Here is a 519,314-nt window from a genome sequence, read left to right on the forward strand (position 1 = left end):
CTGGGTGGCTCAGTCAGTTGGGCGGCTGACTTTGGTTCAGGTCATGATCTCATACCCTCTGCCCACCTTTAACTCCTGGTAACCACTGATCTGTTCTACATCTCTATAGTCTTGCCTTTTTCAGAATGTCATTATGAATGGGGGTACCTGGGTGGTTCAGTCGATTAAGCATCTGATTCTTGATTTTGATTCAGGTCATGATCTTATGGTTCATGAGATTGAGCCCCACATCAGGCTCTGTGCTGACAGCCTGCTTGGGATTCTCTCTCTCTCTCTCTCTCTCTCTCTCTCTCTCTCTCTCTCACACACACACACACCCTGCCCCTTCCCCACTCCTGCTTTCTCTCTCTCAAAATAAATAAATAGACTTTAAAAAAGGAATGTCATATAAATGGATTAATGCAGTGTATAATCTTTTGAATCTGACATCTTTCACTTAGCACAATTCCTTGATTCATCTACCTTGCCGCATCTTCCTTCAATGATTCATAAATAGTACTTTATAGCCCTCATGCCATTAATATGAACATTTATATATAAAGTTACAAACCTGTAGAAAGTATAAGAGATACAGTTAGTTCTACAACACAACTTAGCCTTTCTTTATGTAAGATCTCCATATCAGCTAGCTTGTTTGACATTTGTTTACTTCTAATAAAAGCATTACGCAGAAAAGCAGTGGTAGTTAATTTACTGCATATCACTCCTTTACTCAGGGATTTTCAAGGCTTTGCTGTTGCCTATCAGCTTAAGTCCAAACGCCTCCTCAACCAAAATACTCTCAGAGCATTTTTTCAGTCTTATCTCCACCAACCCCCTCAAATAACCCACTTTCCAGCCAGACTGGGCTATTCATTCACTCCTAATCCACTCATCACTTTGCAACATTGTGCTTACTCATTCTTCAAATGCCACCTTTGACACACAGTCTTTCCCAATTCCTCCCTTTCTATCTTGAGGTTGCCCCAAAGTGGATTTAATCTCTGGTTCACATGGCGTATTTGGATACCTTTCTTATGGCATTATTGACGCCCTGCCTTGAGGTAAAGGAATCTATGTACCTGTCTTATCCCCTCCTTCTTCCTTCCTCTCTGCTGCCCTCTCCTCCCCCATGGCATCTTGTGCCGTCAGGGAAAAGCATGTCTTTCTCATCTTTGTAAAACCTTCAGCATCCAGAACAGGATCTTCAACTAGCATTTAAGTGATACTAAAGGATCCTATTACAAACAAATGTCTGGCCCTAGAAGACACAAGAGAGGAAAGAGTAGACATCTAAAAATTGATTGAAAAAGAAAAAAAATGAAAAAGAAAAAAATGGTAAGCATGATGATAATTCCACTGGGAAAATATTTTACAGCATATTCCTCATATAACTGTAGGAAAGCAATTTACAAACAAAACTTTTAAGCTTATAAAAATTTGTGGACTACAGTTAAATAGGAGTCCTGTGTATTTAAGATTCCTAGTCTCCTTACAAGCCACATCATGCCATTTTACTGAGACAAAACAGCTCTCCTCACTGGAGTGACTCACAGAAGCCGTTTCACCTGAGGATCAGAAAATGGGCTACATTTTAGCTTCTAAACATCACTTAAGAGTTGGTTGCCTGTAACACAGTGAGTCATCACCCTCTCATGGTTCCATGTGTGATTGTTCTGCCTCCCTCAAGCAGTTATAAAGACTGCATGGGCAAGAATACCATCTTAGGCTTCTTCTTTTTTTTGTTTGTATTTAAATTCCGGTTAGTTAACATTCAGTGTAATATTAGTTTCAGGTGTACAATATAGGGATTCAACACTTCCATACAACACCCCGTGTTCATCACAAGTGCCCTCCTTAATCCCCATCACCTATTTTAACCCATCCCCTACCCACCTGCTCTCTGATAACCACCAGTTTGTTCTCTTGTATGGTGTCCACTGAAACTCCCCCTGTCCCAACTTCCTCCTACTATGCCCATCACCCACTCATGCACACTTCATAGAAGAGATAAATTGGATGTAAAAACCACCCGGACTCTAAGACAATCCCACCCATTTCCCCATTTTCTGAAGGTACACGCAGCCCTGTGAGGGTGCTGCATCCTTCCTCCAGCTTCTCTCCTCTAGCAGGTTCAAAGTGCTCAGCGAATATCGCTTGGCATTTGTGGAGAGTAGCCACAGTCACAAATCAACAACAACAGAGAAAGAAGAGAATAAGTTTCCACTAGTCAGATATATGACCTTGTGGAAGTCTCCAGACTGTCCTGGGCTTGGGTTTCCTTGCCTGTGAGCTGACAGGTGGTGGTAGAATATTACAGCTCTGCCTCACTCCACTTCTAATATCTTCTGGTTCTAGCCTTGGTTCTAGACTCTTCCATGTCTAAGGGGCAGACAGACTTTCACATCTGGCCTTGGTCTTCATCCTCCTCTTCCTCTCTGGACAAAGCTAAGCCCAAAGAATAGGCTGAGCTTTCTTTTCTCTTTTCTAGGCTTTGCTTGAAATAGAATTGTAGCATGCTATTCTGATGGCCCCACAGAGCAATCTTTAGTGTAAATAATAGGATGGAAAGAAAAGTTCTATTTCTTGTTGTCCTGTTTTCAATGATTTCCAAGTTGAAAACTGATGACAGCATGAAAGCCTCATCAATATTGGAGACACATAGCTCTCAATATTCAGTGTTCACAAACCTTCAATATATCAGCTATTAATAGACAATAAAAATTATTAGACCTTGAATTTATATTCAACAGTCCCTCTGACATATTTGGGGCTCTACATGAATAACTATTCTCCCTGGCACTCAAATCTCTCCCCTGGGGGTGAACAAGAACTCTTGGGAAGATTCATTAACTCCTGCAGGTGCCTCTGGGGGGCTGTTGGGCCTGCTGCCATATTCACACCCCAGTGAGGGAGTTCTTTATGCCTTCCCTGCCATTACCTGTGGGTAAGTGAGAGCGTCTGGCCTCCTAGAGAGTGGTGCAACCACATGCACACAGATGACAAAAGGCTTCTTACCTCCATACATCACATACATCCTTACCTCCAGCTTTCAAGCCCCACCTACCCAAGGAATAGGTCCTTCATTTTGATATACCGCTGAGGCTTGACCTTGACCAAGTCACTCACTTTCTCTAGGCTCAGGATCTTTGAATAAATTTATAAGCTCAACCAAAAGTGCATGTGATCAGAGGATTAAGAAGAAAGATAAACATTCCCACCCCCTCTTTCTGAGGACCTTTCAAAGACCTCTCCTCGGCAGTTATAGGACAAAATGCTGTATCTTCAATCATCTACAATCCTTTAAAATAGGTGAATGAAAGAGTTCTGATGACATAGAAACCTTCATAAAAGAAGTGTAACTATTTTGGTAAAGGAAGTTGTGCTCTGTGCCAAATGCTGCTGACAGAACTCTGAGGTGGGGGAGGGGAGGCATTCTATTCTTATCCCCATTTCACAGATAAGAAAAACTCAGCACAGAGAAGCTAAGTAATCTGCTGAAGGTCACACAGCTAGCAAGTCATCCCAGCACTCTGGTTCCAAGGCCTATGCTCTGAACCACTAAGCTCCACTAATTATTGCGGCAGGGAGAGGAAAAGCAGAACTGCCAGATTTGGCAAATAAAAATATAAGACGCACAGTTAAATATGAATTTAAGATAATGAATAATTTTTTAAGTTTATTTCTTTATTTTGAGAGAGAGAGATTGCAGTGAGGGAGGAAGACAGAGAATCCCAACCAGGCTCCACACTGTCAGCACAGAGCCCAACACAAGGCTCAAACCCACAGATTGTGAGATCCACAGACTGACCTGAGCCAAAATCAAGTCAGACACTTAACTGACTGAGCCGCCCAGGCGCCCCTAAATAATGAATAATTTTGAACAAAAATATCTTCCATGTAGTACTTGGGACATACTTATACTAAAAAAAAAACTATTCATTGCATATCCGAAATTCAAATTTAATTGACCAGCCTGTTTTTAAAACTGGCAATCCTGTGGGGAATAGATGCCTAAAATGTGACCCTCAGCCTGTTTCCAGAGAGCTTTCTCATATCTGCTACCATATTTGAGCACATGTTTCTGAGGTCTAAATTATGTCCCAGTCTCAGTCCTGGTGCCGACTTTTGGTCAACCACTGAAATTAAAAAGCAAGCAAGCTTGACCCTATATTAACAATAGAAAATACAGAGATCTTTAGGCACTATGATTTTCAGACCTTCTTAAAAACTCATTCAAATTCTGTGCCTAGTTCTTAAGGAAAACTTAAATAGAGACCTAAGGAGACATTACCAAAAAAATTAAGGAATGAGAATGGGTCATTTATTTTTATATTCAGGAATGCCATTTTCTCATACTCTCATAAGAAAAATCAGCAGTACTTTTCAAGTGTTTAAAGAGCCCAGCTAGGAATAGGGTTGAGAGTAGGAGTAAAGAGAAAATGCAGGCAGATGACAGACAATCATTAACGAAAGGATTCAGACCTTCCTACTCCCCCTGTACTTTATGAGCCACAGCCCCACCTTGAGCTAGAAAGATGATATTTAGATTTCTGCTAATAGACATGCTTGAATATTTACTCAAAACACACACTCAGGCTCTAGACAACTACAGGAAAATATAGGAATTTTTTTAAAAAGTCATGTGCTTAGAGTATTTTTGATGACTTCTCTTTTAGCATTAAATGGTGTGTGTTCTTCATGATTCAGGTAAGTTTGTGTTTCCACGTAGCTTGGCATCACATGGGTGAATCAGCAGAAAACCAGCATCTTCAACACATTTTCTATTTGCTGACAATCATTGCAGATAGAGCTGTCCTTTATACAACTATAAAAGCTTTCCTCTCCCGTCCTAGGACAAAACATTTTAGGGGAAGAAGAGAATCTTGGCAGAATCTTGGTGTTCAAAATAAGGGTAATGACTTTCAGGTTTAACCCATTATGGGGTGAGAAGCATTGTATCCAAAGGACAAATGATTTGACCCACAGTCAGATTTGCCAACTGAGTAGAATTCATTTAGGGAAACTAACCCTGGAAGGGGATTCAGGTCATGGCTCCTCCATTCAATAGCTTTGTGATGTCACTGTTTCTCTAAGCCTCAAGTTTTCTCATTTCTAAAATAAAAATAGTATTAGTGGCTACTTCACAAGGTTGTGAGGAATTAATGAACTAGGCTACAGCAGAGTGCCCAGCAGCCTATATAAACACCCAGTGAATGTTACTGGTGGTGTTACTATTACGATTCATCATTTGATGCCGAACAATGCATGTATGGCCCCCTGACTAGCTTCTCACTAGAAAAAGATACTTCTGCCCATGGGTCCTGTCCCTTTTGGCAGTTCAATTGCATTCTCTGGGTGAACAGGATGTTGGCATGTCTATAGCTACCGTATAATTGAATCCATGGTATGTAAATATGTCTATAATTAGACTCTAGTGTTCCTAAGAAATAAGTTCTCAAGCCACAATTTGTACATTTCTTTTAAAAATGTGATGACTGGGGCACCTGAGTGGCTCAGTCAATTAAGCATCTGACTTGGGCTCAGGTCATTATCTCACCATGAGTTTAAGCCCCTGACAGCTCAAAACCTGGAGATTGCTTCTCTCTCAGCCCCTCCCCTGCTCATTCTCTGTTTCGCTCTCTCAAAAATAAACAAACATAAAAAAATTTTCTTTAAAAATCTGATAATTTGCACAGATATTTACATATTTAAATAGACTCTAGACTAATTCCTGAAAGAAACCACAACTTTTTAAAGAAAAGCTTATTTCCTTCCTAAGGCTGTTTATTAAGTATTTAGAAAATAAGATTAATTTGAAAGGTATTTTCATCTCTTGGTCACTTAGTTGAATACTTATACTTTCCACACTAGTTAAATTAAACTTAGATTTTAAAGTAAAAACAATTCTCTGCCTTTAACAACACCATTTAAAATGCAAATTACATTGCAGATAAAAAGAATTGAAATTTTTATAGTTTAAAAATAAGTGGAATTCCAGAGTCAATATCATATAAATAGGTGTCCATCTGGCCAACCTCGTGATTGCCAAATCCCTTCTTTCAATTGTTCGTGTTTAACAAGAATTTAAACAGCTCCCTCTTGTGGCCTAAGAAGCCATCGGCAATCCAGAGTTTGGTCAGCTTCTTAACCTGTCATTTTATTCGCTGCACATTTACTTACTAAATTATATATTGTCTATCTGCTATAGTGGTGGAGAAGGAGAGCATAAACAGGGGGCTGGGATGAGTGTTGTTGCCTACAGATGTGATTCATATGGATGTAGTCAGCTTGAAAGTTTCAGACTGGAACTCTGGCTTAGTGTTCATGCTGCTTCTAATTTAAGGGCTATATTTCTCTAAAATGAAAGGTTGAGCTTTGGCCAAGCAGCTCATTAAGCAAATGGTTGCCTACATTGACTTGTTGTGGTACAATGTGCTCAGAAATCCTGATACCAAATTTATCTATTTTCAGATAAAGAAGTCTCAGATCAAAGGGTGTGAATGAAAAGTCCCTCTTCATACATTTTCTGGTAAACTTTGTCATACTCCCTGAAACTCCATTTTAACTAGTTGTTCATTCCAAAAATATTTGGGGGCTGCCATTACGTACTGGGCACTGTGCTAGACACTGCAGATACAAAACCAAAACAGACTTGCCCCCATAAATGCCCACAGCCTCGTTGGGAAGAGAAGCGTTAAGCAATCATACGGTAATATGTCGGATGTGGCAACTACTGTCAGTGAAAATGACAAGGAGACTTAATGGAACCAGGTACATCAGGGAAGGCAGCCTCTCTGAGAAATGACTGAGTAGAAATTGGCCAGATTAAGGAAGGGTGGGAAACTATTTCAAGTAGGAAAAGATAACATCCCCCCCTCCGCCCCAAATAGCATACATCAAAGTTGAGAACAGGGAAGTGTTTTACTTTTGAGGAACTGGACACACATAATGGGGCTGGAGAAAGTGGCAGGAGAGGGTAGAGGGGCAGTATTAGGCAGAAGCCAGTCCTGCAGGGCCTCGCAGACTACATACTTACGGGCTTTGAGCGTTATCCCCACTGGGATACACACTGGGAATCCATGAAATGTTTCAAGTTTCAAGTCCATGACTAACATGACACACTACAATCTGCTTTTTTTTTGGTGGGGGGGGGGGGGTCCTACTGGTTGCATGTGTAGACAGGATTGGAGGGAAGCAAGAGAGGAAGTGAGGATACTCATCAAAATACAGCTGTCGTAGTCCAGCAAGTACTGTTGGCTAGAGCCTGGGTGGGGTCTGAGGAGATGGCTGGAGGGAGAAAGATTTTAGAAATATACTGGAAGATTACATTGACCAGCATTTGCTAATGAAACAGAAGCTAGAGGTAGGGGAAAAGAAGGCTTAAAAAAGACCCCCAACATGGCAAAGACAGTGAAAAATCTACACCTATATGCAAAACTCTGGGTAAATCTCACAAATGCTGCTGAATTAAAGAGTCAGAGAAACAGCCAAACAGAAAAATACCTATCTGCAGCTTCCGCCACCTCCTCTCTCTGAAGCTGCTAGGTGCCCTGCCAGGTCCTATTTTGTGTCATTTTACTACCCTAAGGTTGTCTACCTTCCAAAGTCACACCAAGAGAACTGACATGGAAAAACCAAAGCCTAAGGTTTGAATAGAAAGAGACAACTAACCAATAAAGACATTTATGTTTAGCACATTGGATGTTCAAGAAACAGCTTAAGCCCTGAGCAGGACACAAATGGGACATGTCTTTTTGAACATTATCTTCAATATAACATAATCTGTAGACCATAATTGTGGTCTACAAATGAAGGGAAGTGAAAAGAGAATTCATATGTTTTTCTGTATAGATAGAAATGCTTAGTGTGAAGAGAGAATGAAAGCCCCCTATGCCAAACGAAACCATGAGAAATATTACTTTGAATTTCCTGCTTATTTTATGCCCATTGTATCACAAATTGTTCAGCTGCTGGGATTGAAATCAAAATAGATTTTCTGGCCCCAAAGCAGAAAGCTTCTAGTCAGGAAAACAAACACCAGCCTTCTAAATTGTCTGAGAGCTGGAATTAGTTTGAATGAGGAGCCTAAGTCTTTCAGCTGAGGAAAACATATTTGAATGTGGGAGATCATCTAAGGACATTACATGAGGATTTCCCTAACAGTATCTGACAAGAAGAGGGGAGAAAATAAAACTTCCGGTTGAAACAGAAAACAAAATATGAAGAGAACAAGGAGTTGAGTATGCAGTTTGGTGGCTTAACTTGGTAATTCATTTCAAACTCAGATTGGAGGAAAGTGTTTAAGCAAAATTGTTTCATTGTCCTGACAATTCCCACACTGAATCATACATCGTTATCACCTCAATTCTATAAAGAAGAAAAATTACCTTTGTTAGGAGAGGAAAGAAATGTTCTTCCATCTGCTTTAGATGGGGCATTAAACTGACCATTTTTAGATGTTAGTATATGTCTCATTCTTCATATTGGTCTTGAAGAGAGAAAGAAAGAAAGAAAGAAAGAAAGAAAGAAAGAAAGAAAGAAAGAGATGGACAAAGGAAGGAAGGAAAGAAAGAAAGAATGAATGAAAGAAAGAAAGAAAGAAAGAAAGAAAGAAAGAAAGAAAGACCAAGACCGTAAATCCTCAGAGAAGATAGGAAGATTTCACAAGTCAGAGAGAGACTAACTATATCACGACCCCATTTTACTTATAACATTGAACATTGCAAGCTTGAATCTCTTGTGCACTTGCCAGTTTTAAGCAGAATTCTGGGAAAGCAGATCTGAGGTGAAGTGGACACTGTGATAAGCCTGCCTGATGCCCCTTCAGGACTGCAGTCCCCAGGCCCCCGACTGCTGGGAGGGCTGGCGGCTCACCGATCTCATTTGAGTCCCTCTCTGCAGACCACTCTCAACTGAGAAAAGTCAGCTCACTCAAGGTCATACTCTCTTCCTGGGGCAGCCTGCTCCCAGTGACCAGTCAGTATGGCATCTAAAAGTGCAACCTCGGGGCACCTGGGTGGCTCAGTCAGTTAAGCATCTGACTTCAGCTTAGGTCACGATCTCACAGCTTGTGGGTTCAAGCCCCACATCAGGCTCTGTCCTGACACCTCAGAGCCTGGAGCCTGCTTTGGATTCTATGTCTCCCTCTCTCTCTACCCCTCCCTGCTCGCACTCTGTCTCTGTCTCTCTCTCAAAAATAAATAAATGTTAAAAAACTAAAAATAGGGGCGCCTGGGTGGCGCAGTCGGTTAGGCGTCCGACTTCAGCCAGGTCACGATCTCGCGGTCCGTGAGTTCGAGCCCCGCATCAGGCTCTGGGCTGATGGCTCAGAGCCTGGAGCCTATTTCGGATTCTGTGTCTCCCTCTCTCTCTGCCCCTCCCCCGTTCATGCTCTGTCTCTCTCTGTCCCAAAAAAAAAAAAAAATAAAAACGTTGAAAAAAAAATTATTTAAAAAACTAAAAATAAAAAAAAATAATAAAAGTCCAACCTCTACCCCTGAAATCTAGAAAAATTCAAAACAGCTTTGGTTCAATAAATTTCAAATAAATAAATAAATATAAAAAACAAAATAAACAGAAAAAAAAAAAAAAGAGGTTAGAGTGGGAGAGAGCCAAAGCATAAGAGACTCTTAAAAACTGAGAAAAAACTGAGGGCTGATGGGGGGTGGGAGGGAGGGTGGGTGATGGGTATTGAGGAGGGCATCTTTTGGGATGAGCACTGGGTGTTGTATGGAAACCAATTTGACAATAAATTTCAAAACAAAAATAAATAAAAAGTAAAAAATTTAAAAATTAAAAAATTAAAAAAATAAATAAAAAACAAAACAGCTTTGGTTTCAGTGCTCCCTCCGGGGTCAACTGAGACTTTTGTCAAGATTCCATTACAGTTCAGCTTCTTCCTTTGCACAATCCTGCTACCCTTCCTTCTCATCTACAGGTGTAAATCTTGAGAGTACTCCCTGATCAACTTTCTACCTGCTAACTCAAAGTCGACTAACCAGGGAACACAACTGTGACACTGGAATTACGAAACTGGTGGGTTTTTTTATTTGTTTGCTTGTTTTCTTACTAAGGAGTAAGGAATAGGAGGTTCTTAAGCCTGACTCCTAATCATCTTTCCTCTTTCCTTTCTTTGGAGAATTCAAAGGATGGGGATTACAAGAAGTTCCACTTAGGGAAACATTCAAAATCAACTTCATTTGATTGCAAACCAAGGCAATTCTCAGTCTATAAATTAATCTCCACAAAAACAACGAATTGAGTTATATAATACTGCCCTCCTTCTGGAAATCTTCTTGTCCTCTGGCCACTAAGACATGTAAGTTTCTGCCTCCCCTTCTACCACTATGACCAATCCCATGTGCCTTTTATTCTCATTTATTAATGAATAGTAAATTACCCAGAGGTATTCAAAAATCAGTGAAAACATTAATTGTGATAGATATTAAAATGTCTCCTTTTTCAACATTTCCACAATGGTAACAATAAAAGAATATCTGAATAAAGCATTCACTTAGTTAGCAACTATATATTGAACACTTTCTGTGTACCATAGATGGTTTAGAATTTTGGAAACAAAAATGAGTAAGAGATATCCCTGCCCTTAAGAAAGTTAACATCTAGTTAGAGAGTCTCAACCCTATCAAACCCAACACCTCTTTTTTAAAATTTTTTTAATGTTTATTTTTGAGAGACAGGGAGACAGCAGGAGAGTGACAGAGAGAGAGAGAGAGAGAGAGAGAGCAAGCAAGAGAGAGAGAGAGAAAGAGAATCCCAAGCAGGCTCCACTCTATAAGTGCAAAGCCCAACATGGGGCTCGATCTCACAAACTGTGAGATCATGACCTGAGCCGAAGTCTGATGGTCAACCCACTAAGCCACCCAGGCACCCCATCCAACACCTCTTTTTTAAAACAAATATTTTATAATACCACCATTATGATATTGATATAAAATTCATAGGTAACTTACCTACAAATTAATATAATGCCCTAATTATAATATAAATTATAAAATATAATGGTAATTTATTTTACAATGACAAAATATAAACAAAAAGAAAGCAAACTGTAATTTTTTAAAGTCTTTTTTTTAATGTTTATTTCTTTTTGAGAGAGAAAGACAGAGTGAGAGCAAGGGAGGGGCAGAGAGAGAGGGAGAGACAGAATCTGAAGCAGGCTCCAAGCTCCAGGCCGACAGCACAAAGCTCAACATGTGGCGTGAACTCATCAACTGCAAGATCATGACCTGAGACAAGTCAGACACTTAACCGACTGAGCCACCCAGGTGTGCCGCAAGTTGTAATTTTTAAAATGTAGTTTGATACACAGCTGCTACAAAAATAATCAGATGCTATGCCTTACATAGTAGCACCCTCAATCATTGTGACAACCAAAAACTTCCAAAAATTTCTAAAATGCTACCAGGAGCTGTCCTGCCTTCATTGAAAATTACTAGTTTAGGGGCGCCTGGGTGGTGCAGTCAGTTAAGCGTCCAACTTCAGCCAGGTCACGATCTCGCGGTCCGTGGGTTCGAGCCCCGCATCGGGCTCTGGGCTGATGGCTCAGAGCCTGGAGCCTGTTTCAGATTCTGTGTCTCCCTCTCTCTCTGCCCCTCCCCCGTTTATGCTCTGTCTCTCTCTGTCCCAAAAATAAATAAAAAACGTTGAAAAAAAAAATTTAAAAAAAAAAAGAAAATTACTAGTTTAATCATTTAAGAGAACAAAATAATTTCTATGTATTTGAAAGATGGCATCTAATTCTAATATTTCAAAAATAATGCACGGACCTTATGTATCTTTATTCTAAATAGAACAAGACTAGACAGGCACAACATTTTCAAGTAATACCATGTTATGAGCTGAATGTGTCCCCGAAAAATTCAAATGTTGAAGCCCTAACTCCTGTACCTTAGATTGTGACTGTATTTGGAGATAGTGCCTCTAAAAAGATAATTAAGTTACAGTGAGGTCATAATGGTGGGCCATAATCCAATATAACTAGCGTCCTTATAAGAAAAGAAGATCATGGGAGGCCTGGGTGGCTCAGTTGGTTGTGTCTGACTTTGGCTCAGGTCATGATCTCATGGTTCATGAGTTTGAGCCCCTTAATCAGGCTCTCTGCTGTCAGTGTAGAGCCCCCTTTGGATCCTCCCCTCCCCCCTGCCCCTCTTTCTCTCTCTCAAAAATAAGTAAACATTAATAATTTTTTTAATGTTTATTTATTTCTGAGACAGAGAGAGACAGAGCATGAATGGGAGAGGGGTAGAGAGAGAGAGGGAGACACAGAATCTGAAGCAGTCTCCAGGCTCTGAGCTGTTAGCACAGAGCCCAACGTGGGGCTCAAACTCACAAACTGTGAGATCATGACCTGAGCCGAAGTCAGACGCTTAACCGACTGAACCACCCAGGCACCCAAAAAATAAGTAACCATTAAAAAAAAGAAGAAGAGAAGATCATGACACAGAAAACACAGGCAGGACAACCATATGAGGAAATAGTGAGAAGGCAGCCAAATGCAAGCCAACAAGAGAGGCCTCAGGAGAAACTAACACTGTGGGCACCTGATCTTGGACTTGCAGCCTCCAAAACAGTGAGAAAATAAATTTCTGTTGTTTAAGTCACTCAGTCTGTGGTATTTTATTATGGCAGACAGAAACTAAAACACACCCCCAGATGGGAGTTGAGAGGTATCAACAGGCCTAGATCTCCTGCCCAGAACTGGTAAAAGTCAGAAGGAAAAAGAAAAGGATTGAGAGGGAGCACTTGCACAGAAGTAGAAGAGTAGGAGGGCTGAATAGCTTTTGTGTTTAAGGAATTGCGTGGCCTGCTCATTTCATTTAACATTGTGTTCAACATTTGGAAAGAAAGGCATAATCCTCGTGGAGAAGCCTATTAACAATAATTTCTGTGTCAAAACAGTAAAAGAGAGCAATTGTGAGAAAAATCCAATTCTCAATTGCATTTTCAACACGTAGTGTATGTAAAAATACACAAGGGAAATTATGCAAGTTAAATGTCTAATATTTGCATGGTTAGCAAAACTTTGCTCCAACGAAATGGGGACACAAAGAGGTACACTTATTGTATAAATTAATAAGGATCCATCTGTAGAAACTTGTTTCTCATTTCTGCATTCTGTTCCACCACATGTTCATTTTATGCATCAGTCTGATGTTATTCAGCCCCATTAGACTGCCATTGCATTCTGTGTATTTTCACCATCACTGCTGACTCACAATAGATCTGAGTTTCACAATGCAAAAGGTGTTTCTTACAACCAACTTTCCTATAAATCCTCACTCCTTCTTTCAATATTATCAACATGGCAGCAGTATCTTCTCTAGTGTGGAAAAAGTCCACATCAGCCACATTCTGATGGCAGGTGTGGAGAAGTAAGGGAAATTGAGGAGGCTAATCCCTTCTTACAGCAGAAATAGCATATGAGCAAGAGGAATATAAATGCTACCTGAACTGAAAGGAGAAAATGTTTGCTTGGTTGCACTCTTTTTTTTTTCCTTTGCTGCACCTTTTTTTTTTTTTTCCAGAAGCAATTAAATGTTTATCAAGCCTTTATATGTTCTGGACTCTGCTAAATACTGTGGAAATAACTATGAAGTGTAAAAAGACTCTTGCTTCCAAGAAATGATCATCTATCTGGAAAGAGAATACTAGAATGTATGAAGCAATTGTTTAGAGAGCAATTACATGCTAAACTCTAAGACACTGATCACAGATCTTGCCTGACTAGGACAGCAAAGACAAGATCAATCCTCAGGCACCAACAGCCAGTTCATTCATTCAACAAGGAACACATGACAGATGCATACCCAGGCTCATGTTCATACCAGCTTTATGTTTACCTAGCACTGAGATGAAACCTGCTAAGTAAATTATATCATCAGCAAGCACAGAGGTATCAATCATTGCTCCAATGATTGTCGTGGCTTTGCTAACAATATTTGTGTCAGCATTTCCAATGACACTATTAATTGAGTAATATTAAAGATGGAGGGCAAGGGGCGCCTGGGTGGCTCTGTCAGTTAAGCAACTAACTTCGGCTCAGGCACAGTTCATGAGTTTGAGCCCCACGTCTGGCTCTGTGCTGACAGCTCAGAACCCGGAACCTGCTTGGGATTCTGGGTCTCCCTCTCTCTCTGCCCCTCCTCTGCTCATGCTCTGTCTCTCTCTCCTTCAAAAATAAATAAACATTAAAAAAAAATTTTAAAGATGGAGGGCAAGGATGGTAAATTTGAGGCAGCATCCACAAGAATGAGCTCGAAACCCTGAGTAGAGGCAGTAAGTAAATACCTTCTCAGCCTGTTTTCCAGTTCCCATAGGCAGAACTAATAATATGTTTAAATCCCAGATACTGTGGAAACAACCATGTGGTTTAGGTAGCAGGTAAAGATAAAATATCAAGAGATCACATTTGATAGAAAAAAAATGCTATTTTCACATGACACTTCACCTGAACCATTAAAAAGAAGACAATTTTCTAATCAATTTTTCCTTGTAATTAAAAAAAAAGGTAAGATAGCAAGCAAAGATGTAAAAGTCTTCAAGACACTCTTCCTGAGAATCAGTGTATTTGGTGAGATCTCTTTTATTTGTGTAACTGGAGTTTCCCAAGACTTTGCCAGCTTTTGCATACAGGACTTTTGCCACCTGAAAGTGCCCCTTATTGGATCTCTGAGAGCATTAGGGCTTGACTTCTGTGTGCACAAACAGGCCTCTCCAGTTCTTCCCTTTCAACTGCCCTCACCAGCACTGGTTGCCTTACCAAAAAGGACATTGGTGTTGGTCCCTCCATGAAAGCTGTACTGTCTCCTGATGTTCCCAAAGGAAACCCTGAAGGTTCTAAAGCCCAGGGTTGTCACTGAATCAAAAATCATGTTTGGGTGCTCGCTTCAGCAGCACATATACTAAAACTGGAATGATACAGAGAAGATTAGCAGGGCCCCTGTGCAAGGATCACATGCAAATTCGTGAGGCATACCATTAAAAAAAAAAAAAAGAATCATGTTTGGTATGTTCCTCAAAGTGTCAGGCAAAGAGTTCTTTTTCCCTCTCTGGGGTACATTTTTTTGATTGGAAAAAAACACAGTGCTGCCAGAGTCCCTGGGTCTCCCAGAATCCCTCCTGCAGTCCCTCTCCCTACCTGGCTCAGAAAGGAGTCCACTGCAGAGGACTAAAGAAACATAATAATATTATTAGCTGGCACTTACAAAGGACATAATGTGTCACGCACCACTTGAAGTCTTTTATGCAGCTTAACTCGAAACACCCCTGAAAGAGACTTACTACTAACACCCACATTTTGCAAATGGAGTATAGAAGATTAAGCACTAAATGCTAAAACTGGGACCTGACCCCATGCCTTCTGTCTATAGAATCTGTGCTCTGAAATGTTACTGCTTAACAAATATCAGGCTGTCTTTGGCATTCCTATCTTTCTCTCACCACAGATACCACTCTCCCCCAAGCCAAATCCCTAGTGAGAATTAATGCCATAGGCGCTGGCTCAAGCTGAGACAGACCTATGCCACACTACTATCTTCCAAAGTTTATTTTTCCCATCACAATTAAAAAACAGTTCTCTCAAGCCCCAAATGTCATACATTTGGCCATTAACACTCTTCAGTAGCCTGAGCTGGATTTATATCTTCCCTAGCTGTTCTTTTGGCAATGGTAAATTACCATAGAAGGACAGAAAATCTGGAATAGGGGCCACTACCCAGAAATTACAAACTCTGCCAAGGCTCTAAAATAGGAAATAATAGGAGCCAGTGGGGACTGGAGAGGCAATAATAAGGAACCAAAAAAAAAAAAAAAGGAAGTCAAAGAGATGAAAAAAAACATATCAACTTAGTTACTACCTTTGGCCACTTATTCAGATGCTATAATCAAACCTTGTTCCTGTAATTGTAACTCAAATCCCTTGGCATGGAAAGAAAACAAGTTTACCTAGTTCCTATCTTTGCCGGTTCCCCAAAATGCATCTTTTCCTCCCCAAGCCCATCCCAATAAACACTTAACTGAGAGTTGACAATTTCACGTGTGATAATTTGTGAGTGCTGGTCTCAAATGGATCTCAGGTGCGGCTAATATAAATGATAAAATCTCAAGGGCTTGCCAGCTAGAGGTGTAACCTATAAACAAACTGGTTTTAATAGCAATTCATTCTGTGACAGACACTGTGTGATGACTTCTCTGAAAGCATTCCACAGAATAAAAGAACTTGTGTTTGCACAGAATACCATGGCAACTGACAATTACATCTCAATAGAAACTTTTTTTGTTCTTTAAGCAATCTAATCAAGATTTGGGAGAATCAGAACTTTCCTGATAAATTGGTCTGGTAAATTAGAGTGCTTGTTCCTGCTTTGTGCCATAGGGCCCAAGAAGCAAAAGCTGGCCAGTGACTCAAGGTGGCGACTGTAGGAGGAGATGAGGGAGATCTATCCCTCAGTGTGGGGTGAAGAGAGAGAAGTAAAAGATACGCATATATGTAACCATCCACATCCTCTACATCAATCAAAGCCATTGGATGGAATTGAGTTGATGGCCATGCAACAGCATTTCTTTCCCTTTCTTCAAGGAGTAGGTCACCCTTTCATGACCTCTACTTCCCTCTGACAGCTTTTGTACCTTTCTCTGCAAGTTCTTCTACCTCTAGGTGCTGTTCTACAAACCAAGGTTGACACTAAGTCCACTTCTCAAAACCATTACGTTAGCAGTGGGACCCCTGGAGTAAAATCAGAAAACAACTTTGTTTTCCTACATGGCCATTCAAATTCACTCTTGGGGCAAGCTCTTCCCCTTGCATTTGGATAAAAACTCTTTTAATCACTCTCAAATTAAAAAAGTCTTCTAGCAATGTCAAGTCATTAAAAATTATTCTTTATTCAGTAGTGAATATGTACAGGATGATGCAATAAGTTAAAATTTCAATCTTAATTAAAAGGTTACAGTCTTGCATCTTGGATAAGGCATGCTGGGCTTGTTGCTGCTCTCTCCTTTCTGGACACCCACTACCACACCTAAGCATTCACTCATTAGATATCTTTGGGTCCCCAGGAGCTGAATTCTCCAAAAATCCTTTTTACTGCTCCAACACTTTTATTCTTCCACGTGAGTGATGGATTAAGAGCAGCCAAACTGGTTTTTCACTACCTAAATCATGATCCATTCAGCCAATTCATTAAAACATCCATTTGGCAGGGGCCAAGATGGTGGAACAACATGGAAGATTTTTTTGCATCTCTCATCCCTGAAATGTAGCCAGATCAACACTAAACCATTTTGGGGGGTGGGGGAGAGGGGAAAGTGGGTGGTGGGCATTGAGGAGGGCACTTGTTGGGATGAACACTGGCTGTTGTATGGAAAGGTAACAAATACTTGGAGACTGAAGACCATCCTACTAAAGAATGAATGGGCTAACCAAGAAATTAAAGGGGAAATTAAAAAGTACATGGAAGCCAATGAAAATGATAACACCACAGCCCAAAGCCTCTGGGATGCAGCAAAGGCAGTCATGAGAGGAAAGTATATAGCAATCCCGGCCTTCCTAAAGAAGGAAGATAGGTCTCAGATACCTCAACCTTACTTTACACTTAAAGATCTAGAAAAAGAACAGCAAACAAAACCCAAAACCAGCAGAAGACAGGAAATAATTAAAGATTAGAGCAGAAATCAATGCTATCAAAACCAAAACAACAATAGAACAGATAAATGAAACCAGAAGCTGGTTCTTTGAAAGAATTAACAAAATTGATAAACCCCAGCCAGTTTGTTCAAAAAGGAAAAGGAAAGGACCCAAATAAATAAAATTCAGAGTGAAAGAGGGGAGATCACAACCAACATTACAGAAATACAAACAATAATAAGAGAATATTATGAGCAATTATACACCAATAAAATGGGCAATCTGGAAGAAATGGACAAATTCCTAGAAACATATAAACTACCAAAACTGAACAGGAAGAAATAGAAAATTTGAACAGAGTAGAAAAATTGAACAGGCCCATAACTGGTAAAGAAATTGAGTTAGTAATCAAAAATCTCCCAAAAAACAAGAGTCCAGGGCCAGATGGCTTTCCAGGGGAATTCTACCAAACATTTAAGGAAGAGTTAACACCTATTCTCTTGAAGCTGTTCCAAAAAATAGAAATGGAAGGAAAACTTCCAAACTCTTTCTATGAAGCCAGCATTACCTTGATTCCAAAATCAGACAAAGACCCCATTAAAAAGGAGAACTACAGACCAATTTCCCTAATGAACATAGATGCAAAAATCCTCAACAAGATACTAGCCAGATCCAACCAGATCCAACAACACATTAAAAGAATTATTCACCACGACCAAGTGGAATTTATACCTGAGATGCAGAGCTCATTCAATATCTGCAAAATAATCAATATAGTACATCACATCAGTAAAAGAAAGGACAAGAACCACATGATCCTCTCAATAGACGCAGAGAAAGCATTTGACAAACTACAGCATCCTTTCTTGATAAAAACCCTCAAGAAAGTAGGGGTAGAATGATCATACCTCAAGATCATAAAAGCCATATATGAAAGACCCACTGCTAATATCATCCTCAGTGGGGAAAAACTGAGAGCTTACCCCCTAAGATCAGGAACATGACAGGGATGTCCATTCTCACCACTGTTATTCAACATAGTATTAGAAATCTTAGACTCAGCAATCAGACAACACAAAGGAATAAAAGGCATCCAAATCAGCCAGGAGAAAGTCAATCTTTCACTCTTTGCAGTGACATGACACTCTATGTAGAAAACCCAAAAGATTCCACCAAAAAAACTACTATATCTGATCCAGGAATCCAGCAAAGTCACAGGATATAAAATCAATGCACAGAAATCAGTTGCATTCCTATACACCAATAATGAAGCAACAGAAAGAGAAATCAAGAAATTGTTTCCATTTACAATTGCACCAAAAACCATGACATACCTAGGAATAAACATAACCAAAGAGGTGAAAAATCTTTACACTGAAAACTATAGAAAGGTTATGAAAGAAGTTGAAGAATACACAAAAGAAATAGAAAAATATTCCATGCTCCTGGATTGGAAGGACAAACATTGTTAAAATGTTGATACCACCCAAAGCAATTAACATATTCAATGCAATATGAATATGCAATATCAAAATAACACCAGCATTCTTCACAGAGCTAGAACAAACAATCCTAAAATTTGTATGGAACCAGAAAAGACCCCAAATAGCCAAAGCAATCTTGAGAGAAAAAAAACAAAAACAAAGCCAGAGGCATCACACTCCTGGACTTCCAGATGTATTACAAAGCTGTAATCATCAAGACAGTATGGTACTGGCATAAATACAGACACTCAGATCAATGGAACAGAATAGAGAACCAAGAAATGGATGCACAAACATATGGCTAACTAATCTTTGACAAAGCAGGAAAGAATATCCAATGGAATAAAGACAGTCTCTTCAGAAAATGGTGCTGAGAAAACTGGACAGCGACATTCAGAAAAATGAACCTTGGCCACTTTCTTACACCATACACAAAAATAAACTCAAAAATGGATGAAAGACCTAAATGTAAGACAGGAAGTCATCAAAATCCTAGAGGAGAGAGCAGGAAAAAACCTCTTTGACCTCGGCTGCAGCAACTTCTTATTGAACACGTCTCCAGAGGCAAGGGAAACAAAAACAAAAATAAACTATTGGGACTTCATCAAAATAAAAAGCTTCTGAACAGTGGAGGAAACCATGAACAAAACTAAAAGGCAACCAATGGAATGGGAGAAGATATTTGCAAATGACATATCAGATAAAGGGTTAGTATCCAAAATCTATAAAGAACTTATCAAACTCAACATCCAAAAGACAAATAATCCAGTGAAGAATGGGCAAAATATATCAATAGACACTTCTCCAAAGAAGACATCCAGATGGCCAACTGACACATGAAGAAAATGCTCTGTATCACTCATCCTCAGGGAAATACAAATCAAAACCACAATATCACCTCACACCTGTCAGAATGGCTAACATTAACAACTCAGGCAACAACAGATGTTGGTGAGGATGAGGATAAAGAGGATCTCTTTTGCACTGCTGGTGGAAATGCAAACTGGTGCAGCCACTCTGGAAAACAGTATGGAGGTTCCTCAAAAAATTAAAAATAGAAGTACCCTATAACCCAGCAATTGCACTACTAGGTATTTATCCAAGGGATTCAGGTGTGCTGTTTTGAAGGGGCATAGGTACCCCAACGTTTATAGCAGCACTGTTGACAATAGCCAAAATATGGAAAGAGCCCAAATGTCCATCGATGGATGAATGGATAAAGAAGATGTGGTATATATATATACATACATACAACAGAGTATTATTCTGAAATCAAAAAGAACGAAATCTTGCCATTTGCAACTACGTGGCTAGAACTTGAGGGTATTATCCTAAGTGCAATTAGTCAGTCAGAGAAAGACAAATATCATAGGACTTCACTCATATGAGGAATTTAAGATACTAAACAGATGAACATAAAGGAAGGAAAGCAAAAATAATATAAAAACAGGGAGGGGGACAAAACATAAATGACTCTTAAATATAGAGAACAAACAGAGTTACTAGAGAGGTTGTGGGAGGGGGGATGGTCTAAATGGGCAAGGGGCATTAAGGAATCTACTCCTGAAATCAGTGTTGCACCATATGCTAACTAACTTGGATGTAAATTAAACAATAAATAAATTTTTAAAATAAATAAAAATAAAATAAAATATCCATTTGGTCTTTTGATTTAATTACAACTTATGGTATGTCTTCTATTTACAGAGCACTGTGCTAAGGATACTGCAAAAGACAGCTCTCTGCCATTCAGAAATTTTCCATCTAGTTCAGATGAGAAAACATGAACACAAATAAGTAGACCACAACACCGTGTATACTATGACCCTATGGTCATGAGAATAGTAAATGCTGCAGGAAATTAGTAAAGGAAACTATCTTTTCCAACATGGATTATTGGAGAAGACTTCATGAGGACATAGAATGTGAATTTGAAACTTGAAGGCCATATAATTATAATAGCTCAATATGGTGTTTTATGCACGTATTTCTATTAAACCCTACAACAACCTTACAAAATAGTACTATTATTATCTGTAGTTACATATGAGAAATCTAAAAGCTAGTGGTATCAAGTAATTTCATTCAAGTTCCCATAGCTGAGAAGAGAAGATCAGGGACTCAAACATTGTCTACTTCAGAACCTTGGAGAGTACTTTCCAAAATGGGAGGTGGAGGTGGAGAATAATACAAATAAGAAAACAAAGTGAGGAAAGGTAAAGGGTGGTCAAAGAATGGGCTAACAGGACATCCCATTTTGACAGGAAGGAAAAAGCTCAGCATGAGGTATTGGAAGATGACAGAAATGTTTGGTGGAACAGTTGACTCAATTATCTCCAAATGTGAGTAGCTTTTAGGAAGAACCTCTAACAGAAGAGCATGTCTGGCAGCTATTTGTCCCATTTGTGTCTACCATCTCCCCTAGTGCTGACCACAACAAGTTTGTCATGAATTCAAGCCTGTGTTTATTTCACCTCTTTATTTCTTATGCCCCTAGGAATTGATCTGACAACTCCTATATGAGGAGAGTTTCTATTTACACAGTCCTGCATTCAGGTGTCTGGACAGCTCATCCTCATGACATGACTCTCCTTTTCCACAACCCAAATAAATAAAAATGCCAATCAAAAGTCTTCAGTAGGGCAGGCTGCTTTTTTAATCTTGTAGTGTGTTTAGAGGGTAAGAGTGTGAGCAGGGAGACATGTGAGACAGGGGAAATACTAGAGAATAACAGTGAGGTGACCTAGAGGAAAGATCTATCACAACTAAGAAAAACTCATTTATCTGCTCAGAGAAAAACAGTCAATTATGGTTTTCAGTGAGGTCTTAGGAAGTGTGACATAAGCTGCCATTTAACCAATAAAAAAGTCTTTTTATTTTTTTTAGGTGTATATTATCTATCGTTATGTTTGACTTATAGAGAGTGATATCCTTGTGAAATGAGGGGGTCTAGTGAGTTTTCTTCAAAACACAACAATTAATTGTGCTGCTCCTTCAACTCTTTCCTACATGACCATTTTCGCCCTAGACCTAATGTACTTTTAATCCTCATAGTCATATCACTGAGATTTTGCATTTACTAGACTACCTAGCTACTATCTTTTTTTCTTTTTCCAAATTAAAAAGAAACAAATGAGATGCGCCTAGGTGGCTCAGTTGGTTAAGCGTCCGACTTTGGCTCAGGTTATGATCTTGGGGTTCATGAGTTCAAGCTCTGCATTGGGCTCTGTACTGATAGCTCAGAGCCTGGAACGTGTTTCGGATTCTGCGTCTCCCTCTCTCTGCCCATCCCCCACTTGCTCTCTCTCTCTCTCTCTCTCTCAAAAATAAATAAACATTAAAAAATGGGGGGGGGGGTGCAGCGCCTGGGTGGCTCAGTTGGTTAAATGTGAAACTTCGGCTCAGGTCATGATCTTGCGGTTCATGAGTTCAAGCTCGCCATTGGGCTCTGTACAGACAGCTCAGAGCCTGGAGCCTATTTTGGATTCTGTGTCTCCCTCTCTCTCTGCTCCTCTCCCACTCCTGTTCTGTCTGTCTGTCTCTCTCTCTCTCTCAAAAATAAATAAACATTATTTTTTTTTTTAATTTTAAGGGAAGAAATGAAATGGTAAGTGCAGCCATTAATAGCTGCAGAATGAGTTAGAACTTCAAAACTTGGAGTGTCTAGATTGTTACTGGGTCTGGCCTTATACTGTAACTCCTATAGGGGTTGGTAGGTCTTTTCCTGTGACTGAGGTACAGGAGGAAATTCCAAAAGCATCAGGCATAGAATAATTTATATTTCCCATGGGGCTCTCCCCATTTCTCTAGGTATGGTCTCAGATTTGGGGTTCTCTTTTCAGGCATTTTTTTTCTGATATAGTAATGTTTGAAACCTTGCTTTCAGTCACTAAAGAAGAGCAGCAAATATACATGAAATGCCTCCTTAGGAGATTCAGAGGTACTGGTAAGTTCTGCAGTAAGGAATTGCCTTCAGTTTTATTTCACCTGGAAGTCCCCATACTTTTCTTCTTGTAATAGCTATTATCGTCCTGTAGACACATGTTAGGAAGCACTGTTATAGATGAAAATAAAGACATGCAACATCTGGCCTGTCAGACTGGATTATAATAAAAGTCTTTTGGGTTGACAGGAAAAAAAAATGCATAACTGCAAGTGTATTTTTCATGCATCAAACACCTATAAATTACATATCCTAAATATGAACTATTATGATGGAATTTTAAATGCCCAAGATAAAAATAAAATAAATAAATCAGAGTTTATCATTTCAAGTTTCATTTTTATGCTATTTCCAACAGAAGTATACTCTCGTTTTCTAGAAATTTCCTTGAAATTTTTAATGAACATTCTAAACGCACCTGGGCTACATAGCCTGGCTTCTTATTCCACCTTTATAAATAGGTCTGATCCACTGAAAACTACAGAGATACAATTATGTGCCAGAAAAATACAACTGTAGATTTTTTTTTCCCAGAAACTGCAATAGAGCCCTCCTGTGGCTAATTTAATCCAACAAAATTTCCCTGATCTAAGCAGAAAAGCATATAAAGAAGCAGTTTTACTGCAGCTATAGCCATGGCAATGTGCTTTGAGTCTAAGAGCCCTGGGAATAAACAGCTCTATGACAAATATATATTCCCTTAGAAAGAGAAAATAAAGCCTAAGGATAGAAGGAAAAGAATTTACCTCTTTATTTTGCAGACAGTGTCTGAAGTCATTTTTATCAATTTCATGGCCATAGTTTACCAGAAGGAAAGGCCTGGAATTTAGGAGCTATTGCAGCAGTGAGAAAATATGTGTACCTTAAAAAAGGAAAACCACCTATTTCCATGACTTAAATTTCCCAAATGTTAAATGAGAAAAGAAGTTTCCATTTATCCAGAAACAATTTATCTAGCAGATACTGTAGACTGAGTATCAGTGTCCTCCTAAAATTCATATGTTGCAAATCTAAATGCCCAGTGTGATGGTATTAGAGGTGGGAGGGGGGTATTTGGATGGTGATTAGGAATTAGTACCCTTATAAAAGAGGCATAAGAAAGCTCCCTTGCCTCTTCTCTCATGTGAGATTATAATGAGAGATGGCTATCAATGAGGAAGTGTATTCTCACCAGGCATCAAATCTATCAGCACCCTGATCTTGGACTTCCCAGCCTCCAGAACTAAAAGAAATTAATTTACACTGTTAATAAGTCATCAACTTGTGATATTTTATTATAGCAGCCCAAACAGAGTAAGACAGAAATTGACAACAAGAGTGTAATGTCCTTAACAAACACATAAAAAATGTGGAAGCAGCTTTGGGACCAAGTATTGGGTAGAAGCTGGAAGAATTTTGAGGTGCATGCTAGAAAAAGTCTACATTGCCAAGAACAGACCATTAAGGTTGATTCTGGTATGAATCCAGAAAGAAAAGAAGAGACAGCCACAGTCTTTTAAGAGAATAGCTACATAATCCTGAACAAACATTGGTAGAAATATGGACAAGAAAAGCCATTCTGATGAGATTACAGATGGAAATGAGGAACATATTAGTGGAACAAAGACCATCCTTGTTATAAAGTGGCAAAGGACTTGGCTGAATTGTGTTCATATGTTTTATGGAAGGTAGACTGGAAAGTGATGATAAAATTGGGTATTTGGCTAAGGAAATATCTAAGCAAAGTATAGAAGGAATGGCCTGATCCCTCTTGGACTGCTTTATAGTAAAATGCAAGAAGAGAGAAATGACTTAAAAATGGAATTATTAATTAAAAGAGGAGCAGAACTTAAAGATTTGGAAAATTATCACCCCATCTATATTGGAAAAAATGGGAAAAAGCCTATTCAGGAGAAAACACATAATGCATGGCCAAATTTGATAAAGAGATTAATATGAATCAGCTATCTCCACAGAGGCTTGGAGCTATTCTTCCAGATAATGGGGAGATTAGTCAGCCATCTAAACACAAGTTGTTTGGGAAACACCCAGTCTTCCTTCCTGTGTGTCTACCTTACTCTAACACTACTGCCACATTCACAACACTTGTGACACCAAATGTGGGGGGGGATTTCTCCTACCAAGCAGTTCTCTAGACACCAGCTGGGTGTCCTATAACTTAATTCTGACACTACCCAGAGATAGCATATGATCCCACAGATTAAAGGCTCATTCCCACAAGACTGTTCCCACCCCACTTCAGATGTCAATCACAAGTCCCCACTGTCACCCTTGCTTCTGACTAACAGGCTATAAACCTGAGGTTCCCACAATCCTCTCCTCAGATTCAATTAATTTGACAACATCTCACAGAACTCAGGGAAACACTTATTTACCATTTACCTATTTATTAAAAGATATGATAAAAGATACAGAAGAACTGCCAGACGAAGAGATGAATTGGGTGGGGTCTGGGAGGGTCCTGAGTACAGAAGCTTCTGTCCCTGTGGAGTTGGGGTGTGCCACCCTCCCAGTATGTACGCATTCACCAACCTGGAAGCTCTCGGAAGCCCCAACTACTAGAATTTTATGGAGGTCTCCTTACATAATGTTAAAAATAAAACCACAGGCCCAAAATGGCATCACTCAGGCCATGTCACTAAACCAGAGCTTAATACCTAACCTAACTGCAGTATCAACCTCGCCCAGAAATGTAAATCTTAAGTGGTCAGTAGGGAATTTTCTGATAAGCACCAATGAAGCAATCTGTCGCCAGGGCCCTCTCAATTCCCTAAGGAATATAAAGTAATCTACATAAGACTGTCCCCTAAGGAAAGATGATCTTGCTTGGAACAATCCTTCCTTTTCTTTTATTAATGACTTTAGTGCCCTATCCTACTTCCCATAAAAACCTTCCATTTTGTTCAACTCCTCAGAGCTCCCCTCTACTTGCTAGAAGGGATGCTACCATGATTCATAAATCACTTAATAAAGCCAATTAGATATTCAAATTTACTCACTTGAATTTCTGTTCTTTATATTTAACATTAGGCATGATCAGTTATTAACTCTTTTTCCAGCTCAGCTGAAAGTTCCAAGCTTCTAACCATGGCTTGGTCTTTCTGGTGATCAGCTCACATCTAGGAGCCCACCCAGAGTCACCTCATTAGAACAAAAAATGCTCATGGTGCTCTTATTACTTAGCAATTTACAAGGGTTTCAGGAGCCCTGTTCAGGAACCAGGGTCAAAGACCTAATATTTATATTTTCTGTTACTTCTGTTATCTGTTATCTTCTGTTATTCTTTTAGGCCAAGACCAATATCCAAGACAATGGAAAGGCATTAGAGGTCATCAGAACTGCCCCTCCTGTACAGACTCAGAGTACAATAGGGCAGAACATTTTCAAAAGAGGGGCCACCACCGCCAGGTGCTGTCTTATAGCATAGGCTCTGCTTCCCCCCACTCCAACACCCTATTCCTCTGCACCCCAGGCTGGGGCCCAGCAGGCCCTGGTGAAGCATAAGCTGGGCTCAGCAAAGCCTAGGGGACATGGTTGCCTCCTCCTAGATTTCTAAGGACGCCTCCAAGAACCTCAGGGTCCAGGCAAAGAACCACAATGGAAGTGGAAACACCACAGAGAGCCCAAACTAGGGCAATGCCCAGCAGAACCATGAGGGTGAATACTACCTCATTACCCCAGACTGGTAGTCACCACTGTGCGGTCCCAAACAAGAGAGCCACAGGCACACAGCGCCAATCCACAAGAACCACAACGTAAGCTGTGCCAAGCAAACCATAGAGGCAGGGTCACCCAGAGCTTTGGGGACTCAAATTCCACCTGGCAAATTCCACACTCCTGTGTGTCTGGAAGGCAGAACCTCCAACCCAAAGGTCCTATAGGGCTGAACATCGAGTCAAAGATTATTTTCAAACCTCAAGGTATAACAATTTCACATTTGAAGTTTGGACTTGCTCAAGCCTTTTCTTTCCTATTTCTCCCTTTTGGAATGTGAGTGCTTATACTATTCCTGTCCTGTAATTAATTGTATTTTGGAAGCGCATAACACATTTGACTTCACAGGTCACAGCTGGAGAGGAATTTGCCTCAAGATGAATCAATCATATCTTGAGTGTCACCCATATCTGATTTAGATATTCAGATGAGACTTTGGACTTAGACTTTTGAGTTGATGACACATGATAAAGACATAAGTTGGGGTGGGGGAGGGGGGGTGCAGGGTAAGGGCAAAATTCTGTTATAGCAACCCGAACAGACTAAGACAGCAGACCTCAATTTATCAAGATACAAACTCAAAACCAGAAAGTAATAGAAAAGAAAATAAACATATTGTTCTAAACTTGACTTATTTACTGGTGTTCCTTGTTACGGACCAGAGAAGGTTTCTTTTATGTTGCCTGTTGAATATCTGAGGACCTGAAACACAACTGCAAGACCTACTTCTCATCTAATTTTCCACACATCTCACAGTCTTGGCTACCTCTCTAATGATGCTTTCTTATTTCTCTTGCCTCAAAGCTTCCATGGACCACTCTGATAACCAGTACATTACTGGTTCATTCCGGCCTGTGGAACCCTCTTCCCATAAACTGCCCTCATGTGCAATGGCCGCCCTCTTCCCAACCCTGATGTAACCTATACCGAAGTGCATGAACTGAATAATTATGAAAATTCACTTCCTTCCTGAGGAAAGAGCTCCTGGTAAGTCTGCTTGCGTGAACTTCCACTGATTCTAGGTAGGGTGGTATACAGTGGCTAAATCATTTTGGGGTTTTGTGGATATGTCTAGGAACTTACAGAGACCAATTCACAGTATCTTACACAGTATCTCACATCCAGTGAATATCTGTTAAATGATATTTTAACAGACTGATGGGTGGATAGATGGGTATACAAAAATGCAATGGGTGTTAGACATCAATTTTATTCTTTTTCAAATATTTTTTTACTTTTTTATTAAAAAAATTGTTTTAATGTTTATTTACTTTTGAGAGAGAGAGAGAGACAGACAGACAGACAGAGTGCGAGCGGGGGAGGGGCAGAGAGAGGGAGACACAACTCAAAGCAGGCTCCAGGCTCTGAGCTGTCAGCACAGAGCCTGATGCGGGGCCTGAACCCACAAATTGCAACATCATGACCTGGACTGAAGTCAGAAGTTTGACTGAGCCACCCAGGCGCCCCTCTTATTCAATTTTTTTTTAAGTTTATTTACTTATTTTGAGAGAGAGAGAGAGAGCACTAGCAGGGGAGAGGCAGAGAGAGAGGGAGAGAAAGAAGCCTAAGCAGGCTCCACACTCAGCCCTGAACCTGACGCAGAGCTCAAATCCATGAACCGTAAGATCATGACCTGAGTGGAAACCAAGAGTCCAACACTTAACCAAATGAGCCACTGAGGTGCCTCAACATCAATTTTATTCTTCTTTTTTTCTTTAAGTAGGTTTCATGCCCAGTGTGGAGCTCAACACAGGGCCTGAATTTGTGACCCCGAAATTAAGACCTGAGCTGAGATCAAGAATCGGATGCTTAACTGACTGAGCCACCCAGGCACCCCTTTATTCTTAATCTTTAAGTAAAACATTATGTTCATTATTATATATATATGGCTTCTACAGTTAAAAAAAATAAAAAAAGAAGAGGGATGCCTGTGTGGCTCAGTTGGTTAAGTGTCCAACTCTTGGTTTCGGCTCAGGTCATGATCTCACATGTTGTGAGTTCAAGCCCTGTGTCAGGCTCTGTGCCGACAGTGCGGAGCCTGCTTCAGATTCTCTCTGTCCCTCTCTCTCTGCTCCTCCACCACTAGCCTCCCCAACTCAAAATAAATAAACATTTAAAAATAAATAAATAAATAAATAAATAAATAATAAAAAGGAGAACTTGCTGCCTTCTATATCTGATAATCTTTTATGTGGATACCCATATAAGAGAGGACAATGCTAGCTATCATAACAAATTAATGCAGACATTTTAATTTTTTTTAATATTTATTTATTATTGAGAGACACAAAGCATGAGCAGGGGAGGGGTAGAGAGAGGGGGAGACACAGAATTTAAAGCAGGCTCCAGGCTCTGAGCTGTCAGCACAGAGCCTGACGCGGGGCTCGACCTCACAAACTGCGAGATCATGACCTGAGCCAAAGTCGGTCACCTAACCAACTGAGCCACCCGGGCGCCCCAATGCTGACATTTTAATGGGTCAATATTATAAAAGTTCATTTCTTGCTCATAAAGCAGTTCAATCAAGTTAGCTGTCCCTGTCAGGTGGTTTTCCTCCCCACAATGATTGACAGATCCAGGTTTCTTCTACATCGTGGCTCTGTTATATCCCCGAGGGCCTCATTATCCAGTTATCGGAGGGGGAAGAAAAAGTGGAGAAGGCACACACACGTCTTGAGAAAATCTGGCCTGGATGACATACATCTCTTTTATTCACATTCCATCAGCAACGGTTAAACACCTGGCCATACCCAGATGCAGCGTTAGTAAAGTGCCTGCCTGGATATCTGCCGCCTACCTAGGACACATTAATGGTAAGGAAACGTGGGCACAAACTTTTGGTGAATACCTACCTATCTCTGTTCAACTTCCAAAGAAATACAAAACTATTAACAAAGTTTTTTTTAATGTTTATTTATTTATTTTGAGAGAGAGATAGTGCGTGAAAGCAGGGGAAGGGCAGGGGGTGGGGGTGGGGAGAGAATCCCCAGCAGACTCAAAACTCAGTGCTGAGCCCGACACAGGGCTCAATCCCACAATGGTGAGATCCTGAGCTGAGCTGAAATCAAGAGTTGGATGCTCAACCAAACGAGCTACCCAGGCACCCCTAGCAAAAATTATTTTTAATGAAAATATTCAATGCTATTTTCAAAAGAGCACTCTCATATACTGCTTCTGTCAGCACAAAGCCTGCTTCGGATCCTCTGTCCCCATCTCTTTTTGCCCCTCCCCCACTCGTGTTTTCTCTCTCTCTCTCAAAATAAATAAATTTTTTAAAAATTTTTAAAAAGAAAAAAAATTTTTTAAAGATAATATTCCAAAATATTTTAAAGCTTTATGTATTGAGATGTTGACCATAGTTATTTAGAATAATGAAAAATTAGAATAGTGGAAACATACTACTAAGAGAATAGTTATGTTGTCAAATGGCATATTTATGTAGCCATTGAAATATTTATGAATCACTTTAATAGTATTTGTTATAAAGCTTAATTTTTTAAGCAGTTACAAAATTGTATGTGTAGTATATCTTAATTATGTAAAAAACTATAAGAAACATGTAGGAAAACACTGAATATACTAAATATTTGCTGAGTTTGCTCCTAAGAGGTGGGATGTAGGAATTATCTTTTGATTTTTTCACACTATTCAAATTTTCTAAAATTAATGTATATTATAAATTTATATTCAGAAAAAACTAACTTAGAGGATGAGGAGAACAGCCTTATACAAGATAGATATTATTGGCAGAATTTGATTGGATCCTTCTAGTAACTGCTCCACCTCCTATTTCCAGGCTATTTTCCCTATTCTTGATCTTGGCGGCTGCTTGTGAAGTTCCCTGTAACATCAACTCGTAAACTTGTATCAGCTGAGTTTGTTTTTTCCAGCACTGCCTTTTGTTGTTGTGTCATTTACTATTTCCTGACAGTAACAATAGTTGCTCAGAATTTTAGGTCTGATAAACTCTGTGATACTCAAAGAATAAAATGGTTGGAGTCATTATTTTAAGGAGACTGATCTGGAGCAGGGTGTCTGGAAGACTGGGGTATGATAATGACTTACATATTTTTTATACCTCTTTGATGTGAATATCAGGAATGCTGACTACATGGAGTCTACAGGACTCTTCAGTAGACTGTGAGCTCCTGGAACAGAGCAATTGCATTATCTTGGTTTCCCCGGTGCCTAACATAGCCTTGACACATAACTGCTGCTTAATACATGTTTCAAACGAATAAATGAGGAAAGGAGGAAAGGAAGGATGAGTAACTATTTAATAATGGTGATTGCTATTCTGAATACTAATGCAGATCAGCCACTCAACTAATATTTAGTGAGCAAATATTGAGTGCTTGTTTGTTCTAGGAACTAGATTCCAAGATATAAAAATTGGATTGGTGAATCAGTTTCATCCAGTGTATATGTGAAGATCTGGGACCCTTTGAAGGCTTTTTAAGATGTGTTTGGATCATCCACCTAGTGCTAACTAAAGGCTACACAGTCTCAGGGCTATTGATGTCCATTAAGCATAGTCAGGCAGACCAGAGTTTGGTTATTGATTAGTCAGGTAGTTTGCTAGGGTCAAGTGGTTAGAGAGCATTGCGTGTGGTGTCAAAGGTTAATGTAACAGCTCATCTGCAGCCCATCAGTGTAGCAGCCGCCTGGGATCAACTCTGCCTGAAGCTTCTGCTGTGTTGTAATCTGGCAATTTAGACAAAAATTATCCCTTCCCATCTCTCCATTTCCTCCAGACTTAACACAGTCACCTGGATGTCCCTAACTGGGTCTTCAACGATCAATAGTTCCTGAAAGGAGTCCTTTTTATAAGATAGGCTGGGTATCTAAATGCCCTATGGGCTCCGGGCCGTCTCAAAGCTGGTGTCATTCTCCAGAGGTGGGCAATGGCCTTAGTCACCAGGATTCATCTCATCCTTGATTGCTAGGATGAATGATTTCCCCTATCGGAGCCCTATGAATTGATTTGTCTAAGGATGTAATTCTTACACCTGTGCCACTTTATGTGGTTGTCATGCCATGAATACTGCTTCAATGCCGACTATGGCTGTGTCCCAAGACCTGTGATCCTAAGTGGCATCCTGTCTTGTCTTTAATTTGCAGCAGCTCTCATAACAAATGCAGCAAGAAGTGTTTAAGAAGCTAGATAACATCTGTGGTCTTGAAAGCATGCAAAAATTTATTATTTAATACTTGTTAAAAATTTCTTTCATCAGGAGCTTAAAGTTAGCTGAATAATAGCATCAGTCACTCTTTTAAAGAATACATGGGAATGCTTGATTACATATTCTTTTATTAATCCACGTTTCACTAATGACGAGGGACCATAAGGCAGGCTGAGCGCAAAATACAAGCTAGCATTACCACCCCTCCCCCCCACGCCCCCGCACCTCACACCACCCCACTCCCTTGTGGGATGTGTGTGATATCCCTCAGGCACTCCTGGCTGCCCAAGAACAAAGGAAAGGAAAGAAAACAAATGGTTAAGTGATACAGATCACAGTCCTACAGTACGCGAATATCCATCAGTTTACAAATATCTTAGTAAGTTACAAGAAAAGGCAATCTTATCAATAGCCTAATCTTCAGAAACCTGTAGATTCAGTTTCCTAGAGCCCCAACATCATCACCCCTCCATAGTGATATGGGGACCAAAGGCAAGAAGGAAATGGCAGGTAGAAATACATTTCCTTATAACCTGCATCCCATAGACAAATACTTGAGGCAAATATAGAGTATAACATTTCTTCAGGAAACCCCTACTGTCCTAATGTTAATTCCTTACTAGAGGGAAAACAACCTTAGCTTGACAACAGCAAGGCCTCAGGTATCCTAGGAGTCGTCTCTAGCATATCAAAGTCCTTTTGGAGGCCTTCCTTTTGCCTTTACCTCCCCAACTCATGTTATATAACCAGTCATTCTTCACAACCCCAGCCCAGCTCTTTCTGCCCACTGGTCCTGTCCCTGTGCTTTAATAAAATCACCTTTTTTGCACCAAAGACATCTTCAAGAATTCTTTCTTGGCCATCAGCCCCAAACCTCATGAACCCCCACCATCACCCCAAAACCTCATCACTAATAGCCTACAACCTAAACCCAGCAACTTCTGGCTGTAAAAGAGTTCTACATTTCATTGTGACTACTGCAGCAGTGTGTGTGTGTTTTCTCAAACTGTATTGTAGTTAGGATCCTTGTCTTTTGTTATCATTTTATTTGGTTTTAGAACCTGGAACTATGCCATCTTGACATTTATTTTACTTGTCACTCTATAATTCTGGTAGCCCATATCTGAATTTTCATTCTTTAGAATTCTACAGAGCCATGTCCATGTACCTTCTTTTACAAACATTTCTCATTAAATGTGTGTGTGTGTGTGTGTGTGTGTGTGTGTGTGTGTGTGATAGTTATTTAAGGGAAAATCAAAGGTCCTGCCTGATGTGGGAAACAAAGGCAGAAGGAAATGTACATAAAATTAAATTTACTTATAACCTGCAGCCCAATGACAAATACTTGAGGCTGCCAGAGTATATATAAATATAGATATTCATTCCTCCAGAAACTCCCTACTGTCTTAATGTTAATGCTTTTTGCTAGAAGGAAAAACAACCTTAGCTTGACAATAGCTAAGCCTCCAGGTTCCTGTGAATCTTCTTCAGCATATGAAAGTCCTTTTTGAAACTTCCCCCCCTGGCCTTTACCTCCCCAACTCCCAAGTATGTAATCAGTCACTCCTTGCAATCTCACAATCTCAGGGCAGCTTTTTCTGCCCACAGGTCCTGTCCCCATGCTTTAATAAAACCACCTTTTTGCACCAAATATGTCTCAAGAATTCTTTCCTGGGCATAGGCTCCAAACCCCAACGTTTTCCACATCACTAGCAATCACCAATCACTTCTTTCTTCATATAGAGGATTTTTCTACAGAAGCCCACCAGCACCAACACCAACAATAAAACATCTGTTTTAAAGTATGGTGATGATAATTACATCACCCCGATTTGGCAAAAAAAGAAAAATAATCCAAATAGATATAATTTTCTCCCCCAGCAAGGTCAGCAATCTTATACAAATCTATGGACATATTGTAGCTTAATTTGAGGGAAACTTGGCTTTGTTTCACTAACACACTTTTATTTCTTAAAAATAAGAAGCAGGGGCACCTGGAAGTCTTAGTCAGTTGAGCATGCGATTCTTGATTTCGGCTCAGGTCATGATCTCACAGTTGTGAGATACAGCCCTATGTCAGGCTCTGTGCTGACAGCATGGTGCCTTCTTGGGATTCTCTCTCTCCCTCTCTCTCCCTGCCCCTCCCCCCAAATAAATTTTAAAACATTTTTAAAAATAATAAGAGACAGATTACTGTAGAGGCTGCTTTTAGGCAACAGGCTTGAGCAATGGAAACTTGAGCCAGGCAAAAGGACCCACAGTGACCACCGAGCTGAATGCAAACAGGCTTAGTAAGTGACCCACCTGGAAATGTCCATAGGCTCTAACCAATGGGCTACTTACACCCAGGCACAGTTCCCAAGATTACCAAAAGAAGGGAAAATTCCATAGCTTCCCATACTTCCTCACTCCACCCTATAACTATAGACCCTCACCATCGCCTCATGGCAGTCTCTCCTTTGCTGTCCTGCCCACTGCTCCCTTGCCGTGTATTCAATAAACTTCTGTCTCTTTTGTTCTGCCTCAGGCGGATCTTTTCACCACCCATGCCCCGAGCCCCCATCCAGTCAGAGTGCACCACAACCACTCAATTGGTAGGTGGCAGGTTTAATAAGCAAGGGAACTCACACATGAGGCTTGTCTTGGATGGCTGCAAGACAAGCAGATCTCTGCAACTGCTTGCCAGAATCTTGAAGTTTATAGAGAGACCTTATATGGGCTTAGTCACATACACATCCAGATGGTCTCAACACCACATTACTATCTTAAGGCTATGTCCTTGGTGCAGCTGCTAGTGTGGAAAGGCAAGCATAATGCACACTCCAAGGACAGAGGAAAGGATGAGGAGCCTCTGATTGCCCAGCTCTAGCCTGAGAGTCAAACAGAGGTCACGTCCTTTCAGGACCTCCTCCCACATCCTGGGAAGCAAGAAAGTTAAGTTATTTTTCCCCCAAGTAGTGACAAAGAAATCTGTCAACCAACTTAAAGAAGGCAGCTGGAAATAATTAATTGTTGTATAGCCTCATTTCCTCTTTTTTGGAAAAAAAAGGGACCCAAAGCTCTGTTCACCTTCCTGATAAGGGGATGTTCAAAGGCTATATCCAAAAAGATGCATCCTTTACATATGAATTTCCTATGTTAATTCATATAGAATTTTTAAAAACACAAGTGTTTCTCTGAACTATAGATCTCATTCAGTGCAATTACGTAGCTGTCTAAATCCCACTGATTGCTACAGAGCCAATATTACATAGTGTTGAGAGTACTCTGGACTGTCAAACTACTTGGCTTTGAATTCCACCTCCATGCTTGCTGTGTGAACTTGAACAACCCATTTGACCTCTCTGAGTCTTAGCTGTCCTAGCTATAAAAATAGTAATTTCCCCAAGGATTGACATGAAGATTAAATCAGTCAATACATGTAAAGCATAAAGAAAAGTACCAGTGTATGGTAAATACTACATTATTATATAAAAATTTGATATGCTAAATCTCACTGAATCCTGTCAAAAAGTCAAAAATTGCTATATCTGTGCCTGTATAAATAAAATACTTAATGATAATTGAAAACTTTTATCAATAATTGCTTTGTTTCAGGATGGTGGGCACTGATACTCTAAAGAAGTACACCAAATTTGGTAAAATCAGTTCCATAAAATTATTGTGGAATAAATGTGCAAACTGAATGAAAGACACTAAATTTCAAACGTTAAATTAAAATAGAAACTTCATTTACATTCTATCAAAAATGGTTGCAAAATTATCTTAACGATTAAAAAAAAAACCCAAAATTACCTGAACTATTATTCAGGGCAAAGTTTTGGTTGTAAACTTGAAAGTATGCATAGTAAGTAGATTTTTATGGGTTTCAGTTGCCAATCTGGTAGGATTCAACTAAAAATAGCAGTAATAGGGGCGCCTGGGTGGCGCAGTCGGTTAAGCATCCGACTTCAGCCAGGTCATGATCTCGCGGTCCGTGAGTTCGAGCCCCGCGTCAGGCTCTGGGCTGATGGCTCAGAGCCTGGAGCCTGTTTCCGATTCTGTGTCTCCCTCTCTCTCTGCCCCTCCCCCGTTCATGCTCTGTCTCTCTCTGTCCCAAAAATTAAAATTGAAAAAATTTTCAATTGAAAAAAAAAATTAAAAAAATAAAAATAATATGTATGATACCTCACTAAAACAAAAACTGAGGAGGGGCGCCAGGGTGGCTCAGTGAGTTCGGCCTCCAACTCTTGATTTCAGCTCAGGTCATTATCTAGAGGTTCTTGGGTTCAAACCCCATGTCAGGCTCTGCACTATGAGCTTGTGAGTCTATCCCTCTTCTCTCTCTGCCTCTCTCCTGCTCATATGTGCTCTCTCTCTCAAAATAAATAAATAAACTGGGGTACCTGAGTGGCTCACTCAGTTAAGTGTCTAACTCTTGATTTCAGCTCAGGTCATGATTTCACAGTTTGTGAGTTTGAGCCCCATGTCGGTCCCTGTGCTGACAGTGTGGAGCCGGCTTGGGATTCTGTCTCTTTCCCACTCTCTCTCTACTCCTCCACCACTCATGCTGTCTCTGTCTCTCCCAAAATAAATAAATAAATTTAAAATAAATAAATAAACTTAAAAAACTGAGGAGGTAAAGAAAAAAAAAGTTAGGAGGTATAGACCCACAAGAACAAAGATAAGAGGAAAAGAGACAACAGAAAAATGCCCACAAACATCTAGAAACTGGGGATGCCTGTGTGGCTCAGTCGGTCAAGCGTCTGACTTTGGCTCAGGTCATGACCTTGCAGTTTGTGGGTTCAAGCCCTATGTCAGGCTGTGTGCTGACAGCTCAGAGCCTGGAGCCTGCTTCGGATTCTGTGTCTCCCTCCCTCTCTGCCCCTCCCCAACTTGTGCTGTGTCTCTCTCAAAAATAAACAAACATTGGGGCGCCTGGGTGGCGCAGTCGGTTAAGCGTCCGACTTCAGCCAGGTCACGATCTCGCGGTCCGTGAGTTCGAGCCCCACGTCGGGCTCTGGGCTGATGGCTCAGAGCCTGGAGCCTGTTTCCGATTCTGTGTCTCCCTCTCTCTCTGCCCCTCCCCCGTTCATGCTCTGTCTCTCTCTGTCCCAAAAATAAATAAACGTTGAAAAAAAAAAAAAATCTATAAAAAAAAAATAAAAAAAAAAATAAATAAACAAACATTAAAAAAAATTTTTTTAATCTGGAAACTGAATGACATGTGCCAGTTGTGTCCCCACAAAACATACATTGAAGGTGACCTTATTTGGAAATAGGGTCTGTGCGGATATGATCAAGATAGAATAAGGTTATAATTGTGGGAGACACTTTTAGGCAAACAGACTTGAGCAATGGAATACAGAAAGGGCTATGGTGACCACCTGGCTAAATACAGACAGGCCCATCAGGGGACCCAACCTGAAATATCCATAGGCCCCAACTGACCAATGGGCTATTGACAACTAGGCACAGTTACCAAAAAAGGGAATATTCCATACATGGCCATACCTCCTCACCCTCTCTCCTTAAAGGGCTCTTGGGTGTCTCAGTCGGTTGAGCATCCAACTCTTGATTTCAGCTCAGGTCATGATCCCAGGGTCATGGGATTGACCCATGTTACTCTCGTGCTCTCTCTCTCTCTGAAAAAAAAAAAAGGGTGTGTGTGTGTGTGTGTGTGTGTGTGTGTGTGTGTGTGTGTTTTAAAGTAGCCCCCTCCCACTGTTGTTTCTCCCCTGCTGTTGTGGCAACAGTCTCTCCCCTGCTGTCCTGCCTGTCACTCCCTTGTAGTATATTCAAATAAACTTCTACCTCCTCCTTGTTCTGCCTTGGGTGAATTCTTTCACCTCCCCCACCACTGGCTTCCACCCGATGGATCGGATCGTTGCCCCACATTTGGGGCACCCATCTGATAGGGAGACATCCCATTTAGGCACCCATTAGAGTGGACCCTAATGTAATAACGTGTCCTTATTAAAAAGAGGGATATTTGGGCCCTGGGAGAACACCATGTGCTGATGGAGACAGAGACTGGGGTGATGCATGTGCAAGCCAAGGAATGCCCAGTACTGGCAGCAACCACCAGAAGCTAAGAGGGAGTCATGGAGCCCACAGAGTCCCCAGGAGAAACCAACCTTCTGATACCCCCCTTTTTTTTAATGTTTTTTTTTTTTGAGAGAGAAAGAGAGACAGAGAGAGAGAGAGATAGAATATGAGCAGGGGAGGGGCAAAGAGAGAGGGAGACACATAATCTGAAGCAGGCTCCAGGCTCTGAGCTGTCAGCACAGAGCCCAAGGTGGGCTTGAACTCACAAACCATGAGATCATGACCTGAGCCAAAGTTGGAGGCTTAACCGACTAAGCCGTCCAGGTGCCCTTCTGGTACCTTGATTTCAGATCTCTAGCATCCAAAACTGTGAGAGAATAAATTTCCATTGGTTTAAGCCACCCAGTTTGTGGTAATTTATTATGACAGCCCTAGGAAATTAATAGAGCACTAAACAGATGGACTGATGAAGACTCATACAGCCCAGAGGAAAATGAAACCCAAGTGTTTTCAGAGGCAAGGCCTGGAAGCAACCTAATTGACACTGCAAAACCTCACAAAGGCTCAGGAATTGAAAGCAGCAGATATCCCAGATGGTGTGAACTGAAAAGAGAAGGTTAAAAGTCCTGGAGGCAATTAGATTCCTAGATTCCCCACCACACCAGACAAGGTCAGGGAAACATTCTCCACTTGCGCATTCCCAACCTGGAACCTGCAGAATTATTTCTTTTCTGAGATATCAAACCTGAAGGACCATGATTCAGCGATACCAGCCACAGCTGAAAACAAAGATACCATATGGAATAGAGGTTTAGGTGAAGGTATATATACAGAAATTATCAAGATTTCCAGCCTCCTTTCCCCTTTGGGCTCCAAGAAAACTGGTAAATCCCCCAAGCAAGTAATGAGAAGGTTACTCTCAGGAAGAAGACAAATAAGTGGGCCCTTGCCCCATCATCTTACAATTTGCTCAGCAGATGACAAGCCCTTGCCCATGTCCCCAAAGCACCTTTGTAGAGCAGGGCTTTTATATATGAATTGACACCAAGGACCACCACACAGCTGAGAAACGTCTCTTGCATAAAGGACAGAGAAGCCACATATAAACAACCAACCAAAAAAAGACTGAAAAGAATCAACATCAATGCAGGGTTATGTAGAAAACATTTTAAAAACTCTATAATTTATGTCTTCAGACTTAAGAGGCACTACATCCATTAAAAAAAAAAAAAGAACATGATGCTATAAAAAGAACAGAAAATAAAAAGAGCACTTAGAAATTAAAGTACAAGCATACCTCATTTTATTGCCCTTTGCTTTACTGCACTTGCAGATACTGCATTTTTTTTTTAACAAATTGAAAGTTTGTGACAGCCCAGCATTTAGCAAGGCCATCTGCGCCATTTTCCCTACAGCATTTGCTCACTTTGTGTTTCTGTGTCACATTTTAGTAATTCTCAGAACATCTAAAACTTTGTTGCTATTATTATACGTGCTATGGTGATCTGTGATCAGTGATCTTTGATGTTACTATTGTAATTGTTTTGAGGTGCCAGGAACCAAACCCATATGACAGCAAACTTAACCAATGTTGTGTGTGTTGTGATTGTCCCACTGACTGGTTGTTCCCATCTCTCTCCCTCTCCTCAAGCCTCCCTATTTCCTGAGACACAATATTGAAATCAAGTCAGTTAATACCCTACAATGGTCTCTAAGAGTTCAAATGAAAGGGAGAGTCTATCTGTTAGAGTAGGCAGGTAGTCAGGCTTTCCCATGATGCCTGGAGGTCAGCAAAGGGGAAGTCAAGGCCCTTTATCAGAAAAGTTAGCAACCTGTCTTGGTAGCATTCCATAAACAAGGCCACAGGAGCCAGATCAAACCAGACAGACCCAAGATAAAGAAGGCCAGAGACCCTGACCAAGTAGGGGAGAAAAGACATGAAACTTTGTTCTCCCAAAAATTCCCTACCTGAGTAATAAATATTCCACACCTTAGTTAACAACAGTCAATACAGGATAGAGACCAATCCTGGAGGCAGCTCTCCCTAGAGGTTGCCCACCCTCACATCTCCAGATTGTACTCTCTCTTTCATAGACTCTTCGCTTGTGCCACTCAACCAATGTGTCTGGTCCATCCTTGATTTCTTTTCTTGTGATGACACCAAGAGCCTCCAGCAACATCCCGGGCATGGGCTGGGCAAAGGCCTCAGGGCCCAGAGATCTCCCCAGCTCACCAGCAACATCTTTTTGTGACCACAAAAAGACATGTTGAGTGACACTCTTCATCAGTGAGTTTCCAACTCTTACCTCCCTTGTGCTGGAAAGTTGCTCAAGAACCATACCTCCTTGGGGCACCTGGGTGGCTCAGTTGGTTAAGCCTCTGACTTTAGCTCATATCATGATCTCATGGTTCATGGGTTTGAGCCCGCATTAGGCTCTCTGTTGTCAGCACAAACCCCAATTTGAATCCTCTGTCCCCCTCTCCTTCTGCCCCTCCCTTCACCCTCCCACCCTCCCCCCACAGCCCCACCCCCAGCACGCACTTGTGTGCCCTCTCTCTCCAAAATAAATAAAAATTTTTTAAAAAGAAGAAGGAACCATACCTCCTTTGTTCTACTCTTTCTTTCCAATCTACCTGGGAAGCAGTCTGGGAGCATTTATGAGAGACTGATTTTCAGTTCCAAAGAAGAAAGGCACACTTGCTCCATCCCATAGAAAGGTGTTCTTAGGCAACTAAGAACCTCGGGGAAGTGTCTGAGGTCATTCCTGGAGATGTGTAGCAGTCCTATGGGGAACCCCCTCTCATGGTAATTAATTTCTGGCTCACCCAGGGATGCACACATAAGGATTGATCGACCATCCAGGGATCTGAGCCCCCGTGGCAGTTTCACACAGCTGCTGGGAGAAATTGAGATACATAGAAGAGTGATTCATGGCCACCAACTCACAAACAGTACACCAAGATCCATTACATCAATCCCTAGGTGACTAATATTCCCAAGCTGTCTCTAGCTCTGCAAAATCTGTTTCTTAGGCATGGGACACTCTGACCTCACCTTCATCTCTGTCTAGCTTCAGCTGCTTCCTCTCATTCTTATTTCCGAAATATTCTTTATTGAGATGTTGCCCCTAGAGGGGGCGCTAGGTCCCGTGAGAAGTTTTGCCGGCTATTGCAAAGGTCCTGGATGATTGCCCGCCCGCTCAGACTGTTGTATCTGTGCAAGATACCATAAAATAGGCTATAAACCAGTTTACTCCCTGGCAAAGGACCCCAGCTATTGAGATTTCCTCCTGTGAGTCTGCCTTATTCACCACTTAATTAAATGTGACTCAACCCAAATAATTCAGGGATACAGAGATTTGGGGGGAAAAAAGGTTAGTTTCACAGGAACTGACAGCAAAGTGGGAGAGATCAACAGATATCTATGGGTCAGACAAGAAATATTCAATGAAAGGGACTTCCAACCCTGGTAGCCATTTTTGGTCACCAACTGTTTGAGAGGCCTATCAGAACAAAGACAGTGGGATATTCAGAGAACTTGGAGTCATGATGATGATGCCTATTCCCAAAGTATCCACCCTGGGACATCAGAGCTAAATTATTGGGTCTTTGGGAAGGCTTCCGCTTCAAGGACTGCAGATGCCAGCACCAAGCATGGGCTCTGGGATGCCAGAGCCAGCACAGTTGCCACACAACATGCTGGCCACAGCTGTGATGACAGAATGACAAGCAGACAGCCGGTTGGGGATGTCATCAAAAGTAGCAGGCTGAGGGGTGCCTGGGTGGCTTGGTCGGTTGAGTGTCCAACTTAGGCTCAGGTCATGATCTCGTGGTTTGTAAGTTTGAGCCCCACATCTGGCTCTGTGCTGACAGCTTGGAGCCTGGGGCCTGCTTCAGATTCTGTGTACCCCCCCCCTCTGCCCCACCCCTGCTTGTGCTCTCAGTCTTTCAAAAATGAATAAATATTAAAAAAATTAAAAAAAAAAAGAAGCTGGGGCGCCTGGGTGGCGCAGTCGGTTAAGCGTCCGACTTCAGCCAGGTCACGATCTCGCAGTCCGTGAGTTCGAGCCCCGCGTCAGGCTCTGGGCTGATGGCTCGGAGCCTGGAGCCTGTTTCCGATTCTGTGTCTCCCTCTCTCTTGGCCCCTCCCCCGTTCATGCTCTGTCTCTCTCTGTCCCAAAAATAGATAAACATTGAAAAAAAAAATTAAAAAAAAAAAAAAAAAAAAAAAAAAGAAGTAGCAGGTTGGTCCATTTGCCATCAGAACTCTCCAGGAGAGTTCACATCTGAGATCCTATCAGGTTCCCAAGAAGGAGGGAGCTAACCTTCCCCAGGAAAATAGGACTCTAGGTTTCTAATAATGGGAGCCCTTATTTTGTTGCTCCTTATTTCATCACAGGAGTCAGCCTTCTCCCTGAAGGCAATAAGAAGTTCCACCTCCATCCCCAAAGACTCCTCTCTGAGATGCATTCTGAGACACTGGGATCAACCTCCGTTAAAAAACCAGAAAGAGGAAAAGGCTTATCCTCTTTTGTAACAGTATTTGGCCTCGGATAGGCTAAAGGACGGGGAAGACTGACCAGAAAATGGAAGTCTTAACTATAACACTGTATTTCTACTTAATTTCTTCTGTAAGAGGCCAGAAAAAATGGGCAGAGATCCTTTATGTCCAGGCCTTTACAGCCCTCAGGGATGACCTGAACAAATATAGAACATGCACAGTGAGGGAGGGCCTTTTAGACTTGACTATAAGGAAAAAACTCTCATGGTAGCTCCCTTTGGGCAACAACCCAAGACAGGAGAGTAACACCCTAATGCTGTCAGCTCTACCTGAGCAACTATCCACCACCCCCCCAACCCCACTTCCACCACCCACCCCCTACCAACCAATCTATCCTCCTTTACCAGAGTCAGGTCAAGAGAATGAGCAGCTGTGCCCCCTTCAGGAAGTGAAGGTGGGCCTCAGGGGACCACAAGAGTACATGTTTCCTTTTCAATGTCAGATCTCAGGTAGTGCTCTGAGCACTTAGGTCAGTTTTCTGAGGATACCAGCAAATTTACTGAGGACTTCTGGAGCCTCACTCAGTCTTTTGACCTAACCTGTTAGGACCTTACAGTCATTCTTTCTCTGCTGCACCATGAAGGAGACATTCTGCATCTGGGTGGAAGTGCAAACCCATGCAGATGCCCTTCATGCTGTCCAGCCTAAAAGATATCTGGTAGGAATGACAGCAGTACCTCAGATAGACCCCTGTTGGAATTTTCAGCTAAAGCAGCACGGACTAGCCTTTAGGGACCACATGGTACCATGTCTTTTGGAGGACATGAAGAGATGTATCATCAAGCCAGTGAATTATGACAATATCAGGGAAATGACCCAAAAGCCAGGCAGAAATCCTGCCCTCTTCCAATCTCGCTTGGTGGAAGGGCTGAGAAAATTCACTAATATAGACCCAGACACTCTAGAAGGGCAATTAATCCACCCACTTCTTAAGCCAATCAGCCGCAGATAATCACAGAAAGCTCCAAAAGATCACTTTAGGCCCCAAATTCCCTTTAACCAGCTTATAGATGTGGCCTTCCCTGTCTTCAACAATTGAAATCAGGCTGAGAAGGAAAGGAAGAAACAACAAGGACAAAGGCAGGCTAGACTTTTAGCTGTCGCCATTAGGGGACCTGATACACCTCAGGGCCACCCAAACCAACCCCAAAAAGGACCACAAGATAAAGAAGCTTGTTTCTCCTGTGGGTGCCTGGACTAGTGGAAACAAGAATGCCCCCAAAGGTGCTCTACCCCCTATATGGATGCAAAGGGCACTGAAAGAGGGACTGCCCTGGGGTCTGAAGGGAGCCAAGATCTGATCCCTCACCAGTTACGGCTCTAAGTGACTGATGAGGCCCAAGTTTCCTAGAGGTCCCAACAAAGACCATCAATATTCCAAGGGAAGAACCATGGGTAACTCTTGAAGTGGCAGGTAAGCCTGTCAGATTTCTGATGTACTCAGGAACCGCATATTCAGTCATTTCCCATTCAGGACCGCTGACCTCCAAAGCACAGTCTATTATTGGGTTAGAGGGAAAGCAAAAATCAAAATACCTCACCCAACCCCTACTTTGTTCATGGGGAAATTATCTTGTAACTCATAATAAGTTCCTGGTCATGCCAGAATGCTCAAGCCCTATTGGGAAGGGATTTCTTTCTTTCTTTTTCAAGTTTTATTTAAATTCCAAATAGTTAACATACAATGTACTATTAGTTTCAGGTGTAGAAATTAATGACTCAACGCTTATATACAACACCGGGTGCTCATCACAATAATTGCTCTCCTTAATTCCCATCACCTAGTCAACCCATCCCCACCGCCCACTGTAGCAATCAGTTTGTTCTCTACAGTTAAGTATCTATTTCTTGGTTTGCCTCTTGTTTTCCCCCACTATATTTATTTTGTTTCTTAAATTCCACATATGAATGAAATCGTATGTTGTCTTTCTCTGACTGACTTATTGTCAGTCCACGTTGTTGTAAATGGCAAGATTTCATTCTTTTTAATGACTAACCTTCCATCGTGTGTGTGTGTGTGTGTGTGTGTGTGTGTGTGTGTGTGTGTGTGTGTATCATATCTTCTTTACCCATTCATCAGTCAATGGACATTTGGGCTCTTTCATAATTTGGCTATTGTTGATAGTGCTGCTATAAACATCGGGGTGCATGTATCTGGGAAGGGATTTCTTATTCACCCTTGGAGCTACTCTCAACCTCCCAGAAACAAGGGCCCTCTTCCCAGTTAGCTTGCATCCCCCTCTGCTCCCACTCAAGGAAGACCCTCCTGATAATATTACCCACAAATCTGGGACCAAGTTAATCCCCAAATGTGGAACAAAGAAATTCCAAGAAACAATATTTACAATACCTGCAAAAATCACCTTAGAGGACAAAAATACTTACCCCTGCAAATGCCAGTACCCCATTAAACCTAAAGCCCAGTGAGACCTCTAGCCCTTAATAAACAAGTTCTTAAAACATGGCCTTCTAGTCCCTTGCCAGTCTCCCTGCAATTCTCCCAATTTTAAAACCAAACAGGGAATACTGGATGGTCCAGGACCTCTAGGCAATAAATAAGCCTGTCTTTCCTCTCCACCCTATTGGGCCTAATCCCTACACTCTTAACCCAGATATCTAAAGGCACCACTTGGTTCACAATCCTGGATCTTAAAGATGCTTTCTTTTGCATACATTTACATTGAAATTTCAGTATTTGTTTGCTTTTAAATAGACTACTCTATCTACCCATGTAACTCAGAAATATACCCGGACAGTCCGGCAACAGGGCTTTAGGGACAGTCCCCACCCATTTGACAATGCTCTTGTCAGAGCAGTCAGCTCACTCTAGCCACTGAGCTCTCTTGCAATACACAGATAGATGATTAACTCATCTGTAGACCCTCTAAGGAAGAATCAGATAAAATACCATCTAAGTTCTAAACTTCCTAGGAGAACGAGGGTATGAAGTTGCCCCGACAAAGGCCCATTATTTCCAAAGAGGAGTATCCTATTTGGGGGAATGTTCTGATGCTGGGAAGGTGGGTACTTTCTGTGAAGTACAAAGAAATTATATTGCATGTAGGCCCACCACAAACAAAAAAGCAGCTTAGAATGTTTCTGGGGATGGCAGGCTTGTGCCAAATCTGGATTCCAAGGTTTGGACGGATAGCCAAGCCCTTGTATGAGGGTTTAAAGGGGCCAGACGCTGACCTGCTTAAATGTACAAGAAAACACAAGAGGCTTTTCAAAAAATAAGAGCCTGCTCACAACAGCCCTTGCACAGAAAATTCCTAACCTCAAAAAGCCCTTCACATTATTTGTGGCTGAAAGGCAAGGGGTGGCCCTGGGGGTACTTATTCAAAACTTAGGACCAACCCCACAACCAGCGGCCTATTTTTCTAACAACTGGACACAGTGGCAGCCAGATGGCCGGGGTACCTGAGGGCAGTCACTGCTCACTGCACTTCTGGTAAAGGAAGCCACCCAGTTAACCTTAGGTCAGTCTCTGGAAGTATAAACTCCACACCAGTTACAGGGAACCCTAGATATTAAAAGAAATATTGGCTAACAGGAGGGCACCTTACTTTAGTATCTGGCTTTACTCGAGAGATGACCTTTAAACTATGTCAAATTCTTAACCTGGCTACTCTCCTGCCATGCAAAGGAGATGAAAACTTACTCCTGTGTGGAAACCACAGAAGAGGTCTACTCCAGTAAGCCAGATTTAAAAGACCAACCTTTGATAACCTAGACAATATAAGATTTATTGATGGCAGCAGTTTTTTAAAAAGGGATTAAAGGAGCCAGACCTTTACCAGGTAGACCTTCACCAGGTCATAGAAGCAGGAGGTCTGTCCCCAATACATTGGCACAAAAGGCCGAACTTATTGCCTTCACTAGAGCCTTACAACTAGGAAAGGACAAAAGAGCTAACATCTACACTGACTGTAAGTATGCCTTTCTTGTTCTCCATGTTTGTGTTACCATTTGGAAAGAAAAGGGGCTTTTAACTGCCAAATACTCCCCCTGTACAACATCACCAAGTGATCCTTGATCTCTTAAGCAGTACAGGAGCCTCCAGAAGTGGCCATAATCCAATGCAGGGGTCATCAAAAGGGAAACACTGATATTATTGCAGGAAACAATTGAGCAGACAATGAGGCTAAAAATGGAGTCCTGGCAGCACTCCCAATACAGGCAGCCTTACTCCCTCACGGGCCAATCCTCCAACAAAGGCCCCAATGTACAGAAAGGAAAATAACTGGGTTCAGCAGAAAGGCTACCAACTAGATCCTAAGGGATGGTGGACACAAGGCCAAAAGGTAATGCTTCCCTAGGCATCACAATGGAAAATTATCAAGGGAACACACAACTTCTTTCATTTGGGAAGAGATGCATTAACCTCCTTAGTTGATAGAATCTTTTTAGGAATTGGCATGTCACAGGTTATCAAGGAAGAGTTATCACCAGGGCCTGTGATCTATGTTGTAAGAACACCTCTGGAGGAGGGCTTAGACAACCTCCCACTCCTCCAGCCCATCCAAAGGCGAGGCACACACCCCAAAGAGGGCTGGAAGATAGACTTCACACAAATGCTCCCATCTCAGGGATATAAATACCTCCCGGTCTTTGTGGACACCCTCACTGGTTGGATAAAGGCTTATCCTACTAGAACAGAAAAAGTCCAAGAGGTATTAAAAGTCCTATTAAAGGAAATTATCCTGGGGCGCCTGGGTGGCGCAGTCGGTTAAGCATCCGACTTCAGCCAGGTCACGATCTCGCGGTCCGTGAGTTCGAGCCCCGCATCGGGCCCTGGGCTGATGGCTCAGAGCCTGGAGCCTGTTTCCGATTCTGTGTCTCCCTCTCTCTGCCCCTCCCCCGTTCATGCTCTGTCTCTCTCTGTCTCAAAAATAAATAAACATTAAAAAAAATTTTTAAAGGAAATTATCCTGTGCTTTGGGCTTCCAAAGTCTCCATAGAGTGATAATAGCCCATCCTTTATTGCAAAGCTTACTCAACAGTTTTTTTTGCTTTGAGAATTCATTACCACCTCCATGCTGCCTGGAGATTCCAATCCTCAGGAAAGGTTGGCTGATTTAATCAAAGCCCTTAAAACAATCTTGGCCAAACTGCCAGGAAACCTCAGAATCCTGGACAAAACTCATGCCCATAGCCTTCTTGAGAATGAGAATGGCCTCAAAAAGAGTCCTCCAACTGAACGCCTTTGAAATGCTGTATGGGAGAGCTTTCTTTACAGCAGATCTGCTGCTTGATTCAGAAACGCATGGACTTATAAAACATTTAATCGATCTAGGACAGATACAGCAGGGTATCATAAACTATAGCAACAAAGTTTTGCTCATGCCTAAGAAAGAGCCTGTCCTTGCCCAGACCAGGCCAGGGGACAGGGGACATGATTTTATTAAAAACTTGGTGGAAGTGCTCACTTTCAGATCAATTAGACCCCAAATGAAAGGGGCTCTGCCAGGTCCCAATGCTAAGGACTTTTTCACACGCTAACAGCAGTGAAGCTTCAAGGTGTAACTAGCTGGGTTAGTTTGTATAGAATAAAACCAGTGGCTCCAGGCTCCCCACAACCAAAGACTAAAGAAATTCCATCCTATTCCTAATCCTGTGGAAGATCTACATGACATCTTCAAAAAGGTAAGTGGTTGACATCTTACTATGAATATTTGTTTTGTATTGTTAGCTATTGCCTTGATTTTTTTTTACTGATTCTCCTCATTGCAAACCTTTGCCTACGTGGACCTTTAAATTGATTTCCTTGTTAATCCTCAGACATAGTCCTAAAAATCACATTTTATCTTATTCTCACCACTGCTCTAACTTGCACAGGTTCACAGGGGTAGAGGGAAAACTCTCTCATAAATCTTTCCAACATAATCATCTCCCAGGGGAATAACCTTTCCAGCTGTTAGATCTGCCATTTACATTCTCAAGAAGACACTTCTTACACCTTGTTTTATCTCATTCATTCTCCCAGAATAACTCTCCTCCAAAAAAAACTATACTGGGCCTAGTTCTCTTCCCCTAGAAGAGATGCTTGTTGACCCAAATTGGAACATGTGTGGACTTATCCACTCTCATTACTCGAGACATCTCAGGAATTAGTCCCTGATTTTACTTAAGTTCTGAGTCCATGCTGCCAAATAACATCACAGACAAATCCAAAAGATAGGTCAGCTGCAAATAACACCACCTCCTCACAGGATAACTCAAGATTCTTGGACCATCAAATCATTTCCAATATCTCAGTTTAATCTGCTGAGTACAAAACGTAGTATGCTTGCTAAGAAAATTAAAATAATGCAGATTGTGATACCACCCAGTGGACTTGTGCCAGATCCGGCTATCCACATGAAACCCCAATATTATACCCATGTTTTAGATCATGGCCCACGTGGACACCACTCCACATTGACGACGATTCCAATTTTACCCTTCTCAATTACATTTATATGTTCCCTAGAATAAAAGGAGAACTTCTCCACCCCCCACTGCATACACAATAACTATTCCAGGTGGGTCCTGCAGCTCCAGAATCTGGAAATAGTGAGTTTTCCAATAACCTTACATGCCCCTCCCAATTATCTCCTTATCTGTGGACATCCTCCTCACAACCCACAGGAGCCAATCTTTACCCAACCCGTATTGGCCTGAGGATTTCTTTGCATTGATAACCTCAAACATTGGGGCAGTTACACACCGGGGTATATGGTTCCCCCAGGAGTCTGCATGTGTAATTCTACCTGATCCCACATTAAAGCCTGAAGGGCAATAGGCCTTGTATTGGCTGGAATAGCAGGTACCCTTGGTGCTAACCCCTTGCGGGAGATTTGTATACCATGAAACCACTCTTCGAAATCTGACAGCAACGTTAGATAAACTCACTTTCACCACTGCATCCACTTGTTCAGATCTCTCCAAGCCACACCAATCTTTGGCCAGTGTGGTTCTGGACAACAGGCTGGTTTTGGATTACTTACCTGCTGAGCAAGGCGTGGTATGTGTTGTCATTAACAGAATATGTCGCACTTACGTCAACAGCACTGGACAGATGGAAGACAACATCTGAAAATTATATGACCAAGCCAAAAGGCTCCATCAAATGACCAAAGCAGCTGATACTTCTAGTGCTATTTGGAGTGCTGTATGTGAGGTGCTTCCATCTATACCCTGGTTCTTGCCCTTTTTAGGTCCACTAGTGGCTATATTGTCACTTTTATTGTGACAATTTTATTGTCACTTTTATTGGACCTTGTTTGTTTAACTTTCTTGTCATATTTGTCTTTTCCAGACTCCAACAATCTCATCTCCAGATGATGATGTACCAGGCATTCCAACCTATATCCCCCATGAAGATGAAGCCTACCAACACCCCCTTGAACAATCTATAGCTTCCTTCTACTCCACTGTCCTTCCAGGTTTCCTAAAACCTAGATAGCAAGGACTTCTGGAGCCCTCTGGCAGGGTCAATGCCCCATACAAGCATGAAGTAGTTACATAAGATGGATTGTCACCCATTTTCCCTTGAAAGATTCTGAGGGCCCAGAGGGCCCTTGAGGGGGGAATTCCAGAGTAGGCAGGTAGTTAGACTTTCCCAGGATGCCTGGAGGCCAGCAAAGGAGAAGTCAAGGCCCTTTATCAGAAAAGTTAGCAACCTGTCCTGGTAGCATTCCACAAACAAAGCCACAAGGAGCTAGATCAAACCAGACAGACCCAAGATAAAGAAGGCCAGAGACCCTGACCAAGTAAGGGAGAAAAGACATGAAACCCTGCTCCCCAAAAATCCCCTACCCAGGTAATAAATATTCCACGCCTTAGTTAACAACTGTCAATAAAGGATAGAGACCAGTCCTGGGGAGGCAGCTCTCCTTGAGCCTGCTCACCCTCACAGCTCCAGAGTGTACTGTCTCTTTTATAGACTCTTCACTTGTGCCACTCAACCAATGTGTCTGGTCCATCCTTGAATTCTTTTCCTGCAATGAGACCAAGAGCTTCCAGCAACATCCTGGGCATGGGCTGGGCAGAGACCTCAGGGCCCAGAGATCTCCCCAGTTCACCCAGCAACATATTGATGCAGCAAACTTCACTGTTGTCGTATTTTAAGGAATTGCCACAGCCACCCCAACCTTCAACAGCCACTACCCTGATCCATCAGCAGCCATCAACATTGAGGCAAGACCCTCCACCAGCAAAAAGATTCCACTCAAAGCTCAGATGATAATTAGCATTTTTTAGTAATAAAATATTTTAAATGAAGGGGTGTACATTTTTTTTGACATCATACTATTCAATATTTAGTAGACTATAGTATGGTATAAACCTAACTTTATATGCACTAGAAAACCAGAAAATTCATTTGACTCACTTTATTGTGATATTTGCTTTATTGCCGTGGTCTGGAACCAAACCCAAAGTATCTCCAAGGCATGCCTATATAATAAAAGAATAATAATAATTTGATATCAGGGTTTCTGGGTGGCTCAGTTAAGAGTCTGACTTCAACTCAAGTCATGATCTCCTGGGTTCGTGAGTTTGAGGCCTGCATTGGGCTCTCTGTTCTCAGCATAGAGCTTGCTTTGGATGCTCTGTCTCCCTCCCACAATTGCACACACACACTTTCTCTCTCTCTCAAAAATAAACATTAAAAAAACCAAAATAATAATTTGATATATTTTTCTAATTAAATCCAGAAAATTATCCAGAAAGTAGAACAAGAAGAAAAAGGAGATAGAAAATAGAACAGACAAATAAGAAAAAACATCATTCAAGAAGGTCAAACATCTGAATAACGAATTTCCGAAAAAGAAGACATACAATGAGAGAGGGGGACGATAGAGAAAATTAGCCATAGATAACACCAGAAAAATCTCCAGAACCGAGACATATGTTTCAAGATCAAAAACAACCTACCAAATACCAGCTCCATAAAAATGAGGAAACACCCATAACCAAGATACATGACGGTGTCTGAGAACATTGGGAATAAAGAGAAAATCCTAAAACTTCTTGAGACGAAACAAAACAGAAACAGGTTACACCTAAAGAAATTACTTGAGGATGAAGTAGGTAAATGTCTCCCTATTCTTTGGTTTTAGCACAGTGAGTCTGATTTTACACTGTGACTTCCAGAATTATAAGATAATAAATTTGTGTTTTTAAAAAATGAAAGAAAGAAAGTTACCTATAAAGAATAGGAATCATCAGGTAATGACAATACTGGAAGCTAAAACATCGTGAAGCAAGGCCTCTAATATTCTGACTAAAAATTATTTTCAACAGAGAATTCTATACTCAGCCAGAATAAAGACAGTACCGACATGCAAGGTCTAATGAAAAGGGGGAGGGGATCACTCACGGAGGATAGGTTCCACAAAGCTATGGTATAAAATCAAGAAAGGGGAAGATAGAGATTCAGGAAATAAAGAATCCTTTCAGGAATGAGGCAGAAGACCTTCCAGAATGTCAGCACTGGAGGAGGCACCAGGAGATCATTTGAATGCAGTGCCTCTCAAACTTTAAGTGCACACGAATCAATGGGGGATCTTGATGAAATGTGGACTCTGAGTCAGTAAGTGTGGGATTCTGAATTTTTTAAGTTCATTTGTCTTTTAGAGAAAGTAAGTGTGCGATTCTGAATTTTCTTAAAGTTCAATTATTTTTGAGAGAGAGAGAGAGAGAGAGAGGAAATGCACACCTGCGAGCAGGGGAGGAGCAGAGAGAGTGGGAGAGAGAGAATCTCAAGCAGGCTGTGGCCTGTCAGCATGGACCTGGATCCCACAAACCGTGAGATTATGACCTGAGCCAAAACCAAGAGTCAAAGGCTTAATTGACTCAGCCACTCAGGCACCCTAGGTCCCGAATTTTTAACAAGCTCTCCTCAAAATGCTAATGTTGATGCTCCTGGGGGTACACTTTGCATAGCAGGGTGTAGAGAACACAATCCAAATTGTAAGAAAGAATGAGAGAAACTGATTTCCTTCTGAGAGATAATTGAGAATAAGAGTTACTGTTAGGTAGCAACAGTATAGTGGAGAAGGTAGAGAGATGGAAAAGAGGAAGACAACATTTAATGCTTTAAATAAATATAAATCAAGGAAAAACGAGGGTTTGGGTGATGGCAGTGCCATACATCCAGCCTTGACACTAGTAAACACCTAAGGAGGAAGTCCGGATCACCTTAACGGATCCAAATTCGGTACACTGGAGTCTCAGGAGCATCCCTGCAGCTAGTCTGCGCGACAGCGGCTTGCGCGGTGAAGCAATAAGGGTGGATCTAAGCGGCACCGCCCCCGCGCCCGGTGGGAAAGTGGGCGGGGCCTCTGCCACCCTCCTCAGGGGCCTCGCGGGGCGGGGCGGGGCGGGGCAACGGCTGAGGCTTTTCCCTCTGGCGTGGCCCTGGCAGCGCAGGGTTTCTGATTGGTGTCTCTTGAACCGGAAGCAGTTGGCGGCGCTCGGAAGCAACAGCGGGACGCGGGACCCCACAGGCACTGCGACTACAGAATGGCCGGCGGCGGCGGGAAACGCAGACCCGGCGGGGAGGGGCAGCAGGTACTGCCACAGTGGGTGTGTGAGCTCTGCCGAGCTCTCTGGGTAATAGCTAGGGCACCAAGGGGCAGCACATTGCATTTCTCCAGTGGTCATTGAGTGGTTGCTGTGTGCCTGGGAACGACTGTCTGCCCCTGGCTGCTATTTCCCGCTCTGCTCGGGTTTGGACCAGAGAAGTAGTCCTTTCTCCTCTTGTGCGCTCCTCCTGGTGCTGCGGTTCCTGGGGGAAGCCGCGTAAGACAACCAGTGGTTCAGTCGTTCAGTCAGCAACATGTTGATTGGAAACTGATTATATGCCAGGCTCTGCCTGGGCGCCGCGGTTTCAGGATGAATCATGCTGCCACTGCCCCCATGTATGGCCCTCAACTTGGCACAAATGAACATTTTGCTTTAACTTTTTTTGTTGTTTGGTATTGTAACGCTGCTGCGTAGAAAGTGCTGGGAAACATTGAAGGAGGATCTAAGTCCCAGGAGGTTGTTAAGGAAATCTTTTAGGGCAACTTAAGCTGGAAATGGCTTTTTAAGGCAGAGAGAAAAATAAGTGTAGAGGATGTTTGGGCACAGCGGAGTTCTGCCTGACTGGAGTCTGGTAGATGGGAAAGAGGGACCTGATTATAAAGGCACTAATGGGGGACGGGGCATAAATTAAATGCAAATTCTCATCCTGTTCTACGATTTCAGAAGTTCCTTACTGCTGTAGCAATTAGGAGACTCAGGCAGGAAAGAAATGTCATTGTGATAAGGAAAGTTTTCAGAAGAATGACTCCCTCTGGATTATAAACTGGATAAACCAGGACAGTGTTCGCTTAATTGTTAGAGGGCCTGAGCATTATTTATATTGGGTCATGCTTTCTAGGAACATAGGGGTAAAGGATGAGTGTAGCCAATGAAGAGGACAGCTGCACTAAATTACTAAATTAGTGTGTGAGGTAAGACAAAGCTGAGAAAATCTTTATCTCCCATTGAAGGTGCTATAAACTGCTTTGAGTGATAGTATTAGAAATAAAACAAAGATGAAAATGAATTTATAGAGACCATAATTAACAGTAATAGCTAGTATTTATTATCTGCTACAACTACTGTGTATTTTCACAAACAGCTATTCCTCCTAACAAACCTGTGATATAGGGATTACATGCCCTTTTTGTAGATAAGAAAATAAGGCACAGGTTAAATGACTTCCCTAAGGTGACAGAGCTGGAAAGCAGAAGAGTCCAGAGTCAACCCAGGCAACCTAACCATTAAGCAAAACTGTCTTTCAGCAAGGTAGATTAAGGCTTTTCTTTCTAACATCTTAAGTTTGAGCCAGTCTTTGAAAGCATAACCAAAGACTGCTGTGAAAACATAAGGGAGGATAGGTCAGGACTTGATATGTTCCTAATTTATTTATTTATTAAGTGAGAGAGAGACAGAGCTTGAGCAAGGGAGGAGCAGAGGGAGAGGCAGACACAGAATCTGAAGCAGGCTCCAGGTTCTGAGCTGTCAGCACAGAGACGAGGCAGGGCTTGAACTCACGAACTGCCAGATCATGACCTTGAGTCAAAGTCCAACGCTTAACTGACTGAGCTACCCAGGCGCCCATATGTTCTTACTCTTTTGTATGTAACTGGAGAAGCAGCATAAAGTGGATGAATCTGTGCTCTGGAGCCAGCTCATCTGGGTTTAACCGTTCTACTTTCAGTTAGGGACGTAAGGGAAGTTGCTTCATTTTTCTCATTTGTAAAATGTGGATAATAGTATCTAGCTCATAAGGCAATTGTGAGGATTGAATGAGTTAATTTATAGAAAGTGCTTAGAACAGTGACTTGGCAAATGGTAAGTGCATGATAAGTTTCGTTTATTATTGTTTTTATTGTTATCTTTACTATTATTATCAACATTCATTTCTGCATCCATATTTCTTTTTTAATGTATTTAAATGTTTATTTATTTAGAGATATAGCAAGCAGGGGAGGGGCAGAGAGAAGGAGAGATTCCCAAGCAGGCTCCACACTGTCAGCATGGAGCCCGATGTGGGGCCCGAACTCAGGAACTGCAAGACCATGACCCAAGCCAAAATCAAGAGTCGAACATTCAACCAACTGGGCCACCCAGGCACCCCTTCTTTTCTTTTTTAATGTTTACTCGTTAAAAAAAATTTTTTCTTTTGAGAGAGCATGCACATGCGGGGGAGTGGCAGAGAAAAGGAGACAGAGTTCCAAGCAGGCTACATGCTGACCAGTGCAGAGCCCAGTGTGGAGCTCCAGCTCATGAACCATGAGATCATGACCTGAGCCGAGATCAAGAGTCAGACAGACTCTTAATCGACTGAGTCACCCAGGCACCCCTAAACGTTTATTCATTTTTGAGAGAGTGCAGGAGCAAGGGAGGAGCCGACAGGGGGGACAAAGGATCCAAATCGAGCTCTGCACTAACAGCAGAGAGGCCAAGTGTGGGGTTAGAACTCATGAACCATGAGATAATGACCTGAACTGAAATCAGATGCTTAACCAGCTGAGCCACCCAGGTGCTCCTAGATGCATATTTCAATAGCCTTTTTCTTCAATTTAAATTGTTTTATGAGCGGGGGCCCCTGCGTGGCTCAGTCGGTTAAGCATCCGACTTTGGCTTAGGTCATGATCTCGCAGTCCGTGAATTCGAGCCCCACATCAGGCTCTGTGCTGACAGCTCAGAGCCTGGAGCCTGTTTCAGATTCTGTGTCTCCCTCTCTCTCTGACCCTCCCCCGTTCATGCTGTCTCTCCCTGTCTCAAAAATAAACGTTAAAAAAAAAAAAAAATTGGTCAATGCATGGTCCTCTTTACCTTATTTAATAATATAAAAAATATCTGTGAACCCTTTGCCCTACCCAAGAAGTAAAACACAATAGCTATACTTGTGTTCATCATCTATCTTTTCTGCCTGGCTTCCTGTCACCCCCATTTATGTAGCTACCATCCTCAGTTTTATGTTTTGTTTTCTTTTTATAGCTTTATCTCAAACTTATTTATTGTTTTTGAGTGTCATAAAAAGGCTATCATGCTGCATATAAACTTCAAGGACTTTTTTCTTTCATTCAACATTGTATTAAGACTGACCTATATTCTGTGTGGCTATATTTTTCTTTTCACTAAGCAGAATATTCCACTGTTTGAAATCCTATAACCTTACATCCTCATGTCAATAGGCATTTTCATTTGTTGCGTTTCCTACTCTTAGAAACAGCGCTATCAAGAACTTTTTTTTAAATGTTTATTTTGAGAGAGCAAGTACGTGTCTGTGCATGAGCAGGGGAGGGGCAGAGAGAGAGAATTCCACACAGGCTGCACGCAGCTCCATCAGGACTGGAACTCACAAACTGTAAGATCATGACCTGAGTTGAAATCAAGAGTTGGACACGTAACCGACTGAGCCGACCCAAGAACATTCTTGTGTGTGTCAACTGATTCATAAATAAATGTTATAGACTTTGATACATAAAGTAACATCAATAAACTTAAGCCTACTGGGAAAATAAAATCTGAGAAATGTCTAGGTTAGAATTTCGCAGCCTTGCACTATGAACATTTTGAACCTGGTAAGTGTTTGTTGAGGGAGCTGACCCTGTGTATTGTAGAATGCTTAACAGCATCCCTGGCCTCTATTCCACTGAATGTCAGTGGCACCCTATCCTAAATTTATGACTATTAAGTGTGTCCCCTGGGAGGCAAAATCGTTCCTAATTGAAAAGCACTGATACAGGTGGAAAGGAAGAATAAAAAGAAACTTAATCCAAAAAGAAAGGATCGAGGTTCCTAGAAAGAAAAAAACTGCTACTGAGAAAACTAAAGATACGTAACCTTCAACTAAGCATAACCTTCAACTAACCATAACCTTTATGGAAATTTATCAAGTAGGCATTATAAAACCTACCATACTTACATAATGACTATATTGCAGGGATATTAAAAGATGAGTGTCATAACTTAGTCCTGGTATTAAAGACCTTTTTCTGAAATGTTTTAACTAGTAAATCCCCTTTTATCTAGTTATTTCTGCAGTTGGCTTCCGGTGTGATCACTGAATCTACTTAAAGGGCATGATGACCTATTTACCCAAAGAAGGCAAAACCTTCCTATTCCTTATTCCCCTTCCTGTTCTTTACCTTTTATACTTGTTTTTTTTTATTTTCTGTATTTCCATTATCTTAGAGAAATATACTTAAAGACTTACTGTGTGTATCCTTCTTGAAACTGTTTTCCTTTTTTCTTTGCCCAAAAGAATCTCTAGATTTTATTCAGAAATACCATTTGTAGAGTTTTAAGGAAAATGTATATCTCAGAGTTGGGTGAACAGAAATGAGCAATATTGTTATGCAAGGAAAGCTGCCAAAATTACTTTTGGAGAAACAAAGTTTTGTATACTGACTTTCAGTGTGAAAACACAGTTGATGTGAAGAAGAGTAAATCCTGTGAAGCTGATGTCTCCAGTGACCTTCGACAAGAAGTAGAAAATCATTATAAGCTTTCTCTGCCTGAAGATTTCTATCACTTCTGGAAGTTCTGTGAAGAGCTTGATCCTGAAAAGCCAGCTGGTGAGTTGCTCCAAAATCATTCTGCTTCTCCAAATGGAAAAGACAGTAGGAAACTGGAGCAAGGATCTAAACAGTTCATAGAAAAGGAACTTTTTCAAAGATATTTCTAAGAAATAGAAAAATAATGCTATAATATGTGACTATCCCCTGTTATACTGGCAAAGGTAAATAATTTCACAACATGCTTTGATGAGGGTTTAAAGGAAAACAAGTACTTTGATTTGTTGCAGGAGTTTTAGTATGACTTAGCAGTTCTAGGAACTTGGCGGTTAGATGAACTAAAAATGTTCATTTCAATCAAATTTATTGAAACAAAAGTGGGAAATGGCTTAAACAGTAACACATCTATCGATGGATATTCATAGTTTTAAAAGAACAAGGTAGATTTTATATAATAAAGTATTGTGCCTAAAATATGTCAAGTGAAAAAAAATTGTGTAGAGTATGCTACCGTTTGTATTTTTTTTTTTTTTTTAAGTTTATGTTGAGAGAGCACGAGCAGGGAAAGGGCAGAAAGAGAGGGGGAATTCCAAGCAGGCTCCACACAGCCAGCACAGAGCCAGACACGGGACTCAAACTCACAGATTGTGAGATCATGATGTGATATCATGATCAACAGTCGGACGCTTAACCTATTGAGCCACCCAGGTGACCCCCCCCCCCCATCCCGTTCATATATATTTTTTAGAAGTCAAGGACACACGTATTCCTATGTACTTTCTCTGTGCTTATGTACCGTCTGTGAAAGAATGCACAAAAAACTGATAATTGTGACAGAGTTACTTTTCACCATTTTGTGCTGTTTACATGTTTTAACAGGTGGGAGAGAAGCACTCCTGTATACTACTGATGGAAATGTGTATTGGTAGATAACAATTTTGGCAATATAGCAAAACACTTAAAGTGTGCAGCAACTTTTCTAAAAATATGATTGTACAACGTGTATTACCAAAGATGTTCACTGAAATATTGTTTAGAGGAGTAAAAAAAATTAGAAATGGTTAATGTCTCAATAATGGAATATCATAAAGCTATTAAAGATTAGGAAAAAATTTTTGATAGCATGGAAAAATATTCAGAAAGTTTGAGGACAAATGGAAAACAACCATTATAAAATAGCATGATTGTCTTTAAAATATCTGTATGTTCATAGAAGGAGGAAAACATTGTTATTGTATATCAGACTATTAACCTTGTTATGACTGGCTAATAAGATGGATAACTTTAGTTTTTTGTTACTTTGAAAATTAGCGTAGGGACACCTGGGTGGCTCAGTTGGTTAAGTGTCCCATTCTTGATTTCAGCTTAGGTCATGATCTTGCAGTTTGAGTTCGAGCCCCACATTGGACTCCGAGCTGTCAGCATGGAACCTGCTTGGGATTCTGTCTCTCTCTCCATCTCTTTCTCTCTGCCCCTCCTCTTCCCCTCTCAAAATAAATAAACTTAAAAAAAATCAGTGTATGCTACCCTAAGTTCCAAATAAGCTGAATTATTTTTCCCCTCTGAATAAACTGTTTCTATGCCTTTATTTGTATTGTCACCTCTTCCAAGAATTTTCTTCCTCTCTCAATCCCCATCTCCTTGCATATCCAGGTCCTGCCTGGAGTGCTTATTCTCTCTTAAAGAAGCAACAAGGACCCATCTGATATAAAAAGATATGTTTGACATGCACACTGACTGGTTTTATTTAGCATTCTCTCTTTGTGATCTGTGGTTGGAGAAGAGATGCAATCATCCAGAATTAGGGTTGGCCAAAGGCAAGGGAATTGAGAGTGATAGTTGGCTGAGGTGTAGGAGGAAGGGAAAGGAAATGTTTTCATTAAATATATTTTTTATTAAATAAATTATTTACCCTCCATGCACATTCACTTACTGTCCATCTTATTTCTTCCTTAATATGGGTATGCTACAAACATTTGAGGCTAATAACAACATAGTAATGAGACAGTGTAAGTACTTGAAGCTCTAATATGCCCATTAGAATACAAAACTGTCTGGCTTTGTCTAAAATAAGAGACAGCAGAAATGTTTGAAATGTAATCAGTTGTAAATTTAAGAGAGAATCTTAAATGTGAGTGCCACATTTTCATTGCTCTGATTTTTCATTATGTATGTCTTCAAATGTAACTGAAGCTCTTTGATTTTAGAATCTTTTTTTTTTTTAAGAAAATTTCTTAGAAATAGTTTATGAATGAAAGGCCTTTCCTGTCTGCCTTCAGAAAGTTATTGTCTCAATAAACTTACTTACTTTATAGATTCACTTTCCACAAGCCTCGGACTTCGATTAGTGGGTCCTTATGATATCCTTGCCGGAAAACATAAAATGAAGAAAAAGTCAGCAAACCTGAATTTTAACCTTCACTGGAGATTTTACTATGATCCTCCTGAGTTCCAGACCATTATTATTGGAGATAATAAAACTCAGTTCCACATGGGGTATTTCAGGTAAAGGATCTTTTCTTCTGTAAAATACAGCTACTGGGCTGTATACATAAGTATAAGAATATAAGTAGACATTCACTGGACTCAAGGTGAAGTGCATGTTTTCCTCTTTTTGGTGGATACATAGGCATTTAATGTTCTTGATAGTATCATTGTAGCCTACCCTAAGATGAGTGAATTCTTCAGGGTTGAACCTCACTGGTTTTTTCCTTTGTGGTTATAAACTTTTTTGCCTTTTGGGTTCAGAAACACTCTTGTGGCCCAAGAAAGTTAATTTAGAGCAGCTGTCATGGCTTAAATTAGCCCTGTGCTTCCAGGGGCCATAGAAATAAGAATGTGCTATGGAGTCAACTGGTTCTATTATCTGAGTGACCATGTGCCAGCCACCTTTAATGGTTGTGATTTTCTATGACTCAGTTTCTGTTTACCCAGTTTCCTCTAGTAAGATGAGGATAATAATTGTACATACTTAATGGGAATGTTAAAAGGATTAAATGGATATGCAAAATGCTTAGACTATTAAGAAATAGAAGTACCTTGAGAGAGAAAAAATACCTTGGCCACTTCTATCAGTAGAGATGCTGTTTGAAGATCGACTGTGGGATAATACAGGAAGTAGAGGAAACCTGTCTAGTGAGAAGTGTGGTACTGTAGAATGCACAAAGGGCTGGGAATTGGGTTACATAGATTCTGCTTCTGGCTTTGCCATTAATTTACTAGGACCTTGGCTGAGTCACTTCATTGCTGTGTATTGGTATCCTTTATTGTAAAGTAAAATGATTTGATTATATGTATGAGTTGTATCCCTTTCCTTCTCATGTTTTATAATTCTGCTTGTCCTGTTTCTTTTTGTTTCTCTACCTTTTTTCACAGACTATAAAACTAAGGTAGAGAGGATTGTGTGTAATTTCCCCTACTTTTGACAGGCCTTATTCCCCCTTTCTTTGTATTTAGATATAAAAGTAACTAGGTCCTAAGAATTTTAATTTTAGATCTGTTATATAAGCAAGATTTATTGGAGATATTCCTAAGAAACTTAGAGCTTAAACCTGGCAACTTTGTCCCAATTTCTTAAAAACCTGCAGACATAAATTGTCTATAGGTCTAAAATTCTATTTGCCTGATAAATGATGGGCAACTAAATTTTTAATATCTTTTGCTTACACAGGGATTCTCCTGATGAACTTCCTGTATATGTTGGTACAAATGAAGCAAAGAAAAACTGCATAATTGTTCAAAGTGGAGATAATGTGTTTGCTGCGGTCAAGTAAGAAAATTTTTTAATCCTTCTCCTATTTATAATATTTGTTTATACTTTTTGTACTGTCTCAGTCCATCACTGAGGCACATTGAGGTAACTACAAAATTTTAGATTTCAAGAGGTCACTTCCATGATGTTTGCAGATATTCTTATCCACACTTTTTTTTTTTTTTATGTTTATTTTTGAGAGACAGAGTGTGAGCAGTGGAGGGGCAGAGAGTGGGAGACGCAGAATCCCAAGCAGGCTTCAGGCTCTGAGCTGTCAGCACAGACCCCAATGCGGGGCTCAAACCCATGAACCATGAGATCACGACCTGAGCCGAAGTCAGACACGTATCCACACTTCTACTTGGCTACTTTTCACCAAACAAGTACCCATCTTATAAAACAAATTACTTTAAGAAAAATATTATCTAATCTTGACTTCATTAGTCCCATGGCAAAATCAAAAGATTTTTAGGCATTTTATTTTAAACACCATCACTAAGAGTTCGTTAAAAGAACCCATTGTGTACAAAGATTTAATACAGTAAAAGCAGGTGCTCATAAATTGCTGACTCACTATATTGTACACCTGAAACTAATATAACACCATACGTTAACTATACTGGAATTAAAGAAAAGAAAGTCGGGCGCTCCTAAAATTTTTGGAAGGGCCAGTGGGGCCTCCAGACGTGCCAGTTGTGTGGCAGAGCTGGTTCGGCAGTGGAGTTTATAGCTGTGCCGCTGTTGGGGAGCGGTCAAGAACTGCTGCCACAGGTCGTTCTCGTCAGTTACTGTCTGTGATTGAACCTGTGGGAGTAAAAGGGCTGCCCTGCCTCCGCCTCTCAGCCCAGATAGAAGCTGAAGACCAGGCACCGACATCTCAGCTGTAGCTGCTCCTGAATAGTCTGATGCCTCTAATGAGTCACTGCTGGAAACAGACGCACGGCCTCCACCTGGTATCTGTTCTGCCTTTCAGATTTCAAGGAGTTGTATCTGTTTGAGAGGAGCTAGGCCTCCTGTGGAGCCGGAGCTGAAGAGTAGTGTGGGAAATGTAGCAAGCTCTTGTGGGAAAGGGGCTTTGAATGGAGCTGCGTGAGCCAGTCCATATACTGTGCCAGCCACAGACTTGATTTGAAGCTGTCTGGCAGCAGCTGTGCAGTTTACATTGTAATAAAATGAAGAAAGCAAGCTTTGTCACCTTCCATATAAATAGGTCATGTTTTGTGTGACCTCTTTTCATACCCTACTTGAAAAGACTTCTATTCCCTGTGACTCAGTAGTGCAAATTTCCAGTAAACAATTCAAACTAAGTCAACAGGTGCCCTCTCTAGACTGCTGCGTGCATACTGGTATATCTGAAAGAGCAACTATATGGTGGATGTCAGAAAAAAGCTGTTTGTCTTTCTGATACCTCCAAGTTTTTTCCACAGTGTTTCTTGTTATTTACAATTTATATATTCTTTTAAACTCTTCAGATTATTCAGTTTAAATTGGTGGTATCTTTATTAGAAACTGTTGCCATTTACTTATTACCTGTCTCTTGCATTAACATACAAGTTCCATGAGGGTGGAGGCTTTTCCTTATGCACAGTACCTGCCCCACAGTAGATGCTGCATAAATAATTTATTCATTCTACAAATAATTTGGCATGCAAAAATGCAGGACTTTTCATTAGTCTTAGTAAAAATCTTTTTTTAAAGTCTGTTTATTTTGAGAGATGGTGTGAATGGGGTAGGGGCAGAGAGAGAGGGAGAGAAAGAGTCCCAAGCAGGCTCTGTGCTGTCAGCACACATCCTAATGCGGGGCTCAGACTCACAAATTATGAGAGCAAGACCTGAGCCAAAGTCAAGAGTTGGACATTTAACCAACTGAGCCCTCCAGGTGCCCCATCACCTAAAATTCTTTTTTAAAAAAGGAAGATACAGTGGTAAAATAACCCAAGACTGTTCTGGTTTTTGTGGGGTTTTTTGTTTTGTTTTGTGTTTTGTTTTGTTTTAGCTTATTGGAGAACACCAAAAAGGAAACACAAATTGGTGACAATAGTATAATTTAGGTGAAGACCAGGGACTCTTTGAGTACCTAATGTTATTTCACACAAAGAACGTTTTCTACCTTCAATAATTTATCTCAGTTTAGAAGTAAAAGGTTAGAGTACTTTTCAGGTATTATAACTGTTTTAGTTTTTTGGCACCTTCCTTTACTTAAATCAACTAATTAGTGCACTTAGTTTATTTCTTTATCAGCCTGAGTAAGATCTTTTTAAGGAAGACTATTTGTAATAAACATTTTTATGCTCAGGGAAACTAGTTCTCTTTGTGCAGAATTTTTTTTTTTTTTTTAATTTTTTTTTTCAACGTTTATTTATTTTTGGGACAGAGAGAGACAGAGCATGAATGGGGGAGGGGCAGAGAGAGAGGGAGACACAGAATCGGAAACAGGCTCCAGGCTCTGAGCCATCAGCCCAGAGCCTGACGTGGGGCTCGAACTCACGGACCGCGAGATCGTGACCTGGCTGAAGTCGGACGCTCAACCGACTGCGCCACCCAGGCGCCCCTCTTTGTGCAGAATTTAATACCAAAGAGATGCAAATTCAGCCACCAAACATTAGTAAAGATTAAAGAATTTTAATACTGGGATGCCTGCGTGGCTCAGTTGGTTCAGCGGCTGACTCTTGATCTTGGCTCAGATCATGATCTCACTGTTCATGAGTTGGAGCCCCACACTGGGCTTTGTGCAGATAGCAAGGAGCCTGCTTGAGATTCTCTCTCTCCCTCTCTCTGCCCCTGCCCTCCATGAATGTGCTCTCTCCTCTCTCTCTGTCTCTCTCTCTCTCTCTGTCTCAAACTTAAAAAAAAGAATGATTTTTTTTCTCTCTCTTTCTTTTTTTTCTCTAAAATAATTATAGCAATAGTTTTGACCTCAAAGTCCTCCTGCAAGGTTTCAGGGACCCCATAGTGTCATCAGACCATTCTTTGATAACTGCTAGTTAATGGTTTTAAACCTGACTGCATATCAGGACCTCATGAGTTATGGTTAAGAGTACTTCACCTTAAGCTCTGTACATCTTACTTCTAGAGATGCCACTTCAGTACATCTCAAATAACACTCAGGAAATTTTTTTAAACTTTTTTTTTTTTTTTAAGTTTATGTATTTGAGAGAGACAGAGACAGTGTTGGGGGGTGGGGAGCAGAAAGAGGGAGAGAAAAAGAATCCCAAGCAGATTCCACACGGTCAGCATGGAACCCGATGTGGGGCTCAAACCCAGGAAACTGTGGGGTCATATCTTGAGCCAGAACCAAGAGTTGGATGCACAACGAACTAAGCTACCCAGGCACTCCAGGAATATTTTTTTTAAAATACATGTTATAAGTATATCTAAATGTAATCTGTAATTATACTTCTGTAATTTTAATTAAGTGTAAATGGGCATTAGAAATGAATGAACATTCATTTGATGAATGCTTACTTTGTGCAGGCACAAATACTATGTAAAACATTTGGTACTTAGTAAAAGAATAAATGTGGCCAATAGATCATGGGTCAACTTGTTAAATAATCTTTTTTCTTCTTGCCTGCTGCCCCCATGGTCTCTGCCACCCTGCCTTTCTATACAGAGTCATATGGATTTGTTACTGTAGGCAATGATTTTTCAAACACTAGCTCCAAGTACTTTTAACCATTAACCCAGGAGGTTCTGATGTATATTCAGGTTTGAACCTGAAAAGCAGTTATCAAACAGTACTATGTAGACTCCCAGGGGTGCCTGACGCTTTTTTAGGAGGACTCTGAGGTCAAAACTATTTGTGATAATACGTCATTTTTGCATCAGTGGCACAAAGGTAATGGTGGGTAATACTGATGATACCTTGACAGGAATCAAGGTAATGGCACCAGATTTACAGTTGTCATTCACAGCAGTAATATAATGCGAATGTCATCTAAGAATGTCAGTGATGAAGCAGTAAAGATATTAGATCTCTACCATCGAGTACACAATCTGTTTAACATTTTGTGTAATGTGATGGGAAGCACGTGGAAAGCACTTCTGCATCCTCAAATGTTAACGTTTATCTCAAGGAAAATGGTCTTAAGAGATACAGTTGGGAGCTGAACTTTTCTCGTTTATTTGAGAGAGTGACTGACAAAGTCTGGATAGTCTGACGTGGGTATTTGGCAGACATTTTCTCAAATGAGCCAAAGAAAACAACTGTGACTGTATTTGTTGTCAGTGATAAAATTTGAGATTTCAAAAGCAAAAATTAGAATTAAGGAAGCTTGTAACCACCGTTGTGAGCTTAATTGCTTCTCACTACCTGAAGACTTTTTAGTGAGATGGTGGTAATATTAATGAATGTGATTTTTTTCACATTGTGATGTAATGGAGAGAATTTTTTTTTTTTTAATTTTAATTCCAGTGTAGTTAACATACAGCATTATATTAGTTTCAGGTGTACAATAGTGATTCGGCAATCCCATATATTACTCAGTTTTCATCAAGATAAGTATACTCTTAATCCCCTTCGCATATTCCCCTCCTCCACCTCCCCTGCAGTGACCATCTGTTTATTCTCTATAGTTGAGTCTGGGGGTTTTTTTTGGCTTCCCCCCCCCCCTTTGTTCATTTGTTTCTTAAATTCCACATATGAGTGGAATCATATGGTATTTATCTTTCTTTGCCAGGCTTATTTCGCTTAGCATTATACCCACTAGATCCATCCATGTTGGTGTTATAAATGGTAGGATTTCATTCTTTTTTATGGCCAAATATTTTATTATATGTATACATACACACACACACACACACACACACCCCACATCTTTATTCATCTATCAATGGAGACTTGGGCTGGTTCCATAATTTGGCTGTTGTAAATAATGCTGCAACAAACATAGAGGTGCATATATCCCTTCAAATTAGTATTCTTTGGGTAAATACCAAGCAGTGCAATTACTGGATCATGTGGTAATTCTATTTTTAATTTTTTTGAGGAACCTCCATGCTGTTTTCCACAGTGGCCACACCAGTTTGCATTCCCACCAACAGTGCATGAGAGTTCTTGTTTATCCACATCCTCACCAACACTGTTTCTTGTATTATTTTAGTCATTCTGACAGGTGTGCAGCGATATCTCATTGTAGGTTTTTAAAAATTATTTAAGTATTCTCTACACCCAACATGGGGCTCAAACTCAAGACCCTGGCATCAGGAGTTACATGCCCTTTCGAATGAGCCAGCCAGGCACCCTTCCTTGTAGTTTTGATTTGTATTTCCCTGACGGCGAGTGATGTTGAGCATCTCTTCATGTGTCTTGGTCATCTCTGTGTCTTCCTTGGGGAAAGGTCTGTTCATGTCTTCTGCCTGTTTTTTAATTGGATTATTTGTGTTTTCGGTGTTGAGTTCTATAAGTTCTTTATGTATTTTGGATACCAACCCTGTATCAGATATGTCATTTGCAAATACCTTCTCTCATTCTGTAGGTTGTCTTTTAGTTTTGTTGGTTGTTTCTTTTGCTGTGCTGAAGCTTTTTATTTTGATGGAGTTCCAATAGTTCATTTTTGCTTTTGTTCCCCCTTGTCCTCAGAAGACCTCTAGAAAGCTGCTGTTACAGCCGATGTCTGAAAAATTACTGCCTGTCCTGTTTTCTAGGAATTTTATGGTTCAGGGTCTCATGTTTGGGTCCTTAAGCCATTTTGAGTTTATTTTTGTATATGGCCTAAGAAAATGGTCCAGTATCATTCTTTTGCATGTAAAAGAATTTGTTGGGAGACTGTCTTTTTCCCACTGCATATTTTTGCTTCCTTTGTTGAAGATAATTGACCACATAATTGGTTTATTTCTGGGATTTCGGTTCTGTTCCATTGATTTGTGTCTGTTTTTGTGCCAGTACTGTGCTGTTTTGATCACTACAGCTTTGTAATACAACTTGAAATTTGGAATTGGGATGCCTCCAGCCTCGTTTTTCTTTTTCAAGATCGCTTTGGCTATTTGTGGTCTTTTGTGGTTATATACAAATTTTAGGATTGTTCTAATTCTGTGAAAAGTACTGTTCATATTTTGATAGCGATTGCATTAAATCTGTGGATTGCTTTGGGTAGTATGGACATTTTAACAATATTTGTTCTTACAATCCATGAGCATAGAATATCTTTCCATTTGTTTGTGTCATCTTCAATTTCTGTAATGGAGAGAATTTGATAAAATGAAAAATTTCAATATTTGTAAGATCTGCATAACTTAGTGAACCAGTATTTTGCAAAGACCACTGAAGGATTCATTCAAGGTTCAAGGTATCCCGTTGGATTTAACATAACAGAGTACAAATGTTTACAGTGATTGTTTCTGTTTGCATATTGCAACTTTAGGCATCACAAAGTAAAGTATTGGAGAGTAGGTTTGAAGCTGAGAGACCAAAGCCTAATAAACTGATATAGAAATAGTCATAATAATGTGATTAAGTATGAAAAGACAGATACTAAGTACCTTAAGTAGTGGTGGAAGTCTTCATCATGAGGATATTTTACCTAGACCTTGATGAATGCATAAGAACTTACTACAAAGAACGGGAAGAAGAGTGTTCTAGGCAAGGGGACAGTATGTGCATGAAGTATGAAAGCAAGTGGCACAGAGTACTTGAAGGCCTGTATGCCCATATGCCAGACAGGGTAGGGAAGACTATAAAGATTGATTTACCTAGAACTGACATGATCAGTTTGCTTATAATGGTTAATGTAAATACATTCTCTTGATACACAGCTGGTTAAGATTGAAGGTAACATTAGGTGTAATATGTGTGCTGTAATCAGAAGACAATGATTTTGGTGGTCTTGGCTTCTCTGCACTTCAGTCCACTCATACTAATTCTATGAATTTAGGTAAGTTGATTATCCTATGTGCTTGTTTCCTTATTTGTAAAATGGGGATAAGAATACCCACTCTAAATGTTCCAAACTCTTTACAGCCATAGCAAACTGTCAGATGTTAGTAGTAAATAGAAGGAAGTTTCCTTCTGAGAGTCTGGAGGTACCTATAGAGGAAGGGGGTTGAGTTGTGTGTCCAGCTGAGTGCTGCTTCCTGCTGCATTTTACCCTGAACCTTCTGCTCTGCTGGCAAAATCTTAACCTGCTTATGATAAAACGTAACTATTTCCCTAACTGGCATTGATGTATGATATTTTTCACATACTTTAAAATTATTTTGAATTGTGCTTTTGTATAAGCTTATAAAATAGCTTTTATTGCCTTTTACATTTTCTAAATTTATCATAACACAAATTTGTAGATAACAGTTTGAAAAAGTCTGCTGATCCTAAGTATTGCAAGTATCTTCTGGCTCCTTTTAAAAAATCCTTTCCAAGGCAGTATGCTGTATGTTATTATCAATAATATGGCTTAAATTTGGTTTAATCTCACCTTTTAATTTATTTATTTTTAATGTTTTTATTTATTTTTGAAGGAGAGAGAGAGAGCGTGCAAGCGAGCATGAGCAGGGGAGGAGCAGAGAGAGAGGGAGACACAGAATCTGAAGCAGGCTCCAGGCTCTGAGCTGTCAGCACAGAGCCTGATGCAGGGCTCGAACTCACGAACCATGAGATCATGACCTGAGCTGTAGTCTGACGCTTAACCGACTGAGCCACCCAGGCCCCCCTAATGTCAACTTTTTAAATACCTCGTATCTTTTTTTAAATGTATATTTATTTATTGTTGAGAGAGAGCACAAGCAGGGGAAGGGGGGAGAGAGAGAGAGTGCAAGAGAGAGAGACAGACAGACTGACTCAAGCAGTGATGTGGGACTCAGACTCCCAAACTGTGAGATCATGACCTGAGCTGAAATTGAGAATCAGACACTTAACCGACTGAGCCACCCAGGCACCCTAGTCGTTTATCTTTATTATAGAGACAATACATTATAGAGACAATGCAGACTTGAATCATGCTTGCTGTTTCTGTGACTGGTAGCTTTTTATTAATAATTGTTTTTCTCTTGAAGAAATCTATTAGACATTTGAGAGAACTGTTGGTAATCTGCAGTCTTTTTCTTGCATGGAATTGGATGTCTCTAACATACTCCCTTAACTTCCCAAGATCTATATACTTAGTACAGTGGCCTGAATAATAATGAGGGCTTTTACTTCTTTTTCAGATTATTTCTGATGAAAAAACTTAAGGAAGTAACAGATAAAAAGAAAACTAGTCTCTTGAAAAACATAGATGAAAAACTCACAGAAGCAGCCAGAGAACTGGGGTACTCACTGGAACAGAGAACCATGAAGATGAAACAGAGAGATAAGAAAGTATGGTTTAAATCTGTCAGTCTCAGACTGTTTTGCTTTTTAATAGAGATTTTCCTGTCCTGATTCCTTCCCACCTGCACGATAGCCTTCTCTTCTCCTGCCCCACCCTAAGAAGAGCTGGATACCCCCTCAGGGGCTCCTGTGGGGCTGCCCTGTCTGTGTCATTAGAGAGAGGACAGCCCGTGAGCAGGGCTGCTTGGGTTGTTCTCAGAAGTTGTTTCCCAGGATGGGCTAGTGCTGCTCTGGTTACCAGCTCATGCCAGTACCTCTCACTCTTTTAATCTTGTTTTACCAGTTACTCATTTCATACAGTTGAGTGAAAGCAGCTTTGTGTACTGCATTTCCTTAAATTTCTTTAATAGCTAACAGCGGTTGCTTTAGTGCAAGGTGTTTCTGGGGAGTAGTTTTGTAAAGGTCTGCCTTAGAGTCGTTTAGTTAAGGGTTCAAAGTTACTTCCTTTTGAGAGACAATGTGTATTAAGATTTGTTCATTTTCTGCAGCAAATGTGTGTATAAGCAGTCCTATCTCCTTTTTCCTTGCTGACCCCATCAACATTTCCTTTTGCTTCACTTCTAACACCTGCAGTGTGAGTGGAGTGTTTTGTAAATGGCAAAGACTTCTGGGTTTTGAATCCTTTTGGTTTTTCACTTAACAAATTTCAGAGTAAGTTAATGGACAAGACAGAAGAATTCTGCTTTGGGGTAAATGAGAATTCTATAGGATTTTATTCTTATACCCTCGGGTGAAGAAGGACATTTACCACTGTGAAATGAGGGCACCCCCGTCTCCCAGCATTATCTACTGTGGCCGGTTCATCTGAAAGTTCTAGGCCAAATTTAGTTCTAGTTATTTCTGGATAAACTAGTACTGGTAACTAAGTAGTTAAATGTATTTATTTGGTCATTGAAAATCTTCTGCAGCAGGGGTGATACTCAGATAAGTTACACTCACTAAACTGCAGTCTCAGCAATTCTTCCTTTAATCCTAGAGACCAGAAATAATTTCTAAAAATGTACATTTGAATGAAAGTCATTGCAGTGGAGGTATTTTTAAATTACTTCAAGATGTTATGTTGCCATTTTCCCTTCCTAGTTTACATAGGGAGCCTCTCCTACCTGATGAGTGAAAGGAACAGTAGTATTTTTTTTTTTAAGTTTATTTATTTATTTTGAGAGAGCAAGCAGGGCAGGGGCAGAGAGACGAGGAGGGTGGGTGAGAGAGAATCCCAAGCAGGCTCCGCACTGTCAGTGCAGAGCCCAGTGTCGGGCTCAGACTCACAAACTGTTAAGATCGTGACCTGAGCTGAAATCAAGAGTCGGATGCTTAACCCACTGAGCCACCCAGGCACCCCTTAAAATTTTTTAAGTTTATTCATTTTGAGAGAGAGTGAACAAGGGAGGGGCAGAGAGAGAGAAGGGGAGAGATAGAATCCCAAGCCGGCTCTGCCCTATCAGAGAGGAGACTGATGGGGGCTTAAACTCACAAACTGTGAGATCATGCCCTGAGCCCAAGCCAAGAGTCCCACGCTTAACTGAGTAAGCCATCCAGGCACCCCAGGAACGGTAGCATTTCTTGCCTTGTAATTTTGTATTCCTAATTTGCTTGATATGCAAATACTGCATATTTGTGGACAGAAGAGCTTATAATAAATTCTTTCATCAGAGCCTTATTTTATTTTTCTACCATCAACTGTAATTTATTTCAAATGAGATTTAATTCTTCTCCATAACTATAAGATATAATTGGAGTTTAAATTTCATAGGTATGTTTATCCTGGCTCCCTTCCCCATGAGGTTTCTTTTTAGTACATGTTTTTCTTTCCATAACATTAGCTGGTAAAAACATAAAGGGAAAAACAGAACTTAAAAAACAACCATTATTTTATCCTCCCAAATACAATAGGTTGATGATTCTGCTTTTTGGTTCCTTGTCTATTAAAAAGAACTTCTGCTGTCAGATATTCATTTAATTAATATATTTCTAGTTTCAAAAAATTCAGTTCCACTCGTATATGTGAGTTAGTGATTTTGTCCTTCTGTATGAGAGTAATATATCCATTCTGGCATAATAGTGCACTATATGCTACACTAGAAATCATTGTTTTTATTCTTAATGGTACTTTATGGTGCTTTGGAATACAAAGCCCTTAGGAGTTACCTCATTCGACCTCTGCAACAAATCAGCAAAGGAATTCTCATCCTGTGTTATAGATCAGTAAATCGAGGTTTACGGAGGCTTTATTCCCTGTCGAAAATCTTAAGTGACCCGAGACCCAAATTCACGTCTTTCATATTTAGCTTTCTTTCCACACCATCTTACTGATTGGCCATATGCCATTTTACCTTTATACCTAGATTTCATTTTTTAAAAATGAACACTGATTTAATGTTGCTGTAAAATGCGAGTACATCATTCTGTCATTCCATCCTCTGATTCTGATGCATCAGAATATCCCCCACCCTTGCCCAAGATTTTCCTAAATTTGTAACCCTAGTCTTCATAATAAAATTGGGATTCTGGTGCTTTGCTAATAATTGATACCTCTTTATGGAGAATTAGTGCAGTTAATCATCTATGAAAAATGTGAAAATATATCCATCCCATGGTTTTGTTTTGCATTAGCCTGAGTAGAAGATGAAGCTAGTAGCTATATCACTTTCTTTTTCTTTCATTATCAATACTGTTTTATGACCTTTTTTATACTTAAAATTGATTATCATTTCATATTGCTAAATTGAAGATCCATTTCATAAATATTTGAGTGTAGATCACTGTGCTATGTTCATGGTTTAGGTTGCTTAAAACTTTTCACAAATAGGACACACCTGGCCATATATAACTATTACACCTTTCTTTGCACACTCATTTGGTTATTTCCTCAGAAATTACTAGATGTAGTATTGCCGGGTCCATAGTCGTTTAAAGTGGCTGCGTGTGTATTGTTTTTCTTTGCTGGAGTTTTTATTTTCATTTTGTGGAGTTTTTATTTTCTTTGTTTGCGAAACTACCCACTACAAGTTAAGCGAGGGTACATACATTCCCACCAGCAATGTAGGAGTGCCTGTTCTCCCTATACTTTTGCCACTGCTGTGTGTTAACAGTCCCTATTAGCCTTTTCCTTTTGCATGAGCGTAAAATGATATGTCGTTTGTAAGCATTTCTTTGATTATAAAGGTCATTAAATATTTTTCACTTATCTACTGGCCATTTGTATTTCTTTGGTGAACTGCTTGAACTTTGGCCATTTTTCTGTCAGGGTTAGAATTTACATTTTCTTACTTGTGTTTTAATTTGGATGTTAGTCTTTTCCTTTTAAGACTCCTTTATAGTTTGAAGACATTACTCTTATCTTGTTTTAATGTTTGTTTATTTTTGAGAGAGAAAGAGCGAGCAAGCACATGAGTGGGGGAGGGGCAGAGAGAGAGGAAGACACAGAATCCAAAGCAGGCTCCAGGCTCTGAGCTCTAAGCACAGAACCCGACGTGGGGCTTGAACTCATAAACTGTGAGATCATAACATGAGCTGAAGTTGGATGCTTAACTGAGTCACCCAGGCACGCCACATTAATCTTATTTTTATTATATATATTGCAGGTATTTTTTATGAGTATCTTTTATTCTTGATTTTTACATGACTTTTTAAATTTTATGTAGTTAAATCCATAAATAAATCTTCTCTAAAATTATTAAAAATATTTGCCTTTTCTTCTAGTAGATTTATGGTTTTATTTTTACATTTAATCCTGAAATCCAACTGCAGATTATTTTGGTATAAAGAGTAAGATATAAATATGACTTTGTTTCTTCCAAATGGTGAGCTGTTTCCTGAGAACTTCTTTTGAATAATCTGTCCCTTCTGTTACTTAAGAAAGATAATGAGGGGTGCCTGGGTGACTCAGTCGGTTAAGTGTCCGACTTCAGCTCAGGTCGTGATTTCATGGTTCGTGAATCTGAGCCCAGAGTTAGGCTCTGTGCTGATAGCTCAGAGCCTGAGCCTAATTCAGGTTCTGTGTCTCCCTTTCTCTCTGCCCCTCCCCCACTTGCATGCGCACGCGCGAGCTCTCTCTCTCTCAAAAATGAATAAACATTTAAAAAAATGTTAAGAAAGATAATGAAAGGTGCAAGAGAGTGGGGTCATCTGAGTGAAATATGAAATAGGTTTTAAGATATAGAGACTTAGGTGAGAAGACTTTAAAATGAACAAGTTTTGGGCTTGTGTCCTTCTGCCTTGGGAATTTTCACTGGCCTGCACAAATAAGTGTAACATTTGAAGTGGTTGTTTTGTTGAGGAAAGACCTAATAAGGCCACTGTTGTGAATAAAAAGAAGAATGTCGATGGGAAGGGTTATGGTGGTAGTTGTGGTTGGGCCTGTTTTGTCTTTGAAGATTACTGCTTAATAAAAGATCACTAGTTATGTTATTGTGCTTCTGGAAAGGGCACCACAAAACTGGAAACTGCTCTATTTGGGGGAAGTTTGCAAAACAAGCTTGAATTTTCCAGGTGAAAATGGGGGACCTGAACTTGGCAAGATGGACAAGAGGAATTCTGTTCCACCACATTTTCCTGCTAAGAGAAACTATTCCGTGTCCTCTTAGGCTCAGTTCCTTATGCTTCCTACCTAGAAAATGCATGGACCTAAGAGGAAACTTAATATTCTGGCTTGCCTCTTCTGGATAGGATGCATTGGCATTCCTCCTTATCAAATCAGGCTACAGACTTCTGTGTGGATGCCACGATTAGTAAAAGCCATTTTCATTGCTCTGTCATTTCTTCGTGGATTTGACTTTTAGCTAATTTTGAAGAAATTTTTGCTGTGGACTCCAAATTTACTGAAATAAAATGTCATTCAATGTTACATTTGGACAGAAGTGTTGAGGGTTTGGGGTGCCTGGGTGGCTCAGTCGGGTCAAGTATCCTACTTCAGCTCAGGGCTCTGTGCTGACAGCTGAGAAGCTGGAGCCTGCTTCAGATCCTGTGTCTCCCCCTCTCTCTGCCCCTCCCCCACTTGTGCTCTGTCTCTCTCTCAAAATATAAATAAACATTAAAAATTTTTGTAAAGTGTTGAGGGTTTGTGTGTATGCATTTATTTTGGCGAGTTTGTCGTTGTTACCTACCATGTCTATTTTGTCTGTTTACCAATTGATTTTATGTTTTTTTTAAATTTAGGTTGTGACAAAGACCTTCCATGGTGCAGGCTTGGTTGTCCCAGTAGATAAAAATGATGTTGGGTACAGAGAACTCCCTGAAACAGATGGTAATGTATTTCTTATGTAAACATATGAGGAAGGTTTTCCTTCTATTGAGAAGTAGGTAAGTAAGTATGCCTTTTGTGGGACAGTCACTAAATCTTAGGGATAAAGAACAAGCTCAAGTTTTAGTGTCACGTCTGAATTAAAAATGGGTTTATAGCTGTGTAACCTTAAGCAAATTATTTAACCTCACTAAACCTTGTCTTTTTCATCTGTAAAATGGTTGATAATGGTGAATACCATTCATGTATAGAGATGTTTGAAGTGTAAAGCGTGTGTAAGGTGCTTTTATTAGCATAGTGCTTGCCCAAAATTTAGTCCTGTCTGAAAAAATTTTCATCTGTATATAAGACTGTTTAGCTTTCAGAAGCCCGAGATCCTGAACTACTTTGTTTATAAGTACAAAAACTCTTTGAAAATGGACTGTTTATACACAAAATCTAATTATTGCTATTTTGAATAAAGGGGGAAAAAATCACTTCTCAACTTTCTCCTCTCCTCCATTCCCTTACTTTGAAGAGCTTTGTTGGCATTCCTTTACTTACCATCCTTTTCTTAGAGGGATAATATTTAGAGAGAAAGCAGAATTCGCACTTCCTCAAGGAAGAACCAAGTATTCCTGCCCAACACATACAATATTGGTCATCCATTTCTCAGAACAGAACTAAGCACCTTGGTTTATAGTCTCTGGGGTTGGCACTTGGAAATTTGCATTTTTAATCAGTTCTCTAAAGCAGCTGTTCTCAAACCTTGTTGTGCAGTCTCCAGCCAAGATTAGAATGTCATCTATCACGACTATTCATGTGTAACTGTTTTTGCCATGCCCCTACCACTTTCGGGGACTTCTGTGGGGAAAATGAATATGGCTGAGCTGTATAATAAATATGATAAGCACCAGCCACACATGGCTACTGAGCACTTTGTATGTGGCTAGCGCAGTTGAGGAGCTAGGTTTGTAATTTTGCTTGATTTTAATTCATTTAACTTTAAAAACTGAAATTTTTTTATATTGATTATATGTTGAAATGCTACTATTTGGATATACTGGGTTAAGTTAAATATCTTAATGTTAGTTTCACATATTTCTTTAATATGGATACTAGAAAAAATTTAATTACATAGGTAGCCCACGCTTTATTTGTTGGACAGGCTACTCTGTCCCTATCCTCTTTGAAGTCAGAGGTGATCCATCTGTAATGGGGAAGGCATATAGGCTCTAGCTACTTACTGTTCAGTCTTCTGCTTATGCTCTAATCTTCTGCCTACCTGTGTGCTAGTGCATTTGCAGCTTTATAAAGTAGAATCATGGTCTTGTTTGGGAAAGGCTGAGAATGTTGTAGATACAGGAGTCACTAAAACTTAAGGCGTGGTAAATATTGTAGTACCCTGGAGTAAACCTTATTACCCTCCTCTGGTTGTGGTTCTCTATTATGTCCACGATCATTTTTATTTATCTCTACTTTTTTCTACCATTCTAGACATTAGATCCTTCTGTGGTTTAATGATTTTTGATTGAGAAGTGCAGCAAGGCATAAAGTTAGGAACCTAATACATATTTTTTTCCTTCTTTTTTTTTTTTTTTTTTTTTTAGGGACCTAATATCATCTTGCTATTGCCTAGGTAACTGTGGCAGGAAGTATAGTTGACTGGCAGTATGTTAATGTGTAACAGTGTTCAGGAGATCACAGTGTAGTCTGTTCCAAACAGTTTCCCTTTTGAAGCTGCTTAAACATAACATTCTAACCTGGCAATTAACATAACCATTTATTGGGGTGCCTGGGTGGCTCAGTTGGTTAAGCATCCAACTTCGGCTCAGGTCATGATCTCACAGTGTTTGAGTTCAAGCCCCGCGTCAGGTTCTGTGCTGACAGCTCAGAGACTGGAGCCTGTTTCGGATTCTGTGTCTCCCTCTCTCTCTGACCCTCCCCTGCTTGTGCTTTCTCTCAAAAATAAACAAACATTAAAAAAATTAAAAAAAATAAAGATAACCATTTATTGAGCAATTCATAAATATCATAGACTGTATCAATTGATGTATATATAGTAACCCTCACTCCACTCTTTAAAGTAGGTCTTATTTCCATTTTCACGTGGAAACTGGATTTCAGACTTGGGTCTTTCTGACTGTAAAGTGCTTGCTGCTAACTAAAGAATAATTACTTAGCTAGGGGCACCTGGGTGGCTCAGCCGGTTTAGCGTCCAACTCTTGGTTTCCGCTCAGGTCATGATCTCATAGTGGTAGGATCAAGTCCTGCATTGGGCTCTGCACTGGGTGTGCAGCCTGCTTACGATTCGCTCGCTCTCAATATCTCTTTCACAGTCTCTCCCTCTCTCCCTCCCTGTCTCTCTCTCTCTCTGCTCTTCCCCTGTTCACACACACATGTGCTCTCTCTCTCAAAAATTTTTATTTTAAAAATTATTAAAGAATAACTGCTTAGCTAGTTGTCTTTTACTTTGGCGCAGCCACTGTGGCTTGGCTCAAGTGGTGGTGTTCCAGTTGGTGGTAATAGAAGGGTAAAATAAGGGGCGCCTGGGTGGCTCAGTCGGATGAACATCTGACTTGGGCTCAGGTCATGATCTCACGGTTTGTGGGTTCAAGCCCCACATCCGGCTCTGTGCTGACAGCTCAGAGCCTGGAGCCTGCTTGGGATTCTGTGCCTCCCTCTCTTTCTGTCCCTCCCCCGCTCGCACTTGATCTCTTGTCTCTCAAAAATAAACATTAAAAAAAAAGTTTTTTAAAAAGGATAAAATAAGTATTGAAGCTCCTAAATCATTGTTTTGAATAGTAACATTTAAGACATTTTTGAGTAGTTAATTTAAGACTTCATTTAGGTATTAAGTTTGGGCTTCTGTTCAGTGAAATTTTGTGGAAGTTTTTACTGGTGGAAGAACATATTTTTCTTCACACTGGTGGAGAGCTGAGTATTTTCATCTCTGTTCTTTAGTATTTTAGTAGCTCAGTAATTGTTATAAATTGCTTATTCTTTTGTAGTCCATTTATGACTTGCCTGAAGTGAAAGTAGAAGACATCAGAAAAGGGATAAACTTTAAATATGAAGGTCTTCGCTTCCACGCCAACTCTAATTGAGTTGTAGTGGCTGCCTGGAACACTGTGGTGAGATTCTAAGGTCTCAGTTAGCTACATCTTCCCTGGGTGCAGGAAGGAACCCCTTGTTTTCCATCCTTAAGGTTTTTGATGGAGACCTAATCTGTTTCCTGGAAATGATTGGCACTGACTTTTTTCTCAAGAAAAGGAAGCTTATGAAGTTTATATATAAAATCTTTTTAAAAGTTTCAAACCAATAAATATGTCACCTATTTATAGCCGGGAACATAGGTGATGAGTGTAATTTGGTCAGTGTGATACGGATCTACCAAATGTGGGAAAAGGAACAAAAGTACATTTTGTGATCTCACATACAGCATACGTTCTGTACAGTTGGTGCAACTGAGCCAAACATATTCATATTCAGAGGTTAAAAACCCTAGTATTTCTTTACCACTCTTAATAATAGGTAGTATGAATAGAATATTGTGCCTTATACATATAACTTAAAATCATGTACCATGCTTAGGTGTGACTGTTCGTGTTCTAACGAATTTTCCTCTCCCCCAATATAGGAGCCACTTGGTTTAGAAATGTGTCTTTGTTGGTTTAAGTAACATCCATTATTTCCATTATTGGATTATCCTCATGGAAGTAGTTTGTCAAAAAGGTATAGTCTGTCAAGAAGGAAGTTAATTAGATACTGTTCAGTACCTTCATTCTCTCATGTATCCTGAGATCTGATGCACACTGGCATCCAGAAAGTGGTAAAAAAAAAAAAAAAAAAAAAGTTGAAAGCTCTCCCAAAAATGTTAAACCACTGACTTTTTAGAGAAAATTTCTAACGTTTATCTATGTTCTTATATCAAATTACAGTTTGGTAAAGGTTTAATTCAGCAATGATTTTTTTTTAAGTTTATTTATTTTGAGAGTGAGTGTGTGCACACTCGTCTGTGAGAGGGGTAGAGAGGAGAGAGAGAGAGAATCCCAAGAAGGCTCTGAACTGTCAGCGCTGAGTTTGGCATCGGGCTTAAACCCATGAACCGTGAGATCATGACCTGAGCCAAAATCAAGAGTCAGATGCTTAACAGACTGAGCCAACCAGGTGCCCCTTGGCAAGGATTTCTTATATTGTTGTCTTTTTCTATGCATGTATCTTTTTAGTAGAATACGTAGGACAGGGCAAAAAGGAGTAAACTTTATGGTCTGTTTTGATGTTTTGTTGTTTTAATCCAATTCCTGATATGAACTAGCCTGGAGGTGGGCTACATAAGGTCTCTGTATGTGCCATATATTTTGGTTTTTTCCAACAAGTTAAGATGGAAAAAGATTCTTAGTGTGAGGGCAGTTAAAACAGGGTGGGTCAGGTTTGTCCAGTTTGCTGATCCATGGACTAAGCTACTGAAAATCTTTGAAAGCTTATATATCATGGTCACAACTAGATCCACGGTAAAATAGTCTGTTTGCTAAAAATCTTTTTCGTTAGGCCATTTTTATCTTAAGAGACATTATAAGATTGCCATTCTAAATTATAGTGCCACCCAAAGTGGTATCTGTTGTACAAAAACTGATCAGGAAAAACCCAACTTAATATCTTTTTACCTTTGATGATGGGTGATCATCTTTTTATATCCTTGGTTTCTTACAGCCAACCTCAAGAAAATTTGCAAGACAATTGTTGAGGCACCAAGTGATGAGGACAGACTAAAAGCTTTTGCTCCCATTCAGGAGATGATGACTTTTGTGCAGTTCGCTAACGATGAATGTGATTATGGGATGGGGCTTGAGCTGGGAATGGATCTGTTTTGTTATGGCTCACACGTGAGTAAAAACTCTACCTCCCAACCATCACCAGACCTTCCTTCTTTTCCCCACCCTGCCCCACATACGGGCATACTCAAGCAAGAGCATGGGTAGGATGTAAATACAGCTTATGTTTCAGAATGAACTTTGGGATAAGCAGATGTCTGAAAACATTTATTTCAAATTCATCTTGTATTCTGCCAAAGGTGGATACCAAGATTATTTGCCTTCAGGTTTACATTTAAGTGAATTTACTTATTAGATGCTTATATATGTATTTACTTATATATGCCCTTTAGTTGGGTATGTGTGTGGGTGTGTACACACAGCTTTCCTGGGGCTCCGTTTGTTTTTCCGTCATGGTGGGGGGGTACTTGTTGTTACACTTGAATTCCTAGATGAAGAATAGATACTGCAGTAGTCCCCCCCCCACCCCCACCCCGCCTTATCCCCGGTTTCACTTTTGGCAGTTTCAGTTGCCCACAGTCAACTGTGGACCAGAAGCAGATGATCCTCCTGAGATATTATCAGAAGGGCAGTAGTAGCCTAACACTGTATCACTATATAGTGATGTATAACACTATACATCGCAATGCCTACATCATTCACCTCACTGCATCTTATGTAGGCATTTTATCATGTCACATCATCATAAGAAGGATTAGTACAGTATTTTGAAAGTTTCCAGATTCATACAGAATTATAACCATATATCCTAATAGAAGCTATTTTATTATTCTTGTTACTCTCTTACCATGCCTAATTTATGGAAAAACATAGAATATATAGGGTTTATAGTTTTAGGCATCCACTGGGGGTCTTGAAACCTAACCCTTGTGAATAACGGGGGCGGGGTGGGGGGCTACTGTGTCTTAAAATAGGCTTTAAATGAAATTATTTAAAATAGGGGTTTTTTGTTTTTTGCTTTTTTTTTTTTTTTTAATCATGAACTTTGCTTATTCAATAGGAAAAACCTACTTAACAGTTAACACAGTGTTTATTCACCATAGCTGCCTAAAGGTGTAGAGGCTGTAACCTATTTCTGGGGCTAAACTGTTTGGTTTTAAATCACATCTTCCCCACCTAGTAGCTGTGTAAGACTGGGCAGTTTTTCCAACACTGTCGTATCTGTGTCCCTTAGCTATAAAATGTCTGCACATGTGCACAGACCTTCCTCATTTAACCTGCCATGTCACCTACCAAGCTGTTCTGTAGACAGCTGTAAAGACCAAGACTAAACGAGCAGCTCTGTAACTTCACATATCACAACCACCTGGAGGGCCTGTTCAAACACAGATGGGTGAACTGCCCTCCTCCTCCCCCACCAGTTTTGATTGAGTTATTGGGTGAGTCTTCTGAATTTGGACTTCTGACCAGTTACCAGGTTAAGCTGATCCACTGGGCAAGGGAGTCTATTTTGAGAACTCTGCTCTAAACCGTATTACTGTATTTCTCTGCCTACCTTACATATGGTTATTAGTAAAAATAAAATGTTTAACAGCCAGAATCACAGTCATTGGCCAATCACAATAATGCCAGGCCTCCCAACAAGCATGAATCACTGTAATTGAAAATGGTTGTGAGAACTGAAGAACGTGTGAACAGGTTTGGCACAGTACTTAGCATAGAGTAAGTGTTAAATGTTATAACAAAAGCAGTGCCAGTTTCTCTTCAAGTGTGTGTATATGTAATAGCAGTAGTCAAGTCACTTGATAAACCTAAGGCAGTGACTTAAGGGGTGGAGCAGGGTTCCGTGGTGTGTGGAGGAGAGAGAATTTGAAGATAAAAGGGAGGGAATAAGTGTGATTTGAAAACTCAAATCCAGCATACCTATTCTTACAGTATCAACTAAGGGAAAATAATGATTTAAAATCTTAACTGGTCGGGATACACTAGAGCAGGGAAAAGCATTTGAGCATATAGTTTGGGGCAAGTAAAAAGGATGATAAACCTTATCTAAGGGAATAAGGAAACTTACAATTTTTAGATTTCTTCTGAATTTTCTTCAAGATGTGCCATCAGTCTTTTAGAACTAAAGACTGCCTCCTGGACAGAATGCTAAGTGCCTGTGTCATTTTACTGTTCCTAGTCAACTGACAAAGTAGCTAAAACGATGGGAGAGTGTGCTTTGTTAAACGAGCTTTTGCAGGGCTTGTTTTGCTACTCAGTAGGGCATCTGCTATATTCTTGCTTAATGTTATGTTCTTTTGTTTTTCAGTATTTTCATAAAGTTGCCGGCCAGCTTTTACCTCTTGCATATAATCTGTTGAAGAGGAATCTCTTTGCAGAAATTATTGAAGATCATCTGGCAAACAGAAGTAAAGAGAACATAGACCAACTTGCAGCATGAATGAGAATTGGCTTTCTTTTGGTGTACAATATTTTAAAGCATAAGTGTTAAACTTGTGAATTTTTTGTTTTTAAGGAATACAGAAAATAAATTGATGGAAATATTTACTAAAAACTTGTATACAGCTCTTCTAGCTGGTTTCTTTCATGTGCTGTAAGACGGTCAGTCATCTAAATGGTGATGTCCTAATTACATGTGAAAGGCAACCAAGGTTGTCCTCTGACATGTCACAGGAAGTCACTGTCTACTGCCTTTAACATGTGGGCACTAAAAATTTATTTCTCAGACTAGAATTAATAGCCATAGCTTTAAGTACTGCATTTATGGGGGTGCCTGGGTGGCTCAGTCGAGCATCCAACTCTTGATTTCAGCTCAGGTCATGATCCCAGGATTGTGGGATCAAGCCGTGCATCAGGCTCAGCACTGCTTAAGATTCTGTCTTCCTCCCTTCCTCCCTCTTTCTTAAAAAAAAAGGAGGGTGGGGTGGTGGGGAGAACACAGGAAAAGCAAACTTGGAAGGTACCTGACCCCAGACGTACCACAGCTGCATTTTAACAGTGATTCATCCAAGTGATTCATATGTAGTCTGGGTACCTATTAGGTATATTCTGTAAAGCGGTTCTTGGACTCACTGTATTTACTAATCAATATAGCAGAGAATATTGATATACAGTATAGTGTACTAATCACTAGACCATTAATTTAGATTTTAAGGTTTTCTACAAATTCTGTCAGTGGATTTCTAGTACAAATCTGGATACAACTGTGTTTTATCAGATTCACATCCTCTTTAAACCTGAAAAAATGTCCTTCACCTTAAAAATAGCAAACCATGAAATGTAAAATAGCAAACTGGGGATTGAGCTGAAGAGCATATAAACTTTTCCCCCTTCTTATGAAGTTAAAGGTAAGAAAGCCCTTAGGTCCTCAAATAACCCCCACATTTTGCAGAAGATTGACTTGACTTACCCAAAGAACTTTTGTTGAACAGCCAGTCTCCAAATTCACTTACTCTGTCAGCTGCCTCCTTAAAATAACTTGAGATCCTTAACTCTTTTTCATCTAAAGTATGAGATAATTATAAGCAAACACTTTCAGCCAGGATTTTTAATACGAGTAGCTTGTCTCATCTTCCCATTTAGGCTATAAGCTTTTTAAGAACATACATTTTATCAGTATATATTTCCCTCAGTAACGCAAACCTTTGACTATATATGTATTTGTTGAATAAAACCTTATTCCATACTGCTGGATGCCAGATAATCACACCAGCAAGACTTGGGAAACTACTTTGAGATTCCCTTAAGAATTCTCAGACAACAGAATGTCTTCGGTCAAAAGTCTCTACTACAGCCTATACCTAGTATCTGCTCTTCCCATGGCCCACATGCTGCCTTTGTAGGCCATTAAGATGCTTTCTTAGAGATGTTTTATGTAACAGCTTCGCCAAACTGGAAAGATCTTTTTATCTTTCCTTACATTACTGTACCAGAACTTTTATAGTTCTGATGGGGAAGTAGCAAGAGGTTTTAAAGAACTGCCACATTTCAGCTTCATAAGAATCTGTAGGTCCTGGACCCATCTGAACTGTTAGCTGGTTTATATTAAAAAGATTACATTAGCTCACACATACTTTGATTAGAAAAGGTGACCGAATCACATTTGGTCTTAAACAATCGAACATTTTAGAAGCTCTTGAGCTTTTTCCTTCAGATTTCTTTAGTTTCTAAGATACTTAATATTGGGGACAGTATTTAAAAATAAATCTTTTAAATACTGATTATTCAAATAAATTCAAATACCTTATATCAAACCAATCTGCTTGGCTTGAAATACTAGATTCCTTAAATTTTGCCATTTCTTGATCCTATATAGTTTCATACAGTTTAGCTTTTTAAAAATATGTGTTCTTGTGATCAATAATACGGATTCAAACAGGATTTCTTATCAAGGAACAAATTAGAATGAAGGGGGACAAAAAAAAGATCAGCTTTTCATCCATTCCTTACACAAACCTAACATGAATGTGTATTTTCAGAAAGCTGGGTGCAACAGCCAAGATTGAATTGGAAACCAATGCCAAGAATATGGCCGTTATAATTTGGATACTATAGTTGTGGATTTATAGTCTCAAATTCCCAACTTGTATCAGAGGGCTGGAAACATTTCAGGAGGTACTGACCTTCCAACTATTGAACAATTTTTCATTGAAGAGTAAGCTCCTTACAATACCGAACCTTTCTTTTTCTCTCACTGGAGCACAGTCCACTGAAACCTAGTTTGCTAAATATTTTTATCCTCCTGGGATGTGGCCATCCAACAGCTATGGTAGCTTCTAAATGCTGCCTACTTTTCTCTGAGAACCCATACATTCTAAGTGCCTTTACTCATGAATGAAGCCCTTGACCCAGTAAGAATTTAACAGAAAATCACTATCCAACTCAAATTTAGCTAAGTTCACTCCTGGAGCTTATTAATAACTTTCTAGATGACCTCTCATATGTAGAAAGATACACCCAAGGAAATCAATAAAAGCTCTAAAACTTTATCCAAGGTAGTGCTACAAACTGTGTCCTCACAATGACAAATACCCAATATCTATGTAGATGATCCTTCCCATAACCTAAATCTCATAGTTTATTCGGTGACCTAGACCAGGGGTCAACAAACTGGGGGTGAGGGCCAAATCTGGCCCACTCGTTTTTGTAAATAAAATTTTATGGAGAAACAGCCACACCCACTCATTTGCATATTATGTGGGCCTACAATGGCAGAGTGGTTGCAGCAGAGACTGTAAGACCCAGAGCCTAAAATATTTACCATCTGGCACTTCACGTAAGAAAATTTGCTGACCCCTGATCTAGACAGTGCCCCACTTTAGCCATCAACTCTAAAGTCACACCCTAGCCCTTGTCAGCACCAACAAACCCCCCATAATCAACTTTAAGCATCCTACTGTCCAAGACATCAGCACCCATCTTTTCATCTCTTCCTCCTGTCCCCAGCTCCAACCATTTTCCAACCCCACCACAACCTACAATTCACCGATCTAACAGCCTTTTTCACTGTTCACTTCATATTCTTGCTTCCCTCTTCACCCAGCCCTTATATTCCAGTCTCCATTATCATACTCCCACATCTACTCCACTGCCCCCTCTCTCTTTAGTTGTACTTATGTTCCGAACTTAAGCTTGATAAAAAGCTGCCTACTCCTACTTCTGCTCAGTATCCGGGGGTTAGGGGAAAAAATACAACCATGATAATGGGCCTCCTTTTAACCTCAAGTTGGTCATGCTGCTGCCCATTGATACCCCTACTTTTGCATCTTCTCTCAAACACACACCACCTCCCAGCCCTCGGTTTACTTGAGAAAAAACAAACTTCCACAAAATCTCACCACACTACCAACTACCCAATATACTCTGCCTTTTCCACATTGCTACGAATGGTGCTCAATGTCCCCACTATGTGCACAAGATGCCATCCCCTCCTGCCTACTCAAGGACCTCTCCTTAATCAATTTTCCCTCCCAAACATTCCCATAAACAACACGTTATAATATCCTGCATCTTAAAAACTCTATCACACATCCTGTTTTTCAAAAACTCCAGAAGAGTTGGGAGAAGTTGCCTTCAATTGCTTTCAATTCTGTTAAACCCATTCCCATCAGACTATTGCCTGATCTCACTGAACCTGCTTTGGTAAAAGGTGTCCATTATCTCCACACTGGGCAACCATCAGTCCCCATTTACTTCACTGATCACCAACAACCAAAAACTTGATCCTCCTTGAAACTATTACTCACTTGCCTTAAGGGGAATACCTTTCTCTTAAAGGCACCCCTCTTCACCCTACCTCATTGGCTGCTCCCTCTTTTGCTGGCCCCTCATGTCCTCAAATCTAAATATACACGTATGTCAATGCTCAGTCCCTCCCTGGCCACTTAATCCCATGTGATTTCATCCTGACTCAGGATGATGATACCTCCCACATTTTCTTAGGTCTCTCAGGCTGGACCTTTCTTCCAGAACTTGAATCTCATATATACAACTGCCTATTTGACATCCCCACTTGGAAGTCGAAATGACTTAAAATTTCATGTCTAAAACCAAAATTCCTTACAACCTCAAATCTATTCTTCCTAACGTCCTTACCAATTCAGTCAGTGGTCATTCTTCTGTAGTTACTCAGGCCAAAAGCCTTGGAGACACCCTTTACTCCTCATGTATCACTCCACACTCAATCCATTAGCAAATCCTGTCTAGCCCACCTCCAAAATGTCTAGAAACCAGCCACTTCAATGACCTCCACCAGTTCCAGTCAGGTTCAGGCCTCTATATCTTACCTTGATTATTCCGAGAGCCTTCTAATCGGTCTTCCTGCTCCCACCCCTACCCAATATAGTCTATCCCCAACAAAGCAGCCAGAGATCACGTTAAGTCAGATCATGTCACTTTTCTGCCTCGCTGACTTACCATTTTAGTCATAATTAAGTCAAATTCCTACACCCCCAACCTCTTTCCTCATTTCCCACCCCACTCCCCACTCCAGCCAGCGACCTACTTGGTATCCCCTATAATTGTCAGGCATACTGTACCTCAGGATGTTTGCGTATACTATTTCTTCTTTTTGGAACATTTTTCTTACAGATAACTGTATCATTCCCTCACTTTCTTTAGGATTCTGCTCAAATGTCACCTTATCCCTGAGGCCCTCCATAAAAATAGCATCTTCCCCATTACTTTTCTCCATTAGAATGGGAATTTTTGCCTGATTTATGTATGCCTATAATGGTGAGGGGCACACCAAAAAAAAAAAAAAAAAAAAAAGAAAAATTGCTGAACTAATTAACTTGTGATATTTATCACCATCTGACATACCATAGATGTTTCTTCCCCTAATGGAATGTAAGCTTCAATGAATGATAGCACAGCATCTATCATACAGTAAGTACTTTTTTAAAAAGCAGTGGGCGGAGGAGGGGAGTGTCTGTGTGGCTCAGTTGGTTAAGTGTCTGATTTCGGCTCAGGTCATGATCTCATGGCTCTTGAGTTTGAGCTCTGCATCACGCTCTGTGCGGACAGCTCAGAGCCTGGAGCCTGCTTCAGATTCCGTGTCTCCCTCTTTCTCTGCCCCCACCCCCAACTCGCATTCTCTCTCTCTCAAAAATAAATAAACATTAAAAAAAAAAGTAGTGAATGATCAAATAAAATGAATGATAAAAAAATCTATCCTGGACTTTTTAGCGAGTGTTTGACTTTTTACTAAGAGTTTCATATTAGACTACTGAAATCTTTTAGGAATTCAAATGTTACCACCTCCTTTCAGGCAGTTCTCTTAGCAAATTTACAGAGTAATATTTTCAAAACATTTAAATCATTTACATGTTTTATCTATATGCTAACAGCATAATTTTTCTTTTTGAAAATAAACTGAAGTGAAATCTTGTGGTAAACCTGCGACTTGTCGCTGACAAGTGGAGGCTCTATTCTATTGCTTGAAGTATGTACATCCTGTTACTCAAGGCAACATCTATTCTCTCGTTGCTCCTTGCCTGCAAAGTATAGAAGTGGCTTTGTAACCTGAGAGACACATTTTATTTACCACCCCTCCGGAGGCTGCATGCCCCAGGCATATTGGCCTGCACTGCATAGAGCAGCAGTCAAGTGCGAGGACTGTTAGAGATATAATTAAAGGCCAAACCACACATTGTCATATAGATTTTAATAGATTTTTCTGATTAACTCATCACAGTAATCATTTTTACTGTAATGATATGCAGCTTTACTACACTAGTATAAATAAAAACAGATAAATACAGCTCTAGGCAACATCACAGATTAACAAACTAAGCATTCGTCATGAACCAAAACTGAAAACAATTATTAATAAGAGATGCTGACACCCTTGCCCATTCTCATCATACCTTCTGAAAAAGGGTACTCCAATAAGGCGCTCCACTGATTATATTGGTCAATTAATTTGCCAATTAGCCAGGCACATATATTTCATGGTCTCTAGTATTTCATCATTTGGTTGAAAAGCAGACACACCTCAACATATCAAAAAGAAAAGTGGAATAGATAGTATTACCCAAGAAAACCACTGAATGCATTAAAGATATAACACTTTTCCTGTATTTTAGCAGTAAGACACATCAAGGGATAGAAATATACCGAGAAGAAAATTAATATCCACCTTGAATATCCACCCTGAAATGTCAGTCTGTGAAGCAGGATGGGCAATGAAAGAAGGACCTGAAATCAAAAAGGACTCATGGAAAATAAAATCCATGTGAGGTCTGATGTTATGAAGCTATCTGCAAAGAAACTAGTTTCTCCTTTGAAGGCTTATAACTCAAGAGAACCTATTTAATAGCCAATGCTGAGGAGTTCACACTGCAGATACACTTAGGACAAGATACACGGGTAAGATACACAGGAGTATTGTTTAGAAAAGATTTCACTCTGGATGGCCAAATGAAGGGATCATTAAGAAAGCTTGAAGTTTGCCAAAGGGAGGAAATAAACTAAGATTCAAAATACTGATTTTAGGCAGATAGCAAAACTAAGAATATTCCATGGAATTCAACTTTCAACTGTCATTCTAACAATGGCTTCATGATCTAATATGATTCTAATATGGCTTCATGATCTAATAAAGCTTCAAGATCTTATAGATACATTATTTTTAAGAACTAGGAAGTGAAGAATCACTTCCAAAATGTAAAAACGGCTTATTGCCAGTTATGTTTCAGAAAATGTCTGTCTGCAAAAATTCATTTCCTACCAAAAATGCGTAAGCCCAGAATATTTAGGCCAGTCGTACAAGTAAACCTCCTTTGCTGATAGTGAATTAAGACCATGATCAAGACAGACATTTCCAAAAACAAAAATCCCAGACACACCCTAGGACATTTTCAACGCATCCTGCAAAACTCTGCACTGTGGATATTCAAAACAGTACTCACTGATGGATGTGACAAACCCAAAGAATCAAAGGTTATGTTCATATTAAAATTTTAACTGCTACCTTTGCGGTGGTTTTCAATTTTTTTTTTTTTTTTAAAAAGGTTAATACCATTTAACTTTTGGTTTTAATCTGCAAAGTGATTTGTCATATTTTAACTTTCTAGTTAATGAGTCAAAATGTATACAGGTCAGAAGACATAATCCAGAGGATGGCAGTGAAAGATCAGAAAAAGCTTTATGTACACATTGAATCATAGACAAATAACCACAACCTCTTTTTAAACCCTTGTTCCCATTGTAAACTTTGTTCATAACTCCTTATTTGTAAGTCTGAATTAGTCTATAAAAATCACATTAAAAAGGTAAAATTATTTAAGCGCGATATTAACTGATCTGTATTTTATAAATTTTAATCCATAAAAATATAAATAAGAATGGTAAATTTTTAAGAAAAGAAATATACATTTAGTGCAAGTTATGAATTACATTTCTTCTTCAGTGTCAGCAATAAAATATCTTGAGGAAAGAAAAATGATCTAATTTCAAGAAAAAAAAATTCCAGTGTTTAAACATGCAATTAATTCCAGATACAGCGAAACAGAATACTTCCTTCTCTTTACTGTCAAAGCAGCAGCATTTTGTTTCTTTATGCTGAACAGTACTTGTATATTATAGTAGTTTTAGAATAGAAAATTTGCATAAGACCAGGTCACATTATCCATAAAGTCTGAGCAGGAAAAAAACAAAAAGAAAACTGTTTATCCTTAACAAGTCAAGTTTCATTGTTGTTGATTCTGAACCACAATGCACACAAGCTGAGAGCTTTTGTTCACACTTCATTCGAGATTTTACCTGTTTGATTAGCCTTTGTTGTGGTACATGAGACAGCTCCAAGCATTCAGCGATGGTACACACTACATGGTTAATGGCACAAGAAACACTCCCTTCTTGCGATGAAACTTCAGTAAAATCACAGTACATCTCAATATGAGAAAGGACTGTTTCAAAAGGGTACACCAATTTAAAGAGGTTTTGTTGCAGCTCAAGAGAGAAAGAGAGAGGGAGAGAGAGAGAGAGACAGAGAGAGAAATAAAAGCTCTTCTGGAATGTAGAAAGATAATGCTTAACTATATAAGTCATGAATTAAACAGAACAGTTTTGATACAAAAGGGCAAGACCCTGCAGTCTTATAGATGGCTCAATTCAAATAATCCCTCCAGAATAGGGACTGATAATGCGTCTTTGCAAAATGTTGGAGTAACCGGCCAGGTGCTCCAGGACTGCGGCGTCCTCTCCGTTGAGGCTCAAGCCTGCACTATCACGGCACGTCCTCAGCTGAATGCATCCAGTGCAGAACCACAGGAGATGATTTGCTGCTCTTGGTTAGATGGGGAAATACCTCACTCGTCTCCTTCTCTCTCTCTTTTCCCTCCCCAAACAACTCCTCCATGCCACCAGCATTATTTGCAAACCATGTTGCAAAAGCCTGGGTTTTAGATTTTCCTTTTTTTTTTTTTTTTTTTTTTTCTAAAGGAGGAAAAAAAAGTAGACGACTCCTTCAGGTTAAAGAGTTGTGCTATTCAACAAATGAACTTCCTCTTCTGTTTCCTCTCTCTCCTCATCTATAGGATTCAGTTGAACATTATTGAAGCGGGGTCTTGGTTTGCCGTCTGGGCCATATGACGGAGGATATCTTTTTTTGTTATAATGCCAAGGAGGCGCCTGGAAGGAATAAGCAGAAGAGTGCTATTTAAATAAAAGGGAAAAGAAAAGAAGAGCTAAATCTATAGCTAACACTTTTTGTTGACAGGAACAGAGCAAAGCAAGCATCGTGATTTTGTATTTTCAGAAAGTGTTTTACTGGTAAAGATAATTTAATTAGCCAGCAACCATCCTTTGATATAAAAGTATTATGGTCACTAATAAGACAATGTCCTTTCCACTGAGACTCTGAGGACTGCATGCCTCACTGAAGTAGAGGTATTCTGATTAATGTATGCCAACAAAAAAGTAACAAAAAAATGGGAGGACGTATAAAATAAGAGATGACACTGATCCCATTTGAGAAGGAAAATTAATTCCCATGACATCAAGAAAGCAGTAAAATGTCTGATGACCAAATCTCAATAGTCCATGGTTTTAAAACCAAACTTAATCAACTTTAAAAAATAATGTAAAGATTGCCCAGTTGTATGCAGAATCTTCATGAAAGCACATAGAATTGAGATAAAATGCATATAAAATGGTCAACAAAGAACTCTAATCCCAAACTTCAGAGCCCCAAGAATAAATCTATAAGACAACCCAAGTTTCTAGTACACACGTCAATGTTTTCCTCTTTTGATTTTGGCCAAAAAAGTTAAGATACAGTGCTTTTATGAAAGTCTTGGTTGTTAATGCTCACATTAAAAGATAGGTGAAAAATCAAGAAGCAGTCCTAAAAGATTATTATAGGTGAAGCAGAAAGCAGAATGAATGAGTAGCTATTTATTATTCTGGTTAGTAGTTTTTTAAAAAAGGATGCATGAAACACTTGTGAAATATTAGCAAACAACAGGAATACATAATCAGTTGTGTACTTAAGCAAACTGGGACAGGTTTTATATAGGTATGACAATTGCAGGGCAAAATAATTTCAGGCATTAATAGCTAAAGCCGGACGATTTTTTAGGTTATATGATTAAGATAATTCAAACTTTATCTTTAGTCATGAAACCACTAGGACATAAACCCGGTTAAAACAAATGCATTTGACCCCAAGAGCTGCTCACAGCATTCTGGAAACATCATACAAAAGGGGCACACACATAAACTAGGTACAGGTTACTAATGAAATGGCAGGACACACATTCTTGATTGTGAGGGTATGCAAGGTGTAGCAGAAGAAGAATTAATGCCAAGACCACAAATATATACAACATTACACTCTAGTTAGTGTGCCCATAAAAAAATCTGTTTAACATTCAGCAATTGTAACATTGCTAAGCTCCATTAACAATCATTTATGAGCTTAGATTTACCACAAGACTACCACAAGATTAGGAAACACAAAAAAAGAAAAAGGGTTCGGTGGGTTTGGTGGGGCAGACATTTTTAACCAGTCAGGCATCTTCTGAGACCGGTGTATCCACTAAGGTAGACAGACTTGTGTTTACTTTAAGAATGTCCAATGACATTTACTCATTTAACTACCAAACTGTCTACAGTTCTTAAACTGCAACCAATGATTTTGATGAGAGATGGTAACTTTTGCTTACTTCCTGTGAATGGAATTTTACAAATATCTAAATTTATCTTACAGACATAGTTTACGAGATAGAAATGTTAACTGGCAGCATGTAGGATTTTTTTAGTTCAGCAGGTATCTGGGAAAGAGAGAACTGAACAGTTCACAAGTTTCATGCTTCCTGACTTCTAAGGTATCTAATGAGGAGATCTGATATATCTAATCACCAAGGGTTCGACGTGCTGCTTTAGTTGCTCGAGATGCTCTAATATGTTCTTCTTTGTGATGATCCCCAAGACAATCCTGAAACAGATCATGTTATGCTAATAACTGTGAGAAATCAAAGTAAAAAAGGTTCCAATCATAATGATAAAGAATGAGAGAAAAAACAAAAACATGAACCATAAGAATGCTTTTAATGAACTTTAGAAAAATAAAAACAAAAATGATTTGAAATCCCAGGTCCCATTTGCATAAATTCTACTGACTTTCATAAGAGACATGATACTATTTTTAAATATTGGTGGGTTGTTTTCCTTTTTAAATTAAAAAGCAACCCTATAAAAGTTCACAATGAAGACTATAAAGAAAAGCAAAAAAATAACAGTAATAATACACAGCTATAAACCTCTAAAATTTAGTTTCATTTTCAGTGTTCCTTCTTTAGAGGAAAGTATTTTTCTAATTGCTAAAAAGTTAACAATGCGGCAGCTATGATTTGGATCTACCTCAGCAGTGAAAAGGTAGAGGCTTAGCCTTAATTGTCTATGAAGAACTAAGAAATCCCTTGGATCTTACTATTATTTCAGATTAAAATTGATGGCAATGTGCACTTAAATAATGCCAACCAATATAAAAAAAAAAAAACCAATTTTCAGGACCTGCTGAAAGCCACTTCCTAAAATTAACTAGTAAGATGTGTTTATGATTAGGGGTCAAGATGACTTTTACATTATGCATTTCATTTTCTAAATGATTATTTCTCAGTTAACCTACAAGCAAAATGATGGACATAAATTCTCACAAGGATACTTGTAAATAATTCAATTTATTAGAACAAAATCCTGGTTACTGGTTTTAGAGTGGAAGTCAATGAATTCTACTACAATATATGACAACACAGATAATGAATGTCGAAAACCTTAGAAAGCTTTAGTCATGAAATTCTGGAAGCCCATCCAGAATGCCCTTCAGGGTAACTAGACATTTCCCTGAGGATCTAGTTAGGTCAACTTTACTATTCAACTGCCCTTGAACATTCTGACTTCTTCAATGCATTCTTCAAGAATGTTACCAGGGTATTTCACTTAGTCAAAGTAGTCTGGGACTAGAGATGTGTCAGTTATGAAACAGTTATTAAGGATGATGCCTGGGTGTGGGGGTGGGTAAGCAGGAAGAGCAGAGATTGGGAAAGGCAGAAATAGATTTTCTGCTAATGTTTTCTCATTATTTAAAATAATGTACTAACTTAAGAACAAAGATAAATTGCAAAGTTCTCCGAGCATGGGAACAAATTCTCCCTCCAAAAAGGCTTAGAAAATGCACTCATGAAATAAAAAATGGATACATAAAAGAAGCACTTAATCACTCAATAGATGTTCTTCTCTAAGTGTGTGAGGGAAAATAAAAAACAAAAAAACACATCAATTCATTTTAATTTATAGCTGGAGTCAGGAAATAAATAGTTGACAATTAAATAGTTTCAGTTTAATTCTTACTCATTCTTTTCTATCCAATTATATACAGTGATTAATTTCAGTTAGTATATTAGTAAGCTCCACCAAATCACAAGATACAAAATGAGGAAAGTTACAAATTTATGAAGGACCAAATGGCAAATTTAGAGATTTACAAAGTAATCTCTATATTACAAAGTAACGGCCCTAAAAAAGGACAAACGTGTATTTCCTTTCCAATGAAGAAGAGTGATTTGAGAATAAGGCCAGGTTCACTGCTACTTTATTAATTTCTGGAAGTATAAAGAAACTCAATGCAAAATATAACTTACATAATTTGCTATTTCCCTGTGGGGCTAATAAGCAATGACGTAAGTATAACAGAGCATGACCCAACATTTTCCCAAAATATGTTCCAAAAAGCACCAGTCCAAGGAGTTTGGCCCTCTTTCCTCCATTAAAAAAGAAAAAAAACAAAAACAAAAACAAAAACAAAACTGCATGTTCAAACAAGTTTGGAAAACTGTATTTCCTATTATCCCTGAGATTCAAATAATATCAACATTATAAGTTTTGAGATATTCCACAATAAAGAAACCTCAACTGTATTTAATCCAGTAACTACCAAACCTATATGGTCACAAAACTCTTTCTAAGCAATGCTTATTTAACATCCTGCTAGTTCCACCAACACTAAAAAGATTTTGAGAAATTCTGCTAATTAAAATATAAAATACGGGAAATATATAACTGACATCTTTAAAATTCACAGACACACTTCCCCTTCATCTCTCTATTCTCATTTTCTACTTGCATCTACGAGTCTGGACTTGTTGCACCTCTTTCCCCAAACAGTTACTTTCTACCTCTGTGGACCCAATATGAACTGTAAGATGCTGACAGTTATCCGGATCTTCACACTATCCACTAAAATACAGAAGGTATGGTTTCTTTCCTAGGTTTAAATCATTTAACTTCAAGTGAGAATAAAATGCTCTACCTTCCTTACATACTGCAAAGAAAATAAAGACCCAAGAGCTACCACTCCTAATGATCTCTTTCTTTCTCTCTCTATATATCGACTTATTTTTCTTGAAGTACAGAAATAAGGAATTATAATCAAGGCAATTAAACATATTCTTTTAGAAAAAGCTACCCCCTCACCAAAGCTTTCTTATAAACAGGCAATATCAGGTAAGATTTTAATTAGCTGTCCTCCCCCACCCCCATTTTTTAAGTTTTACACTTTAAGTATTTTCCTTTGTAATATTTGTTTTGCCAAAAATCTGGAAATTAAGCAGCAAAGTGAAATATGGTAACTGACCCATCCAGCTTGGTGATCACAGGTAATCATGACTAGAGAATGACATTTATATGTGTTAGCACATAAAAGGACACACCATGCCAGGCAAAGAGAATAACTGGAAGCAAGTAAAAATTGTAACAACTCAGCTTAGTTTCTAATTGAGCCGTTTATAATTAAAAGGGTCCCCAAAGCAGTACAAATTCATAAACAGCTACCCCATTTAACATGTATTTATTAAGTTTTTAAACAATGAGGTTTGGTACTACTATTATTATTATTATTATTTTATATTTTTTTATTTATTTTTGAGAGACACAGAGAGACAGCACAAGTGGGGTAGGGGCAGAAAGAGAATGAGACACAGAATTCAAAGCAGGCTCCAGGCTCTGAGCTGTTAGCACAGAGCCCGATGCGGGGCTCGAACTCACAAACTGTGAGATCATGACCTGAGCCAAAGTCGGAGAGCCAACCGACTGAGCCACCCAGGTGCCCTGGTACTATTATTTTTTTATTAAACATTAAAAGTTATCATACATCTCTTCTCCAATCAGTATCTGTGATATTTAATAATTTGAAACTTCCTGCCTTTAATCAAGAGTTTTGTACCTTCAATATAATTTATTTCACACTATTTAGAGTGATTTTATTTTATTTTATTTTATTTTATTTTATTTTATTTTATTTTATTTTAATTTTATTTTTTTGAGGGAGGGAGAGAGAGCACAAGCAGGGAAGAGGCAGAGGGAGAAGGAGAGAGAGAGAATCCCAAGCAGGCGCCACACCCAGCGCAGAGCCCAATGTGGGGCTCAATCTCACAGCTGTGAGATCGTGACCGGAGCTGAAATCAAGAGTCAAATGCTTAGCCGCCTGAGCCACTATTTAGAGTGGTTTTAATTGGTTAGCATAGTGAAAACACTGAACTTGGATCTAATTCTCTACCTTTATATTTCTGTTCCTAACCTAGTATGGCCTAATGTATTGTTCAAGAAAATTGTAGTAGTTTAAGAAATCACAAAGAAAGAAGATACACTCTACTGGTCATTAACAGTGTAAAAGCAGCAGCAAGAGATCGGGTTCTAAAATTGGAAAGATACTCGATTCCCTGAACCATGACTTACCACCCACATGACTGGGCATATTATGAAACCGCTGAGCTTCAGTGACTACACTGTAAAGCAGGGAGGCTGCCGCCCACTTTGCAGAGATATACAAAGTTAAATGAGAAACACAAAGAAGGTGCTCGATACACAAATTTCCTTCCCTTTTTTTCTTTTCTCCTCCTTTCTTTAGAAAGGGGTCATGTGTTTTGCCACTCACATGTTTTGTACAAAATATATTTTTTTAAACCTGCTGTGATTCTCTAAAGTGTTTACTATTTCAACCAGTTTCAGGCTGTGCAGGCTTATGCATAATCAAGAGTACCTTTGTTTCTCACTTCTAGCCTTCCTCTTATCAGCCTTCAGATAAAACAATGTTCTTAAGTATTTCAACTAGGAACAGTAATGTGATGGAAGCAAAGGGGACTAGAGAGAGAGAGCAGGTGGGGAAAGAGACCCCAGGTGCAGGGGGAGAGGGGAGCAGAGGCAGAGAAGCAGGAGTGCATCCGCTGAGCAGCCCGTAGATACCATCCCCACTGTGTCCCTTTGATATCTGCCAAGCAAAACTTGTCAATATCCTACCCTGGAGAAACACTGGTAGTTCATGTGGAAAGGACAAATAAATTAATCAACTTACACATTTTAAATACATGAGTGTTTGTCATTAGCAGTTTATATAAAAGATTTCTGGACGGAAAAGGTAGAGAAGAGGAAACAAATATTTGCCAAAGGAGGATTTTAGCTAATTTACAAATTTAATTATATATTATTTCCCTCATTATATGATAAGTAAAATAATGGCTAAAATAGCGAGCAGCAAAATATCTAGAAAGTTTCTACTGAACTAGAAAGTTACATTAAAAAATGAAATACTTACAAAAAGAAAACAGGTTTTTCTCTACTCCATACAGGTTAGGTTCACTCCTCCTCTAATAGAGGAAATACTCTAAGCTCAATGTGCATGTTGGAGGTGTTTCAGAACCTCTTTGCCAACTCTGAAGTGTTCCTGACAAATACTACTTTATGTTTTGGCATAGATCTGGCAGTTGACAATGTTTTTATTCTTGGTAAGTGTCAATTTGATCAATACTGATCCTGTACTTATAATAACCACATTAAAAAAACAGACCTTCCCACTTGGAAGCTGACTTACAGTCCTTCCTAATAACTGAATTTGAATTCCACTAAACAGTATCATAAATTCCAGTAAGCGAACTGATTTCTTTCACCAAACTTACCCATTGTGAGTTACAAGGCATTGCCTCAGACCCAGCTTTCGGAAAATATCCACCACTATCTCCATTGGGGTGTGATCTGTCACTGTGAAAGGGCTCATGTCAAGAATGCTCCGAAGCTTCAATGGCCGAGGACTTTCCGCCGGAAGAGATGGGGTGTGCTGCGCAAAACACACACGAGAACTGCCCACAATGCCTTCTTGTTTTTTTCTAGCACTTTCTGAAAAGAGATAGAGATGACCAAAACTTAATTTGTTTAGGGGTAATCTTTCTGGGAGACTTTAAAGAATAAACAAATGTATCCCATGACTTTTGGTCCCTTCATTTTTTCCTATCTTCTACCCCAAGAAAGGAATCAGCTGAAAACTGATTTAGTAATTTCTTATATTTGACAGAATTAGAATACACCAATAACAAATCGTCTTCATGTAAATAAAATATTTTTAGTACATCAATTTTCTTCACTGGGGCTAAAGCCGTTTTCTAACTTTGGGGGACAAGGAAGCATGTTTGAAATATGGTTTTTAAAACCTGCACAAATTATGAGAGCATAGTTTATCATAGGAAGCCATCATCAAGCAGTGGGTGTTGTATGGAAACCAATTTGACAATACATTTCATACATTAAAAAAAAAGAAGAAAAAAAAAAAAAAGGAAGCCATCATCAAGTAACACCTGCCTGTGTTAAAATGTCACTCATCCTGCAGAGGGGGGGCTAAAGTGAGTTTCACTCTTAATTCTGACTATGTTGCATATACTCCAACCTCTGTGAATCAGCTAGTTCTTTCTCTTTTCTAATGTTAAAGTTTCATTTTCTGGGTGACTCATGAACATCAATAGGTGCATTTAAACTACAATTATGCACATAATGGACGCAGACTTATTTTTTCTTTAGGTTTTATTTATAAAGGCTCTGCTCATTTCTCTCTCTAGTGTGGCTCTGCTTCAAGTGCTTCTGTTTGCTGCCACTCCCACCCCTACTTTTGAAAGTGCCAGACAAGAAGGGGTAAAGATACAGAAAACTGCACAACAGAGATCACAGGAGGAAAAAGGAAACTCATGAAATGGAGAGAATACAAAAATAAAGAGCTTTATGTTTCTATTTGGAGTTAGTATGTATTCAAAACGTTCACAAATATGCTATTTGCTATACTAAGCGTATTTCAAACATGAATTTTGCTACAAAAATACTTAAGCCAAAATAAGAAGCATCAGTCCCAAGTTAAGAAGCAGATACAGAAGTCATAAACAAATACTACAATTCTTTTTACTCCTTCTGACCTCTAAAGCCTTATTTACCTGTGTTGTGACACATTCAGGTAGGAAGGCACTAACTGAAGTTCTAATGGCTAATACTTACTAACCCACCTTAAAAGCATGATAAAGGCATGGAAAAGAAGAAATCCCATTTGCAAATGATGTAAATGATGTTTGAAAAATGCTCTTTAGGTTGCTCTTAACCCATAGAAGCCTCTAATGACCTGTGAATGGTGGAGTATAGGTACTATTATCATATATGACAGATATTCTGAGTTAAAACCAAGCCCACTCATCAAACTTAAATATCTTAAAATAACAAATATTCTATCATCAATGAAAATATGCTATAGACTGTTTAAATAAACCATTTAATGACAAAAGTTTCAGAACATTTTAGAAAAAGTTCTTAACCTAATTTATTTTTTAATTTATTGGAATGTTCCTTTGAAATAACAAGGCACAGGCTAGTGAACATTCAGCCTGACTTAAATTTGTCATTTAAGCGAATACAGTAACTATTTTAACAAGCATCATTTACTGAATACTTACAAAGCATCAGGACATCTGCTAGGTTTGTTTTCCTTTGTTTGAAAAAAACAATTTTTTGAATGCCATCCAAAGGCTTTTGAAGCATAAAATATCATCATAGTTTTCATTTTCTGATATGATTCAGACAGTTTCTTAAAGTGTGCATGCAGGAAAGAGTTACACTTCCAGGAGAATGGAAATGGTTCTTTTCTAACAAAATGTCCAAATGTAAGTAATCACCTTTCTCCCCACAAATTTTACGTCTTATTCTTCCCATTCATGTTAATATACTCTCAAGGGCTTGACTTCTCAAAACTTCTCAAAAAAGAAAGGTACATGAGCTGTACCCTTCATTTTTGACAATGTGAAACCTGGTAGTGATAGAGTCCAAAAACACTCCCCAGGGATCTAGAATTCTTACATCACTTGCATTAACTGTAGAAAGCAAAGAAGTCTCTAAATCCACAAAATGGTATTTCAACTAACCAAGCAGGTATAAAGTTTATTTTAACTACTATAAAGAGATAAACAAAAAGCTTGCTTGCAATGCACATTATTGAGTAAACTGTATTTTAAGGTTTCTAAGGTTGATAATATTGCTATGGAAGGGGAAACCTTTAATGAATTAGTTCTCCTAGGTATGCAAGCCAAAGCTTTATTCCGCACAAAAAATCTTGAGGGGACAGGAGAGTATAATTAAGGGAAGAGTCTGTCACTGTGTCACGTACCATACTACTGTGTTCAATATGTCAATGATATTTAGGCTTTCATACACTGAGAATCTCCCTGTAAAACTTACAGCTCCTATTACATAAATAGAAACGAAAAAGTGTATTTTTATGACTCAAGTTGGAAAATAGGAAAGACTATTCACACCATAAATGTTAAATATGCCTCATTTTAAACAAATCTATAAAACATCCAGCCTCACTTAATCTTGACACAAAAATGCAGGAAGAAATCTCTCCATTTGAACTAAACTTTAACACAGCAAACTGTCATTCACTGCTGGTGGGAGTACATGGCATAATCACTACCTGGTGCAATAGGAAAATATCTTACAACATTACAAATGCACCTACTCTCTGATCCAACTTTCTACTTCTAGTAATTTTTGTCCATTTGCACATAGGCACAGAGTCAAAAATAGGAGATTATCAAATATATGAGGGAGCAATTTCTATCATTGCAGAAAATTGTAAACGTCTTAAATGTCCATCAATAAGGAAATGATTTTAGAAATCATGATGTATCCCATGGTACATCTACTTCAAGAAATACTATGTAGCTTAAAAGAATAGAATGAAGAAACTTTACATACTCATTTGGGTAGATGTCCAAGAAAACATTGCTTAGTGAAAACAAAAAACAAAAAAACAAAGTACACATGTATTGGATAGCATGACACAGTTCGTTTAAAAGATATATATATAAGTATAGAATAATATCTACAGAGTACATAAGAAACCAAAGAGATGGCTGCCTACAGAGAGTTAAATGGGTAACTATGAGGTCAAGGGTGAGTGAGATTTTTCACTGTATACTTTTTAATCTTCTTGAATTTGAACTATGTGAATATACTATCTATAAATAAACATTTTAAAATGATGAAATGACACAAAAGTATAGTTTATAAATAAATTATGGGAAAATTGTTCTTTCAAAATCTTGAGTTTTCCTGGGGTGCTGGGTGGCTCAACTGGTTAACTATTCAACTTTGGCTCAGGTCATGATCTCACGGGTCATGAGTTCCAAGCTCCACATTGGGCTGAGCCTGCTTCAGACTCTCTGTCCCCTTCTGTCACCCTTCCCCCACTTGCCCTCTCTCTCAAAAATAAATAAACATAAAAAAAAAAAAAAAAAAACCTTGGTCTTTCCCAATCCTGGATATAGTATATAGCTTATCACTTACTCAAGCATTTTTTGTCTTTCATAAAGTATGTCATATAAATACATATAAATTACATATTATATATATTTAATTAATTTATATATATTTATATATATTTGATTAATTTAATTTAATATATGTATCTATTTAAATGTTCATTTATTTTGAGAGAGAGAGAGACAGGGAGAGAGAGACAGGGAAGGCAGAGAGAATCCCAAAGCAGGCTCTGTGCTGTCAGCGCAGAGCCTAATGCGGGGCTTGATCCCACGAACAGTGAGATCATGACCTGATCTGAAATCAAGAGTCAGAAACTTAACCAAGTCTCCTCATTATGTTATGTTATGTTATGTTATGTTATGTTATGTTATGTTATGTTATGTTATGTTATATTATAATTTTTTAGTTTTTTTATGTTTATTTGAGAGAGACACAGAACATGAGCGTAGCAGGGGCAGAGAGATTGGGAGACACAGAATCTGAAGCAGGCTCCAGGCTCTGAGCTATCAGCATAGAGCCCGATGTGGAGCCTGAACTCATGAACTGTGAGATCATGACCTGAGCCAAAGTCGGACACTCAACTGACTGAGCCACCCAGGCACCCCATATTTTATGTGTTATACATATATACAAAGCCTCATGGACAGGTCTATTTTTCTCATTCAAAACTGTAAACTCTATGAAAATGTACATGGGTAAACATGTAAGGTATGTTCTAAAAGTCATCATGTGAAACATTTCTGATGGCATGTCTAAAGTACATCTATTCCCTTAAACTGACATTATCTACTATCACAATATTCTGTTTCAAGACAGTAACAATACTTTGAAAAACATATCCACAGAATCAGTGGGAATGTGAGTAATTGTTAATTTTGACCACTTTCTTTATCTTTTAGAAACCTTGCTTTTTTCCTTTAAATTTCTATATAAATTCCAGAATTCTGCCCTTTTTCTTTTCTTTGGCTGGCTACCATTAAAATCTAAAGAATAGGAATCTGAACAATGAAATTCTTCTCTGATTGTAGGTTTGGCCATGGTACTATATCAGAAGCTGAAACACTTAAATACAAGAGCCAAGTGTGACCACATACTTCGCCCATTCTGGCAAATATTCTATTGCCTACAGCAAAACTTGGAATGATGAGATTGCTAGTCTTTAAAAAACTCTTACAAAGCTGTAGGCTTTTCCTTAACTGTAAGGATATTTTCTGTAAGCTCCTTGTTTTGATAACTCTTATAAACTGAGCATTTGCATTTCCATTCTGATTTAAGAAATAATCCTAGACTAGATATCTTCCCTCTTCAAATGGCACAAGAATTAAAATCTTTCACAATCCTTTTGCAGTGGCCAAGAGATACGCTGTAGAGGACTCAAAGGAACAAAGGCATGACATTTGCAGCTTAGGGTCCTTTACTAAAAACTGGGGAGTATGAAAGCAACAGCTTCATGAAAATATCATTTATCACTTTTGGGGGTTGGGAGAAGAGAGGGAAAGGAATCGGATTGAATAGAAATGATCTTACTAGCCTCCTCATCAATACTGCAGGACTATTGATAAGGAGAAAAATAAATTTTGGAGGAACACAAACAATTGTTTACTCCTCACAAAAAGTTTACTTTATCTCCATATGTGGAATTTAAGAAACAAAACAGATGAACATAGGGAAAGAGAAGAAAAAATAAGACAAAAAGAGAGAGGGAGGCAAACCATAAGAGACTCTTGAATACAGAAAACAAACAGGGTTGTTGGAGGGGAGGTAGGTGGGGGGATGGGCTAAGTGGGTGATGGGCATTAAGGAAGACATTTGTTGGGATGAGCACTGGGTGTTATACATACGTGATGAATCACTACATTCTACTGAAACCATTACTACACTATATGTTAACTAATTTGGATTTAAATAAAATTTCAAAAATAAGTAAAAACAAAATAAACCAAAACAACAGTTTACTTTATCCCCAAGAAATAGCATACTATGGCTAATGCCTTTAAATATTATTTGTAGGAATATCAGCACATAATACAATAGGACTTATATACTTTTCAACACAGTATTTCACCAAAAATAAAATCTCAATGATTTTTCACTTTAAAGTAGGTATTACAGAGGCGCCTGGGTGGCTCAGTAGGTTGAGGGTCTGACTTTGGCTCAGGTCATGATCTCGCAGTCCCTAAGTTCAAGCCCCATACTGGGCTTGCTGCTGTCAGTGCAGAGCCTGCTTTGGATCCTCTGTCCCCCAATCTCTCTGCCCCTACCCGCCTCACTCTTGCTCTCTCTCTCTCAAAAATAAATATTTAAAATAAAAACACAGGGGCACCTGGGTGGCTCAGTCGGTTAAGCGCCCAACTTCAGCTCAGGTCATGATCTCGCGGTCCCTGAGTTCAAGTCTCGCATCGGGCTCTGCTGACAGCTCAGAGCCTGGAGCCTGCTTCGGATTCTGTGTCTCCCTCTCTCTGACCCTCCCCCATTCATGATCTGTCTCTCTCTGTCTCAAAAATAAATAAACGTTAAAAAAATTTTTTTTTAATAAAATAAAATAAACAAATAGGGGAGCCTGCGTGGCTCAGTTGGTTAAGCATCAGACACTTAGTTCCGGCTCAAGTCATGATCTCATGGTTCATCAGTTCAAGCCCTGCATTGGGTTCTGTGCTGGCAGCGAGGAGCCTGCTTGGGATTCTCTCTCCCTTTCTCTGCCCTTTCTCCTGTCGCTCTCTCTTTCTCTCTCTCAAAGTAAATACGTTAAAAAAAAAATTTTTTTTTAAAGACTAAAAAAATAACAAAGTTGCTACTACATGTTACTACTGTAAACTTAAATCCAAAAACTGAAAAAGGAAAATATTGTGAATCTGATATGAAACAGACCAAAGATGAAATTTTTCAAAGTTTGCATTCAAATAAGCCAATATTAAGTTAATATAAGAATGTATTTACTGGGATGCCCTGGCACTTGCTAGGCCATATATTACATGCTACTACAAACAATATTAACAAGGCTTATCTGAGTGGGAAAAGAATCTGACTCCAATCTCTGATAACAATGCCAAATCAAAAGATAAAACTGTATTTAGTGAGAAAACAATTCACAAATTCCTTTCCTAAAGAGCATAAGACTTGCAGGGACATAAATAAAATATACTCTTTACCCCAACACACCCAACCAATTAAATATTATTGTTTTCCTTTCCTCCAGAAATCCATTATATGTCTTTATCTATCTAGATATATAGATTCCACAGATACACGATATAGATACAGACAGATGTGTATGTGTGTCTGTATTCTTAAAAAAGGGTACCTATTGCAATTGTCAGGTCTCTTCTGAGGGCAAATCCCACTAATCGTTGAGATTCTTTTGACATTATGACAGGAAAGCCATTGTAGCTGGTTTCATTAATCATGTTTTCTATATCATCCACTGTCATATTGTCCTGTGTCAGGACAGCTAAGGGAGGATCGTTCCTTCGAGGTCTCATGACGTCAGCAGCCAGGGTGGTATGAGTGAATTCTTCTTTTGCGTCCAAGAAAGGGTATCCATTTAACCGGATGTGTGCTTCATAAATGCCTTCCCTACCAAAAGCATCACCAACCCATTTACTGGTCATTACTGCAGCCATAAGGGGAACAATATATTCCAAGCCTCCAGTGAGCTCAAAAACAATAACCACCAGGGAGACAGTCATCCTTGTCACGCCACCTGAAAAAAAAATAAATACCACTGGTCAAGGAGGACAGGACAGGTCAGTGGAACTGTTCTACCAGGCAGTTGAACACAAATCGTAAAAAGAACTTAGTGAAAAGGATAATCATCGAAAACTACTACTCCTCTTTTAGGACAATTATCACTGTTTTAATAAGATCTAGAGAAACACCAATTTTCTTTGTTAAACACAAGACTATTAAAATAACATTTCAAAACCTGTTTACTTCACAGTAAACAGCCAATTGAAACGAATTTGCCATTTTGGTTTATTGCTATAGCAAAGATATAATTACACTCTTATAAAAGCTGATTATTAATTAAAGAATTTGGTGAAGCACATCATAGCTATCTTGCTTACTACCACATTACAAATAAAGCTCCTATGTGGCTAGAATATTAATACATTTCTCTCCTCTAAATCTTTTCAAAATGAGTAAAATATTTTGGTGCCTTGTGATTTATGTTAACAGTGTAATATCCTCTCCCTTAGAAACTCATCTATTCATTTACCCAAATCATCATTCTTTTTTTTTTTTTTAATTTTTTTGATGTTTATTTTTGAGAGACAGAGAGTAAGCAAGGGAGGAGCAGAGAGAGAGGGAGACACAGAATCTGAAGCAGGCTCCAGGTGCTGAGTTGTTAGCACAGAGCCCAACAAGGGGCTCAAACTCACAAACTGCAAAATCATGACCTGAGCCGAAGTTGGATGCTTAACCGACTGAGCCACCCAGGTGCCCCCCAAATCATCATTTTGAATTATCACCTCTATGCTCATGCCTCCTAATCCACATCTTTCTACTTCCTGTTGCCATTGTCCCATTTCTCCAACTATGCATACCTTATTGCTGTGCTTGTCTTGTTTTCCAACTGTAAAAAGACTTTGGACGACCCACTGTCACAAAAAATACCACACATTTAAAACCAAAGTCCTCTTCTTCCCCAAAGAGCTACCCATTCCAGCCAGCACAGCACCATGTTCTTCTTGACAACCTAGATAGTTATTCCGGGTTCATCCTTTACTTGAATCCAATACCTAGACTCTCACCTAGTCTTATCTGATTTGCTTTGCAAAATATCCATCTATTGGTCCCTTCTCACTATTGTCACTATTACCAAACTAGTCCAGACTCTCAAGACTTTGTTCCTTAATTTTAATACTATTTTATCTTACCTCCTTGACTCCAAGCCCCATTACCTTTAATCCACTTTATAAGCCATGTTCCCAGGTTAATCTTTCCTAAGTACTACTTTCATCATGTTGCTCCTCTGCTCAAAAACCTACCAGGATTCGCCAGTTCATACTGTATAATTAAGCTTAAACTCTTCCTTTTTGCTTTTTAACCTAAAAATAGAAGGGAGAAAGAACCTACTACGTATTACACATCTACACTATGCCAGGCATGTCCTAATCAGTTCACAGAGAATTTTGTTTTGAACTTAAGTAACTTATTTTATCTGGCACTGTGCTAACAGCTTTACATGCATTTTATCTCATATAATGCTCAAAACAACTGTAGGAGATTAGTGGTTATTATTTCTATTTTAAAGATAAGAAAATAAAAAATCAAAGTAAAGGAACATTCCCAAAGTTGTCAAGTTACAACTGCCAAAGCCACGATTCTGCCACAGATACTACCTATTCCAAACACAAATTCATCCTGACACAGATGATTGTCTTTTCATAGCCTGGCTCTTTCTCACTAATCCAACTTCATTTCCCAAAAGTATCCAAAATGCACTCTCTGCTTCAATAGTATCAGTATCCTCAAATTTATTCCAATTCCTTCAATTTCACACGATTATATTCCTCGACAAAATCCTCTTCTTTAAATCCTACTAGTTTTCTGAAATAAAGCTCCTGTTCTACCCTTACCTGAACTACTTCAGCTCTCTTTTCCTCTAGTTTCCTACACTCATAGACTCAGTACTATATATAATTATTATATATTTCTTACTACTGTTTCTCAGTTTTGGTCTTATCTTCCCTTCCCAATCTGACTGTCGTTGAAGTGTGGGCCCATGTTTTACACTTCTTTTTGTATTACTCACTGCACCTAGCACAGCACTTTACAGAAAGTGGACAACTACTAAATCACCGCTACTGTGGTGAAAATGTCCTGTCCTTCACTTTAACTTGATAGCATTCTTTTGGAGATCAATAATTATAGATTTGTGATTCATTGAACAAAAGTAAGTCAAAATACCAACTATTTAATATCATAACCAAAATTCGACATTTAAATTTTAAAATAACAATTTTTCATATCCAAGAGGACAACAGACTCTTAACTATTTAATGCAGTTACTTTGTTTTGCTTTTCGTTAAAACAGTAGTTATCTTTTTTAATTTTCCTATAAATGCACCTTAAATCAAAGAGGGCTGGTAAAGAACTCTTTCTTTACAGCTAACTATAAATCACTGCAGAACCAAATCTTCAGCTTTGCTAAAATGTTAATCTCAGGAACCATGCTATAGTTGTTATAGGTAAGCCAAGATCCCTGACAACGAAAAAACCAAAAATCTCCCTGACAGGATTCAAACTAAGCCTATGTTGTACTGAGATGTTTTCTGTCACAAAGCACTACATGATGTTTAAAAGATGCTAACTACCATTAAGTTTTTGTATTAACAAATATTTAGAGCAGGCAAAATGAAAACTATTACTACATAAATACTATATAATAGTGGTTTCATTTCTGTTAAAACATTCTCTTCCTCCATCCTGTACCGCCCTCACCCCCCTCACCAATTAAGCATAAATGTGCTCCCACACTCGCTCTCTTCTCTCTCAGATTCACAAACATCCATACACAGACACAGTTACGTTACCTAAGCACGCAGCAGCACCAACCATGGCATAAAGGCCAGGTGTAATGCAATCAGCTCCAACCTCACACCATTCCTTAAAGATAAACCAGTCATGGTGAAAATACGCAAGCTGTTCCACCGCAATCCCCACAATCCTTCCGGCAATCGCACCAATGGCCATGCTGGGAATGAACAAGCCGGACGGAACCTGTAACAAAACCACAATGCTTAAGGGGACAGAGATCCTCTACTTATATGCTCGGAACCTAAATTATGGATTTCTAACTAACACTTTAGATTCTTTTCACGTTTTATTTATATAGCAAAATCCTAGTACAAATAAAACTACAGCAAAATACTGTTCTAATGGTACTTTAGTAATTCTGTGATTTCAGTTACAAAGTAACAAATAACATTCTCTAAACCAACCTAAGGGTTATTCATCCTTTAGCTCAAGGGTTCCTTAATGCCAGTCCCTAACACGATTTTCATTAACTCATGGTGAAATGGGGAAAGGAAAAAAAAGGACAATATGAAGCATTTTTCATTAAACTGAATCAATTTAGTGTGAAGTACTGTCCTTTACTCCATGATTATATCCTCCCTACATATTTGTTGTTTACCAAATGAAAAAAATATTAGATGCTATTCCTCAAGTAGTACAATGTAAAGAGGACAAGCTTATCAGGTCCTTCAATATTTGTTTAACGATATATATACATATATATATATATACATATATACACACACACACACACACACACACACACATATATATATATGGAGAAGAGTATGTATCAATTAAATGTAATGAAAAAAATAGGAATAGTAGATACCGTAAGTGAGATAATTTAAGGATTAAAATACTAATAGCTCTAAAATGTTACAGAAATGAAATAAGCTGAGCACAAAATAATGGCATGTTGAACACTGCATTAGGATCATTAAATGCTTATCCAAATAGAAGAGATCAAAATATGTTTTACACTCTCCTGTTGATTAGGATCCTTCAGCCAGAGCACAGAGCGAGGTGAGACTTAACAAAGACCTGACAACTGTCTCCAGCTTCCTGTAGCTCAACTAAAGATGAGAAAGTTGGGATTTACAGAAAATCAACTTACTGTAGAAACAGGAGCTTTAACAGCTGCTTTAACTTGATTCACTATGATTAAACATTTTAAACTTCAAGGTTTTTCTATTATTTAACTCTTATAACCAGTGGACTAAATAGAGAACAACAGAAGAGACAGAGACCATATTTCAAAAACCATCATTACAATTTTGTTGAAATTAAGCTGTTATTCCACATAATCTACATCTGTGAAAGCATATAATCACTAGTGAATGTTAACTTAAGGAACAAGGATTAGCTGACATCGGATTCCCTATATACAGCACTGACAGCCATATAAGAGAATTATATTTACTGGCAAATCACTAATTAATGAATATTATTCTTTTATAAATTCACATGAAGCAACATCCCAGGGCATTAGGCCTAGCTCCCTTAAATCCTTGATGGAAAAAGACATGGTATTCATAGGCTAGTAATTCAACTCTGAGTCTGCAGTGTCCTTTCAAGCTAACACCCTATAGTAATATGATAGGTGGAATAATAGCTCCCCAAAGATATCCCTATCCTAATTCCTGTGAATGTGTTATGTTATACAGTAAGGAAGAATTAAGGGTGCCGGTAAAATTAAGGTTGTTAATCAGCTGACCTTAAAACAGGAAATTATCATGGGTGCCTGAGTAGCTCAGTTGGTTAAGTGTATGACTCTCAGTTTTGGCTCAGGTCATGACCTCACAGTTTTGTGAGTTCAAGCTCCACATGGGGCTTTGCAATGACGGTGCAGAGCTTGCTTGGGATTCTCCCTGCCCCTCCCCTACTCATACTATCTGCCTCTCTCTCAAAATAAATAAATAAACTTAAAAAAAATTTTTTTAAACAGGAGATTATCCTGGATTACTTAACTGGGCTCAAAGTAATTACAAATGTTTTTTAAATATGGAAGAAAGATTTAGAATAGGGTCAGAAAAATGAAGATAAAAAAGACTTGACCACCCATTGCTGGCTTTGAAGATGGGAGAAGGGGGCCATGAGCCAGGGAATGTGGGAAGCCTCTAGAAGGCTGGAAAAGGCAAAAAAAAAAAAAAAAAAAAAAAAAAAAAAGCTAGACTCCATAAATCCATGTGAACACCTTGATTTTAGCCCAGTGAGACCCATTTTGGACTTCTGATCTCCAAAACTAAAATAAATTCGTGTAATTTTAAGCCATTAAGTTTGTGGTAGTTTAAAACAATCATGGGAGCACCTAAATGGCTCAATCGGTTAGACATCTGACTTCGGCTTGGTCATGATTTCACAGTTCATGGGTTCAAGCCCCATGTCGGGCTCCGTGCTGACAGCTCAGAGCCTAGAGCCTGTGTCGGATTCTGTGTCTCCCTCTCTCTCTCTGTCCCTCCCCCGTGCTCACACTCTGTCTCTCTCTCAAAAAAAACAAAAACAAAACAAAACAAAAAAAGCACACATTAAACAATAAAAAAATAAAACATGATCATAAATTCCCTAACACTGCTCCAATTAAGAGGTAGGTAGGCCTCTGTGACAGTCTGGACAAACAGAATGCAACAGAGGCATGGTGCATGACTTCTTTGGCTAGGTAAGAAATGGTCCTCTTGGGACACTTGCTTTTAGAATCTTGAGCTACCATGTAAGAAATCCAAATGCTCTGAAGGCACCATGCTGGAAAAACCAGAGAGACAGAGAGAGAGAGAGAGAGAGAGAGAGAGAGAGAGAGAGACACACACAAATGTTTCAAGAGCCAGACGTCCTGAATCTTCCTAGCTTGGGTGGTAGATGACCAGCCTTAGCCATGTCTGATGACATGTATGATAGGCCACAAACAAAACATGCCCAGTTGAGTCCTTCCCAAATTACTGACCTAATATCAAGAGCAAAATAGTTCTCTTAAATTGCCAGGTTTTGGGGTGATGTGTCACACAGCAACAAATGACCATGCTCAGCAATATATCCAAAGGAATTCTTTTTTTTTTCCATTATTTAAAATGAAACCCAAAAGATAAGAACTTTTTTCAGCCTACATTTATGAAATAACCACTTTTAGATAAACATTCACTGCTCATTTCACATAAAAGTTTTGAACATGCCAAGATTACTTAAATAGCACCTCACATCAGTACTTACCTTGATACCAAAAGTGAATACTGTCATTATAATTTTAAATATGAGTGCTAAGCATAACTGCCATATAGCTGAATATACTCCCAGGCCTGCTGGACGATCAGGAATATCATCAACAATTTTACTGGCATTCATGTCATTTCTGTAGTCACAAAGAGAAGAGGATTCCAGAGGACCACAGTCTGTAAAAAGCTCTTTAATCAGCTCACTGGTGTTGAGCCTGGTATATGGATTAGGGAAGGCTATCACCGCAGTAATGGCAGCAACAACAATGACTTCAAGAACAGGATACTTTCCAAATTTGGTGGATTTGCGTCGACGACACCAGGCAATATTTGCCCTAATGAAGAAGGCTCCCCAAAGCCCGCCAAATACCCCGAGGAGAATAAAAGGAAACAGTTCAAAAAGGTACCACGGTGTATGATACTCCACATAAAAAAGGACCAGACGGCTATTACCAAATGGATTGATGGATCTTAAAACAAATGCAGCCACTAAAGCAGCAAAAAAGGATCTCCATAAAGTTTTAAGAGGAAAATAATAGCTAACCTAAAAAAAAAAAAAGGAAAAGAAAAATTAATGCTAGAATTTTAAGATGTTTCCAATATGGTATAACTTGAATGGCGAATATCATAGTCTAATTTTTGTTGCAGCTAGAATTTACATGTAATAGATTTTACTGTGGTAAGAAAAAGATTGATGTTTCATAACTTTGGCTATCACATCATTATAAATTCACAAAATCAACTGGTCAAAAAATGTCTAATAATTACTTCAGACACAGCATTTTTTTATTTTCAAAATGAGTTTCACCTCCAATTCAATCATGTAGAGTGAATAAATACATCACCACCAATTCCTACGAGCTCAAAAAGAAGTATTTGCTTCTTCTATATTAAAAAAAAAAAAGAAAAGAATGCAAACAATGGGAAAAGTAAATTTTAAAACATTCCCAGTCACATTTTTGTGTAAACATGTAAAAAGTCTTGAGAGAACAAAAACAAACTACACCAGTGACACAACTAAAATCATCTTCTTAAATATCAATCACTGCCACAGAAATAATCATACAACAAAAACTCACAAAAACACATTAGGAATTAAGTATTTTTAAAATAAAAACATGGGCTATAATTTAACAAATAGTGGTTAAATATTTTCTAGTAAGTCAAATTCACTTCTGCTTACTTTTAAATATGTCAACAAAGTTAAATTTTAAATGACCACTAATATTTATACAAGAATAATATTTTTAAGACTTTTCTCAAGGTAAAGAACATGTGTAATGTATTACTCTTTATGTAAGAATACGTGAAAAATAACTTTATGAAATTAGATCTTTGTTTTTAAAACAAAGTCTGCATCTCTTACACTAGTTACAAAACTGAAATGTGTGCCAAAATACATTTGTAATGGTAATTATACATAATTTTAATTGCTGTATTTTTTTACCTACCTCTTCCAGGCTAAAAAGAACTCCTCCAATTGGTGCACCAAAAGCTACAGAAACACCTGCAGCTGAGGCAGCTGATAGCACCTAAAAAGAGGATTTGGCTTATTTCATATATTCTTATAAATTCAAATATATCAAATAAAAATTCTTTATGTTGCTTGAATTTTTGAAATGCCTCTTCTGAATTTAACTTGCATGTCCACCCACCGCCCCAAACAGAGGCAAATATTTATTTCCTCTAAAAAGGTATTTTTTTCTCTTCTGCTTTAGTTGAAAGGTCATTCATATATTCAATATTCAGTCAAAAAACATTGATGTGAGATAACTACTGTTTTCTAAATCCTACTAAAATATCCAGAGAACTTAAAACCTATTGAGTTTCCTTATCTTCACTACTCTAAATCCTGTGACAATACTACAACTGCCAATATGGAAAACCTCATCTAAAGTACAATGGCTACCCTTTATGACACAGTCTTTCCAACTAGAAGCCTAACAATAAAGTTACAGAAGACAAAAATATCCTCAAAAGCTCTTACCGATCCTCTCTCCAGCTCCCCCAGACTATCACTTGGACATTGCCCACTTTCCACCAGTACGAAGTCAACTACACAAATAAGTTCACTAAACATTTCATGTTGTAATTATTTTCCTAAGAGTCTAATTATTCCTTTCACTATTTCATTCCAGTAAATATGAGGCTATCAAAACATTTTCACAAATGGTCAAGTTTTACATTTCTGAAAAAGAAACTGGAAATAATCAAAATTAAATTATATACAGTTAAGAACATGATCTCCATTGTCAAGCTGCTGTCTGGCAAAACACCCAAGTAGTCATAACTCACATTTTATTGTAAGTATAAAGGAATTATTTAATTTAACAATGTCAGGGAAGTGAACTAGGAAGAAAGCCAATATATGAGACCTTAATGCTTTCACAACTAACAAACTCTAGGCATTTATATGCTAAGGGTGAACAAAGTTAATGTCATGTACATTACTAACCATCTACAGTGTGTATCTTAAAATTTTAAGTGATTTTAATTTCTGTAACATTTTCCTAACAAATTACATTTTGCACTTAAAATGAATAAATAAAAATAAAATTTACCCCCCAAAATATCAAGGTACAATAGCAAGTAAAGGAACTGCACTGGAGGGACAAATGCTATAGCTTCATTTTAGCCACTGATTTGTTATAATACAGTTTTAGGTTATGTTTTGTTTTGAACATACGTACAGATCCACACAGTCATAGTAGTAGTAGTGGTAAGGAGTACAGACTTGAGTCAGAAAAATAAATTTTAATCCATACTCTGACATTCTGCTATACAATCTTGGGCAAGTTTAGCAGCTTTACGCCTAATTTCCTATCTATAAATGGGGATACCACTGCCAAGTTAATAGGATTATTGTGGATTTAAATTTTAAAATACAAGTAAAGGACTTAGAGGCAGATACATAGTAAGCAATCAGTAATGTCAGCTATTTTTGTTAGAGGGTAATATTGGAATCACAATTATTATTCAGAGATGGAACTATAATGATCTGAAGTGTTCCACTTTTAGACTACCTGCTGCCAATGCATGAACAATGTGTTAGTACTAAACTGAACTAGAATTGTATCAACTCAAGAATTAAATCGTTTGATAAAAATATTCTACTCTTTTCTTATATTATTAAAAATAACAGGATGAAAGGCTTGTGCTAGGGCCACAGACCTCTGAGTTCTCTATTTAACGATATAAAAATATCATACCTTAAAAACCCCCAAGATGCACCATACCATCTTGGCCTACAGATTAGATTGGGAAAACAGGAAGGATTGGGCCCCCAAAGTATAGAGCCAATACAAAAGGTCTCGGGGGCCCATTTTCCTTCTAGAAAATATCCACAGCAATCTAGAATCATTAGGAAACTCTATAAAGTTTAAATACTTCCTAGGAGATCTCAGGCTGGCCTAAAATAAATGATAAAGGAAAATGCTCCTGAGCAGCTCAATAAAGAGGAATTCCTATACTCCCTCTAGTGTGAATCCCTGATTTAAATCTTGAGGGGTCCTAAAAGCCTTCAGAACATCTTCACGATGCCACATAGCTCTCTGCAGATGACACACATCTCTTGAGGGCATTAGACACTTCCTCCAGAGGAGAAAATAATGTTCCATTTGGGGAAAACTTCAGAGGAAGAAAGGTGTAAGGCAAAGCAAAAACAAATGGAAAGACCTTTGTGAAATTCAACTGAAACCAATGGTAGTCCATCAAAACCTCTTTAAAATATAGGGGTAACTGAGCAGCACTGGGGATGGGGTCTAAAACACATTAGAGGTACTCACAAAGGGAGAAAGAAGCAAACGATTCTCACACTTGAATTTGAACACAGAATTTATCCAAAGAGTAGAGTAAAAATGTGATCTTTATCCTATGAAATTCTCACTGATGTAAGTCTACGTCATAGATTTTTATCTGTCAAATAAACTACAAAAGACACTTACCTCCCTTTTCTTAGCTTCATTTGTGCTATACTTTGGAAAGAGGTAGGAAAAAATATTTCCACAGCAACAGGCAACATGTACCAGAGGACCTTCTTTTCCTAAACTCAAACCTGATGCCACAGCCAATACTAATGTGATGGTTTTGATCATTAAAGTCCATTTTCCCAAGTAACCTCTGATGATGAATCCACTTAAAATAGTTTTAATCTACAAAGGAAAGAATAAGACAGTTTAATTTTCTTTAAGAAACAGGAGAACTTAAGTTACTCTCTTGTTTTACTCACAAAACCACCTTGCAAAGATTTTTAGGTGGACCAAGGAACAATTCACAATTTTTCAAAAGCCTTAACTGTTATGCTACATATAATAAATCTGTATCATATTCTAATTATCTTCTCAAGCAAGGATTGAAGGCAACCGTATCTCATGAACAAAACTAAAATACAAGGCCATGTTAAAGGAAATACATACCTTAATACAAGGGTTGTAATTACATAACCAGGAAAAGGCAAATATGAGTATTTCTGTTGTAGAAACATAGATACATTTCAGACATTCTGCCAGAAATAGGGAATTATGTCTTCTCATAGTACTGTCATCACATATAGTATTTTCCTGTATATTAAGAACGGTTAAGTGGCAACAGCTAAATGCTGCATGATACTGCCCCTTATTAAAGACTTTTTTTCTCCTTCCTTCCTTCCTTCCTTCCTTCCTTCCTTCCTTCCTTCCTTCCTTTTATAGAGAGAGAAAGAGAGATCGTGCCCACACCAGCAGGGGAGAGGGCAGAGGGAGAGAGAGAGAACCCCAAGCAGGCTCCATGCTGAGCGTGGAGCCTGATGCAGAGTTTGATCCCACAACCCTGGGACCACGACCACAGCTGAAACCAAAAGGTAGCCGCTCAACCAACTGAGCCACCCAGGCACCCCAAGACATTCTTAACTAACAAAATTTTAAAAATCACTACATTTCAAAAGGAAATGTGCTAGAAAAAGCTGATAACTTACTTAAGACAGAAAAATTAAAAAGGGAAAGAAATGAGTTCCCATCACATTATTCAATATATTCTTTAAATACTGTTGATAGGGGCACCTGGGTGGGTCACAGTCAGGTGAGCATCCAAATCTTGATTTTGGCTCAGGTCATGATCTCACGGTTCATTAGTTTGAACCCCATGTCAGGCTCTGTGCTGACCGCATGGGGCCTGCTTGGGATCCTCTCTCTGCCCCTCCCCCAATCATGCTCTCTGTCTCTCTCAAAATAAACCTTAAATTAGTTAATTAATTAATTAATGTTGACTTAAAAAATCCAAAAGTTTGTACTACTGACCCACTATGATCAAATGTTTATTTTCAAGTATAAAATGGTTATAAATATTATCTACCAAATTCAAGAATTATTAACTTATCTAGTTAAAAGACAGTCATAGGGGTGCCTGGGTGGCTTAGTCGGTTAAGCTCAGGTCATGATGCTGTGGTTTGTTGAGTTCGAGCCCCACACTGGGCCCTGTGCTGACAGCTCAGAGCCTGGAGCCTGCTTCAGATTCTGTGTGTCCTTCTCTCTTTGCCCCTCCCCTGCTCTCTCTCTCTCTCTCAAAAATAAACATTAAAAACAAATTTAAGGGGCGCCTGGGTGGCGCAGTCGGTTAAGCGTCCGACTTCAGCCAGGTCACGATCTCGCGGTCCGTGAGTTCAAGCCCCGCGTCAGGCTCTGGGCTGATGACTCAGAGCCTGGAGCCTGTTTCCGATTCTGTGTCTCCCTCTCTCTCTGCCCCTCCCCCGTTCATGCTCTGTCTCTCTCTGTCCCAAAAATAAATAAACGTTGAAAAAAAAAAAAATTTAAAAAAAAAAACAAATTTAAAAAAAAAGTCATAAAAAGAGAATTAATATATTCAAGTCAGGTTCATAGCAGCAAAACATCAACTAATCTATCACAGAACTTTAGGCCACATAATAATTTTCCAGGTTTATAACTGAGTCTTCTGATATTTGTTTAGTCATGTGCTAAATTAGTGGTGGAAAAAGAAAAATCAACCCTCACAATTAATGATAAAATGACTATGGGGAAGAATTTCTTTCAGTGATATCTATAATCAGCTTACATTTTTAAGATTTTCTTTTTCTAATTTTCTTCCTCATGTTACAAACCATTTCCCCAGAAACACTAATTTTCCCCCTAAAGGCAAAAGATAAACACTGTAACAATCACTTAATGATTAATGATATTAAATATTGCATGGCTTACCTCTGGAATTCCAGAGCCACAGGCATATGGAGCAAATACCTTTACCAGGGAAACGGCAAGAAAGGCAAAACTCAAGGCCCAGAAGATGTACATTATGTAATTCATGATGTAAGAACCAGGGCCCTAAAAGGCAAAGCATTTAATAGTATAAATTTAATTTACAGTGTACCCCTAATGCACGTGCTTGTCACATAAGAAATTTGGGTAAAACTCATAAGTTTCCTGGTTCACTTCCACATTAGTAAAAGCTTTATATGAACAAAATATTTAAGTACAATCAAAAAGACATACTCATATATATATAAGGGGCCTTAATCTATTGAATGTTTTTCCTAGCTTTTTCTTGATCCCCTAAGTCTAAATGTCAAAAATCTGCTACACTTTAAGCTCTGCCTACCCACAAACCACATTTTGGAAACAGTTGTGAAGACAAAATTCCATTCCCACTTAGATCTCATTCTGCTGCAATTTTCCTGAGGATCAAATGAGAAACAGCATACTGCCCATGTTACCAGCAAATATATTCTCTTTTTATAGCTTGAAAATTCAGCTATAACAAAACTTTAAAAATATATCCGCATATGACCACACAACTACATATATTATATAACATTCTAACTTCTACAATGTTCTTCAATATAGAACATCAAGAACAGTAAAATAATCATTTAAACACTATAATATCACAAAGAAAAATCTATAGATTTCTTCGAGATATCTCCAGTTACAAGGCTTATTTTACTAAATTTTTTGATAATTCATACTTCCTGACAATTGTGATATGTTAAGCAGTTTTAATAACTTGACTTCATATTAACTTTCTGTGATTAAACAGATCCTATCACACTTCTTTTCTACAATAAGACATTTAATGTCATAATTGAATAGACTTGAATGTGACTATGTAGTTAACTAATACAAAAGCTTCTTGAAGCTTTACATTTTACTTGCTGCAATGTATTCTCATATTTTCCAATCTATCCTATTACATTTTTTTCTTTTAATGCAGCTGCAAGAATCTGTGAATAATTCTGTTAATTAAGTGAATTAGAGACTCATTTCACTGTATCAATTATTAATTCATCTTTAGACACAGCAAGACTTACTTCTGCTTGACCTATGATTAATTCTGCCCATGTTTTCCACTGTGGACATTTATCCCTCTCTTCAAATGTTGTTTCATTAGATCCCCAACAACACTGCTCATGGTTGTACCACAATGCACTAAGGCAAATGCCCTCTTTTAGGTCAGTCATCCAGTCAGCAGCAATGTCTATTAATCCAGCCAATGCCCCTGTAAAAACATGTTGGAGGTGGTAAAAAAAAAAAAAAAAAAAAAAAAAGAACAAAAAAAGTGAATCCATTTTTGGGAGGTATTTAGAACTATCAAGTTAAAAGAGTCCAAGAAAACTGGGGACTCCCTATAAATAAAGGGTCACATAGGAAATATTATATAAACTTAATATTTTTAACTGTAAATAGCCACTCTTTAAAATAAAATGGCTATTCTTTGTTTGAAATTGAAAGTAGTTACATCATTAAAATTCACTGTGATTTGTAATAAAGGTGTTTAAAACACACTAAAAAGATCTTTAAAAGACAGCTATCTGGCAGGAGGTTCACAAATCAAGTTATTAAAGTCAGAGTTTTTAATGTTTCAATCTGAAACTTAATAAAATTACAAATGATCTCAATATCATTAAAATTTAATGTCCATTAGTAGTGAAACTCATGGCATTAATGAATTACCCTGACAGATTTTCAGTTTTTTCTTAAATAATAGAAAATCAAATGTACCAAGATCATGTTACTGATAAAATACAAAAATATGCAAATTTATGGTCAAAGTCTAGATCCTTCTCATTGTATGAAAAGATCAACAGGTCACAAACACAGTGGCCACAAAATTCCTGTGCATGCCAGTTGGAGATAGCAGTACCTCCTTCTATTCTCCACATAAATTTTAATTTGCCTCATGTTCTTCTGGACACAATCTTGCATGGTGGAAACTGAAAGTCATTAAAACAGTCCTTAATGTTTGTTTCCAGATCTTCAACTGCTATTTCTTAAAATCTCACACAGAGGGACTCTGTGGGCACTCTATAGCATGGTAGTTAAAATGTGGGCTCTTCAGCTAAACTGCCTAAATTTAAATCTTTGCTTGGCCACTTACTGGCTACATCACCCTAGTCAAGTTACTTAACCTCTGGTGCTTTATGTAAAATGGTGACAATAACAGTACCTATTCCATAGGACTGCCATGTTGTTTACATACGTGTAAAGATTTTAAGTCAGTGCATGACACTTACAGGAAGCACTTAATAAATATTAGCTATTTATAATGATTTAACATTAAAAGATACTTTATTGTATATCTGGACCAAACCACATATTTTACAGATACAGAAACTGAACAAAGATCAACCAAACTGGATAAACACTTAAAGTGACAGAGCCAAGACTAGACTCTGAAGCTTCCTGCATCCTAGTCTTATACTTAAGAAAGTTTCTTGAAAGAAACAAAACAAATGCTTTTAAAAATCCAACAGGACCTGAAAAAAAAAAATTGCAGGAAGGAGAGGAGAACTATTTATTTTTTCTGTTAACGAAAAAAGATTGCATTAAAATTTTTCTTTACCTGATGCCAATCCTGTAAGTGTTACTACTAACCATCCTGACCATGCATCATATAAGCTTTTTGTCATTTCCCATGCTGATTCTTTCTTTTTGCTGTTGATCTGAAATTAGAAATGTTTATGCTTCATTTTTCAAACTATGAACAGAAGACACAATTCTAGAATCTAAAAGTTTTTCTCACTTATTTTACATGAGACAGTAGTTGATAAACTAAATAATGGGAAAGGTGAGTTTGGGGCAGAATCGCTATGTCAGACAGCTGTTATACCCATAAACCAGATGCTAAACGTTTACCCAGAGATCTGCATTTTTAACAAAAACCTCAGGATATGAGAGCAAGGGATCCACAAACCAGAAAGAGTCTTGCCTAGGCTGTTTAAAATTGAATCAAATTTAGCAGATATACATCTTTTATATTAACAGAAATAAGACATTATAGATTGAAATGTCTGTCATTCCCTGGCCATTTTTTGGTCCTAACAATTAAATAATAATCCTAGCAGGATTATAATATTCTTTAAAAGGTAAGGTCAGTGAATAATAGTACCATACCCATAAATATAGTATACAATAGTCATGTGAGTAAAGAGGTTTACCAAAACTTGCAGGCCTGTAAATATGCAGGTATGTAGAGTTTTAATCCCAGCTGTGGGGTCCAGAGGCTCTCTTCTATCACTGTGTAAGGTAAAAGAGTCCTCTACTGAATATAGCAGAGGAAGGGAGATTAGCAGGATAGGAATAGATTTGATTTTCAGATCTCACTCTACTAAGACACAAGAAGGCAAGTCTTCCTTCTCTTAAGAATGCACTTGCTAAGCTATCCCTAACTGGCTCAAACCTCTTCTATTCTACTAGGATTGTTGCTTTAAAAAGCCATATTCTCAGCCTAGGACTTCAGTGCTCAAACTGTCCCACAGAATGGCAACAGCTGGAATTCAATGATCTGGTCTATTTTAAACCTCTGGTCTACTTTAAGCCATAAGGCCTCACTAAAAAGATTCCAGTTAAGCTCTGGGTTGAATAAGGTGCAATTTTCCACCTTCTATACCATAAGTAACTAATCACAGATACTAAGCATTCTTTAGAGGTCGAAGTTAGGTTCCCTTCTTTCAAAAATAACCATTAAACCCCATGTTGCTTTTTCTCAATGAGAGTAACTATAATGTTTTATACAATATGAGGTAAAACCTTGGAAATCATCTAAATGCTCATCAATACAGTATTGGTTAAGGGTATTGCAGTTTATCTGCGTAATGGAAAATTCTGCACTCACTGAAAAAGAATGAGATAGATGCAGTGTCGTGAAGGGGAGAAAAGCAAAGTGGATACACGTGGGTACAGGAGGCTTCCATTTACCTAAGAAAAATAAGTACATAAATACATATGCTTGTCTTAAAAAAATTTTTTTAATGTTTATTTTTGAGAGAGAGAGAGAGAGAGCATGAGTGGGGTAAGGGCAGGGAGAGAGAGACACAGAATCAGAAGCAGGCTCAGGCTCTGAGCTGTCAACACAGAGAGTGACACAGGGCTTGAAATCACGAACCGCGAGATCATGACTTGAGCCGGTTGGATGCTTTAACCGACCGAGCCACCCAGGTGCCCCAGGTGCCCATATTTTAAAAATATGCTGTATTTTTAAAAATAAAGGGACAAACCATAAAATGTTAGAAGTAAAATCATTATTTTAACAGAAGGGAGGCAACAGGTTAAATGGGACAGGGACTTTAAAACAAATAATTTGTATGTGTAACCCTAGTGGGATAAACACTAAGAACAAAAAATATTATAAAAAAAAGAAAGAAAACACTAACTTTTCGCTAAGCACATCGCTGGTGACAGTGCTGGTAATATTCTTAACCTAGCATGTGTGTACTGTGAAGTAAATCATATGGTTATATATGTGGTATTGAGATTTTTGAAATGGCTGAAAGATGATACAGATTTAAGAACTGGAGGTTAAACAAAAGCTCAAGAGTACTGAATTTAAATCAGAAGGTTCCTATAAACTTATGAAGCTAGTAGAAAACAATGGCCAGCCCAGACACTAGAAAGACCTCTAGTGCCTGCACTGCCTATAAACCATTTTCCTTCAAAGGAAGCAGGGTCCCTGGGGAAAATGGCTGACTCCAGGCAGGAAATATGTAAGATGAAGTGGGGGATCATCTTCTTTTCCCAGAATATGCCAAAATCTACTAAGCATGTGTCAGAGGAGACAGGCATCAACCTAAAGAAGTTCCCACTGGCCAAAAATGGAATAACATATGCATCAATAAGGATAATAACAGTGATGATTAAAACACATCTAATATGTTTAAATCTGTGAGTGCATGAAGACACAGAAACAAAAACCAAACAAGCAAACAAAAATCTCATTGGTCAACTTTGAGGATTCTAGGAAACCATTTAATTTCAAACCTTCTCCCTTTTCTGTACAACCTGAACTTCAGGGAACCCAAATAATTGGTCTGAAGAAGGTTCTCCTTATAGAAATTTTCAAGCTAATAAATAAAAAAAGAATGACAATTAAATTAGTGACATTTTACAAAATACTGAAATAGTAATATTTGAAATGATATAATGTTGATTTGCTTCAAAATCTGAGGTAGGGGGCTATACAAGTATAATAAAAAGTTTAGGGGGAGGCACACATAGGTGGCTCAGTTGGTTAAGCATCTGACTCTTGATTTCGGCACAGGTCATGGTCTCACAGTTTCATGAGTTCGAGCCCCACATTGGGCTCCATGCTGACAGTGCAGAGCTACGGCTATTCTCTCTCTCTCTCTCAATCTCTCTCTCTCTCTCTCCCCCTCTACCCCTCCCCTCCTCACCCTCTCTCTGTCTCTCTCAAATAAATAAACTTTAAAACAAATTTTTTTTTAAAAGTTCAAGGGGAAAAGAGAATTGGGTAGGTATATATGCACTGACACAGAAAGTTGGTGTTTTTTTTAATGTAATGTTTTAAAAAGAACAGTGAGAACATTTATGTGTAGAATTTCCCAGGTTAAAAAAATGTTGTTTATACAACCATAGATCAAAAGCACAGAAAATGATACTTGACCTATCTAGAAAGAGATGATTGGTAAGATTAGCTAGGACACTGACCACTTCATATTATTATTATTATTATTATTATTATTATTATTACTATTTTTTAATGTTTATTCATCCTTGAGAGAGAGAGAGGGGGGCAAGCACTAGTGGGGAAGGGGCAGAGAGAGAGGGAGACACAGAATCTGAAGCACGCTCCAGACTCTGAGCTGTCAGCACAGAGCCCAACACGGGGCTTGAACTAACGAACTGTGAGATCATGACCTGAGCCAAAGTAGGACGCTTAACCAACTGGGCCACCCAGACACCCCTTCATATTATTTTTTAAATGTCATATTATTTTAAATGTTTTCAAGAACTATGGACTACCTTCAAAATCAGACGGAAAAAACTGTATTGTGGTTTCTTTTAGTTTTAATTTGCTTTAAAATCTTATGAACATGATGTCTTCAGGATACTTTCATACTACCTCACTTTAAAACACATTTTAACTGCAACTGCAGTATGTTAATGACTTTGTAAATATATGTAAATCTAAGTACAACTGATTTACCTAACAATCAGATGAGATGCAGGAGTTATAGTGTGTCTGCATTAGGCATACTGGATTAAAACACTGGATCTTATAATGTTGCCACAGACACTCTGAGGGTCCCTGAGACCTTCTCAAGAGGGCTTCAAGGTCAAAACTGTTTTCATCATAATATTAACACTGATGTGCCCTTTTCACTGTTTTGACATTTTCACTGATAATGCAAAAGCAAATGCAAAACAGCTGCTCCTCAGCACAAATCAAGACAGTGGCATCCAAATGTACTGGTAGTCATTACATTCTTCACTGCCACGTATCCCAGCAAAAAAGAAAAAAAAAAAAAAAGTAAGTAAACACCAGTCTCACTTAAGAATGCCTTTGATGAAGTAGTAAAAGTTATTATGCCTCAATCATTGACTCCTTTTTATAGTATGTGTGATGACTTAAGTATATATAAAGCCTTCTGATACATACTGAAGTATGAAATTATGTCTTGAGGAAAAGCATTTAAGTGACTTATTTGAGTTGCAAAATGAACTTGACACCTACACATGGAACACCATTTTTACGTGAAACAAGGACACTGAAGAATGGTTTTTCAGACTTGAGAATCTGACAGGCATTTTCTCAAAAACAAACCAAGTAAGCCTGTCATTTCAAGTGAAATAAGAGTGTATTTGTTTCTAATGACAGAATTTGAGCTTTCAAGTAAAAATGAGAATTTTGGGAAATTTGTTATCTATCACTATAAGCATGACAGATTCCCAATACTTAAAGACTTTACTAAAGAGATCAGGGTTGATATTAACAAATGTATTTTTTTTGATATTGTATAGTGAAACTGAAAAGTGTCAACACTAGAAATAACAGCATAGATCAGTGAATATTTTCCAAATGATCACTACATGATGTTACAAAATTATTCATTAGAATTGAAGGTGAACTAACAGATTTCAATGTAACAAAGACAAAGGGTCCACTGATATAGTTTCAGATTACACTGGCAACTAATCTTTAAGAAACTACCACCTGTCACTTTGGTACAGTGTCAAAGAATATCCACAATGATACAAAAAGGTTATTAAAATACTCCTAGCTTTTCTAACTACCTACCTATATGAGTTTGGACTTTCTTCATATATTTCAACCCAAATAACATCACAACAGACTGAATTCAGAAGCAGATATTAGAATCCAGCAGCCTTTAATAAATAAGACAATAATGAGACTTATGAAAATATAATGTCACTCCCTCACTAAATATTTTTATTTTGTAAAATACAGTTATTTTTCATAAAAATGTTGTGTTTTCAGAAATATAAGCTTTGATGTTAATGTATAATAGGGGTTTGGCTACTTTTAAATAAATTAGCATTTTAAAAAATTCTTAGTTTTTGTATCTAACATGGTAAATATCAATTAATATAACAACATAAACTAAGTTCCTTCACTATCCCCGGTAAGTGTTTAGAGTTTAGAGTTTAACAGTGTTCCAAGATGAGGTATGCCTGGGTAGCTCAGTTGTTAAGCATCTGACTTCAGCTCAGGTCATGATCTCACAGTTCATGAGTTCAAGCCCCACTTGTGGTAAGCTTGAGCCTGAGCCCACTTCAAATGAGCCCCGCTTCCCTCCCTCCCTCCCTCCCTCTCGCGCTCTCTCTCTCTCTCTCTCCCTCCCTCCCTCTGCTCCTCCTGTGGGGATTCTTTTTCTCTCTGCCCCTCGCTCATTTGTGCCCTCTCCTCTCTTTCGCTCTCAAAAACATTAGAATAATAAAATAAAATCTAGTGTTCTGAGATGATAAAATAATAAAATAAAATAAAATAAAATAAAATAAAATAAAATAAAATAAAATAAAATAAAATAAAATGTGTTCTGAGATGAAAAACTTTCAAAATCACCACTGGATTGTATTGGGTCTTCCAGAAAAGATTAATAATGAGTGATGAATCTCAGAGGTTATACTTGTCATGAACAACATAATCTAATTTTAATTTCAACTTTAATATACAAATATACATTAGTATGAAAGATTATAACTAATTTGTACAAGCAGTTATTTTCATTTACAAGTAAATTTCAGACCTCAAAGTTATAATGGGCCTATTAGAATTTGGAATTTCACTTTTCAAAGAGATTTTTCTTTTTAAATTAATTTTTGGCCTACATTGTATCAATAAGTTACCATCCACAAGTTGTACTTTTTAGTAAATGCCACTCTTTTTTCATGAATGTTTTTTATTTAATGAATAAAAACAGTGAGGGGCACCTGGGTGGCTCAGTTGGTTGAGAGACCGACTTCGGCTTAGGTCATGATCTCACGGTTTGTGAGTTCGAGCCCCACATCGGGCTCTGTGCTGACAGCTCAGAGCAGGAGCCTGCTTCTGATTCTGTGTCTCCCTCTCTCTCTGCCCCTCCCCCACTCATGCTCTGTCTCTGTCTCAGAAATAAACATTAAAAAAAATTTTTTTTAAGTGATACAACTTTATAAATTTTTTCTAATTTAGAAGAAATTTAGGTATTTAAAAAAATTTACTTTTTTAATGTTTATTCATTTTTGAGAGAGAGACAGAGTGCAAGCAGGGGAGGGGCAGAGAGAGAGGGAGACACAGAATGAGAAGCAGGCTCCAGGCTATGACCTGTCAGCACAGAGCCTGATACAGGGCTCGAACCCATGAATCGTGACATCACGACCTGAGCCAAAGTCTGAGGCTCAACTGATTGAGCCACCCCGGCACCCCGCTCCTAAAAAAAATCTTTTTAAGTGTATTTATTTATTTAATTAATCTCTATACCTAACATGGGGCTCAAACTCATGACTCCGAGATCAAGAGTCACATGTTCTTCTGATAGAGCCAGTCAGGTGCCCCTATTTATTTGATTTTTGATGTTACAAATGGAATAGTTTACTTCTTTTTTTTTTAATGTTTATTTATTTTTTAGAAAGGGAGAAAGAAGGAGACAGAGTGTGAGTAGGGAAGGAGCAGAGAGCGAGGGAGACAGAATCCAAAGCAGGCTCCAGGCTCTGAGCTGTCAGCACAGAGCCCGATGTGGGACTTGAACCCATGAACTGTGAGATCATGACCTGAGCGGAAGTCAGATGCTTAACCACTGAGCCACCCAGGCACCCTTGGAATAGTTTTTTCTAAAGAAATTTTAGCCAAACTCTTCACCCAAGATGTAACTGAAATATACACTTGCTATAAAAACCACTGGAAATATTATTGCAATATAATATTTTTTTGATTAGCATTCATCACAATACTTAATATGTCCTTTACAGGACTCAATTTGAGAATCTCAGAATTTGAAACCGAGAAAGGGGATAAAAGAAAATAGCAAAATCCCATGAAATTATCTCCCAATATGTTTCTTCTTTTGCAATAATAAGAATTATATAACAATTTTCCTCTTTTTTTTTTTATGTTTATTTACTTTTGAGAGAGACAGAGACAGACTGTGAGTGTGTTGGGGCAGAGAGAGAGGGAGGCACAGAATCTGAAGCAGGCTACAGGCTCCGAGCTGTCAGCACAGAGCCTGACGCAGGGCTTGAACTCACGAGCCGTGAGATCATGACCTGAGCGGAAGTCGGATGCTCAACCAACTGAGCCACCCAGGCGCCCCAACAAGTTTCCTCTTTTGCTGTAGCTGCTGTGCTACCCAAAATGAAAAATTATGCTTACTTCTATACCTTGATCTTCCTTCCCAACTCACATGCTGTATTTTCCCAGTCCTTGCTTTTTTTGTCTTTTTTTTTTTTTGTCTTTTTTTTTTTGTCTTATAAATACTTAACACTTCCTTGATTTTAAGCTACCTCAAATCCTTTCTGGATTGATCCCAGAAGCAAATTAAAAAAAAAAAAAAAACATATACAGAGGGGCACCTGTGTGGCTCAGTCAGTTAAGCATCCAACTTCAGCTCAGGTCATGATCTCACAGTTGGTGGGTTTGAGCCCCATGTCGGGCTCTGTGCTGACAGCTTCTCAGAGCCTGGAGCCTGATTCAGATTCTGTGTCTCCCTCTCTCTCTGCCCCTCCCTCACTCATGCTCTGTCTCTCTCTCCCTCTGTCAAAAATAACCATTAAAAAAATGTTTTTAATTATTACATATATAGAGAAAAAATATATAATACTTATAAAATGTAGAAATTTAACGAAATGTACTTTAATGCATAATATATATTTTGGCAGCTTGAGATCACTGGCAAAAATGTATTATTAAATGATGTAGTTATGCACTATATTAACAATTACTGAAAACACTTACCCGTCTATGCCTTTCTCTGTCTTTACATTTCTCTCGCACCCAATCAATAGTATGGAAATCATCATATGTACCAACACCTGGAATTGGTTCATCCAAAAGATCCAACAAGTGTGTAGAACTGTTAATGCTGCCTCCATTTGTCATTGTATAATGAGTTCCTACAAACCAAAAAAGAAAAATGAATATGCTTTATGAGAGACAATGATGAACTACATAAGCTTCTTAGAAATTCATTAGTGGGGCGCCTGGGTGGCACAGTCGGTTAAGCGTCCGACTTCAGCCAGGTCACAATCTCACGGTCTGTGAGTTCGAGCCCCGCGTCGGGCTCTGGGCTGATGGCTCAGAGCCTGGAGCCTGTTTCCGATTCTGTGTCTCCCTCTCTCTCTGCCCCTCCCCCATTCATGCTCTGTCTCTCTCTGTCCCAAAAATAAATAAAAAACGTTGAAAAAAAAATTAAAAAAAAAAAACAACAGAAATTCATTAGTAATTCATAAAGAAATAGGATCACTTGAAAGGCAATAAAATGGAAAAAGGAAAACATCCAAAAAAGTTATCCAAAACTTAGAAATAAGGCAAAAAGACCGTAGCAGGTCTCTTTAAACCCATACTAGAGTATCAAAATAAGCCTAAGGAAAAGGACTTTATTTTCTATTGATTAGGGCATAGACTCTGTAAAGTTGAATAATGACTTAAAGAAGATTGATAAATTGAAAACGTCTGCTTTCATCTGGCAAAAAACATAATTGAATTTCATCTAGTAGAAAAGATAATACTTAGAGTTGTAGTGTTGGGGTATTTTGTTTTTTCCTTGTAAGAAAATTTCATTCACTGATATTTTGTCTCACATATCCTCCTCTAAGTCATCTGTCACCAAGCTAGTTTCCTCATTAGTATTAAATAAATCTTTGACATGTGCTCAGTATACATTTATAAATGTAAGAGACTTAAAGGTACCAGGAAGGACAGTGAACGACAATTCACACACACAAAAAAAAAAAAAAAAAAAGAAAAAAAGAAATACAGATGGCTTTTAAATTTAAAAAGTTCAATCCAACCCAAAAAAGAGAAATGCAAATCAAACCTACAATATCATTTTCCTCTATCAGATTGGTAAAGATAAAGAAGCTGGCTAATGCACTGAGTTGCAAAGTTATGGGGAAAGAGGGCTTGCCAGAAAATTATTAAAGTATAAACTAGTATAACCCCTCTGGAAAGGCAAAGCTACCGAGATTTAAAATACACAGACACTCTCAAACCCAGCTTATCCACTTCCAAGAATTTTTCTTGCAGTTACACTTGCATAAATCCATAAGTTATGCACAGTGTGGTAAAACATCTTACTGTGTGCTCTAGAAGGAAAACAAACAAACAAAAATTAATGCACAAGTGCTCATAATCTAAAAGGAGGGTCAGCAAAAGAGCCAGAGAGTGAATACTTTAGGCTTTGGAGGCCATATAGTCACAGCAATGCAACTCTGCCATCGTAGCACAAAAGAAATCACAGACAATATAGAATAAATGGGTATGGTTGTGTTTCAATAATACTTTATTTATGAAACAGGTGAAGAGCAGCATTTGGCTCAACCCTTAATCTAAAGTCTCTACACTACAAACAAAAGTCAACTGAAGACATTTATTAAGAATTTTCAGGGGCGCCTGGGTGGCTCAGTCGGTTAACCATCCAACTTTGGCTCAGGTCATGATCTTGTGGTTTGTGAGTTTGGGCCCCACATCGGGCTCTGTGCTGACAGCTCAGAGCCTGGAGCCTCCTTGGGATTCTGTGTCTCCTCCTCTCTCTGCCCCTCCCATGCTCATGCTCTCTCTCTCTCTGTCTCTCAATAATAAATAAACACTAAAAAAAAGTTAAAAAAAAAAAAAAAAGAATTTTCTACTTGGGGCACCTATCTGGCTCAGTCGGTAGATCTTGATCTTGGGATTGTAAATGCGAGCCCCACGTTAGGTGTAGAGATTACTTAAAAATGAAATCTAGGGGCGCCTGGGTGGCTCAGTCGGTTGAGCATACGACTTCGGCTCAGGTCATGATCTCGCGGTTCCTGAGTTCAAGCCCCGTGTCAGGCTCTGTGCTGGCAGCTCGGAGCCTCGAGCCTGTTTCGGATTCTGTGTTTCCCTCTCCCTCTCTCTGACCCTCCCCCGTTCATGCTCTCTCTGTCTCAAAAATAAATAAACGTCAAAAAAAATTTTTTTAATTTGAAAAAAAAAAATGAAATCTAAAAAAAAATTAAAAAGAATCTTCTCCTTAATGGCACTCTTCTAGATAGAAGATACAAAGATAATAAAAATATTGTCCCTGACTTCAATACTGAATATTGAACTAATAAACTTAATGTCTATTTACTTCTACCAAGTAGAAGAGGGTTCTCTCTTACCTCCCTATTTAATATATTTGAATATTTGCCTTGGAATGTGTAAAACTTCTAAAAAAATAATACTATATTGATTTCAGTGTTTTGGCATTAGTACTCCAGGAATAAATAATTTATCATTCTTGGCTAAGGGTTTAAAAACCCAATCTCTGCAAGAGCCCATGTTGATTTACATAAAACAACCTTATACTTTTGTACACTAGCTCTTTCTTCTCTCTACCCTGATTTTACTCGCAGTTTCCACTTGGTAAAAGCTGGCTGAAAGGCCACAAATTTTCTTAAGGAAATAACTACTGGAGAATATAATGAATATTTATAATGCCTTGACTAATTTGAGAATCTCTGACTCTGCTTTCCATATAATATTATAACTGGTTATTTAAAAAGATGGTTTTGGAGGGACATGTCAAAAGACTCTGTGGCCTTCTGATATGACAACATCATTTCCGGCCAAAGGAAAAATAAAATAAGCCCAATTTGAGGGAAATCCTACAAAATAATGGGTTACATTCTTTAAAAATGTCAGTCATGAAAGATAAAGAATGACTAAGGAACTGTTCTAGATTAAAGGAGACTCAAAAGACATGACACCTGAACAGAACACGTGCTGCTGGATTAGTAGAATGTAGACCAAGAAAAATGCTGTGTTTTGTTTTGTTTTTTAATTTTTTTTTTCAACGTTTATTTATTTTTGGGACAGAGAGAGACACAGCATGAACGGGGGAGGGGCAGAGAGAGAGGGAGACACAGAATCAGAAACAGGCTCCAGGCTCTGAGCCATCAGCCCAGAGCCTGACGCGGGGCTCGAACTCACGGACCGCGAGATTGTGACCTGGCTGAAGTCGGACGCTTAACCAACTGCGCCACCCAGGCGCCCCAGTTTTTTGTTTTTTTTTTAGAGAGCGAGCGAGTACAAGCTGAGGAAAGGGGCAGAAAGAGAGAAAGAGAGAGAGAGAAAATCTTGGCTCAGTGCACAGCCCAACACAGGGCTCAATCCCACAATACTGGGATTATGACCTATGCCACAATCAAGAGCTGGATGCTCTTGATGGCAACTGACTGAGCTACGCAGGTGCCCCTCTTTTTACTATTTTTCAACATCTCTGAAATGAAAAGAAAATGTTTTTTCTTAATTCTACTATGTAACATTTTGCAAACTTCCAACTCCCCCACCCCATGTTGCCCTTATATGCATAGAGTTCCAGAACATGGACTGCTGATCTTAATTATTATTCTTCTATTCAAAAACTAAAAGGCAAAATTTCTGTATCACTTAACATACATCCACACAATACATCACCAGCCGCAAGATAAGAATTGTCAAGCTGTTTGTACCACAAAGATGATAAGCAAATGAAGCATGTAGTACTCTAATAGACATAAGCCAGAAAGTGGAAAAGCAGACACCCATTTTTATGAGGTAGCAAAAGGTACAGCTACACAATAAAAAAGATTTACATTAACTCTCTGGGTCTTGTCTTTAATGATTTTCAAACAGTCAATCTGCAGAAACTACTCTGACATCTAATTTACAAAACTATGCAGCAATTCAAAATATCTGAAAACCAGAAATAAAACTTTAAACCACGGGACCTTGTGAACCACAGTTTTGTGCTTTGGGGTTTTTAGGTAGTGTCCCTTAGAATTGAGGCTGCTACAGAACATGTTAGCATGAGAATTAGCCAGAGCAGTTTGTGTGCCCAACAGGCTGTTTGTAGGTCAGTCTGTCCCTTCACCTCTATTTGCTTCTACATAACAGAGCAATGGTGTTTGGAAAAAAGCAGATTATAGGCAGAAGTACCAATTGGTATTTTGGTTTTGGGGGAGCCCACAGAAACAGAGTCACTGTTTACCCTCTGAATTATTTCTAAAAAAAAGTCTGGGTCATTCTTGTGACTCCTGCTATCAAATTGGCTTAGACAGTAACAAAGATAGATTTTGGTATGAAAGTAAAATAAAAACTTTTGGCTCAGACAGCAATGGCTAGAATATTTCTTTGGCTCTGGTAAGGTTAATTAAATGGGATCCCCAGGAAAAGAAAGGCAGACGTTTCAATCTGGCTTTAATTTCTCTCCTTTTGTCCTCTTACTCATTACACAGGGCTATTACCGAAAATTGAAAGACATCACACTGAATGTGAAATCAGCATTTTTTTTTTAATTTAGAGTTTGTAATTGTGGAGTGTTGCACTTGGTGGTCTGTCCTCTGCTCTGCTTCCCTTCGTTTTTTAACTACAGAGGTGGGGTCGTCTCCATTTCCAAGACACATTTGCCCCACAGATCTGTCCCCTATTTCTCGTATCTCTGAGGAGAGCAGTCATCACACTCATGGCAGGGATTTTGAGCTCAATAGTTCAGAGGCCCTCAGACAAACTACAAACTGTGACGAAGGGTGTGGAGTCTCTCATTTGTACAGACTGGATTTGTCATACATGTACCAAGTTAAGAATTCCAGATAAAGTGTTTCACCTTCAGATAATGAAAAACATGGCGGGAATCTATAGCACCCTCATAAGCTGCATATTGTTACCAGACTAAAAAGTAGAAAAAGATGTCCATATTGGGAAAAAGATATACTAAAGATGCTTGGGTTAGAAAAAGCACATATTCCTCAAGTTCATAACACTAGCCCTTCAGGTAATGCAAAACTGAAAGTGGTTAAACATTTGATAACAATCAAGTCCCTGAGGTTGCCACAAGGACTTCCAGCAGAGGAGGACACGTATGACACATGCCTCAAGAACACTGGGGAATTAGTAATATGGTGGCATCTAAACCCTATAGATCAGGAAGCAGTCAAGTCCTAATGCCAGAGCAATTTCATTTTTAAAAACATAAATCATTTTTACTTAAAGAAAGTGTAAGGAGCGCCTGGGTGGCTCCATTGGTTAAGGGTCTGACTTATGGTTTGTCATGATCTCATGGTTTGTGAGTTTGAGCCCTACATCGGGTTCTGTGCTGACAGCTCAGAGCCTGGAACCTGCTTCAGATTCTGTTTCTCCCTCTCTCTCTTTGTCCCTTCCCTGCTCACATACTCTCTCTCTCAAAAAAAAAAAAAAAAGAAAATTAAAAAAAATTATCTTTAAAGATAGTGTGAAAGTGTTTTCATTAAAATATATTTTAAATACTAAAAAAAGGTTTATAATTGCAAAAGGATTACTAAATAAAATCCAAGAAAAGTTAAATAAGAGTTTAAAGAAGAGTTAATGCCTATCCTTCTCAAACTATTCTGAAACACAGAAAAGGAAGGAAAGCTTTCAGCGTTTCCATTCTGTTAGGCCTGCATTATCCTGGTATCAAAGCCAGGCAAAAACACTACAAAGCAAGAAAATTACAGGCCAACATCCCTGGTGAACATAGATGCATAAAATCAACAAAATATTACCAAACCGAACATATATTAAAAGCATGACACACCATGATTAAGTAGACCTTACTCCAGGGATGCAAAGATGGTTCAATATCCACAAATCAAAGTAATATACCACATTAACAAAACTGATAAAAATCATATGATCATCTCAACAAATGCAGAAAAAGCATTTCACAAAATTCAACATTCGTTTATGATAAAAACTCTCAACAAAGTGGGTACAGAGGGAACACACTACAATCTAATAAAGACTAGACAGGACAAAACCAAAGCTAACATCATACTCAATGATGAAAAGCTGAAAGCTTTTCCACTAAGATCAAGAACAAGCTTTGTACGATAATTTGAAATCTGGGATTTCAAACCTCTAGCTTTGTTGTTCTTTCTCAAGATTGCTTTGGCTATTAGTGGTCTTTTGTGGTTCCATACTAATTTCAGGGTTATTTGTCCTACTTCTGTGAAAAATACTATTGTTATTTTGATAGGGATTGCATTGGATCTGTAGATTGCTTTGGGTAGTATAGACATTTTGACAATATTAAGTCTTCCATGAACACATGAATCCATGAGCACTGCATATCTTTCCATGTATTTGAGTTTCTTCAATTTCTTTCTTTAGTGTCTTATAGTTTTCAGAATACAGGTCTTTTACCTCCTTGGTTAAATTTATTCCTGGGGTTTTTTGTTTTTAAGATGTATTTGTGAATGGGATTGCTTTCTCTTTTTTTTTAAGTTTGTTTGTTTGTTTATTTATTTATTTATTTATTTATTTATTTATAATTTATTTCGGGAGAGAAAGCATGAGTGAGGGAGGGGCAGAGGGAGGGAGAGAGAGAAAGACAGACAGAGAGAGGGAGAGAAAATGAATGAATGAATGAATCTCAAGCAGGCTCTGCATTGTCAGCATGGAGCCCAATGTGGGGCTCAAACTCATAAATGTGAGATCATGACCTGAGCCGAAATTGTATGCTTAACCAACTGCACCACTAGGGGGGCCCCAAGTTTGTTTATTTTGAGAGAGAGAGCACACATGCCTGTTTTAACCAGGTGGGGGGGGGGAGGGAGAGGTGGGGGGGAGGGAGGGAGGGAGGGAGAGAGGGAGAGAAAGAATGAATCCCAGCAGGTTCCATGCTGTCATCACAGAGCCCAATATGATGGGGCTTGAACTTACAAACCGTGAGAGCACGATCTGAGCCAAAATCAAGAGTCGGACACTTAACTTACTGAGCCACCCAGACGCTCCTAAATATTCCTAACACAGCATTTCTTTTTATACAGTTCACTGCAACCTAGATTTGTTTATAAAGTTTAACTTACATATATTAAAATGAGACAAATACAAATAAATTATGTATGCTAATAAAATTTTTATAAGCAACAGCTTATGTGACCCAGCTTTACCTCTCAATTTCATCTTACACATGAATGAAGCATATATCTTGTGCAAATTAAAGTACATACTTACATGAACATAATTGTGTGTGTGTGTGTGTGTGTGTGTGTGTGTGTGTGTGTATAAATTACATCTCTCCCTTTCCTAAAATAATACTTACAGGGTTGGCTAATTAGGAAATTACTATATGGCTTTCCTAAAGCTGATATCTCAAAAGGAATCTATAAGACAAAGAGATTTATGGGATGAAATAAAGGTGGTCAGGCCACATTACCCTGATAATGCCTTTCTTTGAACTCAGTAAAAGCTCTTCTTAGAGTTGCATTTGATTAACACAAAATGACATCATTTACCCTGGACTTCCCATTTCTCAAAGCATATACTGCTTGCATTTACTTGCCTGTGAAGACTGTAGTAGGGGTGCACCAGAATACCTTTTGAAAACACTAATCAAGGTTCCTTACCCAACACTATTTCCTTGTCGTCTCCACATATTTTTCTTCTACCAACTCAGCGAGACATTTGGAAAAGAATGAAAAAGAAAAGAAATACACAACAGGGAAAGAAATACACAGGAAAAGAAATACACAACAGGGCTTAGAAAACAAGAGTCACTACTGTGGCTTCTCAGTTTCAAATTTAGGCTTTTAAAATCCAGAGAAAAGGAAAAAATTTTAAAGTATCTTTGAGTTATGATAGGTTTCTGGGTTTCTAAAGGTTTAGAGTTTCTGCAGTAAGACATGGACTGAGAAAAGAATAGATGAAGAACCAATCCTACATGACGACAGAGGTTTGCTGGGGAAGCAAGGAGAGGAAGTCGAGTAAACAAGAGTTGTAATAGTTAAACTGGCCACTTTCTTAACCGTTTAACATTTTCCTATAAAGAAAAAATATAGATGACATCATACTAGCCACACTTAGTTATAAGCTCTTTATTACTTACCATACTTACCAAAAACTATCTCATATAATTAAATGCATATGCACATCATTTTTAATATACTTCAAATTACTATACTTGTGACATAGTGTAATTTAAACCTCCAGGTTAGTTTGCATTACAAACAGAACATACAGTAAACACGTGAGCCTAATCAGTCATCCTCTTTCCCAATTAATTTTTAAATTTTTAACTTTTTTCTTGTTCTTAACATTTTTCCCTAGCTGCATGCCCAGATATTCAAATCAATGACCAGCTGTGTCTCCAAACTTAAAATAACCACATTAACCAGTAGCTGACCTCAGATTAGGATTATTATTTGTATAATGGTCCCTTATTGACCTGGAAACCCCTTTCCTTTCTTTCTGTAACAGAACCCAATTATTTTTAGGAAACTTCTATTCCTCATTGCATGCAGTCTTGGTGACAGCATCAGTCAAGGTGTCTTCCCCTCCCTAGATCTAAGTTAGACTAATCAACTCTATCTCCTGGAAATGTAAATCTTGAGCAGAGTGCTACAAAAACATTGGGAGTCTATTAATTTCAATGACTTAACTTCAGAAGGATATAGGATAGTTCCTGCTACTTGTATTGTAACAAAGTATAATCTGAAAGTGGTAGCTCCCAAATTTAAGAAAAAAATTGAAAAACTTTTCTGGAGGTCTGGCTACCAGATACCAATGATTACCCTTCTACTACATAAGGCTGAAAAACAACAGCAAAAAGACTGGAGAAAAGACTGCCTGCTTTTCAGAGTGACCCAGTAGAGAAATTCCATGACCTTTATGCACTGTGACTTTAATGCACTTGTAGATCAGAAAGACCTACAGTCATAGTCCAGCTCCGTCACCTATTAGCTATATAACCCTGCACAACTTGCTTACTAACCTCTTAGAGGTAGGTTTTTTTCACCCACTTTTAGGGTATTATGTGTAAACTGGAGATAAATCATGTAAAATATCGAATAATATATCTGACAAACAAAAAATCAATAAACATGAGCTATTGTTTCTGCTCAAATATTCTGGCATTTAAAACTTCATCATGCTGCATTATATTACTCATCTGTATTACTCATGTGGCAATATTCTTAACCCAAAGATTGACAAAATGACAAAGAAGGGGGGAAAATGTCTTACAAACTTCAACAATAAGCTCTTCTACAATTATATACTGGGCAAAAATCCTGTAGATTTAATAGGTAACTTAATTCACCATGCCCAGCTGGTATGGACACAGAAACAAATTTCTAAAATCAATCTATGGTCAATAACCAATCTTTCCATGAAATGGGCATTTTGTTATTCAAATATCACCAACAATATTTCATGGGTCAACACTAAACTCCTCAGTAAACAGGAAAGATTCTCCAATCAATAAACTGTTAACTGGGTTGCAGTTTCCTTGCAAAAATAACTTTATTGATAAGAGAAGTTCCTTGTCTTGTTTATTTTTTCCCCAGATGCAGAACTTTTTAAAATCCATACATCCCTCTGTATATACCCCATTAGCAGTCCCTCTCCAATCTTTTCTACCCCTAAGCCCCTAGCAACCACTAATATACTTTCTGTCTACATGGATTTGCCTGTTTGGCATTTCATATAAATGGAATCGTACAATACGTAGTCTTTTGTACTTGGGTTCTTTCATTTAGCATAATGTTTTCAAGGTTCATCCATGTTGCAGCATGTATCTGTACTTCATTACTTATTATTAGTATTGCATCGTATGGATATACCTCATTTTATTCATCCATTAATCCACTGATGGACCTTTAGATTGTTTCTTCCTTTTGGTTATTATGAAACATGCTTCTATAAACAGTTATATAAAAAAAATTCATACATACCTATGTAAACAAAAATTCATTTACTAATATCTGAAATCTAAGTAAAAAAGTTACTAGTCTTTTTTCAACAAATGATGCTAGGACAACTGGCTATCCACATACAAAAGAATAATAAAGCTGGACCTGTTCCCTCACACCATACATAAAAATTAACTCAAAACAGATCATAGGCCTAAATGTAAGAGCTAAAACTATAAAACTCTTAAAACATAGAAGTAAATGCTTGCAACCTTGGGTTAGGCAATCAGTGGCTTTGCAAATAAAACACCCAAGTCCAAGTGACAGAAGAAGTAACAAATAAACTAGACTACATCAGAATTAAAAAAAATCCTTCCCACCTAGAAGTGAGACGCTGTTATATATCTGGTATCTAACAACAACAAAACAATATTTACATTGTTCTTGGCACATTGGACATTGTTCTTGGCACTTTACACATATTAGCTCATTTAATCCTCACAACAACCCCATGAAATAGGTAATACTCCATTTCATAAATTAAAAAAACAAAACAGAAAGTTAAAGGATATACCTAAGGTCAAACACATACTAAGTAGTTAACAGGAATTCAAATTTAAGCAGTTTGATTCCAAAGGCATTTCTTACCACTATGTAACACTGCCTAAAAATAGTTGTATGGTTAGTTTGACTGCATATGTATAAGATAATGTGGACACACTTCTGAGGAGGTTAAGGACTCTTAGGTAGTGCCTTCTCCCAAAACACTTATGCACGTTGCACTTTGCTTTCAGACAATACAATCCTACCCTTCACCATTTTTATCCCTCTTTGTCTCTGATTACAGACAACTTGTCCTGTATTACTTAAAATGCTGAAATGAAAAACTGTTGCAATAGCAATCATGGGCACTTCTCTGCTACCACCACTCATGTCCCTATGCTTTAGCAGGGGTCTACGACAATAACACATCCCATTCTCATTGTCAGGTTGCTCCAGATTCATTTTAAGGCCTTAGGAAGCCTACCTTTACCCCAGGGAGAGCTAACTGCCTCTCCCGGTATATACTTAGAAACTGGTCTTCAAACTTTTTTGACTGTGGCCCACAGCAAGAAACATCTCTCACTGACATAGTGAGAAGTGTTCCCAAGTAAAACCAAAGTTTAGTATACTTACTTTGTGGAAAACAATCATACTTTACTTTCTATTTTCCTTTTCTTTTACTGGTCACAACGCAGTTGATTTCATGACCACATATTAAAATGTGCAATTTGACAAACACTGAACTAAAATACAGACGTTAATAAAATGACACCTGAAACTGAGCTTAATAGTAAATTTCAGTCACACATGGTCAGCAGCCTAAGTCTCTTCTCAAAGGGGAATAGCCAAATAATAGTTTTGGATGAAAAAGTAGGCATATTTATTTACTAAGACTATCATTATCTCTAGAGTCAATCTCAAAGATGTGGGAGCTGTCATCCCTGGCATTTATAGTCATAATGCAGACTACTGTCCTATCATACAAACAAAACATACACACTTTTTATTAATTATGAAAGAAGGCAGCAGAAATCCAAAATTCTACATATTCTGACTATCCAGTTTCTTCTGTATATTAAGTACAGGAAGTCTAGTCCTCACTGTGCTTTTTTTTTCCTTCCCTCTGTGACCCTACTGATAAGAAATGGTCATCCTGGTGAGGGAGGGGAAAGTAAATGTAAGTTGATAGTGGAAGTTCCAGAATGTTAGCAGACTCCCACATGAAAGATTAAAAAGGTAATGGCAAGTACAGTACTAAGTTCTTAGTAGTTGGTCAATTAAATGCCTGCTAGATAAATGAATAAAGTATATACTCTTGATATTTGTTCTGCCATCCACGGTCATATTTATTTGTGATCTATTTAAACTACAAAGATTTGGTAATTAAAACCAAATTCTAGGGGTGCCTGGGTGACTCAGTCGGTTAGGCATCCAACTTCGGCTCAGGTCATGATCTCGCGGTCAGTGAGTTCGAGCCCGTGTCGGGCTCTGTGCTGACAGCTCAGAGCCTGGAGCCTGTTTCGGATTCTGTGTCTCCCTCTCTCTCTCTGATCCTCCCCCGTTCATGCTCTGTCTCTCTCTGTCTCAAAAATAAATAAACATTAAAAAAAAAATTTAAAAAAAAATTCTAAAGCTGAACAGAGTAAGCAGCAATGCTGAATCCATTACCCAATTCACTGTTTTCTCCTCTGTTCCATTGCCATCCCAAAGTAAAAAGTCACATCCTTACGTAGAGATGATAAAGTGGATATTAAGACAAATGTATAATTGGAAACAAATTCCATGTTCATTTATTAGCTATGAATGTAAGATAATTTGTACATTACACAAATAAAAAGATTTATGAAATCTGCTTTCTTAAATGGCAAGACGAGTAAACAGAAAATTAATCTTTTTGATTTAATTAAGGTTGTAATGGACTACAAAAACTTACAAATTAAACATGTTTATTTAAAAAAATTTTTTTAATATAACTTAAACCACCAGTCTCCTGTGGCTTTGTGTAGGCACAAAGCAGAGACCTCAATGCCAGGAAAATAGCCAAAATTATAAACCTAATCTATGTGGCAGGAGATCTGCTCACATTGTGAAATCTTGACACACAAAGCATTTCTGACTTAATGACAAGCCATGAGATATTAAAGTGTCAGTTATTTTTAGAAAATAGAGCTAAAGATAGTAATATGAACCAGATTTTATTGAAGGTTTTAAATTCAGATACTGTAAGCAAAATAAATTTAAAGATTAGGCTTTGTTTTGGGGCACCTGGGTGGCTCAGTTGGTTAGGCGTCTGACTCTTGATTTTGGCTTAGGTCATGATCTCCTGGTTCGGGGAGTTCAAGAGTTTGAGCCTCGGAAAGTGCTTGGCATTCTCTCTCCCCTTCTCTCTCTGCCCCTCTCCGGCTCCCCTGCTCGGGTGCTCACTCTCAAAATAAATAAATAGACTTTAAAAGAAAAAAAAAGATAGGCTTTGTTTTTATACTGTTGTTTTAGAATACAAAGAGTTTCTGACATCAAATAAAGAATATTTGTTCTTTTAATTTACACTTATTAGATGAATTAATTTGTAGGAAGAGATTTAATTTTCTAGTTGGCTAAAAGAAGTAATGGAAGTATAGTAAGGATCTGGATCCTAAAATCATTTTACAAAGAGCCCCAGGGCAGTAAAAATACCATCTAACACCTGGAATTCCAAATAATGTGTAAAAACAGCTAACTAATGATACTTTTTGGAGGAAATAAAAATGATCAAACTCATATATCATAATAGTATATATAAAAGTAACAAAAAGCCTTACTCAAATACATTTCTGAGCTAATGAATATCAAGAAATAATTTCAGGTAGAAACTAAGACCCCCCAATTTTTATTTTAGGCCCCACTCTTGGAGCTTTAAGATTATTATTAGTCTGGCATTCAAGCTCTCCGAGGCTCTGGCACTCTTCTGCCTAGCTATACTACCCCCTTTACTGACCCACTGATAAAACAAAGCTTATCAGGGAACAACATACTAGGCAATTTATACCCATTAGAGCATTTATTCATTCTATCCTCTCTACTAGGAATGTTGTATCAAATTCTCATGGGTACCTGAAAACTTGGCCTACTTTGATAGCACTTGTCAAAACAGACTGATCTCTTCCTCCCCTAAAATCCCACAAACCATGTACTTTATACCATTCACTAGAAATGCATTAATTTCCTTGGGGTTTGTTTCTTTGTTTTTAAACTTGGGAAGTTTTCTTATGACCATGCCAGGCTCCAAATGGCAAGTATTACAGGGATATACATAGTGAGAAGCAATATTTCCTCAAATTTGAGAGTACGAACCAAATTATCTGGATTGAATCCTGACTTCTCTTTCTTATTTCTTTACCTCAGTCTTGTCAACAGGAAAATGGGGATTATAACAGTATCCAAGTGACAAGTCTGTGATGAGGATTAAAGAATTTGTTACATGTGAATGAACTGATATACCTAAAGCACCTACAAAAGTATCTGGCAAACAGCAAATTCTATACTAAGTATTAGCTATTACTAATATTACTATTACTACCACCATCATTCTCCACAGCACCTGGTAGTGCTATATATATACACAAGAACTCAATAAATAATTGAATGAAACAATTAATATTCAAATAAGTTTTAAAGGTCCCTCATAGAGTAAATGGAGCCTCAAGGCCCAAAAGATAAAATCCAGAAGAAAGGCCTGGTAGATTTCAGAGAAGAATTCAACTCACCAAACTACTTAGACTTCATGAACAAATTAAGAAAAAGTCAAAGTATTGGGGCGCCTGGGGGGCTCAGACAGTGAAGCATCTGACAGGCTCAGGTCATGATCTCACAGTTCATGAGTTTGAGCCCCTCCCCCCCCCCCCCCCCCCACGGGCTCTGTGCTGACAGCTGGGAGCCTGCTTTTGATTTTCTCTCTCTCTCTGCCCCTCCCCTCTTGTACCCTCTCACCCCCCCTCTCAAAAATAAATATTTTTAAAAAAGAAAAAGAAAAGGTCAAAGTATTGAAAAACTAACAATTCAAATGAACCAAGTTTTTTATTTTTTTATTTTTCCTGATAAAAATAGAAGAGACATTTTATGAAAAAACTTGATAGTTTCTGTATGGGAAATTTTCTGTATAGGAAATTTATCTTAAAAATGGCTATTTCTAAAATGCCATCTTAATTTCTAATCTATCAACAATATGTTAATTCTATGTTTAATCTACTTACATTTCCAGTCTCTATATTACCAACTTAAGTAGGAAGCTTCATCAGTTACCATCTCACCTTGAAAAGTAGAACTGAATTTTATTTACTCCACAAAGGTAATCCCTAGCCCTCAGAGATTCAGTTACAGATTCATGTTTACTTTATTAATATCCTTCACAATGTTATACTTTGATTATCTGCCTCTTCATTCTTTATCAGCCTAAAGAGATATTTCTTTTTATTTAAAAAAAAATTTTTTTTAACGTTTTATTTATTTTTGAGACAGAGAGAGACAGAGCATGAACAGGGGAGGGGCAGAGAGAGAGAGAGACACAGAATCAGAAGCAGGCTCCAGGCTCTGAGCCATCAGCCCAGAGCCCCAAGTGGGGCTCGAACTCACAGACCGCGAGATCGTGACCTGAGCTGAAGTCGGACGCTTAACCGACTGAGCCACCCAGGCGCCCCAAGAGATATTTCTAGTCATTGTAATTTTGTCTTCACAGGAAAGCTAATTCAGTTTTCTTCATTTATGCTAGCTGCCTGTTTCTACATCTCCAGTTCCTTTGTGTTGACCCATGGCTACAGTAGGTCATAAATTATAGGAAAACAAATAACCTCTTATCCATAAATATCAGGATGCCACAGTATGGTCAAGTGAGCCTAATAACTGACTGAACAATGTTACTTTCAAACAACACTGGCTTATTAGAGCAAGTCTCATCAAGGGATAAGGAACCTATCTGGGCTGACAAGAGGGTGCCTGATTTAGACCTTAAGCAAGATTCCTAAAAGACTATATATGAAAATAGAAGAGAAACAAAAAGCTTATGTTTTTAGCAATAACCACATCAATAACCATGCTTTACTCTCACATAAGCTTTGGCTAGTTTCTTATTATTTGCATATCTCATACAGAGATGAAGTCCATCATAAGTTCAGTCAAAGACTGTCAAGCTTAACACTGGGAATTTAGATTTCCCAAGCCCAGGTTTTCTGGTTTATCATCATCAGCAAACAGATGTTGTAATAGCTCAGAGAAAACACAGTTTGTCTTGTTTTACAGTTTAATTACTGATTAGCAAATACCGTGACATTTGAACAGTCACCATTCATTCACATTGCTTCCTGTTTAAAGAAATCCTTACCAGAAGAGGGATGACAAAAACATAGGAAAAAGGAGAGTTTATGAACACATTAAAAATTGGGGGGGGGGGGGGACTTCTGGGTGGTAGGATTGAGAAATTTTTATTTTCTTTTTTATGCTTTCAGATATTCCCCCCAAATTAAAATATGTATACATATATATGTATACAATTTTATGGAAAACAACTTTGTAAGAGAAAGTATACCATATGTTAACATGATCTTCATATAGTTTTTCTCAAAATCTAAAAAGTTAGCTTTTACTAACAGAATACTACAATATATTCAATGTTACAACTGTTCAGAGCCTAAAATAGTGTCTAGTTGACACAATACAACCAATAAATATTTGTTGAATCTCTTAACATTTTCTAATCCTAATGGAACTTCTTACTAAAAAAAAGAAAGTATTACCAGAATACAAACTGTATTTTAACTAAAACAGGTGAAATAAGCTCAGGAAAATCATAACTTCCTTATTTGCTTCATAAATAAAAGTTTGGGTTAACCCATAATGAGCTTATATCTCATACAGTAATTCCAATTAATGTGGCTCATAAATGAAATCATCTAGCTAAGAGGTTTTTCTTAAGGTTCAATTCTTTTCTAGAACAACTACTACCAGCCAGTCTAATTTTAGAATAGTTTAAAAAAAAATTTAAACGACAGTTTTATTAACATGTAATCAGTTTTACGAAGACCCAGGCAGTGCCTACCAAAAGATTTACATGAATGCTGGGTGCTTTTCTGGTTTTTATAAACTAGTGACTATTATATTTTCTAATGTGTAACAATACCCTAAATGTTTTTATAATATCAATTTTTATAAAATACCCGTAGGAGACAATGCAGTTAATGTTAATCAGCTGGAATATATATTAAATGAAAAATATTAATATATAAAAATTTGTTCATCTTTATTGCCATCTTAAGGTGTTCTAAAATGCAGAGAGAGCTTTTACTATAAATTTACTTTGTTGTGGCAAAATCTACATGGTAACTGGCAGCAGCTGAAACATACAGGTGCACAGGCACACACTCGATTTCTCTGTGTAAATTAAAGGAAACACATAAGTTTTCCAAAGGGAAGAAAAACATTACTTTTTAGGTGCTAACATGACTCCAGTTAGCTATAAAAGCGGATTAATGCATTTTCGCAGTTAAATAGAGAGAGGATTTTCACACAGAAGATGGAGTCGGAGTCCCAGTCCGATGTGCTCTGAAGCAGTACTAATCTGCACAGAGAAAACAATCAGGGACGACTACAGAGCCATTCAGAAGGCTGCATTTGCTCCTTACTAACATTCCAGGGCAACTAAACAACACACTACAATATATAAAGGACATTCCAAAACCTGTTTAAACTACAGAACCACCCAGCCACATGCAAAACATACCAACAGAGGATTCACAGCAAGGGGATGGTATTACCTCTTTTATGTAATTCCCTCAAGGGAATACAGTCTCCTCCCCCGTCATAAGGCAAATAGGGATCGGAAGAAGCATCCATGATTAGAATTTTTATAAAGAAGAAGAAAAAGAAAAAGAAAAGCTCGCTAGCTTAAGAAAACACTGGCATTTTTTCCACCCCTGCACCAGCGGGTGAGGGAGATGCCATATTTGATGAGGGTTAGAACTGTATGTAGTTCGACTCGCTGAAGCAACTGGGTTCTTCCACAGTGGATGATGTCATCAAAGGGAAATTATTGCAGCCTGGTTGCTAGTGGCTACAATCTAGCAAGGCTTAGAGGCGGAACAGCCTTCTTAATCAGGTCCTGCTACGTATGATGATGACTAAGCTCCAAGTGTAACAGACAAAACTGGTTTGAGAATTTTAAAGCTCTCACCATGCAGCTTCTAGAACATCAGTGGCAACTATAGTAAAACAATAGAAACATTATTTCGTTTTCATTTTAAAATAAATATAAGGGAAACCAAATATTTAATACAAGAGATGTGAAAGGGAAATACTGGATGTAGACAATGCCTCTTTTCAATTCTAATGCAGAAAAATGAGAGAAACACACTAGTAAGATTGCAATACTTTATAATATAAATGCACTGATTTTTATGTACATACCAAAGCCTTCAAGAGACTTTGTTTTAAAAGTCTATTCTTAATTATCTAAACTGTACTACAGACCTCTATTGTGGATTAAAAATTTAGTAACTGAACAGCTGAAGTGTTTTATCTCACTAATCCCCTTCAGCAGCCTCTTGTTTCCTTCCTTCAAGGAACTAGCTAATAAGACATTCTAGCTTTTGAGTAGGAAACATACTAAATAACTTAGCTATTATTTGTGGAAACTATGCAAAAAGATTTACTAGATAGGAATTTTTCTCTTTCTTCCTACTTTTCGTACCTCACAAAGATTTGTGCTTCAAAAAAAGGCTTTTAGTAAAATGTGTCTCCAAAATGTATTCCAATTGTCTCTTTGCTAAAAATTTTCATGGAATTCAGAAATAAAGTAACTCTTCGTTTCAAACTGTCATTCCAAAATAAAAAAGCTGATGCTCGTTTAATATGAATTTACATTTTTACAGCTCTCTCTGAGGTGATTCCTCTAGACTAAGAGATTCTCCTGAAGTAGCTATGTTGCTGCAGTGCCACTAAATAAACATGTGCTGTCGATGAGAACAATTCCACACGAGGAAGAGGTTCTGTAAAATTTATTTTCCTAAGTATTGAATGAGCCAACCTTTAAGGTCCATTCCTAGTCAAGACATTTATATGAGAAATGGGTTTAGAGAAGGAAAGAAACGACTCAGCTGGCAGTAAAGAGAAGGGACTAATTCTATTTGTCCAGTACATTAAGTTATTCAAGATCCTTTTTAAAATTAGGTTAAAGTTTTATATTTCAAAAAGTGTGAACCTCAGAAAGCTAGCTCTTCTTATAAAAGCTTACCTGAGATTTAGGAAAAAGGAATATGGGAAAGGCATATAGTCTAGAGTAAAGACTACACTAGGAATATCTATCTAATTCTGATTACAACTATTAACATTTATCATAAGACTGTGGGTCTTTTTTTGTTTTGTGTATTTTTCAAATTCTCCTAGATTTTTTTTTAAGCAAGGAAAGCTTTGACAAAGAGCTGACTTTACTAAATTAACCAATGTAAGTTTCTTCCTCCGTGGTCTTTTGGTATGTATATTCTACTGTTATAAGACTTTAAAAATATATATATGCTATACAGCATTTATGAATAACTTAGTTTTTATGATATTCTTCGACGCCTTTCAGAGAAAATGAAAATTTATCTGTAAGTTTTCCTGGTATTTGTAGGCACTCTCTTAACTTGTTTTTCCTGATTTACAACTTGGTCTAAAAGGAAAAGTGAAAATTATAACTAGCTAGCAATAACTAGAGGAGGAAGAATACCTTCCCTATAAAATATATTGACCATGTTGCATAAGTAAAAGTTTTGTAGCATAAATATAATCTCAACTGTTTTTAAAGAACAAAACTTATGTATATCTAACACATAACTGTATTTGTACAGAGTGAAGTCTAGAATGAGAAATTGTATTTGTATAGCGTTAAGTCTAGAATGAGACACGCCAAACTCTTAGTAATTGTTATTACTGAGGAAGGAAAGAGATAGAAGTGGGGGAGGTTAATGGTACATTTGGTTTTTACTATATATAGTTCCACACGGTTTTACTTTTTAGACAAATATATTACTTATTACTGAAGTTTTTAATTATACTACTTTTTTAATAATAAATCTGAAAGCTGAAAAATTTTTCAAAAGTAATCAAATCTCATGCTTAAGAGATCCATGGCTGCCACTTTTGCTTAAAAGAATGACTACTCAAGCTAAAGTGCTTTTCAACTGTACTTTAGAAAAGGACAAAGTAGATGGGAAGGTGTGGCAAAAGAGGACTTTGACACAGAGTCGGTTATTGTCAGTTTAAGAAACAATTACAGTTAGCATGGAGCTCAAGTGGAAAGAGAAGAAAAGACAAATTTAAGAATCTGAAGGCACAACTCGGGGGGGGGGGGGGGGGGAGCTCCATAAGGGGACAATGCTCCAGATGGAACCTCTGAAGAATAAACACACTAAAATGGTAGCACAAAAATGAACTTAAAAATTCAGAAGGGGAAGATATTTCTACTCCCAAATGCACCCTCAATTCTAACCTCAGCCTTGATGTGGGATTCTAGATAAACCACAACCTCTCTGAGATGTGTAAATCAGGGAGGCAGAATAGATGACTATAGTATTCTAACCACACATATATAACTACATATATATTTGACTATAGTACTATAATGTTCAATCTTTAAGTCCCTTCTAACATATATGATCCAAGAAATCTACAACATTAGATTTATAGTCAGGAAAAAAAAAAAAGGGAAGTGGGGAGACCTATACAGAATTAAAACAATAGGTGCCTGGGTGGCTAGGTTGGTTGAAAAGCCAACACTTGATTTTGGCTCAGGTCACGATCCCAGGGTCTGAGATCAAGCCCTGCAGCGGACTCCACGTTGAGTGCGGAACCTGCTTAAAATTCTCTTCCTCTCTCTCCCTCTGCCCCTCTCCTCCCTTGCATGCTTCTCTTTCTCTTTCTCTAAAATTAAAAAAAAAAAAAAAAAATACAGGTGCGTGGGTGGCTCAGTCAGTTGAGCATCCAACTCTTGATTTTGGCTCAGGTCATGGTCTACGGCTTATGAGACTGACCCCATGTAGGGCTCTGCACTGATGGCATGGAGTCTGCTTGGGATTCTCTCTCCTCTCTCTCTGTGGCCCTCCCCTGAACGCTCCCTCCACCTCGAAATAAATAAATAAACATTTTTTTAAAAATAAAATTAAATAATAAAAAAACAAGTATTAAAAGAAAAATCAATCTCAAAGTACAAATTTTTATGAAACAACTGAAGAAATGAGAAATAAGCAAGACATGTGATTTTAAGCAACTATATTTTAGATGTAATAATGATGAGGGAGCCAAAGAAGCTGAGGGCAAAGCACAAGTTAACCACCTTCCCCCCACCCTTCCACCCCGGCCCCAACCCCCAGGTAGGATATATGTGATATTCCTCAGGTACTCCAGGCTGCCCAAGAACAAAGGAAAAGGAAAAATAAATGGTTAACTGATAGAGATTACAGTCAAGCAGGACAGAAGTTTCCATCAATTTGCAATGATTTTAATGATTTACAAGAAAAAAAGGCAGTCTCCAGAAGCCTACAGACTCAGTTTCCCGCAGCCCTAACATCACCCTCCCCTCCACAGTGATGTGGGGAACAAAGGCAAGAAGAAAATGTAGATAAAATAAATTCTTTATAACCTGTAGCCCACTGACAAATACTTGAGATAGGCAGATTAAACATTCCTCCAGGAACTTCCTATTGTCCTTATGTTAATGCTTTGCTAGAAGGAAAAATAACTTGAGCTCAGCAAGAGCAAAGCTTCCAGTGTCTTTAGCATATGAAAGTCCTTTTGGGATTTGGGGCCTTTACCAATGCCCCAACTCCCAGATATATATAATCAGTCATTCCTCACAACCCCAGTGCAGCTCTTCCTGCCCAAGGGTCCTATCCTCATGCTTTAATAACCTCTTTGCACCTAAGACATCTCAAGAATTCTTTCTTGTCCATCAGCTACAGATCCCCTCAAAACCTCATCAATAATAGCCTATAAAAGAATTCTTATCTCTTAGAGATACATAATGAAATACATTAACTGCGTAATAGTTAAAACAGGTAAAAACAGATTTTATTCAAGACTACTGCAAAAGGGGAAAAGAGATCTCAATACAGAATTTGGCTCAATTCCCAATATAACAAGAAAAAGCGGGAATTCACAACCAAGGAGAAGGGGTGGGGGTTTTCAGTGGATAGAAAAATAATTATTAAGAGGAAACACCTAGGGTAAGAGAGATTCTCACTAAGCAGACCTAACAGGATTCTGGCTGAAGGCAGCCCTGGGTGATAGGACATCACCTGGAAGGTAGTGAGGGATGTGGAACTCCAGGGTGTTGAGGGTACAGGATTCTGACTAAGCCAACTTGACAGGATTACTGCCCAAACTGAGCAATACAAAAACAAGACAACATTAAGACCAACAGTTGAGACTTGGTTGGGAAGAGAATTCAAATGAGCCTGACTAAAGTTTGATCAGGGTGAGACTCTATCACAGTGTATCTATCTAAAATCATATAAGGTTTCCAATTTATTTCAAAATTATAGAAAGTAGTAAAAAAACAAAATTAGCCATGAATTGATAATTATTTAAGTCTTGAGAACAAAAAGCACATAATCTCTTCCCTGTACCTTTGCATATGTTCTAAATTTTCTATAAGATGCTTTTTAATGATTATAAATCACTTATGAGATAAACGTTAACAAAAAAATTACATCCTTGAATCCTCAAACTAAATTATTATTATCGGAAGTGTCAGATTAACTTTAGTTTATATTCTATTACGTATAGCTGCTATACATTTACATTTGACACACTATTGGCATTCAACTTTAACTTGTATTGTCAATTGTCCTCCCTGAGCAAAAATATCAAAGGGGGAAAAAAAGAGAGAGAGAGAGAGAGAGAGATAGCAAAGCTTTCAAGAAAGACATGAATTCAAGCTATACAGATAGCTGCAAAGTTACTGCAACACAAAAGAAAGAGGACCTGGAAATTCTTCAGAAATGACACACCAGAAAATGAACAAAAAACACAAAATGGTTTTGCAATATTCAACCTCACAAACATAAACGCTTCAGTTCTCAACATGGCTGTCTGATTACTCAAATAATGTATCATAAGATTAAAAACATGAAAACATCATACAATGATCACTTTCTCAAAATCGAAACCAAAAACAGCCAATAATTTTAATGCCTAAGCAATTCCTTTTCAAGAAATGTGTCAAATATTTTCATGCATGTGCATAAACTGGTACAAAGACTGAATAAAAGACTATTTTAAGAGTTCTAAGTTTTAGAAATACTGAAATGTAAATATAACAATATTATATTAAGTGTAAATATACTAAAATGCTCCAATTAAAACATAAGCATGGGCCACTTGGGTGGCTCAGTCAGTTAAGCATCTAACTCGATTTTAAACCAGGTCAAGATACCACAGTTCCTGGTTCGAGTCCCCTAGTTGGGCTCCACACCTTACATTGGGAGTGCCTGCTTGGGATCCTCTCTCTCTGCCCCTCCCCAACTCGTGCATGCTCTCTCTCTCTCTCTCAAAATAAATAAACTTAAAAAAAAAAAAAAAAGATAAACACTATCTAATTGGATTTTTTAAAGCCAAGTATATAATTATGAGAGTATCAGCTAAAACATACCAATGCAGAAAGGCTGAAAGTAAAAGGATTAAAAGAATAGAGCATGTGATCCCTAATCCAAAGAAATCCGGGGAGCTATATTATATCAAAGGACATTTTAAAGAAAATTGGAAATAGATAGAGGTACTTCAAAGTAAGGTGGTTCAATTCACCAGGAAGATGTAACTTACTAACATGAAATCAAAGTATATAGAGCAAAAATTTACAGAATGACAAGTGGTAGATTAGTCTACAAACACGGTGAAATTTTTTAATACATCACTGTCAAATACCTATAGAAATAAACAAGGAGAAAAATCAATAGGGAAACTAGAGACTTCAAAGGTAGAGTACCAAATTTTACCTGATGGACGCATAGAGAAAAACATTAACCAAACACTTCACATTATACACTCTTCTATAACATGGGTGGAACACGGACAAAAATAGACTTTTTACTGGTCCACAATGCAAGCCTCAAAAAATTTCAATACACTGATAAGACACAATGTATATTCTTTGACAACAATGTTCTAAGTCAATTTGAAACAACCAGAAATTCCTCATTTGTTTGGAAATCATGAACTATATTTCTAAATAACCTGTAAGTCAAAATAGGTATCACTGTGGAAGTTAGAAATGATTTTTAATTTGTGATAATGATAATGAAGGCATATGACATGGTGATAAAAACTGTATTGGGAGAGACATTTAGAGCTTTAAATGTATTCACCTGAACAGAGAAGAAGCTTAAAATTAAGAAGCTAACCTTATTTCAAGAAGCTAGGAGGAAAAATACAGCAAAATAAACCCAAAGAAAGTAGAACAAAATATAATCAGAAATTAATAAAGCAGAAAAATACAAATAGAAAAACGCAACAAAGGCAAAGCTAGTCCATTGGAAAGACTAATGACTGATGAATCTGCAGTGACAATGATTAATAAGGTGAAATGGGAAAGAGGATAAGGAAGGGGAAAGGAGGGAAGAACTCTCTCAATGAGAGCACAAACCATGATCAGGAAGAAAAAGAAGGCAAGACTATGGAAACTGCAGGCAATCAAATGACTTTATGCCTTTTTAAATTTTTTAAAAAGAAGGTAAATTTTGAAAAAAAATACAACTTACCAAAATGATCTAGAAAGAAACAAAATCAGAATAGTGCTATTAACTATTAAAGAATTTGAAATATTAATTTAAAACCTTCTTATAAAGAAAATTCTAAGCCTAGAGTTTCTTTGGAAAATTCTACCAATATTTAGGAAGAAATAATGCCCGCCTTTTATAAACACTTCAGAGACTGGAAGAAGGGGCCATCATCTACAACTCACTTTGTAAGGGAAATAGAATCTTAATACCAAAATGAGAACAGTATGAGAAAGGAAAGCTACCAGCAATCTGTTATGAACAGATGCAAAAATCCTAAACAAAAGTAAACCAAATCCAGCAATTTGTACATTAAAAAAAAAAAACCCGGGGCGCCTGGGTGGCGCAGTCAGTTAAGCGTCCGACTTCAGCCAGGTCACGATCTCGCGGTCCATGAGTTCGAGCCCCGCGTTGGGCTGATGGCTCAGAGCCTGGAGCCTGTTTCCGATTCTGTGTCTCCCTCTCTCTCTGCCCCTCGCCCGTTCATGCTCTGTCTCTCTCTGTCCCAAAAATAAATAAACGTTGAAAAAAAAAAAAAAAAAACAAAAGAATACACTAAAATATCAATGATCTAATTGAGTCCATACAAGGAATGCAAGGTGATTTAAGCATCTGAAAATCAACTGTTTATTAATAGACAAAAAGGAGATATAAATCAAATGATCATCTCAAAAAACGGAAGGAAAATGACAAATTCAACAACCAATCATGATTTTACATTGTGTACTCTTTAAAAAAATTTGTTTTTGGGGTGCCTGGGTGGCGCAGTCGGTTAAGCGTCCGACTTCAGCCAGGTCACGATCTCGCGGTCCGTGAGTTCGAGCCCCGCGTCAGGCTCTGGGCTGATGGCTCAGAGCCTGGAGCCTGTTTCTGATTCTGTGTCTCCCTCTCTCTCTGTCCCTCCCCCGTTCATGCTCTGTCTCTCTCTGTCCCCAAAATAAATAAACGTTGAAAAAAAATAATTTTTAAAAATTTGTTTTTGACGTTTATTCATTTTTGAGAGACACAGCATGAGTGGGGAAGGGGCTGAAAGAGAGGGAGACACAGAATCCGAAGCAGGCTCCAGGTGCTCAGCTGTCAGCACAGAGCCTGACGTGGGGCTTGAACTCACGAACTGCAAGATCATGACCTGAGCCAAAGTCGGACATTCAACTGACTGAGCCACCCAGGTACCCATACATTGTGTACTCTTAAATCAACTAGGAATAGATGTTAACCTGTTTAATCTAATGAGAGATAACACAAAAATCCAAATTAGCATCATACTTAAATTAAACTTAAGTAAATCATACTTAAGCACCATACTTAATGGTGAAACTTCAGGATCAAAACAAGACAAAAGACACTGGCAATCACTATTTCCATACAACAGTTTACTAGAGACTAGAGTTCCTAGCCAGTGCAGTCAAGCAAGGGGAAAGGAAAGGAGAACACTATAAAGATTAGCAAGAAACAACATGGTCATTATTTGCCAATGGTATGACTATAATCTTAAAAGACATCACAGGGGTGCCTGGATGGTTTGGCTGGTTAAGTGTCCGACTCTTAATTTTGGCTCAGGTCATGATCTCACAGTTTGTGAGAGCAGGTCCCATGTTGGGTTCTGCACTGACAGCAAGGAGCCTGCATGGGATTCTCTCTCTCCCTCTCTTTGCCCCTCAATTCATTCTCTCTCTCTCTCTCTCTCTCTCTCTCTCAAAAAGAAGGCTGGACAAATAAATCATTACAATTAGAGTTAAAAATCAATATTCAAAAAACTAAATTTCAAAATATACCAGCAGACAGAATATATTTTTTAAAATGTTTATTTTTGAGAGAGCATGAGCAAGGGAGGGGCAGAGAGAAAAGGAGACAGAGGATCCAAAGCAGGCTCTGTGCTGACAGCATTGAGCCCAACTGAGGTGGGGAGGGGTTCAAACTCAAACTGTGAGATCATGACTTAAGCCGAAGTTGGACGCTCAACCGACTGAGCCAGCCAGGTGCCCCCAGCAAATAGAATATTAAAATAAAAACAGCATTAAATAGCAGTAATATTAAAAAAGAAAATCCAGGAATGAGTGTAACAAAGACAAAAGTCACTAGGAATGACTAAAAACCTCATTGGAAAACATTTAAAAAGACTCAAGTATACAGAGAAGTATACCATGTTCATGAGTTAGATTCAAACTGATCTATAGACTCAATTAAATGCCAATCAAAAACCTGAGGATTTACCTCCATTTTACCTTAGTCTATACTTTCTAGCAAGTTCTTTCTAGCTTACCTTTCAACTCAGACAAAAGACCCAAAGGGCAAACCATCCTGTGATGGGAACTGAAACTACCCCTCAAGGAATAACAACTGCCCTGACACCAGCAAGACCCCTCATAATTGACATGAAGGCAATGACTGATCTGACCTTTACTGCCCACCTGCTTATACCCACCAACCTTTGTCCCCACATTTTCCTTATATAAACCTAGAAGTATTTTCAGCACTTTGGAGACAGTCTTTGAAATGCTAGTCCATTGTCTTCCCAGTGTTGCCTCCCTGAAATAAACTCCTTTCTTGTTTCACCATCACTGGTCTGTCTCTGAATTATGTCAGCAGTGAGTGGCCAAACCTGGTCTGTTTGGAAACTCTGGAGCCAGGTGCTCTTGCACCCTGTTACAAACCCAACAGGCTTTTTTTTTTTTTTTTTTTTTTTTTTTTTTTTAATGACAAATCATGCTAAAATTTACCTGGAAATAAAAAGGCCCAAGAATAATCAAGACAATCTTAACAATAAAGTGAGAGTATATGCTTTACCAGATACTGAGACCATTTTAATCACAGTAACATTATAAACAGAATGCTTTTGGCATAAAGCTAAAACAAAACAAAGCCACTCACACAGAACAAAGAGTCAAGAAATAGATCCTCCTATATATGAACCTTAATATATTCTTAGGGGTGGCCCTACAGAAGAATAGATAAAAAATGATTTTCTTAGTAACTGGCATTAGGACAGCTGGTTGTGTATATGGACAAAAAAAATTAAATACACCCTAATCCATTCACACACACACACACACACACCCCACTCAGGTGATTATAGACTCAAGTGAGAAAGGCAAATAAAACTCTTACAAAATGATGTAAGAAAATATATTCATAACCTCAGTGGAGGGAAATTTTTCTTAAGACACAAAAAGCATCAGCCATAAAGCAAAAGATCAACACAGAGGACATTATAAGAACATTTGCTCTTAATTTGTCCATCATAATGCTACAGACTGAATGTCTGTAACCCACCAAAATTTATATGTTGATGGTTAATCCCCAGTTGATGTTATTTGGAGGTAGGTCCTTTGGGAGGTGATTAGGTCATGAAGGTATTCAGGAATGGAATTAGTGTCCTCACAAAGAGACTCCAGAGAGTTCCCTCAAGGACACAACAAAAAGATGGCAGACTGTGAACCAGAAGCAGCCCCTCCTCAACAGACATCCAGTCTGTCTGTCCTTGCTCTTGGACTTTCCAGCCTCCAAAACTGTGAGCAATACACAGAACTGAAAACCACATTTGTTGCTCAAGCCACCCAATCTATAGTACTTTTGTTACAGCAGCCCAAATAGACTATAACAGAAAATGAAACAGGACCCACAGAATATGAGATATTTTTAACAATATGACCAACAAAAAGCTTATATATAGAAAATAAAGAACTTTTACAAATCTCTCAGGCACATCAATAGAAAAACAGGCAAATGACTTAAATAGGTCTTCAAACAAAATTTTAAATAGCCAATTAGCATGAAAAATTGCTCAATCTCCTCGGCAACCAAGGAAGTGCAAATTAAAACCACAAGCAGAGGGACACCTGGGTGGCTCACTTGGTTGAGTGCCCAACTCTTGATTTCAGCTCAGATCATGATCTCACGGTTTGTGAGTTTGAGCCCTGTATCAGGCTCTGCACTGATGGCATGGAGCCTGCTTGGGATTCTCTCTCTCCCCTTCTCTCTGCCCCTCCCCTACTCATATGCACTCTGTCTCTCAAAATAAATAAACATAAAAAAAAACACACACACAACCAGAATCTATTACACAGCCAACAGATGGACAGAATTAAAAGTGTGACAATATCAAGAGGTTGAGGAATGTGGAGCAAAGGAAGCTTTCATACACATTTAACTTGAGTGTAAGCTGGAACACCACTATGGAAAGCATAACCTATGCCCCAAAAGGTTCACTCCAAATGAAATTTATGCACATATTCACCAGGATGAATGCAAAATATTCAATGTAGCACTGCTTACACCTGCCAAAAACTGCTGATAATTCAAAGACCCATCAATATTAAAATAAACAGGTAAGCTGGTATATTCATAAAAAAGAATAAGATAGTCTAGAGCAACACTGCAACAAACACCTACTGCATATAATACAAAAGAATCTTGAAAAGCACACTGAATAAACACAAGCAAGAAATACATACTGTATGATTTATTTTATTAACTTAAATCATCTATAATTTTCTAAAACAGACAACGCTAGGGGCACCTGGGTGGCTCAGTCGGTTGAGCGTCCAACTTTGGCTCAGGTCATGATCTCACAGTTTGTGGGTTCAAGCCCTGCATCAGGCTCTGTGCTGACCACTTGCTCAGAGCCTGGAGGCTGCTTCAGATTCTGTGTCTCCTTCTCTCTCTGCCCCTCCCCCGCTCATGCTTTGTCTCACTCTGTTTCTCAAAAATAAATAAATGTAAAAAAAAAATTTTTTTAATAAAAAATTAAAAAAAATAAATAAGACAGACAATGCTAAATTGTCATTTTAAGGATGCATACTTAAATTATCAAGCCATAAAGTAAAGCAAAAAAAAAAAAAAAGTGACTAGACAAAGAGAAAATGGCATTTATCTGTAAGGAAAGGAAAAGAATTGTGATTGGGAAGGTACCCACAGGAGGCTTCTGAAGTATAGTAATGCTTTATTTTCTTAACCTGGTTGTGCTGTAAAAGTGCCTGCTTTGTGATAACTCATTAAGCTGTGTAATTATGCCTTTATGCATTGTTCTGATATGTGTTACATTTCACAATTCAAAAGTCTTTGAGTTAGAAATTTATCCTACCTTTAATTCTATTATGATCTAACATGGATTTATTATTCTTTTTTCCTTCCCTACCCTAAGCCACTCTACTCTAATCTTATTTACAGTCTCGATTAGTTACAGAAAACAAGTTTGGAAGTGTCTACACTGACTTTTCTTTGTTCTAAGCACAGGTTCTCCCAAGGAATTTCCTCTAAATGACAGTAGTTTGGAACTGTTTAAACAGATCCGTAGACTCCCCATGATTTTATGTATTTACTTCTGTGTATGATCTTACAGGCTTAGCTCATAACTTCTGAAAGCTTTTTCAAGTAGAATTCTTAATTGGAACCACGACACAAAATATGATTTAACCAACTCTTTTCTCAATTCTCCCCAAATCACTTCGTAGGTAACATTCTACATGCACAGGAGAAATGTTAATTTATTACATCATGTCATTGTGAGAGAGGTAGAATACACACACAAAAACTATTTACTGACTTGGGGAGCCTGGGTGGCTCAGTCAGTTAAGCGTCTGACTCTTGATTTTGGCTCAGGCCATGATCTCACCATTTGAGAGATTATGAGCAGAGCCCCATGTCTGGCTCTCCGCTGACAGCACAGAGCCTGCTTGGGATCCTTTCTCCCTCTCTCTCTGCCCCTCCCCCATGTGTGTGCGTGCTCTCTCTTTCAAAATAAATGAACATTTTAAAAAAAATTATTCACTGACTTAATTTCAGTTAACTTTCTGTGAACTTCTTAAATAGTTTTGTGGTTTTTGGGGGGGGTTGTTGTTTTTTGATGTTGTTTGTTTTTGCAGAGCAATGACAGTAATTGTAGGGGATTTCTGGGGTATAAATCATCAGGTTCTATATTATCATCAAAACTAAGCTCACTTCTTTCCAATGTTCTTTGGGATAAGTCAGTGCTTGACTAGCTTTCCATTGGTATTTTAGACTATTTTTATCAAAATATACTTTATAGTACCAAGTTATTTTTCTCTGTTCGTTAGTAACATCTTGAATTATAGCACTTCATAAACTTAGTATGGGTTAGTTTTCCCCAAATGCACTACCTTGCTTTTACACAAATACACAAACTAGGGAGGTCCCTTAGTCCACACACATTAGTTAGGTGAAGTAGACTGCTCTAACTGAAGTGACCTGGAGATAGAGGTGAAGAAAATGTTTACAAGGTAGTTGGCAACAGAACATAGTGTCAAATTTATTAAGAATATGACACTACTTGAATAGGCATCATATGAACCTCAGAATTATTTATTTCTGAAATTCTCAGTAGACCATTTGAAAGAGTTTTTTACCTTTTTCCAATAGACAGCTATTAAATGGTAGTGGTAGCATTTTATTAACTTAATTTTAAGAATTTCTAAAACATCTTTACCAAGAAGATTCACGATGTAACCATTTCATGCTTTTTAAAGGCTTAATAGTTAAATGTTGCCAAATCAAATTTAGAGCCAAGTGCCTCACTATGAGAATAATGCCATCAACGTTATCAGTAGGTACATGCCAGAGAAAACAGTAAGACTAAAATCAACTTATCTACTAAAGACAACATGCACAAACATAATCTTTGAAACATTGTAGCAAAGTCACATCATCCTAATTCAGCACACATTTCTTGGATTTCTGAGTTCTACCACAACTTTACACTCAGTAATTTCTTTTTGCCTATAAATCCACATACAAGGATACAATATTTACTAAAAAACTACTCTTGGATTATTTTATTAATAATGTTTTCTACCTGCAGTTGATATCAAAGAATTTCATTATTCTTATTCACAGAAAGCAACCAACTCTAGCTTAGCAGCATTCAGACTTTTTATCTTAGGAACAATGTACCCACGAATTTTCAAAACTTTGTATTCACTACACATTGACAGATAAAATAAATACCTTCCTCCCAGTAACTTTTTTCTAGGAATTTAGAATACATTTGTGTATTCAAATATCTTTCAATGGTTAAAAACCACTAAGATAAACTTTTGCACCATAAGGCAATGCACTTAATATTAACTGAAAAACTTCCCACCTAGTAGATGACATTACTAGCTTCATATGCTAGAAATTTCTAACCCTCCCTTTTACCCACCTCCAACCACCACCCAATAATCAGTATGTCTGTTGATTTTACTTCTAAATCTACTTTGAATCAGTCTCTCCATCTGTCACTATGCCAGTCAGACACCGTCATCCCTCTTCTGAGGGATTCCCTCTTCTACCTCCCTACTCTCAATACCTACCAATCCATTTGCTCACACAGCTGTTGAATGATATTTTAAAAATACAAAGACCGGGGTGCCTTGGTGGCTCCGTCGACTCTTGATTTCGGCTCAGGTCATGATCTCCCGTTTCATGAGACTGAGCTCCATGCCCCACGTTGGGCTCTGCACTGACAGCACGGAGCCTGCTTAAAGTTCTCCCCTCTCTCTCTGCCCCTCCCCTGCTTGTGCACCCTCTCTCTCCTCAAAATAAATAAATAAACTTAAAAAATAAAATAAAATAAATTACAAAGATCATATTACTCCTCTGCTTCAAAACCCTTCAATGGTTTCATATCACTCTCAGGAAAAAGTCCCAAAACTTTAAATGCATATTTCAACCTTGCTTAACTACCCCATCAGGCACATCCCGCTATTTTCCAGATCTTATTCTCCATACTCCAACCATCATGCATTCTCAAGCTCAGGCTCCTTCTTCCCTGAAGGTTTTCTCACAAGCAGTTCCCTCTACCTGTAACAGTCCCCTGTAGCCAACCTGCCAGCACCCACAAATCACCTCTTCCCCTTCACCTGTCAGACTTCTCATTTTTCAGTTCTTACCTTAAGTGACACATCTTAGCTTTCCTCACTTACGTGTTCTCACACCTACACCTCCTCTTTACAGCACTTACCATAACACAACTGTAATTGTTTCTTCTGCAATTATTGTTTATTTCAATGGTACTCTCATTGGAGTACAAACTCCTTAAATGAAAGTCTCATATCATTCTTGTTCACTGCTCTATCCCAAGCATCTAGAATCGTATCTGGCCCAAAAGGAGCCTAATAATTATTGTTGAATGCAATATGCACAGAATTGAGTCCAGAAAAAAAATACCAAAATTATCAGTTATCTATGGGTAGTAGGATTATGAATGAATTTCATTTACAACCTTATATCTTCATCATTCACATTTTCTATAATAATCACATTTTGCTTTTATTATTTAAAAGTTAACTCTTCCCAATTCACTTTTTAAAATAAACCTTCTTTTGGACTAATTTCAGATTTACAAAAAATCAGTACCAAGAGGTCACAAATACCTCCCATTCAGCTTCCTCAACTGTTAACATCTTATACTTATTTTCATGATACATTTATCTAAACTAAGAAACTGACAATGATACATCACTATTAAGTGAACTCCAGACCTTATTTAAATTTTACCAGTTTTTCTATTAATGTCCTCTTTCTATTCCAGGTTTCAAACCAGGATACCACAATGTATGTTAACACATCTTCCTAACGTTAACTTATCTTCCTAAATTGGTATATGACTATTTCTCAGGCTTTCCTCATTTTTCATGACCTTGACTGGTTAAGTATCCTGCAAAATATCCCCTCAGTCCAGGTTTGTCTATTGTTTCTCTTGTAGGTAGAGTTATAGGTCTTTGAAAAGAAGTATCACAAAGGTGAAGTGCTCTTCCTATCACATATTAGGGGTATGTAATATCCATATGACATCATCAGTGATATTAACCTTCATCACTTGGTTACAATAGTGTTTGCCACGTTTCTCCACTGCAAAGTTACTATTTTTCCCTTCTTTCCTATTCTATTCTTCAGAAGTAAGTCACTAAGTCTAGCCCACCCTTAAGGGAGAAGGAGTTAGGAAATAAACTCCTCCTCCATGAGGGTAGAATATTTACATAAATTATTTAAAATTCTTTTTTTTTTTTTAAGTTTATTTTCATTTGTTTGGAGAGAGACAGAGACCGTGCAAGTTGAGGGAGGGCAGAGAGAGAGGGAGATGGAGAATCCCAAGCAGGCTCTGCAACGTCAGCACAGAGCCCGATGCAGGACTTATACTCACAAAACTGTGAGATCATGACCTGAGCCAAAACCAAGAGTCCGATGCTCAACTGACTGAGCCACCCAGGAGCCCCTATTTGGAATTCTTCTACAAGGGAGACTTGTCTCTTTTCCTCCATTTATTTATCATTTATATCAGTTTATATCATTTGTGTCATACGTATGTGCTCATTTATATTTATTTTACACTTTGGTTATATTCCAATTGTACATTATTTTGTTGCTCAAATTGTTCCAGTTTCAACCATTTAGAGTTCTTTCAAATTAGTTCCTGTGTTCTCTGGACAATCCCTCATCCCTTTGTTTTTTGAGCACTTCCTTACTTCTGGTACTACGCATAATCTGGGCTCATCGTGTATATTCCCTGCTCAGTTCTAGGTCAGCATCTCTCCAAGGCAATCCATTACTAAGTCCTGAAGTTAATCATTTACGATTTTTATGAACCCAGACTAATCTATCTGCATGTCATGATGCAATCTGATAGCTGATAAAGTATAAGCAAGTGTAAACTTTGAGTACCCAAGCCAAAATCGCCACAAAGGACTCTCATACATAATAGCAACACTTCTGCCATTTCTTTTACTATATTCTTTGGTTTCCAAAACTGAGCTGAGTTGGGTAGGTAGAATGTCTTACATTCATTTTTCAAGTAAGAAAACTGAGAAACAGAAGTGATGACAGAGGTGCCTGGGTGGCTTTGTCAGTTAACCATCTGACTCTTGATTTCGGCTGAGGTCATTATCTCACAGTTCACGGGTTCTAGCCGCACATCAGGCTCCACACTGACAGTGCAGAGCCCGCTTCCAATCCTCTGTCCCCCCTCTCTCTCTCTTCCCCTTTCTCCCCATTCTCACTTGTTCTCTCTCTCAAAAATAAACATTAAAAAACAAAATAAAACCAAAACAGCAACCTTTTAATGAGCTTCTGCTGTGTGCATGCCAATATATTAGGTGTTGTAAGAAGGGAGGATAAAATAGGGCACCTGGTTGAGCGTCCAACTTCTGCTCAGGTCATGATCTCACAGTTTAGGAGTTTAAGCCTTGCATCAGGTTCTCTGGCAGCACAGAGTCTGCTTGAGATCCTCTCTCTCCCCCTTCTCTCTCTGCACCTCCCCGCTTCATGCTCTCTCTCTCTCAAAAATAAGCATTAAAAATATTTTTTTAAAAAAGAAGAGAGGATAAGATAAACAGCACCTGTGGCTGCCCATGATATACTAATATCCCCTCCTCACAAAAATTTAGAAATAAGGAAAATAAGATTGCTCATCAAGAGTTAAAATATGTAGGGGCACCTGGGTGGCTCAGGTGGTTGAGCAGCCAACTCTTAATTTTGGCTCAGGTCATGATCCCAGGGTCATGAGATAGAGCCCCATGGCATGTTCTGCACACACACGCTCTTTCTCTCTCTCTCCAAAAAAAAATTTTTTTAAGTTAAAATATGTTAATCAATACATAATGAATCATCTCTAAACAAAACCATGCAGACAGAAAAATAAACGATAAAATCAACAAGATTTACTAGGACAATTATACTGGAAAAAAGTACAGCTTAACCTAGGAGGAAAGCAGACTGTAAAGAAAAAGACAAGGAAAGTCAAGAAAGCAAACACAGTATAAGCAATACAATTTACTACATAGGTGGGGCCCCTAGCCCAAACCTGAGAAGTCTGGTAAGGCTTTCCAGAGGGAGTGAGTTCTAATGTTAGAACCAAAGTACAAGTAATAATTGGTAAATGGGCAAAGGAAACATCTACAAAGACCTAGAGATATGACAGCCAGACACAAGACCAACCGTAACATTTACAAGGCCCAGAGCAAGAGTACAAAGGAAGACTCATTTGCTGTATGACTAAATATTTAAAAGTCATAAACCAAGCTAACAAACTATTAAAGAAGTATGTTCTATCCTCCTACATAGACAAGTACACTTTATAATGACCTAGAAACTTCAGCTCAGTTTTATAAATCTGCAGCCAAACTAGTGACAATTGGAAAACACTGCAAAGCGTGAAGAAAAATTAAAAGCACCCAAATTCCATCACCAAGAGAAAATTCATTATTTTGATGTATTTCCCTCCAAAGTTTGTGTCTACATGTGTATATAATATTTTAAGAGACAAGACATCACATTATATACATGGATTCTGCCCTTTTAATATAAGCCCTTCCACTCTTATAGCTTATATAATACAACAAATTACCTTATTCAGTTACTCAATGTGTGTTTTAGAGCTGGCTTATCTTAAAAGTTCTCAGTGTGTAGTCAAGTGTGTTCTATAGACCCAGGAAGATCCCCAAGATCTTTTTCAGGAGGTTTATAAGGCTGAAACATTTTCATAATAATATATGTATTAATATTTAAATGAAACATTTGTATCAGTTTCCTACTGCTAATGTAACAAATTACCACAAACTTTGTGGTTTAAAACAATACTTTATTCTGTTATAGGTCTGAAAGTCAGAAGTCTAAAATCAAGGATCTGCTGAGCTATGTAGCTTCTGGAGGCACCATTAGTATAGACAATTATTTATGATATTCTGGAATTTTAGAGTATCCTGGGTAGATGGGTTGTATAGAAGGTTCCAGAAGTCATCAACATGTGTGCGTGTGTGTGCACCTGTGTGTGTATTTACTTTTAATTAATTTATTTATTTCGTTGAGGGTTTCGTATACATTAGATAACAACGACTTTAGAATTATCTTTTGGAATTGTAACAGAGCTATTTATTTATTTACATTCAGCTAGTCTTCCTTCAGAAACTGAAGGACCTAAACAAAGCCTAAGACTGAATAGAAAGCACTAGAATGCCTCTTAATGAAAAGTGAAGGTTGGGCATCTTTTCTGAAAATATTTTATACCTCCCCCAGAAGATTAAGCCCAATATACAATATATCCAAAGGGAAAAGAACACGGAAGAAAACAGAAATAGCTACCATACGCTGAGTTCTTACCATGAGCTACTTACTATGCTAACGATGCTATACACATTATTTATGTGCTAAGGTTTCCACATACACTTAGTTCTCAGAGCAATCATTTAGTGAGTACTACTGTTCTTCAAAGAGGGAAAAACAAAGGCATAGAGAGGCTAAGTGACTTGCAGAGACAGTAACTGGCAGAGCCAGGATGTAAACTCAGGTCTACAACCTAAAAGTCACTGAACATAACAGATTTTTATTCAACACGTATGCCAGAACATCAGTACTCTCCAGTGATTAACTATTTTTTTGGTATACTAAAAAGTCATAAAAGAATATTTAATAACCAACTGCTTGTCAACTTCCATGATGCCCAGATACTGAGCAGACACAGAAATAAATAAGCTCTTCCCTCTGACATCTACCCTAGCCCCTGAGAATAGATCATGGCTTCCACCTCTTGTAGGATGTTCCCCCTCCAACCACTGTTAACAGGACCACGCTAGCTATGCTGAAAGAAAGGATATCACTACCTTACCAAAGGACATTCACTGTCTCAGAACATAATACCTTTTCTTAATGCTGAGACTTCATGTATTATCTCTCCTTCTAGAACACTCTATGCAATTCTAAAAGGGTGTCAAAATAATATCCTTTTTCTTTTAAGTGTAACATCTAAAATCTGTACCACCCAATTTAACACTTAGTTGCTGTCAACTGTTGTTCCATATCTGGTACCTTCAACTAGACTAACCTCGAGGACAGAATCTACATGGAAAACAACAATGACTGCTTACCTTAGAATACTCCAATTTCAATGTTTTTATTTATTTATTATTTTTTTGAGACAGAGAGACAGAGTATGAGCAGGGGAGGGGCGGAGAGAGAGGGAGACACAGAATCCGAAGCAGGCTCCAGGCTCTGAGCTGTCAGCACAGAGCCTGACGCGGGGCTCGAACCCACGGACCGTGAGATCATGATCTGAGCTGAAGTTGGAGGCTTAACCGACTGAGCCACCCAGGCGCCCCAGTTTCTTCCTTGCTAACAGAATTTTTATTTTGTTTGGTTGGCAATGTGTCTACTTCCAAGGAACAAATTATGATTGCTCAAACCAGTCAGTAATCCCATTCCTCTTCATCAGTGATCGGTCTATATGTATTGGCATATGACCCAATTGCAGCCAGTGATATAAGAAGTCTACTGATAGAGTTCTAGGAACATTATCTTCTCTAATAAAAAAGAGAACATGGGGCGTCTGGGTGGCTCAGTCAGTTAAGCGTCCGACTTTGGCTCAGGTCATGATCTCACAGTTCGTGGGTTCGAGCCCCACATAGGGCTCTGTGGTGACAGTTCAGAGCCTGGTGCGTACTTCAGATTCTGTGTCTCCCTCTCTCTCTGCACCTACCCCGCTCTACCCTCCTTCCCTCCCTCTCTCTCTTTCTCTCAAATAATAAACATTAAAAAAAATTTTTTTTAATCTTTTTTTATACCTTCACCCCTTCCTTCTTACTTGGTACTCTCTTCTATTGAAAACTACAAATTTGGTACTCTCTCCTATTGAAAACTACAAATAAAGACATCATCAATACTTGATGATAATGTGGAAAGATGGAAAGAGTTAGGTCCTCCTAGGCCATTTTACTTCCCTGAGTTAATCCTCTATCCCACATAAAGGGGCCAAAAAGCTACTTAAATGTAGAAAAATGGGTATGCTATTAAATTTTACCTGATTTTCCAAATTACAAATATAGGTGTTTATCTGGCCTATAACTTCATAATTAAAATTAGGAAAAAACGCATTAGTGATGAAGACAGCAAATGATAAATAATAACAAAATACTGTATTTACTAAAAAAAAAAAAAAAAAAAAAAATCAAAGAACACCCAAAACAGCCAGAAAGCATACAGGTGCCAAAATTCTGGGAAAAAAAGTGAAAAAGGTAAACCCAACAGTCTCAACCACTTTTTGCCCTTGAGCCATTTCCTGATTTATAAGTATAGAGACTGAGAACTCCAACAGAAAATGAAAGTGAGGAGCTCTTGCCAGTCTTATGGGGTCAAGTAGACAAAATAGACAAAATTTGAAGTTCAGATTCACCAACGTGCCCTTGAACGTTCCAATATCCTGGAGAAAAGAGTCAGAACAGATCATTCTATAATACTTTTCCCCAAAAATATTTTTGTTCCTAGATTTTGTAAGCAAGAGGCTGAGAATCTAAGCAAAAAGTGGTTAAGAAACTAAAACGATTAGCCAAGCTGTCAGTAGTCTTAAAATGCCAGGGAGATAAAAACTAAATTTCGGCACCCACCAAAGAGAAGGAGTCTTGTAAACACACCAAGCTTTCCACTAAAATCCTCAAGGGCTATGCCCTAAAAATAAAGTAAGTCAAAATACAGACTAACTCACAAAAAGTCTGAAACCACACTGCTAATTCTCTTGATCTTTGATGAGATCAATGTAATTTGCTCCTAGTCTACCTGTGTGCCCAAAAAAAAATTAATTACACTATGGTGAAGATATCACCAGCAGCTATAATTTTATATATACAATATCTAGCATTCAATCAAAAATTACAAAGCACACCTGAAGCTAGAGCCAAAAGACTAGAAAAACAAGGGAAAAAACTGGCAATAGAAACAGACCCAAAGGTCTGTGTAGAATATTCAGATATGGACTTTAAACAAATGATTAATATGTTCCAAAAGAGAATAGAATTTTTCCCAGAGTACAGAAATCTATAAAAACTATCTAATGGAAATGCAGTGATTAAGAAATAACTGATATTCAAAACTTGATAGAAAACAATGAGATACCAACACATACCTGTTACAACAGCTAAAATCTAAACTATTGACAACACCAAATGGTGACATGTATGTGGAGCAACAGGAACTCTCTCATTCACTCCTGGTGGGAATACAAATGGTATAGCCACTTTATTTGTTTTTAATTTATATTTGTTAATGTTTTTATTTTTGAGAGAGAGACAGAGACAGAGCATGAGCAGTGGAGGGGCAGAGAGAGAAGGAGACACAGAATCCAAAGCAGCTCCAGGCTCTGAGCTGTCAGCACAGAGCCTGACACGGGGCTTAAACCCACGAACCGCAAGGTCATGATCTGAGTCAAAGTCAGATGCTTAATTGACTGAGCCACTCAGGCGCCCCTACAGCCACTTTAAAAGACAGTTTGGCAGCTTCTTACAAAACTAAATATACTCTTACCATATGATCTAGTTATTGTTTTGCTTGTATTCAAAAGAGCTGAAATATCTAAATGAAAAAGAAGATGTAAAGCAAAGAGTATAAAGAGATGCAAGGATCTCAGAGAAAAGATCTAACACATTAAATTGGAGTCCTGAAAGGAGAGGAGAGAGAGAATGGCAGTTACATTTGAGGACACACTGGTCAAAATTATCCAAAGATTAAAAAAAAAAAGGGGGGGGTGGGAAGAAAAATCAAGTCACAATTCAGGAGGCTCTAATAACCCCAGCCAGGATAAATACAAAGAAAACCACACTTAAGCAACTTTGGTTAAGCTTCTGAAAGACAAGAAGAAAAGCAACCAAAAGGGGAAAAGAATAAAAATGATAGCTGACCTTTCAAGAGAAATAAAAGAAGGCAAATGATACCAGAATTATATCTCTAAAGTGTTCAAAGAGGCTCAGTCAGTTAAGCTTCCAACTTCGGCTCAGGTCATGATCTCATGGTTCGTGAGTTGGAGCCCTGCATTGGGCTCTGTACTGACAGCTCAGAACCTGGAGCCTCCTTCAGATTCTGTGTCTCCCTCTCTCTCTGCCCTTCCGTCACTCACGCTCTGTCTCCCTCTGTCTCTCAAAAATAAATAAACATTAAAAATTTTAAGTGTTCAAAGAAAATGACTATACATCTGGAAATATATAACTACAAATATATCTTTTTTAAAAAAATTTTAACGTTTTATTTTATTATTGAGAGACAGAGGGAGACAGAGCATGAGCACGGGAGGGGCAGACAGATGGGGAGACACAGAATCTGAAGCAGGCTCCAGGCTCTGAGCCATCAGCAGAGTCCAATGCAGGGCTCGAACTCAAAAACCGCAAGATCATGACCTGAGCTGAAGTCGGACGCTTAACCGACTGAGCCTCCCAGGAGCCCCGAACCACAAATAAATCTTACAAAAATAAAGAGGAAACAAAAACTTTTGAAACACTGAGTAAATTTATCGCTAGGTTAGTAATGAAAGGAAATATCAATGAGAGTTCTTCAGGAAGAAAGATAACTAACCCAGACAGATATATGAAAATACAGTATAAAATGAAGAGCAATAGAAAAAGTGAAGACGTAGCTAAACTAAGTAGATACTGACATAAAACAATAAATAACATCTTGTGAAGTTTAAAATATACGAAGTGGGGGCGCCTGGGTGGATCAGTCGGTTAAGCATCCAACTGAGGCCCAGGTCATGATCTCGTGGTCTGTGAGTTCCAGCCCCGCGTTGGGCTCTGTGCTGACAGCTCAGAGCCTGGAGCCTGCTTGGGCTTCTGTGTCTCCCTCTCTTTCTGTCCCTCCCCCTCTCATACTCTGTCTGTCTCTCTCTCAAAAATAAATAAACATTAAAAAAATTGTTTTAAATAAAACAAAATATATGAAGAGGGGTGCCTGGGTGGTTCAGTCGGTTGAATGTCTGACTCGTGATTTCGGCTCTGTCATGATCTCACAGTTCAGTTACTGGGTTTGAACCCCATGCCGGCTCTGCACTGACAGCACACAGCCTGCTTGGGATTCTCTGTCTCCCTCTCTCTCCGCCCCTTCCCTGCTTGTTCTCTCAAAAATAAGTAAACAGAAAACAAATAAATAAAATATATGAAGAATTAAAATAGACAACAACAGAACAAAAAGTGGGAGGGGGATAAAATGAGGTAAAATACCCTAAGGTCCTTGCATTTTCCACAAAGTGGTAAAAGTACTAATTTATAGAACTAAAAAGTCAAGAGTGCATGTTATAATCTCTAGAGTAATGCACCAAACAATAATAAGACAGCATGTAACTAACAAAGTACTGGGAGGAACAGAAAGAAATAGAGAAAAAAGAACAACTATGACAAACAGAAAACAATAAAGACAACAGATTTGAACTCAAATATATCAGTGATTACATTAAGTTTGAGTAAACTATATGGACCACAAGTCAATAAAAGACCAATATGAAAAACAAAACTCATATATAAGCTGAGTTTTGGTATAAGAAGAGACAAGAATTTCAATGTAACGGAGTATAAAGTTCAAAAACAGACCTACAGAAACATACCCACTTGATAAAGATGTCACTGCAGTATACAGGAGAATGGAAGGTTTTTTCAATAAATGGTGCTGGATCAACTACTCATCCATATGGAAAAAATGAATCTAAACCTTTAACTTACATCATACATAAAAGTTGCAAGGTACATTATAAATCTAAATGTGAAAGACACAGAAAAAAAATAAAACTTCTAGAAGAATATCAGAGAATATATTCATGATCTTGAGGTATGGGAAGAGATTACAAAATAGATTACAAAAAGGACAAAGAATAAAGGAAAAGATTAACTGGATTTCTTTAGAATTTATGGCATCTTCATAAAAAGATTCCATTAAGAATGTGAAAAGGCAGGAGCACCTGGGTGGCTTGGTCGGTTAAGCGTCCGACTTCGGCTCAGGTCATGATCTCGCGGTCCGTGAGTTCAAGACCCGCGTCAGACTCTGTGCTGACAGCTCAGAGCCTGGAGCCTGTTTCGGATTCTGTGTCTCCCTCTCTCTCTGACCCTCCCCTGTTCATGCTCTGTCTCTCTCTGTCTCAAAAATAAATAAACGTTAAAAAAAAAAAATGTGAAAAGGCATACCAGAATGAGAGAGGACATTTGCAATATATATATCTGACAAAGGACTTTTTTTTTTAATTTTTTTTTTTAACGTTTATTTATTTTTGAGACAGGGAGAGACAGCATGAATGGGGGAGGGTCAGAGAGAGAGGGAGACACAGAATCCGAAACAGGCTCCAGGCTCTGAGCTGTCAGCAGAGCCCGACGCGGGGCTCGAACTCACAGACGGCAAGATCATGACCTGAGCTGAAGTCGGATGCCCAACCAACTGAGCCACCCAGGCGCCCCGCTGATAAAGGACTTTTAATCAGAATGCATAAAGCATTCATAAAATGGGCAAAAATATCAAACTGGCACTTTAAAAGAGGCAGTCTAAAAAACCCATAAACATGCAAAAATGTATTTAACTCATAAGCCTTCAGGGGCGCCTGGGTGGCTCAGTCGGTTGAGCATCCGACTTCGGCTCAGGTCATGGTCTCACAGTTGGTGAGTTCGAGCCCCGTGTCGGGCTCTCTGCTGACAGCTTGGAGCCTGGAGCCTGCTTTGGATTCTGCATCTCTCTCTCTCTCTCTCTGCCCCTCCCCTGCTCATGCTCTCTTTCTCTCTCAAAAATAAATAAACAGGGGTGCCTGGGTGGCTCAGTCGGTTAAGCATCCGACTTCGGCTCAGGTCATGATCTCGCGGTCCGTGAATTCGAGCCCCGCGTCGGGCTCTGTGCTGACAGCTCAGAGCCTGGAGCCTGTTTCGGATTCTGTGTCTCCCTCTCTCTGACCCTCCGCCGTTCATGCTCTGTCTCTGTCTCAAAAATAAATAAATGTTATGGGGCGCCTGGGTGGCGCAGTCGGTTAAGCGTCTGACTTCAGCCAGGTCACGATCTCGCGGTCCCGGAGTTCGAGCCCCGCATCAGGCTCTGGGCTGATGGCTCAGAGCCTGGAGCCTGTTTCCGATTCTGGGTCTCCCTCTCTCTCTGCCCCTCCCCCATTCATGCTCTGTCTCTCTCTGTCCCAAAAATAAATAAACGTTGAAAAAAAAAAATAAATAAATAAATAAATAAATAAATGTTAAATAAATAAATAAATAAATAACATTAAAAATTTTTAATTTTTTTAAATAAAAAAATAAACAAATAAACTCAAAAGCCTTCAGATAAATGTAAAATTAAGACCAAAATGTGAGAATACTGCACACACACTAAAATAGCCAATTTTCTTTTTTAACTGAGAATATCAAGTATTGGTGAAAATGTGGAACAACTAGAACTTTCACACACTGCTGGTAGAATGAATATGCTACAACTACTTCAGAACCACCTTTCACAGTATCTAGTAATACTGAAATCCACATACTCTGTCAACTAAGAGTTCCATTCCAAGGTATAAGTCCCAGAGAACTGTGTATATAATGTGCACTAAAATACAGGTAAATGAAAATTCATAAAAGCATTATTACTGAGAGCCAAAATCTGTAAGAAAAAAAACCCTTAAATGTCCACCAACAATATATGATGAACAGAACAAACTGCAGCATGTGTACACAATGATACTATGTGGCACTGAAAATAATCAATTACTGCTATATTCAGCAACATAGATGAATCTCAAAACATAAATTAATGATACCAGACACAAAAGAGTATAAACAGTATAATTCCATTTATATAAAATTAAATACCTGTAAAACTAATAGATAGAAGTCAAAATAATAGTCACCTATGAAACTGGAAGGAGGAACAAGGGAGAATTCTGAAGTGGTAATGTTTTATTTATTTTATTTATTTTGTTTGCGAGAGAGACAGAGAGAGAATGCAAGCAGAGGAGAGGAACAGAGGGAGAGAGAATATCTCAAACAGACTCTGTGCTCAGCACAGAGCCCGACCCAGGGATCAATCCCACAACGCTGGGATCATGACCTGAGCCGAAATTAAGAGTCAGCCACTTAACAGACTGAGCCACCCAGGCCTCAGTTATGTTTTATTTTTTAATGAGGGATAGTTATATGTGTATTCACTTTGTAAGATCTCCACGCTTATAATCTGATGATTGTTGTGATGGTTAATTTTACATGTCAACTTCACAGAGCTAAGGGATGCCTAGATAGCTGGTAAAACATTATTTTTATGTGCTCCTGTGAGAGTCTTTCCAGAAGAGATTGGTGTTTGATTCAGTAGACTTAAAAAAGGCACCCTACAATCCAAGTGGGCATCATGCAATCAGTTGAGAATGTGAATAGAACAAAAAGGCAGAGGAAAGGTGATAGTGGTCATTGCTTGACATGGGACATCTATCTTCTGCCTTTGGACATTAACATTTCTGGATGTGGGGCCTTGGTACACACCATTGGCTACCCTGGTTCTCAGGCCTCTGGGTTTAGACTAGAAATACACCAGCTTTCCTGGGCTTCCAATTTGCAGATGACAGATTGTAGAACTCAGCCTCCACAAACACGAGAGGCAATCCTTCATAATAAATCGCTTTCTGGGTGTCTATCCTATTAGGTTCTATTTCCCTGAGGATTCCAATTACAGTTGCATACATCTCCATATTATGTTACATTTAAATTTTTAAGTTTACCCATATACAAGGTTTTCTTTTGGGGATAATGAAAATGTTTTGGAACTAGATAAAAGTGGTAATTGCACAACACTGTGAATGTGTTAAATGCCAATGAACTGAATACTTTTTTTAAGTTTATTTATTTGAAAGAGAGAGAGAGAGTGTGCAAGCAGGGGAAGGACAGAGAGAGAGGAGAGAAAGAATCCCACGCAGGCTCCACACTCTCAGCTCGGAGCCAGACATAGGGCTTGAACTCACAAACTGAGATCATGACGTGAGCTGAAACCAAGCATCGGACACTTAAATGAGCCATCCATCCGCCTCTGAAAGCTTTAAAATGGTTACGTTATATGAACGAACTCAATTAAAAAATAAAAAAAGCTACCCAAAAACTCAACCTCAATAAAATAATGTATATATTTATTAGTGGACATTACTGCAAACATTAAAAGTTATAATGACAAACTTACCAACTGCTGTGTCACCATCTAACAAATTGTCATCTTCAGAAGTTTGAAAGTCCATAATAACACCTACTCCATCTAAAAGCTCCTCATCACTACTTGCACTTGTTATACTGTTGTAGCTGTTTCTATAGTATCCTCTATGGAACAGCTGCTCAGACTCCATTTAGCTCTCTGATTATCTGAAAAAAGATGAAAAAGTAGTTTTAACATTTTCCCAGCGTATTATAAAAATCACCTAGTTTAACATAACAAAAAGAAACTTCTGATCTCTGTATTAAAAAAATACTAAGTTCATTCACTGTAACAATAGCTCACTCTACTAAGTCTTTTGGGATGATTTATTAATTCTATTCTCACTATGCAGCTACAAAAAAGAACAAAGAATTTCTTCATGTAGTGATACAAAACAAACTGCAAGATCAGTTGTTAAGTTAAAAAATTACAAAGAAGTGTTTTAGGTATACCACAATATATATGGGGGGGCAGTTATCCAAAAAAAGCAGGGGAGAGGGTATGGGGAAGAGGAAGAAAAACAGTACATAATGGCTTGTGGAAATATAGATGATCACTGGAGCGATTTCCAAGAAAAGTTGCCTACAGGAGAAAGGAACAAAATGGCTAAAGTACCAGGTCTAAAAGGCAAATTCTTTGTCTCTTTTGAGTATTTTACTAAATCCAAGTACTAATTTTAAAATGGTGTAATTTGGGGCACCTGGGTGGCTCAGTCAGTTAAGCGTCTGACCTTGGCTCAGGTCACGATCTGATGGTTCATGAGTTTGAGCCCTGCATCAGGCTCTCTGCTGTCAGCACAAAGCCCTGTTTAGATCCTCTGTCCCCCCTGCTCTCTGCCCCTTTCCTGCTCATGCTGATGAATACCTGTGCACTCTCTTGCTCTCAAAAAAAATAAATAAATAAAAAAAAAATAAAAAAAAAATGCTGTAATTGTTTTTAATGTTTATTTTGAGAGAGACAGATAGACAGAGTGTGAGTGGGGAAGGGACAGAGAGAGAGGGAAATACAGAATCTGAAACAGGCTCCAGGCTCTGAGCTGTCAGCACAGAGACCAATGCAGGGCTCGAACTCATGAACCATGAGATCACAACCTGAGCCAAAGTCGGATGCTTAACTGACTGAGCCACCCAGGTGCCCCTAAAATGCTGTAATTTAAATTTTTTTAATATTAATTTCATTCTCCTTTCATTATTTTATTTTTTAATGTTTTTATTTTTAATTTTCGGGAGAGAGAGACACACAGCGTAAGTGGGTTAGGGGCAGACAGAGGAAATATGGAATCTGAAGCCCGTTCCAGGCTCTGAGCCGTCAGCTAGAGCCCAATGTGGGGCTTGAACTCGTGAACTGCAAGATCATGACCTTAGCTGAAGTCGTTCACTCAACCAACTGAGCCATCCAGGCACCCCCTCCTTTCATCATTTTCAAATTTAAATCACAATTTTCATTTTTTCAAAGCAGATAATACTAAACATACTTATGTTTTCATTGTTCTTACTCTAAAAACAGTACTGCTCTTAAGTTGTTTGATTTTTAAAATACATCTACTTACTTGCTCAATATCTAAATGGAGAGTGCAAAACATTACCAATAAACTTGAAAGGTTCATGTGTGGGACTTGAATGATACAGTCATAAAAGCAGTCAAACCAGTAAGCCTTGTAAAACAAGAACTTAATAGGTATGTCGTAATAAGTACATATGAAAATAAAAGATAATGGCACTAAGCATACTCCAATCCTAGTGCTGAATTCTTTCTTTTTTTTAGGTAGGCTCCAAGAGTCACATGCTCTACTAAATGAGCCACCCAGGTGCCCCTTTAGTGTTGAATTTTAATACTGAAGACTTGAAGTGTTTTAAGACAATCTCTTGTCCTCAGTAAACCGTCCTTCTGCACAGGGAAAAATAAACTCAAAGAGCTATAACAATTAAAATCATTTGTAGAGATTGTACACTTCTTTTGAGAAAAATAAAACATTGCTAAAAAACTATTTTTAACAGATTTGTAAGTTTCCTAACTTCAAGACTACTTTAGAGAGGGTGAAGTTTTGAGAACTCCTTGAGAGCATGTCTCTATTCTCAGCATCTGGCATAGTCATTGGTACATAATATATAAATAATAAATATAAAATGTCAAATTGTTTATTCAGTCAATGAGGTAAAAAAGGTAAAAAACTGAAATGTATTCAGTTTTCAATAAACAAATGCTCTCTACAACAGTACTAATCTGGCCCTGGGAGAATAACCAAAGATTTAGCACATGGATTACAAAGAAAACTTGCATAGTTATTGCTTTGCAACTTCATTAATGTTTTATAGTTATCTCTACCAAAGACAGCCTGTTATAACTTACTGAGATTTGTGTGTACTAATTAAAGCAAGAGTTTTATACCTAAGGTAAATGTTGGAATAGTTTGAAAATAACTATTCATGAGAAGAACTTTGCAGGGTCCATAAGGCAATCAAATTAAATATTGTGGCTCTTGAGTAAATAGCCAAAAGCCTTTTAAAAAAATAAGCATGAATCATTTTAATCTTGATGTATCAAAGCCTGTATGCTAAGATTTTGGAATGAATACAAACATTCTGTTCATTACTTCTTTACCTCATGATCAGACTAGAAGGGCTTAAGACATGTGATAACACACATCAATGAACGTTAGTTAGAGGCTACATATCACTAAGAAATCCCTAAAATAATTAAACATTTCTGTGTACTGGGACCTCAATCAGCAATTCCAAGGTATCTCCTTCATTTCCGTAAAAGTCCTCAAAAACCAGTAAGTGATAACTGGAAACTTAACACTTACAAAATGCTTAAAAAACTTATTTTCGCTAATACCTCTGAGACATCTAGCCTCTACACCTTTCTTTATAACAAGAGTGTCTAAAATTCTGTAGTAGTTGGGGTTCCTGGGTGGCTCAGTCGGTTGGATGTCTGACTTCGGCTCAGGTCATGATCTCATGGTTTGCGAGTTCGAGCCCCACGTCGGGCTCTGTGCTGACAGCTCAGAGCATGGAACCTGCTTTGGATTCTATGTCTCCCTCTCTCTCTGCTCCTATCCCACTCACGCTTTGTCTCTCTCTGTCTCAAAAGTAAATAAAACATTAAAAAAAATTTTTTTTAAATAAAATTCTGTAGTAGCATAAAGGAAACACACAGAAGAAATCTGGATACCAAGGATATCCAGATGATTTTTAAGTTCTAAACCCAACTCCCAGGCTTGCCTACCAAAGGCTGTTAAACCACAATATGGCAGCTGAAATTCTGCATATTTAAACAAATGAAAACAATACTACAAAGTGATCTTGTCCTTTTTAATTGTCAAAAAATACATTTAAAGTCATTTCAAAACATAATAGACAAACAGTGGTCTGTGAATATATTCTTGCAGTTATGAGGACTGGAGATAACCTATGAAAATCTCCAGGGATAAAGCCTGGTGTATTGCAGTAAATTCCTAAATGATCTATGTACAATCACCTTGACCACTCTAATCTGATCTCCATACTATAGCCATCATGGTCTTTTCTGAAAGCAAGTCTGATCAGTAATCTCTCCATACTCCATGGATTAAAGCCTCAGTCACTTCTCACCAACTTTAGCAGACAAACTCTTAAACCTAGCAGACAAAAGCCCTGCAGCCTGGCCTCTGCCTAGTTCTCTAGCTTCACTTTGAAGCATGTACTTCTTGCAGTCCTCTAGATTGACTGATCTTCCTCAGTCCTAACTAGGCTGTTTCCTGTCTTACAGCTTCCTCAGCTTGAACATACCCTTTTCTCCCCACCTAATTAACTTTCCTGCTCATTCTTCACATCTATTTAACAAACTCTTAAATAGGGGCACCTGAGTGGCTCAGTCTGTTAGGTGTCGGACTTTCAATTTCAGCTCAGGTCATGATCTCACCATTTATGGGTTCAAGCCCCATATCAGGCTCTGCACTGGCAGTATGGAGTCTGCTTGGGATTCTCTGTCTCCCTCTCTCTCTGCCCCTCCCTCACCTGTGCATGTGAGCACACTTTCTCACAAATAAACATTAAAAAAAAAAACTTTTTTTAAAGTTTATTTATCTTGAGAGAGAAAGAGACAGTGCTAGTGGGGGAGGGGCAGAGGGAAAGGGAGAAAAAGAATCCCAAGCAGGCTCCGTGCTGCCAGCACAGAGCCTGACATACGGCTCAAACCCACAAAACCATGAGATCATGACCTAAGCTGAAACCAAGAGCCACATGCTTAACCAGCTGAGTCACCCAGGCACCCTCCCCCCACCCCCCCCAAAAAACCTCTTAAACAGTTTATTACATGTTCAGCATTAACCTTAACATGACAAAAATTAACTTGTTTATACTTGTATTAAATATAATCACCCTAAAGGTTAGGTACTATTATTTTCCTCATTTAACAGATGAGGAAACTGAGGCACAGAGTTTAAATAACTTACCCAAAGTCATGCAACTAATAAGGAAAGCCTCTCTGACCTACTTACTACCTGGGCAAATCTCCCTAAACTAGGTCAAATTTTCACTGTTAGCTCTTAATTCTCTCCTTTATAGCATTTACTACAGTTGTAATATTATACTTATTTACATGATTATTTAGTTAATGTCTGTCTTCCCAACTAGAATATATCGTGAGATCTGGCACAGTGTCCATTTCTGTTCAATATTCCATAATCGGTGGTCATTAGCATCGTACCTAACACATATTAAGTGTTCAGTATTTTTTTATTCAACTTTTTGAAATAATTCTGATTTCACATGCAGTTGTAAAATATCATACAGAGATATCTTGTGTACCCTTTACTCAGTTTCTGCTAATGGTAACATCTTGCAAAACTACAGAAAATCACAACCCAAATACTGACATTGATGGTACAATCAAGATACAGAACATGTTGGGGCACCTAGATGGCTTAATCAGATGGGCGTCCAACTCTTGATTTTGGATCAGGTCATGATCTCAGTATAATTCTCTAGAGATTCATCTAGGTTGCTCTATGTATCAATAGTTCTTTCCTTTTGATTGCTGAGTAGTAGTCCATGGTATGGATGTACCATAACTTAACCATTCACCCATTGAAGAATATCTGGCTTTTTTCTAGGTTTTGGGTATTATGAATAAAGCTGCTATAAATATCCATGTACAGGTTTTTGTATGCAGTCAAGTCTTCATTTCTCTGGGATAAAACTCAAGGAGTGCATTAATTGGGTCATATGGTAACTGCATGTTTAGTTTTTTAAGGAACTGCCAGTTTTACATTCCCACCAACAATAAATACATGGGTGATCCAGTTTCTTCACATCCTTACCCGAACTTCCCGTTGTCACCAATTTTAATTTTAGCCATTCCGATAGGTGTGTAGTGATATCTCACTGCGGTTTGTTTGCATTTCCCTGGTAGCTAATCATATTGAACATCTTTTTTGTACTTCTTTGCTATCTGCCTATCCTCTTTAGTGGAATGACAGTTCATGTATTTTGCCCATATTCTAATTGGATTGCTTTTCTACTGCTGAGTTTTATACTTTAGTATATTCTAGATACCAGTCCTTTGTCAGATATGTTGTTTGCAAACATTTTCTCACACTCTATAGCTTGACTTTTTTCTTAAGTACTTTTTAAGTACTCTCTACGCCCGATGTGGGGCTCAAACTCACAACCCTGAAACCAAGAGTCACATACTCCACTGACTAAGCTAGCTGGGTGCCTGTGATTTTCTTCCTTTTAACAGGGTCTATCACTGAGCAAAATATTTAATTTTGATGAAGTTGAATTCATAAATTTTTCCTTTATTGATTATGCTTTTGGTGTCATCTAAGAAATCTACCCCCCAAATATTTTCTTCTAAATTTTTTTTTCTTTTCTTTTCTTATTTTTTTTTTTTTCTGAGAAACAGAGAGCATGAAACCAGGGGAGGGACAGGGGAAGAGGGAGAGAGAATTTTAAGCAGGCTCCACACCCGACACAGAGCCTGACTTGGGGCTCAATCTCATGACAGTAAGATCATGACCTGAGCCAAAATCAAGAATCAGATGCTTAACTGACTGTGCCACCCAGGCATCCCTATATTTTTAAAGTTTAACATTTTACATGTAAGTCCATGATCCATTTTGTGTGACTTTTTGTATAAGGTGTTAAGACATAGGTTGAAGTTCTTCGTTTTTTGGGTTTTCTTTTTTTTTTTTTTTTTTTTTGTGGATGTTTGCATGTCCAATTGTTCCAGCAGTATTTGCTGAAAAAAGCTATCTTTCACTGATTTGTTTTTATTTTCTTTTGCCTTTGTCAAAAATTAGTCGGGTATATTCGTGTGCATCTATTTCAGAGTTCTGTGTTCTGTTCCACTGATCTATATGTCTATACCTTCAGCAATACCACACAGTCTTGCTTACTCTAGCTCTGAAATAAGCTGGAAATTGGATAGATTAATTTCTCACACTTTATTCTTATTTTTCAAAATTACTTTAGCTATTCTAGTTACTTTACCTTTCCATATAAACTAAAAAAAATTTTTTTTACATTTATTTCTTTTTGAGAAACAGAGTGAGACAAAGCATGAGCGGGGGAGGGGCAGAGAGAGGAGACACAGAATCTGAAGCAGGCTCCAGGCTCTGAGCAAGCGGTCAGCACAGAGCCTGATGCGGGGCTCGAACCCATGAACTGTGAGATCATGACCTGAGCCGAAGTCAAACGCTCACCCCACTGAGCCACCCAGGTGCCCCTACCTTTCCATATAAATTTTATAATCTTATCTATATCTACAAAATCTTGATGGGTCAATTAACACTTATGAGTAAATAACAAATACTTCTCTATTTGGATGGTACATCTCTATTTGGATATTATGCAAACTCTAATTCAACGAAACTGAATATTTGTCCCAAACTTGCTTGTTCTCCTACATTCCCTATCTCAGTTGTCATCTCCCTTGTAGCCAAAATTAGTTTTCAGAGTCACTTGTTAATGTATTTGACAACCATTTACTCAGTACCCATCATGTACCAGGCACAAGACAGGTGCTGGGGTAATGAGTAAAATATGGTCCCTATTCCCAAAGCAGTGAAGGCAAAAGACATACAAATAACTACAGTATGGTATGATAAATATCACAGGAAAGGTATATAGAAGGCATTCGATAACACTGAAAAGGAATAAGCATGCTACCTGGAAAAGTCTTAAAAGTGAACATTTTTTAAATTATTTAAAAGAATTTTTTAACGTTTACTTATTTTTTAAGAGACAGAGAGAGACAGACAATATGTGGGGGAGGGGCAGAGAGAGAGGGAGATACAGAATCCAAACCAGGCTCCAGGCTCTGAGCTGTCAGCACAGAGCCCGACATGGTGCTCAAACCCACAAACTGTGAGATCATGACCCGAGCTGAAGTCGGATGCTTCACCGACTGAGCCACCCCAGGCATCCTTAAAAGTGAACATTTAATAAAGGGAATGTTTAAGCTGAGTACTTGAAGGATTAGGATGAGTGAACTGGGCTAACGATGAGGTGAAAGTCAATACAAGCAAAACAAACAACAACAAAAAACAAAAAAACAAAAAAAATACATGCAAAAACACAGCAGCATAATAATAAAAACTGCTTAGGTAGCTTAAATAAGAGGTAAGGGACTGGAGAGTAGCTGGAGAGGTGGACATAGGCCAGATCAGAAAGGGAGGAGCTCATATGCTGTGCTAAGGAACTTAATTACTCATTTATACACAAGAGAAACCATTAAGAGTTTTAAAAGATAAACCACATGACCAAATACGAATTTTAGCAAGGCAACAGTAGCAGCAGTATGCAAGACAGATTAGAAGAGCAAAACGCTGAAAGAGGAGTTAGGTAACCCTAATTCCAGTAGAACCCTGGATAATCCTAAATATGAGATACTGAAGGCATAATTAACCTAAGACATCACAATATGGAGTGAAAAGAATTCTGAAAAATATTTAAGAGGATGCGGTAAATAATAAACTGTGGGGAACGGTGAAGAAATCTAAGAGATGTGCTAGGTTTCTGACTTGACTAACTGATTCAAAACAGCTGGAAGAACAAATTTCATTCTTCTACATCTTATGGGACTCAAGATCAGAGTGTTCTTTCCAACTATAGAATTAGATATGTAAGCTTTAAGTCCTATTCAAGGCCACACTACAATGAGGGGAGTGGTTCCCTTCATTCAGTGCACCAATCTAGCACCCAAACTGCAAACACTAAGTAGTATGCCACCTGAATTGGGGGGTGGGAAGAACTAGGAAGACTGCAAATTCGTGGTAAGGGACCCACAGCCTGAAGTAGTTACACCAATTTTCCATAGCTCCCAGTCAAGTTTTACCTCTCTCAGAAAGGAGACTGGGTAGGGCTAAGGATCATGGCTAAGTTTCAAAGGTGTATCAGTCAGCTACCTGGCTGGCTAGTAAGCTAAATAGACAAGTAGGTACAATATCACTGAAAAAAGAATGGAAATCCCAAATATTAGCAACTAGAGAGATGGACAAAAGTTTCACAAGCATAATAGCAGAGGTAAAACGCTGATTGATGTAAGCCATTTGTGTGTAAGGAGCATTTTCATATAAATACTTTAGGCATCTTATATAAATATCATAACTGTATAAATATTTTAACTGTATTTTTAAGTACTGGTCAAAAATCAAAATGTGACAATGAATTTCAACATAATCACTCATTCATTTACTAATGTTTACAGAATACCTACTAATGTATCAGACATTGTAAAAAAAAAAATAGACAATTTTTATTGATTAATGGCATATTTGTATAGGCCTTACAGCTTTCAGTAAAGTTCAGCATAAATTGCATTATACACTGTCCTTGAGAGCAATGCTGAAATACTTTCCTATAAAGTAATGTATACAATAAAAGGCAATTTATGACAGATATCACAGAAAACAGCAGTAGTGTTATAAGAGCTTGGAAAAAAGAGCTCATCTCAGTGTAACTGAGGTGAGAAGCCTCCTTTGGAAGAGACACAACTGACTTCAACCTTAAAAGACAAGTGGGATTTTATGGGGCAGAGATGGGAGAAGAAGTTAACTGAAGCAAAACTACTGACACGAATCATGCTATGGAGCCAAAAAGGGAACTAAAATATTTGAAGATGAGTATGCATACAGAATACAAGTCCAGTAAAAGATTTCATGGTCAAATAAGTTTGGATAATAAAGCATACCCCATTCTAGAATTGTAATGGCTAACAGCATATGGCTCTTGAGAAAACCTGGAGTAAACACTAAATCTGTGAAAAGCTTCTCAAATTTATTTTACCAAAGAATGACCCCTCCACCCCATATAACATCATAAAACTTAGGTCAGAACATCACAGAATTTATTCTGATACGTATTGTTACCACATACAAGATATGACAACAATGAAACTGATTTCTCCCCAAAGCAATATTACTTGCTATTTTCTCTACTATTAAGTTAGCTGCATGTCCAAACTGCTGTGCTTGCATTTTTCTTCAAAAGAAGTATTAAATGAATAACCTGCTAAAGGAAGTAGACACTCTGAAGTTTCCTAGATTCATAAAAATTTTTAGTCATTCAAAAGTTAAATACTAGATGATTTTAAAAGTAAAAACACAAATATAAGGCTTAGACTATAAGAAAAAAAGAAAGGTAAACAATAATCCAACAAAAAGATGCTGTGGAAGACTAAATAATTTTCATGATTTTACAGGACAGAAACTGTTCAACTACTCAAAAGGGCAAAAAATATTAACTGGCTGCAGTCAAAGTTGCAGATCAAATCTCTCTGTATTTCAGCAATACAAATGGGCAGTTTCTCAACGTGTTGGTCCTACATTTTGTACTTTAACTGAAGAACATTCATTTTTAAAAATAAAAATAAATCACAGCTACAATATATATACACGTGTGAATGTGCATATGAAAAACACACAAAAAGAGTTCATTATAATAGAATTAAAGTTGCAAAAATTTATTTCCCAGAGTTTCTGTAATTTCACATTACTTTTATAATTGAAAAATAAATGAACCTATGGTGCCGTATCTCTCATCCTAACTTTTCTTCTGGCATTTTGACTAGTCTTACCTGAAACACAGTGCAGCCATTGAGAGCAAGAGCTCTGAGATCATGCCAGTTGTGACACTTAACTGAGACCTTGGGCAAGTTAAATAACTGTTCTATTCCTCACTTTCCATTATCTGTATAATGGAAAAACAAAGTACCTACTTCATGGGGTTGGTGTCATAATTGAGATAATCCACAAAAAAACACTTAGGAATGAATCTGAACCACAGAATTCACTCAATAAATATTAACACTTGTTATATCATATTATATGTTTTAGATCACTGCTGTCGAGTCTGACTAGAAACTTAGATGAAGGTTCTACAAAGCAGTGAGAGTGGCCAAATGCCACAGGATACTGCTTTGATATCTGACCCACCACAGAGATCAAATCTGGCTTCCTGAGTGGTCTGAAAATTATTACCAACATGTCACACAACAGGAAATTGAAAGCCTATCACCAACATGACCTGGAAAATAGCCAATTTATTAATATAAAACCATAACCTCAGCAATTCTGTTCCCCTGAACTGTATATACCCGTTACCAAGTTGGATTTTTTCATTTGTAATGAACTTTGTATGACTGAAATCACATGCTTAAAACACAATTTCCAAGATGTAAGTACTATACATTTCTATTGACCTCTTAAAATAATTTGACCCATTTTCCAAGCAAACAATCAGTCTTCGAAGAGTATGGGAAGTAGGGTGTGGGAGGGGGGATGCCATGGATTCTGCCAACAGTGACTGCTCCTATCAACCAGAGGTCATTAAAACATACTCGGTCTGCTAAATATCTGTAGGTCACACACCTGGTTTTTAAGTCATACTATGTAACAACAGTCAGCAGCAGCACCTTTTAAGATGAAAATCAACAATACATACACTAGCATTTTAACTCCTATGTGTAACTCTCAAGCTACACAGTATTTTCTAGTGACTCACAAAGGCATGTAAAATTGACTGACATCAGTTAGATTATTTTCATACCGACCTCAAGAAAAGAATCTTGTAAATTAAACTGTTTAGAGATGAAAAGCAAAGCATTTCTGAAAAGATTCAACAATCGATGACAAAAGCCACAATGATGCTGCAATAACTAAATCGCATGGCTCAAAAAAGTTTATAGTATAGTCTGCAGAACTGAAGTTTTGAATTACCAAAAAAAGAAAAGGGTGATTCAATTCTCATAAACAAGGGCTTTTTTTTTAATCCAAAAGAAACAGAAATCTCAGAAATCTTAAACGTAAGCATAATGTATAGGTAATTTTCTATGTGCTCTAGTTTAACGTGCTATACAAATAAAGTGTATATTATATGCAAAATTGAGATTCTAAGGTAGTTTCTGATCCAAGTTTAATATCAAAATACAAATGTTATATATACACACAAACTATGTCTTGATATACACATAAATTTAGACCAAAGATAAAAAAACTGAGTATTAACTTTAAATGTGGGCAATTTTAGAGCAAGCAAAACCCAATCTCTGAGTTCAATATTAATCTTTTCCTGGAACCTACTTCCACTCTATTCAAAGGTCCTTCGACGGTTCCCAAAGGAAACCGGCGAAATCTTATAGAATGTCCGAGGGAATATACCTAATCAGGGAAGGGTTAACATCATGTAGGGTTCTGTTATAAGATAAACCAAGATGACAGCCCTGGCATCACAGTTGACCCAAAATCCGTGAACATAACAGCTAACAAATCTTCACTCATACAATGCAACTCACCTTGCAGCTCAGAGGCATAGCAAAATCGGTGGCTGTTTTTTGCGCTGCCTTTGGATTCTGCATCTGTTTCAAACCTAAAAACCTAGCTACCCTGGGAGCTCCACCTGAAGAAAGCTTCACACACAACGAAAACTATTGCGATTTAAACGATACCTTGGGTTTTCTACCGAAGAGGTTACGGAAATTTTGCCAGGTAGGACCTTTTTTTTTGTCCTCTCCAAACACGGGAGCAGCATTAAGTTAAATCCGCTTCCTTTGGAGGGCCCTAAAGTCAATTGCTTCCACCTAAAATTAAAAATAAAAATCTCCAACCTCACTTTCCTCTTAAAAGACTAAAACTGAATCCATGTTCCAACTCGCAAATGAAGTAGAATGCCTTTCAGCCCACCACACCCTCCTGCCTCATTACGCAGCCCAACTCCCCGGCCGCAGGCGAACTGGCACTGTAAAAAGGGGCTGGGGTTCCGGACCACACCGGCCCCAAGCCACGGAAGGGGAAGGGAAACAGCAGGAGTCAGGAGCCCGACAGGTGCGTCTACGCGTGACGTCACCGCGTTGACGTGAACGGCCGCTCAGCGTCCGGCCGCCGAATACCTCCTCCACCGGCCGCGGTTGGAGGCGCGTCGGCACCCATTGGGCAATGTGGAAACGGTGGGCGGGCCGGAGCTGGGGCGGCAGGAGGAGGAGCAAAGCGAGCTAGCCAGCCCTGAGGGGCCGCGCTGGGTGTGAAACCCTTCCCTGGCGATTAGCTCACGTCACTCACGCTTTGCTATTTGCCCCTCTGGTGACCTCGCGAAAGGACAGGAGGTGGCCGCCTTGGGGGAAGCATTCTCAGAAGGCCGCAGGCGCGCGCTGTACCCAGCATCCTCGGAAGCTCCCAATTCCACGCCGGCAGAAGACCCGGAGCAGCGCGTGAAATCCCGGCAAGCTTCGGCGCCAAAAGCGAAAGGCAAAAGCAGCCATCCGCGAGCTCTACTTCCTAAAACAGAACGAGAGAAATGGCCTTAAGCACCAAATGTTGCCGGTGTTTCTAGGTCGGAAGCAGGGAAAGCAGCGGCCTTACCTCGCCTTATATGTCGTGGTGGAGGGACGGGGCAGGGGGGAGGGTTATATGCCTGATAAACATGCAGAGAAAACTGATAACCCGAATTTAGCCGTTACGCAGTTTCAAAAATAATGCTTGGAAATAAAGTATTTTGGAGAAAATGGGTAATCCGATTTCAATTTCTACACGGTCGAATTGAATGTATTTTAGTTTGGCAAGTGTTTATTAAAGTAACGTGTACCAGCCAAAATTCAGTAAACCTGACACCTGGGCTCAAGGGGTTTATATTACGGTGCAGTAAAGAATGACTGCTCAGGAAAAGGAGCACCCTTCTGAGAGAGTAATGTGGAAAGAAATCTTTACAGAAGAGTTGATACCTGGATTTTGAAAAAAAAAAAAAAAAAGTTGAGGGACAGGAGTTGGGGTGGGGAAAACAAACAGTATCTGGTAGAAATTTCACGTAAGGGAGGAAGAAATTGGAAGTTCTATGTTATGCTGGCGTTGAATATAGTGTGCGAGATGTAAAATGGAGAGATGACTTGAGACGATGATGCAGAAGTCAGCAGTTACGCCAAAGAGTTTATGCCTTACCTTAGATAATCAGGGACGGTTGGAAAGTTTTGTTTGTAAGTAGTTTTTTTCTCCAAGTTGTTCGGAAAATGTTCAGGGGCGCCTGGGTGGCTCAGTTGGTTAAGTGTCTGACTTAAGCTCAGGTCAAGATCTCAGGATTGGTGAGTTTGAGTCCCCCCATCTGGCTCTCTGCTGTCAGCGCCAATCCCACTTCAAATCCTCTGTCTCCCTCTCTCACTGCCCCTCCCCTGCTCACGTTCTCTCTCTCTCAAAAATAAATAAGAAAGTGTCCAAACATCCAGAAAACTTAATAGAATAGTACATTGCACATTCATACGCAATGGTTGTTCATTTAACATTTTTGATAAATACTAAAAACGTTTGTGAAGAAAAAATTCAACTTAACAATAGTTGAAGGCTTTTAATCATGGGCATGACAGGATCAGTCACATTCAAAAATTCTGCTATAGTTGCTTCATTTATATTTGGATTTTTTTTTTCCCTGAAGCATGTGAAAATTAGGATGCAGACATTATACTTTACCCTTAGATACTTCAACGTGCAACTGCGGGGCGCCTGGGTGGTTCAGTCAGTTAAGGCATTATGTTAAACTCAGGTCATGATCTGCAGCTCCTGAGTTCGAGCCCCTTGTTGGGCTCTGTGCTGACACCTCAGAGCCTGGAGACTGTTTAGGATTCTGTGTCTCCCTCTCTGCCCCTCCCCCCTTCCTCTCCCTCTCTTTCTCTCTCTCTGTCTCAAAAATAAATAAACATTAAACAAGTTTTAAAAAAATGCATCTCCTAAGAATAACAACTTCCCCAACACAAGAACAATACCATTATCACAACTAGGAAAATTAGCAATAGGTGCCTGATATCTAATAACCAGTCCATATTTAAATTTTGCCAATTGTTAAGCAAAAAATTCTTCTGCAGTTTTTTTTTCAAACCAGTATCCTATCAAGTTTCAAGCATTGCATTTCAGTTGTTTCTTAAATCTCTTTTAATCTCTAAGAGCTCCTCCCTCAATTTTTCATTATATTGATGTTTTAAAGAGATGAAGGACGTTGTCTTGTAGCATGTCGCACGTTAGTTGTTTTCAATTAAGAGCGAGCCATGGCTATTATAGGCTGACCATGTCCTCTCAAAAGATTCCTCCCCTCCCCCTTAAATATATCTTCATTTGGAAATACGTTCTTTACAAATGTGATCATGGTAAGGTCATCAGGATGGGCTAATTCAGTATTATTTGTGACCTTATAAGAAGAGAAGAGACACAAAGACAGGAAGATGACTCTGTGAAGAGGGGGGCAGAGACTGGAGTTACACTGTTAAAAGCTAAAGAACAATTGGGGCTACCAGAAACTGGAAGAAACAAGGAAGGGATTCTTCCCTGGAGCCCTTAAAGAGAGTATAACCTTATTGACACCCTAATTTTCAGACTTCTAGACTCCAGAACTGAGAAAATAAATTTCTGGGTTTTTTTTTTAAGCTCCTCAGTTTGTGTTGCTTTGTTACAGCAGCCTTAGGAAGCTAATACAATGAGTTAAAATATTTTGAAAGAATACAGAAAATACAAATTGAAAGTTGGTGTTCTGCACAACCTGACCAATCTTAGTGTCACTGTCCACAAAAAACATACAATTAAGTGTCTTGGGGGAACTTTCCAGGACCTTTCTAGGCATATACAAAGATATTATACATATATAAAAAAGTGGGATATGCTAGAGAACCTTCTTTGCTTCCCTACCAAATTTTTATTAAACTGTAAATTGTATACCAGAGCTTTTGACTGTATGCTTCTTGGGCCCTCCAGTACAAGAGAGTAATGAATATCTGACTTACATATATATTTTGTATCTTCAAGGTACATAGCACTCTAATAGCATTAATATCACCAATATTCTAGTTTCAACACCTTTTTGATAGTTGTATATAACAGAAAAGGGTTTTAATCAGGGTCCTGTGACAGTACATTTCTGGTTATAGGACCGAGGTCCCTGTTTTATTGCAACAGGTCTCTGTTTTCTTACTCACTATTGACCAGAATTGCTCTCTGCTCCTAGAGACCATCCTCAAGTCCTAACTCCATGGCCTTCTCATCACATAGTAGTTTACCTCTTCAAAACCAGCAGGAGAATTTCTCTAACTTCTTTTTTAGGGGTCACTTAATTAAGTCAAGCCCATCCATCATAATCTCATTTTTTTATTAATTCACAGTCAATTGATTAATAACCTTATAATGGAAGTGAAATCCCTATATTCACAGTCTGGCCCACAGTGAAGGAGAGACAATGATATTTTTGCGTGTACTTCAGGGCATGGGAATCTTGGGGCCATCTCAGAATTTACCTCCCACAGTCTGCCCTCTAGCCCCTGATGATTTATAGATAAAATAGAATACATTCACCCTTTTCCAAGGTTCTGAAAGGGCTCATCCCAACATAGCATCAACCTGAAGTTCAAAACTTCCTCTTAATCTAAATATCATCAGCTAAAAGTCTAAAATTTCTTCCAAATCAAATGAAGATGATGTTCCTGCCTGTAATCTATTAATTCTTCATCTGTGGACCTGTGAAACTAAAGAGGCAAGTTATCCACTCCCAACACTCCCAAAATACCGTGGTGGGATGGGCATAAGATAACAGTTGTAGGCATTCCAGTTCAAAAACAAAAAGAGAGATAGGAGTCACTATTCTCAAATGCACAGCCACCTACCCAAAAGTGGTAAAAGAGTGCTCCTTCCTTCCCTGATACACTAGTTGGCTTGGGGTTTTTGTTTGTTTTGCTTGTGTTTGATTTTTTTGGTGTTGTTTTGAGAAAAGGAAATCCTCTTTGTATAACCCTCACCCAAAAGGGTTTTATGCCTTAATAGGCTTAAGCACCAGATTTTTTGGCTCATATATCTGTTTGCACCAGCTGACAACCTCACAGACTCAAATCACTATTTACATTGACTTCCTGATTCAGTGCAGGCATCAACCCACAAATCACATTTCTCTCAGTGTAACTTTTTTTCACACCCCCCTTTGCCCTTCCCTTGTCTCTAGGTCTTACATGAAGTTATAGCTAAAAGATTACACATATTTCCACAAGTCTGAATTTCAGACTATACCACTTAAACAAACAGGCAAAAAATCCCAAAAGTTCTTGCTATCTAATCCTGGAACAGTGAGGTCTGGTCACCCAGCATATGCAGTAATCAGTGGGCCACTCGAGTGACCTTTGTAGGATCAAGAAATTTAGCTTCCTCCAATTAAAACAAACTCTACCAAAATAAATATTCCAAAAATTGTTAATCTGGTTTATTGGAAAATTTAAAAGATTAAAAATTCTTCTAAGGACATATCTTAGGACCTACCAAAATTAAGGATTCTTCCCTTGTTGCCAGCAAAGTCTGGAATTTTTTTGAGTGCAGAGTTAAAAATTATAGGATATTAGGCAAAAGAGTTGCACTCTTTTGAAATTCCTTATAACATACAATTCCAAGTAATATCCAGATAGTACCTGCTTGGTGTTGTGTGGGAAATTACATTCATACAATGATACCCCCCAAATATACTACCAGATAAGCTATCTCAGGGGTCACAAAGGCTAACATACCATGAGAAGCAAGAGGGAAAAATTAACACACTTCAGATAAGGTACAAGTCGAGAGGAAAGACACATGATTTGAAACATGTGGTTATGCAATGCTAATATGTCTTGTCTCTCTTTTTGGCATATTAACCTTTCTGTTCATGGTTAGGTAATTAGGACCAGAGTTGATATTTGAGCAAGGGTTCAGAGATGGAAGGTGCCTAAGCCAATGACACTCTGGATATTTTAAAGAGATGCAGGGGCAAGAGTACCTGGGCACCTCTGTAGCTTGCCAGTTAACCCGGTGAGCAGGTACAGGTTTTGCACTTTTGGAGCAGGTCATGTGGGACACAGTGTGAATGTCACACAGGGCGACAGAATTGAGACCTGTGAATGTTGAGTGTTTCGTGTATATTGAGTACGTCATGAGTATATTAGTGCTTAATGATTAGATGCCTCTCATATGTTTAGTGCCTCACTAATATTAGGCATCTCTTGGTCTTTCCAGACTTTTCTACCTATGTTCAAAAGTATATGTCCTGTTAACTTACCTGTCCACCATATAACACAGGTTAGTAACTTATCTGCTTAACACGTGAGTGTTATTTCTTATACCATTTCTTTTTTTTTTACCGGGGCAGAATTGAATATTCTCAAATAATACAATTCTGGGCTACACAGTTGGTATTGTGCCCATGGTGATAGTGGGAGTGCTCACAATACAGTCAAACTTCTCAGGACTCTTTCATTTCTTTTATCAAGGTCAAATTCATGGCACTGTGATAATATCCAAGAACACTTTTATGTAACTTGGAACACTGTTGGACAAGTCTTACGAGAGATTTACAGACATTAGATGTTTTCTTCTGTCAATGCAGATATGTAGCCTAATTTTGGGAAGAAGCACATAGACTCTGAGAATAGTAGAGAATAGACAGAGGCTATTAATCAATCATATCTGCTTTCTATGATCCTTTTATAAATAAATCCTAAATCCTTTTATGGTAGTGTATTAGTTTCTACATGGGGGATTATCCCAAGGATCTCTTGTAAGTGGGCAACAATGAGTCTATTTGCACATTTGGTTTTCTGTAATATTGTTTATACTACACACTACCTTATTTTTTTGCAAGAACATGTTTATTTTAAAATCCATTTCTGACATACAACCATCTTGTCAGTAGTTTTCAACCTTCACTCTGCATCAGAGCCACCTAGGGAGCTTCAAAAAAATACTCTTGCTTGGAATCCACTCTCAGAAATTGTTTTAATTATTCCAAGTTTGGGCCTCAGTATCCATATTCATAATTATTGCCAGTTAATAAGCAACGTTAAGTTAGAAGCACTACATTAGACATGGGCGATCTATCTAAACAATATGCTATGTGATATTTTAGTGATAGAACAATAGATTCTATCCAGGGAAGAACCTCTTCTGTAATTCCTCTAGTATTTGTGTTAGAAGAATCTAGTGGTGTTAAACCTCCTCTTCAACAGACTTGGGTGTTTTACATGGTAAGGACTATAACCAGATCCCTTGAACATTTTCTTTATGTGTTCTTTTTTTTTTTTAATTTTTTATTTAACGTTTATTTATTTTGGAGGCAGAGAGAGACAGAGAATGAACGGGGGAGGGTCAGAGAGAGAGGGAGACACAGAATCTGAAACAGGCTCCAGGCTCCGAGCTGTCAGCACAGAGCCCGACGCGGGGCTCGAACTCACGGACCGCGAGATCATGACCTGAGCCGAAGTCAGCCGCTTAACCGACTGAGCCACCCAGGTTCCCTTCTTTATGTGTTCTAATGTGAATACTTCCAGCTTGATGTTATTCCTTCTCAGCAAGTGTTCCAGAAGGGAGTCTGTCTGGTTGGAGTTCTTACCAGATACTTTATGAAGCTGTGGGCTTTTCGTACGCAATAAAAAGAATTTACCAGTCAGCCTGATCTACTCTGCTCCTGGAACCTTAAAAGAATATGAGTTTGTATTAGTATGCTATTACAACAGATTCCCACAAATTTAGTGTCTTGAAACAACACAGGTTTATTATCTTAGAGTTCTGTAGCTTAGAAGTCCAATACAAATCTCACTGGCTAAAATTAAGATGGTAGCAGTGTTGTGTTTACTTCTAGAAACTCTAGGGGAGAATCCATTTCTGTGCCTTTTGCAGCTTCTAGAGACCACTTGAATTGCCCCCTCTTCCATGGTCAAATCCAGCAGCAGTGGTTTGAATCTTTCTCATTCTGTTCTTCCTCTAAAGAGAAGTTCTCATTCTGAACTTCCTCTAAAGTAACATTTCCTTCTGATTCTGACTCTCTTGCTGTCCTCTTTCACTTTTAAGGACTCTTGTGATTACATTGGGTCCACCTGGATAATCCAGGCTCATCTCCCTATTTTAAGGTCAGCTGATTAGTAATTTTAATTCCATCTGCACCTTTAATTCCCCCTTGCCATGTAACCTAAGATAGTCACAGATTCCAGGGATTGGGGGGCAGGGAAATCACTGGGTGGCCTTTATTCTGCCTACTATAGGTTGTTTAATTTATCTTTTGACTACAGGTCTTAGTATCCATTTTTAAAAGCCCTTAGTAGGGTGGAGTGTGTGTGTGTGTGTGTGGGGGGGGATTTGATAAGGTGTCAAAAGCTACAAACTTTCAGTTATAATTAAGTACTGAGGATGTAATGTACAACATGATGTCTATAATAACAGTGCTATATAGTATATTTGAAAGTTGGTAAAAGAATAAATCTTAGAAGTTCTTGTTATTTTTTTATTTTTTCCATAAAAGTTCTCACAAGAGAAAAACAACTTTTTCTCTTTCTTCTTTATATGAGATAATGAGTATCAGCTAAACTAATAATTATTAAGGATAATCAGTTTATAATATATAAGTTAAATGTTTAGACTGTACACCTTAAATTTATATAGTACTGTATGTCACTTATATCTTAATAAAACTGGAAAAAAACCCAAACAAAAATTAATAAGAAGCCCTCAGTATATAGGAAATATTACGAGGTATAGAAGAATAAGTTATGTCAGTAAAATCAGTTTCTTGTACTGGAAATCATATTTTCTTTTGATTAAAACTGAGTTGATGCATTAGTAACAAAAACTCTACCAATACTCAAATTAGCTTTATTCCCTCCTCAGTAAGCAGCCAATAAAATCTTTAAGCCCTCAGGAAAGGGGAAAACATAATTACCCACAGTGGTAAGAGTTTATCTATTCAAAGCAGATCTAGAACTGCTACCCTGGCAGATACAGAGAAACAAATTGTAGAGCTTATCAGCGAGTGGAGGTTGTGTAAACCATTTCCTTCTGCCAGCAATTCTACCATTCTGGGGGGGGGGCATGTTGTATGGTGTTATTTTACACACTTAACAAAATAAGTCAAAAGGATATGCATATTGCTAGCATGGCTTCTACAAATACAGTAGCAGTTTATATTCCAACAGTTTATGATAAGAGCCTGAAGAGTTATCTAAGGAGGTATCCGACTAGCCATTCTTCATGAATGCAGCAAAAGAGAATTTACTTAGATTAGCAATTGGCAACATTCTTATGCTGCTTTGCTGTATAAAGGTACGTGGGTAGAACTGTCGTTATTGTGCATTCAGACACCAAAATTCCTGCTAACTGAGGGTGGGAGGGGCCAAAGGAGGTTAGCCTAGAAATGAGAAAATGAGGAAAACAAGTCTTTTGAATGGATGGAGATTGAAGAGGAGATAAACCAAAGCAGAGTCTCTCCAATTTGCCAGCTTGGATGACTTGCAGTGCCATCTTCTGGCAAAGAAGCCAAAAACTTTCAATTTCCTTGCCAGTGATAGTCTTGTCTTGTCTTGTCTTTTCTTTTCTTCCTTTTAGTATTTCTTATAAGCCTGGCTAAACCACAGATTGGGAAAACTCACAGGGGTCTTGGGTGTTGATGTATTAGAGTATGAGAGAGAAGGAAGGCTATTTCTTTGAAGCACTGATCCGAATCTTTGACCTCTCTGGTCTCTGGCAAAATCTGTAAACTTTCCACCAGGCTACATACATCACATGTCCAACAGATACAACCTGGAATGTAGCTTACGTAGTAGACAAGCCACCGTCCTCCTTTGGCTTCAAGTTTGGATTCTCCAGCATCTCAGGAATACTCTAGATAAGGCAACTTAGCCATAGAGCTACTCATGACGACGATAGACTTGATCCCTTATTACAAGAAAATCTCTTCCTGTCTTTGAAAGTCCTGCCATAAAGAAGGGTACTTCAACCACCTTTGAATATACCGGCAAGTAATTTATACACACATTAGATGTAAATGTGTAGAAAACTACATTATAGCCTTAAAAAAAAAAAGTCAAGGCTTAAAAATACTTTCTTGCTGTAATCATCCAAGATATACTAGAAACAAGCTTGCTTTCTAAAGCAAAATTACTTTAAAACGTGCGGTAACCCTAAGGAACAACCTTCACGTTAACAGCAAAAAAAAGTGCCATTCTCTGTGTAGTATATGTGGGAAAAATTTATAATATGCTTTAATCAAAATCAGCTTCTATTTGTGAGTTCTAGCCCTCATCTCTGGCTCACTCTTCTTTCCCTTTCATCTCCTTTGCCTCCTTTTCTCATCCTCTCTCACCTGCTGTGCCTTTGCCCCGCCCCGCCCCACCGCGCCACTCCTTCCCCCCCACCCCCAATGCGCGCCAGCTTCCGCGTGCTGACGTCACACGCCAGCGCCAGTGACGCGCTGGCCGCTCCCCCTTCCTCTGCATTCGCGCTAGGGGTTGGGGGCGCTAGGGTGCATAGTCGTCCGCTCGGAGTCCTAAGCAGTTGTCCGCGTATCCCCGAGTCCAGAACAAGCGTCGCGAAACAGAAGGACGTGGCAGGCAGGTAGCCTCCCTGTCCCAGATGCCATCCCCCCACCCCCATCCCGCCGAGGCCACTAGCAACCACCTCTGTGAAGTTGCAGGGGCGGTAACCCGGGCACTCCCCCTGCCGCCGCCCGCCGTTTCCAAGGGGGCTCAGAAACCAATCCGTTTGCTCTGAGTAGTGTGGACCTGTCTCATGGGGCGTTGCCGTGGCGGCAAGGAGGCAAGCCTGAGGGGTCAGCCAAAGTCTGGTGTCGGGTGTAGGAGTCTCAGTGCACCCCTTTCAAGTGGTCTGTGAGCTGCTGCGGGTTAGACAGACTTGGTTTCTCTTTCAGGATGTCATTTTCAAAATGCGGGATGATGCCTCTGCCTCATTAATTGCCAAAGGAAGGTTGCTACACCTAGACCGATGCTTGTCGATCATCACCGTTATTTCGGCTAACGCCCTGTGTCATTGAGGTGAGTTGCACTTGGGGGAAGCAATGATATGCAAAATAGTAAAATCGTATTGGGAATGAGGAGATCTTGCTTCGACTTGCTTATGTAGAGCTTGCAGGGATACTAACTTTAAGTGCATGGAAAATAAGTGCTCGCTTCGGCAGCACATATACTAAGTACATGGAAAATAATACCTTCATTTCATGAAAATTGTAATTTTCTCAAGAACAGTGTGTAATACAAAGCAGTCCTCAGACATTAAAGTTATAGTGATAATAGAGTTAAAATAATAATAGAAATCTTGGTATGGATAAACAGTCATTTACATTGCGTATATGTTGCCTCCAATTTTAAAGCACCTGTATATTTTAATAAAAAATGAGTGAGAATTAACTGGTAGCTTATAGTTTTCTATTTCAATTTATGTAATTTGAAACAATCTCCTATGTAAGGCATTAAAAGTTATACTACTTTCGGAGTTCATCATAACTTTTTTTATACAGGCCTAATTTTTATTCTCTAAGCTCCACCCACAAGAAGCAGAAATTTTTTTTTGCCATGATGAGTAATAGAAATATTTATGAAGGATTAAAAGTAATATCCAATATAATAATAGTCTTTTCATGTGATGCAGCAGTATTGTAGAGATGATGGAGGGGAGCCAAATATGGAGAGAAGTAGTGTTTTGTTTCTAGTTTAGATTTGTTTGGTATTAGAGAGTCCACAGATCTATTTCATTTCAAATTGCTCTTTGTTCTAGGTGAAAGGTAAGGAGCATCTTTTGTGGGAAAACAGGTTTTTGCACAATAAGAGTCAGCATTAGGAGTTTAGTAAGGGTTATGGAACTTGGCCACAGAAGTTCTGTTGAGGTAATTTTAATACGGTGACATTGTATTCCTAGTACATTTTACTCCAATCTCTACCCTCTAAGTTGTGGACATGACACCATTTCATGAATATAAATTCTTTACTTACGTGTTGGTGGTTTCCATTAGGGAAGCCAGTAATTGTTGTCTGTATAGACTTACAGAGAAGAAAAATGTTTTGAAAGAAGTCTAATGGAATCCCATTTTTGCTGTCTGCTTTTTTGACTAATTGGAAATAGATCAGGGACTTGACTCACTGAGAAGGTAAATTGTCCTTCTCCCACCGTTCAAAATGTTATTTAATATCTGGAAAACCATATGTATGGGTTGTAGCTGCAGACAGAACCATAAGGACTTCGTGAACTCTGTTGACATTCCTCTACCAGTGTTTCTCTTAGTGAAAATTTGTCCATCAGATAGCTAAAAAAGAGCTGAAGAGATTTAAAAGTTCCAGATTGGTGAAGATCTAGTTTTCGTTCATGTACTCTGGCATTTTTCATATTTGGTGCACAAATTTTATTTTGTTAAACACTCCCTATTGTGGCTTAAAAAAGTCTTAGTTAAATGTGAGAAAAGGTGTCTAATTTGACTAGAGGCTAAGATGTTTTTTTGGAACATAGTTGACATACTTGAAAAGTATGCCATGTAGGAGAACTTTGAATGTCAACGTTAAATGTTTGGAAATGGGTACTGTCTAAGGATTTTAACTGGAGAAATTGATTTAGCTAGCATTCTTCTTTCTGTCGGCATTTATTATTGTTTTTAAATTTTATTTATTGTTTTGAATAAATAATATATTCATATGGTTAAAATTTATAAGGTACAAAAGACTGAAAAAAATCTTCCTCTTAATTACTCAGTTCCTGTCCTAAAGGCAGCCAACAGTATACCAGTTCATTGTGTATCCCTTCGGAGGTATTACACATGCAAGGAATTATGTATGTGTATACATGTAAGGATTTTATATATATATGTATACTCACATATATAAGTAAGTAAGTATAAACATACATACATATATTTCCTTTTAATACACAAATGGTAGTATGCCATATTTATAATTTATAATTCTGGTACCTAGAAATTAATTCTTATTGGGGCATGTGGGTGGCTCAGTCAGTTAAATGTATGACTCTTTTTTTTTTTTAACGTTTATTTATTTTTGGGACAGAGAGAGACAGAGCATGAACGGGGGAGGGGCAGAGAGAGAGGGAGACACAGAATCGGAAACAGGCTCCAGGCTCTGAGCCATCAGCCCAGAGCCTGACGCGGGGCTCGAACTCCCGGACCGCGAGATCGTGACCTGGCTGAAGTCGGACGCTTAACCGACTGCGCCACCCAGGCGCCCCTAAATGTATGACTCTTGATTTCGGCTCAGGTCATGATCTCATGGTCCTGAGATTGAGCCCCCTTGCTTCTTTTTTATTTGCTTGTGGATATTTACATTTTATCATTTCAAACAGTGTTGCAGAAGATAAGTTTGTGTATGTGTCATTTTCATACATTTGGAAATAATGTATGAAGGGTAGATTCCTAAAAATGGAATTTCTGGATCAAAGTGGTAGATATTGTGGGATTTTATTTTTCTTTATTAATTTTTTTAATGTTTTATTTATTTTTGAGAGAGAGAGAGCATGAGCAGGGGAGAGGCAGAGAGAGAGGGAGACATCCCAAGCAGGCTCCAGGCTGTGAGCTGTCAGCCCAGAGCCCGATGCCGGGCTCAAACTCACAAACCGTGAGATCGTGACCTGAGCCAAAGTCGGACACTTAACTGACTGAGCCACCCAGGCACTGCGATATTGTGGAATTTTATATTCCTTAGTACTTGTATCGATTTGTATTCACACCATATTCTGTTTTTTTATATTCCCCTCCAACATAGTACGGTAATAAACTTCCTGAATTTTGCCATTCTGATGGGTGAAAAATGCTAAGTCTTATACTTTTTTAAATTAAAATATACATAACAAAATTTATCTCTTGTATTATTATTATTATTATTATTATTATTATTATTATTATTATTATCATCATTATTTTAGGTAGGCTCCACACTGGGCATGGAGCCCAAGGTGGGGCTTGTACTCATGACCCTGAGATCTAGACCTAAGCTGAGATCAAGAGTCAGATACATGGGGAACCTGGGTGGCTCAGTCAGCCCAGGTCATGATCTCACCCTACCTGGGATAGAGCCTCCCCTCAGGCTCCCATGCTGGGTTTGGAGCTGCTTAAGATTCTCTTTCTCCTTCTTCCTCTGCTCCTCACCGTGTGTACTTGCATGTTCTCTCTTAAAAAATTTTTTTTTTCAATGTTTGTTTATTTTTTTTGGGACAGAGAGAGACAGGGCATGAACGGGGGAGGGGCAGAGAGAGAGGGAGACACAGAATCGGAAACAGGCTCCAGGCTCTGAGCCATCAGCCCAGAGCCTGACGTGGGGCTCGAACTCACAGACCGTGAGATCGTGACCTGGCTGAAGTTGGACGCCCAACCAACTGCGCCACCCAGGCGCCCCACATGTTCTGTCTTTAAAAACAGACAAAGGGGTGCCTGGGTGACTCAGTCGGTTAAGCGTCCGACTTTGGCTCAGGTCACGATCTCGCAGTTCGTGAGTTCGAGCCCCGCATCAGGCTCTCTGCTGACAGCTCAGAGCCTGGAGCCTGCTTCAGATTCTGTGTCTCCTTCTCTCTCTGTTCCTCCCCTACTCATGCTCTGTCTCTCTCTCTCAAAAATAAATAAAGATTAAAGAAATTAAAAAAACAATCAAAAGTCATCCTATTTTTTTTTTTAACATTTAAGTAGTTTATCATCTGGAATTTGCATTGATGTAAAGTGAAGAAAATGAATGTAAGCTTTGTGTTTTCCACACATTACTACCTAATTGTCTAAATATTATTTATTTATTTCAAAATTTAATTTTTCACCACTGAGTTGAAATGTCACCATGCTCATCCATCAAGTTAAAAAAAAATGTTTTTGATAGGTTTCTGGACTTTCTATGATTTGCCTGTCAATTTCATAGTTACTGTAATATATGTGTGTGTTATTGTAATATAATGTGTCCTTTTTTTAAAAAAAGTTTTTTTTTTTTTTTGAGAGAGAGAGAGAGATTGAGAGAGAGAGAGAGAGAGAGAGAGAGAGAGAGTGGGGTGAAGAGCAGAGAGAGAGGTGGGGGAGAGAGAATCCCAAGCAGGATATGCACTGTCAGTGCATAACCTCACCCAGGGCTTGATCTCATTAACTGTGAGATCATGACCTGAGCCAAAATCAAGAGTTGGACGCTTAACCTACTGAGCGACTCAGATGCCCCTAAGATATCAAGTAGAAAAGTCTTCCTTCATTGGTGTTTTTTGTTTTGTTTTGTTTTCAGTATTTCTCTGGCCATTCTTGCTTTTTTCTCATATTGACTTCAAATCAGCTTGTCTAATCACTGTGACCCATAAAGCTTGTGTTTTTATTAGGGCAGAATTAAATGTAGGGACTAAGAATTAAAAGTTTTCTGATTTGGAGTGCCTGAGTAGCTCAGTTGGTTAAACATCCAACTTCAGCTCAGGTCATGATCTCACATTTCATGAGTTCAAGCCCTGCATGAGGCTTTCTGCTGTTAATGCAGAGCTTGCTTTGGATCCTCTGTCCCCCCTCTCTCTCTGCCCCTTCCCCATTCATATTCTCTCTCTCTCTCTCTCTCTCTCTCAAACTTTAAAAATTAAAAAACAAATATTTTAATATTAAGTCTTCCCCCCATTTTTCTTTTGTGTGCTTGTGTTTTCTTTCTATTTTCCTTTTTTTTTTTTTTTAGTTTTATTCACTTATTTTGAGGGAGAGAGATCCAGTAAGTGGGGAGGGGGGTGCAGCGCTGAGAGAGAGGGAGAAAAAGGGAGAGAGGATTCCAAGCATGCTCCTTGCAGTTAGCACGGAGCCTGACGTGGGGCTCAGAAATCACAAACTGTGAGTTCATGACCTGAGCCGAAATAAAGAGTCAGACACTTAATCAACTGAGCTACCCAGGTACCCCTTGAATATTTTCTGTTGATTCATTTTCCAGGTTAAAAACCTGTCTTCTACTATATTCTATCCTGTGTAAAAGCCATGTGATGCCTTCTTAATTTCAGATATCTTCTATTTTGGTTCTGGAATGTTCATTTACTTTTAAAAAATAAATTTTAGTTCTTTGTTGAAATTCTCCATCTTTAAAAAAAATCACTTTTGTTCATCTTTTCCTCTTATTTTCTTGAACATACTATTCATGGTTATTTAAAATCCTCTATGATATGTCCATATTTGAGTCATTTGTAATTCTATTTCTATTGTTTATTTCTTTTGGTTTTGGTTATTTGGTTCTTTTTTTTTATGTAGGCCTCATAAGTTTTTAAAAATATTTGTTTGAGAGGGAGAGAACAGGAGTGAGAGTGGGGAGGGGGTACGGAGAGAGAGAGGGAGAGAGAGAATCCCAAGCAGGCTCCACACTGTCAGTGCAGAGCCCAACTCAGGACTGTATACCAAGAGTGTGAAATCATGGCCTGAGCCGAAATCAAGAGTTGGATACTTAACCCCACTGAGCCACCCAGGCTCCCCAGGCTCGCTCGCTCTTTCTTCTCTTTTCTTTTTTCTTTCTTTCTTTCTTTCTTTCTTTCTTTCTTTCTTTCTTTCTTTCTTTCTTTCTCTTTCTTTCTCTTTCTTTCTTTCTTTCTTTCTTTCTTTCTTTCTTTCTTTCTAGAACACAAGTGGAGGAGAGGGACGGGGGCGGAGAGAGAGAGAGAGAGAGAGAGAGAGAGAGAGAGAGAGAGAGAGAGTCATAAGCAGGCTCCATGCTCTGCATAAGCATGGAGCCTGATGCGGAGCTCCATCCCACAACCCTGGGATCATGAGCTGAACTGAAATCAAGAGTCAGCTGTTCAACCCACTAAGCCACATAGGTGCCCCACGCCTCATAATTTTTGACTGGGTACTGGATGTTGTGAATGAAAAGTCATAGAAACTCTGGAACATGTATCTTCCAAAAAATTTGTTATGTTTTCTGACAGGCTGATGGGAGTATTAGCAGATTACTGTCTTTTATCCTATCAAAATTGGTGTTAGGCTTTGTTAGGACTAGTCTGTTTTAATCTTGCTCTGAGTATGCACAACTTGGGAATGGGCTAACTGACAGGAGAGGAATTTATGTGCAGAATTTGGGGCTTTTTCTATTCTTTTTCCTTCTCTCCAGGATTTTGGCAGCCTTAAACTCTGACCTCTCTTCTCCTTAGCTCAATAGGATTGGTGCTTTCTACTTAAGCTCCATGGTGCTACGTCACAGTTTGGAAAATGTCTCTAGGGAGAAGGCTGGGGTGAATGTGGAACTTATTAGCATTTTCCCACCTCTCAATGATTATAGCCCCTCAATTCCTGTCTGTTGTTTTATATATTTTACTCAGTATTTTGGTTGTTTTTGGAGGTAGGATGGTCTGATACAAGCTACAGAATCATGGCTGGTACCATTTATTATGTAGACCTTCACTTAATCTCCCACATCATGGATGGTACTATTCTCAGCTGTGTTGGTATCCCTAATCTAGAGACATCTATAGTCTTTTGCCGGCATGAGAGAGGGGTGGTCACCTGATTAGGTGAGGTGGAGGAGGCAAACTGTGTGTCTCATGCTATTACACAGCCTTTCAACCAATCCTGTTTTAGTTCTGGTATTATCCTCCCTCACAGAGGCACCTTTTTCTTCCTGTTATTGAGCTAATTTGTAGTGGAAATTGACTTCTTTCCCCCTACTGGGTTACAGTACAACTTTCTCTAGTTTCCTAAGTTGGTTGCTGGGGTTACAGTACAACTTTCTCTAGTTTCCTAAGTTGGTTGCTGCTTGTTCATGTGTTTGTCAGCTGCCAGAAATTTATCACTGTTATTTTCTCTCCTGTTCTGCCATTTTGATCCATTTAAAGTTGTGTTAGGTCTGGGAAAGAAGTAGAGGTAAATATGTATGTTCAGTTTGATATGTTTAACTCCAAATTGTAATTTATTTTTTGACTTTTTAAAGATACAGGCTGAAGAAATTACTCTTGTGTTTTTTGATTTCTCTGAAGGAAAGACTTTGGCTGCATTTCTCTGTCATTCCTACTGTTTGTGGCTAATGGTACAATTCTAAACAATGTTGAAGTGTACTATTTTGTGACCTACTTTTTAATTTTCTTTGAATTATAGACTAGTAAAGTTGGTAGGGCCCTTAAGGTAGTATTATCTTTAAATTGTTAGTGTTTTTATTTATCTTTTTTTAGTTTTTAAAAATGTTTATTTATTTTTGAGAGAGAGAGACAGACAGAGATGGGGAGGAGCAGAGAGAGAGGGAGGCACAGAATCTGAAACAGGCTCCAGGCTCTGAGGTGTCAGCACAGAGCCTGACGCAGGGCTTGAACTCATGAGCTGTGAGATCATGACCTGAACCAAAGTTGGACATACAACTAACTGAGCCACACCAGGTGCCCTAAATTGTTAGTGTTTTTAGATGAAGGAAACAAGTTGCAGAGAAATCAGGTGGTTTGCTTTTGGTCACATAGTTTTTCCAGATCCATCATTTTATTTGTTATATCACATAACTCTTTGGAAAGCTCAAATATCAAAAACATCTTTGATTTTATGCTTTGAATATCTTTAATATCAGGTATATATTATAGAGATTACATTGATATAATTGTTAGAGACTTTAAGAATAGTGTCAAGTTGGTATTGTGATTTTCATTTGATGTTGGAAGCTGGAGCACAGAAAGGACAAACATTTGTAATTTCGGTGTATTACAAATATGAAATTAGAACACGATTATGATGGTCCTTCAGTTATACATTATGATGATTTTGGATGTGTAAGCCTATTGTACATTTTTTAATTCTTTTTCGTTTAGTTTGAAAAATCTTTTAGGATTTTAATGCAGCCGAGAAGTCTCATGACTAGGAAATAAGTAGCTTGGTTAAATATGTTGTAAGGCACCGAAAGTACTCTATCTTTTCATGTTTTCCCCTTCCTCCAGTGTACAACAGTAGTTTAGTGTAGACTCTGCAGAAAAGAAGGAGTTGTGAGTTGCTCTGAAATCCATTGACCACAAGCCTTTTATTGTTCAGAAAGCTTTCTGCACTTGACAGTATTTGCTGGCAATTAGAATCATCGTTCTTCACTAGCAGGAGCAGCAGATTCTCCTACACTGAGTTGTCAGAACCACAGTGCTCAGGAATGTGGTAGGCAGTAGGGTGTGGTACTAGGGACTCTTGGAACTTCTGTCTCATCAGTGTGGTCCCTGGAAAGGAACTGGCAACTGAATTTTGAGGCAGAGCCAAATTGACTAATTTTGTTTTTCTTTCTTGGCAGCACAGAATAATGATGGTTGTGAAATAATCTCATTATATGGTTATTATTTAATGTAATTTGATTTGTGAAACTTAGTTTTCTAAGATGAGTTTATCTTGCTATTTTTTCCTAAATAGCATGGTAATATAATATATTCATGTCTGGGAGAAATCATTAAATTCTGGCTGGTGCCCAGATAGCCATTATATTATGCCAGTTGACCATCTTGGACTTGAGAGTATGTTTGGAGTGACTTCTTTAACTCACTGATGATACTATATAGTTATTGTAATAGTTAATTTCCTATTTTTCTTACAGTTGCCAAAAGCCTTGTCATATCTTACAGAAATTTTGAAATGTAATGTAGTGTTTTCTACGATAGAAGAAGGCTCTTTCCCACAGAAGTTCCTCAGGCATAATTATCCCATTGATTTTACCAGAGGCTGGGTTCTGGACTTTAGTCTTACAGGTCCTGAATATAAATTTTGTTATTTAAGGAGATTGGATCATATTTTAGAGGCAAAGTAAAATTAAACAAATTTAATATTGATGGATGAAATGAGAACATGGATTTGTTAATTTATCATGAGAAATATGGTAAACTGTCACAGAGATATTTATGTGGTCTTCATGACAAGGCCATTTTCTCCTAGAAGGGAATCCTACATTGAAGGCCTGCTTGATGTGAATAGATATAGAAAAGAACAAGTTAGATAAATTAAGTATTTATTAGTTTTAAATTAATACAGTGAATTAATTTACTATAATTTGGGGTAATCTTGCCAATAGACTGTGCTAATGATTGTGACCATTTCACTCTCTTTCCCTCCTCCTTCCCTTTGACTTTTTTTAAGCTTTCGCCAACTAGGATTGGACTCTGGCTTCCGTCCCACCCATCACTTTCCTGAAATTACTATTACTAAAGTTACTAATGACCCTAGTCAGGTATCTTGGTATGGTAAGGGTCTAATTATGATACCAAAGGCAGAAATACGAAGATTAATAACATGTTTAATTAATATCAAAATAATATCAAAATAAATTTTTATATGTAAATAAAATAGATAGGCAGATAGCATATAAGGAAAAAATATTTATGATGGAGAGGGCTAACATCTTCATTAAAAAGGGACTTTTACAAATTAATAAAAAGACTATTCCAGTAGAAAACGAACAAAAAACATGAATGAGTAGTTCAAAAAAGAAGAAATACAAATGTTCAATAAATGTGGAAGAATTTTTCAAATTAACTGATAAGCAGCAGAAATTCAAATAAAAATGAGACACCATTTCCCTGTTGAATGTAATGAGTAACAGTAACAACAGTGACAGTGCTCACTATGTGTCAGGCATTATTCTACAATAGAATACTGAAATTAACTAATCCTCCCAGTGTTCTGTAAGTATGTACAATTGTTATCCACATTTTACAGATGAGCAAACTGAGACACATAAAGCTGAGTAACTTGTCCAATGTCACATAATAAAAAAGTGATAAAGTCAGGATGTAAATTCAGGCTCCCCAACTTAAAGTTTTAGTGCTCATTAACTACTATCCTTTATGGCTTCTCAGAGATTTTAATAAATAATAACCGGTGTTAAAAGGGTATCTAGGAAGAGGTACTTTTGTACACTGCTGGTTAAAATATTAGTAGGGGTGCCTGAGTGGCTCAGTCTTGAACATCCGGCTGTTGGTTTTGGCTCCAGTCATCCCTTCAGGATTGTGGTATCAAGTCCCCTGTCATACTCTGTGCTGGGCATGGAGCTTGCTTGAGATTCTCTCTCCCTTTCCACCCATCTCCTGCACTTGTGTGCTCTCTATTTCTTAGGAAAAAAAAATAACATTTCTGTAAAACATTTAAGCTCTATGTTTCAAAATTTTAACATGTGCATATTCTTTGAACTAATAATTTATCCCAAGGAAATCCTTATAATAAGTACATAAAAATGTATGTACAGAAATTTTAAAGTTTTTCTATAATAACAAACAATGTAAATAATTTAATGTCTAATAAGAGAGAATGAAATAATTTTGGGAAATGCATTCTTATTGGAGATAATAAAATAATGCTGCTAATTAACTCACATAGGAAAAATTTTGTCTCTGTACGTTAAGTATATACAGTATTTGACTTTGCAAAGCATTCTTATAACATTGAAATGTCACTGTTTTTCTCTTTTGAGCTATAACTAGGTTGTATGAGTAAAATTGAGATAAAGTTAATTTAATTTTAAGATTTTAAGTATGTTTTTTTAAAGTAAGCAAGTCACTAAGGAATTAGAATTGAATTTGACATAATTGTTATGGAAGACATGCTTTATCTCTGTTAACTGTTACTTTTCTTTAATGTCTAGTATATCTGTTAAGATGCCTTAGAAAAAGAACCATGGAGAAGTATATTAGACTACAGAAGATTGGAGAAGGTTCATTTGGAAAAGCTATTCTTGTTAAATCTACAGAAGATGACAGACAATATGTTATCAAGGAAATTAACATCTCAAGAGTAAGTATTTTTTTTTTCTTTGGTTATTCAACTAATAGTCTGGTTTCAGTAGGGCTCACCATTAGAGAACAAAAACAAACATGGCAGTGCATAACCCAAAGTGAAAGGGTGCCATAATCCCAAAGAGAACCACTAATTTCAGAATAGTCTGTATATCCTTTCATATTTTTTTCTGTGATGTGTGCTTGTGTTTATGTGTGTAAGTGTTTAAAAAAATACAACACCTGCTGTTGTGTAACTTAACCTAGTTTGAACATCTTAAAATGTTTTTACTTGTGGATTCAACTCATTCTCTTTAACTTCTGTCTTTATTTTGTTATTTGGACTGTGCTTTATTGGTACTGTTATATTTTAACCACTCTCTTACTGATGGACTTTTAGATTGTTTATTGATGGTTTAATTTAATGTTTTCTTTTTCTCTCCCATTTAAGATGTCCAATAAAGAAAGGGAAGAGTCAAGGAGAGAAGTTGCAGTGTTGGCAAACATGAAGCATCCAAATATTGTCCAGTATAGAGAATCATTTGAAGGTCAGATAAATTTTGCAAGAGTTCAAAAGAACTAAGCCACGTGACAACTTTTGGATATTTTCCTTCTAACGTATTTTCAGGAAGAAAAGCATATAATTTTTGCTTCCATACATATGTATATGAGTATCAGCTTGATTCTAGGATAATACTAATGTTACCAGTGGGAGAGTCTGCATTGTGTGAATGGAGGTCTTGGTCCTTGGATTCCCCACAAGGAGATTTACGTGCGATACTTGCTAGAATAAAGACAGCCAGGAGGGAAGTAATAAGCATAAAGCAGTTTATTAAAGCAAAAGTACACTCTACCAGGTGGGAGAGCTGGTAGAATCTACCATAGGTTGTTTTGGGATTGGATGTTATTTGGTCTCTCTGGTTTGGGATGTGCAGTGACTTACACTGGGGTGGTCTCTAATAGGAAACTCCTCCCATGGATTGAGAGGAGTAGTTTTTGAGCCTACTGGGATTTGTACCTGAAACTCAAGGCAGCCCTTCTCCAGGGCAGGGCAGTACATCAATGCAAATGCATTGTAATAACTCTAGGGGTTACCTGGGCAGAGGTGGTAGAGGAAAGGAGGAGAACACCCCAAGGTCTTGGAAGCCTAAAGGTGAGGTTGTTGTGCCCCAGGGCTTTTAATGTGTGGCTTATCTGTCATTGTCCTTGCCTCTAGCTCTTGTCCTTATCTTTCTCCTTTAAGGACTTGGGACTCTGTCTCAGGGCATTACTTCCACTGCTCCTGTCTCTTCTACCTAACACTAACACCACATTGTCTGTGTGTAATTTTATATTGCCTCACTGGTACTGTGATTGCTTAAAAAGAAGCAATGTGGTTAAATTTAAGAATTTGGACAAAGCAAAAACAGTAACATGTCATTTTATTTTTTATTAAAAAAAATTTTTTTTAACGTTTATTTATTTTTGAGACAGAGAGAGACACAGCATGAACGGGGCGGGGTGGGGGGTGGTCAGAGAGAGGGAGACACAGAATCTGAAACAGGCTCCAGGCTCTGAGCTGTCAGCACAGAGCCCGACACGGGGCTTGAACTCATGGGCTGCAAAATCATGACCTGAGCCGAAGTTGGCCGCTTAACCAACTGAGCCACCCAGGTGCCCCAGTAACATGTCATTTTAAACAAAGCTTCCTTTAACTACTACCACTACTGCCACTAAGAAAATGTTGTGGTCTTTAGAAAGTATCCTAATCACTTGTGTTCTAGTATACCTCATTATTGTGATACTGAGGTATGTTGACCGTGTTCTCAGGTTCTTGAAATGTCATAGCTATAATGCTGTTTTATATATTTGGTAGTGCAGGAGCTAAGATAAAGCAAAGCTTCTCTAAAGGCAGGTGAAGATGGTTTGTTGAAGTCCTTTGGAAGTCTTTCCCATTGTTATCATAAATCCCTATAAATTATAAAACAAAGATTATTTGTGTATATATGTATGCATTTTTTTTTTAGTTAACAACACTACTGTTTATTTAAGGAAATGGGTTGAAAAGACGAAAAAAAAAAGAAACCAAAAAAAGCTACTTCAGCTCCTGATTTTCTGTTGCTTGAGTCCTAAATTTATAATCATAGTTTTTTTTCTCCTTCCTCAACCAATTCCTTGTCCTCCTTTGCCCTCTGCAGCATCTTGGCTGGGTGTGGTCTGTTTTGCCAAGTGGAATAACTCAAACCATGATCACTGCAGGATCTAAGTGTTTGAAAGTCCTATATTTTTTGCAGTTTTTCATTAAATATGGCTATTTGGCAAGAGAGGAAAAGAGGAACCTTAAATCCATTGGGTTCCAGTAATAGCCTTCCTTGCCTTTATTGTGTTTCAGAAACACAGTTTCCCCTAATCACAATTCAGCACTTCAGCCAGCACAGTGATTCTTAACAGACAGATAATTTAGATCGAAAGTAGTAGGTAGTTTAAATGTTTGTTTCAGGGTCAAATCGCATACCAGTTTCAGAGTCTGAATTAGAGTAAAAGTATCCTTGTTCCCAAATTAACATGGTACTTACTAAAGGAGAACATACTTAAAAAGATAGGGATCAATTAACACATATCATAAGGTACTCAGTTCATTTATTTATGATGGCAGTGAAGTGAGGATTTATACAAGTGAAAGGGTACAGTGTTAACCATCTTCTCCTTCCCATGAACCTGAATTTCCTTTATCTTTATCCTTGCTTCTCCTTTAGTTTAATTTCTCTTTCATTACCAGAATTTTAATATTTCAAATAAAAGGTTTGAATATATGTCAACAAATATTCTAGTGGGTGTTTTGTAGTTATATAGAATGCTTCACATAGAAACATCTAAATGAGTCAAGAGGTAGCACATTCTTTAAATAAGGTTGTTTTCTTCTAATACTATTTAATTTTATTTATTATTATTTGTTAATCTTTATTTATTTTTGAGAGAGAGAGAGCAAGCAGAGGAGCAACAGAGAGAGAAGGAAACACAGGATCCGAGGCAGGCTCCAGTCTCTGAGCTGTTAGCACAGAGCCTGACGTGGGGCTCGAACTCACCATCCGCGAATTCATGACCTGAGCCGAAGTCAGATGCTTTACTGACTGAGCCATTCACACATCCCTAATACTGCTATTTAATTTTAAAGGAATACATGCTCATGGTAAACATTCAAAAAGTACAGCTGGCACGAGCCTAAATTCTCTGTTCCTCTCACTCCGTCTTCTTTCCCATTCCCCTAGGGGTAAATAGTCAGTGTTATGAATTCGGTGTTTCTTTATTGTAGTTTCTGGAACAAACATATACATTATACATACAGTTTTTAACATTTAGAAACAAGTGGGATGATATTATCTATTTCTGCATCTTGCTCTTTTCACTTTATATCTCATGGATTTCTTTCCATGTCATTATGTATTGATGCACCACATTCTTTTTTTTTTATTTTAAAAAAAAAAAATTTTTTTTCAACGTTTATTTATTTTTGGGACAGAGAGAGACACAGCATGAACGGGGGAGGGGCAGAGAGAGAGGGAGACACAGAATCGGAAACAGGCTCCAGGCTCTGAGCCATCAGCCCAGAGCCCGATGCAGGGCTCGAACTCACGGACCGCGAGATCGTGACCTGGCTGAAGTCGGACTCTTAACCGACTGCGCCACCCAGGCGCCCCGATGCACCACATTCTTTATAACTTTCTTATAACAACGGCAGCATATCCCATTGTGTGCATTGTATGGTTCTATCACAGTTTATTTAGCCAGTTTTCTGTTAGGGACACTTAGGTTGTTTTTTAGTTTTTCACTATTGCAGATAATGTTGCACTGAATATCCTTGTACAGGTGTCTGTGTACTATCATAGTATTTCTGTAGGAGTGGAATTGTTAGACTAAAGGAAGTAAGAGTTCCTGTGTCTCTCTCACTTTCCAACCTTGGCTTATAATTCTATAATTTATATGATACAGTTTTATCTGGTGATTCATATATATTTCTACCTTACCTGAATGATCTCATTGTAATCCATGTAGTTCTTTGAACCTCTGTAGTTTCAGTAAGAGCTTTTAGAAGCTCTAAAATACAAATGTTGTTCTCTAAAATGATTAAAAATAACTTATATATGCAAACATTTAAAATCCGTCAATTTTAGGGGCGCCTGGGTGGCTCAGTCAGTTAAGCGTCCGACTTTGGCTCAGGTCATCTTACAGTTGGTAGGTTTGGGCCCTGCATCGGGCTCTGTGCTGACAAGCTCAGAGCCTGGAGTCTGCTTTGGATTCTGGGTCTCCCTCTCTCTCTGCCCCTCCCTCACTTGTGCACTCTCTCTCTCTCTCTCTCTCTCTCTCTCTCTGTCTCAAAAATAAATAAAAAATGTTAAAAACAAAAGAGGCATCAAAGAAATGAAATATTGATGTCATTGTTAGATACCATTGTAAGTAAATCTTATAAAGTCACTTAAAAGGCAGTATGGTTCTGTTGTGACAATCATACAAATAAGACCACCAGTGTGATTTTTTTTTTTTAAGTCCCAACATTATACATATGGGAATTTAGGGCACAGAAAAAATTGCATTGACAACATAAACAGATTTTAAAAATTGCTGTCTTTGGGGTGCCTGCGTGGCTCAGTCAGTTAAGCGTCTGACCTTTCATTTTGGCTCAGGTTATGATCTCATGGTTCTTGAGATCTAGCCCAGAGTCAGACTCTGTGCTGAGAATGTGGAGCCTGCTTGAGATTCTTTCTCTCCCTCCCTCTCACCCCTCCCCTGCTCTCTCTTTCTCTCAAAATAAATAAACTTAAAAAAAAAGTGCTGTCTTCAATTTAACTTAAAAGGAAAAATGAAGGCCATGTGTATTGGAAAAACTTATAGAAGAATCAATAAAAGACGCCTATATTGAAGACAGATGTGAAATGTTTGGATAAAATTATTCTGTAAGACATGTGAGTGGGGAGAAAATAGTATTTCCAGGCATATAAATATATAACTGGATTATAATACTACATATCCTAAGTATACACTTTACATCCCTAAATTTATAAAGTAAAATTTTAATCATTGAGAAAGTGAGGGATTATTTTATATTACTGTATATTTGGGTATCTGGATTATACATTTTACTCAGGTATTTATGTACTGCTCTGTGTTTTTGCTTGTCTGTAGCTATCACCTTTTAATTTTGTTATTTTTATTTTCCTACATTCTGTGATTTTTATCCTCAAGTTTTATGTCTTACTGTTTCTGAAGTAATTTTTATATCTTTAATGGCAGCTTTTCAATATCATACTTGGTTATAGGTGTTAGCCTTCAGTTTGTTCCTCATTGGTGCTGCCAAAATCTAACTTCTGTGTCTACTTGAAAAAAGCTTTTCTTTGAGGCTAAATTTGGATTACTTTTTGCTGCAGGTAATAGAGAATCTAACCAGTATTGGTTTAAGTGGAAAAGATATTTAATTAACTCACCTAACACGAAGTCTCAAACATAAGCAGTCCTATAACAGGGCATGTCTGGTAGCTTAGGAGTGTTACCAAGATTCAGGCTCTTCTCTTCTGCATTCTTAGTCTCAGTTTTTCAGCCTAATGCTTTTCACCTTGTCCCAAGATGGCTCTTGGAATTTAGGCAGATGTTTTCATCTAAGGCTGAAAGAAGGAGGCAGTACCAGCAGGTGTTCTTAAATCTGTTCATTTAATAAGGTAAACAAATGCTTTTTTAGAAGCCATTGTTCAGATTTCCTCTTACGTCTTATTGGCCAAAACTGGGTCAGTGACCACTCTAGCTGTAGGGGATACTCGAAATGAGAAAATCTGGGATTTTTTTTCAGCTTCTCAGTTGAGGAGTAATGAAGGAGAAGAGGGTTATAATTAGCTATTGAGTTAGTCAGCTAAGTGCATGCTTTGCTCGTTGGTTGTGGTTCGTATCCTCATTACTATGTTTTTGTTAAACTCTTAGTCATTTTCTTTTTTTTTTTTTTTTAATTTTTTTTTTTCAACGTTTATTTATTTTTGGGACAGAGAGAGACAGAGCATGAACGGGGGAGGGGCAGAGAGAGAGGGAGACACAGAATCAGAAACAGGCTCCAGGCTCTGAGCCATCAGCCCAGAGCCTGACGCGGGGCTCGAACTCCCAGACCGTGAGATCGTGACCTGGCTGAAGTCAGACGCTTAACCGACTGCGCCACCCAGGCGCCCCAACTCTTAGTCATTTTCTAACATGCATTGAGGCTTAGTCACTTGTCTTATAGTCTTTTTTGCCCCAACTTCAAGCATTTTATGTGTTGGTGGGTTTTATGAGTTTCAGAGTGTGTTTCTCCATTATTGTGTGAGCCCATTGGCGATAATGGTGGGAATTATATTTCTGTATCCCTAGCATCTTGTGCGAAGTGCCTGGCACATAGTGGACACTTGGATGTTTGAATGTTTGAAGAAATACAAAACATATCAGTACGTCCCTTGTGGAAAAAAGGCTTTTCTGTTGACCTTACATTTTAAGTAGTATTTATCCCAAAATTAATAATAGATGTATTATAAGCAGCAGAAAATATTACAGTTTATGTCCTAGAGCTTAAACATTTTACTTCACAAGTATCTTTTAGGTTTATTTATTTATTTATTTGAAGTGGGGGGGGGGGAAGAGAGAGAGAGAGACAGAGAAGGAAAGTGGAGGAGGGGCAGAGAAGGGGCGAGAGAGAATCCTAGGCAGGCTCTGGACGGTGCAGAGCCCGATGCAGGGCTCAAGCTCACAAACTGAGATCACCACCTGAGCCGAAGTCAGAAGCTTAACTGACTGAGCCACGCAGGTCACCCTAAACATTTTATTTTAGAATCGCTTCTCCTCCATCCCTTTCTCAGGGCCTGTTTAACCTTCTCTGTCTCTCACACACATATATACACATTTTCACCTTTTTTTTTTCTTTTGATAGTTTGGTTTTTGATACATGCATCTGGCACAAAATTCCCATGTTCTGTAACAACAAAAAGTTTGCCCTTTATTCCTAGCTTTGAGCCACCTGTTTTACTTCTTTGGGTTTAACCATTGTTACCACTATCTTGTATTTCAGAAATATTTGAGATATTAATATAAAGCATATACAAGTGATAGCATACTGTACATGATTTTTTGCTTTTTTTATGCTATATAAATGTTAACATCCTATACATATCTCTTTACAAATAATGGATTGCACATTTTTGGGGGCTTTTGTTTTTTTATTCACATTGTGGTATCTTATATGTTTATTTGATATCATTCATAAAGAGTTATACGATTCTTTTATTTATTTAGTTTTAATTTTAATTGCTGTATATATAGTGTTTAATATAGTGTTGTATTAGTTTCAGGAGTGCAGTATAGTGATTCAACAATTCTCTACATTACTCAGTGCTCATCAAGATAAATGTACTCTTGCTCCCCTTCACCTGTTTCACCCATCACCCCACCCACCTCCCTTCTGGTAACCATCAATTTGTTCTCTAGTTAAGAGTCTGTATTTTGGTTTGTCTCCTTCTTTTCTTTGTTTTGTTTCTTAAATTTCACATATGAGTGAAAATATGGTATTTGTTTTTCTGTGACTTATTTCACTAGCATTATACTCTCTAGATCCATCCACATTGTTGCGAATTGCAAGGTCTTATTCTTTTTTTTTTTTTTAAGTTTATTTATTTTGAGAGAAAGAGTTCATGTGTGCAAGTGGGGAAGGGGCAGAGAGCGAATGAGAGAGAGAATCCCAAACAGATTCCATGCTGCTAGTGCAGAGCCCAATGCAGGGCTCGATCTCATGAACCCTGAGATCACACCTGAGCTGAAATCAAGAGTTGGATGCTTAACTGACTGAACCACCCAGGCGTCCCAAAAATCTTATTCTTTTTTATGCCTAAGTAATATTCCATCACATGGAATGTGTGTGTGTGTGTATATATATATATACACACACACATTTGTGTATGTATATAGAGGTTTATATGTTTGTGTATGTGTGTATATATATGTTTGTGTATGTATATGTATGTGTGTATATGTATGTATACAGATATACATACATATGTGTATAGATGTATGTGTATGTGTATATGTGTGTATATATGTGTGTGTGTATATATATATATATATATATATATTTATACCACATCTTTTTTATCCATTCATCTATTGATGGACACTTGGACTGCTTCCATAATTTGGCCTATTGTACTTAATGCTGCAATAAACATAGGGGTGTATGCATCTTTTTAAATTAGTGTTTTTGTATTTTTTGGGTAAATACTCAGTAGGGGACTTACTGAATCATATGGTAGTTCTATTTTAATTTTTTGAGGCACTTCTATACTGTTTTCCAGAGTGGCTGTACCAGTTTTCATTCTCACCAACAGTGCATGAGGGTTCCCTTTTCTCTGTATCCTCACCAACACTTGTTTATTGTGTTTAAAAAAAAATTTTTTTTATATTTTTCAAGGAGAGAGAGAGCATGAGCAGAGGAGGGGCAGAGAGAGAAGGATACACTGAATCTGAAGCAGGCTCCTGGTTCTGAGCAGTCAGCACAGAGCCCAATGTGGGACTCAAACTCATGAGCCATGAGATTGTGACCTGAGCCGAAGTCGGATGCTCAACCGACTGAGACACCCAGATGTTCCTGTGTTTTTGATTCTAGCCATTCTGACAGGTGTGAGGCAGTATCTCATTGTGGTTTTGATTTTCATTTCTCTGATGATGAGTGATGTTGAGCATCTTTTCATGTGTCTGTTGGCAATCTGTATGTCTTCTTTGAAGAAAGGCCTGTTCATGTCTTCTGCTATTTTGAATTGGATTATTTGTTTTTTTTGGTGGTGAGTTATGTAAGTTCTTTATATATTTTGGATAATGTTTATCAGATATGTCATTTGCAAATATCTTCTCCCATTCTGAAGGTTGCCTTTTAGTTTTGTTGATTGTTTCCTTTGCTGTGCACCCCTATGTTTATTGCAGCATTAAATACAATTTTGATGTAGTCCCAGTCATTAATTTTTGCTTTTGTTTCCCTTGGATCAGGACACAGATCTGGAAATATGTTGCTACAGCTGGTATCAGAGAAATTACTGTCTGTGCTCTCTTCTAAGGTTTTTATGGTTTCAGGTCTCACATTTAGTTCCTTAAGCCATTTTGAGTGTATTTTTGTGTATGATGTAAGAAAGTGGTTCAGTTTTATTCATTTTCATGTAGCTGTCCAGTTTTCCCATCATCTTTTATTGAAGAGACTTTTGCCAATTGCATATTCTTGCCTCTTTTGTCAAAGATAAATTGACCATATAATGATGGATTTATTTCTGGGCTCTCTCTTCTTTTCTTTTTTTTTAAATTTTTTTTAATGTTTATTTATTTTTGAGACAGAGAGAGACAGAGCATGAATGGGGGAGGGGCAGAGATAGAGGGAGACACAGAACTGGAAGCAGGCTCCAGGCTCTGAGCCATCAGCCCAGAGCCTGACGCGGGGCTCGAACTCACGGACCGTGAGATCGTGACCTGAGCTGAAGTCGGACGCTTAACCGACTGAGCCACCCAGGCGCCCTCTCTTCTTTTCTACTAATGTATGTGTCTGTTTTTGTGCCAGTACCATACTGTTTTGATTGCTACATCTTTGTAGTATATCTCGAAATCTGAGATTGTGATACTTACAGTTTTGTTCTTTTTCAAGATTGCTTTTGCCCTTTGGCATGTTTTGAGGCTTCATACAAAATTTTAGGATTGTTCTAATTCTGTGAAAAATGCTGTTGGTATTTTGATAGGGATTGCATTAAATCTGTAGATTATTTTGGGTAGTATGTACATTTTAACAATTTTTGTTCTTCCAGTCCTTGAACATGGAATATCTTTCCATTTTTTTGTGTCTTCAAGTTTTTTTCATCAGTGCTTTATAATTATCAGAGTATAGGTCTTTCACCCTCTTGGTTAAGTTTATTCCTAGGTACTTTATTGTTTTGGGTGCATTTGTAAATGGAATGGTTTTCTTAAGTTCTCTTTCTGCTATTTCATTATCAGCGTATAGAAATGCAATGGATTTCTCTACATTGATTTTGTATCCCATGACCTTCTTGAATTCATTTATTAGTTCTAGTAGTTTTTTGGTGGTCTTTTAGGTTTTCTATGTATAGGATCCTGCTATCTACAAATAGTGAGTTTTACTTTTTCCTTACCAATTTGGATGCCTTTTATTCCTTTATCTTGTGTGATTGCTGTAGCTAGGACTTCCAGTACTATGTTGAATAAAAGTGGTGAGAGTAGACATCCTTGTCTTCTTCTTGACCTTGGGGGAAAAGCTCTATTTTTCACCACTGAGTATTATATTAGCTGTGGGTCTTTCATATATGGCCTTTATTACGTTGCAGTATGTTCCCTCTAGACCTGCTTTGTTGAGGGTTTTATCATAAATTGATGATGTACTTTGTGAAATGCCTTTTCTGCACCTATTGAAATAATCGTATGGTTTTTATACTTTCCTTTGTTGATATATCACATTACTTGATTTGCAAATGTCGAACCACTCTTGCATCCTAGGGATAAATTCCACTTGATCATGGTGAATAATTTTTCAGTGTATTGTTGGATTCGGTTTGCTAATATTTGTTGAGGACTTTTGTATCTTTGTTCATCAGAGATAGTGGCCTGTAGTTTTCTCTTTTTGTAGTGTCTTTTTTTTTTTAAAGAGGTTTATTTTTGAGAGAGTGAGCAGGGGAGGTGCGGAGAGAGGGGGGGGGGCAGAGGATCTGAAGCAGGCTTCACCCTGATGTCAGAAAGCCCAATGCAGGGCTCGAACCCCCAAAGCATGGGGTCATGGCCTAAGCTCAACCAGTTGAGCCACGCAGGTGCCTCTGTAGTGTCTTTATCTGGTTTTGGTGTCAGGGTAATGCTAGCCTCATAGAATGAATCTGGGTTTTCCTTCCTCTTCTATTTTTGGAATAGTTTGGAAGCATAGGTATTCCCTCTTCCTTAAATGTTTGGTAGAATTTACCTGTGAAGCTGTCTGGTCCTGGACTTTTGTTTGCTGGGAGTTTTTTTGTTTTGTTTTTTTTTGTTTTAATTGCTGATTCAATTTCATTACTGGTAATTGGTCTGTTCAAACTTTGTTTCTTCCTGATTCAGTTTGGGAGGTTATATAAAATTCCTAAAGGAATTTTTCTGTTTCTTCTGGATTGTCCATATGTTGGCATGTAATTTTTCATAATATTCTTTCACAATCCTTTGTATTTCTGTGGTGTTGGTTGTTAATTTCTCTTCTTTCATTTCTGATTTTGCCTACTTGAGCCCTCTCTTTTTTCGATGAGTCTGGCTAAAGGTTTATCAATTTTGTTGGTACTTTCAAAATACCAACATCTGGTTTCACTTGTCTGTTTTGTTTTTTTAGTTTCTATTTCATTTATTTCTGTTCTAATCTTTATTATTTCTTTCATTCTACTGTATTTAGGTTTTGTTCCTTTTTTTTCTAGCTCCTTTGGGTGTAGGGTGAGGTTGCTTATTTGAGATTATTTTTGCTTTTTGATGTAGGTCTGTATTGTTTTGAACTTCCCTCTTAGAGCAGTTTTTTGCTGCATCCCAAAGATATTGGACCATTGTGTACTAAATTTCATTTGTCTTTATGTATTTTTTGATTTCCTCTTTGATTTCTTGGTTAACCCATTCGTTGTTTAGTAGCTTGTTATTTAATCTCCATGTAGTTGTGTTCTTGCCAGATATTTTCTTTGTGGTTGATTTCTCGTTTCTTAGGTTTGTAGTCAGATATATGAATCGTTTGATTTTGATTTTTCTGAATTTGTTGAGACATGTTTTGTGGCCTAATACGTGATCTTTTCTGGAGTGTGTTCTATGTGCACTTGAACATGTATTCTGCAGTTTGGATGGGATATTTTGAATATATCTATTAGATCCATCTGGTCCAGTGTGTCATTCAAAGCCACTGTTTCCATTTTTATTTTCTCTTTGGATGATCTGTCCATTGATTTAAGTGCAGTGTTAAAGTCCCCTACTATTCTTATATTACTATTGATTACTTCCTTTATGTTTTGTATTTTATAGCTGCTTTCTGTATTTGGTTGCTTTCATGTTGAGTGCATAAATATTTATAATTGTTATATTTTCTTGTTGGATTATTTCCTTTATGATTATGTAGTGTCCTTTTTTTTTTTTTAATTTTTTTTTTTCAACTTTTTAAAAATTTATTTTTGGGACAGAGAGAGACAGAGCATGAACGGGGGAGGGGCAGAGAGAGAGGGAGACACAGAATCGGAAACAGGCTCCAGGCTCTGAGCCATCAGCCCAGAGCCTGACGCGGGGCTCGAACTCACGGACCGTGAGATCGTGACCTGGCTGAAGTCGGACGCTTAACCGACTGCGCCACCCAGGCGCCCCTGTAGTGTCCTTCTTTGTCTCTTGTTATACTCTTTGTTTTAAAAATCTAGTTTGTCTGATTAGAAGTATTGCTACCCCAGCTTTCTGTTCGGTTCCATTTGCATGATGAATGCTTTCCATCCTTTCACTTTCAATCTGCTTGTGCATTTAGGTCTTAAATGAGACTCTGGTAGGCACCATATAGATGGTTCTTACTTTTTTATCCATTCCATGACTCTGTGTCTTTTGATTGGAGTGTTTAGCCCATTTACATTCAGAATAATTATTGATAGGTATATAATTATTGCCATCTTGTTACTTGTCTTATGATAGTTTTTGTAGTTCTTCTGTGTTTCTTCCTTCTTTTGCTCTCTTCTCTCATGGTTTGTTGGCTTTCTTAGTAATATACTTGGATTCCTTTCTCTTTATATTTTGCTTATCTGCTACTGGTTTTTGATTTGTGGTTACTATTATGTTTGTATATAAAATCCTGTTCATATAGCAATCTATATTAACTTGATGGTTGCTTCAGTTTAAACACATTCTTTACTCTCCCTCTCCCCCACGTTTTAGGTATATGGTGTCATATTTTACATCCTTTTATTTTGTGGAACCTTTCACTGATTTTTACACATATACTTATTTTGCTGCTTTTTTGTGTCCATTTTTCTTACTCATAGTTAAGGTCTTTTCTTTCTACTCAAAGAGTCCCCTCTAACATTTTTTGTAGAGCTGGTTTAGTGGTTAAGACTTTCTTTAATTTTTGTTTGTCTCAGAAACTCTTCACCTGTCCTTCTGTTCTGATGATAGCCTTACTGCATGGAGTATTCTTGGCTGCGGGTATTTTTCTTTCAGCACTTTGAATATATTATTCCACTCCCTTTGGCCAGTAAAGTTTCTGTTGAAAAAATGCACTGATAGCCTTATGAGGTTTCTTATGTACTTAAGTATCTTCTCTTGCTGTTTTTAAAATTCTCTTCTTGGGGCGCCTGGGTGGCGCAGTCAGTTAAGTGTCCGACTTCAGCCAAGTCACGATCTCGCGGTCCGTGAGTTCGAGCCCCGCGTCAGGCTCTGGGCTGATGGCTCGGAGCCTGGAGCCTGTTTCCAATTCTGTGTCTCCCTCTCTCTCTGCCCTTCCCCCGTTCATGCTCTGTCTCTCTCTGTCCCAAAAATAAATAAAAAACGTTGAAAAAAAAATTAAAAAAAAAAATTCTCTTCTTATCACTACTTTTTGCCATTTTAATTACTATCTGTCTTGGTGTGGACCTTTTTTTTTTTTAATGTTTATTTACTTTTGAGAGAGAGGGAGAGAGCACAAGCATCAGCAAGAGAAGGGCAGCGAGAGAGGGAAACAGAATCCGAAGCAGGCTCCAGGCTCCGAGCTGTCAGCACAGAGCCTGATGTGGAGCTTGAACTCACAAACTGCGAGATCATGACCTGAGCTGAAGTCAGATGCTTAACTGACTGAGCCACCCAGGCACCCCTTGGTGTGGACCTTCTTACATTGATTTTGTTGGGGGCTGTGTCTCCTGGATGTGGATTTCTGTTTCCTTTCCCAGATTAGGGAAGTTTGCAGCTATTTTATCTTCAAATACATTTTCTGACTCCTTTTCTCTCTCTTCTGGGATCACTATGATGTGAATTATTGATTATCCTTGATGGTGTCACTGAGTTCCCAAGTCTATTTAAAAAAAAATTTTTATGTTTATTTATTTTTGAGAGAGAGTGTGAGCAGGGGGAGGGGCAGAGAGAGACAGAGTTAAGAATCTGAACTGGGCTTCAGGCTCTGAGCTGTTGGCACAGATCCTGACCGTGGGGTTGAACCCACAAGCCATGAGATCATTACCTGAGCTGAAGTTGGATGCTTAACCAGCTGAGCCACCTAGGTGCCCTGAAGTCAATTTTTTATTATTTTTCCTCTCTCTCCTTTGGCTTGATTGCTTCCCATTCCTCCGTCCTCCTGGTTGCTGATCCATTCCTCTGCTTCCTTTAGTCTACTATTTATTATATCGAGTACATTTTTTATTTCAGTTATAGAGTCCTTAATCTCTGATTCATTCTTTTTTTATGTTTTTTATCTCGATGTTAGGAGTCTCACTGAGGTCCACTGTTTTCTCAAGTCCAGTGAATAATATCCTTATGGTCATTATTTACTTGTTAACTTATATTTTAGAGAGCATGCACATGCAAGTTGGGGAGAGGGGCATTGAGAGAGAGAATCTTAAGCAAGCTGTACGCTCTGTGTGGAGCCCAATGCAGGGCTTGATCCCACAACCCTAGGTTCATGACCTGATCTGAAATCAAGAGTCAGATGCTCAACCAGTTGAGCCACCCAGGCGCCCCCATCCTTATGATCATTACTTTAAATTCTCTGTTAGGTATATTACTTATTTCCATGCCTCTTAGGTCTCTTGTATGATTTTCATCCTGTTCTTTCATTTGAGACATATTCCTCTGTCTCCTTATATGTTCTAATTCTGTGTCTATTTCTTTTTTAGGAAAGTCAGCTGCATTTTTGGCTCTTGAAAGTAGTGGCTTTATGAAAAAGAGGTCTTATAGTGCCCTGTAATTCAATGTCCCCTGTTCTCCAGAACATGGCACTTCAGGGGTGTCTCCTATGTGTGATATATATGCTCTGCTATTGTGGCTGAGTGGCATTTACCTTTAATTCAGTTGTCTGCAGTGGCTCTCTTTGCCTCTCTTAGGCAGGGTTTGGATTCTGTGTTGTTGGTGGGCTGGTCTGGGGCTGTCTTGGGCTTGGGTTGAGTCAGACCAGGCAGTTACTAGCAATGCAGTAACACCAAAATGCAAGGCGCTGTCCCTTTGTTTTCTCCTGAGAAGCTTTCATTGGTGGGCAGGGCCTATAGTCAGACCAGGTGTCTGCTCCCAGCCCACTTCTGGGGTGCATTCGGACTGGCTGTCTGCCCCTCAAGCATGAGTCACTTTGGAGGGGTGCTAGTCCCTTTTGGGGCTCCTTTCAGCCTGCCAGTCTTATGGTATCTCTTTGGATGGGCTCTCCCAGAGGCATATTGAAAGGTAGAGGTCCACAGGAGAATGTGGGTACAGGGTGTAAGGTGTTAGCAAGGTGTGCATGGGTCTGCTGTTGGAGGATAACTGGAATAATGCCTGGCTGGAGAGGATATGCCTGTGGAATGTGGGTCAGGTTGCACCATTAGCAGGCTAGGTGGAGAGTCTTGGCACTATACTGGTTTCTTATAAGTATCCATGTACCTACACTGCTGGACAGGGCAATATTGTGGTGCCTGCCAATTCATCTGCTCCTGGAGAAGTCTCCCAACATCCTTGCCATGCCTGCACAACTCTGAGATTAATAAACCACTCTCCTTTATGCCCCAGACATTTTTCAAAGTGCTGCATCTGTTTTGCATCTCTGCTGGGCTATTTTTTTTTAATTTTTTTTTTTAACGTTTATTTATTTTTGAGACAGAGAGAGACACAGCATGAACGGGGGAGGGGCAGAGAGAGAGGGAGACACAGAATTGGAAGCAGGCTCCAGGCTCTGAGCCATCAGCCCAGAGCCCGACGCGGGGCTCGAACTCACGGACCGCGAGATTGTGACCTGAGCTGAAGTCGGACGCTCAACCGACTGAGCCACCCAGGCGCCCCTCTGCTGGGCTATTTGTTGTGGTCTCTGTTAAAGGGTGGTGACAGTATCCTATTGCTGTCTTGCTTTCCCAGAGCCCAGCATGCTGATTTTTAATGTTCTGGTGTTAAGCCCCACTGATTGTAAGATTGTGTGAAATTATGCCCCTATTGTTTTCAATGCCAAATGTTATGGGGATTCATCTTCCCCGTGAGGGTTCCCTGTGCCTGGTGTAAGGGTCTGTTTCTTCCCCCTCTCCAAACCATGGGTGTCCCCCCCCCCCCACCACTCCCCACATTAGTCAGTCCCACAGGTACTTTTAGCTCCTGACCATGTCTTCACCTTCCTATGTGGCCTCTTCCCTTCATTTAGCTGTGGAGAGTCTGTCCTGCCAGTCTTCCAGTCATTTTCTGTATTATTTACATTGATGTGGCTGTTACGTACTTCTATCCATGGGAAGAGGTGAGGCCAGGACTTCTTAGAAGTCCCAATGAATTATGCAGATTCTTTTAAAAAAAAAATTTTTTTTAACGTTTATTTTTGAGACAGAGAGAGACAGAGCATGAACGGGGGAGGGTCAGAGAGAGAGGGAAACAAAGAATCTGAAACAGGCTCCAGGCTCTGAGCAGTCAGCACAGAGCCCGGCGCGGGGCTCAAACTCATGGACCGCGAGATCGTGACCTGAGCTGAAGTCGGACGCTTAACCGACTGAGCCACCCAGGCGCCCCTACAGATTCTTAATTAGCTCAGTCGTATAGGTTCCCAATCCATGGCATGTTAAAAACAGTTTATCAAAAGGAGGTATGGTAACAAGAACACTACCGCAAGATGCAAGTACTGATGGAAATAAGGCTATAAGCACAGAAGAGTAAAAGAAATGAAAACTGTTCTTTGAGTTGCAGTAGTCTCACTAGTAAGTAGTAGCTTAGTAAATGTTACAAGTGATATCAGCTACTCTCTAATTTGGGCAGAATAAGCATAGTGATACTCTTACATAAGACTAAAGATGGAGGGAAGGATGAGAAGTGTTCTTCTAGTCCTGTCTAGACTAGACGTAGGTAGAGTCACAGAAATGTCTTTTCCTGTGGACTGAGTCATAAAGGGGAATAAGATAATGCCCTATTTTCATGTTCACACATTATATACAATTTTTAAAAAGAGCAATAAAATCAAAGAAAGCTCCAAGAGTGTACAATCTTACTCACTGTTGAGTCCTCAGAATTCATTGCAACATCTGATATTTAGTAAGTAATAGATTAAGTGGATGAAACAAAGCTGAAAAGTAATGGTCAATTAGAAACTAAGTTATAATCCATCTTTGACAAATTGGTAGAAAAACTTTTTTTTTTTATTTTTTTTTTATTTTTTTTTAATTTTTATTTTTGGGACAGAGAGAGACAGAGCATGAACGGGGGAGGGGCAGAGAGAGAGGGAGACACAGAATCGGAAACAGGCTCCAGGCTCTGAGCCGTCAGCCCAGAGCCCGACGCGGGGCTTGAACTCACGGACCGCGAGATCGTGACCTGGCTGAAGTCGGACACTTAACCGACTGCGCCACCCAGGCGCCCCGAAAAACATTTTTTATAGATGATGTTTAAGAAAATATATCTATTAAATGAAAGCAAGTATGTTTGCCTGCATTTTGTCTGTGTTCCAGAGATGTTTAGACCAACGTGGATACTGCTGTTCAGTAAGATGCTGTATTCTTAGTAGAAAATCTTTAATGATGGAGCTGCCTGTTAACCCAGGTTATTATACAATCTGTATAACCGGATTTTGCACTCCAGTTCTTTTGAAGATGGTTCTGGTTTTCAGTAGAACATAATTAATTGCTGCATTTTAGTAAACCCTTGAGTACCTTTAGCTATACTTTTGACATACATTTTAAAAAATTAAATGTAATGTTTATATTTTGTAGAAAATGGTTCTCTCTACATAGTGATGGATTACTGTGAAGGAGGCGATCTGTTTAAACGAATTAATGCTCAGAAAGGCATTTTGTTTCAAGAGGATCAGGTGAGTTAGCATGTAGGAGATTGACTCTTACTCCTGATTATTGAGAAGCAATTCGAAGTTTATTTATATGTGTATTTATTTGTAAGTACAAATGCTTAATTGTAATTATTAGGACAGTTTTGTATCGAAATTCTAATATCTCAGTCACATTTCTGTCCTAGTTTCTATTAGTTCCCTATCTGTTCTAATTAGTTTCTATTAGTTCCCCATCTCATTTCTTGTCTATAATATTATTATTATATTTGTAATATATTTATATCCTTTGCGTGTGTGTGTATAAATGCATATATTTATGTATATAACTTAATTATTCATTATGACTAATTATTTTATATTCTGTCAATTTGGCTTACTGCTGCCAGACCATATTTTCCTACAATGTGGCTTTCCTAGGTAATTCTAGCTCTGGAGGCCTTGCATTGGCAACTACATTAAATCTAATATCTGTTTTGACCTTAGAGATCTCTAAAATATGACCCTATCCTACCTGAGCAGTCTTTTTTTTTTTTTCCTAATGTTTATTCATTTTTGAGAGACAAAGCGTAAGTGGGTAAGGAGCAGAGAGAGAGGGAGACACAGAATCGGAAGCAGTCTCCAGGTTCTGAGCTGTCAGCACAGATCCCGACGTGGGGCTCAAATTCACAAACTGTGAGATCATGACCTGAGGGGAAATCAGACGCTTAACTGACTGAGCCATCCAGGCACCCCATCTAATTTTTTTTTTTTAGTATTCTCTAATATGCACCCCTTCTCATTTAACAAATATTTATTGATCATTTATTCCCTGTTTGGCACTATTTGTGTTAAGGACACATGTTTATACATCTCATTTTTCCTGTGTATTTATTATTTCTTTTATTTTGGTAATACTTTCTTGCCAACTCTCTATTATTAATATTCTACCTTTTTTTTAATTACAGTTCAGCTTAAGTCCCAGCCTTTCCTTTGATTTTCCACAAGCACTCTAATCTGTGATCTTTTCCTTCTCTAAATTTCTATTGCAGTTCTCATTATCACCCATTCTTAATTTTTATTATGTGCTTTTACAAAAGGGAATGGGGAGAGCCATGTGCTAGGAATGTTATATTTTTTGTCTCTTTTAAACTTTATAATCCCCCATGAATTAGTGTAGTTTATTTAATAGATAAGAAATCTAACACGTTAAGTAGCTTGTCCCAAATTGTATAGTTAGTGTTTGAACTTACTAGTATCTAACTCCAGAGTTTATTAAATATTTGTTTACAGGCTTAAATTGTAAAATTATTAAAAGGTTCAGAAATGGAAATAATTCTTTGCCCACTGTTCCATCCCTGAAGATTACTACGTTTTTAGGTGTCTTTTTCCAAATTTTCTTTTTCATACTTGCACATGTACATATATACATCAAGACACAGATATTCAGACATGGAATATTATACATTGCATACTCTATCTTGCTTTTGTCACTTAACAATTACCTTGAGTACCCAAACTTATAAATAGAACAAATTGCTGGTTGCCAGCAGTGGCAGCAGTGGCAAGGGGAGGGATGTTTGGCAAGATGGGTAAAGAGCAGTGGGTGATAGGGGCTTCCAGTTGTAGAATGAATAAGTTACTGCAATAAAAGGCACAGCATGAGGAGTAGAGTCAGTGATATTGTAATAGCAATGTATGGAGATAGATGATAGCTACATTTGTAAACATACAAACATCAAATCACTACGTTGTACACCTGAAGCTAATGCAACAGTGTGTATCAACTATACTCAAATTAAAAAAATATTTAGAAAGCAAGGGAAATGTTACTTATAATACAAGGGAAAAAATACAGGCTGTGTTAAAAAATTATCTTGATTATTGTCACATGTTTGTCCATGTTGATCAATTATATTTGTTTTAATAGCTACATTATATCCCATTCCAGCAAAGCCTATGCTTTTTTGTTTCTTTAGGCAGCTATTTCAGTATCTGTAATGAATGTCTCTCTGTATTTTTTCAAAGTGGATATCATGGTCTTATATTTTTAATTTTTTAATTTTAATTTTTTAAAATTTATTTATTGTTTAATTTACATCCACGTTAGTTAGCATATAGTGCAACAATGATTTCAGGAGTAGATTCCTTAAGCCCCTTATCCATTTAGCCCATCTCTCCCTCCCACAAGCCCTCCAGCAACCCTCTGTTCTGTATATTTAAGAGTCTCTTATGTTTTGTCCCCCTCCATGTTTCTGTATTATTTTTACTTCCCTTCCCTTATGTTTATCTGTTTAGTATCTTAAATTCCTCATATGACTGAAGTCATTTATTTGTCTTTGCCTTCGCTTAGCCCCTAGTTCCATCCTAGTACCCTCTAGTTCCATCCACGTAGTTGCAAGTGGCAAGATTTCATTCTTTTTGATTGCTGTGTAATACTCCAGTGTGTGTGTGTGTGTGTGTGTGTGTGTGTGTACACACCACATAATCTTTATCCATTCATCTGCCGATGGACATTTGGGCTCTTTCCATACTTTGGCTATTGTTGATAGCACTGCTATAAACATGGGGGTGCATGTGTCCCTTTGAAACAGCACACCTGTATCCCTTGGGTTAATACCTAGTAGTGCAGTTTCTGGGTCGTAGGGTGGTTCTATTTTTAGTTTTTTGAGGAGCCTCCATACTGTTTTCCAGAGTGACTGCACCAGTTTGCATTCTCACCAGCATTGCAAAAGAGATCCTCTTTCTCCGCATCCTCACTGACATCTGTTGTTGCCTGAGTTGTTAATGTTAGTCATTCTGACAGGTGTAAGGTGGGATCTCATTGTGGTTTTGATTAGTATTTCCCTGATGATGAGTGATGTGGAGCATTTTTTCATGCATCTGTTGACCATCTAGATGTCTTCTTTAGAGAAGTGTCTATTCATATACTTTGCGCATATCTACACTGAATTATTTTTTTGGGGTGTTGAGTTTGATAAGTTCTTTTACATTTTGGGTACTAACCCATTATCTCATATGCCATTTGCAGATATCTTCTCCCATTCTGTTGGTTGCCTTTTAGTTTTGCTGACTGTTTCCTTCACTATGCAGAAGCTTTTTATCTTGATGAGGTCCCAATGGTTCATTTTTGCTTCTGTTTCCCTTGCCTCCGGATATGTGTTGAGTAAGATGTTGCTGTGGCCAAGATCAAAGAAGATTTTGCCTGCTTTCTCCTCGAGAATTTTGATGGCTTCCTATCTTACATTTAGGTCTTTCATCCATTTTGAGTGTCTTTTTCTGTATGGTGTGAGGAAGTGGTCCAGGTTCATTCTTCTGCATGTTGCTGTCCAGTTTTCCCAGCACCGTTTGCTGAAGAGACTATCCTTATTCCATTGGATATTCTTTCCTGCTTTGTCAAAGATTAGTTGGCCATATGTTTGTGGGTCCATTTCTGGGTTCTGTATTCTGTTCCATTGATCCGAGTGTCTGTTCTTGTGCCAGTACCATACTGTCTTGATGATTACAGTTTTGTAATATGTCTTGAAGTCTGGGATTATGATGCCTCCAGCTTTGGTTTTCTTTTTCAAGATTGCTTTGGCTATTAAGGGTCTTTTCTGGTTCCATACAAATTTAGGATTGTTTGTTCTAGCTCTGTGAAAAATGCTAGTGTTATTTTGATAGGGATTGCATTGAATTAACAGATTGCTTTGGTTAGTGTCGACATTTTAACAATATTTGTTCTTCCAATCTAGGAGCATGTAATGTTTTTCCATTTTTTGTGTGTGTGTGTCTTTTTCAGTTTCTTTCATTAGTTTTCTGTAGTTTTCAGTGTATAGATTTTTCACCTCTTTGGTTATGTTTATTCCTAGGTACTTTATGGTTTTTGGTGCAATTGTAAATGGGATTGATTTCTTGATTTCTCTTTCTGTTGCTTCATTATTGGTGTATAAGAATGCAACTAATTTCTTTGAATTGATTTTATATCCTGCGACTTTGCTGAATTCATGGATCAGTTCTAACAGATTTTTGGTGGAATATTTGGGGTTTTCCATATAGAGTATCATTTCATCTGCAAAGAGTGAAAGTTTGACTTCCTCCTGGCCGATTTGGATGCCTTTTATTCCTTTGTGTTGTCTGATTGCTGAGGGTAAGGCTTCCAATACCATGTTGAATAACAGTGGTGAAAGTGGACATCCTTGTCATGTTCCTGACCTTGGGGGGTAAGCTCTCAGTTTTTCCCCCTTGAGGATGATATTAGCAGTGGGTCTTTCATATATGGCTTTTATGATCTTGAGGTATGGTCCTTCTACCCCTACTTTCTTGAGGGTTTTTATCAAGAAAGGATGCTGTATTTTGTCGAATGCTTTCTCAGCACGTTGTCTTGTATTTTTACATGCATACCTGTTGTGTGATACCTCATTTAGTTCTGTTTTTCCCCTAGTACTGTTTCTGATCCATTTGTTTTGCTATCTGTGCATTTGTTGCTTCTACCTGCTATGTAATACTCCATGGTATTCGCTCAACTCTACACTTATTTTTACTGCATCATGCACCCTTAATTAATGTAGTCGGAATAATTTCACGTTATAATTATTTCTTCAACAAGGTTGTAATTTACTGTAAAACAGAGATCACAATTTTCACTAATGTCCTCTCATGGTACTTAGGAAAGCTGTGTCTATAAATTGGCACAACTAATCATGTGTTTGATAATACCATGTAGATGGGGACTTATGGTTTGTTGGCAGTAACTTGAAAATATGATCAGGTGAGATCTTGGGTTATATTTTAGTTAAGTACTATTAAATAAGGTAATGTCCTGTTTCTTACTTTACTTATCTCCTGTTTCCACAGTTAAGTGTACTAAATAGGGCACAGAACGTGGAGTAAGAAAACTTGGGTTTCAGTCATTGTTCTACTTATCAGCTTGGTAATTGTTATGTTAACAAATGACTTAACTATTTTGAGATTATTTCCTCATTCATTAATAGGGATGTTTATTCCACATAGCCAACTTCACTGTTGTGGTGAAGTCAAATAGTAATGTATGTTAATGTATAGAGTGCTATTTTTTTTATTAGAATTGTACCTAATACATTCCATTGTTTGTGCTCATTTTTATTCATTTGTCTTTATTGAACTTTAAAATGCTTGCTATTAAATTTTGTAACATTCTGTAAAATACATTGATAGTCTGTGGATTTGGTTCTGCACTTGGATAAATGTTCTTAGTACATAATGATGTATGTGTATGTACTATATGTTATGCATCTTGTCATCCTAGAAATTATTATGGAGGTCTACTCTATGTATTTTTGTCCATCTCTGAAATTATTCCATAATAAACAATAAGAATTTTGCAAGTCTTTTTTTTTTTAATTAATAGCATTTTTCTACCCTTCAGAATGATATTTTGTTAGCACAAATAAGAACATTATATATTTTAGCCTGTTTGAAATGGGAATTAGTTAAACAGAAACATCTTACTCCTACTACATCCTGCCATGCTCTGGGCCTTGAAGCATAAAAACATGGGGGCCAGAGTCCATGTTTTGTTTTAGACTGCAGGGTGGCTTGAGTCTGAGATGGTTTTGTTCATTTCTAGACTGGAAGTAGGAAGAGAAAGGCCTGTGTAACAAAATGATTTAGACTGGAAGTCTGGTTAATTAATTATAGTAACCAATACTAGAATAAAAATTTCTATAGGGATATTTAATAAGGGCTTGATGAATATTTTCCTTAAGTGTAAATCTGGATAGCAAAGTCATTGGCAAATGTCTAGAACTTTCCCATTTTCTGAAATATTTGTTTAATAATAATTTCCTATACAAATTTAACCCAGGAAAGGCTGAGCTTCTTTTTGATTTGGCAAGTCTTACCATGCTGCTTTTACAGCAATGTTGAGCTAATTAATATATTGATAGTGTATTTACTAATATTAGTGTATGCACCTGAAAAATAATATATGGTTACCTATTTAATCAAACGACAAAATATTTTAAAGTAAATATAGATGAGGAGGATTCTGGGAAGATGGTGGAGTAGGAAGCAGGAGGAATCTCTCTCCCCACTTACACAACAATTACAGTGGCAGAATCTATCCTGTGAAACTATTTTGGATCTCTGGAGTCTGTTGTAGGCATGCAACTTGTAGGTGAAAGCTTAAATAATAAATTTTGTTTATTTTCAATCAATTTTAGGTCTTAGCTAGGTAACAGTGGCTGCCACCCATTTCACACCTCCCAGCACTCAGGCATTCAGCCCTGCATACTTTCCAGAAGCAGTTTGAATGCACTTGTGGGAACCAAAATGTCAGGGATCTGTGCTCTGATTATTTATTATTATCATTATTATTTTAATGAGAGAGAGAGAGAGTGCACAAGCGGGGAAAGAGGCGGAGGGAGAGAGAGGAATGAATCTTAAGCAGGTTCCATACTCAGTGCATAGCCTGACATGGAGTTCAGTCCCATGACCCTGGATCATGACCAGAGCCTAAATCAAAAGTTGGACACTCAGCTGATTGAGCTACCCAGGCACCCCTGTTCTCTGATTGTTAATTGCAATTTCTGATCTTGGAGGTGCAGACAAGGAGGTGGACAGCCATTGTTGTACCTCCCCGCTGATTGAAAGCCCCACTCTTGGGGCGCCTGGGTGGCTCAGTCGGTTAAGCGTCCGACTTCAGCCCGGGTCACGATCTCGCGGTCTGTGAGTTCGAGCCCCGCGTCGGGCTCTGGGCTGATGGCTCAGAGCCTGGAGCCTGCTTCCGATTCTGTCTCCCTCTCTCTCTGCCCCTCCCCCGTTCACGCTCTGTCTCTCTCTGTGTCAAAAATAAATAAACGTTAAAAAAATTTAAAAAAAAAAAAAAAAAAAGAAAGCCCTACTCTTTCATGCTGAGGTGACTTCCATAGTATTTCAAGGGCCAGTGTCCCCACCCCCTTTTTCCCATCTTCATTTCTCTTTTTTCCCCTTTAAGGAAACATGGAAGTACTTAATTCTTTTCAATGGCTGTGTATCTAGTACAGTGATATCACAATATATTTAAATGTATTTAGGTGTATTTAGGTGTTTATATTTTTTTGCTTTGATGAACGTTGCTGGATACATCCTTTTGTATTTGTGATACTGTATCTGTAGGACAAATTTGAAATTCCAATTGCTCTTTCAAATGGTATGTGAATTTAAAATTTTTGCATACTTTTCCAAATGACTATAATTAACTTTCTCACAAACAAGGTATGCAAAGACTTATTTCCTCACATTCTGGCCAACCTTGTGTGTTATTTTATTTTTCTCAAGTTACAAAAGTGTCTTGTTTTATTTAGTGTTATTATTAAAATTTTTTTATTAGTATTTTGTGTGTACATTTATTGGCTTATTTTTTCTCCATCATTTGCTTTTCTAGTCTTTTCTCCACTTCTTATTTTGACTGCCAGTATTTTTCTTAGTGATTTGGATGAACTTTTGCATATTACAGAGCAATCTATCAATTATGTTGCAAGTATTTTCTTAATTATTATACTCGATTATATATTTTGCCCTGCAGATGTTTTAAATTTTATATAGTGAACATGGTCAGTCTTTATTTTTGTAACTTATGGGTTTTAAGTCAGTTTTGAAAGTCCTTCAATCAAAGATTATAGAAAATCAACCTCTATTTTCTTTTACCATTGTATAGTTTAATTTTTGCCTGTTTAAAAAAGCCATCTACTTGGAATTCTTTTGGTGTTAGGAACGAGGTAGAAATTAAGCCCTTGTACTTTTAAGTAGCCAACTTCAGAGAGTATGTTTATATATGGTGAATGTGGAAAGAGATAAAACTCAGCTATGTTTTCCAAATTTCTAGCCTGATATTTTTCCCCTCGTGATTTTTATTTATGGAGAAAAAAGATGTATTTAAATATAAAGTCACTTACCCTCCTAGTATATTCATTTTTCACTCTTTTCTGGAAGTTTCTTTCTATATTCTGATTTATAAGAGATGCTTCAGTAGCAGTCTCTTACATTTTAAAGTCAGTGTGGACCCTTGCACATGATATATCAGCTTGAATATCTACTTAATGTTAGTGACATTAATTACAGTAAAGTTAAAAATTGTAGACTAAATTTCTTTTTTTAAGGACTTAGTTCCCTTCAACCCCAGATATTCCTGAATGCTTTTTTTTTTTGGTTAAGAAAAGAATACTGTGAGATGTAAATTTTAATAAAAGAAATGACAAATCTGATTTTCCCTCTTAGATTTTGGATTGGTTTGTGCAGATATGTTTGGCCTTGAAACATGTACATGATCGAAAAATTCTTCATCGAGACATAAAGTCACAGGTATGATTATTTTGTCACTAATAACTTCTAAATGGATATGGACTTGGAGCCAGTGTTGTCTTAGGCTAAAATTTTTGAACCTGATCCAGTCTGCATCGGATTATCGGTTCTCTCTTCACTGTTCTCCCTTCACCATAATACTAGATATCCTCCTTATATGCCTTGTGTGTTATAGCTCCTGCCTCTTTCCTATATCCTCCTTCTGGGTTTACTCTCATAATGATGGGAAAAAAACCCAAAAAATAAATATGTGGAAGGTATATTTTGGGGGATATTTTATGTCTGAAGATGACTTTTTTCCATTCTCTTACTTTAATGATAATTTGGATATAAACTTCTAGGCTAGAAATTTGTTTTCCTAAAGAATTTTGAAGATGAAGAATATTTTGAAGAATATTTTGAAGATATTACTCATTTGTCTCTTGGCCTCTAGTGTTGCTATTTAGGAATTTAGTCAGTGGTTTCTTACCCTGTTTTTTCTCTTTGGATGACTATATGATATTCTGTATGTCTCCATTGTTCTGAAATTTCATAGGGTTGTGCATTGGTGAAGTTCAGTTTTTATTATGTTGTGTACTTTTGATCTGAGAATGTATATTCACCTAGAAATGTTCTGGAAAATGTTTAGCAGAATTTTTTCAGATATTATTTCTCTATCATTACCGTCATGGTCTTCTGAATTATGTTTCTAGACTTGTGTTGTAGCTTCTTAATCTAGCCCTTCCAAGTACCTTATTTGTTCTTTCACATTTTATTTCTTTGTCTCTCAGTTGCCTTCTAGGTGAATTTCTCAGCCTACTTTCAAGTTACCCAAATCCTTTTTTAATTTTGTCTAAACTGATACATATCAATTTACTTGTTTTTTATAATGACTATTTTTTTTCTCCAAAATTTCTAAATGGTTTTTCATATACCTCTGTTCTTAATCGGATTGATTTTTATTTCATGATGTCTTGTTCTTTTTAAACTGATTTCTTTCATTTATCTCTTTGCAATTTCCTTTCTTTTTGTTTTTTAAAGATTTTATTTTTAAGTAATCTCTACACCCAACATGGGGCTCAAACTTACAACCCTGAGATCAAGAGTCACATGCCCTAATGACTGAACCATCCAGGCACCCCTCCCTTAGCTAAACATACTTATTTTAAAGTTTCTGTCACTGTTTTGTAGAATTAATTCTGTCTGGAGTGAATTCTTGTTCTGATTATTTTATTGGCTTTTTTTTTTTTGGAAACTCTTTGTGGGAGATGTTTTGTCCCCATAGCTCATCTGTGTGTAGAGTTTCTTTCATGGATGCCCCACTGGGCTTTCTCAGTCCTCAGACTAGGTAGATCAGAGGGTATTTGTCTCCTGGTGTCAAGGCCATGTGTTTGTCTTACCTTCTTACACCTGTAGCCTCTCGTATAGCCTGATTGCCTCCAGATGTGTAGTAGGAAGAGAAGGATCTGTGATGGGAGCTTCATACCTCATCCTTCCTGTCCCCCAACTCTCTGCCACCTAATCCCAATTTCACCCCATTTTACTCCATCCCCCTCATCCCTGCTTTGTGTCATCTTTGCCTGTGAACATGTGTCTGAGTCAAGTCTCCTAAATGATGTGGAGTTTAATTTATGTGCCACAAACTCCTGCCTTTACTGTTTGATAGAGCATTGGGGTTATATATTTATGAATGCAAATTAATTGGGTAAATTATTGGAAAATTTTAAGATTCTTTTGTTATATTTAGGCTAATTGGAATTTTTAGGCATTTTTTTTTTAATGGGGGAGTCTGGGTTCATTTATTTGAAGTTGTATTGAGATATATTTCAAATACCTTAATATTCACCCACTGGAAATGTATTGTTCAGTGATTTTTAGTATATTCACAGAGTTTTGAAACCATTACCATTCTCTAATTCTAGAACATTTTTTTATAACTCCAAAAAGAAACCCTGTACCATTAGCAATCACTTTCCATTCCCTCTCTACCTAGACTCTGGAAACCACTAATTTACTTTCTTTCTCAATGGATTTGCCTGTTTCTGGACATTTTATATAAATGGAATCATAATATGTGACTTTGTGTATTTTAAGTGGGTTGTCTTTTGTTGCTAATGAATTGTAAGAGTTCTTTATTCTGGATACATGATTTGCAAATATTTTCTCCAGTTCTGTGGGTTGTCTGTTCACTTTTGATATAGTGTTCTTTGAACAAAAGTTTTTAATTTTGGTGAAGTCCACTTTATATTCTCTTCTTTGCTTGTGCTTTTGGTGTTATATTTAAGAAACCATTGCCCAACCCAATAACACAAAGATATACTCCCATATATTCCTCTAGCAGTCATATAGTTTCAGTTCTTATATTTAGGAATCCATTTTGAGTTAATTTTTGTATATGGTATAAGGACCTACATTCATTCTTTTGTATGTGGATATACAGTTATTCCAGCTTTTTAAAAAATGTTTGTTTATGGGGCGCCTGGTTGGTGGCTCAGTTGGTTGTGTCTGACTTCGGCTCAGATCATGATCTCACGGTTCATGAGTTCAAGCCCTGCGTTGGGCTTTGTGCTGACAGCTCAGAGCCTGGAGCCTGTTTTGGATTCTGTGTGTCTCTCTCTCTGCCCGCCCCCCCACCCCCCCACCTCACACTCTGTCTCTCTCTCCTTCAAAAATAAACACTAAAAAAATTTAAAAAGTTTATTTTTGAGAGAGAGAGAGAGCAAGCATGTGCACGCAGGGGAGGGGCAGAGAGAGGGAGATAGAGGATCTGCATGTGCTTCCATGCTGACAGCAGAGAGCCCATTGTGGGGCTCAAACTCACAAACCATGAGATCATGACGTGAGCTGAATTTGGATGCTTAACCGACTGAGCCACCCAGGCACCTCCCAGCTTTTTTTAAACTAGATTTGTTTTTGTGAAAAGAGTTGTCAGGACTGGACTGTAACAATATTTCTGGCTTTTTATATCTCTTAAACAGAACATATTTTTAACCAAAGATGGGACAATACAACTTGGAGATTTTGGAATCGCTAGAGTACTTAATAGGTAACATACTAATTTTAAACTTTGTTTTGATAAAATGTCCATGGTGGTATATATGTTTTAATTTATAATATATTTTAGTATCTTAAGCTTCTCCAATAATTCTTTTTTTGTCCTAGTACTGTGGAACTGGCTCGAACTTGCATAGGGACCCCATACTACTTGTCACCTGAAATCTGTGAAAACAAACCTTACAATAATAAAAGGTATTTAAAATGATATTCATTACATGATATATTCCCTTTAAATCTTTCTCTTCTGCTGTATTTACTGACTTCAGGATATTATTGCAAAATCATTAATGCTCATAAAAATATATATGTGTGTGTATGTATATATATATATGTATATATATATATATATATATATATATATATATACATACACGCGTACATCCATTTTTTTACTATACAATGAGGGGGGATTACAAATAAGTTATTTCACTGTCTTTCTAAAGGAACTATAGAAAGTATCACCTTATTGTTTAAGTTATAATTGGAAATAGAGTATTTACTTTGGTCTTTGTCATAGCACTTTCTATTGAAATATCTAATAGTTAATATTTATTGAACAAATTATGTGCCTGGCACTGGTTTGAATGCTTTCTATGTATTGACTCCTTTACTCTTCACAATAATCTAGTGAGTTGTAAGCATTAATTATTCCTCCTTTTCCTTGTAAGGAAGCCAAATGCAGAGAGAGAGGGAAAGCAACTTGCAAGTTCCAGGCATCTGGCTCCCAAGCCCAAATCCCTAATCATTGAGTTGTACTGTGGCTAACAGATTGTAGAACATGTGACTGGGATGAAGAATTCTGCTGCTGAATTCTATTTACCATTTATTTTCTTTCTAACTGAAATATACTAGCCAAGAAATATTGGTCTTAAATTTGAAAGCAGGGGTACTTCGGTGGCTCAGTCACTCAAGTGACTGACTTTGGCTCAGGACATGATTTCGTGGTTCATGAGTTTGAGCCTGGCTTCGGGCTCTGCACTGACAGAAATAGCATTAAAATCTAAAATTACTGAAGCTCAGGGCACGGCTCAGTTGGTTAAGCATCCAACTTCTGATTTTGGCTCAGGTCATGATGTCACAGTTCGTGAGTTCAGGTCCTGCTTTGAGCTCCATACTTGTTTGTGTGCATGCGTGGTCTTTTTCTCTCAATAAGTAAATAAACTAAAAAAAACTTTGAAAGCACTCACAGAAGTTAAAAGGAAGAAAACGATAGCTCCTTTTTTTGAGTGGGAAGGAAGCTATGTTTGAAACCTGAGCGCTTGAGACTGAGAACATTAATGTATTTTTTAAATGAATTTAAATTACAATAATCAGTCTAGTTCATGGAAAGTATTATTTAGTGTATATTCTTAACGATACTAGCATTTTCTTTGAGCTAAAGTAATTTTTTTAAGTTTATGTATTTATTTTGAGAGAGAGAGAGTGAGGGAGGGGCAGAGAGTAGGGGAGAGAGAGAATCCCAAGCAGGCTCCTCTGCTCTCAGCATGGAGCCCAAAGCAGGGCTTGAATTCATGAACTGTGACATCATGACCTGAGCCAAAATCAGAAGCTGGATACTTAACCAGCTGACCCACGCATGTGCCCTGAACTGAAGTGATTTTAGACTTTAATGCTATTTCTGTATCTTATGAATAAGTCAACTGTGAAAAATATCAGTCTTTATCTTTAAATTAGGAATGTATTTAATCCTTTGGTGAATTAAAAAAAAATTTTTTTTTAAACACTTTATTTTTGAGAGACCGAGTGTGAGCATGGGAATGGGAGAGAGAGAGAGACAGAGACACAGAATCTGAAGCAGGCTCCAGGCTCTGAGCACAGAGCACTGTCAGCACAGAGCCCAACACTGGGCTTGAACCCACCAACCATGAGATCATGGCCCGAGCTGAAGTCAGAGGCTTAACCGACTGAGCCACCCGGGCGCCCTGAGAATTTTTTATTTTATTTATTTTTGAGACAGAAAGAGGCAGAGCATGAGCAGGGGAGGGGCAGAGGGAGAGGGAGACACAGAATCCAAAGCAGACTTCAGGCTCTGAGCTGTCAGCACAGAGTGTGCCGCGGGGCTTGAACTCACAGTGTGAGATCATGACCTGAGCTGAAGTCGGATGCTTAACCGACTGAGCCACCCAGGTGCCTGAGAACTTTTTATTGTAATGTTTATTTTTATTTTTGAGAGAGAGAGAGTGACAGAGTGTGAGCAGGGGAGGGGCAAGAGGGAGAATCTGAAGCAGGCTTCAGACTCCCAGCTGCAGCACAGAGCCCGACACAGGCTCCAACTCAGGGAACCGTGAGATCATGACTTGAGCTGAAGTTGGACACTTAACCGACTAAGCCACCCAGGCACCCCTGAGTATTTTCTATAAAACTAATTTTGTGGGGAAAATAGTTTAAAAATGTCATGGATGAGCATTGTCAGTATACTTTAAAATTCATATTTTTCTAAATATGTTTTAAAGTATTTTTAAAATAGCATCATTAGTGTAATGGTTTTGATTATACATGTTACATGTACTAACATGTATAAGTTACTAAATGGCTTAATTACTATTCACATTTTTTGCTAGTTGATCTTGAAACTAAATAAATTTTGGGGGTTACAGATTTATATTTGTAGCTTTTTGTGAGTTTAGTTAAAGTAACTTTGGGATTTCAGTATTGGATTTTCTTTTTTTCCAATAAGTTCAGCTTTCAGGAGTAGTGGTTTTTGTTTTTATTGACTACTAAGGGCAACTGTTGCTCTGAACTATGAGATTTTTATTTTTTCTTTTTAAAAATGGAAGATAGCATTTAATTATAAAAATATGTGTAAAAGAGAGGAAGAAACTATAAAGGAGACATTATAACTAAGTCCTTAAGTTAAGATTAAATAAATATATTTACCTTATATAATATTTCAGTTGGCTGTCCTATGTTTCAGATAAATTTGAGTAAATATTTTGTTTATCATGAAAACAGTATTTTGCTTTTATAGTATATAGATTTTTAATTTTATTATTTTTAAAAGATGTTTATTTTGAGAAAGAGCACACACGTGCATCTGGAGGTAGGGCAGGAGAGAGGGAGAAAGAGAATCCCGAGTAGGTCCTGTATTGTCAGCGTTATCCTGATGTGGGGTGGGGCCCGATCCCATGAATCTCGAAATCATGACTTGGGATGAAATCAAGAGTCAGATGCCCAACTGAGCCTCCCAGGTGCCCCTTATATTTTTTTAAATCATGGCATTTCATAAATAATTGAATAAAATAACTAGAATATTCATGAAATGTACTGATTTTGTTCTTTTAAATAGTACATTTCTTTAATAAAACTTTAAAATAATTGCTTGGGCAACTGCTTCTTCTAATCTGGGATAGCTACTTTTATCATTTGGATATGGTTGAAATTTTGCATTTTAAAGGATATATTTTATGGAACATATATTTTTGGAAAGCATTTTCATTTTGCTTTTGTTTCCTTTAAATAAAAAAAAAATTTAAACTCTGATACTTAGAGAAAATTTCTCATTTTTCCCTTTTCTAGTGACATTTGGGCTCTGGGGTGTGTCCTGTATGAAATGTGCACACTTAAACATGCAGTAAGTAGAAGTTTCTGAAATATTTTAAAAATTATGTCCTGATGTACCTATAATATTTCTATATTTTAAAAATCATATGCCATCTTTCAGGGGGCCCACTTGTACTGGAAATTCTTCTCTGTCAGTTTTTAAATTTCTCATCTTTCAAGTGTAAATTTAAATAGATTTTCCTTTAATATATACATATATTACATATGTATGTTATATATTTATTATTATAATAGGTATATCATACTTTTTTACAGGAAATTATTCCTAATGAGAAAAACAAATTTGCTGTCTTTTTAATGTTACATTCATGTATGAATTTGGTATTTTATTTTATTTTATTTTATTTATTTATTTTTTTTACATTCAGATTTTATTTATTTATTTTTTTCTTTTTCTTTTTTTTTTTTATGAAATTTATTGACAAATTGGTTTCCATACAACACCCAGTGCTCATCTCAAAAGGTGCCTTCCTCAATACCCATCACCCACCGTCTCCTCCCTCCCACCCCCCATCAACCTTCAGTTTGTTCTCAGTTTTTAACAGTCTCTTATGCTTTGGCTCTCTCCCATTCTAACCTCTTTTTTTTTTTTTTTTCCTTCCCCTCCCCCATGGGTTCCTGTTAAGTTCCTCAGGATCCACATAAGAGTGAAACCATATGGTATCTGTCTTTCTCTGTATGGCTTATTTCACTTAGCATCACACTCTCCAGTTCCATCCACGTTGCTACAAAAGGCCAGATTTCATTTTTTCTCATTGCCACGTAATATTCCATTGTGTATATAAACCACAATTTCTTTATCCATTCATCAGTTGATGGACATTTAGGCTCTTTCCATAATTTGGCTATTGTTGAGAGTGCTGCTATGAACATTGGGGTACAAGTGCCCCTATGCATCAGTACTCCTGTATCCCTTGGATAAATTCCTAGCAGTGCTATTGCTGGGTCATAGGGTAGGTCTATTTTTAATTTTCTGAGGAACCTCCACACTGCTTTCCAGAGCGGCTGCACCAATTTGCATTCCCACCAACAGTGCAAGAGGGTTTCCGTTTCTCCACATCCTCTCCAGCATCTATAGTCTCCTGATTTGTTCATTTTGGCCACTCTGACTGGCGTGAGGTGATACCTGAGTGTGGTTTTGATTTGTATTTCCCTGATAAGGAGCGACGCTGAACATCTTTTCATGTGCCTGTTGGCCATCCGGATGTCTTCTTTAGAGAAGTGTCTATTCATGTTTTCTGCCCATTTCTTCACTGGGTTATTTGTTTTTCGGGTGTGGAGTTTGGTGAGCTCTTTATAGATTTTGGATACTAGCCCTTTGTCCGATATGTCATTTGCGAATATCTTTTCCCATTCCGTTGGTTGCCTTTTAGTTTTGTTGGTTGTTTCCTTTGCTGTGCAGAAGCTTTTTATCTTCATAAGGTCCCAGTAATTCACTTTTGCTTTTAATTCCCTTGCCTTTGGGGATGTGTCGAGTAAGAGATTGCTACGGCTGAGGTCAGAGAGGTCTTTTCCTGCTTTCTCCTCTAAGGTTTTGATGGTTTCCTGTCTCACATTTAGGTCCTTTATCCATTTTGAGTTTATTTTTGTGAATGGTGTGAGAAAGTGGTCTAGTTTCAACCTTCTGCATGTTGCTGTCCAGTTCTCCCAGCACCATTTGTTAAAGAGGCTGTCTTTTTTCCATTGGATGTTCTTTCCTGCTTTGTCAAAGATGAGTTGGCCATACGTTTGTGGGTCTAGTTCTGGGGTTTCTATTCTATTCCATTGGTCTATGTGTCTGTTTTGGTGCCAATACCATGCTGTCTTGATGATGACAGCTTTGTAGTAGAGGCTAAAGTCTGGGATTGTGATGCCTCCTGCTTTGGTCTTCTTCTTCAAAATTCCTTTGGCTATTCGGGGCCTTTTGTGGTTCCATATGAATTTTAGGATTGCTTGTTCTAGTTTCGAGAAGAATGCTGGTGCAATTTTGATTGGGATTGCATTGAATGTGTAGATAGCTTTGGGTAGTATTGACATTTTGACAATATTTATTTTTCCAATCCATGAGCAGGGAATGTCTTTCCATTTCTTTAAATCTTCTTCAATTTCCTTCATAAGCTTTCTATAGTTTTCAGCATACAGATCCTTTACATCTTTGGTTAGATTTATTCCTAGGTATTTTATGCTTCTTGGTGCAATTGTGAATGGGATCAGTTTGTTTATTTGTCTTTCTGTTGCTTCATTGTTAGTGTATAAGAATGCAACTGATTTCTGTACATTGATTTTGTATCCTGCAACTTTGCTGAATTCATGTATCAGTTCTAGCAGACTTTTGGTGGAGTCTATCGGATTTTCCATGTATAATATCATGTCATCTGCAAAAAGCGAAAGCTTGACTTCATCTTTGCCAATTTTGATGCCTTTGATTTCCTTTTGTTGTCTGATTGCTGATGCTAGAACTTCCAGCACTATGTTAAACAGCAGCGGTGAGAGTGGGCATCCTTGTCGTGTTCCTGATCTCAGGGAAAAAGCTTTCAGTTTTTCCCCGTTGAGGATGATGTTAGCTGTGGGCTTTTCATAAATGGCTTTTATGATCTTTAAGTATGTTCCTTCTATCCCGACTTTCTCAAGGGTTTTTATTAAGAAAGGGTGCTGGATTTTGTCGAAGGCCTTTTCTGCATCGATTGACAGGATCATATGGTTCTTCTCTCTTTTTTTGTTAATGTGATGTATCACGTTGATTGATTTGCGAATGTTGAACCAGCCCTGCATCCCAGGAATGAATCCCACTTGATCATGGTGAATAATTCTTTTTATATGCCGTTGAATTCGATTTGCTAGTATCTTATTGAGAATTTTTGCATCCATATTCATCAGGGATATTGGCCTGTAGTTCTCTTTTTTTACTGGGTCTCTGTCTGGTTTAGGAATCAAAGTAATACTGGCTTCATAGAATGAGTCTGGAAGTTTTCCTTCCCTTTCTATTTCTTGGAATAGCTTGAGAAGGATAGGTATTATCTCTGCTTGAAACGTCTGGTAGAACTCCCCTGGGAAGCCATCTGGTCCTGGACTCTTATTTGTTGGGAGATTTTTGATAACCGATTCAATTTCTTCGCTGGTTATGGGTCTGTTCAAGCTTTCTATTTCCTCCTGATTGAGTTTTGGAAGAGTGTGGGTGTTCAGGAATTTGTCCATTTCTTCCAGGTTGTCCAATTTGTTGGCATATAATTTTTCATAGTATTCCCTGATAATTGTTTGTATCTCTGAGGGATTGGTTGTAATCATTCCATTTGCATTCATGATTTTATCTATTTGGGTCATCTCCCTTTTCTTTTTGAGAAGCCTGGCTAGAGGTTTGTCAATTTTGTTTATTTTTTCAAAAAACCAACTCTTGGTTTCGTTGATCTGCTCTACAGTTTTTTTAGATTCTATATTGTTTATTTCTGCTCTGATCTTTATTATTTCTCTTCTTCTGCTGGGTTTAGGCTGCCTTTGCTGTTCTGCTTCTAGTTCCTTTAGGTGTGCTGTTAGATTTTGTATTTGGGATTTTTCTTGTTTCTTGAGATAGGCCTGGATGGCAATGTATTTTCCTCTCAGGACTGCCTTTGCTGCGTCCCAAAGCGTTTGGATTGTTGTATTTTCATTTTCGTTTGTTTCCATATATTTTTTAATTTCTTCTCTAATTGCCTGGTTGACCCACTCATTCGTTAGTAGGGTGTTCTTTAACCTCCATGCTTTTGGAGGTTTTCCAGACTTTTTTCTGTGGTTGATTTCAAGCTTCATAGCATTGTGGTCTGAAAGTAAGCATGGTATAATTTCAATTCTTGTAAACTTATGAAGGGCTGTTTTGTGACCCAGTATATGATCTATCTTGGAGAATGTTCCATGTGCACTCGAGAAGAAAGTATATTCTGTTGCTTTGGGATGCAGCGTTCTAAATATATCTGTCAAGTCCATCTGATCCAATGTCTCATTCAGGGCCCTTGTTTCTTTATTGACCGTGTGTCTAGATGATCTATCCATTTCTGTAAGTGGGGTGTTAAAGTCCCCTGCAATTACCACATTCTTATCAATAAGGTTGCTTATGTTTATGAGTAATTGTTTTATATATTTGGGGGCTCCGGTATTCGGCACATAGACATTTATAATTGTTAGCTCTTCCTGATGGATAGACCCTGTAACTATTATATAATGTCCTTCTTCATCTCTTGTTACAGCCTTTAATTTAAAGTCTAGTTTGTCTGATATAAGTATGGCTACTCCAGCTTTCTTTTGGCTTCCAGTCGCATGATAAATAGTTCTCCATCCCCTCACTCTCAATCTAAAGGTGTCCTCAGGTCTAAAATGAGTCTCTTGTAGACAGCAAATAGATGGGTCTTGTTTTTTTATCCATTCTGATACCCTATGTCTTTTGGTTGGCGCATTTAATCCATTTACATTCAGTGTTATTATAGAAAGATACGGGTTTAGAGTCATTGTGATGTCTGTATGTTTTATGCTTGTAGTGATGTCTCTGGGACTTTGTCTCACAGGGTCCCCCTTAGGATCTCTTGTAGGGCTGGTTTAGTGGTGACAAATTCCTTCAGTTTTTGTTTGTTTGGGAAGACCTTTATCTCTCCTTCTATTCTAAATGACAGACTTGCTGGATAAAGGATTCTTGGCTGCATATTTTTTCTGTCTAGCACCCTGAAAATCTCGTGCCAATTCTTTCTGGCCTGCCAAGTTTCAAAAGAGAGATCAGTCACGAGTCTTATAGGTCTCCCTTTATATGTGAGGGCACGTTTACCCCTTGCTGCTTTCAGAATTTTCTCTTTATCCTTGTATTTTGCCAGTTTCACTATGATATGTCACGCAGAAGATCGATTCAAGTTACGTCTGAAGGGAGTTCTCTGTGCCTCTTGGATTTCAATGCCTTTTTCCTTCCCCAGTTCAGGGAAGTTCTCAGCTATGATTTCTTCAAGTACCCCTTCAGCACCTTTCCCTCTCTCTTCCTCCTCTGGGATACCAATTATGCGTATATTATTTCTTTTTAGTGTATCACTTAGTTCTCTAATTTTCCCCTCATACTCCTGGATTTTTTTATCTCTCTTTTTCTCAGCTTCCTCTTTTTCCATAACTTTATCTTCTAGTTCACCTATTCTCTCCTCTGCCTCTTCAAGCCGAGCTGTGGTGGTTTCCATTTTGTTTTGCATTTCGTTTAAAGCGTTTTTCATCTCCTCGTGACTGTTCCTTAGTCCCTTGATCTCTGTAGCAAGAGATTCTCTGCTGTCCTCTATACTGTTTTCAAGCCCAGCGATTAATTTTATGACTATTATTCTAAATTCACTTTCTGTTATATTATTTAAATCCTTTTTGATCAGCTCATTAGCTGTTGTTATTTCCTGGAGATTCTTCTGAGGGGAATTCTTCCGCTTGGTCATTTTGGATAGTCCCTGGTGTGGTGAGGACCTGCAGGGCACTTCCCCTGTGCTGTGGTGTATAACTGGAGTTGGTGGGCGGGGCCACAGTCAGACCTGATATCTGCCCCCAGCCCACCGCTGGGGCCACAGTCAGACTGGTGTGTGCCTTCTCTTCCCCTCTCCTAGGGGTGGGATTCACTGTGGGGTGGTGTGGCTCGTCTCGGCTACTTGCACCCTGCCAGGCTTGTGATGCTGGGGATCTGGCGTATTAGCTGGGGTGGGTAGGCAAGGTGCACGGGGGCAGGAGGGGCAGGCTTAGATCGCTTCTCCTTAGGTGATCCACTTCAGGAGGGGCCCTGTGGCAGCGGGAGGGAGTCAGATCCGCTGCCGGAGGTTTGGCTCCGCAGAAGCGCAGAGTTGGGTGTTTGCGGGGAGCGAGCAAGTTCCCTGGCAGGAACTGGTTCTCTTTGGGATTTTGGTTGGGGGATGGGCGGGGGAAATGGCGCTGGCGAGCGCCTTTGTTCCCCACCAAACTGAGCTCTGTTGTCAGGGGGCTCAGCAGCTCTCCCTCCCTTTGTCCTCCAGCCTTCCCGCTTTCCGAGCAGAGCTGTTAACTTATGACCTCCCAGACACTAAGTCGCGCTTGTTGTGGGAACACAGTCCGTCAGGCCCCTCCGCCTTTGCATGCCAGACTCGGGGGCTCTGCTTGGCCGGCGAGCCGCCCCTCCGCCCCGGCTCCCTCCCGCCAGTCCGTGGAGCGCGCACCGCCTCGCCGCCCTTCCTACCCTCTTCCGTAGGCCTCTCGTCTGCGTTTGGCTCCGGCGACTCCGTTCTGCTAATCCTCTGGCGGTTTTCTGGGTTATTTAGGCAGGTGTAGGTGGAATCTAAGTGATCCGCAGGACGTGCGGTGAGCCCAGTGTCCTCCTAAGCCGCCATCTTGCCAATTTCCTTGAATTTGGTATTTTAGCTTATTTATTTCATCTTGGTGATTGATCTCAAAACACCCAAATTATTTGAGTTTGGAATTGAAATTGAAGAACAATTTTTTACCATATTCATTGAGGGATTTTATCAATTCAAATGCTTTTTAATTAAAATTTTTATTTTTTAGACTTTGTTGAGATGGCACATAATACTCCCAAAAGGGGGAGTTTTTGTCTTAAATAAGTTGAATTTTAGCCACTTTCCATTTCAAAATTTTGCTCTTTAAAAATGCTCCCCCCATTAAACAGTAATGTATTTTCATTACAGAAAACTTAAGAAAATAGATAAAAATAGAAAGAAGTGAATGAATATCAAAAGCAGTTCCTCTAATTGGTAATAAGTACTTGTAATATTTTGTTGTTTCCTTCCAGGCTTTCTTCTACATTAATTTTTAAAAGGATTTTTTTCTCTCTGTCTAAAATGTGATTATATTGTATAAGCAGTTTTATAGCCTTGTTTGTATTTCCTGATATTATTTGGGGGATTTTTTGTTGTTGTGTTTTTTAATGATTGCACACTCTTCTACTGTATTGTCTTAGCTGTTATTTTTCTTTCTCAAGGTAAAAAAGCATAGGCTGCCAAAGTGATGTGGAATGGTGGTTATCAGATCTGTATTTGAAAGAATTGGTCAGTTTTTCTGACATAACAGTCATTTTAGGTCTAACTCAGTGCATTTTCTTTCATTTTTCATCTACATTGTTCTGTCACCGTTGCTTCTGTATTTTGGAGCTATTTACACTTAAGTAGACACATGAAGTTAAGTAATTCACTCACCTTTATGAAAAAAGCTTGTCAATTAAGTGATAAATGAAAATTGATTGTAGGGAAGGAATAATTTATCATTCTGCATTTAGAATTCCTTCTTAGGTACATAGATATTTCTAGATATTTCTAAATTTCTATTTGAATTGTACTCGAATTTTAATAACCTGAATATCATATTGTAATTGTCTAGGAGAATTCAACATTTAACAGAACGTTTTTATACTTGGTATAATTATCAATACCTAATTTATAGCAAGTTTTGTTTTGTTAATGTGTATGTTAAGAACATGTTACAGTGTGTAACTATTCTATACTATTTTAGCAGAGATATCAAAAGCTTAATTTTACTTTGAAAATGAAAATTAAATCTTTAGATTTTAAACTGCCCTCTTTTTTTTTTAATTTCAGTTAGAGTTTATAGTGTGTTTACTCTTTTTTTTTAATTTTTTGTTTTTAATGTTTATTATTGAGAGATAGAGCATGGGAGGGGCAGAGACAGGAGAAGACACAGAATCCGAAGCAGGCTCCAGGCTCTGAGCTGTGAGCACAAGAGCCTGATGTGGGGCTCGAACTCACAAACTGTGAGATCATGACCTGAGCTGAAGTCAGATGCTTAACTGACTGAGCCACCCAGGCAACCCTGTTTACTCTTTTTTTTTTTAGTTTAGTTATTTATTTAGAGAGAGACAGAGACAGTGCAGATGGGGAAGGGCAGAGAGATGGAGAGAGACAGTCCCAAGCATGCTGCCAGTGCAGAACCTGATGTGGGGCCTGAACCCACAAAACTACCAGATCATGACCTGAGCCAAAACCAAGAGTCAGATGCTTAACTGACTGACCCACCCAGGGGCCCCTATTGTGTTTACTCTTAAGATATATACTATTCCCATTGATATGGCTTATATTCCTCTTTGGAATATTTGCCACATTGCTCCTTACATGGCTTTTGGAAGTATCACACAGTTCATAATAATGAGAAGTGTTTAAAAGGAAAGTAATTAGTATTTTTATTTATTATATTTTTCTCAGATACTTGTTGTTTTGTAGTTAATTTCCTTTCCCAGTTACTGCAACAAGGCACAGATAGGCAGGTCTTAAATGAAGACTACAAGGTTTGTTTGTTTTTGTCTTTATTATTATTCTTATGTTTTTATAAAATCTTTAATACCTTTATTCCATCTTTCAGTGTGTTGAATAAGTAAAAATTAATCTTTTAACAAGTTATGATGTTTTATGAGGACTATTAGTCTCTTTTAAGTATGTTTATAAATAACCAAGTGAACTTTGTTCTGAATAACATATGCTAATATATATATATGTACATATATATATTCTGATTAAAATATTTGTAATATAGTTCTGTTCTTTAGGAAAAGAACTATTTCTCATTGTTTATTCCTATTTTCAATTTATGTATGTTTCATACATGTTTATTTATTTTCTGGATTTTAGTTTGAAGCTGGCAGTATGAAAAACCTGGTACTGAAGATAATATCTGGATCTTTTCCACCTGTGTCTTTACATTATTCTTATGATCTCCGCAATTTACTCTCTCAGTTATTTAAAAGAAATCCTAGGGATAGACCATCAGTCAACTCCATATTGGAGAAAGGTTTTATAGCCAAACGCATTGAAAAGTTTCTCTCACCTCAGGTATGTGTTTTTTGTTTTTGTTTTTACTTTAAAATAGTAAGATTATGGTGCTTAATTAGGACATGGCCTATGTTTTGTGGAGAGCACAGCACAATTCTGGAAGATCGAAGTAGCTTTTTCAAATTATCCTGCAGTCACCTTTCTTTCCATTTTCATACAGTTCTTCCCCTTTGTATTTGTTTTCTAGTTGTGAATCTGTGGTAGAGAAAACATTCCTCCTGTGTTCCTTTTACCAGTTAATTTTTACACTTCCAGTCACCAAATGTGTGGTTGTTTCTCCCACACCAAGCAATTCTGCAACATAGCTGCGTGTCCTGCAATTTAGTTCAATCTGGTACTGTCTACCTAGAGATGTATATCATCATATCCCACAGATTAAGGGCTCCGTTCCCCAAGACTGCCCCACTTCTGAAGCCAATGGCAAGTTCACGTTGTCACCTTTGCTTTTGACTGACCAGCTATAAATCAGAGGTTCCCACAACCCCCTTCTCTGGTTTGGTTACTAGAGTGGTTCACAGAATTCAGAGAAATATTTACTTAAGTTTACCAGTTTATTGTAAAGGAATACTAACTATAAAGGATACAGATGAACAGCCAGGTGAAGGGATACATAGGGAAAGGTCTGAAAGTGTCCTGAGTGCAGGAGCTTCTGTTCAGTGAAACAGATGTGTCACCCTGCTGGCATGGTCACCAACACAGAAGCTATCTGAATCCTGTCGTTCAGATTTTTTATGGAGGCTTTATTATGTAGACATGATTGATTAAATCATTGCCCCTTAGTGTTTGATTCAACCTCTAGTCCCTTTCCTCCCCCGGAGAGGAGTAGGAATGAGAGTTCCAAGACTCTAATCACGAGGCAGATTTCCCTGGCAATCAGCTTCCATTCTTAGGGGCTTTCTAGATGTCACCTCATTAACATAAATTCTGAAGTGTACTTGAAAGGGGCTTGTTAAGGGATATAGGAGTACTGATGCATAGGGGCACTTGTACCCCAATGTTTATAGCAGCACTCTCAGCAATAGCCAAATTATGGAAAGAGCCTAAATGTCCATCAACTGATGAATGGATAAAGAAATCGTGGTTTATATACACAATGGAGTACTATGTGGCAATGATAAAGAATGAAATATGGCCCTTTGTAGCAACGTGGACGGAACTGGAGAGTGTTATGCTAAGTGAAATAAGCCATACAGAGAAAGACAGATACCATATGTTTTCACTCTTATGTGGATCCTGAGAAACTTAACAGGAACCCATGGGGGAGGGGAAGGAAAAAGAAAGAAAAAAGAGAGGTTAGAGTGGGAGAGAGCCAAAGCATAAGAGATTCTTAAAAAATGAGAACAAACTGAGGGTTGATGGGGGAAGGGAGGGAAGGGTGGTGATGGGTGTTGAGGAGGGCATCTTTTGGGATGAGCACAGGGTGTTGTATGGAAACCAATTTGACAATAAATTTCATACATTTAAAAAAAAAAAAAAGAAAGAAAGGGGCTTGTTAGTGGGAATGCAAGCTGGTGCAGCCACTCTGGAAAACAGTATGGAAGTTCCTCAAAAAATAGACTAAAAATAGAACTACCCTTTCTCCTCATTGAAAACTTAGGATGTTTTCTTGAAGTAATATGATCAGTGACATTTATATTTGTAAACCAGAAGCCTATGCTTCAGCAAAAAAAAAAAAAAAAAAAAAAAAAGGAAACTGTATTATATTAAACTCATGAGCCATTCAGTGTTTACGTTCTGTGAACATTCCATGTACTTTCACATTCATGATGTTCTACCATGCTGTTTGCCCTGTAGGATCCTACATGCCTTGTTAACATAAAATCCCCAGTGTGGCATAAAATAAATGTCTCTTGTGTTTGTGGCACAGTGTGATGAGGAAAAAAAAAAAAAAAAGAACTACCCTATGACCTAGCAATTGCACTACTAGGCATTTATCCAAGGTGTGCTGTTTCGAAGGGACACATGCACCCCCATGTTTATAGCAGCACTATCAACAATAGCCAAAGTATGGACAGAGCCCAAATGTCCATCGATGGATGAATGGATAAAGAAGATGTGGTATATATATACAATGGAGTATTACTCGGCAATCAAAAAGAATGAAATCTTGCCATTTGCAACTACGTGGATGGAACTGGGGGGTATTATGCTAAGTGAAATTAGTCAGAGAAAGACAAAAATCATATGACTTCACTCATATGAGGACTTCAAGAGACAAAATAGGTGAACATAAGGGAAGGGAAACAAAAATAATATAAAAACAGGGAGGGGGACAAAACAGAAGAGACTCATAAATATGGAGACCAAACTGAGGGCTACTGGAGAGGTTGTGGGAGGGGGGATGGGCTAAATGGGTAAGGGGCACTAAGGAATCTACTCCTGACGTGATTGTTGCATTATATGCTAACTAATTTGGATTTAGTAAATTTAAAAAAATTTAAAAAAAATGCAGTACAATATTAAAAATAAAAGAAAGGGGCTTGTTAGGCATAACAAAAGACACCTTTATCCTTTTTGGATTTTGATACCTTTATTCTTAACCACTTAGGTACTTTAAGAGTTTTAGGAGCTGTGTGCCAGGAACCGGACACCGAATATTTATTTCTTAATATAAATCACCATATCACAAAACCATCCCTCTGTCTCAGGTTTCTGTTATTGTATTTTCCAATTGTTTTATCATGGTACAATATGCATAACATAAAATGCATCATTGAGTGCCCTGTTTAGTGCTATTAAATAGACTTTCACTTTGATTTAGTGCCACCATTCATCTTCACAGCTCTTCACCTTGTAGAACAAACTCATTGCCCAATAACTCCTGTTCCCCTCTTCCACAACTCCTGGCAGCTGCCTGTCTACTCTCTGTCTTCCTGGGTTTCTAGCTGTAAACTTATTATTAAAAAAAAAATTTAAATCCAGTATAGTTAACACACACAGTGTTATTATTAATTTTATGTGTATGATATAGCGATTCAATGATTCTGTACAATAGTGCTCATCAAGATGGGTGTACTCTTAATCACTTCACCTATTTCACCCACCCCCACCTACCTCCCTTCTGGTAACCGTCTCTAACTGTAAAATTATTAAACCTTTCTGTGCCTTACTTTACTGACCTGTAAACAATGGGATTATAAACATATCTGCATCATGAGGTGGTTATTTTAAAAATTTTTAATTTTTTTAAAGAATTAAAAAAATCATAATGTATGTAAACTGCTTACTGTCTAGAATGTAGTAAGTGCTCAATATATTCAATATAAAATATCAATATATTGTTTTATTATACTAATATAAATTATTAGTATCAAGTTATATGATTATATTCTATTTAATAATTCTTGGAAACCGTTCTGTGGGCATTTGTATGTATAATAGATTGTGGACTCATGATTTTTTTCTCTATTACTCACATATAGATGCATAATAAATACTTATTGAGTTGAACTAAAATTTTAATTTGATGGGATTTGTTAAATATTTATATCAAATCAATTAGCACAGGTTATTGATATAATTTCCTGAAACTGCAATTATTTTATATTAAGTATTCGTATGGCCTATGTTAATTTAAATGACCACTGTTAAACTCTTTTTTTTTTTTAATGCTTATTTATTTGTTTGGGGGAGTGCATAACTGGGGGAGTGGCAGAGAGAATCCCAAGCAGGCTCCACACTTTCAGGGCAGAACCAGATGGTGGGGCTTGATGTCATAAACTGTGAGATGACCTGAGCTGAATTGAGTGAGATGTTTAACTGACTGAGCCACCCAGGTGCCTGTTAAAATCTTCTGTAAATCACATACCTAGCAAAGTCACAGTTTTATTACATTTTTTTAATTAAAAAAAATTTTAAGTGTTTATTTTAGAGAGAGTGTGTGTGTGTGCCTGAGAAAGGGAGGAGAAGAGAGAGAGGGAGACAGAGAATCTGAAGCAGGTCCTGCATTGTTAGCGCAAGGCCTGATGTGGGGCTTGAACCCATAAGCTGTGAGATCATGACCTAAGCAGAAGTCAGATGCTCAACCAACTGAACCACCCAGGCACCCCTTATTGCCTTTTTTAAAAAATAAGTTTATTTATTTATTTTGAGACAGAGCGAGAGAGGGGCAGAGAAAGAGGGAGAGAGAGAATCCCAAGCAGCCTCCACACTGTGAACACGAGGCTGATGGTGGGGCTCAAACTCACAAACCATGAGATTATGACCCCAGCCAAAACCAAGAGTCAGATGCTTAACCGACTGAGCCACCCAGGCACCCCTAGTTTTATTACTTTTATGTACTCATGAGATAACTATCCATATTCTCTGGCTTAATAGAACATCTGTGTGAACAAATAATTTTCAGAAAACAGGTGTGGATTTAACTATTCCTACAAGGAGAATACATTAGTAATCAAGAAAGCCAGTTAAAATGTGTAGATTGAAGGTTACTTATATAGGATATAGCAAGAATCTCTGAAATGTAGGTGTCTTATAATACTCCTTTGTTATAAATAACATTTTCAAGGATGATTTATGATGCAATATACTATTGCTTTTTGCAACTACTTCATTGAATCTTGCTGCAGTTTCCCCCCACCCCCACCCCACCCCATCCCAAAACCAGTGGTTAGGACATGCAGTGTCAAGCACTAGAATTCAACTAGCCAGCAATGAAAGAAAATATTCAAGCCTGGTATGTCAAGATTTATAATATGGAAAGAAAAAAAAAGCAGATTATGATTATTAAGTAGAATATTGGATAGTATGTGTTTAGTATATGTATAGCTTCTTGTTGCTATTTAGATATCACTTAGATTTCATTTTTCATGAAAGCTCTTCTTTGATTCCTAAGGTCTCTTTTCTGCTATATATCACTAGTTCAGTATTCTAGTGAGAAAGTTTATAATACATGTTTTATGGCTTAAACTTTGAAACAATTTATGAGCTTTTTTATATGAACTACAATATTCTGTAGGGTTTTTTTTTTTAATCTCTTCTTCTCTATCTACCATCAGACAAGGTTTAATAGGACTTAATTCTCAATCTTGCACACCCTGAAAGAAGCTTGACAAATCATGGTTAAACTCTACTTCATTAGGAGTATGGGTGCTGTCCAATAGTGCTTTCTGTGATGGAGTATTTTATATATGCATTGTCCATTATTGTAGCCACCAGCCATATGTGGTTATTGAAGAGTTAAGATGTGCCTAGTGTGACCAATGGGTTGAATTTTAAGTTGTATTTATTTAAATTGTTAATCTAAATAACTACATATGGGTGGCAACTATGTTGGATAGCACAGCATAGAGATTTCAGAATCTTCTCGGGTTATATATGCCACATCTCTTAGTTCGTATTGCATTCACACAAAAAAGTAAAACTCACATTCAAGCAGTGAAAGAAACTTGCCCAGTTTGGGGCAAGTTGGAGTTCGTAAGTCACCCATTTTTTTTCTATGAAAAAGGAAGGGACAAAATGCAAATGTTCAGAAGAGAATATATATTTACACAGTTGCTCTGAATTGCCTATGAACCAGACCTTCACTTAATTTAATTTATCTTTTGGTGAAGTGGTTCTCAAGGTTCAGCATACATAAAAAATCATTTGGAAGACATTGGTAGGTCCCATTGCTATAATTTCTATTTTAGTGATTCTGAGGTGGGAAAGCCTGAGGATTTCCACTATTGAATACGTCCCCAGTGGTGCCATTTCTGCCAGTATGAGATTGAAAACTGCTATATGGGAATCCTTAATGGGACAGATGACCATCTCAGTCATGGTTTTTTTGCCTGTTGGAGCTTCTGTTCCACTGCTACTGTGGAACTGTTTTCTCCAGGAGGCCTCATTTCTCTTAAAGAGAAAATTCACTTGCTCTCCCCTACCCCACCCAGTAAGAAACAAAACAGACTGAAAATTGAGTTAAATCTTTGTTGACATCATCGTTTTGCACTTAAAGAGGGAAAAAAAATTAGTGAGAGAAAATGACTTCAGGAAATGTGATTTTTGGTTCTCAAAATATGCTTATGAATGCTAGGGAATAAAGTATTAGAGTATTTTAGTAATAGTAAAAAGAGATATATGTTGAATTATGTAAGAATTTTGTAAGAGTGGAAGGGAATTAGCATGAGATGAATTTGGTGAATGGGTTACTTAGGTTTAGTAAGTATAGTTTATCTGATAGCATGTTTGTGACTGAAAAAGGGAGAAAATGTAATCTGATTAATGGATAGGTTTCTTGTTTTGGCAACTTAACATCTTTTCTAACTTTTTCTTTGTCCTCTTTCAATCTAAGCTTATAGCAGAAGAATTTTGTCTAAAAACATTTTCCAAGTTTGGAGTGCAGCCTATACCAGGTAAGTGAAATTAATGTGAATCCAAACAGGTATGTTTGCAGTAATTAATACACTGATGCTAATTAGTAATTCTCTCTAATTGTATTAGAGATATACGTAGGTATAATAAGTTGGGATAATTGTAGATAACTTTAATTCAGGGGAAATGCATCTTTAAATTATTTTTGAGAGACGACAATATATAACACTTTCTGATGAATTAATAACAAAATTTCCATTTCTTGTCTGCCTTATTTAATGAAATCTATCTTGAAATTATCCTTCTTAGCTGCTGTTCTAAGATTGTTGTAGAATGCTGTAAAATGTCTTAGGTGTACATCTTTATGTAATATATTTTTCTTTGAGAAATACTTCATATTCTAAAATTTTTAAAAAGTAAGTTAATATGAAGTTGGGTACCTTACCAGCGATAATTTTCTTTTAAATGTGGCCAACAGCAGCAGAATATTTATAAGAATATTTATAAGTGGGTATGGTTATGTACTATGTGTATGTATATTTGTATGCAAAGAACACTGTATTTCTTCTTCATAGAATGATACCGGAATGGATTTCTAAAGTCAGTGGAAGTTATGTAAGATTTGAAGAGTATATTGTTTTTCAAACATAATGCTTTGTGTGTCTCCATTTTGAGTTTGAGTCAGTTACTAGAAAAAAATACCCTATTATAAAACTGAGCCCATGGAAGCTGGAAGTGGGATGGCAGTGTGTTCTTAGGAAGGCCAGCAATATTTGCCTCTTCCTAAAGACACTTAGACTCATCTTCTCAGGGTGCAGAGACTGTCAGTCCCTGGGAAATCAATTCACTCTAAACGAAATTCACAAGAGACAGACAAACAGCAGAATCAGCATGTCTCTCCTGGAGCTCACGCCTCATGAGAAGTCACATCTTGATCAAAAAGCTTCATTGTCACAAAGACCAAAATATTCCATGTCAGCACATTCTTTCCATGTAGATAAGCCTACATAGGAATTAGAAAGTTAATTTGTTGTAAGAGCAGTTGGATGAATGAAATGTTTAATATCATGAGGCTCGAATAGGAGTTGTATTGCTGATGGGCCTGTAGATACTTTGTGGGCTCCAACTCCCCATATTAAGCTTTATCCTGCTGGTAGCCTTGTCACTGAGCCTGAAAAGTACCACCAAATCAGTGACGTAATTCTCCCTCTTTTCTGGGTGTGAATGGGAACTATTCAATATTTTTCTCTTGGGAATCTCCATTTTTACACTTTTGTGACTTTATCTCCTTTTCCAGTATGTATGCCAGTATGTGTACTGGTATACATAGTATTTCTTTGGTTATGTTAATATATTTAGCCAAGTTACAGTGTTGTGATGTTGTATATATGTGTTCTGATTTGATCTTACAGTTGAACTTTCAGAGGGAAATTGTTTCTTTCACTTTTCTTAGTTCCTAGTTAATGTCTCTGAGAGACATAAATAGTAGACTTTCCTCTAAATTTCTTCAATTTAAATGTTTTTCTTGAATTTATTATTGTTCTAAGATTGACTTCACCTTGTCTAGGTTTCAGTAGTAATTGAATTCATTATTGCTGTAGTACTTACCCTTTTTATATATCTCTTCTGATTATTTCTTTAAAAGTAGTCCATAAACCTTATTCTTGATACAAATTCCCCTCCAGAAAGTTTGATCATTTTATATTCCTACCATTAGTGTATAAAGGTACCCATTCCATTAGACCCTGAGCTATAATAATTGTTTTAAAGTCTTTGTTCTTCTGTAGGTCTGTATCGTTCAGATTATATAGATGAAGGAAGTGTTAATGTTGCTCAAAATGACGGTGTTAGTGTTTAATAGTTACTCTTAAAGTTTATGTGCTAATTTTGAAAGTAATTTCTAAAACAGTAAGTGTTCTTTTACAAACATTTTTAACAGCTTTGTTAATTATTCTATACCTTTCAATTACCTATTTACAGTATATAATTCAGTGTTTTTTTAGTATATTCACAGATTTATACAGTCATCACTCACAGTCAATTTTAGGGATATGCTTTTTTTTTTTAATATGAAATTTTCAATATCTTAGAGATGTGTGGCCTTTTGATTTTTTTTTTCCAAAAAGTGGCTTTAGAATCAAATAGTTTATAATGAAGGCATTGACATGTGCTAAGGCGTGAATAAGATGTTTAACGAAAAGTCTCAAATGTTGTCAATGGTGGTAAAAATGAAAAAGTGCTATCTTGAAGAATTTTGAAAGTAAAGATTTGATATAAACAACTCTAGAAAAAACTCTTTGTATCTTTCCATGTAGCTAAAAGACCAGCTTCAGGACAAAGCTTGGCTTCTGTTGTGTCTGCTCAGAAAATTACAAAGCCTGCCGCTAAATATGGAGTACCTTTAACATATAAGAAATTTGGAGATAAAAAATTACATGAAAAGAAACCACTTCAAAAACATAAACAGGTATGATCATATTACAAACTATGTTAGTAACAAATTAAATTTGATCTTTTTTTTTTATTGCAGCTCAATTCAGTTATCTTGATACTTATAGGATTGTTTTCGTTAAGTTACTAAAGAACATTGCTATTCCCTGCTTCATCAGTCTTCTAAAACTGGGAAGACTTACCAAAATCACAAGGAAACATGAAGTAGATATATTAAGTAGTTGGTGCAATAAAGAGAAAGTGATGTTATCTGTGAAATCACTTTTGAACAACCTGAGCAGAGCGTTTGTTTTTGTGCCTAAAACAAGTAAATGTAATACACTTGTTGAAAATGTGGGAAAAATTTGTATTTGAGAATTCACAATCATAAATAAATCAAAATCATAGAGCTGGAAGGAATGTTACTGTATAGTCTGCTTTGTAGTATTTAATTATATATATATTTTTTTTTTTCTGGGGGAGAGAGCAAGAGAGAGCACATGTGTGTCCTCCCACGCACGTGCTGCCCCCTCCCTCCCCCCCCCCCCACCACGTGCATGGGAGAGAGGCAGAGGGAAAGGGAAAGAGAATCTTAAGCAGGCTCGATCTCATGACTGTAAGGTATGACCTGAACCAAAATCAAGAGTTGGCACTTAACCAACTGAGCCACCAGGCACCCCTACTTGGTAATATTTCATCTGAAAAAAGGCCTATAGCAGTTAGGTGACATGCCTAAGAACACAGTGTTAGTTGCAGGAATTTGTCATTTTTCTTCATGTCAATAGCTGCATGCTTTGGCATATGAAACCTGTTTTGTTTTGGACTACATATGCACCTGTATGCATACATACGTATATATGTGTTTAGGCACATTGAACACATTGCTGTAAGATAAACTTCATGGTAGGAATCATCAGTCACTTTGGTTAAAATCTGTCATAAGGTAGTTCAAATGATTATTGTAAGTTAGTCTTCAAATAACTTGTGTAAGTCAGCATCCAGTCAGGAGAAAAAACACATAATTTTATCAAGGGAAGTTTAATATAAATAATCAGTAACTATTTTTAGGGAATGAACTTTAAGGGATAAAGAACTCTAAAGAATATAGGAATAGCAGATCATAGGAAGCAGCCACTCTTCCTAGGGCTGAGACAGAGTACCCAAAGAAGGAATAGACTTTGGAAGATCTCTCCAGTCCCATCCTTAAGGCTGAGATTCAAATTTTATTGGTTGTGGTATGGCTGTAAACCACTGGATGGTGGAGTTCACTGATGTGCCATAGGCCGAGGCTGGCAAACATGAAACTGTCCACTGTAGAGCTGATGAAGCTCCTGGGAACCTGCCCTAGAGTGCCAGTGAAATGCACTGGGGAGCTGCTTGAAGGATCGTTGAATCTTCTGGGAAGCCTTTTGGAGTGCGGGTGGGAGTTGCTAGAGGTTGCTGAACTCTTTGGGTAGTAGGCTGGGGTGCCAGTTGGGTCACCAGCAGAATTTGGTGGGAAGCTGGCCTTGGGGTTGCTGCTAAAGTTCACAGGGAAGCTGGCAGGGGCACCAGCAGAACAATCCTGGCAGCTGCCCACAGGGTAAATGTCACTGTGTGTCCCACATGCAGCAGGAACAAGAAGAAAGGAAGCATGCTAATCAGGAATAGAGGCTGTTTTCTTCTGCATTGTCCTTCCAACATTGTCTGCTGACAAAGCTTAACGTCATGATAGCAAGCAGAGAAGATGTGTTTATATTGTCCACTTTCTTCTCACAAGGAGGACAATGGAGGGCGAATTTGTGGCTGGGGGGCAATATAAGTGGCGTACCAGTTTTTTCTTCTTCCTTCCTTCTTCCTTCCCTTCCTCTCTCCCTTCTGCCCTTCAGTATAACATTTATCTAGGCCTAATGGACCATTTCCATCATAACTTTTATTCCTCTTCTATAATCACCAGAAGCCCTGGACTCCAGACTTTTCCCTCTGGTCATAACCTAATCTGACCCCCACCCTCTGCATACCTCCCTAAACTCTTCCAGAAAGCCCTCTTGTTGGCTTATTATCAGCAAATTATCACATTATCAGCAAAATCCCTGTGTTCTACACCTCTTCACCTTTTTTGCTCTAAAACCTGGCTTGTCCCTGCACACACCATTGTACAACTTTCTTACATAGTGACTATTTTCTTTCTAATCCTTTAATACTGCTGGGTCTAGAACTAGGATGAGGGAGGTGTTTTCCTTGCTTCTCACTGCAGGAGTCTCCCCTGCTCCCTAACCACCCCCCAAAGGTTTCTGAGGCTTTTCCTGCCAGACTATACACCTGTTAACCCTCTATGTTAGGTTCATCTGTAGACCCTCATTTTTTGAAAAGTTTAACACTTGACTCCCTGTCACTTTTCCCAACACCGTCTTAATTCTTGGTGATTTCAGTATCCAAAGCAATGATCCTTCCAATAGTACACAGTCTTTTATTTGTTCTCTTTCAGTGATTTTGTCCACCACCCTTAGGACTCTCACCTGTAGTCATACCATCACGTTTATCATTGTTGATAATAGCAACTCTTCCATAGTCTCAATTATAAGCATCCCATGACTTACCATTACTTCCTGTCTTTCCAGCTTATTCCAACTTCTTTGTCCTATTTGGATATATGGGTTTTACTAGTTGTTTTTTTTTCAGTGTCCCTGTCTTCATTTTTATTTTCCTGTTTTGGCTTAAAATCCATATTCTTTCATTATAATTTACAAAGCCTCACCTCTCTTGCCCTTGTCTTTCACTATTACAAATTACCTAGCAAAAACTAACTTTGTGAAATCCAACTCTCCATCTCTTTTGTGCCTGAACTTGGGCAGTGGAATGTGGTTGGAGAAAGCATACAACTATTCTGACTGGTCTCACTTTAGACTTATAACTAATAATGTCAAGTGAGCACCTTCTGGCCATCCTATTCTATTTCCTCAGTCTAATTACTCCCCCACTTTCTAGATGGTTATTTCTTACCTTCTTGTTTTCCACTTCAAGCAAATGACCTTGCTTCCTCTTTTACTGAGAAAATAGAAGCAATTGGAAGAAAATTTTCCCATGCTCTCACTACCACTACTTGCAGTCAGTCATATCTGTTTATATATATCTGCTTTTCATCCTGTTACTTTGAGTGATCTGTCTCTGGTATGATCTGAGTCAAACCTTCCATTTTTTTTTTAAATATATGAAATTTATTGTCAAATTGGTTTCCATACAACACCCAGTGCTCCTCCCAAAAGGTGCCCGCCTCAATACCCATCACCCACCCTCCCCTCCCTCCCACCCCCCATCAAAACCTTCCATTTTTTTAAGGTTTTTATTTAAATTCCAGTTAGTTAACATGCATATTAGTTTCAGGTGTACAATATAGTGATTCAACACTTCCATACAACACCCACTGTTCATCACAGCAAGTATACTCCTTAATCCCCATTACCTATTTAACTCATCCCTCCACCCACCTCCTCTCTAGTAACCATCAGTTCTCTAAAAGTGAAGAATCTGTTTCTAAAATAAAAGAGAGAGAATCTGTTGTTTGTCTCTCTTTCCCTTTGCTCATTTGTTTTGTTTCTTAAATTCATCCTTGCCATTTGTATACTATTTTTTATTTTTTCTTTGCCTACTAAAGAACTCATACTCTTTTCTGCATCATATTTTTCCTATTACTGAATCATTTCTGTTAGCAATCAAATATGTTGTGTCTTCCTTCTTTATTTATTTTTTTTTTCCATTTTATTTTATTTTATTTTTTTTTTCTGAAATTTATTGACAAATTGGTTTCCATACAACACCCAGTGCTCATCCCAAAAGGTGCCCTCCTCAATACCCATCACCCACCCTCTCCTCCCTCCCACCCCCCATCAACCCTCAGTTTGTTCTCAGTTTTTAACAGTCTCTTATGCTTTGGCTCTCTCCCATTCTAACCTCTTTTTTTTTTTTTTCCTTCCCCTCCCCCATGGGTTCCTGTTAAGTTTCTCAGGATCCACATAAGAGTGAGACCATATGGTATCTGTCTTTCTCTGTATGGCTTATTTCACTTAGCATCACACTCTCCAGTTCCATCCACGTTGCTACAAAAGGCCATATTTCATTTTTTCTCATTGCCATGTAATATTCCATTGTGTATATAAACCACAATTTCTTTATCCATTCATCAGTTGATGGACATTTAGGCTCTTTCCATAATTTGGCTATTGTTGAGAGTGCTGCTATGAACATTGGGGTACAAGTGGCCCTATGCATCAGTGCTCCTGTATCCCTTGGATAAATTCCTAGCAGTGCTATTGCTGGGTCATAGGGTAGGTCTATTTTTAATTTTCTGAGGAACCTCCACACTGCTTTCCAGAGCGGCTGCACCAATTTGCATTCCCACCAACAGTGCAAGAGGGTTCCCGTTTCTCCACATCCTCTCCAGCATCTATAGTCTCCTGATTTGTTCATTTTGGCCACTCTGACTGGCGTGAGGTGATACCTGAGTGTGGTTTTGATTTGTATTTCCCTGATAAGGAGCGACGCTGAACATCTTTTCATGTGCCTGTTGGCCATCCGGATGTCTTCTTTAGAGAAGTGTCTATTCATGTTTTCTGCCCATTTCTTCACTGGGTTATTTGTTTTTCGGGTGTGGAGTTTGGTGAGCTCTTTATAGATTTTGGATACTAGCCCTTTGTCCGATATGTCATTTGCGAATATCTTTTCCCATTCCGTTGGTTGCCTTTTAGTTTTGTTGGTTGTTTCCTTTGCTGTGCAGAAGCTTTTTATCTTCATAAGGTCCCAGTAATTCACTTTTGCTTTTAATTCCCTTGCCTTTGGGGATGTGTCGAGTAAGAGATTGCTACGGCTGAGGTCAGAGAGGTCTTTTCCTGCTTTCTCCTCTAAGGTTTTGATGGTTTCCTGTCTCACATTTAGGTCCTTTATCCATTTTGAGTTTATTTTTGTGAATGGTGTGAGAAAGTGGTCTAGTTTCAACCTTCTGCATGTTGCTGTCCAGTTCTCCCAGCACCATTTGTTAAAGAGGCTGTCTTTTTTCCATTGGATGTTCTTTCCTGCTTTGTCAAAGATGAGTTGGCCATACGTTTGTGGGTCTAGTTCTGGGGTTTCTATTCTATTCCATTGGTCTATGTGTCTGTTTTGGTGCCAATACCATGCTGTCTTGATGATGACAGCTTTGTAGTAGAGGCTAAAGTCTGGGATTGTGATGCCTCCTGCTTTGGTCTTCTTCTTCAAAATTCCTTTGGCTATTCGGGGCCTTTTGTGGTTCCATATGAATTTTAGGATTGCTTGTTCTAGTTTCGAGAAGAATGCTGGTGCAATTTTGATTGGGATTGCATTGAATGTGTAGATAGCTTTGGGTAGTATTGACATTTTGACAATATTTATTTTTCCAATCCATGAGCAGGGAATGTCTTTCCATTTCTTTAAATCTTCTTCAATTTCCTTCATAAGCTTTCTATAGTTTTCAGCATACAGATCCTTTACATCTTTGGTTAGATTTATTCCTAGGTATTTTATGCTTCTTGGTGCAATTGTGAATGGGATCAGTTTCTTTATTTGTCTTTCTGTTGCTTCATTGTTAGTGTATAAGAATGCAACTGATTTCTGTACATTGATTTTGTATCCTGCAACTTTGCTGAATTCCTGTATCAGTTCTAGCAGACTTTTGGTGGAGTCTATCGGATTTTCCATGTATAATATCATGTCATCTGCAAAAAGCGAAAGCTTGACTTCATCTTTGCCAATTTTGATGCCTTTGATTTCCTTTTGTTGTCTGATTGCTGATGCTAGAACTTCCAGCACTATGTTAAACAGCAGCGGTGAGAGTGGGCATCCTTGTCGTGTTCCTGATCTCAGGGAAAAAGCTTTCAGTTTTTCCCCGTTGAGGATGATGTTAGCTGTGGGCTTTTCATAAATGGCTTTTATGATCTTTAAGTATGTTCCTTCTATCCCGACTTTCTCAAGGGTTTTTATTAAGAAAGGGTGCTGGATTTTGTCGAAGGCCTTTTCTGCATCGATTGACAGGATCATATGGTTCTTCTCTCTTTTTTTGTTAATGTGATGTATCACGTTGATTGATTTGCGAATGTTGAACCAGCCCTGCATCCCAGGAATGAATCCCACTTGATCATGGTGAATAATTCTTTTTATATGCCGTTGAATTCGATTTGCTAGTATCTTATTGAGAATTTTTGCATCCATATTCATCAGGGATATTGGCCTGTAGTTCTCTTTTTTTACTGGGTCTCTGTCTGGTTTAGGAATCAAAGTAATACTGGCTTCATAGAATGAGTCTGGAAGTTTTCCTTCCCTTTCTATTTCTTGGAATAGCTTGAGAAGGATAGGTATTATCTCTGCTTTAAACGTCTGGTAGAACTCCCCTGGGAAGCCATCTGGTCCTGGACTCTTATTTGTTGGGAGATTTTTGATAACCGATTCAATTTCTTCGCTGGTTATGGGTCTGTTCAAGCTTTCTATTTCCTCCTGATTGAGTTTTGGAAGCGTGTGGGTGTTCAGGAATTCGTCCATTTCTTCCAGGTTGTCCAATTTGTTGGCATATAATTTTTCATAGTATTCCCTGATAATTGTTTGTATCTCTGAGGGATTGGTTGTAATAATTCCATTTTCATTCATGATTTTATCTATTTGGGTCATCTCCCTTTTCTTTTTGAGAAGCCTGGCTAGAGGTTTGTCAATTTTGTTTATTTTTTCAAAAAACCAACTCTTGGTTTCGTTGATCTGCTCTACAGTTTTTTTAGTTTCTATATTGTTTATTTCTGCTCTGATCTTTATTATTTCTCTTCTTCTGCTGGGCTTAGGCTGCCTTTGCTGTTCTGCTTCTAGTTCCTTTAGGTGTGCTGTTAGATTTTGTATTTGGGATTTTTCTTGTTTCTTGAGATAGGCCTGGATTGCAATGTATTTTCCTCTCAGGACTGCCTTTGCTGCGTCCCAAAGCGTTTGGATTGTTGTATTTTCATTTTCGTTTGTTTCCATATATTTTTTAATTTCTTCTCTAATTGCCTGGTTGACCCACTCATTCGTTAGTAGGGTGTTCTTTAACCTCCATGCTTTTGGAGGTTTTCCAGACTTTTTCCTGTGGTTGATTTCAAGCTTCATGGCATTGTGGTCTGAAAGTAAGCATGGTATAATTTCAATTCTTGTAAACTTATGAAGGGCTGTTTTGTGACCCAGTATATGATCTATCTTGGAGAATGTTCCATGTGCACTCGAGAAGAAAGTATATTCTGTTGCTTTGGGATGCAGAGTTCTAAATATATCTGTCAAGTCCATCTCATCCAATGTCTCATTCAGGGCCCTTGTTTCTTTATTGACCGTGTGTCTAGATGATCTATCCATTTCTGTAAGTGGTGTATTAAAGTCCCCTGCAATTACCACATTCTTATCAATAAGGTTGCTTATGTTTATGAGTAATTGTTTTATATATTTGGGGGCTCCGGTATTCGGTGCATAGACATTGATAATTGTTAGCTCTTCCTGATGGATAGACCCTGTAACTATTATATAATGTCCTTCTTCATCTCTTGTTACAGCCTTTAATTTAAAGTCTAGTTTGTCTGATATAAGTATGGCTACTCCAGCTTTCTTTTGGCTTCCAGTCGCATGATAAATAGTTCTCCATCCCCTCACTCTCAATCTAAAGGTGTCCTCAGGTCTAAAATGAGTCTCTTGTAGACAGCAAATAGATGGGTCTTGTTTTTTTATCCATTCTGATACCCTATGTCTTTTGGTTGGCGCATTTAATCCATTTACATTCAGTGTTATTATAGAAAGATACGGGTTTAGAGTCATTGTGATGTCTGTATGTTTTATGCTTATAGTGATGTCTCTGGGACTTTGTCTCACAGGGTCCCCCTTAGGATCTCTTGTAGGGCTGGTTTAGTGGTGACAAATTCCTTCAGTTTTTGTTTGTTTGGGAAGACCTTTATCTCTCCTTCTATTCTAAATGACAGACTTGCTGGATAAAGGATTCTTGGCTGCATATTTTTTCTGTCTAGCACCCTGAAAATCTCGTGCCAATTCTTTCTGGCCTGCCAAGTTTCAAAAGAGAGATCAGTCACGAGTCTTATAGGTCTCCCTTTATATGTGAGGGCACGTTTACCCCTTGCTGCTTTCAGAATTTTCTCTTTATCCTTGTATTTTGCCAGTTTCACTATGATATGTCGTGCAGAAGATCGATTCAAGTTACGTCTGAAGGGAGTTCTCTGTGCCTCTTGGATTTCAATGCCTTTTTCCTTCCCCAGTTCAGGGAAGTTCTCAGCTATGATTTCTTCAAGTACCCCTTCAGCACCTTTCCCTCTCTCTTCCTCCTCTGGGATACCAATTATGCGTATATTATTTCTTTTTAGTGTATCACTTAATTCTCTAATTTTCCCCTCATACTCCTGGATTTTTTTATCTCTCTTTTTCTCAGCTTCCTCTTTTTCCATAACTTTATCTTCTAGTTCACCTATTCTCTCCTCTGCCTCTTCAAGCCGAGCTGTGGTGGTTTCCATTTTGTTATGCATTTCGTTTAAAGCGTTTTTCAGCTCCTCGTGACTGTTCCTTAGTCCCTTGATCTCTGTAGCAAGAGATTCTCTGCTGTCCTGTATACTGTTTTCAAGCCCAGCGATTAATTTTATGACTATTATTCTAAATTCACTTTCTGTTATATTATTTAAATCCTTTTTGATCAGCTCATTAGCTGTTGTTATTTCCTGGAGATTCTTCTGAGGGGAGTTCTTCCGCTTGGTCATTTTGGATAGTCCCTGGCGTGGTGAGGACCTGCAGGGCACTTCCCCTGTGCTGTGGTGTATACCTGGAGTTGGTGGGCGGGGCCGCAGTCAGACCTGATGTCTGCCCCCAGCCCACCGCTGGGGCCACAGTCAGACTGGTGTGTGCCTTCTCTTCCCCTCTCCTAGGGGCGGGATTCACTGTGGGGTGGTGTGGCTCGTCTGGGCTACTTGCACCCTGCCAGGCTTGTGATGCTGGGGATCTGGCGTATTAGCTGGGGTGGGTAGGCAAGGTGCTCGGGGGCAGGAGGGGCAGGCTTAGATCGCTTCTCCTTAGGTGATCCACTTCAGGAGGGGCCCTGTGGCAGCGGGAGGGAGTCAGATCCGCTGCCGGAGGTTTGGCTCCGCAGAAGCGCAGAGTTGGGTGTTTGCGCGGAGCGAGCAAGTTCCCTGGCAGGAACCGGTTCCCTTTGGGATTTCGGCTGGGGGATGGGCGGGGGAAATGGCGCTGGCGAGCGCCTTTGTTCCCCACCAAACTGAGCTCTGTTGTCAGGGGGCTCAGCAGCTCTCCCTCCCTTTGTCCTCCAGCCTTCCCGCTTTCCGAGCAGAGCTGTTAATTTCTGACCTCCCAGACGCTAAGTCGCGCTTGCTGTCGGAACACAGTCCGCCCGGCCCCTCCGCTTTTGCAAGCCCGACTCGGGGGCTCTGCTTGGCCGGCGAGCCGCCCCTCCGCCCCGGCTCCCTCCCGCCAGTCCGTGGAGCGCGCACCGCCTCGCCGCCCTTCCTACCCTCTTCCGTGGGCCTCTCGTCTGCGTTTGGCTCCGGCGACTCTGTTCTGCTAATCCTCTGGCGGTTTTCTGGGTTATTTAGGCAGGTGTAGATGGAATCTAAGTGATCAGCAGGACGTGCGGTGAGCCCAGCGTCCTCCTAAGCCGCCATCTTGCCGCAACTCCCTGTCTTCCTTCTTTAAAGCAACAACACCAACAACAACAATAACAACAACAAAAAACCCAGACCCTTTCCTTATCTCTCATATCTCTTTCCAGCTCCTTCCCTGTATCTCTGCTTCCTTTAACAGCATAACTTTTCCAGAACATTGTTTATGCTGTCTCCACTTCTTCTCTTCTCATTTTGTCTTGAACCCATCCACTCAGGGCTTTGTCATGCTGTTATAAAACCGCTCTTGCCAAGGACATCGGTGAGCTTTGTATTATTAGGTCTAGGGGTCAGTTCTCTTCTTCCTCGGCCTCAGTTTTTGACTCACTTGATTACCCCCTCCTTCTTTAAATATGTCTTCACTTGAGTTCAAAGTATTGCACTTTTCTGATTCCCCTCCTACCTGATTGACTGCTTTTCTCAGCCTCCTTGGTAAGTTCCTCCTCCTGTTTCTGACCTCTCTACATGCTGAAATGCTTAAATACTCAGTCCTTGGGTATCTTTCCTCTTGTGCCATGCTCACTTTCTAATTAACAGCATCTGAAAACTGACACCCAGATTTTTATCTGCAGCCAATACTTCTTTCCTGAACTTGAGACTTACAAATGTCTTATCATCTTTAATTGAATTTCTAATAGGCATCTCAAAATTCACATGTGTAAAACTGAACTGCTGATTGCACATCCTTCACACATCCCTTCTGAATTTAGTAAATGCTAACTTCATTCTTCCATTTATTCTCATCAAAGACTTCTGAGGTTATCGTTGACTACCCTTCCAACATCACGTTCTGTTGACTCTGCCTTCAAAATATATGCAGTGGTCTTGACTATTCCTCATTATTTCTGTCACCAAATTAGTCCTAGCCACCCTCACCTTTCACCTTGGTTATAATGTTTTGGCTGATCTCACACCTTCTAAAATTAACTTCAGTCTGTTCTCACTTGAGCAGCCTAATACTTCTTTTACCATGAAGGTCAGATCATTGCACTTTACTGCTTGAAATTTTGCACTGGCTTTTCATTTTACTCAATAAAAGCCAGAGTCCTTATAGTGGTCTACAGAGCCCTCTGATGCCCTTATTACCTCTCCAAGCCTTGTTTTCTACTTCCCCATTTGCTACCTACCTACCCCCAACCCCAACCTGCATTCTGATTAACTTTGTTGCCTTCAAACCTTTCAAGCACTTATCTGAAAATGTGTTTTTACTTCCTATTCTCCTTTCCCCTAAAGGACTGTCCCTTAAGAAGACTGCGCAGTTTTCTCCTTAACTTCCTTCAGATTTGTATTCAGAACTCAATTCATGAATAGAGCTTTCATCCTTGATCACTCTATGTCATTTAACTATCCCTCAACCCTACCCCCACAGTTTTATCTACTTTATTGTGCTTTATTTTTCTTCACATTATAACTATCTAATGCACTGTGTATTTCTTACTTGTTTATCGCTAGTCTTTTTTATTTCAGTGTAAGCTCCGTGAAAGCAGGAATTTCTTGCTTGTTGTTATGTTCACTGGTTCCTGGCAAATGATTCTTGGCAAGGAGTAGGCACTCAATAAATACTTACTGCATAAGTGAATAGATTAATGGATAGGAACTTAGATTTTGTCAAGTCAGTCAAATGTTAATTCTTTAAAAGAATGAGTAACAACAAAAAATTGTAGTAAAACTATTTACAAAAGCCTTTTTGTTACTGTTTTTAGCAAATTGATAAATAATAAAAAAATAAAACCTAGAGACGAGAACAATGGTCAACTTTCTTGAGAACACTGGAGTGTGTCTTTATTCCATGAGGTGAAGACTGGAAAAAAAAAGTTTTAATAACTGTTTTCTTTAGTTATATAAATAGTCTGCTAAGATTATTATCAATAATAGCACTAAGGATACTAACAATTAAGATAATTCCTTTACCTGTCCTACCCAAGAATTCAAATCTAAGCATCATTAGACCCAGGCTTATTGACCTAAAACAAACAAAATATATTCATGTAGCAAACATTCAGTGGCAAAGTACTGCCCTACCAAATAAATGTTATATTCACGTTTGTGTATTGAACACTTTCCAGAACCTGCATTCAATCCACCAATGTCAATAATGCTCCAAAATTGCAAGTCTGATCTAAATTGGACTTGGCATTAGTTAATGACTAGTATGTACTTTTTTCTTTCTTTTCGTTATTCATTACATATCCCTTCTTCCTTTTTAAATGTTCTTTTTTCTTTGACTCTCTTTCCTGTGTAGGTACATGTGCTATCGATACTGTATTATTATGTGAGCACTTGGAGAATACAAAGTAAAGACTATATTTCTTTTGCCCTCACATGTTACAGTTTAACTAGAGTCGTAGGCATGAGAAAAGGCAAAAGGAGCAATTTGTATGGTAACTGTTCACATTGTTAGCTTGTAGGTTAAAGAATGTAATATTGGCATTATTTCCTGGAACACTACTATGCTGGCAGTGTGAATTGATGTTTATAGTTCTCGATTGTTCTAAGGGACTTAGGGAACACTAGGATAAATTTTTTTCCAGAGACTTTTCTTGTTTCTTCCCCAGTTGTCCCTTTTACCCTCTAAAAAACAGGAAACAGGACAGTAACTCCTTTAGTACCTCATATGTATCTTCTTAATGCTGTTTTATTAGACTGTCATCTCTCTGAAGTTAGGGGCTGTGTTTTACATTTTGCACAAAGTGAGTGTTTAATAAGACTTTTTAAAAAATCAGTGAATAAATGAGTAAATGAATTCCAGCTTAGGCTGTGTGCCACCATTGCCGTCTTGCTGAGGGCCACTCTGTTGCAACAGCCACAGTCTCCTATGCCAGCCCTTGAGGCCTCCTGTACCTGGATCTGGGCCCTGCTTCCCAGCTGCACTGTCATGGGCCACTGTCCAGTCAGTTCACTGCTACTCCCCTGAGTCACATGAGACAAATGAGGAGTTTGATGCCCACTGGATAACATACTTCAACAAGCCAGATACTGATGCTTGCGAATTGAGTAAAGGGATGAACATGCTTGTGGGCTGTGACCTGGTTCCAGAACCCAAAATCATTGATGCCGCTTTGCAGGCATTCAGACAGCTAAAGGATTTTGCTAGTGCGTATCACATCCTAGAGGTTAGGACAAAGCAGAACCTCATAAGGAAATCTACTTCTGTGTCATCCAGGAACCAGCTTTAAATGAACTGGAAATCTGCATTCCAGAGGAGCTGGGCCTCGACAAAGTGTAAACCCCATGGATGGCTTCTCAAGGATTTATTCATAATGCTGCCTGATTATAGAAAATACTGATAATAACATATTACTTTATTTGAACAAGTTTTCCTCTATTGAGTACCAAACGATGTCATGGTAACTAGAACTTTAATAAAAGGGAAATGAGTTTGTACTGAAAAGGAAAAAAAAAATGAATTCCAAATCAGGAAAGTAATATTCTTTAATATTTTAACAGTACTTAATAGGGTTAAAGGCCAGATAACAAGTCTGCTTTTAGGTACAAATAAGGCCAGTGTTGTTGAGTTTTTATTCTCAGTGCTTAAAGGTGACTACTTCAGTGTGAGGTCATGAAGAGAAAGCTTTAGAGCATTGAAATCTATTAATTAATTAATTAATTAATTAATTAACTTTTATTTATTTTTGAGACCGAGAGAGACAGAGCATGAACAGGGGGAGGGTCAGAGAGAGGGAGACACAGAATCTGAAACAGGCTCCAGGCTCTGAGCTGTGAGCACAGAGCCCGATGCGGGGCTTGAACTCATGGACCACGAGATCATGACCTGAGCCGAAGTCGGACGCTTAACTGACTGAGCCACCCAGGTTCCTCGAAATCAATTTTTTTATATACATGTGTAATTCTTGAGATGGAAACTTCATTTCTGTTACAGTTTTTGGTTCTTCAAAGTAATTTAAGTAGTATAACTTTGATTTGCAGGGTTTTTTTTCCTACAAAGTATGTATTCTAATAAATGTGCTATAGTCTTTTAGAATAGTTTTGAGAGTTAAGGAAAGTAACATTCCCATTATCCAAACACTGCATTTAATTTAAATTAATTTTGTGGTTGGCCCCTCCACATTTGTATTCAAATATACGTTGCCTGTATTTTTCATGTGTATCTGATAGTTTATAGATAACTTGTTATGTTTTAATTTAATATTATATATACTTAATGTAAATGTTTATTATTACCATCAGTGGTTGTATTATAATTCACTGATATGAAGTCAGATTGATTACATTCTTATAAACGTCTCCTTTGTTTTGATTTAATGAGATATAATTGACATAATACTATATTGGTGTCAGGTATCCCATAGACTGATTTGACATTTGTGTACATTGTGAAATGGTTACCATAATAAGTCAGTCTGTCACCTTACTAAGTTCATGCAGTGTTTATTGACTCTATTCCCCCTGTTCACATTACCAACCCATGATTTAATTATTTTATAACTGGAAGTTTGTACTTCTTAATTCTCTTCACCTAGTTTGTCCCCTACCACCCTCCCCCCCCCCCCCCCCCCCCCCCCCCCCCCGCCCCGACCTTCCCTTCTGGTAACCATCAGCTTGTTCTCTCTAGCTATGAATCTGAGTTTTGTTTTTTGTTTTTTACATTCCACATATAAGTAAAACCATGCAGTATTTGTCTTTCTCTGACTTTTTAACTTAGCATCATACCCTCTAGGTCCATCTGTGTTGTCATATATGGTAAGATTTTATTCCTTTTTTTATGGCTGAGTAGTATGCCATTGTATATATACACCACCTCTTCTTTATCCATTCATTTACTCATGGACACTTGGGTCATTTCCATATCTTCACCATTGTAAATAATGCTGCAGTGAACATAGAAGTACATATATTGTTTCCAATTAATGTTTTCATTTCTTTTGGATAGATACCTACTAGTAGAATTACTGGGATCATATGGTAGCTCTAGTTCTGTTTTTTTGAGGAACCTCCATTCTGTTTTCTGTAGTGGCTGCACAAATTTACATTTCTACCAGTAGTGCTCTGAGAGTTGGTTCCCTTTTTTCCACATCCTTGTCAACACTTATTTCTTGTCTTTTCGATACTGTCCTTTCTGACTAGTGTGAAGTGGTAGCTCATTGTGGTTTTGATTTGTATTTCCCTGATGATAGTGATGTTAAGCATCTTTTCATGTGCCTATTTGATGAGTTTCTTTAATGTCATGTGTAGTTTTTTTTCTCATTTTCTTTTGTGCATTTACTATAAGCTCTTACATTGTGGTATTGTGAGATTCACATTATATCATCTTGACATGTATGAGAGCTTAGGTTGATAGCAACTTAAATTTGAACACCTTCCAAAACTCTACATTTTTCTTTCCCCTCCACATGTTATATTTTTAAGTCACTCTTATGTTTTTCTTATTTTATGTATCCCTTAACTAATTATTGTAGTTAATTTTACTTTTTTCTTTCAAGCTTTTTAGTATCTTTATAAGTGATTAATCCTATCTTTGCCATTTCTAGTGAGATTTTTACTTTTGATGTCTTCATGTTATTAATTATTGCCGTTTCAGTTGAAAGAAATCCCTTTATTAAAACACAGGGACAGGACCCATGGCCAGAAAGAACTGCTCTGGGGTTATAAGGAGTGACTGGTTATATACTGTGGAGTTGGGGAGGAAAAGCCAAAAGGGAGGTTTCCAAAACGAATTTCATATGCTAAAGAAGACTCTTAAGATATTGGAGGCCTAGCTATTGTCAAGCTAAGGTTGTTTTTCCCTCTAGCAAAACGTTAACATTAAGACTGTAGAGAGTTCCTAGAGGAATGTTTTACTCTCCCTGCCTCAAGTTTTTGCCATTGGGCAGTAAATTTAATTTTATCTACATTTTCTTTTCCATTTTGCCACATCAGCACCAGTACACTTGGGGGTGTTTTGGGGCAGCTGGAGTTGAAATAGGCATCAGCTGGGAGGTCCCATAATACCGTGCACCAGGGGTGCCCTAGTAAGCTGTCTGAAGCCAGAGTGATCTGGGCCTGGAGTGTTCCAGGGTGCTTTGCACACCTATGTCACCTTGACACAAAAGCTGGAGCTATAGTAAGTGCTGACCAAGGGTGTCGTGTTCACGGCCTGGTGGCTGCATTGATGTGGGTTAGAGGTCCAGGGTCCACTCAGGCGGCAGGCCAGCTTACTAAAGTGGAGGGGGAGTGTAAACTCTGTTGCTCACTAGCCCCTCTGTCTTGGCCCAGAAAGGATACGAGCAGCTCTCCTGCCCTTGGTAGAGTTTTAGGGCTGGCTCTTTTATGTGCTAGTTGCTCTTCTGAAGCCCCAAGCCTCTGGGGGATGGTGTGGAGTAGGGACCCAGGGCATGCTGAGGCAAGTAGGCAAGTGTGGCTTTTTGTCTGTACTCCAGGGCAGACCGATTTGCTCCTAGCTCCTCAGTACTATCCGTCCCCACTGTAGTTCTCAGCATTGGGGTGGGGATTCCCTGTTTTTGTTTTTGTTTTTTTACCATGTCTTTGTCTCTTTTGCTGTTCTGTCTTTTGCTGTGCAGAAGCTGTTCAGTCAGCCCTCAGTTCTTCAGGAGGAATTGCTCCATAATAGGTATACGTTTGGTGCGTTCATGGAGGAGGTGAAAGCTTCATAATGAGAAGTTTATAAGAAAAACCATAAACACTTAATGATATTGTCTATCATTTGCAGTTGTAAAAATTTTAACTAATAATGTATTAAGTTATTACTACCCAACAAATTTTGGGAATATTTTCATAGAAACTTTCTTTGCTCCAGTTCCTGTAATAATGTTATTTTTTTTTTTTAAGATTCTGTTATTGTGCCACCAGAGGGAGCTCTATGAATATGTTTTAGTGTTTTGGTTCAGATTTTTAAAAAAAAAAAAATTTTTTTTTTAACGTTTATTTATTTTTGAGACAGAGCATGAATGGGGGAGGGTCAGAGAGAGAGGGAGACACAGAATCTGAAACAGGCTCCAGGCTCTGAGCTGTCAGCACAGAGCCTGACGTGGGGCTCGAACTCACGGACCGCGAGATCATGACCTGAGCCGAAGTCGGACGCTTAACCGACTGAGCCACCCAGGCGCCCCTGGTTCATATTTTTAAAAAGAAACACAGAACAAAACATTTGTCTTAATATGGATGTTTTATGTTACCATATTTTTCTCTTCTGTATAGATACAGTTGAAAATACCTGTGTGACAAAGAAACAGCTTGATATATATATTTTTAAGTTTACTTATTTATTTTGAATGAGAGCAGGGGAGGGGCAGAGAGAGAGGGAGAGAGAGAATCCCAAGCAGGCTCTGCTAGCACAGAACCTGAATCAGGGTTCAAATTCACAAACTGTGAGATCATGACCTGAGCTGAAACCCAGAGTCAGAAACTTAACCAACTGAGCCACCTAGGACCGCTTGATATTTTTATTTCACAAATATTTGAGTATCTTGTATATGTCGTAATGGAGCATTAAAAGATGAATATAATCGGTGTCTTCATTTAACTTACTTAAGAGTATGTAGGTGTGTTAATTAAACATTCTCTTCTTACTGCTCACTATTGGGTAATCTGTTTAAAAGCTGTTTATAGTGAGATCTGTGTTACTTGTGTTAATATATTTAATGTTTTGTTGTTGTTGTTTTCTTTTTTAATTTTGAGAGAGAGAGAAAGAAAGAGAGAGAGAGAGAGAGAGGAGAGAGACCATGAGCGGGGGAAGGGCAGAGAGAGAGGGAGAGAGTGAATCCCAAGCGGATTTCACTCTCAGCAGAGAGCCTGACGCAGGGCTCTATCTCACCACCATAAGATCATGACCTGAACTGAAATCAAGAGTCAGATGCTTACCTGGCTAATCCACCCAGGTGTCCCCTTTGTTAATATTTTTAAATTGTTTGGTGTTGTGGTTCACAGATGTTGAAACCAGTGCTAGACCTGATGATTGAGTTAACCTGTGTAACCTTTCAAAATATATAATGCAGAGCTCTATGTCCAGAAATTATGATTCTGCAACTCTTAGGGTTATGTATATTTTTAAAATAGCTTTACTGAGATTTATTTCACATACTGTACAATCCATACATTTAAAGTTTAGAATTGAATAGTTTTAGTGAGATCAGAGTTGTGCAGCTATCACCACAATCAGTTTTAGAACATTTTCATCATCAAAAAAATTCTTTTCCCATTAGCTTTCGCTGCCCATTCTTCCCCTTAACCCCATTGCCCTAGGCAACCACTAATCTACTTCTGTCTCTGTAGATTTTCTTATTCTGGAAATTTCATGTAAATGAAATCATATAACACATGGTCTTTTGTTACTGGCTTTTTTTACTTAGCATAATGTTTTCAAGGTTGTAGCATTTATCCATGTTGTAGCATGTATCAGTACTGCATTCCTCTTTATTCCCCAATAATATTCCTTCTTATGGAAGGAATGGAAGGAGTATGTATTTTTACAAAAATTCTGTGTAACATTTCTCACTAGTTTAAATTTTATATACATAACATGCTTTGAAATATTAACTGCGTGTTTATAATACTATGAAGAGCATTATCTCCAATTGTATTTTTTTCTTACACGTCAGTAGCAGTGGCCCCAGTGCCCTCCCTTGACTATTTTAAAATTTTCGGTTGCTTTTAGTGATGGAAAAGTCTGTTTTGGAGGTAAAAAATGGGTCCTTTTTTTAGTAATAGATGGAAATAAAACCAACTATACATACTGTGTATCTTTACAGGGTCTGGATGTGAACTGTATTTCTTACTCTTGGTTACTTTCAGAAAAAATTCAAAAGTTACTTTTCTTTAAATATTTCACTATTATTGTCATTTCATTGACCCTAGTGCCATTTCTGGAGTTAAGTGCTGAGATACATGGTTAACTTAAGTGAAACTTGAAGTAACTAGCCAAAATTGGCAGTTAGGAGTTAGGACCTAATAATATGGTGAGGGGGTGGGATGATTCTGGGAATCTACCACTTGGGTCTTCTCAGGTAGTAAACTCACTGTTTGGTTACTTATGGTGTGAGATTTAGTACCACTTACTGCACTGTTTTGCAGCTTTAAGCTAACTTAGACTGTATCAATAAAATGGATTTGGTTTAGGGGCACCTAGCTGATTCAATGGTATGTAAGCATGTGACTCTTGATCTCAGGGTTGTGAGTTCATGCCCCACATTGGGCATAGAGCTTACTTAAAAGAAGAAATTAAAATGGATTTGGTTTATGATGGTCATGAATTAAACTGGCAAAGCACATTATAAAAAGAATCATTCGTATTTTATCAGGTTATCAATATGCTGGGTAGTGTAATATACTAAATAGCATTATTTTATTGTGCTCATATTAAATAATGTATCCATTGAAATAAATTAGTTGCATTTCATAAGGAGAAATTCTATATCATGTTGCTTTTTTTTTTTTTTTTTTTAAAGATTTTTTTTTTCAACGTTTATTTATTTTTGGGACAGAGAGAGACAGAGCATGAACGGGGGAGGGGCAGAGAGAGAGGGAGACACAGAATCAGAAACAGGCTCCAGGCTCTGAGCCATCAGCCATCAGCCCAGAGCCTGACGCGGGGCTCGAACTCACAGACCGCGAGATCGTGACCTGGCTGAAGTCGGACACTTAACTGACTGCGCCACCCAGGCACCCCGCTTTCTTTTTTAAAAAAAATTTTTTTTCAACATTTATTTATTTTTTGGGACAGAGAGAGACAGAGCATGAACGGGGGAGGGGCAGAGAGAGAGGGAGACACAGAATTGGAAACAGGCTCCAGGCTCTGAGCCATCAGCCCAGAGCCCGACGCGGGGCTCGAACTCACAGACCGCGAGATCGTGACCTGGCTGAAGTCGGACGCTTAACCAACTGCACCACCCAGGCGCCCCTATCATGTTGCTTTCTGAAGAAGAAATCAAATATCTTCTGAAATCTTACTATAAATAAAGTTTGTGTCTTCCTGGTTCTTTTTTATTAATTTTACTAGCTTCATATTAATTCACAATCATTTATTTTATTTATTCTGAGTTGCCTTTTAGAATTTTAGTGCTTATCTCCGGATAATTTTATAAAATTTAGAAAACTGAAATAATGATTGGTATATAAAAGTAATTTCATAACATTGGCTTTTGCTAAAAGACAGCTGCTATTGATATGGAATTGTTACCAAAAGCACTTTTTAAAAAAAAGTTTATTTATTTATTTTTGAGAGTGAGAGCACATGTGTGAGCAGGGGAGGGGGGAGGAGCAGGGAAAGAGAGAGAGAGAGAGAGAGAGAGAGAGAGAGAGAGAGAGAGAGAATCTCAAGCAGGCTCCTTGATGTCAGCACAGAGCCTGACATAAGGCTTGATCCCACAAACTGAGATCATGACCTGAGCCAAAATCAAGAGTTGGATACTTAAATGACTGAACCACCCAGGCGCCTCCACCCAAAGACACTTTTCATGATTTAATAAGTTAAATTAATAAAATTTAATATTATTTTGATAATGTAAATGATCATTGAAGTAATTTTTTTTGAAGTAATTTTTTAAAATAACATTTTCTTTCCTTTATAATTAAAATCAACAGGGCATCTTTAGGGGGGGTGCCTTGGGTGGCGCAGTCAGTTGAGTGTCTGACTCTTGCTTTCAGCTCAGGTCATGATGTTGCAGTTTGTGAGATCGATCCCCACATTGGGCTCCGTGCTGACAATGTGGAGCCTGCTTGAGATTCTCTCTCCCCCCCTCTCTCTCTGTCCCTCCCCTGCTTGCTAGCCTTCTCTCTCAAAAATAAACAAACATATAAGTAAGTAAGTAAGTAAGTAAGTAAGTAAATAAATAAATAAATAAATAAATAAAATAAAATCAACAGGGCATCTTTATATATAAAGTTAGGTTGTTTATTTGAGATTTTTCTTGTTTCTTGAGGTAGGCCTGTATTGCTGTAAACTTCCCTTTTAGAACAGTTTTTGCTTTATCCCAAAGATTTTGGATTGTTGTGTTTTCATTTTCATTTGTTTCCATGTATTTTTAAATTTCTCTTTGAATTCTTGGTTGATCCTTCATTATTTAGTAGCTTATTATTTAGCCTCCATGTGTTTGTGTTCTTTCCAGATTTTTTCTTGTGATTGATTTCTAATTTCATATCATTATGGTTGGAAAGGATGCATGACATGGTTTTAATCTTTTTGAATTTATTGAAACTTGTTTTGTTGCCTAACATTCTGGAGAATGTTCCATGTGCACTTGAAAAGGATGTGTATTCTGAAGTTTTTGGTTGGAATGTTTTATGTGTATCTGTTAGGTCCATCTGGTCTAATGTGATTTTCAAAGCTACTGTTTCCTTGTTGATTTTCTGTCTGGATGATCTATCTATCCATTGATGTAAATGAGTGTTGAAGTTCCCTACTGTTGTATTACTATAGGGATAATATATTTTGAAACAGAGTCATGGCAGTATTGACTACCTTTTTCTTATTTTGAATTTCCTTAAATTTGAATTTTTTCAAATGAGTACCTCAAAATCCTTATCTAATTTGTAGTTTTACTTTTTGTCCAGGCCCATCAAATTCCAGTGAAGAAAGTGAACCCTGGAGAAGAAAGGAGGAAAATGTTTGAGGTATAAAGACATCTGTCTGCTTATTTTAAAGCTTTGCAAAAACAATTATAAGAAAAGAAACAAAATCTTATAAAACCTCCAAACCTTTCCTCCTTATTTCTTTCAAACAGAAACCTTTAACTTTAATTCTTTCTTTTTTTTTTTTTTCCCCTAATCTCTCTGGGCATACCTCTACTATTGGTGCACTAACTTTCCTTATGAAACCAGAAAAAAGTAGCAATTATTTTTGATGAAACTGTTCTTTTTTTATTTAAGGAAGCAGCAAGAAAGAGAAGGTTGGAATTTATTGAAAAAGAAAAGAAACAAAAGGATCAGGTAGTTTTTTTGCTTTTATTTTTCTTCCCTTGCCAAGTTGTAGATGATAATAGTTTTAAGAGCTCTAAGAAGTTTGTCTTTAAAATTGTTACAGATTAGTTTAATGAAGGCTGAACAGATGAAAAGACAGGAAAAGGAAAGGGTAAGAATAATCCATTTTTCTTGGTACGTTCCACCTCCTCCTCACACACGTACTTTTTTTTCCAAAGGAATACACTGATTTCCATTGTATTAGTAAATGTATTTCATGTACTTTATATTAAATACTTGAAATTGTGTTTTGTTTGTTTCTTTTCCCCAAAAGTTGGAGAGAATAAATAGGGCCAGGGAGCAAGGATGGAGAAACGTGCTAAGTGCTGGTGGAAGTGGTGAAGTAAAGGTAGGCATTTGATATCAGTATGGTTACACTATTGCAGTGTTTTCTCCAGTTTCACCATGCTCTTTGAAATGTATATAATGGGCTTTTTTGGTGGGGAAAGGATTAACTTCATACCTAAAATTCTTCATCTATTATGAATTCTTAGTTTTCCTGCATGTACTTCATATATAACTTGTATTGATAACTAATATCTGACACAGTTAAAATTGCTTAAAAAGTTTGGTGTGGAGGCTATGATATACCTTTTTTTCCAGAAGAATCTTTTTTAAATCAAATAAAGTTTGTCACACCTCTGCCTTAAATCCTTCTGTTGCTTCATCTAGCCTTAAGGATTAAGTTTTCATAAGATCCTTGTTACTCTGGCCCCTGCCAGTCTTTCCAAGCTCATCTCCATCCCTTCCCTATCACACACTGTGTGCTCAAGTGAGGCTGAACTAAAGACCTTATTTTGTAGTTTTCTTATTCTGTGTAGTCTGCCTGATTTCTGTCTTTGTACTGTGTTTCTTTTTACTTGATAGCATGCCTCCCTGCCTCCTCACTCTTAGTCCAACATCCAACCATTTACCTAGGTAACAAATTACCTAGCTAGCTAGTTACCTAGGTATGTTAATTCAAACATTTCTTTTGGGTAGATCCATACTATATAACAAATGGCAAGTTACTTTTCTGAGACTTCTTCATTTAAAAATAAAGAAAAAATTCAAGAATAATGCCTGGAGTGTGATTAGCAAGGATTCATAGGTTAACTTCTTGTTTCTTTCTTTGTTGTGCTTATCTGAATCCTATTATTTCCTCTTTTGCTCTTGTAGCATTCTTTACATATCTATGATAGGCCAAATTCTAAGATGGCCCTCCAAATTTCTGATTCCTAGTGTAGATACCTTGTATTCCCTCCTCTTACGTGTGGGTGGAACCTGTGAATATTGTGGTGTTATAGCTCCATTGATTAGGTTATGTTACATGGTAAACGGTAATAGGATAGTCACTCCTGTGATTACCATTGACATTTGATGAGATTCCTTCATAGAAGACTAGAGAGGAGAAGAAAGTCTGAGAGGCATGCTTCTGCTGGCCTGGAAAAAAAAGCATTCACATGGCAGGGAAGTATAGGTGGCCTTTAGGAGTTGATAGTGGCCTCTGGCTAACAGCTAGCAAGAAAGTGGTGACCTTAGCTATTACAGCCACAAGGAAGCGAATTCTGCCAGGAACTAGTGAACTTGGAAGAGGATCCTGAGCTTCAGATGAGAATTGTCCTGGCTGACACCTTGATTGCTTCCTTGTGAGATCCTGAGCAGGGGACCCAGCTAACTAAGTCCAGACTTGTGAGCCAGGGAAGCAGTGAGATAATAAATGGGTATTGTCTGAAACTACTAAGTTTGTAGTGATTTGTTACACAGCAATGAAAAATGGATAAACTTTTTTTCCTCAGTATTATAATTTTAACATATGTTACCCAACTTTTAGTTAACGATGTTATTTAGGTGCCCAACAGAGTTATCAAATTGACTTGATTACCATTTTTACTTCTTTTCTCCAAAAGTTATGATTTGAATAAAAGTTTTATGTAGATATGTGTGTTCTGTCCTGGTTTTGTTGATTTTTCATATTACGTATTAATAATTCAATAAGTTTTTCTAATTCTGTGTTAATATATTACAGGTTGTAGTAATATAATTTTATCTTTAAAATTATACTTTACCATTTTTGTACTGCACTGTCTACTCTGAAGTAGAATTTCTGAATGATAAGGAATGACTCTGAATTCAGCCCATTCTAAAATGACTAACTCTGTATCTTACCCAGTTGGAAAGCAAAACTTAACAGTTGAAGTGTGGGCCCTCACATTTTGTCAAGCATTTTATATCAAGTCCATGACTAGTGTTGAGAATTTGATTATTTTTTCTTTTCCTTTTGAATATATTTTCTGATATGCAATAAAATATCTTTTTTCCTGTGATGTTTAATATTTAATCCTAAAGTCCTATCAATGTTGTTTGATAACTGATTGAGACAGGTTTTCAACAGTATTAGGGAGTATGTATTTAATAGGTTTCTGCTTTACTTTATAAATTTCTATGATGCTTTCATTAAGGATTAATAAAATTATTTCCCATGACTTAAATTCTGTTAGTTTCTGTACTTATTTCCCATGGGGTTTGAAATATTTAACTTCTTAGGCTGTTTCATTTCTGTGCAGGTGATAAGGACCTGGAGGCTCAGTATTATGTCAGTCAACTTAAAGAGATCCCTTAAATAAAGATAAAACAGAAACTAAAGGGTATATTTCAAAATTAATACTATTATTATAAACTGCTAAATAATAAGGCATTATTCACAGTATAATCAGTTGTCTTTGATTATTTACTATCTGTAAAATCTGGGACTTACTGCTTCCAGTAATGGATGATATGGATATCATCCATATCCGATTTATTTCTTATGAATGTGGTTTTTTTTTTTTAATTAGGAAATGTTCCACATACATAATTACATCATATGGTAATCATAATGTGTAAGAGGCATATCAGTGGTTTGAAAATATATTGCAGGAAAAACACATTGGAATACTACTCAGCAATAAAAATGAATAGCCTGTTAATACACGCAACAACATGGATCAATCAAAAACATTATGCTGAGTTAAAGAAGCCAGACAGAAGAGTACATATTGTAGGATTTCACTTATATGAAATTATACAAAAGGCAGTCTAGTCTATAACAGAGAGCAGATCAGTGGTTGTTGGAATGAGGGGACACTGCAAAGGAACAAAGATCATTTAGGGTGACAGATATGCTTTTGATTGTGGTAGTGGTTATACGAGTATATATATTTGTCAAAACTCATTAACATATGCTTATAATTAGGGAAGAAGGTGATTTTTGAAAGACAATATTGCATCAGTATTCTAGTACAGTATTTTCAGCATTGTTTTCAATATAAACATCTTCAGAGATGTTAGTATACTTTTCATTTTTGCTAAAGAGAAACATTAGAAGACTCAAATTCAGGTCAAGGTGATATTAGCACTAGACTAAACACAGAGAGTAGCCAATCTCATAGGAGATGCAACTGCCTTTTATCAGAATTCTGATTCTGATTCTTGCCTTGGGATGCACTTTTGAAGATATGTGTAAGGACTGCTTTAATGGAGTTTCCTGCCTAATTAGTTATCTTCCTATTTCTGACAACTTTCATCTCTTGCTACTCAAACATCTTATCTGTAGTCATCTTAGGCTGGTTTTTAAAAAACTCATGCTTTCTTATAATGTACGCAACTTACCGTGTCAAAATGTTGACACAAATTTTATCTCAGTGGGTACACTGAAATTTTTTGTTATTTGATTCCAGTAGTTTTCTTTGCATCATTTCTTTGCCAGATTTCTTCCTTAAGAAATTATCGCTTAGAAGTTCTTCTTTACTTGTCAGTGTTCTGACTTCTATTCTCATCACTTCACACACAAGAAAGGTTTTTATTTTTTTAACCGCTTTTTTTTTTTTCAATGTGAGAGAATGTGTACACTCACACTCACGCCTGAGCGGGGAAGGGTGAGAGGGAGAGAGAATCTTTAAAAAATTTTTTTTTTCAACGTTTATTTATTTTTGGGACAGAGAGAGACAGAGCATGAACGGGGGAGGGGCAGAGAGAGAGACACACACAGAATCGGAAACAGGCTCCAGGCTCTGAGCCATCAGCCCAGAGCCTGACGCGGGGCTCGAACTCACGGACCGCGAGATCGTGACCTGGCTGAAGTCGGACGCCCAACTGACTGCGCCACCCAGGCGCCCCAAGAGAATCTTAATCTTAACCAGTGTGGGGCTCCATCCCATGACCCTGGGATCATGACCTGAGCTGAAATCAAGAGTCAGTCACTCAACCGACTGAGCGAGCCATCCAGGTGCCCCCAAAACAGGTTTTTATTTATTTAAAAAAAATATTTTTTTAATGTTTATTTATTTTTGAGAGAGACAGAATGCGAATGGGTCAGGGACAGAGAGAGAGGGAGACACAGAATCCGAAGCAGGCTCCAGGCTCTGAGCTGTCAGCACAGAGCCCGATGTGGGGCTTGAACTCACGAGCCATCAGATCATGACCTGAGCTGAAGTCGGACGCTCAACTGACTGAGCCACCCAGGCACCCCCAAAATGGGTTTTTAAATGCTACCACTCAACTTTAGTCCTTTGAGTTTTATTTTCAGTATTGTTGACCTCTGCATTTCCTCTTGGTAGTGAAATTTTTTCACCATGACTTATGCAGCATTACACATGTACTTTTAACTCTTATCCTTGTCTGACATCTGTTTTCTGAGTTTTCCACATGCTTAAGTTCTTATGTCTCAGTGGTTGTGGCCTTATAAATCTGCCCTTACCCTGTGTTATTCCTGTAGAGAATCCACAAGTCCCTCCCCTTTTTCACTAATTGCCTTTCTTTGCTCCTAGGTTTGTGGCTTGGTGTCAGTGTAGTAAGCCTTCTGATTAGTTCCTCTACCTTCTTCTCTCTCCCATTCCTCTTTATCATGCATAATATGACTCACCTTCTTAAAAACAGTTTTCATATTCTACACCTGTCAGAAAATTTATAAATGCTTTCTGTTGTTGTTTATTATATGAACTCAAACACCCAGGCTTGATAGCAGTTAGAGATACCAGCCTCTTTTGTGACTGATGCCTGCCTTCTAATCCTATTTGTTTGCATACTTCCTTCCTCCTCCTGCTGTCAACACTCAAATATTATACATACATAGCTCATTTTTACTTTAGTACCCTGGCTAATATTGAGTCATTTAATCTCTCTGTTGTATTGCTTTCAAGGCTGGATTGAACAGTATCTTTCTCCAGTGCCATTTTTTTTTTTTTGAGGAATTTTTACTTCTGATAAGCTTTTTCTGTTTTGTGAAAGTCAGTTTCAATACTTAACTACTTTAAAGTGTGCCTGCTACCATTCATTTACCACAGGCAGGAAATCGTTTTCTAGTTTTGTGCTTTGTTTCCCAGCGTGTTTATAAACTGATTAAGGATAGATAAAATGTTTTGCTGTATTTTACATCTAGACTATGTTTCAGTGGTGTTTATGTCTTTACTGTTTGTTGAGGGATTTGAGATCTATTAAATGCCATATGTAAATGTTTTTGTTAAGTATACTTTTGAGTGTTATAAAGGTAGGCTCTACCTTACATATGAGCTATACATATTTTAAACTTAATAGAATGGTACCATAAAATGTGTACTAGAAACTTGTTTCAAAACTTATTAAGACCAGACTTTTCAATATTTATGTAACTTTAATGGCTTTTTATATTTTTGTTTGTTAAATTATGCTTTATTCTTAGTAACAAGGTATGCTACTTTTTGATTGTTAATGGTTATAACACAGTAGGAAAACATTTTGCTTTAAGCTGTATGTTTATTAATATGTTCAAATTAGGTAATTGCTTTTTAAAAGTCAAGTGTTGAAATAATTTTTTTCTTTTGAAGGTAGTACAGATCTTTTGGGTCTTATGAGATAAACATGTGAGAGCTGTTTGTTTAATTCCTAGGCTCCCTTTTTTGGCAGTGGAGGGGCTGTGGCTCCATCACCTTTTTCTTCTAGAGGACAGTATGAACATTATCATGCTATTTTTGATCAAATGCAACAGCAAAGAGCAGAAGATAATCAAACTAAATGGAAAGGAGAAATATATGGCCGAAGACATCCAGAAAGGTATGGCTATGTTCTGCAGAAGTTGCTTATGTTTTGCTTCAGAGAAAATAATAAAAGTCATAGTGATGTGGAAAATTGTTGGGGTTTGGAGACAAAGGCCAAGAAAGAATTCTTGAGAAGTCTTCGGTGAAAAGAGTTGGTTTTATTAAAGCACGCGAATAGGACCCCTGGGCAGAAAAAGCTCCCTTGGGATTGTGAGGAGAGATTGATTACATACCTGGAAGTTGGAGGAGGTAAAGGCAAGGGGAGGTTTCCAAAAGGATTTTCATACGTTAAGGAAGACTTATAGAATACTGGAGGCCTAGCTATTGTGAAGCTAAAGTTGTTTTCCCCTCTAGCAAAGCATTAACATTAATGGGGGGTGGGAGAGAGGGGAAAGTGGGTGATGGGCATTGAGGAGGGCACTTGTTGGGATGAGCACTGGGTGTTGTATGGAAACCAATTTGACAATAAATTTCCTATAAAAAAAAAAGTCAGTTGGGAGTTCATGGAGGAATGTCCTACTCTGCCTGTCTCAAGTATTTGTCAGTGGGCTGCAGGTTATAAGGAAATTTAATTTTATCTATCATTTCCTTCTGCCTATGTTTCCCACACCAACTGTGCATGTTTATCTACAGAGGAATTTCACCTGGACTACATCTAGGATTTCCTAATGGGGCTATAGGTCATCACCATTTCCCAAATCCTGATGCTATTAGAAAATCTTTGAAAAGATTGAAGATTGTATCTAAACAAGCCAATACAAACAGGCTGAACTATGATGATCCATAAATTCATCCTCATGTGTAATTTTGTTTTATGTCATGTATAGCTTAGTACTTATACTTTTCAGATGTTTTCTGTATTGATTACACAGAATATGTCTTTGCCTTTTAGATGCAGTAATTTTCTTAGGTACAAATTTGGCCTTTGACTGCATGTGGCAAACATGCAGCTTTTTCATTTCAGCCTAATTTTTGTAGCTTATTTATATATTATAGTCTGAGCATATGTAAAAGAACATGTGATAACTTTGAGCCAACATATGGTTGTAATAATTTCACCCACTTGCTTTAAATAAATCTGAATATATTTAAATGGAATCACACTTTATGCAAAATTTCAAAGTATGCTTTTTTTGTCTTTTTTTTCCCCATATCACTTAGAATCCCACTTTTTTCTCTTTGTTGTTTGTGCTTGTTTTCTCTTTATATTCATCTCTGATTTATGGCTCTGTGTGATCCTGTTCATCAGATTTTTCTTTGTCATCCATTGAATTAACTTAATGTGATAGCAGTCAGTAATTTTAATTTGCATGGTTCCTTTTGTCTTAAGAATGCACACATGTTTATGGGGCATCTTGGTGGTTCACTCAGTTAAGCATCTGGCCCTTGGTTTCGGGTCAGGTCATGATCTCGCAGTTTGTGAGTTCAAGCCCCATATTGGGCTCTGTGCTGACAGCATGGAGCCTGTTTTGGATTCTCTCTCTCTCCCTCTCTCTCTGCTTTTCCCCTACACATGCTTATACACAAAGGATCTCTCTCTCTCTCTCTCTCACTCTGTCTCCCAAAATAAATAAATAAACTTAAAAAGATGCATATGTGTTTCCTTAGATATTCCCATTTCTTCTATAAAATGTCTGGTTAAAAAGGAGCAGATACTGGGGCACTTGGGTGGCATAGTCAGTTAAGCATCTGCTCTTCAGCTCGACTCAGGTCATGATCTCACGGTTTGTGAGCTCGAGCGCTGCATCAGGCTTTGTGCTAATGCTGTGGAGCCGGCTTGTGATTTTGTCTTTCCCTCTCTCTGCCCCTCCCCAGCTTGTGCTCGCTCTGTCTCTCAAAATAAATAAATAAACTTTAAAAAATGTAAAAAAAAAAAAAATAGAACATGTATATAAAAAAGATCAGATACCATTTTGTGAAAATTTAGTTATATTGCCTTCTTCTTGTCATTTTAAGGAGAATCCTTTCGAATGTAATAAAAATCTTTATGATCCCCCCCAGTTATAGAAGATGATTTAAATGTAGGTGAGCAGAGGTAAATAATTGAGGTGAATATAAATTAATTTTATGAATTATATACACTAGCCTGAAGTATTAAGCTAATTGTAGATTCTGTTTTTGAGAGAGGAAGGCTACTTACTCACAAATATGCATTTTCTTTTTTTATGAAATGAGAAAGCAAATTTTGTTCATGGCTTTTATCCTGTGGTGTTATTTATCTTTATAGTATAAAATTTGGCTTTATTTAGTTTTATATTAATCAAATCTAAAATAAATATGTATAGTATGATGTAGAAAATGTTGGGGTTCTGAGCTGATGGCTAAGAAAGAATTCTTGAGACATCTTCAGTGTAAAAAGGTCGTTTTATTAAAATACGGAAATAAGACCTGTGAGCAGAAAGATCTGCACTGGGGTTGTGACAAGTGGGCTTAGGAATAGTGTAAATCTAAGGTATTTTGGAAACAAGGTTTCTAGGACCTTGAGGGGGGTAGCTGGTGTTAGGAAAAGGTCATTTATTACTGTTTAGTAAAAACTCAGTCATGAGACCTTTCAGATTTATATCAGGGGGCCATAAGCTTAGAGTATGATTGCCAACATATATGTTGGGAGGGTGGTTGAGATAAAAAGTTTCCAAAGGAATTTTTATATGTTAAAGTAGACTTACAGGATCCTGGAGGTCAGGATAATGTTAAGCTAAGATTGCCTTTCACCCTTAGCAAAGTGTCATCATCAAGGCAGCTGAGTTCCTAGAGGAATGTTACTCTGCCTGTTTCAAGGACTTGTCAATGGGCTATAAGCTGTAAGGAAATTTAATTTTTCATTTGCCTTTGTTTCCCACATGATAGTATAAAGAAAATAGAGAAAACTATGTTATGTTTCTTCACACTGTTCATCTTCCACAATGTTTCTTGATTCTGCACACTTGGAATGACAAACTGCACTAGGTTGGGCCATTTGCATCAAATTCCTATTATAACCTTGAAATGTTTGCATATATTTGAGTTTCAAATTGTCTTAAATGGCTCTGTTTCTCAGTTGCCTTTTCCAATATACCACATCTTCCATTCAATCTTTGTTTTGCATTAGATATATTTTCACTGTTTTAATTTTCAGTTTTTAAATCATTTGTGGTTATAAGATCATTTTTATTTCATTTGTGTCAACTCTGTTGGCTTAGTGGTATTCAGATATATAGTATGCATTTTCTTATGTTGCATGAATTTATTGTTATTATTGATGGTAGGTATTATTGAACTCTTATTGTACATCAAGTTGTATTTATTCATTACAGCAACCCTATGAATTAGTTATTATTCTTTTAGTAAAAATGAAGAAATCAGAATTTATAGAGATTTAAAACTTATTAATGGTCAGGCAGCTAGTAAGTGGTAGAGTTCGGATTTAAACTAAATCCATCTGACTGTAGAATTCTTCTTAAACACTCTTATGAATATACTACTCAAGATACTACTAGTGAATAAGGTAAAAAGTTATTGCTTTGGTTGGTTATAAAATTTTAAAATATTGGGTTAACATTAAAGATGATGCCAAGGATTGCATGAAGTTTCATATATACTCAGTGAATTTATTTTGGTTTTGTTTGAGGATATGGAAAACAGAAGATTTGGCAGACAACCAAAGATCATCAAGTGTCATATAATTTTCAAAAAACATAGTCTATAAACTAGACCAGTTTTCTTCATATTGATCCCTGGCAAGGTTAAAAGTGATGCCTGCAAACATCTTAGGAGGAAGTAGCAATCACTTGGACAAAGTATAAATTCACACAGAATATATTATGTCAAATTGTTTTGTTTTGTTTTTTAGGATTATAGGCTAGAACTTTAGTTCTCAAACTCTGTGGTGAGGCAAACTGGAGCATCATAGTGCCATGGATATTTTATAATTTTGAAGGGAAACACAACTACATCTGTTGGACAAAGCACAGACCACTACTCAAACAGTTTGGTGGTAATTAATTAGTAAATGGAACTACTAGGTATTTCTGTTGGTCTAGAAGCATTGTGAAAAAATTAGATACCTCGTAGAGTAGGTAAACCAAAGCAATTTATTGTTGCCAGGGTGTCTCAATGTAGATAAGGTGAAGAAATATAAATAAAGATTGTTAGGTGGATTAGTAACTGGTTAAAGAATTATATGCAGAGGCTGCTGGTCGGTATTTTCATGTCATCCAAATAAAAATATGTAGAGGCTTGTCCTCCTCAAACTAATCTTCATTTTTAAGGGGTGCATTAAAAAACATTTAAAGGATACAGTCATCACATTTCCAGAAGATGTAAAGTGGAAAGAAATAGTAAATGTGTGGTATGATTGATCAGGAAACAAAATAATCTCAGTAGACCAGAGCTACTATGAACCTGAATTAGATATAATTTAACAGGAATAAATTTGATGAACTTTTGAGTCTGAAAAATTATCTGACCAAAAAATGTATACCTAGAAAAGAAATTTATACCTAGAAAAGGTTTATAAATAGCACACATTGAGAGAAATTGAGCTAATGACCCTTCCTTGGCCCCTGGATCAAATAATAGCCTTTAAATGGCCTACAAGGTCTCATAGAGGCCTGTATACTCCTTATTTTTGTGCTCCCTCTTTCTGTACTTCTGGGAGTGGAGAAGTAAAAGGCATGTGTTTTCTCATCCTTGTTCCTTTGCATCTCCTGCTCCCTCTGCCTAGCATGACTTTGCCTCTGCCCATTTTGCTTGGCTAATACCTATTCATTATTCTGGCTTTCGTTTAGATTGGCATTTATTTACTAGCTACAAAATAAAATAAAATAAAATAAAATAAAATAAAATAAAATAAATGAGGACCTGCTTGAGGAATTCTACTACCTTTTAATTTTGCCAAGTTCATTTTAAAAAATTTATCAGCTCTAATTCCATCCTTTGATAAAAGAATGGACATTTTGATGTGAAAAATGTAGATTGATGCCATCTTAGAATATAGATTATCCTTTTGGATTAAATAAATTTGGATTTGTAGAAAATATGTAGTCATTTCTTTATATTGTTGACAACTATTAAAAATTAGTGATAGAATACCACTGCTCAGAGAATGAACACTCGCTAGTCACAACTGCTGTTCTGAGCCTGAATTAGTTGGTCCTTTGGGGTGCTCTCACATCTTGACATATGAGTCTGTATAGTAGAAATAGGCCTGTATGAAGAGGTCTCGAGGCTGAATTGAGCATCTCCTCCCTTGCTCATTGCTTGGATGGTTGCAGGGGGAGCTTTTTGGCCATGCTTCATCTCTCTCACCATTACTTTTGCATCTAATACTATCACCTCAAGGTTTTTTTTTTTTTTTTTTTTTGTACATATTAATGCAATCGGGTCTCAACAAAACCTTGCCTTTGTCTCCCAATAGGGTAGCTTTACAGCTCCCCCCCCCCTTTTTTTAGTGTGTTGATTTTACAGTTTAATACTGAGTTGTCCAATTTATTTCTTTTAATTTCAGATCCTGTAGAGGATATATTCACAATAGGTTAAATTAGGGAAAAAGAAGCAAGTTTAAACATGTTTCAAAGGTTTGCTTCTCTCTTGCAAACTCCTTGTAAATGAAAAAGAAAAATAATAGAAAAGGCTTCAAGCTGGTATAATTGTGCTATAACAATTTAAATGCCCTTATTTTGGGGGACACCTGGGTGGCTCAGTTGGTTGAGTGGCTGGCTCTTGATTTCAGCTTAGGTCATGATCTTGCAGTTTGTGAGATCAAGGCTTGCATCGAACTAGGGATTCTCCCTTTCTTTCTGCCCTCCCCTGCTCATGTGCTCTCTCTTTCAAAATAAATAAACTTAAAAAAACAAAGGCCCTTGTTTTTTTTCTTTTTCTTTTTCTTTTTCTTTTTCTTTTTCTTTTTCTTTTTCTTTTTCTTTTTCTTTTTCTTTCTTCTTTTCTTTTCTTGTCTTTGCCCTTATCTTTTATACCTAGTCATCATTGGTAAGGAGAAGATTTAACTACTGTGTGTGTGATATTCTCCTAATTCCATGCTTACTAATACCCAGTGTCTCATATTTACATATATATCCTATTAAATGGATCAACAACTTTTACTCCTCCCTCATACTTAAGCTGTTGTCTCTGCCCCTCAATGTTTTGCTTTACTCAAAGGCATTTACTCCTTTTTTTCCTTGTTATCCTCAAGTCCCCCTTTAATACTGCTTCCTTTGCTTAGTTCAGAGCTGCTCACATATTTCCTGTTTTAAAAATACTAGAAGCTTACTATCTTGTCACATCCCTTTTATAGGATTCTTAACCAAACATTCATCCCTCTTTTCTCCCCTGTTTGCTCATGGGAAAAGGAAAGTCACAAGTGGCTTTTTTGTCTAGCCTTTCTGCTTGCCGAAGTGATACAGGTGTTTTGGAAAAACTGTGAAGTATAGGAGGGTTTTAGGAAGCAGGAATGGAAATCACTACTGCTGTCTACAGAGGCAGTTACTGTGAAGACTTTGATCTTTTTTTCTTGCACTTTTTCTTCATATATTTTTCCTTAGTCACTGGAGATCAAGTCATGTATACAAATTTGTATCTGGTGGGTTTTTTTTTTTAATCTAACATTTTTTACTATAGCATTTCCCATGCTATTTACTATAGCAAATTTCCCATTTGCAAGGGAATTTTGATGTCTGTAAGATTCCAGTGTCTGAATTACCATAATTTATCCATCATTTGTAATTTTTCACTTTTTTGGAATATTTTTTGCCAAACTTTATGTTTCTCATTTCTGTATAATAGAATCTTAGAAGGGCAGTTGGTGGGTTAAAGGAGTTGGTCAGTTATGTTCTTGGTAAAGATCCTAGAAATAAACATTAATATATTTATCAAATTTATTTAACTAAATGCATTTATTAACTAAATATTATTAAATTTCTGGCTGGAAAAACTACCAATTTATGTTCATTCTAACAGTATATGATAGTGCCCCTTCCAGTACCAGTAGCTTTTTAAGAGCTGAAGTGTTTTTTTGTTTTGTTTTTTAATGTTTATTTATTTATTTTAGAGAGAGGAAGAAAGAAAGAGGATCACCAGTGAGCCAGTGGGGGAGGGGCAGAGAGCGAGAGGGAGAGAGAGAATCCCAAGCAGGTTCTGTGCTGGCAGCACAGAGCCCGACACAGGGCTCGAACTCAAGAACTGTGAGATTATGACCTGAGCCGAAACCAAGAGTCGGATGCTTAACCAACTGAGCCACCCAGGTGCCCTAAGAAGTTTTCTTTTTTAAATGTTTACTTTTGGGGCGCCTGGGTGGCTCAGTCGGTTGGGCGTCCGACGTCGGCTCTGGTCATGATCTTGCGGTCAGTGGGTTCGAGCCCCCGCATCGGGCTCTGTGCTGACAGCTCAGAGCCTGGAGCCTGTTTCGGATTCTGTGTCTCCCTCTTTCTCTGACCCTCCCCTGTTCATGCTCTCTGTCTGTCTCAAAAATAAATAAATGTTAAAAAAAAAATTAAAAAAAAATAAATGTTTTTTTTTGAGAGAGAGAGAGCACAAAGAGAGGAGGGACAGAGAGAGGGACAGAGGATCAGAAGCACGCTCTGTGCTGACAGCAGAGAGCCCGACGCTGGGCTCAAACTCACAAATTGTGAGATCATGACCTGAGACGAAGTCAGACGCTCAACTGACTTAGCCACTCAGGCACGCTAAGAAGTTTTTAAAATATATAAAATTAAAGTAGTAGAGGAGTTGAAGTTTTCACTGTATTCTATACTGGTTACACAAAAGGGTATTGACACACTAGATACCTATAAAAATAGTGATTTGTAAGGATAACGGTAATAAAAATAGGAGCTAATATTTAATTGGACACTTCCTTCCAGGACCACTTTCAAGTAATTTACATATATAGTGAATTCTTATTACTTATGGATTGCGTGTTTGTGAATTTGACTACTTGCTAAAATTTATACATAACCCCACAATCAATACTCCCAGTGCTTTCATGGTCATTCATGGACACGCACAGAGCAGCAAAAAATTTGAGGCACCCAATGCACGTATTCCAAGCTGAGGTTGAAAAGGCAATGTTCTGCTTTCTTGTTTCAGCACTCATACACAAATGTGTTTTTTGTGTTGTATTCACATTTTTTTTTTACACTTGTGTGCATATTCTTGGTGATTTCACTGTTTAAAATGGCCCTCAAACACAGTGTTGAAGTGTTGTCTGGTGTTCCTACGTGCAGAAAGGTTATGATGTGCCTTGTGGAGGAATTATTTGTGTCAAATGAGCTTTGCTCCAATGTGAGTTATGGTGTTATTGGCTGAGAATTCAGGCTGTATACATTGAATAAAGTATCTTTAAATAGAAACACACATAAAACAATGTTATATATCAATCCATTGTCAAAGATGTTGTAATAAGAGGCTAGCAGGAACATAACCCTGTATTTCTCCTAGGGGATAATGATTCAGTATTCTCTAATTCAATACTCATGGTGACTTTTTAGAACATAACTACTATGAATAATGGCAAGTGCCTATGGTATTTACTTATTTATTTATCACCAATGCTATGGAGCAGGTATTATTATTCTCCCTATTTTACAGATGGAGAAATGGAGGCACTGCATAAACAAATAATATGTTGGAGGCCACATAACTGTTTATTAGTAAAACTAGCATTTGAAAGTGGACAGTTTGTTTTCAGAGTTCACTCATTTAACTGCTGTGCCATGTTGACTTTAGTGAGGATTATTTATTAGGAAAATTAAAGGAGCTGGGAGAATCCAGCCACCATTAAAGAAAATATACTTAAAGGAGGAAGCTTGGAAGAATTGGATGGCTTTTCACGTAGAAGAAGAATCAGACTTATTTATATATTTCCACAGTGTAGAATTACTATGACTAGGAGAAGTAGACAAACAGATTTTAGCTAATTATGAGGGCTGTTCAATGGGTGGACCATCATGTGATTTAGTGAATGTCCTCAAGCTGAAACTATTAAACTAGAGCTTTGAATGGCCATGTGCCAGGTATATCCAGGTGGGACTAGAGGAATGGTTTATTCAGCAAGAAGTTAGACTAGTTAATACTTAAGGTCTCCTCCAATTTAAATATTATGATTCTTTTGCCTTGTACTTTTTAGTGGTCATTGGCATTAAAGAACATTGTCAAAGCATCTGGTTTTATTAAAATTTGTATGTCGTTGTTCCTGGTCAGTTCTTTTCCCTAATTCAAACTGAATCAGCAAACTGAAATTTATACACAACTAACTCTTTCACATTCTCTTTTTCTTATATTTTGCAATGCCCACATTTGCCTGCTCCTTTATGACTTCACTTATCTTTCCTCTTCCCTTCTTATCAGCAACTCTGGCCAGTCTGACTTTGCTTCTATCTGTGTCTTATGTCTTAACATACCTCTTCAATTAGATTTTTTAAAAAAGACTTTCTTATTTTAGAGCAATTTTAGGTTCACAGCAAAACTGAGGGAGAAGGTACAGAGATTTCCTATATATTATCCCTGTCCCTCCATATACATAGCCTTCCCCTTTATCACCATCCCCCACCAGAGTGGTACATTTGTTGCAAAGGATGAACTTCCATTCAATTAACTTTTTATTTTTTATTTATTTATTTTTAAAAATTTTTTTTCAACGTTTTTATTTATTTGTGGGACAGAGAGAGACAGAGCATGAACGGGGGAGGGGCAGAGAGAGAGGGAGACACAGAATCGGAAACAGGCTCCAGGCTCTGAGCCATCAGCCCAGAGCCTGACGCGGGGCTCGAACCCACGGACCGCGAGATCGTGACCTGGCTGAAGTCGGACGCTTAACCGACTGTGCCACCCAGGCGCCCCTCAATTAACTTTTTAATATTAGAGCTTCAGCCATGTAAGACCATTTTATAAAACTGTTGAGCGCCTCTTAACATTTGTGTTTTATAGATGCTTTTACTTTTCCAAGTCTTTTTCTCTGTATTGTATCTTTTAATTTGAGTAAAGCTCACACCGATTCCGTTCCATCAGATAGACGTTATGCCACGGAACAGAGGAGGAAACTTAATGAATAAACCCCATATATCCTTTTCCTATCTCATTAACTCTGTGCCGTCCTAGCTCTTCTACCTGAAACCACACTGACTCATTTTTTATTTCTCTGATTATTTCTTCTACCTAGATTGTTACATGTTTTTGTGTTATTATTGCCTCTTAAAATAATCACTCATAATCATCCTTCAAAAATTTTAAATACCTCTTACCTGTAAAAGATTTGAGCTGTGGATGTGAAGTAACCTTGACACTTATTCATGCCTTTGTATGAATAAGAAAAAGATGTAAAAGAATGTATAAGAAAAGGAAACGAAAAAACTTACTCCTTTTTTCCCTCCCCTCTTTTCAAGATGGAAAAAATGAGTTTGTCTTAGAATAATTGCTTCCTTTTAACCCATTTTAATGTCTCTGCATTTTCCCAGATTCCTAGTTTATTACTATATAATTGTGGTTTATACAGTATTTATATTATCATTGCTATGCTGTGAATCTAGAATACTGTTTTACTTATTTTAGGCGGTATAATTTTGGAACTCAAAAGATAGAGTGTTTAATTTGTCTAAAACAGTAAGTGTCTCTGAATTCTTAATAATGTTTAATGAAGAAAATCACTATTAAATAAATTGACTATTTCTGACTTATCTCCATGAGTCTAGCACAAATAGTTTGTGTCCATAGTTTAGTATAGTTTTATTATTTTAGAGAAGAATATGAATATGAGTATGGTTTTTCTTTTTCTTTTGGCATTCACAGAAATGCATGTGAAAAATTAAGACACTTTGTAGGTTTTTAAGCATTATGAGGGGCTATAGAATGAATTAAACTAATTTTTGTCTTTTGTTATTCTTTTAATAAGGTTTATTGCTCTGATTTGTATATATCGAATCAACCTCGCATTTCTGGAATTCTGTTTTATACAGCTTTACATCTTCAAAGATCGACATAATATTGGCAAATAGTTGACAATAAGTATTTGTTTAATAAATGAGAGGGAAAAAGAAATAATGTTAAGCAAAAATTACTGCACGTTGTAAGTTTGTGATGGAAGCAATGATAACGTAAACCTGCTTATTTAAGCCAGCTCAGGAAAAGATTATTCGAGAAGCAAAACCTATAAATGATATAAATAAATACAACAGATAGTACTTTATATATGTACTATGAAAATCTGTAAATCAAAACTGTTATACATAGGATCAGGTTTTAGTAAAATAATTCTAAGTATTAATATATGTCATTTGCAGGTTTAGACTGACACACATTGAACATGGTATCTTAGGATGGGAAATCAAACATGTTTTACTTCTACAAAGGTTTGAGATGTGGTCAGGATACATAGCAGTGAGATCAGCAATTTTACTTAATTGCAAGTGGTTGTGTAAGCGTCCAGGACTCCCCAAAAGAGCCTGGAAGACATACAGTTTCATATCACACATCCGAGTATCATATTCTCTTAAAGTTTATCCTCCCTTGTTGGACCCAGCCTTGTATAATGGGCCTATAGCCAACTAGAATCAAGCCTTGCCTGGACATATATATGTAGGAGATATGTTGCATCCAGACTAGATAATAATCTTATACAGTGTATAATATGACGGCTAGAGTATAGCACATGTGTACTACAGAGGCATATACAAATTTCTCATTCATTATTCTTTTTTTTTAGTATTTTTTATTTTTATTTTTTAATTTACATCCAAATTAGCATACACTGCAATAATGATTTCAGGAGTAGATTCCAGTGATTGATCCCCTATGTATAGGGGATCAGTGCTCATTCCAGCAAGTGTCTTTCTTAATGCCCCTTATCCATTTAGCTCATTCCCCCTCCCAAAACCCCTCCAGGAACCCTCTGTTTGTTCTCTATATTTAAGAGTCTTTTATGTTTTGTCCCCTCCCTGTTTTTATATTATTTTTTGCTTCCCTTCCCTTATGTTCATCTGTTTTGTATCTTAAGTTCCTTATATGAGTGAAGTCATATGATATTTGTGTTTCTCTGATAAATTTTGCTTAGCATAATACCCTCCAGTTCTATCCACATAGTTGCAAATGGCAAGATTTCATTCTTTTTGATTGCTGAGTAATACTCCATTGTATATATACACCACATCTTCTTTTTATCCATTCATCCGTCAATGGACATTTGGACTCTTTCCATACTTTGGCTATTGTTGATAGCACTACTATAAATATTAGGGTGCATGTGTCCCATTGAAACAGCATACCTGTATCCCTTGGATAAATACCTTGTAGTGCAGTTGCTGGGTCATAGGATAGTTCTATTTTTAATTTTTTGAGGAACCTCCATACTGTTTTCCAGAGTGGCTACACCTGTTTGCATTCCCATCGGCAGTGCAAAAGAGATCCTCTTTCTTTGCATCCTCGCCAACATCTGTCATTGCCTGAGTTGTTAATGTTGGCCAATCTGACAGGTGTGAGGTGGTATTTCATGGTGGTTTTGATTTATACTTCCTTGATGATGAGTGACGTTGAAAATGTTTTCATTTGTCTATTAGCCACCTGGATGTCTTCTTTGGAGAAGTGTCTATTCATGTCTCTTGCCCATTTCTTCACTGGATCATTTGTTTTTTGGATGTTGAGTTTGATAAGTTCCTTATAGATTTTGGATACCAACCTTTTATGTGATATGTCATTTGCAAATATCTTCTCCCATTCCATTGGTTGCCTTTTAGTTTTGCTGATTGTTTCCTTCACTGTGCAGAAGGTTTTTATTTTGATGAGGTCCTGATAGTTCATTTTTGCTTTTGTTTCCCTTGCCTCTACAGACATGTCAAGTGTTACTGTGGCTGAGGTCAGAGACGTTTTTGCCTGCTTTCTTTTCTAGGATATTGGTGACTTTCTGTCTTACATTTAGGTCTTTCATCCATTTTGAGTTTATTTTTGTGTATGGTGTAAGAAAGTGGTCCAAGTTCATTCTTCTGCATGTTGCTGTCTAGTTTTCCCAGCACCATTTGCTGAAGAGACTGTCTTTATTCCATTGGGTACTCTTTCCTGCTTTGTCAAAGATTAGTTGGCCATAAGTTTGTGGGTCTGTTTCTGGGTTCCCTATTCTGTTCCACTGATCTGAGTGTTTGTTTTTTGCCAGCACCATACTGTCTTGATGATTAAACCTTAGTAATACATCTTGAAGTCCGAGTCTATGATGTCTCCAGCTTTGGTTGTCTTTTTCAGTATTGCTTTGGCTATTTGGGGTCTTTTCTGGGTCCATACAAATTTTAGCGTTGTTTGTTCTGCTCTGTGAAGAATGCTAGTGTTATTTTGATAGGGATTGCATTGAATTAATAGATTCCTTTGGGTAGTATTGGCATTTTAACAATGTTTGTTCTTCCAATCCAGGAGCATGGAATATTTTTCCATTTTTTTCTGTGTTCTTTAAATTCTTTCATAAGCTTTTGATAGATTTTTCCCCTCTTTGGTTATGTTTATTCCTAGGTATTTTATGGGTTTTGGTGCAATCGTAAATGGGATTGATTCCTTGATTTCTATTTCTGTTGTTTCATTATTGGTATATAGGAATGCAACTGATTTCTGTGAATTGATTTTATATCCTGCGACTTTGCTGAATTCATGGATCAGTTCTAGCAGTTTTTTGGTAGAATCTTTTGGGTTTTCCATATAGACTATCATGTCCTCTGCAAGGTGTGAAAGTTTGACTTCTTCCTGGCCGATCTGGGTGCCTTTAATTCCTTTGTGTTGTCTGACTGCTGAGGCTAAGACTTCCAATACTATGTTGAATAACAGTGGTGAGAGTGGACATCCCTGTCGTGTTCCTGACTGTAGGGGGTAAGCTCTTAGTTTTTCTCCATTGAGGATGATATTAGTGTTGGGTCTTTCATATATGGCTTTTATGATCTTGAGGTATGATCCTTGTATCCCTATTTTCTTGAGGGTTTTTATCAAGAAAGGATGCTGTATTTTGTCAAATGCTGTCTCTTTATCTGTTGAGAGGATCATGTGGTTCTTGTCGTTTCTTTTATTGATACGACGTGAGACATTGATTGTTTTGCAGATATTGAGCCAGTCCTGCATCCCAGGTATAAATCCCACTTGGTCATGGTAAATAATTTTTTTAATGTATTGTTGGATCGGTTGACTAGTATCTTGTTGAGGATTTTTTGCATCCGTGTTCATCAGGGAAATTTGTCCGTAGTTTTCCTTTTTAGTGGGGTGGGGTCTTCGTCTTGTTTTGGAATAAAGGTAATGCTGGCTTCATGGAAAGAGTTTGGAAGTTTTCCTTCCATTTCTATTTTTTGGAACAGCTTCAAGAGAATAGGTGTTAACTCTTCCTTAAATGTTTGGTAGAATTCCCCTGGAAAGCCATCTGACCTTGGACTCTTGTTTTTTGGGAGATTTTTGATTACTAATTCTGTTTCTTTACTGGTTATGGGTCTGTTCAGATGTTCTGTTTCACTAGTGTATATGTTTCTAGGAATTTGTCCATTTCTTCCAGATTGCCTATTTTATTGGCATATAATTGCTTATTATTATAAGCAATTTTTATTGCCAATTTTATTATTTGTATTTCTGCTGTGTTGGTTGTGATCTCTCCTGTTTCTTTTTAATTAATTTTTTTTTTCAACATTTATTTATTTTTGGGACAGAGAGAGACAGAGCATGAACGGGGGAGGGGCAGAGAGAGAGGGAGACACAGAATCGGAAACAGGCTCCAGGCTCTGAGCCATCAGCCCAGAGCCTGACGCGGGGCTCGAACTCACGGGGCGAGATCGTGACCTGGCTGAAGTCGGATGCTTAACCGACTGCGCCACCCAGGCGCCCCTATGATCTCTCCTGTTTCATTCTTGATTTTATGTATTTGGGTCCTTTCCTTTTTCTTTTTGATAAAACTGGTGAGGGGTTTATCAATTTTGTTAATTCTTTCAAAGAAACAGCTCCTGGTTTCATTGATCTGTTTTACTGGGGGTTTTTTGGGGGGGGGGAGGTTCAGTAGCATTGATTTCTTATCTAATATTTATTATTTCCTGTCTTCTGCTGGTTTTGTAATTTATTTTTTCTTTTTTCCATCTCTGTAAGGTGGAAGGTTGGGTTGTGTATCTGAGACCTTTCGTCCTTCTTTAGTAAGGCCTGGATTGCTATATTCTTCCCTCTTATGACTCCTTTGCTGCATCCCAGAGGTTTTGGGTTGCAGTCTTATCATTTTCATTGGCTTCCTTGTACTTTTTAATTTCCTTTTTAACTTCTTGGTTAGCCCATTCATTCTTGAATAGGATGTTCTTTAGTCTCCATGTATTTGTTATTTTTCCAAAAATTTTTTATGGTGGATTTTGAGTTTCATGGTGTTGTGGTCTGAAAATATGCACGGTATGATCTTGATCTTTTTTTACTTATTGAGGGCTGATTTTTGTCCCAGTATATGATCTATTCTGGAGAATGTTCCATGTGCACTCGAGAAGAATGTGTATTCTGCTGCTTTAGGATGAAATGTTCTGAATATATCTGTTAAGTCCATCTGGTCCAGTGTATCATTCAAAGCTATTGTTTCCTTGTTGATTTTCTGTTTAGATGATCTGTCCATTGTTGTAAGTGGGGTGTTGACGTCCCCTACTATTATGGTGTTATCAATGAGTTTCTTTATGTTTGTGATTAAATGATTTATATATTTGGGTGCTCTCATGTTTGGAGCATAACTGTTTATAATTATTAGATCTTCTTGGTGAATAGACCCCTTAATTATGATATACGGCCCTTCTTCATCTCTTGTTATAGTGTTTATTTTAAAATCTATATTGTCTGATATAAGTTGGCTACTCCGGCTTTCTCTTGACGTCCATTAACATGATGGATGGTTCTCCATCCCCTTACTTTTAATCTGAAGGTGTCTTTAAGTTTAAAATGGGTCTCTTGTAAACAGCATTTAGATGGATCTTGTTTTCTTATCCATTTCTATTACTCTGTGTCTTTTGATTGGAGTGGTTAGTCCATTGATGTTTTGAGTGAGTATTGAAAAATATAAATTTATTGCCATTATATTGCCTGTAGAGTTGGAGTTTCTGTTGTTGTTCTCTGGTCCTTTCTCGTCTTTGTCGCTTTTGGTCTATTTTTTTTGTTTTTTAATCTTTTCTTCCCTCAGAGAGTCCCCCTTAAAATTTCTTACAGGGCTGGTTTAGTGGTCATGAACTCCTTTAGTTTTTGTTTGTCTGGGAAACTTTTTATCTCTCCTATTTTTAATGACAGTCTTGCTGGATAAAGAATTCTTGGTTGCATATTTTTCCAATTCAGCACACTGAATATATCCTGCCACTCCTTTCTGGCCTGCCAAGTTTCTATGGATAGGTCTGCTGCAAACCTGATCTGTCTTCCCTTGTAGGTTAAGGACTTTTTTTTTCCCTTGCTGCTTTCATGAATCTTTCCTTGCCTGAGTATTTGGTGAATTTGACTATGATACGCCTTGTTGATGGTTGGTTTTTGTTGAATCTATTGGGAATCCTCTGTGCTTCTTGGATTTTGATGTCTGTGTCTTTTCCCAGGTTAGGAAAATTTTCTGCTCTGATTTGCTCACACAGGTTTGAGACCCCTATGATTCTGATGTTAATTCCTTTTTAGTGAGTCACTAAGTTATCTAATTCTTATATCCTGCTCTTTTGCCTTAGTCTCCCTCTTTTTTTCTGCTTCATTATTCTCCATAAGTTTGTCCTTTATATTGCTGATTTGCTGCACTGCTTCATCCGTTATTGCCGCCACTGCATACATTTGAGAACAGCTCAGTTATAGCATTTTTGCTTTCATCCCGACTAGCTTTTACTTCTTTTACCTCCACAGAAAGGGATTCTAATCTATTTTCAACCCCAGCTAGTATTCTTACGATTGTGATTCTAAATTCTTGTTCAGATTCTAAATTCTAAATTCTATCTTGCTTGTGTCTGTGTTGACTAAGTACCTGGCTGTTATTTCTTCCTGTTCTTTCTTTTGGGGTGAATTCCTTTGTTTTGTCATTTTGAAGGAAGAAAAGGAATTAATAAAGTAAAAAAAATAAAAATTAAAAAATTAAAAACAACACACAAAAAATCAAATAAAGGATGCCAGATCCTGGGTGTGTTTTGGTCTGGTTGTTGAAAGAAGCTTGATAGAATAGAGAAAAAAGGGAATGAAAAGAAAAAAAAGGAGAAAAAAGGAAAACATTAGAAAATTTGAGAAAATGAATACAGTAAAATAGAATAAAAGGAGATGATGACAATAAAATAGTTTTAAAAATTTACAAAAAAGTGAAAAATACAGCAGAAAATATTTAAAGAACAATCTTTTTACGTTAAAATGGAAAAAAGAATTAATTTTTTTTCTGTCTTTATTCAAGAATAAAGAAAGAAAAAGGAAACAAAAATTGAATAGGTGGACCGGTGAACAGAATGAGATACGATTGAAATTACATACAGTTTCCCCTAGGAGTCAAACTGTGAAGCACTTTACAGTCCATAAACTAAGCAGGTAGAGAGACTTATGGTGTTCTTCAAGACTTGTGGTTGGCCCAGTTCGGGGTGTGGGGAGGCTTAGTTTAATGGCTCCATTCTCCACTAGATGGCACTGCTTAGCTTACTGGGGTGGATTGTTGTGGCGCATGTAGGTGTGTATGTTCATGCGTGGGAGGAGTGAAAATGGTGTCACCCAGGTACCCAGTGTCTAGTTTCAGAAGTCTGTGCTGCCCTCAACCAGCACCCCTCCTTTGTCTCTGGCTTCTGTCCACTCCCCATTTCTACACTGTCCGTGACCAAACCATCAAGCTGCCAGGTGGCACCTCCCTCCTGAGTTTTATCTCAGATGGGGCTGTGTTTACCAACACTTTACTTCTGAGGGACTGTGGCCTTGACCTACTCAGACCCTCTGGGGGTGGGTCTTGCCCAGCAATGGCCAGATGCCAGCTGCACCAAGGAACATTCATGCAACCGTGCTACTGCCAATATTCAGAGACTGAAGCCGGGCACTAGCCTGCTCCAGTAAAAGTTCCTGTGATCATGTGGCAGCAGCATTTCAGGGATTATGGCAAATCACAACACATCTGGTGCCAGGCTTCAACCCAACGTCCTTGTTCCAAAATCAGTGAATGTGGCTGATCTCTGGGGTCTGTTGGGACTCTTTCCTGTCGGATGTGCACACAGCATCTACCAAATGTTGTTTCATCAGGGGAACCACCTCTCCCTGTGTTACCTGAGGACCCCTGGGACTTCTCTCTTTGCTCCTGGGGATTCACCCTTCCTACGAGAGCACTGCCAGGTATCGAGCTGTGGTGTTTTAGACTCTGTGCTCCCCTGTTTAGAGAGTGTTAATGGAATTTAAACCCTCTCCTCTCTCCTTTCTCCTTTCTCCCTGTTTTGTTCAGTCCCTTGCAGCTGTTTCCACTCTTCCTCTTTCTCTCCAACTGCTTTTGTTGGGGGGATGCTTTTCCCATACTCTTCCCCCCGTCTCTGTCCTTTCTCCACAAGCAAAGACAGCTCCCTTCCCTCCACAGCTTCTCTCTCCCCCAGTTCACCTCTCCATGCTGCATACCTGCTGAGTTCTGTGGTTCAAGTTGTGCAGCTTGTTGTGTTAATCCTCAATCAGTTTTCTAGGTGTGCAGGATAGTTTAGTGTTGGTCTGGCTGCATTTCAGGGAAGAGAGATGCAAAAAAAGCCTTCCATTTTGTTCCACCATCTTGGCCCCCTTCTCTCATTCATTATTCTTAATCTACTCAATCTACCAGGAGTTATGTAAAGTACATTTCTGAATTTGATGATGTGACACTAGATTAAGAGTTAGCTACCTACACATACCTGATAGTCATAATAAAAGGCTCTTAACCAGCTATGGAGATTATCTAATCCTATAAAATTCCAGTGATGGGAATCAGAAAGTGTTTAAACCTATTGGAAGACAGAAACTGCATTATTTCCTGTATTTTTCAGAGCATAACTTAGTTATGGTCTTGAAGAAAGGCTGTAGGAAGTTTGTGTGCCTTAGTAGCCAAAATTTGAGTAGAGGCACAGCCAGTCCACTTGCTCATCTTTCTGACTCACCTCCAAAATTAACTGCAATTGATACTATGCTATGTGTTCTCTGATTATTGGAGCTGGGTTTTATTCATTTTTCTATTTCTCAAAATATACAACAGGCATAATATGTAAAAGGCACTGTATATATTAGGTACAGAATAACAGGCACAACGTATATTAGATGTTCAATAAATGGTTGTTACTTGTAGTTTTTATTTGTAGCCTAAGCTTAACACGTTTACATTCTTTAATAATTGTCAGAGAAAGATACAGTAATATAACGTATCCATTTTACTTTTTAATATTCAAGGAATTCAGACATTGCTTTTTGTCTTTGAAAGCTCACACAAACTTTTTATTCCTTTCATTTTTGAAATTGCTGCTATGCTGCTTTAATTTTACTTCAATATTGTTGAAAGAAGGTTTTTAGGTATATTTGATACAGAATTCTGAAAAAAGCTTAACTACTGGAAAATATTGAGATTCTTCTATAATGAAGTATAATCTAAAATAATTTTATATGTAGAATAAATAAATATAAGAGAAACCTTGGCAAGATTTGGAGTAGTAGAATAGATTTCACTTTTATTTAAAATAGTAAAGAACGGGGCACCTGGGTGGCTTTATTCAGTTGGCTGCTCCTGGTTTCTGCTCAGGTCATGATTTCACAGTTTTGTGAGTTCGAGTCCCAGATTGGACTCTGTGTTGGCAGCACGGAGCCTCTTTGGGATTCTCTCTTCCCTGCCTCTCTGCCCCTCCCCAACTTGCACTCTCTCTCAAATGATCTTAAAAAACAATTTTAAAATAAGTAGTAAAGAAAGGGGCACCTGGGTTGCTCCGTTGGTTTAGTATCCCACTCTTGATTTCCGCTCAGGTCATGATCTTACAGTTGTGAGATGGAGCCCCGTGTCAGGCTCTGTGTGGGCATGGAGTCTACTTAAGATTCTCTTTGCCTCTCTCTCTGCCCCTTACTTAATTCACAGTCACGCGTGCATGTATTCTCTCTCTCAAAAACAAAACAAATAAAAGAATAGTAAAGAACGTGATTTAGGTAGTGAATACTAATATATATGTAGCTATTTCTTCATTAAGAAGGTTTTATTTCACATCAGTCTTCATATTCTGCAACAAAGAAAACATTTTGAATAAGTCTAATTTTTAACTTTTTGAAGTATTTAATGTTCAGAATTTCTGATTTTGCTATTTGTCCGAATTACTTAGGCAAAAAGGGCAACTAGCTGTGGAAAGAGCTAAACAAGTGGAAGAGTTCCTACAGCGAAAACGGGAAGCACGGCAAAATAAAGCTCGAGCTGAAGGGCATATGGTATGATTTTTCTTTTTTTTTGAGATTTTGAGCATATTAATATTCAGAGTGAAGTTCTGGAACAAGGTAGGTATAAATGAATTATATTTCTTTACAAACATTTAAACATTTACTGAATAAAAAGTTGTGACATATCTTAACTTCTCTTCTGCCTTATCCTTTATACCAAGGTGAAATTCTGTTGATGGTTTGCTTAATTAGGAGTAAGTTTACAGCTCTATCTTTGCTTTAAAAAGGGTAGAAGTAGACATAGCAACCCAGATATTTATATTAAAACAAATGAGTTTTTACATTGCTGCCTTTGTTTTTTCATACATGCTTTTGGTTTTAAATACTTTTAGGTAGCAAAGAATTGTAGAAGAAAAATGGGAAACCTTTAGATAAATATAACTACATATCTTTTCAAAAGCACATTAGAAGCAAAAGTATATTAAAACCTCCAATTATTCCAGCTAACTAAATTAAGTCACATATCCAAGAAGATATTAATGGTTTTTAGATAATCATTTTAGTACATAAAACTTAATAGTTTTGACTTGTAGAGGTATACAAATGCCTTTTGACCTTTTGTCCACAGAATAACTGATGATTGTTTCTATCAGCTCACCACACCATGAGGCATCCTGCTAACCTAGGAAATAAGTCAGTGATATGGTAGTATATTTTGATTAGATTTATAACTTAGAGTAGATCCTAACTGGTATTGATGTGAGTTAATTAATGTAGTTATTTCAAATTTTAGCAGTTTTTTTCTTTGCAATGTCATTGAAAGATACTTAGATGTTTTAATGGTTACCCTTTATATTTTTAACACATGAGTTTGTTTTTTGATTTTGGAATTAATTTGTGCTTGTATCCCTCCTGTAGATAGTAGAAGAGAACCTCCTGTGTTTTTTCTTACCCCATATCTCCAAAGTTAATAGCATCTGGAATTATAGTTACAGATTTTAATTTGAAATATTTTAAAACAATTATTAGACTTATCAAGATTTATGTACTTCTTTCCTCATCACTGTTCCTTATATTCTATTCTGCTCTCACTTTGTTTGTCTTTATGGTGGAGAATATTCTCTGGTAATTCTCTTGGACAGAAACTTCCCAAGATTTGTTGGGAAATGCCTTTATTTTGTCCTTTTGCTTGAATAATTTGTAGTGGTGGTTATTTGGTGAATTTGATTACCATTTGTATGTCTGAAAAAAATATTTTGCCTTCATTTTTGAGAAATATTTTTGGTGAGTATAATATAGGTTGAAAATTTTTTCTTTCAGTACTTTAAAGATGATTCTCCAGTTATCTTCTGGCATGTCTGTTTCTGACAAGAAGTTTGCTGTCATTCTTATCTTTTTCCTGTATATGTAATGTATCTTTTTTCTCCACTGACTTTTAACATTTTATCACTGGAAGCAATTTTTTTTAATGTTTATTTTTTTATTTTTGAGAGACACAGCATGAGTGGGGAAAGGGCAGAAGGAGAGGGACAGAGGATCTGAAGTGGGCTCTGTGCTCAGAGCAGAGAGCCCAATGCGGGACTCGAACTCAGTGAACTACAAGATCATGACCTGAGCTAAAGTAGGACCCTTAACCGACTGAGCCACCCAGGCATCCCCACTAGAAGCACTTTGATTACAATATAGTTTGGTGTAGTTTTCTTCATGTTTATTTTGTTGGGATTCTTTGAGCTTCTTGGATCTGCAAATTTATAATTTTCATCAAATTTGGAAAAATTTTATGTATTATTTATTCAAAACTTTTTTTCTGTTCCCTCTCTTTGATTCCAGGATTCTCATTACCCATCCACTAGACTGTGTGATGTTCTCTCCACATCCCTCTGTTCATTTTTTTTCACTCTTTTTTCTACTTTTCATTTTTGATAGTTTTTATTTCTATACCTTCAGCCTTCAGGTTCATTAATATTTTCTTCTGCTTTGTCTAATCTATTAATCCCACCTAGACATTGTATTTTTTCATCTCAGAAATTTTTTTCATCTTGTATTTTTTAATTTACAGTTTATTTGGGTCATTTCTATACTTTCTGCGTCTCTCCCTATAGTATTTATGCTTTTCTCTACATTCTTAAATTTGAACATAGTTAGAGGTGCCTGGGTGACTCAGTTGGTTGAGCGTCCGAGTTTGGCTCAAGTCATGATCTCGAGGTTCATGAGTTCATGAACCTGTTCACGACAGTTCACGAGTTCACGACAGCTTGGAGCCTGGAGCCTGCTTTGGATTCTGCATCTCCCTCTCTCTCTGTTCCTTCCCCTCTTGTGCTCTCTCTCTCAAAATAAACATTAAAAATAAAAATTTGAACATAGTTATAATAGATGTTTTAATGACCTTTTGTAATAATTCTGTTATTTTTGTCATTTTTGATTGATTTTTATCCTCATTGGAATCTTCTTTTCCTGCTTTTTCATACACCCGGTAATTTGTGATTAGATGCCCAGCATTGTGTATTTTATCTTGGATTTCTTTGTATTTAAATATGTTGGGGCTTTATTCTAGGATGCAGTTAAGCTACTTAGAAATGATTTGAGTCTTTCAAGGCTTGCTTTTAAAATCTGCTAGGCAGGTCCAGAACAGCCTTAAGTCTAGAACTAATTTGGCCCCATTTCTTCAAATACTGCTTCTTCTCCTTTTTCTCTTTAAGAGAACTCATATTAGATGGTTAGCTTGGAACTTTCCTCAAAGGTCCCTTTTTCTGTGTTTCTTTTTTATCCTTTTTATCCCTTTCTCTCTTATTATTGTGTTTTAGAAGTATTCCTAGGCTTAAATTTCAGCTCACTAACATATTCTTTTGTTTTGTCTACTCTGCTGTTCAGCCCATCTAATGAATTTCTTTTCATTTAGAAACTTATATTTTCATGTCCATGAATTCTAATTTGTTTTCCCCTAAATCTCGTTAATTATATTCTCATTTTTCTGATAATACTATAGTCATTGATTAGTCTTTTTTTTTTTTTTTTTTTTTTTTAGTGTGCTATTGGCCTTCTTACCTTGGTTTCTTCTGTTTTTAACCTCTCTATTTCAGTGTCAGCATTCATCAGATGTTTGGTGTTCACAACACTGTGTTCATATTTGGGAGTATCTTTTATTGCTCCTTACCTTTGAGTGGCCCCCTGGTGAGATGGGAGAGTTGCTACTGTCTTCTGTGTAGTTTTCAGTGAGAGTAGAGAATGGATGGGACATATTGATATTCTGCAGACAAATACCTTGGCAGTTTATTTTCTGGGCTCAGGAGACTCTCATTCTTCTTCATTATAACCAGCCACCCAGAGGATTGGCCTGACCTTTACCTCTAAGCCCTCTCTGATCACTCCTATCTGAAGGTAACTAACTGTGCTTTCTGGCTTTTGGAGATGAATAATACGATGGAAGTAATACTCTTACTGTAACCACTGTCTTTTCCTAGACCTTTTCATATTCTTAGCTTCCAGAAAGTCTTAGGGCATTCTTCATGTTGCTCACACCTTCTGTGGTAGTATTCTTTCTGACATGCTTTTGCTAATGAAGTTTCTCACTTAAAACTGATTTTCTGGACTTTTCTTTATCTCTGGATTCCTTCTGTTCTTGGGACTACTAAGAGTTTTGCTGGTTTTTGAGCACTGATGTCTATTCACTTAAAACAACAACTTTATTGTAGGATTTTGCAAGAAGGGAAGCTATAGAGTCATTTTGCCATCTTGCAATCAGAATTTAGTATTTTTGTTTTAATTTTTAAAAAACTTAAAAAAAACTTAGAGATCAGCAGTGCATTTTGACAGGGATTTTTATATGATCTTTCAAGATTCACTTTGTTACTCTATATAGAATTTCTTCATTCCCTTGATGGCTAAATGTATACATAAAACTTTACCTTAGAAGGATGCAGATAAGAGTAAAAAATGTTTTTTTTTTTTTAGTTGGGTGTGTGCATTATATATTAAGTTTTTTTTCTATCTGCTAATTTAACAACAAGGCAGTTTGTTAAACACTTTGGAGGTAGTAGGTTAATTAAGTAAACGTTGCTTAATTAAAGCTTCATCAGACATAGTTTGTCTCTAGAGTAATTTATAATCTTAATATTGAATAAGAATACATACACTAGTAATGTGAGGCAGTGAGTAGAAGTGAGAGCTGAAATTAACTGTGGGGAGTCTTCATAGATGTTAAGTTTGAAATTGGAACTTTTTTATGATGAGATAGAGATACTATTTAAAATTGGTCTCTCTCTGTTAGTTTTCTGCTGCTGTGTAAGAAATTATCATAAACTTAGTGGCTTAAAGCAACACAGATTTATTACAGTTTCTGTGGGTAAAAAATCTGGCATGTTTTAACTGGATCCTCTGCTTATGGTCTCGTAAAGCTAAAATCATGGTGTCAGCCAGCTGTGTCCTCATCTGAGGCTCAAGTAGGGTAAGACATTCTTCACTGCTTAGAGTGTTGGTAGAATTCACTTTCTTGCTGCTATAGTACTGAAATCTTCATTGTTTGACTAGCTTTTGAGAAGGGATCAATAATTCTAAGAGACCACTGTCAGGTCTTTGCCATGTGGCCCCCTTCATCTCAGCAACAGATGACTTCTTGTGCATCAAACCCCTCTCATGTTTCAAATTCCTGACTGCCACTTCTGCAGCCAGCTTGAGAAAATTCTGATTTTATTTTTTTTTTAACGTTTATTTATTTATTTATTTATTTATTTTTTGGGACAGAGAGAGACAGAGCATGAACGGGGGAGGGGCAGAGAGAGAGGGAGACACAGAATCGGAAACAGGCTCCAGGCTCCGAGCCATCAGCCCAGAGCCCGACGCGGGGCTCGAACTCCCGGACCGCGAGATCGTGACCTGGCTGAAGTCGGACGCTTAACTGACTGCGCCACCCAGGCGCCCCGAGAAAATTCTGATTTTAAAGAGCTCATGTGATATCACCTCACACCTGTCAAGAAAAATGCCTAGTACCAAAAAGATATGAAATAGCAAGTGTTGGTGAGGATGTGGAGGAAAGGGGCCCCTTGTGCACTGTTGTAATGTGAATTGGTGCAGCCACTGTGGAAAATAGTATGGAAGTTCCTCATAAAATTAAAAATAGAAATACCAGCTGGCTTAGCAATTCCATTTCTAGTTATTTACCCAAAATAAACAAAAAGAATAATTCAAGAAGATATATGCCCCTATGTTCATTGCAGCATTATTTACAATACCCAAGATATTGAAGCAACCTAAGTGTCCATTGATATAGTGTGTACACACACACACACACACACACACACACACACACAAGAATATTACTTAGCCATGAAAAACAATGAATCTTCCCATATGGGACAACATGGGTGAACCTAGAAGATGTTATGCTAAGTGAAATAAGTCAGAGAACGACAATATACTGTATGATTTCACTTATGAAATCTAAAAAACAAAATACATGAACAAACAAAACAAAATAGAAACAGACTCATAAATACAGAAAACAAATTGGTGATTGCCAGAGGGGCAAAGAGTGAGAGAATGGGCAAAATAGGTGAAGGGGATTAAGTGGTATAGACTTCCAGTTATAAAATAAGAAGTGATGGGGATGTAAAGTATAGCATAGGGAATATAGTCAGTTATGTTGTAATAAGTTGTATAGTGACAGATGATAACTAGACTTACTGGGGGATCATTTTGTAATGTACATAAATGCTGAATCACTCTGTATACACCTGAAACTAATATTGTGTGTCAACTATAGTTGAATTTTAAAGAAATAAATAGCTCACGAGTATCTCCTGTCAGTGAATAAATATTTAAACAAACAAATAAATAAATAAATAAATAAATGGCTCATGTGATTTGGTCAGGCTCACTGCATAATGTCATTTATTTATTTATTCATTTATTTATAATGTTTATTCATTTTTGAGAGACAAAGCATGAGTGAGGGACAGGCAGAGAGAGGAGGAGACACAAAATCTGAAGTAGGCTCCTGACTCTGAGCTGTCAGTACAGAGCCCAGTGAAGGGCTCGAACTCACTGACTGTGAGGTCATGACCTGAGCTTAACTGACTGAGCCACCCAGGCGCCCCACTTTAAAAAAAAAAATTTTTTTTAAGGTAATGTCTCTATTTTAATGTCAGTCATCTCATTTAACATAACCCAATCATGGAGATAAAACCCATCCTATATAAAGTCCTGGGGATTATGTAGCATTTGTGAGTCTTTTGGAGCAGCAAGGAATTAATAAGAAACCTTGGAGCTTCTCTCTCTCTCTCTTTCCCTCCCTCCCTCCCTGCCTTCCTTCCTGAAAAATAATAAAAGCTTAATTAAAAAAAAAAAGAAAAACTTTAGAGCTTCTAAAATTCTGCCTACCATACTCTTCTTTGTCTGTTATTTTAGAGATTATATCTTGGGACAGTAGACTAAGCTAGGTGAAGGAAGCTCCTTTTAAATGCTGTCTTTATCAACATGCTTGATAGAACTTTATACTCAGGTCTTCAAATAAAGAACTTTTTAAAACTAGGTTTTATTAAGATATAATTTAAATACAATGAAATTCACCACTTTTGAATGTATATCACAGTGAGTATTGGGAAATGCATATAGTCATATTACTACTGCCACAATCATGGTATAGCACTATTCCAGCATCACTTAAGTTTTATCATCTCACCATAAGAAAAACAAAATTTGTAACTGTGTAAGATGATTCACGTTAACTAAACTTACTGTAATAATTATTTTTCATATGTATGTATGTATATATATCAAGTCATTATGTTGTACACCTTAAATTAGTACAATATTAATTGGCACTTATATCTCAATAAAACTTGGGGGAGGGTTTGCAGTCAGTCTACCAGAAGCTATAGGAAACCACTGATGTACCTCCTGTCACTATACTTTTGTCTTTTTAAAAATTTTATGTAGGGGGCACTTGGCTAGCTCAGTGGCAAGAGTATGTCACTCTCAATCTCAGGGTCAGGAGTTCGAGCTCCACATTGGGTGTAGAGATTACTTAAATAAAAAGTTTTAAAAATAAAACTTGTAGGGGCGCCTGGGTGGCGCAGTCGGTTAAGCGTCCGACTTCAGCCAGGTCACGATCTCGCGGTCCGTGAGTTCGAGCCCCGCGTCGGGCTCTGGGCTGATGGCTCGGAGCCTGGAGCCTGTTTCCGATTCTTTGTCTCCCTCTCTCTCTGCCCCTCCCCCATTCATGCTCTGTCTCTCTCTGTCCCAAAAATAAACGTTGAAAAAAAAATTAAAAAAAATAAATAAAACTTGTATACAAAATTATCAGTTATATATGGTTTTTTTTTGAGGCTGATGTGTATCAGTAGTTTGTTCTTTTTTTATTCCATGTTGAGTCATATTCCATTGTGTGGATGTACCATAATTTGTTTATTTATACCTCAGTTGATGGACATTTGTGTAGTTTCCAAAAGAGATGCCTTTAAACTTGTTGGAATAATGTGCAAATTAAGTTCACAGACTTATATGCATACCTGTGTAATTGACTGGCCTGTCCTTAGGGAGCCCTCCTTTCTGAGTTGACATATCCCTCCTTACTATGTGTTACTTAGCTAGTGACTATTTTACATTCAAGCTTCTGAACGTTGCTGGAGGAAATTAAAGCTACAGTGATTAATGTCAGGTCAATTTTTGGTCTCTGGTTTCAGCCAAGCTGCTGAATCCTGCTAGCAATCCTTTTATATCTTCATGGTCAGCAGCCTCTCCCATTGTCCACAGTGGAAATTTTCCTCTATATTTTTGTCCCTTATCTATCTTTCTATGAGGATAATCATTATTTCATAGAGAAAATTACGCTTAAGAGTCCCACATTTCCTCATATTTTCTGCCTCCAAAGTTATAAATTTATTTGTAATTGTACCAAATCTTTCTTTGTTTTCTTTAGTCTCAGGAAAGGATAGAATTTCCTCTGTTCAAAAGTCGTCTTTCCCGTTCCATCCTGTTTGATAATTTTAATTCTAATAATTATTAATATCTCATTTATTGGGTACTTTATGTTAGGTGTGGTTCTACGTTCTTATATTAACTCTAATCTCACAACAGTGCTCTGGGGTAGATCCTGTTACATTGCCAGTTTATATCCTATTGAGGCATAAAGAAAAATGAACTAGCTCAGGTTTTATAGCTACTAAATGATAGAATAAGTATTTAAATTTCTGTAGTCTGACTTTAGAGCTCACACTTTCATCTGTTTACTTAAGGACCTTCCTTATCTAACCATCAGTTATTTCAGACTCTCTTTTCTGAATGTTCCTTATTTATTGGTAACCCTCCCTAGCCTACAAATATATTTGTGTTCCTCACATTTCTACGTAGTCATCATCCTGTCCTCCTCTTCCTCTTTATAGCCAGGCACTTCAAATTAATGAAGAACCTGTTGTCTCTTACTGCTTACCTACTATTCAATTTTCCATTCAAGTCCACAGCTTATTATGACAAAATCATCTTGAAACTTGACCATTCTGCGATGTTTGATCTCATGACTACTTCGGTATTTGCTCCTTGGCTTCTGTGATACCATATTCTCTTTATTTATCCGTTACTTCTCTGATTACTATTTCTAAATATCTTCTATAGGATTCTTCTCAGTCTTTAAATGCTGATATTCTCTGGGGTTCTCTCCTTGGTTATTTTCTTTCTGTAAATAATATCCTGGGGTGCTCCCACATATTATTTAATCAGGGGCTGATGATTTCAATATCTGTACCAGTTATTCAGACACCTCTCCTAACTTCTCTCTAGCTGCCTCTGGAATCATTTCCTCGGTGTTGCATCAGCATCCTGTTTTTAAGAACTTATTTTATTTTAAAAATTATCTTAGAGTAAGATTAACTTTATTTTTCTTTTCCACTAGTTTGAATTTTAACACATGTATAAATTCATGTAACTACCACCACAGTCAGAACATAGAACAACTCTTTCACCCCAGAAATTCTCGTGTTATTCTTTTTTTTTTTATGTTTATTTATTTTTGAGACAGAGACAGAGCATGAATGGGGGAGGGGCAGGGAGAGAGGGAGACACAGAATCGGAAGCAGGCTCCAGGCTCTGAGCCATCAGCCCAGAGCCTGACGCGGGGCTCGAACTCACGAACTGTGAGATCGTGACCTGAGCTGAAGTCGGACGCTCAACCGACTGAGCCACCCAGGCGCCCCCTTGTGTTATTCTTAATATAGTCTGTACCCCCCATCTTGGCAGCCACTGATCTATTCTCCATTACTATAGTTTTGTCTTTTTAAGAATATCTTATTTTGTATGGATGTGTACACACATATATAACAGCATATAGCCTTTGCAGTTGGCTTCATTTATTTTAATGATATTCATCCAAGTTTTTGCCTATATCTAGCTTTATCTTTTTTGTTGGTAAGTAATATTCCATCATATGGATGTGCTACGTTTGTTTGTCTATTCACCCGTTGAGCATTTGGGTCGTTTCTAGTTTTTGGTAATTATGACTATTTTTGTCATATTTTATTGGTTGGAAGCAAATTACAGATTCTCCCCACGCTCAGAGGGAGGGGATTACACAGGGGTGTCAACCTCATGAAGCAAGGTTTATGGAGGCTACCTTAGAGTCCATGTGCCACATTCTTGTTAATTATTTTTGCTCTGAAGTTTACTTTCTTTGATATTAGTATAACCATTCTAGTTTCTTTTGATTAGCGTTTGCATCGTACATCTAGTTTCATCTTTTTAAACTACCTGTAATGACTGATTTGGTAAGATTTTTGTAGTGAATCTGTAGTTGGTTTGTGAACTTTTTTAAGTCCATTCTAACAATTCCTATTTTTAATCAGTGTGTTTAATGTAATTGAATTATATTATTATGTTTAATGGCATTTAATATAATTATTGATATGTTTAGATTTATGCATGACATTTTTTTTGTAATTTTTAAAAATGTTTTATTGATTTTTGAGACAGAGAGCGCAAGTGGGGAAGGGACAGAGGGAGGGGGACAGAAGATCCAAAGTAGGCTATATGCTGAGAAGAGCAAGCCCAGTGGGGGACTTGAATTCACGAACTGCGAGATCATCACCTGAGCCAAAGTCGGACATTCATCCAACTGAGCCAGCCAGGTGCCCCACACTTTATTAATTTTCTGTTTGTTCTCTCTTTTTGTTTCTCTTTCCAAATTCTTGCCAACTTTAGGTTATTTGAACACTTTTTATTACTTCATTTCAGTTAATCTCTTCTGATTTTGGCTGTATTTTTCATTTATCCTTTCAGTGGTTGCTAAAGGGAATTAAAAGCATACTTTACTTTTCATAATAAACAGCATTTTACTACTACTTGGAATGTAGAGATCCTTCCACCATAAAGGTCCCTTTACGCTTTTGCGTTTTATGCTATAGTTGTCTTATCTGTTATATTTAGGTGCATTTACATCCCTACCAAGCAACGTTATAATATTTGCTTGCAACTTTAAATATATTTCAGAACTCAAGCAGACAGGAATACTTTGTTACATTTACACAAATATTTACTATTTCTTTTGCTTTTCCTTCATTCGTAATGTTCCAGCTTTTCTTAAGTCATTTGTCTCTAGAAATTCCTTTAGCAGTTCTTTTAGATCAGGCCTGTTAGCTATAAATCCTCATTTTTATTTCATCTTTATTTGGAAGCAATATTTTCACTGGATGTAGTATTTTGGGTTACATTTCATTTTTTTATCATTTAAAAAAATGTCACCTGTCTTCTTTTGGTCCTCCATAGTTTTTAATGAGAAATCCTCACCTACTCAAATTATTTTCCTCCTGTAAGTAATGTCTTATTTTTCTCTTGATGCTTCAAAATTTTGTGGTTTTTTGTTTGTTTGTTTTTTGTTTTTGTTTTGTTTTGTTTTTGCTTGTCTTTAGTTTTAGCAGTGTAGTTAAGTTGTCTCTGGCATGGATTTCTTTAGGTTTATTCTGTTGTTAGTTTGCTTGGTTTCTTGGAATTGTAGATTCATGCCTTATGCCATTTTGGAGCCATTATTTCTTCAGATATTTTTTTTAGTACTGAATCTCTTCTCTGGTTCTCTGATCACATGAATGTTAGATCTTTGTTCTAGTTCCATGGGTTTGTGAAGCTCTGTTCAATTTTTGCCAGTTTCTTTCCTTTTTTTTTTTTTTTTTTCTTTTTAGAGAGTGGGGAGCAGAGGGAGAAGGAGAGAGCGAATCCCAAGCAGGCTCTTTGCTCAGCAGAGCGCCCTATATGGGGCTTGATATCATGACTGTGAGATCATGACTTCAGCTGAAATCAAGACTTGGGCCTCAACCAGCTGAGCTACCCAGGGGCCCCTCCAGTTTCTTTTCTTTTATTTAGATTGGATAATTTCTATTCCCTTTTCAGGTTTTCTTACTCTTGCCCCTTTCATCATCATTATGCTTATTTGATCCATCTACTGAATGTTTTATTTTGGTGATTGTATGTTTCATTTCTTGTGTTTCCATTTGATTTTCTTTGTAACTTTTTTTTAATGTTTATTTTTGAGAGAGCAAGAGAGAGAGAGAGAGAGAGAGAGAGAGAGAGAGAAAATGAGCGGGGAAGGAGCAGAGAAAGAGGGAAACAAGGATCCGAAGTGGGCTCTGTGACAGCAGCAAGCCCGATGTGGGACTTGAACCCATGAACTGTAAGATCATGACCTGAACCAAAGTCAGATGCTCAACCGACTGAGCCACCCAGGCATCCCTGGTTTCCTTTATTTCTTTATATCATTTTATTCTTCGCTAACACTTCCTATTTTAATCTTTTTTCACCACTGTTCATGATTACTTTTCAAGCACTTTTATAATAGTGTCTTTAAAGTTTTTGTCAGATAATTATATTAATATTATAATATAATTTTATTATGTAACATAGTAGTGATATAATTATAATAATAATTAATGTTTAATGTCATTTAAATAATATGTTAATTGCATATTCCCAAGTAAATTGAAATTTTTTTTTGTGGTTCTTCATGCGCTGATTAATTTTGGACTATATCTGAACATTTGGGATGTCATAGTATAGATTTTGAATTTTGTTTAAATCATACAGAGATTGTTGATTGCTTTTGTTTTAGTAGACAGTTGACCTATAAGGCCCAGGCTACAAGTACCTACTTTTCTGCAGTTCTAGTTAGACTTTTTTTTCTCAATGTCTTATAGTGCCCTTCATATGTGTCTGCATGTATACTGCCCAGTGTGGTCTGCCTGAGATCTGCGTAGAGGTCTGGCCGTTAGCTCTATTTTCAAAGTCTTTGGTGTATAGAACAGGATTATATCCATACATACACAGGTTACCAGTGAGCCCAGGATTTTATAAACAACTTATGAGGTCATTTTCCTGAGTTCCACCCAGTTTGCCATCAACTTGATGTTTTCCTTTCCCTGGGGCTCCACTTTTCAGTCTTCTTGGTATAACCTTCCTGTCTAGGCTCTACCTTTTTGGCACGTCAGTGTCTTAGGAGACAAAGGTTCCCCTCCCTTAGAGTTTTGCTTCTTGTAAGCTCCTTTTTCTGTCTCAGCTGCCACCACAGTGGTGAGCTTTCCTGGGAGCTACAGCACATGAGAAAGTTTAAAAAAGGAGAGATAAAGAAAAAAAAAGTGGGAGATTTTCTCCCTTCTCAAGTTTTCCAAAGAGTTCCCTCTGCAGTTCGTAAGCTAGACCTAGAAATTTTCTTCTCTACCTGTCATTACCAGAGTGCTTAATTCCAGGTTTTTGGCCAAGTTAGATTTAAGCCAGAAGAAATATTGTTTTAAAAAAATGATAACTCACCATGTGCTTGGTGGTACTTTGAGTTCTGGTGTTCTCTAATTTACCTCCTTCTATTTACTTTTCAGAGTCCTCAACTGTTGTGTCCAGATTTTATAGTTCTTTTCAGTGGGAGAAGAGGGGTAGCATGTGTTTCTAACATCTTACCCAGAACTGGGCTTTCCATTCCTTCTTTCTTAACATTTTCAAAACTAAACTTGTTTAATTATCTTCACATACTTCCCTTTCTGTATTACCCATCTTACTGTAAAGAATCACCATCAAAGATGGTTTGACTTTGAGGTTTTGATTTGAATGGCTGGGAATTCAAGTGCTCTTTCAGAATCTTCTGTCTGTCACTGCCTATCTAGCTCATATCCAATCAGTGACCAAATCCCATGTTTTCTACCTTCTGAATATCTTGTGTTCTCTTCTTTTCTATTTTTATTTCTGCCCTTGTTGAAATTCTTGTCACTTGCTATTCTTTCCATCTCTTTACTTCTAATCTTGGATCTTTCTAATGCATCTTTTACTTGAGCTGCCAGTAATCTTTCTAAAGCAAAACTGAATGCATTGCTCATTTGCTTGAAGTTATTCAGTGGTTCTTTATTGCTTGGAGAGTAGATTAAAACCACTTTAGCTTAGCTGAAAGCTTCCATCCTTAGGCTTTCTTACTGTTCTTGATTTTCCTCTCTCTCTTACTTTCTTCATCCCTTAAACTTCAGCAATACTGCACTATTTGCAGTTCTCAGAAAGTGCTGTTTCTAGTTTTTGCCTGAAATCGCATTTTCCTTATCTTCTTGACAAGAGAGTTCATGGTACTTTTTTTTTTTTTTTTGCCTTGTTTGCTTGGGCACTACTGCAGAGGATGAGGGAGAGATTCAGTGGGGAAGAGTAAATTGGTTTCCTACTGTGAGGGGAATGGTGATTAACTATAGACATAATAATTATTATATACAGCGTGTTATGTAGCTTACAGAAAACTTGCTGATTTTTTGACCTTCGTTTATCTTCATAGGAACTTCAGAGTACAGACATTGTATTGTCACCATAGGGAAGAGTTTATCAGCTCTAATAATTAGGATTGGGAAGAAGAGTGGGAGAGGAGTATGGTAGATAACTCAAGGAGTTCAGAGTCTACTCTGAAAACACAATCAAAAGTCTTTGGGAACACTCATTCATAATGTTACGTGCTGTCTCTGAGCAACCCTGTCTCCTGTAGGAGACTCTCCTTAGCCCAGCATTGTTGGTATTGAAAAAGATCACTTTAAAGTAGACCTAACTAAAATAGAGATCCACATTTTGTAGTAAAGAGTGAAAAAGAGGTTTGATGGGGGTTTTACCTTGAAAAATGCAGTTTAAAAATTATTTTGTTTTATATTTTTATCAGAATTTTGGTTATATTTGCAAGTCTGTATTAATTTGAAAGTAATTAATTTGAGGAGGATTATAATATTTGACAGAATTGTGTAATGAATATAGTATGCATTTTATCAAATCCAAGATACAACTGTAAGTCATATTGTTATTTTACATCTGACTCAAAGAGAAAAACTGTTGCCAATTTAACTGATACATTGCTTTTTTGTCACTTCATTTTTTATTTTATATTTGCTGAATTAACTTTTGAATTTACATTTTTGATTATATCATTCTTGTGAATCCATAAAAAGGAAAATATGAATGAAATAAATTGATAAAGACATTCATTCCTAAATCTACTTCACATTCATAATATACCTTTCCAGTCATTACTTTCTTAAATCAGGGCCATTGATGTTCATATTTTCTCAAATAATATTATTCTCTGTAACACCAAGTGCATTGAAACTTCAGCATTTCTTAAAAGAGTACTTCAGTTTTATCTCTTGGATTTTCTCTCAAGTCAACACCAGTCTACCAGTTTTATTGCTAGCATTTTCTTGCTCTTATCAAAAGGAATCAATGAGAGGTTTTCAACAACTAGGGGGGGTCATGTTTCCTCTTGAGCAAGCTCATAAATGATATTTTATATCTAAACTTCAAGGAATTATAGTTGTCGGATTATGACGCCAAGAAAGAACTAACAAAATTTAGACATCACTCAGATATAACATTTATGTTACAACTGATGTCTGGCCGAAAGTTGATAAGTTTATAACAGATTGTAAGATGCCATGGACTGTGAGATGACCCCCATTTAAAAAATGTTAGAATGTTAAAAATATTCATATTAGAATTGATGAAAGATGGTACACCTTCACTTCATAATTTTACATGTTCTACTTTTATAACTGTAATATAAAAAAGAACCATTTTTTCAGAAATGGCAGAGACTGGCAGTTTTCCAAAGATGATTTCTTAATTTTTTAATACCCAAAATATTTTGAGGAATCAACATTGTAATTCTTTGCAATTTTCTTTATTCACTTAACTTATCTAATCCTGTCATATTTATAGATGATTTTGCATCTGATTTGAATAATTTTATAATATTACTATCATCATCTTTATGAAATCCTTTATATTTGGCAAAATTTGCAATTTCCTTTGTCATTCACTTTGTATACCATCCAACAGTCAGGGAGAGATTGATCAGCAAGGACCTTAATGTGATGAATGTGAATAGGAACTGGTGTTAGGTGAGGATGGAATAATATGTGGGAACTAACTTTATAGTGGTCATTAATGCATATTTTGGGACGGTGAAACATTTTGTTTCTCAATTCAACATTGTAACTGCTGACATCTTTATATAACTATACCTAGAACATAGTACAAAAATGAATATTTGTAATCACTGACTCTTCAGGAAAAAAAATTAACCAGTGATTTAAGGCAGTATTATTTATTAATAAGTGTTAATATTCATTATTTGTATAGTTTGAAAATGTATATACATTTACATTGTGGTTTATCCTTAAAATCACTCATAAAAATCTCCATTTTGCTGATGAAGAGAAGCAATTTTAAAGAGGTTGTAACAGATTTAGGTCTCAAACCTGATATGTATTAGGTAATACATTTACAAATCACATTATAAATAGACAAATCTAAACAGGATTAAGTTCTGAGTCTTAAAAATTAATCTTTTGTAATTGGGAAACTGTAAATTATTTGCTGAGTATATTTCATTAAGTGCTTTGGGAAATCATAATGAATTATAACATTGTTTCTATGGCAAAATGAAATTAAAGTCTCCTGACTTATGAATAAGCCTTTGGAACACAAATTAGTTTTAGGTTGAATTGAAATTTAAAGAAACTGGATTTAAAAATAATTTTATATGTTTGTGTATGTATTCAAAGTTTTCCCTGTTTAGGTCACTGAAATTTTCAAAAACTGAAATTTTCAAAGGTTAGGGAAACTAACAAGGAAGACTTTCAGCCAAATAGTTTGTTGTCCTGTATGTAAACAGTATGAATAAAAAGTAAAGTAACTGAGAATCTAATTCTGACAATAATTCTTTGGAGTAGGAATTATCACTACCAAGTTACAGGTTTTGAAACCAGCTCACAGTCCTTAGTACTCTGCCTAACATCATGTAGTATGTTCAGAGGCAGGATACAAGCCCAGTGCTTGTGACTTTGGAGATTGTGCTTTCAGCTCTTTGACTATGCTTTTTGCTCCTTTTTAAAATCTCATATTAGTATTTGCTTTAATTTAGGTAAACTTTTAGACATGGTAATTTTGTAGAGCAAGGGTAGGCAAAGCTTTTCTGTAAAAGGGCAGGTAGTAGATACTTCGGACTTTGCAGTGCATATGGTGTCCTACAAAACAAACGAGTGTGGTGCTGTTTTAGTAAAACTATATTTACAAAATCAGGCAGCAACTTAGATGTAACCTGGGTATTAGAGTTTGCTGATTCTTGTTAAACACTATCCTAATATCAGGTTAGTTCTTCAGTACTAAGTTGTTGATTTTAAAATATTTTTTTCAGTTCTTTAAAAATTATTCTCTTTTTATCCTTCTAAAATATAATGTTTGGTACATAGGAAAGAATAGATGTGTAAATTATGAAGCAAAATACTACGCTTAGGAGGTACAGCACTACTAATTTCAGTCCGTATGCTGCTTTCTAATCTAGGTATTGGCAAATGTTTTTCTATAAAGGGCCAGATAATAAATACTTTAGGCTTTATTAGCCATAAGGTCTCTGTCATAACTACAAACTCTTCATTGTAGCACAAAAGTAACCGTCAACACTGTGTAAATGAATGAGTGTGGCTGAACTCCAGTAAAACTTTATTTATGAACAGTGAAATTTGAATTTCTTGTAATTTATGTGTGGTCAAGAAATATTCTTCTTTTCATTTTTTTCCACCATTTAATAATATGAAAAACCATTCTTAGGTTATGGACCATACAGAAATAGGTAGTAGGTTGGATTTAGCCTGTGAGCTGTTGTTTGTCAACCTCTGTCCTAACCTTTTTTTTTCCTGCCTTCTCCTAGAGGTTGCCATTATCCTGAATTGTGGATTTATCATTACTGTGGTTGTTTTAAAATAATTTTTTCCACTTATGTATATGTACCTACACAATATATTATTCTTGTTTGTTTTTGAGCATTATGAAAATTATACTAGGACTTGTTTTTTTCATTCAACATTATTATTTTTTTTTTTAAATTTTTTTCAACGTTTATTTATTTTTGGGACAGAGAGAGACAGAGCATGAACGGGGGAGGGGCAGAGAGAGAGGGAGACCCAGAATCGGAAACAGGCTCCAGGCTCTGAGCCATCAGCCCAGAGCCTGACGCGGGGCTCGAACTCACGGACCGCGAGATCATGACCTGGCTGAAGTCGGACGCTTAACCGACTGCGCCACCCAGGCGCCCCTCAACATTATTTTTTAAAATTCATTCAGTAGTTGAGTATAACTGTATAGTAGTGTGTATATACCACAATTATTCTCCTGACAGTCAGTATTTATTTAGTTTGGTTTGATTTCTGCTTTGAACATCCTTGAACATATTTCCTGGTACACATGTGCAAAATTTTTCTTGGTTATCAATTTTCTTCTGTTGAATTACTTAGAAAAACTTCTGAATTATTTCCCTTGAGAAATGTTACTTTCTTATTAACTGATCTTAAATAATTCTGTATTTATTTATACTAATGGAAAACTGCCTTGAAAATGTTCAGTTAAGTGTTAAACATTTCATTTATTCTTTCATTCATTTATTTAGTATTATACAAACATTTATTGACTATAGTATGTTAGGTTTTGTGCCAGCAAGAGAATGTAAGATAAGCAATAAAGTAGATAAATAGTTAAACCAGCAGTTTAATAATAAGAGTGGGTGTTTATTGAAAGTTTACTATGCCAGGCCTTATGTTAGATCTTTTATATGCACCACCTCTGTGTTAGGCCACTAGGGCTGCTGTAACAGAATGTCACAAAATAAGTGGCTTACCAACAGGAATTTATTATCTCACAGTCCTGGAGGGTAAAAGTCCAGGACCCACACGTCTACAGGGTAGGTTCCTTCTGAGGACTGTAAAGAAGAATCACCCATGCCTCTTCCCTATCTTATGGTGGTTGGCTGGCAGTCTTTAGCCTTCCTTGACATTAGAATCATCACCCTAATCTCTGCCTTCACTTCATATAGTTTTCTCCCTGTATGTGCATCTGCTCCACATTCCCTTTTTATAAGGTCACCAGTCATATTGGATTAGGGCCTACTCTAACAATCTCATTTTAACTTGATGAAGATGCTATTTCCAAAGAGTAGGGTAGTAGGCATTAGTACTTCAGCATACGGATTTTGGAAGATCAAAGTTCAGCCCATAACAGTCTCTTTTAAACTTTACAACAGTCCCAGGTAACTCTTTAGAACCTTAATGATAGTAGTCCCATCACAAAGTATATTGCATTATAAAAACCCTAGATACTAAAAAGTAACTTATACACAGTTCCAGAACAAGATGGCATAAACCCACTTTTCCTGGCTCCTCCCCTCTAAATATAGTTAAATACTCTGGAAACTAGTTAACATACAATTATGGTAGAATTCTATATGCTGGAAGGAAGAAGATGAGCTAACTAGGGACTTCAGGACTTAGGAATAACAGTGTGGTATGTGGTTCCCTGTTTTGTTTTTTGTTGTTTTTTTTTTTTTTAAGTTTATTTGAGAGAGAGAGAGACAGAGAGCACACACAAGCAGGCAAGGGACAGAGAGGGAGAGAGAGAATCCTAAGAGCCATGAGATCATGACTTGAGCCAAAATCAAGAGTTGGACATGTAACCAACTGAGCCACCTAGGCAATCCTCCCTGGTGTTTCTTTTTATTTCGCATTTTTGTGGGCTGTGCCTGGATCCCAGATCCACTGTAGATGAAAAAAAGCAAAAACAAAAACCAAAAGCCTGATCTCACTTGCCAAATTAATGGAAAAGAGGAATATCAGGAGGATCCTGTTGTAAGCTGTGGGCAGCAATGAAGTTTCAGGCTGCCCCAACCTCATTCCACAACTAGAGCATGGGCAGGTAACTTGGAGAGCATTTTGACCCGCATTGGCAGCAAAGCCTTGCACCTTCCCGGTTCTACTCAACATCTAGGGCACTAGCAGGTGATTTTATCTGACCACAGCAGTAGTAGCCATGAAGACCTGTGTCTCCATACCCTCTGTCTAGTGATGTAAGAAGACCCAGACCCAGTGTCACCTGCCTCCCACCCTCAGGAGATCTTCCAGTAACAGCACATGGATCAGGGAGACAACTTTCATCATCACAAGATAGCACCCGGAGAGATTGAGCAGGAGAGCCATCAGCACCAGAACAATGAAGCTGGTTAGAATAATATTACAAGGATTCAGAGAGGCAAACTGTTATCAGGACTAAAGCCCACGAAAGTAGGCCAGAACCGAAATGCTAATCCTAAATGGGCCTACTGCCTGCTAAAATTGAAGACATTAAGAGTCTTCTAATATAATAACTAAAATATTCAGAACATAATAAAAAATCACTTGTCATACCAAGAACCAGGAAAACCACAACCTGAATGAGTAAGGCCACTGAGCTGCCACTCATATCAAGATGAATTACATACTGGAATTCTCAGACAAAGATTTTAAAGCTGCTTCAAACAAATGCTTCAATGAGATAAAACTCTCTTGAGTGAATAAAAAAAGGAAAATCCCAGTGAAGAAAGAGAAGTCATAAAAAATAAGCAAAGAGAAATTATATAATTGGAAAATATAATAACCAATATAATAACCAATTGGAAAATTCACTGGATAGATCCAGTGATAGTGTGGAGATGACAGAAGATAGAATTACTAAACTTGAAGATCAACTTAATTTACTCAGTTTGTACAACAGAGAGAGAAAAGACTGAAAAAAGTATTTCAGTCTTAAGTATCTGTGGAACAATAAGAAAAGATTTAACATTTTTATCATTGGAGCCCAAAGGACAAGAGAAAGAGTGTGAGATTGAAAAAAGTATTTGAAAACTTTCTACATTTGGCAAAGGACATAACCTACAGATGTAAGAAGCTGAGCAAATCCCCAGCTAGGATAAACAAAGAAATCTTCATCAAGCAGTATTATTAAATTTCTGAAATTAAAAGATTTAATTTAAATCTTTAAATATGCACAGAGAGATGACATATTATATTACCTATAAAGCAGCACCAAATTGAATGACATCAGATCTTTCATCTGAAACTGTGGAGTATAGGAGGAAATGACGTAACATTTTTCAAGTGCTAAAGGAAAAGAACTCTCGATGCGGAATCCTTTATCTGATGAAACTGTCCTTCAGGAATGAAGGGGAAATAAAAATATTCTTAAAGTAAGCTAAAAGAATCTGTTAACAGAGCAAATAAAATTGCTTAGGACAAAGAGAGAGATAAAGAGAGACATTATATAATAAGATCAGTTCAATAAGTCATTTCAGGAACACCTGGGTGGCTCAGTCAGTTAAGTGGCCAACTCTTGATTTTGGCTCAGGTCATGATCTCACAGTTGTGAGTTTGAGCTCCTCGTTGAGCTCCGTACTGACAGCATGGAGCCTGCTTGGGATTTTCTCTCTCCCCCTCTCTTTCTGCCCTTACCTTGCTCATACATATGAGTGCACTCTCTCTCTCAAAATTAAAAATATATATATATTTTAAAAATACTATTGCAGTTGTAAATGGCTGTACAACAAACAGTGGAGTTTTAAAATATACAAAGCAGAAACTAACAGCTAAAAGAATAAATTCACAAGTATAGTTGGGGACTTTAGCACCCCATTCTCAGTGATTGATAGAACTGCTAGACAGAAATTAGCAATGATACAGAATAGCTAAACACCATCACAAGCTAACAAGTTCTAATTTACACTTACAGAGCATTCTACCCAACAGTAGCACAATACACTTTTTTTTTCAAGTGGAAATGAGTTAACATGCAATAATACATTCACCAAGAAAGACTATATGCTAGATCATAAAAGAAACCTTATATTCAGAAGACTCGGAATTACAGAGTATAATTTTTGAACATCATGGAATCAAACTAGAAATCTATAATAGAAAGAGGACAAGAAAATATACAAACAATTGAAAATTAAAACACTTCTAACTAATATGGTACCAAATAGGAAATATAAAAGAAAACTTAAAAATACATAGAACCAGGGGCACCTGAGAGGTTTAGTTGGTTGTCTGACTTTTGATTTTGCCTCAAGTCAGTCTCACGGTTTTGTGAGTTTGAGCCCCATGTTGCTGAGCCTGCTTGGGATCCTCTCTCTCCTTCTTCTCTGCCCTTCTGTACTCATGCTTGCTCAGATTCCCCCTCTGTTTCTCAAAATAAATAAATAAACTTAAAAAAAATTTATAGAACTGAATGAAAATAGACATACAACATATTAACATTTGTGAGATGCAACTAAAGCACATATATTTGTATTTATTCCTATAAAGGAAATTTATAGTACTAGATGCTTATAAATTGGAAAAGAAAAAGGTCTCAAATCAGCACTCTAAGTTCCTATCTCAATCCTAAAAAAAAAAAAAAAAAAAAAGAAAAAGAAGAAGAGCAAAATAGACCGAAAGCAAACAGAATGAGGGAAATCATTAAAGTAGAAATCAATGACATTGAAAAAGGGAAAACTATTGAGAAAGTTAATGAAGTGAAAAGCTGGTTCTTAGAAAATAATGAATGAAATTGATAATCTCTAGATTGACAAGAATAAAAAGAATAACACAAATCACGAGTGTCAGGAATGAAACAAGGGATATCACTACAGATCTTATAGTGAGTAAAAAGATAATAAGCAACTTAACACTCATAAATTCAACAACTTTTAAAAATGGAATTTGTGATTTAAAAGCTGTCAAAAAAAGAAATCTCTAGGCCTGGATTGTTTCACTGGAGAATTTTACCAAACATTCAAAGAATTAACATCAGTTTGATACAATGATACAATCTCTTGCAGGAATTAGTAACAAGGAATATTTCCCAACTCATTTTGAGGCCTGTATTACCTTGATACTCAAGCTAGAAAAGCACAAAAGAAGAAAAGTACAGACTAATGTATCTCGTGAACCTAGATGGAAAACAAAATTTTAGGAAATCTAACCCAACCATGACCAAATGGAATTTAGTCTTGTTTCAGTATTAGAAAATGAGTGTGATCTACCATATCAATAGGTTAAAGAAGAAAAATAATATAATCATATCAATTGGTGCAGAAAGTCTTTTGACTAAGTTCAACATGCACAATAAGAAATATCAGTATACTAGAAATAGAGGGGAACATCCTCAGCTCCAAAAAATCTACATCTAACTTCATATGGGATAGAAGACTAAATGCTCTCCCTCTACAGTTGGAAAAAAGGGAAGAATGTTTGCTCTCACCAGTCTAATCAACATAGTACGGGATGTTCCAGTTACTGCAGTAAGGCAAGAAAAAGAAAAGGTATATAGATTTGAAAAGAAGGAAGGAGTAAAATGATTGCTATTTCCAGTTGACATGATTAATTTGCTTAGAAAATCCCAAGGACTCTACAAAAACTCTCCTCAAACTAAAAAAAATGAGTTCATTATAGTTAACAGGATACAAGATTCAATACGTAAAAATCAACTGAATTTTTTCCAATGTTTATTTATTGAAAGAGAGCAGGGGAGGAGCAGAGAGAGGGAGAGAGAATCCTAAACAAGCTCTGCACTATCAGCATGGAGCCCAATGCAGGGCTCGATCCCACAAACTGTGAGACCATGACCTGAACTGAAACTGAAACAGAAACTGAAACTGAGCCACCCAGGTGCCCCTCAACTGAAGATTTTTAAAGTTTATTTATTTTGAGAGAGAGAGAGAGAGAGAGAGAGAGAGAGAGAGAGAGAGAGCACAAGCAGGGGAGGGGAAGAGACAGGGAGAGAGAATCCCAAGCAGTCTCCGTGCCATCAGTGTAGAGCTGAACATGGGGCTTGAACTGAGAGATCATGACCTGAGCCAAGGTCAAGAGTCGGATCAAGAATTGGATGCTTAACCAAATGAGCCACTGAGGTGCCCCTGAATTTCTATAAATTGACAGTGAAAAAGTGGAAACCAATACAAAAAAATATAATACCATTTACAATTGCTCCATAAAAATGAAAAAAATTAATAAAATATGCAGGCTAATTTATGTGTTTAAAATGACAAAATGTTGTTGAAATTAAAGAAGACCTAAATACTTGGAGAATCATACCATGTTCATGAATCGGAAGACTCAATGTAATAAAAATGGCAAGTTGTTCTAAATTGATCTATGTTTAGTGCAATTACTAGTAAAATCTCAGGAATTTTTTTTTTTTTTTATAGATGTAGACAGACTTGTTTTAAAATGTGTATGGAAAGGGGCATTTGGGTGGCTCAGTCAGTTAAGCATCTGATTTTGGCTCAGGTCGTGATCTCCCAGCTCGTGAGTTCAGCCCCGCCTCGGCCTCTGTGCTGACAGCTAAGAACCTGGAGCCTGCTTCAGATTCTGTGTCTCCCTCTCTTCTGCCCCTCACCCACTCACACTCTACATCTCTCTCCTTCAAAAATAAATAAACATTAAACAAATTGTTTTAATAAAAAAATTTAAAAAATAAAATGTATATGGAAAGAAAAGGATCTTAAAACAGCCAAAATAGTTTTTTGTTCGTTTTATCTAAGTGATTTCTACACCCAACATGGTGCTTGAACTTATGACCCTGAGATCAGGAGTCACATGCTCTTCCCAATGAAGCAGTCAGGCACCCCAAAATAGCCAAAACAGTTTTGAGAAGAATTAAGTGGGAAGAAATACTCTTCCATTTATTAAGGCTTACTTACAGGGGCTCCTGGCTGGCTCAGTTGGTTGAGCAGCGGCTCTTGATTTCAGCTTATGTCATGATCTAGAGGTTTGTGAGTTTGAGTCCCCCGCTTTGGACTCCACACTGCCGGTGTGGATTCTCTCTCTTTGCCCCTCCCCTGCTCATACGTGTGTTCTTTCTCAAAAAAAAAAAAAAAAAAAAAAAAAAAAAAAAAAAAAAAACCTTAAAAAAAAAAAGGCTTACTGGGGCACCTGGGTGGCGCAGTCAGTTAAGCATCGGGCTTCGGCTTAGGTCATGATCTCACTGTTTGTGAGTTGGAGCCCTGCACAGGATTTGTGCTGACAGCTTGGAGCCTGGAGCCCACTTCAGATTCTGTGTCTCCCTCTCTGTACTCCTCCCCTGTTCATGCTTATGCTTGCTCTCTCTCTCTGTCTCTTGCTCTCTCAAAAATAAACAAACATTAAAAAAAAATTTTTTTTAAAAAAGGCTTAACTTACAGCTATGGGAATCAAAACAGTATAGTACTAGTGGAGGGATAGACACATAGGTAGATTCATGGAATGGTATGGAGAACACCCTAATAGACCCATACAAGTATGCCCAACTGATTCTTGAAAATGAAGCAAAAGCAATTCATGGAGGAGGGTTTGCCTTTTTAGTATTAGTGCTGGAGAAATTGGACTTCCACCCATAGGCAAAAAATGAACCTTGACCTAAACCTCACCCCTTAAAAGAGATCGTGGACTCTAAGGGAAAACATACAATTATAAAGCTTTTAGAAGAAGGAGAAAATTTCAGACCTCAGACTAGACAAAGAATTCTTAGACTTGGCATCAAAAGCACAGTCCATAAAAAGAAAACTTGATAAACTGGACTTCATCAGAATTAAGAACTTTGGTTCTGCAAAAGACCTTGTTGAGAGGAAGAAAATACAAATTACAGATTGGGAGAAAATATGTGTAAACCCCATATTCAACAAAGGACTTGTATCTAGAACACATGAAGAATCACCAAAACTCAACATTAAAAAACACAGAGTATCCAATTAGAAAACATGCAAAAGAGTAGCCAAAGATTTCATTGAAGAGAGTATACAGATAGCATATAAACTGTTGAAAGACAGTTCATCATCATTAGCTATGTGAGAAATGCAAATTAAAACCACATTAATGTATCACTACCCACCTATCAGAATGACTAAAATTAAAAGGTGATAAAAACCAGGGTCGCCTAGGTGGCTCAGTCAGTTGAGCATCTGACTTCGTCTCTGGGCATGATCTCATGGCTCGTAAGTTTGAGCCCCACGTCAGGCTCTGTACTGACAGCTCAGAGCCTGAAGCCTGCTTCAGATTCTGTCTCTGTCTCTCTCCTTCTCCCTTCCCTTGCTCCTACACTATCTCTCTCTCACCCCTTCTCTCTCAAATATAAATAAATATTTTTTTTTAAAAAGTGGTCAAAACCAAATGCTGGTGATGATGTGGAGAAACTGGATCAATCATTCCTAGTAAGAACTTAAAGCCACTATGCAAAATAGCTTGGTAGTGCCCTTTAAAACTAAAAATGGATTTACCATACCAAGAACAAGTAATTCTATTCTTGCATGTATGTCCCAGAGAAAAGAACATATTTTCACTCAGAAACTTGTACATGAATGTTCTCAGCAACTTTAACTCCTAATAGTCCAAAACTTGAAACTACCTAAATGTCCTTCAGTGGGTGGATGAATGAACAAATTATCGTATATTCATACTGTCGAATTCTACTTAGCAGTAAAATGTAACAAACTATTGATTTATGCATCCAATACCTTGAACGGACTGCAAGAAAATAATACTGTTATAAACAGTGAATCTCCAACAGATATGTACTGTATGATTCTAATATGTAAATTTTCTTTGTATTAGTTAATGGGTGTTAGGTATGGGAATAGTGAATGTGTCTGTGAAGTGTTAAAGTAATGGTACAATTGAGTATCTTGATTATGGTGATGATTACATAAATCTATATGTATAATAAAATTACATTGACACAGATACACAATTATGCATGTATAACTACTGAAATCAATTTCCTGGCTTTGATAGTGTACTGTCCTTATCAAGATGATAAAATTGGGAGAGGCTGGATGAAGGGTCCATGAAAGCTCCCTGTATATTTTACCTTTCTGTGAATCTATAATATTTCAAAGTAAAATGTTAAAAAAAATTGCTTCAAAGTAACTCAGGTTTTTTTACTTAAAGTTCTTAAATACCATGAAAGGAAAATAAGAGTCTATAGCAGTACTCAGTTCTCCACCCACTCTCCTGTAACTCTGTAGATACTTCATTCATCTTTTCAGAGTTCACTTCACATATTTGCCCAGCCCTGCCTATTTCTTGTTTTCTTTCACCTTCCTAGTCTCTTACTTCTATCTCAAAAGCTCAAGTATCTGATAAGCTAATGCCAAGATTGCTTGGAAGAGGGGCAGTAGTCTTTTGTCAGACTGGAAGAGGAGAAAGAGCACATTCATATAATAATACTTTTTGTTCTAGTACATGCACAGAGTCGGCAGTATTATTATGTCCGAGCTTACAGCAAGTAATTTTGGTGAAGGTCAGCAATGGTAGGTGACATTCACAAATGTGTGAACTGACAGAATTTGGAGTCTACCATAGTCCATGTTCTTAACCATCAGAGTATACTGCCTGTCCACCATTATATTGAGACTGCCTGTCCTCCATTATATTGTATTATAATACACTGATGAGTACTGCTGCAGAAGGTATATATAAAAATGGCATGGCACATCACACCTAATTGACTGGAAGAGGTATGAGCAAGGCTTTCCATGGGTGAGATGTTTGATTTGCATTTTGGAAGAGGAGTAGAGTTAGACATTTTAAGAAGATGAGGGAGGCATAGTCTGCAAACCACAAATAGTTGTCGTGGCTAGAATGTAGGCTTTACGATTAGGCCATGGCAGAGATGAGAATAGATATGGTTAGGCCACAAACAGCCTTATCTGTTATGCATCAGAACAGAATGTGGATTATATTATGAAGATAATGGGAATCATTGAAAGATTTAGGTGGGCTTTGATGTGAAAGAGACTGTTAAAAATTTACTCTGCAGTGTAGCGAGTAGACTGGTGTATAGAATAGACTAAGAGGCATACTGATAAATTAGAAAGGTCTTGGAAATCCAGGAGTCAAGAGGAAAGAGCATGAGCTAAGGCAGAAACTAAGGGAATAATTAGAGAATTAGGAGGAGGTAGATTGGTAATTTGACAGTCATTTGTATTTGGCAGAGAAGAGAAAGAAGTAATGATAACTCCCATCTCACTGACTTGGGTGGTTGACTGTGATCAGTAACTGAAGTGGGAATAAGATCATATAGTAAAAAGAATGATGAGGTCAGGTTTGTAAATTGTTTGAAGTAGCTTTGCTACATGAAGAGTGGAGTTGTCCAGACGTCAGTTCAAGTCATTCAAGAGAAGAGGGCTGCAAGGTTGATTTAGATTTGGGAATTGGCAGCATATGTTACAGCCTGGGAATGAGTAGAAAAGAAGGAGCAGAGAATGCGTCTTGACAAAATATTGACATTAGTGAGGAGCCAAGGAAAAGAAGAGCCTGTGAAAAATAGTGAAGATTGATTAGAAGAACCCAAGAGAGAGTGCTAATATAAATATGAAAGAGAAGAGAGTTGTTTTTTTTTTAATGTGTGATTTAGAGAACAGTATTTGGTGGTGTATTATGAATATTGCGTAGTCAGTTAATAATGTTTTTAAGTATATTGAATATGAGGAGAGACTCAGAATATTAAAATTAATATGCTAATTAATATTAAGGTAAAATCAGAAAAACTATAGTAAGATTCAAGTGTTATAAAGATAAGATGCTTAAGTATTTGTACATATGCACAGAAATTTGGAAGGGAATAACAGACTTTAGGTGTTTCAGATGGTAGAACTGTGATTTATATTATTATAAGTTTTCTACAGCGAACATATATGTTTTTATGAGACAAAAAATACTTCTGTGGATTCAAACTAATTTCCAGCGGAAATGTTAATTGCAAAATTTGCTCAAAAGAGTCCATTTGAAATGTTAACTAGGAAGTCAGTGGTAAGCCTAGAAAATTTTCAGAGTCATGGTGGGATTGGAAACCAGATTGCAGTGTGTTAAAAAGTAAATAGGAAAAAAAAAGTAAGTAGGAAGCAGGAAAATAGAAGTCATGAATGGTCATGTATGTAGAAAGTATGCTTTCAGCAAGCTGATAAAAAGACATTAGATAGGGAAGTGAGACACTGAGGATTTTTTTTTAAGGAAAAATCTTATAGCGTGGTTGTGTGCTGAAGGAAGAGAACATGGATAGTTTGGCAATCTGATACTTTTTTAAAGGATACTAATAATTTCTGATAAGAACATAATTCCATGTTTATGATAAACTATGTTTAAAAATGATGTCAGTTTGTGATTGAGTATAATCATTTGCAGTATAGGAATAGGACATTCCTGAGTATAGAGTTTGAGTTCAAATATTTAATAGTATGTAAATACTATATATTTAGTATGTAAACAAATTTGTAGAAATGATTGGACTTTTACAGAACAAAACTTTGATTTGGGGTTTAGCTAACCTCCAAAGTAGTTTTAAAAACCTGATCACTTAAATGGCTAATAAAAACATACCTGATCTCTGTTTTGAATAATTATGTTTGGGGTTTAATTGATTCCTTCAATGTTCTCACTGAATGTATTGGTTAAATCGATAGAGGAAAATGCCAGGGTTTATCTAAGTTTATCAGCTAGAAATGATCAGTATTTGCCAAAAGAAATAAAGTGGCACCTGGATATTCCTAGGTAAGATGCTGATGTAGCCTTAGTCATTCTTTAAACTTAGTACATTAAATGATGAACAGGGAATCCTGCAAAACCTGGCAGCTATGTATGGAGGCAGGTCCAGCTCTTCAAGAGGAGGGAAGCCAAGAAACAAAGAGGAAGAGGTATGCTTCCCGCATGTTCGCTACCTCCGTCACATAGCCATTTTTGAGTTTATTGCCTTCCTTTCTTGCATGGTTTAAATTCTTAACAATTATTTAAGGATTTTGTAGGTCTAGAGGGACCTGTTAATATAATTTGACTGACCTGCTGTGTCATAATTTTGTCCCATAACTGATATTCAGTATTCTGAGTTCAATTTCTTTTCTTTTGATAAAATTAAAAATTTATAATGTATTTCTTTTCAGAAATAAGTTGATCTAAATTAAACACTTGAAAGCTAATATTACATTTCCATTAACCAGATTTCAAAACTTTTATTTCTTGTATTCAGATTAACACTTTTCTTTAAATTACAAAAAAATTTTTAGCAATAAAAATGTTTATTTTTTTTAAAATTAAAATATTGTGTGTTCTTTTTCTCTCCTTGTAGGTTTATCTGGCAAGACTGAGACAAATAAGACTGCAGAATTTCAATGAGCGCCAGCAGATTAGAGCCAAACTTCGTGGTGAAAAGGCAGGTTGAAAAATAACTTTTTAAAAAGTAATTGAATGGAAAAAAAAAGTAATTGAATGACATTATAATAGAGGAAGATTAAAAATGCTATGACACTAACACAAAGTCTGATGAAGAGAGTGAAAGTCAAAGATCAGAAAACTATACATAGAGAAAAAATAAATTTTATATGTTGGATTTACAATCGATAAGACCATTTGTTCCAGAGGAATTCTGAGAGGAAAACATAGGTAGTACCCATGGACATTTTATATCATTCTATTTTTGTCTTTTTTTTCCCATTCATTGTCCATAAGAGTTGATAGTTGTAGAGAGTTCACTTGCAGCTGTGAGAGAAAATTAATAGTGTTGAACAATTTACCATTTTATATTTATAGGTATTAGTCTGTTCATATTATCTTCTGAGCTCTGCCCTCAATTTGAGGCTCTGTCCTAAGTGGTTTGCTTATCTACTTGCTTTGTAGAAAGAAGCTGATTGTTCTGAAGGACAAGAAGGAAGTGAGGAGGCTGACGTGAGGCGTAAAAAAGTTGAAGCACTTAAGGTATAGACTAGAAATAAACAGACTTTCTTTGAGAAAATTGGAACCTGGGGTAGACAATTGTGTTAAATCTTGAATAGTTATTCTCTTGCCTTAATTTTACATTCCTATTTATCCCTCACTCTTTGGTTTCTGAAAAATAGTGTCGTCTTCTCTTCATATCTTATATTTATGGAGAACAATTTGATGAAATCATAGCATAAGTGTATGAAGCTATTACACAAGTAACCTTAAAAAGAATAAATGATAACCTTAAAAATGAAAAATATAATTGTCCATTTCTCTGAAGATAAATACAGTCTGTACATAATAACCATAGTTTAAAACTTTTACATTTGTATTTCCATTAGAATGTGCCTGCATTTATTTTCATTGAGCTGCTGTGTGTTGAGCCCTGGTTTAGGTGCTGGGGATATAAAGTGAGCTTATATTTTTACTCTGGAAATTCTCCCTCCCACCAAACTTTTCTTTTTTGGCTAATAAGTATCTTTATAGACTTGGTGGGGGGAAACAAAAACAAAAACCTATGCCCTTCTTTCTGGTAATTAACTTTGTTGATTGGTTTTATTTTCAGGCCCAAGCAAGTGCACGTGCTGCTGTACTAAAAGAACAATTAGAACGAAAGAGAAAGGAAGCATATGAGAGAGAAAAGAAAGTATGGGAAGAGCATGTAAGATTTAACTCATATTCTTGATCCTACTCATGTTAATGTTCTTATATCTCTTACTGGATAGTATATCACCATTATAACTTGGTAATTCTATTTTTTCCCATTTTTTATTCTCATTCGTTCTCTCTCTCTTCTCTCCTCCCCCACTTTCCCTCACTATTGCTCTCTCATATTTATGGATGATCAGTATGGAAGTTATTTTGGGATTTGATTTGTGGTAAAAACCGAATTTACTTATTCATTTTAGTTTTTATTATTGCTAAGTACCTAATCAAAGACCCAGCATCATTTAATGGCTATACTTTCCTTCTGCCACTGATTTATAAAGCTACTTTTATATATTAATATAAATACCTATATATATTAAATTCTTACATATGCTAGAGAATGAATCTATAGTATACATGCATCAGGCTCTCTCTTCTGCTCCATTACTCTGTCTGCCAGCACCTCATTGTATTAATAATTATGGATTTAAAATATATTTAAATTTCTGATAGAGTTCTTTCCTCATTTCCTTTTTACTCTTCTTTTTACATTGTTTGCCTTAGTTATGTGCTCTCTTTTTCCTTACCAGACACATTTTTGGGTAATTTTTGTTCTTTTTTCTTTCTTTTTAAATTCTATTGGAATTTTTATCAATATTACATTTTCTAAATTTTTATTTTTAATTTTTTAAAATTTGCATCCAAGTTAGTTAGCATATAGTGCAACAATGATTTCAGGAGTAGATTCCTTAGTGCCCCTTGCCCATTTAGCCCATCCCCCCTCCCACAATCCCTCCAGTAACCCTCAGTTTGTTCTCCATATTTATGAGTCTCTTCTGTTTTGTCCCCCTCCCTGTTTTTATATTATTTTTGTTTTCCTTCCCTTATGTTCATCTGTTTTGTCTCTTAAAGTCCTCATTTGAGTGAAGTCATATGATTTTTGTCTTTCTCTGAGTAATTTCACTTAGCATAATACCCTCCAGTTCCATCCACGTAGTTGCAAATGGCAAGATTTCATTCTTTTTGATTGCCGAGTAATACTCTATTGTGTATGTATGTATATATATATATATATGTGTATATATATATATATATACACACACACACACACACACACATACATACATACCACATCTTCTTTACCATTCATCCATCGATGGACATTTGGGCTCTTTCCATACTTTGGCTATTGTTGATAGTGCTGCTGTAAACATGGGGGTGCATGTGTCCCTTCGAAACAGCACACCTGTATCCCTTGGATAAATACCTAGTAGTGCAATTGCTGGTTCGTAGGGTAGTTCTATTTTTAGTTTTTTTGAGGAACCTCCATACTGTGTTCCAGAGTGGCTGCACCAGCTTGCATTCCCATTTATCAATATTACCTTAAACCTACAAATTAACTTATCCCGGGACATCTACATTTACTTCATTTTCTACATTTACTCATTTTCTTCTTTTATATCTCTTACACGATTTTGATCATTTTAAGCTCAAACTTGTTACATTTCTTGTAAAGGTGATTTCTTGATAGTACATAATCCTAAATTTCTGTTTTACAGGGTTTTATTTTTTTTCTAATATTGCTGATATTTGGAGAAATCATTGGTTTTTGCTATAGAATGAGTTTACCTGTTCCGCCAATTCTCAGTTAGTTTTCTGGGTTTTTAGTATGCAGCTGTGTCATTTGCAGGTAGTCATGATATATACATCATAACAATTATTCCTACATTTTATTATTTTTTTTAATGTCTGTTTTTGAGAGAGAGAGAGGGACAAAGCACGCACATGTGCATGATTGGGGGAGGGGCAGAGAGAGGGAGACACAGAATTCAAAGCAGGCTCCAGGCTCTGAGCTGTCAGTACAGAGCCCAATGCCAGTCTCAAACTCATGAACCGCAAGATCATGACCTGAGCCAAAGTTGGATGCTTAACTGACTGAGCCATCCACGTGCCCCTTACAGTGTATTGTATGCCATGCACATTATAAGCACTGCACATGTTTTGCTTTGCTTAATCTTTACAACTTTCTGAAGCAGATGTAGAAAGGATAAAACAATTAGATGAGGTCATAATTCCAGTAAGTATGGAACAGGGATTTGAACCTGGGTCTGCCCAGTGTTAAGTCATTATTCTTATGCACTACACCTTAATTTCCCCTGCTTTCTTTAAGTTGTACCTTATATTATTATTTACTTTAATTAAATTGACCAGATCTTCTAGGACAACATTAAATAACAATGTGGATAATATTTTGTTCCTGTTTTTAATGGAAATAGTTTAATCATTTCTCTGTTATGTGTGGAAAAATAATAAGGAATATAATTGTATCTCTAGGTTGTACAGTTTTTATCAGAAATGTGTTTTAAAAATCCACCAGTCAGGAAATCTTATCTTATTCCCCCTTTTTTTCCCTGACTATAGACATAGCCTGGACAAGGCTTGAGTGTGAAACAGTAACTGTGGTAATGTATTCCATCTTCCTCAAGAGTATCTAGTAATTATCTCCTGGACCATTGACAAAATTTACCTGGCTTTAGATTGCAGTGCTTTTTAAATGTTTTATGTCTGGTGTTCCTTAATTCCCTCTTTTCTTTCCTTTATTATAGATAAAGAATTAATAGGGCAAGAGTATGAAATAATTACCATGCTAACTTATTGGCAGCCAAATTTGTCAGAAGTAGAAATAACTCATCTTCATAGTCAGAGCCAATGATTTCTTCTATTGCCCAAATCTCTTTCAAGCTTACCCTCATCTGGAAAATAGTACGAGCCTACTTTTGGTGACATACATATATAGCAATTGGGAACAATCTGCTTTTCTTCTCTTGGGTTTGTATCTTCAACACAAGGAACAGGGACGTTTCATCCTGTGCTGATTTGCATAGTAGGGCAGAGATTATATCAAGATGAATTGGTATGAAACTCCCTGTGTGTTCTTTTTTCAGTCAGCTTTCTTCATGATACACCTGCTGCTGTCATCCTTGTGTTCAGCTACGATACCACAGTTGCAATTGACCTTAAGAGTTTTTAGTTTAGTCTTTAATAGTCTGTCTATTCTAGCAGTCTACATAGCACCCGAAGGTGATTGGCATAGTAATATATCCATTAAATATGATAAGCTTATGCTTAGTGCAAATCAGCCTTATTTTTAAAATGTGATCCATTATGCAAAATTACATAGGGGCATCAGAGTATTTTATAATAGCAGTCTGCATGGCTTCGATTATGTGATTTCCCTTTAGTCTTAGAGATGAGTCAGCTACTCCATATCCACTGCTGTCAGTATGCATGCATAGGCCTATCTTGGCAGCAGGCTTATATAGCCACCTGCCACTGTACCAACTATGTATAACCTTGTGTTTTTCCCCCAAGGTAAAGTGTCTTAACTCATGTTGTGATTGGCATGTGGGATATACAAGTAGTACATTTATCAATGGGAAATGTTTCTTTTTCTCCCAGTCATGTAGGGACTGCTCATTTTAGTGATTCAGAATATTATACTTCCAACAGCTCAAGTTAGTATATCTCAGAGAAAACATAGCATGAGCTTTGTGATTACATTTCTTTCCTGAAATCTGCTTTTGGTGGGCTGAAAACGGCCCACAAACACCTTTAAAATGTGGTCTTGGGGCATCTGGGTGGCTCAGTCAGTTAAGTGTCTGTTGATTTCAGCTCAGGTCATGATCTCATGTTTCGAGAGTTGAAGCCTGCATCGGGCTCTGCACAGGCACCACAGGGCCTGCTTGGGATTCTCTCTTTCCCTCTCCCTCTCTGCCCCTTCGCCACTCATGCTATCTTTGTCTCAAAACAAGTAAATTTGAAAAAATTTTAATGTGGTCTTAAGTACATCTTGTATAATGGTTTTCAAAAGCCCAGTTTCTCTTTATAGCATTATTTCTTAAATGTCCTGCTCATTCATCAAGGTCATAACCACTGTCCAAGAGTCAGTATAAATATTTGCTTGATCACTCAGCATCAGTGTATAAAATCTACCTATTGGGTTGACTGTTTCATTTATTTCTTTGCCTTCTTATTCTCATTGGTGCTCGATACTTCATTGACGTCTCTGGATTACAGTCCTACAGTTGTAAATGGAGCTGTTTTACCTTATTTTTTATCTAAATTATCATAGCAGTGTCCTCAATCTGCATATTTCTTAGCATCAATTCAGGCATCGTACCTGTGGAAGTCTGTTCTTTGATTAGGTAAGAGACTATAGTTTGCATATCATGTGTTCCTCCTGCTTTGCATTTCACTCTTTGTTGTGTATTTCATTTCTTTCATTGTCTCATTCTTTGGACCTGCCATATAGACCTATATGCCTTCTGGTGAACACACTTCCCATCTCTGCCTACCTCAGAATGTTGTTATTCTTAGTCTTGCCATACAATCTCATCCATTTAAATAGACACATCATGAGATCAATGTGGAATCATGCTCCCTGTTGGAAGTGTCCCAGACACTGAAACAGTGTTTCAGAGTGGTCTGCAGGATATGATTCAAAGAGAATCAGGATGCCTCTTAGGTTGAGAGGCCCTATTTCAAAGCTGCTCCTCTGATGACCTTCCTAGCATTAAGCTAACTTTCCCTAAGCAGAAGGAGCAGAAGTTTCACAGGTGGTAGTGGTAATGGTGGTAGAAGAGGCAGAGGGAGGGGAGCAGGGAGCATCTCTGGAAGCATGTTAGGTTTTATATGTTAACAAGTACATTTTACAAATTATGTCCAACAGTGATTCAGCTTTGAGCTCTACATTCTCATATAATGCTTTTATTACTAGGCAGCTGTATAATAGCATAGTTCTGTTTCCACAGATAACCAACTGGAGCCAGGTTTCTCTACTTCCAGAAGGCTGATTAGACCTCATAAACCCATCCAACACACTTTCAGTAGCATTCATATAAATAAAATACAGTCCCAGAAAACCCAAAGAGTCCTTGTTCTTTTAAGGCATGTAAACCAGTACAAATACCCAGTTTTTTCTCTGTATTTTGTTTTTTAATGGTAGATCTGTCTTAGTTCTAAAGTGTACACAAATGACAGCTTTTATGATTCTATTAATGATAGAGAATACTAGTTTCTAGTATTGTACAACTTTGTATTTCCTCAGGTTCTTTCAGAAGTATTTTTATGGTGACAGCATTAAACTGTGGTAGTGAGTCTGACTTTTGAGGTCCAATAGGCAAGCAACCCATTTTCATTTGGGGGAATTATTTTATTGTTTGCTGTTTCAGTAAGACTGTCAAACAAGGTATTCTGGCTTCTTCTAGCTGAAGGATAGGCAGGTCATCGAATGTAGATCAGTTGAATTATCTCCCAGAGCTTGAAGTTTGAGCAGAATATCACAGGATTTGAAGTTTACTTAATCCAATAAGAGAACCTGATGAAACAATGAATTCATTTCTGCTACCTAGATCCATGCAGCTACTCTGGTTCCTGTTCTTTTTAGAGGGCTTCCCTTTGCTTTTATAATCTTACTTACCATTCTGTTCTCTTTTCTCCTTTCCCCTACCCACCTCCTCCTTTCCCCCAGAATTAGTTTCTGTTGCTTTCAACCAAAGAACTGTGATTCACCTTGTAAAATGCTAGCATGGTATCTGGTGAATAGTAACACAAATAAATGCATTGGGAAATCTGTGGCTCATGACATTTCAGAATTATGTATGGAGGAATGTTTAAATATTGGTTTACTGAATGCATCGTTGTGTAGTGAGAAAAAAAAAATGAGTCTGGGAATCCAAATACTTGGATTTTTAGTCTCAACTCTGCCAATGAATTTGCCTTCTTGGGGAGCTGACTTCTTTTTGTGGGCCTTTATTTCCTTATCTCCTAAATGAAAGGCATGATCTCTAATATTGTTCTATCTAAATTGCTTAGAAAAAGTCTTCATAATATAAGTACTTAAGTTCAGTTTAATCTCTAGAAAATGAGTTAAAGTTATTTTACCCAGTAATTATTTTAAAAGAAGTTCTAATTTAACATAATCTAGATGCAGTATGGGGACTTCATATATCTGTATTTATTTATTGACTGTTACTCTTAATGTTTGTTTTATTTATTTTGAGAGAGAGTGCATGCAGGGATGGGCAGAGAGAGAGAGAGAGAGAGAGAGAGAATCCCAAGCAGGCTCCATATGGTCTGCGCACAGATCAGCATAGAGTCCAGTGCAGGGCTCGAACTCACCAAACGTGACATCATGACCTGAGCCAAAATTAAGAGTCAAATGCTTAACTGACTGAGCCACCCAGGCCTCCCTATTGAGTGTTACTCTAACTCAGGAGTGGTTAACATGTTATTCACAGTTAGAATTAGCATTATTAACTTCCTGAAATGTTAATTTAGTTTGATTGCATATATGTTGATGCATTTTTCTAAAGTAAGACCAAATGACTTTCATTGGATTATCAAAGTATCTTTGATCTAACAAATGGTAAAAATCACTGCCTTAATTATTCTGATTCTTTGGTATGTAAGACCCATTTTTAAAAATTTTGTCTTTGACACATTTCATTGTAAAAATTATAATAAAACATAGGACTTTAATATGAAGAATAATTTTCATGTGTGGTAATAGGGTTTTTTCCCCCAAATAATACAGTATTGCCTTTTTCAGTCAACCGTATAGACTCATATTGTGAGTGAAATACAAAAAAGATAGATTGAGTTTTTTAAGAGTAGCAGTGCATTTAATAATTAAAATTAAATGAAAAGTAGAATTAGGGAAATTCTGTCTTGGTGAGAGACTATTTTTGAGTGTGAGGAATTCCTTTTTCATTGTGTTTAGCTCTTGTGTATATCATTTCTGTTTATGTCTTTGTTCTTTTCTTTTTTTTTTTTTTTAACGTTTATTTATTTTTGAGACAGAGAGAGACAGAGGATGAAGGGGGGAGGGGCAGAGAGAGAAGGAGACACAGAATCGGAAGCAGGCTCCAGGCTCTGAGCCATCAGCCCAGAGCCTGACGTGGGGCTCGAACTCACGACCGCAAGATCGTGACCTGAGCTGAAGTCGGACGCTTAACCGACTGCGCCACCCAGGCGCCCCTATGTCTTTGTTCTTTTCTTTGGACCTGCCAGACAGTTCTATATAGCTTCTTTAAGGGTGGAGACATACTTCCTCCTGGTGGCCACATTGGAATGTTCTTATTCTTAGACATTCCTATAAATAGAGTATAGCAATACTAGCTCAGAAAAATTATTCAGATAAAAATATATTTTTAGTTCTTCAAAGGTAAGATTTTGAGAACCTAAATGTAAATTTGATGAAATTTGACCATTTATTTTCAAGCTATATAGAATTATGTATGAAATTGCTCTATAGTCAAAATATGTATGTAGTCAGGCCTTTTAATATTTTCCTAACATATGTTAAATCCTTAAATCATTCAGCATATAGAGATGAAATAGTATTTGTATTTATATGTGTTTCAAGAATAGGTAAACAGTTTCATGTGTTTATAAACCTGGCCTCACTATTTGGTAAAATTTTGCATTTTGTCATTTGGTGGCACTGCTGATTAATTTTTTAGCAAAATTAAACAGATACAATTAGCAGATATAATAGAAGCAATTTTACAGTGATAGTTAAAAACATTTTTTGGAGATATAAGCAATGTAGAAAAGTCTTGAATTTATGAACTTAGTGAGAAAATGGCTAGGAAAAATAGCTCCTAAAGCAGTTTATTTTTTTAACTTCATGATGAAACTTTCAGCTCATTGTTCTATTTCTGTTGCAGTATTTTTTTAAGTTTGGATTTTGAAAAACTGTTTAGAATGAAATATATATACTACATGTAACTGGGTGATCAATTTTAACAAAATTGTTTGGATTTTTTTTTTTTAGGTTTTAATTTTTTATCTTATGTAAAACTTTGTTTTGTTTTCTTTTTAATTTTAGTGTTGTTTATCATATTGGATCAACTTTCTGAATTAACTCAGTCTAGTGTTTTCTCTTTTAACAATTTAAAAATATGTTTTTTTTTTAAATCTCGGGATCTGGTTCACATTGAAAGCCTTAACATCCAGGTTATAAAAAATATATCCATGATGTTTACTTACATAGAAGGCCCAGCTCCTGTTGTACTGATCAGTTAGTGGTGTGTGTTACCTGGGCTTATAATGACATCTCACTAGTTACTAGAATTACCTTTACATTTTTGTTAACTGATGTAGTTTTGTTACTAAGTAATTGGATGAGTTAGTAGGGCAGTCTTTTTGTCTGTATTCTTTGGTTTAGATTTCATTATGTCTGAATTTCTTTGTGTGTTTTTTATTTCAAGTTCTTATGATCTGTTTAGTTTAGTTGACCCAGGGGAGAGGTTAGTATATATTTGGTTATGAAAAATAACCATTTACTGAAGGCTGGTGAAGATCATTATTATAAAGGTGCCAATAAGTTTGTCTTACACATTGAATCAGGTATCTTAGGTAATAGACTATATACCAGTCATTAACCACATATATGGCAGCCAGACAAGTTTTAATATAATACAAAACACATTTTTAATAGTAATATGTGTCATTCTCTTCATTAAAAATATATTCTCTTGATTAAAATATGTGCTTACGTACGTACAAAAATGAACAGTGTGAAGAGAATTTAGTAGAGATTTTCCATGTTTTAGCATAATCCCTACTGTACTGAATTTGATTATTTTTGGTCTCATACCAGTTTAACTCATAGCACTTTATCAGTAAACACTTTTGTCTCTGTTACTTTAGATTTCTCTTAAGGTTGAGATTAATACAGAAATATCTCTATTTCATATAAAAAATTTAGAAATATATTTAAGAACATTCACAATTTAAGAATAGAAAGTCAAGATAAAGGGGTTTCAATTCCCTTATGTGGCTTTTGCCATTCTTAACTAAAGATAAATCTGCTAAGTATTCCCTAGAGGTTGTAAAATTTTTCTTTGGCAACATGTGTACAGTTTTAGAGAGTTATGCCAGTACCCTGTTTAAATTGTATATGAATCGTGTGTATGTGCATAAACATTAAAAAAGTATAAAAAATGAAATACAGTAAGTTGGAGCTATAGGGTATGGCTGACTTTTTAATTTTATTATGAGTTTCCTTAAGGTCTAAGCATCTGCATAGTAATTTTGGAAATAACTTTGCAATAATCTTTAAAAGCATAAATGAAAATTATGTCATAGGCTGAGAAAGGCAGTTGGTTTTATTCTTTAGCAAAATTAGTTAAATACATGTTATTTCTCCTGTTTATTTATACAATTAAATTCCCTTTCGATCATTCTTTAAAAATCTTAGGCTTTTTTGAATTTATGATGGCAACTATTTGTCTTTCAGATTTCTGCTTTTTTTAAAAACATTTTTAAAAGTTTATTTACTTATTTTTGAGAGAGAGAGAGAATGAGAGAGAATGAATATGACTGGGGACAAGGCAGAGAGAGAAGGAATCCCAAGCAGGCTTTGCACCATCAGTGCAGAGCCTGATGTGGGGCTCGAGCTCACAAACCATGAAATCATGATCTGAGCTGAAACCAGGAGTCAGAGGCTTAACCAACTGAGCCACACAGGCACCCCTCAGGTTTTGCTTCTTACCAACTTCTGTGTCATAAAACTTTATGCAGTGTTGGAGCACTTGGGTAGCTCAGTTGGTTAAGCATCTGACTCTTGATTTCTACTCAGGTAATGATCTCACCATTGTAAGATAGAACCCCATGATGGGCTCTGTGCTCAGCGCAGAGCCTGCTTATGACTCTCTCTCTCTCTCTCTCTCTCTGTCCCTCCCCTGATTGTGCACACATGTACATGCACACTCTCTCACGTGCACTCTCTCTGTCTCTCAAAACCAGTAAATTAAAAAAAAAAAAAAAAAAAACCTTATGCAATGCAAAAATTTTAAACTCTGATTATGCACAGATGGGCAGTTATTGTTTTTATTCTGCATTCTGGAGGTTAAAAACTAGCTCTGGGCAAAGCCAGTTTCTTCATTTTGTTAGGGTCTAAAATCATAGTTTCAGTGTTTAAGCCAAATAACGTTACTTAGTAGAAACTAAATAAATGTTTGCTGAACTATAATTACTACCATTTATTAGGCACACAACTGTGCACTTTACATAAATTATCACATTTAATCCCTGCAGTAAGGAGACAATGAGTACACACCATTCCCATTTTAGTGAGAAAAAGTTTGAAGTTGAGAGAGGATTAGAAACAATGAAAAATCACAGGTCCTTAGTCAGTGAGATTTGGGGATTTGAGTGTAGAACTGTCCTACTTGAACTGTATTTTATGACCTTCTTAAACAATGAATGGCTGTTCAAACTGGCTACTCTATGAAGGTCACTCTCACCTTCTCCCCTCCCAGGAGTTAATTAGTTCCTTCTCTGGTTTTATTTTGTTTGTTTTTCTCCCAGACCATTTAGCACACATCTCTCTCATTTTATTTCTCTGTAACATACTGATAGATTTATGTGTTTCCCTTTCTTTTATAGTTTATAATCCTTGGAGAGAAATGATCAATTTTGTTTTGTTTTTGTCGTTTGGTTGAAAATTATTGCAGCTAGTTCTGGTCTACAACATACTGGGTTTTTTCCCCAACTTTCTGAGATATAGTTGCGTGACATTGTGTTAAGTATGCAATATACAATGTGATGATTTGACATAGGTATATACTATGAAATGATTACTACAATAAGGTTAGTTAACAAATCATTTCACATAGTTACCATGTGTCTTTCAGTTTGGATATCCGTTATCTGGCACTGTGCTTGGCACTTAATACATATTTTTAAAAATATTTTTTTGTTTTGTTTATTTTGAGAGAGAGAGTGTGCACATGCACATGCACGTGAGGGAGGGGCAGAGAGAGAGTGGGGGAGAGAATCCCAAGTAGGCTCCATGCTGTCAGTGCAGAGTCCCACAATGCAGGGCTCAATCCACTGAACTGTGAGATCATGACCTGAGCTAAAATCAAGAGTCGGATGCTTAACGGACTGGGCCACCAAGGCACCCTGACACTTAATACATTTTTGAATATGTTGATTAAATTTTATAAAATATTATATATTTGTTTTCTCACAAAAATCACATCAAGTTTATTAAAATAGCAGAAATCATTTAAGTGAATTTAAACATTCACAAGATTATACAGTGGATAAATATGATATGTGATTAGAGAAGTAATTACTGATTTAAATAAATATGATAGAATTTGTACATCCAGATTAATGTGTTTCCTTCAAAATAATCATCTAGAGAAATAATATACTTCTCTAAAAATGCTGCTAGTGTTTCAGAACCAATTGGAACTTGTTTCTATTTCCTCAGAATTTGTTACCTTTTTTGAATATACCATATGGAAGGAAGACCATGGTAAAGTTTCAGAATATTTCTATGTCATCTTTCAAGATGACACCCAGATAATACCCAGCTGTGTTAGCTTTAGATTTTTAAAATTATTTATAACATCTTAAATATCAGTATACTTTTCAACGGTGCTGAACTATGGATTAGAGCAGTGTTTCTGCCCTTTTTTAATAAAGACTTAATTTTTTTAGAGTAGTTTTATGTTCACAGGAAAATTGATAGGAAGATACATATTTCCAGTGTATCCCCTGTCCCCTCACATGTATAGCCTCTCCCATTAATCAACATCCTCCTCCAGAGTTGTACATTGTTACAATTGATAAACCTGCATTTATGTATCATCACCCAAGGTCTGTGGTTTATATTACAGTTCCCTCTTGGTACTGTACATTCTGTGGGTTTGGACAAATGTATAATGACATATAACCATCATTACAGTATCATACAGAGTATTTTCACTGCCCTAAAAGTTCTCTGTGCTCTGCCTATTCGTTCCTCCTACCACTCCCCTGCGAACCTCTGGTGACCATGCATCTTTGTATTGTCTCCATGGTCTTGCCTTTTCCAGAATGTCATATGGTTGGAATCATACAGTATGTAGCCTTTCAGATTGACTTCTTTCATTTAATAATATGCATTTAAGTTTCCTCTATGACTTTGCATGGCTTGATAGTTCATTTCTTTTTAGCACTAAATAATAATCCGTTATGTACCAGTTTTTTGCTTTTTTTAAAAAATCTATTTACTTACTAAAGGACATCTTGGTTGCTTCCAAGTTTTGGCAATTATGAATAAAACTGCTGTAAACATCTGTATACAGGTTTTTGTGTGGACATCTGTCTTAAACCCCTTTAGGTAAATACCAAGGATTGTGATTATTGGGTCACATGGTAAGAGTATGTTTAGTTTTGTTGGAAATTGCCAAAGTGTTTTCCAAACCATTGTACCATTTTGAATTCCCATCAGAAATGAATGAGAACTGTTGATCCACCTCCTCAGCAGCATTTGGTGTGGTCAGTGGTTTGGATTTTAACCAATGTTGTAGATGTGTAGTGGTATCACATTATTGTTTTAATTTGCAATTCCCAGGGGTGCCTGGGTGGTTCAGTCGGTTGAGCATCGACTTTGGCTCAGGTCATTATCTCATGGTTTGTGAGTTTGGGCCCCACGTCGGGCTCTATGCTGATAGCTCAGGGCCTGGAGCCTGCTTCCGATTCTGTGTCTCCCTCTGTCTCTGCTCCTCCCCTGCTCACACTCTGTCTCTCAAAAAAAAAATAAAAAGATTTAAAAAAATTTTGATTTGCAAATCCCAAATGACCTAGGATGTGGAGCATTTTTTTCATTTGCCTGTTTGCCATCTGTATATGTTCTTTGGTGAGGTGTCTGTTCAGATCTTTAGTACATTTTTTTAATTGGGTGGTTTTTTTTTTTTTTATTGTTGAGTTTTAAGAGCTCTTTGTATATTTTAAATTTTTTTTTTTCAACGTTTATTTATTTTTGGGACAGAGAGAGACAGAGGATGAGCGGGGGAGGGGCAGAGAGAGAGGGGGACACAGAATTGGAAGCAGGCTCCAGGCTCTGAGCCATCAGCCCAGAGCCCGACGCGGGGCTCGAACTCACGGACCGCGAGATCGTGACCTGGCTGAAGTCGGACGCTTAACCGACTACGCCACCCAGGCACCCCTAGAGCTCTTTGTATATTTTAATTAACAGTGATTTAAGTCTTCATGTCTTTTGCACATGCTTTATCTAAGTCTGTGGTTTATCTTATTCTCTTGACAGTGTCTTTCATGGAGCAAAAGGTTTAAATTTTAGTGAAGTGTCCAGCTTATCAATTCTGTCTTTCCCGGCTTTGCCTTTGGTGTTGTATCTAAAAAGTCTTGTCAAACCCCAAATCATATGGATTTTCTCCTATGTTACCTTCCAGGAGTTTTATAACTTTGCATTTTATGTTTGGGTCTGTAATGAGTGAATTTTTGTGAAGGGTGTATCGTCAATGTTTGTTTAGATCCTTTTTCTGGGAGCGGGGGGAACAACTGGGTTGTCCAGATGTTCTAGTATCATTTGTCCTTTCTCCTGGCAACTCCTGTCCATTGAGTTGCCTTTGCTCCTTTGTTAAAGTTCATTTGGCTCTATTCGTTTGGGTCTGAGTTATGTTCTATTCCATTGATTTATTTGTCTATTCTTTCACCAGTATTACACTGTCTTAATTACTGTGGTTTTATAGTTAGACTTGAAGAAATTACGTATTATCATTCCTTGAACTTTGTTCTTCAGTATTGTGATGGCTGTTTCCATCTTCTTTTGAATAACATAGGTATTATGTTAAATGAGAGTTCAGAAGACTAGATAATATAATTGAATTGCTACCTTATATTTACAAGTGCTCAGTAAGTGTTGCATTTGAAATGTATACTCACCAGAAATGTATACTCACCAGAAATATTTGTTTACTGGCTTGAAGGAGAACAAAGTAGGGAACAGACTTGCTGCCATGTTACCATGAGCATACCTGTAAATGCCATTTCCTTATATTGATAAATGGTTCAATGGTTCAACATGTCTTATTTCATATTGTTTAAAGTCTAAACAGCAAGATAAAAAAAGACACATGTTTGAATATAACTTGTGATATTTTTAATGACATTAAATCTTATTATCTGTACCTTCATTTCTTCCATTCTCCCATTCTTTCATTCTTCCATTATGTTGACATTTTTATAATGAGGGCTCTTATGTTGGGTGATTGATGTTCAAACTTTTAGAGATTACACAAGCATTTCTTTTTCAAGTTTAAGATTAATAAGTAAAATATTTTTTCTTCCCATCAGATGTTGTAATGAATTAAAATTAAAGTGGAGAGACTGATGTCATAATCTTTTAGAAATCAGGTTTTTAAAAAAAAAATTATTAAACATTGTTAATGCAATGGAAAGGAGTTATTTAGTACTACATGAGACTTGATTATGTTTACATCTCAGGCCAGAGATGTTCTGCCTTTTCTGATCTTTCCTCAGACCTAGCACATTGTCTTACACAATAAAAATTGAGAAATGAAAAAACTGTACCTTTGGATAGAGTAGATAAACAGTGATTTGATAAATACCATTTTATTCTTCATACAAATATAAATTTGCAAATGTATTTACATTTTTTATTATAGTTGGTGGCTAAAGGAGTTAAGAGTTCTGATATGTCTCCGCCACTGGGACAACCTGAAGCAGGTGGCTCTCCATCAAAGCAACAGATGAAATCTGTTATTTCTGTGACTTCAGCTTTGAAAGAAGTGGGTATGGTAAGTTCCCTAAAATTTAGAACTCCTCAAAGCAAAAAGTTATTATAAGGATTAAATTTAATGAAATTACATTAATTCCTAGTGTTTCATTAAATTTTTTCTAAAAACAAATTACTTGTTAAGATTTTTGTGTATAGTTTACTCTGAGTATTGGAGCCTCATTGCTGATAGGTTTATATCTAGGACCACTTAATACATAAAAATAGATTTAAGTGATTGTCTCTCATTTTTACTTTAAAAGAATATTGAACAAATAAATTATATATAAAAATGTACAGAAAATAGTGCAACAAACATTTGTAATGGAACAAACATTAACAAACACTCTCACAATTAACAGTTTCATTTTTTTTAAGAAAGGTTCATTTTTTAAAAAAATAATGTCTCTTTGGTACTTAAATTAACTCTAAGAATAAAATCCAAGGCATGTTTACATTTATTTGAAAATCTTTAGCATAACAAATGTTGGAAGATTCAGTATAATTACACTTACTCCATCAATTATTTCTTTTCCCTTCTACTTATAAATCTCTGTCATGCCAAATGGATAATGAAACAAAGAAATATGGGCAAATAAAAAGCTTAAACTTGGAAGTATGTGTCAGGTATTCGTCTAAAATATGAAAACTCTGTTCTGGAGTAAAGGAAATAGGCTCATGGTATGGGATTTCAGCCCAGAATTCAACACAGAGAAGGGAGAAGTCTACTGAATCATGTAACACATTAACCTGATTCTCTCCTATCTCATTAATTAATGTCTCTGCCTTTTAATTGCTGGCTGAGTTTCATTAAGTTTTTGCAGACAACACTAATGTTACTGATACACCATTTTTTTTAATAGCCTTTGTGTTTATCTTGAAAATAAGACTGAGTAGGAAAATACAAGTTTCTTGGTAACTCTCAAGAACTTCGTGTAAGAAATTACTGTTCTTTAAGTAGGTTTAGTCTCTTTTTCTTTCTGATAACGACTTTGCGTGTGCTGCGTTGTTCACTTCAACTTTAGATACCACTGTGTGGTTTCCTTCCTGGTACCCAGTCTCACATCTCAAGTAGCTGTTCATCTCTCTGGTTATAGCAACTGCTAATTCCTGACTACTTTATGGGGTAAAATGCTCTTTGTCTCATTTACATGTATTACTTTAAAACTGACCACTATACTCTTTTGTATTTTCCTCAAATCTTACAAAATTTGAGGTAATCTATGTAATGAAATGGTTTTTCTTTATGTGTTGTCTTGGTAAATATTGCTACTTAAAACTTTGAAAACTGCTGTTTCTTACTCTGCATTTTTCAGATTATTTTTGCTTTCGTAGCATTCATAACTACTAATTTCGTCTTTGCGAGTGTTTAAAAATTCGAGTTGGTCTAGATCACTATGATTATACTAATCAAAGACAGAATTTATATTATTGTTGGTATAAAGGACTCAGAACTCATTACTGTTACTCTCTTTGTTTACTGAGAGAAACCAGTTCTCAATTATGTTTAGTAGTATGGCTGAGCAGGAATATATGTACATGAAACATGAAGACAATTTCAAAATAATACAGCCTATCCTGAGTTACTCTATCCACTAAACTCCCTAGCTCCAATTAAGAGAGTACATCAGTTAATTTTCTTTTTATTTCTACCATTGACATAAAATTACCAAAAATCAGATGCCAAAAAGGAAGAGGATTTAGTTAAATATGTGATCAGTAATCTAAAAATAAGACAAATAATTGAGAATTGGCCCTTCTGCTATTAAGTATAATGAAGGAATCTGTGTTAACATTTTACAGGAATAAAAAATTCACAAGGAACAATTTAATAAAAAACAAAAAGTAACAAAAATATGAAAGTTTTTAAGGTAGGCATTTAAAATAACATTTCTTACTCTGTAACTGTCTGTGTTTATAGGACAGTAGTTTAACTGATACCCAGGAAACCTCAGAAGACATGCAGAAGACTAACAATGCTATTTCAGTAGGTACAATTTTCAAACTTTCTCAGTCATTTTACTTAATCGTATACATATTAAAGTATAACATTTTAACTGTTTCAGAGTAAGCGAGAAATACTCCGTAGATTAAATCAAAATCTTAAAGCTCAAGAAGATGAAAAAGGAAAGCAATGTCACTCTGATACATGTGAAGTGGTCGTTAGTGAAGATGCCAAAGAGCCCGAAAAGGAAAAATCGGTTTCATCTGATCGCAAGAAATGGGAGGCGGGAGGGCAACTTGTGATTCCCCTGGATGAGTTAACATTGGACACATCCTTCTCTGCAACTGAAAGTATGTATAAAATCTTAATAATCTGTTTTGGTTTAGCACACATGTAAACTTGAATACTCTGAAAGAACAAACACTTAGAGGGATTGAGAGAGGCTGGAAAATTTCTTTGTATGTGAAAAATGGAGAAAACTATTCAACCTTACGAATAGCAAGGATTTGGGGGCGCCAGGGTGGCTTAGTTGAGCATTTCACTTCAGCTCAGGTCATGATCTCATGGCTTCTGGGTTTGAGCCCCACATCAGGCTCTGTGCTGACAGCTCAGAGCCTGGAGCCCACTTTGGTTTCTCTGTCTCCCTCTCTGTCTGCCCCTTCCCTGCTCATGCTCTATCTCTCACCTTCAAAATAAATAAACATTAAAAAAAAAAAAAAAGAATAGCAAGGATTTTTATTACAAAAGTGTACGGTATGAGAGAAGGAACTAATGATACATATGTAAATTGTATTACTTTAACTCTTTCTACTATGTTATATTAATCTTTTACCAGGAATAATTCTTGATGAGAACCAAAATGGCAGCCTTTGACAGAATCTCAGAAAGGTCCTTTAAGTATTTAGCCAGGAGTATTGAAAATATCTCACTTAATGATTCATTTATTCAGCAATAATTATTGAGCAGCTACCATTTTCTTGCATTGTCCTATGCACCAGAGGGAGATACAATAATAAATAAAAACCTGTGCTCTTGTGGAGCTTACGTACTTAAAGGGCAAGTCTGATTATCAACCAACTAAATATTTTTTTAAAAAAATTTTAATGCTTATTTATCTTTAAGAGAGAGAGAGAGAGAGAGAGAGAGAGAGAGAGAGAGAGCAAAGAGAAGGGTAGAGAGAAAGGGAGACACAGAATCCAAAGTAGGCTCCAGGCTCTTAGCTGTCAGCACAGAGCCTGATAGGGCCCAAACCCATGAACTGCAAGATCATGACCTGAGCCAAAGTCAGACACTTAACGCACTAAGCCTCTCAACAAAATATAGTTTTAAGTATTTTTTTTAAAATTTTTTTTTTAACGTTTATTTATTTTTGAGACAGAGAGAAACACAGCATGAACGGGGGAGGGGCAGAGAGAGAGGGAGACACAGAATCGGAAGCAGGCTCCAGGCTCCGAGCCATCAGCCCAGAGCCCGATGTGGGGCTCGAACTCGCGAACCGCGAGATCGTGACCTGAGCTGAAGTCGGAGGCCCAACCGACTGAGCCACCCGGGCGCCCCTTAAGTAATTTTTTTAATGGACTGTTTTCATAGAATTCTTTCTTGCACTGGAGAAAAGTTCAAAGAATCCAACCTGTGGTGTCTTTTATTTTGTTTACTTATTCAGTAGTTCTTCATGGAGTCTTATTAAATACCGTACACTCCTCAGCAATGAAAATACTATAATGGTTGAGACATAGTCCCTCCCCTTAAGGAGCTTAGGGTCTAGTGGAAAGGGAGACAAATATAGAGGCAATTATAGTTCACAAGGAATATACTAGAAATAATCCTGGCTACTGTCAGAATGTGTCAGGACATAAGTCTATCTTGGGGAAGCCAAGGAAATGATTTCTGAAAAAAGGGATGAGCTGAGGGATAAGTAGTTAGCTAAACCAAAAGCTGAACCAAATATTTTAGGCATAGAATAGCCAGGACCCAGGTGAGAGAGGGTGTGTAATTCAGGGAACTTGGTATAGTTCAGCATGGATGACTAACTTTCAGAAGTCAAGACAAAGAGTGGCAAGTAAAAAGCCATGGAAGAAGTAAGCAGGGAAAATCATGAAGGGTACTGTACATTGGCTCTCTCAAACATTATGAACTTATTCTGAATGCAAAGAACAGTTTTTGAAGCAGGGATTAGCAAATGTTTTCTGTAAATGGCCAGATAGTGAATATTTTAGACTTTGCAGGCCATAGGAGCTCTGTTGCAACTTCTCTATTCTGTCACTGTTGTGTAAACCCAGCAAGAGACAATATGCAAAGGTATTAGCATGGCTGTTTCCAATAAAATTTTGTTTAGGCACACTGAAATTTGAATTGATTAAAATTTTCTTTAAACCTTCTATTTCTATTCTCAGACTTGCTATTTTTTCATTGCCGTAAAGTACATTCATATCATGATTATTTCCTGGAACATTTTTATAATAACTTTTAAAATCTTTGTTAGATAATTCCAATATCTGTGTTATATCTGTGCTGATTATTAATCATTAGCCATCTTTCATGAGAGTTAAAATTTTCCTGGTTCTTCTTTTTCTGAGTAACTTTGAAATATGTCCTGGACATTTTGAATATTCCCTTATGAGACTCTAGGCCTTATTTAAATCCTGTGGGGAATGTTCATATTTTTGCTTTAGCAGGCAGCTGACCCAGTTAGGTCACAAGTTTCTATCTGCCTCCCGTGGCCTGTGGTTCTAATATCAGTTCATTTTTCAAAGCCTGTCAATGCTGTTTTGGTCTACTAGCATGTGTATCATCCAGTGACTGGGCTGGGGACCTTGGCAGTTATCTCTTTGTTAATTCAATTTTCAAAGTTTTGGATATACTGAATAGGATCAAATCCATGGGTGGGTGTGCATATGGCAGGTGAGCCCAAATGATAATAAACAACTTTATGGGGTTGCTTTCTTGAGTTCCTTTGTCTTTATTATCTTCCTGGGATTTTCTCGTTGCCCAGGGCTTCTCTCTTTGGTTATCTGGTCAGAAAACAGAGGCTTTCCTTACTTTGTTCTATTGTATACTCAGAGCCACTAGAAGACAGAGAAAAATAGCAATGGGAACTTAGCTGCATCTTCTAGGTACCACATCTCTACCAAACAGAAAGGAAGCTTCCTCGTCCTCAGTTTGATCCCCTGTGTGTTCTGATTACCAACTACTGCTCTTGTCACCATGGGGTTTTTGGGGAGGAGAAAGGAGATGACAAAGTAAAGAAAGAAAAGAAAAGCACTGAAGGATTTACTCACGCCAAGTAGTAGGATTTCCCTTCCCCATTCCTCGAGCTGGAAGTGGAAGGCCTGTCCTAGAAGTCTCTCTCAAACCCGGTGCCATTTATGGATATCTGACATGCTGAATCCTGACAGGGGAATGTCTCCTTCCGTAATCCATCTGCTACTCTTTCTAAGAGTTCTCAAATAGCCACTTCATATATTTTGTTCTGGTTTTCGTAGCTGTATTCAGTGGGAGACACAGGGTAATATGTGCTTACTCCATCTTCCCAGGAACTGAACTCATTTAATTATCCTTTAAAGAGATTTAAATACCTTTTAAAGAAAGAAAGTCTTTTTGTATTTATCTATGTAGTTACCATTTCTGATGTTCTTAACTTCTTTGTTTGAAAGGATTTCTTTTAACATTTCTTGTGATGCAGGTGATAGATTATTTCAACTTTTGTACACTGAAAAGTATTTCACCTGAATTTTTAAAAGGTATTTTCTCCAAGTATAGAGTTCTAGATTGGCAGTATTGTCTTCCAGTGCTTTAAAGATGTTGCACCATTGTCTTCTCACTTGCATTATTTGACAAGAAATCTGATTCTTAGTTCCTTCTGCATAGCACAGCGTTTTTCTCTGACTGCTTTTAAGATTTATCATTATTATTGATTTAGAGCAATTTGATTGTGAAGAGCCTTATTGTACTTTCTTCTTGTTCTTTTCCCTGGGGTTCATTGAGCTCTTTGGTCTATTGATATATAGTTTTCATCAAATTGGAAGTTTCTTTGTTATTATTTTTTCAAATGTTTTTTTGGGCCTCCTCTCCCCTCCTTTGGGTACTATAATTTCGTGTTTATTAAGCAGCTCAAAGCTGTCAGTCTTATAGCTCAGTGATGCTCTTTTTCATTTTTTAGATTCTTTTTTCGGTGTGTTTTGTTCTAGATAGTTTCTATTATTCTATCTTCAAACTCACTTATTTTTCTTTTCTGCATTGCCTAAGCTATTAATTCCATCCAATATATTTTTCATCTCAAATAATGTAGTTTTCATCTCTAGAGGTTCACATTTTGTTTTTTTTATCTACCATATCTCTACTTATCTTTTGACCATATGGAGTACAGTTGTAAAAACTTTATTAATGTCCTTGTCTGCTAATTCTAGTATCTCTCTCAGTTCTGGCTGATCTATTTTTCCCCTTGTTATGGGTCATATTCTTCTTCTTTGCATCATAGGCATTTTTTGATTGGAGACCAGACATTGTGAATATTGCTTGTTGAGTGATAGATATTTTTGTGTTTCTATAATTATTCTGGAGCTTTGTTCTGAAGGTAGTTAAGTTAGGTGGGCTCAGTTTTATCCATTCATGTCTTGTTTTTGAGATTTGCTAGGTGAAATCAGAGCCATGTTTAGTCTAGTGCTAATTTCTTTTCCTCTACAGAGATAAAACCCTTCTGTGTACCCAGTGCACCATGAATTATGACATTTTCCAATCTGGCTTCTGGAAACAGGGAATATTTCATGTCCTATTTTCTCTATAATCTTTTTGGGTGGTTCTATTCCTACCTTGGGTGGTTTTCTCACATATTTGCTTGTCTCACAGCTCTGCTGATACGTAAGGGCTACCCTCATAAACCTCTATAATCCTCTTTCTACTTTCCTTGGTCTTCTAAAAATCTCATTCCTGTCTTCCAAACTTGAGGTAGACTCTGTCTGGGTTCCGCTTTCTGACCTGCAGTTTGGAAACTCTGAAGGCAGCAAGCTTGAATACTCATAGGGACCATCTTGTTTGTTTCCTTTTACTCAGTGGTCTGTGTTCTTTATTACATTTTGTCCAGTGTCTTAAATCTGTTGTTTGTGTATTTTGTCCAATTCATGTGGATATTTAGGCAATAGCATAACTAGTTACCTTAGTCCATCTCACTCAGAAGTGGAAGTCCTTCAGACCATTTTTTAGAGGTCTAGACAAAAATCATTGATGAACATAACTAAGTTATTGAAAGGTAATAAAGAGAAGAGGACATATTTAAGAGATACTAGGGGACAGACTTGTAAGGGCTTCCTGTGAAACTCTTCTAAGAGTTTGTCAGAGAAAGGAGAACTTTGAAAAGAAAATGAGAAACAGAGTTAGGAAAGTTGATGGGTTTAAAAGGAAGAAGAGTACTTCAGGAAGAGAAATGACAAGTTTAGGGCTAAAAAATTTACCCTGGATTTGTCTGGAAAGAGGCATTGTGATCTTGATAAAAGTAGTGTCATTAGAGTGTTAGGGACAGCAATAGAATCCAGGAATTAAGAAATGAGTGGAAGGTGAGGAAGTGTAACAGAGAGAGAGAGGGAGGGGGAGAGTTTACAACCTTTTAAGGAAGCTGAGCTGTAAAGGAGAAGAAAGATGTAAAGTGTTATTACTTGGGATATAGAATCACGGTAACCTTAGAGACCTGAAAATTATGCTAATTAGAAGGGCAAAATTTTTAAATCTAATTGATTTTGTTGCACTTAGAATAAACATCTGAAGCCCTTTTCATAATTTACAAGGCTCTCCTGTGGTTCCCTCTGTATCCTCACTCTGTCCATTTTTTTCTACCTATACTCACTTCTTACTTTTCACTTCTTAAAACACGCCAAACTCTTTCTTTTTCACAATCCTCTTCCCCTTGTCTCTCTTCTAAGTTCTTTGCGTGGCTGCCTCTTTCTTTTTCTTTTTTTTTTTTCTGTCCCTGTTGTTCAACTTTCACCCCATTTCTGAAGTCCTCTTTATAGCAGAGCTCCTCAAAGCATTACCTTTTTACAACTGACCAGTTTGCATTTCTTGTGATGAGAATCTTCTATCATCCTTGTTATTCCTCTGTATGTAATATGTCTTTTTTCTCCTTGATGTTTTTAGCTTTTTTCCCTAAGCCTTGGTTTTAGTAAATTTGATAATTATGTGCCTTAATGTCATTTTCTTCATGTTTCTTTTGCTTGGGTTTTGTTGAGCTTCTTGGATTTGTGAGTGGTTTTCATCAAATTTGGATAATTTTGGCCATTATTTTTTCTAGCGTTTTTTTGTCTTTTCTAGAAGTTCATATGGAGCTTGTTAATGTTTTCTTTTTCTCTAGTTTTTATCATTTGTCTCTGTAGCTTAATGAACATACAGAATTTATTTATGAAAATTATAAACATCCTCTCTACTGAGGTCATCTATAATTTTTAGGTTCATATTAATTGGTTGAAATTTTTTCCTCTTTATTAAAGGTTGAATTCTTTTGCTTCTGTGCATGGCTTGGTCATTTTTTGTTTGGTAGCTAAAGAATGAATTTTACCTAGATGGGTGGCTATGTATTTTTATATTCCTATAAATATTCTTGACTTTTGTTGTGGGATACAGTTCAGTTATGTATAAATAGATTGACCGTTTTAGGTTGTGGTTTTAATCTTTATTAGGTAGAACTAGAGCAATATCTATGGCTAATCTATCTCCTTTTACTGAGTCTGAAACCTTTCTGAATAATCTACCTGATGACTTGTGAATTAAGAAGACATTTTTTTCTGACTGGTGGGAAGAGGGACTATTTTTGACCCTGTTTGATCTGCAAGTATTATTCCCTATACTCCATTTGGATGATCTTTTCCCTAGACTACAGTAATTTACCATGTGTGTGCTAATTCCAGAGAGCTCTTTATAGTTCTGAGTTCTCTTTGTGTAGCTTTCTATTCCTTAGTACTCTATCCTTCCAACATGAGCCACTTTTGCCTCCTAGACTTAAAATTCTGTTACCTCAGCTCAGACCATCAACTCCACCTGGTTTTCCCTTCCTGCATCAAAGGGAACAAAGTTCATATTGTTTCATATGGACATTTAGTTTGTCCAATTTTGTTTATTACTTTCTCCATATTGTTTTGGCACCTCTGTCAAATAGCACATGGCTGTAAGTAATGGGCCTATTTATGGGTTTTCTACTTTATAACTATCCTTTTAAAAATTAGTTCCCTACTGGGAATCATTTTCGCTTTCTAAAACTGATTATTACCTGCTAATTTGTAGATTCTTTCAAGGAACTAGTACATACAAATTTGTATCAACATTTTGTATTTGGTTACCATTAAAATTTAAATGACTTATATATACTGTAATATGTGAGATTGCATCTTGTCTATTAATGCTTTGAGCATTCTTACAAAAGGCTTCTAAGACTCAAACATCAATAGCTAATTTCCCATTTTTTTGCTCTGCTAAATTTTATTTAAATTTTTTTTAATGTTTATTTTTGAGAGAGAGAGAGACAGAGTACAAGCAGGGGAGGAGCAGAGAGAGAGGGAGACAGAATCTGAAGCAGGCTCTAGGCTCTGAGCTGTCAGCACAGAGCCTGAAGGGGGGTTCAAACCTATGAACCATCAGATCATGACCTGAGCTGAAGTTGGATGCTTAACCAACTGAGCCACCCAGGTGCCCCTCTGTTTTTATTTTCCTTCAAACTATGGAGTTTAATTTGTAACTATTTTATTTACTTTTTTTTATTGAAACATAGTTGACATGAAGTATATTACTTTCAGGTGTGCAGCATGGTGATTCAACATTTATATAAATTACGAAGTAACCACCAAGATCTATCTAGCTTACCATCTGTCACCATACAAAGTTGTTACATGTAATTGACTATATTTTCTTTGCTATACATTGTATCCCCTTGTTTTATTTATTTTATAACCAAAAGTTTGTACCTTTCAATCCCCTTCCCCTAGTTTCCCTATCTTCCCTACTCCCTCCACTCTAGCAACCAGCAGATTATTCTCTGTATCCATGGGCCTGTTTCTGTTTTGCTTTATTCATTTGTTTAGTTTTTTGGATTCCACATATAAATGAAGTCATACAGTATTTGTTTTTCTTTCTCTGACTTACTTCATTTAGCATAATACCCTCTGTGTGCATCCATGTTGTTGGAAATGGCAAGATTTCATTCTTTTTTGTGGCTGAGTAATTTCCTGTGTGTGTGTGTGTGTGTGTGTGTGTGTATAGTTGATCCTGAACAATTCAGGTGTTAGGGGCCCTGACCACCCCTATGTGGTCTGAAATCTGCATATTACTTTTGATTCCCCAGACATTTAACTGCTATAGCCTACTGTTGACTGGAAGCCTTACCAATAGCATAAGTAGTTGATTAACACATATTTTGTCTTTATATGTTTTAGGTAATGAATTCTTACAGTAAAGTAAGCTAGAGAAAAGACAATGTTATTTGAAAAATCATAAAGAATGGAAAACATACCTACAGTACTATACTGCATTTATTGAAAAAAAAAATCAACACATAAGTGGACCCAAGGCTGTTCAAACCTGTGTTGTTCAAGGGTCAAATGTACACCACATCCTCTTTACCCATTCATTTATTGGTGAACACTTAGGTTTCCTCCATATCTTGGCTATTGTAAATAATGCTCCAGTGAACATAAGGATGCATAATATTAATTTTGGGCTTTGTTTGTTCTTAGTAGCTCCTTTAGGTGTAGGATTAGATTGTTTATGTGAGATTTTTCTTGTTTCTTGAGATGGGCTTGCATCACTATAAACTTCCTTCTTAGAATTGTCTTTGCTGTATCCCATAGATTTTGGAGCATTGTATTTTTATTTTCTTTTGTCTCAAGGTATTTTTTTATTTCCTCTTTGATTTCTTCTTTGACCCATTGGTTTTGTTAGCCTTCACATATTTGTGTTTTACAGTTTTCTTCAGTTTTAGATTCATACTCTTTTGTTGTATTTGTAAAAGATGCTTGATATCTCAGTGTTCTTAAATTAATTGAGATTTGTTTTGTGACTTAATATGTAAACTGTCATGGCGAATGTCCCATGTACACTTGAAAAGAATGTCTATTCTGCTATTTTTGGGTGTAATGTTTTGTATATACCTATTAAATCCATCATGATCTATTCATCGATGTAAATGAAATATTAAAGTCCTCTACTATTATTGTATTACCATCAGTTTCTCTCTTTATGTTTGTTAATATTTGCTTTATGTATTTAGGTGCCCCTATGTTGGATGCATTGATATTTATAGATGTTCTGTCCTCTTGTTTGATGTATGTATTCATTGTGTAGTGCCCTTCATTGTCTCTTGTTACAGTCTTTCTTTTAAAATCTATTTTTTCTGGAACACCTGGGTGGCTCAGTTGGTTGAGTGTCTGACTTCGGCTCAGGTCATGATCTTGCAGTCTTTGAGTATGGGCCCCACATTGGTCTCTGTGCTGACAGCTCAGAGCCTGGAGCCTGCTTCCGATTCTGTGTCTCCCTCGCTCTCTGCCCCACCCCCATTCATGCTCTGTCTCTCTCTGTCTCAAAAATAAATAAACTTAAATATATTTTTCCTGCTGTAAGTATTGCTACCTCAACTTTCTTTATGTTTCCATTTTCATAGAATAGCTTATTCTAACCCTTCACTTTTAGTCTGTGTGTGTCTTTAGATCTGAAGTGAGTCTCTTGTAGGCAACATATATATGGCCTTTTTTAAAAAAATCTATTCAGGGACCCTATGTCTTTTGATTGAAGCATTTAGTTTATTTACATAAACCTTCACTTATACATGTAAATAAAGGTATTTGGTATGTGGTTACCATAAGGTTCACATATAACATCCTATGTATCTAGTGGTCTGTTTTAAGTTGAAGGCCATTTAAGTTCAAGCACTTTCTTTTTATTTAAAAAAAATTTTTTTAATGTTTATTTATTTTTGAGAGAGACTGAGACAGAATGCGAGTGGGGGAGGGGCAGAGAAAGAGGGAGACACCGAATCCAAAGCAGGCTCCGAGCTCCGAACTGTCAGCACAGAGCCCAATGCGAGGCTTGAACTCATGAGCTGTGAGGTCATGACCTGAGCCGAAGTCAGGTGCCCAACCGACTGAGCCACCCAGGCGCCCCTAAGTTCAAGCACTTTCTAAAAGCACTACATTTTTACCATCCCCCAAACATTTTATGTTTTTGATATCATGTTTTACATCTTACTATTTTGTGTATCTCTTGACTAATTATTGTAGGCCTAGATGATTTTAATATTTTTATCTTTTAACCATCATGTTAGATGTGAGGGCAGTTGATCCACAGCTTTGGTTTTATGCTTACTTTTACCAGTAAGATTTTTTCATTCTTAATTTTCTCATTTTTGGTTTTGATCTTTTCTTTTTTTGTTTGATGAAATCCTTTCAACATTTCTTGGAGGGCCAGTTTGGTATTGATGAACTCCTTTAGTTTTTGCTTGTCTGGGAAACTTGGTTATGCCTGGCCCTCAGTGTGGCTTGTTGTGATATCTGGCTGCAACTGTTGTAGGTGTTTTAGTGTTTGGGACTAGCCCTCCCACCCCAGTCCCGGTTAACTTAGGAGGGGCTGTGGTGCTTGCTGAGGGTGCCCTCCAGGAGTGGTGGAACAACTCTGAGTGATAACTTTGCCAGATAGAGTATTCTTGTTTATAAGTTGTTGTTTTTTTTCCTTTCATTACTTGGAATATATCATGCCACACCTTTCTGGCCTGTCAAGGTTCTGCTGAAAAATTAGCTGATAGGTTTTGGGGGTTCCTTGTTAAGTAACTAGTTGTTTTTCCCTTGCCGCTTTTAAGACTCTTTTTTCTTTTTCTTTTGTTTTATTTCTTTTTCTTTTTTCTTTTTCTTTTGTTTTAGTTATTTATTTTGAAGACAGAGTAAGTGCAAGCAGCGGAGGGTCAGAGAGAGAACCCCAAGCAGCCCAGAGGCTAATGCAGGGCTCAATCCTGTGAACTGTGAGGTCATGACCTGAGCCGAAATCAAGAGTCAGACACTCAACTGGCTAAGCCACCCAGGCATCCCAAGACTCTCTATCTTTAACTGCTGATACTTTGATTGTAATGTTTTGGTGTGGGTCTCTTTGAGTTCATCTTATTTGGGACTCTGTGCTTACTGGACTTAGATGTATACTATCTTTGCCAGGTTAGGATATTTTCAGCCGTTGTTTCTTCAAATAAGTTTTCTATCCCTTTCTCTCTTTTCCTTCTTGGACCATATAATGCTAATGTTAGTACACTTAATGTTGTCCCAAAGGTCCCTTAAACGATTCTCATTTTTAAAACTTCTTTTTTCTGATTATTGTTTTGAGTGAGTAATTTCCACTACCCTGCCTTCCAGATTATTGATTCTTTCTTTTGCATCATCTGATCTGCTGTTGATTCCCTCTAGTGTATTTTTCATATTAGTTATTGTATTCTTTAGCTCTGATTGGTTATTGTTTTATATGTTCTATCTCTTTGTTGAAGTTCTCATTCTGTTCTCTTCTTCTGAGTTTAGTAAGCATCTTTATGACCATTACTACTTTGGACTCTTTATCTGGTGGACCGCTTTTCTCCATTTTGTTTAGTTCTTTTTCTAAGGTTTTGTCTTATTCTTTTACTTGGAACATATTTCTCTGTCTTCTCATTTTGCCTCACTGTGTTTCTGTGTATTAGGTAGATTGGTTATGTCTTCAGGTCTTGAAGGAGTGGCTTTATGCTGAAGGGGCCTACTAGTCACCTAAGCCAGGTTCTCATGAGTGGGCTGCCTGAACCCTCCTGTTGTGGCTGGGTCAACATTTTGCAGACCTGCTGGTGTATACAGCTGCCTGTGAGGTCTGACTTTCACTACTACAGGTGTACTGTTGAATGAGGCTGGCCCTCAGTGTGGCTAGTTGTGATAGCTGGCTGCAACTTTTGTAGGTGTTTTAGTATTTGGGACTAGCCCCCCCCCCCCCCCAACCAGGTTAACTTAGGAAGGGCTCTGGTGCTGGCTGAGGGTCCCCTCCAGGAGTGGTGGAACAGAGAATTGCTTGGAAAGGGCTCCTGACCAACCTACGCTGCTTGCAGGGTATACTAAGGTAGGGGCTCTGGGCCCGGGTGGGCATGTTGGGTAGGGCAAGTCCACAGGGGAATGCCAGGGTGGAGCTAGTGGTGCTAGCACAGTAGGTGGAAAATGTCAGAAATGGCACCCACCGGAGCTGGGTCAGCTAGGTAGAAAGAGGATAAGAAAAACTATACCCCAGCACTTTCATCCCTGGAAAACTTTCCAACAGATGCCTGCCCTTTGGGCACATTTCTGAAGTTAGTGGATTTCCTTCAGGGAGTTTTCAAACCGCTACACTGTCCTGGGACTTAGAGTCAGTGGCATTGTGCATACTCCCTTTAAGAGTGGAGTTGCAGTTTCCTGCTGCTCTCTAGCTCTCCCAAACATAAGCAAGCCGCCTTGGTTTTCAAAGCCATACATTATGGGTGCTTGTCTTTCTGGTACAGATCCCCTGGGGTCTGGAACCTCATGTGGAACTCAGACCCCTTAGTCCCCAGGGAGGGCCTCTGCAGCTGTGATATCACTCACTGTGGGTCACCATGCCAGGGATGCGAGTCCTGACTAAATTGCATCTCCACCCCTCTGCCTATCTCAATTGTCTTTTTCTTTGTATTTTTAGTTCTTTGTGATCTGTTCAGCTAGTCTTCAGTTCATTCTCAGAGATAGTTGTTCTACATGTAGTTATGGATTTTGGTGTGTCCCTAAGAGGAGATGAGTTCTTGATCTTCCCATTCTGCCATCTTGATCCTGCCCCCCTTAAGTATTTTAAAAGTATTTTAGTAGATCTATAGTTTTATTACTACTGTTAGTAATACCACTCATCATCCATTCTTTCTGTTCATCATTCATTCTCTGAAAGTCTTTTAAAGTATCAGCTTACGTTCCTTGTGATACAACCTTTTTTCCCTTTGATGTGTTCAGTTGGATAGATCTTAAATCTGCCTTATAAAACAGTAATAGTGTTATGTTCTATCAGTGAGATTTGTTTTTTTGTGTCTTTTTCTTACAGAACATACAGTGGGAGAGGTTATCAAATTAGATCCTGGTGGGTCTCCAAGAAAAGTCTGGGGGAGAAGCCCTACAGATTCAGTTCTGAAGATACTTGGAGAAGCTGAACTACAGCTTCAGACAGGACTACTAGAAAACACAACCGTTAGACATGGTAAGCATACAGATTGTTTTTCCATACTAGAAGTAACGTTATTAAGAATTAAATTGTATTTTTAAAGATGTATCTATTTTATTTAAAAAAAAATTTTTTTTTCAACGTTTATTTTTTGGGGGACAGAGAGAGACAGAGCATGAACAGGGGAGGGGCAGAGAGAGAGGGAGACACAGAATCGGAAACAGGCTCCAGGCTTCGAGCCATCAGCCCAGAGCCTGACACGGGGCTCGAACTCACGGACCGCGAGATCGTGACCTGGCTGAAGTCGGACACTTAACCGACTGCGCCACCCAGGCGCCCCAAGATATATCTATTTTAAGTGAATTGTTTATAATAGGTTATCTTTTTGTTCTAGTTAGATGGACATTAGTCGTATTTTCTGAAGAGTTGTCTCAACATTGTAGTCTTGAATTTTGACCTGACATAACCTGGATGGGATCTTAAAATAAAAGGAAAAGGAAATGTTCATAGGGTGAGCCAGAAAAGTGGAACAGTCAAAATGTTGTTTTACATGAAGAGAGAGATAGGAACAGTGCATGTGGATTCTGGAATTAGGTTGAATAAAGATATCTGTAGTAGTTATGACAACATTATTTTAGGACTGGGGAGGGTGAATTGTGAGGCAAGAGGAAAACACTTATGTTCTATGAGTATTGTGCATCTTGGTATTACAGCTATGCATATGAAGAGTGTCCATGTATAAAACAGGTGTTTTCACATTTAAAAGCTTATTCAAATGAGAGGCTGAATATGGTTTTTCTTTTTTCAGAATCTGTGTCTAGACATGAATGTATGTCACTATTGTGTTCTCTCTCAATCTATCTCTTTTTTCCCCGTCTCTCCTTAAGTTTGTCTCTGACAACTTTGTGCATACTTTTATCCTTGCCTTTTTCATGCAATATCATCATTTACTTTTTTTCATTTGTGTCTGTCCTCTGAGAGCAAGGATGATCTTTTTACTCTTTGTAGCTTTCCTGCCTAACACGTAGTAGTAGGAATAGCTAATTAGTGTTCCATAAATAGTTGGTAAATTGAAGTTAAAAAAAAAGTAAGACAAATCATAAATGACTTTTCAGTTCTAGTTCTCTGAAGATGGATTATTTGAGTATGGAGAATATTGAATTTAGAGAATTATTTGAATTAGAGTGATGCTCATATTTGAAACTGACAAAAAAAAAAAAAAAAAACATAGGTGGTAAAGTTATTCGAAGTGTGTATAAAGAAATTAGCCAGATGCTATTTTGCCAGTGAGATGAACCTATACACATTATTAAAGTGTAAAAAGTAGATTATTTTCTTTTTAAGGGTGAATCTCCTAGCCATTAATCATTCTAGAATTTTCTTTAATATTAAAAGAAAGAGCAATTTCAAGAGAGAAGTATATACAATTACTTGTTTGAAAAAAGGGTATACAAACTGCATGTATTTGTAATTAATTTGTTCCCATTCTTGTATCTGAAAATTGTATAATTGTATGCCAGACACTAATCAAAAACAAAATGCTAGTAATTTAGTATTCTTACATCTTAGTCTGATCCTGTTGTCAGAATACCTCAGGCTTTATTAAGGGAAAAAAAAAGTCTCCAGGCCAAAATCTTTTCAAAAATAACGATAAAAATTTTATATTATTTTGTAAGCTAAAAATCCTTTATGTGTTTGTATTAGAACCATTACTTTTTTTTTTTTCAACGTTTTTTTTTTTTATTTTTTTTATTTTTGGGACAGAGAGAGACAGAGCATGAACGGGGGAGGGGCAGAGAGAGAGGGAGACACAGAATCGGAAACAGGCTGCAGGCTCCGAGCCATCAGCCCAGAGCCTGACGCGGGGCTCGAACTCACGGACCGCGAGATCGTGACCTGGCTGAAGTCGGACGCTTAACCGACTGCGCCACCCAGGCGCCCCTAGAACCATTACTTTAAAAACATCAGATTCAGATTCTTTTTATGTAAGCTCATTATTGCTTAAATGTGTGCGATTTGGTGTACAATAATACTTAGGTAATGTGGAAGCAGGCCTTCTCCATATTCAAATAATCCATCTTCGGAGAACTGGAACTGAAAAGTCATTTATGATTTGTCTTCCTTTTTTTTAACTTCAATTTACCAACTATTTATGGAACACTAATTAGCTGTTCCTACTACTACGTGTTAGGCAGGAAAGCTACAAAGAGTAAAAAGATCATCCTTACTCTCAGAGGACGGACACAAATGAAAAAAAATACGTGATAATATTGCATGAAAAGGGCAAGGATAAAAGTAGGCACAAAGTTAAGAGGTAGTGCAGACATGTTTAAATAACTAACCGTATCTTGGATAGTTAAAAAAAAGACTTCTCAGAGTTGTCCTCTGCCCTCTTTTTAATTTTTCCCTAATGCTCTGTGCTAGGATTTTAACACAAAGAGTCACAGTTTCTTACCATTAGGAAATCCCATGTGGCAAAATCTTTGTTGGAAGTGTATGTGTAATGGTATGGAGGCACAGATTAGGAGGCTTTATGTTGTCAATATCATATAGTTTCATCTGGTAAGGCCCTTTTGGGTTAGAGAAAGCCACAGAGAGAGGAAGTGATCTTGAGCCAGGCCAAAAAAATAAAAAAGAGCTCATTGGGTAAATAAGGGGGGGGGGAAGAATGAAGTTGCAGGCAATACACAATCCCAGTATATGCAAGGACAAAAAAAGTTTATTTAATATGTGTGTGGGAGCACCTTCATGCTGTGGAAGGATAATGGGCTTTGGTTCCAATTCTGGTTCCGATCACTTGCCCCACAGCCATGGGCAAGTTGCTCTGACTTTGACATTAAATTTCTCTATGTGTAGAATGGAAACACTGTTATTAAGGATTGTTTTGTGGATTTAATGACAAACATAAAGGACCTGCAGTGTTCTCTAGGCTCCCAATCTTTATGTGTCTCATCAATATGATTGTCTTAAGCCCTTTTTGTAATAGAAGGCATGTGAACAATATGAGAGATTTTGTATGTTCATAGCAGTTTAAGATTTTATTCTTGAAAGTCAGTTTGGCTGAATGTAAATCTTTGGTTTATATTTCCATTCCTTGAATTTCTTTACTACATGAAACTCCATCGTTTTCTGCCATAAAGCAAAGCTATCAAGAATCTGATGACAATCTTATTTTCTCTTATAAATGATTTGGTCATTTTGCTTGGATACTCAAAGGATGTCTTTCTTTTTCCTTAAAGTTCAGTAGTTTTTTTTTTTTTTTAATTTTTTTTTTTCAACGTTTATTTATTTTTGGGACAGAGAGAGACAGAGCATGAACGGGGGAGGGGCAGAGAGAGAGGGAGACACAGAATCGGAAACAGGCTCCAGGCTCTGAGCCATCAGCCCATAGCCCGACGCGGGGCTCGAACCCGCAGACCGCGAGATCGTGACCTGGCTGAAGTTGGACGCTTAACCGACTGCGCCACCCAGGCGCCCCTGGTTCAGTAGTTTTTAAAAAATACATTTGGTGTTATCATTATTTTCCAGTAGGTTCTGTGTTTTTTTAATAGTTACTTTTGTTTTAGAGTAATTTGGGGTTCATGGCAATATTGAATAGAAAGTACAGTTTCAGTATATCCCCTTCTTTGACCTATGCATGGCCTTTCCAACCAACAACATCCTCTCTCCAGAGTGGTGCATTTGTTAAAATTGACAAACCAGCATTGACACATTATGATCACCCCAAATCCATAGTATAAAGTCCACTCTTGGTTTTATACCATTCATGGATTTTGACAAATATAAAGTGATACACATACACTATAATATCATACAAAATATTTTATTGCTCTAAAAAATCCCTGTGTTCTACCTATTTATTCCTCCCTCCTCTCAAACTCCTAGCAACCACTGGTCTTTATAGTGTCTCATTAGTTTTGCCTTTTCTAGAATGTCATGGCTGGAATCATACCCTATGTAGCCTTTTCATACTGGCTTCTTTAGTAATAGGCATTGAAGTTTTCTCCCTGTTTTTTCCTGGTATGATACCTTATTTCTTTTTAGTGCTAAATAATATTGCATTGTAGGGATATGCCACAGTTTGTTTATATAGGTTATTCAGTAGGTTATTCACCTATTGAAAGACATTTTGATTGATTGCAAGTTTTGGCAATTATGAATAAAACTGCTATAAATATCTATGTGCAGGTTTCTATTAAGACAAAAGATTTTACTTCTTGAGTAAATACCAAGCAATGTGAATGCTGGTTCATGTGTTAACAGTTTGTTTAGTTTTACAACACTCTGCCAAGCTGTCTTCCAAAGTGGCTGTACCATCTTGCACCCCCATGAGAAACGAATGAGAGCTCTTATTGCTCCACCTCCTCAGCAGCATTTAGTGTGGTCGGTGATATGAATTGTAGCCATTGTAGTAGACGTGTAGTGGTATCACATTGTTTTGATTTGCAATTCCCAAATGGCATGTGATGTGGCGCATTTTTTCAGATGCCTGTTTGCCATCCATGTATGTCTTTGCTGAGGTGTCTGTTCAGATCTTTAGTCCATTTTTAAGTTGGGCTGTTTAGTGTTGTTTTTTTTTTAATTGTTGAGTTTTAAGAGTTCCTTGTATGTTTTGGTTAACAGGGCTTTAAGTCTTTATGTCTTGTGCGAATATTTTCATGCACTCTGTGGCTTGTCTTCTCATTTTCTTGACAGTGTCTTTTGTAGAGCAAAAGTTTTAAATTTTAGTGAAGTCCAGAGTCGCCTGAGTAGCTCAGTCAGTTGAACATCCAACTCATGATTTCAGCTCAAGTAATGATCTTACCATTCATGGGATTGAGCCTTGCATTGGGCTCTGTGCCGACAGCGCTGAGCCTGCTTGGGATTCTTCCCCCCCCCCCCCCCTTTGCCACCCCCCTGACACACTTGCACATGCTTTTTCTCTCTAAATAAATAAATAAATAAACATTTAGAAGAAAAATAAATTTTAGTGAAGTCCACCTTATTAATTCTCTTTTTCATCGATCCTGCCTTTGGTAGTGTATCTAAAATGTCATTGCCAAACTTGAAGTCATCTGGATTTTCTTCTCTGTTATCTTCTAAGGGTTTTATAATTTTGCATTTTACATTTAGGACTGTGATCAGTTTTGAGTTCATTTTTGTGAATAGTGTAAGGTCTGTATCTAGATACTTTTTGGGGGAGAGGGGAAATGGGATCTCCAGATGTTCCCGTGCCATTTATTATAGAGTCTATCCCTTCTCCATTGAATTGCCTTTGCTTTTTCATTGAAGATCAGTTGACTGTATTTATATGGATCTCTTTCTGAGCTATGTTCTATTTCATTTATCTATCCATTACCATACTGTCTTGATTACTGTAGCTTTATACTGAGTCTTGGAGCTGGGTAGTATCATTCCTTGAACTATGTTCTCCTTCAATATCATGTTGGCTTCTCTGGATCTTTTGCCTCTCTACATAAACTTTTAGAATCATGTTGAATCAACTTTTAGATATCAGTGTTGATATCCGCAAAATAACTTTCTAGGATTTTGACTGGGATTGCATTGAATCCATAGATCAAAATGGGAAGGACTGACGTTGTGACAATATTCAGTCTTCCTATTCATGAACATGGAATATCCCTTTACTTAATTTTTCTTTGATTTTTTTTTATGAGAGTTTTATAGTTTTTTTCATTGTAGTGTATCTTTATAATATGTGGTTTCCAGTCCTTCCCCCACCCCAATTTTAGGAAAGTATTATTGAATTATAGTTTTTCTAGTTTTCTCTTCCTTAAGTCTATTTCAGGAACTTCTGTTTGTATTTTTGATATTTTTCATCTTTCTCTAATATCTGCCACTTTCTCTTAAATCCTTTCTATCACTTTTTTCAATTGAAATTTTTCTCTCCTGTTCTCCTTTTATATCTCTTACGACATTATGTGTTTTGTTTATATGATTTTGTGTTTATTCTAAGATATTTATTTTTAAGATTTTTTTCTTTTTTTCCCCTAGTTTTTCTCTAACTCTATCAGCTGCCTCTTTTCTGATTACTTTCTCATTATAATTTATATTCTCTAATGTCTTCCATGATGTTCTTAATTTTACTAACAAATTTTTTAGTACGTTATAATTTTAGTTTTTTGGTCAGTTTTAATTTTCTATAGCAGTGGTTCTCAAATGAGGGTGATTCTGCACACAGAAGACATTTGGCATTGTTGGGAGACATTTTTGGTTGTTAACTGGGAAGGGCACACTATATATCTAGTGGGTAGAGGCCAAGGAAGCTGGTAAATCTTCTACAGTGCATACTATAACAGGTGCTCTCCAAAACAAATAATTATCTGATCCAGTAATGCCAAAGTTGGGAAACACCAGTCTTTGAGGATATTATTCTACTTCATACTCTTTTTTTTTTTTTTCTGATAACTTGTACAGAATTCAACAATGATCCTCTGTTACTTATTTTTATGTGAAATTAGATTTATTAAACTTTTAGGCGCATGAAGTCAAAATAGCTTTTCTAACTTCATAGCCTATTAGGGCTTCCTTTTCGGTTATTTTCATGTAGTGTTTAAAAATTAAAGCCTAGGGGTCCCTGGGTGGCTCAGTTGGGTAAGTGTTCTGACTCTTGGTTTCAGCTCAAGTCATGATCTCACATTTTATGAGTTTGAGCCCCACATTGGACTCTGTGCTTACAGTTTGGAGCCTGCTTGGGATTCTCTCTCTCTCTCTCTCTCTCTCTCTCTCTCTCTCTCTCTCTCTCTCCCTTTCTTTGCCGCTTCTGCATGCTCTCTCTCTCTCAGAATAAATAAATAAATTTTAAAAATTAAAATAAAAATTATTGCCTTGTAGTTTCTGAGCTCTTCTGTCTTTGTTCCTTTCCCCCACTTTTCTCTTTCCTTTGTTTCTCTTATACCTGCACAGATCAATTTGGATTCTCCTTCCAGCAATTTCTTCAGAGTCTGAGGCTTTGTTCTAGGAGGGAGCTTTAGTTGGTTAGTTTTCAGAATTCTTAGGACCCAGACTTCTCCCACCCTTTCTGACCTCCCCATTGACCCTTTCCATTTACTTGCAAATTAAAATGTGTAAAAATTATTCCCATTTCAGCTGCTTTTCTTAAATTGGCCCATCATGCTTGCTTGTAAATACCTGCTGTCTCTTTTGGGGGTTCTTCTGACTTGGGGCCTGTTAAGTGCCTACTGTTTTCCTCTTTTGAACAGATGCTTTTACTGAGTCTGGAGGCTGTCAGTGATTTGTCCCCATTCATATGTACTTGGGGGTTTGTGAGGATACCTTGTCGCCTAGATTTGGTTTAGATGTTATTCATGGATATATGGTTTTGCTATCCTGATTTTTTCTGTTTTGTGCAGGAATTCAGGGAAATAAAACAAAACAGCATTCTTTGCTCTCTTCCCAGATTTCTGCATTTGTCTTTAAATACTTGATCCATGTATGATGTTGCTGTAAAACTTTTTCTCCCATTTGACTGTTCCTTCTACATCCACTGCCAGGGAAAATAATTCATAAGAGATTCTCACTTATGATTTTCCCTTTTTGGTAAGGTGCTTGTAGTGTTTGGGTATCAAGGTTTTTTCTGACCTTACAAAACAAGTTGGGGAATATTCCCTTTTTCCCTGTTTTCTGGAAAACTTTGTAAAAAATTATTACTTTTTCCTTGAGTATTTGGAAGAATTCAACTATGAAGCCATAAGACTGTGGAGTTATCTCTGTGAAAAGATTTCAATTATGGATTTAATTTATGTTGTAATTTCTTTTGAATATTTAGATTATTTGCAAATATTTTGCATTTAATTTGCTGACATTTTGGAGTCTTTCTAGTTATCTTTTTGTTATTGCTTTCTAGTTTCATTGTATTGTGATTACAGAACATCATACTGTGCATAATTTTCATCTTGAAATTTTTGAGACTTTCTTTGTCACCCAATGACAATCTGTTTTGATGTTTCATATATACTTGAAAAGTTATTCAGTATAGTTGTATGTATGTATGTTCTTTGTCAAGTTGTTTATTTGTTATATGAAAGTCTTCTATATTTTTACTGATTATTTTCATCTGGTAGTTGTATCAGCTACTTAGAGAAGAATGTGAAAATCTCCAAGTGTATTTGTGGATTTGTTGTTTTCTCCTTTTAATTCTATACATTTTTGCTACTTGTTATTTAGTGCATATCAATTTAAATTGTTGCAGTGATTGTTTAGATTGTGGCATTATATTGTTTAGGTGATTGCATTGACTCTTTGACACATCTTCTGTTGTATTGACCATTTTTTATTATTATGACTTTTTATCTCTAGTAACATTACTTCTTTTAAAGTCTACCTTACATTATATAGCTACAACATTTTTTTGGTTAATGTTTGCTCATTATGTTTTTTCTGTATCTTCTTCTAATTTCTCTGATTCCTTATGTTTTTCTGTGTCTTGTATCTCAAATCCAGGCTGCCCATCTTTGTCTTTTAATCTTGATTGTTTAACTTATTCATGCATAATGTAATTACTGATATGGTTTGCTTTTTAGTCGGTGTAGCAATCTCACAATGTTTTTTATATGTCTCATTTGTACTTTCTTTATTCTTGTATTTCATTTTTTATTCCCCTTTTTGTACTAACCAAGCATTTCATTTTTCTCTTCTGTTTTTAATTATATATTTTTCATTTACTCTTTTGTTGTGATCCTAGATGACAAATTCTGTCCTTAATTCTACCGTAATGCTTATTCACATGTACCATAATTTAGCATTTATATTGTTTCTCAAACCATGTATGATCCTTTTAACAATATTACTCTATTTATCCCTTCTAACTCTTTTGCTTATTGTCATCATGTACTTTAATAATCTTATATAGCTCATAATGCAATATTATTATGCTAAGAAATCAATATTCATTTACATTTACCCATATTTTATTCTTTGCAGGGTTCTTTATTCCTTCCTGAAGTTACACACTTCCATTTGATATCTTTTTCCTTTGAACTGCCTTTAGTATTTCCTGTAGTGCACATATGCCCTGTATAAATTCTCTCAGCTTTTGTTTATCTGAAAAGATCTTTATTTCACCTCTATCTTTAAGGATCATTTTCAGTGTATACTAAATGCTAAGTAGGTAAGGTTTTTTTGTTTCGTTAGTTGGTTTTGTTTTTTTTTTGTGGGTGGGGGGGGTGGGCGGGCAAGGGGATTGATTTTGCTTTATTTTGTTCTTTGCATTTTAAAGATGTTAGTATATTTTCTTTTGGCATCCATAAATATATGTCATTTGTGTGTCTTATTTTTGTTCCTTATTTTGTTCCTATGTTTTTCTTCAAGGTTTTTAAATATTATGTCTTTGATTTTCAACAGTTTTACGATGATATGTGTAGATGTAGTGTCCTTTGTTTTTAACATGCTTTGGGTTATTTCAATTTGGGGGAGCCTGTATGCATTAGATCTTTCTATATTGCTTCTTCCCAATTCTTTTTCTTTTCCTTTTTGGACTTTAGTTACACAAATATTAGACCTTTTGAATTCATCATGTTAGTTATTGCTCTGTTCTGGTTTTACACATTTTCTTCCTTTTTGCTTTAGTATGAATACAGGTATACCTCTGAGATATTGTGGGTTCAATTCAAGACAACCACAGTAAAAGCAAGTAACACATTAAAGCGAGTCTGATGAGTTTTTTGGTTTCCTGATGCCTGTAGAAGTCATGTTTACACTATACTATGGTCCGTTAAGTGCATAATAGCATATTCTAGAAAAGCAATGTACATACCTTAATTTAAAAGTGTTTTATTGCTAAAAAATGCTATCATCTGAGCTTTCAGTGAGGTATCACTGATCACAGGTCACTGTAACAAATATAATAATAATGAAAAAGTTTGAAATATTGCCATTACCAAAATGCAGCAAAGACACAAAGTGAGCACATGCTATTGGAAAAGTGGCGCTGACAGACTTGCTCATGCAGGGTTGCCATAAACCTTCCGTTTATAAGAAAATACAGTTATCTGCAAAGTGCAGTAAAACAAGCTATGCCAGTATTTCTACTGATGTCATTTCACTAAATCTGTCTTCTGTGTTCTCTAATCTTCTGCTGTCTTCTCAGTAGATCCAGTGAGTTTGTAATATCAGATATTGCATTTTTCTTTCTTTTTAAATTTTTTTAATGTTTATTTATTTTTGAGAGATTGAGAGAGAGACCAATCCTGATCAGGGGAGGGACAGAGAGAGAGACACAGAATCAGAAGCAGGCTCCGGGCTCTGAGCTGTCAGCACAGAGCCGGTGTGGGACTTGAAGCCACGAACCACAAAATCATGCATGACCTGAGCTGAAGTCAGATGTTCAACCGACTGAGCCACCCAGTGCCCCATATATTGCATTTTTCAATGTTAGAATGTCCATTTAATATTCTTTTATAGATTTCAGTTCTCTGTTGAAAATACCCATAGATTTAGCCATTTGGCCCATCTCTTCCTCTGTTTTCTTGAACATATGCATAGGCTTATCATGTTGGTTTCTTTAGGATTATATTGAATATACACATTGGAGGAAATTGATATCTTTACTATATTCACTTTTCCAGTCCATGACTATTTATATCCTCCTATATATCTAAATCTTTTATTTCTCTCAACAGTAGGTTATAGTTTTCTCCATAGAGGTATTTTATATATCTTGTTAGATAATTCCAAAAATTATATAATTTTTGATGCCATTGTTTTATTCATCTGTTTTGAAATTTTACTTTATAACTGTGGCTCATGTATAAAAGCGGAAATATAATTTACTTTTGCATATGACTTTATATTCAGCAACTTTGCTTAAGTTCCTTCATTAATTCTAATAATGTATTGGTAGATTCTCTTGTTATTATTTTTGTAAACCCGTAATATTATGTTTTATTTGGGGCACCTAGGTGGATCAGTCGGTCAAGTGTCCCAACTTGGTCTCAGGTCATGATCTTGTATGACCTCTTGAGTTTGAGCCCCACATTGGGCTCTGTGCTGACAGCTTGGAGCCAGGAGTCTGCTTCAGATTCTGTGTCTCCCTCTCTCTCTGCCCCTCCCCTGCTCATGTCTGTCTCTCTGAAAAGTAAATAAACATTTTAAAAAACAGTTATTTTATATTTTACAATTCTTACACTTCTTATGCTAAGACTTCCAATAGAATGCTGAATAGAGAAGTGCCATGTTCTTGACTCAAGGAGGTAAATATATCATATTAGCTCAAGTCTTTTATTTAAATATCCATTGTATTGGGGTGCCTGGGTAGCTCAGTTGGTTGAGCGTCTGACTTTGGCGAGGTCATGATCTTGTGGTTTGTGAGTTCGAGCCCCACGTCAGGCTCTGTGCTGACAGCTCAGAGCCTGGAGCCTGCTTCAGACTCTGTGTCTCCCTTTCTCTCTGCTCTTCCCCCACTCATTCTCTGTCTCTCTCTCTCAAAAAATGAATAAACATTAAAAAAAATCAAAAAAATCCATTATAAGATTAAGGAATTCTCTTCTAGTCTTGTTTTATGAAGAGCATTAAACTTAAACTCTTTTTCTGAATCAATTGAGATGATTGTATGATTTTTCTTCTTTATTATATTAACGTGGAAAACACCGTTGATTGATTGTCAAATATTAAACAGGTTTTGTCAGTATTAATCACTTTTTCTATTGTTACCAGTCTTATAAATGGATTTCATTGTAATTTTCTGATTGTAGTTAATTCCCTTGTCATATTCTTCTGGCCATTTTGATTTGCTTCTTTATAAATTGTATTTATATTCTTTGCCCTTTTTATATGGCATTGCCCATGTTTTTTTGCATGTGAATTTTTATCTGGGATAGATAATCTATATCTAGTATATCAACACAGGTTTTTCCCACATGCTGCTAATTAACTTATGCTTTTTTGGGCCATAAGGATTTTTTTTTAATTTTCATGCAAATATGTTTTTTTCTTTATATCATCTGAATTTTCTTTAATGGGTCAAAAGGTTTCCAAATTTTTAAATCCTTTAGATAGACAACGCATGCATGTGAGTATGCATTGGCACTCACACACATGCATGACATTTAATCTAATTGGAAATCTAACATTTTTCTGGATTATTTTTTTGATAGTTACTATTCAAACGAATTTTATTTTATTGGGTATTTTGATTAGAATTAAATTTGGGGCACCTCGGTGGCTCAGTCAGTTGAGCCTCTGACTGTTGGTTTTGGCTCTGGTCATGACTTCATGGTTCGTGAGTTCAAGCACCATGTCAGGCTCTGTGCTGACAGCACGGAGCCTGCTTAGGATTCTCTCTCCCTCTCTCTCTCTCTCTCTCTCTGCCCCTCCCCTGCTTGTGCTCCCTTTCAAAATAAATAAATAAACATTTTAAAAAAAGAATCATATTAAATCTATATATTGATTTTTGGAATGTTATTTTTATGCTATTCAAGAATTTAAGTATGTCTTAATCTTTGCGCCATCTTGTTTTGTGTTTGTCAGTTTGTTTTCTTCATTTAAGTTCTTACAGCTTTTTCAGTAAATTGATTCTTGTGCAATGTGTGTATTTTTGTCTTTATTATGGATGACATTTTTCCTATTTCCCTTTCTAAGTTTTTATTTCTAGTTTATCTTTTTAAAATTTTTAAATGTTTATTTATTTTTGAGAAAGAGAGAGAGAGACAGAGACAGAGTGTGAACTGGGGAGGGGCCAATAGTGAGGGAGATACAGAATCCAAAGCAGACTCCAGGCTTTGAGCTGTCAGCACAGAGCCCGAGGTAGGGGGACTCAAACCCATGAACTATGAGATTATGACCTGAGCCGAAGTCAGATGCTTAACCGACTGAGCCACCCCGGAGCCCCTATTTTAAATAAAGCGATTCTTTCTTTCTCTGTGTCTATCAATGTAAAATTTTATATGCAGACACCTCACTGAATTATTTTTTTAAATACATTAAGTTATTTCCTTTGACATTTTAGATCTTCCAAATGTGTGGGTAATATCATCATTGATAAGAACTAGTGTTTTTAATCCAATATTCTATTTCTTTTCCTTCTTACTACATTCATTAGGCATTCTAAAGCAATCTTTAATAACGGTGCTAACTGGCATCCTTGTTCCTGATTTTAAAAATAGACATGATTTTATAGCAGAACAGTAGCTGAATGAGCAAAAACACAGATGTGACCTCTATCACAATTTGTTGATGAGGCATTGGTATAGGGAAGATAGTCAAAACATGAGCAACACTTTAGTTTTGTTCTTGATTGACTAGGAAGAAATACAAGGTAAAGTAACTAAAATACACTCATACACAACTTGTTTTCCTAAGGAAGTTAACCGAAATAGGCACAGTTCCTGGTATTCTGGTGTTATGGTAGGACTACCAGCAACACAAAGTGTCCACTTAACTTTAGTGATAATGATTTGAAATTGAGAACAGTAAGCCAGACTCTTTTTTCCCCACTTATTTCAGCCATGTATGTGCAAACATAATACACAGAAAATTGAATATATAAGGGGTTGGGATTTCTCCATGTGGGTAAAATGAGTTGAAGATACATGTCAGAAAGTGGGTTTTACCATAAGAGACTCTTAAAACCTGAGAACAAACTGAGGGTTGATGGGGGGAGGGGGCGTGGTGGGAGGGAGAGGAGGGTGAGTGATAGGTATTGAGGAGGGCATCTGTTGGGATGAGCCCTGGGTGTTGTATGGAAACCAGTTTGACAATAAATTGCATATTAAAAAAAAAAGAAAAGAACTTAAAATGCTTATATATATATATATATATATATACACACATTTATATATACACACATTTATATATATATATACACATATATATACACACATTTATATATATGTGTGTATATATATAAATATATAAATATAAATATATATTATATATATATATATAATAATATATAAATAATATATATATAAATATATAAATATATATATTATTGTATAAATATATAAATATATATGTGTGTATATATATATATAAATGTGTGTATATATATATATGTGTGTGTATATATATATATATAAACATTTCTATATGTTTCTATAGTATCAGGGCATTGTAGGTACGGTTGGGTAACATTTTTAAAGTTGGGGTAGTAGAGGGAGATAAATGGAAAAATAGGATGTTAGAGGGTGGAATATTTAACACTGAAAATTTTGAGGAGATAAATGGAAAAATAGGATGTTAGAAGGTATAATATTTAACACTGAAAATTCCTCATTAGAGAGGAATTGAGAGGCCCAGATTGGAAGGATTCTTGATGGAACTCCAGCAATCAACTAAATTAGTTAAGAAAGAATTAGTGTTGGGGAGATCTCCTGACTATGAGCTAGAAAGTAACGTCTTCAAGGAATGAATGAGAGTGACCTGTTTGTCTTATAGATAATTGCAATAAGTTGTTCTGAGGTAAATCCATTCTCTCCTGGCATCAATTAAAAGTATGGGGGGGTGGTGCGCCTGTGTGACTCAGTCAGTTAAGTATTCGACTTCAGCTCAGGTCATGATCTTGAGGTTTACAAGTCCGAGCCCCACATTCAGCTCTGTGCTGACAGCTCAGAGTCTTTAGCCTGCTTCAGATTCTGTATCTCCCTCTCTCTGTGCTCCTTCCCCTCTTATGCACTGTTTCTTTCTCAAAAATACATAAAAACATTTTAAAAAGTTTTAAAAAAAGTATGGGGAATTTCTGAGCAATTGGAAGTAGTTAGCAATTACCAGAAACAAATAAAAGCAATTCGTTAATGATTTAAAATACAACATTTTGGTCCATAAATATTAGTTTCACCAAAAGGAGAAAGAAAGTAAACTATATGTTACTCACCCTAAACATCATTAGGTATAATTAAAATGAAATTTAGCTATCACATGCCTAATCATTTATCAATTTTTATACATAACCGTTTACTCAGTAATTATTTGTTGTAAGAATGAGATTTTTGAATTTTGCTGTAAATGCTGTTACAGGTAAAATTCAAGTTATTTTGAGAATGTAGCATGATTTTTCTTTTTTGTTGTTGTTGTTTCAGAGATTTCTCCTGAAAGGGAGAAGTACAAACCTTTAATGACTGGAGAAGAAAAAGTAAAATATATTTCACTTGAAATGAATCCATCAGCTACTGATGATTCTTCTGTTGAAACAAACAGTCCAGATTTTAATGAGGCATCTCCACAGACGTCACTGAAACCAGAAGGAAATGTGGATGGTATTTTAATAGGTCAAAATGAGCTGTATTCAATTTAATAATACCTTAATTTCTTCTATATAAACAGGTCTTTATAAACACATCATCAAAACATTTGTATATGTTTGGGTGATTCATCCCAAATTAGGTTCATGTTTTTCTATGTTTAATAACTGGTCTGGATTTTTATTTTTATTATTTTTTATTATTTTTTATTATTTTTTTTATATATGAAATTTATTGTCAAATTGGTTTCCATACAACACCCAGTGCTCATCTCAAAAGGTGCCCTCCTCAATACCCATCACCCACCCTCTCCTCCCTCCCACCCCCCATCAACCCTCAGTTTGTTCTCAGTTTTTAACAGTCTCTTATGCTTTGGCTGTCTCCCACTCTAACCTCTTTTTTTTTTTTCTTTCCTTCCCCTCCCCCATGGGTTCCTGTTAAGTTTCTCAGGATCCACATAAGAGTGAAACCATATGGTATCTGTCTTTCTCTGTATGGCTTATTTCACTTAGCATCACACTCTCCAGTTCCATCCACGTTGCTACAAAAGGCCATATTTCATTTTTTCTCATTGCCACGTAGTACTCCATTGTGTATATAAACCACAATTTCTTTATCCATTCATCAGTGGATGGACATTTAGGCTCTTTCCATAATTTGGCTATTGTTGAGAGTGCTGCTATGAACATTGGGGTACAAGTGGCCCTATGCATCAGTACTCCTGTATCCCTTGGATAAATTCCTAGCAGTGCTATTGCTGGGTCATAGGGTAGGTCTATTTTTAATTTTCTGAGGAACGTCCACACTGCTTTCCAGAGCGGCTGCACCAGTTTGCATTCCCACCAACAGTGCAAGAGGGTTCCCGTTTCTCCACATCCTCTCCAGCATCTATAGTCTCCTGATTTGTTCATTTTGGCCACTCTGACTGGCGTGAGGTGATACCTGAGTGTGGTTTTGATTTGTATTTCCCTGATAAGGAGCGATGCTGAACATCTTTTCATGTGCCTGTTGGCCATCCGGATGTCTTCTTTAGAGAAGTGTCTATTCATGTTTTCTGCGCATTTCTTCACTGGGTTATTTGTTTTTCGGGTGTGGTGTTTGGTGAGCTCTTGATAGATTTTGGATACTAGCCCTTTGTCCGATATGTCATTTGAGAATATCTTTTCCCATTCCGTTGGTTGCCTTTTAGTTTTGTTGGTTGTTTCCTTTGCTGCGCAGAAGCTTTTTATCTTCATAAGGTCCCAGTAATTCACTTTTGCTTTTAATTCCCTTGCCTTTGGGGATGTGTCAAGTAAGAGATTGCTAGAGCTGAGGTCAGAGAGGTCTTTTCCTGCTTTCTCCTCTAAGGTTTTGATGGTTTCCTGTCTCACATTCAGGTCCTTTATCCATTTTGAGTTTATTTTTGTGAATGGTGTAAGAAAGTGGTCTAGTTTCAACCTTCTGCATGTTGCTGTCCAGTTCTCCCAGCACCATTTGTTAAAGAGGCTGTCTTTTTTCCATTGGATGTTCTTTCCTGCTTTGTCAAAGATGAGTTGGCCATACGTTTGTGGGTCTAGTTCTGGGGTTTCTATTCTATTCCATTGGTCTATGTGTCTGTTTTGGTGCCAATACCATGCTGTCTTGATGATGACAGCTTTGTAGTAGAGGCTAAAGTCTGGGATTGTGATGCCTCCTGCTTTGGTCTTCTTCTTCAAAATTCCTTTGGCTATTCGGGGCCTTTTGTGGTTCCATATGAATTTTAGGATTGCTTGTTCTAGTTTCGAGAAGAATGCTGGTGCAATTTTGATTGGGATTGCATTGAATGTGTAGATAGCTTTGGGTAGTATTGACATTTTGACAATATTTATTCTTCCAATCCATGAGCAGGGAATGTCTTTCCATTTCTTTAAATATTCTTCAATTACCTTCATAAGCTTTCTATAGTTTTCAGCATACAGATCCTTTACATCTTTGGTTAGATTTATTCCTAGGTATTTTATGCTTCTTGGTGCAATTGTGAATGGGATCAGTTTCTTTATTTGTCTTTCTGTTGCTTCATTGTTAGTGTATAAGAATGCAACTGATTTCTGTACATTGATTTTGTATCCTGCAACTTTGCTGAATTCATGTATCAGTTCTAGCAGACTTTTGGTGGAGTCTATCGGATTTTCCATGTATAATATCATGTCATCTGCAAAAAGCAAAAGCTTGACTTCATCTTTGCCAATTTTGATGCCTTTGATTTCCTTTTGTTGTCTGATTGCTGATGCTAGAACTTCCAGCACTATGTTAAACAACAGCGGTGAGAGTGGGCATCCCTGTTGTGTTCCTGATCTCAGGGAAAAAGCTCTCAGTTTTTCCCCGTTGAGGATGATGTTAGCTGTGGGCTTTTCATAAATGGCTTTTATGATCTTTAAGTATGTTCCTTCTATCCCGACTTTCTCAAGGGTTTTTATTAAGAAAGGGTGCTGGATTTTGTCAAAGGCCTTTTCTGCATCGATTGACAGGATCATATGGTTCTTCTTTTTTTGTTAATGTGATGTATCACGTTGATTGATTTGCGAATGTTGAACCAGCCCTGCATCCCAGGAATGAATCCCACTTGATCATGGTGAATAATTCTTTTTATATGCCGTTGAATTCGATTTGCTAGTATCTTATTGAGAATTTTTGCATCCATATTCATCAGGGATATTGGCCTGTAGTTCTCTTTTTTTACTGGGTCTCTGTCTGGTTTAGGAATCAAAGTAATACTGGCTTCATAGAATGAGTCTGGAAGTTTTCCTTCCCTTTCTATTTCTTGGAATAGCTTGAGAAGGATAGGTATTATCTCTGCTTTAAACGTCTGGTAGAACTCCCCTGGGAAGCCATCTGGTCCTGGACTCTTATTTGTTGGGAGATTTTTGATAACCGATTCAATTTCTTCGCTGGTTATGGGTCTGTTCAAGCTTTCTATTTCCTCCTGATTGAGTTTTGGAAGCGTGTGGGTGTTCAGGAATTTGTCCATTTCTTCCAGGTTGTCCAATTTGTTGGCATATAATTTTTCATAGTATTCCCTGATAATTGTTTGTATCTCTGAGGGATTGGTTGTAATCATTCCATTTTCATTCATGATTTTATCTATTTGGGTCATCTCCCTTTTCTTTTTGAGAAGCCTGGCTAGAGGTTTGTCAATTTTGTTTATTTTTTCAAAAAACCAACTCTTGGTTTCGTTGATCTGCTCTACAGTTTTTTTAGATTCTATATTGTTTATTTCTGCTCTGATCTTTATTATTTCTCTTCTTCTGCTGGGTTTAGGCTGCCTTTGCTGTTCTGCTTCTAGTTCCTTTAGGTGTGCTGTTAGATTTTGTATTTGGGATTTTTCTTGTTTCTTGAGATAGGCCTGGATTACAATGTATTTTCCTCTCAGGACTGCCTTTGCTGCGTCCCAAAGCGTTTGGATTGTTGTATTTTCATTTTCGTTTGTTTCCATATATTTTTTAATTTCTTCTCTAATTGTCTGGTTGACCCACTCATTTGTTAATAGGGTGTTCTTTAACCTCCATGCTTTTGGAGGTTTTCCAGACTTTTTCCTGTGGTTGATTTCAAGCTTCATAGCATTGTGGTCTGAAAGTATGCATGGTATAATTTCAATTCTGGTAAACTTATGAAGGGCTGTTTTGTGACCCAGTATATGATCTATCTTGGAGAATGTTCCATGTGCACTCGAGAAGAAAGTATATTCTGTTGCTTTGGGATGCAGAGTTCTAAATATATCTGTCAAGTCCATCTGATCCAATGTCTCCTTCAGGGCCCTTGTTTCTTTATTGACCGTGTGTCTAGATGATCTATCCATTTCTGTAAGTGGAGTGTTAAAGTCCCCTGCAATTACCACATTCTTATCAATAAGGTTGCTTATGTTTATGAGTAATTGTTTTATATATTTGGGGGCTCCGGTATTCGGCGCATAGACATTTATAATTGTTAGCTCTTCCTGATGGATAGACCCTGTAACTATTATATAATGTCCTTCTTCATCTCTTGTTACAGCCTTTAATTTAAAGTCTAGTTTGTCTGATATAAGTATGGCTACTCCAGCTTTCTTTTGGCTTCCAGTCGCATGATAAATAGTTCTCCATCCCCTCAGTCTCAATCTAAAGGTGTCCTCAGGTCTAAAATGAGTCTCTTGTAGACAGCAAATAGATGGGTCTTGTTTTTTTATCCATTCTGATACCCTATGTCTTTTGGTTGGCGCATTTAATCCATTTACATTCAGTGTTATTATAGAAAGATACGGGTTTAGAGTCATTGTGATGTCTGTATGTTTTATGCTTGTAGTGATGTCTCTGGGACTTTGTCTCACAGGGTCCCCCTTAGGATCTCTTGTAGGGCTGGTTTAGTGGTGACAAATTCCTTCAGTTTTTGTTTGTTTGGGAAGACCTTTATCTCTCCTTCTATTCTAAATGACAGACTTGCTGGATAAAGGATTCTCGGCTGCATATTTTTTCTGTCTAGCACCCTGAAAATCTCGTGCCAATTCTTTCTGGCCTGCCAAGTTTCAAAAGAGAGATCAGTCACGAGTCTTATAGGTCTCCCTTTATATGTGAGGGCACGTTTACCCCTTGCTGCTTTCAGAATTTTCTCTTTATCCTTGTATTTTGCCAGTTTCACTATGATATGTCGTGCAGAAGATCGATTCAAGTTACGTCTGAAGGGAGTTCTCTGTGCCTCTTGGATTTCAATGCCTTTTTCCTTCCCCAGTTCAGGGAAGTTCTCAGCTATTGTTTCTTCAAGTACCCCTTCAGCACCTTTCCCTCTCTCTTCCTCCTCTGGGATACCAATTATGCGTATATTATTTCTTTTTAGTGTATCACTTAGTTCTCTAATTTTCCCCTCATACTCCTGGATTTTTTTATCTCTCTTTTTCTCAGCTTCCTCTTTTTCCATAACTTTATCTTCTAGTTCACCTATTCTCTCCTCTGCCTCTTCAAGCCGAGCTGTGGTGGTTTCCATTTTGTTATGCATTTCGTTTAAAGCGTTTTTCAGCTCCTCGTGACTGTTCCTTAGTCCCTTGATCTCTGTAGCAAGAGATTCTCTGCTGTCCTGTATACTGTTTTCAAGCCCAGCGATTAATTTTATGACTATTATTCTAAATTCACTTTCTGTTATATTATTTAAGTCCTTTTTGATCAGCTCATTAGCTGTTGTTATTTCCTGGAGATTCTTCTGAGGGGAATTCTTCTGCTTGGTCATTTTGGATAGTCCCTGGCGTGGTGAGGACCTGCAGGGCACTTCCCCTGTGCTGTGGTGTATAACTGGAGTTGGTGGGCAGGGCCGCAGTCCCACCTGATGTCTGCCCCCAGCCCACCACTGGGGCCACAGTCAGACTGGTGTGTGCCTTCTCTTCCCCTCTCCTAGGGGCGGGATTCACTGTGGGGTGGCGTGGCCTGTCTGGGCTACTTGCACACTGCCAGGCTTGTGATGCTGGGGATCTGGCGTATTAGCTGGGGTGGGTAGGCAAGGTGCACAGGGGCAGGAGGGGCAGGCTTAGCTCGCTTCTCCTTAGGTGATCCACTTCAGGAGGGGCCCTGTGGCAGCGGGAGGGAGTCAGATCCGCTGCCGGAGGTTTGGCTCCGCAGAAAGGCAGAGTTGGGTGTTTGTGCGGAGCGAGCAAGTTCCCTGGCAGGAACTGGTTCTTTTTGGGATTTTGGTTGGGGGATGGGCAGGGGAGATGGCGCTGGCGAGCGCCTTTGTTCCCCGCCAAACTGAGCTCTGTCGTCCGGGGGCTCAGCAGCTCTCCCTCCCTTTGTCCTCCAGCCTTCCCGCTTTCCGAGCAGAGCTGTTAACTTATGACCTCCCAGAGGCTAAGTCGCGCTTGCTGTCAGAACACAGTCCGTCAGGCCCCTCCGCTTTTGCAAGCCCGACTCGGGGGCTCTGCTTGGCCGGCGAGCCGCCCCTCCGTCCCGGCTCCCTCCCGCCAGTCCATGGAGCGCGCACCGCCTCGCCGCCCTTCCTACCCTCTTCCGTGGGCCTCTCATCTGCGCTTGTCTCTGGCGACTCCGTTCTGCTAATCCTCTGGCGGTTTTCTGGGTTATTTAGGCAGGTGTAGGTGGAATCTAAGTGATCAGCAGGACGCGAGGTGAGCCCAGTGTCCTCCTCCGCCGCCATCTTCCTCTTCTCCCTGGTCTGGATTTTTAAATGCTGCATAATAAATCACCCCAAAACTTAGTGTTAAAACAACAATGATTTTAGTATATCTCATTATTTTGTGTATCAGGAGTTGAGTCAAGGCTTGACTAACCTAATTTTTGTCATTCATGTACTTTTATCTCTGGTATCACTTAGTGGTATTTAGTCAGCAACATGGTCTGATGGGTTCAAGATGGCTTCACTGTTGTCTTTGCAGATATGGCTGGAAGGCTGTGTTAAGACTGCCCCCCCCTCCGCTCTTCATGTAGTCTCCATACCTTTTCCATATGCTCTTTCCAGCAAGGTAGTCTGACTATTTATATGGTGGGCCAGGGCTCATGGATCCTAGGCAAAAGCTATTTGAACTTTTAAAAGCTAATCTCAACTGGCACAGTATCACTTCTGCCACTTCATTGGTCAGAGCAGTCACAAGGCCAGCCTAAAGCCACACGGAGATGAAGCACTCTCCAAATTAAGAGTGTTAAATAATTTGCAGCTGTTAATATCCCAAAGTCTGCCACTAGCCAAAAATTGTTTACATTTTCCCTCACATGCACAATGCACTCACCCCTTCTTAAAGCCTCATCTTATTATTTAAAGGGCTCAAAGCCTAGGGGGCATCTGGGTGGCTCAGTCAACTAAGCATCCAACTCTGGATTTTGGCTCAGGTCATGATCTCATAGTTTGTGAGATCGAGCCTGATGTCATTCTCCATGCTGCAGAGCCTGTTTGTGATTCTCTCTCTCTCTCTCTCTCTCTCTCCTCCCACCCCTTGCTCTCTCACTTTTTCTCAAAGAAATAAACTGTAAAAAAAGGTTGGGAGCTCAAAGCCTAAAGATGTTATCCAAGTCAGGCCTATATAGAGATGAGTTTTCTTGGGTATAAGTCTTTGAGTATAGTTACTCTTAATCTGAAGACCTATAAGCAAAAAAGAGAAGTTACTTGCCTTCTATATATCTAACATTCAGTATTGAAAGAAAAATATAGACTGCTTTTCACAAGTGAGGAAAATGGGGGACACATATCAATCATTGGTCCGTAGAAATTCTGAAAGGCAGCCAGGCGTAGCAATTTAGCTTGCTTTCTTTGCACCAAAGTTGGTGCCCTCAAGGGCTTTTCTAAACTATCTTTCTTTCCTTTGCAATCCAAGCTGATGGTGTTTCTGCAAGTTGAAAATTAGTAATTTTGTGGGTTTTGTATGAATGATATCGACATTCACTATATTTGACCACTCTTCTTTTTTTTTTTCTTCCTTCTTTCCTTATTTTCTTCTTCCTTCCTTTCTTTTCTTCTTTCCTTTTTCTTTGGCCCCTCTCTTCTTTCAGTTGCCCATAGGAAGCTGTGAGACAGTGCTGTTGAGATTCTTAAAAATCCTTTTGTCTGACAAAGAGTCTGGGAAGCATGCCTTTAAATCTTTCTGTGCCATAACAGAAGGTCTTACGTCTATACACTTGACTTCATCTTTGCCCTGACACCACATTTTACTGCCCTGAATTCAGTATTTGTTTTGAGGCCATGTTTTCCTGTAAGCTCCTGTTGCCTGGAAGGAATTAACTTAGGCTTTCTCTTCTAAATTGTTGCCATAAACTAAATAGTTCTTTCTTCAATTAATCTCTGTCTTCTTGAGCTTTATCAGAGGCTACTGAAGAAGCTAGTTGACATTTTTAATATTCTGCTTAGATAGCACCAGCTAGATCATTAAATCTCTTTGGTATATTTTCTATCATCATTGTTATTATAAGTACCAAATTTTCTGCCACTGTATAACAAGAATCTCCTTTTCTCTAGCATCCAGAAATTTTTTTCACTGTCCAGTCTCTCATCAACAGTCTCCTCTTGAAGCACTTTTAACTTCTGCCTGCTGCCAAGTCCCAAAACCAGTGCACATGTTTTAAGCTTTTGTTGTGTTAGCACCCTATTGTCAGATATGAAATTCTGTTTCAGTTATCTGTTCCTGCAAAACAAATTATTACCCAGGCTTAATGGCTTAAAATAACTAATTTTATCTCATGCTTTAGTGGGTTAGGAATTGGGAAAGTTCTTTCCTACGTGGCATCATTACCACTCAATGCTATTCACCTGTCAGCTGGACTTATGCAGGAAGGGGCAAGATGGTGTCATTCCCATGCATGGTGTCTTGGCAGAGCTCACCTGGGCCTGTTTAGGTGGTTCCCTCTCCTTATTTTAGTCTCAGGAACTTGCCATGTGGTCTTCCCAGAATAAACTTCTTTCATGGTGGCTTGCAGAGTCCAGTGGAGAAGCTGCCAGTTTTCTTGAAGACTAGAGCTGAAACTGGCATAGCAACATTTCAACTATACTCAATTGGTTAAGACAATCACAGTGCCAGACCAAATTCAAGGGGAGGGGAGGTAGAGGCCCCTTCTAGATGAGAGGAATGTTAGACCTTGCTAGATGTGTAATCATCTTTAACTCACCACAGTAACTTAAATAGTTTTACTTAATAGAAGTATAGTTAGTAGGTACCTTATGCCTTTTATTAAAAACAACAACAACAGGGGCGCCTGGGTGGCGCAGTCGGTTAAGCGTCCGACTTCAGCCAGGTCACGATCTCGCGGTCCGTGAGTTCGAGCCCCGCGTCGGGCTCTGGGCTGATGGCTCAGAGCCTGGAGCCTGTTTCCGATTCTGTGACTCCCTCTCTCTCTGCCCCTCCCCCGTTCATGCTCTGTCTCTCTCTGTCCCAAAAATAAATAAACGTTGAAAAAAAAAAAAAATTTAAAATAAAAAAAACAACAACAACAACAACAACCAAAACCCTGTTAGGCATATAATAGAGGCTATACAGCTTAGTGCAAGTTGGCAAACATTGTCTACAAAGAGCCTTAGGCTTTGAGGGCAATACAATCACAAATCTAGTTTGTAGAATAAGTCATATTGGTATGACTTAAGGTACTAATTAATTATTATTCACTGAAAAATAAAAGATTTTTTCCCCAAGTGCTTACCTCGTACAAGTAAGCAAAAAAAATAATCATTTGAATAAAGGATAAAAACTTTAAGGATTGGCACAATATCAATTATCTTTTAGGACAAGCTATTTGGAAACTTTAAAAATAGAGAATGAAAGATTACCGGGATTCCAGGAAAAAAGAGAGGGTGATGGTGGCTTAAACAAGAGCATTGAGAATCTGAATTGGAGAGGAAAAAGAGAAATCAACAAATGAAGACAGTAACTTTTCTCATTAATATTTACTGTAAGAAAATATCAACCAGGAGTTAACAAGATTAAAGATCTACAGATAAAATATTTAATTTTTTGTTATAATTAGTATGTTAGCCTAAAATTAGGTAGTGATCATTTGTAGAAAATTTATTCAAATTTCTATATATGGATTTTGCTTTGAGACATGTTTATTGTTATGTTTTTGCTTTTCAGAACCTGATGGCTTGGAAACAGAAGTTCTACAAGAGCCAGATGGAGCAAAGAAAAATGGTAGCTTGCCATGCACGATTATTGATGTATGGATTAGTGAGATAAAAGATACAAAGGAAACTGAGTATGTTACCTCTTTTTCCTTACATTTCAAAATGTGGGTCCCTTTTGTAATACCTTTATCTAAAATACTGTAATAACCTAATACTGCCTTGTATCCTATTATTATAATACCTTATAAATAATTTAATTTTTGGAAAAGTATTACACTCAAGTGGTTCAGAAATCAAGTATATAAAGTTATAGAGAAAAAAGTCTGTTTTCCTACTCTGTCCTCATCCAGCAAATTCCCATTGTCTCCTCCTTCCAGATATTTTTAATCTATACAAAGCAAAAGTGTATAGTCTCCCTCCCTTTTAAATAAAGTTGCTAATAATGGATACAGTACTTTCACCTTTTTTACTTTTAGTCAGTAACCTGGGAATTTTTTCATATTAATACGTAGAAAACTTCATCTTTTTTTCTTATTTTATGGCTACGTGGTATTCCCTTGTATGGATATACCACAACTCAATAAGTTTTCCACATTAATTGTTATTCTACACTAATTGATCTTGCAAATGATGTTGCAATGAATAACCTTTTACATAGGTCATTTTGCGTGTATATATCATGTAGGATAGATACATAGAAGTATAATGGCTGGGTCAGTTGTGTTTTTATAAATTGCATTTGTAATTCATTTATTGTTCTTCCCAGGGTTTGTACCAATTTACATCCTTAGAAAGAATGTATGAAACCTCCCATTTCCCATTTCCCCTAGCCTTGCCAAACTTAGTATCAAAGTTTTTTATTTTTGCCAATCCGATAGGTTAAGAAATAATATCTTAGTTTATCTCTTATTATTGGTAAAGTGAGCACATTTTTTCAAATGTTTAAATTTCATGTGTATTTCCTTTAACATGTGTTCTCTGTATATATCTTTAACCCATTTTAAAAATTTGGTTGTTGGTCTCTTATAAATTAGTAAGAACTCATTAAATATCAGAAATATTTGCTGTGGTTATTATGTGAGTTGTAACACTTTTCCCCCTGTTGACCATTTATATATATATTTTTTTGCCATGCAGAAGTTTGTTGTTTGTTCGTTTGTTTTAGTTGTCATGTTTACCTGGATTTTAATAATCATTCAGAAATACTTTGTTCTTTCTAAGGTTCTCAAGAAATTTTTCAATTTTTTTTTCTAGTACTTTTACATGGGCACTTTTTACATTTAAATCTTTGATCTATTTGGAATTTATCCTGGTGTATGGATTTAGTTTTTCTTCCAGATGGCTACCCAGTTGTCGAATTCCATTTATTAAAAAGTCCATCTTTCCTGCACAGATTAAAAATGCCACTTTTAATATGTACCAAACTATCTTAATTATTTGAGCTGTTCTTATGCTTTTTTCCCCCTATTCCATTGATCGGTCTTTATTTTTTCTCCATTGGTCTTTATACAATGTGCTGGTACACACTATTTCAGTTAAAATGTAAAATATATTTTAACATCATTTAAGGCTAATTCCCTTTCATTGTTTTTCTTTTTTGGTTTTCTTGGCTATTCTTGCTTGTGTCATATTTCATTTGAATTTAGAATTTACTAAATTTCATCCACTTTCCCCTAGGAAAAAATACCACTTGGTATTTTAGTGGGGTGTTAAATTCATAAATTAATGTAGGGAAAATCAACTGTTGTTTTCTTCCTGTCCATGAAGAACATGATAGAAGTTTTGAGTATTTTTATACTTTCCTTCATCTAGGTTTTATGCTTTTATTGGTAAGCTTGTTACTAGATAAATTATCTTTTGTTTGGTGTTATAAATGGTCCCTATTCTTCTATGAGATCTTGTAACTAGAAAGTTGTAGATTTCTTTACATTGATTTTGTACCCCACTATTGTTCATGATAGATTTTCAGTTGAATCTTTTGCTTTTCTCAGATATATAATCATATGAAAAAAGTGATGATTTTATGTCTTTCCAATTTTTTTAACACTATTTTTTTTCTGTAATTGTCTTTGTATCTTTTATACAATGTTAAATATTGGAAATAGGGGGTATCTGTGTGTTTTTCTTGACTTTAGTGAAGATGATTCTGTTGTGAATCCTCATTAGGCATAACTATACTTTTTAACTGAGATAGGTATCAATATTTTATTGATTTAAAAAAAATTTTTTTAATGTATTTATTTTTGAGACAGAGAGAGACAGAGCATGAGCAGGGGAGGGGCAGAAAGAGAGGGAGACACAGAATCAGAAGCAGGCTCCAGGCTCTTAGCTGTCAGCACAGAGCCTGATGTGGGGCTCGAACTCACGGACTGTGAGATCATGACCTGACCTGAAGTCGGATGCTCAACCGACTGAGCCACCCAGGCTCCCCTATTTTATTGATTTTTTAAAACATCAGGAATGAATTTTATTGAATGACTTTTCAGCTTCTATAGAACCGTTCATATAAATGTTTTTCTTTATTTATTAGTACAGTTAGCCTTTGAACAACACTGTTTTGAACTGCATTGATCTTTTTATACATGGTCTTCATATACATTTTTTTCAATAAATATATTGGAAAATTTTTGAAGACTCATGCTAATTTGAAAGAAGTTGTGGGTGAACTGTGTAGCTTGAAATACTGAAAAAATAATTAAAAGTTAGGTATTATTTTTAAAATATGACATATAATGTAAAATATGTATTTATCAACTTTTTATGTTATCATTAACACTCTGGTCAACAGTAGTCTATTAGTAATTCAGTTTTGGGGAAGTCAAATTTTTAAAAAAATTTTTTTAACGTTTATTTTTTGAGAGACTGAGAGAGAGCATAAGCAGGGGAGGGGTAGAGAGAGAGAGAGAGAGAGAGAGAGAGAGAGAGGGAGAGGGAATCACAGAATCAGAAGCAGGCTCCAGGCTCTGAGCTGTCAGCACAGAGCCCAACGCGGGGCTCAAACTCAAGAGCTGTGAGATCATGACCTGAGCTGAAGTCGGACGCTTAACTGACTGAGCCACCCAGGCGCCCCAGGGGGCAAGTCAAATTTTATATGCACATTTTTGATTGCATGGGGGAATCAGTACCCCATCCCCCATGTTGTTTAAGGGTTAACTGTATAATTAATTATATTAATATATTAATATAAACTATTCTGCATACCTTAAGTAAACTCTTCTTGGTCATGACATATTATTTAATGCACTTATGTATTTTATGATTTTTATATTAATATTTGCAAAGAATCATCTGCAGTTCCTTTTGTTATGAGAAATCTTTGTTAGATTTTGTTATTCTTATTATGCTTCCTTCATAAAAAGTAATTAGAAGTTTCTTCCTTTGCCATGATCTATAGCAGGGACAGTTGATCTTTTTCTATAAGAACCTGTTAGGGGGCGCCTGGGTGGCTCAGTCGGTTGAGCATCCGACTTCAACTCAGGTCATGATCTCAGTTTGTGAGTTCGAGCCCCACGTCGGACTCTGTACTAACAGCTCAGAGCCTGGAGCCTGCAGCCTGCTTCGGATTCTTTGTCTCCCTCTCTCTCTGCCCCTCCCCTGCTCATGCTCTGTCTCTCTCTGTCTCAAAAATAAATAAAAATTTAAAAAAAAAAAAAAGAAGAAGAACCAGTTAGTAAATATTTTAGCCTCAAATAGACGATTTGGTCTGTGATGTAGCTATTCAGCTCTGCCTAGGTATTGCAAAAGCAGCCATAGATGATACATAAACAAATGAGTGTGGCTGTTTCAAGACAACTTTATATATAAAAACAGGAGATGGGCTGGATTTGAAGATGGGCAAAAAGGAATGTATGCAAGAATGCTTATCATAGCAAATAATATAAAATAGTCTAAATAATCATTAATAAGGAAATTGTTAAAAATACTGTGTTTCTGTATACTACACAGCATATGCAGCACTTAAAATAACACGATTTGGAAAAAAAATGTTAGTTTTGTTTCTAACACCATTCAACAAAACAATATCAAATTTATTAAAGACCTAAATGTCAAAAAATGGGAGGCAACCTAATAATTAATATCCAGAATTCATAAAGAATTCATGGAAGTTAATAAGAAAAAAGACAAAAAAGTCCAAGAGAAAAAAATGGGAAAATGATATGAATATAGTTGTTATCAAAGGAGAAAACCATATTATATGGTTAGTAAATGCAATTGTATGGTACTTTATGGATTATAGAGAGTCAATACTGCTGAGGAAAAAAGGACATCACACTCCTAAGTTCTGACTAACTTTACTCAGTGAAGAACTATGGATGTATGACTGTCAGATACTTGTTCTCCCTCAAAGGAGAGAAGTAAATAAAAGGCAGGCCAGAGTTTAGGTGTATCCAGTGAAAGTTTCTTCATAAAATAATATGAAGCCAGGAGGAAGGGAAGTAATAGCATCAAATATTGGTGAGGGATTGGGAATTAGGTGCTTTGAAACATTATGAATATGAATATTAATTGGGAGAGCCAATTTGGAGATCCATTTCCCAGTTTTGTTAGTTTAAAATGTACGTTTTGTATAAAATATATCTTTTATTTTTTGGTATCTACTCTAAGATTACTCACACATGGGTACAAAGAGGCATATGCAAGAATGTTTATTGTAGGAAAGCCAACAAATAATCTGAAAGAGTCTAAATAATCAATAAGGAAGTCGCCAAAAATAGTTTCTGTATGCTGCATTATGTATTGTATACAGCACTTTAAATAGTAAAATGTTACTTCATGTATTAATATGTAAATATGCCCCAAATATCAAATAATTAATGAAATAAAATAATATTGGGTAAAAAAGCATTTCTGTATATTAACACTATATTATTTTATGTAAATTTAAAGGAAAAATATGGTAAGATATATTCCAAACTGATAACAGTAAAGTCAACTAGGATTTGAGCAGTTAGGGGAATTCTAAAAGGAATATTACTTTTTTTTTGGTTGAGGTGAAATTCATGTAACATAAAATTACCATTTTAGCCATTTTAACGTGTATAATTCAGTAGTATTTAGTACATTCACAGTGTTGTGTAGCCATTACCACTATGTGGTTCCAGAACATTTTCATTTCCCCAAAAGGAAACCCTGACTCCCATTTAGCAGCCACTTTCAATTTTCCCCTTCCCCCAGCCTTTGTCAACTGCTAATTTCCTTTCTGTCTATGGATTTGCCTATTCTGGATATTTCATATGGAATCATATAGTACGTGGCTTTTTGTATTTGGCTTCTTTCATTTAACCATACATAATGTTTTCAAAGTTTATTTTGTAGGATATACACTTCTTCTTTCCTTTTTATGGCTGAAAATCCATTATGTGGAATATAGCATATATTTTTATCCATTCAGCAATTGGTGGGCATTCAGCAGATGATGGTGGGTCGTTTCCAGGATTGTTGCTACCTTTTGTCAGTTGTAAATAGTGCTGGACCTCCCACTAACCCTCATCCCTTTTTCCCATCTTCTCACCTCCCTTCCCTCTGGTAACTACCAGTTTATTCTCTGTATTTATAGGTCTGTTCCTGGTTTATGTTTCCTTCTGTGTTCTTTTTTTTTTTTTTTAGATTCCACATATAAGTGAAATCATATGGTACTTCTTGTGTTTCTCTGTCTTACTTATTTCACTGAGCATAAATACCCTCCATGTCTACCTGTGTTATGCAGGTGGCAAGATTTCACTCCTTTTTATGGCCAAGTAATATTCCAGTATGTGCATGCGTGTACACATTCATCTGTCAAAGGACACTTGGGTTGCTTCCAAATCTTGGCTGTTGTTAATTAATAATGCTACAATAAACATAGAGAAGTATAGATCTTTTTGAATTAGTGTTTTTGTTTTCTTTGGATACTCAGTAGTGGAATTACTGGATTGTATTATATTTCTGTTTTTAATTTTTTGAGGAATCTCCATACTGTTTTTCATAGTGGCTGCACCGTTTGCATCCTTACCAACAGTGCACAAGGATTCCTTTTCTTCCACATCCTTACCAACACTTAGTTCTTTTTGATAATAGCCGTTGTAACAGATATAAGATGATATCTTTTTGGAGGTGGTTACCAGTTCATATTTATTGAAATGATTCCTTTTTTCCATTTTTATTGAGAAATAATCGACTTGTATCACTGTAAGTTTAATGCATACAGCCTGATGGTTTAATTTGTATATATTATAAAAGGATTACAATAGATACAGCTAATATCTATCTTTGTTATGAGATGATATCTTATTTGGTTTTGATTTGCATTGTCTGATGGTTAGCGATATCGAGCATCTTTTTCTGGATTTGTTTCAAATCTTTGGACCGTATTATTCCAATCTTTAAATTTTTGTTAAAAAAATACATGAATTTAATTCCCAGCTATATTGAAATAAAAATTGTTAGTTCTTCTTTACCTTTTTTCCCTTAATTAATTCACTCTCTTCAAGAACTAAAACATTTCTGTGCATATCATTCTATTTTTTTTGTACTGTGCTACACACCATTTTTGAAACTTAACACGATTTAATACTAACTGATCTGCAGATTACTTTGCTTAGTTAATAATATATTAATTATCATTCTATATAGCATTTCACATAGATTTCTGTTTATTTTTTTTAACAGCTGCATGATATTTTACAGTATTAGTATAGCATGATTGTTTTATATTCTCCACTCTTAAGGGGCATTTTGATTGCTTAAAGTCGTGGTTCTCAGACATTAGCAACTGTTAGAATTATTTTGGTATTCATTAAAATCAATTGGTGGGCCTTATCTCCAAAGGTTTGATTTATAGGTCCAGTATAGGCCCTGATAAATTGTATTTTGAACAAGTTTCTGTGTGTTCCTAATGTCTAGAGGCCACATTTTGGGAACCACTGTTACAAGAAGTGGTGAGGCTGGCTTTTGTGACTGACTGTGATTGGTGAAGGTTTTAATAGGGTAAAAAATACAATGTGCTTATGAAAGAAAAATATGTATATCTGTACACACATGAGGAAAATATTTGGAAGAGGGATCATAGAATTCTGGTGAACTTGTACTCTTTTTTCTTTTTTAATTTACGAGTGCTTTTATTTCTAGTAAATTGTATTTTTACTGATGTATCCATCTTGGCAGGTTGGAAGATAGGATCATTGTTCAGCAAGATGAAGTTACTGAAGATGGAATCCCAAGGAATGTGGACCACCTTAGTGAAGTTGATATAAGTAAGCCTTGTTGTGCTAGACTAAATACTTTCTGGAAGGTTGTTAATGTGAATCTTTTATTTGGACAACATATTAATAGATAGCATTTCTTGTCAGTTACCTCATTCATTTAAAAAATGTAGTAGTCATAGAACATTAGGTTCTCATTAATAAACCTAGATTGTTTGGCAACATGGGCAGTAAAACTTTTTGGCCAAGGGGCATCTGAATGGCTCAGTTGGTTAAGCATCCAACTTCAACTTAGGTCATGATCTCACCACTCGTGAGTTCGAGCCCCGCATCAGGCTCTGTGCTGATGACAGCTCAGAACCTGGAGTCTACTTTGGATTTTGTGTCTCCCTCTTTCTCTGCCCTGCCACTGCTCGTGCTCTGTCTCTCTCTGTCTCAAAAATAAATAAATAAATAAATAAATAAATAAATAAATAAATAAATAAATAACTTTTTGGCCAATTATTTTATTGAATGTTCAAAACAAAAAGAACTGCTTGCTAAAATCAAGCCAGTATACTAAGAACATTAAGTAAATTGTCTTGTTTTTAATAGTATTAATTAAAATATGAGAAATATAATTTTTCCTATCTAACCTATAGGAACAAAGATAAACTGGAGGTAAATATGAGTGTCTAAACAGTGTGTTTTCGCATTTCCTTACATTTGTGTCTACATATTTTGCATTTAATGGAAGTATATAGCAAATTAATCTGCTTTCTGAAAATAAAACCTAATATCCAAAGATTATTTATAAGGTAATATAATCACATAAATACTTTGGTTTTGTTTTTTTGATAGACATGGAGGTTTTTGAATCCATGTTAAATACTGTGCCTTTTTCAATATCACATAAAACTATTTAAGTACTATATAGACTTATCACAAAATCTTTCCTTTATACCACAGGAACTGAAATAGATGATTCTCAGCACTCCAAATGCGATGTAGATAAATCTGTGCAACCAGAACCAGTTTTCCAAAGAGTGGTTCTTTCAAAACACTTGAACGTAGTCTCTCAAATTCAATCAATTCTGTGTTCACCAGAAGAATCCTTTCCACTTCGATCTCGCTCTGATTCACCACCAAAAAATAAAAACAAAAATTCCTTGCTGATTGGACTTTCAACTGGTCTATTTGATGCAAACAACCCAAAGGCAAGTATGCACCTCAAATAGAAAATATCTATTTTAATAACATTTCTTATTTATTTTCTTTGATAAACCACAATGTTGAGTTTTAATCTCTTACACACACACACACACACACAACAGAAGGCCTCCATCTTCTCTTCTGGGATTCTAAAAAGAAGTTGCTATTGAGAGTACAACCAGAACAAAACCTATTTCTTTGGCTCCTTGTTCAGGATTCTTTTTATAGGGTCTACTTTTATTTAAGCAGAAAATCTCTCTTACACCCTCTTACATTATCTCCTCTCTTCACTACTCAACCCTACCTCCATTTTTAGTCTGAGACTAAACTTAAGTAATATATCCTTTCTTTTTTTAAGTTTATTTATTTTGAGAGAGAGAGAGAGAGCAAGTGTACACATGGGAGAGGGGAAGAGAGAGGAAGAGAGAGAATCCTGAGCAGGCTCTATGCTGTCAGCCCAGAGCCCAACGTGGGGCTGGATAGTGAGATCATGACCTGAGCCATAATCAAGAGTTGGTACTTAACTGACCAAGCCATCCAGGCACCCCAAGCAATATATCTTAAATGGACAGAAGTACTATTTGCCTAATTTGTATGTAGAAAGACTAATAGATAAGATATTCATATGCACTTTCTGGCGGAAGATTTTCAAACCTCTTATCTTTTCTCACTTGCTATCTTTTTCTTATTTTGAAATTACAATAGTATCTCTATAGAACATTTTAAAATGTAAAGGAGTCACATATTTTGTTATATTACGTTTTATATGTGTAATTTTTACATTTATAAAACTTTTTGCCAAAATGGATTATTAGGCATATTTTTTGTAACCTGCTTTTCTGTTTAATAATAATTATAAAATTATTACAAATGTTACTATTGAAAACTATATTATTATAAAAATTGCATTTTGTCATGGGCACCTGAATTGCTCAGTCTGTTGAGTGACCAACCCTTAATTTTGGCTCAGGTCATGATCTCCAGGTTCATGAGATTGAGCCCCATGTTGGGCTCTTTACTGACAATGCAAAGCCTGGTTGGGGTTCTCCCTCTTTCTGTCTCTCTGTCCCTTCACCACTCATGTGTGCTTTTTCTCTTTCTCAAAATAAATACATAAGCATTTTTAGAAAATAACATTTTGCCATGTTGTCAAATAATCTCTCATATCATCTATAATGACCATAAATTCCATTGTGCTGCTATGCTATATATAATTTTTTAAACTAATCTATTTTTATTGCTGGGCCTTAACTACCTACCTGTGTATCTTTGACAATAGCCACAGTTATTTTCATAAAGTAAATTTCTGTAAGTAGAGTTCAAAAGTTTATATTGTATACCGCCTATTTTCCCTTTAAGAAATAGCTTATTATGGGGTCGCCTGGGTGGCTCAGTTGGTTAAGCCTCTGACTTTGACTCAGGTCATGATCTCACAGTTCGTGAGTTTGAGCCCCACATTGGGCTTTCTGCTGCCAGTGCAGAGCCTGCATGGGATCCTCTGTCTTCTTCTTTCTACCCCTCCGCCACTTGTGCTCGCTCACTTTCTCTCTCTCTCTCTCTCTCTCTCTCTCTCTCTCTCTCTCTCACACACACACACACACACACACACACAAATAAAATAAACATTAAAAAGTAGCTAATAATACCTCAATAGTATATGAGAGTCTGTACTCTAAAGAGCACCGACTGTTATCATTCACTTAAAAATTGTGTATTTAATGAATGAGTGATGGTATTTTTAAAATTTGTGTTTCTGTGTTTGCCACTGATGTTGGACATTTTTTATATGTTTAGGTCTGTATAGGAATGAATTGCCTGAATTCTTTCATCCTTGGCTGTTTTTTAAATATGTCATTTTGATTTTCAATTTAGTTTTCCATTTGGATATGTTTTTACTTTATGGAGTGTTGTCTTAATCTTATTTTAAATGTAGAGAGTGCTAAATTCCCTTACTTGTCTAATAGCATTCAAACTTTCAAAGATGTAAACTATGAAAACAAATGTTATGATCTTCATAGTTAGAGAATAAGGCCTACTTGTGGAACAGAGAAGGATTATCATGTAATTCATACACTTTCCTTTCTAGTAAAGGTGTGTAGCTAATTGTCTTTAGCCTAGAGATTTTTAATAATTTATTCTGTGTATAAAGTTAACATTCCTGGAGAGCTTGGGTGCTCAGTCAGTTAAGCCTCTGACTCTTGACTTTGGCTCAGGTAATGATCTCATGGTTCGTAGTTTCAAGCCCCATGTCGGGCTCTATGCTGATAGTGCAGAACCTGCTTGGGATTCTCTCTCTTTCCTTATCTCTCTGCCTCTCCCCAACTCGCATGCTCTGCCTCTCTCTCAAAATAAAGAAATAAACTTAAGAAAAAATGTTAACATTCCTTGCATAATACATTTTAATTTTTTATTTTCTTTCATGACCTTAGTTCAGCCTTAGTAGTTCTATAGAAGTACTTGCTTCGGAAGTAAGCACAACAAAATAGATTTCATGTAGGGGAATGACTGTAAGAGGAAGGGCAAGAAAGAACCCTAGAAAGCCAAAGCAGTTTGTAACCATTTAAGGCAAGGAGAGAAGGCCATACCTCCCTATTCCTTAAATCTTTGAGGTCATGAGAGTTCATCACTGGACCCAAATAGTAAATACTTGGTGTTCATAATAGTCACCTTGAAATGTGGAGAAAAAGTAAAATTTATTTTGAAACGTATAGATAATCTGTCTACTAAGTGAAATAATTTGAGCTCTTAACAAGGATTTTTGTTAAAAGTCTTTTTTAAAAATGTTAATTATGCTACTTACCTTTTTTTAATGTTTATTTTTGAGAGGGAGAGAGAGTGCGTGCACGATTGTGTACAAGGCAGGGAGAGACAGAGAGAGAGAGACAGAGAGAGAGGGAGAGAGAGAGAGAGAGGCAGAGAGAGAGGGAGAGAGAGAGAGAGAGAGACAGAGAGAGAGGGAGAGAGAGAGAAAGACAGAGAGAGAGACAGAGAGAGAGAGAGAGAGAGAGAGAGAGAGAGAGAGAGAGAGAATCCCAAGCAGGCTCCACACTCAGCAAAGAGCCTGACCCTGGGTTCAGTCTGATGATCACGAGATTATGACCTGAACCAAGATCAAGTTGGATGCTTAACAGACTGAGCCACCCAGGCAACCCTGTGGTTTTTTATTATTATTATTAAAGGAAATTCTCCTTGTACTTTGAATCCTAACCTCTCTCACCTTCTCAAGGATTAACTCCTTTACTTTGGTCACACTTGTATCAACTTTTTCCTCTATAGTAGATCATTTCCTCAACATACATGTTCTTGTAAGTCCCATCATAATTAGCAAACTTCTCTTGACAACATGTCCTTCTCCAGCTACCACCCCTTTTCTCTGTTCCCTTTACAACCAAACATCTTCAATATGTTGTATCTTTGCAGTCTCCACTTCCAAATACATTCCAATATGACTTTCATCCCACTCCTCCATTAAAACTGCTCTTGTCAAATTAGTTACTAATACATTGCCAAATTCCCTGTACCTTTTCTGTCATCTTTCTTGATTTTTTTCTTCCAACAGAGTTGATATACACTTTATTTGTAAAATCATTTTTATATCTTGGCTTGCTTTATATCACATTTTCCTCGGCGCTCATGAATCACCCTTTAGTCTCCTTTACTGGTGGCTTCTACTCTAACAGATCTCCTTAAAAGAATGTGTATTCTATCATTGTGTGGAATGTTTTGTAAATGTCAAGAATTAAGTCAAATTGGTTGCTAGTGTTGTTCAAGTCTTCTTTATCTTCTATTTTGTCTAGTTGTATCATTTGATGAGAAAAGATTGAAAAAACTATACTTGCATAATTGTCTTTTCATTTGTGTCTATTTTTGTTCCATGTATTTTGAAACTTTGCTCTTGAGTGAATAAAAATTCAGTATTGCTATCTTCTAGATATTGAATTGATAGGTTTATTGTTATGAAGTGTCCCTTTTTGTTTGATAGTGGTGTCCTTGCTAATTGTCTTTCTACTTATTTATCAATTACTGAGAAAGGAGTGTTAAAATTTCCAGTCAATTTAATGCATGTTAATAATCTTTATATAGTCTTTAAAAATTGACCTCTTTAATCGTTATGAAATGACTCTCTTTATTCTTGGTCATATCACTTTGTTCTGGAATCTGTTTTGTCCAATTTTAATACAGCCATTCCAGCTTTCTGATGATTAATGTCTATGAGGTATATATATTTTACATCCTTTACTTTTAATCACACTGATTTTATATGTAAAGTGGATTTTTTGTAGCTATCATCTAGTCAAGTCTTTTTAACCAGCCTGACAGTCTCTTTTATTCAAAGTGATTAGACAATTTACTTGTTATGTAATTTTTTATATATTATTGATATGATTAATTTTAAACCTACCATTTTGCTATTTGTTTTCTATTTGTCTCATCACTTTTTCTTCTTGTATTTACTTTAATTCTCCCTTCTTTTGGATTGAGTATTTTTAGCATTTTATTTAATCTCTACTATTTGCTTTTAAAGATAGACCTTTTCAAATATTTAGTTGTAATTCTCAGTTTTCAACATACAGTTTTAGCTTTTTACAATCTTTCTTTAATATACCACTATGTTTATTTAACATATTTAACATATTTAATATACCACAGTATTTATTTAACCTATTTAACAATATACTTCCATTTCCACTCTCTTGTCTGTCCTTTTGGCATTGTTGTCGTATATATTATGTCCATATTGTTATAAACACCACAATAAATTTTTATCATTTTTGCTTTAAACATTATCTTTTACAGAAAGTAAAAAATTGAGAGTCTATATATTTACCATTTCGGACATTCTTCATTACTTTGCGTAGAATTCAGGTTTCTATCTGGTATCTATCACTTCTGCACCTTTTAAGAACTTCCTTTAACATTCTTGTGCAGCCCTGTTGGTGATGACTTTTTTTTCCTCTTTTGTTTATTTAAAAACCTTTTTGTTACACTTTCATTTTGAAAAGCTATTTCTAGTAGGTCTAGAATTATATTATCGTCTGGGTTGTATTATTTCTGACAACAAACACTGTAAATTATGTAGCTTTCATAAATTATGTAGCTTTCATATGTAGTAATAGAGTGACTTGATTTATTAAGTAAGGTAAGGTAAATTTGTAATAGTTCAAAATGAAATCATCTCAAGATGTGATCTTCTCATGCTATCACTTATATAAGAACACAGTCTAGGTTACCAAACAGAATAGTTACTTGTCCTTCCCTTTAGACCTCCCTCATTTTAGAGGATGGCGAATACAGGGTGGAGAGAGACCAGATGTGTTCCACCAATAGTTTTCTGATCTGTGAGTAGAGTGGAAAACTAATCTCTATAAAAATATTAAGAATTTCTTTACTCATTATAGCAAATGGAGAGTGGGGGGGGGGGATATTGATGTGTAATTCACCAATAGCATATATGTCTTAAATGTCTTGTTTTAATTTGCTAAAATATCAATTATTATATAATGTCTATAATTTTTGCCTTTGCTAAATGTTCATAATTTTTTAATGTTTTAGATCCACTTTTCACCTGGTTTATGGGTTGAAGTGAGGATATATTTGTAGAAGCTATTTTTAAGAAACAGTGTTACAGTTTAATTTTAGTATGCAGAAGTTAAATATGTTCGTTATAATCCATTCTGTACTATAACCAGAGTATCGCTAATTCATAATTTTAATTGAAAAATACTACAGATGAAACTGTGAGTTGACAGAATTCTTTTAAGTAGAATTATATGTGGATTTCTATTATTAGTATACTTACTACTTAATTTATTCACTATCTTATGTGGTTCTCTTCATTTTTGAGAAAAAGAACTTAACCAACAAACAAAAACATCTAAAAAAATCTGTCAAAGAAGACTGTGAACATAAAGGTTTTCAATATAGGATAGATAAGCTGTTGGATTGAAGGTACATAGATCTATTCCAGGAGGAAAGTTGTGAAATTACATACCTCTTAAAATTTCTAACTGTGTTATGTTACATTAAGTTAGGAAAATTATTTTTTTAATGTTTATTTTTGAGAGAGAGAGAGACAGTGTGAACGGGGGAGGGGCAGAGAGAGGGAGACACAGAATCCGAAGCAGGCTTCAGTCTCTGAACTTTCTTTCTTTCTTTTTTTTTTTTTTAACTTTTTAACGTTTATTTATTTTTGAGACAGAGAGAGACAGAGCATGAACGGGGGAGGGGCAGAGAGAGAGGGAGACACAGAATCGGAAGCAGGGTCCAGGCTCTGAGCCATCAGCCCAGAGCCCAACGCGGGGCTCGAACTCACCAACCATGAGATCGTGACCTGAGCTGAAGTCGGAGGCTTAACCGACTGAGCCACCCAGGCGCCCCTGGGCTCTTAACTTTCAGCACAATGCTGGATGCGGGGCTCAAACCTGTGAACCAGGAGATCATGACCTGAGCTGAAGTCACATGCTTAAACAATTGAGCCGCCCAGGCTCCCATATTAGGAAAATTATTTTAACTAGTGAAAGGAATAAACTAGAATTGAGACTATTTTACCAGAGTTAAAATTTATCTCAGTCTAAAAAATACCGCATCTTTATGTCGAGTCCCCTTGAATTTAGGTATATAATGCATATATGCTGTATCTATCTAGAGAAACTGTTACTGTATGCATATTTTGCATGCCGCTGGTTTATAATATACAGGGTTCAAACCATTAAAATAATAAACAAGTCAAGCATAAATTCTGCTGACAGTGAGAGATTCAGAAAAAGAAATACTTTCAGTACCATTATTAAGTGCTTTGACAAGCAACGTATCTTACCATCTTGTAGTTCATAACCATTTTTTTCAAGTGCTGTAATATGTAAATTATGTTCAAGTAATGGAAATCTATCCTTTTTTTATTCTCAAAAACAGATTGTACCAATAAAATTGGCGACGAATATAAATTTTCATTAATATGCTAAACATTGTGTTTTCTTCACAGCCTCCAATCTGGTGTAGATTCTTACCAGGGCCTTAGGAGTTATGTTTCAAATCTCACAGACTCCTTTAGGGTTATTAACCCAACTCTGAGACTTATATATTTAGATATTTGTTTCATTGCTCTGTCTATCCATCATATTCTAACTGCTGTTAGGTTAGTGGCCAGAGGCTATTTCTATTATTTCTGGTCTTATGCAAACAAGCTCAAATTTTAAATACCTCAACTGTGCATTTTTTCTTAAGTCAGTTTCTTCTCACGTGATCTCACATGATTTTCAGTATGAACATCAAGTACCTGCCTTTCTAGCCTTGCCTTCTTGTAGGAAAGGCTCTATTTACAGTCCATTGTTCAGAGAAGCCATGTTAGGTTTTTGTTTGTTTTGTTTTTTGTTTGTTTGTTTGTTTTGCACTAATGTGAAGTTCCTTGTTTAACCAATGTGGCCCAGCCAACAGCTCCTAGGATAAATGATACAAAGGGCCACCAATTTATGTGTGATGGTGCTTTGCCAAGCTTCAAACTAACTCAGTCCAGGATTTGGGAAAGATATACGGGGAGGATTGGCCATGGGAAAGTGTGAGAGGAAGACTTAGCAGAGATACAGTAAAAGAGTGACAGTATAGGTCCTGAATGAGAAGGAGCAAATTAGCAGGTTCTGGCACTGCCTGATTTCTGACAGATTTCTAATTCCATTCCCTGGGCATGCCCCAAGTAAGCACCTCTCCCTGCCTTTGAACGATGACTTAAGTGCATCCTTGTGTGTTGAAACCCAGGCATAACTTGAAAATTTAGTTTCCTCACTGAAAAAAATACAGAGCTGAAATTCAAGAGAATTAGGTTCTAACCTTGGACAAGTCACCTCTGGAGCTTCTAGCTCTAAATATATGATATAAAAATAAAAAATTAGTATTAGCTCTAACTTTCTAATTTTTTTATCTCATTTTTATTTTCTAATGATCTCACTCCTACTAAGAAGTCTGTTAACTTTTTTAGATGTTGAGGACATGTTCACTTCCAGATCTCTCAAAATTGTTCAGAACACTGATGGATGTTCCCACTGTAGGAGATGTATGTCAAGACAATCTTGAAATAGATGAAATTGAAGATGAGCATATTAAAGAAGGACCTTCTGATTCTGAAGACATGTGAGCATGATGTCATTAACAAATACTAGCACTAACAGAATTTTTGAGTTTATAGGAGTTCTAGAGATGTGACTCACCTAGGCAGTTTTAAAAAATGATCTATAACTGATTTTTTCACTACTTCTTTACCTTTATACAGCATTTTTAAAGTACAGTCATGCAAGTTTTGACATGTATAGTTGCCTCTAAGTAATATAATGACTTACTCTCACTTTGAAGAATATAAGAAAATGATTTCTATGTGTGCTCTCTGTCTTATTCACTATTGAACATGTAGGACCTTGACTTGGCCATGGGGTACATGTGTAATAAATTTTGCTTAAATGAATGAATATTAGGGTGATGATTATTTAACAGTTTAATGCCACATGATACAGGGATTGAAGTGGGAAATTGTGAAATATGTACTATTCTACAGTTCACCAGGGAAAAGACCAGAAAGCCTTTATATCTCTCTCCTGCCATGTATGATTTCAAAACTATGGCAGTGGAGAGTTAGCAGGTAGACTAGTTGTTTTATTTGCATATGTATGTGCACATACATTTAATTGCTTTCCCAAAATTCCTTTCTTCATGATCTAGAATCCAAGAGAAATTTAACCAACACTTCTGAGAACTATGGGAAGTGATAGCCCCTTAGACAGTAATCTTTTTCCATCCTCTTTGCAACAAGTAAGACCTCCTATGTTACTCTGCACTGTCAGTGCGGAGCTTGATGCAGGACTTGATCTCAAAAACCATGAATGATATCATGACCTGAGCAGAAACCAAGAGTCGGTTGCCCAACCAACTGAACCACCTAGGTGTCTCTAAAATCACCATTGTTTTAATCTGACTGCCACAATAGCTTGTTTGTGACTTGTGTTCTTTTAACTACTAGCTGATGACAGAATTTTAAAATTTAAGGGGCGCCTGGGTGGCGCAGTCGGTTAAGCGTCCGACTTCGGCCAGGTCACGATCTCGCGGTCCGTGAGTTCGAGCCCCGCGTCGGGCTCTGGGCTGATGGCTCAGAGCCTGGAGCCTGTTTCAGATTCTGTGTCTCCCTCTCTCTCTGCCCCTCCCCCGTTCATGCTCTGTCTCTCTCTGTCCCAAAAATAAATAAACGTTGAAAAAAAAAATTAAAAAAAAAAAAATTTAAGTTAGAAGCTTTTAATATTAATTTAAAATTTTGAAAACCAAGTTAAAAAAATAAAATAAAAAATTGAAAACTAAGCTATTTTTTTATTTTTTAAAGATATTTATTTATTTATTTATTTATTTATTTATTTATTTATTTTCAATATATGAAGTTTATTGTCAAATTGGTTTCCATACAACACCCAGTGCTCATCCCAAAAGGTGCCCTCCTCGATACCCATCACCCACCCTCCCACCCCCCATCAACCCTCAGTTTGTTCTCAGTTTTTAAGAGTCTCTTATTGCTTTGGCTCTCTTCCACTCTAACCTCTTTTTTTTTTTCCTTCCCCTCCCCCATGGGTTTCTGTTAAGTTTCTCAGGATCCACATAAGAGTGAAACCATATGGTGTCTGTCTTTCTCTGTATGGCTTATTTCACTTAGTGTAACACTCTCCAGTTCCATCCATGTTGCTACAAAGGGCCATATTTCATTCTTTCTCATTGCCACGTAGTACTCCATTGTGTATATAAACCACAATTTCTTTATCCTTTCATCAGTTGATGGACATTTAGGCTGTTTCCATAATTTGACTATTCTTGAGAGTGCTGAACTAAGCTATTTTTAAAAGTAGGTTAGTGCATACCAGGAAATTTCACTTAATGTTTTCCTTGGGAAAAAAACATTTCTTTTTGTTGTTATTCAAACTTCACTCAAGGTCATATAATAAGAAAATCTAAAAAGTGAATTCAGGGCCACATTTAAAAATATATATAAGACAAATTTTTGAGTGCTTCTTCCAAAAAAGATGTTAGTCTTATACTTTTCTTATAATGGCAGACTTAGCAGGCCCACTGACTTTTAATACCATCTGTGGAGGGTACTAATTCCTCCAGGCTGGCCACTAGAAGATTTAATCAACAGATTAATGTTTACTCATTGTTACAATGGTACATAGTGGATGTGCATGCTATGTTAGTCTTTTAATTAAATACTAAGTTAAATGAAAATAGTAGGATGAGCCAAAAGATTAGATATACTCTCTTTCTCGTTCTAATGAGGTGCTATGCTTTTCTATACCTGCTACAAAGTGTAGAAGTTTGTACACATAAATAAAAACTAAAGATATTTCTACATTAAAAGATTATTTTCTTTTTCCATTAATGGAAAATTTATTTAAGATCTTGCATAATACCATTTATATTTTAGCTCTTCAGTAAATACTTGTTTATTTGATTGGAATCTAAACTTAAATCAGCTTTTCTAGTGGATGAAATCCTCAACGTGGGTACATAACCTCTTTCAGAAGATCTCATATATCTAAGAGGCAAATCATAAGAGAAATAAAGTCAGTGAGTATGTTTTGGGGGTATTATAGAAGTGGTGAGATTTCAATCCTTTCTGTGCTATTTATTGACTGTGCAGTTGAGTGTATAGCCTTGTGCAAGACATATAAGCACTTTGATTCAGTTTCCATGTCTCTAAAGTGAGTTATATGTAGGTAAAATTTTAGTAATAGAATAAAACTGAATAAATAAACTAAATAGAATAAACTAAAGTACTATATAAAAGTAAGGTATTATTGGCCTAAATTAATTAGTTCCAGCATCTTTAATCCCATGAAAATAAAATTAATATCTTGAGCAATGCCTTGGAAATAAGATAATCTAGCAAAGATTATTATGGTTAATATATTCTAATTATGTGGTAAAGTTTACTTGCTATGTATTTTAGAAATGTTTTCAAGGATAAACATGTAAAGATAAGATTTCTGGTGACTATTTTTATTCACTAGATCATCCTGTGAACCTGAATGTAAAATTCCATAAGTATTTTCATTTCTAAAAGTTCAAATGTCCAATGAATGTTTATATGAAAAGCCTTTCATATAGGATACTACCATTATACATCCATGTGAATATTCTGCTGAATTTTCAAAATTACATAGAAGAAAAATATTTGAATATTAAGTATTTTTTTTGAAAGCAAGTGAAAAATCTCTTTAGTCTGGCCTTTTAAAACACTGAAACATTCTTTCAAAATTTAAGCAGTGAATAACATTGACAGTTTTATAATTCTCTTTCGGCACTCAGGATCACACAAGTCATCTTCGGGCTTATGTATTCCAGAATATGTACCATGTGCTGTATTTTATAATTGTATCAGTCCTCATTTACTTTTACCTATGTAGGTTTTTTCAGATTTCTTTTTATCCACTATTAGTACTTTTAAGTAGAAAGGAGCACATGTAAATTGAAGTAAAATTTCAAAATAAGGTAACATTTTGGTAACGTTTACTTTAATCTTTCAAAATTTCAGTGTATTTGAAGAAACTGACACAGATTTACAGGAGCTTCAGGCCTCTATGGAACAGTTACTTAGGGAACAACCTGGAGAAGAATACAGTGAGGAGGAAGAATCCATCTTAAAAAACAGTGACATAGAGCAGACTGCAAATGGGACAGATGTAGCAGATGAGGATGACAATCCCAGCAGTGAAAGTGCCCTAAATGAAGAATGGCATTCGGGTACGTGCTCATGATCATGGACCTTTCTTTTTCAGTGTATACAATTATTTCAAGTAGAATATATTTTTCTGTTATCTGATACGAACCATTTCCAACTTTAAATAAAACTGAAGTATGCTTCTGTGTCTCTGACTTTATTCATGCCTTTTCTTCTCACACAAATGTCCATATACATTTGTTCCATTTCTTTCCCGTTAAATTTTAGAAATAATTTTGAAGCAGGGTGCCTGGGTGGCTCAGTTGGTTAAGTGTCTGACTCTTGATCTAGGCTCAGGTCATGATCTCACGGGTTCGTGAGTACGAGCCCCACATCGGGCTCTGTGCTGACGGTGCAGAGCCTGCTTGGGATTTTGTCTCTCCCTCTCTCTGCCTCTTCCCAGCTTGCACTCTCTTGTCTCTCTCAAAATAAATAAATTTTAAAAAAGAAGAAATGCTTTTGAAGCATTTTCATTGTTTTCTTATCTTCCTTGACTTATTTTTCTAGTACTAAAGATAATAGCCTAGTTTTCTAGCACTTTATATTTTACAAAGAGCTTCCACATACAGTGGTTAACCAGCAAGGCTAATACTAAAAACAGTTTTTAAAACGTTGACACTTTTTTTTTAAATTGTTGTTTGTTGATAGCATTACCCCCAAGATACATAGAAAATCTGTGTAATCAAGAACTGTATTATGTTTATTTGGGAAGAAGAGCTAATGTGAAAAGGAACAATTCTTCAGTAATTTTGTCTTTTACTAGACTATTTCCAAGTGTCTTGGACATATACATGACATAAAACATAGATAGCATTTGTATTTTCTAAGTGCTTTACTAAAGTTTTATGATATGTGGCATAAGTCATCTGCCTCCTGCGTGCTTTTTCATGCTTTGGCCCATGTTTAATATCAACTTTTTAAAAACAGTAGTTAGGGTTGGTTGCCTCAGTACAGAACATATGGGTATGCTTTTTTCATTTTTTACTCAGTTAGAATGTTTTTATTCTAGTTTACTGTTTATGTCTATAAAAGATTCCCAAAGTAACATTCCTCTTTTTTTTTTTTAAGTTTGTTTTTATTTGTTTTTGAGAGAGAGAGAGACCATGTGTGCACACCAGCAAGGGAGGGGGAGATAGAGAAGGAGAGAAGGAATCTCCAGTAGTCTCCACGCTGTCAGCACAGAGCCCAGTGTAACGCTCGATGCAGGGCTCAATTGCACCAACTGTGAGATCATGACCTGAGTCGAGATCAAGAGTGGAACTCTAACTGACTGAGCCACCCAGGTGCCCCATCCCAAAGTAACTTTCTTGTTCAGACAGATTTACAGGGGCGCCTGGGTGGCTCAGCCGGTTGAGCATCCGACTTTGGCTCAGGTCATGATCTCGCGGTCCGTGAGTTCGAGCCCCGTGTCGGGCTCTGTGCTGACTGCTCAGAGGCTCCAGGCTCTGTGTCTCCCTCTCTCTCTGACCCTCCCCCATTCATGCTCTGTCTCTCTCTGTCTCAAAAATAAACGTTAAAAAAAATTAAAAAAAAAAAGATTTACATATACACTGATTTCCTATATAAATGGCAATAATTATAATGATAAAATCTTTATAGTGAAAGTACAAGTAGTCTGTTTCAGTGACCTCACTCAGTTGTGAAAAAGAATTTTAGTCTGTTAGGGTAAGAATTATTTTATTCATTCTTTTTAGTCTTAAAACATCTTCTTTTTATTTCTGCATTTTAGATAACAGTGATGGTGAGATTACTAGTGAATGTGAATATGATAGCGTCTTTAATCATTTAGAGGAACTGAGACTTCACCTGGAGCAGGAAATAGGCTTTGAAAAATTCTTTGAGGTTTATGAGAAGATAAAGGTAAGTAAAATGTCAATTAAAACATTTAACTTTGGGTCACCTGGCTGGCTCAGTTGATAGAGCATCTGACTCTTGACCTCAGGGTCATGAGTGCAAGCCCCATGTTGGGCATGGAGCCTATTTAAGAAAAAATTTAACTTTGAAATATGCTCTTTTTGGATTACTAGTGAAATGTCAGTGATATTTATAGGTCAATAGATTTATCATAAATAATAAAGTTTCCAATTAGAGAAAGTTAATATTCAAGCATTAATTTATATTTGGAAATTTGGTATAGGCTATTCATGAAGATGAAGATGAAAATATTGAGATTTGTTCAACAATAGTTCAGAATATTTTAGGAAATGAACATGAACATCTTTATGCCAAGATTCTTCATTTAGTCATGGCAGATGGAGCCTATCAAGAAGGTAAGATTTCCTCAGTCTATTTTAAGTAAATGTGCAAAAAACAGGATGTAAATTACTGAGCTTTTATCACATGCATTTTGGTGAAATCTATATTGGAATCATATGCAGTACTTATGAGCAATTATAAAATTAACCATGTCATATACTGTTACTGATTCTACCATATTTTCATTGACTTAAGTCCTTTAGGTCCATATTTTTACTTAATTTATAAGTAACATTTGAATGAGATTTTTTAGAAAGACTCCTTATTGGTCAGTTCTAGAAATCAGAATGCTTTAGTAAAGCTTTAGACATACATGCTTCAGCAGTATGTACAGTTTCTCCTAATACCAAATGTAATCTCTTCCATTCACAGTAAGTGGAGTTCATTTAAAGTGGTTTATATGTAAACCATTTTTCTATTTGGAAAATATTTACTTACAGAATGACACAAAATATATTTGAATTTTATGGAAAATTATTAAAGTTAAAAATGGTGTTGCCCCTTAAATTTACTCAATTTAACCATGGAACAAGACCAGTGGTATAGTCCTAACTCTGTGACAAGCTAGTAATGTGACATTAAGTAATTTATTTGAAATTTCAGTTTCCATTGCTATAAAAGGATGATCACTATTCTAATGTACTGTGAACTGTTTTCAAAATACTTATTGAGTGCTTCTTGTAACCTAGCACTTTATTACTAATTGACATTAAACAACATAGTGTTTTATTTACATGTTGTTTACAGTTCCCTTGGGAGATGAAACCTAAGTATATGAAAGTGTAAAACTATATGTAAAAAATGCATATTCTAAAGTACTTTTCAGTGCAGTAGGAATTAGAGAAGGGAAGCTTGGATTGTGAAAAATGGAAAGAAATGTAGAGACATACTTATCAAAAAACAGAGTGAAAACTAATTGATGTGTATTAGAGTTAAAATCACCCTATCAGAAGCTTCTTGTTGTAAATAGTCTTTGTTGTAGGGCAGTGTTGAATCACTATATTGTACATCTGAAACTAATATTACACGGCATATTAACTAAAATTTAAATAAAAACTAAAAAAAACCCAAAGTAGTCTTTGTGATACTATGAAATGTTTAAAATACATAGAGGAAATCAGTGAAGATTTGTAAACTGACTAAGTGAAGATGTTTTGTAAAGTTCAATCTAGCAGCAGTATTCTGGATATCTTGGAGAGTACTGAGATTGCAAATAAGATCTTTTTTGAAACTGTAGATGTGTTTGGGCATGGGAGGGTGAATACCTGGATTTAGTGTTCATAGGAATGGAGCATCAATATTCAGCTCAGATATTTCAGAATCAGGCTTTTAATAAAAATATTTGATATTTTTATTAATCAAGTTTCCTAAAATCAAATTCAAGAATTTTTTTTTATTTTGGGAGCAACTTCACTTATTTAAGGTATAAACTTATTTATATTGACCAAAAAGCTCAGCCAAAAAAAAATGTTTTTTTTAATTTGTTAATAAAAATAAAAATCTTTTAGGGGCACCTGGGTGGCTCAGTCGGTTAAGCGTCCAACTTCAGCTCAGGTCATGATCTCAAGGTCTGTGAGTTAGAGCCCCACATCGGGCTCTGTGCTGACAGCTCAGAGCCTGGAGCCTGCTTCCGATTCTGTGTCTCCCTCTCTCTCTGACTCTCCCCCGTTCATGCTCTATCTCTCTCTGTCTCAAAAATAAACATTAAAAAATTTTTTTTTAAAATAAAAATCTTTAAAAATTTCTAATAGTTATCGTTAAATCAAAACTAGAAAATCTTAAGGTACAGTGAGTACTCTTACCATATAGCTTCAGAAACCACCGTGTCTTCATTAGTATTCTTAACAAAATAATAACTGTCAAGAAAATGTTAGGGCCATTAGCAACAAGTAATGGATTGAATATAAGCCAGTAGATAGTGCTGAATATATTCTTCAATATGATTTTCTTTAGCCCCCGTAATAATCACAAACAGGCAAAAACAAAGCAATGTGTCCTATTTATGGTGGTGCAATGAAACCTATCAATAGAAACTTAAAGGAGCTCCTTTCTTTTCATTTTTTTTTTTACTTGAGTATAGTTGACACACATGGTCATATTAGTTTCAGGTGTACAACATAACTATTTGACAAGTTTATACTTTATGCTGTGCTTACCTCAAGTATAGCTACCGTTGGTCACCAGGCAACACTACTGCAATATCACTGATTGTATTCCTTATACTGTGCCTTCTTCCTATGATTTATTCATTTAATAACTGGAAGCCTGTATTTCCCACTCCTCGTTAACCCTTTTGCGTATCCTCCCAACCCCACCCCCTTCTCTGGCAATGATCAGTTGTCTGTATTTATAAATCTGCTTCTGCTTTTTGTTTATTCATTTTTTTTTAGGTTCTACATATGAGTGAAATCATATGGTATTCCTTTTTCTCAGTCTAACTTATTTTACTTAGCAGAATACCTGTAGGTCCATCTATGTTGTCACAGAGGATACAATCTCATCCTTTTTTATGACAATGTGATATTCCAGTGTGTGTGTATGTGTGTGCACTCGTGCATACACACATCTTCCTTATCTATTCATATATCAAAAGACACTTAGGTTGCTTCCATATCTTGGCTATTGGTAATAATACTGCAATAAACATAGGGGTGCATATATATTTTCAAATTAGTGTATTCTTTTTCTTTGGGTAAAACCTATTAGTGGAGTTATTGGATCGTGTGGTATTTCTATTTGTGAGTTTTTGAGGAACCTCCATTATAGTTTTCCACAGTAGCTATGCCAGTTTACTTTCCACCAACAATGTACGAGGGTTCCTTTTGCTCCATACCCTCACCAACACTTATTATTTCCTCTCTTTTTGATACTAGCTATTCTGATGTATGTAAAGTAATATCTCATTGTGGTTCTCATTTGCATTTCTCTGATGACTAGTGATGGTGAGCATCTTTTCATGTGCCTGTCAGCCATCTGTATGTCTTCCTCAGAAAATGTCTATTCAGGTCCTTTGCCTATTTTTTAATTGGATTGCTTGATTTTTTCATGTGGGGTTATATATGTTGTTAACATATGACAGAAATGTCATTTGCAAATATCTTCTATTCATTAGGTTGCCTTTTTGTCTAGTTGATTGTGTTGTTTACTATCCAAAAGTTTGTTATTTTGATGTGGTCCTAATAGTTTATTTTTGCTTCTGTTTCCCTGCCTGAGGAGACACATCTAGAAAAATGTTACTGTGGCTGATGTCAGGGTAATTCCTTTCAGTGTTCTCTTCAAGGATTTTTATGGTTTCTGGTCTCATGTTAGGGCTTTAATCTATTTTGAATTTATTTTTGTGTATGATGTTAGAATGGATCCAGTTTCATTCATTTACATATATGTAGCTCTCCAATTTTTCCACCATTTATTGAAGAAACTGTCTTTTTCCCACTGTATATTCTTGCCTCCTTTGTCATAGATTAATTGACCATATAATTATAGGTTTATTTGTAGACTTTCTATATTCTTCCATTAATCTTTATGTCTATTTTTGTGCCAATACCATACTGTTCTGATTACTACAACTTTATAATATATCTTAAAATCTGGAATTATGATACCTGCAGCTCTGCTTTTCTTTCTTAAGATTGTTTGGCTATTAGGGGTCTTTTGTGTTTGCATACAAATTTGAGTATTCTAGTTTTATGGAAAATGCTGTTGGTATTTTGATAGGGATTGATTACATTGAATATGTAGATTGCTTTGGGTAATACAGAGCTTTTGGCATTATTAATTCTTCTAATCCATGAGCATGGAATATCTTTCCATTTGTGTCATCTTCAATTTATTTCATTGGTGTTTTATAGTTTTCAGAGTACAGGTCTTTCACTTCTTTGGTTTATTCCTAGATATTTTATTGTTTTTGGTGCAATTGTAAATGAAAGTTATTTTCTTAAATTCCCTTTCTAATACCTCATTTTTAGTGTATAGAAATGCTACTGATTTCTGGGTATTAATTTTGTATCCTGAAACTTTACTGAATTATTTATTTCATCTAGTAGTTGTTTGGTGCATTTTCCAGGTATACTATCATGTCATCTGCAAATAGTGACAATCTAACTTCTTCACCAGTTTGGATGCCTATTACTTCTTTTTCTCATCTGATTGTTGTGGCTAGGACTTTGAATATTACGTTGAATAGTAGAGGCAAGAATGGACATAACTTGTCTTGTTCCTGATATTAGACAGAAGGCTCTCAGGTTTTCACCATTGAGTATGATAGTAGCTATGGGTTTTTAATATATGTTCTTTATTATGTTGAGGTATATTCCATCTAAACCTACTTTGTTAGGAGTTTTTATCTTAAATGGGTATTGAATTTTATCAAATGGTTTTCTCCATCTATTGATGATCATATGATTTTTATCCTTTGTTTTGTTAATGTAGCATATCACATTGATTGACTTGTGAATATCAAACCATCCTTACATCCCCAGGATAAATCCCACTTGATTGTGGTAAATGATCCTTTCAATGTATTGGTGAATGCAGTTTGTTAATATTTTATTGATGATTTTTGCATCTGTGTTCATCAGGGATATTGACCTGTACTTTTCTTTTTGTGGTGTGTTTGTCTGGTTTTGGTGTCAGAGTAATGCTGGCTTTGCAGAATGTACTTGGAAGCTTTCCTCCTTCTATTTTTGGAATAGTTTGAGGAGAATAGGTATTAATTCTTCTTTAAATGTTTGGTAGAATTCACCTGTGAATCCATCTAATTCTGGACTTCTATTTTTTTGATTATCAATTCAGTTTATTAACAGTGATCTGTCTTCAGATTTTCTATTTCTTATTCAATTTTGGAAGATGGTATGTTTCTAGGAATGTATCCATTTCTTCTAGTTGTCCAATTTGTTGGCATATAATTTTTTGAATTTTTTGTAGCTTTCTTATAATCCTTTGTGTTTCTATGGTGTCATGGGTTACTTTTCTCTCATACCTGATTTTATGAATTTGGGTCTTTTCTCTTTTTTTTCTTGAGGAGTCTTGTTAAGGGTTGATCAATTTCCTTTATCTTTTCAAAGAACCAGCTCTTGGTTTCATTGATTTTTTTTTCTGTTGTTTTTTAGTCTCCATGTCATTTATTTCGGCTCTGAATTTATTATCTTCACTCTGTCTGCTCACCTTGGGATTTGTTCTTTTTCTGATTCCTTTAGGGGCAAGGTTACATTGTTTATTTAAGCTTTTTCTTGTTTCTTGATGTAGGCCTCTGTTGGTTTATTTTCTTCTTTGAACTGCTTTGGTTGTGTGTCCCAGAGATTTTGGGCCATTGTGTTTTCATTTTCATTTCATTTCATTTGTCTCCATGTATTTTTTTGTTTCTTCTTTGTTTCCTTAACCCATTGGTTTCTTTACTATCATGGTGATTAGCCTTCACATGTTTGGGTTTTTTTCCAGTTTTTATCTTTGATTTATTTCTAGTTTCATACTGTTGTGGTCAGAAAAAATGCATGGTGTAATTTCAGTTTTCTTACATTTATTAAGGGTTGTTTTGTGGCCAAACATGTAATCGATTCTGGAGAATGTTCCATGTGCATTTGAAAAGAATGTGTATTCTGTTGTTTTAGGATGAAATGTTCTATATCTATCTTTATGTCCATCTGGTTTAATGCCCTTCAAAGATGCTCTTTCCTTTTGGTTTCCTGCCTGGGTGATCTAGCTATTGATGTAAGTGGAGTGTTAAAGTCTCTTACCATTGTTATATTACCATTAATTTCTCCATTAATGTTTGCTTTATGTATTTAGGGTGCTCCAGTGTTGGTGCATGGATGTTTACTATTGTTATAGCCTCTTGTTGAATTTATCCCTTTATCGTTATGTAATGCCCTTTTTGTTTCTTGTTAACAGTCTTTGTTTTAAAGTGTGTTTTGTCTAATATAAGTATTGCTACCATGGCCTTTTTTTTTTTTTTTTCACTTCCATTTGCTTGGTAAGTGATTTTCCATCCCTTCAATTTTAGTCTATATGTGTCTTTAGGTCTGCAGTGAATCTCTTGTCAGCAGCATGTAGATGGGTCATTGGTTTTTTATCCATTCCATCACCTTATGTCTTTGATTGGACCATTTAAAGTAATCAATTGACAGATACGTACTTATTGCCATTCTGTTGTTTTTTGGTTATTTTTGTAGTTCTCTGCTACTTTCTTCTTCTCTTGCTCTCTTTGTTTTTTATTTTATTTTTATTTTTTTAATGTTTATTTTTGAGAGAGAATGTGAGCAGGAGAGGGGCAGAGAGAGGGGGACAGAGGATTTGAAGCAGGCTCTGTGCTGATAGCAGCAAGCCCCATGTGGGGCTGGAACTCACCAACTGTGAGATCATGACCTGAGCCAAAGTTGGACACTTAACCAACTGAACCATCCAGGTGCCCCTGCTCTCTTTCTTTGTGATTGATGAGTTTCTGTAGTATTATGTTTGACTTTTTTTTTTTTTGTCTTTATTTTTTGTAAATCTGTTACAGGTTTTGGGCTTGTAGTTATATAAGGATCATATATAACATCTAAGTGTATAGCAGTCTCTACTAATTTGATGATCATTTAAATTCAAACACATTCTTTTATTTTTATTTTTTAAGGTACTACATCTTTTATTTTTTATTTTTATTTAAATCAAAGTTAGTTAACATATAGTGTAATAATGGTTTTAGGAGTAGGATTTAGTGATTAATCACTGACATGTAACACTGAGTGCTCATCTCAATAAGTACCCTCCATTTGCCCATCACCCATTTAGTCTGTCCCCCCACCCAACATTCCTCCAGCAACCATCAGTTTCTTTTCTGTATTTAAGAGTGCATTTTGGTTTCCCTCACTCTGTTTTTATCTTATTTTTCTTTCTTTTCCCCTATGTTCGTCTGTTGTATTTCTTAAATTCCACATATGACTGAAATTATATATTTCTCTTTCTATGACTGACTCCACTAGCATAATACATTCTAGTTCCTTCCATGTTGTTGCAAATGGCAAGATTTTTCATTCTTTTGGATTGCTGAGTAATATTCCATTGTATATGTATACCACATCTTCTTTGTCCATTCTTCAGTTGATGGACATCTGGGTTCTTTCCTTAGTTTGGCTAGTGTTAATAATATTACTATAAACATTGCGGTGCATGTACCCCTTTGAATCTGTATTTCTGTATCCTTTGGGTAAATACTTAGTAGTGTAATTGATGGGTCATAGGGTAACTCTATTTTAACTTTTGGAGGAAACTCCATACTGTTTTCCAGAGTGGCTGCATCAGTTTGCATTCCCACCAACAGTGCAAAAATGTTTCCCTTTCTCTACATCCTTGCCAACATTTGTTGTTTCCTGAGCTGTTAATTTTAACCATTCCAACAGCTGTGAGGTGGTGTCTGTTATGTTTGATATGTATTTCCCTGATAATGAGTGATGCTGAGCATCTTTTCATGTGTCTATTAGGCATGGAAAAGTGTCTGTTCATGTCTTCTGCCCATTTTTTCATTGCATTATTTGTTTTTTGGGTATTCAGTTTGATAAGTTTTTGTATAGATTTTGAATACTAACCTTCTGTCTGATATGTCATTGTAAATATCTTCTCCCATTCCATTGGTTACCTTTTAGTTTTGTTGACAGTTACCTTCTCTGTGCAGAAGCTTCTTGTCTTCATGAGAGCCTGGTGCTTCGTTTTTGTTTTGTTTCCCTTGCCTCAGGAGACACATCTAGTAAGAAGTTGCTGTGGCTGAGGTCAAAGAGATTGCTGCCTGTGTTCTCCTCTAAGATTTTGATGGTTTCCTGTCTTACATTTAGGTCTTTCATCCCTTTTGAATTTATTTTTGTGTATGGAGTAAGAAAGTGGTCCAGGTTCATTCTTGTGCATGTCGCTGTCCAGTTTTCCCAATACCACTTGCTGAAGAATATCCTATTGGATGTTCTTTCTTGCTTTGTCAAAGGTTAGTTGTCTATACATTTGTGGATTTATTTCTGGGTTCTCTATTCTGTTCCATTGGTCTGTGTCTATTTTTGTGTCAGTACCAGGCTGTCTTGTTGATTACAGCTTTGTGATACAGCTTAAATCCAGAATCGTGATGCCTCCAGCTTTGCTTTGCTTTTTCAAGATTATTTTGGCTATTCTCGGTCTTTTCTGGTTCCATACGAATTCTACAATTGTTTGTTCTAGCTCTGTGAAGAATGCTGGTGTTATTTTGATAGGGATTACATTGAATTTGTAGACTGTTTTGGGTAGTGTAGACATGTATTTTTACTTTTGTTAAAGTTGGTTTTTTTGTTGTTTTTTTTTTTTTGAGAGAGAAAGAGACAGAGCATGAGCGGGGGAGGGGCAGAGAGAAAGGGAAGCACAGAATCCTAAGCAGGCTCCAGTCTCTGAGCTGTAGCACAGAGCCCGAGGCGGGGCTCAAACTCACAAACCGTGAGATCATGACCTGAGCTGAAGTCAGATGCTTAACTGAGCGACCCAGGTGCCCCAAAGGTACTGTGGACATTTTAACAGGATTTGTTCTTTCAGTCCATGAGCATGGAGTGTTTTTCCATTTCCTTGCATCTTCTTCAATAAGCTTTCTATAGTTTTCAGCATACAGATCTTTTGCCTCTTTGGTTGGGTTTATTCCTAGGTATTTTATGGTTTTGGGTGCAATTGTAAATGGGATCACTTCATTGATTTCTCTTTCTGCTGCTTCATTATTGGTGTATAGAAATGACACAGATTTCTGTACATGATTGTATATCCTGCAACTTTGCTGAATTCATGTACCAGTTCTAGCAGTTTTTGGTGGAGTCTTTCAGGTTTTCCACATATAGTATTGTGGCATTTGCGAAGAGCGAAAGTTTGACTTTTTCCTTGCCAATTTGGATGCCTTTTATTTCTTTTTGTTGTTTGATTGTTGAGGCTTGGACTTCCAGTACTGTGTTGAACAACAATAATAAAAGTACACATCCCTGTTGTGTTCCTGACCTTAGGGGGAAAGCTCTCAGTTTTTCCCCATTCAGGGTGATATTAGCTGTGGGTCTTTTATATATGGCCTTTATTGTCTTGAAGTGTGATCCTTGTATCCCTATTTTCTTGAGGGCTTTTGTCAAGAAAGAATGCTGTATTTCATCAAATGCTTTTTCTGCATTTGTTGAGAGATCTTGGTTCTTATCCTTTCTTTTATTAATGTGATGTATCATGTTGATTGATTTGCAGACATTGAACCACTCCTGCAGCCCAGAAAAAAAATCACACTTGATCGTGGGGAATAATTCTTTTAGTGTATTGTTGGATTCGATTTTCTAGTATCTTGTTGAGAATTTTTGCATCCATGTTCATCAGGTAAATTGGTCTGTAATTCTTTTTAGTGAAGTCTTTATCTGGTTTTGGAATGAAGGTAATGCTGGCTTCACAGAGTGAGTTTGGAAGTTTTCCTTCCATTTCTGTTTTTTGTTTTTTGGGTTTTGGTTTTTTTTCATTAACATCTTCAAAAGAATAGGTATTAACTCTTCTTTAAATGTTTGGTAGAATTCCCCTGGGAAGCCATCTGATCCTAGACTCTTGTTGGGAGATTTTTTTATTACTGATTCAATTTCTTTACTGGTTTTGGGTCTATTCAAATTTTCTATTTCCTCCTGTTTCATTTTGGATAGTTTATATGTTTCTAGGAATTTGCCCATTTCTTCCAGATTGCCCAATTTGTTAGTATATAATTGCTCATAATATCCTGTTATTATTATTGGTGTTTCTGCAGTGTTGGTTGTCATCTCTCCTTTCTCATTTGTGATTTTATGTATTTCGGTCCTTTCCTTTTAAATAACGTTGGCTACGTGTTTATCCATTTTAATTCTTTCAAAGAACTAGCTCCTGGTCTCATTGATTTGTTTCTACTGTTTCTACCGATTTCTGCTCTAATCTTTATTATTTCCCTTTCTCTGCTGGTTTTAGGCTTCATTTGATGTTCTTTTCCCAGCTTCTTTAGTTGCAAGGTTGGGTTGTATATTTGAGAGCTTTCTTCCTTCTTTAAGAAGGCCTGGATATACTTCCCTCTTATGACCACCTTTGCTGCATCCCAGAGGTTTTGGACTGTCTTGTTTTCATTTCCATGTACTTTTAAATTTCCTCTTTAATTTCTTGGTTCACCATTCATTCTTTAGTAGGATGTTTTTTAATCTCCAAGTATTTGTGGTCTTTCCAAATTTTTTTCTTGTGGTTGATTTCATGTTTCATAGCGTTGTAGTCTGAAAATGTGCATGGTATGATCTTAATCTTTTTGTACGTGTTGAGGGCTGATTTGTGACCCAGACTGTGATCTATTCTGGAGAATGTCCCATGCGCACTCAAGACAGATGTGTACTTTGCTGATTTAGGATGAAATGTTCTGATTATATCTGTTAAGTCCATCCAGTCCAGCGTGTCATTCAAAGCCATTGTTTTCTTGTTGGTTTTCTGCTTAGATCTGTCCATTGTTGTAAGTGGGGTGTTAAAGTCCCCTACTATTATTGTATTATTATGAATGAGTTTCTTTATGTTTGTAATTAATTGTTTTATATATTTGGGATCTTTCAAGTTGGGGGCATAAATATTTATAATTGTTAGGTCTTCTTGGTAGATAGACCCCTTAATTATGGTATAATTCCCTTCATCTCCTGTTACAGTCTTTGTTTTAAAGTCTTATTTGTCTGATATAAGTATGGCTATTCTGGCTTTCTCTTTTTGGGGAGGAGAGCACAAGTAGGGGTGGAGCAGAGAGAGAGAGAATCCAAAGTGGGCTCTGTGCTGACGGGCTCACAGCAGCAAGCCCGATGTGGAGCTCTAACTCGGGAACCGCAAGGTCATGAACTGAGCCAAAGTCAGACACTCAAAGACTAAGCCACCCAGGTGCCTCTGGCTTTCTTTTGACATTCATTAGCATGATCGATGGTTCTCCATCCCCTTATTTTCATTCGTCAGGTGTGTTTTTGTCTTAATGAGTCTCTTGTAGGCAGCATATAGGTGGGTCTTGTTTTTTAATCCATACCTATGTCTTTTGATTGGAGCATTTAGTCCACTTACATTTAGAATGATTATTGAAAGATAGGAATTTAGTGCCATTGTGTTTTCTGTAGAGTTGATGTTTCTGGTGATGTTCTCTGGTCCTTTCTAGTCTTTGTTGCTGTGGGTCTTTTTTGTTTTGTTTTGTTTTGTTTTGTTTTGTTTTGTTTTGTTTTCTTCACTTGAAGAGTCCCCCTTAAAATTTCTTGCAGGGTGGTTTAGTGGTCATGAATTCCCTTAGTTTTTGTTTGTCTGGGAAACTCTTTATCTCTGTTTTTATTCTGAATGATGGCCTTGCTGGATAAAACATTCTTGGCTGCATATTTTTCCAATTCAGCACGTTGAATATGTCCTGCCACTTCTTTGTGACCTGCCAAGTTTCTGTGAACAGATCTGCTGCAAACCTGATCTGTTTTCCCTTATAGGTTAAGGACTTTTTTTTTTTCCCTTTGCTGCTTTCGTAACTGTTTCCTTGTCTGTGTATTTTATGAATTTGGCTATAATATGCCTTGATGATAGTTGGTTTTGTTGAATCTAATGGTAGTTCTCTGTGCTTCTTGGATTTTGATGTCTGTGTCCTTCCCTAGGTTAGGCAAGTTTTCAGCTATAATTTGCTCACATAAACTTTCTGTGCCTTTTTCTCTCTCTTTATCTTCTGGTACTCCTATGATATAAACGTTATTCCTCTTTAATAAGTCGCTGAGTTCTCTAAGTCTTGTATCGTGCTCTTTTGTCTTTCTTTCCCTCTTTTTTTGTGCTACATTATTTTCCATAATTTGATCTTCTATTTGACTGATTCACTGCTCTGCTTCATCTGTCCTTGCTGTCACGGCATGCATTCACGATTGCATCTCAGTTATAGCATTTTTAATTTCATCCTGACTAGATTTTACTTCTTTTATTTCTGTACAAAGGGATTCTCTGGTGTCTTCTATGCTTTTTTCAACCCCAGCTAGTATTCTAGTAATCATGGTTTTAAAGTTTATTTACTTATTTTGAGAGAGAGAGTACAAGCGGGGGAGGACCTGAGAGAGAAGGAGAGAGAGAAAATCCCAAACAGGCCCCTGACTGACAGCATGGAGCCTGGTGTGGAGCTCAAACCCATGAACCATGAGATCATGACCTGAGCTGAAACCAAGAGTCGGATGCTTAACTGTGACTAAGCCACCCAGGGGCCCCAAGTAATAGTGGTTTAAATTCTAGTTCAGATATCCTGCTTATAAATGTGTTGATTAAATCCCTGGCCATCATTTCTTCCTGTTCTTTCTTTTGGGGTGAATTCCTCCATCTTGTAATTTTGGGGGAAGAAAAAACATTAATAAAATAATTAAATATAAAACATAAAAACAAAACAAAAAATATCGATTAAAGGAAGCTAGATCCTAGGTGTTTTTCAGTCTTCTTGTTGGGAGAAGCTTGATATAAAAGAGAAAAAAAAGAAAGGAAAAAAAAAGTTAAAAAAGTTTAAATAGGGGCACCTGGGTGGCTCAGTTGGTTAAGTGTCCAACTTCGGCTCAGGTCATGATCTCATGGTTTGTGAGTTTGAGCCCCACGTCAGCCTCTGTGCTGACAGCTCAGAGCCTGGAGCCTGCTTCCAATTCTGTGCCTCCCTCTCTTTCTTCCGATTCCCCACTCACAGTCTCTCTCTGTCTCAAAAGTAAATAAATGTTAAAATTAAAAAAAAATTTTTAAATAATGAAATTGAGTAAAATAAAATACAATAGAATAAAAAAATTTGTTCTTTTGTATCAAAGAGAAGAAGAAAACAACACAAACAAAAGCAGAAGCAAAGAAAATGAACAAATAAACCAGCAAACAGAATGAAACTTGAATGAAGTTACATTCAGTTTCCCCTATAACTGAAACTTTGTAGCACACTGTAGTCAATAGACTAAGTGGGTGGAAGGGATTTGTGCTGGTCTTCTAGGGGTGCAGGTGGGTGGGGCTTGGTGTAACAGCTCTGTTCTCTACTTGGTGGCACTGTTTAGTTCACTGGGGTTGATCCGTGTTGGCCTGCTCTGAAGGTGAACATGGCTTCACCTGGCTCTCTAATTTCTGGCCCAGTAATTAGATTCTCTCACAGACATGCAGTCAAGCACCGCTTCTTTTGTCTCTGGCTTCTGTCTACTTCTTGCCTTTACCCTGTATGTCTCCAAGCTGCCTTCCAGGTGGTGCCTCCAGAGTTTCATCTCAGGAGGGACTGTGTTTTAAAACCCAACACTTTAGAGACCCCCTTGGCTTGGACACACACTGTTTCTCTGGGGGAGGGTTTGCTGACCCCGAGTAATGGCCAGGTGCCAGCTTGTCCCAGAAAACGTTTATGTGATGGTGCAGCAGCAGAGGCTCAGAGTTTATGGTAAATCACAACACATAGCCAGTACCAGATTTTGCTGCATTCTGGCATCTTTGTTCCAGTATCCCTAAACATGGCAGCTCTCTGGATTCTGCCAGGACTTTTGCCTGCAGGAAGCTATATGACCTCTACCAAATGCATTCCAAGCAGAGAAACTGCTTCTCCCCATGTGGCACATGGATCCCTCAGTCAGACCCTGGTGCCTGCTCCTAGGGATTCACTCTGCTTCATCACTGGAACACCACCAGACACTGAACTCCGGAACTTCAGACTCTGCTCCACCGTTTATAGAATCCTGGTGGTACTGAAAACTCTCCTTTCTCCCCATCAATGGCTTTGGGAAACAGATTTCTTGTCTAGTCCCCTGCAAGTGTTTTCACTCTTTCTCTCCAGATACTTTCTGGGGGAGTGCTTTTCTGCACAATCCCAATGTGCTGTACTCTCCCCCTTTCTCTTTCTCTCTCTGTCCTCTCTCTCTCAAAACAGCTCCCTACCCCTGTGGCTTTTCTCTCCCTCAGTTCATCTCTCTGCATACCTGCTAAGTTCTCTGGCTCTAATGATGCAGATTGTTGTGTTAGTCCTCAGATCAATTTCCTAGGTGTCTGAAATGGTTTGATGCTGATCTAGCTGTGGTTCAGGGACAAGACAAACTCGGCGTTCACATACTAGTCTATTTTTTAAAAAGTGATTGGAGCAGAGCCAGTTTTTTTTTTAATGTTTGTTTGTTTGTTTATTTGTTTAAAGAGAATGTGCATGTGAGGGTAGAGGCAGAGAGAGAGAGGTGAGAGAGAGAATCCCAAGCAGGCTCTGTGCTGTCAATATGTGGCTTGATCTCATAAACTGTGAGGTCATGACCTGAGCCAAAAGCAAGAGTTGGATGCTTAACCAACCCAAAAGCCCCCAAATACATTCTTAAAAAACTTATTTATTTCTTTTCAGCTTAATGAATTCCCTTTAACATTTCTTATAAGGCTGGTTTAGTAGTAATAAATTCCTTTATTTTTTTGTTTGTCTGAGAAACTCTTTCCTTCAAATATGAACGATAATATTGCCAAGTAGAGTATTCTCTTTCATAGGTTTTTTTTCCATTCAGCACTTTGAATATATTATGCTACTCCCTTCTGGCTTGCAAATTTTCTGCTGATAAATTAGCTAGTAGCCTTATTGGTTTTCCCATATACGTAACTTACTGTTTCTCTCTTGTTGCCTTTAATATTCTCTCTTCATCCTTAACCTTTGACATTTTAATTATTATGTGTCCTGGTGTAGGCCTCCTTGGAGTTCCCTGTGCTTCTTGGACCTGTATCTCTACTTCTTTCCCCAGGTTAGGGAATTTTTCAGCTGTTACGTCCTCAAATAAATTCTCTACCCCTTTGTCTTCTTCTTCTTGGACCCCTACAATATGAATGTTTATTCACTTGATGTTGTCCAAGAGATCCCTTAACCTGTCCTCATTTTTAAAAATGAGGACATTTTTAAAATGTCCTCTTTTTGCTATTTAGCCTGGGTGCTTTCCATTACCCTGTCTTCCAGATTGCCACTGGGTTCTGCATCTGCTAAACTACTGTTGATTCTTTTCTCCTCCTTGAGTGTGTGTGTGTGTGGGGCGGGGGGGAGTCCAAATTTAGATAGCCAAATAAATAATAGTTTCGTCAAAGTAGAGGTGGAGGTATAGAGTTATCTAATGAAGATACTCTATGACACAAAATATCTTGATAGTTCTGGAATTTCACTGACAGCTTATCTACTGGGTTCTTTTGACTTTTTTGTATGAATCTTTATTCTGGGCACATTCGTTTTTTGTAAAAAGATTAAAGTTTCTGAAACCAAGTTTAGTGAATGAAGTGGGTGATCAAGATAAATAATTTGTGGTCTTTGGTTTTTAGGTATCTCATCAGGAAGTAACGAGCCTAATATTTTAAGTGAATTTGTTAACTGATTCTGAGTATTCTGAATAAGAATTCCATTCTAGAATATCTGTTACTGTTAATCCTGTTATTTTAAAGGTATTTTTATATGCTAAAATGATATGAGGATTTAAAGAATGTTTAAAATGTTCATGCTTAATTTTTAACAATATACATTTTCCTAAGTTTTATTTGTATTCTATCTTGTCTCAAAAAATTTAACACTCCACTTAAAAATATATACAAGATAAAATTAATTTTAAAAAATGCTTGGGAAAGCCTATCAGGCAAATTAGCATAAGCAATGAATATTAAGCCAAGAATGAGGTGAGAGTACAAACTTAATGTTCAGAGGTTCTCCACATTTAGTGGAGACTATGTCATAAATTTGGTGCTTATCTTTCTAGCAAAGCAGGAAACCTAGTTAATTACATGAGTCACAGTATTCTTGAGACAAAACATGTCACTCAGAGGACAGCTATTTTTGGTATTAAAGTAACAATTTTCCCATGATTCTTGAAAAAAAGGCACAACAATAGTGTTCCTCAAAGTTTAATAACTTGTGAATTCCTTTAAAGGGGAAAATTTCTTCAAGAATCTAAGTCCATAGACCTCAGTGAAAAACTCAAGTGTTAGTCTTTCAAATATGTGTCAGTTGATAGTTATTACTGTAAAATATGATTTTCCTCTAAATATTGAAATAATATTTTTGCTATCAAAATTAACATATAAAAATTAAACATCTGGAACTTGAAGATTTCTGATTTTATTGAGATCTTGGACCCTATTTTATAAAATAGTACTATAATAAACTAAAAGTTATCTTCAGTAATTTTTACAATGTTTGGATTTCATGGGCCTCTTTCTCTTAATAGGACATGGTATAAGCCAGAGAATGACTCCATTTTTGCAAATCTGTGAATAGTACCAAACTAGTTATATTCAGACTATTTATCCTTTGGTCAGTTCTCCATAGGTATTATTTCAGTACTGCTTTTTTTAGGTAATCAAGAAAGTACTTGGGGTTCAACTTTGCTTGATAAATATTTGGAAAACTTTTCTTTGGTTTTTGTTTTTTTTTTTTCTTTTTTTTTTTTTTTTAGTATTTATCTTGAGAGACAGTGTGTGCACAAGAGGGGCAGAGGGAAAGGGAGAAAGAGAATCCCAATCCCATGAGATCATGACCTGAGCTGAAATTAAGTGTCAGAAACCCAACCGACTAAGCCACTCAGTCTCCCCTATTTGTATTGCTCCTTAAGTGGAGAAATATAACTGTGAACTAAGCCACAAGGTAAAATTGACACTTTTTTTTGTTGTTGTTGGATAATTGAGTGGCCTCAAAAGGATATATGCCTACACAGAAGGCTGTCTCTCCTGCAAAACACCAGAAATCAGGATAGGCTTATACTGTTTTCAAGAAGTGATATCAGGGAGAGAGTTCAACATGGCAGCATATGAGGATCCTGAACTCACCTCCTCCCACAGGCACAACAAATCCACAACTCTGAAATAATTCCCTCTGATGAAGGGGACTTAGAAAGTAGAAGAATGGAGCCTCCACAACAAGGGACTGCACTGAGATGTATAGAAGAGGAAGAGATAGGGTCTCACTACAGAAAAAAACCCACACTCTAGTTGCAGGACTCCATGGTCAGGAGGGATCTCACAGGTAAAGAACTTTTTCATGAGGAATGATTCTCAACATCAGGCACCTCAGCCCTTAGATTCTGCGTAAGAGAGACAAGCTCCCAAAACATCTGCCTTTGGAAATCAACGTAAAGCTATACAGAAAGGAAAACCCAGTCTTACAGGTGTTGAGTGCAGACTCATTAGACCTGGAAACCAACACAAAACACCAGATAAAAAAGCACATAGACCACAATTGAAGGAGAATACTTAACTAATATCAGAGCAATTGCTGGATTCTCTCCAGGAACAGACACACGCACAGCAGCCATTTTTACTAACTTATTCTGCCATGCTAATGCCAGCACTGGCAGGAGCCATTATGGAATCCTTCCTGTGGACAGCTAATGCCAGGGGCCATGCACCACTCAGAGTTCTGTAGAACCCTGTTTCTTGGCTGGGCTTCACTGCCATCTGGACCAGAGACAAGCCCCACCCACCAGTGTATCCACAGCAGTGAAGATCCCACAACAGGAGGACATATGCAGTCCTCAAAGGTGCTCCCTGAAGCACCTGGCTCTGGTGGCCGGGGGTGGGGGTGAGATCATGCTTCTGGGCCCCACAGGACATCTACATAAGGCCCTACTTCAAGACCAAGAGATGTATCTGATCCACCTTATACATAGATACAGAGAGTTAGGCAAAATGAGAAGTTGGAGGGATATGTGCCAACAAAAGAACAAGGCAAAACCCTAGAAAAAGAACTAAAGAAAATGAAGAAAAGCAATCTACCTGATAAAGAGTACAGCATAATGGTCATGAAAATGCTGACCAAACTCAGGAGAATGGATGAACACAATGAGAATTTCAACAGAGATAGAAAATAAAATACCAATCAGAGAGGAAGAATACTTTAACAGAAATGTAAACACACTAGAGAGAATAAATAGATTAGATGATGCACAAGAATAGATCAATGAACTGTAAACAGATATTAGAAATCACCCAAACTGAACAACAGAACGAAATAAGAAAACTAGGATCCTTTAAGGAACCTCTACAATAACATCAAGCGTACTAACATTGGCCATTATAGGTGACTCAATAGGAGAAGAGAGAGAGAAAGGGTCAAAAATTTATTTGAAGAAATAATAGCGTAAAACTTCCCGTAGCCTAGAGAAGGAGACACATCCAGATTTAGGAAGCACAGAGAGTCCCAAACAAGATGAACCCAGAGAGATCCAGGGCAAGACACATAATAATTAAAATGTCAAAAATTAAAGATAAAATCTTTTTTTTTTTTTAATTTTTTTTTTCAACGTTTATTTATTTTTGGGACAGAGAGAGACAGAGCATGAACGGGGGAGGGGCAGAGAGAGAGGGAGACACAGAATCGGAAACAGGCTCCAGGCTCCGAGCCATCAGCCCAGAGCCCGACGCGGGGCTCGAACTCACGGACCGCGAGATCGTGACCTGGCTGAAGTCGGACGCTTAACCGACTGCGCCACCCAGGCGCCCCTAAAGATAAAATCTTAAAAGCATCAAGAGAAAAAGTTACATGTAAGGGAACCCTTATAGACTATCAGCTGATTTTTCAGCAGAAATTCTGAAGGCCAGAAGAGAGTTGGAAAAAACAAACAAACAAACAAACAAACAGGAATAGTCTCCCTGCCAAGGTTAGCATTCAGAATTGAAGGGGTGATACAGTTTTCCAGACAAAAACTACAAGGATTCATCACTACTAAATCAGCTTTACAAAGAAAAATATTAAAGGGCTTTATTTAAACAGGAAAAAAAAGGCCATAACTAGGAATAAAAAATTATGTAAAAGAAAAAAATCTTACTAGTTGAGGCAAACATATAGAAAAGGTAGTGAATCAGTGACTTATAAAGCTAATATGAAGGTTAAATACAAAAACACTCAACTAAATTTACAATAATTACTTATGAGATAGTAAAGAAAAAGATGTAAAATAAAATATGACATCAAAAACTTCAACATGACGTGGGGGAAGTAAAAATGAGTTGTTATATATGAACCTCACAGTAACCACAAACCAAAAACCGATGATGCATGCACAAAAGAATAAAGAGAAAGGCATCCAAACTTAACTCTAAAGAAAATTATCAAATCATAAAGAAGAGAGCAAGAGAAAAAGGAACAAAGAAGAACTACAGTAACAGCCAGAAAACAACAGAATGACAATAAATATATACTTACGTATAATTGCTTTAAGTGTAAGTAGCCTGAATGCTCCAATCAAAAGACATAGGTAGGCTATGTATATATAATGTATATATAGGCTATGTATACATAGGTATGTATATAAAAAGAAGAAAAAGTGGGATGCCTGGGTGGCTCATTCAATTAAGCATCCAGCTCTTGATTTCAGCTGAGGTCATGATCTCACAGGTTCATGAGTTTGAGCCTCATATTGGGGCAGTGCAGAGCCTGCTTGGAATTCTTCTCTCTCTCCCCTTTCTCTGTTCATGCTCTGTCTCTCAATAAATAAATAAACAAAATAAAAAGAGGAAAAAGTCCAGAAACTCACTTCAGATCTTAAAATGCACACAGGCTGAAAGTTAAGGGATATAAAAGATATTGCTTGCAAATGGGGGAGTGGGGGGGGAAACAAACCTGAAAATATCAAACTGCCTGATGTTAAACTATTCTACAGAGCAGTAGTAACCAAAACTCGCACAAAAACAGACACAAATATCAGTGGAACAGAATAGAGAGCCCAGAAATGAACCCATGCTTATATGCTTGTATCTTCAATTAACATACAACAAAAGAGGCAAGAAATTAACAGGGCAAAGACCATCTCTTCAATAAGTGAAATTGGGTAGGGCACCTGGGTGATTCAGTCAGTTGAGCATCTGACTTCAGCTCAGGTCATGATCTCATGATTCATTGCTTCAAGCACCATGACAGGCTCTGTACTACAGCTCAGAGCCTGGAGACTGCTTCGGATTCTGTGTCTCCCTCTCTTTCTCTGCTCCTCCCCTGCTTGTGTTCTCTCTCTCTCTCTCTCAAAAATAAATAAACATTTAAAAAAAATTTTTAAAAATAAGTGAAATTGGGAAGGCTGGACAGGTACATGTAAAAGAATGAGAATGGACCACTTTCTTATACCATATATAAAAATATACTTAAAATGGATTAAAGACTGGGGCACCTGGGTGGCTCATTTGGTTAAGCCCCAGCTTTGGCTATGTCATTAATGATCTTGCGGTTCATGAGTTCAAGCCCCACATCAGGCTCTCTGCTGTCAGTGCAGAGACTGCTTCGGATGCTGTGTCTCCCTCTCTCTCTCTGCCCCTCCCACATGGGCATTAAATTTTTTTTTAATTTTAAGAAATGGATTAAAGACAAAATAATACCTCAAATCATAAAACTGCAATAATAAATCATAGGTAGTTTTTAGATCTGTCTCCTCTGGCAAGGACAACAAAAGCAAAAATGTACAAGTGACTTCACATAAACTAAAAAGCTTTTGCACAGTGAAGAAAACAAAATGAATCAACAAAATGAAAAGGCAGCTTACTGAATGGGAGAAGATAGTCACAAAGGATGTATGCAATAAGGGATTAATATCTGAAACATAAAGAATTACATATTTTTAAAATTATGTATTTTCTTCATAAAATCAGTATGGAAAAAAAATAGATTAAAACAAGACTGAGAAACTGTATGGCCACTTTTCCAAAGAAGACATAAAGATAGCCAACAGGCACCCATAAAGATGCTCCACATCACTAATTATCAGTGAAATACAAATCAAAACCACAATAAGATACCACCTTATGCCTGTCAGAATGGCTGTTATCAAAAAGATAGGAAATACCAAGTGTTGACAAGGAAGTAGTGAAAAGGGAACTTTCATGCACTGTTGGTGTGAATAAATTGGTTCAGCCATTATGGAAATCAGAACATTCCTCAAAATATTAAAAATTGAACTACCATACAATCTAGCAATTCCATTTCCAGGTATTTATCCAAAGAAAAGGAAAATGCTAATTTAATAAGACATGCATTCATATGTTTTTGCAGTGATATTTACAGGAGCCCAAATATGGAAGCAATGTAAATGTCCATAGGTAAATGGATAAAGAAGATGTGGCAGGTGTACACAGTAGAATACTGCTTAGCCATAGAAAGAGTGAATTATTGCCATTTGCAACAACATGGGTGCATATTGTGCTGTATGAAATAAATCAGAGAAAGACAAATACCATATGACTTTATTTACCTGTGGAATCTGAGAAACAAAAGAAACAAATCCTAGCAAAAACAGACTCATAGATACAGAGAACAAACATATGGTTGCCGGAGGAGTGGGAAGATGCGAGGATGGATGGAATAAGTGAACAGATTAAGAGGGACAGTCTTCCGGTTATTAAAGATGACAAGGGATATAATGTACAGCATAGGGAATATAGTTAATAATACTATAGCATCTTTATATGGTGACAGATGGTAACTAGACTTATTGTGGTGACCATTTTGCAGCATATATAAATACCAAATCAGTGTGTCGTACACTTGCTATTAATACAGTATTGTGTATCAGTTAGTCTTCAATCTAAGAAAAAGAAACAATTTCAGAATTTCTGTATTATACAGTTGAAAAGGGAATGAGGACCATGAAGTTCTGTATCATAAAGCCTGTCAGTAATTCCTTTAGCTTAGAAAAAGTATAAAGCAGATAAAGTCGGATGCCTACCCTGGAAACCTTTCTAAAAATATCTTACTGAAGCCCCTAAAACATTACAACTTATTAATATATAAACTCACTAAGCTGGTTATAAAATTATATGGAACTATATGAATAAATTAACTTGCTATTTTGTTTTGTTAATCATTAGATAGTTAAAAGACAATAAATGGATTTAGAATAACTATTTCAGAGTCATTCTTATTCGAAATACTTAGACCCTCGATGTAGTTATTCTTTTAGGCCACATTAGAAAACAATAATTAGGGGCGCCTGGGTGGCTCAGTCGGTTAAGCATCCGACTTCGGCTCCGGTCATGATCTCACAGTTCGTGTGTTCGAGCCCCGTGTCAGGCTCTGTGCTGACAGCTCAGAGCCTGGAGCCTGCTTCAGATTCTGTGTCTCCCTCTCTCTCTCTGCCCCTTCCCCACTCAAGCTCTGTCTTTCTGTCTCAAAAATAAATAAACATTAAAAAAAAGTTTGAAAATAGTAATTAAATTCTGTCATCTGCAAATGGTGCTTACACACTTTTATTTTGTTTTAGGAGAGAGGGAGATTAATGAAGGGAGAGGATAGGTAAATTATATCTAGTTGGCCCAAAAGTGGTATCAGTGTCATTAAAAGTTAAAAAGAAGATTGTCTGAAACATTTCTGTTTTATTTCATTGGAAATGATCTGAGTCCTCAAAAGATGGCCTGTCTTCAGCTGCCTGAAACTATTAGAGTATAGGTTTGGTAAACATCTACATCTGCCACTGTTGGTAAAATCAATGCTGTTTAGTCCATAGCTAAGTAGTATCCAGAGTCAGAAGTCAAATAGAACTAGTAAAATGTGTTAACTATTTTATATTATTCCTAAAAAATTCCTGTAAGAAGGAAGGGAGTATAACTGGCCAGCCGTAGAAGGGCAGAGGCCACCAGCTCCTCATGTAGAATATCAATCTTGGCAGTCAAAGCTTATAGATTCTTAAAAAGGAAACACGTACCTTCCTTCCACATTCATTTTAGCTAGAATATTGTGCTGTGTTGATATATCAGTTAAAACAAATGAAATAAGTTTTTATCAGTATGGGTAAACCCCACAAATGTGATGAATGAAATATGTAGGAAAGGGTACCATTTATATAATGTTTAAAAGCAATTTTATTTAGCTGTGCATATATGCAATAAAAGTAAAAAACCATGGGAGGAAAAGATACACATCACTTTGGGGATACTGATAATGACCTTGGCCAAGAAGAAAGGTCAAGAAGATTGGAAAAGGGTACTCTCTATCTGTGATTTGTTTTTCTTAATAAATAATCCAAACCAATATGGCCCCAAATTAAATTTTATTAATTCTAGATATTATGTACATGTGTGTTCCTTGAAACCTTTTGAAAGGGTAAAAAGTAAATTATAGTACAGAGTGATAAGTATACCATTGGAAGCAATAACGTATGTGTTGCCTAAAGTAATGATCCAGCAACATTGGAATAAATGTTCTCCTAGAGGAGAGGACATCAGATTTGGATTTTGAAATATGAATGGGAATTTACCCCCAAATCAGTATGTGTACTTAAACATAGAGCCACACAAAATTTATTAGGGGAACTATTACCAAGTCAGTGTTACTAAAGTATATATTCTATGGACAATTGGAGAAGATGGGTGATGAAAGTCGATAAGGCTGGAAATATTTAAAAGGTCATATCATGAAGGGTTTTGCAATCCATGTAAGGAACATGGGTTCTATGCTGAGGTGGTGGGGAGTTGGTGAAGGGTTTTAAGCAGTGCAGTGATTTGAGTTGATGCTTGGATTTTAACAAAAGATCACTTTTGCTAGAGTGTGGAACATAGTGATTATTGTGTAGGATTAAACCAAGCAGTCTGTTTAATTCATTCAACAGTGTTTTTTTTAGAATAAAGAAAAATTGGAAGCAACCAAAGTGTTTATAAGTAGAAATGGCTAATTTAATTATGCCTTATCCATAAAATAAAATAATATGCACCCACTGAAACTGACATGGAGTATATCCATGATTTATTCCTTCTCAACATATTTTAAATTTTCATCACATATAAAAGTTGAAAGTTTACATTTATCACCCACATGTCTAACACCTAAATTCTGCCATTAACATTTTATAATCTTGCTTTAGCACTTATCCATTCATCCATCCATTATGTGCTTTAAGGAGGAAATATAACAAGATTTACATAGAATTACTAACATTGGTTATCTGTCTTATAGTTGATTTTTATTTCCCACTTTATTCTTCATTGTATTGTTTGCATATTTTACACTGAGTATGTGATATTAAATAATATTAAGTGATATTAAATAAAAGCTACATTTAAACATTAAAGCTCTTTTAACATGAAAAAGAATGAGTTTTTTGCTAAGAAGATTTATACTGTTTGATTTGCAATGAAGTGAACTAGTTTTTTTTTCTTTTCTACAGATAATGATGAATAATTATTGGAAAATTCTTTAATCCTCAACTGTATGAAAGCATTTACATTTGGCTCATCAGAAAAACAAGCTTCAGTGGGAAATATAGCAATTTTATACAAATATCAGATTTAAGGTGGGCATGCTGACTGCATGAAAAAGATGGAGAAACATGCCATTTTTCAATTAAGATTCTAGTATTTTATCTATTTTATTTTGTTCATTAAGTTCTATAGTTACCTGTTACAGAATATTTATTAAATTATCCAACCAAAGCATAAGAGACATTGATCCAGAACTGGACTTAATGGTTTTGAAAAAGATTTACCAGTGCAGTAAGGTAACTTTCAATTTCAGCAAGTGTGTTTAGGTTGAAAGAATTACTTAAGTTATGAAAGACTTGCCTCTGGTTTTTCATTTAAATATTTAAGCATGACCTTTTTTTCTGTCTACATGTTTTCATAGCCAACAATTTGGTGTTATTATAATAACCTTGTCAAGGGCTCTATTTAAATTTCTACATTTTAAAGATGGAATTTTTAGCCTTAAAATTTATATTCTCAGTCCTTTTTCAACCAGTGTGTCTCCTGAACTAGCTCAGTGGAACAGGCTATAGAAATGGTCTTAGAAATCATTGAAAAATTTGATTATGGAAAAATAGCAAAATTTTATTTCCTGATATTGAAAAAAGTTGGTTAATTACTTGTTTCTTTTTAAGGACCAGAATCAGGAATATTATATCTAAAAATCAGTCTGTGAATTTTAACATCGACATAGCATATATCATAAAGTTGCCCTTTTTGCTTTAACTTCCTCTCGTGTATATGCTTCCAAGGCAGTACAGAAAAAGGAGAAAGGAATCATTTTTATTTTGACACTGTGACAGTTTGGGTAACTAATATTCCAAAGGGGGGAAATGTTTGCCTATTTTATTTCCATTATGGTCATTAAAATGATGGTCACACAGTTTCGACTGCAATATGCCAGGTTTCATTAGAGATGTCTTAAGTCCAGATGCTTTTAGTAATAAAAGCATAATTTTTGAAACCCAGAGTACAGAGCAGCCCGATTGGCATAATCTGTAATTTGAACAGTAAAATCTTATCTTGCAGCACTATCAGGACTGTGCTGAGTTTATTATGTATATTATTTCTAACATCCAAAACTAAATACTTGATTTTTATATGTTTGTTTATTTTATGATATTACTATTAAAATTTATATTCTCTACCTGAAGTACACTATCAGTTGTCTTATGCTTATTTGCACTTAATAGAATGCTTTTATCATGAGCTGAGAATACTTCTGTGTGTTGGTTTACCTGATGATTTCCATTATTTTTTTTTCCAAAGAAGAATTTGAATTCTACACTTGAATTTTCTACAATCCCGAAAAATGAGAATGATCTTTTAGGGAGTTGTTTTCTAATTCTTCGCCTATTAGAACTATTAGAAAAGCTACTAAGGATATAACACAGTAGAAATGTTGTCTAACCATATTTCAGAAGATAAGAACAGAGATGACAAATAGGATTTGTGCCATCTCCAGTCAATTGGTAGCAAGTGGCTCTGGGTTGTTATTATGGAAGGATTGTGCCAGTGGGAAGAGGACTATTATTGTTTCATAAGGTCTATTATAGGTGTTGAGGTGAAATGTGGAAGCATCTATAGATTCATAAAAATTTTAGAACTAGAAAGAGCAATGAAGATAATTTAGTATTATCTCCATTTAACAGGCAAAGACATTGAGTTGTAACATGAATGAAGTCACTTGCATAAAAGGCCAGGGTCAAATTAGTTCCAGGCCTAAAACTGTGCTATTAGCAGCACATTGGGCTTTTAAAAATTTATTTCCTCTGGAGAGTGAAAAAGAACAGATTCAATTAGAAAAAGTATATTTAGCATTAATGCATTAAGAATTTGGCAGAGATTTCCTGTTCTTAGGAATATCAAACACCATTATAATTAACCTCCCTGCTGAAAATTTTTTACTGCTAAATAAAGGGGTTTTTTTCCCTCATAAGTTAAAAAATACTCTACCTTTTATCACTGCATTGCCGATGGATCTTGAAAGATTACATGTGCATGTCTTTAATATACATCTGAAAATACAGAAGATGAATTGCAAGGCCAAACTTTTGTGGAAAACCTTAACCCAGAGCTGAGAGAACATGGAGAGAAACAAGCAGTTTTGACCTGAAAGTGTCTGACACCTCCCACTTTGTTACAGTGGCTCATGGAGCAAAGGAGGTAAAAGGCAAAGACAAGTGCCCATTCAGGTTGGAGAATCTTATAGGAAATCCTACATTAAGGTGGACTCCAAAAGTTTACATCTTCACAATAACAGAGAACTAGAACTAAACCCAGCCCCAAATTCAGGGACTATAGAAAAAGAAAAGGACAAAAAAATTTTTAGGAAGTTGTGACCTCAAACAGGACTTAAACTGATTTTGTACCTAAAGCACCAGAATCTGAGTGAGCCAGGTAACTTTACACTCAAATATAATTTGAGGTGGTTCCCAACTGGAAGTTCCCCCCATGAACCATGCAGAAGCCATCCCAATACTTCTCTGAAGGAAGACATTTATTTTGGGTCTTGAAAAGCACCAAAAGTAAATTTTGAAGCACAATCATGGACACAGAGTCAAAGATAAAAAGTACACAAGGTAATACAAGTTGGGGGATAGGGACAAAATTTGCACAGACTTTAGATTTGGATTTATCAGGGGTGTCTGCGTGGCTCAGTCAGTTAGGTGTCCAGTTCTTGATTTTAGCTCAGGTCCTATCTCATGGTTGTGAGATCAGGCCCTGTGTCCAGCATGGAGTCTGCTTGGGATTCTTTCTCTCCCTCTCGCTCTGCCCTCTGCCCCCTCGAAATATATAAACTTAAAAAAGTTATCAGAGATGTGTTTTTATACTTACTGGGTTTAAGAGGTTCACCTTGCTGGCTCAATCAGTAGAGCATATGATTTTTTATCTCAGGGTCATGCATTCAAGCCCCACATTGAGTGTGTAGCCTACTTTAAAAAAAAAAGGAAAACACTGGGGTTTGGGGGTGCCTGGCTGGCTCAGTTGGTGGAGCATGTGGCTCTTGATCTCAGGTTGTGAGTTCTAGTCCCACATTGAGTGTAGAGATTACTCAAAAAAACCACTCTACTTACTTATGGGGTTTAAAAAATGATCAACAAACTTGAAAATACCTGCAGGGAAAGAAAAACTAAAAAGTGGTACAGATTTGAAGAACTAAATAGAGTTACATGAAAAATACAGTAAGCAAAGTTTTAAAACTCAGTGGACATGTTTGGCAGTTAACTATGCATAGCAGAAAAGAGAAAGAAGTGGGAGAAATTATCTTTGATAAGCGATTTCACTCCTGTGTGGAATTTAGGAAAGAAAACAGATGAACATATGGGAAGAGGGAAAAAGAGAAGCAAACCATAAGAAACTCTTAACTATAGAGAACAAATTGAGGGTTATGGGAGGAGAGGTAGTGGGGAGGGGGAATGGCTGATGGGGATGAAATGGGCACTTGTCATGATGAGCACTGAGTGTTATATGTAAGTGATGAATCACTAAATTCGACTCCTGAAACCAATATTGTACTATATGTTAACTAACTAGAATTTAAATAAAAATTTGGAAGAAATAAAAAATAAATTTTCCATGATATAGCACAGAGAAAAAAATTGTGGAAAATACAGAAGAAGGTAAGATTCAATGAGAATGTCTGATATATCTTTGATTGGAGTCCTAGAGAAAAAGGAAGAATGGGCTAAAGTTAATTGGAGAGATAAAGGGTGAGAATTTTTCTGACCTATTGGAAGATACCAATCCACAGATTGAAGAAGCCTAGTGAATTTCAAGCAAGGTAAAGTAAAAGAAATTATTTTAGTGTCTTCAGAGTAAAACTGTAGAAATCAAAGAAAAAGAAAATCTTAAAAGAATTGGAAGTTAAAAACATACTACTTTCAAAGGAATGTTAAAGTTTAACAAGTGTCTTTTCAACAGAGGTAATGGAACAGTGGGATAGTATCTTCATTGGCCAGAGAAAATAATAAGCATTCAGAATTATATATGTAGCAAAAAACATGTTTCATGAATGAATAAAAATGAATTCTGGCTCCCACAACTGGCCATGAAGAAGTAGAGGAGATTTGCCTTCCAACTTTTAACAACTCAAACACTGGGTAACATACAATGACCAGTACTTTTCAGAGAGCGGGCAACAGACAACAAAGGTCCATGAAAGAAGAGAAACAATGAGGTAAGCCCTGTGATTGCCCAAACTTACTGCATAGAAATAACATGTGAGCCAGGAAACCCATACAAAACCCAGTATCTCCTTAAATTGAGGAGAGAGAATTTAGAGAGGCGAAAGCAGAGATGAAAATCTGAATAGCACTATATCTAATGATAAAATTTAATTTTAGCTTGAAATTTTCCCACAAACAGAACTTCGGGCCTAGGTGGCTTCATTGGTGAATTCCTAGGTATTCATAGGTAAATACCTAACATTTCTGGAAGAAATAGTACTTGTTCTACACAAGCTGTTGCAAAATGTAGCAACAGAGTAGAATAATGTCCCACTTATTCTAAGAGCACAGCATTACCTTATCTCAAAACAAAATAGGAAAGGAATTACATGAAAACTACATACTCCTAAACCTCGAGAACATGGGTGAAAAAATTCTTAAAATTTTTATCAAGTCAAACCAAACAATATCTAAAAAGGACAATGCATCATAACCAGAGGAGTATATGCCAGAAATGCAAGATTGGTTTAACATTGAAAACTCAGTGTTAACTCATTTTTATTATCACACTAAAAAAGAATAATTATATGTTCACCTCAGTAGATGCAGAAAAAATATTTGAGAAAATTCAACATCCATTTGTCATAAAAGTTCTCAACAAACTAGAAATAAAAGGGAAATGCCTCAATCTGATCAAGGTTATCTTAAACAAACTTGTGAAAACAAAATTTTCTCCCTAAATGGAAAAAGAGCAAGTATTTCTGCTGTCATCACTTCTATTCTATTTTGTGCTGGAGGTTCTAGCCATTGCAGTAATGCAGTCAAAACATGTCTACAGATTGAAAAGAAAGAAGTAAAAACTGCCTTTGTTCACAAATGATGTGATTGTAAAATCCTAAGAAAGCCACACAAATGCTACAGGAACTAAAAGGTTAAGCAAGATTGCAAGCTACAAGGGTCAATATTAAAAATCAATTATTTTTACTAACGAACAATCAGAAATAGAAAATTTTAAGATACCATTTTTAATAGCATTAAAAATTATGAAGTACTTAGGATAAATTGGACTAAAAAAATGTGCAAGATCTGTGCACTGAAACTACAAAACATTGCTGAGAAAAATTAAAGATGACCTAAGTGGGCAAATATAACATGTTCATGGATCAAAAAATGCAATATTATTGAGGAGAGGAAAACAGGAGAAACCTTAGTTACTTTGGGTTTAGCAAAAGTTCATTAAACAGACTTTTAAAATATTAACTATAAAATAAAAAATAAATTTGACTTCATTAAAATTATGAACTTTTACTTTTCAAAGGACATTGTTAAGAAAATGAAAAGGCAGAAATTGTGGTTTATATACACAATGGAATACTACGTGGCAATGAGAAAGAATGAAATATGGCCTTTTGTAGCAACGTGGATGGAACTGGAGAGTGTTATACTAAGTGAAATAAGTCATATAGAGGAAGACAGATACCGTATGTTTTCACTCTTATGTGGATCCTGAGAAACTTAACAGAAGACCATGGGGGAGGGGAAGGAAAAAAAAAAAAGGTTAGAGAGGGAGGGAGCCAAACCATAGGAGACTCTTAAAATCTGAGAACAAACTGAGGGTTGATGGGGGGTGGGAGGGAGGGGAAGGTGGGTGATGGGTATTGAGCAGGGCATCTGTTGGGATGAGCACTGGGTGTTGTATGGAAACCAATTTGACAATAAATTTCATATTAAAAAAATTAAAACGAAAAGGCTAGCCACAGAGATGTTTGCCAAACACATCTATTGAAAATATCCTATCTATAATATATAAAGGACACATATAACTCAACAATAAGACAGACAATCCAGTTTGACACAATCAAAGAAGACAAATAGATGACAAGCTCATGAAGAGATGTTACCGTTATTCATTAGGGAAATACAAATGAAAATCACAATGTGATGACACTCTATGCCCTAAAATGATTAAAGATTGTTGAGAATGTCATGCAGCAGAATTCATACACTGCTGTGGGTATATAAAATATAATCACTTTGGAAAAACCAAGTATGTGAATGTTCATACCAAATTTATTCATAATAATAACTGTAAAAAACCCAGATACCAATCAACAGTCGATAAATGTATAAACTGTGACATGTCTACAAAATGGAATACTACTTGGCAATGAAAGTGAATAAGCTATGGATACAATATATTTGAATCACAAAAATGGGCTGCGTAAGAGAATAAAAACAGCACATACTGTATGATTCCATTGATTTGAAATTAGAATAGACTGATCTTCAGTGATAGGAAGCAGACCGATGGTTGCATGGGACTAAGTAGGGTAAGGAATAAATGAGAAGAGATAAAAAGAACTTTTGGGGGGTATTGGGTGTGTTCTATGTTTTTGTTGTGAATTTGGTTACACAAATGTTTACATTTGTCAAAATTTATTATACTATATTCTTATATGGGCTTATTCCCTTATATGTAAATAAACCTCTGTCAAGTTGGGTGCCTGGGTGGCTCAGTCAGTTAAGTGTCCATCTCTTGATCTCAGTTCAGGTCTTGGTTTCAGGGTCATGAGTTCAAGCTCTGCATTGGACTCTGCATTGGGCATGGAGCCTACTTAAAAATTAAAAAAAAGTTGATTTTTGAAAATATATTTGACATGCCTAAAAAACACAAAAATGCAACTTATGCTTAAAAGGCCATAGTAAACAATTTTTTTAGATAAATGCAATTGGGAAACAAGGGCTCTAAAGCAGTTATTACACATGTTCAAGGGTTTGAAGGAAAATTCAATTGGAATTAGTGAAAAAGCATAAAATTTTTACAGATGTAGGTTTCCAACTTATTTTATGACTATATTACCCTGACACCAAAGTCGGACAAACAGTGGGGTGGGAAAGAGGTGGAGAGGAAAGGAAGAAAGAAAAAGACTGAAAAGAAGGGAGGGAGGGAGAAAGGAAAACGAAACAACAGACCAATGTGTCTCATGAGCTTAGATGCAAAAATCCTTAACAAGATTTTAGCATATCAAATCCAACACTGTATAAAAAGTTATACACCGTGACCAGATGGGATTTATTCCAGGTATGCAAAGCTGGTTCAACAATTCAAAAATCAATGTCAACAGGCTAAGAAAACTACCCATTCATGACAAAACCTCTTAGCAAGTTAGAAAGGAACTACCTCATCTTGATAAAATCTAAAAAATATCCTACACCTACAAAAATCTACATCTATAAAAATCCTACAACTAACATCATGCTTAATGGTGAGGCGCTACAGGTTTTATTCTAAGATCTGGAATAAGGCTCTCAGTAATCTTATTTAACATAGAACTGAAAATTCTAGCCACAAAATAAGACAATAAAAAATAAAGGCATGTATATTGGAAAGGAAGAAATGCAGAAACAAAACTCCCGTAACTAATAAGTGAGTTTGGCACACAAGCAGTATACACTATCAATACACAAAAATTAATCTCATTTCTATAGATCAATGAACCTACAGAAACTAAAGGTAGAAGAAGCACAATTCCATTTATAATCACTCCAATGTGAATTAAATATTTCCCAAACCACATACAGGTTTGACATTTCTATAATGAAAATTATAAAATGTATATGATAGAAATCAAAGAAAACTTGGATAGATGGAGAATCATACTGATCTTGTGGATTTAAAGATATAATGGTAATTATGTCATTTTTCCTTAAGTGGATGTATAGGCTTAATAAGATTTTTATCAAAATCTCTCTAAGGATTTTTGGAGACAGATGAGCTCATTATAAAGTTTATATAGAAAAGCACAGCCCTAGAATAGCTAATACAATCTTGACAAGAATAAAGTGGGAGGATTAAGTCTACCCAAGTGAAGGTTTACTATATGGCTACAGTAATTAAGACAATGTAGTATTGATGAAGGGATAGACACATAGATCAATGAAACAGAATAGAGAAGCCAGGATTGGAGTCACATGTAAATGTCCAACTGATTTTTGACAAAGATGCAACAGCAATTCAATAGGGGAAGGATAGCCTTTCAACAAAAGCTGGAGAAAATGGAAATTTATAGGGGAAAATAATGAAACTTAACCTAAACTTAACAACTTATAAAAAAAAATTAACTCAAACGGACTGTGGACTTAAATGTAAAACATGAAACTATAGAACTTTTAGAACAAAAGAAAATCTTTGGAATTTAGGTGTAAGCAAATAGTTCTTAGCCTTGACTCCAAAAGAATGATCCATAAAAGAAAAATGTAATGACTTGAAACTGATCTTGCTTTGTAAATACCATGTGAAGTGGATGAAAAGACAGGGACTGGGGAAAATATTTACGAACCATATATCCAACAATGGATTAATACCTATAATATATAAAGAACTCTCAAACTCAATATAAAAGTCAATCTGGGGACACCTGGGTAGCTCAGTGCGTTAAGCATCCAACTTCAGCTCAGATCATCATCTCACGGCTCATGGGTTTGAGCCCTGCATTGGGCTATCTGCCGTCAGCACGCAACCTGCTTTGTATCCTCTGTCTCCCTCTCTGCCCCTTCTCCACTCCTATGTGGTGTTCTCTCTCTCTCTCTCTCTCTCTCTCTCTCTCTTTCAAAACAAACATTAAAAAAAAGTCAATGTGAAGCGCCTGGGTGGCTCAGTCGGTTAAGCGGCTGACTTTGGCTTGGGTCATGGTCTCAGGGTTCATGAGTTCAAAACCTACATCAGGCTCTGTGCTGACAGCTCAGAACCTGGTGCATGCTTCAAATTCTGTCTCCCTCTCTCTCTGCCCCTTCCCCACTCATGCTGTGTCTCTCTTTCTCAAAAATAAATAAACATTAAAAAAAATTAAGTCAATCTAATTAGAAATTGGTGAAAAACCTGAACAGATATTTCACCAGAGAGAATGTACAGATAGCAAATATGCACATTAAAATGTGTTTAAAATCTTTAGCCATCAGGGAAATGCAAATTAAAACCGTAATGAGATATCCCTACACACCTTTCAGAATAGCTAAAATTTAAAAAAAGAACACCAAATACAAATGAGGGTTCAGAGAAACTAGATTGCTCATACATTGTTGATGGGAATGTAGAATGTTAGACACTTTGGAAAACAGTTTGCCAGATTCTTATAAAACTTATTACCCAAATATCTCATGTATTTATCAAGAAAGCCATTAAAACTTACATTTTCAAAAGTTTATTTTTTCAACGTTTATTTATTTTTGGGACAGAGAGAGACAGGGCATGAACGGGGGAGGGGCAGAGAGAGAGGGAGACACAGAATTGGAAACTGGCTCCAGGCTCTGAGCCATCAGCCCAGAGCCTGACGCGGGGCTCGAACTCCCGGACCGCGAGATCGTGACCTGGCTGAAGTCGGACGCTTAACCGACTGCGCCACCCAGGCGCCCCTCAAAAGTTTATTTTTTGAGAAAGATAGGGCACATGAGTGGGGAAAAGGCAGAGAGAGAGGGAGAGAGAGAGAGTCCCAAGCAGGGTCCATGCCAGCAGGGTAGAGCCCAGTGTGGCCCACTTCACCAACTAAGCCATCCACGTGCCCCCAAAACTTAGATTGTTACAAAAACCTGTACGGAAATGTTGATAGCAGCTTTATTTGTAATAGCCAAAAGCTGTAAAGAGCCTAAAGGAACAAAGATAAGGTAACTGGGGAGTTCTTATTGGAAATACATTAGCAAGAAGATAGTAAAGCAACATTTTTGAAGTACTGAAAAAACAAACTATCAACCAAGATTCTCTATGTAATGAAAATATACTCTAAGCAAAAGTGAAATGAAAATATTTAAGACACACAAAAGCTAAAAGAATTCATGACTAGAAGACATATTAAAAGAAGCGTTAAAGGAATTCCATTAGGAAGAAGGAAAAGGATACTAAATTGAAATATTGGTCTGCACAAATTAATAAAAAGCACCACATATGCTAAATTCATCGCTACATATATATATAGTGATATATATATATATACACACACACACACACACATACATACATATAAAAGACATTATTTACACAAAAATAATAGCAATGTTCTGTTGTGTTTGTAACACATGTAAAAGGAAAATACATTAAAAAAATAACACAGCAGGGAGTAGTTAAGATGTGGTGTAGTAGGAGGACCCTAGGTTTTGCCTCATCCCTTGAACACAGCTAGATAAATATCAAATCATTCTGAATACCCAAGAAAATCTGAACACTGACAGAACAAACTGCACAACTAGAGGGAGAGAAGAGATCACACCATGGAAGGTAGGGGGTGCAGAGACATTTTGGGGAAGAAATGGATCATGAGTGCTGTGGAGGGGAGGGAGCTCTGGTCACAGAGAGAGAAGAATGCATACGGGATCACACAAGGAAAACACTTCCCCCAAAGCCACTGACTGAGAAAATGAGAGGGGCTGATTTTTGTTAGTTTTGCAACCCTCGGGGCTCAAAGACTAGGGTTTTAAAGGTTTGTGGCATGGCAGGTGTGGAGTCCAGAATGCACTGCAGTGATCCTGTAGAGAAGACAAGTAGGTAACCCAGAGGCAGACAGTGCGATCTGTGGATCGCCTGGGAAACACTGGGAGAGATGGCTCTCTTTTCTTGGAGCACATCTGAGAGAGGTGGCATTGTCTCTCTGGGCACAAAAGAGCCAGTAGACACAATTTCCCTCCTCTACCCCTCCAGCATAGGCACATACTCACCTGCTGAGGATGGCTAACACACACACTGGCCATTTAGTGTGCTTTGCCCCAAATCTCATACTTCTGCACTCTGGTGTAACTGCCTTTCTAGGTCAAACCTGACTCAATCCCAGTGCAGCAAGACCCTTCCCAGAAGACCAGTGCAGGTCCCTGCCACACCATGTCACTAAAGTTTGGAGTTTTAAAACTCAGCTGACCTAGCTGGGATAGAACCTAATGTGCACTGCACAGCTCCAAGCAAGCAACCCAGACACAGACTGTGAAAATAGCAATCTGAAAATCACCTAGGACACAAGGGGAAATGATTTGCTCTTCTGGGAGGGCTTCCCTGACAGCACTGATACAAACTCCCCTCTCTAGGCACAAAGGAGCTGGCTGGTACCATTTTCCTCCCTTACCCTTCAGCATAATCTAACTCCAAAGAGCACAGTGCCAACACTTGCTACCTAAACTGCTTACACCAAGTCCCACCACCCTGTGCTTTGCTGGTACTGCTTTTCTCAGGCAAGTAGGCCTGAGAACCAGAGCAGTGGGCCCCTCCCCAAGAAGACCAGCATAAAATCCTGCACACGCCACTTCTGGCCACAGAGTTCTGCAACACTTCAGCTCTAGTGGAAATAGTATCAAGTCTCTTAACAAGCATACCAGAGCACACCTAGTTGAAACTCCCCACACTCTGGCCAAAGTCCAAACACTCTCCACTACAGGCAAGGAGAAACTCTGAAGAGGCCTAATCTGAAGGATAGAGCAGCCATAACACAGCAGCAGAGTACACTCAGCATATGCCAGAGATACTTCCTGAAGCACTAAGCCCTGGACAGTATATGACCTCTTCTGCATAACGCTATTACTCTCAGGAGCAGGAAACATAACTGGATTTCCTAACACACAGAAGTTAGACAGAGACCTAGACAAAATGCCACGACAGAGGTATTCATCCCAAAAGAAAGAATAAGAAAACATCACAACCAGGCATCTCATCAAAACAGATATAAGTAATATGCCTGATCCAGAATTTAAAGTAAAACTCATAAGGATACTAGTTGGGCTTGAGAAAAGCATAGAAGACATGAGGGAGTCCCTTACCATAGAGATAAAAGAGCTAAAAATCAGGCTGAAATGAAAAATGCAATAATCAAGATTTGAAACTAACTGGATGTAGTGACCACAAGGATGGAACAAGCAGAGGAATGAATAAGTGATACAGAAGACAAAATTATGGAAAATAATGAAGCTGAACAAAAGAGGGAAAGAAAAATCTTAGATCATGCAAGTAGACTTAGGGAACTCAGTTATTCCATTAGGCATAATGACATTCCTATCATAGGGGTCCCAGAAGAAGAAGAGAGGGCAAAGAGGGCAGAAGGTTTACTCAAGAATATTATAGCTGAAAACTTCCTTATTTTGGGAGGAAGCAGTCATCCAAATCCAGGAAGCACAGGGAACTCCCATCAAAACCAACCAAAGCAGGCCAACACTAAGACATATTGTAGTTAAATTTGCAAAATATGGAGATAAAGAAAAAAATCCTAAAAAGCAAGACAAAAGAAGTCCCTAACTTAGAAGGGAAAACCAATAAGGTTAGTAGCAAATCACTCCACAGAAATTTGCTGGGTCAGATATATTCAACTTGCTGAATGGCAAAAATCTGCAGCTAAGAATACTCTATCCAGCAAGGCTGTCATTTAGAATAGACATAGAGTTTTCCAGAAAAAAAAAAAAAAACTAAAGGATTTCGTGACCACTAAGCCAGCCTTGCAAGAAATATTAAAGGGTATTCTTTGAGTGGGAGATAAAGACCAAAAGCAACAAATACTAGAAAGGAATGGAGAAAATCTTGAGAAACAATGACAAGTAACAAAATAGCACTAAATTCATATCTATCAATAAGTACTCTGAATGTAAAAGGACTAAATGCTCCAATCAAACACATAAGGTGTCAGAATGGATTAAAAAATCAAGACCCATCTATTTGTTCCCTACAAGACTCTTAGACCTAAAGACACCTGCATTGAACGTGAGGGGTTCATGCAAATGGACATCAAAAGAAAGCGAGAGTAGCAATACTTAGACAAACTAGATTTTATTTTATTTTTTAAAATCTGCCTGGTTGATTTTTGTTTGTTTGCTTTTAGAGAGAGAGGAGAGAGAGTGAGAGCAAGAGAGCATGTGCCAGTGGGGGAGAAGAGCAGGGGGAGAGAGAGTTCAATTCCATGACCCTGGGATCACAACCCTGGGATCACAGCTGAAATCAAGAGTCAGATGCTTAACTGACTGAACCACCCAGGAACCCAGGACAAACTAGATTTAAAACCAAAGATTGTAACAAAAGATGAAGAAGGACACTATATCATAATAAAGGGGTTTATCCAACCAGAAAATCGAACGATTATAAATATTTATGCCCCCAACTTGAGAGCATCCAAATACATAAAACAATGAATCACAAACATGAACCCATTGATAATAATACAATAATAGTACAGGACTTAACACCCCACTTACAACAATGGACACATCATCTAAGCAGAAAATCAACAAGGAAACAATGGCTTTGAATGACACACTGGACCAGATGGACTTAACAGATACATTCAGAACGTTTCATCCTAAAGCAGTAGAGTATGCATTCTTCTCATTTGCACATGTGACATTCTCCAGAATAGATCACATACTGGGTCACAAATCAGCCCTCAAACCAGTACAAAAAGATTGAGATCATACCATGCATATTTTCAGACCACAACACTATGAAACTTAACGTCAACCACAAGAAAAAAATTTGGCAAAACCACAAATACATAGAGGTTAAAGAATATCCTTCTAAAGAATGATTGGGTCAACCAAGAAATTAAAGAAGCAATAAAAAATACATGGAGACAAATGAAAATGAAAATACAACAGTCCAAAACCCTTGGGATGCAGCAAAAGAAATCATAAGTAGGAAGTATAAAGCAATACAGGCCTACTCAAGAAGCAAGAAAAATCTCAAATATACAACCTGACCTTACACCTAAAGGAGCTAGAAAAAGAACAACCAATGAAGCTAAAGCCAGCAGAAGAAGGGAAATAGTAACAATTAGGGCAGAAATAAATGATATAGAAAAAAACCTTGCAGTAGAACAGATCAATGAAACTAGGAGATGTTTCTTTGAAAAAATTAATAAAATTGGTAAACTCCTAGTCAGACTTATCAAAAAGAAAAGAAAGGGGCACCTGGGTGGCTCAGTCAGTTAAGCATATGACTTCAGCTCAGGTCATGATCTCACGATTTGTGAGTTGGAGCCCCACATAGGGCTCTGTGCTGACAGCTCAGAGCCTAAAGCCTCCTTCAGATTCTGTGTGTCCTTCTCTCTATGCCCCTCCTCTGCTCACTCTATCTCTCTCTCAAAAATAAATAAACATTTTTTTAAAAATTAAAAAAAAAAGACTATACATCTCAACACCAACAAACCAAATAATCCAATTAAGAAATGGGCAGAAGACATGAATAGATGTTTTTCCAAAGAAGACATTCAGATGGCTAACTGACACATGAAAAGATGCTCAACATCACCCATCATCAGGGAAATTCAAATCATAATTATAATGAGATATCACCTCACAATTTTCAGAATGGCTAAAATTAACAGTACAGGAAACAATGGATGTTGACAAGGATGTGGAGAAAGGGAACACTCTATACTGGTGATGGGAATGCAAATTGGTGCAGCCACTCTGGAAAGCATTATGGAGGTTCCCTAGAAAGTTAAAAATAAAACAACCCCGTGATCCAGCAATTGTACTACTAGGTATTTACCCAAAGGGTACAAAAATACTGATTCAAAAGTATACATGCACCCTGATGCTATCAAAGCAGCATTATCAACAATAGCCAAATTATGGAAAGAGCCCAAATGTCCATCAACTGATGAATGGGTAACAAAGAGAAGGTATATTTATACAATGTGATATTGCTTAGTGATGAAAAAGAATGAAATCTTGCCATTTGCAACAACATGGATGGAGCTAGAGAGTATTATGCTAAGTGAAATAAGTCAGAGAAAGACAAATACCTTATGATTTTACTCATATGTGTAATTTAAGAAATTTAACAGATGAGCATAGGGAAAAAAAAGAAAGAGGCAAACCATGAAACACACTCTTAACTATAGAGAAGAAACTGAGGGTTGATGGCAGGGAGGAGGGTGAGGGAATGAGTTAAATGGGTAATGGGTATTAGGGAGGACACTTATGATAAGCACTAGGTGTTTGTAAGTGATGAATCACTCAAAGCTAGTCTGAAACTAATATTACACTGCATGTTAACTAACTGCAATTTAAATAAAAATTTGAAACTGCAAAAAAAAAAACCCACAATAACACAAAGTTTTGGAAGGGGAAGAATGGAAGTAAACTATTATAAGGATCTGTAAGCGTCTTGTATTTCAAGTGGGAGAATATCACTTGAAGTAGACAATGATAAATTAATGGTATATAATATAAACTCTAGGGACACCGGGGTGGCTCAGTTGGTTAGGTGTCTGATTCTTGATTTCAGCTCAGGCCATGATTTCATGGGTGCTGAGATGGAGCCATGCATCTGTCTCTTTGCTGACAGCATGGAGCCTGCTTGGGATTCTCTCCCTCTCTCTCTGCTCCTCCCCTGTTCTTTCTCTTTCTCTCTCTCAAAATAAGTAAATAAACATTTAAATATATACATATAAACTCTAGAGAAGCCACTAAAATAACCAAAGTAATTTCTAGCTGCTCAGCCAGTAAATGGAATCATAAAAGCACTCAATCCACAAGAAGTTAGAAAAATTTTTTAAAAGGAATAAAGGGACCAAAGAACACATAAGAGAAATAGAAATTAATAACAAGATGATATTTTTAAATCTAACTATACTAATAATAAAGTAAATGTAAATTACCAAAGGGGCACATGGGTGACTCAGTCAGTTAAGCATCTCACTCTTGATTTCAGTTCAGGTCATGATCGCACAATTTGTGAGTTCAAGCACTGTGTTGGGCTCTGCCCTGTCACATGGAGCCTGCTTGGGATTTTCTCTCTCCCTCTCTCTCTGCACCTCCCCTGCTTGTTCTCTCTCTCTCTCTCAAAATAAATAAATAAACTAAAAAAACATTAAAGGTAAATTAGCTAAATACCCCATTTAAAAGCAGAGATTGTCAGATTGGATAAAAAAGTAATAACAACTATATGTTGCCTGTAAGAAAGCTCCTCATATATAAAGGCAAAAATCTAAAAAGAAATATTAAATGATTGAATAATCACAGAAAAAGCATTTGAGAAAATACATCACCAATTCCTAATAAAAACTCTAAGCAAATAAGAATACAAGGGAATTTTCTCAACTTGATAAAAGACATCTATGAAAAACCCGACAGCTAATACCATATTTGACAAAATTTTCAATATTTCTTCCCTTTTGACATTGTACTGGAGGTTCTACTTAGTACAGTTAAGAAAGGAAAGAAAATAGAACTCATCCCGTTTGGAAGGAAGAACTAAAACTGTCTTTATTTAAGATAACATGATTATCAGGGTGCCTGGGTGGCTCAGCCGGTTGTGTCTGACTTCAGCTCAGGTCATGATCTCGTGGTTCATGGGTTCAAGCCCCATGTCAGGCTCCATGCTGACAGCTCAGAGCCTGGAGCCTGCTTCAGATTCTTTGTCTCCCTCTCTCTCTCTGCCCCTCCCCTGCTTGCACTCTCTCTCTCTCTCTCTCAAAAATAAATAAACGTTAAAAAATTTTTAAAAAAGATAACGTGATTATCTATGTAAAAAACATGACAGAATCTACAGAATAGTTCCTAGAATTAATAAATGAATTTAAAAAGGTTGCAGGATAAAAGGTAATATACAAAAATCAACTCTATTCCTACATTATAGCAACAATCAGAAATGAATTTTTTTAAATTTCCACTTAAATTGCATAAATTATTTGAAGTACTTAGGATACGTCTGACAAGATATATGAAACAACAATATACACTGAAAAGTAAAAAGTGTTGCTGAAAGAAATTTCAAAAGACCTAAACAAATATATAAACTGTCACTGAAGACTATTCTCATCTCTACTCAACATCGTACTGGAGGTCTTGATGAAATAATGTAAGAAAATTATGTTTTGAAAAGGAATAAAATCATTATTATTCAGATAAAATCATCTTATGCACAGAAAACCCAAAACATCTCAAATATATTTTTAGAATAAATAAATTATTTTAGTCAGTTTCCTGGATACAAGAACAAATTACATATAAAGTTTTTATTCAAATTCCTTATTTAAAATACAGTGTAGGAGCACCTGGGTGGCTCAGTTGGTGGAGGATCCGATTCTTGATCTCAGCTCAGATCTTGATCTCAGGGTCTTGAGTTCAAGCTCTGTGTTGGGCTTCATGCTGGGTGTGAAGCTTACTTAAAAACAAACGAACAAACAAAATATAGTGTAATATTAGTTTCAGGTGTACCTTATAGTGATTCAACACTTCCATACAATACCTGGTGCTCATCACAAGTGCATAAACAAGTGTATTTTTGTATATCAACAAGGAACATAGAAAATGAATGGTCCCATTTATAATAGCATCAAAAATATCAAGGAACAAAATATGCTCAAACCTACAAAGGAAAATTGTAAAATATTATTGAGCCATTAAAGAAACCATAAGTTAATGGAGTACCATGTTCATGAATTAGAAGATTCAACATGATAAAAATGTCAGTTTCTACCAAATTGATACATTGATTCAGCAATCACAATCTAAATCTTAAGCTCATTCTTAAATTTATATGAAAATAGAAAAGGCACTTTTCTATTATAGCAAAGACACTTTTGGAAATAAAAGGGTAGATGGGTTTGCTGTATCAGATATTAAGAATTATTATAAAACTATAGTGATAAAGATATGAGATATTAGTGCAGAGGAAAATGAGTCAACCAATAGAACAGTGCAGAGAGCCCAGAAACAGATTCAATCTATATACAGATACTTGATATGGCTCAGAAGTAGCACTTCTGGACTGTGGAGAAGTACAGTCTCTTAAATGGTGCTGGGACAATGGAGTGTCTATAAAGACAAAAGAAAGAAAAGAAGAGGAAAAGTGAGAGGGAAGGAAGGAAGGAAACACTAGACTCACTCCATGCAAAGATCAATTCCAGGTAAAAATTAATGTAACAAATAAAAATAAAGATTTTATTTTTTTAATTAAACAATTTTTCTTTAGTTTTAGGTATAGAATTTAAATTTAATTTAGATTTAATTTAATTTAGACTTAATTTAATTTAGATTAAAACTAAAGCTTTTAGAAGTGAATATCTTTTGGACCTCAGGGTACAGAATTTCTTAAGTCCAAAACCATTAATCATAAAGAAAAGATTGATAAATTCAAGTATATCAAAATTGAGAATTTTCATTTTTCAAAAGATACCATAATGGAAGTGAAAAAACAAGCCATAATGATTTTTGACTGGTATTTAGAATACATAAAAAACTCCTTTATAGCCAATAGAGATATGAAGATGGTCAATCTCATGGTAAACAAAGAAATGCAAATTAACCACATTGCAAAGCTATCACCCATAAGATTAGCAAAAATTAGATAAATACAATTCTTGGCAATTTTGGGGGGAAAATAAATTCTTATATGTTGTGATAGGAATGTAAATTGGTACAATCATTTTGAAAAACAATTTGACATTATCTTGAAGAATGTTGAAGATATGCATATCTTACGACCAGTATTCCAGTCCTAGGTAATATAACCACAGAAATGTGTGCACACTTTTACTGGGATTCATGCCCAAGGATGTTCATTTCATCATTGTTCTTAGGAGCCCCAAGTTGGAAGCAGCCCAAATATCCATCAACATTAAAATGGATGGCTCAATTATACTGTGTTCATATGAAGCAATATTACACAACAGTAAAAAATGTGATGAATCTTATGTCAAGAGTTGTGAGTGAATTAAGCAAAGTAACAAAGAATGTACCCAATAGGATTTAATTTCTTTAAAGTTTTAGGGGTGCCTGGGTGGCTCAGTTGGCCGACTACTGATTTCGGCTCAGGTCATGATCTCACACACAGTTCATGAGTTCGAGCCCCACATTGGGCTCTGCACTGACAGTGCAGAGCCTGCTTGGGATTCTTTCTCTCTCTCTCCCTCTCTTTGCCACTCCCTGGCTCATGCTCTCTCTCTCTTTTTCTTTCAAAATAAATAAATAAAACTTGAAAAAATAAAGTTTTAAACAGGCTTAAGGATGCAATTATAAAGGGTAAAATCATAGAGAAAAATAAGAAAATAAATTATCATAAAAGGGGAGAGGTGTTGCAATTAGGAGACACAGAGCCGGTGATGGAGTGATAGTTCCTGCTTGCCTCAACTGTTCTAAGCAAGTGGCCTAGGAGGTGATGACAGATATTTCCTTCAAAACCATTAGATACGCTTTTACAGATATGTTTTCAGCACTTTTTGGAAGAAAGCGTTTTATAAAGAGAATTCTACTCAATTTTATATTATAATATTATTCATTCACAGTGGGAGAGTCATGATAAGACCTTTAGAAAATGTTTTGGACCCAAGTATATCCCATTAACCAAATAAGGTAAAAACTGTTAACCAATAAAGATTGTTGAGATGATCCTCCTAGATAATTAGTATACATAAGTAGATATCTAAAGAATTCAAGATAACTTGAAATAAATATTCTGATGTTTACATGAGTGTTAACAAAAGCCAGTACCTATCAACATTAGTGCAGGTTTATACACTTCTTATCATTTCCAGGACTATAGTCCCTGCCAGATATATTTTCCATGGGCCTGCCAGAGTCCTGTAGAGAAGTTTGGTTTGCAAAGTAGTAGGGAAACTTGATTGACTTCCTGCAAGCAATGCAATATCCTAAACTCTACTCTGAAAAGGACTTTTGACCCTATTTTGTACTAGTTTAAAAATACCTCATTTTGCAGTATTTTTATAATTCCATTTCATTAAAATGTTACATACTCTTTGCCCATAGGCCTATTGTTGTAACAACCCATTTCCCTTGAAAAACAATAAAGTCACATTCTTGTGTCAGAAAAACAAGAAAAGTAAACATGTCAATTTCAGAGATATCTGGCCTCAGAAGTCTTATCTAGTGATCTTCTTGTGGTCTCTTGGCATCTCCTGATATGTAGCACCTCACTTCCAATGTCATTGAGAACTTTCCTAGATGGATCTGGGTGCTTCTGAGACCTGGCATCAAATGTAATTCATAGGCCCTAAAAAGGCTGTCTTAGACTAATTTTACATGATCTTCAGTTTTATTTCCCACAAACAACTGCTACTCACTCTGTCTCAGGAAGAATCAGATTGGCCTTGAGCCTAGAAGTATAAGATGTTGAATACCATCCTGTGGCCCTAGATATAGTATCCATCCCTGTCTAAGCAACTATGATGAGGAAATGCTATATTATACGGAATATAGCATGGCCATACATAATCTGCAGAGGCAATGGCCAGGGACAGTTGGATTACAGGGTTGGGGGAGAGGGGTGAGTAGAGAAGAGACAAAGCAGATTCACAAAGACATTTTTAGTAAAAGCAGGTTTTCAAAAAAAAAAAAAACAAAAAAAACAAACCCAAACAAACAAGCTCATAAGTTCAATTTTTGGCTTAAAATTTGAAAAAGCCAGGTGAAATTGTCATATTGGTGGTTAGATATATAGGAATCTGCCTTGAATGTGAGCCTAGGTCTTGGGTTTTTTCAAAGGATTACAGGGACAGTCACATGTAAGTGTATGATCACATAAACTGACTCTAGAGAAGCAAATTACAGAATTAGGACCAAAAACTTGCTTTAATCAACAGTATTAATCATGTTCAGGCTACCAGATTTGGGTATACATATTTATGCTTGGGAATATAATGTACCAAAATGGAAAATGAATGGTTGTATATGCTAATTATGTTTTCTTGCTGGGCATGTAGTGAGAAGACCTGAATCCCAGGCTTGTTTCAGCCACTTGATTAACTCAGTTGACCTAACTCTGTTATTCAAGTGCCAATTGAGATGCTCCCTGGTGGTCCAGTGGTTAGGATTCAGAGTTCTCAACTGCCAAATGAGTCCCAGGATGATTTTATCAAAAGAGAAAATAACTGTGGAATGTTTCATAAGCTATAGCTCAGTGAAAATGTTAGCAAACAAATTTCTCTCTCTTAAAAAAATTGTTTAGGGGCGCCTGGGTGGCTCAGTCAGTTAAGCATCCAGCTCTTGATTTCACCTCGGGTCATGATCTCACAGTTCATGAGACAGCCCTGTGTCAGACTCTGGCTGACAGGGTGAAGCCTGCTTGGGCTTTTCTCTCTCCCTCTCTCTGCCCCTTCCCCACTTACATTTGTGTGTGCGTGTGTGTGTGCGCGCGCACGCACTCTCTCTCAAAATAAACATTAAAAAATAAAAAAAATTGTTTAAATTCACTAAAGACCTTTGCTTTGTTCCCATTTGAACTTCTGTTTTCTAAGTATAAAACCAAGATTTTGAGGAGTTAGAGAAACATTACCATCAGCCAGGAGCGATGAGGAATACTGTCTTTCAAAAAACATTCTGTTAGAAATTAGTGTTACACGTTAAGACATACACATTGAAGCATTTACTGCACCTTTTAAGTGCTGAGTTTTAAAAATGTACGATTCTATCTCCAGAAGAAAAAATTATAGATTATATTTCCCTGGTAAAAATAAATTTAGTGCAAAACACAGTTTCTTAAAATTGTGTCTGATATTGTATCAAGATTTTGAAATGTATATTTAATGGGTCAAAAACACTCAGTTATAATTATTTAATTATACTTAAATCAGGGTCCCCAGTAATTAGAAAGGAAATCTAGCATAATGGGGTTGCTTTTTCTGATAATTATAGTAATTTTGTAAATTATTCAAAAGAAATCATTTTAGGGAATTAACAAAAAAATGTTGATTTTGTGTGCTGAATCATGACTCTAGGCAAGATTATGGAATATCTTAGCTTTCAAGGTAAATTTGCTTTTGCACTTGGTTTCTTGTAGAAATTCTAAACTTGAATATGTACAGAGGTAGAGCAAGCAACACAGTCTTTCATTTATCAAAGCCTCACAATTAGCACTAGAATTTTTTTTTCTCATTTGAAAGGAATGCAGGACCCTCATGGAATAGTTTATTTCATTTAGAAGGGAGATCATCTTCCATTTTCCAGATGGCTTTAAACATTCAAATTTCACAACCATTACCAATATTACTTTCAGATAAATAATTGAATTTTCTTGCTAATATGGACATATCTGGTATCTGTGGCTCCACACCAATATCAAATAAATTAGACTTGTAGAACTCCACATTTAAGAGATGTGAACTATAAATATAAAACTACCTATCATTCTTACTTATGTCAGGCAGGAGAGAACTGAGATAGACAACCTGTTTTCTAAGGTTACATGTGGACCTTCTCATGGGTGTTAATTCTCCTATTTGGTGTTTTACCAATCTGTACTATCCAAAATGGTTTTACACAGAATGGTATCATCATCTATTTATTTGCACACTGGCACAGTATTTCAAGACAATAAGTTTCTGCTCTTCTCATCATTACCATGTCTTTAAAGTGAAATCAGAAACAGATTAATAGGGATGTATAAGTTAATAGGAATCAGTAACATAATTTTTGAAGTAGAACTGATATTTAAAAAGGCAAACAGGGGCACCTGGGTGGCTCCGTCAGTTAAGCATCCGCCTTTGGCCTAGGTCATGATCTTGCCATTCCTGAGTTCCAGCACCCCTCGGGCTCTGTGCTGACAGCTCAGAGCCTGGAGGCTGTTTCAGATTCTGTGTCTCCCTGTCGGTCTCTCTTTCTGTCCCCCTTCCCACCCACACTCTGTCTGTCTCTCTCAGAAATAAACACTAAAAAATTAAAAAAAAAATTTTTTTAATGTTTATTTCTGAGAGAGAGGGAGAGACAGATCATGAACGGGGGAGGAGCAGAGAGATAGACAGAATCAGAAGCAGGCTCCAGCCTCCAGTCTCCAGCCTCCAGGCTCCGAGCTGTCAGCACAGAGCCTGATGCGGGGCTTGAACTCATAAGCCATGACATCATGACCTGAGCTGAGGTCGGATGCTTAACTGACTGAGCCACCCAGGCTCCCCACAAAAAACTTTTTTAAAGGCTAACATTGAGAATAGGACTTAGATATACAGGTACTCAATAAATCCTGTCTTTTCATACTTAAATAAAAATGGGTTGAATCCTCATTCCAAGCACTGTGGGAACATATATTTCCTCTGATCAACTCTTGACCTAATTTCATGTTTTGATTAGTCCCAATTTTCTTCTCTCTTTTCTTGTGATTGCCTTCTTTCTCCTCCTTCCTCCTTCCATTTCTTTTTCTTCCTTCCTTCTTCAACTTTTAAAAATTTATGAAATAACTCAAAAATGTGGACTAAATATAGCTTACATAATTTGTAAAGCATAAAGATGAAATAAACACCTATATACTCAGCTTCAGAAACAAATTATGTCATTATAATTAAACCCACTTTGTCCTTCCCTCCTCACATTGCCTATCTCTCCTCCAGAGATAACCGTCCTCCTGAGTGTTATCATCTTTCAGATTTGCTGCTTATATGCTAATACCTAAAATATATATTGTATAATTTTGCTCATTTTGAATGTTATATAAATAATGCCATATTGTACTATTACCCTATAATTTACTTTTAAATTTTAACATTGTATTCATGAGATTCATCCTTGTTGATGGAAGTGGTTGAAGTTGATCCATTTTACCTGCTAAAAAGTATCCAAATGTAATATATCAATTTTATTTTTCAGTTTTCTATCAATGGATATTTGGAATATTTCCAGTTTTTCCTTCTATTACAAGCAATGGTGCTCTTATACATGTCTCCTGATACATACATGTATCAAGAATTCCTGTTCCATAGGAATAGAGTTACTGAGTTTCCAGAATGACTCACACTTACAAGGTAATGTTTACATTGCATTCCAAAGTGTTCATATGAATTCATACATTTACCAGTGGTATGACTTCCTATTGCACCACATGATCAATACTTACTATTGTCAGTCTACCCAGTCTGAAATTTTTGGCCATTGTTTCTTTTTTCTACCACTTTTTCCCCTGCCATCTCCTGTCTTTCTGGGACTCTCATGCCTGCCACAGCTCCAGCAAGCCAACCAAAGCTGTTAGGCACATGCAATGGAATACATGGAACTTTCCTAGTCTCCAAGACTGGGACAGATAGCACCTCTATCTAACTCAAAGAAACAAACACAGAAAATGAAATAAAATGAGACAGAGTAATAGTCTCTAAATGAAAGAATAATAAAAGAACTAAATGAAAGAAACACAAGCAATCCAAACAACAAAGAGTTCGAATAAAGCATAAAGATACTGACCATACTCGCAAGAAGAGTAGATGAACTCGGTGAGAACTTTAACAAAGAGAGAAAATTTTAAAAAGAACCAATCATAGTTGAAGAACACAATAACATAAATGAAAAATACAACTAGAGGGAATCAATAGCAGGATAAAGGATGCAGAAGAATAGAAAAATGATCTGGAAGACAGGGTAATAGAAAGCACTCAAAGTGAATATAAAAAAAGAAAAAGAATTTAAAAAATATGAGGATAGGTTAAGGGATCTAGGATAACATCAAGATTACTAACATTTGTATTATAGGAGTCCCAGGAGGAGAAGAGAGAAATAAAGTTACAGACAACTTATGTGAAGAAATACCTGAAAATTTCCCTATCCTGGGGAAGAAAACAGACCTCTAGGTCCAGGAAGCACAGATAGTTCCAAACAAGTTGATCCAAAGAATGTCTACACCAAGAGACATAACAATTAAAATGTCAAAGATTAAGAGAAAGAGAAAATCCTAAAGGCATCAAGAGAAAAGCAACCAATAAGGTGCCAGGGAAGCTTATTAAGGCTGTCAGCTAATTTTTCAGCAGCAACTGTGCAGACCAGAAGAGAGTGGCAGGATATAATCAGAGTATCAAAAAGGAAAAAAACCCATACAATCAAAAATATCTACCCAGCAAGGATATATTTCAGCATTGAAGGAGAGATAAAGAGTTTTCCAGACAAAAGATTAAAAAGTTTATCACCACTAAACAAGAAATATTAAAAAGACTTCTTAGAGAAGAAAAGGTCATATTACAAGAAAGAAAAATATGAAAGGAAAAAATTTCACAAGTAAAAGCAAACATATAATACAGATAGTATATCAATAACGTATAAAATTATTATGAAAGTTAAAAGACAAAAGTAGTATAATCAATTATATCTAAAAAAATTAAGGGACTAATTAAGGGACTTACAAAATAAAAAATGTAAAACATGACATACACATGAAACATGAAGGAGGAGTAAAAATGTAGTGCTTTTATAACGTGTTCAAACTTAAGCAACCGTCAACTTAATATAAACTGTATTTAGGATTTTATATATGAACCTCATGGCAAATGCAAACCCAAAACCTATAATAGATACACAAAAAATAAAGAGAAAGTAATCCAAGCACTGAAGAGTGTCACCAATCACAAGGGAAGAGAGCAAGAGAAGAAGAAAGGAACAGAACTACAAAAACAAACAAAAACAAAAAACACAACAACAACAAACCCCAGAAAACAATTAACAAAATGTCAATAAACACATAACTATCAATAATTACCAAATGTACGTGGTCTAAATGCCCCAATCAAAAGAAAGTGGTTGAATGGATCAATAAAAATAAGCCCCATCCATATGCTGCCTACAAAAGACTATAAAGACTATAAAGACAACTACAAATTGAGAGTGAAAGATTGGAAAAAGATATTCCAAGCAAATGGAAGTGCAAAAAAATCCAGGGTAGCAATACTTATATCAAACAAAATAGACTTTGAAACAAAGACTGTGGAGAGCCTGTGTGGCTCAGTCAGCTAAATGTCCAACTCCTGATTTGGGCTCAGGTCATGATCTCATAGTTCATGAGATTGAGCCCCATGTTGGACTTTGTGCTGACAGTGTGGATCCTGTTTGGGATTCTCTCTCTCACTCTCTCTGCCCCTCTCCCGCTTGCTCTCTCTCTCTTTCTGTCTCTTAAAATAAATAAATAAAAACTTAAAAATAATTTTTTTAATGTTTATTTATTTTTGAGACAGAGACAGAGCATGAGCAGGGGAAGGGCAGAGAGAGAGGGAGACACAGGAATCTGAAACAGGCTCCAGGCTCTGAGCTGTCAGCACAGAGCCCAATGCGGGTCTTGAACCCACGAACTGTGAGATCATGACCTGAACTGAAGTTGGACGCTTAACTGACTGAGCCACCCAGGTGCCCCAATAAATAAAAACTTTAAAAGAATAAAACAAAGACTGTAACAAGAGACAAAGAGTGGTATTACATAATAATAAAGGGATCAATCCAACAAGAGAATATAACAATTGTAAATATCTATGCAACCAACATAGGGCCAACCTACATACATAAATATTAATAGACATAAAGAGAAAAATTGACAGTAATAGAATGATAGTATGGGATTTTAACAGTTCACTTATATCAATGGATAGGGCATCAACAGAAAATCACTAAGGAAACAGTGACTTTGGATAATACATTAGACCAGATGGACTTAAATATATTCAGACATTCCATCCAAAAACAGTAGAATACACATATTTTCAAGTACACATATAACATTTTCCAGGACAGATCACAATAGTCCACAAAATAAGTCTCAGAAAATTTAAAAAGATTGAAATCATCTCAAGTATCTTTTATGAATGCAACAATATGAAACTAGAAACCAACTACAAGAAGAAAACTGGAAAAAAACACAAAAACCACATGCTCCTAAACAACCAATGGGTCAATGAAGAAATCAAAGAGAAAATAAAAAATACACAGAAACAAATAAACATGAAAACACAATGCTCCAAAATCTTTGAGATGCAGCAAAAGCAGTTCTATGAGGGAAGTTTATAGCAATACAGACCTGTGTCAAGAAACAAAAAAAATCTCAAATGAACAATCTAATCTTACACTTAAAGGAACTAGAAAAGAAAAACAGCCCAAAGTTAGCAGAAAGTAGGAAATAAGAAAGATCAGAGTGGGAATAAATGAAATAGAGATGGACAAATAATAGGAAAGATCAATGAAACCAAAGGCTATTTCTTTGAAAAGGTAAAATTGATAAACATGTAGCTGACCTCATAAAGAAAAAAGAGAGAATTCAAATAAACAGGATCAGAAATCAAAGAGAAGTAACAAATGACACCATAGAAATACAAACTTTATTTTTATATTATTTTGTAAATCAAATCCAGCAATATATAAAAATGATGATAAACCATCTTAATCAAAAAAGGGGGGGGGGGGCACCTGGGTGGCTCAGTCAGTTAAGCATCTGACGTCTACTCAGGTTATGATCTCCCAGTTCATGAGTTTGAGCCCTGCCGTCAGGCCCTGTGCTGACAGCTCAGAGCCTGGAGCCTGCTTCTAATTCTGTGTCTCCCTCTCTCTCTGCCCCTCCCCTGCTCATGCTGTCTCTCCCTCTCTCTCTCAAAAATAAATAAACATAAAAAAATTTAAAGCAATAAAGAAAAGAAAAGCCAGATGATTATCTTAATTTTACTTTTTAAAGATTTTGTTTTATTTTATTGTAGATATTATATATTTATTTGCATTTCTATATACAAGTCTATTATAGTAGGGTGTTTTTTTGCCAGATGATTATCTAATTCAATTCAGAGCCAAAAGCTAAGGAATGTGGCAACTTCCAGAAGCTGAAAAAGGCAATAAAAGGGCCCCTATATGCAGACCTACTAGTCCATTTTTTTTATAAGTAGGCTTCATGTCCAGTGTGGAACCTAATGCAGGGCTTGAACTCACAACCCTGAAATCAAGACCTGAAATTACTGAGCCACCTAGGTGCCCCCACCCTGACCAGTCCATTTCAGATCTCTCACCTGCATGACTGTGAGATATGAAATGAGTGTTGTTTTGGGCCACTAATTTTGTGGTAATGTTTTACATCGTAAAACAAACAAACAAACAAAAAACCAAAAATCTGAAATCCTAGTATAGATTTTAGTACCTGGAAGTTGGGTGCTACTGTAATAAATATCTAAAAATGTGGGAGTGATTTGAAATCAGGCAGTGAACAGAGGCTGAAAGAATTTTGAGGGGCATGGTGGCAAAGGCTACAATGCTTTGAAAAGATTGTTTATGGAAATATTGATGTTAAAGATGCTACTATTGAGAATTCAGAAGGAAATGAGGAGCTTTACAGAGAAATCCTAAATTGCTTTAGAGAAAGAGCCTAAATCACCATGAACAAACAATAGAAATATGGACGTTAAGAATGTTGCTGGTGTCAGTTCAGACAAAAAGGCCAGGTATATATTATTGGAAATTGGATGAAGAAAGGCCCATGTAACATAGTAGTGAAATTTGGCAAAATTGTGTCTTACAGTGATGTGAAAAACAGAACTCATGAGAAATGAACTTGGGTATTTAGCTGAGAAGATTTCCAAGCAAAGTGTTGAAGGTGTTTCCTGGCTTCTTCTTTCTGCTTATAGTAAAATGTCAGAGAAAAGAGACCAAATTAGGTAAAAATCATTGAGTGAAAAAGGGTATAGGACTTGGCTTAAGAAGTTTTCATCCTATCTAGATGGCAAAGGATGCTAAAATTCAGAGATGGCTACTAAAAGCGTGGCATAACAACAACAACAACAACAACAACAACAAAAATTATGATCAAAGGTACAGAGCACTAACTCACAAGAGATTAAGGATGTGCTTCCTAGGTCTTCTCCGTGAAGCCAGAGTACCTCTTGGAAGCTTAAGAGCATTGTCTCTCAGTCATCTTAATAGAAACCAATTTCAGAGAAGGCATTATCTCAAAAAAAATCTGTGAATGTAGTTCTGTCAGTGTTGTGAATCTACTCAAGATCCACAGGGTTCTTAAGAATTTTGTATCAGCAGGGGCGCCTGGGTGGCTCAGTTGGGAGAGCATCTGACTTCGGCTCAGGTCATGAACTCATGGATGGTGAGTTCGAGCCCTACATTGGGCTCTGTGCTAACAGCTCAGAGCCTGGAGCCTGCCTCAGATCCTGTGTTTCCTTCTCTCTCTGTTGCTCCTCTGCTTGCTCTCTCTCTCTCTCTCTCAACAATAAATAAAGACTAAAAACTAATAATAATAAAAAAAGAATTTTGTATCAGCAGAAACACTTTCAGCTTGTACTGAAAGGCAGATGTGTACAAAATGAAAGAAGGCTGTAGATCCTGAAAATTCTACAGGTGGAAAGCAGGCTTGTAAAACTACTCATCTGGCGAATAAAAAAAAGACTCAAAGTGGGACCAAGAGTGCAGAGGTGGGAGCTGAGAGCTCAGATGGCAGGGCTGAGCAACATGGAAGATTATTCCTAGACTTTGTAGCCTAAGCAGGGAATACCAGGGGGAATTTACCCACCTGAATTTCAAAACTACATTTGACCTGTAACTCCTTTTAACCTTGAAATCTCCCCCTTTCAAACTGGAAAGTCTATAACTATATCCTGTGCTTTACACCATTGCATGTTGGGAGTGTTGGGAGCAGATAACCTGTCTCTTCAGTTTCATGGGTGCACACACAGAAAGAGGAATTATGTTCCAAGAGTCATACATAACAGAACATACCCAGAGCTTCGTCCACATCTGTAGGTGATAAGATACTGGATTTTTGAGCTGTTGCTATAATGGGATGGGATTTTGGGGACCTTGCGATAGGAGTTAGTGTATTTTACACGTGGGATGGAGGTGGATTATCGGGAGCCAGACTATGGTAGGCAGACTTCTAAAAATGACCCTGAACAAATCTCACCCTTATATAATCCCCTCCCCTTTGAGCATGGGTAGAACTTGTGACTATAAAGAAATAGTACTCTCATGGTTATTTTATCTTATATGGCAAAAGAGAGATTATCCAGGCAGGGTTAATCTAATCGTATGAGCCTTTTAAAAGCAGTTTTCTTTGGTCACAGAAAAGGAAGTCACAGAGATTCAAAGCATGAGAAGGATTTTTTAAATGTTTATTTATTTTAATTTTTTTCTGATGCTTATTTACTTTTGAGAGACAGAACATGAGCCGCAGAGGGGCAGAGAGAGAGGGAGACACAGAATCAGAAGCAGGCTCCAGGCTCTGAGCTCTCAGCACAGAGCCTGAAGTGGGGCTCAAACCCACAAACCGTGAGATCATGACCTGAGCAGAAGTTGGTCACCCAACCAACTCAGCCACCCAGGCACCCTTAATGTTTATTTATTTTTGAGAGAGAGAAACAGAGAGCAAGCAGGGAATGGTGAGAGACACAGAATCCGAAGCAGGCTCCAGGCTCTGAGATGACAGCACAGAGCCCGATGTGGGGCTTGAACTCATGAACTGTGAGATCATGACCTGAGCTGAAGTTGGACCCTTAAAGGAGTGAACCACTGAGGCGCCCCAAGTGAGAAGGATTTGATGTGCTTGAAGATGAAAAGAGCCATGTGAAGAGAAATATTGGTGGGCTTCAGAAGTTGAAAGTGGTGCCCAACTGACAGCCAACAAGCAAATAGGGACCTCATTCCCTCAAGTACAAGTACAAAGTACTTTCAAGTACAAATAATTGAATTCTGCCCACAACCTGAATGAACTTGGAAGTGGGTTCTTTCCCAGAGGCCCCAGATAGGAGCTCAGTTGTACCAACACTTTGATTTCAGCCTTGGGAGACCCTAACCTGAAAAATCAGTCATGCTATGCCAGACTTCTGACATGAAGATCTATGAGATAATAAATGGATTTCGTTTCAAGTTGCTAAATTTGTAGTAGTTTGCTATGCAGCAATAAAAAGGTAGTACACCATACTTGAGTATTTGTCTACTCATCTGTTTATCCCTGTTGTTTTACCAGGTTTAATTTCATGTATCTTGAAGTTCTATTGTTAGGTACATAAACATTTCAAGATTGTTATATGCTCTTAATAACTTGATCCCTTTTTCATAAAATATAAAAGGAACCTATTTTATTTTTATTTCCAAGTACTTCTTCAGTTGCTTTTTATATTATTGTTGCTATTGTTCAACTTCTATTATTTTCACTTATGAGTTATTTTTTTTAATTTTTTTAAATTTTTTAACGTTTTATTTATTATTAAGAGACAGAGAGAGACAGAGCATGAGCATGGGAGGGGCAGAGAAAGGGAGACACAGAATCTGAAGCAGGTTCCAGGCTCTGAGCTGTCAGCACAGAGCCTGATGTGGGGCTCGAACTCACAAACCATGAGATCATGACCTGAGCTGAAGTCAGACGCCCAACCGACTAAGCCACCTAGGGGCCCCACTTATGAGTTATTTTTTGACCCTTGAGTTATTTATAATTGTGTTTTTTAAATTTCTAAACTTTTTTTTGCATATTTTATTTTGTTGTATTATGGTCAGAGAATATGTGGTCTGTCAGGAGTTGGCAAAATTCAACTCTGACACTGTAGTGCACAAACAGCCAGACATAAACAAATAAGCATGACTTGTTCCAATAAAACTTTATTTACAAAAGCAAGTGGTGGGCTGGATTTGGCTGACAGAGCATAGTTTACTGAGTTTTTTCCTATATGATGCCAATTAGTTGAAATTTGTTGAGATGTACTTTTGCCTAAAAGAATGTGCATTCTGCAGAGGTGAGATCCATTCCGCATACCCAGTGGGTGAACTGTTAATTCAGTTTTACTTATCTGTTATTATCTATTGATTTTTACTGATTTTCTATCAATTACTGAGAAAGATGTGTTAAAATATCCTATTATGATGATGGTTTTTTGCATTTCTTCTTGTAGTTTTGTTAATTTTGCTTTGTATATTTTGATCTTCTCAGCACATATCATTCTTACAAGTCAAATCTTTTATGATAATATAATAATTTTCTTTTGGGCACTTATAAGGCAAAAGCATGCTTAGAGTTAAAGAACATTAGTTAACTGTAAAGTAGAAAGCATTCCTAGAGTCACTTCTCTCATCAGTCTCCTTGATGAGATCAAGGAGATCTCATCAGTGTGATCTCCTTGGTGTGTTAGAATGGCTTATTCCAACTTGTGAGATCTGATTGTTAAATACTTAGGACCTTTATGAGCTGGTTGTTAAAACATTGATAATCTGAAATCAAACATGGTAAGAGTGTTTACACCATAAAATAGGCAGATATGACAAATTATATGTGCCAGTATTTTAGTATACCATTGAGTCTAATCTACTCTTTAAAACTTCCATTAAGGGACACCTGGGTGGCTCAGTTAAGTGTCCAACCCTTGATTTCAGCTCAGGTCATGATCTCACAGTTTGTGAGTTCTAGTACTGTGTCGGGCTCTGCACTGACATCACAGAGCCTGCTTGGGATTCTCTCTCTCCCTCTCTCTCTCTCTCTGCCCTGCCCCTGCTCACATGTGTGTGTGCTCTCTCTCCATCTCTCTCAAAATAAATAATTAAACATTAAAAAATTGAATTTGTTCTCCTTTAAGTAAACTTGTTATTGAAATATAAACATATAGAAATGTTCCCATCACGTTTCAAAAATAGAGTCTACTCTTGTAGCCTGCATGTGGATAAAGAAAGAACATTTCTAGTACCCCAGAATTTCCATTCTATTATTATCCCTCACAGGTAACCTCTATCTTTTCTTCCAACATCACAAATATGTTTTTGAACTGTATATAAATGGAGCCTTATGGTATATACTACTCTTCTGGGCCTTACCTTTGCCCAACATTATGTTTGTAAAACTCATCCGTATTGTTGCACATGTTGACTTTATTCATTCCCATTGGTGTACTCTGCTATTAAAATAGTCCACATTTTTTTGTATTTGTTCTTCTGTTTGGATATTTAGAATAGAACTATAAAATAGTCGTGGCCGAGTGGTTAAAGCGATGGACTAGAACTATAGTACCCATCTATCTACGTATCTTTTGGTAAAATATATATGAATTTCTGTTGACTAGATACCTAGGAATGGAAATTTTGAGTCATAAGATATGCATATGTTCAGTTTTAGTAGACAGGCATAAACAGTTTTCCAAAATGGTTGTACCAATTCATATTTCCTAGATCACTGTATGTATTCCAATTGATCCATATCCCTGCCAAATCTTGGTGGCAAATAGTTTAAAAAAATTTTTTTTAACGTTTCTTATTTTTGAGGGACAGAGAGAGACAGAGTGTGAGCAAGGAGGGGCAGAGAGAAAGGGAGACAGAGAATCCAAAGCAGGCTCCAGGTTCTGGGCTGTCAGCACAGAGCCGGATGCAGGGATCGATCCCACAAGCTGTGAGAGCATCACTTGAGCCAAAGTGAAGAATTGGACGCTTAACCAACTGAGCCACCCAGGTGTCCCTGTTGCAAATAGTTTTTAATTTTAGTTTCAGTTTCAAATACGTTTGGAAGTTTAAGGATGTGTATGAACAATGAGTAGAGAGTTTGTGTGTAGGTTGTATTTGAAATTTTAGGGGGAAAACCCATAATTATTTATAATTGCATAGTACCTAACAACTTACACTACTGGTTTTTACATAAATTTTCAGGTTTAATGTTTATAACAATTTCATGAGACTGAAGGAGTTTATTACTATCCTCATTTTATAAAAGAGGAAAGTGATGCTTGGTGCATCTGTGCTGTACACAAGACCAAGGCAAAGCTAGACTCAGTTTTTTTGTAAGGTCATCCTCTGCACTTTCTATTTCTCTCTCTGACTACTCATATCGATGCACTAAAGAAAAATCACCTGTGTCAGTAGTACAGACAAGCTTGATTCTACAGTCTGATCTATTATTGATAGAAACTATTTTGAGTATAATGCTGATTTGCCAAAAATTTTATATCCTCAGAGATGACCAAGATAGATTAGGAGTGGTCTACCTAGTCACATTTTTTATTTAAAGGAAGAGTCACAGGAGCCTACACAAACATGATAGACATATATTGGTGTATTCACTGAACACAGAAGGACTTAGAACAGAGAATTTAATTTGGAATTATGTCGTTGAAAAATTCAACACGACCAAATATTTGAATGCTTTTTAAAAGTGCTGGGCCCTGTTTTAGGTATTGGGACATAGAACTATTAAGGTTAGCAAAGTCCACCCTTTAGAGCTCAGGGCAACAGAGAATGAGCAAACAGATAGAAATATGTATTTTACTGATTTGGGATACCTATATCATTAAAAATGACAAGGAATAAATTATAATTCATAAGAATTATTAAAGTTTGAGAAAGGGAATTTTTAAGAAGGGAATTCGTTTTCCAATTTAAAGAACAGTCAATATGTGCAGATGGGATTCAGTGTGTGGTGTGGAGAATCAAAAAGATGTGGCCTGAAGCAGACGGGACCTCTGGACAGAGGGCTATCAGAAGGCAGAAACAGGTAGTTGAAGGATATGCAAATGAATAGAGTTTAGAAAGCTAAAAAGCAGGACTTTTCTAATAAGAGAATCAGGGTCATTAAATAGCCTGTTCTTGGAGAAGGATATAAAGTAGCTGCCATGCAACTACCTGAGTTTTCTGTTTAACTGAATTTAACACGTTAACAGTGTCAGATTAGTGTTTCAAGAGGTGTGTATGTCATTGAGATAGGTAGACAAGATGTTTTCTAGGTACAAGGATGAACACTTTTCCTTTTGTGGGAAGGGGAGTTCATATTGTCTTAAATCAAGTTTGTCAGAAGCATTATCCTGAGACAAGGATTTGTGTACAGATTTATTAAGGAAGTGGCCCTGGGGGAGGCTAGTACTAAGGAAGGTGGGTTAGGACAGGCAAGGGTATAGTTTAAGGCAGTTTTGCAAAGGGTGGCTTCAACCTGATCTCCCAGGGAACTCTGACAAACTGCCAGATCCAAGGGAAGGAAACGGAGCATTCATACTCCCATACCTCTCAGGCATTGGTTAAATGACACCCCTGGGATGGCAATTCCCTGGTAGTGGGGCTCTGCACGTGTGGGAAAAGTGGATCTGGATCTCACAGTTCATGGATTTGAGCTCCATGTCCAGCTCTGTGCTTTAACTTAATTTAAAAATTAAATTAACTAATTTTTAAAAAATTCTGTAATACCCTCCAGTTCCATCCCCATTGTTGCAAATGGCAAAATTTCATTCTTTCTCATTGCCAAATAGTATTCCATTGTATGTATAAACCACATCTTTATCCATTCATCAGTTGATAGACATTTGGGCTCTTTCCATAATTTGGCTATTGTTGATAGTGCTGGAAGGTATTATGCCAAGTGAAATAAGTCAGTCAGAGAGAGACAGATATCATATCTTTTACTCATATGTGTAGTTTGAGAAACTTAACAGAAGACCATGGGGGAAGGAAGGGGAAAAAATAGTTTCAGAGAGGGAGTCAAACCATAAGAGACTCTTAAATTACAGAGAACAAATCGAGGGTTGATGGGTGGTAGGGAGGAGGGTAAAATGGGTGATTGGCATCGAGGAAGGCACTTGTTGGGATGAGCACTGGGTGTTGTATGTAAGCAATGAATCATGGGAATCTGCTCCAGAAGCCAGGAGCATACTGTATACACTTTATGTTAGCTAACTTGACAATAAATTATATTAAAAAAAATTCTGTTAAAAAAAAAAAGAGCTGCATGCTCCACCGACTGAGCCAGCCAGGCACCCCAAAAACTGAATTTAATTTTTTTTAAATGTTTTGTTTTATTTTTGAGAGAGAGAGGGACAGAGACAGAGACAGAGACAGAGCACAAGCAGGGGAAGGGCAGAGAAAGAGGGAGACACAGAATCCAAAGCAGGCTCTAGGCTTTGAACTGTCAGCATTGGGCCCGATGCAGGGCTTGAACTCAATAATAACGAGATCATGATGTAAGCCGAAGTTGGATACTTAACCAACTGAGGCACCCAGGCACCTCTGAATTTAATTTTTCAAAGTGAGTCATTTGCAAGAATAATATCAAGTAAATAGTGGCATAAATGATACATAAATTAAAATTTGTTGGATTGGCATAAAGATGACTGCAGTGTTGCACAGGCTGGCTTGCCTGTTTTCACTTATATGATACATTCAGGAGTTGACTTTCCACTCAGTGGTGGCCACTTCAGTCTTCTCTGACTTTTTCCATGCCCTCTTACTTTCCTAAGACAATGCTAATTCTCCTTACCTCTGTAAATGCCTCAACGCTATGAGTACCAGAAAATTTTGCACTTCCTATATTGCACAAAAACTATTGATTTAATATTCCTTCCCTAAAGACTTTGTGAGGTTCTTAGAGCAATGACTATGTCTTACTCGTCTTTGCATTTCTAATGTCTGGCTCCATGCCTGGCTTACCGTAGGTATTCAGTAAATGTTTGCTGAGTGGATGAATAAAGAAATCCTTTATAGCCTGTGGAAACTCTAGAAAATAAATTTTATCCTCAGTATAAGGTTTGTATCTTGTATTAATTAGACAAAAGCAATTAAAATTATAAACTACCACTAGCATGCCAATAAAAGTTATTGAGCCTCATCAGATAACTTTTACATTTGGTGCAGAAAGGTTCTTACCTGAAAATGGAAACTTAAAACTTCAGTTGAGAAAAGCATTCTTGATTAAGAGCACTTGATTAAAAAGAGCTCATTAACGAAAAACAATACTATTTCTATAAGGACTAAGCTTCTTTTATCTTGCCCTGGTTTGGTTTCACGCTTCAACAAATTGCACCTTTTGGCAGTCACGGCTCCTTGCACTGCCAAATGCGGTATTTGTAGCTGGTCATGCCCTTCCTTGACGTCACTCTGGAAGAGGTCATCAGCTAATTAGCTGACTAAGCTGGTCGCCATTATTGCTTCCAAACTCGGAGCAGTGTAGTTTGATGGAATCACAATGATTTTTAAAAAACGAGTTGATTTTTTTTTCTTGACAGCATAAAAATGCTTCTTAGACACTGAAACTTAGGACAATTATAATGGAATGTATCTGATTAAAGGTGACCTATAGATATTCAGGAGAGCAGAAAAATTTGGTTGGATAGGATGAATACTCTTGGATTTTTCTCCAGATCAGACATGGAAAAAAATGTCTGTTTCTCAGAGTTTAGCTTCTTCCTCTTCAACTCCCATCCTTTAACAATACCGTTGACCCCTGAACAATGTAGGAGTTAGGGACATCAACTCTAGTTTAAAAAATCTATGTATAACTTTTGATTACCCCAAAACTTAACTACTACTGGTCTGCTGTTGACTAGGAGCTTACCAATAACAGAAACAGTTGATTAACACATAATTTGTATGTTATATGTATTATATACTGTATTCTCACAATAAAGTAAGCTAGAGAAAAGAGAATGTTATTAATAAAATCATAAGCAAGAGTAAACATACTTACAGTATTCTACTGTCTTTATTTTTAAAAAAAATTTTTTTAAAGTTTTACTTATTTTTGAGACAGGGAGAGACAGAGCATGAACAGGGGAGGGTCAGAGAGAGGGAGACACAGAATCTGAAACAGGCTCCAGGCTCTGAGCTGTCAGCACAGAGACCAACGCGGAGCTCAAACTCACGGACCACGAGATCATGACCTGAGCCGAAGTCAGCCACTCAACCGACTGAGCCACTCAGGCGCCCCTCTATTTATTTTTAACAATCCACATGTAAGGGGCACCTGGGTGGCTCAGTCAGTTGAGTGTCCAATTTAGGCTTGGGTCATGATATCACAGTCCATGGGTTCGAGCCCCTCGTCTGGCCTTGTGCTGACAGCTCAGAGCTTGGAGCCTGCTTCAGATTCTGTGTGTGTGTGTGTGTGTGTGTGTGTGTGTATGCCCCTCCCCCGCTCATGCTCTCTCTCTCTCTCTCTCTCTCTCTCTCTCTCTCAAAAAAATACACATTGAAAAAAAATTTTTTTAAATCCACATGTAAGTGGACTTGCACAGTTCAAACCCATGTTGTTTAAGGGCCAACCATACATCTGCTATTCTTCCATACATCACTTACTGCCTCTTCTCACAGACTTGGAATCTGTCTTCTAGGCTCCTGGACTCACATCTCTTCAACATTTTTCTCTGAATAGACAGCACATTCACCCTGCTGCTTGCCTGCTCAAGCCCTTGCTCCCTCCATCCACAGGTCTTGCACGTCCTGTTTTCTATTTCTGGAGACTATGCCTTTGTTTCCCAAGGAAATATTTAGTCAGCTTGTAATCTGTCACTTATATCTATGTACATCTCTGAATGGTCAACCTTTTAATCTTTTCAGATTAAAATTGCTCAAAGAAGGGGCGCCTGGCTGGCTCAGTCGGTAGATCACCTGACTCTTGATCTCAGGGTCCTGAATTCAAGCCCCACATTGGGTGTGGAGCCTACTTGAAAAAAGTAAAAATAAAAATAAAAAAATAAAATTGCCAAAGAGGAAATTCTGTGTGGATTTTATGCCCTACTGCAGACTAGAAGGGAAGCATCATAGAAGAGGGGAGCAGAGAGAGAGGGTGAGAAAGAATCCCAAGCAGGCCCTACACTGTCAGCACCAAGCCAGACATGGGGCTTGAACTCATGGACCGTGAGATCATGATCTGAGCTGAAACTAAGAGTCGAATGCCAAACCGACTGAGTCACCAAGGTGCCCCACAGCATAAGTATTTTAGATCTTATTTCCTTGTCCATTCCTTTTTCTGGGAAGGAATTTACAATGCAGAACTTCTAATTTTGGAGATTTAACATTTAAAAAGGGTCAACTAATTCATGATTTTAGCCAAAGGCTATTACAAAATACAATATAGTCTTTAAAGTGAGGAATAAAACACAGAATAAAGCCTTGAACTATGGGCACAGAACTTTGTAACAGAATTCTCACATTTATTTGAAATATGTACTCACCTAATCAAAATGTCACAAGGAATAACTCACTAAGGTTGAGCTCCATATTTGGAAAAGGGACTATATTAAGTTCCCTCTGGTTTGCCTAAGAGCGTCCAACAAGAAGCTTCAGAAATTTGTTGAATTGAAGTTTTATTAATATTCTTGAGGCAGTTCATACAAATAAAGGCTTTTTTAGGTTACAGACTTTTACGCAAAATAGTAATATACTCTGAGGAAGTGACTCAGACTTGATGAAATTTGCTCCCAATCTAGCATGGTAACACAGTTCAAGTTACCTCTCAGTTTCCACATCTGTAAAATAGGACTGCCTTGAAGTGTTACTGAGGTTAAATGAAATAACATGTAAAATCCCTTGTTGAGTTTATAATTTTTTGGTAATGTTTATTTATTTTTGAGAGGGGGGCGGGTAGGGGCAGAGAGAAAGAGAGAGACACAGAATCTGAAGCAGGCTCCAGGCTCTGAGCTGTCAGCACGGAGCCTGACACGGGGCTCAAACCCATGAACCACGAGCTCATGATGTGAACTGAAGTCAGACCCTTAAACAACTGAGCCACCCAGGTGCTCTACCTTGTTGAGTTTAAAAGAAATGACTTATAAAATGTGTCTGGCCCACAGTGAGAACCCAATATATTTAAGTTTCCTCTTTTCTCCTTTCAAATTGCATCTTGAATAGTCCCATTGTGCATGTGACATGGTTGCAGAATAGAACACTAACTCAGGCACTCCAAATATAGCTACTTACTGTACTAAAAATACGCTTAAAAATAAAATATCAAATAAAAATACCCTACAGCCACTTGTTGAGATTTATGCTCATTACAATATACCCTACTAGTTAAAGACCCTTGGAAAAATTTCTGGTTCAGTATTAATATTAGAAATAGATACATTTCTCACAAGCAACTAGTTTGTGTTTTTCTTGACTATGAATTGTGCAATTGATCAAATTTCTCTCTGTGGGCTAGAAGAAAGCTTAGAATCCAATTTGTTGCTTAGATTTAGCAAGTATATAGAAATTCATGGGGTATATTCTTGCATTAACTTCATTCCTATTTTATATCTCTATCAATTTTTTCCCTTGCAACATATTTTTACTTACATTTAATTAATGTGATCTTGGTATATTACATATTTTTTATATGCTGTTTTAAATCCTGGGAAAAGAATAGGAGACACAGAAAAAAAAATGTATCCAAAGCCTTATCAGTCGCTACAAAAAGCTTCATTCTCCTCTAGTTTGGGCACAACCTTGTCCCAATAGTCTAAACTATTTAAGTTTCACTAATAATAGCACACACTATGTAAAACAATGTAGAAAAGGGAGAAAAAAACTTTCCACTTAACTACAAAATATAAACATATATTTATTTAGTAAAAAAAAAAGAGGTAGTACTATTTGCTGTACATTTTGTACAGAAAAACTATCAAGGAAGTTGGATAAATTTTAATCAATATAGAATATTTGTATTCTGTTAAAATTTACACACATAAAAACAGACTTCAAAACTGTTCATTTCCTGTTTAATATTTGAGTAATAACTCAAATATGGTTATAACTTACCAACAGAAACATAATTCAGAGCTGTAGTTTACTGTTGTTAAAATGTTATGTTTATTGGGATTTATGAGTTCATTATTCTTGTAGATGATTTAATTATATAGTTGCTTATTTTGCATACAAGATTTCAAAAAGCAGGACTTCCAGCATCACAGGGGTTCAAAATGAAGCATAAAAGCTGTGGCTAAATCCCATAAATAACTGCTTAAAGTATAAAAGCCACAAATATGACATCGATCTCCAGGGTGTCTCCCTACTTGGAATAAAATAGTCAACGTTCCTTTCTAAGTATGCAAAGTAAAGTTTCTTCTTAAAAATTCTCTCCAGAATTGACTAGCATAGGGCTGACTTCCTTTTAAAACACCAGAATTACCAGACACATTTTTATGTCTTCTTCTAGAGCACTATTACTGTCACAGATATTCAGTTCCTTACTGTGAATAAACAGTGCCCTGGAATCCTTAAAGTTGAAAGCTGGAGTAAACCACAGCGATACATAATCTGAACACACTCCTGTAACAGAAGAGAATGAGGGCAAATAAGATAAGATTCATTTCCCAAGGTCACACTCTACCTTCGACATCATTACTTACAGAATTTATGAGAGATTCCAGTTGAAATCTTTGTCAGAGACGATAATGGTTGAAGCGGGTTTGAGGACTATGTGAGGCACAATCCCTCTACAATGAATTTTTTCCTCTCACAGATGCTCTAGCCCCCATTTTTGGCATCCCCACCCAATAGAGAATACTGTAGTCCTTGGATTAAAATTTTATGGGCCCACAACAATAACAATGATAGTATCTTGTTTTTCAGAATATTATCAAATATTTCATTTAGAATCATCAAATTTCTGGGATGCCTGGGTGGCTCAGTTGGTTAAGTGTCCAACTCTTGATGACTCTTGGTTTCAGCTTGGGTCATGATCTCCCGGTTCATGAGTTTAAGCACTGCATCAGGCTCTGTGCTGAGAGCGCAGAACCTGCTTGGGATTCTCTCTTTCCCTCTCTCTCTGCCCCTCCCCTGCTCATGCCCTCTCTCTCTCATAAATAACCATTAAAAAAATAGAATTATTGAACTTTTGAGTTGAATGGTGACTTAGACAACTAGCTAGTGATTCTCAATCTTGGCTACATAGTGGAATCACCTGAGGAGCTTCAGAAATCTCTGATGCTTCTTCAACCCCACAGATTCTGATGTGATTGGTCCCAGGTGTGACCTGGGCTTTAGGAGTTGAAAAATATCCCCAGGTGATCTTAATATACCAGGGGGAGCCAAGAACCTCTGATATAGTCTGACTACTCCCCAGTTCTGAGTTCATTTTGTAGATAAAGTGAGACATGGAGAGTTGAAGACTTGCTCATCAGCAGCCGGTTATGACGGTTAGTTTACAACTTCAATTTAGCCCTGTGTTCCTGACTAAGAAGCACAGCCAGTGAGAGAGCTTGAGATTTTCACCAGGAGTGCTCCTTGAGACTGTCAAGACACTGGGAAGTCTCTTGCCCTTGGGGCTCCTGGAAGGACACACACAACAAGCCTCCATTATTGGATCAAGATCTCTATGAGGTGGGCATGAATTACCCCCATTTTATAGATGATGAAATTGGTGTTCAAATAGATGTTCATAAGCCCACAGAGTTATATTAGGCTCTATGAGAGCTCTTGAATAAAATCCTATTATAATTACCTCTAAAGTACATTCACTTTATTTTATTATTAGAAATGATGTCCCTTGTCTCAGTACTTAAAACTTAATTGATTCCCAGCCTCACTCATGAATTAAGTGAAAAAAAAAAAACGTTCTTAAAATTTAAAAAAAGAAATGTACTATTGTATGAAGGGATAAACACTTTTACCCTCATGATGTGTGGCTAACAAGGTTTTTTTTTTTTTAATGCCAATAATTTATTTGTAATGACATCCATAGAGGATTTTTCTTATAGTAAAATCTCATAAGACACATAAATCTAATGGGAAATATTGGATTGCATGAGTAAAATGCATGAGATCATGGGTAAAAATATCATACATAAATAACTGCATTTGTAAATCCTGTTCTGAGAGTGGGAGGTAATTATAGTTTCACTGGGAAGGCTTGTCTGAGTCAGCATTGACCTATCAGCCCATTGGCATTTGGAATCCTGTTGGCAGAATTCCCCTTTCACCACTCCATCCTGGCCAGGGCCCTCATCTAAGTGGGGAGGGGTTCAAAGGAACAATACCCTTGGTTGATGGGGGCAGTGAGTGCACAAAAAAAGGGCCACCCTTGACTGTGTAATTCACCGTGATTCTTGTCCTGATCTCGGAGGAGACAGTCACATATTTCACACTATTTGTCCTCACATCTTCTAAAATCATAAGCCTAATGATTGTTGAGATAAGCCTAATGATTATTGCCCACTTTGGGCAGGCAACCACTTTCTCAGCTTTCCAGTCCCCTTCCAATTTCTGGCCAAACACAAAAACTAGTAAGCTTCTTCTTCCTCTTCCAGCCCCTTCAGAAGCCCCTGGCTGATAGACAGTCCCTGGGCCTGCTGTGTAGGGTAACTGTAGTGGGTCCTAGTCTTGGAGATTTGACAAACTACCCATAAGAAGCCGCCCCACTTCCTTGTCTTTCTGTAGAAAAGGTGAGAGTAAAAGGGCATAAGAATTGTCTCTTTCACTGATATAACTCATTTCCAAATATAACAAAATGTATTTATACATAGATATATGAATATGTAGATAAACAATAGTCCTCTCTCTCTCTCTCTCTCTCTCTCTCTCTCTCAACTGTGTGTATGTCTGTCTGTCCCTCTCTCAACAACAAAAAAAGGTTGAAAGTAAATACAGTGAGTTGGTAAGCACTTTTTTGTCTCTGGGCAGTAAATGATTTTTTCCCACTTCTTGGTTACTGCGCTTTCTAAATGTTCCATGATAAGCTATTTTATTTATATTTACAAAAATAAACTATGAAATATTTTCCTGTTGGGGCGGCTGGGTGACTCAGTTGGTTACACTTCTGACTTCAGCTCAGGTCATGATCTCACGGTCCATGTGTTCAAGCCCCTCGTCAGGCTCTGTGCTGACAGCTTGGAACCTGGAGCCTGCTTCTGATTCTGTGTCTCCCTCTCTCTCTCTCTCCCTGCCCCTCCCCCCTCATTCTCTGTCTCTCTCTGTCTCTCAAAAATAAATAAATGTTAGAAAACATTTTAAAAACATATATTTTCTTGCTAAGTGAAAACCATCTTATCCCTTTGGTCTGTGGCAAACAGTCTAATTAGATAAAGCACTAATTTACCTTAAAACCAAGGAGATGGGTTAGTTAAAATCCTATTTTTTCGCAGATAAAATGAAGGAATTAATTAGCTAAGAAAGTATATTTCAAGAAAACTGAGAAGGGTAAAAAGATACTTCTGGCTATAAAATAGGCAACATGGGGGATCTTGTGATGATGGAAATGTTCTGTCTTCACTGTATCCATGTCAATATCCCGGTTGTGATATTGAACAGTAGTTTTGCAAGATGTTATCATTAGGAAAATTGAATAAGGATATGTAAGAACTGTCTGTATTATGTGCTACAGCTGCATGTAAGTCTACAACTATCTCAAAATTAAAAGTTTAATTTTAAAAAGTCCTAAAAGGTATTACTCTGCTATATCTTAGATGCATTAAAGGCAAAAAAACTTCATCATTATTAGCCTTCTCAGAGTCATTCTGTAAGTGAATATTTAATATTATCTCCTCATGATTTTCATGATAAAATTTTTTGTTTCATTGTCTTTTAATACTTTAGGCCACAGAAATACATTTTCAAATAACTGTGAACAACTGGAAAAATATTCTATCAAAAGAGAACATGTATTATTGAGAGCCAGCTCTCCATGGGTCTCTTGTGTTTCTGCATGCCTTATGAGCGAGGCACTGATTGTTTTTGTTCTGGATGATTTCTTCAAGGAAGTTTGCTTAGTGAACACCCTTGGCAGATAGAATGTCTCCCTTCAGTGCAAAGGACAAGCATGCTTATTGCCCCTTAAAAAATATGTAGGTTCCTTAAGCTCAGAGTTCCTCTCAGTACACAGCCCACTGTGTAAGTGGGTCTCATGGGGGCCTCTTGGTGTCACTCTGTAAGAATTGGGGCTCAGGGAACTAGTGCAAAAATGCTAATACTCAGGATGTTTGGTTACTCTAAGTAATACATTGTCCTTTGCCTCTGATCCAAGAGTTTCATGTCTTCTGCCAGCACCCATGAAACTGTACCAGGTTAACTTGTTACATTGCAAATAGGCTAAAATTTCAGACCCTTAAGAGTTCTTGACAGTTTTGGTGATGAGGATGGGATACTGAGAGATGTGACTTTCTGGAATAAGAATGATAAGGGCCTTGTAACTAGTTAATGGGATTTGAAGAAAGCCCATAGGAATTGACAGGAAGCATGCTGATTAAATTTTATGGTCAACAAAATAATGAGTGATCTTCCACTTTATTTCCTGATAATGAGGGAAAATTGGGAAGGGGCTTATAGATAAGAGGTTCAAAGACAGCTGCCCAAATAGTGCCCTGTTTGTTGCTAAGTCTCCTCTAGTTGGGGGATTCCCTTGCTAATCAGGCAATGAGGCATAGTACAAAACGAGAACATGAGATGTGGTCTTAGTAATGGGGTAATGGTTGTCCCAGATTAAGGTGAGCTCCTTAAAGAAGGTCACAGTTGTGTGACCTTGAGCTATGCTCAAGTCAAAAGAGGATATGAGGAGTGCCTGGGTGGCTTAATTATTTGAGCCTCCAACTCTTGATTTCAGCTCAGGTCATGATCCCAGGGTCATGGGATCAAGCCCTACCTCAGGCTCTGTGCTGAGTGTGGAGCCTGCTTGGGATTTTCTCTCTCTCCCTCTGCTCCTCTCCCCGGCTTGAGCAGCTGCTCTCTCTCTCTCTTTCTCAAAATAAAATTAAAATAAAATAAGAGGATACAAACCCCATGATCCAGAAAGCAATGTGGTTGTGGCTGTGGCTACAGAGTCCAGGGTTCCCAAGGCTGTCATAAATGATACCAGCCATGAGGGTATCACTACCTAATATAGAGCACTGTGAAAGCCAAAAGCAATGAAGTTCATTGAATTGAGCAATGAGACACTGCCACATTGTTTGAAAATACAAGTAAATGAAAAGCCTTGTTTAATGTACGGAGCCACTGTATTAGTCTGCTCGGGCTGGCATTACAAAATGCCATAGACTGGGTGGCTTAAACATCAGAAATTTTATTTCTCACAATTCCAGAGGCTGGGAAGTCCAAGGTCAAGGTGAAGGCTCATTTGGTTCCTGGTAAGAGCTCTCTTCTTGACTTGCAGATGATTGCTTTTTCACTGTGTCCTTACATGGCAGAGAAAGAAACAGAGGTCTGGTTTCTCTTCCTCTTCTTCTCAGGACACTAATGCTGTCATGGGGGCTCCTCCTTCATGACTTCATCTAAATCAAAACACCTGCCAAAGGCCCTATTTCCAAATATCTTCACACTGGAAATTAGGGCTAAGAATTTCAGGGTGGGTGGGACACCAACATTAAGTCTATCATAGCCACTCTCTACCTGCATGTCCCCTGATTTCTCCCTCCTCCTGTACCTTCACTTCAATCACCTTAAGAAGAGAAACAACTAGAGGTGGCACTTGTATTTACATATAATGGAATATTACTCAGCCATAAAAAAGAATGAGATCTTGCCATTCATAACAACATGGACGGGCCTACAGGGTATTACGCTTAGTGAATTAAGTCAGACAGAGAAAGACAAATATTTCACGTCTATGTGGAATCTAAAAACCAAAACAAACGAATGAATGAAAATACAAAAGCAGACTCATAAATTCAGAGAATGAACTGGTGGTTGTAAGTGGGAAGTGGGGAAGATGGGCAAAATAAGTGAAGGGGATCAAGAGGTAGAAACTTCTAGGGGTGCCTGGGGGGCTCAGTTGCTTAGGTGTCTGACTTGATTTCACCTCAGATCACGATCTCACGGCTTCATGGGTTCGGGCCCACATTGGGCTTTGCACTGGCAGTGCAGAACATGCTTGATATTCTCTCTCTGCCCCCCTCCAACTCGCTCTCTTTCTCTCTCAAAATAAATAAACTAAAAAAAAAAAGAGGTACAGACGTCTAGTTATGAAAGAAATAAGTCACATAGGTGATAACTGCAGCATAGGGAACTTAGTCAATGATATTGTAATAACATTGTATGTGACAGATGGTAGCTTATCGTGATGAGCACTGAGTAATGTATAGATTGTTGAATCACTATGTTGTACACCTGAAACTAACATAATATTGTATGTCAACTATATTTTAATAAAATTAAAGAAGAGGCCATGCACTCCAGTCCATTTGGGGATTTGGGGAAAGGGAGGAACTTAAATTGCTATGGCTCTTGGATATGGGTGTCCAAGTTAATATCCTATCTGGTCCTGTGCGAGGAGGGGGCTCCAATTCAACTGATGGAATTTGGGCAGTGGGGAAGGGAAGCTAAAGTGGTCTTGTGCTAGGGTCCTTGGGGCCGATTCAGCGTAGCGCTGCTGTGGATCCACTGCCAGATGTATCCCTGTTATTGATGTTTTACATACTCGTACATGTTCATCAAGTCCAGAGGGGAATGGACTGATAGAAAAGAGCCACATTTACAGAAGTACTAGTGGAGCATATACATTGCTTCTCACTCCACCTCCCTGGCCCTCCTGGGTAGTTCAGCAGAAAGAGTGTAAAATTCCAGGAGACAACAGCCATGATTAAAGAATTTAAAGGCAACGGTGATTATAAAAGACGCAGTATCTCAATGTAATAGTGCTGCCACTGAGAAAAACTATCAGGAACTGGAGGCTTACAATAGATTACTGCCAACTGAATTCAGTTGTTGATCCCATAGCCCCAGCTGTTCCAAACATTGTGACTGTAACTGAATCCATTGCACAGACCAGTGGCACTTGGCACACAGTCTTGGACATTGCTAGTGCCTTCTTTGCCATACCACTGGCACCTCCGAATCAAGAATAGTTCCCATTCCCATTGCAGGGCCTCCAGTATACATTTGCAGTATTCCTTCAGCAGTACCTAAATTTCCCTGCCACTTTCCACTAATGGGTGTGTCAGAGTTTAGTGCAACTGTTTCCACTAGGGTGTCCAGCGTTTTCATTACATGGATGATGTCCTATCGGTTGGCAAGTAAGACGCGTCAGTCGCAATGGCTTTACCTGTGGTATTATTATATCTCTGGCAGCAGGTGAAGCTGATAAACCTTGACAAAATTCAGGGGCCAGCTCACCAAGTGCCTTAAGACTATGTGGGCAGATTTGCAATGCTCAGCCACCCCGGCAGTTAGGGAAAAACGGCTGTCTTCAGCTCTCCCACCACCACCATCGAAAGATGCCCAGATCCTTCATGGACTCTGTAAGTACCGGAGAAAGTATGTGCTTCACTGGGAATTCAAAGTGTTCCATTTATTTGCTTATTTAATGTTTATTTATTTATATTGAGAGAGAGAGAGAGAGAGAGAGAGAGAGAGAGAGAGAGAGAGAGAGAGCGCAAGTGGGAGAGGGGCAGAGAAAGAGAGACAGAGAGGGAGAGACAGACTCCCAAGCAGGCCCCATGCTGTCAGTGCAGCGCGGGATGTGGGGCTCAATCCCACAACCTGTGAGATCGTAACCTCACCTGCAATCAATAGTCCAACACTTAACTAACTGAGCCATCCAGGTGTCCCTCAACTTGTTCCTTTGTATCAGGATACTTTGGGGGCCCCAACGAACAGACTGCATTAGAAGCTACCCAGCAAACTGACACACTCTCTACTTGGGGTATAAGTCTTTGAGCTATAAGTCCCTGCGACTGGTTATTATGCTGATCACAGCCTCTGGCAAAGGGAAGAAGGCTTTATCCTGTCAGTCATTAGGGTTTTAGACTTGTCATCTGCATGACGTGATGATCAGGTACACCCATTTTGAAAAATAGCTCTTAGCTTGCTACTGGGTTCTTGTTGGAAACTGAACGCCTGGCCCATGGAGGCCTTGTGACTCTCCATCCTGTATTCCTATTTTGGGTTGGATCAACTTTGACCCAATGTCTAACAAGGTGGGAAGGGTCCAATGCGCCTCACTGGTCAAGTGGCAGTGGTACATACAAAGGCAAGCTGGCCCAGCTCACATGACATGTTGGCTTTACATGAAAGAGTGGCAGCTATTTCTTTGGGGGAAACTTTATCCTCATCCTACCACCTGAAGCTAGCTGCTGGCTCAGTGGAGTCTTTCACTCACAGGGTTTCCTTTAAGTGCCTGGGCCTGGCTCGCTGATGATTTAGCCAAGCCAATACCTGATAGTGTCCACTGGGTTGCTGCGTGTGTTCGATTTTAGCACATCAGCTTTACAGAAACGGAGGCAGATGTGGTTGTTCTACTAGGTGGGCAGAAATCAAGAGCATTTTCCTAACTTAGGCCAGTATTCATCTTGATGAAGCTAGTTATATTTTTACTGACTCTTGGGCTGGATGCCGCTTTAAAAAACTACAGCCTGTCAGATTAAAGACACCTGTCTTTGTGGCTGTGAACTGTGGAAACAAATTATGGCTCTTGATTAAACTGTGTGGGTCAGTCACATAGGTACTAACACTAGGGGCCCATTCTCTGATGAGACTAGCTGGAATCAAGCTGCCGAGTTAGCCTGCACTCCCCAGACTGCCACCATTGCTGCTGGATCCATCATCATATTGGAGATGGCAGCCCATCCACCATTTGGTACAAAGCAGAGGATTCTGTGCCTGATGCAGGGGCCACCATTACATGCCAGGCCTGGGATTTCTGCCCTAAGTTGATCCATATATCTTATGTTGAGGAAGGCCACTCTGCATTACCTCTGTAAACTCCTGTCAGATAGAAGAAGTTGAACTGTTGATCCTTCTAAGGGCTATTGGTGATGCCTCAGCATTACTGACACTTTTTTAGGTAATAGTATTGCTTTTATAGTCTGAACAGCTGATTCTGCCCACACCACTGTGGCCCTTGGAATTTATCTGTGGCAACATTTGGCTTTCTGGATGATTAAAGTCTGATTATAATGCACTTTCTATCACAAAAACTGTTCAGTAGAGTAATAATAGTCAAGATATTCAATGGACCTTCCGTGATCCCTACAACCCACAGGCATCTGATATTACTGACCACTGGAATGGCCTCCTCAACACGTAACTCAAAAAGGTTTTTGACTCAACCTGTCTTAACTCATCCAAGTTCCTACATTTGTCTGAGTAGTTTGGTAACTGAATTGTCTGTCTCCAGAAAGTGATCCTCTTCTCTTGGCTGCTTTCATGATAAAAATGGTGGAGAGATCTTTTTTGGAAATTCAGGATTCTGCTCTGACAATTCTTGGGTATGGTACATCTTTCTCTCCCCTAACAGAAACCCTAGGCTGGCCTGATTTGTACATTCTCTGGGTGATAGCCTATCCAAAATGAGGCCTTGGGAATTCCAACTTAATTCTTGTTCAGATACCTGGGTTCTCTTGTTGGATGGACATGACCTAGATCATCAGGATAATGACTACTCAGTTAAGTACACTGCTCATTGAATCTTCCTACAGTAGCTCACATGGGCCAAAGTGGAGGATACAGTGGGTCCCTGTAAGTTTTATAAAAATGCATGTGTTCCTCTTGTACCCAACCTTTCTTTATTTTTTTTTATTTTTTTTTATTTTTTTTTTATTTTTTTAAATTAATTAATTAATTAATTTATTTATTTTTTATGAAATTTATTGACAAATTGGTTTCCATACAACACCCAGTGCTCATCCCAAAAGGTGCCCTCCTCAATACCCATCACCCACCCTCCCCTCCCTCCCACCCCCCATCAACCCTCAGTTTGTTCTCAGTTTTTAACAGTCTCTTATGCTTTGGCTCTCTCCCATTCTAACCTCTTTTTTTTTTTTTTTTTCCCTTCCCCTCCCCCATGGGTTCCTGTTAAGTTTCTCAGGATCCACATAAGAGTGAAACCATATGGTATCTGTCTTTCTCTGTATGGCTTATTTCACTTAGCATCACACTCTCCAGTTCCATCCACGTTGCTACAAAAGGCCATATTTCATTTTTTCTCATTGCCACGTAATATTCCATTGTGTATATAAACCACAATTTCTTTATCCATTCATCAGTTGATGGACATTTAGGCTCTTTCCATAATTTGGCTATTGTTGAGAGTGCTGCTATGAACATTGGGGTACAAGTGGCCCTATGCATCAGTGCTCCTGTATCCCTTGGATAAATTCCTAGCAGTGCTATTGCTGGTTGTACCCAACCTTTCTAAGCAAAAAGTCTGGGTGCATGTAGGAGATGATTAGAAAAAAGTTATAACTACCAGAATGGATACACTGATTTTGCGTTGGTGGAAACTGGGAAATGAATACTGTAGACCCTGAAAAGTAAAAATATGAAGGAGGGAAGGACACTAGCGATCTTTATCTTTCAGAATCACCCAGAAGCTTCCCCACAAAAGAAAAGTGCCCTAGCACATTAACTGTCTTTCTTTTAACTGGCTGCTGGGTCTGCTATCCCCTTGCAGACAACTCAGACCAGGATTTGACCTCACTCCTTTTTAACCCTACCAAAAAGTTGAACAGAAACAGTAAGGGGGTAGCCCCAGTTCTTGCAACATACTGGTCAACACTTCTGGATGTCTTCACACACTCATAGGCGTTACTCAATTATTCCATGGAGCAAACATTGCCACTCAACTGGTGGTGTGGACAAAAGGACAGGTTGAACTGGCTGCTATAAGGCAGTCCCTCAAAAAAAAAAAAAAAAAAAAAAAAAAGGATTAGATTAAATTAGTCTACTGCCCAGAAAAGCCTCTCCGGCCAGGAAATCGTGTTTGAGGCATGGTCGACCATGGTCCCCAGCTGATGTAGATCCCATTTGAGTGGCACCAATAATTATAAATTCTTTCTAGGCCATCATGTGAATTCCAAAGACTGTAATTCTTATGTGGAACCCAGGCATTAACTTGTCTCCCTCCTGGAAATATACTGACTTGCACATCAGAAGTAGTCATGAAAGGTCTTCAAGTGTTTACAGAAAACTAAAGTCCTGAAGATATTTAGTTCATGTCAACTCACTGGCCACGATTGTTATGGATCACAGAATTGTCCAAGACTTCCTCTTTTGCAATTGGTAATACATACTGCTGTACTGGGAGTAGTGCCTTCAGCCAGGTGGAAAGGAAAACAGAAAGAGCAAGCCACCTGCATTTCCGAGGTAGACCCTGATGGTTTATAGGATTTGTTCAACTTGGGCCTGGGATTTGGGGGGAATGTGCTTGAGATTGGTACTTTAAATTGGCCTCATCCTGGTGCTTGGAGTCCTGTTAATAGTAACTTTAACTAAATGTTGTATGAGCCAACTTGAATGGATTTGGTCTTATTCTCTGTCAGATTGATGAGGATAGCTGATGGAGTGGCATATTCATGGAAAAACGTACCAGAAATTCAGATAATTGGGTTGAATTGTGGCCCCCCCCCAAAAGTATCTTTATGTCTTAACCCCTAGAACCTGTAGATGTGACCTTTTTTAGAAAAAGGGTCTTTGCAGATTAACTAGGTTAAGGATCTTGAGATGAAATCATCCTGGATTGTCCAGACAGGCTCGAAATACAATGTCAGGTGTCCTTAAAAGACACACACAGAGGAGAGACACAGGACATTAAAAGGAGGAGGCTGTGTAAAGATGGAAGCCAATGTTGGAGTGACACATCTACAGCTAAGGTATACCTGGGGTCACCAGAAGCTGGAAGAGGCTAGGAAGGATTTGAGCCTTTGGAGGAAATCTGGCTGTGCGAACAGCTTGATTTTGGCCTCTGCATGAGAATACATTTATGTTGTTTTAAGTCACCTATTTTGTGGCAATTTGTTAGGGTACTCTCAGGAAACTAATACAGCTGTGTTGAAATGAGGGTTGGATATTGTTGGAAGAAACTTTTCTGTAAGTATCTCTTTTTTCTGTATATCTTGCAAGGAAGGCACTGACTGCTCTTTGTTCTGGATTCTCTTTTTAAGGAATAGCCTTGGAAGAAAGAGTTAGTGTCTCCCTTCAGTGCACAGGGCAGGTGTGATTTGGCCCTTATAGAAAAACGTGGGTTCCTAAACTCAGGCTTTCTCCCCCGTGATGCAATCCACTGTGTGTTCAGGTGTCACCTGGCTGCTTCACGTCACCTGTGGGAGTTGGAGTCTGGGGGCTGGTGCAAGATGCTGATACTTTGGTTACTGCTGTTACTGTGAGGAATAAATTGTCAGCTGTCCCCAGTCCCGGCATTTCATATGTTCTGTCAGCATCCAGGAAACTGGCAGGTTAATTTGTTAGTTTGGAGATAGGTTAATTCTCAGCATCTTCACAGTTATTGATAGATATTATTCTTAGATCTTTTGTAACTAGGCTGTGAGTACCACGTTAGCTCTGTCCCCACCCTCAATAAATGCCTAATTTAATTCTCTCCGCTCCCCCGACAGTTCTCTAAAACCATGTGCACGTTATTTGTCAAAGAAGCGGATGATCTTTAAAGAGATTGATTTAGTATAACATTTTATATTTTCATCAGTTAGTAAAGAGGAGTGAAGAAGAGGGAAATTTTTGCTTTCAAAAATCTGCTGAGTCAAGGAGTGGAGATGTTGACGAACAGATGAACAGGAGCCAGTTTTATTATCTTTACAAAGTCATACAGAGTCAAGAGTGCTTTAGTTAGAATGTATCATCCGTCCTTGTCACCTCAAATTAGATGAAGAGCTGATTTGTTGACAACTTTTCTTCAGGCAAGAGGCAGCGTATTCCACTCCTGGCTCCCCACCCCCCTCCCCCCAGCCCCAGAGAGCGGAGATAAGCAACTGTATCGCTGCATGTTGAACTTTATGAGATGACTAATTGGTGCCATTTGTGGCTAAATGTTGTAAATGCATCCTATCAACAATCCTGTCATCATTCAAAACTGGGCCGAGAAGGGAACAGGGAGAACGTTTTAGTTAACAAGCCTAAGCTGGTCAGGGCAGGCTGGAGGCAAAGTCATCAGGCTGTTGAAGCTCGTCCCTGCTACCACCCACTCCTTTCCTCGGTTTAGCACCCTTCACTGGGATCTTTGGCTGCCTCCCAGCTGCCTCCGGCCACCGTCCTCCGTGCCAAGGCTCTGGTCCGCCCCCAGTCCCCAACACACCGTCAAACGTACCTGTCTAGAAGTTTCCACATTGTCCCTATTGCCAACGAACAGCACCCCATTCATCCTTCCTTGCTTTGCAATTCAGTTGCTCGCAGAGAGCCCCGGGAGACCCAGGTGGGCAGCATTGTCGACTGAAAGCTGTGTGCCCAAACCTGGGAAACCACATCTTTGATGGATTGAGTTGAGAAAGAAACCTCTATGTTGGGTACACTCTGCCTTTTGCTTCAAGGAAAGTATCATCCCTGCTCAGCAGTTCTAGAGGAGGAAAGAGTGGTTTCTTTGAAATGCTCCTATATAATCTCCAAGACAAGGACTCTCAGTTCCAGCCGAGGTCACATACCCATTTGGGGGCACATTCTGAACTGGGGAGACTGGGTCAAAGGCCTAATCCTGTGGCCAGGATGGCCAGTTCCTTTGGGTAGGGGGAAGGTGAAAAGGCGGGGGTGGAGATCTTAGCTGGATCTAACAATAGATGCCCACTTCCAAAGGATTCTATAATCCAAAGGATTATGCAGACACAGTTCTGATATGGCTGTGAAGCAGCTGAGTGCTTCTACATCTAGGCATGTGAGGGCTTGGGAAGTTCACCCCTTAATCATTCACACAGCTGGCCTGGGTTTAGTCTGCCAATCTCTGAAGTTTGGGCCATTTTCTGACCACTAGTGTCTCAGGAAAGCACTGTAGAAGACAGACCCAATGTCAGATAATGCCAGGTCGTGCGGAACTGTGTTCCTTATCAGCTTCAAGGTGGCCAGGGTCCCGGGGGCATCTGGGTGGTTCAATCAGTTAAGCATGGCTCAGGTCATGATCTCGTGGTCCAAGGGTTCTAGCCCCACGTCGGGCTCTGTACTGACAGCTCAGAGCCTGGAGCCTGCTTCAGATTCTGTGTCTCCCTCTCTCTCTGCCCCTCCCTCACTCGCTCTCTCTCTCTCTCTCTCTCTCTCTCTCTCTTAAAAATAAATAAACATTGAAAAAATTAACAAAAAAGAAGGCCAGGTCCCTTTAAGCCTCACTAACAATTGCTTTCTATATCTTATGCCACACCTGTGGACAGTCATTAGGATGGCTCAGCAAATAGTGGCATTCATTCTGCCACTCCCCACTCCCCACTCCCATACTTCCAACAGGTATAACTAACAAATCAAAGCACTCTTTCCTGCTGAGCCAGAAAGCACCTCACAATAGTTTTCAACAAAGTTGTCCAGGAAGTCACTGTTGGTATGTGAGTTGGAATTGAGATGAGACCTATTTGTTATCCTTGTACTATGCTGTCACGAGCCGATTAACTGATGCCCTGCGTTGGCTATGTCTTGGCCATATGTGAAATTTCCAGCAGTAAAATTGCATATAGACTACACCAGATAGTGCTGAGCATTGGGAAAAAGCCTCTCTCATGAAGGCCTTGGTGAAAAATGCATACTGGAATGATACATAACCTTTCAGGCACAACAGTGTTATTCAAGCTAATAGATATCCAAGAGACATCTCAATATTTTCCAGCAGTCAGATATATATGATCTTTCCAAATTTCCTTATTTGAGGATGAACAAATTTGCAAAGCAAATTCATACTTTAAAGAAGATTTACGACAGAAAAAACTGGAAGCCAACCTTGGAAAGCAGCTTCTTTTGATCTCAAACAATTACAAGAAAACACTAACTTCTTAAAATTATTTTTTTAAATTTTATTTCAGTGAGAGAGCACAATGGGGGAGAGGGGCAGATCGAGAGAGAGAGAGAGAGAGAGAGAGAGAGAGAGAGAGAATCCCAAGCAGGCTCCATGCTCAGCACGGAGTCTGACACGGGGCTCGATCCCACAACCCTGGGATTATGACCTGAGCCAAAATCAAGAGTCAGACGCTCAACCAACTGAGCCACCCACATGCCCCTAAACCTTTCCTTTGAAAACCAAGGTACAAAAATACCAAATATCAACATCTATTCAGCATCGAGTTAGAGATCTTAGCTGCACAATAAGACAAGCAAAACAATAGAAGGGATAAGGCCTAGAGAGGAAGAAGCCAAACCATCATTATACACAGATAACATTAGTTTCTACATCGAAAATTCAAGAGAATCTATAGAAACATTATTAAAATTTATTAAACATGTTTTATGTCGTGTATCAGTATGCCCATGTTTGTCCAGTGGGTATCAAATGCCTACACCCTGCCCAGAATGGTGTCACATGTGGTATGTGGAGTGGTGAATGAAAGAGGTAAGGGACCCTGCTTTCACAGCTCACAACCAGTGAAGGAGACAGGTAGTTAAACAAAAAGGATAATAATACAATGAAATAAATGTTACGATAGGGGGAGAATTGTAACAGCCTCTAATCCTGTGTGAAGAGAGGAAGGGTGTCAAATAAATCCTCCCAAAAGAACTGACGTATGAGCTGGAATTGAAATGAAAGCTGGAAAGTACTTAGGAAAAGAGCCTGGGAAGAGCATCCCGGACAGAGTGCTGTTCAGAGGTGTAGCTAGCAGAGGGTGGTAAAGAAGGTCTGCACAGCTGGATGTGGGGAGACAGAGGTAAGGTGGGGGCAGTCAGATGAAGCGCCTTGGAAGCCATGGTAAGTAGTGTGAGCATTATCCTAAGGGCAGTGGATGCCATCCAAAGATTTTAAGCAGTTATCATTTTAGAAAAACAACTCTGGCTGCAGTGTGGCAAATGAACGGGGAGAGGAGGTGCCAGACTGAAGCTAAGGAGAGTGGTTTGGAGGAAATTGCAGTAATCTAGGCAAGAGACAATGGAAGCCTATGCCAAGATATAGGCTGACAGGAACTGAATAGGTTTGGGATATATTCAGAAGACAGGGTCGTGGGACTAGGAGACTGGTTGGATGCAATGTGTGAGGGAGGAATGACATTCCAGTATCTTGCTAGGGTGCACCAAAGACAGGAAACAAATGCACCCAAATGTTCAAATGGTCTATTAGATGGAAACTTATGGATAGTTTTTTAAAGTTTTTATTTATTTATTTTGGGAGAGACAGAGAGTGAGTGGGGGGGGGGTGGGCAGAGAGAGAAGGGGGAGAGAGAGAGAGAGAGAGAGAGAGAGAGAGAGAGAGAGAGAGAATCCCAAGCAGGCTCCGTGCTGTCAGGACAGAGCCTGACGTGGTGTTCAAACTAATGAACCATGAGATCATGACCTGAGGTAAAACCAAGAGTTGGATGCTTAACCGAGTGAGCTACCCAGGTGCCCCAACTTGTGAATAATTTTTGTGTTCTTCTTTATATTCTTTACTTCCAAGTTTTCTAGAAAGTATTTATTCCTTTCATAATCAAGAGAAGATTATGAATAACTATGTTCTTATACCTAACATCTAATCCTTAGGACTGAGCTCTCTTCTAGGAAAACTATTATCATACATGCTGACAGAATAATGGATTGGCCATGTGCCATTCTCCCATATAAAGTATTTTGCTTTTTATTGGTGACTTCTGATGGCAGCTTGCAATTCTGAAGGACTGTCTGGTTTGGAAGGTGGCAATTAATATGAAAAAAGTGGGAAAAGCCAAGCTTTGCAGAAACATGGACCTCTGCTGCTTACCAGCTTAGTAGTCTCAGCAAAGTCACCCAATGTCTCTAGAAATACCACCCATCACGCTTTCACTGTCAAGCGTGATAATGTGTGTGAAAGCACTTCTCAGACACCATACAGATGTCAACAGTTATGTGGCACTGCCTACAGGTAAGGTTCAAACACCTTTCCTGGCATGTTGAGCCTTGAACAACTTTCCTGAAATTAACCCTCTGTTTCTATCTCCTCACACTTCATCCTTCTGTTAAGTACTCCCATAACTCTCTGCTATATTCACTCTATACTCACTTTCTCGGCTCCTTGTACATTAAGAATTTGCAGGGGCGCCTGGGTGGCGCAGTCGGTTAAGCGGCCGACTTCAGCCAGGTCACGATCTCGCAGTCTGTGAGTTCGAGCCCCGCGTCAGGCTCTGGGCTGATGGCTCGGAGCCTGGAGCCTGTTTCCGATTCTGTGTCTCCCTCTCTCTCTGCCCCTCCCCCGTTCATGCTCTGTCTCTCTCTGTCCCAAAAATAAATAAACGTTGAAAAAAAAAATTAAAAAAAAAAAAAAAAAGAATTTGCAAAGAGTGAGGTAGCAGTGCGTGTATTTTCAAGATGATGCCTTATAGTTTAAGTATTCGTATGTCCTGGTTTGCCTGTTGTCCTGGCATCTCCTGTATTTTACATTTATCTTGAATAACTATGTCTTTTACTGTGCTTCACTTTAGCAACTTCAGACCTACTGGATCTGCTAAATCCTGGTGGACTTGGGATTTGATCCCATGGGGCTCAGTCCTTGAACAAATGATTTCTCTCTGAACTTTAGTTTACTCATCTGTAAATTGGGAGTAAGAATATCCACCTTGTAGTGATTGGGAATCATATTCATGAAGTGACTGGCACATAGTAGGTACTCAATAAATCTGTACTATTATTCCAGAGGTACTATAGTAATTAGTCTGGCAATTTTTTATGTTTTGGAAAATAAGCACAAATCCATATGTTCATCAATCTGACAGCTTTTTGGTGAAGGAGGAATATGGATTTATATCTAAAATAGTGTTTTACGTATTTTCACGTAATGTAAAATTTTCTGAGCCCATTCTACGTAATTCTTTCATAAATTCACTGGATTAACCCAAGTAAAGGCCAACTATTCAATCAACACAAGAAGTCCCTGGAACTTTGGCACCCACGGACTGTTATCTGAAGGAAAACCTCAACCTTTCATCTAATTAATCCTCTCAACCCATTTTGTGGTTCATAGTAGGTTTCAAATGTGGTGGATAAAACTCAGTGAAGCTGGGGGGAAGGAGCCAGAAGAAAATTTATCCATCAAACTTCATCACGTTCTGACCTAGGATGACATACACTTTCAATTAACTTGTCGCCCGGGAAATAAAGAATAAAAAAGAAGCATGCGTTATATAAATAAATATAAATTCCTTCTTTAAACTTCTATTAAAATTAAGTTTCACCCTTTCAAACATCCAGACTATGAGCTGGGTCTCAGAATCTTCTGAAGCTACTTCCTCCCTTGGGTAAGAAAGTGTCAATAGCAGCAGCTGTCCAGGGCTGGGCTGAACTAAGGCCCAGGGATGCCTCACCCTGCACCAGTCAGTCACCAAGGGAAACCAAGGACCTGGAGGTGCCAGTTGACTTGTAGCAGTGGGGAAGGTCCAGGGCTGGACTTCTGGGACAATGTGATATTAGTCTACTGGCCTTTGGGGGATTTGCCCTTTTCTAAGACCAGAAAGGCAAAATTCCATTGACTGTTGTTCCTACAATTCTGGCAAGCAACAGAGTCCTGCAGGTGTTCATGCAGCCTGCCTTGTGGGGACTTTCAACCAGGAAGCGGGTCCATAAACAGGACAGAACCACACAGGCACATGCGATGTAAGGAAACCCCCAGGGAATCGATCAGCACAGACCTGATCTTTCCTGCATAAGCAGAAATGTTCCTTTGGATTTTCTTTCCCAGGCGTGATTTAACTACGTCTATAATTCCTTTTTCTATCTCTGCTCGGGCAGCCCTGCGAAAATAAGTCAAGTTCAACTATTGATATGGCCATATTAATTGTATTCTTATAGGTTGCCTTGCCCATGATCTACTTGGGTCATGTCAAGACATTCTTTCACTTTTAATTTCTTTTTCTACTTTCTGATGTCCTCCTCTGACATAAAAAAAAAAATTATTTACAAACAGGAATCGCTTGCAGATGGCTTTTTTTTTTTTCCCAGAAGAGAAATTTCCAGGATAGGCTGTAAATTAAGATAATCAGATGCACTATTTCCCAGAGATGAATTTCAGGATTTTAAATGTTTTAGGGACGTTATTTAGAGCTTTTAAGACCCTCCAAACTATGTCTTCATCTCTCCTCTATTTTAGGGTTTGAAGGGTAAAGACACTTGTCTATAAAAACTGAAATGGGATCCAAGAGAATTAGATGGCAGCGGGTCTCCAGGAGAGTACACTCTGTAGAGCGTAAGCAGGCCAGTCACATGTTCAGGCAGCGAGTCCGAGGGTGTTTGGCTGCAGTTCAAGTGAGCATGTCACTGGCCTGGAGCCAGAATCATGAGCTGTGGAAACCATTTGCACTTTGGACTGCCTGGAAAGTGCCGCTGGATGTTGAAGCATGCATATACAGGTAACCTCTGCAGGACTCACATACTTTCTGCTTGAAGTCTAGAATCACATGTTCTTTTTCTTCCTATTCAGCGAACTTAGGCATATTCTCATTTCTGTGCTTTAGTTTTTAACAGAAGAATTGGCACAATTCCTCTATTCCTATACTTCACTGCAAGAGAAGTATTTGCGTGGATTTCATTAATTTATGAGCTGAAAAACCGTATAAACTGTTTATAGTTCCTTGGGTGAGACATGAAGTCAAAAGGTGACATTTTACATGCATCAGGGGCCTGAGGAGTGAGTCCTCTGGTTTGGATATCTCTTTGTTTTACCACATCATGAAGGAACAGAGGGGCAGGAGGTTTAAAAGCACAGGCTTTAGAGACAAGAGCAGCTCTACTGCTTATCAACTGTGAGATGTCTGGTAAGTAATTCCTTTGTGCTCGCCAGTTTATTAGGGGATAAGAACACAGATTTTCCTTAGGTTGTTGTGAGGTTCTCCCAGTAACAATGCTTGGCCTATCATGTGCCATCAGCAAATATTAGTTTCTTTTGCTTACCCTCGGTTTTGAATGGACAGCTCTGGAAAATGTTATTCCAGCCCATTCAACCAAAAGATCCTTTTTGAACACCAGAAATGTACAAGCATACAAACACAATCCCCATCATGTGCTCACTATTGTTAGATGCACTGTGGAATATTTAAAAACTATAAAATATAAAAATAACACTTAAGCCTCAATAATCAAAAGACAACCCAATCATCCAGAATATATAAAGAACACCTATAACCCAACAACAAAAAGACAAACAATCCAATTAAAAAATGAGCAAGAGATCTGATTAGACATTTCTTAGAAGAAGACAACTAATTAGCAAAAGAAAAGATGCTCAACTTCACTGGCCATCAGGGAAATGCAAATCATAATCACGGTGTGTTACCACTTCACATCTACTAGGATGATTATAACTAAAAGAACAGATAATGTCAAGTGTTAGAAGGGATGTAGATAAATTGGTATGCTCATACACGGCTGATGGGAATGTAAAATGGTACAGCTACTTTGGAAAACAGCTTGGCATTTCCTCGAAAGTGTAAACATATAGTTACCATATGATTCAACAATTCCACTCCTAGGTTTATACCCAAGAAAAACTAAAACATGTCCACACAAAAGCTTGTACGTGAATCTCCATAGTGGCCTTATTCAAAAGACCCCAAAGTGGATACAACCCAAATGTCCATCACCTGATGGGTGGATAAACCACATGTGGTATACCCATATAATGGAATATTATTTACCAATAAAAATGAAGCACTGATACTTGGTATAATATGGACAAGCCTTGAAAACATTAACATGAGGGCTGCCTGGCTGGTCAGAAAGTGCAGCATGAGACCCTTGATCTCGAGGTTGTGAATTTGAGCCCCACATTGGGTGTAGAGATTACTTAAAAATCTTGGGGTGCCTGGGTGGCTCAGTCAGGTAAGCATCCAACTCTTGATTTCAGCTCAGGTTATCATCACATGGTTGTGGGATGGAGCCCCACGTCGGACTCCATGCTGAGTTTGGAACCTGCTTGGGATTCTCTCTCTCTCTCTCTCTCTCTCTCTCTCTCTCTCCCCTCTCCTACGTGCACTCTCTCAAAATAAATATATGTTTAAAAAATAAAATAAAATCTTAAAACACACACATTACAATGAAAGACAGCTGCAACAAAAGATTATATATTGTATTATTGTATTTATATAAAATGTCCAGAGTAGATTAATCTATAGAAATAGAAAGTGATTAGTGGTTGCCTCGGATGGGGTTGAAGGAGGTTTGGGAGAATGTATTAGTTCCCTAGACCTGCCATAACAAAGAATCATGAGCTGTAGAAAAACAGAAATTTTTTCTCTCACAGTTCTGGAGGCTAGAAGTCCAAAATCGGTGTTGATGGGGCCATGCTCCCTGCAAAGGACCTAGGGAAGAAGGTCCTGGGGATCTACGAAAGAATCCTTCCTTACCTTATCTAGCTCCTGATTGCCTGAAATCCTTGGCTTTTCTTTGTAGAAGCATCATTCCAATCTCTGTCTCTGCCTTTACAGGGACTTCTCCCCATGTGCCTGTATCTCTGCATCCAAATTTCTCTCTTCTTTTTTTAAATTTATTTTCTTAATGTTTATTTATTTTTGACAGAGACAGAGCGCAAGTGGGGTTGGACAGAGAGAGAGAGAGAAACATGGAATCTGAAGCAAGCTTCAGGCGCTGAGCTGTCAGCACACAGCCTGACATGGGGCTCCAACCCATGAACTGCGAGATCAAGACCTGAGCTGAAGTCAGACGCTTAACCGACTGAGCCACCCAGGCACCCAAATTTTCCCTCTTCTTATAAGAATACCACATCATCATTTAAAAAAAAAAAAAGAATACCACATCATGTTGGATTTAGGGCCCACCCTAATCCAGTATGACCTCATCTTAACTTGATTACGTCTACAAAGAGCCTGTTTCCAATTAGGTCACATTCACAGGATCTGGGGAGTTAGGACTTGAATGTGTCTCTTGGGGGACACAATTCAACTCACAACTTGGAGAAATGGGGAGTGACTGCTGATGGGTCCACTGTTTCTTTTTGGGATAATGACATTGTTCTAAAATTGACTGTGATAATGGTCGCCCAACTGTTTGAAAATACTAAACACCATTGACTTGTACACTTTAAATAGGTGAATTATATGCTATGTGAATTATATTTCCATAAAGCAGTTATTTAAAAGCTAAACTCAGTAACATGGTCTCTGTCCTTCTAAGGTCTCCAGTCTAAGAAAACCAGTTTGGAGGCCCTTGGGTGGCTTAGTCAGTTGAGCTCTGACTTCAGCTCAGGTCATGATCTCACCTCTCAGCTCATGGGTTCAAGCCTCACATCTGGCTCTGTGCTGACAGCTTAGAGCCTGAAGCCTGCTTCAGATTCTGTGTCTCCCTCTTTCTGTCCCTCCCTGTTCGTGCTGTCTCTCAAAAATAAGCCTTTAAAAAAAAATGTAAAAAAAGAAAACCAGTTTGTTCCCGTGAAACCAGTGAACAACAGGAAGTCACAGTACAATGAAATGTCAGGTCAGCAGTGTGATGGTTGGTATTGTTGACCCCTATAAGAAAAGGTGAACGAGAGCAGTGTAATTCTAGAAAACTACATGGATAAGGTGTGATTCATATGGAAACTTGAAATAGGAGTAGGATTTAAAATTACTTCTTGGGGATTCAGAATGGCCCAAAATTCCACCACTGCTCAGTATTCTTTGGTCTCCAGGTATTTACACGGAGGTCCCCTCTGCCCTGAACACTTCCTCCCGCACTGGCTCCCAGCGGCCACCTCTGGCTTCTGCGCTGAGCCCCAGTCCCAGGCCAGTCTCAGGAAGCCCTCCCCGTGCCCTTGAGGAGCCCCCGCCCCGGGACCGGACGTTCTTGCGCTCACCCCCTGTCCACACTTCCTCCCAGGGCGGGTGGAACCGGTTCTTTGTGGAAAACAGGCTTCATGTGACTCAGTTGAGCTTGGGAGGGCTGATCTTTTTAGATGCTCAGCTGGGAAAAATCTGAGAAAAGGAAATGCACTCTGTGCAACCGGCAGTAAGGAGCAGACTGGCCTGCCTCTCGCAAGGAGCCAGGCTGGGAAGGGAGGGCCAAGAGGGAGAAAGGCGCGCAGTGGGGAGAGGAGAGGGCCCAGAGACCGAGCGGTTTTGGAGGGCCTTCTGATTGCTCCAGTATGGACTGAAAGGGATTCGTTTATCTGGGGAGAATAAAGAATTGGTTTTGCACCAGTTTCTGAACTCTGTATGGCTAATAGATGATTTTCTGTACCCACAGACCAGCCAGATGCGGTAGGCAACCGACACGTTTCCTGGCTTTCCTGCCCACATTTCCCACCAGACCATAAGCAACCTGAGGGCAGGCACTGAGCCTTGTCCCTTACAGGGTCTCCCAGACAAAGCCCCGCTCCAGGAACATTGTGGCCCTCACTACATACTTTAGTGAATGAATATCTTAGTTTCTTTCTAGCTCGTAGGCACTGCTTTTTGTTTTACTTAATACTGTCTTAATTTCTGAAGAAAAAGTAGTAAGTACTTAGAGTACTGTGACCATCAATCTTGACAGAGAATGATTTTCATATATTGTGCAAAGGTCAAGGAAAAATCAAGGAAATATGTTTAATAATTATGTTAATTATTTTGAGTAATGCTATTAACATTACCTGGATGACTTCTGCATCATAACATACAGGATATTTTCTTATACTATTTCGTGTGTACAAATTCCCTTTCCTTCCAAGAAATACATGGGGCACTTTATAACAAATCACATATGAAAATGGCCAGTAATTCTCAAACCTCATTGAGGCTAGAATCCCTGGGATGTTTGTGTAAAATGCAAATTCCCGAGTCCCACTTCTAGTGAGTCTGATTAATATGTCTGGGGAGGGGTCCAGGAATGAGTGTTTTTAACAAATACCTACAGTGATTCTAATGTAGGTGTGACTTTGAGAAATATTACAGTAGAATCCCCAAACAGAATCAGGATCAAAGAGAGGAAAGTATATATAAATAGCAACTGAAAGGGTCAATGCAGTGTGTCTAATGTAGCTTAAATTTATTTTGAGATCTTCTGCAGAGAAAGAAAAAGATGATAATTTACAAGGTTTTCATTGGTGGAAAGGTGAAAGTATACTGCCTGAGGAGAAAAGTGTTTTCCTAACACTAGATACTAAAAAATAGTTTTTAGGGGCACCTGGGTGGCTCAGTAGGTTAGGTGACCAACTCTTGGTTTCAGCTTAGGTCGTGATCTCATGGTTCCTGAGTTCGAGCCCCTCATCGGGCTCTGTGCTGACAGTTCACAGTGTGAAGCCTTGCTTAGGATTCTCTCTCTGACCCTCCCCTGCTTGTGCACGCTCGCTGCAGTCTTTACAGAAAAGATGCCCAGGCTTACTTGTAGGCTGTTTGCAAGGCTAGGCACAGAAAGGGATGTTTGCTGAGTGGAAGGTCGTTACCAGTGGCTCCTTTCTCAGGAATGCTGCAGCAGGAGCAGTGATAAAGCCCAACACAGATAAGTTCTGTTCCACAAATATTGATTTGCCATTTAACATGTTCCAGATACTATATGAAATGCTGGTAAAACAGAGTAAGATAGACTGCTCCTGAGATGCTGATGGCCAGGTGACGCCAAAGGTTGTGAGCTGAGTAGGCAGGTAATGAACAAGTGGGCAAGAGTTCAAGTGTAGGAAGTGAACTATAGACTGTGTGGGAGTGTTGCCTGACAGGTGAGCAGGAAGTGCCCAGTGAGTTGGAAGGAGGCAGGAAACTGTGCCTTTCAGTAGGGTGAGCTTTACAAGTGGGTTCCTAGCTCAGCTCACAGAATCAGGGACTTGGCCTGACAGGAGTCCCACCAGGTCAGAGAGGGCACCCTAAGTGGTGATGTCTAGTGTGACTAGTCTTCCACATGAGTTAGGTTCCAGATTAGGGTATGGGAAAAAATGATGCTTAATCAAAATACTCTTGCAAAATTCCTTACATTGTTCATAAACGAAAGCATGCATACACAAAACATACATACAAGTATGCAGTATTTGGTAAATACAACATAGGCAAAATACAATTTTTACTTATTTTAAGTTATACCATTCAATGTTTAGCAAGCTAACTTAAGGTAGAATTTAGAGAGCCTAGAACAGCTGAATTCTAGAGACTTCATCCCTATGACATTCTCTAAATACTGTCCCTCTACGGGGCTCTTCATAAGAGTTCATGGCAAACAGTTTAACCATTTGCTGCCTGACAAGAACTATTATGCTGGTGTTCTCTATTTTCTTTCCATTTTTATGAGTGAGATAGAGCATGAGTGAGGGAGGGCAGAGAGAGAAAGAGAGAGAGAGAGAGAGAGAGAGAGAGAATCTTATGCAGGTTTCACGCTCATGTAGAGCCTGACATGGGGTTTGATCCCACAACCCTGGGATCATGACCTAAACTAAAATCAAGAGTTGGAATCTCAACCAACTGAGACACCCAGGTGCCACTGGCCTTCTCTATTTCTGATTCAGGTCAGTTCCTTTAGGAGAACAAAGGAGGAGATTGTAGAGATGATGTTCTAATATGAAAGTTGTGGGTCCCAGCCTATGTTTTTGCCAGAGTAGAAAGCCATGTTTACAAAGAAGGTGATCACATAAATACAGAATTTTCTCAATAGCTCTGGGACCACCTTAGCACTCAAATACAGTTTACCCTGAAATTCTGAGTTCTTGCCCATAAAGCAAGGCAGAAATAGTTTTGGTCTAAAAACAATTTCAAAATAGATGCTACTGGTTGCCCACTATAGATATAAAAGACCTCCAGGCGCAGCTTGTCTGATGGGAGCAGCATGCCATACCTCTTATAGCCGTAAGAATAAGTTAGTCACAAAATGTGTTTGGTTTATGGGGCCCCTGGGTGACTTAGTCGCTTAGGCGTCCAACTCTTGATTTCTGCTCAGGTCAAGATCTCATGGTGCGTGAGATCCAGCCCCGAGTCGGGCTCTGTGATGACAGCTCAGAGCCTTCTTGGGATTCTCTCTCTCTCTCTCTCTCTCTCTCTCTGCCTTCCCCTGCTTCCTCTCTCTCTATCAAAAGAAATAAATAAACTTAAAAATGTATTAGGTTTCTGACCCCATTTTGTATCCTGTTTTCATTCCCTGGCTGGGTTCTGGCCTCATATGCACACCCTCCCTGACACCTGAACCTCAGCAGTTCTTGTGTCGGGGTCCTCCCCATTCTGTGCTGACAGCTCCTAGTGACCTCAATTTGCTCATTGGCAGATACAGGATAGCTCCTTTAAAACTAATCAACTATGGGGGCGCCTGGGTGGCTCAGTCGGCTAAGCGTCCCACTTCAGCTCAGGTCACGATCTCACAGTTCGTGGGTTCGAGCCCCGTGTCGGGCTCTGTGCTGACAGCTCAGAGCCTGGAGCCTGTTTCAGATTCTGTGTCTCCCTCTCTCTCTGACCCTCCCCCATTCATGCTCTATCTCTCTCTGTCTCAAAAATAAATAAACGTTAAAAAAAAAAAACTAATCAACTACGAATGGAATTCCAAGAACAGCGTTGCCCCCAGAGAGCCTGAATGACAGAATGTAAGGCTCAAAGATACTTTAAACCATCATAGAACAATTCTGTTACTTCATACTTCTTACTACAGGTTTCCCATGTGCAACATTATCTTACCCTGACAATGAAGAGTAGCTTTTAATTGTGATTTGGCTTATATAAAAGGTTGGCTTTATTATTTAATTTGAGGAGATTATGGTCTCAGTTTGTTTTCATGCTTGCATGTTTTTACCAAGTTTAAAATGTACATTCAGTTTGGCTGCTTTTGAGGTCAATCTGCTAGTTCAATCCAATGGTTTGTATTTTTTTTTCAACGTTTATTTATTTTTGGGACAGAGAGAGACAGAGCATGAACGGGGGAAGGGCAGAGAGAGAGGGAGACACAGAATTGGAAACAGGCTCCAGGCTCTGACCCATTAGCCCAGAGCCCGACGTGGGGCTCGAACTCACGGACTGCAAGATCCACAGAACAGGTACTTCAGGGAAGTATAGCTTTCATCCTTGCCCCTGTTTTCTGTTCTCTTCCTACCCCTATAAATGACATTTTTGTTAACTTTTTATTTATCCTTCCATTCTTTCTTTTTGAAAATATTAGAAAACACATGTGTTTCCTATTTCACCCTCTTTCTTATACAGCAGGTTGTATTTATAGTATACACACCTTGGTTGTTTTGGGTTTTTTTCCAGCATAATAATATACCTTGGAAATCATTCCATAGCTGTGTACTGAGATCCTCCCCCTTCCTTTTCAAAGCTGCATAGTCCACCATTATGGGGATTGTGATTGGCAGAATTCTATAGATGGCCCTCCCCCAAGACCCGCCCCCTCCCACCCCAGCTAGTCAAGCAAACACTAATCTAGGAACCACTGTGAAAGGAATTTGAAGATGTAATTAAATCCCAACTCAATTAACCTTAAAATATGTAGAGTATCCAGGTAAGCCTAATCTAATCAGGTGAAACCATTAAAAACAGAGCGTTTTTCTCTTGCTGGTGGCAGAACCAAATCAAAGACATTTGAAGCATGAAGGGGATTCGGAGCAGGAAAAGTGTTCCTGCTGGCCTCCAGACAGAAAGCAAACAGCTACACTGTGAACTGTGGATGGGGAGAGTCATAGCCTCTAGAGGCTGAGCTCAATCCTCAGTTAAAAACCTCAGTGCCACAGGTGCAAGGAAGTGAATTCTGCCAACAGTCTGTGAGCTTGGGAGAGAACCCCAAGCCTCAGCTGAGAATTGCAGCACGAGGCCACATCTAGACATCAAGTCTGAGACATGAGCAGAGGATCTAGCTACATGGTACCCCAGACTCCTGACCCATGGAAAATGTTAGATTAATAAATGTGTGCTGCCTTTTTTAAATTTTTTTTTCAACGTTTATTTATTTTTGGGATAGAGAGAGACAGAGCATGAACGGGGGAAGGGCAGAGAGAGAGGGAGACACAGAATCGGAAACAGGCTCCAGGCTCTGAGCCATCAGCCCAGAGCCCGACGCGGGGCTCGAACTCACGGACCACAAGAGCATGACCTGGCTGAAGTCGGACGCTTAACCGACTGCGCCACCCAGGCGTCCCTGGTTTGTATTTTTATGGCACCTGCTTTGAGGTTCTCCTGGGTCTTTACTGACAAGGCTACTGGGGCAGTCTTAAGGCAGAGTCTCCCCTGGCATACATGAGACTATCCCAAGAGGGGTAGGTCTTGTCAAAGGTGATATGGGGTGGTTCTAATGCTATAACCATTTTTCTAAGTTGTCATGACTATTTCAAAGACTTTGTAAATAGGGCATGGCTCTGGTCTTCCTATAAAATAGTGAGCCCACAATGTCCATGGATTGATCTTTGATAAGCTTGGAACTATTCAACTGAATTTGGCTCATTATAGAGCAAACAGAACTCCTGAAAGCTACTAGGAAGTGGCACAGGATCCTCAGAGGTGGGGATTGCCTGTAGACCCATCTGCTCTGCATCTCAAAGGGGAAATGTGGATGTGAATTAAACACTTGGGTGCCCCCCTTTTTTGTTATTTTGCCATATCTGCCACTAGTTCCTTGAACCTGATGATAGATCAGATCATAGATCAGATCAGATGACTATTTATTTATTTATTATTTACTTATTTTTGAGAGGGAGAGGGGCAGAAAGAGAGAGAGAGAGAGAGAAAGAGAGAGAGAGAGAGAGAGACAGAAAGAGAGAATCCCAAACAGGTTCAGAGCTGTCAGCACAGAGCCCGACATAGGGCTCAATCCTACAACCATGAAATCATGATCTGAGCCAAAATCGAGAGTTGGACGCTTAACCGATTGAGCCACCCAGGCTCCCCCCACATGATAGAACTTCTGATAGATCAGAAAACTGAGGCTCAGGATGGTTGGCAATTTGCCTGAGGTCATGTACTTAGTACATGGCACAAGCAGAATTCAGATCTGAGACCATCTCCACATTACCACATCAGTATGTCGTCCTGGGAATATTATGCAAAAATTATAATCACCTTAATAATTCCTATAAGAAACTAAAAGATAAAAAATCTGTGGTTTTAGGGCGCCTGGATGGCTCTGTCGGTTAAGTGTCTGACTTCAGCTCAGGTCATGATCTCACCGTTTGTGAATTAGAGCCCTGCGTTAGGCTCTGTGCTGACAGCTCAGAGCCTGGAGCCTGCTTCAGATTCCGTGTCCTCTCTCTCTCTCTGCCCCTCCCCTGCTCATGCTCTCGCTCTCTCTCTCTGTCTCAAAAATAAATAAACATTTTTTAAAAATCTGTTTTTTTTAAAGTTTATTTATTTTGAGAGAGAGAGAGAGAGAGAGAGAGAGAGCGAGCGCATGTGAGTGGGAAGGGGCACAGAGAGAGTGAGAATCCCAAGCAGGCTCTGCACTGTCAGTACAGAACCTGACACGGGGCTCAAACTCACGAACCATGGGATCATGAATGATGTGAGCCAAAATCAAGTGTCAGACGATTCACCGACTGAGCCACCCAGTCCCCCCAAATTAGTGTTTTTATGTGTGTAGATGCATAGGTGTTTAGTGCTTGCTCTACAAATGTTTCCTGTAAGGTTTTACTCGAATGAAGTATTAGGGTCTGGATTCTCCCATTTGTTTCCCTTTGTTTCTCCAGGGCTTTCACAAATGGAAAGGGTAGATTGTAAGAATCACCAATTGAATGTGGATCAGAGCATAACAGTTATGTTAATTGATGGTTTTAATATAAAGTGGTTTTATATTAATAAATGGCTGAGTGGGATTTCTGGGAAACAGTGTTGAAGAATGAGGCTTAGCACTGAAGCCTCTTGGGGTGTTCAGCTTCCTCCCCAAATCTAGACTTCTGGGACTCACTCAGTCCACTTACAGAGCAGCTGCCAGGACCCTGAAACTGGCCTCATCTTCCCAATGGACAAAAAGGAGAGGAAGGAGAGGAGGAGCCCTTTAAACACTGGGAACTGGAAATGAAAGGGAGGTTACAGGCTGCTTGATGGCCAGCAGGCCCAACAGAGCCACAGGCTGGGCACCTGGGGCCTGGAACACGGAATCCTGAATTCTAGTAAGGTGGAGCCCAGGGAATGCCAGGCGCTCACTCATCATATGAGCCGTCCCCTCCCTATCCTGGGAAGGACAGCAGGTGTTCTTGCTCCATGCAGGGAACAGCAAATCCTGTCCTCTTTGGAAACATGAACAGGGATGATAAATGTTCTTGAGCATTTCAGCTATGTCCAGAGCATAACTGAAAACCAGAAATAAACAAGCAGCTTTGAGCCAAGATGAGGTCACAGTGACAATCTTGTCATCCAGGCAAACTTTTCATGCTCAGAGGGTTCCGGGGCCTTGTGAGTGCTTACCCAGAAGCAGGTGACATCACATTCTGTCAGCACCAAGTTTTCCTTAGTATTTGTTTGGCATAAATTTATATTCAACTTGCTCCTACATTTCCTTAGATTTTGCAGTGACATACAGTGCCCTATTGGAAAGTATTGTCCTATTTTGTAAAAAAAATGACTCCAAATACACTATTTTACTTCTTAGTTTCCACCAACTTGCCCCATCTGCAAGTAGGTATGTCAACGTAGCAAACATGGTTATAGCTACTACAGAGTCTCAGTAGCCAAAGGAATTTTTGTTCTTGCATTTTATTCATGTGGTGATATGGTTTTCTATAATAATTGCAAACTGACATCATTCTTATTGCCAATTTGATTCCTGAGCTCACTTTCCCCATAATACAAGACATTCCTGTCATTCATTAATTATATGAGCTGACATTTACATGGAGCTTACCATGTGCCAGGCACTGTTTCTATACTTAACTCATTCAATCCTCCCCACGTTACTTTCTTTTTTTTTTAATTTTTTTTAATGTTTTATTTATTTTTGTGACAGAGAGAGACAGAGCGTGGTAGGGGAGGGGCAGAGAGAGAGGGAGACACAGAATCCGAAGCAGGCTCCAGGCTCCGAGCTGTCAGCACAGAGCCCGATGCGGGGCTTGAACTCACAAACTGCGAGATCATGACCTGAGCTGAAATCCGACACTCAACGGACTGAGCCACCCAGGCGCCCCTCCCCACATTACTTTCAAGTACTTGCTATTATAAACTTCACTTGACCGATGAGGAGACCAAGGCAAGTAAAATTTTGGAATCTATTGTGTTTTTATATCAAGAGATGGGGATATAGTCTGTTACACACACACAAACTCACTCTATTTTTTCCTCACTAGCCAAAAGTGTGTGTGTATGCGTGTGTGTATTAGAGCTTATTTCCCATATATCCCTCCTCCCATACATGCTAGACTCCCTCCCCATTATCAACATTCCTCATCAGAGTGGTATATTTGCTGTCACTGAGGAACCTACTTTAACACATTATAACCTAGAGGTCACAGTTTACATTAGGGTTCACTCTCGGTGTTGTAATTTCTATGGGTTTGGATAATGCCATGTGTCCACCATTATAGTATCACACAGAACAGTTTCACTGCCCTAAAAATCCTCCATGCTGTGCCTATTCATTGGTGCCACACCCCAACCCCTGCCAACCACTGATCTTTTTATTGTCTGCATAGTTTTGCCTTTTCTGGAATACCATATCATTGGAATTATACAGTATGTAGCCTTTTTGGATGAGCTTCTTTCACCTGGTAATATCCATTTAGGGTTCTTCATGCCTTATCGTGGCTTGATGGCTCATTTCTCTTTTTAGCGTTGAATAATATTTTATTGTCTGGATGTAGTAAAGTTTATTTATCCATTTACTTCCCTACTGAAAAACACTTTGCTTGCTTCCCAGTTTTGACAATCATGAACAAAGCTGCTATAAATCACATGTGCTGGTTTTTGTGTGGACGTGCATTTTAACACCTTTGGGTAAATACCAAGGAGTACAATTGCTGGATCATGTGGAAAGAGTTTGTTTAGTTTTGTAAGAAACCACCAAACTGTCTTCCAAAGAGGCTGTCCCATTTTGCATTCCCACCAGCAGTGATTGACAGTCCCTGTTGTTTCACACCCTTGACAGCATTTGGTGTTTTCAGTGTTCTGGTTTTTGGCTATTCTGATAGGTATGTAGTGGTATTTCATTGTTGTTTTAATTTGCATTTCCCTGGTGACACATGACGTGAAGCATCTTTTCATATGCTTATTTGCCATCTGTATATCTTCTTTGGTGAAATGTGTGCTAAAGTGTTTGGCTCATTTTTTAATTGAGTTGTTTATTTTCTTATTGTCATGCTTTAAGAATTCTTTCTATATTTTTCATAACAGTCCTTTATCAGATATGTGTTTTGTAAATATTTTCTCCCAGTCTGTAGCTTATCTCTCATTCTCTTAACAGTATCTTTCAAAGAAAAGAACTGTTTATTTTAATGAGATCCATCTTATCAAGTCTTTCTCTCATGGGTCATTCTGGGTGTTGTTATAGCTCAAAATCATCACCAAACCTAAGGTCATTTGAATATTCTCCTTTGTTATCTTATCTTCTAGGACTTTTGAAGTTTTGCATTGTACCATTAGGTCTCTGATCCAGTTAATTTCTGTGAAGAGTGTAAAGTCTGTATCTAGATAAATTTTTTGTGTGGAAAAGACTACCTTTGCTCCATTGTAATGCCTTTACTCTCATAACAAAGATCATCAGATAACTATATTTAAGGAGGTCAATTTCTGGGCTTTTATTCTATTCCATTGATCTGTTGGAACCTATTCTTCCACCAATACCTCACTGTCTTAATTACTATAACTTTATAGTAAGTCTTGAGGATGGGGTCCTCAAGTCAGTCCTCTCACTTTGTTCTTTTCCTTCATGTTGTATCAGCTATTCTGGGTCTTTTTCTTCTCCACACAAACTTTAGAATCAGTTTTTCAATATCCACAGAATAACTTGCTGGGCTTTTGATTTGGGTTGTATTGAATCTTTAGACCAAGTTGGGAAGAATGACACCTTGACAAAATTGAGTCTTCCTATCCATGAACATAGAATATCTCTTCAATTGTTTCGTTCTTCTTTGATTTCATCTTCTTTGATTTCTATGAATTTTTTCTCATACAGATCTGAACATGTTTTGATACTAGGGTAATGCTGGACTCATAGAATGAGTTAGAAAATATTCCTTCTGCTTCTGTGCTCTGAAAGAGATTGTAGGGAATTGGTATTTCTTCCTTAAATGTTTTCCTTTGGTATGTCTTAACTTTTTGATAGCTGGGCATGATGTAATGGGAAAAAGATACCACTGTAAATGGGCTTTTAACAATGTGGTGGTGAGGTGTGGGGGAAGGGGAAGAATTTGACAGTACTATCATTAGGTCTCAGTCTTTCATGAGATTGTGCCTGTAGCTGTGAACTTCATATGTGCTTCTTGGTTGCCCCCTCACCATCCCTTAAGTGGTACAGGGTGGCTAGAGTGGGCTGGAATTGAGTATTTCCCTTCCTACAGGTCAGTTAGCCTCTGATAAAACCCAGCAGATTAGGCTCTGTTTAAATAGTTTCTGCTGAGGGCAGACTTTCTTAAGAACAGAATGCTCTGGAATATTTCAAAATGCTTCTTTTTCTCATTTTTCTGCCAGAAGCAGGGGAGATTTTCTCTATTTCATGAGAACCTAATAGAGCTCCAGGAGGTAAAACTCACAAAACTGTGACTTGCCCCCCCCCCCAACCTTCCATTGCCCTCTCATCCCGCTGCCAACCTTAACCACACTGAGCCATGAGCAATTTGTCAGTTATTGGCATAGATCAGACATGTTGCAGGTTTGGTTCCAGACCACCACAATAAAGCAAATATCACAATAAAGCAAGTCAAATGAATTTTTTTTGGTTTCCCAGTACATATAAAAGTTATGCTTACCCTATACTGTAGTCTATTAAGTGTGCAAGAGCATTATGTCTAAAAAACAATGTATGTATCTTAATTTAAAAATACTTTATTGCTAAAATATGCTAATCATCATCTGAGCTTTAAGCAAGTCATAATCTCTTTGCTGGTGGAGAGTCTTACCTCAAAGTTTTTGGCTGCTAATGATCAGGGTGGCGGTTGTTGAAGGCTGGGATGGCTGTGGGAATTTCTTAAAATAAGACAACAGTGAAGTTTGCTGCATTGATTGGCTTTCCCTTTCATGAATGATTTCTCTGTAGCATGTGTACTGTTTGAGGCCATTTTACCCACAGAACTTTAAAAGTTGCAGTCAATCCCCTCAAACCCCACTGCTGCTTTATCAACTAAGTTTATGTAACATTCTAAATCATTTCATTTCAACAATTTTCATAGCATCTTTACCAGGAGTAATTTCTATCTCAAGGAACCACTGTCTTTGCTTATCCGTACAAAGTAAGTCCTCATCTGTTCAAGTTTTATCATGAGATTATAGCAATTTAGTCACATCTTCAGGCTCCACTTCTAATTCTAGTTATTTTTTGTTTCATTGCTATTTCCACCACATCTGCAGCTACTTCCTCAAATCTTGAACCCCTCAAAGTCATCCATGAGGGCTGGAATCAACTTCTTTCAAACTCTTTTGAACATTGATATTTTGACTTATTCCTATGAATCATGGATGTTCTTAATGGCATCTAGAATGGTGGTTCATGAGTTCAAGCCCCACATTGGACTCTGCAATGATGGTGTGGAGAAATCTTCTGGATTTTCCCTGCACATGTTCTCTCTCTCTCAAAATAAATGAAATGAAATAAAATAAAATAAAATAAAATAAAATAAAATAAAAAATAAAGAAGCCAAGTTTGGCAATAGCGATGTTAGAATAAGCAAGATGAATATTGATATTATGTAATGATAAAAGGCAAATTTATAGATAGGTATCACAACCATAAACCATACTCACCAGTTAATACAGAAGCTAAAATCACAAATCACTATTTGTGGCAGCTATAGCCTTACAAAATATATTTACTTTGTAAATATAGGACTTGAATAAATAATAATAATAGGACTTGAAAGTCAAAATAACTCCTTGATCTGCAAATTAGATGTGCTAGTTGGTATGAAAATAACATTAATCTTGTTTTCCATCTCTATCAGAGCTCTTGGATGACCAGGTACAGGTGCATTGCCAGGGAGGAGTCATATTTTCAAAGGAATCTTTTATTTATTTATTTATTTATTTATTTATTTATTTATTTATTTATTATTTATTGGAGCAGTAGGTCGCAACAGTGGGCTTATAATATTCAGTGGGCTTATAATCTGTAGTAAACTGATGTGCTGTCCAGGTTTTGTTGGTCAATTTACAGAGCACAGATAGAATGGATTTTTCGTAATTCTTAAAGGCCCTAAGATTTTCAGAATGGTAAATGAGCACTGGCTTTACCTTAAAGTCACCAGCTTCATTAGCCCCTAGCAAGAGAATCAGCCTGTGCTTTGAAGCTTTGAAGGCAGGCATTGACTTCTCTACAGCTATGAAAGTCCTAGATGGCATCTTCTTCCAATAGAAGGCTGTTTCATCTACATTGAAAATCTGTTGGTTAGTGTAGCCACCTTCATTAATCTTCTGAGCTAAGATCTTCTGGAAAACTTGCTGCAGCTTCTATATCAGCACTTGCTGCTTCACCTTGACTTTAATGCTATGGAGCCAGCCTTTTTTCTTAAACCTCATGAACCAACCCCTGCTAGCTTCCAACTCTTCTTCTGCAGCTTCCTTACTTCTCTTAGCCCTCATAGAATTGGAGAGAGTTAAGGCCTTGCTCTGGATCAGGCTTTGGCTTAGGGGAATGTTGTGGGTGGTTTGGTCTTCTGTCCAGACCACTAAAACTTTCTCCATATCAGCAATAAGAATGTTTCACTTTCTTAGCATTTGTGTGTTCACTGGAGTAGCACATTTAATTTCCTTTAAGAACTTTTCCTTTGCACTCACAATTTGACTAACTGGTGCAAAAGGTCTAGTTTTCAGTGTATCTCAGCTTTCCATATGCCTTCCTCACTAAGCTTAATCATTTCTAGTTTTTGATCTAAAATGAGAGATATGCAAGAACACTTAGAACCCATGGTAGGGTTATTAATTGGTCTAATTTCAATTATGCTGTGTCTCAGGGAATAGGGAGGCCCAAGGAGTGGGAGAACAATGGGGCAAAGGCTGGACAGTGAAGCAATCAGAGCACACACAGATTTATTGATTAAGTACACCATCTTATATAGGTGTGGTTCTTGGAGCCCCAAAGCAATTACAATAGTAACATTAAAGACCCATGATCACAGGTCACCATAGCAAACATAGTAATAATGAAAACGTTTGAAATATTGTGAGAAATACCAAAATGCGACACAGACATGAAGTGAGCAAATGGTGTTGGAAAAATGGCGCCGATAGACTTGCTTAAAACGGGGTTGCTACAAACCTTCCATTTGTGAAAAATATAGTATCTGTGAAGCACAGTAAAGCGAGGTGCAATAAAATGAAGCCTGCCTGTACAGTTCAGGTTTTCCTACTTTGGTACTAGTTTCTGTGGAGGCTTTAGCTGTGGATTGCTGCTCTAGTAAGTTGTGATTCTCTGTAGCCATCTGTCAGTCTCTCCAATTTTGGAGGCAGTGATGTGCCCTGTTCCCTTACTTCTCTGACAGATCTAAGTAGAGTTGTTAATTTTTCAGTTTGTTCAGCTTTCTACTTGTTGTTAGAATGGAGTGACAACTTCCAAGCTCCTTCCATGCCAGACCAGAACCCAAAGTGGATTTCTTAGTTTAGTTTTCATCAGCTGGAATGAGTGGAGGCAGAAAAAAAAGTAGTAACTCAAGTGTTGAAATGAATTATCTTGAAAATTCCAGAGGTCTGAATTTGGGCAGAAGTTATTGCATTTATTAGCCTTTAACATATTTCGATCTCATTCTTCAGGGATTGGTGTAATTTCAGTCTGCCCCTGGGGGTGTGAATCTGAATAGGACCAACTCTGAGTTAGATCCCTGATGGGAGAAGCTCTAAGTATTCTGATCCCATCTCAAATAAAAATTGACTGGAGGAAAAAAAATGACTGGAAGGACCTGGATTGTCTCTCTTTTATCAAGTCGTTACCTTCTTCCATTATCTTCTACACGGTATTTATTGTATGCATATCGCCCTTCTGCAGTTCTGTCCTTCTATTCCAATTTGGTCTGATTCCTCTCCAGGCCAGCTGCCAACTGCACTCTGTAATTCCCTTCACTGTGCTCCTCGGTTGGACCCACTCCTTTTCAGATCCCATGTCTTCTTGTTTCTTGTTTTACTCCCTTGTTTGCTTGAGCATACCTTCCCATTACTTCTTCTGAAAAATAGTTGAGAGGGGCAGCTGGGTGGCTCAGTCGGTTGAGTCTCTGACTCTTGATTTCATCTCATGTCATGATCTTATGGTCATGGGATTGAGCCCCGTGTCTGACTCTGTGCGGAGCATGGAGCCTGCTTAAGATTCTCTCTCTCCTCCCTCAGCCCCTCTCCCCCACTCATGCTCGTTCTCTCTCTCTCTCTCTCTCTCTCTCTTTCTCTCTCTAAAACAAACCAAAAAAGGAAACAGAAAAATACTTGAGCAGTTGCAGTTCTGAAACTATTTTTGCCTGTATTCTATGTAATTGATAGATTGGTTGGCTGCAGAGCTCTAGGATAAGGATTCTTTTCTTTATATGTTCTATGAGAGCCGGCTAAATGTGTACCTCAGCAGCATCCTCTGCTCTCCCAACTAAGTGTAAGTGTGAACACCTTCTTGAGTGGCGCCCTGGAGGTGGGAAGGAATATGCAGGGCCTTCTGTGCTGTGGGGATCCAGTATGGAGAAAGCATGTACTGGACGTGGACCTTGGCATTCTCCAGACCAGAGAGAGTTTGGGGCCTCAGAAAGGTGCCTGAAGGCAAGGATCAGAGTTCCAAAGCTATTGGAGAGAGGTTGGTTTATCAGATCTGCAGATAAGAGGAAAGATGAGAAGGAAAACAACCCAACTGACTAGGATGGGCAGATTGAACAGAGGAGAGGGAGAGACAGAGAGAGAGAGAGAGAGAGAGAGAGAGAGAGAGAGAGAGAGATGGAAATACAGTTAAATTTGAATTTGATATAAACAATGAATAATTGTTTTAGTACAAGTATGTCGCATGTAATATATTTTATCTGGCAACTCTACAGCTGATGCAGTTGTCCTTGGAAGGACCCACTGGTCTTTCTGGCCCTAAAGAGTGGCTGGTGACTTAACGGATGAGCTAAAGCCTCTGTGTTTTTGAGGCCAGAACACTAACTTTTGTAGCTGAGGAAACTAGTGTGCAGAAAAGCCTGAATGAGGACCTGAGGCTTTTCCAGCTGATACCTTGTCTGTTCACAGGGGCAGAGAGCACTGAGCCCTCAATAACCCATGGGATTGCTTAAGACTTTGGCCCAGGTTGAATAATACTGCAGGTAGGCAAAGTAACAACAAAGCCAGAGAGGGAAAGAATGCAGAGAGAACCCTGGATGGGCAGTGGCCAGCAAAATCTAATGGCTGGAGAAGTGCAGGGCAACTTGAACCAAAAAAAGCAATTAGTGCAATCAAGGGGCTCCAATTACAGCATTAAACTGCTAGAACTGGAACTCAAGAACATGTTTTTAAGTTTAAAAATACAGCAGATGTATTGAAAAAGAATATGGCAATTGCTGAGAAGTGAACAGAGGCCTGGAAGAACAAGTGGAAAAAAATCTCTCAAAACAGCACAAATTTAAAGACAGAAGCCATCAGAGCAAATCTGAGAACCAGAAGATAGACCCATAAGTTGTAATGTGTAAATAAATAGGAATTTCAGAAAGAGAAATAGCAATAAAGAATGGAGAGGCGATATTTAAACAAATAGGTGAAGAACATCTTGCAGAGCTAAAGAAACCATTCAGATAGAAAGGAATCTTTGAGTTTCAAGGAAGGAGCTACAAATAGGGAGTGTACAAGACAGATTCCAGTAAACTGTGCTAATTCCAAGGATAATGACAAAGTTCTACAGTCTTCCAGACAGGAAGGACAAGTTATTGACATAGAAAAAGAACCAGACTGCCTTCAGATTTCTCTCTCTGAAATCAGAAGACAGTACAATCATATCTGCTGACAACTATCAATGTGGATTAAAAAAGCAAAACCCAACTGGGGTGCCTGGGTGGCTCAGTTGGTTAAGTATCTGACTGTTGATCTTAGCTGGGGTCATGATCTCACAGTTTGTGAGTTCCAGCCTGCATCAGGCTCCATGCTGATTACATAGAGCCTGCTTGGGATTCTGTCTCTCCTTCTCTCTGCCCCTCCCCCACTTGCATATGCACGTGCTCTCTCTCTCTCTCTCAAAATAAATAAATAAACATCAAAAAAAATTTGTAAAGCAAAACCCATCCACGTGTTTGTAAAAAAAATCCACTTTAAACAAAGTGGTGGAGGGTGAAATTCAGAGGATGTGAAAAGATATCATCAGGTAAATAAATCAAAAGAAGCCAAGTCCAGGGGGAGTCTGGGTGGCTCAGTTGGTTAAGTGACTCTTGATTTCAGCTCAGGTCATGATCTCCCTGTTCATGAGATCAAGCTCTGCATTGACAATGTGCTTGGGATTCTCTCTGTCTCCCTTTCTCTCTGCCTCGCCCTGCACATGTTCTCTCTCTCTCAAAATAAATGAAATGAAATAAAATAAAATAAAATAAAAAATAAAGAAGCCAAGTTTGGCAATAGCAATGTTAGAATAAGCAAGATGAATATTGATATTATGTAATGATAAAAGGCAAATTTATAGATAGGTATCACAACCATAAACCATACTCACCAGTTAATACAGAAGCTAAATATATAAAGGAAAAACATTAAGAGAATGTAGTAAAAATAAAATTATAATACAGGATTTTAATGTTCCTTTTTCATAATCAGACAAGTGTCAACAAAACTAATAGGCAACTGACAGAATGGGAGAAGATATTTGCAAATGACATATCAGATAAAGGATTAGCATCCAAAATCTCTAAAGAACTTGTCAAACTCAATGCCCCAAAACCAAATAATCCAGTGAGGAAATGGGCAAAAGATATGAACAGACACTTTTCCCAAGAAGACAACCAGATGGCTAACAGACACATGAGACACATCATCAGGGAAATGCATATAAAAACCATAATGAGATACCACCTCACACCTGTCAGAATGGCTAAAATTAACAACTCAGGAAACAACAGATGTTGGCGAGGATGCAAAGAAAGGGGAACACTTTTGCACTGCTGGTGGGAATGCAAACTGGTGCATCTCTGGAAAACAGTATGGAGGTTTCCCAAAAAATTAAAATAGAGGCACCCTATGACCCAGCAATTGTACTACTAGGAATTTACCCAAAAGCTATAAAAATGATAATTCAAAGGGGCACATGCACCTCAATGTTTATAGCAGCACTATCAACATTAGCCAAATTATGGAGAGAGCCCAAATGTCCATTGACTGATGAATGGATAAAGAAGATGTAGTGTATTGTATATATGCAATGAAATATTACTCAACAGTGAAAAAGAATGAAATCTTACCATTTGCAACCAAGTGGCTGTATTATGCTAAGTGAAAGTCAGAAAAGACAGATATCATATGATTTCACTCGTTTGTGGAATTTAAGAAAGGGAAGGGAAGGAAAAATAAGATAAAAACAGAGAGGGAGGCAAACCTTAAGAGACTCTTAGATACAGAGAACAAACTGACGGTTGGCGGAGGGGTGTTGGGTTGAGGAGGATGGACTAAATGGGTGATGGACATTAAGGAGGACACTTGTTGGGATGAGCACTGGATGTTGTATGTAAGTGATAAATCACTAAACTTTACTCCTGAAACCATTATTACACTATATGTTAACTAACTTGGATTTTAAAAAAAAAGGAAAAGAATCTGACAAATCTAGCAGAAAAAATATAGGAAGAGGGAATAGAATAAAACCCAACAAATTTGACCTAAAAGATGTATGGAACATTACATCTCATAACTACGTTTCTTTTTTATTTTAAAGGAACATTTACAAAAGTTAGTCTTGTCTTTGGTTCAGATAATATCTAGGATATCCAATAACTGATTCACAGAAGTAGAGATTTTATAGGCCACATTCCCTGGCTGTAATCTAAGGGCGGGGGGGAGGGGATAAATAATGAAAAGGGGATAACCCCCAAGAAACCTTTCTAATTACTCAGAAATTGAGAACCAGCATCCCAAATAACCATTAAAATATAAATACCATTAAAATATAAATAAATATGAATAAAATATAAAACTATAATAACTGTATAAATAGTTTAATGTAAATATAAATAAACAAAATACAAATAAAACAGAAATTACAAACCACCTACGAAGCAATAATGGAGAAAATTTCATACCCAAACATACATGACACGGCTCAAACTATTACTCTTGAGAATTTATAGCCTTAAAAGCTTTATTATTAAAGAAAAAAGAGAAAGAAATTTAGAGGTCAGTCTAAGAAATCAGAACAAGAACAGCAAAATGAACCAAAGAAAAACTTGAGAGAATGAAGATGGAAAATAATGAATGGAAAACAAATAAAGTAGAAAAGATAAGTAAGTATATCTCAAAGCAGATTTTTATGAAAGACTCCTCTAAATAGAAAAAGTCCCAGCCTGATGAAGGAAAATGCAAGGAGCCAAGGAACAATGGTATAACAACAAGCTTATTGAAGTGGCCAGGCTTACTAGGGAGTGGTCAGGAAACAGTTTTGTTTTCTCCCACCACCGCCTCATACATTTCTTTTCTCAGAAATATTTCCAGGCTCTTGTTGACATTTCCAGTAGAGCCTATGGCTTTTCACCCACTTTTGAGTCTAAAAACAGTCCCATGTTTAGATATTTTGTAGTTTAATCCAGTCTAAATGAAAACCTCGGTATGTCTTCCAATTCAGTGCTTTTCCTGTTTTCCCAGCTCAGGTCTGTCTGATTCCCCGCTTTGTAGACCAAGGTGAGGAAGGGATGTAAGTGCCCATTTTATCTACACCCACTCCCCACAAGCCTCTTCCAGAGTTGGGAAGGGGAGTTTGTGGAGGGAAAGGACCAGCCTGCACCATTTATACTATTTCTTTTGTTGGTCACAAGCCCTCCCTCATCACTTATTTTCAAATTCTGTTTCTTCCATGGTGTGCAGCACATGACCTTGGGAGATTTCTCTTGGAGACCTCCTCACCTGCACTCGTTTTCCTTGGAGCAGCTGATGCACTTGCCAGCTGACTTCTGCAACACTCCAGGCATCCTAGCCCTGCCCTCCACCTTTTGTTTTTGTAGGTTGGGGGGGGGGGGGGAGGAGGGGTTGGAATTCAATTCACCCTGGCAAGCAGCCCTCTTTCTAGGATTCATTTCAAGATGACCCAAGCCCTGTTACTTAATGGTACCATGAAAAAAACATAAGCATCCTTTTGCTGTCAGATGGTGGAGATACACCCATTCCATAGCAACTCTGCCTCCCTGCCTTGTTGTAGGGACTGCTCCAGGCCATATACCTCCTCCAGACCCCTCTAGGAAAGTGAGAAGCTCTAGTGTTATATTCACAAGTGAGCCTCACACATCAGGAGACACAAATCATGCTTTCCTGACACTCCTCTTGTGTTCTGCCCTTGCCCCACAGCCAGGGAGAGAAATGCCTGCCTCCTTTCTATCAAACATCCATTCTTACAAATATATTTCTTTTTTCCCCCTACAACTATATTTCTTAAAGCTTGCCTCACTTGGTTTGTGATGGGAAGGGAAGGAAATGAATGCATTCCTCAGCATTCCTATCCAGGCTAGCAACTTCCGCCCAGCTGATTCTCTTCAATCCCACTTTTGAATTTTTAGTTTTCTGTCTCATCAGCTGGAGGAGTACATTGAAGTAAGTGATGCTGCATTACCTTCCATATGGGATAATCTCCTGCCATAATAGAAGAGATCTAATGGGATGAGGGGGGCTGCTGTGTAGGAGAGCAGTCCAGAAAGGGCAGTATAGAAGAAGGTGTATAACCTGGGTTCAGAACCTGGGCAGTATAAAGAAGGTGTCCCCATGAAGGGGTGGCCAGGTGTGAATTGTCAGAAACCAAGCAGGGTAAATAGTGTGTCTGAATGGGAGGATTCACACTGGGAGGGGTCCCAGCATAGGATGCCAGGGCCCAAGCAAGATCAGGAGGGGCTCTGTATAGAAGGACGTCATAGTGCAGGGTATAAGAGAAACGTTGGGGTGTGGAAGTTGCCCTCACAGGGATCTGGTCTGGCCCTGATGAACCTAAACTAGGTAGGGAGGGCATCCTGTGTGGGGAGCAGCATGGCAGAGCACAGGTGGGGTGAGAGTTTTTTTCAAGGAGGAAGGGCCAGCATACAGTTATGGGAGATTGCCTATGTACAAGAGGATTGATCAAAGAAGTAAATACTACTGAGGAGAAATGGGGATCAGGTTGAGGGAATTATAAATATGGAAAGAGAGAGACCAGAATCAGCCCTGTGGTATTGATTGAAATTGGAAGTATCTTGAGATCAGGGACTTCAATATATATAACTACAGAAATACATATAGATGCAAATGTGTGTGTGTGTGTGTTCCTTATCA

General features: G+C 37.6%; 3 protein-coding genes, 1 non-coding gene and 2 pseudogenes across 10 annotated transcripts; 5 read left to right on the forward strand and 1 right to left on the reverse strand.

Annotated features, from left to right (window-relative positions):
- The first annotated feature begins 14,879 nt into the window (after positions 1–14,879).
- Positions 14,880–14,986, forward strand: LOC122479208. The gene has a single exon (XR_006296275.1). It is a non-coding gene; the product is annotated as a U6 spliceosomal RNA (small nuclear RNA).
- Positions 14,987–52,973: 37,987 nt separating this feature from the next.
- Positions 52,974–84,157, forward strand: LOC122474698 (histone PARylation factor 1). Its single transcript, XM_043565747.1, has 8 exons — positions 52,974–53,095; positions 57,483–57,642; positions 59,898–60,087; positions 61,253–61,351; positions 69,473–69,623; positions 74,790–74,877; positions 79,567–79,739; positions 81,940–84,157. Exons 1-8 carry the CDS (start codon positions 53,048–53,050, stop codon positions 82,069–82,071), a joined length of 1,041 nt encoding a protein of 346 aa, XP_043421682.1. The 5' UTR covers positions 52,974–53,047; the 3' UTR covers positions 82,072–84,157.
- Positions 84,158–87,778: 3,621 nt separating this feature from the next.
- CLCN3 (chloride voltage-gated channel 3) lies at positions 87,779–185,108 on the reverse strand. 4 transcript variants are annotated; one of them, XM_043565759.1, is made up of 14 exons: positions 184,575–185,108; positions 172,788–172,963; positions 127,652–127,809; positions 119,810–119,909; positions 118,278–118,465; positions 117,172–117,294; positions 114,928–115,134; positions 112,435–112,515; positions 110,982–111,527; positions 107,795–107,981; positions 104,560–104,958; positions 97,586–97,802; positions 92,496–92,571; positions 87,779–90,764 (listed from the first exon to the last, which is right to left on the reverse strand). In XM_043565759.1, exons 2-14 carry the CDS (start codon positions 172,945–172,947, stop codon positions 90,606–90,608), a joined length of 2,601 nt encoding a protein of 866 aa, XP_043421694.1. In that variant the 5' UTR covers positions 172,948–172,963; positions 184,575–185,108; the 3' UTR covers positions 87,779–90,605. The 4 variants fall into 4 exon arrangements, with proteins under 4 accessions (XP_043421694.1, XP_043421713.1, XP_043421703.1 ...); XM_043565778.1 differs by lacking the exon at positions 92,496–92,571; XM_043565768.1 differs by lacking the exons at positions 172,788–172,963; positions 184,575–185,108 and adding an exon at positions 144,873–145,142.
- Positions 131,122–132,938, forward strand: LOC122474721 (annotated as a pseudogene).
- Positions 185,109–194,462: 9,354 nt separating the features above from the next.
- Positions 194,463–436,593, forward strand: NEK1 (NIMA related kinase 1). 4 transcript variants are annotated; one of them, XM_043565808.1, is made up of 35 exons: positions 194,463–194,640; positions 194,954–195,077; positions 205,596–205,744; positions 206,177–206,273; positions 223,596–223,693; positions 231,863–231,946; positions 234,904–234,971; positions 235,088–235,174; positions 238,499–238,553; positions 247,123–247,323; positions 253,598–253,658; positions 255,933–256,084; positions 277,215–277,274; positions 277,530–277,589; positions 277,684–277,731; positions 277,894–277,968; positions 283,504–283,667; positions 303,880–303,982; positions 332,829–332,912; positions 333,341–333,424; positions 333,889–333,966; positions 334,538–334,633; positions 349,113–349,244; positions 351,144–351,209; positions 351,289–351,517; positions 364,230–364,382; positions 379,361–379,549; positions 389,064–389,184; positions 396,197–396,285; positions 397,183–397,430; positions 405,398–405,549; positions 408,983–409,191; positions 410,898–411,028; positions 411,306–411,438; positions 435,487–436,593. In XM_043565808.1, exons 3-35 carry the CDS (start codon positions 205,628–205,630, stop codon positions 435,498–435,500), a joined length of 3,738 nt encoding a protein of 1,245 aa, XP_043421743.1. In that variant the 5' UTR covers positions 194,463–194,640; positions 194,954–195,077; positions 205,596–205,627; the 3' UTR covers positions 435,501–436,593. The 4 variants fall into 4 exon arrangements, with proteins under 4 accessions (XP_043421743.1, XP_043421752.1, XP_043421760.1 ...); XM_043565817.1 differs by having other exon boundaries at positions 194,490–194,640; positions 379,361–379,537; XM_043565825.1 differs by lacking the exon at positions 332,829–332,912 and having other exon boundaries at positions 194,490–194,640.
- LOC122467310 lies at positions 268,060–269,100 on the forward strand (annotated as a pseudogene).
- Positions 436,594–519,314: the final 82,721 nt, after the last annotated feature.

The sequence above is a fragment of the Prionailurus bengalensis genome, chromosome B1, assembly GCF_016509475.1.
Source record: "Prionailurus bengalensis isolate Pbe53 chromosome B1, Fcat_Pben_1.1_paternal_pri, whole genome shotgun sequence".
In the NCBI taxonomy this organism is placed as follows: Eukaryota; Metazoa; Chordata; class Mammalia; order Carnivora; family Felidae; genus Prionailurus; species Prionailurus bengalensis.

Excerpts from the sequence above, each read along its gene's own strand:
- LOC122474698 (XM_043565747.1), top strand. The coding sequence starts at position 53,048 with ATGGCCGGCGGCGGCGGGAAACGCAGACCCGGCGGGGAGGGGCAGCAG. Across the intron at positions 53,096-57,482 it reads CCGGCGGGGAGGGGCAGCAG|TGTGAAAACACAGTTGATGT; the intron begins GTACTGCCACAG and ends ACTGACTTTCAG. Across the intron at positions 69,624-74,789 it reads TGAAACAGAGAGATAAGAAA|GTTGTGACAAAGACCTTCCA; the intron begins GTATGGTTTAAA and ends TTTTAAATTTAG.
- CLCN3 (XM_043565759.1), bottom strand. The coding sequence starts at position 172,947 with ATGGAGTCTGAGCAGCTGTTCCATAGAGGATACTATAGAAACAGCTAC. Across the intron at positions 119,910-127,651 it reads ACAGAGAAAGGCATAGACGG|ATCAACAGCAAAAAGAAAGA; the intron begins GTAAGTGTTTTC and ends TTCTAATTTCAG. Across the intron at positions 104,959-107,794 it reads TGGTGCTGCTGCGTGCTTAG|GTGGCGTGACAAGGATGACT; the intron begins GTAACGTAACTG and ends TTTTTTTTTCAG.
- NEK1 (XM_043565808.1), top strand. The coding sequence starts at position 205,628 with ATGGAGAAGTATATTAGACTACAGAAGATTGGAGAAGGTTCATTTGGA. Across the intron at positions 231,947-234,903 it reads ATCGAGACATAAAGTCACAG|AACATATTTTTAACCAAAGA; the intron begins GTATGATTATTT and ends TCTCTTAAACAG. Across the intron at positions 332,913-333,340 it reads CAAGAAACAAAGAGGAAGAG|GTTTATCTGGCAAGACTGAG; the intron begins GTATGCTTCCCG and ends CTCTCCTTGTAG.